The 576,716-nt window shown below is 43.6% G+C and overlaps 1 protein-coding gene across 2 annotated transcripts; it reads right to left on the reverse strand.

The window, feature by feature from the left end:
- Positions 1 to 119,742: 119,742 nt before the first annotated feature.
- On the reverse strand, positions 119,743 to 396,612 carry GPR132 (G protein-coupled receptor 132). 2 transcript variants are annotated; one of them, XM_078662083.1, is made up of 3 exons: positions 396,499 to 396,600; positions 126,552 to 126,979; positions 119,743 to 120,953 (listed from the first exon to the last, which is right to left on the reverse strand). In XM_078662083.1, the coding sequence occupies exon 3, from the start codon at positions 120,893 to 120,895 to the stop codon at positions 119,879 to 119,881; it is 1,017 nt and encodes a 338-aa protein (XP_078518209.1). In that variant the 5' UTR covers positions 120,896 to 120,953; positions 126,552 to 126,979; positions 396,499 to 396,600; the 3' UTR covers positions 119,743 to 119,878. The 2 variants fall into 2 exon arrangements, with proteins under 2 accessions (XP_078518209.1, XP_078518208.1); XM_078662082.1 differs by lacking the exon at positions 126,552 to 126,979 and having other exon boundaries at positions 396,499 to 396,612.
- Between the last annotated feature and the right edge of the window lie 180,104 nt (positions 396,613 to 576,716).

A 576,716-nucleotide genomic window follows, 5' to 3' on the forward strand; every position in this document is an offset into this window, starting at 1 on the left:
GCCTGGACAAGGGCTATTTGTGCACGTGGTGGGAGTGACTGTACAGGAGTTGGTGGTGGTTGTGCAGGTGGTGGGAGTGACCGTTCAGGGTGTGGTGGTGGTTGTGCAGGTGGTGGAAGTGCCCGTTCAGGGGTTGGTGGTGGTTGTGCAGGTGGTGGGAGTGCCCGCTCAGGGGTTGGTGGTGGTTGTGCAGGTGGTGGGAGTGCGCGTTCAGGGGGTGGTGGTGGTTGTGCAGGTGGTGGGAGTGCCCATTCAGGGGGTGATGGCGGTTGTGGAGGTGGTGGGGGGGATGCCTGTTCAGGGTGCTGGTGTGGATGTGTACCTTTTTCTGTGGTGCTGTGCAGTTGGTGGTACAGGTCTGTGGATGTGCTGTCCGGCAGGTAGATATGATGGCTCCCCTTCCTGCGTTGACCGTGAAGGGAGACTTTGGATCACTTTCAGCATGCCCTCCATCATCTTCATGGCCAAGGCATGGTGTCTTGCACTCTCTTCCCTTTGGATGGATATCATGTCTCTCATATTCCTGGACATGTCCTGCCAAGTACTATCCATCCTATCCAAAGCTTGGCTCAGCCTGTCCACCACATGAGGGAATTGGACCATGTCCTGCAGGGACTTAGACATGTCTGACAGGGTAGCCCCTATGGCACGAATGTCCTGCCTCACATCTGACTGCTGTTGGAAGAAGTCCTGCTCCCACTGGCCACCATAGCGAGGTGCAGGCCCCCTCTGCAGGTGTCTGCCATGGATGGGACAAGCAGGTCCAACAGCATGGGAGGGGGGCAGGAGGAAGCCTGTGGGCAGGAGAATGGTGCCCAGGGGGTACCTGCACCACAACAGGGCTGGTACTTCCCACAGATGGTGGAGAGGATGACAGGGATACACTATATCGGGAAGAGAGGGTAGGGGAACCACCCTGTAGGTCCTAGACATGAGGGCTGTGAGGGAGTGATGTCTGTGTTGAGATGCGTGGGAGCTGTGGCTGGTTTGCTCTATGCTGGGGACAGGCAATTGTTTGTTTGGGAGGAGGCTGACGAACGTTGCTTGGCGAAGAATGTGATGCCGTGACTGATTTTTTCAATCTGGCAAGATAGCTCTCATTGGCATCATAATCATCATCCCCTGAGTGGATGGACATGTAGTCATCATCATCCACAAAGTCGATGTCCTCAAGAACTTCCTCCTCCTCTAGAGCATGACTAGCTGCCGACATAATTGCTTTGATGATCAGGGGATTCTTCCCTCTGATTCCCCGTCGGCCCGCACTGGTCGTAGGTCTGTCATCCTCATCCTCAGCATCATCTGGAACACAGAGGTTGCAACCGTATTAGTGATTGACCTGGTATTACATGTGGTGCAACACCAGGGTTGCATTAACTGTACTTTACATCAACAGATGAGGATCATGTGACCTGGTTAGGGTACCACCACAAATGACAGCTCACACCATAGCAGTGAGGTTTTACACAGAGATGTACATAATACTAGCAAACTCACCAGCTCCAGCCACTACTTTCTGTCCCTTCGCATTCCCCCCTGGTGTAACCTGATGAACCTGTCTCCTCATAGATGTTGTAGACATAGCTGTAGAGGGTAGAGACAACATTCTCAATGATCTGCATCACCAATTGACAGACAGGCACATGTGACACTCCTAATTTGTATTTCACTTTGTAAACAACAACTGTTGATTCCATGCAGAAGGGGATCTTGGTCTCTGTCATGGCTTAGTAATCTAAGCTAGTGACACACCTCATGCCAGAATTACCTGAAGGACAGGTCCGTGAGGGTTTCACTGCTGCAGCCAGGATGTACTGCATCCCCCGGGATGGTGTCTGCTGCAGTGGTGTAATCCTGTCAGCAGCTGTGATGAGACATACATGTCCATATTTTAGTACAACAGATGGTAGCTATGAGCCAACATGTCATTCTCAATAACCATTTGCGTTTAAACCGGGACAATGTGCAGCATGTTTACCTCATGGACTTTACATGTGGGCACTTGCACAATCAGCATTTGCCAGCTGTTACCTCCACGCAGCACTGACATCAATAAGATGACACATCAACAGACAAACTTGTATGAGAAGGTTACTGATATTTCAAGGAAGGGGATAAATGACCCGGATTCTTCCGCATTACACTGATTTCACCTTTACCATTAAGACTAACATTTTTCACAAGTCAGAAAGGAGTTTATGTGTGAGATGTGCAGTGGTCAGGGACATGATGTTGCTCATTTGTGCTTCCCTATCCATGAAGTCACACAGCTCATTTTTGAATGAGAGAACACAGATTTCCTATGTCCATCCTTTGAGTATCCTCTGTTCCCATACTCTATTTCCAACATCATGGTACTACTTAGCTGACAACAGATAGTGTCTTGTACAGCAGACATCCAAACCTCATATGTAAAACACTCACCTATACGTGTGAATACTGTAGAAGAGGAGGCAAGCAGAAAACAACATTTGGTTATAATCACACATTGAGGAAAGCTGAGAAGCTTTGATGCTTTCCGCCTGCACTGGATTATTGTGTTGCTCTTTAGCCAAAATATTATGCAGGTGTAACTGCATGAAGATCCACCTTAGCAGCCCCTACACCCATCTCAAAGGTACACAACTGGCATCAGTGTGTGCCTCAGCCATACCACTTTCATTATGATTTAACCATATATATTTTGCTAGGGATTCATCCTATCATTGAATTGCAAACCTGTTGTGTTTTGGTCACTTCATATGACACCTTGGTCTATTGTATGGCCATTATGCACTCACTTGGCATACATTTTGTGTCATCCTTTCATTAGCCACCAGGGTCTGGTCTGACATGTGTTCAAATGCCATATGTGAGCATATTGTGATGCAGGACAACAATGTTGTACAACACATACATCATACGGTGGAGGTGAAAGGCACATTCAATGAGTATTCTGCCAGAATTATTCTTGGGTTTACTTACCTTGGCCCAGCACCTAAGAAGTGTGTGGTCCCTGAACAGATGTCACATCCAACCTTGTAGCAGAAGTCAGTGTGTGTGTTTGATTCTGGGAGGACCTCATTGTACCTACAATGATAAGTGGGTTTTGCAACTTTACTTTTCTGCAGCTACATGTGATGCACTCAATTTCTGGCACAAAGGACAAGCACAAGCAGTTGTGGGCACCACAGTTGCAGAAGTATGTTATACATAATGTCATGAGTGATCCCACATCTAACTTAGAATGGGCCCACTACCTAGGTGCTACCTATATCACAATTACATGACTACGAATCCTGAGGTAAGGTCCACTATCGTGTTTTGTCGATGGCCAACAAAAAATCCATCCAATGTTAGAAGTACATGACCAGCTGTGTGGACTGGGCAATTTAATGTATATTGAAAAGATTCAAGACTGGTATCTCACTGCTTGTTCATCATTACCATATTTGTGCAAATTGGATTTCTTGATTAGGTCTACAGACACTATTACAATATAGTGGGGACACCCTTTTGACTAGTTGTGGCACTCGATTACAGGATTGGATTCCCAGGTCTGGGACTGTTGGTAAAATACATGTTATGTTCCACAATTACAAAGGTATGATGACATGTTATATTTTGTATTTCACTGTTGTCATAGATGTCTTATGCTAAAGGTGAATGTCCATTGACAACTATAATAATAACCAGTTAGTGAGGTTGTAATGCCTTTCTCAGTACGTTGTCGATTCTTCCCAGTAGATGCAGGAACCTCTGCTACTGCAGTTGTCTGTGTTCTGGCTGAATGTGTCAATGGGTGAGAAGAGAGAAAAGTAACCAAATGGGAAATGTGCTTGTGGTACTTTTCAGGGCTTTCCCCATATCTTCTGCATGCTAACAGTGTTGTGAAGTACTGCCGCAGACGGGGCAGGTAGGAGCAGTGGTGTGTTGGGGATGTAATGGCGTGGCAGGGTGCGAAATGAATAACAGAATATGTGTATGACATATTTTGATCTGATGATTCTCTCACCTTCTGCTTTGTGATTTACGCTGGCACAGGGTGATTTATTTCTTGGATAATTTGTGGCTGGTTTACAAGCCCCTTGAAAAAGATTTACACTGCTGTTGCGTCACTTCTGAGACACAACGGTGGTGTATACCAGAGAACACATTTCGACTTATTCACAACGTGACGCATCTATGGTGAAGCGTCACGTTGTCAAGGCCTGCGCAACATTGAACCTGCACCATCTTTGATGTAGGCAGGGTGTGCGTTCCTTTGGGATTTGCCTTGTAAAAGTGATGCAGTGAAATCTACAAGATTTCACAGAGTCACTTTTCCGAGGCCGCTGCAACACAACCTTGCATCACACTTGCGACACGACTCCAGCAAAGCACCCCCCTAATGCCATCAGATGCAACACACATCCGTCTATCCCTGCGCCACAGTGCAACTCAATGTAAATGCGACGCATCCGTGGTTGCGCATGGGTTAAATTACGTGTCGCATTGGTACTGGCGCATCCCTGCAAATATTTGTCCATTGCTACTTAGCAGGGTTGGGTATGTACGGCAGGAGTAGTGTGCCCATGTGTTCAAAAGGGGGGGGAGGGATTTGCCATTTCGAATGCAAAGGATTCTGGGGCTTGTGGTGCTACATACAGAGGGTGACACATGAGTCTCAGACTGACTATATTTTCATATACATATTGGACAAGTTCCTTACTCACAATGACAGTGCAACACAGACAATATTTTCATGCACTTTTTCTTTTCATCCCATTTACCTGGTACCATGTAGCGGACGCCACTGACAGGCAGCCCAAGTGGGGGTGTATTGTGGTAAGGATATCCTCCTCCAGTGTGGTCCAGGGTATGCAGCAGGGAGGATCCGGTTTAATTCGATTCTGAAGTACTTCTCCTTCACCCTATGTCTTTCATCCTGCCACTTCTTCTTGATGTCCTGGACTGTGAGCCTCTCTCCCCCAATGCCGTGACAGCAGTGGCTAATTGCTGCCAAAGGGCTGCTTTCTGGTTGCCACTGATGCAGTAGGGTGGAAGTCCATATAGGCATTTGTGGTGCCTCACTTGCTTGAGTAGCTCATCCCGTCCATATGTTTTCATTGCACTCAGGTGTTTCCAGGCCTGTTCATCCCATCATAAACCCAACACTACAAGTTCCAGAAGGCAAAGGGAAAAAAATGCACTGAGTGAGCTCTAGAAAATTAGAGCGAAACCTAAATCTACAACAGTGCAAGGAATCGTTTTCCAGCAGCTGCACTCCCACCCCCCCTCACCTACACACTATTCTGACAGGCATTATGGATCAAGACACTTAAAGAGAAGAAGATGTTAAATCAATGTTTTAAGTAACCTCGAAGCAGGCATAACTGCCTGCGATTGGCACGCTGTTTGCAGTAGAAATAAAAAAATATTAATTAAAACAAAACATAAAAAAGTAGGTTTTAAATATGAAAAAAGGCCCAATGATTTCCTCTTGTCCAACTCCACATATCCCCCACTATTCCTCTTCAGTCCAAATAATATTCTAACAAGTCCACGCTCAGCACTGATGGACCATGATGGCGGCCTTTATAATTTATTTGGGGACACTGTGTCAGTGTCCACAAATAAATTATAAAGGCCGCCGCCATGGGCCACCAGTGCCACGTGGCCGCCACCCCGAAAATAGTGCCGCCTGGAGCGGACCGCCCCCACCGCCCCTCCAGCAACACCGGTGGGATCCCTAAGTATTTATAAGAGTCGGTCCTTTTACAGTTATATTGCCAACCACCACCTTGGTATTTCCTTGACCCGTAGGTGATAACCCTTGTCTTTAATAGATTTAATTCCAGCTCATTTTTAGTGGTGTAAAAAGACAGCCGGTCAAGTAGTCTCTGTAAACTGAGCTTGGTATGGCTAAGCAGGATAAGGTTATCTGCATATCTGCATACAGTAAGTTGGTGACCCTGGTTCGGTTGAGTTTGGGGGGGTGAGAGTTGACATCTGCAATTAGCTGAAATAGGTATAGGATTAAAAAGGAGAGGCACCAGCACAAATCCTTGTTTTACTCCACGTGATGTTTGTATTTTTCTACAGGTGTGAGATCCATCTCCCAGTTTTATGGGGATCCTTGTATTTAACTGGTGTGACATTTTGTCGTGTGCAGTTATGGAAGAAAGATACTGCAGATGAGATCTGGCCAGTGAGACAGAGAAGAAGGAACCTGAGACTCGCATCTGAAAGGAAACTTACACCCATAAGTGAATCTTCAGAGTCCGACCTAAGCGAGACCGAGCAAAACACTGAGAATGCGAGAAGATCCAGGAGAGCTTGAGTGCCTTGTCGGAGATATTGCTCTCTCGAGTGGACTTATCTGGTAAAATTGCCAGGGAGAGCGAGGTCCGAGATCTCCGTGCTGATTGTCGAGATCTTAATGAGAGTTCCTGAAATTGAAGCCAATGCACTTTTCTGTCTATGATGGTTCCTTTTTCAACAAGGCTAAGTGGCTTACGGACTCTGATTCTGGAAGACATCGAATTTCCAAGCTGCGCAGCACCACAGTCTCCTAAAGAGATTGAAGCACTGAGAGCTGAACTGTTACAACACATTTTTTAGGAAATCGGCTCTGACCTAATGAGGGATGAAACTGAACTTTGAACTGTAAATAATTTGCGTGGAGAAGATAACTTTGGCCCGTGTGGAAGAAGAATACATTTAGAGATTTTCATCTAGAAGAAGAATGAAAATGGCTAGGGAGGTCCAAGCTGTGTAAATACTGTAAAAGCAGAGGCTATTGAAAATAACTTTTGAAGATTTCAAAAGTTGCTCGAGATCTTGCCATACGTGGAGAGAGGTAGAGAAAAGAGACTCAGTGTATTGATCCTCTTTCGAACTGTGATCCGAGCTACTCTAAAATGGAGTCTGGAAATTCAAATTATAGGCACACATGTATTATAGGTGCACTCATTGTAGGTGTAGTTGTAGTAATAGCCATAGTCATATTTGAGTCAATATTAAGTTCACCTGACAGTAAGGAGCATGGGATGGGGGTTTCCGGGTCATCCACACCTACAATTACTGTCTCAAAGGAGGGTACATTAGGATCTGTGAAAGGCTTAAAAGAGCCGGCTAGTCACTTTCTTCCTGACACGCTTATGCTAATTTGTTGTACAAGTACATTGACACTATGGATGTGAGGGATTGCTATGTGTGCATACAATTACCTGCCTCAGTTGAGGAGGCGATACGCTATCATCACCTGCCCTTGACTTATGTTGTTAGGTGTAGTCTACTCCTTAGTATGTTTTATGGAAAAGGCCAATATGAGCACTACTTTTCAAACTACGACGCGCTACTTTCAGAAATATCTGTATATAAACATCTGAATAAATATGATTACTATAAGTAGAAAGAATGGAAAATTACTTTTCCCCGACAGTAACATTAGACACTGCCAACGCACATAGACATAATTTTACATGCATACTAATGGAGATAGACAACAAATTTGCAGATCAAATAGAGGATAGGCGTAGGGAGTTAGTTATTAGTACTGACAACAAGGACAAGAATTCTGAGTGGACCAAGGAGGAGTTAGCTCACAAGGCTAAAGGAAGTTCTGGTCCTATAGCTTCGGATTGGCAACAACGAGGCAAACTTTGCATACATCATGCTGGGTGTCATTACAATACTGCATTTGTGGGACAGTGTGTGTGAGCATATCTTCTTAATCAATAGTCCTTGGAAGACGTTTTTGCAAGAGTCAGTTTGCATGGTACCAGTTCCAAGGGTGTATTTTGTGTGTAGAAAGAATGCGTATGTTTGGTTGCCGAGCAAATGTTATGATACCTGTTATTTGGCCGCCGTGTTCCCAAAGATATACCATGTGGAGTATTTGGAAAGATTTCAAACAGTAGGGGAAAACGTAGATTGAGTGCAGGAGAAGTTGTGGGAGATATATTTGGATTGATGATACCTAGTTTGGGAGTAGTGTTGAATGACATCAAGATTAGAAGGCTGTCTACCATAGTGGATAAATGATCTATCAACACAGCTCAGTCTGTATTACGAATTGATGGGGAGATGGTTTTGATAAGGGTGATGCTGATGCACAATCATCTTGCATTAGATGTGTTACTTGCAAAGAAGGGCGGAGTCTGTCGGGCGATGAAGGTCCAACAGTGTTGTACCTATATCCCTGATAGAAGTAAAGATCTGAGGTGATATATTGATAACTTCACTGATGTATATCACGAAATACAGGACTTGGTGGCTGAAGGAGTTTGGGAAAAGGTTGGAAAGGGATTTGGTACAGTCGGAAGAAGGTTTGCAAATCTGGGAAGTGAAATCTTTGGATACATCTTGAAACCGACAATGATTGTTAAAATATGTATCATTGTCTTGGTAGGGATGAAAATAGCATATAAGTGGCACAGAGCGAGGCAAGTGGAGAACTCCTTAAGGGAAAGAGAGAGAAGGATGGTGGATACTGCAGGACAGTTACAATGAAAATTTGAAGCAAATTGATGAGTTCAGACAGAGGAGACTAGCTACATCAGTTTAGATCGGTCTACTCCACAGGGATGTTTCGAAGGGTTTTTGTGATGACTCAGCATCATCAGAGGGGGGAACTGATGGAGCCGAAATTTCATTTAATTAGTTGGGGTTTATTATCACGTGTTTAGCACATTCGCATGTAATCTTGCAATCGTAGTAACTTGAGGTTTTAGAATTGTGAAATGTATTAACGCAATTACGTGACGCGCTTAGGTTATTGACAAGTAGCCTGGAGAATTAACATAGGAAATGAATGTAACTTTCAGAAAATGTTTACATGAAAAACTTGTGTTGTGAAACTGACAAAATCTGTATGCTAATTGTGTTTAACAATAATATTTTATAATGTGGTAAACGGGTTACTCAAAATATAATAGGGTTTTGCAAATCTGTAATGCTTAAAGTGACATGTTCTTATGTTAGCTAAAGTCGTAGGCCTGAAATGCAAGTCCCTGAAAACTCTTGCTTCAAATTAATAGTTGAATTTCATGTGCACTGTGGAATCTGTGTTTTCTCACGTTTGCACTGCAAATGGAGAAGCATTTTTTAGGGCCAAGTAATTTCTTTCTTTTAGTAGCTAGGCACGGAGAGAAGAAGTTACAATTACATGGTTCGGAGCTGATAAAGACGAAGACGGATTCACACTGGAGAAGGCATGGGAACCAAGGACGAATTGTTACGAGAGATACACATGAAGAACAATGTGGAAAAGTACCCACATGACTGTGCCTATTGTGAACTGCGCAAGACACACAATTGATAGACGGAATGCAGAACAAATCAAAACATTCACCCCCAGTCAAGAGATCTGGGTTAAATCCATCATTCTTTTGCTCACCATGCCACCCCAGTTTAGACCTGGCCATATGCAAATCAGTCTTGACCATGTGCCTCATGGTAACAGTCCAGCCCAAACTGCCAATCCAGGTCCTCTCTGGACTTGAAACAAGCATCCTAGGACCAGTTTCAGGGTTTCACCCCTCTTTACCCAGGATAACTTGATTCCAGTGGCACAGTGTGCATGCTGTGCTTCAAGGGAATTCCACCTGTGGATAACTGGCTGTAGGAATAAGGGAAAGTGCCCACTTCTTTCTTGCTTCCACAGAAAGAGCATCTCAGAACAAGCTCCTTCTACTGATAGTGGCTTAATGCCACTTGATATAAACAAATAAAGAGGAAGTGAGAGGAATGACCTGGGCCCGTCTTCCAAAACAGATTTATAACACACAACAAGCAGCCAGCAATTCTGAAGAGTCTAACTGTTTCCTAAGAAAAAACACAAAGATTTTTGTAAAAACTTTCACCGACCAGGGTTATCCCTTGGTGGAATGCTTCATCATATGGTCCATTCTGTTCCGCTGCAGAACGGGGCGTGCTGCGACCTACGGGTTTTAAAGCTGTAAAGTGTAATCCCAATGGAAATGTCTGCAAATTGATTGGAAAATATATAAACAAACACACAAAAATATTACAGACGGAAAACAGAGCAGAGCACACCACATACATTAATGCATTTCAGCTATTGCTTCATGGTTTCTCTGGTGGAGAGTGAAGTCTGTAGTCACACTCTGTGGAGAGAATGTACTATGAGACAGCAGGAATATCTGCGTGTTGGTTTTTAGGTAACTCGTTCGTTAAGTAAACCCAAGGTCTATGCCAACCAGAGCCTCTGTAGACTCTTCGCTGTAGCATTCTGGCATGAAAAAGGAATGGCATGCACCGCGCTTACCTCGTCAAGACTTCTACTCTGCTGGGTCACCTATTCGGGGGCCATCAGAGATCACATATTGTCGGTGTCTAGTATGCCGGCAGGTTAAATCGGAGTGAGGACGCTCGCATGTTGTGTCCTTACGCTGCTGTGAGAACTAGACCGCTTTGGAACAAAATGGCGGTTGGGAAATGGAACAGCCAGTAGGTTTCATTAGAGGACTGGGAAATTATTCATTTAGAAATGTCATTATAAAAATTCTTTTATAAAAATTCCTTTATAAAAAATTGATACATGTTTCTGAATATTTGACAAAAGAAGGTCTAAGAACTTTTGTGGATATTGGTGTACCTGGTAAAAGGGGGGCATACTTCTCCGCAACAAACGGTGACTGATTGTACTGAGAGAGGTAATAGCATAGATAATACTTACACTCACAGCTAAAATTTAACGTAGTCATATATAGATACCATTGTGCTTTTGGTTATTCTGCGTTTACCATTATGGGGTTATAATATATTCCGTCATGTAGTCTTGTGGAAATACCAGTCCACTTCAGGTTATTCTGTATCCACCATTATGGGGTTATAGTACATTCCCTCATATCTAGTCTATGGTCTGTACATGTGAATAGTTGATATCCTGTGTGAATGTAATTGGGCTTCAGGTCATTCTACTTACTCCCTTTCAGGGTTGTGATGTGTACCCCTTATTTAGGGAATTATTATTATTATTATTATTATTATTATTATGCGTTCTTATATAGTGCTCGATTACCCGTAGGCATCTCGGCGCTTGCCTTGGGAACCCGTCCTGGCTTTTTCCCTGTGAGATACCCGTACTGGGCATCCCCAAGGTGAAAGCCAGGCATCCCGCCGCGGGGGGGCCGTAGTGGAGATTAAGCAGGCTAATGCCCAGAGCTGCAGAGTGTGAACCCATGATTCGAGTAGGCACCGAAACGAGAATTATCGAGTCCGTGGATATTTGGGCTCAATGTTATGTCCATGCATGATATTTTCAATCCTCATAAGGGGTGTGTTACTACACTCATATTTTATACTGCTGGTATTACCCCACTTCTACTGGGTCCTGCTTTTTTTGTTCTGGCTACTGGACCTGTGTCTCTCTCTCAATTGGTAATTCATTTATGTGTGCATAGTAGGGCATCCTGGTCCACTTGTAGGTGCTGTTAACCTCACAAACTGGCTCCATGGAATGCTGTCGTTCAGGCCCTCTATATGCGTCTTGAGTTTGAGAACCCACCGTTGTCCTTTTTTGAACAATCTTGATTCAAAGTTGCCCATCCCATCCATGAATTCCAGAATAACCCAGTGGAAGTCAAGTACCGTATATTTCTTCTCTATGTAGTGTGCTATGTAGTGTGCTGACATTTTTGTTGTTACAAGTGCACATCTTAGGTTACTGAGGTGCTCGCAGATCCTGGCTTTTATCTTCCTTCTTGTCATCCCCATGTAGTGGAGATTGCAGTGGCAAGTGATCATATACACTACTCTTTGTGTGTTGCAGTTCGTGAACTTTCTCAGCTGCAATGACATCTGGTTGTTGAAGACCAATGTTTTCATTGGTTTTCTCAAATGGCAAACACTACAGTTACCACATGGATAGGGGCACAGAGCCTTGGGTGTTCATTTGAGTGTCCAGGTTGGTGCGAGGTGTGTATGGGCTAGCATATTTTTTAGGCTTTTGCCCCTCTTATGTAAAAACATGGGGTGCAGTACTGACAGAGATCCACTGTACAGAATGCGCCAGTATTTGTTAATGATTTTAGTTAATGCATTGACTGCTATGCTGTAAGTGATAATGCATATTGGACTGCCTTCTTTTTCTTTCAGTTTAGGTGGCTCCAAAAGGGCTTCCCTGTTGTTATTCTGGGCCTTTTTCTTTGCTTGGGACACCAAATTCTTCAGGTAATTTTTTACCATTAGTATGCCGGCAACGTGGTCTGCTTGGGTTTTGTAATCCTTTAGTTTAGAATAGTTCCTCCTAAGCCATAAGAACTGTCCGTATGGCAGATTCTCATTCAGATATCTGGGGTAGAAGCTGTTGTATAGTAAAAGGCACTTCTTTGCTGTGGGTTTCTCTTGTGTAGTAGTTCTAAGGCCCCCAAACTGTTCCACTATTATGTTCAGATCCATAAACACCAATTCCTTTTTGCTCCCTTTTTGCTCCTTATTGACCCTATACCTTCTGTTCAGGAAACTGCTCTCCCAGCGCGCAGCTCCACCGTGGGTGACTCAGCCCCTGCACCTCCGCTGAACGCTGTTTGAGGCCTCTGTGCCTCGCTCCGCTCCTGTCTCCTTTTGTCTGCTTCCTCTGTTTGCTTTTCCTTTTTTGCCTCCCTCTGTTCTGCCTTCTTTTTGCCTCTGCTTGACTGTATTCTGGATTGCATCTTGATTTCCTTCTCTGTCTGCATTTGTTGTAGTGTCCCATTTGCCCTTTCATTATTTTGCCTTTCCTCTCTTTGCCATTTTCCATGCTGCTGCTGCCCGTGCGCCCCCTCCCTTGTGCTCCCGCCTCCCAGCAGTCTGCCCTCCCCCGAGTCCTACATAATGGCGCCCGCTGGCATGCCAAAGGCAAGCCCGTCTGCACCCATCCGTGACCTGACTACGACCAGACCCTGGTCTTCCGACCCACCAGCGCTACAGCTCCTCGGCCCTCCACACACTCAACGCCAGCAAGAACAACTGTAAGATCTCTTCACCTATCGACACCCAAAGAGCCTACCTGCCCGTTACTGATGACAACCCCCAGGCCACAGGTTTGGACACCAACGATGACGGTCAATCACGGCGCACAGGGTTAGTGGCACCACGTGATGCAGGCATGCGTTGAACAGGGTTAGTGGCACCACGTGTCGCAGGCTTGAGTTGAACAGGGTTAGTGGCACCACGTGTCAAAGGCCTGCCACAGGAAATTATGCCTCACTGATCAAAGGGAGTCTGCTGCTGTGGCCGCTGCCACGGACTTGGGGTCACTGCCCTTTAGGACTCAGGACACAGTTCTACATGTGGGACCTACTGGGACGAAAAGTACGCCGGAGTAGTCTATCAATGAGAAAGGAGTAATGTGGGCCAGCGTCGTGGGGGCCAGCGATGGTCTGCTGAGGCTGCAGAGGTCACGGGACTTGGGCATGGAGCTTGCACCGACACGTAGTCGGCCCTCTTTGACACACGACGGTGTCGGCAGGTGAGCAGTGTGGCCTTGGGGTGCTGGAGCACGTAGGCCTGGCCTGGGTACCGGCGTCCTGGGGTGCAGCAGGCGCACAGGGTCTCAGGCCCCGCTGCTCGCGGCGTCGGCCTCGTGGCGGACTGCGAGGCGCCACCCTGTCAATGAAGTTGGCCTTTCTGGGAGTGAACTACGTTCTGCGCCACTGGGTTTTTGTCCACACCCCTTCGCAGCATTGGCGTACTCAGGGCCAAGCCACTATGCTCACACACACAGGGGCGACGCAGCGAGCGACATTTCCGCTATCTGAGCCACGTTCTGGGGTGACATGGTTGCATCCACTGTTCACTACTATCCAGTCACCAGTGGTTGTGATCTGCATGGACATACCTTTGGTTTGCATACCCATGTCTGTCCTGCACATCCACGCCTCACTTGCCGTTTGTACATACCCATTCACGGGTCACTTACATCCTTTGCACATGGCTGCATTCCGCATCTACCCACATTCAGCTGTTGTGTGGCTGTGGTGCCATGATATAGCTGCATTGTGTTTAGGGGTAGCCCAGGATCACCAAGGAGTAGTGTTGTCATGTCTGGTAGGTGGGCAGGTCCATTGACATGTTGTATGTGGTTTGGCCACATGTGCATTCCCACAGTTTTGTATTGTGTGATGGTGGCTTTGAGGTGTGTGGTGTGTTGATTTGGCACTTACCTACGAGCAGTCCAGTTCCATATGTGCCATCTTGGAAGCGCTGGTTGATGATGGACTGTCGAAAGATGTAGGAATTGTGCACACTGCCGGGGTAGTTTACGACAACATTGGTGAACATTCCACGGTGGTCCACTATTGCCTGCACATTGATGGAATGCGTGGGCTTTCTGTTGCGGTAGTGGTGTGCAGTATCCGCAGGGCACACAAGTGGGACATGTGTGCAGTCTATTGCCCCCAACACGGCCGGGAATCCAGCTATGGCTTAGTAGCCTTGCTTGATCTCCTGCTGTTCCTGCGCAGTGTGGGGGAAGTGAAGGTACTGGGGTTTGAAGCTGCGGATGACATCCAGGACAGGTGTGAGGAACTTTGAGAGGGCTGACTGTAAGACCCCTCCGACTCTGGCAGTTGTTGGTTGGAAGGTACCAGAGGCCAACAGGTGCAGCACAGCCAGAAGCTTTGTCTGCAGAAGGATGTTGGTTCTCCGCTGTGTTGGGACAGTCAACTTGTGGGCAATGTGGGTCATGATGCGCGTGATGGTTGTCCTTTTGAGCCTGTAGTGGGAATTGACTTCCTCGGGCGTTAGGTCTGTGAGACTGGTGTGTTTTCGGTAGGTCCATTGTCTTACTCTGCACTGCCTCTGTTGTGGTCTTTGGGGGGCGGGTTCGGGTCCTGGGGGTGGTGGCGGTGGGTGTTGTGGCCTTGTTGGGGCTCCAAGCTGCATAATGAGTAGCTCCATGGCGCTATTTGTTCTTTAGGTGTGGCTGTGTGCGGGCCTCTGTTACCTACTGCATGTAGTCGTCCGGCTTTACACCTGCAGGAGGCAGGTGTTAAATACCTGCTGCTACCACAGCTTATCACGTGGTTTTGACTCGCATCGCAGATCTGGCAGTTCGCTGTGAAAGTGATGTTGTGGTTTTTTGTGTGTTTTTGCATTGGGAACGCCTACTCTGCATCTCATTAGGGTTAGTTGGTGGTGTCCACCTTGGAGATAAATTTTGGGGCAGTTATTGCGGGAATACTGGCGATGGCTGCAGTTTGCACCAGCTTGTGAATGGGGTGTTAAATTTATCTCCACTTTTGATGTGTTAAGGTGGGGATAAATTGGAGATGAGTCCTTGTCAATATCCCCCCTAGTCCCTTCGACTATAGCTTTTCTCCATCTCTGTTACTGCTCACGCCACCTAGCATCTGCACAATTAGGCACTGCTTTCCTACTCTTATTCTGGTACTTTCCTCTCTCTCTAGCATGTGCTGTTATCTCCCAAATGTTTAATGGTTCATACTGGGTAAGTCTAAGTAGAGGCTTCATTTCATAAAGCTTGCCCCTCAATCTTTCAATAACTCTTAGATCGAATGTTCTGTATTTTGGAAAACTCAAAGACCCTCACTCTCAGTGATCTTTCACCATTGACGAAGCTGCAAAGTATGTGTAAACCCACATTTGTTGTCATATAATGTGCAGACGTACCCTTAGGAGCTGCCTCTTTGGCTTTCCGTACTGAAATGATCACATCACCTTTCACAAAATTCTTAATACTCTTTTTGCATTTCATAGTTTCAAATTATTCAACAAAATTAGTTACGAAATGTAATGCCAAATATTTTTATTCCTTTCCGCAAACGTCAGATTTCTTTTCTCCAATCCTGTTAAAGCTTTTAGTGACTAAAGACTTACCAACCAATCTCAATGTGTAAACCACACAACAACCGACCTACCACAGCACGGCACACTGTGTCATCATCAACCAATCACAGCGTGGCAATACACCAACCATCCAATCTCAGCCCGGCACAATATGATTAACAATCTCACTCCTTGCAGCAGTTTACCCTCCTTTACAATGTTCTGATCCACACACATTCCTCACCTTGACAATGCAAGCAAGCAAAACAATCCACAATGAACAACCCATATCTACTTATAAAGAAAAGAAATAAAATTCACGGATGTACAATGTTACAACGCAATCAAAATGATCGCGGTACATCACAACGCATCTTTTACAACGCAAGTCGTTACCACGACTTGCGCTGTAGGGTGCTGGACTTAGGAATAGTAAGATTTACTATTCCAACTCCAGCCTACGTACAGTAGGGAAGGTGTTGGAATAGTAAACCTACTATTCCTTAGTCTAGATCGCCCTCCAGCGCAAGTCGTGGTAACGACTTGCATTGTAAAAGATGCGTCGTAATGGCACCACGGTGTTTTGACCACGGTGTAAAGGTTGTAGACCAAATTCACCAATCGGAATACTAAGGTTTTTCAACCCTCTGACTTTTTCTCACACAAAAAGAGTTTCTACACATGCACGAATGACATCACCACCAACACAAATTCAACCTAATTAATGTATCTTCACCTCTACAGTTAGGTTGCATTACATTAATCAATATTAGTACAATCACAACAATGTTACAATCGCTATCTCAATTGTGAAGTCGATGGCACCTCGCGACCTACACCACAAATATCTAGCAGACAAATCCAGAGTGTATTCCACACTTCTCAATATCTAATTATATATCCCAGGATCATAGGTTATGACAAGCCCGATAAACTTTTCAACATCAACATAAACAACATCAACATAAACATAATTAATTCATTCAGCATGCACCCTAATCAAAACCACTCTTATCAAAATTCATGACTCATAACCCAATGAATACTCACACCTCCAATACAGCAACAGCATTAAAAAAAATTGCACATTGTCGGTCTTCAGGTTCTTTGGTTTGGGCAATAGAATATGGGCATTTATCTAACTCTGGATTTTATTTATAGTTTCTCTTCTCAACATAAACCATATCTCAGCAAACAAGTTTTGCTGTAGCGAGAGTGAGGTTAAATTAAGTTTAATGGTTTACAAAATCATCTAAGCTAACTCTCACTCAGTCAGGTCGATGGACCTTGGCCATTGAAGCAAGAATAGAAATGTAATCACAATCTCATCATTAATCATATTAGGTGTGAGTCAATGAAGAGAGTTTAAAAAGGTTTTAGAAGTTTTATTAATATCAAATCTTTAGTAGCTAATTTTTAATAAGTCAGGTTTATTCATCAATCAATAGTTCAAAGCAGATTAATATCAATACAATGCCTAAATCATTAAGATGTGCGTTACAATAAGGAAATAATCCTATTCTCAGGATTCATAGAAAAGGGTTAATTTGAACCCATAAAGAGTTCGATTTCAAGAGAGTAAGAGCAAGCATAACGCTTAAGTAGATTACATTCAATATTATAAGTTCTAATCAAACAGAATTTCCCATATTGAGAGGTTAAAGAAACTCAATCGAGCCTCATCACAACATAGCACAGGGTCTTGGTGAAGGGAAATGTTCTCAAAGCTCTTTGAGCCAAAGTTTGTGAATGCGTACCAGCATGAGAGAGGTAAGGGAGGTAAGGACAGAAGTTGTCTGAGAAGTCGCAAATCTGAATCTCAGAATGAACAAAGAAGAAGAGTCTGTACAGAGAGCTGTGATGTAATCTACCTAACATTAAAATTTTACACACATACATGTAGAAACAACCCATTTTTGTTAGTATCAGCAACTATTGCATCTTCCGTCTTCTTCTATCCAGTCACCATCCAAGATTTTCATGGGAACCGCATTACTCCTCACCATATCTTCGAGAAGACAATGAACTATCAAATATGTTAACTAATATTGTTGCACTTAATATTGAACAATAGTAATCTCTGCATGGGTGTTGAGCTTTATTTATAACAGCCTTTTCCTTCAAACTAAAGTAAATTATATAGAAGTTGAAATATCTTTTAGGGAAAATATTAGGCCTGGGTGGAACTTGCGGAGATGTGCTTTGTGGAATTCTGTGGAATGACAAAAAAACTCAGTGAGACTCCGCGGAACTCATTGAGGGGGTGGGGGTACTCGTCCACCAGTTCGCTCTGTTTTTTTACATGCCAGTAGTGCAATGTGCGCTTCCTCGCTGTAAAATCAGTGCAAACGGCACCACAAGGTTTGCATGGGCACAGCCATTTTCTACATGCATTCCTATTCTGTGCATGTCCTGGGCCTGATTTTTCTTATTTCTTCTTTTTTTCATCCCACCCAGCACCATGGCAGAGCAGGGCGAGACAGGGAGCAGCGGCGTCAGTGCGGCTGCTACCCACCTATCTTGTGGTCTCCAGCGCCACTAAGGTGTGCAGTCTCGTGCCAACTTATCAGAGGTGGAGGTGGTCACACTTGTTTTTACGTGCAGCCCTACCTCTCTTCCATGCTGGCAGCAGGCGGCAGGCATGGGCGCGGGTACTCCCTACAGGAGCATCAGCTGCTGTGGGGGAGGGTGCGCCGGTGTGTCCATCAGAACACTGGGATGCAGTGCAACCAACCACAGTTGATGCACTGCTGGGCCGTTATCCCCAACAGAGCGCAGGACCTGCTTGGCTTGCTGTGCATCGAGGTAGTGGGGCTCAGTGAGTAACTATTTATTTGTTGTGCTCAACAATGCAAATATTTTTCTTATGAGTAGCATGCTGCTCACACTCAGCTTAGGTTAAGTTTATGTTACGAATATTATGTGCTCCAGTTTGAGCTAGCCAGGTGCTCAACACTACCTAATCGTATTTGTTGGCACTCGCTTGGGATTGATATTTAAGAACCCACATAGACGTCTCTGTCCTGTCACAAAGATAGTGGTAGCTGTAATATTAGTTAGCGTTCTCTGTGCCTTTCTTTATGTAAATCGTACAGTCACAAGCAATCTTTCAGTGATATGTAAGATATGCATCTTTGTATTGAAAAAAGAGAGTTGGCCCATCAAAGCAGGTTGAGAATGAAATGAGAAGCAAAAATTATTCATTGCAATGCATAAATAGTTCCAAATGTAGTTTGGGTTTAGGATATTTGGAATAGGCCTTAGGTTTAGGAAATTACGAATAGGTTAAATCAATACTAGTACTATAGGCGATCTGATTTAGAAAAGTACAATGTTACTGTGTTTGACTGTCAAAATATTTTTGGGGGTATTACCAGTACCACTAATGTATTTTTTATTCTCTTTATTTCTTATTTCAGCACCCAAGGGCAAGAAGAGGGCTTCGGAGGCAGATCAGGGAGGCCGTGGTCCCACCACCAGAGCTGAGGCTGATGGATCTGCTGGCCCCAGTAAGTGCTCCTGCTAATATTATTATTACTTACCTAACTATTACATCTCCCATTAAGAATAATTTTTCCTTTTTTTTTCTACTTTGCTTGTTTCCCTTTTTTTCCAACTTCGTTCTATCTAATGTTTGTTACATTCTTGTTCTCCCTGCATCATCCTAGTTTTTTTTCTAAATTTCATGTTTCTGTAGCTTTCTCCTTTCTGTACTAGTCTGTAGCTTTCTTCTGCTTTGTTAGTAAGTTTTCCCTCTCCCCTTATACATCTTGTGGACTGGCACTGTTAGACTAAGATAATAGATTTTAGGACAGGTACTCTACTGTGTCGATTGTATGCCCAAGTAAACTATTCTACGCATGTTTGTTGAGAAGGTTTTCTTTTTCTTGCTCATGCGCAAACAGTAAAACGAGAGAGTGTCTGTGGTCACGGTGGACCCCCCAATGTTGTACTGTACATATTATCATCATTCATTTATACAGTAGAAGTCCTGCAGTTTCCATGACAGTGCAGCATAGCTGGAAAGTAGTATGAGAACGGTCCCATTGCATTTGCCAATGAAGACCATATGCCCTTCTTGACCAATTATTTCACCCCTTCATTGAGCTTCAATAACTCAGAGAAATCATAGCTTAGACCCTCCATTACGAAATGTGTTTGGTTGGCTTGATTACTCAACTTTTCTAACATTGTTAACCAACAAAATGCCCAAAGTGATATTTTTGATAGAGGATACTGCCAACCGAACTGTAGTGATATATTTGGGTTGTACTATTTTGTTAAAAAAAATAATAAGGGGAGGCGTATCTGACATCTAAAAATGTGAAACGTTTTTTATAGCCGCACAGACCACCATTGCTGGGGCCAGCGGTAGCACCAGTGCATCAGATGTAGCGGCGATTGGAGGAGGAGTCCCAGCAGTGGCAGAGACGGGGAGTGGTAAGTCACATTGCTTGCTTATTGACAATTATTTTTATACTCACTGCAAGGGCATCGTGAAATCCCCTAACTTTGCGCTACAATGGGGAGGTGAATTCTATGGCCTCTTCTATCTGTGACTCAGCAGACAAAAGCTCATAATGAACGCTAAAAATGATGGGTAGATGGAAAGGGGAAAGAAAAATGGAAGGTTAAATGAGAGGATGGGTGAAATGGTTTATGAGGTGAAAGGATTGGTGGGTGGGTGAAAGGATGCATAGGTGGGTGATAGGATGCAACAGTGGGTGATAGGATGCATGGGTGGGTGAACGGATGGATGAAAGGTTACAAGGGTGAAAGGATGCCTGGGTGGTTGAAAGGGTGGTTGGGTGACAGGATGCTCCGGTGAATTAAAGATTGGGTGAAACTGTGGATGGGTGACAGTGTGCGTGGATGGGTAAATGGAAGTATGGGTGAAAGGATGGCTAAAAGAGTGGCCAGGTGAATGGATGGATGGATTGTAATGGTGAAAGCCTGGATGAGAGAATGTAAAGCTTAAATGGTAGGTATCAAAGGGTGAATAGAAAAATTAAAGGATGAACGCATAATTGCTTGGATGAAGAAACAAGGGAGCTTTTCTGGAGAGTGGTGTGCTCACCTACTTCACTTGCTTGGTTTTATCAAACCTTTGGCTCAAAGTCGGTGGTATTTACATTTTCTGTCTACTCCCTTGACTCACTGTATTTGTTAAACGAGGCATATATGTATCCCATTCATCATCATTCATCACCTCCCTGCCAATGGCATTTCACCAGCCATGAGCTATCTGGAGCTTGGTGCAATTTGGCACTACAGTGTTGGCTGTGAAATGTGTGTCTGCTTCAGTTAATGTGGCATTTAAAGTTTTCAATGCATTGCAAACCGAACACAAGGTGTGTTTCCCTTTCCTCCCAGTGCCCACTCAGTCACCTCCTAGTGCTTCACTCCTTTATGCCTTCCTAATTTCTGTCCCAACCTACCAAACATTTTTAAATCCTTTCTTGGCATTTGCTTCCATAATGGGTTTACGTCTGTTCAAAGTTTTCCCCTTTGACCACAGTGACTAAATAAGCCAAAGCTTAGGCACATGATGATGATCAGTGTCACCCCACTATTCTATAGCAAACACTCTGCCTAATCCCTCTAACTTACCCTGCAATAGAGTAAGTTAAGTTTCCTCTCCTTACTGCCAAGCAAATGAATTAGTTGGAAATAATTTTTGGTGGAGGGCGAGGCCAGAGAGTAAAGTGGGACTAAGTGCCTGATTTTGACTTTTGCGGATGGGATACTCTGTGATGAACATGCCAAATGCAATCTATATATCCTGTTGCTTTATCTGTACTGCAGTACATTGTTTTTCCCACCGTCTACGTTTGGCATACAGGATATCTGCATTTTATACCTGACGTGTGAAATATTATCATTATTATTCATCTGCATTTTTGGAGTGAGGGTGAAATTGAAAGGCATTTGGGGAAGAGCAGGGCCTTTGGAATTCTAGTAAAATAATTGTACAATACAGCTGCACCAGCTGCACACTGCAGAGAGTAGCAAAGTACCCAACGCTCTAGCTCACATGCCTCCATTAATTTAACACAACAAGAATACTTGTACTCCATAGTACATAATGCCTTACTCATTAATAAGAGGTAATTTATTTTTATTTTTCCACACAAAGTGTCTGTTTAATTTTTTACTAGGAAACCTTTTCAAAGAAAACAAAAATAACTATTTTCTATCTGGTGTGCTGTTATTCTGCCTTAATTTCCGGCATGCAGTGCTTCTATGTGAGACATGTGTGGGTAAAAGAATGTCCCTAGGACTCGTAATCACATCAAATTCCAATGGCTCTAGGGGACCAGCAATGTACTGCTACTGTGCCACTATATGACTTTGAACAAGTGTTTGCACAGAGCACTGTCTGCAATTTGTCTTTTTTTTCTTTCTTGATATAGCTACTCCGGCTTGTCCACCTACATGCCAGGAGATAGCAGCAGGGCTGTATCGGCTGAGGTTGGAGGCCTTCCAGGATGAATATCAACACCTGGTGGCTCTGGAGTAGGCAGAGGCTGAGGCATCCCATTGCCTTGAGACCAGTGCTTAATTTGAGCCAGTGCTTTCCAGTGCTTGGCACTGGCACTTAATTGACAGTAGGGCACTTAATTGCCGGAACCTGCATTTATGAAAGCTGCCAAATGGTGGTAATTTAAAGATGAGCAGAAATCTGTTGTTTATTAATTCAATATACATTAAAAACAACTAATACCTGCCCCCCAAGCCATTCTTAAAGATTTGGCGGCCTTGAACAGTCTGAATTGTCACACTTGTAGCAGTGCGATGGTTAGTAGTTGAGTAAGTACAGCGTTAATCTGTGGTGCAAGCTGAGGTAGTCTCCTGATGAGGGGCCCAACACTTATTTTCTTAAAAATTAAGCACAGCTTGCGACCCAGTTTCTCCAGCCAGCCACCAGCTCTTCCAGCCGCTGACAACAACACTGCCAGCGTTGCCAGCAGCTGGTAGCAAGCCATCCAACCACCACTGCTGCCCCACTCCTGCTCAGGCTGCCAATTTAAGCACCACTTCCTGCAGCATCTGGCGCCAGGACCGTCAAATGGCACGCCTGGTGCAAAACCAGGGGGCACTTGGGACCTGCATGGAAAACACCCTCTTCTAGCCCTTTTTTATTTTTTGTTTTGGTAGGAGGGGTTTTTGTTGTGGGTGGAGTGGTGGGAATTGGGAAGGAATATGGGAGCTACTTTGGACTTTGAGCTTTCTTTGGACATTGGTTGGGGTCGGAGTGATTTGTTTGGGGAGGGGGTGGCCTGTTTTGGGTGTATAGAGTGTTTTTTTTTTTATTGTTAACACCAAGTAAAGCGAAAAACTATTCTACTTTATTGTTGTTTTTGTGTGTTTTACTTTTATTTTGCACTGCTGCTTTTTTGCGCAGCCTGTTTTTTTAAAATCTGCTTACTTATCAAAGTGTATGCATACCAGTTGGGTGTAGTTAGTTATACCCATTTCATACTACCCTCTATAACTATATATATTATCAATCATTAGAGGGTTGAGTATGTTGCCATTGCCTGGCCTACATAAACCTATATAAATAAGGAAGGAAAGTCAAATCTGCATTGGAAGTTAATTAGTTAGGGCCTCATGAGCATGGTGGACAGATTTCTGTCTGTTCGCCATCCATTCAGAGTGGGGACCGCCAGCCTGCAAGGTCCCACACACCGAATTACAATGCGACCGCCACCACGGCAGTTACAATGCCTATTCATTATATTGCCTTGAAAATGTGTTGGTGTACTACCAGAGTTGGGCTGCAAGGAGGAAACATTTGAGGGGCAATCAGGTGGGCTTACTGAGAGGTCACAAAAGGAAACAGAGGCACAGAGGTATGGAGATTCTGGTCCCACAGTGAGAGGGGTCAAAACGTCCCTGCTAATGTTCACTGCGCAACCCTGACCACATTTTGTGCAGCCTGACTCCCTCTGTAATTAGTGAACCCGCACAGTTCTAAAAATTATGATTGTTTAATGAAAAATGATACTGTATTGTCCAATTTGGGTGGTACATCTACATACTTCTCGGTATGGCTGTCTTTGGTGCCTGGCTGAACCGGTCTGGTAAGGTAAGCAGGAGTGTTATAGAGCTTTCGCCTTTCATGCAGTAGAAGAAGAGGCCTGCAGATTGTAAAACAGAAATTATATTGTCGAGTCAAGTCAAGGAATAGGTCAAAAGGTAAGCTTCATTCACCAACTACAAAGACTTAGAGGCACAGCAAGAGCATAGGCTTCTGTAATACTTCATTTTATCAGTCATGGCAGATCGAATAACTGAGAAGTGAGAGCAATTTACAACTAATCATTCATAAGTAGCTGCATGTACCGGGCTGATCAATCTCACAACTGTCATCATAACATTTATCCAAGTGCGTGCATCATGTGATGATGATGACCATGTGGCATTACAAGTCTGTCTCCAGTTAACAAGCAACAGATCCCCACCACAACCTTATAAGATGGAATTCACATTTGTGCAGCACACACACTCAGCAGCATTTCCCAAATCAACGCACCTCTCTCCACTCCACATAGCTGAGTAGTCATCATCATGCTGGTTTTCCTTTGAAGTCGATAAATGCAATACCTTCCGTATTCTGGCTGTTGAGGAAGTCTCACCCTGAGTCCTTCCATCCTCCTCCTCCTGAATCCGAGTAAAAAATCAGTCCAACTCCGTCCCAAGACCTGTAGTGCACTGCTGTTGAAGAACAGGAAGAGAAACCAAATTTGAGTATTTTGTTTCGATTTGTGTTTGTTAACTAAAGTGACTGCCCTGATCTCTGAAAAACAGAAGGAGTGGGCCCTGCAAGTAAAGTGTGAAAGGGTAAATCACTTTCAGGAAAAATAATCACCCATCAGGGCCCAAACATTGCAAATCCTCGGGATCAAGTCTGCAAAATTATTAGTTGAACTCCCTCCCTCACTGTCTGCCATCACATGAATCATCAATCATCGCTCACAATCATTCAATAATATATCACTCAATGACGCAATAGTTTGTTAACTGTTCAAGGTAGGTATACAATTGTATCCCCTCTATGATGCAAGTAACACATTAGAGTTTGGAAGTCTTGTAAATCAAATTATCTTTACTGGGGGAACCCTGCTTGTGGTTGAAAAAAAAGGATAGGCACGGGAGGGAGGCAGGCATTGTCTTCAATGTCTTTGAAGGGAATGGGGAGGATTCTTCACTGCACACTGGACCAACTGAAATCCAGCCATACATGTGCCCAAAAAAGGTGGGGCTAAATAAGTCAGTCACAAACATAATATTCCACTAGCTATTATTTTTTAAGACATAGCAGTTCAACGACAAATAATTAAAAAGTTTGATGGCCTACTCTGAGTCAAAGAAGTTAAGTTTGTCCTCAAACTCAGGTGGTTTGCCTAGAAGTTGGTCCTCATGACCTAGCACACTTGAGTCTGACCAATCATCCTCATCTTCGTGGAATGAAGTGCTGGTACATTTTCATCATGGTCAATCTCTTTATGTTTTGAGGCCAGAGAATGGTCCTTCTCACTGTGACAACTGCACCAGCAGCACTGAACACATGCTCAGCAGCCACACTGGCTACCAGACAAGCCAGATACTTTATTGCCAGCCTGCTGAGCTCTGGCCATTGGGGCATCTTCCCATACCAATATACCAATAGGTTCCGATCCACATAGACCTCTCTTGGGTCATCCAGATAGTCCTGGAACATCCTCTGCATGGTAATTGGTGCTGCCACTTGCTCTTCCCCTTTTGCCTTAATTTCTGCACTGGACTTAAGACCTGCAAATTAAAATCAACACAATGCAGAGGTTCTAGCTGATTGTTGTATTCCTGTTGCTGTTGTTATTGACGCCAATGTTATTGTGACTAGTGTTGGCTGCTGTGAGACAACATTACCCCTTTCCGGATGTTGAAGGCATCACCCCAGAACGTGTGCCTGGGAGTAGGACTCTAATTTCCAGCCTTTCTTCTTCCAGGTTTCTGGCTCGCTGATTAATTCACGTCTCGTATTCTGAAACATCCCTTCTGAAAAAGGAATGAAAGTGGGAAGTATTTGTTTGTACCGTGGATCAAGTATTGTGGCACAGATATACTTTTTGGATGACACAATGTCACTTTGCAGCCTTGTATTATTAATCAAACAAAGGATTAACCCCTTCCGTGCTCCTGTTGGCCGTTGGCCAACTGGCGCCCACCCTCCCCAGTGCTGCGAACGGCCATCGGCTGTCGCAGCCCCACCCACTCAATATAACGCCGGCACCACTGCGGAATCGCCGCCGCGGTTAAGGCGTTAAGCTATGAATCAAAATAGGCACACCTTTCTCTACACCTAAGAAGCTTTTGGCCACCATTTTTAACTGGTCCTATAGCAAATGCAACAGCGGTATAGCTTGGCCCATCATACTGACCTCCTTGCAGACTTTTCCTGTAAAAACCTCAAAAGGAAGTAGCATCTCTGTCAGGCATTTGACTAGGAACCATTTAACCAACACAATGGACATCTTTTTCACAGTCGCATCCCCTCCTCTTTGAATGACATACTCATTGATTAGTTTGTACTGCTCAAACAGATATTGCACCATGTAATTTTTTACTACCGCCACTGATGCAGGCAACTTCTGGAGAGAAGGTGATGTGCCCGCAGGGGGTGGTAGACTCAATGTGCGTCCTGGAACAGTCACTGTAAGCTGTTGATGTGGTATTTCCATCTGACTCTTGTGTCATTGTGAGGTTGCTGAGGTGGGCTGGTGCAGTGCTGAGGACAGGACTGCTTTGCTAAAAGAACATTTCACCCTCTTCTTCTTCATCACCTTCCCCACCCACTGTGATTGGAGCTGATTCCCTGCTTTCATCACCACCACCAACTGAAGAAATCTTTTCAAGATGCGCCTTCCACCGGATCGCATGGTGTTTTTTCATATGGGTCGTTTGGCGTCCTGTGCCATAGTGTGTATCAGGCTTCCCTCAACAAACACTTGTGTGGCCAATGGAGTACATTGCAATTTTATCCACCAGCTTGCTAATCATAAAGAAGTCCTAAACTGGGGAGGTGGATTTTTTAGTGATCCACTGGTGCCACTGCCAATGCCCGAAGAACTGGAGGTAGGTGGGTGTATGGACAATTGGCTCTCTGCAGTACGTACTTCTATTTAGGTAGTGGTGTATGCAGGTCTCAACGGGGGACTTATAAATATGGGAGTTGGCACTGACAGTGGTCCCATATCCCCACAGAGCAGGTTCAATAGGAGGGATAAGGTCAGTGTCCTCTGGGCCGACTTCCACGACAATGACTGGCTTGTCATCCTCATCCCCTTCCATAATTGTAAGGCTTTTAGGAACTTTGCCTTTTCCGAGCCTCTCCCGGCATGTCTTGGATTCAGACCAGGGCCATAGCTACGGGGGCATTTGAGGGCTGGGCCAGCCCATGTTATTCATTGCCCGCCCCCCCCCCAAACGACGCAGGCAGCTTGTACGGTATTATAACAAATGTTCATATTTGAATGTGCACAATGTAAAATGAAAACATTCAGGTTTGAAATGCAGCCGTACTAAAAGAAAAATAACCTCTGCAATGTGGCCCCTTCGAAAACACATCAGTTTGTTGCCTTGCTGAGAGCAGCCTGCAGAAGGACGAGTGCGCTTTGTCCTGGGTTTTACCTCTGAGGGGGAGGCACGATAGACCACCTGCATGAAAACTTAACTCATCTCAACCTTGTCTCTGCTGAGTGCTTGCTGGGCGTCTGACCTGACTAGAGAAAAAGAGCGGGAAATTCCAAAGAGGGACAGAAAGTCTCTCTCTTTGCCTGTAGACTGCCTGAATCTTTCAGACACACAGGAAATGGAACTGAATCTTTCCCCTAGACATGACACCCTCTTTGAAACTGTGGTATGGGTAAGTTTTGTGTTTCTTTCACTTATGCATTCTAGCAGAAAGGGAGCCACTGAACAACGTTCCTGATACATTGCAACGAGTAATAGATACAACTAAAGAAATGTTTGAAATGCAAAGTGAGTCGAGCAGATGTGATCCCTGTAATCCTTGCATGTTATAGTTTGGAAGGCTAATGTACGTTTTAACAACAACAATCGACTGCGCTGTCAGGATGATAACTGCAATTGGTGTTTTAATGTATTCACAGAACATCAGGTATTACTTGCACACTTCAGATTTGTTGCTTGCACATGTATAAATGGTGCCAGTGGGCCCCATTATGTGTAACACAATCAATCACTCAAACATTTATTCCAATTGCACTTTGCATTTTTGTTTTATCACAAAAATCATGCCTGTAAACATCAGTTCATGTAAGGTACTGTTACGTAAAATCAAGGACAGCCCTCAAACCTGCTACATGACCTAACGCCCTTGGTAGCTTTGCACATCTGTCCCTGCTAGCAATGTGTACATGTTTTTTGTGATGGAGTCTTGAAGTGATGATTGCTTCCTGTCTGTCTAGTTTGTAAATGTTAGTGAGGTTTGCAAAGTAATTATCCATGATGTATATTTTGTGAAGGTGAGGTTCAGCACCTAAACACCCTCATGGGAGATAGGGTGCACTACAAATTTGCATAATATAACATTTACTTCCAGGGAACTACTTATTTTAGGAGCTGCTGTCCATGCTGCTCATGTTATGTGTGAAGTTTTATACTCATCTCCCACCATTCTCTACCTACATTGTGAGGGAGCATTCTCCTGCTACTTCATATAACTATGTAAAGGACACTTGCATAACTCCTTACTGTGATGCACCATATTGTGGAAGAGATGCCTGCCCTTCTAATTTCCATGGATCAGCTGCTTTTCCTAAGAGTTCTTTTTAGTGTTGAGCCTGCAAGAACATGCGCCTAGCTTACGAGACACTCTTGCATAGAGAAAAGGGCTTGGAGCCCGCCCGTTTCTTGGTTTACATGGCACCCATCGTTACAGCCTCGCATTTCGTCACTGCAGGCCTAACATAATTTCCGTTCATCTCTGTGGAGCAGAGACCAAACACTCATTGATTAAACTTAATCAGTGTCCGTCGGCTGCTCCGGAAGTGATTGAGGTACTATTTTGTTCTTTTTAACTTTCTAGTGCCCTGCAAACAGAAGGCGTATGACTGGCAAAAACGTTCCCAGCAGGACAACCCAAATTTACAAAGATTTAATTTCTATAGTAAACCTTATTTTATTTTGGCAAGTCTTCTTTTCTCACTTTGGACTCTTGTTTTATTTTATTTTTGATTCTGGGCGCTATTCTCAAAAAATTAGGATTATGGTATTTCAAAGTGGCATTGTTTCTTCGTATGTGAAATTTCTGAAATTATGCTTTAACACATAATCTTTCAGTCCGCCCCAAACAACCCCACTCAATTCAATTTACACTAGACCAATCCAATCTGCCCCACTCAATCCAAACCACTCGCCCCAATCCAAACCACTCATCCCAATCAAATGCACTCCAATCCACCACACTCCAATCCTCCCAAGCCACCCAACTCCAGTCTGCCCCACTCCAATCCAAAACAATATGCCCCACTACAAAGCAATCTACCCCATTGCAATCCCAAAACATCTGCCCTATTCCAATCCAAAACAATCTGCCCCACTCCAATCCAAAAGAGTCTGCCCCACTCCAACTACCCCACTTCATAGCAATTCACCCCCTGCATTTTAAAACAATCTTCCCTACTCCAATCTGCCCCACTCCAATCCTAAAAAGTATCCTCCATTCCAATCTGTCCCACTCTAATCCAAAACAATCTGCCCCACTCCAATCAAAACAATCTACCCTATTCCAATCTGCCCCACTTCAATCTAAAACAATCTGCCCCAATCCAAAACAGTTTGCCCCACCAGTCTGCCCCAGTCCAATCCAAAACAATCCGCCACACTCTAATCTGATCCACTCCATTCCAAAACAATCTGCCCCAGTTCAATCTAAAACAATCTGCCCCAGTTCAATCTAAAACAATCTGTCCCACTCAATCCAAAACAATCTGCCCCACTCCAATCCAAAACAATCTGCACCACTCCAATCTCACACAGTCCAATCCCAAAAAACTCTGCCCCGCTCCAATCCAAAACAATCTGACCCACCCCAATCAGCCCCACTTCAATCCAAAGCAATCTGCCCCACTCGAATCAGACCCACTCCAATGTGCCCTATTCCAATCCAAAACTTTATACCCCACTGCAATCCAAAACATTCCGCCCCACTGCAATCCAAAACATTCTGCCCCACTCCAATCCTCTGCAATCCAACCCACCTCACCCTAATCCAGTCCACCCTGCTCCAATCCAATCCTCCCCACCCAAATCCAATTTACCACACTCTAATCTAATCCACCCCACTCCAGTCCACCCCACCCCAATTCAATCCACCTTAATCCAATCCACCCAACACTATCCCAATCAGTTCACCCCACCCAATCCAATCCACCTCAATCCAATCTACCCCATTGCAATCCACTCCAATCCGCCCCATGCCAATTCAGTCGACCAACTCCAATCCACCCCACCCCACCCCACTCAATCCAATCCACTCTACCCCAATCCAATCCATCCCAATCTATCCCAACCCACCCCAATCTACTCCAGTCCACCCACCACACTACTTCAATCCACTCTGCCCTATAACACCCCACTACACTAATTTCTGCACCACTCTATGACACTGCACTCTACGACACTCTCTGCCACTGAACCAGTGAACTCTATTCCCCTCTACTTAACTCTATGACACTCTCCTCCCCCTACTCCACTCTACGACACACTACTCCAACACATCCAGTCTACGGCACTCTACTCCCCTCACTCCACTCTAGGACACTCCATGCCACTAACTTGCAGCCATGCTGGACAGCAGCCACACTGGTGTACAACATGGCAAAACCCACATTTTCAAAGCCAATAACTTGTGTATAGGCAAGACCTATTGGCTTTTCCAATGCTTTTTATAGCTGTGCCTTTTTTGTCATAGTCTGATGAAAGCTTGCACTGCATCTGCCATTATTTCTATGTTTGAAGAAAACTTGCAAAGGTTATTTTGTGTTTTACTTCTACTGCTTGTGTGAACAAAGCTTCTAGTCCTGCTGCCTAAAGTATACATCTTCTCGGTATGATGAAATCTCACCTTCTAAGCTGTGTTCTATATGGTTTGTGCTGCCAAGAAGCCTGCAAAGCTGCTATCTGTGCAGTGCCAGTACTGCACACGAGTTAAGATTAAAATGCTGCTGCTTGTGTCAACCTGCACCCTATTAGAGAAACCTTATTTGTTGCTGCTTGTACATTCAGTTACAAATATGTAAGTGATTTCTATGCCCCAACACTATTGAGCTATACCCTCAATCACAGTGGCATAAGTAATCTGGTGAGAAACTGACTTGACTGGGCTGAAGGACCACAGTGATTGACTGCAGAGAACAAGTTGTGAGAGAAGAACAAACACAATGCTGTTAAGGAAGAGGCAGGACACCAGGCAAAGAGGGTAGGAAATAAAGGAAATTGGGAGAGGAAAGGAAAATGAAGAAATGTACCCTTGATATGATAGACCTTTGCAACTACCACACTATTTCTCTCTTTCCCTTTTCAACATAAGCTTTAGAGTGGGCATCTTGGCCTCAAATCAGTATCCCATAGCACAGCATGGCCTCCTCGACCATGTACATGCAGACTTTCTTACACACCATAGAATGGGACTGATAGTGCTGTTGAATTCGGTTAAGCTGAGAGGAGAGGTGTATGCTGGCTTTGTCAAGTGCCCACATTCTTTTAGATCTGGTGGCATCATTCACAATTAACATCTTTCAGAGGTGGGTGTCCAAGGCAGTCTAAACCAACATTGCTAAGACAGTGCCAAGAATATCTACCCATAATTAAATTTAACAAAATCTCTGCAGATTTGGTTTGCCCATTTTGCTTGCTGTAAGAAATTGGAGTATTAGTTGAGAGGGTGAGAACCCACCTCAAATAACAATCACAAGCCTTATCAGGATACACCACTAGAGTCACTAAATAAACCTATGCTTAACCCTCTGATAGCTTGGCACACAACAGTCAGGCTTAATTTAGAGACAATCTGTAAAGTATGTATGCAATACTCAAACAGTAATAAAGTGAAAACACAAGAAAACAAAAATCCCATGCCAATTTAGGAAAATATAGTACATTTTAATAAACAAGACCATACTAAAGTGAGAAAAATCCAATAAATAGACCAGGAGATACGAATAAGCTTCAACCATGGTCATCTGATTGTGTTAGACCAGTTAAAAATCAAAAGTTAAGGAAGCTTGTGATGGAGTGTGGGTCGGATACAGGGACCAGTTACCAGCCAGTGGAAAGTTTACTTCTTGACTTAAAAAGTTTTATGGTGAAAATGTGGTCTCTGAAGGGTTGTCGGTGGTGGGAAAGCGAGCGGACAAAGTTTGAAGTCCATGCCTGGGAAGGGCTCAAGGTTGATCGGATGCTGTTTGGCATGGGTCTTGGTGGAGCCCTCTTAAGTTTGGATTTAGAAGCGTTTTTAGAAGTCATAGCTCCTTCAATGGGACAAAGAACAAAGTCGAGGTCGACAGAAGGGGGGTTGGGAGCACACTGTCTCACATCCCAGCAAGCGTGGAGATTTGACATCAATGACTGGAGCTCTGGCAGAGATCCCGGTCTATCGGGCCTCCAGATGCCAGAAAGTTTTTAAGTCCCATTTCGTGCAGTGTAGGGCCAGGAGACTTTAACACCAGCCAAGGGTCTGCGCATACTTACATTTATTTGCTATTGCACGGTCGGCATTTGTGAATGCCTTGCACTTGAAAATGAAGCCATTTTCCTATGTACGACTACCAGTCTGGTTTCAGATCATGATGGAGCATTGAGACTACTACCTTATAGGTCGTAAACAATGCCCTCCTAATCCTACAGGAAGTTACCACTGTCTCCTGATATTGCTGGACCTCTCAGCTGCCTTCAACACACCAATGATACAAAGTTCAACTTGAAAGTCTCCTTTACTTCTAACATCCAGTGCCTCAAACACTGCCTGCATATCATCCAAACCTGGATGCCCAGCACCCACTGAAGCTTAACCCAATCAAGATAGAATTTCTGTTGTTTGAAAAAGCACCCAAAGCAGTATGCAATTTCAAATTTTGCATACTGTACACTTCCCTACATATACTTGGGAAAGAATACTCATTTAGTGTGCAACTTTAATGTTTGGTCATAGCTGGGGGCCATGCCCCCCTAAAAATATTCTTCTGGCTACAGGCCTGATTCAGACGGGGTCCAATACGTGTCCAGATCATCAGAACGGAGGCTTGAGAAGATGGTGGAGTACCCTTCCTTTTTCTTTCTGGAGATCTGCAGGTCATTGGTTCTAAAAGAGAAGGTTCTTGCTCAGCAGGAAGCTCAACATCCTGCTTCAGGAAGATCTACTATTACTGGCTGTGGCTGTTGTCCCGTGTGCTCAGTTTCCTGCAACAATTTGATACTACTTTGTGAAAGTGGCAAATCCAATCCAATGACACTACTCATTGGTGTCTTCATAATTGCAGTGGCTGCCTCACTGACAGACATGGGCTCGGGCTTAGGTTGGGGTGGTGCTGTTGATGCAGGTAGTGCTGCTCCCAGCTTGCTCCCCGATGGCCGATGCAGCAGGCTTAAGTTGGTGGAAAATGATCCGGTCCACATGCCAGTAGTGAAAAGCTGGCCACTTTCTTGGCAGATTCTTTCTTTGGAGCCATCTTGAAGCTGTCAGTTAGCAGTGGCATTTAGCGGCAAAAGTGAAAGAGATTGGATGACTCACGTCACGTCACGTGTTGTGTAGTCACGTCACTTTGTACAGGCCTCATGCCTGGCAGTACTCTGGGTGATGTCTCTTGTGCACCTAAAAGCAAACAAGCAAGAAGTACATTTAGTGAAACATAGCAATGTTGCAGTTTGTATCCAGTACGGACAAAAACAACATAATTTAGTGTGGTTACTTAAGTAATTCGTACACAATTATCAACAATAGTGTATTCATTCCAAATTCAAACCATACCACCATAACAAATATTTAATTTCCAATCAGGATAACAACATACAGATTTAAGTGTTTTCTTTATGTGCACCTAAGCCAGGGAGACCCTCATGCATTCAGGGAGGTTCAGGGGAAAATAAAATCATCTCAAAAAAATGAATGCTTGTGTGTGCCTATGACAGGCAAGGGGGTTCAGGGGGAAATTGAATAATCCTTGAAACATTAATGCTGGTGTGTGTGCACCTATGGCAGGCAAGGGATCCAGGTGAAAATGTAATAATAGTTAAAACATGATAAATGCTAATTGTGAGGCTAGAAGAGCAGGTGAAAAAAAACAAATAAATGCATACAATATAAAACACAATCATACTATACATATAATACATATAATACAATGATCATCAAACATGATTAAACTGATATCAGAGAAAAGTAAAAAAGAAAACGAACAAAAACAAAAAGACATAGCCCTTTCCTATATATCTCCCTAGAAAATGGCTTGAAATTAAAACTGGAAAAAAGTAAACTAAGTGTGGCTGCACAAAATGGACACCGGTCACATGGTCAACCAACAACAGCAAGCAAGGAGGAGACATGGTCAGTGGCCACACCAAAGAACATATGCAGGCTTATGGAAAAAGCATGCTGGCTAACTACACAAAAAGGACACCGGCCGCATGGTCAAACAACAAGCAAGGAGGTATAAACAACAAAGAAGAACATATGCCGGCCCATGGCAAAAAACACTGGTTGGCTGCACAAAATGGCCGCCTGCCATATGGTCAACCAACAAAAACGAGTAAGGAGTCATGGCCACAGCAAAGAACACATGCAGTCCTATGGCCAAAGCACACTAACTGGCTGTACAAAATGGTCAACAGTCACATGGTCAAACAACAACAACCAGCAAGGAAGCACGACCACAGCAAAGAACACTTGCAGGCCTATGGCAAAGCACACTGGCTGGCTACACAAAATGGCCACCGGCCACATTTGCAAACAACAATACTAAGCAAGAAGGCATGCCTAACAAAGAACACATGGAGGCCTATGGCAAAAACCCACTTGCTGGCTACACAAAATGGTCTCTGGCCACATGGCCAAACAACAAGCAAGAAGGCCAGGAAGACAAAGAAGTAATTAAGTAACTAGTTATTTTCTAGAGTGCGCAAATGCTGAGGTGTCCTAGTGCTAGTGATTCTGAAAGTGGATAGCAGGCTATTTATTTCCTGTAGTTAGAAAACAGACAGATTTTCAGCAAGTTTCTAAACGACAATAGATCAGATTGGAATCGCAGCTCCAACAGCATAGAATTCCAAAATGTCCAAATTCTTTGCACTGGGACAAATCTTGCCATGCCAGATCACAAACACCAGCCAGGAATGTGCCACACAAAAGTCTTCTGGAAATAGGCCAAGACTCCACTGTCTTATGGACTATACACAGTGCCTTAAATTTAAATCTTTCGGTAATTGGCAGCCACTGAAGGTTACTGATCCCTTTAGAAATGGGGGCACATTTTGGAATGCCCAAAAGAGGATGCGCTGCTGTGTTTTGAAGTGATTGAAGCTCCAAAAGTAGGCATTTCTGAGTGCCGAGGTATAGCGCATTGCAATAGTCTATTGGAGACAACACCAAAGCTACCACAACCATTTTCTGCATTTCCATTGGATAAAAACACAACGAGGCAACCTGTTGATTTGATCCGAAAACACAACAGTTTATCGAATGGAACTCCAAGATTTTTTGCTTTCTGCACAGAACAGGAAAGAGATCCCAAATTGATAGGCTGCCAGGTCCTAAAGGAAGTATTTACTCCAAAAAGGATTACTTCTGTCTTATCTGAGTTTTTTCTTAAACAGTTTTCCTGCATCCAAATGACAATATTTTCAAGACTGTTTTTGAAAATGCAGGCAACTTTTCGAACATCAGATGACACAGATACCACTATTTGAATGGTGTCAGCATACCATACAGTTATCAATATGGACAAATGAGTTTCTCAAAGGAGAAACATAGATGTTAAATAAAGTAGGTGATAAAGATGAACCTTTGGAATCCCACAGGGGAGAGAAAAGGACTCTAAAAAGTATTTGAAGAAGACTTTTTGCTCTCTCTCTGAGAGAAATGAGCTAAGATACTTTCTAACAAGTGGATGAGCATGTAGTGGTTCACTGTATCAAAATCGGCTGAGAGATCGAGCAGAATCAGCGCAGACTTTTCTTCCTGATCTACCTGCTTGCGAATCTCTTCCGTGGCTATTAACAGTGTCGATTCCGTGCAGTGTTGGGGTCTAAAACCCTGTTGAAATTAGTCCAAAACATTATTTGCACCCAGAAAGGATAATAGATCCTCATTTAGAGCCTTCTCAAGTATTTTTGTAGGGAGAGAGAGCATAGATATTGGCCAATAATTTTTTGTCTCGCCAGGATCTAAGGAAGGTTTTTTGAATAAACAGCAGATAGTGGCCTTTTTCCAAACTGCTGGATAAGTTCCAGTGACCAACACCTTGTTAAATAGAACAGTACGGTGCCTGGCAATGGTGGTTGAGACCATGTATATCACATAAGGTGGGCATGGCTCCAACGCAGACCCCAATTTCATAGCCTCCAGGAGATTGACTACTCTATATTGATCCAGTACGGCAAAGTTATCTAATGTGCTCCTATTGGTTCCAGCAAGCTCTTGCACAACCACAATCATAGGAGCACATGTAGGCCTACGGACACCGACTACAGAGAATGGCCCCTGGCTACATGGCATGGAGAAAAAAGACAAATGAAGGCCTATGACAAGCACACTCACTGGCCAGCTAGTAGGCATGGTAACACTGAAAAAAACACTACCATTAATTCAGCAATGCCAAAAACAAAAAATAAATGAGCTATACAAAATGTACAATCCTCCCAAGGCATCAAATATTAACCCACCTATACATTTTTTTGCAGAAAAAAATGTGAAATGCCCAAAAAAACACATTTTTAATGTAATCCAATGCCATCCCTGCCCTAAATGATGTTTTAAAACAACATGTACCACAGAAACAGTTGTTTCATGCACACATGACTAGTATTGGGCCTACTGGTTGGGTGGCCCCATTGGCAGACTAGGCCACATAGTAAAATAACTGAATATATTGAAAATTGATTAACAAATATGGAGAAAATGTACTGAACTGTGCAACACTTTTCCTTTACAAAAGATCAAAAATTAAATGCAAAAAAATAACTAGGGGCCTACTGAAACTGCAGGTCACTCGCCCCAATATATTTTAAAAACAGAACAGAATAAAAGTACAAATAAATACTGGTGCATACCCTCTATCAAACAAAAAACTGTTTTTGAACGCACCTGTGATATCACAAAAACAATGCCCTTGAATCCAAAGGTATATATGCAGCAGACAAAGAGAGTAATCCTTCCAGCTCCAAATCAAAATGAAAAGTGACCAGAAGGACAAAAAACTGGGATGAGCCTTTTGGACAGGAAGTTAGAGTCTCTGGGGCACTACCTTCTTGCTGAAAAAAAAGTCAAATTAAAAAAAGCCTTCTCGCAGTGAAAAAACAACTTGAAGTAGAATATTAACATGTCTTTTCGAGTAGATTTAGCTGCTTCTCGATAAGAGAATCTGCTTGAGGTACAGTCTAGGACGCACGAGATTGCTAGAGTCACAAACAATGTGCTGTGTAGGCTGGAAGCTGAACTAGTGGATGTCTAATCTCGCACACGCTAGCAATCTGCAAGTCTTGTGGGGCTGGCAACGGCGCTCCAAAAGAAGTCTAGCGTGCCCCAAAGGAAAAACAATTGTCATGCAGCGGATGGTAGAATTTTGCGGGAACTCAGCATTACACCTGGAGCACGGAGTTCACAAATTCTGCCAACTTCATGAGTGGAGTGAATTTTTCGACCCACCCCAAAATAATATAAACATTTTACAGTTACATGACCTGAAAAGGAAAAATTAGGGCCATGTTCACAACATGGGCTTCTATTGGAATTCTCAAGGGCGTATTAACAAGCCCATTATCGCCACTTTAGCTGCAGTTTTCTGCTGCTAAAGCGGCGATAATTGTAAAGCCGTTCCTTGATAATATGCCCCTTGGTTAGTTCAAGGGGTCAGCATTCATAGTGTTTGCTGATTTCTAAAATGAGTTTGCACAGTTTCCATTTTAAAAGACTGCATCCTAATCAATCCTACCAATAAGCTTCTAGTAAGACAGCAACATTTCTACAAAATGTGTGAATCTTGTTATAAAATGTTAATCTTTTATTGATAAACCTAAAAAAAAAATGATTTTCAAAAATAAAAAAGTTAACCTTAGTATGAAATAGCATCTTATGGTCAAGAGAGCACATTTTTGTTATATCTTCACTATACATAATCTCATTCTCAAAACAATTAGTATGAACATTTCCAAATGAATGACTTTTTACAAATAAATAGGACAGTCAAGGCTTAAATTATGCAAATGTGACAGCTGTGTACATTTTCATTATTTTAAAGCATTTTCTTTTATTTTTGCTTGCACGTTAATTTCTTTTAATTTATTTTAAATCTAAATTATTGCACTTTTCACTTTTAAAGTCTCTATTATTGAGCACATGGACCCATTAACACAAGCGATCCAACCCATAACTTAAGAATCTAACACCTTAACCACTAGGCCACAGTGAATCGTTACTAGGCTGAATCAAAACGTAGTGAAGACATTTGAATTAAAAACCCACACCTATGTAGTGCAGTAGGTTAGTGTACACCTACAGTAACATTGTTTACAGAGTGGAATGGAAGAACGAAGAGAAAGAGAGAGAGTGTCACGAGTGTCAAAGGGAAGGATAGAGAGGAAGGGAGAGAGAGAGGTTTTTTTTATTCTCTAGAGTAAGACATGCCCAAAAAGAGATATAGTCAGACTAAGTGAAAAAAAAATCCCAAACCTTTATCAGAGAAAATACCATTGCCTACCCTAATAACGTAGCACATGCAACCATTGAAATACCAGGAATCCAACCCATAACCTTCAGAGTAAGATATGAAAACGTTAACCACTAGGCCACAGTGACTCTTTCTTGGTCGGAATCAAAATTTTGTTAAGACATTTGAATAGAAAACCCACCCCATGTAGTGCAGTAGGTTAGTGTACACCCACAGTAACATCATTTACAAAGTGGAATAGAAGGACAGAGAAAGAGAATGAATGAGAGACAGAGACAGAGAGGGAGGGAAAGAAAGACAGAGAGAGAGAGATAAAGAGAGAGAGAGAGAGAGAGAGAGAGAGAGAGAGAGAGAGAGAGAGAGAGAGAGAGTATTTAGTATTTGTTCTCCATGCCTCCTGCTTTGCTGGCCACGTGGTGTTGGAGAGCGACAACCATTTTGTGCTTCCAGTGTGTTTCTCAAAGAAAATAATCATAACAACCAACTATCAAGGCTATGTTTATTAACCCGTTAAGTGCTGCCGTCGGCCGTTGAACGTTCAGAGCACTACCTGGCTGGTGCTGCGCATGTTCAACGGCCGACGCAGCACCACCCGTTTTTAAAACGCCCGCGCTGCCGCGAAGTCGCGGCAGCGGCCAATGGGTTAAGAAGTTGCCATGCCAGCAAACCCATGAAAGAGTCCATTTGTACAATGGGAAGCTGGCCAAAATGTTAGCACATGGCTTTCTCCTGATTTCTTTCATGGAAAGTGTGGAATTTCTTTAATTTGTGGATACACTTTGCCCAAAACGGAAAGTTCCAAGCTAGACCTCTTTTTCCACAGTTGATGTGCCTTCAAGTGCTGCAATTGGATGATGAAGCTATGACGGAGAACGCTGTTTAGTTAGTCCAACCACACAACAGACATTTGTACCAGTTGTCAAGCAACATATCTCATTCAAAGGAGTGAAGCAACAGCTAGCTACTAACCTCATCACTGATGATACAGTTCAGGGGATTTGGTGGCATGCTACAGTTGTGATGTTCACCATGGAGAAATTCTATACAGATGTCGACATCTTGGATGAATTTAATATCAAACTAAAGTCTGCATATGACTTCAACCCATGTCTCAGCATTAGATTTTTTGCCACTTACAATGGCAGTAATATTGTCAAAGAGAATGGCTGACAGAGGATAGTAAGAGCCCTATGTTTAACACACTGCATAAACCAAATTGTGTTGGACATACTTAACCCCTTGTATGCTCATGACAGGCCGTCAGAATCCCGCCCACTAATAAAAAGTCCTGCCCAGCGCGAAAATTTTGCGTGCACGGAAGGGGTTAAAAAAGAAAATGTAGTCAACAAAATACTGGTCACCAGTTGCACACTTTGCACTCATTTAAGACATTCATTCATAGCCTGAAAGCAGTTGAAGGTCATCCAGGGTGATAATAGGGTACCTATAAAAGCCACATTTAATCAATTGGAGGGGGGGAGAGAGAGATCGGATCCTTTCAGTCTCCGTTTAGTCATTCATAATCAACAAGGGAAAGGATCACTGGTCCTGCATAAACTAAGGTCTTCAGGTAGGTAAGTGGGTGTCTCCCAATAAAAAGACCCTCATACACCCGTTTTTTCTTTGTTTCTCGTAGCGGTATATGATGTGTCCCGCTCGTTTTAACACGTGAGTGCGTAATCCTTGGGTCAGTTCTTTTGTGTGCACCCTCCGCCAGGAGGCTTTACCTTTGGTTAAGGCAGTAGTGATCGTGGAAAAAGTGAGTGGGAAGGTGGTGATATGTTAAAAGATTGCCCGGACAGCCAGAAGTTTAGACTTTAATGAGTCTGGATTCGGACAATAATAAAAATTAATTAATTTGTGCAGCTATGGAATTGGTTATGGATTCTAGCGCACTTAGATGGTGTGATATAAAATGGTCGACATGTTTCAGCCTCTGTTGCCAATTGGTCATTAGGCTTTTTTCAGGACCAGCAAGTGGTGAAGTGAATAAAGGTGAAAGAATAGGTCAAATTATAACCTGATTCTTCTGGTAGTAGAAGGTCGCATTGTACCTGTAAAGAAAGAGAAACGTACACACAACAACGAAGGGGGAAAGGGGTAGGGGAAGACACACAGTTATGTACAATTGTACAGTCTTAAAATCACTAGATTTTAAAAAGAAACTAAAAAATGGCAATACTTTGCGCAGAATCACGGTCATTTGAGGCGTCAACTCTCCCATTCTCATGCTGCAGCGGAGGAAAGTGATTTTGCTATACTGTAGTGCTGTGCTCTTAGCTGTAATACACTCCGTGTCGTAATAACATTCAGAAAACTAACATGCTTAATCCCGGAATAGTAGGTGAAGGTCATGTGCTCATTTGTGATCATTGTATTAGCCCTGTATTGGTTCAATAGTGTTTTTACAGTGATCTTGGTGATGTGATAATCGTGTAGATTGACCGTGATGATATTAGGGTCATGTTTCTATGATCTGTTTAGTATGTGGCGTACTTCATTAATGCATATGCATCTCCTTATGTTCATTTCAAGGGTAGCGCGTATCTATGTGGGCGTTTTTTAAGGGGGATTGTGCACGATGTCTTGTGCTCCCTTAGTGCCCGTATTATTGTAAAAAACTCATTTGGTTTAGAGAATTACGGTGGGCAAGCTGAGTGCTGAGTCACATGTGAGCTTATAGATTGTGTGATAAATGTTAAAGCCTACCTCTACGAATTTCAAGCTTCGCTTCTTCAGGGAAGGGGGCGTACAGAGGGAGGTTGTACTGTTGGGGGTGAAGTGGTAAAATATTAGGTAAGGGGGAAATACTTGCGGTTTGGCATCAGAATCTCGGGCGGTTATGCATGATACCTTAGACCTTCGCCTCCGTTCTTGCAGCATGTGCTGTCTCTACCACTCTTCACCCGGAATTTGTCGCGAATGTAGTTCCGGTTTGTTTTTAGTGCAGATTCATAGAAATAGACGAAGTATGTACGTTGTGGTTGTAAGTGCAATAAACTATCGCGTTATACAGAAGGGTGCGATGATTATTGTTTCAAAGACAACAAAGGTTGACAAAAAAATATAATTGTCAATTTTATGGAAGGTGTAAAGTAGATACATGCCTTACACTCCTTATCGAATGAATATATAGGGATTGCCTAGTATTGGTAATCATTAAGGTTAATTCATAACGACTTTAAGAATATTCTGAAGGTTTTTTTCTTTATGACACAGAGGGCATCATTGACATTATGAGTGTTCACGATTTTAGGGCATTAAGTTTACACTCTCATCATTAGTAGCAATCAGTGTAGGGAGGTTCCGACGAGCAATATTGTGCCTCTTTTGTTATAATGGGGGCAAGGATGTCATTTGTAATTACATGGTTTGGATCATTTATTAAGGGATAGCCATCCAGGAATGGAGTCGTTAAGACCGGTAATGTCTGTCTTAAGTCTGTGCACCCAGAACAGCGGACAAGGCATGCCCTTCCACCCTTTTAATCCACTATTTCAAGGGTGGCCAAACCCTTATTTCCAAGTACCTATGAACCACCAAATGCAGCCACGAGGAGGCCAAAATTATCAACAAGGAAGTCCTTTTTTAGGGAATGGCCAGGCCAATCGCCGGTCCAGACAAAAAGGAGTAACCTGGTCCGACCAAACAAGACAGGTCCAAACCAGGAGCGTGACCAAGGCCAAGACGGGACCAGGTCCAACGACCTAGTCATAAATTTGACAAATAAAAATCTCACAAAGAACCAGATCAGTGTCTTAAACAAAAGCCTAGGTTATGTACCTATCCCAAAAACTGACATTTTCAAAACGAAATGTGAACTAGCTGACTTCTGCCGCACCTTAAAACTAAAAGCTTTTTTTAAGGATGAATCACCACCGCCTCAAGAAGGAGATACAACTTTGAGAAACAAGTCTAACTTCTGCCCTCTCAATTCACAAGTCCCGATTGAAATATGCACCTTTGAACAGGCTATAATGAAAGACGTGGAAGAACTTAATCAACAACCCCAAAAACCCTTTCAGAACATCACTAAGGCGGAACAACTGGCCCTCACCGAGCTTAGGAACGATAAAGAGATCGTAATAAAACCATCGGACAAGGGTGGGGGAATAGTCCTGCTATCTACAGAAGGATATGACAAACAATGTACAGACTTACTTGCTGACACAAAATTTTACGAAGTCCTGACAACAGACCCCACAGCGCGCCTACAAAGGACAATATCCCTCATGATTGAGGAGGCAGAAGCCAACAACTGGCTGTCCAAAAAAGAGGCAGATTACCTGGAAACGAAGTCACCAGTACTCTTTGCCCAAAACGCACAAGGGAAAGATACCACCCCCGGGGAGACCAATTGTCTCTGGGATTAATTCAATCCTAGAACCCCTCTCGGAATTTGCAGACCAATATCTAAGACCCTTGGTCCAAAGAACTCCCACGTACCTAAAAGACACAAGAGACCTCCTGAATATGTTAGCTAATTTTGAATATTCAGAAGACACCATGCTCCTAGTAGGGCTCGATGTAGAGAGTCTCTACACGAGCCTGCCACAACAAAAAACTCTAGACATTTTGGAAACAATACTTTTCGGAATTGAGTGGCCTCATAAAACCCCCAGGCATTTTGTACTTGAATTTTGCAGACTGGCCCTTACAGAAAATGTTTTCCTGTACAAAGACACCCTCTTTCTCCAATGACATGGAACTTCTATGGGCAGCACCTTCGCCCCAAGTGTGGCGGGTTTATATGTAAGCACGTTTGAAGATTCTTTTTTTCACAACGAAAACAACCCCTTCCTTGGTCAGACTGTCTTTTGGAAGAGATATATAGACGACATACTGCTAATTTGGAAAGGAAACCATGAGACCTTGAAGAACTTTCACTGCTGGCTAAACAGTCAAGATGAATGTTTAAAATTCACATACATTGCCAATGAGAAAACCTTAGATTTTCTAGATATAACTATCTTTGTAGAAAACAACGCTTTACAAACCCGTACGTTCTTTAAACCTACGGCCAAAAATAGCTTACTATCGTTTAAAAGCTTCCACCCACGGCCACTACGGGAGAACCTCCCGTACAGCCAGTTCCTCCGTCTGAGGAGGAACTGCAGCTTAGTATGTGATTATAAGAACCAAGCCGAAGATCTGTGCGAAAAACTCACAGTCCGCGAGTACCCCAAAAAAGTGATTTACTCTTGTAAAAAACGGGCTCGCAATCAATCAAGAGAAGCCCTACTAGAAACGCACCCCAAGATACAGGATGAAAGGACCACGTGCGTCACTACTTACAGTCCAGTCACAAATCAGGTGAAAAAGATAATCAACAAAAATTGGAAGATCATAACATCAAACAACTTTAACTGGCCCAAACCACGATTTGCGAATAAGAGAAGTCGTAACCTCAAGGACCTTCTGGTACATACCAGACCACCACCTAAGAAAAAGAAAGAACAACCAGGAATATGGAACACCGCTCCAGTAACATGACATTACCCTTGCGGCACCTGCCTAGCCTGTGACACCACAAAACCTACGAAAGAAATGCAGTTACTCCCTAACTTCACTTGGAAGTTAAAACGACACACTAACTGCAATACTAGCCACGTTATCTATATGGTCACTTGTCCATGCCAGATGAGATACATCGGCATGACCTGCTGAAAAGCAAAACAACGATTATATGAACATCGCAGCAATGTGAACTGCAAAAGAACCACTACCAAGATGTCCACCCATTATAAAGAATTAGGTCACACTGTCAATGACCTACAGTGGGTCATTCTCGAAACCTTGGACACAATAGACAGAAATGCAGCCAAGATTTTGTTCGAAGAGGAGCAACGTTGGGTGCACAGACTCAAGACAGACATTACCGGTCTTAACGACTCCATTCCATGGCTATCCCTTAATAAATGATCCAAACCATGTAATTACAAATGACATCCTTGCCCCCATTACCATTATAACAAAAGAGGCACAATATTGCTCGTCGGAACCTCCCTACACTGATTGCTACTAATGATGAGAGTGTAAACTTAATGCCCTAAAATCGTGAACACTCATAATGTCAATGATGCCCTCTGTGTCATAAAGAAAAAAAAAATTCAGAATATTCTTAAAGTCGTTATGAATTAACCTTAATGATTACCAATACTAGGCAATCCCTATATATTCATTCGATAAGGAGTGTAAGGCATGTATCTACTTTACACCTTCCATAAAATTGACAATTATATTTTTTTGTCAACCTTTGTTGTCTTTGAAACAATAATCATCGCACCCTTCTGTATAACGCAATAGTTTATTGCACTTACAACCACAACGAACATACTTCATCTATTTCTATGAATCTGCACTAAAAACAAACCGGAACTACATTCGCGACCAATTCCGGGTGAAGAGTGGTAGAGACAGCACATGCTGCAAGAACGGAGGCAAAGGTCTAAGGTATCATGCATAACCGCCCGAGATTCTGATGCCAAACCGCAAGTATTTCCCCCTTACCTAATATTTTACCTCTTCACCCCCAACAGTACAACCTCCCTCTGTACGCCCCCTTCCCTGAAGAAGCGAAGCTTGAAATTCGTAGAGGTAGGCTTTAACATTTATCACACAATCTATAAGCTCACATGTGACTCAGCACTCAGCTTGCCCACCGTAATTCTCTAAACCAAATGAGTTTTTTACAATAATACGGGCACTAAGGGAGCACAAGACATCGTGCACAACCCCCCTTAAAAAAACGCCCACATAGATACGCGCTACCCTTGAAATGAACATAAGGAGATGCATATGCATTAATGAAGTACGCCACATACTAAACAGATCATAGAAACATGACCCTAATATCATCACGGTCAATCTACACGATTATCGCATCACCAAGATCACTGTAAAAACACTATTGAACCAATACAGGGCTAATACAATGATCACAAATGAGCACATGACCTTCACCTACTATTCCGGGATTAAGCATGTTAGTTTTCTGAATGTTATTACGACACGGAGTGTATTACAGCTAAGAGCACCGCACTATAGTATAGCAAAATCACTTTCCTCCGCTGCAGCATGAGAATGGGAGAGTTGACGTCTCAAATGACCGTGATTCTGCGCAAAGTATTGCCATTTTTTTGTTTCTTTTTAAAATCTAGTGATTTTAAGACTGTACAATTGTACATAACTGTGTGTCTTCCCCTACCCCTTTCCCTCTTCGTTGTTGTGTGTACGTTTCTCTTTCTTTACAGGTACAATGTGACCTTCTACTACCAGAAGAATCAGGTTATAATTTTACATATTCTTTCACCTTTATTCACTTCACCACTTGCTGGTCCTCAAGAAAGCCTAATGACCAATTGGCAACAGAGGCTGAAACATGTCGACCATTTTATATCACACCATCTAAGTGCGCTAGAATCCATAACCAATTCCATAGCTGCACAAATTAATTAATTTTTATTATTGTCCGAATCCAGACTCATTAAAGTCTAAACTTCTGGCTGTCCGGGCAATCTTTTAACATATCACCACCTTCCCACTCACTTTTTCCACGATCACTACTGCCTTAACCAAAGGTAAAGCCTCCTGGCGGAGGGTGGACACAAAAGAACTGACCCAAGGATTACGCACTCACGTGTTAAAACGAGCGGGGACACATCATATACCGCTACGAGAAACAAAGAAAAAACGTGTGTATGAGGGTCTTTTTATTGGGAGACACCCACTTACCTACCTGCAGACCTTGGTTTATGCAGGACCAGTGATCCTTTCCCTTGTTGATTATGAATACCTATAAAAGCCCCCATACTAGCAGTGCCAACACATTGAAACTCCACCTACCATATCCTGTTTGAGCGTATAGGCCTAGCATTGAATATATATACTTCAAAGGAGAGGGGATGCAACTGCCAAAGCTATGACAATGGAGTTGGAATTATGGGGGATAGTTTGGTGCCGTCTCTAAATGGCCCTCCCTTTTGACATTATTATACAAGAAGTCATCATGGTAGAGAGTACGAGCCAAACTATCCAGTTTTTACCTGTCAAAGGAACATTTACAAAAGGTGGAACAAACATTTAGAAGTGTCAGTGAAGAAGCAGCTGCTTTGGTCAACAGCTTAATCAATTTCTTGAACACTACTCAAAGTTTGCAAACTGAGATTGTTTCCTTCCAAGCGTACCTCTGAGCCACAATACTGGCTGCACAGTTCACAAAAGCACTACCCGAGGGGGCGTGGCTTACAGCCGACGAAGATGGCCGCCTGCTAAAGCGGCTCTGGCGTCTCCGACCTTCAATCCCAATCTATCCTGTCCTATACCCGTCCCCGGGATGTACTGTCGTGCGGAGAGAGCTGTGAGTGCATGACTGCTGGCTCGGCCTGCAGGCTCGGAGGAACATTGTCTCCAGTGTAGCTGTGACCCTGGGGCCTTGGAGACAGCGGGCTGGCGTGACGCAGTGGCCGGACATGAGCCAGAGTATTCGAGTCAGAGGCCGGCGCTGAGTGTGGATTGGGCGACCCTCCCCGCTACGTGTACGGACTCTGGGCTTGGTACACACCACCGTTGACCTGCTCCGACCGGCGTGTGATGTGGATTGGAAAAGACCTGCACGCCGGTGACCCTGCGGCCTGGTTAGACCGTGGCCTTGCGTGGCAGGCCTGCTGAGGTGAGGGGGCACATACAGGTGTAGGGCCAGCGCCGGAGTTGAAGTGCCTGACCCTCGCCCGCACAGAAATGCTGCGAAAGACTCCCTTTGGCGGGAGTGATGGGCTGTGCTGTAGGCCCTTGATGAGATGCCCCCGGTGCTCAGGTGGGCTTCCAAAGACTGAATCTCCCCTTGGGAACTGTAAGAAGCGGGGGGCACTGTGAAGTCCGGCCTGGCCCCGGTGGGATTGCCAGAAGCCATTGCCTGGCTGTATAAGGGGGGGCCAAATGTGATTAAAGGCACCAGGCACTGTGGAGCCAGGCCTGGCCCGACATATTCCTCAGACGCCATTGCCCTACTTTATAGAGGGGTCCGCCGCTCCAGAACCAACAAGTGATTCCCAACCAACTCTTCAAATGCTGACACCTGCCACTGTACCCAAGTGGCCGGCAGCGGGCGGCAGGGGGGCCCCCATGACGAGCTAGCAGGTGACACAGGGGGAGAAATTGAAGCCCACGACACCCGAGACAAGTGGAGTCCCTTACAGTGCATTCCACCTTACCCCCCTGTGCTGAAACGATCAACCCGCCAACCTACCTGGAGCCTGTGACCTCCCAGATTCCCCCAGTTGGGCAACAGACCTGCCGCACAGCGGAAAACCCAACAGGCCACGCATGTGTACTGTGGTAGGCGGCGGCGAGTACCGTTGGGCTGTGGTCCCGAGACCATAGGACCGGAATGACGACATTCAAAGGCAGTCGATCGACGCACCAACAGAAAATTGATTAATTTGCCTCCGTCAAGCAGAAAATGGATAAATTCGCCTCCGTCAAGGCTGCGGAAGAGGGTCCTGTAATGTCAGAATCAGACCAACACACGAAACTGCGTGGATTTAAGCAGGTTCCACCCATGCTCCAGGATGTGCTGGCCGCCATTAATGGGGTCCGCACTTCGCTCGAGGGCCACATTGATTCCGTGGCCATGGACATCTCCCTCCTCAGAGCTGACCTCCGTAATATGGACTCTCGGGTGAAGGAAGTGGAGACCACCACCCAATAACTGGTCTCGGACGTTTCGGGAATGGGCAAGCAGATTCTAGAACTGCAGCAGAAGACAGAACTCCTGGTTTCCCAGCTTGACGACTATGAGGGGAGGTCGAGGAGAAATAACCTTCGTATCCTGGGGCTTCCCAAGCGGGCAGAGGGGCCGGTCGCAGACCTCTTTGTTGAAGAACTGGTGATCAAACATCTACGGGTCCAAATCCTATCCAACTATTTCTCAGTTGAGAGAGCCCACTGTGTCCCCGGGGATAGACCTAGACCCAGAGCACCCCCGCGTCTTATCCTTGCGAGAGTGTTCAACTTCCGGGATATGGATCACATCCTCCAAACGGCCCGTACTGCACCCCCTATCTGATTTGAGAACAGCTCTATAACTGTCTTCCCTGATTTCACCAATAAGGTTCAGAAACATAGACGCTCATTCTTGGAAGCCAAAAAGGCCCTCAGGGACTGTGAGATCAAATACGCTAGGCTGTTTCCTGCGAAATTGCGAGTGAAGGCCGATGGCAAGAGTTGGTTTTTCACGGATCCTGCAGAGGTGATAGATTGGCTCGATAAACGACCGAAACTGGGTGGGTGGTCAGAGCGAAAACAGTGTTGAAGGCCTCGGCCAATAGTGCCTCCAGCGACCCCCGGAGCATGGGAACGTAAAGTATCTATTGGAAAAACACACACAGGACTGGGCAACCTGGTTCCGGAAGCTGCTGTAGGACCAGCTGTTTTGATGATGTTCGACCAACATAGACTAAATCAGAGCCAGATATGGAACTGACATTAGCAACGAAATGTGCTGCTCTACCATGGGGCTACGCCCTTGAACGATGTTGGCTGTTCTCGCTTGTGGGCCACATGAACCATGCTCAGGGACTGTGATAAGTATAGTCTGTGTTATATAACAGTTTCTTAGGGTCAATCGAAATGTCTTGTTATTTGGGATTGGAGGTGTGGGTTAGGTCCTTGTTTTCCCCAGTGAAAGGGTTGGGTGGGCGACGGGCACTCTGCACTGTTGGGAGTACGTGTTACTCAAATCCGTCAAGCAGGGAGGCAGGAAGGGGGGTGGAGGGAGTTCTGGTAGTTGGAAGTGGTATGTTCATAGTTCTAGTTCTATGCAGCAGTACTGTTTTCAGATAACAACACAGGTCACTATGCTCACATTGAGTTGGCATGGGAGTCACAAGAGACACCCTTGAACATTACTAATGGGCCACCCGCAAACTACATGATGGCACACACCGGCCCACAGTTACACTTCACAGCCACTAACATGGTGCACCAACAGGGTGCGACCAATAACATATCTCCTCCACTCCGAATTCACACGGGTCAGTTGTCTATCCACATATGGGATCACACGTAGATTTTAAGTTCCTCGCGTGGAATGTAAACGGTATAGGGGATAAAATCAAGCGAGGGATAGTTCTCCAATATCTGAAGCAACAGGCACCAGACATTGTTCTTCTTCAAGAAACACACTTAGCTGGAACTCCTTCCGGGCCTTGAATAGATGTGGGTATCACCTGGCCGTACATGAAGAGTTTACATCGAGCTCATGAGGGACAGGAATAATCCTACGTAAAGGCTGTCCATACATAATAATCAAGACCTGGTCTGACCAGCAAGGCATATACGTTGCACTATCCGGATACTGGGAAGGGAGGACATTTAATGTTATATCGACATATGACCCTCCCCCCCGTTGGGTTGCAGCGCCCAACGCTGGAGGACCTAGAACAACTCCTTCTGGATCTTCCGCTTGGGTTGTTAGTACTGGGGCAGGACTTCAATCTTGCAGTGGATGGTGCCGTAGATCGCCTCCCGCCACGCAGAGACCCTTTGGGGGGATCCCAACTTGCCGAATTCCTGTCCACCATGGGCCTTGTTGATTTCTGGCGATGACTCAACCCCACTACTTCATAATTCACATTCCACTCCGGGGCCCACAACATCCAATCACAGATCGATCACATTTTCACACACGCACAAGATATTCATGAGTTCTCTAACTACCGATGCCTAGCATGCGGTATCTCAGACCACTCACCTATCCTCACTAAGGTGACAATTGGCTCCCCCCTCACGATGCACGACCCTGACCATAGACCCCTGGGCACTCAAGATACCGCACATCAAGGAGACATTGATCAGAGACTGGCCTATACTTCAACAAAAATTTAGGATCTGTCTCCTCAGCTCAAATTCTGTGGGGGGCGTTTGGTGCAGTGATGAAGGGCAGCGCTCTTGCACAGATGGTTGGCCATAAAAGAGAACTTGTTAAACCCATAGAACAGCTCAAGGACAATATCCTACATAGGGAAAGGGCACTTGCACTCACCCCTGACCAATAGGCGCAGCACACGTTGGCAGTTGTGCGCCTCGACTACAAGCAGCTCCTTACAGATGCTGCCAAGGTGAAGTACAAGTCCACCTGCCATAAGATATACGAGCATGAGGAGAGAACAGGCAAGCTCCTTGCCTGGCTGGAAAAAAAGGAGCAACTGTCTAGATGGGTTTACTTATTGCGTGGGTCTAACGGGGAGGCAATCACCGATCCCCAGCTGAATGCGGACACCTTTACTGTTTATTTTACATCAGTATACACATCTACCGGGTCAACCACGCCGCTCGTGGCTGCGGAATTGCTTTCAACTATAAAAGTCACCTGTTTGTCAACTGAGGATGTAGACTCCCTAGAGGGAGAACTTACTGAACAAGAAATCCAATTGGCAATTCAAGATGTCTGTTCGGGCAAGGCCATGGGACCCAACGGGCTACCGATGGAATTCTTTATACCAATGGCCACCAAGCTGTCCCCCTACTTGCTCCAAATGTAAGTTGAAAGGTTCAAATAAAGGATGCTGCCAAAAGATATCAGGATGGCCTCCATCATGGTTATTCACAAGCAGGGTAACCCAACTGATGACTGTAGGGCCTACCGACTCATCTCACTCCTCACGGTTGAGGCAAAAATATTAGCAAAATTGCTGGCCAATCGGCTTATTCCCCATATCACTGGACTTATACATCTGGACCAATCCGGTTTCAAGCCCAGGCGGAACACTGCCCTGAACTTATGACAGTTGAATGGGGTGTTGGGTAGACGGCATACGATTAGGGAGGACGCAACCCTGCTATCACTAAATGCCAAAATGGCCTTCGATACTATCGAATGGGATTTCCTCTTTGCAGTATTACTGAGAATGGGATTTGGACCTAACTTTATAAAGTGGGTCCAATTACTGTATGCCGGCCCGATCGCCCAAGTTGTGGTGAACAAACACACCTCCAGACAGTTTCAACTAGAAAGGGGAACCAGGCAGGAGTGTCCCTATTGCCCTTAATTTTCGCCCTGGTACTCGAGCCACTCGCTGTCTGGGTAAGGGGGATCCCCTGATCCATGATCTGAAGTGGACAGAGAAATATCGCATTTCGCTATACGCAGACGATATCCTCCTATACCTGGCCTCACCGTCACAATCTCTCTGCCAGGTTCTGCATATATTTCACATCTTTGGCACCCACTCAGGGTACACTATCAATTGGACCTAGTCTCAACTTTATATAGTATGGGGGACACCACCATTTAACCCAAGAGGCTATGACATCCCAGTGGCATTGAGGGGCTTCCGATATCTAGGCATATACATCACAATTAATCCGGCCCTATTTTATGAGACAAATCTGCTTGAACCCCAGGCACGTTTCTACACCGACGTCAAACACTGGCGCTCCCTCCACCTCACTCTCTTGGGACGTGCAGCCCTATTTAAGATGCTCGTGCTGAAGTGCTTCCTGTATGTGTTGCAGAATGCCCCCGATATAATCCCTGACACCTATGTCATCAATAGCAAAAGAGCCGTGCGCTCTCTACTGTGGGACGGCCGAGCTCCACTGATTGACATGAAAAAACTAATGGCGGGGTGGTATGATGGGGGCATTGCTCTACCTGACATTAGACTTTACTACCAGGCATCCTAATTGGTTGCGGTCAACAGATGGGCACATGGGGCCCATGATGACCCGAATGTCCGCACAGACTGGTGGCTTATGGGACAGGGGCGCTTCAACAGGGCACTGTACACAAACCCCCGGAAGTTAAACCTTACGGGACCCACTGCACGCACAATCATCACGTGGCATAGGGTAAATAGGCAATTAGGCTGGTATAATAAACTCACTCGAGCTACACCACTCTGGGAACCAGATTTCTTGGGTCGCCTCAGCACTTGTCCCGGGTTTGATAAATGGGACCTTATTGGCAGCTCTACGGTTGGGGACCTGTGGATCTCGAGGAGACTTGCCACCTTTGCAGACCTTCAGCAGAAATATCAACTTGCACAGACCAAAACATTTCGATATCTACAGGTCAGTCACGCAATCAGGGCGGTGCTGCCCAAGGATGACCCACTATTACTTGATCCCATGACCAAAAAAGTCATATCCGTCACATATGAAAAACTAATAAATAACCGCCCGGACCCCTTTGTACTCCTGCAGCAATATTGGGAGACAGACCTGGGCGACCTTGACGATGATGACTGGCGAGACGCACTGGCCTCTCCCCGAGAGGTGGCTATCTCCATGAGACTACGTCTGGTCCAATTAAAAATCCTACACCGCATCTACTTAGACACAGGGTTCTTAGTCAAAATGGGTAGAAGGGTGGACACTCTGTGTCTTAGACAATATCACCAACAGGGGTCCTTTTTCCACATCATTTGGCGTTGCCCGGCAGCGCGAGCATACTGGGAAGACATTACTAAGTAAATGGAAAGGGCGGGGGTAAGACTCTGAAAGTCTTCCCACAGCTTTGCCTACTAAACATCTGGGATGCCACAGACCTTACACAAACTGAGAAAACATGTATCTCATTGGGGTGGGACATTGCAAAACGTAGCATTACACAGAAATGGGGGGTGAGAATAATTCCTAAGGTCTGTGACTGGACAGTTGATATGGATAGAGCAATGGTTGCCGAAAAAGATGTCTTCAAATACAGAGGATGCCCCAGAAAATGGGATCGCAAGTGGGGTGGGTGGAACAGATACAGGGGGGATATATGCCTGTTTCCGACAATTGAACTACAACGTGAACAACTTAAACTTGTTGACGTGTCTGATACTGATAATGTGATTTTAAATGGAGACATGTAATGTGATTGCCTGAATGCTGGCCAACCCATGACACATATATGTATAATATGACCTTGATGCATTGCTGCACTGCTGTTTTTCATTTTTCTTTTGATCAATAAACAGTTTTAAAAAAAGCACTGCCCACTTTCATTCCTTTTTCAACATTGGATATCTCAATTTACAAGATCTGGGTCGTCAGGAAAGCGGGTGCTCTAAAAGATGAATGATCGCAAATTCAAGGCCATGGCAGAGGTGCAGCTTTCAATCTCGAGAGAGGGCAGCGATGGTGGCTCTGATGCCTCCAGAAGCATTTCATTACACTGCAGCCGCAGTACGCACAGGCAAGTGGCAGCACCAATGACAAGTCAGAAGATGATCCAAGACTATATAGATAACCCAATAGCAGTGTACCTAGATAAAGACCCATTGACTTATTGGCATGAGAAGAAGGAACAGTGGCCAGAACGCAGCAGCCTAGCAATAAAGTATCTAGCATGTCTGGTAGCCAGGGTGTCTGTGGAGCATGTGTTCAGGGCAGCACGGGCAGTTGTCAAGGTCATAAGGAATGGTTTCTCTACTCAAAATGTGGCGAGACGGACAATGATTAAGAATAAACATTTCATACCCAAATGTTATCATGTTGCAGAAGACAAATATGTGGATGAGGGTAATTGGTCTGACATCACCATTGTGGCGAATGATCATCCTCCAGAGGAACCCCCCCCCTGAGTTTTAGGGCAGAACCTGATTTTCTGATTAAATAGGAACAATAACAGAACATCAGATATGACTGTTTAAAAGGTTATATCTTTTTTTTGGGGGGGTGGTTATTGTATGTAATCTTAAATTGACATGCATTAAGGAGAGCAAATATGCATTAATTAAGGAGAACACAATTTTTTTTTGCCAGGGCTGACTGTGAGCAGGGAGAGGTGAGAAAAGCTAATTCAACATTTGGTTCAACAATAGGCTTTTGAAAAAGAACAATGGTTCCATTATCTGCAATGGAAGCCTCAATTTCGTAAAAAGAACAATAAGATTCCCTCCATACCTACCCTTTCGTTCACATCCATATTGGCTGCCAGTGAAGATTCAAAAGACTGCCTTGCTTATATCAATCCCATGGAAAGAGAAACATATTGATAAATAGATACCACACCTGTAACAGCAAACTTGTACTAATGAATACCAAATGATGATGATTCATATTATGGCTAGGAGACTCTTTACAGATAATGCAAACTTGATATATCATGAATGGGTGACCATTCTGGATCAATGTTTTCCTTCCATGTGTCACTGGGATTGTTACTTTACTTGAATGTCCTTTCCTTAACTTAAATCTATCTCTCTAGGTTCTTCTGAGAACACTCAGTTTACCTACACTAGATTACGGCTCAATTTCTTTTCATTTTCTTATTCAACAGGTTGATCACTTTTTGAATGAACTCTTAAAGTACCATTGACAACAGCCAGAAGAAGGACCAGTACACAGTAGCGGTTGGTCATGGGAGTGCTGCCGGGCAGTGACATGGAGAGGGGGAGGGGCAGGGTAGGGGGGGGTTAGTAAACTATGGATTACGGCCGATTACAGGTAAGTAAACAAAAAAAAAAAAAAAGATTTTTGTTGCGCGCACTGCATCGCTTTTAACTGTATTAGTCCTCCCTATTTAACATTTTTTAAGCCTAGGTAACATACAGCTAACTTGGGAGTCTGGGAGCTTAAGGAATGTTTGAATTTAGTAACTGAAGTGTCATCTTTCTGAGGTAGATATAGCTGCGGCTCCTCCGCTATGGCCGAGGAGCGTCATCCCCCACCTCCGCCAACAGCAGCAGCTGCAAAACTTGAAAAATTAAATGATAAATAACCATGTTTATTATCATTTTATTTTTCTCCTACAGTGGAGTCTTGAGGGAGGGCCAGGTGATGACAGGCACTGAGAGGGAGTGGTGGGCACTATTATCAGTGCGCATGACGGTTTGCCGGCCGTCTCAGGCCGGCAAAACTGTCATGAAGCTGTCTCCAACCAGAGCTGCGTTGCCGGGTTGGAGACATTAGGCATAGGCTCCCAGTCTCCCTAGGAGTGCAAATCAAGGGTCCTCAGGCCAATCGTGACACTGCTCTCATGCTGTGAGAGCAGCATCAGGATTGGCCGTAGGGCAGTCTGGGAGCCTAAGCCTGCTGTGGAGCCAGAAGCGCGGCGAGGCAGTAGGATTCAGGTAAGTCTTTTTTTTTATTTATCCCACCTTCCATGATCCCGCCAGTGTGCACCAACACCAGCCGCAACTGGATTGATACAATGTGCTAATAGACTTAGTGAATGTCGTGTTTGTCTATCTCTCTCTTTTCTGTAATTCCCCCTAACCATCTATTCATTAAATTCCTAACCCTCTTCCCATAGGTTATGCAATCTGTTGTGCTATTAATTTCCACAAACAACATATCTCAACTTTGGTACGTCATATGTTGTTAAAACTCTGTCAACTGTTACATGAGGAGGTGACCAAAAAACGTAACCCTCTTCTATCCAAGCAAAACGGAACATCATAGCGTAGAGAATAAATTACAGCAATGTTTTGCCATGGATAGCTAGAGGGCACTTCTTGTCACAATCTATGCTCCTTAAATGCCACTAATGTAACCTCTTCAGTCCTGGCACCTGTGAGCTTAATTATGTTCACTTTAGTAATTAACTCTATACAATGCTGCTCTTCGTTTTATCACAATTGTCTCTGTCTTGGATTTCAACTCACTTTGTGTTTTCTTTTTATCTAGTTGGCTGTAGTGTAAAATGAGAATCCTTTGGCTGGTTCACAAGCATTATTCAGGATAAGAAGAACCTTATTTTTCCTGTCATGTCACCCCTGTGAGCGGTGGGCACCACCAACAGTAAGAAGACCCTTTCGAAAAAGCTCTTTGTTAAGGTATGGGCCGACTGCAGTAGGAAGAAAACATCACTTTCTCTACTCATGTAAGTAAAGAAGTTGTAAAAATGGAAATGAGGGATGTGTTGCTTTGGCACTTTTTTGGCTACAGCATTACCGGTCAATAGTTACAGAGAGTAGGGCAAGGGCAGTGAGTGTACATCTATTTCTGATGGGAGAGTGGGCGCTGCGCACCCTGATCAATTCATTAAAGTAGGGGAGGGTTGGGTACGGTCATGATCAGTTTTCCAACACTGGTTGTAGGGGAGTGGACTGGAGAAGGTATGGTAACCTACCTAATGTGGCAAAGGAGCTCTGGTAGGGATGGACTAAAAAGAGGATGCAGGGGATGGACACAGTTAGCTATTGCTTTGTAAAAGGCCTGGTTCAAGGCTTAGACTCTGTCATTACTATGTTGATGGATCTTCTTGTTTAATTAAAAGTGATGCTACACTAACCAGTCATACCTAGTAGTAAATTAAAAAACTAAAGATGACACACTGAGAAAAAAGCTAACACATTTATGAAACAAAATCTAAAGTCTCACCCGCACCACCTGCTCATCCTACTTCTGCCTAAACCTTAAAAAAATCAAAGAAATACCATGTCCCCATCCATTCTTTCCATCCTTCCCTCCCGCAACAGGTCCATCCCCTCCCTAAATGCTAAAAACTCACTACTATCTCATTCCCAACTGTTCTTCCAACCCTCACCTCCCGCAATACAAGTCCACTCCCTCCCTGAAGAAACTGGGCATCAGTAGCCTCCAACCTTTGTAAAATGGTCTGCGTTGTGTTGCTGAGATACTGCTGGCCCTCCTTTAATTCCTCCCAGCCTTGAGGCACTTGCTGCAGGAAGGCCACTGTGGTTGGGGGGTGGCTGCTTGGGATGGCTTGGGGCCTCTAATACCTGTGTTTGCTGGGATGCCTTTGACTTGTGCCCCAAGGAAGTACCAGCGACGGCTTCCTCCTCCACCTCTGCTGGGAATAACAGCCAACTGTACTCCAGCTCAAGGACCATCATCTAATGGAGGCACAGCCCACAATTGTTTACTGCCAGGCCTCCTGGGCATGATCTCCAGGCGCAGCAGCTAGGTGATTCAAGGTAAAGAAGAAAATAACATCACTTGTACTCACCACAAACACTTGTGTACATCATCAGACAGTAACACAACATTGCTGGTCCCCTAAGACCACTGAACACTTGTTTGTATGATTCTTTGTCACAGGGTCTTTTTTCCCCCCACACACATTTTACATAACACAGCAGATGGTATGACTTAATCCACGACCACATCAATAATCAAAAAATATAATTTTTGCTAAAATGGATGAAAAGTTTAAATGAATTAAGGGGGTGTCACTTTCATCACATACTTAGGGCCTCATTCAGGCCCTGATTTACAAAGGTAAACTACAAGTTTAATTTTTGTAATAGTAATTTTGCACATAAAAAGATACGACAGGCCTATCTTTTTATATGCAGAGTTTCTGCAATGAGTGTGGAGTCTCTACAGTTGTGAAATTACTATTAGTCAAATTTCACACATACTTTGTGAATACCAAAAAGAAATAGTAGGCTTGCTCAAAAGTGTAAGTTTACCTATGTGATTCAAACCCTTAGAGTTTGGCGGACTGGGTGACAAAATAAAGTACTCCATCGCCCTGAGGGAGCCCCTTCCGAGATGTCAGCCAGCCCAGTAGACATCTCTTACAATGACAACCACAGTCATTGTGATTCTGTCAATAGATTGAAATCTCGACAGATGGCTCCATCAACATGACATAGTCATTTGGCAAACTTTCAATGCTTTTTTTTTAAATTTTCAATAACAAAATGCCAAAGCGGGATTTTGTTTTTGAACATAAAAAAAAGCAACAACCTCCTCACCATGGAAGTTTTTTCGCAAATCGTGGCGGTCAATTTACAGTTTTAACTGCCCCTTTTTATATGGTGGTGATGGACAGTGAAAACCTGCTATCTGTTTATATTTTCAATAACAAAATGCCAAAGCGGGATTTTGTTATTGAACATAAAAAAAAGCAACAACCTCCTCACCATGGAAGTTTTTTCGCAAATCGTGGCAGTCAATTTACAGTTTTCACTGCCTCTTTTTATATGGTGGTGATGGACAGTGAAAACATGCTATCTGTTTGCCCACCATGGTGTATCTTGCCAACTCATAGTCATATTTTGAGGTAACAGATTCCAGAAATGAAGAGATAACGGGCATATAACACAATTAGGTTTATTTCTGTGGTGGTATAAGTAGCCTATCTGAAGGCAGCCCCAGCAAGACCACAGCTGAATAAATGGCCAGACCAAGAACCTCCAAACACAACCCCCTGAGTAAACAGACTTTCGACATTTTGCAGCATAGAACACAATAAGCAGGAACACATGCAAATATACAGATGCAGACAGCTGCGGCTCCTCCGCTAAGGCGGAGGAGCGTCACCCCACTGCTTTTAAGCAGTGTAAATAATGGAAACATAAAATGATAATAACTGTGGGCCTGATTCACAAAACTTATGAGACAAAATCCTAACTTTACGACTTTCGATACTCACAAAGGGCATTTAGGAGTACTAAAGTTAGGAGTTTGTCTCAGTTGAAGTTAAGTTTTGGTCTTAAGTTTAACTTAAGAGCAAAACTTAAGTTCAACTGAGACAAACTCCTAACTTTACTACTCCTAAATGCCCTTTGTGAATATCCAAAGTCGTAAAGTTAGGATTTTGTTTAATTACTTTTGTGAATCGGGCCCAGAGTTATTATCATTTTATGGTTCATGCTGCTTTACAGGTGGGGCTGCCCTGCTCTCAGGGCAGTGGAGGAGTTATTTGCCCACTCCAAATGCGCAATGACTGTTTGGCCGGCCCTCTGGGGTTGGCCACAACAGTCATGCGCACTTCTGCGCCATTCGCTGGCTGGGCGCCGATCCACTCAGGCCAAGCACAAAAATGCATTGCAGCGATGTGTTTGGTCAGGGTAGCCTGGGTGCTTACCAATCACAATGCTGCATTGTAGCATTGTGATTGGTCAGGGGCTCCTGGGTGCTTCCTGGTTCCTTTCGGTACCAGCAGAGTGCAGACACAGAGGAGAGATGTGGCAGCAATAAAGTAAGTTGCTATTGTTTTTTTTTACATCCTCCCCCCTCGACCCTACCCTCGCCCCGCCACCCCCGATCAGTGCTGACCGCCACTGGATACCGAAATACACTATGTACAGATGCAGAATACTGGCTGTGTTCTTCCTCGACTATCAGTGAAGTAGGCTCATATGCAGATGCAGAACACCTACAGCGTGTGGGTTCTTCACTTCTATTTCCATGCTGTATGAAACACCACCAACTCTTCCAACACCCTGCCTGCAGCTCCCAAATGTTTCCACAAGTCTTGCGTCTGATGCATGCTTTTCTCCACTCCTTCCTGCTAAGTCAGGTTGGTGGGGGACATCTGTACCTCCTCCAACCCCCTAAATACCTCTGATGAGTTTTCAAGTGACTGTATCACGCCCATCTCTGAAGCTCAAGCTAGTACTATAATCTCACCATAGAAGCTGCAAGGCATCCATCTAGATTTCAGATAATTTGCTCCAGCCTTTAGCTGTGGTGGGAGAGGAGGCTTCAACTGCACCACCAAATTCAGGTCCACAATCTCAGTTATTTTTTGCAAGGAGAGCGAAAATGGAACTCCCCACAAACTTTTGAGCCCATCAGGATGGGGCTTATGATTGGGTGCACCTGTAGACTTTCCAGACGAGGACCTACATAGGTTTCTTTAGAAAGAAAGCTATTCTTATTCAGCAGGATCTTTAAATTATGTTACTAACCATTGATTCATAATTTTGTCTTGCTTGGTTGCACAGGAACACAATATATTAGCCCTACAGTCAAACACATTCCTTGAAAAAACACACAGAGCCCGATTCACAAAGGTAAATTGAGATGAAAGTCTAACTTTATGACTTTTGGTATTCACAAAGAGCATTTACGGGTAGTAAAGTTAGACTTTTGTCTCAATTTAGTTTAAGTATTGGTCTTAAGTCTAACTGAGACCAAAATTTTATTTAAACTGAGACAAAAGTCTAAGGGCCGATTCACAAAGGTAAACTGAGATGAAAGTCTAACTCTACAACTTTCAGAATTCACAAAGGGCATTTACGAGTTGTAAAGTTAGACTTTTGTCTCGGTTTAACTTAAGTTTTGGTCTTAAGTCTAACTGAGACCAAAGTTTAAGTTAAACTGTGACCAAAGTCTAACTTCACTACTCATAAATGCCCTTTGTGAATAGCGAAGGTCGTAAAGTTAGACGTTCCTTTAATTTTACATTTGTGAATTGGGCCCTCTGTGTTACACTGGAGAGAGAACAACCATTCGCATCACATTTTGGGCCTGATTCTGATGCGTTTAGGAAGGCCTCCTAATGGCATTTGCTCCTTCCAAATCATATCGGGAACGACCCAGGGCCCAATTATGATGTGGTTAGGAACATATGCTCCCATTGAAGTCAATGGGAGTCCAACCAAATCGTATCGGGAAGCATCCGAATGCATTGTACTCCGTCGGTCGGACTGTCCCGATCCGAATGGGTTGGAAACCATTTCCAACCCAATTCAGTCGGGAAGCATTTCCAACCCGCATCAGAATCAGCCCCTAAGCGTAATATATGGTGTGTGTGCCCGATTCGCAAAGGTAAACTGAGACGAAAGTCTAACTTTACGACTTTCGGTATTCACAAAGTTCATTTACGAGTAGTAAAGTTAGACTTTTGTCACAGTTTGCCGTTGTGAATCGGGCTCTGTATCATTTATTCAGAACATCTCAGTCTTGTTCTAAAACACCTCGAGCTTCCTGTTTACGAAAACACCACAGACTTACTGAAGTACCTATTTTCATTAAGAAACACTCCTATAGAGCAGGAGAGTATGTTTTGTTTTTTCTTCCTGTTTCTCGCTAGTAGGCCATCTCGGATTTAAGATGCAGGATATATAAAGAAAAACATCATATTTGGGATGCCTTTTTGAAATAATTGCTAGTGTCCGTGTATGAAAATGACAACAAAACATTTGTTGACAGAACCAAGCACTCTCTCTTTACTGTGCTTGAATTTTACTTCATAAGCTTCATTACCTGGACAGCGCGACAAATGCATATTTTGCGGGAAAAGCTTCTTAGTGGGTCAGAATATTAAGCTAAAAGTAAGATTTATTTTTTTAACTATGGATTTCATGTACTTGTCTCTTTCAAAAAAAACTTTCCTTGGTCCGTATTGCCATCTACTGGTCATCTGTGAATATACAGCGCTGGGGTGAAAACACGTCGCCTCTGTTGATCCAATGTACTACACAAAACATACAGAAAGAACAGCATTAAAACTATCTGATCGGCGGTCGCTGCAGTAAAAATAATACTAAGTCTTTTCTAGGATGTCTAGTAAGATCAGTTGCATAAGAAAATAGATCAATGCGAACACAAATATTTCTGCTATAAAATGCCCCCCACCCCCGCTGGAAAGAAGACTCCCATCTTTCAAATCTTTTAACTGTCTCTCACTGAAGTTCATAAACGCCTGAAGAGCTGGTAATTCAAACCATAATATCTTAAAGACTTCGACAAGACCAGTGACAACAACTGCTCACATGGTTTTGAGCAGATAAGTGGAGTCGGTACCTTCCTCGTTGAGGTCTTGTGCTCTGAAACGAAGAACAGCAATGCCCTCGCACAACCTGTCCTCAATGTTGCCGGCAAGAAAGTCCATCATCCATCATTTTTTATTAATTGTAATGATTTTTATTACAATCCTTCTCGTCTATTTAAAATGAAGTTGCGACGAGCTGGGACCGAAGAGGCAGGACGTGTGCATGCATATCTTTGCCTCCTGTCATGGTATGCGGCTATTAATTTTTCATTTTTTATAAGCTGTACAAGGTCACTCATGCGTCAGTGATCTGGGAAAATAAAATGATTATGCTCGGACACTCGCATTGATGCCATTTAGATTAACCAGGATTTCCATTTTCGCTATCTCACTGGCACGGTTTGTTCTGGCTCTTAAGTGGCTACCGAGTAAAGCGCCACACCCTTGGGTATGGTGGCATGAGGTTATTATGCCTCCACATTTGGGATTTCCATTTTAGACAATGTCAGGTGTCAACCTAGATTGACCCGTATCTGGTACTTTATTAGTGCGTGGATGGCCGTGCTTCTCCATGGTAACGACCCATTACCCTCACAACGTACTGTATGATGTAGTTTTTCCTTCTGCCTGGTGTATGCTCGTATGTTTCACTTGACGCACCCTGCACTTTGTCATTATTATGTCTTAAATTTGATGAGATTCTCATTGAGACTTTGATACGATTTTGTACTATTCTTTTTGGTTACGGACTTTTCTCGATGCATAAAAATATTTTTAAAAAGAGATAAACTATTTTATATCTCATAAGAAATTTAGTCACCATGCTCACTTTTAATTCTCTCCTATATGCGTTCCACACAGAAAGTAATATTTTTCCACCGTCTCCCCCCGCCCCCAGGCTATTAGAGTAATTGTAATTGTAAAATGTATTCTATGATTAGTAAAAATCTTACAATGAAAACAATTTTTAATAAACACCCTTTAAAACATGATAAATCAGTCTAAAATTCTTAATAGTCTTATTCAAACAGTTTTCTCAAATAATCTCAAAAGGTAAATTATTAACATTAATTAGCATTCATTATAATTTCCATTGGTCTAAAACAAACTAACATAGCGTGTGTACATGTGCGAACACCTCTGTCAATGAAGCAGTTTTTCAAATATTGCTTTCTTTCAGCCGTCATTACTGTGCATATGGAAACCAAATGCATAATATTTTCTTCCCATAATTTACATAATCTGCAGGGAGTATGTGTAGATGCTCTCAGCCACGGCATCGCATGTTTTGAGCCTGGCAAGTTACCGAATCTTGTTTTCATAAATATATTTTTGGTTTGTACTGTCCAGGGTATTTCTAAATATGGCTGAACTTTTAGATTTGAATATTCATTCATTGTCATCCATGCATGCAATCGCTTAATAAATAGTTCTTTATCTTTCAGTAGAGATAGATATCTTACTGATTTGTTAATTATTTTCATAAAAACTTGCAGGGTTAGAGACATCTCACAGATCTCGAGAATTGACAATTCTTTCAAAGACTTCTGAAGATATTTTTAAAAACCGACTTTTTATTCCGTTCCATCTCTTGCCACAGAAGACAGCACATTGGGTTATTAATATTGGTTTTAATTAATAGTCTTTACATATTGGCCCATCCTTGCAATTTGTTGGTTACAGAAGTCAAATTCCAACTGATCTGGGCAGGTGAAGGCAAAACAAGTTATTAAAAGTTTTTGTAACAGCATTATTTATTAATGTAGAGTCTATACCACAGAGAATTTCACCTCTATAAGTAAGGCCAGGTAGCAATTTCGCTTTAATTACTTTTAGAAGTGGGAGATAAGTTGGACCTCCCAAACAACTATAAAGTAAGCGAAAAGCCCCTTGTAAACGGTTACCACTTTTTATCATCATTTATTGCATTGCACGTTTTCTAGCTGCAGCTTTTGCAGATACCATTTATATGTGCTGCGCTTCAAAACCTTGTTACTGACTTCCATTACTTTAGTTGTTGTTTCATTTATTATCATTTTATTCACAACTAGCCGCCCGTCCCGACGTTGTCTGGGTATGAATTGCTGCCGGCCAGTAGTATATTGTTTTGTAGGATTTCGTTTGGATAGCATTTCTTATCTGTGACAGGCCTGTGAAACGCTCCGATTCACAGTGCACTGCTGATGCACTTAAGAGTGCGTGTTCAGTGGTGTGTGAACTTGAGTTTCTCTTCTTTATTTTTCCTTGCAATATTATATAGCGCGAACTCGACAATATGGCATGAGCACAATTTACATTACATAAGAAGACATTCATTTGTGGTAGGCACGGGGAGACACAGCGATTTGCCTGGAATCACAGGATGTTGAGCTGATGCCGAGATTCGAACGTAGCTCCCCAGCTCTAAAGTTCGCAATTCTAGAACTTGTGGCGGGAGGTGTGTCTAAAAGTGTATGTCAGTGCTGGCCATCAATGAGAGAGACCTGTGCATTTTTCAAATGGGTGGTGAAAAAATATGAGTATGTTGCTGGAGATGTGGGCCGCCGTGCCACCAATGTACTTACCGGGGAGGGTAAACACCCATTATTCCGCAACTTTCTTACCGCATACCATCACTCCGCATACTTTCATTACGAAAGTACCATGACTCCGCAATGCCATTATAACGCATGGCATTACATTTTATATGCTTTTACCACGCATACACTTACAACTAAATTCGTTGTAAATGGATGAATGGTAAAAGCATGTTTTTTTTTAATGTTTGGATAAGGTAAGTATGGGTATAGGGGTATATGTTTTGGGATACAGAGGTATATGTTTTGGGGTGTTTGGGTATTTTAAGGGTTCAGATATAGTTTTGGGTTATGGGGTACAGGGGTCGTTTTAGGGTTCAGGGCTAGGTTTGGGTGTTGGGGTACAGGGGTATTTTTAAGGTTCAGGGCTAGGTTTGGGTTTTGGGGTATAGGGGTATTTTTAGGATTCAGGGGTAGGTTTGGGTTTTGGGGTACAGGAGTATTTTAAGGGTTCAGGGCTAGTTTGGGGCTTTGGGGTACAAGGGTATTTTTAGGGTTTAGGGCTAGGTTTGGTTTTTGGGGTACAGGGGTATTTTAGGGTTCAGGGGTAGGTTTGGGTTTTGGGGTACAGGGTTATTTTTAGGGTTCAGGGCTAGGTTTGGGTTTTGGGGTACAGGGGTATTTTAAGGGTTCAGGGCTAGGTTTGGGTTTTGGGGTACAGGAGTATTTTAGGGTTCAGGGGTAGGTTTGGGGGTACAGTGGTATTTTTAGGGTTCAGGGCTAGGTTTGGGTTTTGGGGTACAGGGGTATTTTTAGGGTTCAGGGGTAGGTTTGTGTTTTGAGGTACAGGGGTATTTATAGGGTTCAGGGCTAGGTTTGGGTTTTGGGGTACAGGGGTATTTTTAGGGTTTAGGGATAGGTTTGGGTTTTGGGGTGCAGGGTACATTTATAGGGTTAGGAAGGGTGAGTGTTTAAGGGTGTTGGTGTATTTTAAGGAGTAAGGGTGGGTTATGATTATGGGGTGCAGGGGTATTTAAAGGGAGCAGGGTGGGATTAGCACACGATATGAGACATGGCATGAAGGGCGGAACGTACCACACGCCCCCAGCGTTTGTCACGCCCACAGCACAACGCAGACACGCCCACAAGGGACTACTTTGCTGGCACGGTTCTTTTACCTTTTAAATGTATATGGTGGGCGTCTGCATAGCCTATGTCCTTCTGCTGCAACTTCCCTTTCCAACGCTGTATTGGGTGTTGTGATTGGTGCTGTGGTTCCTGAGATTACCCGTCTCAAAGGTTTGGGCTTTCTCTTTATTATATTAGTATGGATTGAATACATTGATGTTTTGTTTATTAACCGCTGGAACCCTATGCTTGTTTGACTTAGCAGGACATTGTTAGCATGTAATAAATTCCATATTTGTTTATCTGCCAACTTTGGTGGATCTGCTAACATGTTGTCCAATGCTAATGTACGATCAGATACAAATAAGTTAAATAAAAATTGTTCTAAAACACAACCTTGCTTTAAACCTCGTTATGTCTTAATTGTTCTAGAAAGCCTTGAGCCGTTGCCTAGTCAAACCCTTGTCCAGTTCTCAGTATATAATAATTTAATTGCTTTTAGTGGGCCCGAACTTATACCATAATTATCCCATAGCATTTGCCTATCCACACAGTCAAAGGCAGACTTAAAATCGACAAAACATAAATATAATGGATTTTTTTTGTTTTATATTTTCCATTAATGCTGTCCCTTGTCCTTGTCCATAACCTGATTGATTAGGCAGAATTAAATGCTTGTCTGTTGTCCAGTCTATTAACTCTTTAAGGGGAATTGATGCAAAAAGCTTTGCTTCAATATCTTGCAGCGTAATCAATCTACAGTTTGCTGGAAGTGAACAATCCTCACTTTTATAGATAGGTGAAATTTGGAACCCTTCCAGGACTCTGGGATTGACCCTGATTGCAAAACTTGATTGAAAACTGGCGTTAAATAACTTGACCAATGTAATGCTTTCTCCTTATAAAACACAGCTGGAATCCCGTTTGGGCCAGGGGCACCATCTCTGTTTTCTAATTAATTTACAAACTTGGTTTTCCATTATAATTATATCCAGATTCTTATTATCCTCTGCTCCACTTATGCCCTCAGTGATGGGATTCATAATCATACCTGGATTGTGATTCAAATGCAGATCTAAAAACGTAACCCATTCTGTTTTGGTGACTGTCGAAGAAGTAGCTTTCCTACTAGCTTGATTAAATTTATTGACTAGTATCCAGAATTCTAAGAAAAAAGCACAGTGACCCTCACAAGGGAAATTATACACAAATTATAATTTTTGCCAAATAGTGCAACAGTATTTTTCAGACATATAACATAAACACTTTCCAACAAAAGGGTGAAGTCCAAGTCTTGAAAGTTGTGTTGGGAACCTTTTTATTCAAGAAAATTGGAAATTCAGAAAATTGCTAGCTGCCAACGCGTTTCCTCACCAACGTGACTTCTTCAGGGCTAGAAGCAATTTGTACATAAAACAAAGAATTACACATAGGAAATATCTACAAGATAAAAGCAATACAAACAAATATTATATATACAATTTAAAAAACGGTAGTTGTACTAGGCCTAGTGCAACTAACCATTAAATGTTGTACTCCATAAATTCCATATTTTCTGTTGTGGTCTACACTTATTATAAATTAATCTAACAAATCCAGATTTGCATTTATTGTACTTCACACATTTGGAAACTTATAAACAAAATTGACATGTGCTCATCTTTCATATGCAGTTTTTCACAAGATTTAGGTAAGAAGCTAACACAGGGAGGAAAGTTAGCCTCAAAATACCTTCTTGCTTTGCTACTAAAGAGTGAATACTATCTATTATAGTTTGATCAGATATTTTGAAATATCATGTATGGCTAAATAATTACTATATATTCTAGATGTATCATAAATCCACATTCCTGGCTCAATCAGTTTCATGTCAAATAATATGAAATAGATCTACACACACCACACGTTCTTGGCACTTTGAAACATTGGGTCATACCTCTAAAATCGGTAGAACTGTAATGGATAGAGCTTGCATCACTTGAACAAAGATACACCAAAAAAGAGGACCTATGAAATATCGAAATCACATATTAGGTTGCCACATATTCTTGCAGATGGTATATACTGAATAAATACATACAGATGACACTTACACTTAAAAACGTGTTTCCTAGTCCCCCTCGTATTCGAAATGGCTTTCAGGTTTGTTCTATATTATATAGCAGTTTTCAATATTTATCATCCGCATCGCAAGGATCTAAAAAATACATAAGACACCTAAGTGACAGTTCGCCCTATATGTTGTACCATGCTAGAGTATTAGACAATATCCTGAGAGTTCTACTTACATTGTCAAAGGTAGTATGGTATATCCCCAATGGTGTCTCTCTCTTTTACATGTGTAATTTTTGAAGTATTGTAGGGCCCATCAAGGTTTCTTCAGTAAATGACGGGCATCTATAATAATGTATATGGATCTTTATTAGAAATACATTCTATTTGGTACATATATTAATAGGCCTACTTATTTCTTGGGGCTGTCCCATATACTGGTATAACAGTCTAACAGCACCGTTGCCTATCATTTCTTTTTTATGTAGATATGTTATGCGATTCTGGCATAAAAAAGTAGACGGTAACTTATTACTGCATGTACATTTTAGCTGCATGACGCCCAGTCGTCCCCTACATGTATGTAAGGTAAACAATGTAGCAGCCTCAAGCTAATGGCACACAACCTAGGTACCAGCAAAAGTAAAATGTAGTGGCTCTATTTGTCACACTAACATAGCAAATTTTGGTGTGCTATTGTTTACCTGATAGAGTCTCTTTTTAGTTACTCTAGTCTGCTTCAAAATTTACAGAGACCAGAGATATTACAAGAAACCACGTTAAGGTTTGAACCATACTTCATTGACAGACCGAATAAATCCCCTTTTCAAATGTCTTCACCACTATTTAATAGAGAAGCAGTGCTGGTAAAATGTATAACCACTCACCTATGGTGACGTGATGTAAGACAGAAGTTCACACTAGAAACCGCAGACTTTTATTAACTACTTTAGGCAAAATGGTGCTGTGGCCCTTTGCTTAAGGTGCATTGAAAAGCAGAACCTACAGCTGTTAACCGGCTGTCCCATGCAAAGCATGGGATCAAGCCAGAAATGTATCAGTCGAGTTAGGTGGAAACCCTCATTATCCCGAAAGAGTGACAAGTGCTACAAAGGGATTCCCGCAGTACTTACTTTTAGCGTGCCGCCGGCGTTTCGTGCAGGGTCCTTTCCAAATGAGTCAAGGAACCCTTGTGCGAGCGTCTTTAAATACCCGTATTTCCACCCAAAGTTGAACGTTTCAAAACAGCTGTGCATAATTGTTTTTGCCGCGCATCACTGACATTTGAACTCTCGTAGTTCATAGCGCTAGCATGGTCATGGGAAACGAAGTACCATTACAACTAAATATCTCATTTTTTATCGTTTCTAGGCAACAAAGCATCTGGCGTCATTCCCGACGTACCACTTGTGATGGGAAATGTAGTTGTTACACCCTCGATCTCTATTTTAAACTATCACCTCCTTTGTAATGTTGTAGGCGGAAACGATAGCGACTACTGGGGAATGTAGTACAAACATTTAACTAATAATCATTAATACACTTTCCAGCTATGTTGTTCGTCGGGGAAAGCCGGCACCATTACCCAATGTCCAACACACAGTATTTAGGACATCTCTACTGGTTAATGGCAGTTTAAAATCTTAGATTACAGAGTAAACGCTCTATAGTCAACAACGTCCCCGTGTTATAGTTCAAAGCAAGTAGTGGATTGATGTTTATTTTTATTCTTTAAATGAACCAAGAACTAAAGTTAGTGTATCCATCTATCCTATATAATAATGACGATACTTTTCCCTATATCACAGCATTTAAATTACTTCAGTGGTGTGTTAAGTGTCACCGATTCGGTAGTGATCGAAAAATATGTATAACCCCTTTACATGTGACCATAATAAAATGCTAGAATCCAGTATCAGCATTATCTGTAAACACATAGTTCATTCATATATAGCGATCACAATTAGAGATTTCAATTGGGGACATTAATTCTTCAGGTTGTTGCACAGAAAAGAGGAGCTAGGTTATGTTGTTAATGCATTTTTTTAAAATTATGCTTGATTAAATCCCAATGTGACAATTTATATGATTACAGTTTAACATAGTGGCACTAACAATTACGATTGTTGAAGCATTGACGCATGCAATGAAACATGCACTTATTTGTGTCAAATTGGACAAATAGCCAGTGTTAGACACATTAACAGTCTCAAACAGGTTTATAAAAAATGATGAAATTCATTATTAAAATGTAACCCTTCAGAGACAGCCCTCAAACGACATATCCATTTCGCCTCTGTCTGTCACTCCAGCACGACCATTTCAGCCATTCCATATGGAGAAATGGTCCGTGCACGAAGAAATTGTAGTCAGGAGGACAACTTCAACAGAACCATAAAAGACATACAAAGCAACTTTAAGACAAGAGGATATTCAGAAACGTGCCTAAACAAAGCTGAAAAGAGAGCCAAAAAACGTGTTAGATCGGAAACCTTAGTATCTAAGCAAAACAGAAAGAAAGATGAATTTAATGAGCAGGTTGCATTTATAACAGAATATGGCATGTTTAGTGGCCATATTTACAACATTCTGAGACGACATTGGGGCCTTTTACAATGTAACACAGTGCCAGCCAATGCCATTTCTGTGCGACCTAAAGTTGTCTACCGTAAAGGTAAAACAATTAGAAATATGCTATGTCCTAGTCACGTTGAAGAACGAAAATCCAATCCATGTACATGGATGCCGACCGGTTCGGTGGGTTTCCATACATGCAGAAAATGTAATGTCTGTCAATTTGGAATTAATAGGTGTACCAAATTCCAATACAATCGATCAAAAGAATATCGCATACTCTCCTTCATGAACTGCAACACTACTTTCTGCATATACGTGCTGCAATGTTATTGTGGGAAAATATATGTGGGAAGCAGTAGTAGACTGCTCAAAATAAGAATACAAGAACACGTTAGGGACATCAAAAAGAGAGATGACCGTTCTCCGATAGCCCAACATATAGCAGAGACACATCCCACCCAGACCGAGATCCAGTTTCATGCTATAGATCATGTATGTGCAGGGAACAGAGGAGGATATAGAATGGTCAGACTGAGGCAAACAGAGGCGAAATGGATATGTCGTTTGAGGGCTGTCTCTGAAGGGTTAAATTTTAATAATGAATTTCATCATTTTAAATAAACCTGTTTGAGACTGTTAATGGGTCTGACACTGGCTATTTGTCCAATTTGACACAAATAAGTGCATGTTTCATTGCATGTGTCAATGCTTCAACAATCGTAATTGTTAGTGCAACTATGTTAAACTGTAATCATATAAATTGTCACATTGGGATTTAATCAAGCATAATTTAAAAAAAATGCATTAACAACATAACCTAGCTCCTCTTTTCTGTGCAACAACCTGAAGAATTAATGTCCCCAATTGAAATCTCTAATTGTGATCGCTATATATGAATGAACTATGTGTTTACAGATAATGCTGATACTGGATTCTAGCATTTTTTATGGTCACATGTAAAGGGGTTATACATATTTTTCGATCACTACCGAATCGGTGACACTTAACACACCACTGAAGTAATTTAAATGCTGTGATATAGGGAAAAGTATCGTCATTATTATATAGGATAGATGGATACACTAACTTTAGTTCTTGGTTCATTTAAAGAATAAAAATAAACATCAATCCGCTACTTGCTTTGAACTATAACACGGGGACGTTGTTGACTATAGAGCGTTTACTCTGTAATCTAAGATTTTAAACTGCCATTAACCAGTAGAGATGGCCTAAATACTGTGTGTTGGACATTGGTTACTGGCGCTGGCTTTCCCCGACGAACAACATAGCTGGAAAGTGTATTAATGATTATTAGTTAAATGTTTGTACTACATTCCCCAGTAGTCGCTATCGTTTCCGCCTACAACATTACAAAGGAGGTGATAGTTTAAAATAGAGATCGAGGGTGTAACAACTACATTTCCCATCACTATTGGTACGTCGGGAATGACGCCAGACGCTTTGTTGCCTAGAAACGATAAAAAATGAGATATTTAGTTGTAATGGTACTTCGTTTCCCATGACCATGCTAGCGCTATGAACTACGAGAGTTCAAATGTCAGTGATGCGTGGCAAAAACAATTATGCACAGCTGTTTTGAAACGTTCAATTTTTGGGTGGAAATACGGGTATTTAAAGACGCTCGCACAAGGGTTCCTTGACTCATTTGGAAAGGACCCTGCACGAAACGCCGGCGGCACGCTAAAAGTAAGTACTGCGGGAATCCCTTTGTAGCACTTGTCACTCTTTCGGGATAATGTGGGTTTCCACCTAACTCGGCTGATACATTTCTGGCTTGATCCCATGCTTTGCATGCGACAGCCGGTTAACAGCTGTAGGTTCTGCTTTCCAATGCACCTTAAGCAAAGGGCCACAGCACCATTTTGCCTAAAGTAGTTAATAAAAGTCTGCGGTTTCTAGTGTGAACTTCTGTCTTACATCACGTCACCATAGGTGAGTGGTTATACATTTTACCAGCATTGCTTCTCTATTAAATAGTGGTGAAGAGATTTGAAAAGGGGATTTATTCGGTCTGTCAATGAAGTATGGTTCAAACCTTAACGTGGTTTCTTGTAATATCTCTGGTCTCTGTAAATTTTGAAGCAGACTAGAGTAACTAAAAAGAGAGTCTATCAAGTAAACAATAGCACACCAAAATTTGCTATGTTAGAGTGACAAATAGAGCCACTACATTTTACTTTTGCTGGTACCTAGGTTGTGTGCCATTAGCTTGAGGCTGCTACATTTTTTACCTTACATACATGTAGGGGACGACTGGGCGTCATGCAGCTAAAATGTACATGCAGTAATAAGTTACCGTCTACTTTTTTATGCCAGAATCGCATAACATATCTACATAAAAAAGAAATGATAGGCAACGGTGCTGTTACACTGTTATACCAGTATATGGGACAGCCCCAAGAAATAAGTAGGCCTATTAATATATGTACCAAATAGAATGTATTTCTAATAAAGATCCATATACATTATTATAGATGCCCGCCATTTACTGAAGAAACCTTGATGGGCCCTACAATACTTCAAAAATGACACATGTAAAAGAGAGAGACACCATTGGGGATATACCATACTACCTTTGACAATGTAAGTAGAACTCTCAGGATATTGTCTAATACTCTAGAATGGTACAACATATAGGGCGAACTGTCACTTAGGTGTCTTATGTATTTTTTACATCCTTGCGATGCGGATGATAAATATTGAAAACTGCTATATAATATAGAACAAACCTGAAAGCCATATCGAATACGAGGGGGACTAGGAAACACGTAAGTGTAAGTGTCATCTGTATGTATTTATTCAGTATATACCATCTGCAAGAATATGTGGCAACCTAATATGTGATTTCGATATTTCATAGGTCCTCTTTTTTGGTGTATCTTTGTTCAAGTGATGCAAGCTCTATCCATTACAGTTCTACCGATTTTAGAGGTATGACCCAATGTTTCAAAGTGCCAAGAACGTGTGGTGTGTGTAGATCTATTTCATATTATTTGACATGAAACTGATTTAGCCAGGAATGTGGATTTATGATACATCTAGAATATATAGTAATTATTTAGCCATACATGATATTTCAAAATATCTGATCAAACTATAATAGATAGTATTCACTCTTTAGTAGCAAAGCGAGAAGGTATTTTGAGGCTAACTTTCCTCCCTGTGTTAGCTTCTTACCTAAATCTTGTGAAAGACTGCATATGAAAGATGAGCACATGTCAATTTTGTTTATCGCTTTCCAAATGTGTGAAGTACAATAAATGCAAATCTGGATTTGTTAGATTAATTTATAATAAGTGTAGACCACAACAGAAAATATGGAATTTATGGAGTACAACATTTAATGGTTAGTTGCACTAGGCCTAGTACAACTACCGTTTTTTAAATTGTATATATATTATTTGTTTGTATTGCTTTTATCTTGTAGATATGTTCTATGTGTAATTCTTTGTTTTATGTACAAATTGCTTCTAGCCCTGAAGAAGTTACGTTGGTGACGAAACGCGTTGGCAGCTAGCAATTTTCTGAATTTCCAATTTTCTTGAATAAAAAGGTTCCCAACACAACTTTCAAGACTTGGACTTCACCCTTTTGTTGGAAAGTGTTTATGTTATATGTCTGAAAAATACTGTTGCACTATTTGGCAAAAATTACTGTGCTTTTCTCATTGTATGTGATGTTTTGCATCACTATTTAGGGGGTGTTTACGGGTCACGCCCTCGACCAATACGCACAGGGTTCTGAGCATTTGATAATAGACTATACATAGTGGAACAGTGTGCAGGTAGAAAATAGCTCTGACCTCAGTCTTGCTGTGTTTTTTAAGTATCCAGAATTCTCTTGCGTTAATCATTTTACAAGTATATAAAGCTTTTACCCATAATGCTTGTTTTGCTTCCATTTTGTCCTTCCAGGTTAATTTCCTTACTTCTCCATTTATCTTTTTACTTTTTTTGCGATATATATGATTACCTGGGTTCCTCTTTAGTAGTCGTAGGGTTCTATTACGCTCAGTTTTTAGTAGATGACATTCAGTGGATATTTTAACCATTGCCAGCGATTTTCTTTTCTGCTGCCCTTTATTATTATCCTCTTTTTGAGGTTTGACTGGAGATTAATTTCCTTGCAAAGAGAGGCCATTTTTCGATAGCATTGGAGAAATCTCCTTAAAAATATATATCTGCTCTTGCTTGTGCGCTGGCCATAAACGAATCTCTCATATTTTCCGACCAATAAAGTTTCCTATAATTTACTGTTGTTATATTTCCCGGGAACATCATATTAGTGCTGATTTTCATGTGCTAAACAGCATTTTTTCATGAAGCACTCACAAGCAGTGCTTGTGAATGCTGGTGTTTAGGTGCCTAGGCGCCTTAAAGTTAGATCCATTGACCTGAATAGGTCTGAAATAAAGGTACATTAGCCAGCCATGTATGAGCATCATTCATTCATCCTGCAATCAGCCTTTAAGGGGTGTGAAATAGTTTCTGTGATTTGCCAAGGATCACACAAGGCACGGAATGAAGAGTGACTCTGACTATTCTTCGATGGCGCTAGACCGTGAAGATGGGACCCCGTCGACTTAGACTCCCCGATCACCCAGGCGGAGCCTATGCGATGAGGGCACAGTGTCATTTGCCAGGAAGAGGCATCACGGCGCGCAGTGGAAGGGGGCACACACCCCTGAAAATAACTAAGTCAGCACGGAGGAGGACCCACTGATGAGTCAGAGAGACTCAGGGGAGCCCTGTGTCCCGGCACGGAAGGAGGTGTCTCGCAGCTGGAAAACCAATGTATGGTCGTCAAGAGGTGGTGGAGAGAAGGTAAGAATCCAATGTGTACGCAAATAGAACAGTCACCAGCACTGGGGCATAGCTATCACGAGTGCAGCAGGTGCAGTGGCTCCGGGGCCCGGGTTTGTTACTGAGACCCATGGCATGATCGCTTCGTCAGGTAGTGCACTGCTGGCAACATCTAGTCCCAATGGTTGCCGCTTGCCGCTGCCACAGCACTGACTGGACTGCAGGTTGCTGTCCGGACTAGACTGACTAAAGTGAACTCAGGAATCGGCAGTTCACGAGCCCAGGTAAGGTCCAGGTGGGCATTTTTTAAAGGTATTTTTTTGTTTTATTTGTTTTAGAAAATCCCCATATATTGTTCTGTCTCCTCACTAAATTATCAAGTTCTGCAGCCTGATAACTCCATTTTCACTTGCAGCAAGAGGGTGGGTGACAGCAACCATTTTCTAGGGAAATTGTTAATTCATTTGAAATCTCTCCCAAAACGTATTATTGTCATTGTCCTTAGCTTATCACAGACCTTCAAGAGTTTATTTAAGCAGAAACACACAACGAAAATACGGGGAAAAGTGAACAAAAACAAGCAAGATAATGAGACCACGGAATTATGACTGAAATATTTACTGCCTTAAACTTTTTGTCATTGACTTTATATATTATATTGCCTCCTCTGGTGAGGTGTCAAAGGGTCTTTGCTTGTTCAGGAAGTGCTTGCATGGGCACGCATGTGTGGATGGAAAGTCGTGTATGACCTATGCAGAGATGAGAGATCGAGTGCTATATATAACGGAAGACCAGAGTTCTGCTGCGCCATGTCTTTGAGGCCATGACGCAGCAGGAGGCAGTGGGAGAGAATGAGTAGAGGTGTTGAGAGGGGTGCTCACTTTGGGTGCTAGATAAGGTGATATCTGAAGGAGATACCTCACCCTTGAGAGCAGGAAGGCAGAATCGGGTGTTGTGATCTGTCACAGTGGGTGAGACGTAGTGGTTAGAGTGGGAGGGTGACGATATGTACCAGCGTCTTAGTGTGGCCATGTAGTTCGGCGTATCATCCAAGCAGGAAGTGATAGTAATTTAGAGGCAGTGGCTCATAGTCAGGACCACTGGAATGATGTGGCAAGATAGGGCCAAATCATGAGGCAGGGCTGAGTAAATGATGTGGCAAGAAAGGGCAAATTATGCGGCAGAAGGCACATTTTGTGATTGTATTGCTTCATTATTTAATCATTTTAAAACTTGGTAATACTCTGGGTATTGATTGCACATCATTAATACCAGTTTAACATCCAAGTACCAGCTTTACATCCAAATATAGCTATATGCAACAGAATAGGGACCAGTCCAGCTTTGCAAAATGCCTTCCACTGCACGGCAGCACATTTTGTTGCATTTTTAGTAACTTTTGAACTGTTTGAACTAGAAGCTATACAATTTTTTGTTAAAATCTGCAGATTATGTGGCAGATGATGTATTACATGGCAAATGTGGCAAATATATAATCATACGAAAATTGTTACAGTCACACAATCCCATTTCTAGTAGCCCTGCTCATAGTCATCTTCACAGAGGCTTTAAACCGAGTTTTAAAGTTTGTTGCTGGGTCCTAGGATGAAAACGTCTTGTGGAGCTTTGTGTCAAACTATGGCTGATGTCAGAGTTCAGGACACTTTTGGTTGCACTCTATTGTGGGGTAACTCACAAGCTGGCAGGTGCTTAAGCCACCTGAACAGCCGGGGCTTGAAACTTTGAGGAAGAAATACACAGGCATAGGAATGCGATGCAAGGGTGAAGCTGAAAGCCAGAGGCATGTAGCAGAGAGAAAGCAACTGTTTAGCAATATAAGAGGCATTTACTTTGAGGTTTGTGGCTGAAATGTTATGTGTGTTTTCTTGTGTTTTTTCCTGGGCTCCAATAATGCAATGTTTATTGTTATCTGCTGTTAATAGAGTCAGCCTTTATTTTCCACCCTTTTCAATATTTTATGTGATAAACACATGTTAGTCGATATTGTGAAGATAGATTTCACTATTATGAAACTTATTTTCTTATCAGCTGAGATACATAGTAATTGTATTTATTTATATGACCTTCCCTTATAGAGGAGGTGTACAAAAGGAGAGCAACATAGTGCACCAATGAGGAACGTGAGTAATTATGCAGTGTATGGACAATAACTCCACTCGTCGTATGCTGAAGCCTTAGGGGACATCAATACATCTGCCCTATAAATATAAGCATTATTCAAAAATATTTATGCTATTTTCAATACAGCTCAGCTGATCCAAGCTACAGTGGCGTCACTAGGGGGGTGCGGACCGCACCGGGTGACACCATCACCATGGGGTGACACCATGAGTGAGCCTCTGCTTTAAATCGCTACATAAATCTCCTGATTTATGTAGCGATTTAAAGCAGAGGCTCACTCACGGTGTCACCCCATGTGATGAGGGCCCCTTACCCGGCCGCCGGCCAATATTGTGCAATTAGCTCCGTTATACGACGTCGAGGACGTTCGAAACGTCACTCACGTGACCCGCCGTTTTCAACGCCTGTGAAGGGTGTTGTCGAAAGGAGCGCGTTTGATTTCACTTTGCACAAGATGCCCGGAGATCGCCCTGTGCTTTGAAAGAGGAGCTTTGCATGGGCTGTGCCATCCCATGTCTCAACCTAGATGGAGGGTCAGGGGTTCCAGGCACCTGAGGCACGTGAGAACAACATATACCTGCTGCTGATTAAGGTCCAGAGTTGTACCTGTGTAAAATGCGCGTTGTTGCTGTCCCTCCATAACATGCTTTGTTTGCAGTTTGAGTGAGAGGAACAAAAGATTGAGATAGAACAGGGAATCTGCTCAGTCCAGGCATGGGGCGATTGAATTCATTGCCTGAAACTGGAAGTAGTGATTTAGCCTGGTCTCTTGTCCTTTTCTTGTCACTGGTTAGGTGGGCTCAACAAAGCAGGCCACATCGCACATTCAAGCTGTGATAAATGACGTGGTCCATGATGACCCGACTAGAGAGCTCAGGCTGAGGTAGGGACTGCAGTTGTGGGCTCGCTGGCACGTACACTACCTCACCTGCACTAAAGTGCTCATCTGCGCACATTATTTATAGTTGGTGTTACTCCTGTGGTGGCATAGTAACTGCTCCTCATTTAGCAAAATCCCTTCCCTAGGCCAGTCCCGATTTCAGGGGTTCATCTCACCAATATTTACACACCCCTGCATTGTGGTCTATTGGACCATTTGAATTTTGGCTAGCTTGTGATTGGAAGAGTTGCGCAGTAATGGGTAATGAAAGTAGCCAGGCCATTGGGGCATGTGAAGATTCAGGGGGAGTGAGATGGCTATTAAATATTGGCTGCATTACGGATGAGTAAAATGATACTCCTGGATCTGTGGGATGGGAAGAATAACTAGCAGTTGTACTAATGGTATATGGAGATGTGTACACACATATGATGTGCATATATATATTTGATTTGACCATTCCTGGCGTCTGGTTGCCAAACTGGTTTCTGGTAATGAAAGACTGGCACTTGGGCATTTGAAGTTATTTCAAGCAATGATGCTGGAACAAGGGCAACCATTAGCAGTATCTGTCCATGTGTGTTTTATTACGTGAGTATTCTAAGGAAAATTATGTACTGATATATATGACCAAAGTTAAAGTCTTAATTAAAAATGAACGCCTGCTATTTCAGTGTAAAGTGTTTATTTGCAGAAAATGATAAGCTGATGTTTGGGAAGTAAGGAAGCAAATCTCTAAAATATGTTTCAATATTTTATTTGCTCTATCATTGATGCTGACACGGACATCCTTATCCAAGATTTGTGTACTACTGCTTATTGAAGATGCTATGACATAAATTCCATGCAGTGAAAAACTGTAATTGGTCTAGGCTTGGCAGTTTGGGTTGAACTGTTCCAATTGAAGCAGGACTGAGACTGATTTAGGATCTGCAATGAGTAAAAGGGTTTTGGACTGGAATGTGTACCCTAAAGTAATTTCCAGCGGCTGAGATTAGCTGAAGCATTTCAACAGTTCTTTTCTGTTTATTTTTTTTCTCTCCCATCATGGGTAGATCTAAAGATGAGTCTCTTTGAGAGTCCACTTCAAAGCGTACGGGGGACAGAGTGGTAAAGAACACAGTGGCAAAAAAACATTTATATGCCGCGCCTTTGTTGTCGTTCCCACCTTACATACAAATGCTTATAAACACTTAAACATCCAATAAATGAATGGAAGGAGGGAAGTCAGAAAGCTTTGTCCGCGACTTACTGCATGATGGAACTCCTCCGAGTCCGCCAGTCACTGGCGGACTCGGAGGAGGTCCATCATGGGGTAAGTCGTGAGGCGGTGACACCATGAGTTACCGCACTGGGTGACACCAACCCTAGTGACGCCACTGCCAAGCTATCCAAGTCTTGATGAGATACAGAAATTCAATTACAAATAAAATAACAAAGAGCATTATTCAATACATCTAACAGACCATAAGAAGAAATGCATAAAATGCACATTGAATCCATATGTGTATAATTAATGGATGCATCTGAAAGCAACATACTCAGTGCTGTGTTGACACAATAGTGTAGGAAAGTGCAGGTGCAAGCAATTGTGTGTATATCAAAAAGAAATGAGTGATACCAGTCACAGTGGTGCCCAGCCCCTAGTGTTCTTATAGTTGTCACAAAAAGTGATAATTACGACTATATTGGTGACAGAACATTATCCTCACAGGTTTATTGATTGTTCCTTGCAGGAAATGTTGTGTTAGTTCGCTTGTCACTAGACTCACTCATATCATTTATGTCTGTTTGACTGTTTGTTATGCTTTAAGACACTCCTCTTTACCTCTGTGGCTAAAGCAAGGTAGGCAAGGTCTGTTGTGGTAGGCTCTCAAAGTGCCATGAAACAGTGTTGAAGTACATGTGCTTTATAAGTGACCAATAACATGACAAAACATAAAATAACATAGGTGGTAGTTGTTAGAAATACATAAATCTATAGTCCAGCGTAGGTGTAAAACTACAACTGCAGATTACATTTTTTTTAATTGGCCCCATATGAGTGTTGTGCCCATAAGAGAGGCCAAAAATCGAAAAGGGTAGCAAATAAAAGTTTCACCAGTAATAATGGAGCCCCAGCTATACCCCAGCTCATGTCATAGTTGTGTCCTTTGTCTCTCGGACCTGTTTTAGGCTTTATGAGTTTGGAGACCACTCTCTTATTCATGAAACAACCAGTTGCTACTTTTATTCCAAATAATGACACCTGGATGTTGAGGAACCAAGTTCAGAGATTCGAAAGGCTACAAGAAATGCCATTGGATAAAAATAAAATGAAAAACATAGTCTAAAGGTGGAAATTACTAAACTAAAATTCTTGGCTATGCTGATGACCTCGCCATCCTGACAGACTCTCCCCAGTCTACATTATTAGAAATTCAGAATATGACAACAAAGTTTGGTAGGCTGTCAGGATATCATCTGAATGATGCGAAAACTAAAATAATATGTAATGATAAAATCTCGCTGGTGGATCCTAGAGCTATCAGTAAGGCTAAATATCTGGGGATTGAGATAAATTTAAAGCCTGAGGAGATTGTGGAGATTAATCTAAAACCTTTATTAGGTAAAATTGAAACAGATGCGCGCCAGATTAATAATTTGCACCTAACCCTGATGAGTAGATGTAGGGGGGGCAAGCGTCTACCACCACGATCTATAAAATGGTGAATGAAAAAAGGAATGACGATCTATCCAAGCATTTCAATCGATGGCTGATTGGACAACATGCTGGACAGGAGGCTTGCGAAAATTCACTTGATCTTAGTCGCACTGCTACTATGTCTGCAAACTTCCAGGTCCAATGCTTCAAGACATGGTTTACCTTGTACATAACACCACGTCGCATTCAACAATGGGGCGGGGTAGCGGGCATTAATTGCCCTAGATGTGGGGAGCTGGCGGTAGATATCATTCACATGTTTTCATCATGCCCTAGTTTGACTCGATTTCTCAATGAAATCGAATAACGTTTAGAACTAGTGTTTGGAATTAGGATACAATTATCATCTCAGGCTATAGTATTGGGGGTAGTTGACCTGAATTTGACGGAACCAGAGAGGACGTTTTTTTTTTGTAGCAATGGCAATTTTGAGATTGTGTATAGCTACGGTGTGGTTAGATCTTTCCCCCCCAAAAGTACATGAATGGCTGGCCAAATTTATAAATACTGGGAAGTGGGAGTTATTGGTTTATAAGAGGAGGGGACCAAGGAGGCGAAGAGAGGGGGAATTGATGTGGGCTCCTTTAATCAATTGGATGAACGTGGAAAATTAAAAATTGGAAATTGTTGGGTGAAATCTTTGATGAAATGAACTTGCTATATGATTATTTGAAGTTTTTGGATGCCCTTCCTAACTCCAAATTTTTTTGATGTTTTGTTTTTTCTACGCTCTAATTTATCTTTCTTCGCCTCTTTGAATTTTTTGGGTTGTTTATTCCCTTTTTGCTCTCTTTTCTCCGTAATTGTCTGATCCTCCTTTAGCGACCCCCCGGGGGAAGGGGATGGGTGGGGTGAGGGGTAAAATGCAAAAGTTGAGGAATGACATATCTTGTACTATATAATTCTTATCTGTTTGATTGATTTTGTTTGTCTGTCATTTCTCTAATAAAAAATATTTTAAAAAAAACTAAAAGTGGAAATTACACAGCTCTGGTGATGCGCCCCGTGGGAACTGTGAATCTGTGAGGTTATTGGGACGTCTGGACTAATGGGTAGAGGACTGATATCCCCTTTAATTTGATTCTTGTTAGAACAGGGGGTCTCTAGTTGGCAATGGTTTGCACCTTTGTCTAAATAGGGACCCTTGCTTCTAGTCAGGGTAAGGGGCTACACTCCTAAAATAACCCCTGCTCAACCCGGTGGTAGCTTAGCATGAGCAGGAAGGCTTATCTCAGAGGCAGTGTGTAAAGCATTTGTGAACACATACAGTAATACAGTGAAAACACTACAGATGGACACTACACAGGTTTTATAAAAATAAGTATTCTTTATATAGACTTAACACAAGACCCAAACAACAAAAATCCACTATACGGTATTAGAAAAATGACTTTTAAATGGTAAAAATAGCTCAGTTTAAAGATGATGGTAAATGAGAAACGTTTCTCACAAAGTACCTTTGGATGCGTAACGCAAGATAAACAAAAGGTTCGCAGAGAGAGCGATGCGTTGGTTCCTTGCTTCGGGGGAGGCAATGCTTGTGCAAAGTGGGCGATGCTTCTGTTCCTTACTGTAGAGGAGGTGATGTGTCGATCTCGTGTTGCGTTCCGGCTGCAATGCGACAAGACAATCCAGTGCGATACAATAAGATGGCGTCTTTGATGCAATGCAACGATGTGAAGGCGATGCGTGCACGCCCGATGGCCGTGCGGTGACTCAGGAACTTCTGAGCCATGACAGGCCCTGCGACACGCTTCTCCGGTGATGTGACGGCGACCCTTGCGGAGGCGACACGCTTCTCCGGTGATGCAACAACAAACAGCTGCGATGGAGACACGCTTCTTCGGTGATGCGACGGCGACCCCTGCGGCGGCAACATGCTTTTCTAGTGTTACGACGGCAACAGCTGCGGCGGCAACATGTTTCTTCTTGTTACGTTCGGCTTCCAGCTCCCAACAATACGCAGGCTTTTGCAGACAGAATTCTCAGCAAGGAAATTCAGGGGGGAGCTGGTAGTGAAATCTTGTATCCCTGAGACTTCAGCAGATGGCAAGCACAATTCAAGTCCTTGGAGATCCTTCTTCAATACTATGAAAGTTCAATAAAAGTTCCTTCTCCTTTCCTTGGCAATTAAGTAACCACTGCAGGCCAACCCCAGAAAACAGCATAATGGCACAGGGGTAGTCAAATCCTTCAGCTTCCTTTGGTTCCTCTCCTTGGCAAAGGTTTGTCTTGATTCCCAGAAGTGATCTAAAGTCTTGGGGTCTGAACCCCAATATTTATACTACTAATTTCTTTATTCTCTGTGAATAACTGATTATACATTCCTGTGGCAGTTAAGAATATTTGAATACATGAAATGGTGGGAGGCAGGGGCGGAGAATCTGCGATAAATGCCTGTATATCACTGTACAATGTTTGCAATGTCGGTTTATATGACTACAGCAATGTTTCCTAGTGTGTCAACTGGATAACATGTTCATGGTAATATGTCAATGTATGCTGTGTATCTGCTGGTCGGATTGAAAAAAAAAACCAAAAAATAAAACAAATGTCTTTATTCTCTGAAGGCAGAGAGTGTCTGTACCTGGCCAAAACCAGTTCTGTCCTCATTGGTGCAGCTTCCTGGCAGGAGGTGGAGATAGCATTGTTGAAAGCAGACCTGGCGTAGGTAGCTGAAAGGAAATCTACTCCCCCTACTCTCTATTCTATGAGGGCTCAGGGGAGTGAAATGAAATCTCCGCCCCCTACTCTCTATTCAGCCAAGGTCCTATTCAGCCCAGCCCTGACTCAGCAGACTGCTGGAGCCCAAGCCCTCCTGCCACTCACAAACCAAACATGCAATACACAACCTAGCAGAGGCAGTCTGGCTGGTTAGGTAAGAAAATACCTACTTTCTAAAAGAATGTAAAAAAGATGTATTTTAACATTCGGAGTTCAGGCATACTAAATTAGTTTTTCTACCATGTTCCCTGGGTCAGTTAGGATTATACGATGTTATAATCAAACTGCCCATTCAGGCCTACGGGGACAGGTAGCCTTGCAATAGTGAAAAACAAAATTGGCTGTAATTCACTATCAGGACATGCCACACACACCAGGGCATGTCCTACCTTTTACTTACAATGCACCATGCCCTTGGGCCTACCATAGGGGTGGCTATCATGTAGAAAAGGGAAGGTTTATTGACTTGTAAGTGAGCGCACTTACCAAGTCGACATAGCAGTACTAGACTACACACAGTGTCTGCAATGGCAGGCCTGAGACACACTTTACAAGCTGCTTTTGTGGGTGGCACAATCAGTGCTGCAGGCCTACTATCATTTACAACAAGGGGTGGTGATGGACAGAGTCTCTGAATTAAGCAGAGTACTCTCACCCAGTCAAGAGATCAGGGCTAGATCCAACACCGTTTTTTAGCTCATTGCACCATCCCAGTTTCAGAACCTGGCTGTATGCAAATTAGTCTGTCCCTGGCCCAGTGCATCATGGGAACAGGGCAGACCAGACTACAAAAGCCAATTCTTACACTGGGAAGGAAACAAGCTTCCGGGGACCGGTTTCTGCCATTTCAGGCGTCTTCGGCCCGGCTTGCTTGAATCCTGATGGTGCAATGAGCAAGGGACTCACATCTGAGTATGCCCTTCCACGCTTAGGGTGGACAAAATTATTTACAACAAGGGGTGGTGATGGACAGAGTCTCTGAATTAAGCAGAGTACTCTCACCCAGTCAAGAGATCAGGGCTAGATCCAACACCGTTTTTTAGCTCATTGCACCATCCCAGTTTCAGAACCTGGCTGTATGCAAATTAGTCTGTCCCTGGCCCAGTGCATCATGGGAACAGGGCAGACCAGACTACAAAAGCCAATTCTTACACTGGGAAGGAAACAAGCTTCCGGGGACCGGTTTCTGCCATTTCAGGCGTCTTCGGCCCGGCTTGCTTGAATCCTGATGGTGCAATGAGCAAGGGACTCACATCTGAGTATGCCCTTCCACGCTTAGGGTGGACAAAATTATTTACAACAAGGGGTGGTGATGGACAGAGTCTCTGAATTAAGCAGAGTACTCTCACCCAGTCAAGAGATCAGGGCTCGATCCAACACCGTTTTTTAGCTCATTGCACCATCCCAGTTTCAGAACCTGGCTGTATGCAAATTAGTCTGTCCCTGGCCCAGTGCATCATGGGAACAGGGCAGACCAGACTACAAAAGCCAATTCTTACACTGGGAAGGAAACAAGCTTCCGGGGACCGGTTTCTGCCATTTCAGGCGTCTTCGGCCCGGCTTGCTTGAATCCTGATGGTGCAATGAGCAAGGGACTCACATCTGAGTATGCCCTTCCACGCTTAGGGTGGACAAAATTATTTACAACAAGGGGTGGTGATGGACAGAGTCTCTGAATTAAGCAGAGTACTCTCACCCAGTCAAGAGATCAGGGCTAGATCCAACACCGTTTTTTAGCTCATTGCACCATCCCAGTTTCAGAACCTGGCTGTATGCAAATTAGTCTGTCCCTGGCCCAGTGCATCATGGGAACAGGGCAGACCAGACTACAAAAGCCAATTCTTACACTGGGAAGGAAACAAGCTTCCGGGGACCGGTTTCTGCCATTTCAGGCGTCTTCGGCCCGGCTTGCTTGAATCCTGATGGTGCAATGAGCAAGGGACTCACATCTGAGTATGCCCTTCCACGCTTAGGGTGGACAAAATTATTTACAACAAGGGGTGGTGATGGACAGAGTCTCTGAATTAAGCAGAGTACTCTCACCCAGTCAAGAGATCAGGGCTAGATCCAACACCGTTTTTTAGCTCATTGCAGGCCTACTATCAGCATTTGATCTACAGGCCCTGGGCACCCATGGTGCAATGTACTAGGGTCTAACAAGTAAATGAAATAGGCCAATCATGGAGTCACTAATACATTACTACAATTAACAATAGGGAGCACTTGCATTGTGGCACTGAATAGCACTTGCACAGTGCCCAAAGCATGTAAACCAGCAAAAACATATAAAACACAAAGTAGACAACAGCAAAAAATGGAAGGGAGACTCACGCCAACTGTACCAGGTCTAACAATTCTTATGTTTTCTTCACACTTGTTCTTCAAAATGCTATATTTGGATCCCCCTTTTTTTCAACAATTTGTAGTAAATATGTAGTTTAAAACCCACCATTTGAATACATTTTTTTCAACATTTTCTTGTGGGGGAGAACCCCCCCGCAACCCACCTGCACCCTCCTTTTGCAGTTCGGACTACCTCGCTTTGATCGCTCGCTTATTACATTAGGGTACAACATTTTTCGCCTCACCACTTTCAAAATCCACCAGCCGCCACTGCTTCTCTACCACTCCAAATGCTCCATAAACGACTCACACTTGAAGTAATGCAAGTGGCTTAGAAACATATTCCACATATTTTGAATAAGCATTGCACCTGTTCTTTGGAATTCTTTTTGAAACCTACGCATGCTTCTATACAGTCACGATACACTGCTGCCGTAAGGTGTAGCCACACTAGTATATAACTCAAGGAAGGCACAAAATCAGGGAGCTTGTGACTGGAGCTGCTAGAAATAAATAAACCGGAGACACATGGGCTCATGTTATGGTTTCAATTTAGTCTATATTTTAGGGGCAGACTTGTTGATGGTATGGCCTAAATGTAGGGTCTGTTGAGTCAATGGTGTGAGGGTGTCAGTCGGTTCGAATTTGTATTATTCTGATGAATTAAAGTAATCAACAATGAGCGACTTTAGATACAATTTTAATGTAAAAAGTAAACTAAAAAAAGTCAACAAATGAAAGCAATAGCAAACATAAAAAATGCTTCATATAACTTTAAGGAGAAATTAACACGGTGCACAACATTTGTGAGCGTGTGTTGCTTTAGAGCATGGGTGCTCGCAAACATTTGCCCAATGGCCACAAAATACGGTCTGTGGTGAGACCGAGGGCCACACTGATGCCAGCAGGGTGGTTGTAGGGTCTGGGTGGGTTTGGGATTGTATAAGGAGGTCTACAAAATGTTAAATAGGCAAGCATTTACTTGCAGATTAATAAATGCTTGTCTGTTTATTTAACATTTTTTTCTGAATATTAGTGCGCAACAACTAAACAGCAACTTGTGCTGCTGATCATCAGGGTGGCTGAATGTAAAGATCAAGAGGGCCGCAAGTGGGCCCAGGGCCGTACTTTGAGTATCACTGCTTTAGAGGGTCTATTCTAGGGCAAGCCAGAGCCAGAGGTAGACCTTACATTTGAAGGCCTGTGACTGAACCTCTAGGATCCCAATTTAGTGACACTGAAGAAAAGCTTTTCACCCAGACAAAGAGGCTTGCATAATGAGCTGAAAGCCTGATATACTCCTTGTCCCAGATTTATGAAGCCCTTGCATTCTCATTGTGTCACCCAATGCAGCACAAAACTACACAAAGGTTTCAGTGAGATTTACTAAGTCATACCACACCACCTTGCGTGGCTCTGCCCGACTTAGTAAATCTAGAGTAATGCAAGGCATTGCAACACCATCAAAAGTCCCATTTTGTGAATAGAACATCATTGGATTAGTGGGGGAGGCTTCAAAGGAGGGCTTTGAAGTGCACAGAGGTCCCCCCTTCCTGCTTGGGCTCCAGACTCACTACAGGGGGTTAAGCAGTCTTTTGTTTGGGGACAGGACACAGCCTATTCAGGTGTAAGTGTGAGGCTGTGTCCAGCTCCGCCCTCCCATCCTTCTCAGGACGGCCCATCAGGATGTGTATGGCCCATCAAGTTACATTTAAGCTCCCTTTGTGCGTGACTGTCTGGAGAGAATGCACAAACCCCGGCTACTACCCACCCCAGACATGTATGGGAGACAGCCAGCAGGCACACAGGGCTAAAAGCAGAAAAATGCCAACTTTCTAAAAGTGACATTTAAAAAATGTTAAGGATAAATTCGACTTTGCCATTAAAGAGGATTTATTATTATAATTACATAGATACCAAACATGAGAGGTAAATCCCTTCTCAATTAGAAATTACAGTTTATAAATTGTAATAAGGAATCCCCAATGTTATCCTATGAGAGACGTAGGTCTCACAATAGTGAATAACCAATTGAGGAGTTTTTCACTACCAGGGCATATAGAGCTTACAAGTACATGTCCTGCCTTTTACTTACACAGCACCCTGCCCTTATGGGCTACCTAGGGGCCTACCTTATGGGTGACATAAAAAAAGGGGGCTTTAAGGCTTTGCAAGGTTTTTTCAATACTAGGTCAACATGGCAGTGTAACACTGCATTCAGGCTGCAATGGTAGGCCTGGGGTATGTTATAAAGTGCTACCTAAGTGTGTGGAACAATAGGTACTGCAATCCCACTGGTAGCATTTAATTTACAGGCCCTCGGTATATGGTATACCACTTTGCAAGGGAGTACATTAAATATGTCAGTTGGGGATATGTCAATCAAACTATGTTTAGGGGAGTGAAAACAAGCACTTTCTGACTGGTTAGCAGGAAGAACTGTGCATGACTGCAAGGTTATGGAGATGTTTCTGTCCCCAGGGCCTCAAAGTCATTGATACATTATTAATCTGTCTAGTAATAAATCCATTCTTACATTAATTCTTGTCCATATTGTAATTTATCCATCTAGCAATCCTTTCATATATCCTCATGCTGTCTTTCATGGACGTGCAAAGGTTCTGCAAATGCAGGGGTAGATTTACTGAGTTTTGCACAAAGCAGTTAAGGAACCAAAGTTGCTGCTCTGCGTTGCATGAAAGGGACAGGCCAGAACAGTGAGAATGTTCTACAATGATTTGGCAGTAGTTCCTTATAACTAGTGTTAGCACACTTTCAACTGCTTTGTATTAGTGCTCACACTCTTGCACCATAAGCAAGAGTGTGTGTGATTTCAAGCATAGGTTTTGTACTAATAGGGTATTTGCTTAGATATAGTGTAAGAAAGTGAATTGTTAAGTTAGGTGGATGTTAGAACACCGCATGTGATAAAGTCATGGACAAAGGTTTCAGTAATTCAAACCTGAGCTCATCCCCTGGTAGCTATGCCTCTATGCAGATGGACATTACATAGTGAATATATGTAAAGTATTTAGAAATACCAAAACAGCTCAAAGGTCAAGATCGCAACACAATACAAATCCCACTACAGTTTATAAAAATAGAGAGGAGCTGAATAAATAAAATTACATAAAAACAACAAAATCCAATAAAGGGAACTGGATATATGAATTTTAAAATATTTAAGAGAAAAAGCACCAACAAAACATAATGCACCAGTAGAAAGTACTGTTAAAGTTTACCCAGTAACCAAGAACGATTTCAGGGCAACCTTGATGGCCATTGAATTTCCTAAACAGATTCTGCCGGTTCAAAGATTTTACCTTCTGACCTGGAAGTCAAAATCTTTCAATAGGGCGAGGGTGCAGATTGTATATAATGAAGTCCTCTTGAAACCAGATTGCCGTTGGTTGAGGTACCACTGAGGGCTTTGGTTTTTCTGCAGAAAAAGCTCAAATGTCACACTTAGATAAATCCTCTTATTGTCTGGATACTTTTGTGCCTTCGCCCAGTCAGAATTTCTTCATTCAAGCTAATCTCTTTTATGGAACACAAAATACTCCAGTGGCACATGGATGCAGGCTTTATCCGGTAAGGTCACACCAAAGTCAAATAGGCTTGTGGGAAGGTCCGCTAAACAGATTTTTCGAGCGACAAAAGCTCTGGGCAGGACCAACTTGAAATCTTTGCCCGCTGAGATCACACCTTGCTCGGAATTACTTGGATGGTTGTTCCTGGTTCTCCAGAGGCAAGGACATCCAACATTTTTCTAAGTCACACTTTTTCATTGATTGTTGGAAAAGTTCAGGTGGACACAACTGAGGTTCCCAGGATTTTAGGGACAGCACATAGGGGTCACAACTTACTCCAGAAAAGGCCTCCAGCAGGGGCCAGTTATGGTCTCATCGAAGCTGTTCTGGGGGTCACTTCAGGAAAAAGCCTCTTGCAGCTTGTTGTGTCCATATAGCCACAGAGGAGGTCAGCAATCGGACCCTTGGAGTGCACTTCTTTGCCCTGGGTACAAGTGGGAGCAGGTCAGAACCTTCAGGTCTACCACAGGTCTCGAACAGCAGAAGCAGCCCTTCTTCTGTACTTCCACAGGTCCAAAATGTGCTCTAAGGAGTGGTAGTGAGGTCTATGTTTGTGCAATTCAGTAACCAGTAGGTGGGAATGACTTGTTGTCACTCCCTAACCAAGGGAAAAACATTTCCGGGGGCAACACTACCCACCTTTACAGCACATCCTATTTTCCTTACTACAAACTGGTCCAGAATGCACAATTCTTTGGGGAGTCCAATACGGCACATGGCTTTTGGTCTTGGATGGCGCTTGAATGCCAGGCAGGGGTGTCTTTAATTAAAGGAGCAGTTCCCTCCTCCTAAGCTACACCAAACTGGTTCTGCAATGACCTCCCCCTCCAACTAAGATGGAAAGCCAGGCTGTCCACCATTTGACCTGAAATCAGATTGCTTCTCCTCCTAGGTGTCTCCTTACATTAAAGTATGAATTGATAGGTTTTCACCTCTGTCCCTTTCATGTGTTCTTGGAACCTCCCTAGCTGGCCATTCTGAGCTGATAGGGATAATCTGCTCCATGCCCATACTGCCACCAAGTATATGCCATTGTCCTGCTCTGGGAACAGTTTTCAAGCCTCATTAAGGTCAAACGGTAACAGGGCAGCTACTGCAGACTAACATAAATTAGCGTCCAGGAATTTCTGGCAGGGAAAAGCTAACTTTTCCAAAGTTACTTTATTCTAAATCTGTACTAAAACTCCAACCTCACCAGTGAATATGATTTTAATGAATATTGAAAATATCCGTCAAATCATTTCTATTGCTTGCCCATATATGAGATGGCAGAATTAATATTTGTATCTGTTTTTCTTGTTGGACAGCCAGGGCTTTCCACAGTAAAAGTACATTTTGAAGCTGTGGCAATGTAGGGACATTGTAACATGACATTTCTATATATCCCACTTCAAAATACGATGCATCTTGCCTTCTGGACACAAGGCCTACATCCGAGTGACTTATTAATATTTAAAAGGGGGGTTTTAGTTCTCGAAAATATTATTTTGATAGGTTGAACTGTAGGTTTAAACTACAGCTATCAGGTCACAATGGTAGGCCACAAAACATGTTTCGCTGTGTTAAATTAGTGGATGCTGTTTTTATGGAATCCATCTTGTTCTCTGTTGTCTTGTGATATTCAGTGAGGACAAGGTCTGAAAAACGTGTGGGGACTAAATGACGGTGAATAAAATAATGTACCCTGCGGAACTGCTTGTTTCACAAGGCTTGCTCAATGACACCTCTTGTTACATGCATTATCTTGCTAACCCAGCAACAGCCACCCATATCGATTGCCACATGTAGCTACAGCTAAGCGACTGCATCTGATTGGGCAGGTATTATGAAAATACTTGTTGAATCTCTCGAAAGCACCCACAGTCCCAATCACTGGGCATGTGGACATCACGCATGCTACCTTATTGAATCGCGCCTGTAACACAAAACGTTATTGTTCTCTGATTGGTTAAATGAGTAATGGTTGTGTAATTCTGCCCGGTCTGTTCAACAATTCACTGTGTAGTAGTCCATAACAATGAAGAAATCCACTTGTTTCTGTATCATGACTGGATATGTATCAACACGCCTTTTAGTGGTTTTTGTGTATGAAAGACTTAATGAAAGTTCTGCAAACTTGACATGCTGCTATTTTGCTCATGCCCCCATGGCTCACGTATAAACTATGCATAGGCGTGCTGCTGACCAGTCTAAAGACTGACCACAGTTGGCTTCCCTTCTCTTTGGCTTATGCTTTGGACCTGTGGGCGGACGACACCCTGGGCCCTGAAGTGACATTCTGCCTTCACTACCTGTATGGAGTGAGATATCTGTCGGTCGAGTATCTCCACTTCTCCACCATGACTAGTAAGTATCAGTGTACCCCCTGCACCCACCCTAGACGTTTTCTACTCATTGCTCTGGTACTATATTTTGACATTACATGTTTCGTACGCAGCTGTCCTTCAGGATATCCATTGTTTCTTGCTATTTGCCTGTCCATTCTGTAGTTTCCCAATTTCTTGTCACACTGCCTGTATCTTCCATGGACCTGGTGACTGGCTGCTGGCCCATTCGCTTGGTTTCGGATTCCCGGTTGTACTGAAGGGGTTGTTCCCCCTCGCTACAGGAGGAGAGAGATAGAGTAATTGTTTGCTGTTGGGCTGTCCTGATGTATATGATTTTGTGTTGGGTTGTCCCGATGTAGCTTTTGGGATTCTGACTTTCAGGTTGTCCCAGGCATTGGATTGGCCCAGTGTTTTTTAAGTGGTCCAAGTTGTCCCAGGCTCGGATAACATGGCAGGGGTGTCCACAAACCTTGTACATGCACATCATTATTTGTCCATACCATTCACTAGCTTTATTGGTTTTGCCTTTGCTGAATCTTGGCTGTTACACACGTTCTAATCCTTGCCACCTTGTATATATATTATCAGCTCATTCACTTGTCCCGGTCCAGTGAACATGTCATTGTGAACTGCGATTTTTTAGTTTCTACTGTGGTTATGTTGGGTTATCATTTTTGCCTGAATTGTATTCATAGTGTGCAAGTGGCTCCCTATTTACTTGATATTTTTGCCATTTCGTCTTCCCCTCCCAAAGTTCCCAAATGGCAATAAGGGCATTGTGGGTAGGAAACACCTAGACTATTAGGGTCAGCCTCCCCCTCTTCCCTGTGTGTGAATGCATATCTGACTGAAAAAGGGTTCACCACTATCTGCAAGTGTTTCTGTGTGTATTATTGATGTGGATTCCGGATGTTTTTTGCATGGATTCAGTTGCACATGCCTTTTCCAGAAAGCAAGGGAGGTCATGCACTCCACTTATTCCACCTTTTCTGTCTCCTTTATTTGGTGGCAAAGATACTGAGAGATCAGCACCTCTGAAGACACTGTCCTACTTGTATCAAGCATGCCCGCTTGTAGTGCCAGAGTCAGTCCCATATATTTGGACCACATGATGACCTTTGACTACCACTGTTTTAATGGATTCTAGGTGTTTGGATTTATTCTAGCTTGAATGTACGACCTAATTTTTTCTGCATGTCTACTCTGCCTCATGCTTGCATTTCGTGTATCCTTGTATCTGTAGAGTGGGAGTGTTTTCGCAGAGTAGAAAAGCCTTGCCAGAAACAGAATTTGTGGGATGTGCGTTTGAAAGCAAGAGAGAGAAAGGTGTGGAATGTACTTCTTTGTCTTGGAGTGTAGTGTTATATGTAGTGGTGCTCAAATGTGCATTATGTTGTACATTGGGAAATGAAGTGTGTGATGCTATAGGCAGTGGTGCACAAAATGTGCATTGTGTTGTACATTGGGAAGTTTAATTAAGTTTTTAGTATTGGCTTTGACATGCCCTCATGCCATCTTAAATTCGGACTCTCTCTAGCTTGAGTTTTGCGCACACAGGCAGGCCCCCAGATCACTCAAGTTGTTTAGGCTATCCAGGTTCATGATTGTTTTGTGTACTTTAGAGATTGTTTTCTGTACTTTTGGAGACTTTCTCAAGCTTCCCTAAGATAAGGGGCTGGGACATTTGGGAGTGCAGATGAATACGTGAGAATTCCTTTGCCTTTGGAATGCTTGCATGGAGAGTGGACAACTCCAGTTAGTTTCCTTGGCACAGAGGAGATCCTCTCGGAAACTTGTAGTGCTTTAAGATGATAAAACTGGGGTTTGTTGACTTTGAAAGTGGGATTTTGGAACTGAATGAAGGCAGACGCATCTAATTCAGTGTAGAAGTTCCCTTCCTGTCTCTTGACCCTGGCTGTGAATCCCCAAAGTCAGGAGTGGGCAAAGATGCAGTGTTTGCAGCTGGTGATGTATTCTTTTTGATTATTGGCATTGTGATTTGTGAGTGTGTCTGTGTGCACATTCAAATCTTCAGTGGTTACAACAATCTGGATATATTTAGTGTATATATGATTACATTTTTTCATGCTTTTCTTTTGTCTGATTATTTGCGTTGAACAGTGTTTACATTCCACAGAGAAGATGGTAGACCTACCCTGAAAGACTTATGTTCATGAAACGTTATATGTGATCATGAAACAAGAAGGACATAAAGGCTGAATTCCCTGACTGTAAGGATTATACTTGCCCATGCTTGTTAATATCGTCAACACGGTATCAACACCCCAGCACTCTATTACTAGCAAACCTGTAGATGTCAGTACTCACAGACCGTAGTGCTCAGTAGAGGCTGCTACCGGGCAGTAGTGGTGAGGCGGGGAGGAAGGGGCGGGGGGTTAAAAAAAAATAGGGGGGGGGGGGCAAAGAAAAAAAAACATATTTTCCCGGCTGCCGCTTTCCTCTGTCCTCGTCCTTTTCAGGTCGACGAACCAAGAAGCACCCCGGCTGCTGACTTTCCTGACCAATCACAATGCTGCAGTGCAGTATTCTGATTGGTCTAAGCACCGTGATTCGGTACTGAGCCAGGGAATGGGAGGCTGGGCATGTTCTCCATCAGCTGTGCAACACAGCACGGTGGAGAACATGCCAAGTGCGCATGACAGTTTGGCTGGCCCAAGATGGAAATGAATTGAAATCGGATTTATAAAGCGCAGCTACTGCCCAAAGGCGTCTTGGTGCTATAACGACTGAGGGCAGAAGGGACATTAGTGCTGGCGACAGGCAGAGGAAAGGATTATTTAATTCAAGCATTCAGACTGGCGAAGCAGTCATGTGCACTTAGGAGAGTGTCACCACTCCTTCCCCTGCCCTGCGGGAAGCACAGCCCTGCCCCACCTGCACCCACCCAGCCAATAGTTAAATTGTGGGGTGATGCTCCTCCGCCTTAGCAGAGGTGATGCCACTGGTAGTGCTACAGCTACTGTCTTTGCAGCTGCAATACATTATAGCACAGACTAGACACCAGAGAGACCTTATGAGGGCTGTGGGAAGCTACACTTACACCTATAAGCATAGTGAGGGGGAAACAGCAGGTTTTCTGATATTACTATGGGGTCAACGAGTGTGGAAGAGTTGGACAACTGATTCCATGACTGGGAGGTTATAAGAGCTGTGACCCCTTCACCCCCGCTTCTCCGTGCCACCCGCTTCACTTCTTAAGAGAACTAGGGCAGTCCACCATTCAGTCATCCTATGCGGGTTTCAGCAAGACCTTACACTGGCCTCTGGCAACACGTCAGACAGCTACTTTTCAAAGAGGTGGTGCCAGGGGCCAAGAAGACAACATTTCAGATGACACTGAAGGCATCCCTAGATGTCATCTTTAAAGAGATTACCTCAGTTGGGGCTTGTTAGAAATGGGATTTCTGGTTGGCTGAGGTATGCACCCAGGCCAGGCAGGAACCACAACTCTAGTCATGATAAGCTAGATACACGCTAAAAGATAACCTGTGCTCAACCTCTGGTTGCTTGGCACAGAGTAGTCAGGCTTATCTAAAGAGGCAATGTGTTAAATATTTGTGCAACACACACACAGTAACACAATGAATACACCATAAAAAAATTCCACACAGGTTTAGAAAAATAGATTATTATATTCTGAACAAAACTACAAAAATCCAATGTATAGACAATGAGATCTTGAATTTTTAAAGAATAAATGCAGTAAAGCGCTTAGAAGTAAGTAGTGCTAAGAAGGTTACTTTAGGTCATGCTGGACCGGGGCAAAGTCAAAGTTCAGAATGGCCTTTTGGAAGGGTAGACTGGCTACAGGGCCCAAATAGACCCCGGTGAACAAAGTCCTTTTCCTGGTCGCAAGCAATAGGATTCGTTGATCTTCCCCACACAGAAAAGGTGATGCATCAGTTCCAAAGATGGGTTCTGGAGTCAAGAGGCTTTGAGCGATGCACCAGATAATGCCATGCAGTCATGGGGATGCATCTCACAAAGCAGCAGCAGAGGCGATACACTATCCGATGCATCGATCTTTGGAGGCAAAGTGCGGTTCCGATGCGATGTGCCAGTTTTACTCCCGCAACAGGGTCGATGCACCGGTACTGTTACACACACAGGAAATTTGTTGAAATTCATGTTGTAAGTATCTGGGACACTTTCAGTGAGCCAGGCACAGGAGATGGGGTAGAGATTGTGATCACCCTAAGTTTCAAGTAACAGGATGCAAGCCAACAAACCCTTGGAGTCACTTGGAAGAAGGCACAGTCGAGCTCTCCTTCAGTAGAGTCAGAGAGCAGGAGGCAGCAGGGCAACACAAGAGAAAAGCAGGCCTTCCAGTCTGCAGTCCAAAGATGAGTCCTTTAAGCAGCACAACAGTCCTAATGACAGGAAGCCAGTTTAAGATACAGAAGTATCTAATTTTAGGGGGTCAGATATCCAGTACATATACCCAGAAGTACCTTTGGTATGGAGGGTGACTTCAAAACTGCTCTCTGAAGTCCACAAGCATCCCATTCAACCCAGTCCTATCAGCCAGGCTTTCTGTGGTGGGTAATCAGTATTTTCTGCATGGGTAGGACACTGCCTATTCAAGTGAAGTGTTAGCTCCTCCCTTCCATCTTGCCCAGGCAAGGCCATCAGAATATAAATGTATGTAGATGGGTACTCAGACACACCTATCCTTCCTGTATTGTGGCTGTCTAGAGGGACTGCACAAATTATAGCTTTCACCCATCCCAGGCATGTATTGGAGAAAGGGTGTCAGGCACACGGAGCGGTAAGTGCAGAGAAATTTCCACTTTCTAAAGGTGGCATTTCTAAAACAGTAATGTTAAATCCAGCTTCACCAGTAAGGAGGATTTATCAATATCATTCTAAACATATAAAGAATGAAAAAGTGACTCCTCTTTGATCAGAAATTCCAGCATAAAAGTGTATTAAGGAATTCCCAATGCTAGCCTATGAGAGGAGTAGGCCTCACAGCAGTGAAAAACAAAATAGGCGGTTTGTCACTACCAGTACATGCAAAACATAAAGGCACATGTCCTACCTTTTACTTACATAGAACCCTGTTCTTTAGGTTACTTAGGGCCTATGTTAGGGGTGGCTTGTATTTAATAAAAAGGGAGTTTAAGGCTTGGCAATAGTCGATGTGGCATTAAACTGCACACACAGGCAGCAGCAGGCCTGAGACAGGTTTTAAAGGTTACTTATGTGGGTGGCACAATTAGTGCTGCAGGCTTACATAAACATTTGAAGTACAAGCCCTGGGCATATGGTGTATTACTTTACAAGGGACTTACAAGTAAATCACATATGCCAATCAGGTATACCCCAATGTCACCATGTTTAGAGGAAAGCACATGCACATTAGCACTGGTAAAGTGCTGAGACCCATGGCAAACTAAAAGAATCAGCAAAAACAGGAGGTAAAAGGTAAAAAATCTAGGCAAAGACCACCCTAAGACAGGTCTAGCAGGGCCCGTCTGGATTTAATGGATGCAAAGATAATGGATCTCACATTGGACAAAGGTTGAGGGATTGGAGAGTAAGATGTCCTCGATTGAGTGCCTGCTGGAATAAATGGAAGCGTGGAGCCCAGACATTTGGTACAGAAACTGACTGATCTTGAAAACCAAACACAACGTGACTGCAGCAGATCTTATAAAATACCAGAGAAGATAGAAAGGTTGATGGGAAAGGGTTCTTGATTTAGAGTCCCCTGCACCTTATAGGTTTATCCTTTTCCATACAGTTAAAACATAGGGTACATAATTCTTTTTTTCTTTTAACGAGTTTATTTACATATTCAAGTCATAGACAGCTTCTATGCGCCTACAACCCGGAGGCTGGCAGCGTAAGGGGATGTATGACATTACAACGCATGCATTTACTTTGCATGCATTTATAACGTAAGTATTACAACGCAGTCCATTACAGCGCATAGTGCTTTGGGGTGCTGGATAGTGAATAGTTTAATTTACTATTCCAACTCCAGTCCCCGTGGACACTAGGGAAGGTTATTGGATAGTAAATTAACCTATTCCCTATCCTAGAGCGCCCCCCAGAGCAATGCGTTGTAATAGTTTGCGTTGTAAAAGTTGCGTTGTAAAGGTAGTGCGTTGTAAAAGTTTCGTTGTAAAGGCTGTTCCCCGCGTAAGGCAATCGTAAGGCACTTCCAATACACAGCTGTATCGCCGACAACCCAGGGGCCCGGCAGCGATTCAAAGTGAGCAGTGACTGATTTCAAACGGAACACAATGAAGATAACATGGCTATTATGCACATACAATGAAATACGGAGAGCAGCCAAAGTGCCTTCTATGCTCTATCCTATTAATCTAATAAACAATTCCCTTAAAAACCACCCCCATCCCCTGTCTGCCTGCATATACCCGACTCTTGATGAATAGTAATGCATCTGCTTAGCTGGTGTCATCCCATGGACAGCTGGAATATGTATTTTGTAATATAGTGTACACTTTCCGATGTGAGTGTGAGGGACACACCTATCAGTTGTTCTGCAACCACCAACCCGCATCTTACGAAGTACTACTAATTGCATGAGTCAATCAGACCCCGCGTGACAGGGATCCACACCCCCGGCATCCAACCACGTGACGTAAGGGACCCAAATATCCAAAGGACGGGAGCGGGCAGGCAACTGCTCCCAGTAGTGTGTCAGTTGATCCTTGCAGCCAACCTCTCACCAAAGGCGGACTAGGTCTCGTCCAGTGAACCGCCACCTGGCGCTTGGCCAACAGTAATAGCATTGCCACCAATTTACGATTAACCTTCGGTATGTCGAAGACATGACCCAACAATACAACTAATGGCGTGAGTGGTATTAGAGTATCAGTGATGTCCCCAATGTGCCTGGCTATGTCCGTCCAATATCATTTTAATGGACTACAGGACCATGCTAAATGTAAAAACGTGGCTTCACGGTGCCCACATCGCCAGCAGTTCGTGTCCGTGATCAACCCCATGCGATGCATCTGTACCGGTGTGCGGTAAACCCTATGTAGAAAATTAAAATGAATCAATCTAAGTCTGTAATTCGGAGATAAGTACTCCAGTTGTGTGCAACAGTACGTCCACTGCTGGTCCGTGATTGGTGTGCCAGTGTCAGTTTCCCAGTCTACGCGGGAGGTGAACGATGCAACGGGGGATGTCCTTTGTGTGTCAGTATAGATACGTGTAATGAGTTTCTTAGGGGACGGATTAGATAGGATATTTTCAAGTGCAGCAATAGTCTGCGGTTCTTGGGGGAATCCTGTGTACCTTGCCCTGCAGGCCAACCTAAGCTGATAAAACAGTAACGTGTCAGCTGCTGTAGGTGTCTGCTCTTTGCACACATCCCGCAGCGACAAGAAGGTAGACTTCGGAATAGGTCACCGCCCACAACCAGCCCGTGCGTCGCCGCTCGCTTGGCAGTAGCTTTGTCTGTAAGTGGGGTCAGCAGAGGGTTCCCCTCCAATGGCATGGATGGGGCATACAACTCCGTCATCCCTGCCCGGTTCTCTATTTTACGCCATGCCCATCTTGTCACTTCAACCGTATCTATCTCCTGTTGAGGACGTTTGTATGTTTGATACACCGTCACATTCAGTGGGACAGGTGCCGCCCGGTCATGCTCTACCGCCACATGCGATTGAAACGGGGTAGGGTGTTGCAAAAAATGGAAATATTGCACCTGAGCGTTGTATGCATACAATTCAAAGTCAGGGTCAGCCAGACCTCCCTGTCTAAAAGGCAGCGTTAGTAGGTGCCAGGCAACACGCGGCTGCCTGCCGGCCCACGCCAATTCAAGCACGGCTGTCCTCAATCGTCTGGAAAAAAGCACTGTGAGTGGCATTGGCACATTAACGAACAGATATAACAATTTGGAAAGGGTGACCATTTTAATGATAGCTATGCGCCCTAGCAGTGACAAGGGGAGCTTTTTTCATCTCTGTATCTTAGTATCTATCCAGTCCATAACTCTCCCAAAATTAGCTAGCCACAGGTCCTGAAATGTCCGGCTAATGACTATACCTAGATATTTGGTTTCAGATTCCACCCAGCCAATTGGATATTCAGTCGTAAAAGGTTCCGTCCCATCTGTGAGCGTTAATATAGTAGATATGGTCAATTTATTTGAATCCCGGTCAAGCCCCCATATCTAATCAGTTCCCTCATTATAACATCAAAATTGTCCTTGGGGTTGGTCACATAAATCGTCATATCATCAGCGTACATAGAGATTAATAAACCCCTAGATTGGAATCCTATACTTCTATGCATATAGCGGAGTCTTGCTGCCAATGGCTCGGTCGCGATGGCGAAAAGCAATGGCGACAACGGGCATCCCTGTCGTGTGCCACGAGTAACGCTAAAAGAATCTGACACCTGTCCATTGACGCGCACCATTGCCACCGGGTTGGAGTATAAAATCTGAATCTGCTGGATAAAAACCGGGCTCAAACCCAGCCGAGTCAGCAGCGTAAAGAGAAATTTCCATTCCAATGAATCAAAGGCCTTGGTCGCATCCAATAAGGCAGCCACCGCCTGCACATGGGGAGCCAAGTAATGTAAAACCCCAAAGAGCGTCCGCAGATTATGTGATGTCGACCTCCCCGGTATAAAGCCGGACTGATCCGGAAGTGCTATCTGTCGAAGCATTGGCTGCAACCTGTTCGCCAATAGCTTTGCGTATATCTTAGCATCTAGAATAATAAGTGACAAGGGCCTATAGGACTCAGGAGAAGAAGGGTCCTTCTCCGGCTTTAGCAAAGTAATGATCATTGCTTCTCTCAAGGTTGGATGTAGCACACCCGAGTCAATCGCTTCCTGGTAAACATGTAGTAAGCGAGGGGCCAGTATATCAGCGTACTCCTTATAGAAAGCAGCCGTCAGGCCATCAGCTCCCGGGGCCTTGCTAGCCGGCATACTGCCAATTACCTGCCGTATATCCTCAACCGTTATCGGCATTTTCATATATGCTCGTGCACCATCATTGAACCAAGCTAGAGCTACTGTGTCCAAATAATCCGTTATGTCTGCCTCTGATGGGCGTACGCAAGAGGTATACAGGGTCTGATAGTATTTAGTCATGGTAGCTAAGATGTCTCGCGGCAGCCTGGCCATCTCACCGATATCTGTCTGTAATTCGGTTATATATTCAGCACATCGGTGGGCACGCAGCAGCCCAGCCAATGTCTTGCCAGCCCTGTCGCCGTCCCCATAACGTCGCGCCTGTGCATACTTATGTAGATACTTCGTTTCCCTCTCCGCCTCGATTTGAAAGTCCGTCAATGTCGCTCTTATTTTTGCCGTGGTGGCCGGAGACGGACTAGTCTGGAAGTCACGCTCCAAATCCCCTATCTCTCGTTCTAATCTGACAAGCGTGCGTCGTATATACCTCAGTACTCCAGTCTTTAACGCTATGCAGTTACCTCTGACCACCACTTTAAAGGCCTCCCAGAGAGTTCTGGAGGAGTCGACTGAGCCCTCATTCAACGTGAAATAGTCTACTATCTGCTCTCTAAGCTTCTCTCGAAAAGACCTGGTCCAAAAGCGCAGAGGATGGGAAACGCCATGCAAATGGCTTATTATATTGATCAGGGACACGCAGTGATAATACCGTGGGCGCGTGGTCAGATAGTGTACGGGGGTAATGTGTGGCACCGGTCACCCTAGTTTTAATATCTTTCGATACAAGCCAGTAGTCTATCCTGGACCACGAGCTTCTATGATGTGTGACGCAGGTACCCTCTCTGACCGTTGGGTGTAATGCCCTCCATGAATCTACCAGGTGATGGTTTTGGACAATATCAGACAGTAGCTGAGCGGCCCTGGGATAATGAGTTCGGGACACTCCCTCTCTATCTAACACAGGGGATAACACTACATTAAAATCTCCCCCCATTGAAGCACCACAGGATTGAGCGCTAGTATTCTATGACTGAGGGCTTGGAAAAACGCTGGACAGTCGGTGTTTGGGCCATATACATTAACAATCGCGTGGGGGTGTCGTAAAGTGTACCTAGTATGATAACAAATCTGCCCTCACTATCCGTAATTACCTGGTGCGTCTTCCACTGCAGACCCCTACGTATAAGTATGGCAACCCCTCTATAGTATGTCGAATATCCCGACATCTGTATCTCGCCCCATCTATTATGTTTAAGTGTACAAGTCGCAGAAAATAGGATTGTACCAGTATCACCTTCCGGCGATCATTAACCCCCAGATTCATCAAAGTCCTGTTTTGCGAGTACTTAATAGCGAATTTTAAGGAATCGCTATTAAAGACTCGCAAAACGGGATGCATGTAGAAATCGCAATATTTTTGGCGATTTCTACTGCTTCCTTATTTGCGATTCGCTAATTGCTAATCGCAAATAAGGAATGGCTTTCCCATTCATTCCTATGGGCCTAAAGGCCATAGGAATGAATGGGGAGTCATTCCTTATTTGTGATTAGCAATTAGCGATTCGCAAATAAGGAAGCGATTTCAATGGTGCCAGGGTGTCCAAAGGACACCCTGTAGCACCCCTGAAATGGTAATGTACACTGGTGTTGCGCACACACATGTCCAAAGGACATGTGTGTGTGTAACATACAACTTATAAAAATGCACTAAAGTGCATTTTTCTAAGTTTTCGCTATTTACCACGTAGTTAGACTTCGTGGTAAATAGCGGCCCCAGATTGCGAATTCGCATTTTTAAATGGTTCATGAATTGCATTTAAGGAATCTCAAATTGAGATTCCTTAAATGCAATTATTCGCAATTTAGCAATTTATAGAATTGCGATTTTTGCATTTGGGATGATGAATCCCAAATGCAACAATAGCGCTCGCAAAGGGCCAGATTCTGAGAATCTGGCCCTTTGCGAGCCGATTTTGGCTTGATGAATCTGGCTGAATGACCCCGTATATTCCAGGACATACATTTTAAGGATGTCATTTAGTTTATCTCAGTTTCCGTTGCCAAACCACCTTCCATCGGAACCATGGGGATCCGTGACCCCTACAATGATACATAGGTTCACCAACCACAAACATGATCAGGCAGTACATAGCAGAACAGGCATAGGGAAAAGAAACTATACCCCCCTCACCACCTCCCACACCAACCCCCCAATCAGGTTGAGTTTTACCCTCCCATAACTCTCTGAACTGTAAACAAAAGGTCCATAATAGTGACCTAGTGGGAAACTTCCCAATGGGGTACATGAGTTAGCAGGCCAAACACCCCCGCGCTCTTGGCAGGATGGCCGGGTGCATAGGGCTCACATCCAAACTCCCAAATGTGTCTCTGTAAACATGAATCTTTAATCTTACGTCTACTTCATATCGAACGCTAAAAGAAAAAAGGGGGAAGATAGCACCAACACTTGCAGTCTTTGCAGTACCCCCCTCCCCAATATTCAACCGAACAATATTCACATCAAGCATACAGTATTTATCTATGTGTCCCGGTCCTCAGAGTCTAGCGGTCAATCATTATCACTGAGATTTTTGTCGGCACTCCGTTGTTCAGTCTCATCCTGTCGTTTATGTTCTTTCCCCAATTGCTTGGCATATGCAAGTGCTGCCTTTGCATCAGTGAAAAAGGTAGGCTTGCCCGGCCCTTGCACCCTCAGTTTGGCCGGGTATATCAAGGACTATTTGGTGCCGATCTGTTGGAAAATCTTTTTGGCAGGAATGAATTCTCTACGCGCGGCCTGAACCTGAAGCGTGAAATCCAGATAAAGTGCCAGATGATTCCCGTTGTATTGAATGCCTCCTCTCTCTCTTGCCTAGTGCAGTATGGTGTCACGGTCTCTGTAGTTCAGGATACGAGCAAGTACCGGGTGGGGCGGCGCACCCGGACGAGGCTGCGGCCCCAGCGTACGGTGCGCTATTTCGACCAAGAACATGGCCGACAGTTGCTGACCAAACAGATCCGACATCATCTTTTCGATATATTTCTCCATATTGGGAATATTCGTAGATTCAGCAATTCCAGTGATGCGTACATTATTGCATCTCGACCTAGCTTCCAAATCCTCGTTCTTTTTTTGGATTGTGCATAGGGCTCCGTCCATGCTTCTCAACTTTTTATTCATCTCCGTCTGGCCTTCCTCCGTTTCGGTCACTCTGGTTTCGAGTACACCAACCCGGCCTTCCTGTTTGTCCATCCTCCGAGTTATACCGTCCATTCTAGCAGCCAGGGTGTCCATTTTGGCATCTATAGCTTGCAGACTAGTTTTAAGACCCTTAAACATATCTCGAATAGCCTCAGGTGGCGGCTGGGGCATAGCAGAGCCCACCGATGGGCCCTGCGAGCTGTCGTCAACCTCAGCGTTTTTTTAATTCTTTTTTTCAAAGTTAAGCCGAGGCTGTCGCGTATCCGGTTTACCCATTCTTGCCTCCCACCCCCTCTGGCACACAGGTGGCGCACGAAACACCCTCCAGCCGCTCGTAGTTACTGCAAACCTGAGCTTCAAACGTGGAAGGGATCTGTGGCAGTGTAGCAATATGTCTCTTGTAGCCTGAGTATATACAGCTCTGCTCCCGCCTTTACACTGCACTGCGTCTCAATGGTCTCGTGGGCCTACCGCACCCTTGTGCAGGCTGAAGTACAGCAATATGCGTCGTTATCAGATTGGTAGCGGGACAAGCAACCTCCACACCCCCGCTGCAGATCTTACTTCGGCCGAATAATGGCCCAGGTGCTTAAATTACCACAACTTTATGTGTGAGGCTGTGAGGTTACCAACACCGTTGTGGTGCTATAAGGGTCCGTACAGGCCAGGCCTCAATGCGCCGCCGGCTGCGTGATGTAGGCTGCAGGCAACAATCTGTGCGCCTTCCAAAACGCCGTTTCAAGCGACCCAGAGACCCCTGTTCCAAGCCGCCTCGCATCCTCTAGGCAGAGGCCAAAGCCGCAGCGTCTCCTCCACCAGCCCGCATACATCCACAGGGCAGCCAAGCGGGACAATCCATCCAGCGCCACAATCAGCCCACAGGTCTTCAAGTCAAAATGGCGGCTCCTCACCTCCTGCAGGGCTCCGGGTGTTCACCAGAATCAACAGGGTACGAACCATCCACTACTAGGTCCAATGCAGATAGGCCCCCCTTCGTCGCCAACAGAGGCCGGCCGTAAGCGCCGCCGTTCTCTGGCATCAATGGGCTGACCCGGGCAAGGCGCCCCGGGGGCGCTCCGTCAGGCTCAGGGGATCTTCACCGCAACTGTCTCTTCCCTGGCCAGACAGTCGGACACACTCTGGTCCGCTCGCGAACCATCCGGTCGCCGCCGGCCAGTCCAAGTTCCCGGTCGCCGTGTGCGTAGTCCGACGTCCAGGGGGACTCCAAAATCTAGGCCCCAGCGTCGCACGGAGGCCCAGGCCCCAGGCCCAGCACAGTCCGGTCTCTCCGTTGCTGTATCACGGCACTTGGCAGTCTTTCTCAAGCCCGCAGCTTCCTCACAGCAATCTCGTACACCATTCCGTGCTGTTGGGTGCAGGAATTTGCGCCTGGTGTACGGATTAATTCTGGATTAATTACCCGCCGGCGGAGCCGCTCTAAAGTGCGGCGGCCATTTTGCTTCGCCGCCAAGCCACGCCCCCAGGGTACATATTTCTTGACTGAACTTCCCCTGCACCTCACAGCTTTATCCTTTTCCCGACTGATGAAACTACAGAGAATACATAGAATGTCAACTCAACTGCTACCCAGTAGAACTCAGAGCTGCCTCAAGCGATAATAGCCGGCTTCCTCTGCCATTCCCAATTTCTGCAGATACTGTTGGCAGCCACTAAACACAGGCTGTACTATACGGATGGATGCAAAATTCAGATTGCCGCAAGGTACTACTGCAAGTAACCGAAACTCAAGAAATGGGACAGTAATACAGACTCATAGAGCCAGCAACGATTTAGGTGATGGTGAATGGCAAGCCCACGTACAACACAGATCCTGAGGAGGTGGCAAGTTTTCATGTTGGACTGGATGGCTAGACTATCCAAACAAAGCCATCATCGTCTAAAAGCAATAGCTCCATAACACTAGACGACAAATGATCTCAACATCCCCGCAAATCACAAGAAAGCCCCACCAGAAACAGATTGAAAAAGAGAAGTAATCAGAAGTGATAGGGTATTTAAATAAAATGCAATAATTTAGATTTTAATAAACGTGTAGAAATTAACATGCAAGCAAAAATAAAAGAAAATGTTTTAAAACAGTTAAAATGAACACAGAAGTCACAATTGCTTGTGCTAAGCTTCAGTCTGTTCAGTTCAAATGTTAAAGGTCTTTCTTTACAAATTCTAACAAACATACACATTTTTGTGAGAATGGGATCATGTGCTTTGAAGATATAGCAAAATTGTGTACTTTTGACCCTCGCTACAAGAAGCTATTTCATAATAAGATTCTCTTTTTGTACCATGATTCGCAACCTATATGAAGAATCAGCAAAAAACGTGAATGCTGACCATTTAAGCGAACTTCTATTTCCTTTTCAGGTCATGTCATTATAAAATTGTTTATTTCTCCTTAAACGATGATTTAACTTCTACATAACTTTCTTTAGTTAGAATGATAGAATTGTACAATTATACGTGGGAAAGCTAAGCCATAAGTGAAGCTGAACTCTGTTCGAAATTAGTTGCAACAAATTTGGTTAACATATTTGATAGTTCATTGTTTGTTTGAAGATGGTGATGAGTTATCCGGCTCCCAGGAACACCTGGAATAATGATTGGATGGAGGAAGACAGGAGAGGCAACTGTTGCATATTCTAATTAAATTTGTTTTTTATATGTGTGTGTTCCTAGATTTGTTCAAATTTCTTCTCTGAACTTTTCGAGCCTGCATTCTCAGACTCCTGCTCTTTACCTCCCATGCCAACCTCATGCTAGCTTGCTTTTGCAGACTTTGGTCTGCATAACTTTGATTGAGAATGTTTTTTGCCATTTGCCCCAGATCCTGTGCTATATTGCACCGAGACTATACTGAGTTTCTTGAACTTCTCGTTCTGCCTTTATTTTTCTCATTTATTGAACTGAATTTATCTAAGCTTTATGCTTGCTCGCATTCTCTCAATATAGAGCTCTTAATAAGTTTCTAACGGACTCATTTCTCTAAATATTTTAATAGGGATTCTTTCCTTTATGGAACACGCTTATTAATAGTTTATGGATTGTATTGATTAAAGTGAATTGAAATATTGACTTATAGATAACGCTGACTAAATAAAGAGGAGCTACTAAAGATTTGAACTTAAAAAACCTTTAAAACGTCTTAAAACTCTCATCATTCGCTCACACCAAATATTGACTAGTGATGATAACGTGTCGAAGTGATTAATGATTCGATTTCTCTTCTCGCTTCAATGGCCAAGGTCCGTCGGCTGACCAAGTGAGTGTTAGCCTGGTAGATTTTGTAAACCATTATACTTAATTTAAGCTGACTCTTGCTACAGCAGAACTGTGAGAAATCTAGATCACCCTTGAATCCAATGACATTGATGAAAGAAAAGACCTACAACCAACGACTGGAAATTGACATGGCCAAATGAGTATAATGCAACCATGATAAAGCTGGCATTTTCCATCTGTTTTTCTGCTACTGTTTACTATTATAATTGTTTTTCTTGTCTACAATTGTTACTTTCCAGTATAATACGTGACAGAGAATTGGCTTTTCCCACCATTATCTTTAAATTCTCTCCCCTCACCTTCGTCACAGGGGATATCATTTCCAAGGCAGATATTTACCACCCAAGCATAGCTTATCTTGAGTGAGGGCAACAGATCTTTAATGAAAAGTCAAGTCATGTGTTGAAGAATACGTAGGTCCAAAAGTGAATAGACAATTTTAAAAATCACCTTTTAGTATCCAATGTGTCATGAGATACCTACTCCAGAGACATTCCAGTGTGTAATTTCTCTTCTCACAGAGTGAGTGGTACCGGATTCCACACCTGCCTATACTCACGTATGCAATCCGTACATTTCTTCCCCCTTCCAATTCCCCACCCCCCTATCTGCCTCTCTATCTCATCTCCTGACAAACCCCATCTGGTACCTCTCCAATATTCAGCTATACAAGAACCAACTATCGTATGGAGTCCAGAGCATTTCCCCCACAGGGTTTTGGGTACGACTGAGTAGAAAAACCCATTATTGAAAGTACTGCGAATAGGGTACACATCCACATGTTTCTCCACTTCCATTTCACCTAATGTTTTGGCACTTCCAAGTATCTAAAGCTAAAGCAGAGGTCTTAAAACTTTTGTAAGTTGAGCCCCCCCAGCTGATTTTTTTTTAGATGTTGGGCCCCCCCACCACCTGACAGAAATTTCTGGAATCGACCGCCATGCGCACATTCTGGGCATATCCAGCAAATAATGTTCAATACAATAAGAGTGTTTAGTAAACTGCAGGTTTGTGAGTGAGTGTGGTGAAATGACTGAGGCTTATTACGCAGCCTAAAACACCACTTTCCAAGATAAAATGTTCATAAATTGTTTTTATTAAGATGCTTTGTTTTACACATGACATGGATTGATAATAACACCACCAACATAAATGTGACAGGTGTGCCTGTTTTTCAGAGACAATCAATCTGTGGATGGATTTTTGTTACTGCCATCCTCAGGTTGTGCTCCACATCCAGTTTTGAATGATACCTAGTCTTTAATACCGCAAGTGCTGAGAACCCAATCTCACATAAATAGGACGAGCTGAAAGGCAAGAGAGTTTTAAAAGCAGTTTCTCCCAAAGCTGAATATTCTGCAGACATTTTCAGTGAAGACAGGGACTGTAAGGGAGACAGTGTTGTCAGATGTTTCGAGCACTCCCTAGCTCAGAGCTGGTAAACGGGAAACAAATCTCTAGAAATCATTAAAAAACGTTTTAGGCAGCATTATAATGGGATAATTGCCCACCAACCAGTTATGTATCCGAAGACAGTTGAAAGCCCACAGAGAAGGCGCTGAACAAACACCTAATTGAGAATTCCTTAGTGGTACGATAAGTTGCTTGCCTGAAGCAGTGGGGGTTTGGGACACGTCAGGCTTATGTTAATAAAAAATAGAAGTAATTATAATTGAATGATGTTGTCTAGTTTACTTCAGATTAATGTTGTCTGACAGTCTTTGTGATGGCAGGGTCACGTTAGGGATTTTGGGTGCCCTGGGCCAAACCTATTTTGGGGGCCCCTGTTCAGTACAGCTTTGAGTTTAAATGATTTACTTTCAGCTCTGCCATAGCCTATTTAGCCAGGCTACTAACGGTGCACAGGCAATGTAGTCGAAATGCTAAAAGCGTTTACATCTAATATTCAGAGATAGTGATGTGTTTTCACTGTTGTAGCAAAGCAGCAGCCCACTACATTTACAGTGAATAATATCTGAGATATCCTCCAATTACTCATATGTGAGGATCCACTTGGATCTAACTATTTTATGGTTAACTTTTTTTATGGCTGTTGCATTAAACAAACACATTTCTCTGCACATAGTAATAAACTCCCTCACATCAATTACATTAAAAAGAAATTAAACAAAACTGTATTTGTAAGAATCTTTTTAGGAATTATTCCAGTCCATCAGTGCAAAAACAGAACTGTCTCTATCGAGGGGCCCCTGGAAGGGTGGATTGCTTTGCATTTAGATGTTTCCCTTTGTGATTTAGAACGAAAACCTTAATGGGGCACAACATGCCCATACTTGTGTACAGGGGTGAGTGAGGTGACCATATGAATTTGGGTGCGCATGTTAGTGCAGAGTGGGACCAATGAATGTATGGTTAGTGGTGGGCTTATTGGAGTGAGATTGCAGATTGAGCAGTGAGGAGGACAGGTGAGTAAAGTGACATGACTGGAGGTTGAGTAGTGGGCTCGTGTGACTGCGGGGTGAGGTACAGAGTGAATAGCGCTAGTGCATTGTGAGTGCAGAGTGATCACTGCGAGTGGAGGGTAAGTGGATGAAGGGGAACATCCTTTACAACGCGGATGTTACCTCGCAGTGCAGTTACGACGCGTCTTTTACAACGCAAGTCGTTACTACGACTTGTGCTGGATGGCGCTGTGAGATAAGGAATCTTGTAATTTTATATTCCAACACCTTCCCTACTGTTACGGGGACTGGTGTTGGAATATAAAATTATAAGATTCCGAAATCCTCACCCGTAAAATCTGCGATGTAAAGTACCGCGTTGAAAACAACCGCGTTGCACTGACATACATCCGTGGGTGAATGGTGTGAGTGCATTGTGATCACTTTGAGTGGAGTGATCACTGTGAGTGCAGAGTGATCGCTGTGAGTGCAGAGTGATCACTGTGAGTGGAGGGTAAGTGGGTGAATGTTGTGAGCGCATGGTGATCAGTGTGAGCGCATTGTGATCGCTGTGAGTGCAGAGTGATCACTGTGAGTGGAGGGTAAGTGGGTGAATGGTGTAAGTGCATCGGGTTCAGTGTGAGTGCTGGGTGAGGGTGAAAGTGAAGGGCGAGAATGAGGAGTGAGTGGTCTGAATACAGGGTGCATTACCAGACACTTGAAGTAGCTCAGCATGTTATTGATGGCAGCAAAGGGTTTCAAATGTGTTAAACTATTGCTATTATGGCAGTAATCAGGGATCAGGGTGGAGGAAATAAATAATGTGCTGATCCCTCAACAAACTTCCAGTCTTATGATTAGGGTTGCCAGGTCATTATTTTGATGTCACAGATGGTATAAAAATAAGCAGTCACCTAAGGCTGTATTTTCAGCACTTGTCTGAGCATACTTTGAACAGCAAATATAAATAGAAAGAACTTTTAATTGTTTTCTAGAGCTGCCTGAATGATCCATGACTGATAATAAAAGGGAATAAAGACAGAAAAGTAACATTAAAAATGAATACATACTTCTGATTTATAACCATATTTAGCAATTTGCAGGCTGGTTAAACAACACATGGTTGGCTGGCATTTTGCGCGCCTGCCAGTTTAATTTTAAAAGAAACTTTCAGAGACGTTTTAGGGATTTTGGGGGCTCTGGGCGAAATGGATTTTGGGGGCCCCTGTTCGGACCAGCTTTGATTTTATGATCCAGTCAGCTCTTTCATGCCTTCTTTGGTCAAATACTAAATGTGTGTACATCTAATGTTCAGGGACAGTGATGTGTGTTTTCAGTATGTAACACAACAGCAGTTCACTAATACTGCAAATAATCTCTGTCACACCCTCCCATTTCTCATATGTGAGGTCCTGTATTGAGCTATAATAAACTTTTTTAATGGATGTTGCAATGCAAAACACAGTTTGTCTGCAATAGACTCTTACACATTAAAAATGAATGATAGTAAAACGCTATTTACAACATTGTGTTTAAAAATTATTCAAGGTAATGAGGGCAAGACTGCAAAAGCTGGCTCTTTCAACCCCAACCCCCCCCCCCCCCCACCCCCTTTGAAAGGCTGGGGTCCTGGCCCAGAGCCCGCTTTGCCCATGCCTTAAAACTTCTATGGAAACTGTCTCCTTTCTGGGAACAGCTAACTCTCCCAGTAAGGGGTTAATTCCTACAGCTGAAATGCTTCAGCTGCAATGGGAACAAGGGGTCTCCTCTGCTAAAACTGAAAGTGTGTCTGTTTGTTTGTTTTCTTTCAGTTTTAGCAGAGGAGACCCCTTACCTCCCACTGCAGCTCGAGCATGTCAGCGATAAACTAACCCCCTCCTGGGAGAGTTATCAAGACAAAAGAATGGGTCGATTTCCCCTCCCTCCCCCCTCCAACCATCCCGGAGTAAACTCTAAGAAGGCTTGCGATGGACGCAGGAAACAAAGAGAAGACTGGAGTGGAGTGCGCGCCCCCCTTGGGATGGTGTCGCGCCCCCCCAGGGGGGCACGCCCCACAGATTGAGGAACTCTGATCTAAAGCATACACAGATATACTCCTTGGTTGATAGACGGGGGTAGGAACAGTTCTGATCCACTTTCTCTCCCCACACATTATACCCCTTCTACATCCAACGCTGCTTTTTGACCTAAATGGTATGACCTATACTTTATAGAGAATAAACTCAAGCCTAGTAACAAAGGTAGAGTCCTGCATCTTTGTGATCCAACTATGACAGCTTGACAAATCATATCAAAAGAAAGACTGTGTTGTCTTACTTGGCCTCTAAATGGGTGAGCATTGTCTGCTACAAGACATTCATCTTTTGAGTATAGAGACTAGAAAACTTAAAAGGGACTGGGTTGGGAAGGTCAACTTTAGTAGTAGAACCCCCAAGCATGATTTCACCACCCACCACCCCTGCCTGTCTCCAAAAAATGTGAGGTAGCAATCCCAGTAAAAAGATCTCTCCCGCGTACAGTGATACAACCCTGGATTCGTGATGAAAGGAGATGTGTGTTTGCCAAGCAGAGGATAGCACAAGAGTAGGCAGTGTAGGATACCTCTACTCCCTGAATAAGACAGCCTTTTTTATCTGCCTCTATAAAGTTATAGCGGAACTGAACAATGCACACATGTTCCTAGAGGGAGACTGCTACCTAGTCCCAGACACACATCATGGACTCAACAGGTCCAATTGACACAGCCAGTAACAAGGACAAGGCAATCTTGCAAGACATCCTCAAAGATTAGGGCCTCTTACATATATGGCACTTACTGCATCCTCTGGGAAAATCATTTCCCCTTTTTTCGGCTGTCCATGGCACTTAGTCAAGGTTGGACTACTTTTTTATATGACAACCAATTACAAAGACTGCACCCTTTTGGAGGGTGTCTCTCACAAGACATGCCTCTGTTTGCCTGGTCATAGACTGGAACATCTGAAAACCAAGGGAGCTCTTATACCTTAACATCTCACACTACAAAATGCACCTGATGTAAGTGAAGCTGAAAGCACACATGGCCATGTATTTAAAAGAAACAAGGGCTCAGTGAACTCAGCTTACATTTTAAAAACAGCAGTCAAAGCTACTCTTAGGGGAAAAGTAATGAGAGAATATGCATTGGCAAACAAATGCAGTGCAGAACAGGAGGCCTTTTAAGAGTTTGATATTTAATCCCACAACCGTGAAGAAACATAAACTAGAAAAACAAAAATGGATCTGAACTATCTCTATACCACCAAGACAGAGTATATGCTTTACAGGCTCACATCACAACACTATGACTACGGGGAAAAGGAAGGATGACTTCTAGCTGTTCAACTTACACAAAGGTAGACAGTGGTGGCTATCACTGCAATTCAGAAGGACTCAGGCCAACCAATCAGGGAAAACAAGAGATAGCAACAACGTTTGGTGCCTATTATGAGGGGGTTTATAAATCTGAGTTGGAAAATGATAAAGCCCGAGGTGAGTCTTTACTAATTTGAAGTTACCATGCCTGAAAATCAATGGTCGAGGAATCCTAGAGTGCGAGATCACCAACGAAGAAATAGCCCAGGCAATTTTGTACCTGCCTTTTAATAAAGCCCATGCTGAAGACAGTTTTCAAGAAGAGTTTTAAAGTGGGTTAAGAAGGAAGCAAAATAATCACTTTATAAGGCCTTCAAGGAGGCAGAGCATGTGGGAGCCAATCACCCCCTCCAACAGAACACTGATTGCTGTCCTCCTGAAATCTGGAAAAGATCTTTTTCTTTGCAACAGCTACCACATAATATCTCTTCTTAATGTGGATATCAAGATACTGGTAGGAATCGTGGCCACACAACTTAAACAAGCCCTAACAGAACTGATCCATCATAATGGGAACTGTACATTGTAAAACATACTGCAATGTTCTGTACGCTTCAGAGATTGGGCTTAGGAAACAACTTTATCGCCAATGTTAAATGGCTATTTTCCACCCCCACTGCACAAGTCAACTACGGAGGCTTTCTTTCAGATCATTTCCTATGTATAGAGGAATGTAGCAGGGGTGGCCTTGTTACCCCTATTTTTCCTATTGGTGTTAGAACCCCTAGGGGACGGTGATTTGCTAATTGCCTAAGATAGCAAGGACTCTCCAATCCAGCAGGCCCTTCATAGATACTATTATATGCTGATGCCATCCTGCCAGCATCCTGCTAGCAATTATTTACTTAAATAGCTCGCTCCCAGGTCTTGTGTCCACTATAACAGATGCCTCCTACATATTGGGCTACAAAGTCAACTGGGACAAAAGTGAAGCACTACCTGTGTCTCAGACCACAGGAAAGCTGCCATTGGAGGATGTCAGTTACTACAGAAGCCGGAAATACTCTAATATCTAAGGGTATACATGAATGGGGGCTTGGAAAGAATACCAGATAACTTAGACTAGCTCATAGCCAAATGAAACTTTATAATGTTCCCTAGTTACGGAGTACATGTGCGAGCTGAATTTTTGTATACTCCCATACTCTTGTATGTGAATGTACACCTGTGGCATACTCTAATACCAAAAGTGTGTATATGGTAGGATACATATTGGAACTCTGCCTTGGGTTGGAGAGCATTCTTCCATAGTTGATGTATAGGGTTCCCTTGTTGGTCAGCACCGTGTATTCACAGTCTTTTGAGATGTGCAATAAACCCTTTACAGACAACAAAACCCAAACATTCTCGAGCTTAACATATGCTGCAGAGTATTTGTTACAGTCATGCATCATATAATTGGTACTGTTGTTTCTCCTTTAATGTATAGGCACTACAAGAGATTAGGTGTCAGCCATCATAAACCTGAACTGATATTATTTCTCTTCTGATGTATTGGTAGGTACTTCCTTGTGATTGAGGAGAGTCAGATATACATCTGATCGGTCTCATTGCCATGCTGTGTCTGCCCACCATTATGTTTTTTTTAACTGTGCTGTAAATAATAATCTGAGCATTACGGCCATTTGAAAGACTGCCAGAAATCTTGTCGTCCTCAAGGTATACTCTCCCCTCACTCTATTGCATGCATTCCATTGCATACAAATTATACAGCATTCAATTCACACAGGCACCACTACATTAAGTGGAAAGTATTTGTAAGAAGAGATACAAATATAATTATTTACTTACCATACGGTGTGGTGATAGTTAATATATAGGATGTGACATTACTTTAGGGTGTGATGATCAACCTTGGTGTAGTGTCTTACACCTCTCAGTAATACTGAAAAGACAGGATCTTGAGTGGAAATCTTCATGAATCACTTGATACGTTGTGTGTTAGATTTTGTTAACAATTCATTATGCATGGCAAATACCCAAAAGGCGTCCGAGGCAGTGGTGTAATATAGCCCCCCGCAGTCCCTGCAGTGCGGGGGGCCGAGCTCCAGGGGGCCACCCTCACACAGTACCCTGGCCTGAAAGCTCCTGGCTGACACCGGTGGGGGGGCCTCCATGTACTTGGCAGCAGGGCCCATCTCAAGTTTCATTACACCACTGGTCCTGGGCAGGTTAAGAAAAGTGGGAGAGGGTTTAGAAGTGCAGTGGACTCAAAAAAAGAGAGAAATTATTGAATAGGTATGCTTTGAGTATTTTCCATCTGGCAAGGGGACAAACAGTAAATATGACAGTGAGAAGAAGATCATCCCAGGGCTTGGATGCCTAGCAGGAGAATGAGCGGCCACCCAGCTGATACTTGGTGATGCGACAGACTACAAGAAGTTCAACTGAGATGGATCTAAGCGAGTGCCTGGGCAGAAAAGGCCTGAACTTGTGCCTGAGATGTGTGGAGCCAATGTGACCAACTTTTCTGTGCACCATACACAGGACCTTGAACATGGAGAATTGTTTGACGGGGAGAAAATGAAAATCTTTTAAGTAGGATGAAACACGGAAAGTAAAAGGAAGGGCTAAAATAAGCTGAGTGTAGTAAATTACTTCTCCACTGTCCTCCATTAGATAGACTGTACTATGACATCTGTGACATCATAGAATGCCAGGATGCCTCTCTGGCTCACAGTGTCTCTCTCTACCTGACTGTGGCAGTTGGTCAACTCAGGCTGAGCTGGTAACAGCTGGCTCCTGGTGGGGTTGTTATATATGTACTTCCTATCTTGTTCCACTCATCTAACCTAGAAGGGATCTACAATAAAGGATTGTCTAACATACACAGTTGGACTGTGCATCTTTCTTTACTACAATTTGGCGACCATTTTTACTGGATGAACCTACGCGTGAACTAAGGACAAAGGCCAACTAAGGAATTAAGCAACTTTAAGGAAAGGAACTTAAGACACCAAGAACTTTGAACACGAGTAGTGAAACTAAAAGGTAATGCCCAGCTGACCCCACCAGTGTCCTGTTCCACCTGGACAGCCTGTACCCCGGGTTTGTGTCTTTACTTTGATGTCTGCTGGCGGATGGACAGCCTGCAACCTCTGCGTTTTGTATTTTAAGAGACTTTACAGCAGCCTCTGCCTACTCTGCCTGTGTCTGTGGTCTATTGCTTTGATGTCTGCTGTCACCCCAAGTTTTCCCGGCGACACTCTCTGAGCCCTCTGGCCTTCATCTGGTGAGGGAAGCAGAAAAGACTTGATGAAAAGAAATCGGTGTGTCTTGTGCATATTCACAACTTTGTAAGGGTCTTCAAAGTGTTCACAGAATCGGCGCTGTTGGTAAGCTCATACGTTATTTTTGAGCAAGTGATGTTCAGCGACTGTTTGTTATGGGTTGATACGCATGTGTGGAGAAACTTGGTCCAGAGCTGTCTTCGAACCACGGTGTGACTTATTTAATTTTCCCGATTTTGGGGTTCAACGCATTGTCCCGGCTTCGTGGCAGTTTGGCAGCTGAATTTAAAATAGCCCATGACACAACATCGCGTGCAAGCACTCGACACGAGCAGTCTTACCGGTTTCATGATGCCTGTAGTTTTCCTCTTGTGACGTCCGCCTTCTACACGAATACTTTGCTGTGCTTGACGCTTTGGCGCACGTTTCTGCTGCGAGCCTTCCTGTACAGCGTCAGATATGCGTGCCGCCATATTGTATTTCTCCCTGGTTCACGCTGTTTCCTGGTCAATGCATCACATCATCGGACATGTTCCTTCAATTTGGCAATCACAGCAATCCGTCTTCCGGCCTGCATTTATGGTTGGTGTTGCGTTTTCTTCCCATGAGGACGGGCTGGGCGACAGGTTAAAAACACGATGTATCGTTTGGAAAAGTGCGGTGCAACGGAATGGAAGGGTCTTTCATTATAGCTTTCTGGCGAATTTCAGCGGTGACTGCGGGGAGCATAGACCCTGGGTGAGGGATCGATCACAAGAACTGAGCATCACATTTTACTTTGGTGGCAAATTTCAGTGGCGACTGCTGAGAGCAGAGTACGAAGACCCCGGGTAAGAGACCGCTCACCGGAGCTCAAGCCTTGTGTTTATCTATTCATTTACTTTTGAAGTGCTTAGCTTCTAAATGCATGTTTTGGGTGGGCGTGTGTTTGGCATGGTCTCTTCTTCTGGCAACTGCTTGGAGCGTTTTGTGTATTTGCAGCCAGGTCGAGTTTCTTTTCACCTTTGTGGTTATTCTGTGTTTTAAGGGAAATTTGTGGTGTTTCAAAGGAAAATGTATGCAGTTGTTGTGTTTGCATCCAACTACAGCATGAGTTTCACTTGTACTGTGTGTTGTACTTACATTTTTAACCCTACGGTGTACCCTTTTTTGGGGAGGTTGTGTGCTTGTGGGTAGTCCATGCCCATTTCTGTTTCCTAGTGTGATGTTGAACCTTGCTGTACCCTGCGTTGGGGATGTTGTAGTGTTGGGTTTCAAGGGAGAGTAATGCATCCTGTTTGTACTCTTGTTTGGTGATGCTGTAGTGTTTGTGGGTAGTCAATGCCCATTAATATTACTTTTCGGAGATTGTGTGTGTGCGGGTAGTCTGTGCCTCATTTTGGTCCCAGGTTTATTGTCCTGTGGTGTACCCTACTCAGGGGAGATTGTGTGTGTGCGGGTAGTCCATGCCCCATTTTGGTCCCAGATTTATTGTCCTGTGGTGTACCCTACTCAGGGGAGTTTGTGTGTGTGGGGGTAGTTCATGCCCCATTTTGGTCCCAGGTTTATTGTCCTGTGGTGTACCCTACTCAGGGGAGATTGTGTGTGTGCGGGTAGTCCATGCCTCATTTTGGTCCCAGGTTTATTGTCCTGTGGTGTACCCTACTCAGGGGAGATTGTGTGTGTGCGGGTAGTCCATGCCCCATTTTGGTCCCAGATTTATTGTCCTGTGGTGTACCCTACTCAGGGGAGTTTGTGTGTGTGCGGGTAGTCCATGCCCCATTTTGGTTCCCAGGATTATTGGTTCCCAGGATTATTGTCCTGTGGCGTACCCTACTTAGGGGAGGTTGTCGTATTTTGCAAAGTTAGTTCTCTGTGTTGTTTCATGTGGAGATTGTTTGGGCACTATCTTCTGCTCGAAGTCTACCTTCTTGGAACTCGTGGCCAAGGGTTTCATGTTGGAAAGACTTTGAGTTGGGAGCTTTATCTTATTTTCAGTGTCAGCATGTTTTTAACAGGGGAATTTTTAGGTTTTTTTTCCTTCTCCAGAGTGTTTTCTCTACTGAATTTTGTTATGGGGTTTACAGTTATACCCCTGTTGTATCTCTCTCAAGTGTTTGTGTCTACACTCATTTTTGTTTCCAGGGTGTTTACTCTGTGGTGTACCCATGTATGGGGAGGTTGTGAGTGTGACCTTTCTTAGCTGCTTTGGTATTGATTCATCTAAACCATGCTGTTTCACTAAGGGAGGGGGATGTGGCCTGTTATTGTATTTTTGCTCATTTGATGGTTAGCATCGTATCATAATTCTGCTCATTTTAATGATACCTCTTAGCGTACATTACTAGGTTTTGCTTATCTCATTTTGTACTTTCCTGCGAATGTTATATTTAAGGTATCTTGCTTTTCTTTTCTTCTATTCTGTTGTCATTCCATAAGGAGAGAGGATGTGTAGTAAATGACTTCTCCACTGTCCTCCATTAGATAGACTGTACTATGACATCTGTGACATCATAGAATTCCTGGATGCCTCTCTGGCTCACAGTGTCTCTCTCTACCTGACTGTGGCAGTTGGTCAACTCAGGCTGAGCTGGTAACAGCTGGCTCCTGGTGGGGTTGTTATATATGTACTTCCTATCTTGTTCCACTCATCTAACCTAGAAGGGATCTACAATAAAGGATTGTCTAACCTACACAGTTGGACTGTGCATCTTCCTTTACTACACTGAGCAGCTGAATTTTGGATGACTTGGAGAGGGCGTGGGCATTAGTCTGGGAGCACAAGGTAGATAGAATTCCCAAAGCCGAGGCGAGAAGTGATTGGGGAGTGAATGATCGTTTTACGAGGTCAAAAAGGAAGCAGAGGTAAAGTCTTCCTGAGTCATTTTAGTGGGATGCATTCTGTAAATATAATTTATTTTCTTTACAAAAGTGAATACATTTGTGAAAATGGTACCAACGTTTTTAAGAAGCAACCGGGGCTGGTGGAGTAACAAGCTCTGTGGCCACAAGGCCACTATCCAGATGGGAGGCTGGTGGCCAAATGGAAGAAATCCCATCTTGTCATTGTGGAGCATGAGGCAGTTGTTCTGCATCCAACTAGCAACAGCTCTCATGCAAGAACAGAAATGAAATTGAACTAGATGGGGATCACCAGTGATGGAGATAAGTGTGTGTCATTGATATATGAGTTGGTATGACGTACCTATGTATGCATTGAACAAGGTGAGCTTAAGTTCTTAACTTGTAGGACTCCACAGAGAAGGAGAGAGTTTGAGGACTTGAACAGAGGAAATGAAAGTGGCTGGGTTCTATGGGAGGGAAAGAAGCTGAAACATTTGCTTACAGATATTCTCGAAAAGCTTATTAATCAAGATGGAATATGAGACAGTGTTGAAGTCCGCTGATTTATTTAAAAACAATGTATTTGATTTACACACAAAAGGATAGTAAGTCTCTTGATAATGGCTGATTGAAAAAATATTTTGGTACATTTGTTTTGTATGCTTTCGGGCGGAATGTCAATGGGTCACTGTAAAATGTTACTTTCTGCAATTTCCTCATTATGTGACTGTCTCTGATTCTGTAACTGAAGGCACAGGATGCTCTCACTCCTAACGTTTGAGAAGGAATGAAGTCTCCATTTTCTCAGGTCCCTACAGATGTCTTTTCTAACGTTTTCACTGGCTAAGACATAAATAAATGGATCAGCGATGCCATTGACCGTGGCCAAACACAGCAAAGCACAGTTGGCCGTGTAGATCTTCTCTTCGAACCAGCAGGTTTGTCCAGGATTCAGAGAATAAATTATGGCTCTTACAAGTAGCACCACATGATATGGTGCAAAACATGTTAGAAAAATTGATATGACCGCAGTCGTCAAGTACTTCACTTTGCGCTTCTGTTCCACACTCAGGGTGCTTGTTTGAATGACCTTTGCTATGCCACAGTTAGTATAGACAAGAACGCCTAGGGGAATGGCAAAGCCAACCAGAAATCTGGCATAGTTGAATGATGCCACCCGTGAAGGCATTGGCAAAGTTTCAAAACAGGATGATTTATTTTGGGTTTGCACCCCGTCGCTCACGGTGAACACCGGAGAATGGATGATAGCAACCGATGTACAGAGACCACATGTGATGCCAATTGCAATCCTCTGACGCCTCCAGCACCTAGACTCCACGGAATACACCACTGCCACAAATCTGTCAATTGAGATGCAACACAAGAGTAGGATGCTGATATAGATGTTGTTGAAAAATATGTATCCAGTTATCTTGCAGGCTACTGATCCCCACTTCCATTGATGGTTATTTTGAACATAAAGGACCCACAGTGGTAGAGTGCTCAGATACATCAATTCACACAGAGATAGACTGAAAAGGTACACAGCCAGCACATTCTTTCTTCTGATTTGTAGGAAAGTCAGCCATGCTGTCAAGATGTTTGCTGGTAGTCCGAGGGCAAATACAATACTGTAGGTGGCAACCAGAGCCATAGTGCTTTCCTCGAACGGTAGAGTGCATCTTTCTGTTGAATTGTTCATCGTAGTTGTTGGTCGCGGCAGACGTAAGTGAAAACATCAGAGGGCACTTTCCTACAAACTGAAAGAAAGTTGAAAAGTTAGCTGTAGAAGTGTAACACAACATAGAGCTTATAGGGTAGTAATTAGAAACAATGCATTCATATTAAATTAATTTATTGGACAACAGCTTATTGTTATTCAGATAGGAAACACATTAGGCAAAATTCAGTTGAAACACTGAAATGTAAACCTATAGGTTTTCCCAGTATTTTTAAGGAAAGGAGAAAATCAAGACACACCACGAGTAGCTGTGTTTTGCTAGGGAGCTAAAAATGGGACTAGGGAGCTAAAAATGGTGCCCCTTTAGTAAGGGTTCCATAATGCATACATTTACTGCCCTTCTCTACACGGTCTCCCCCAAACATTTTGCCTTCATTCCTCCTGTTTTCTGCATACATTTGTGTTGGATTTTAGGACTAGTGCTAAAGTGCTTGTGCTCTCTCCCTAAAATAAGGCACACATGTCTTACAACCAGTTGGCACATGTAATCTACTGATAGGTCCCTAGTAAAGTGGTACTACATGTACCCAGGGCCTATATAAATGAAATGGTACTAGAGGACCTGCCACACTTATTGTGCCACCCACTTAAGTATCCTTTTAAAACATGTCTCGGGCCTGCCAGTAAAGCCTGGTTGCAGTAAACATTTTTTTGTCAGGCCCAAACCTTCCTTTTTAATACATATGCGTCACCCCTAAGGTAGACCCTAAGCAGCCCGTAGGGCAGATGCAGTGCATTTAAAAAGTTGGATATGTACTTTTAAGTTTTACATGTCCTGGTAGTAAAAAAGCTCCTAAATTTGTTTTTCACTACTGCAAGACATACTTCTTCCTTAGGATTACATTGGGTTACCGTATTACATTTAATAAGGGAAGACCTTTGTTTGGGAACAGGTAGAGTTAGAAATTGGGTTTCTGGTTGACTGGGGTGTGAACCCTGGTCAAGCAGCAGCCACAATACTAGTCATGCTAAAGCATAAGCAAACCCCAAATTAACCTGTGCCCACCCTCTGGTAGCTTGGCAGAGAGCAGTCAGGTTTAATTGAAGGCACAGTGTAAAGTATTTGTGCAACATTCCAAACAGTAAAAACAGAAAAAACACCATACAAAAAGAACTCACACCTGGTTTATAAAAATTGACTAGATATTAATAAATAAAACAAGACCAAAATAATAAAAATCCAATCAGGGAAACCGGAGATATTGAATTTAAAATCTTTATGTCAAAATAGCACCAAAAAGGTCAAAGCACCAACATGAATTATCTGGTCACGCCAGACTGGTACAAAGCCACAAATTCAAGCCAACCATGATGGAGCATCGGCCACCTACAGGGACCAGATTAGGCCCACTGAACAAACTATCTTAAATCGTGGTTACAGAGCTTTGCGTGGATCCGAGGTGAAGAAGTGTCACACAGCTGAGGCTTTAAGTTGGGTCAGAGATACGGTGTGACTGTGGTGCAAAGTTCTATGCGTTGTCGTCGAAGGTCTGGTTGTCGGGGCTTGCGATGGGAAGTCCGGGTGTCATGAATGTGGCACGCAGCTGAGGCAATGTGTCGGCTCTGAGGAACAGCGAGGCTGGTATTGTCGTTGGGCTACCATTGACTAGGGATGCAAGGACCTGGCTTGGGGATATAGTACCTGTAATATGGGCTGGTCACAGCCGGAGCAGCCGAGATATCCAAGATGGCACCCACTGGGCACCCACCGAAGCAAAAGTGAGAAGTCTAGCATCCCGGGAGAGGGAAGGAGTGACGTCGCAGGAAAAACAGAAAGGCGACGGTTGGCCCAGCGGAAGGGAGGCGAGTGATTGGGGAGAAGAGCGATGCCGCAGAGGGAGAGTTCCCCACCAAATAACATGCTAGTATCCGGTAGTCCCCCGAGGCAACAGGACACCGAGATACCCAATGCTACGGTCCAGGGGGACCGTAGCTCCAGGCAAGTGACGTGGAGGGAAGGGTGAAGGAGGAGGTTGGCAGGAAAGGGCTTCTGGGGACTGTGGCACAATTGAGCAGTTACCAGAGAATGAGTGGTAAACCCTACACAGTACCTTCACTTTCCCAGCCCTACAACCAGTCTCTTTTATCCCTCACTAATCTCGGTGACCCAAGAATGTTGGTGAAGGGGAGCACACTGTAGAGTTATAGATATATCAGATAGACAGTGATGGTAGTGTCCTTTTCTGTTTGCCTTTTGGGGAGCACCGGCCCTGGTTGCAGTACTGAAGGAATAAAAGCTTGAAGAAGAAGGCCTTCCACTAAAGGACTGTATTGCGGGACTGTGTAGTCCCTCTCTTGTGTTGTGGTGCACTCAAACTGTCAGGACTGTTGTTAGTGAATAAAATTCACATATTGCGGTATTCTCACGGGCCACGTGTTTTCTCCTAATTGAAAGACTGGTAACTCAGGGTTCACCCTAAGTGAGAGTGGGGTAAAACCATCACAGTACCCCTTCTGAGATGCATCAGTTATGATAACTGCAGGGTGATGCGGGCCTTCTGTTCCAGGTCCAATCCACGCAGCACTGTTGATGCTTATAACATGTAGAAATGCCATGTTTATACTTAAATTAATTGCAATTTTCTTGTCCTAACCATTTGATGCCTGTCGCCTTTACCCTGGGTCACATGACTTGGTGTAGTAAGCAGTTGACCTTTATGCATTCCTCTCAGACAGTATCACAAAAGGGGACTGGCTGTTGGCAGGATGGGCCATCGTGACCATATTGGGGGGGGGGGGGCGGCAGAGATGTCACCTACCACACTTGCACTTCAATGGAGCCGCTGCTCAGCACACATACAAAGAACTAACTTCACACTAGCCTTTTGTGACTCCATACAGCCTGTGATTAAGGCAGGGGAATGAAGGAAATTCTTAAACTAGATGTGGGGGGAAGTCTAGAAGTTTCTTCTAACTTTAAAGATGGCAGCAGGTATACATATTTGCCCCTCAGACCAACTCTTCAGTCCACTCCTGGACCTGTGGATACTATAGAAGAAGCGCTGCCTTGCTACCGGAGGACTGCCCTGCTGCTGGAGGCCTACCCAACTGTCTGAGAAGTAAGACTGGACATGCTATCTTCATCCCAGGCTACATGAAATGACTCCAAGAGTCAGCTGACTGACCTTCTGTTCAGAGCCGCAGGGACATAATAAGCTCCAGAGGCCTCTCTGCAACTCCCCAGCTGAACTGCTGCAACTGGACCTGCCTGAGCCCTGCTGGCCTCTGCAAGAGTGGGTCCTTGATCCTCCAAGAGGTGCCTCTCGAGGTCCTGGGCACTTGGTTGGCATCAGAGTTCAGTCCTCTAACTACAAATGAGAAATTCTAAAGTGTTGGGCACCTAGCGACTGCAAATGGGCCTTTTCGCTGCAATATCTTGCTGCCCACGCTGACTGCCAATGTGAATCTCTAGTGAACTCAACTCTTCGTACTACAGTGACCACCAGCGACGACCGGCAACGTGAGATCTGAAATTTTCGTGACAGCACAGATAGCCCACAGTGACCACCAATGGGAAGATCCTCCAATGACTACTTGTGATGCCCGTCAGGATCTTTGCGCCACAGCAATGACCGGCCGCACCACCCGGCTTGCTCTTCGTGCTATAGCAGTCCTCCACAGCGAACTGGACTCTTCGCACTGGACTTTAAGAAGGTAACTTTTTCAGCTGGATTAACCTGGTCCCTGTGTCTGGCCTGAACTTGTGACCTTCCCTGGTCTAGCACAACTAGGTGGCTGCAAGTGGTGCTCTGTGCTTTTAGGCGCTATACTTACCTAAATCTTTGAACCTGCATATCTCCGATTGTACTGAATGGATTTCTGTCATTTTGGTATCAAATAATGTATTAAATGCTACTCTAATTTCTTAAGTTGGTGTGGGATTTCTTCTGTTGTAGGGTTTTCACTTTATTACTTCTTGTGTGCTGCATAAATACTTAACATATTGCCTCCAAGTTAAGCCTGACTGCATGTGTGCCAATTTGCCAGAGAGATAAGCACTGGTTTGTTAAGCACTGGTTAATTTAGTGACTTTTGTGGTTCCCCCTGACAAGTATTGTGACTGTTGCTTGATAAGGGCTCACACCCCTCAACCAACATACACATTTGTCACATTTATTTACAAAATATTCATAGATTAATTGCAAAAACAGGGCAAAATTTACTGAACACAGATCTACAGGCTAATATTTCACATACACCAGAATTCAAAGCTGCTTATTTACACTGTAGGAAATGTTGGTTAGATATTAATAACAGGGTAGTGTTCTGTTTTTATGATATCACTAATCTTCTTATTGCTGAAGCTAATATTTGTTGGCTGACATAGCTTTCTCTAATAACTTTGATATGAGTGTGACTTCCATTTGGCAGGTTGACTAATTTAATACATGTAAATGTTTTTAATGCACACTCTGTAAAGGCAGATTCCCGAAAGGACTTGGCAGAGATAGAAGACATTTATATTTCCCATCATCATAAATTTCATTTTGACCGCCTCATACAAATTGCAGGCAAGCAAATTTTTTAAAACTTGGTCTACCATGAAATCCATGCACTAGTTATAGCAAGAGTGGACTGTGGGATCACTATACTTGCAAGCACTTCCAGACGTACATTTCAACCCTCAAAGCAGTATACCATTCAGCACTCTGGCTTGTCAGCAGCCCATGAAATTTCGATCACATCATCCACCTATTTGATGATCTGCACTAGCTAGTCACCATGACTAGCATTCAAGTCAAACTTTGCTGAGTGGTGCTTGAAACCATCCACTGCTCAGACATCCTTACCTCACAGAATTGTCACCCATTTTTGGTGGTCTTAGAAGATTTAGAAGCAGAAAACTCTTCAACTCTAGATATCTAAAACCAGAACAATTGCCCTACAGAAATCTAACTCTGGTGCAACAATGACTTGTGGGAAATCTGTACCCCTTGATTTTGATGGGACCTATATCCTTGAATCTCAATCTCTTAAGTGAAGTCATCAATGCATTTATTTATTTATTTAAAGTGTTTTATATAGCGCTGGCTAGACCCGTAGGTATCAGAGCGCTTTACATAAGGATAAACAATGTTACAACAATGATAATAATTACACGTTACATTAAATATATGCGACACCTTAAAGAGCAAGAGGGAGAGACAAAATAGAGCGGAAAGGGGGAGAGGGGGAGTGAGAAGGGAGAGGAAGAGGGGGTGGAGGTATGAGAGATGAAGGGAAAGTCTTCCCAATGACCGACTAGGTAGGTGACGGCCGAGGAGGGAATCCACAGCCAATCATCCCTATAGCTCTCATGGTAGCTCCATCGGGCATCGGTCACATAGATAGATAGAAAGATAGGAGAAAAGAAAAAAGCAGAGTTACAGAAAACGATGAGGGGGGAATGGGTGAGACAGGGAGACGGGGAGGAAACTGTTCCCAAAGTCCGGCTGGGCAGGTGATGGTCAAGGGGGTGAACCAAGGCCGATCTCCTCAATAGCTGAACAGAGCAGCTCCACCGGGCGTCGGACATAATGCTCAGACTCTGCTGTCAGAATAGGCATCGGATAGATAGATAGATAGATAGATAGATAGATAGATAGATAGATAGGAGATAAGGAAAAAGCAGAATTACAGAAGAACGATGAGGGTGGAATGGGCAAAACAGGGAGAAACTGGTGACGGTCAAGGGGATGAACCAAGGCCGATTTCCTCAATAGCTGAAAAGAGCAGCTCCACTGGGCTTCCGACGTAATGCTCGGACTCCGCTGTCAGGATAGTGATCAGGTGTACTCAGAGGTTGTCAGAATAGCCCAGGGGAGTGAGAGAGAGACCATGGTCCAAATGAAATCCTTGAGGTCAGGCACAGTCCTGGTAGGTTTATGTAAGAAAAAGTTCAGCTCGGGGAAAGAGAGTCACCACTAAGGGTCAAGCACCCATCAGCCACAGCTTCGAGTAAATAGTGGCTCCAGGGTCTTAGACTGGGACTTAGAGGGCTGCTGCCTCTGGACATGGAAAACCGCCATGGGGGGTGCCTTGGTATATGGACCTTTGATTGTCGACCTGAAGTGTAAGAAAGAAGCTATCATCAGCAATTCATTTCAATTACAGTGAAACCAATGTGACTTTGCAGAAGCAACAGAGAAGACGCAGTCTAAACCATAAGGGTTTTATCAGCAAATTAGTTCAGGTTTCAAGTTAATTCAATCTGCACAGTTATTGAAAATATATTGTAAGACCATATATATTAAAATGATCAAGCAATAAAAATGTAAAAGGAAATTTATGAGAAAAAAGATGCATAGGATTATAAGAGAGACTAGATATCCAAAAAAAAGTGTTCCATAAAGGAGCGTCCCTATTATAATTAAAGCATCAAAAGCGACATGGGGATTTCTATGAGTAAGAAGTACCAAGTTTAAGATCAGGACCATTGGAATTATGCAGCAGCGGAGCACCAAATTATGTGGCAGGGTTGACTAAATTATGGGACAAGAAAAGGCAAATTATGTGGCACGTTATTTGATAGTATTACTTCATTATTTCAAAATTGTACACAATGTACTACTGTCTGGGCAAAGATTGCACCTCATTAGTACTAGTTGTTCACCCAAATACATAAGTAAGTAACAGAAAGTGCCCAAAAACACATGTTGCCATGTTTTTAGTAACTTTTGATCCATTTGAGCTAGAATCCAAAAACTATGTTGTTAAAATCTGCAGATTATGTATGAGATGATGGATTATGGGGCTGCGCCAAATCCTTCATTATGAGAAAAACAGCAGGGGCCGCAGAATTGCATAATTCCAGTGGCCCGGTTTATCAATCTAATGATCAATCTAATACAATAAACCATAAGCATATTGTAACTGACAAGACACACAATAAGACACCTACAGAGGAGAGAAAAACAAGGCACTGGCAAAAACATTTATGGAGATGCAACATGTGCAACTTGGGCCTGGTTACAAGTTAGGCAACGTTAGATCCAGAATGACTTCTGAAAGAATACAGTTAGCATAGGTAAATATATCAAGCATTTTAAAGGTAAATATACATTTCCAATTAAGGTGAGTAAATTTGTTATAGTTCAGCTAAATATACAGGTGGCTCTCATTAAAGGGATTATATAGCCACTCACTACTTCTGATTAATAAAATGCACACAGATTAATACACTTAAACTCACGTTGGGTATATAAATTGCATATAAAGGTGTGAAGGTTTAAATTATGCTACTCCAGTTTAAAGGAAGAAACACACATTTTTACACTCCAGAAAACCTCTTAAGATCCACCATTTTCTAAACTAATACATTCGAAACTGAAACTTATGGATTTAAACACATATCTGTTTTACTGTTGTTATCGTTTCTTTTCTTTCTCCCACATAGTGTACTCTCATTTTGCCACTTTGCCACTGACTGCACAATTTCTTTGTGGTGTACAGTCAGTGCAGCTCCTAACAGTTTCTTTGGCTCTGCCCTGGTGTCCATAATACAGCGCAGGCATAGAGGCAAAGTGCTCCCTTTATTTGCATGGGGCCTTGCCCCCATCCAAGTGAAGATAGCACTTTTAGGATAGTGCCGTAGGTATATTGGCACTGCACTATCTGTAATACAAAAGGGACTGTAACTTTTGTAATGCCAAAGTTCCCCAGGAGTGCAGAAAGCAGGCTCAGAAGGCTGTTTCACCCAAGAGGCACTTTATAGAATACAGCCCGGGTGCGCCATATAAACCTGAGACATGCAATATGCTTACAGTTTAGTACTAGATATTGTTGCCGAATATCTTATATCAAACATATTGTGCTGTAGTCAATAATAAAAAATCTGTACCATATTTTTGTAAACGATGTATATATAGTGCATAATATTTGGCAAGACGTTATCTGTGCACACAATATTCACTCGTACAACTGTGCACGGATATTGTTACAACAAGTGGTAAACACACTGAGCTAACTGTATCTTTAACTATAAGGATCTGTACGAGAGGTTGAAACCGTATGATGGAAAAAAATGTAGAGTATTTTCTGTAAAGCATTCATAAGATGCTAATAAGATTTCTTGACACTTATGAAATGAGTACCATAGTAATGACCCCACAGGCACTGGTTTGAGCAAGGCAAATGGCGCATTACACTATTATTGGGGTAGTAAAATACAACAATTTTCAGGGCTCGATGGGGCCCTCTGGGGTCTGGTTCTCGGTGCATTGCATCTGCTGCATCAATGCTAGCCACTCCCCGGATTGAAATATGTATTATTAGTACACAAATCAATTTGTCCATTTCATTGCCATCATTAAAGTTAACACACTTGAATGGAATCTGTGACCACGTGACTAACCACCTTCGTAGATGCAGTATTCCACCGAGGGAGCTGGTCAATCAATGGTTTGGTGCATCTTGTGGAAGCGTTTACGAAAGATATTCCTTACTTTCACTAAGACTTTCAATACAGGGCCAGTTCTAAAAGTGTACACATTTGAGAAGGTGAGTGTGGTTGAGTAAGACAGAGCACATGCGAAAAGTGAAAAGGAAACATGGTTGAGAGCAGCTACAAGAGAAAGTCTGCCAGCTTGCGGTTTGGAGGCATTCTCCACCCATCATAACTCTGCAAGTTAAACTGAAAGTTGTACACGTGCAAGCATTCCTCAAAACATGCTGTTTCTTTCGTCTTCAGAAATGACTATTTGTGACCTTTGCAGCAACGACATTTAAATAAATGAGTATTGGTAAAGCCAATTGGGGCTGACTTTAATGCGCTAACATATCCCTAAAGCTAGGCATAAATGGGCAGAGAATTTTTTATACCATGGGGCAGATTTACAATCCCCTTGCGCCTCTTTTACGCCGCCGATGCTTCTCTTTTGTGACGCAGCGGCGGCGCAAAGCCAGCGTCATGCTGCGGGTTATTTACAACGTGACGCATCTGGGAGATGCTTCACGTTGTAAAGCCCTGCACCACATGTAGGCGTTCTGGCCAGGGGGTGGGGGGCCTTCCGGCGCAGGAACGCCTCCTAAAAGTGGCTGAGTGAAATCTACAAGATTTCACTGAGTCACTTTTAGGGCCATGCTGCATCAATAAATCACGCCATTGCTCTCGTACCTAGAGGTGCCTTTTTGAGCTTCTAGGGGCTCCCGTTGAGCGGAACACCCTTGTAAACTGACAGAGGGGACAGAAGTGAAATTACAGGCCCCAAGGTGATTTGCAGCTGCTGTCGCCTACATCATTCCTCTCGCGCTCATAGACGCCTATTTAAGCTGCTGGAGGTTCCCGCTGTGCGGGATGCCCATGTAAACCGACGGAGGGGGCAGAATTGAATCTACAGGTGCCGCTCACGGTGTATCACGGTGTGTCTCTTGCCAACTGAGGACTTTGTTTCCCTGAGGACTTCGTGGGACCCTTGCCTGTTGTGTAGCGGATAAGTGTGGGCTGCGAAGGGGGAGAGCAATTTAGACTCTGACAGCCGCCGAGGGACTGCGAGGTCCAGCAGGCTCTGAGTCACGCAGCTGCTGCCTCTTCCCTCGGCGTCCCCGCCCCCCCCCCCGCCCGGACACTAGAATTACTTTGCGGCCCCCGCTCCGCGGGATCCGCTCACGGTGTATCACAGTGTGTCTCTTGCCAACTGAGGATTTTTTTGTTTCCCTGAGGACTTCGTGGGACCCTTGCCTGTTGTGTAGCGGATAAGTGTGGGCTACGAAGGGGGAGAGCAATTTAGACTCTGACAGCCGCCGAGGGACTGCGAGGTCCAGCAGGCTCTGAGTCACGCAGCTGCTGCCTCTTCCCTCGGCGTCCCCGCCCCCCCCCGCCCGGACACTAGAAATACTTTTCGCGCCCCCGCTCCGCGGGTGCCGCTCACGGTGTATCACGGTGTGTCTCTTGCCATACGGAGGACTTTGTTTCCCTGAGGACTTCGTGGGACCCTTGCCTGTTGTGTAGCGGATAAGTGTGGGCTACGAAGGGGGAGAGCAATTTAGACTCTGACAGCCGCCGAGGGACTGCGAGGTCCAGCAGGCTCTGAGTCACGCAGCTGCTGCCTCTTCCCTCGGCGTCCCCGCCCCCCCGCCTGTAGTGCTAAAATCGCGCTCCCAGTCCCGCAACGGCGGGACACAGCCCGGGGCTAAGCCCGGGCAAAGGGCGGGCCCTCTGAGGCCCTCGTAGGCCAGTGTAGGCTGGGCTGGGCCTACTCTCTTTCGCCTGCTTTGTACTGGATCTGTGGTCATTGACACAGGCGATGGACACGACATCGCCGGCTGTGGAGGGAATTACTGGGAAGGTGGTGAGAGCCAGTAATGGGACTTTGGACAACTATTTCTCTAGGGCATTGGGTGATGGGGATAAGGAAACCTCCCTGGCTGAGCGTAGGGCTGAGCGTCGTCGCTCTATCGAGAACTTGAAAAATAGGCCCCCTACTGACACCACTCATCATTTTGTCGCCCAGGAGGGAGGTTCATCAAACATTAGTGAGGACCTATTATCTCAGGATGGCGTCCCTCTTTTATTGCGGGATTGTATTCCCAACGCCTGTTTGCCTCCCGGCCAGGACTCAAGTGCCCCCCCCCCTCCCCAGTCTCAGTTGTACGGCTGTTGATCTAACCACCCAGACCCCCACTGCAGTAAAGCTAAGGAAAACGAAGCCGAAGCAAGTAGTAGTGGTAGAGATGCATGGCCCACCTCCAAATAAGAGAAGAAGGAAGTTGAGGGGAGGGCTGGGTAAAACCAAAATCCCCACTCCGATTTCGGGAAAGCTTCAAAGCCCCCTCTCTTCCCTGATAGGGCAATAGTGGAGGTGCCAGAAGTTCCATCTGTCAGGGGTACCAACATCACAGACCACGACAATGTTCCGGGGGATACACAACTGATTGCATTACCCCCCGTTACTTCGTTAGGGAACCTGGAATTTTTACTTAGGTCATTGCTCCTGCCCATCAGTGAGAGCATAAAGAAAGTGGAGGATAGACTCACCAACTTGGAGACTGCCATAAGTAGTATGAAAACCTCGGCTATTATCCTAGGTAGACTCTCTGAGTCTAATTCTCCCTCTAATCATCTTCCTAACTCTCAAACCCTTGCAACTAACCTAGGACCTCCCTTAGTGATTACTACTGCCCCCCCTACGCAACCTCTTATGGTCAACCCTGCCCGATACAAAATAGTAAACCTATTATTCCACCTTTGCAACCAGTAGGTCCAGTTCACCCTACGACCGCTTCCAATGGGGCTAGATCCAATAACTATATAGCTCCCCCACCCCCTGATAAGCCTGCCCTTAGACCACGTAGACCCGACCTGCCCCCCGAGGCCAATCGCTTCATGGTAGTTATGGCTGGGGTTCCCGCCCTTGAGGTGGGCGAAGGTGAGAACTTTCACTCACTTAAAAGTAAAGTCATTAAATGGCTGAATTGGAATAGACCTCTCCCGGCCCATCTTAATAATGAAATTATCATGGTGAGAAGGGTACCTTGGCTGGGTAAAACCAGAAAATCTATAACTGGGGATTGTATTACGGTGAGTTTTCGAGACCCTAGGACAGTTCACACATATGTGCCGGGTTTAATAGATCTCTCGATTCCACCATTCAGACATTGCCAGTGTCTTTCTTCTTCCCCCCTACCCATATGCACCATGACCAAGTCCTAGGTAATTGGACGAGGGTTGAGCGGAGGGGTAAATTTCGTGGGTATGAAGCAAGACCGGTTTTTCTGCCCCCGGAGACCCCCTTCTGTGATTATAACCAATTCAACTGTCTTAACGGGCTGTATGGTGTTGATTGACTGCCTCCAGCCCTAGTTCCCACCCCCCCATTAGTGGTAATGGTCTAGATGTAACATCGGGTACCAGCTCTTCTTCCATTCCCCCACCTGTAATGCCTCCTACCGCTGTCCCGGTGTACTTACCTTCCCAGGGAATAGAAACAATCGATAATAATGTAGTTGGAGATATGGGCCAATGTCTAGTAGCCGTAACCCCTTCCATCTCTACACTGGTGCACATACACTCTCATGGAGCTCATTCACCCGTCCCTGCCCATTTTCCTGCTACGATGGTTCCCCCAGTTGCCAACAAGCCCCCAATCTCCAATGTACCCGAGACCATTGAACTATCCCCCTGTTTCCCTGGTTTTAAATTTGCCAGCTGGAATATTGCAGGTTGGAATCGGCAAATGTCGTCCTTGGGCTGGAGCGAAATCCTTTCTGATTTTGATGTTTTATGTCTACAAGAGACCTGGGTAACCACTGATATCAATCTCGATGGATTTGTGTCATATAACAACCCGGCACAGAGGTCCAATATGGGCAGGGCCAAAGGGGGGCTAGTAATTCTACTTTCAGTGAATCTTCCTGTTTGTATGAAATTACACCAGTCTGTGGGTCACCATTCACAAATTTTAATTCTGGAACATGTAAGGGGCCATGTAACTATGTTGATTAACCACTACAACAGTTTGTTTGATGCTTCTAACACTACTGTGGTGGATGAGTTGGGTTTAGCCGTGAGTAACATTCGTAAGGGCATTCATAAATCTTTCGATATCATCTGGGGAGGGGATTTTAATATTCGTACCTGTCCCCATTCATTTACCAGAATCTGCGGATATGATGGGAATAACGGGGAAAACAGGGCACATTTTATTCACTCACCCTATGGTAATTCTCTTAATTCTTTTATGTTAAATATGGCCTCCGTTATCGATCATTTATTGGTTTCTACACATTTTGTCCCTTTTTGTACGGTTCCCATTGTTGCCGACCTTGGAAGTAGTGATCATAATGCTATTACTTTGTCGATCTCTGTTTGGGGGCTACCAGTTAACACTCAACGCCTGATAATTGAAGATGTAACCCCCTGTAGGCAGAATGGTATCCGTATTAAGTGGTGTATGGGTAACTCCGAGAAGCTGCAGCTTAAAATCATAGAAGCAGGGTTTGCTGCAATATATAAATGTTTGGACCCAGAGGCATCCCCTGAGTGCATTATAGTTGATTTTGTGGAGTTAGGCGCAATTATAAAAAGATGTCTTACCATTACCAAAGGCCAAATTAAGAAGGAAAATGTTGGTTGGTTTGATAGTATGTGCACTAAATCTCTCCGGGAACTCAAGCAGGCACTCACTAAACAACCTAGAGACAGAGAGGCTATTATATCCCTTAGAATGACATACAAAACCATCTTAAACGCAGGAAACAGGAGCTAAGGGAACAAGCTTGGGATGCTCTTAACAAAGCAGCTATATTGCATGATAGTAGGCTCTTCTGGACCACGGTTAATAGTCCCTTTCTTGTAAAAGAAGACTTCCCTATATTGTCAGCCCAGGTTAGTGAAGCGAACTGGGTTGCACACTTTTCAGAAATTTTTAAAACGACTAGGGAGAATTGCGCTACTTTTTCCCCCCCCCATGTTCGAAACGAAGTTATCCCTGGACATTACTCTACAAGAAGTGGAAACTGCTATTAGTCAGAGTAAAGGAGGAAAGGCACCGGGACCTGACGGGGTCCCGGTTGACCTGTATAAATCCAACCCGACACTTTGGAGCCCACTCCTAACACAGGTGTCTAATGCCTCAGTCATGGAGAGTACACCACCTACCTGGACTGATTCCATAATCCTACCCATCTACAAGAAGGGAGATAGAGGAGAGGCCAAGAACTACCGCCCTATCTCCCTTCTGGATTCCTCCCTTAAAATTATGAGTAGGGTTCTCCTGATGCGTTTAGAGGAATGGGCGGAGGAAAATAAAATTCTGGCCGAGTCCCAATACGGTTTCCGTAAAGGCCTTGGGACAACAGAGCAGTGTATCAATCTCGATCTCCTCATCGGAACGTACACAAAAGCGAAACATGGCTCTCTATTTCTCTGTTTCGCTGATCTCTCGAGTGCCTTTGATTTAGTGGACCATACTCTGTTATGGGCCACTTTATTGGACATGGGAGCCCCCCCAGCAATTATATACTTCCTGGCCAGACTCTACAATAACTTATCGGCTCAGATCCGTTATGGCCAGGCAGGTGAATGCACTGGGAAAATTAGGGTTAACACAGGCATAAGACAAGGCTGTGTGCTGGCCCCTCTGCTTTTTTCCCTTTTTATAAATTCTATGGAGTCCAAATTGAAGAGGGTACAGGCTGACTCCCCGCAGGTTGGTGGTTATCCTGTGCCAGTCCTGCTATATGCCGACGATACGGTTTTACTCTTGCGTACTCCAAACGGGCTCCAAAATTTAATGAACTATTTTTATGACTTCATTAAGGGGAGAAAACTGAAAATTAACAATTCCAAGACTTACATAATGGCCTGTGGCAAACGGATGAAACTTTCCAAGCCGTTTCATTTTAATAATCACAAAATTGAGGTGGTGGACAGATTCTGTTACCTTGGAGTAACATTCAATAACAGAGGGACTTGGGCACCTGAGATTTTAAACGTGAATGCTAGGATGGGCAAAAGCTCCTCTGGAGTATTCCGATTTGCATCTAAGCTAGGTAGTCGCCGCATACCAGACATGTTAAATATCTATAGGCATAGATGTGTATCCATTGCTCTATATGGTTCTGGTATATGGGGCTATTGTAACCACAGGGAACTGCAAGTCACTGAGAACCGGTTCCTTAAAAGACTCCTTTGTCTACCCTCCTCGGCATCTAATGAACTGTGCCATAGCGAGGTGGGCATGAACCATCTTACAGACCTAATGGGAATGAGACCTTTAATGGTCTGGAGGTCAATCTGAGTTAAAGATGAGACTGATTTTACCAGGCGGATTATTTTAGATTGTCTCCTTTTGGACAACGCCCCCAAGATTCCCTGGTTAAATTATGTTTCATCTTCCTTTAGTGAAATCTTTAACCTCGACATTGTTAATGACCCCCATAGTGCTGTTACTGTACCAAAAAAGGAACTTAAAAATGTCTTTATAGAGACCAAATCTAACTCCCGCAGGACTAAATGCAGCCTCATGTCCACTCATGTATTTTATTATTCTAATATGTTGGAAGACAGGGGCATGCCTATGTACCTTAAATCTATTACCAAGCAATCGCACCAGTTTGTTCTCACGAGGCTGAGACTTGGTATTGTACATAACCTAGTGGCTTTTCCAGTGATGAAAATTCATAGCCAATCTCCCTGCCCCTGTGATGGCCTAACTAGGCAAAGCACTTTGCACTTTATGCTTATTTGCCCTTTTTATATGCATCTTCGTCGTTACTATCTCAGACCTGTTTTAAAAAAATATTCTGTGTATACTACAGCCCAAGCATTGAAACTGTTATTTGCACTTGATACCATGGATATCTGCTTTTTTACTGCTACTTTTTTACTTAAAGCTGTTTCACATAGGAAAAGCCTGGTGTTTTAATCCCTTTAATCCCATTATTGATGAGTTGTTTTTTCTTTTTTCTACTGAAATGCCCGTAGCCTGTGTTTTATATATTGTATGCTTTTGTGATTGTTTTTAATAATCGAATAAAGCCTATTGACTGACTGAATCTACAGGTCAAAAGGTTATTTGCGGATTGCGCCACCCACGTCACTGCTCTCGCGCCCAGAGGTGCCTATTTGAGCTGCTGGGGGCTCCAGCTGTGCTGGACGTGCCGGGCGCATGAGCAGGACATGCCTGGGTGCTTGCGCAGGACGTGCCTGGGCGCATCTGCGCCTGTCAGAGTCCGGAGGAGGCTGGGTTGGGCTTACTCTTTTTGAGGCCCAGGTTGATGGATCCAGTATATTACGTTGAGTCCTGCCTTTTTTATGTCTCGCCTAGCGTCGCAGTGCGCATGCGCTGCTCGCTTTGCGAGGCATGCAGTATATACTATAGCGGGGAAGCTTCGCTTAAGCTCCACCCACTCTCCGCCCATTTTTCTGTTTGGCTTACAGCCTAAATGCTGCCTTCTGATTTGTTTTCCACTTGTTAGACACTCCTTCTGATGGCCATGGCGTAATTTGTACCCTTCCAAGGCTATTGGCCCCTTTACTCAAACACTATTTTTTGTCCTGTGTCCCCCCGCACCCTCCCGCAGTTCGTAACTTTCCGCCTCACCCCTCCACTCCCGTTTGTGCCTCCTTAAATGCACGCACTCACATTTCTAATGTAATGCGTCTCGCGTAAATGCGAGTCATGTTGCATTGCAAATGCTTGTTTTAAGTAGTGCGCAGTCATTTACAGGCACGCCCCAGGAAGCCGTAGCGTACTGGAACTGACATCCTGGGATGCACCGGAAAAGAACACTTGGTTGCTCCGGAAGTGTTGTTTTTTAACCTGCACTTTATGGTTCTCGGCAATCATGTGCTTTTTTTTTTATGCGCTCCCTTTCTCTTCAGCTCTAATTTTCTTTCTTCCTTTTTTCTACTTAAGTACAACGACATGCTCTGCTTACATTATGCGCGTCATATGCGCTTTCACTTTAAGGCAGCACTTATGCCCACACAAATGTGTGCAGTAAACATGCATTAGATTCTACATTTTTCAGCTGGAACACACCGCATTATCACTCATGCATAGGTGCGGAGCTCGTAATGTGGGTGTAATACTGCAACCAGTAAATACCTCACCCGTCACAATTATTTCTAGTGCAGTGCAGTGTCACCTTCCAAACTAATCCTCAGCACTGAGCACTCAGAAGGCGGCTCCCTTTAATGATGCTTAGTGACAGCCACTCTCTACCACGTTTAATGTGTCCTCCATAAAACAACAAAAACGGGCTTCTTTTCCTTTGTAATCAAAAAAGTGTATTGAGTTTTTTGGGGCACCTAGCAAATTATTTTTAGTGTGCTTAGATATGTCTGAAATAAAAGCTTCTTGCTGAAAAAAGGCATTCTCGGGGTTTGATTTATCTACCTGTCACGAGCAGTACCTTCGCCATCCACGCTTATTAATAAACAACAATTTAAGATAAGATGTGCATTTCATCTGGCAGTGATTTGCCAACCTTAAAAGAAAGACTTGTGAAATGCAGCATGTATTTGTAGCGCTCACCACACTCCCTGTATCCCTAAGAGCTCTGATGTTCTGATGTCCAGAACGCCTTACATTAAGTCCTGGCTAAAGATTTACTCCTACAATGATCCTGGGGCTGCAGACAAAAGGAGGGGAAGGATACGTATCCGGCAATGTACTTGTAATGTGGTTTATCTTGAGCATTTCTCACCCAAAATGAAAGGCGTTTACTGGACTAGTCTTTTATGGATCAAATGACTTATTGATCTAGACTCTGCCAGCCTTTTCCCCCGGCCGGGAGCTCAGACTCTCCTCACATTCTTTTTGTTTCTCTGCTTTGCTTCTGTGATGTTATCATTTATCACACCTGCCCTCCTCGCGGCCTGCGAGACCTTTGTGCTGCTTTGTGGCAGATAATTTAACAGCTAGTTAAGAGGCACTCATTTGCCTAATCTTTCTATTAGAACAGGCAGTGTTAATGGCGTGCGGGCATCCCAGCTCAGCATGCAGCACAGGGCATGAACATCTGCAGAGAATGTGGGCCTTGAATTTATGGGCTCTAAAAACACTTTGGGTTAGATGTTTGCTTGCAACGCCATAGAGTTCCTGCTCACACAATTGTAAACCGAGGCTGCTATAGATACGTTTCCGCAGTACAAGGAGCAGAGTCTCCTGGTGAGAGGAGGCTAAAGCGGAGACACGGTAGACTGGAGCAAAGATCCTCGGCATGGCCGTCCCCACTGGTAAACAGTCTAAATATCGACTTTTTTTATTTTGACCTACAAGAATATCGAATTTGAAATATGGTAGGGACATAATATCGAAGTCAAGAATATCGACGACCAGAATATCGACCAGAAGGTAAGAAATATCTATATTGTTAATATCGAAGTTAGTAATATCGATAGCAAAAATATCAATAATACTAATATCGATATTAATATTAGTGTTATGTATTTTATTATGTATTTTATATGTTTTTATATTTTTTGTTAATTATTGTACTAGTTTTAGAATATATGTATAACATTTTTAGACATTAGTAATAAGTAATAATTTTTTTCAGTAAATTATGCGTTTTAGTACCGTAGTGAGTTGAGGGTTTATAGAGGAATAGGGTGGGAAGTAATTTAATTATAGTAAATTAATTAAATATTTTTTAGGAATTAGTAATTATTTTTAAATAAATTTAGCATTTTAATTCTGTAGCGGGTTGTGGGTTTATAGGGGAATAGGGTGGGAAGTAATTTAATTGTAATTAAGTAATTATTTAATTTTTATTTATTGGCAATGATAATTAATTTTATGTTAAATAATTATTAATTGGTAATTAATTTTTATTGGTAATTAACTTTTATTAATTGATTCATTGGTAATTACATCAAGTGTATTAATTTATTATTGAAGTGTGTTGTGAGGTTATTAGGCAATAGGGTGGGAAGTAATTTAATAGTAATTAAGTAATTATTTATTTTAGTGTTGAGTATTGATAATTATTTTATGGTTAATTATTAATTGGCAATAAAGTTTTAATAATTAATTTAAAAAATGGAAATGAATTCATTGTTCATTAATTAATAATTGGTAATTCAATTTGATTAATTAGTATTTATTGGTATTTATCAATAATTTAGTGTTAATTAATTATTCATTACTAGATATTTTTTAATAATTGTTGTTTTTTGGTATTGAAAATTAACAATGTTTTATTTCATTATTATTTGGCAATACATTTTTATAATTGTTTTTAATTGTATTTACCATCAATTTAATTGTTAATTAATTATTAATCAGTAAACATTTTAGGTAAATAGTTATTGGTATTGTTAATTAATTAATTGTAATTTAATAATTACATTATTTAAAAACCTTTATTTTAAATTATTAGTAAGTTATTTTAACCCCTACGCTATCCAAAACTTTCCCTACTGTTGCACTCTCTGGAGTTGGAATAGTAATTTTAACCCCTACGCTATCCAACACTTTCCCTACTGTTGCACCCACTGGAGTTGGAATAGTAATTTTAACCCCTACGCTATCCAACACTTTCCCTACTGTTGCACCCTCTGGAGTTGGAATAGTAATTTTAACCCCTACGCTATCCAACACTTTTCCTACTGTGCACTCTCTGGAGTTGGAATAGTATTTTTTACCCCTACGCTATCCAACACTTTCCCTACTGTTGCACTCTCTGGAGTTGAAATAGTAATTTTTACCCCTATGCTATCCAATATTTACTGTTTTAGTTAATGTAGTATATAATTTATTTAGAATTTTTTCACAATTTGTTATATATAGTTTTGATATTTTTATTTATATTATTGTTGTATGTGTATGTATGTATTTATAATTTATAAAATAAAACTATTGGTAATTGCCTGAATGAAATTCTATTTGCTATGGAATTGGGCTTTGCAAAGGAGCTGGTGGTTCCTCCAGTCCCTTTTTCTAGCACATTTATTGGCAGGGGGCTCTCCAGTATCATTGATTATATTTTCGTCTCACGCAACATGGAGCCCACTATTCGGGAATTTTGAACTATTAATAACGCTGTTAGTGACCATTTTCCTAAAAGCCTCTCAATATCTTTACCAAATATCTTAGCAAAGTCCAACATAACGAGCCTTTTGGGCAACAAACCTTAAATCTGGATAGATTAAATGGTTTTTCCCTAAAATGGGCGAAAATCGATCCAGTTGAAACCACATCCAAAGTAATGAAGCAAGCCTTGCTTTTAATTGAAAAATGCTTAAACCCTGATACCCCGCACGAAGAGACATTGGCTAGTTGCATAAGCATCACTAGAATAGTACAAGATGCCCTCCATCAAAAACTAAAACATAAAGGGAACTCCACCAAAGGGTGGTTTAACAAAGAATGCACAAAAGCTTATTCTAGTTTGAAAGCTGCACTCCATAAATCACATCGGGATAAAGAGGAAATTGTTACATCTAGAAAGGCCTATAGTAAGGCCCTAAAAGCCCGCAAAGTAGAAGTAAAAAACGATCTATGGGATCAACTCCACAAAAGTTGCTCTGCGAAAGATAGCGTTAACTTTTGGATAGTTGTTAAAACTCCTTTCCTCTTGGGTGCGAAAGCGCATCCCAAGATAGACGTAGCTGTCGACGACACAACATGGGTTAGGCAATATTCCCAGATATTTAGCTCGGATTTACAGGAATATTCCGAGCAAACTAAAATAGTTGGGCGGGCATTATCTTCAACGCATACAGTCTATCCAATTCCACTTATATTCACACACCTGGAAGTGGAAAATGCTTTACTAGCTAGCAAGGGTGGGAAAGCATCGGGCCCCGATGGGGTCCCGGTTGATCTTTTTAAACACAATTTGGAACTGTCGTCCCCTATTCTAACAAATGTACTTGAAGCTGCCTGTGCTGTAGGATTAGTTGAATCATGGTCAGCTTCAATTCTTGTGCCTATTTTTAAAAAGGGCGATCGCCACAGTCCATCGTGCTATCGCCCTATTTCCCTCCTAGACTCTCTTGGCAAGGTGGCTGGTGGTATTCTTCTGGAACGTCTCCAGAGCTGGGCAGACGATCACAATATAATCTCTAACCCGCAGTATGGGTTTAGAGAGGGATTAAGAAGCATGGAGCAAGCCCTTAATCTGTCTCTTTTAATGGGGAAATACATTGGAGCAAAGGGTGGGCACTTACACATGGCTTACATCGATTTGATGTCGGCCTTCAACTGTGTAAGTCATTCTAAATTATGGTTGATCCTCTTGGAAATAGGTGTAGACTTACCCCTGGTGAACTTTCTTTGCGAACTCTACTCTGGCGCAACGGCAAGGGTTAGGTATGGACTGAGGGGAAAATTCACGGCATCATTTGGAGTGAAGAGGGGGGTCAGGCAGGGCTCTGTCCAGGCCCCTTTCTTTTTTACCTTGTATACCAACGGGTTGGAAACAGCTATGCTGGAAGGGGGTCAGGACCTGCCCTTTATTGGCTCTCTTCCAATACCGGCCCTCATGTACGCCAATGATGTCGTGATTTTAGCCAGAACTCCACTGGAGCTCCAACGAGTCGTAGAAAGATACCGCAGTTTTATGGCTAGCTTGGATCTTAGAATCCATATTAAAAAAACCTTCGTAATGCACTCAGGAATAAGATCCAAGAAAATAAGGGATATTTTTATTGACATTATTAAGTTGGAGAGAGCAAACACTTATCCCTACCTACGGATTTTAATAGACAGTAAGTCTTCATGGAAACAGGTTATCGAGGCGAGAAAATTATTATTTCTTAGGGCAACTACTGCCCTTGTAGCATTCGCACAAAGGCTAGGTAAAAGGCCACCAACTGAAATGATTAAGATATATCAAGCGAAATGGATTAGCGTAGCATGCTACGGAGCTGGGGTTTGGGGTCTCAGAAACGTGGACACCCTTAGGAAAGTCGAGAATAGCTTTTTGAGATATCTGCTTGCTGTCCCACAGAACTCCTCGACCCAATGTTGCCATTTAGAACTGGGGATGGTATACATATCAGACACTAATAAACTCCAACCAATCCTCTTATGGCACGGTGTCTGGTCGTCTGAACAGAGTGAATTATCCCAAAGCCTTCTGCGCGATTGCCTTTCGGTTGAAAATGTGCATAAGATTAGTTGGCTTGCTTATGTTAAAAAATTCTTTTATGATCTAGACCTGGAAAAATATTATTATTCCCCGCTAACTATATCGGAGATATCAAGAAAAGAATTAAAAAAGCTATGTATGTCACATTTAGAGCAGCTTCGACTAACTAGCGAGGTCGGAAAATGCTCAGTACAGCATATTTTATCTATCCAGACCACCTTTACAATGCAGCCCATTCTAACTTATAAGCTGAACTCCTATGAGAAATTCCTACTGACCCGTTTTAGGTTTAATATCTTCCATCGTTTGGTGATTTTTCCAGATCCAAATGATTGGTCTAAGAACCTCTCTGTCTTTCCCTGTGACGATGTATCTTTTCAATCTCTGATTCATATAGTTTTATTTTGTACATTTTAGAAAGAGCCTAGGAGATATTGGATCATACCAATTTTAAAAATGTTGGGACTGCGTTGCTGTCACCCTGCTTTTCTGGTCCTCCAATTTCTGGAAGCAGAAACTTATGCTAAAAATATTGCCTGTTTCCTAAAGTTTTGTGTTAACCATCGATCAAACCTTGGTTAAACCCATTTCTGGTCAAATTTTCTTAACAACCTAGCACTGTTTTACACCTTATCTGTCTAGATCTTTTTATTGTATTTTAATGTCGCCAATTTTAAATATTTTTGGAACATTGTAATGTGATGATTTAAATATATTGATTGTATGTGTTTTTAGGTGTACTTTTATGGTTTTCTATGCAATTTTGGAAACTGAATAAAGGAATTTGAATCTGAATCTGAATTTATAAAATATTTTTAACAAGTTATTATAATAATTGTAAATATTATTAAGTAAGTCTACATATTATGTTTTATATGTATGTTTATTGTTTTACATTATACATATTACTTATAATTTTAAACATATTTGAACTATGTTTATTTTAATTATATGTATTATTTATTTAATTTTACATTATATGTAAACATTTAAAAAAGAGGATATTTTTAACAACGATATTTTTGACAACAATATGTTTTTTCCCGATATTTTTGTACTTATCATAATGTAGATATGACCTCGATATTATTGACATCGATATTCCATCTCCAATATTTTTGACGTCGATATTTTTGACGTAGATAATCTGTCAGACATTTGTCCCCAATACGTTCCTACCAATGCTGCTGCTGCTAAATGAGGTGACTGGCGATAACTTAAATCATACAGTGCCAATCGCACCCTACCCGCCTGCTCTGCGTTCATGTCACCATCCTTGTTCTGTCTGCCTTTCATATGTTAATCTACCTGTCTTCCCATTCCTCACTTGTCTTCTGTGTTATCTATGTTAAATCCTGCTGCCTCTGCATGCTGATCTTGCCTTCTTCATTTTCCCATATCTTACTTGCTACGGGTGCCCAAGCCTTGCCTGCTCTGAGTTGTGTCTACTCCGTCTTACTCTATTCAATGGGCTTCTGGCCATATCACTCGGTTTGCTTTATATTTTGTTCATTTTATGTAATTATGCTCTTATCCTGCCTGCTTTGTCCCTGTATCCCAGCTGCTCTCCGGTAAGCTGTCCTCCCTGACTGGTCACTCAATGACTTCATGCCCACCTGGATCCCTGTTTTCTAACCCCAAACTTTAATTTACAAAATAAACGGATGTGTCTGGGCAGCAGTGTGGGGGGGGGGGTGAGTGAGGGGAAGATGAGCTCCACACAGCTCCTTCTGGGGCATGGCCCTGTGGAGTATTTCTGGGAAGTACCCACAAGCACAGAGAAGGAGGGTAAATAATGCTCACTTAGCCCTCGTGGGCGTCAGGCCACAGATTGCTCCCCACAGAGACTCTAAAGGAGCACTCTCCATAAGAGAGGCAAACAAGAGCAACACTCACTCAGCTCGCCTAGGGGCAGATGCTAAAATTCAGCTTCAGCCTATATGAGACCGTGGTCAACCTGAGCACATGCGTTTGCCAATAGCTCTGGCTAAACACATCTAGGGTTCAAAGGCAAGACCGATTGGCATTGCCAGTGCTTGTTATTAGAGGTACTTTGTTTTAAAATTTAATTTTATCTTTGTATAATGGGTAAGTGAAAGGCCCCAGGCTTATCATCTCATACAACTACTTCAATTGATACTATGTTGGCCAAAGCACTTGGGACAATTTCAGATGAAATAGTATTGGTTGAGCACAAACTCTCTATGGATTTGGGTGACCCCCCAAAAGCACGTTGTAATTGAAGCAGACTCCCTCTCCCTATTTACAGCTCAACCTGTTGCACCTCCACCATATTTACAAAATTGTAGATAGTAGTTCTCTCGAGTCTGCTACTGTAATATGTGACGTCATCAGAAGTGCATTGCGGGAGAGAGAGTTATAGTTAGCTCAACTAACTATAACCGCCGAATTTCTCTGGTTTTGTACAAGTGAAATGTCCAACTAACTATAATGTCCCTGAAAGCTGTATTTTTTTCAATGAACCTTAGAAATTCACTGAGAAAAAACCATAGGTTTCAGAGGCGTTATAATTAGCTGGACATTTTACTCGTACAAAACCAGTGAAATTCCCCCATTTCCTACAGAAACTTATACATACTTACTCTCTTAAGCAATCACTTATAGAAACACATACTAATTTATATAGGAACTTTTCCAATCTCTCACTCTCACATATACTCACTTATATACACCAATACTCACATATACTAGTTTAAAACATATGTAGTTACTAATAAAGAAACTATTGAGACAGTCATTCACTCACTAACACACCCATACACACACTCATCCACCCATAGTCATGCACACATGCTGTCTTCAACACAAACAAACAGTGAGTCACTCATTTGTGCACATATGCACTACGTAATACCCTCACTGAACCATACAGACACTCAGACACTTATACTGATACTCAAAAAACCAACTAACAACCTATATAGACACTCATGTAGCTACTCACCAACCGATGCAGCCACTTATACACAAAGTGAGAGCCTGATACAGATATTTATATATTTAAACATTACTCACTAACCTATGTATTCACTAAGATACACCTAATCAGTCCGTTATACAATCAATTTTTCAACAAAAAAAATCATCCATTTAGACCACGGGTACTCGTAGTACGGCCCGCGGGCCGCCAGCGGTCCGGCAAGCCTTCCTGGCGGCCCGCGGACCTTACAGATATCGTATCCATGTTTAAAAAAAATAATAATTAAAGAGTGTCTGCAAACACTGCGCACGACTCTGAGAGACTCTGCTACTCAGTGGGGGCCAGGCATTCCAATGATAGTCAGAGTGGAGCTGCAGGGTCGCTAAGAAGAGGTGAAATACAAAAGACTCATTAACATACAAATGGTCTTTTAAAGACCTGTGAAGTGCTCAGGCGCGGCTGTGTGTGTGTGTGTGTGTGTGTGTGCCCGGAAAGCTGTCTCAGCCCAGGCACACACAGGCAGAGTGATATGACAGAGGGTGACAGAGGGAGGTAGAGGGAGGGAGACAGAGGGAGGGAGGGAAAGGGAGGGAGCCAGAGGGGGAGTGAAAGGGAGGGAGAGGGAGACAGAGAGAGGGAGACAGAGAAAGGGAGACAGAGCAATGGAGAGGGAGGGAGACAGAGGGAGCAAGTCAGAGGGTGAACGACAGAGGGAGGGAGACAGATAGAGGGAGGGAGACAGACAGAGGGAGACAGACAGAGAGAGGAGGGAGACAGAGGGAGGAGGGAGACAGAGTGAGAGAGACAGAGTGAGGGAGACAGAGTGAGGGAGATAGAGTGAGTGAGACAGAGTGAGGGAGACTAAGTGAGGGAGACTGAGTGAGGGAGACAGAAGGAGAGAGAAGAAGACAGAGTGAGGGAGAGAGAGAGAGAGAGACAGCGAGGGAGACAGAGAGAAAGAGAGAGGGAGTGAGACAGTCAGAGTCAGTGAGACAGAGGGAGACTGGGAGAGAGAGCGGGAGAGAGAGGGAGAGAGAGGGAGTGAGACAGTCTGAGTGAGACAGAGGGAGACAGGGAGAGAGGGAGGGAGAGAGGGAGGGAGAGAGAGAGCTAGAGAGAGGAAGGGAGACAGAGAGAGAGATAGAGAGAGAAAGAGAGAAACAGAAAGAGAGAGAGAGATGTGTGTATGCCGGGTCTGGTGGCTCAGTAGACGAAGGCGTCCGCTGCAGGTACCTGTGTTCAACCTCATGGTCACAGTTTTTTTGTTGCTCTAACCCCGCCCCCTCCTCCACTGACCCCGCCCCCATCAGTGCAGCCCTCGGACTCAAACCACACTGTAAATTTGGCCCCCGAGAGAAGGTTTGTGAGTACCCATGATTTAGACACTTATATACCCATTTATTCTTCCATCGACCTTGAGATATACATATATAAAGCATATTTAATTTTCAGAAAAACACACATTCACTGGATGATGTCATCAGTGATGTCATTTGAGATGTCATCAGTGATGTCATGAGTGATGTCACTGACCATGTCATGAGTGATGTACTATGTGACATCATTAGCAGTGCACTGCGGGCACGCGAGTTATAGTTAGCTGAACTAACTATAACGGGGGAATTTCACTGGTTTTGTACGAGTGAAATGTCCAGCTAACTATAACTCCCCTAAAACCTATGGTTTTTTCAGTGAATTTCTAAGTTTTTTTAAAATGCTAATTCCTAACTCTAACGTGCCTGAAACCTATGTTTTTTTCAGTGAATATATATATATATATATATATATATATATATATATATATATATATATATATATATATATATATATATATATATATATACACAAACGTAGGTATAAGTTGCTCCCCTGCTGTGCACAGTGTTATCATTAATGATTTAATTTCTGATGTTGCATTGATGTTATCAATGATATCATAGAACCTGTCATAAGTGATGAAATATGTGAAGTAATTAGCAGTTCATGGTAAGGGCAGGAGTTTTAGTTATTTTAGGGCATAAATCATAGTTACTTGAAATAGCTATACTGGTGAATTTTGGGGGTTTTGTTAGCTTAAAACAGTATGTTTTAATTGACATTTTCACATAACTATAACATCCCTTTAACCTTTGTTTTTTCAGTGAATTGCTAAGGTTTCATATTATAAAGTAAGATATTATTATAATTCCTCAATATAACGCTATATTAACCTTTGATGTTTCAGTATATTTAACAAATAAATAAAGTAAGATGTTCATCACTGTGCATGGCGTGGGGTTGGGTGCCCAACTCTCAGCCGTGCACAGCCTTTGGCCTGTGACCAGGCCCTGCACCCAACTTCCCACTGATCTGCAGATCCACAACATTGTTCAACGTGACACCTCTGGGGTTTCACTCCAGATCAGATAACAGAACGAATCCCCGGAGGCGTCACTTTGGGCATCACAGTGGATCCAAAGATCTACAGAACCCCCAAAAATCTTTTACATTTAAGCCAAAGGTAGTCCCTTTTGGGCCATCAGAAATAGCCCAGGGGGTCAGGGTGCCTCTACCGTGTCCCCTTCAATATTATTTGTTTTTATTTTTTAGGACTAAAGGACCAAGTCCATGAGTCCTCAGATGGCGGTCGCATCCTCTTTTGAATACCTTAGTATTGATATCACATGTAACAAAAGACCAGTTTGCACCTTGCAGACGTTCTACCACCCTCCAGGTGACAACCTCACTTTCATCGAACAGTTTTGGATATCGTGACTACAAACACACTCAAATATTGGAATGACCTAAATGACTCAGATGTAAACAGCCTCAAGGCATTCCTTATGGACATTAACCTTAATCAAATCTGCAACAGCCCCACAGATGATAAGGGTTTAATCTTAGATCTTGTCATTGCCAACGCTGATTCCATTCAACTTGACTAGATCCTACATTGTGATTGGCCGGGCCACCACTTCATTATATTCCTCATTAATGAAGCTGTGAGACTAAACTCAGCCCAACCTACGAAAACTAAAATATGAAAAAGGAGCCTAAAAAATGCTAACATCAATCTACTAACATCTCTCAGTGGCAACCTCTTGCCCCCCCTGATGATTTATCAGATTTCTTACAAAGCACTACTTCAGTTCCATGACTATGGTACTAGATTCAGTTGCACGGCTACAACTGAAAGACTTTCTTCTAAAGACTCCGAACCTTGGTATGATGGCAGCCTCCGTTCAGATAGACGTACCTTACTAATTGAACGTCGATGGAGGCTCTCCCTGTGCCTTGACCACCTTAAGCTTTTAAGAGCTACCAGGAGCTCCTACTACAAAAATATCAGAAGGTCTACAGCAAACTTTTTTTTTGAAGAACCAGTTTGACCAAGCTAAAAACCGTCCGAAAAAACTATTTGAATTAGTTAAAACACAATCAAATGGACTACCAATGCCCCCCACCTCACCTTCTTCAGTGAGGAGACCGAAAACATGAAGACTGACCTGCAGACGGCTTTAGAGCATTATTCTTTCAATCCAAACAACACCCTTTCCCCCTAGCTAGCAACCTTTACCATTTGCAAATAAAAATTCGCCCACAAAAGCAATGCCACATGGTCCTTCTTCAAACCTCCTTCAAAACCTTCAATGATAGTGCAATCTTAAAAATTCTCACAGCATTGAACACCTCAACCCACTTTGTGGATCCTCTCCCCTCTAACTTCTTAAATTAGATCAAATCTTTGATATTGCCACGATGGACCAAGGTTATCAATGCCTCTCTGCTGCAAAGCATTATACCTGAAAACCTTAAATCAGGGCAGGTGTCTCCCATCCAAAAAAAAAACATCTGCGGACCACACAGACTTAAACAATTATTGCCCAATCTCTAACATTCTAACTCTGGCTAAACTCCTGGAAAAATGGTATACATCCAACTTTGCAACCACATCGAACAATTCGACCTGCTGGGCCAGTGCCAATCCGGTTGAATCGGCTCTGACGCACATAGTGGATGATGCGCTAAAGATCCTAGACCAAAATGAAGCTTGCCTTTTAATCCTGCTTGACTTATCTTCAGCATTTGACGCTGTTAAACACAACCATCTTCTAGACCTCCTGAGACATAGAATGGGCCTATCAGGATCCGCCCATAAATTGGTTCACCTCTTTTCTCCAAAACAGATCCCAAAGATTCAAGGTCAATCAATCTCTATCTAAGTTCAACCCAGTCATGTTAGGAGACCCACGGGGCTCCTCCCTTTCACCCACTCTTTTTAACCTATTCATGAAACCACTTACTGAAATTCTTAGTTCCTCCAACATTCATTATCACATGTGCATGGACGATATACAACTGTACCTAAAGGTCTCTTCTCCGGAGGACATCATATTGCTTAACTTAACTCTACAAAAAACACACGGCTTTGGCTTGCTGAAAACCACCTTAAACGAAACACCCTCAAGACTGAATTCCTTCTAATCGCTCCTCCCAATCAAACATTCAACATAGAGGAATGGCTTAAACAACTTACAGTGCTCAACTGCCAGCCTCAAGTTATTGACTCAGCGAGATCTCTTGGAATAACACTCAACAGGAATCTACACATGCATAAACTTATCAGTGCCACAACAAAAGGAGCAAACATACAGATGAGCATTCTGAGACAATTAAAACCCGTCCTTCCCTCTAATGACTTCAAATTGGCAGTCCCAAGCTCTAGTAATCCCCAGACTAGATTATGGGAGTGCAACTCTTTGCGGACTTCCCAGGCCTACAACAGCCTCTCTAAGAGCCTCCCTCATTTCGGCTGCAGGCTCATCATGGGTTTGAAAAGAAACAGCCACATTTCCCCTGACCTGAGAGTTCTCAATTGGCTCCCATTTGAAGCAAGAATTCAACTTAAAATCACTTGCATGACTCACAAAGCCTTTCACTACAAGACCCCAAGATATCTTGCCTAGAAATTGGTGCTCTTGGGTGGTGATAGATCCTCCAGGAGCTCCAGCACTCTTCTTCTGAAACTACAAATATTTTTCAAAAAGAAAAAGTACAAGCATGCCTTCTCTGGAATCGTCCCAAGGATCTGGAATACATTGCCCCCAGAAACCAGACTGAATCCCTCTACTGCCTCTTTCAATAAAGAAGTAAAGTCTCTACTCATGAGTAAACTTACTTGAACAACGATGGGACACATATAATGGATGTTGGCCATCACTGTTTTTGATGTTTTTGTATTTTCTGTCTTTATGCATCCACTTTTGTAACTATCTATATCGAAAAACAATAAAGGTATACATTGTACTTTGCCCTATGTTTCCCCTTGTAAGGCGCTCTGAAACCCGCAAGGGTATTGTTTGCGCTATTAAAAACCTTCAAAATAAATTTTTAAAAAAAGTCAAAATAAAATCTTTTGCTGCAAGCCAGTCAGCTACTTTTAATGCATGGTTCAGTTTGCGGCTCCAGTGCAGATTTACCAAAGATCCTCTGCTGCTTGAAATATCTATATTTTTTTAACCTACTTTTCTCAAAATCTACTGGCAGAATTACACCAAACCACAAAAAATATGCTTTCGGGACCAAGATCTAGATTTCTGCCAAATTTTCCGACCAGCCGTTTTTGCGGTTTCGTTGTTCAATTTTCCTATGGACAAATGAATGGGGAAAATGCATTTTTTCAAACCCTGCATGGTGGAGCTCCCTGAAACTTTCCCAGGAAGGAGCTGAGATAGATGAGACTTCTTTTGGAAAGTTTCATGAAGATTCGTCAAACTGCACCAAAGTTATCAGCAAAACCTTAATTACCCAATGGGGACTGACATATTAAAAAATATATTGAGTTACTTTTTTGTAAAAATGAAAAAGATAAATTACATTGATTAAGCACAGCGTTTATTTTACTAAGTATTGCTGAAAATAATAAACTTGCTAGTATGGGTGGTTTTATTTGTATTTTGTTTTAAAATTTATTCAGATTATTTGATTATTCAATAAACATTTATTTTGAAGAAATAATGTGCTCCAACAGTTTGTTCTAATTTGTTCTAAGGTGTTAAAATGATTATTGTAATGTATTTTACATATATATATATTGCATTCATATAAAATCTTTCCCATTGTGGCTTCTCTACCTGGTTTTGGAAATCTCCCCCTTGGTGGCGGAGATCTCACATATGGAAGCAGAGATCTTCATGTCAAAGGTTACTAGTTGTAACTTTACACTCATAACTTGAATCTTAGATGTCTGCACCTGCTGTGTAATTCTACAACTAGGTGTAACTTTACACTTGGGTATTGTGACCAGCAAAAATTAGTAACAATACTCCTACATGAAACAGTACATACAAGTACATTCACATTTACAATGTACATTTACATCTCTTAATAGGACCCATGGGGTAATGACAAATCTTGTGATGTAGATAGAACCAATATCTCCTGTTAGTGGGCCCATTAGGATTTACAGCCTACATGACATTTATATCTCGGTTCTAGTACAGAGCAGTAAACTCAAATAACTGAGTAAAAGACATTTATATTTTATTGAAAGCCATGTTGTCAAATAGGAAATTCATTAGAAGAAGAAGTCAGATGAGCCAAATGTGAAATAGATGTTAGTCTGCATGCCAAAGGTACAATTTCCCAAAAATTGCAGTTAATACAGTTTGTTTATGAAAACAGCATAGAAAGGGATAATAATAACTGGTGAAAACAAGGCAAGTCAAGTGTATATAAATATGGTGATATATGGAGCTATTTTGGCACATGCTATGCTAAATCAACAGAGTGATTTCTCCTGTTTCCAATGTAGCTTTCAGGTCACGTAATATTCTGGCTGGTTAATCATTTTTGTGTGAGTGGGTGTCGGGTTCTGTTTTGACGAACTTCATGAACATTGGGCGGAACATTTTACATTTGTATATGTACATCAGTATTGGTCTGCTTTAGTTTCCCTTTTTCTTTTAGAAATATAATAAATACTAAAATACTATGGATGCGGAATGCTAGTGTAATGCTTGGATTAATGTTAATAAACAGTATTGATCTTAGAAGGTAGCGCTGGCAGGTAGTGTTGACAGCCATCAGCGTTGCTATGTGTTCTAGTAGGGGGGGGACTAGAAATTCTTTGCGTATTGTTTAGTAAGGAGTCGTATCTGCTCAAACTGCACCATTCAAAGTATGGGAAGCTTTGTTAATGTATATTGAAGGTAATCAGTTTGTCACTAGACATATGTGCAATACATTAGCAAAGAAAGGGGGGGTGGTAAACAACCATTTCAACACTCTCCTACTAAACAAATTAAAGAAACATCTTCCTAAAACACAAACATGTCAAATCAAAAATTTGAGGAACCTCTTCTGACTCATTGTTTAACACTTTTTTAATATTCGACAATAGACAGCCAAACATTTATTTGTTGTTTTTTTTTTCTGTCCTCATTTGCCTTAACCCACTTATGGGAAAACACCGAACACCTTATGTATCTTTCCTGAACAAGTTCAGGGGTCTTTGTATACCTTGGACCGAGATACGATTGATTGATTGGCGGAAGGAGTATCCAGAGTTGGAGGGTGTACTGGTTTACTCCACCAAGGTATTTTTTTAAATCTTTTTATTTGCAGAATAAAGTGAACAAAGATGGTCAGTAAATTTGCATATTAGAGTCAGTTATAACACCAGTAAAATACATTGACAGTGTGATACATAGTTTAAATTGAATTAGCTTTGGAGAACAACATGTTCAGTCTATAGCCTCTATGCCGGAATAGTGGGTCTGTGGAGGCTCACAGATGTTACCCCTGTAGTCGTTCCAACTTGACCATATCTCCCCCCATTTTTGAGGGCACCCTCGCGCCCCATACACATTCTTCTCCTGCAGCATACACCAATCCATGTCTTTTTGCCATTTGGCTAGTTTCGGCGTTTGCCCAAGTGTGACCCAGATTCTCCCTTTTGGAGGCAAGTCTGTGGGTTCCCAGATGTTCAATAGGCATCTCTTAGCCTCTGGGCGTATGTCTAGCCCCCATACATCTTGCATGCAATGCACCACACGTCTCCAGTACCTCCGCACCAAGGGTCATTCCCACAGTATATGGAAGAAAGAGCCTGTCTCACCGCAGATCCGCCTGCAGAGCCCCTCTCCTCCTCTTCCCATTGACTGTAGTCTAGTGCAGGAGATGTATACTCTATGCAGTATTTTAAGTTGTGTGAGCCTAAGTCTAGCCGATATCGCCACCTCCTTAGGGGATGCCAGCGCACTCACCCATTCTTCATCATCGGTCTCAAGCCCATCGGCCACCCACTTCTCTTTAAGGAACATGAGTGGGTCAGGAGGATTATTTATCAGTTTTTTATATGTGAGGGAGATGGCATGTTCTGGCATGTGCCCGTCGAGCAGACTGTCCTCGAGTGGGGAGGCCTGTGGGGGCGTGGTCCCCGGCGGTATGTTAGATTGAAGGGAGTGTCTAATTTGCAAATATCTGAAATATTCCGTGTGTGCTAGTTTGTATGTTTCTTGTAAGTAAGTGAAGGATCTGACCCCTTTGGGGCCCCACAAGTCTTTAATTTGTGAGATACCAATAAGGTCCCAGCTATGGAACCCCTTCCCAAGTTGCCTAATTTCTCGGATGCCCACAGTGAAGTGGCCATGGTCAGAGTATTGGACAAACCAAGCTTACGCTGCGCCATATCCCATATTTGTACCGAGTGTTTCGTCGGTCCCGTGAGCTGAGGTTTACCAGGTCTAGAATAGAGTGTGGCTTCATAATTCCCACCAGGGAGTAACCATCTGTCCATCCCATAACCTGGGTCGTTACCATCGCTGTATGTCCCTTGGTTGATCGCAGACAGGTGGGCGGCCCAGTAGTACTTGCGGATATCTGGGAGGGCTATCCCTCCATTGTACCATCCCAGTGTGAGTTTGTGTAGCGCTATTCTAGGTGTACCTGACCAGAGGAGGACTCGCTGCGCCGCTTCTATTGCTACAAAGTAGGTGTTCTGTACCAGGTCTGGATAGTTTTGAAGGGCGTAGAGAAACCTAGGCAGTGCCATCATTTTGAAAAGGGCCGCACGGCCCAGCAGGGATAGCGGAAGTTGCTGCCAAGTGTTAGAGTCACGTTGGAGCCGTCGCAGGGGCGGTAGTAGATTTTTTTCGTACAGAATAGCCTTATCTGTGGAGACAAAAACTCCCAGGTATTTGAATCCGTCCTCCGCAATGGTGAGTGGGCAGTTGCTGGGGAGCCTGAGGGGGCTGCCATGGAGGACATAAAGAAGAGACTTGCTCCAATTGATCTGGAACCCCGAATTCTTCCCGAAACTCGCGAATATATCCATTGCTGCCACAATAGACCTCCGTGGTTTGGACAAGTAGAGGAGGATATCATCGACGTATAAGGAGATCTTGTCCTCCCATCCATCCGCCCACTGTATCCCTTTGAGGTATACGTCTTGCCTGATCCACGCCGCAAGTGGATCGAGGGAGAGTGCAAATAGGAGGGGGGAGAGCGGGCAGCCTTGTCTGGTTCCCCTCTCCAGGGAGAAAACCTCAGAGACCTTGTTGTTAACTACCACTTGGGCTAGGGGCTCCAAGTAAAGAAGACGGACCCATGCTGTAAAGCTTGGGCCGAAGCCCAGTTTACGGAGCACCGCTATCATGTAGGGCCATTCTAAGGTGTCAAATGCCATGGTGGCGTCAAGCGTAACCACCACCGCATCTTCCTGCATTGTGTGGCACCTCCCCAGTACACCATTCAGGCGGCGAATGTTGAGTGCCGTGTTGCGATGGGGCATGAAGCCTGACTGGTCTGGGTGGACCAAGGTGGGTAAGACGGATTGAAGCCTATTGGCAGGAGTTTTTGCCAATGTTTTCGGTTCTGCATTAAGCAGGGAGATGGGTCTATATGAGGAACAGGACTCTCTCGGTTTCCCTTCTTTTGGTATAGCCACGATAGTGGCTCGGCGTTGATCTCGCGGTAATACACCTGCCGCTTTGCTATCTTCAAACATGTGTTTAAGGTGTAAACTAAGGGCGTCCGGTTTTAGCTTGTAAAGCTCAATTGGGAGACCGTTAGGTCCAAGAGCTTTACCTGGGCGAAGGTCTTTTATCGTACACTCTAGTTCGGCAGTGGCGAGTGGAGCCTCTAGGGCATCCCGGTCAACATCTGACAGGCATGGCATACGAATATCTGTCAGCAGGGCAACGGAGTCTTCTTCCGGGCGGTCTGACCCCTTGCTATACACCTGCCGGAAGTGCCTTGCAAATTCTGCTGCGATCTCCCGGGGTTCCGTAACCACGGCCCCGGAAGCTGTTTTGTATTTCTGATACAACTTTATTTGTCTGCTGTTTTTTATCAAGCCATGCTATAAGTTTGCCAGCTTTGTCGCCTTGGTCGTAGATCCTGCCCGCCTTGTGCCAAAGTTTGGGCAGCCTGCGTAACCATCTTCCTATATTCCGCAGTTTTAAGTTGCAGCCGATGTTTCACCTCTGGCTCCCGATCAGCGCGTGCAGCCTCCTCCAGTACCCTTAGGTCCGATTCAATGGAGGTAATCTGTGCCTCCCTGTCCTTACGGTGGCCTGAGATGGCAGACAGGGCCTCTCCCCTGAGCACGGTTTTAAAAGCTTCCCACAAGGTTACCGAGGAGCTCACCGATCAACATTTTGTTCTAAATATTGAGTTATGGAGCGGGACAGCGTTTTTCTAAGATCCTCATTTTGTAGATACCAGGCGTTTATTGGCAGAACGCAGCCCTCACGGCTATTCCCTATCGTGATGTGTGTCCAGACTGGTGAGTGGTCGGAGATACCACGTGCTAGGTGTGAGGCCTCCCGTATGATCGTGTCTTGCTGTACTGGAGTCAATATATATATCCAGGCGGGAGAATGAATGATGTGGGCCAGAGAAAAAGGTGAAGTGCCTGTTAGTGGGGTGCATCAGTCGCCACACGTCTGTGAGCCCGAAGGCATCTAGGAAGTCAGCCAACCATTTTTGCCCTTGGGATGTGTCTCTGGGAGGGTGTCTGTCCTGGGTCCCTGAGACTACCGCGTTGAAATCTCCCCCGATGATCAGCTGACCATCAGGGAGGGAGAGTAGGAGTTTGCCCAGGTCTGTGTAGGATTGGGTTTGAAGGCCAGGGGGGATATAGGTGGAAAGCAGATTTAACCTGCGCCCCTCCCACCTACCCGACAGTGCTGCAAAGCAGCCCTGCGGGTCTGTTTCCGTGTGGTCAATGTGGAGGGGCAGGGAGCGGCGCAGCAGGATTCCCACTCCCCAGGAGCTAGAGGTGAAGCCGGAGTGAACCGCCAAAGTATATCCCCATCTGTTAAGGGCCTGGCATGTATTACCCATCAGGTGTGTCTCTTGCAGGAATACTGCATCAGGGAGGTGATGTTTAATAAATTGCAAGACAATGGTCCGCTTAAGCCTATCACCCAGCCCGTTCACATTCCAGCTAAGGACCTTAAGACTCCTCTCCCATCTCCTAGCCATATCCGTTACTGTATGAGCTGGCCTGTCCCTGCACACCGGTGCATTCTTTGACCCTCCCACCTTCCTTCCCAACATTTCAAAACAGTACATAAAGTGATTGGTACACCTTGCAATGGACCCATAACCTTCTGTCTTTCCATCCCTTTCGGAAGTGCCCTCTCTCCCCTTCGAACAGAACCCCCTCACCCTGCTCCCTGCTCTGTAGGTTTCAAACTACCCACTGCCCCAATTAGCAGAGCGCCTGTCGCCCGACCCCACCCCGGAGAGAGTGAAACTTCCCCCCCCCCGAGGAAACTCTGTTAGGGAGAACGTGGGCCGGCCCCAACTCCAGCCGCCATACCTGTGTTACCCCAGGCTATAAGTCCCTAAGTCTATGGTGCACTCGAGGATCAGTCACAAAGTCCCGGAAGTGATGGGCGGATGGGACCGCTTCCCCACACCAGTAACACCGAACATAACCCCGTGCATGCATTATACATTACTGTTCGACGAGGCGTGGTTCCGCAGTCTGAGTCCTCATCATGCTGTTGTGTCTTGGAGCGGGTCCCAGCGGGGACTATTCGATCTGGAATGCCATGACCTTTGGCTCTGCTCGTCTACTGCTGATCTCCCTGCCGCAGATCCGGGGGAGGGGGCCCTGGTCTCTCTCCAGTTGTCGTGGTCTTGCGTCCCTGGTACCTCCGGTGCCGTCACGTCGAGCCACTCCTGGACCGCTGCCGGCGAGGTGAAGAATCGGGACTTGCCCCCCCGCAATGATCTTAAGTTTCGCTGGGAAGAACATCATATATTTGATGCCCCGTTCTCAGAGCGCCGCCTTTACTCCCATGAAGGAGCGTCGTTCTTGCAGCGTGAAATCAGGAAAGAATCGGATGGTAGCCCCTTCGTATTGCAGGTCTCCCTGTTGTCTGGCCACCTGGAGGATGGCATCACGATCCCGGTAGTTCAATATTTTGGCAATTATTGTTCTCGGCGGAGCCCCTGGCTTGGGTTTGGGGACCAGGGCTCGGTGAGCCCGCTCAATGGTAAAGATCTTGGAGAGTCTCTTTGGCTTCAAGTGGTGGAGAATTAAGTCCTCCAGAAATAGCTCCATACTTTGCCACTCCGTTTCTTCCGGCACACCAGCTACGTGGATATTACTCCGTCGGGCACTCCCTTCCTGGTCTTCGAGCCTCAGAGCCATTTGGCGGTGCTGGTGGACGAGTTCGTTTACCCGCCCCTCTAGCCGTTTTTCGGAGGCCTGAAGTGCCTTGATGTCCGTCTCATTATTTCTAGACCGTTCCGTGGTCTTGCCGAGGTCCGTGCGTAGCAGTTTAACCTGAATGGAGATCTTGTCCATTTTTGTCTCGAGATTGGTGCCAAGCGTCTGTATCGCGGCCATTATGGAGGTCAATGAGGGCTCAGCTGGGTCTGTGGTGTCTCCTACCTTTGCTCCAGACTGCGTCGGACCAGTCGGCACCGCATATTTATCGAGTTTGTTAGTTTGGGTTGTTGTTCCCGCCTCGTGCCACCAACCCGGGTGACGACAGTCGCTATTCCTGCTCTGCTACCACTCCTTCACTAGGGCAGGTTGGTCAATCTGCGTGGTAGGTCGAATCGGTTGCCGCGCGTGTTTTGGTGGAGTGCCGCACTAGGCCCCAGCCAGCCGACAGCAGCCAAGAGCGCCCGCTTCCTGGCAAAGATCAGTTCAGCCCGTCATATATGGCCATGGGACCAGGGCCATCCTTGTCCCGGGTGGAAGGCTTCCAGCGCAGCAGCGCGCTCGCCCTAAGCGCAGGCCTTCCTGTCTCTCGTGCGTCACCACCACCAGGCTCAAGGCCCAGCCGTCAGGCCCGCTGCCCGGGTTCTGTGCTCACCAAGTCTGCGGCGCCACAGACCGCCGCGCCACCAGCACCGTCTGTGCTGCCAAATATTAGTCTTCTGGACCCCCCTCCTGTGTCTGGGGTGTCTATGTGGCAAGGCGTAGCAGGTAGCGCCCCTCCGCATGCAGGCCGGCCGCACCCACGGGCCGACGGCGGTGTCAGACGAGGCCCATGCGGTACCCCCTCGGGCTCTTGCCCCCCTCCTCTGGAGTGCCCGTTGGATCCCGCAAGGTCACAGTCAGCAGTGCGGCTCGGCGCCACTCCGAGCCCAGCCGCCGGAGATCGGGCCCCGCTCCGGCTCAGCTCCGGGTATAGGCCTCAAGCCGGGGCCTCTATTTTTATCTCTCCCAGTCCTCAGGCTCCAAGCTGCAATCCCGGCCCGGCCGCAGCACAGTCGTTCGCGGCGTTACGGCCCCGCTGGGTGCTCGGACTCCGCTCGAAGCGCGGATCAGTAGCGCTTCACATAAGGGAGCTGGCGCGCCGATAAGAGTGCGCTCCAACCAGGATTTGATGCCTGATTTCGTGGGGACAAAAGCGGTCCCGGCGGAGCTCGGTTCCTAGGCGGCCATCTTCAACGGCGCCTGGCCACGCCCCTCCCCACCAAGGTATTTTTAAACCTGTTGGACCGCGTTGTTTGTCTGGGGAACCCGTAACACTGATCCATGGAGCAGAAATGGCATAATCATAGGACCCGGGAAAAAACAAACAAAAAAACAAAACCTGGCATCCTATTTCCACTGTACCAATAAATCCCAAAATGCAAGCTTTTTCTTACTGCAGGATATAGCCAAGTCCACTCTAGATATTTCATACAGGGATGTCAACCAACCTGCATGTGTTGGAGGGGCGGCATCTTACAAATTTGCCTTTTTGCCATAAGGATTGCGTAAAAGAGGAGAGATCTTGCATGACCAGAGATGCTGTCATCGAGGCCAAAAATGATTAGAGGGATGTGGAAAAGTAAATTTTGCCATGTTCTGTGTCCCTACGCCTCATCCATCATATGTTATGTGTGCATGACCAATATGCATATGTTATTCCCCATGTCCGAATAATGACGCAATTACAGTTGTGTCCACCTCTAGTATGCTAGTTTCCAGTCCTCGTGAATACTACGAATATCAGGCCTATGTAAAGCTATGTTGCCACGTTTCTCAGTGTGCACGTTATTTCATTATAAAGTCCCCGTTCCTAGGCCTCAACAGGGCCCGGACATCAGATTCAGCTCCTGTCTCCTGAAAGCCTCGCTGAGGAGCGATACAGCCCCCACCTGTATCCTCGACCTTTCACTTACTTCCTGCCTCGCAGTGCCCGGTGCAGCTTGGCTCTGCCTCTGAGTCTGCCAAAAGTATGTTATAGTTCCAGTTATCAGTTCAGTCCTCCTTCTCTGCATTCCTAAGCTACTGAACTGCATCAATAGTTTCCGTCATTGTCTAGCCTATGCGGCTCCACGTTAGAGAAATACTGTATTTAAATGGTCATTTAATATTCTTCATCACGCACTACATGAAGAATAATGCATGGTCCAGTCTTAGAATCAAGTTAGCCTTTCCCCTCCTGACTTCTAGTTTATATCAACATGTTCTCTAAACATCAGATACTAGATAGGGTTTAGGTACATGTCGCTCCGACCCTCCAGACTTTAGTCTCTGCTCCTAGCACAGGGTTCATAGCCCCCAGCTTCTCCTAGTAATACGTCATTGCCAGTTTGCGCGCACCACCAGGTTAGAGGTCCCGGCTCCTTAGGTAGCCCCCTCCTATGTTTCCGCCCCATTCATGACATATTCTGTTACGTTTGCACCACATGTCTATGTATACGCCCAGTTACACCTACTTTTACTGTTATCTTTCGCGACTGCTACGCGTCACGCCTTCTGCTCCACCCACTGCTACGCCTACTGCAATGTAATGCTATGTGTTCGCGCTATGTATAAATGCTCATGTATTGTTATTAAAAGTTAGCGCGCTCATCCCAGACCCAGCCCCGGCAGCTGCCGGGCCCTGTCATCCTGTTCCTATGCAGGTTGTCCTGATCCTGTCCTTATGCTGTAATAAACCTGCAGAAACTCCTACTACCTCGAATCTTGACTCTTATTTATTGAGCTATCTGTTATGCTATATGCCTAGTCAAAAATAGGGTATTATTTATTTATTTACCACATAATGGCGCCCGAATAGGGACTTGCCCTTTCCCCACGCGTCGGTGAAGCCACGCCGACCCCCTCACCCTCTGCAGTCGTGACGGAACCATACCGTGCACTGGCAGATATTTCTGCTTCAAGTATCCCTCAGGCCCACGGAGGAGACGGAGGAGGCGGTCCAGCATCCAAACGAGACGGTGGAGGAACGCGGCGAGTCCCGACCAGAGCCCAAGCCGAGAGTCCAAGGTCCGAGGTATCCGGAGGCCCACCCGTAACTGAAGTCCGAAGTTCATAGTTCGTCGTCGTAGAAGTCCAGTCCAGTCCGAGGCTTTCCGTTCCGTGCTGCCCGGTGAGTACCATTGCTGGGGTAGTATCTAGACAGGACCAATCTAAATTGACTCCTGGTCCGTGGGTTGGTGGTACCCAGACTCGCAAACGAAGTGTTCACCTAGGTGGATACGGGTCTTGATGCGTCCCTTTCATGGGACCGGTATGTTCCGTACTGTTACAGCAGTGCATCCAGTAATTCTAGTCTGTTCCGTTCTCGAGAAATTCTTGTATTTCTGTTCTCAGTATTTCCAGGTAATATTCTGTTCGAACTGTTATTTATAATGTTCTTCATGTATTTTAATGTTGTGGTATGAGTGCGACGTGATTTCGTGTTTTCATTGTGTATTGTATTGTGTCTAGATTACAGTTCAGTCATGCCTATATTTTCCAAGTTACGTCAGTTAAAAACTAGAAAGGGTTTATTAGAAGAAGCAGTTCCTGTCCCGCCCAGGGACAGTCCAGGTCATTTTATGTATCAGAAACATGGCATAAGCGCCATATTGTATCTAGATTTATGGGTAGAGTATACCAAACAGTTAGAAGAAAAGTATAGATGGCCCGTATCGGGTACATGGGATGCCGAATGTATCATGCGAGTAGAAGAAGCATTATGGAAAAAGAAAGCCAGACAGTCACAGAAAGATGCCATCGAGTTATGGCGTAAAGAAGCTCATAAAAGAACGGAAAAGGAAGTCAGAAAGTCAGAGTTAAGTAGAGAATCCCAAGAACGAGCTCAAGAAAGAGAATTAATCGAGATAGGTGAACAAGTCAAAGCCGAACAGTCAGACAGACAGAGGCATGCCCTTATTAGGGGTATGTATCCTCTTCTTGCCGAGGGCTTGCCAAAAGCGACCCCGGAGGCATCTAGTAATTTCCCGCCACCATTAGTTCCGACCAAGCTACGTCACAAACAGACCGCAGCTGATATTTTTATTTCGTCCTATTTGGACGACACAGTCCCAGAATATACAAATCCTGTTCGCGCTCCGCCAGTCCCTGTAAATCAGGCACTTCCCGCTCCTCCAGACACCGGAGTACCTGTTACGGTACCCCCGGTCCAGCCCGCCATACAAGTCCAGCCTACATTTCCATTTCCCACTCTGCCAGGACGTAGAGCCTCAGTAGACGACTCCAGTTTAGGGGCCGCAGGAGGAGGTCCTCCTCAAACCCCGCCGCCACACAAGCGTTTAACGTTAGCCGAATTACATGCACAAGCATCACAGCGTACGCCTAGGTATCAGTCTGTTGCAGAAATAAGAAAAACCCTTGCCGAATGTTGCTATGATCCAGTCCCAGGCGAGGATAATATGGTTTTATATTCATTCCGCGTAAGAAAGGTGGCCGAGTATCTAGTCACCCTACCGAATATGAAAGAAGATCTAGACAGAATATATCGTTTCATCCGTACAGGGGATGATCCAGAAAGTATTAGCGAGACTATGTCTCAAAGGAAAGCCGAGATCCAGCTCATGATATTAAAGTTCCTGATCAATTGTCTAATAAGAGAACAAGACTACCCGTCTAAAGATCAAGCCGAAATGAGAATCCTGACAAGGTGGAGTGATAATATAGCCGAGGGTAAGCACAAGACCGTCGGTGCTATGGAGAGTATGTACAAGAAAATCCGTAAAGAGATAATAAAGATACACGAACAGCGTAAAACAGCACAAGTAAGCGAGAAAGAAAGTATCTCTGATCCCGAAGAAGAAGAGGACGAGAATCCCGCCAGAATAGCGTATGTAGGAAAATCTAGATTTCCAGATCGCCATTTACGCCTAGAACACAAGTCTATTTTTCATCATTCAGCACCAGAACAAGGTTCTCTAGAACAAGTATTTCAAGCTACCGATCACATTCTGAAATCACGAATCTGTTATAGTGAGTTAAGTACCATGCATGAACAAGAACTAGCCCGATCAGCCGTCCGATGGATTACTGATTCTACCACTTTTCCAGACGAAATAGTGGCACAAATGTTCCTGAAAATGCCCCCAGCCGAGCAGCGACTGGTGGGAATGTATATGATTCAGCACCTCATTACTCTGTATGAGGGTCAACACTCTGATCCAGGCCCGTTACATGATGTCCTGAACGAGTTACTCCAGTATAGATGGAGAGGTCTAGGTACCGATTTAATTAGTGTCATTCTAGAACAACGCCACAAATATAGAACGTTTTTGAACCCGCATTTTGTTCATGTCTCACCCCCAGAAAGTAAACCGTTTTACATAGACAGACAGAATCCGTTACGAGAAGTCCACCCAGTCAGAGGGACGGGTGGCGAAATGCAACGAGTGTTTGTATACACTCCAATATCAAAGATGGAACTTCTTGAAATGAAGAAATTAATTCCCTGTCATGACAAAGATCCAGCAGGGTTCCATAGAGAATTAAAAGACATGCTCCGTATGGGAGAATATACTTACCCAGATATCATTAAAATGTTAAAGGTCCTGTTACCCGCAGGGGTGTATGAAAAGTTAAAGGAAAAAGAATGGGAGGTGGGAGAGAAAAAGATCGATTGGACAGCTCTAGAAGCTGAAGACAAGGCACGAGTACCAGGTACCGGTCTTGGAGACAGATGTAAAGAATTACCAGAATTATTGATTCAAGTTTTACCCAGATTATTGACAACTAGAAAAGAAGACTGGGATGCAATCTCAGCCTGTAAACAGAAACAAGACGAAGATATTAGTGATTTTTATTCTAGATTTGAAAAATGTTTCAGTATCAACAGTGGTCTCAAGACAAGTAGTGAGTCATACCCTCACCTTTTCGTTACTAAATTAGTCGAGAATTCAAGCCCTCAAATTAAAAATCGAGTTTTGAAAGTTGAAAGCACCTGGCAAGCTAATACTCCGTCCCAGATGCTCCAGATGCTCCAGTATCACCAGAATAGAATCAGGGAAGAGCAAGAACACGAGAGAAAACGTATGAAAGACACGAAAATGAAAGTGCTAGTTGCACAATCTGTTCCTCAAGACAGTCAGAAGAGGGGTCCAAATCAAGCCAGTCATCCTGCAGCTCCCGTTAAAGGGAACTGCAATTATTGTAAACAGCCAGGTCATTTTATAAACGAGTGTGCAGTTCTGAAACACAACATAGCTACTGGTAAGACTAAAGAAAGACCACGTCCGCCTAGACAAGAACAAGTTACACAGACTCCTCAGTCACAGAATGCACCACAGACAGTTACAGTACCGCAGCCTATCGCTGCAACACAGCACGTTACATCGCAGATGTACCAGTATGCACAGTCCGAGTATCCAGAATACCAGCCATATTCATGAAACAGCCTAGAGAGGGAGGTAGGCTTGCCTCTCATCGAGATACCTGTAGATCAAGAAGGTCCCTATGTTCACAGTCAAGTATTAGGGAAAGACAGAAAGTTTTTGATCGATACAGGGGCAAGTAGGACCACAATTAGTCATGCCGAAGTTCCAGGGGCTCCGCTCTCAGGCTCAAGAAATGTTTCCCTTGGATTTTCAGGAAAACCCATTATAAATGAGATCTCAAAGCCAGTTACTCTAGAAGTAGGTCCATTGTCCCGCACTACTGATCTGTTACTTACTAAGTCATGTCCAGAAAATCTATTAGGCATTAAGACACTGAAAGAATTAGGTGCAGTTATTTGCTGTTCCCCAGAGGGAATACGTCTGTTCCTACGTGACTTTAAGGGTCACTATGTATTACGAGATTTTGATTCAAGATTGTCTAATGTTCCACAGCATTTATGGGCGCAAGGTCCAACTGATGTAGGTTATATGCAAATCACACCCTATCGTGTGACTCTCAAGCCAGGTGTAGTGTTACCACGAATCAGACAGTACAGATTGCCACCTGAGGCTGTAGCAGCCTTATCTAAAATTATTGACGAACTCATCGCTCAAGGAGTAGTTGTAGAAACTGACTCCAATATATGTAATTCTCCGATCATTCCAGTCATGAAACGTACTGATCCAAATGCGCCCCCAGTATATCGATTAGTGATTGACTTACGAGAGCTTAACAAATGTATTATTCCACAGTACCCAGTTGTCCCAGATATCTCTTCCCTATTGACAGCCATTGATTCCGAAGCCATGTTCTTTACTGTCATAGACCTCAAGAACGCATTTTTTAGTGTTCCTATTCATCCAGACAGCCAGTTTCTTTTCGGATTCTGTTTAAATGGAAGGAGCTATATGTTCACACGCGCTCCTCAAGGTTTTACAGAAAGTCCTAGTATTTACAGTCAAGCACTCAAGAGACAACTAGACAACATTCACATGCCAACTGACACTGCCCTGCTCCAGTATGTCGATGATCTACTGATCACAGCCCGTTCTGAACGTGCATGCGAGCGAGCATCCCTTACAGTCCTGTATTTTCTAGCCGAGATGGGGCACAAGGTATCACCTTCGAAGCTTCAATTCTGTGTCCAGCAAGTGGTCTACTTAGGACACTTGCTGTCCAAGAGGGGTAGGCAGTTGACACCCGACCGTATCCAGTTAATAGCGAGTCTTCCCCAGCCCAGAACCCAGAAGGAGGTACGTGCTTTTATCGGCCTTACTTCTTATTGTAGACAATGGATTCCTCAGTATGCATTTCTAGCCAAGCCACTGATACAGTTAACGACACAGGAGGCAGCCGTATCGACTGTCCTCCCTTGGACATCTGACCATACACTTAGTTTCAACGAGTTAAAGAAAGCTTTATGCCAAGCTCCAGTTCTAGCTACACCGAACTACAGTAAGCCTTTTACACTTTTCGTTACTGAACGTGAAGGTACAGCATTATCTGTTCTCACACAAGATCAAGCAGGACAATCCAAGCCCTGTGCTTATTTTTCGAGCACATTAGATCCAGTCGCCCAGGCGTTGCCTGCGTGCCTCAAGTCAGTTGCAGCCACAGCACTAGCTATCAGACAAAGTGATTCCATAGTTTTAGGACATTCCCTGACAGTACAAGTCCCACATTCCGTGGAAGTTCTTTTGAACCGAACACAAACTCAGCACTTGACAATTGCACGTTTAACAGGTTATGAATTGACACTGTTCCAGCCACACATAGAAATTAGACGCTGCAACGTCCTGAATCCTGCTACACTGTTACCATCAGTTAGTTCAAATCCTGCCACACACGATTGTGTGGAAGTAGTTAACATTACGACAAAGCCAAGACAAGACCTGACAGATATTCCGTTACCAGATCCTGACCTGACACTTTATGTGGATGGTTCATGTATGAGAACTAGTACAGGAGAACTAGTCGCCGCGTATGCAGTGACTACTGACACTGAAGTTATTGAAACACACCGTATTGACACTCTGTCCGCTCAAGCAGCAGAGCTAGTCGCTCTGACACAAGCCTGCATACACGCCAAGAACCTGAAAGTTAATGTTTACACAGATTCACGTTACGCATTCGGAGTTGTACACGACTTCGGAGTGCTCTGGCAGGAGAGAGGTTTCATGACTTCTCATGGAACCAAGATTCAGCATGGTCCCCTTATTCAAGCCCTGTTAGATGCCATACATTTACCGACATCCATTGCTATCATGAAATGCAAAGCACATACGAAAGTTACTGACATTATTTCCCAAGGTAACGATCTAGCAGACCGCACAGCCAAGCTTACAGCACAGACTCCAGACATTCCAGTTAACATGACACATACTCCAGATCCGATTACATGCATGACAGTTAAGGACCCTACACAAGATGTCATAGATATCCAGTTACATGCTACTTCCGATGAAATCAAGAAATGGTCTGAACAAGGAGGGGTCCAGACAGATCAAGGATGGTTAACGAAGGGTAGAGCCACATGGTTTCTCCCCGACTCTATGGTTCAAGTCATTATCAATACCGCACATAGTCCAGCACATTTAGGAGAAAAAGCTATGTTAGACAGTATCCAGAACATTTGGTTCAATAAGCATTTACGAGCTGCAGCCAAGCAGAAAGTCCGTACCTGTATGATATGTTGTCAGTTTAATCCAGGTAAAAGTGTCCCGGTGGAACAAGGTGGTTTCCAGCCCCCTGACCACCCTTTTGAGGTCCTCCAGATGGATTATATTCAGATGGAGCGATGTCGAGGTTTCAAGTATGTCCTTGTAGTTGTATGCGCTTTGTCCAGGTGGACAGAAGCATATCCAGTCCCAGATTACACAGCCGCGACCACTGCCAAGCAGTTGGTTCATGAATTTTTCCCTAGGTATGGACTCCCTAGAGTCGTATATTCTGATAACGGTCAGCCATTCTCCTCAGAGTTAATGAAGCATGTTTCCCTGTTGTTAGGGTACCAGTGGAAGTTCCATTGTGTACGCCATCCTGAAGCAGCCGGTCTAGTCGAGAGACATAATCAGACTCTGAAAATCCGCATTGCCAAAGTTTGTAAAGAAAAAGGTGTGGACTGGCTAGTAGCTCTGCCAGTTGCTCTATTTTATATGCGCATGGTCGCACATTCCAGATCAGGTCTGTCCCCGTATGAGGTCGTATTCGGCCGCCCCCCTAACATGTGGGGTACTCCTAGACCCCGAAGTATTACCGATGTTTCATGTAATATGTTGACAGATTACCTAGCTTCCTTGATGTCTGCCCTCAACTCATGTCGTTCACAGGTTGCCGCCGCATTTCCAGACAATACCGAGGTGGCACCGCATGAAATCGTTCCAGGTTCCCTTGTGATGATCCGAAATTTTGACAGATCAAGTCCGCTGGAACCTCGTTGGAAGGAGCCACCTCAGGTCCTCTTGACCACCCGTACTGCCGTCAAGCTGGAAGGCAGGAAGGGGTGGGTCCACCTTTCTCATGTAAAACTTTTCAATGGATTGAAACCCGTTTCTAAAAACATTTCCAAGGATTCCCAGGATTTTAAAGACTGCCAAACTATTGCTCTTAAGGACTGTCCCGCAAAAGACATTGCTACAACCCCTCCCCTGTTAGAGAAAACTCCGCAGCAGGAGTATAAGTTAAAGTTAAGGTCTAGTAAATTAAGTCAGTCAGTTTGATTGTATAAGTCCTCCCCTAGGTGAAACGGTTAGACTGTTTCTGACATGTATAAAATAGACCCCCATAGTGAGAGAGTCAGTAAAAACTCAATTCAATGTATCGTTTTTCTAAGTTTCATATTATTCATCAGCATAATGATTTCCTGCACCAGTTATGCATTCTTCCTATATTTCTCAGTTCCTCATGTAAATAAGTCTGCTAATGCTACAGTAGAGCACACGTTTAGTGATCTACCTCCTCACGAATATTCTTACCGCCTCGCTATGCGTAACAATTCATTTATCCGTATGTTACATTACTCACACCAGACCAGCAATGCCACTAATTGTTGGGTGTGTGGTCGACTCCCCCCTTTCCAGACCTCGAAGGGAGTTCTGCCACTTTATCCTTATCCATTCTCACATAATGGTTCGTGTGGAGCATGGTCCACGTTAACGTCATCCTCAACAGATATGTCTTTTCTTAACAGTACATGTTTTCCAGACAAGCAAGGTCTCCCCCACAGAACAGGTTTAGATCTAGAAAATGAAGTGTATAATTTAGGTAATTATTCGTCGAATTTCATGGTCCTGAATCTTCAGTCTGATACTACTCCAGACTCACCTGCTATTTCAGTACTACCAGTCAAAGGCGAATTATGTGTCCGTAATTATGGTTCTGTACACGTAGGACATAGTGAATGTACTACTGTTATCAAGTATAGTGACAGTGGGAAATCTATTTTTAAAGCCTCACGTCATTCTTATTTTGTTTGTGGTCAAACTGCATATGTTCGTTTGCCCCTCGATTGGGAGGGAACCTGTTACATTGCCTTCCTACTGCCACCTGTTTTTCTAGCCCCACCTGACTACCATAGGAATTCCTTCCTAGTACACACTAGACACAAGAGAAATCTCCCGATTGTCGATTATACTGAAACCGCCGCAGAGCAATTTATTGATATTGATAAAGGTGTCTTCCCTTATTTAGGTACAATTGTAAATAGTAAGCTAATTCGTAGGTTAACAAGAACCCTTGAAGCAGTAGTAGATGAGACTGCCTCCGCTCTAGGTAACTTAACTGAAGAGCAATCCTTTATGAGAATTGTCGTTTTACAGAATCGTCTCGTCCTTGACGTCATACTGGCCGATAGGGGCGGGGCCTGTAGAGTCCTCGGATCTAGTTGTTGCATTTTCATTCCAAATAACGCGCCGTCTGTTTATTCAGCTATAACCAGACTCCATAAAATTGCCCATCTGTTACATCAAGATCCAGGCACCTGGACATGGTCCGGTTGGTTCTGGAATATAATTTCCGCATGGGGATGGAAAGTCCTGTCCTTTCTAGGTATTGCAGTAGCGATCATATTTAGCTGCTGCCTCTGTATACAATGTGGCCCTGCGATTTGCAGCATGTGCGCTACCTCTTGTATTCCTAGTCCCAAGCCCCGTTCTAAATCCCGTTCCAGGATAATTCGAGACGAGCAAATGGTACTGTATGAAATGATAGACGGTATCATGAATATTGATGTTTCCTGATGAAAACGTAGTGACAAGGAGGGAATGTGGAAAAGTAAATTTTGCCATGTTCTGTGTCCCTACGCCTCATCCATCATATGTTATGTGTGCATGACCAATATGCATATGTTATTCCCCATGTCCGATTAATGACGCAATTACAGTTGTGTCCACCTCTAGTATGCTAGTTTCCAGTCCTCGTGAATACTACGAATATCAGGCCTATGTAAAGCTATGTTGCCACGTTTCTCAGTGTGCACGTTATTTCATTATAAAGTCCCCGTTCCTAGGCCTCAACAGGGCCCGGACATCAGATTCAGCTCCTGTCTCCTGAAAGCCTCGCTGAGGAGCGATACAGCCCCCACCTGTATCCTCGACCTTTCACTTACTTCCTGCCTCGCAGTGCCCGGTGCAGCTTGGCTCTGCCTCTGAGTCTGCCAAAAGTATGTTATAGTTCCAGTTATCAGTTCAGTCCTCCTTCTCTGCATTCCTAAGCTACTGAACTGCATCAATAGTTTCCGTCATTGTCTAGCCTATGCGGCTCCACGTTAGAGAAATACTGTATTTAAATGGTCATTTAATATTCTTCATCACGCACTACATGAAGAATAATGCATGGTCCAGTCTTAGAATCAAGTTAGCCTTTCCCCTCCTGACTTCTAGTTTATATCAACATGTTCTCTAAACATCAGATACTAGATAGGGTTTAGGTACATGTCGCTCCGACCCTCCAGACTTTAGTCTCTGCTCCTAGCACAGGGTTCATAGCCCCTAGCTTCTCCTAGTAATACGTCATTGCCAGTTTGCGCGCACCACCAGGTTAGAGGTCCCGGCTCCTTAGGTAGCCCCCTCCTATGTTTCCGCCCCATTCATGACATATTCTGTTACGTTTGCACCACATGTCTATGTATACGCCCAGTTACACCTACTTTTACTGTTATCTTTCGCGACTGCTACGCGTCACGCCTTCTGCTCCACCCACTGCTACGCCTACTGCAATGTAATACTATGTGTTCGCGCTATGTATAAATGCTCATGTATTGTTATTAAAAGTTAGCGCGCTCATCCCAGACCCAGCCCCGGCAGCTGCCGGGCCCTGTCATCCTGTTCCTATGCAGGTTGTCCTGATCCTGTCCTTATGCTGTAATAAACCTGCAGAAACTCCTACTACCTCGAATCTTGACTCTTATTTATTGAGCTATCTGTTATGCTATATGCCTAGTCAAAAATAGGGTATTATTTATTTATTTACCACAGGGAGACTGATAGTCAATGGAACCTTCAGAATGGAGACCAAAGATATCTTCACTTCCTCCCAAAAGGGCTGAATGGGGGGGCAGTCTTTAAACATGTGCACATCAGATGCTTCTGGAAGGCCGCATTTGTTGCATACTTTCCCCGGCTGAAATTTCGATTTTAGGGGAGAGAGATTTGCCCAATGAGCTGTGAAGAGATGATTACGCTTCAACCATGCAGGTTTTACTAATTTATGCAACAGCGTAAAAGAATCTGTCCAAACCTGCGCACACTGAGTATTTAACTCATCTCCCCATAGCTCATCGGCCAGTTTGAAATCGCCGTCTACCTCTTCCACGATTGTCCAATATCAAAGTGAGACCTCCTTGCTACCCCCTGGCCTCACCACTAACAGTTCTTCCAGGTTGCTGTCTTTCCCCAGAAGGATGCCCTGTCTGGACTGTGCCTGGGCCCAACTATTCAGCTGCATGTACTTGAATCTAGATAAGCCAGGGCCTTCTCTCCCCGTAGCTCTTCCCAAGACAACAAAAAGCCCCCTACCAACAGGTCTCCTGACTTTGAGATACCAGAATCCTTCACAAGAATAGTCAAATTATCCTGGAGGCAAGATGGAGTGCCTGGCGATTCCCACAGTGGTGCAAAGTTTGAAAAATAACTAAGTCCGACTTTCCTTCTAATTGTTGTCCAACGTCTGGCTACGGATTGGAGGGTTTTTAATTTGACTTTTTTTAAAGAATGTTTGGTCCCCAAACTTAAACATAAAGCCCTCCGCTGGAAGATCAGCACCTTTTAGCATGGCCCGAAACATTTCTCCTCCCGGTGTAGTAGAGGGTGATTTTAAAAGCATTCTCGAATGCGAGAGCTGAAAAGCCCATGCATAATATTGCAGGTCTGGTAATGCCAACCCTCCTTTTTCCCTCCTCCGCCTGAGCTTTTTCCATGCCAATCTGGTGGCTCTATATTTCCAAAGGTTGGAGTGATGACCTCTTTGAGTGAACGATACAGCTCCCCTGGTTAGCTATCTGGGCCGGCCGCCTTCCCTCGCTTAGACCAGGCGATAGCCTTACTTACTTCCTCCTCAGTTATTTCTGCCTCCAATCCTAATCTTTGCTCATTTGTGAGTTTAGGTAAGGAAACCCTATTAAGCCAGGTATTCATCTCTGTACATTCCTCGCTAATATCTTCCTTATATATAGTTTGGAAGAATTCCCAAAATGCCTTCCCGATGTCAGAATCAAATAGGCGGGGAGATGCCTCACCCTCCACCCTGATCTCTTTAATATAATTTCGCACCTGGTCTGTTTTTATTTTCCAGGCGAGTATCTTGCCTGCTGCCTCACTGAATTCAAAATGAGATATTTTACTTGACTAAACTTCTCTTTTTTAACCCTAGTAGGCAGTCAAACTCTATCCTTACACTAGATGGGGTCCCTCTAGAGCGCATCAAAACATTCGATTACTTGGGCATTAGAATTTCAGATAAATTGTCCTGGAAACACCATATTGATAAAATGACCCTGATACCTCAAGAGGGTTGTGGGAGCCATAGGTAGAGAACATCGCTCCTCAAGTTCCAGGCCAATTGCTCCTGCGCTTGTAATCTATGCTGCCAAGGCCGTAGGCTCAGCACTGTATGGTGCTGAGCTCTGGGGCTTTGAGAAAGCTGCCGAAATGATTAAGGCAGAAAATACATTTTTTAGAGAGCTGGTCTCTTTGCCGCAAGGTACCCCAACCAAGCCTTTGCTGAGTGACCTGGGACATCGTTCATTGAAAGATCTTGCTATTTTACATCCTCTCCTTTATTGGGCCCGCCAGCGGCGTACACCTGAGTTATCCAAATACGCCGACGGCTTAAGAGAAGTAATGCACCTTGAGGGATCCCAAAAAATCAGATGGCTCTCGAACATAAAAAAAAAACTCCTTACAGAATAGGGTTTTAGAGAAGCCTGGGACTCTGAGATCCTATTGAGCAAAGCAGACATCAAGAGTGCCTACTGGGCTGGGGTTGACAGTCAGGAGTCTAGTAACCATAGGTTAGGTAGGCTCACTGATGATTTTCGTCTACACAAACAGGCCCCAAACCTAGAACCCTACCTGGACTTTATCAAGAAACCTAAAGATAGGGCTCTTTATATCCAGTTTAGGTTAGGCACATTACCTGTCCGAGTATTTACTAACAGTTGGAAACCCCCGTACCAGACCCAATCATCCTGTCCCCACTGTGATGAAGTAGTGGAAAGCGTCCCGCACCTTATGTTCGCCTGTACTGCTTATGTAAAACCGAGGAAAAAATGGTTGATTCCGGTTTGCTGCCAATTAGGAACCAGAAACCATTGTGAGGCCCTTAGATTATTACACACAAATACTAACACTACTCTAGTCTGTGGGATGGTCAAATTCCTCAGGTGGTCATGGGTGATCCGCTCGAAAAAGCTATGTTTGGGATGAAGCTTTCTCCCAAACTGTGTCTTAACGTTGCATCAAAGCTGAGATTATTTAATTTAATCTTAATGAATATGTACTGTATATTTTACCTTCAATGATTTGATGGTAATTGATATTATAACTATGTACTCTCCCTTCTTAGAATGAATTGTTACTTACTGATTGTATAAGTGGGGAATACGTTTTATCTTGTTGTATTTTAAATTTTGTTTTTAATTCTTTTTAAAAAAAACTACTTGGTAAATGCTTTTATGATATGTTTATATCGAAATAAAGCTTTGATGATGATATTTTACTCGCTTCCCATCTTCGGGCGACTCTCTCTTGAAGAATGCTTTCAAGTTGATTTTTAAGAGAGTCTAGTTTTTCTTGATCTTTCCTTGAATCTGTATGAGCTCCTGCTTTATGCTCGATGATATTCATTACTGCTTCTAGACCCTTGATGGTGTCTCTAAATATCCTACTTCTATGGGAGGCTCTATTAGTGATACAGCCTCTCAAAAAGGCTTTCAAAGCATCCCAGACAATGGAGATCTTTGCAGAATTTACATTTACCTCGAGGAAGTATTTGGTCTCAGAATGGAGAAAATTAATTTCATCTTCCTCTAATAGAATGGTACGGTCGAAAGACCATGAACTATGCCGATGTTGCTGTATGGGGATTAAACTGAAGACAATAGCCGAGTGGTCAGAGAGATGAGATGGCAGATATGCAATATCTTTCACTGAGTCTTTAAGACAATGACTAAACAATGCGTAATCTATTCTGGACTTATGTTTATACTTTTAAATTCTTAAAAGAGACCCCCAATTGATCCCCCGCCCTTTTCCTCCATATATCAGCTACCCCTAGCTGTGTCATCATTGTCAAAAGCAATTGCCTTGATTTTGAAGGGACACAGGCTCTAGAATTTGGGGATTTGTCTAACTTGGGGTTTAACACGATATTAAAATCTACAACCCAGATTACGGGGTCCGGGAAATCAGAAAGGTGACCGCGGATGGTGTCTAAATATGAGGGGTCGTCCTGATTTGGACCATAATAGCCCACTAGGAAAACCCGCATACCCCCTAAAGAGACTCTTAATATAAGCCATCTCCCGCTATGATCCTCCCTACATTCCAGTATTTGGACATTAGCTTGTTTTTTAAATATAAACAGAAGCCCTCTAATATTTGCAGTTTGATCTGTACAAATGAAAGTCTCTACCCATCTCTGATTTTTTGATAGTGCTATAGTCTCAGATTTGAGAAGATGAGTTTCCTGTATGGCAATGACCTGCGCCGAGGAATCTCTCAAATATTGAAGTATTCTATCTCTTCTACCCTTCGTGCTCAGGCCATTGACATTCCAGGGTAAATAATGAATCAATGTCATAAGGCCATATCCTTCACCACCACCACCCCCACCCTCGCCAAAGGCCGCTTATTATAGAACGCAAGGTATAATACCATCCCGGCCCAAAAGGACTGCTGTTCTCCATAATAAAAGTACCAAGTGCACTTAGAAATCAAATGATGCTGATAGGGTGCCGGCATATGAGGAATTTTTAGCATTTCACCCCTTCCACCCCCGTGCCCATTCCCCCTACCACCCCCTGGGAAACCCATCCCTACTTACGCTAGCCTGATGTATGACCAGTATTTACGCCCTCTGGCTGCCCCCCTCTACCCTTCCCACTAACACTAAATATCTAGTGCTAAGAAAGAGAGGGGAAAAAACGGGTATGGATTCCCTCCCGGACTTAATTCTATTTAAGGAGCTGGATCACTACTCTATAAATTATTTTCTGTTTGTTTGTTTGTTTGTTTCTCTTATATTTTTAGATTTTTCCATTTTCTTCTCCGTTTCCCTTTTTCCCTTTCCCTTTTTTCTCGCTTTCTTTCCCCTCATTTTAGATGCGTATTGTTTGAAGTTTATGTGTTAATGTATCAATATTAGTTTCTTAGTTTTTACATTTCCCCTACCTTTCTTCCCTCTTACTTAACACTAAGAGCCTGACTCCCCCACCGGGACTATATTCAAGTCAAAGTTCCTTCTCTCCCTCGTGAGGCATCGCTTAAGGATTCCAGCAGCTCGTCAGCCTCATGTGGGGATCCAATGTTGTACATTTTATTTTTATACAAAATCCTCCAGAAAGCGGGGAATCTCATTTGCACATTAGCGCCAAAGATCTAAATTTCTCCATTTTTTGGCCTAGTTCCCACTGCCGATCTAGGGTAGCTTTAGATAGATCTGAGCGCACCTCAAATGGGAAATCTGGACCCTTTACTGATTTGGCTTTCAAGACCAAATGTAAGATTTTTTCTTTTATCGTGTAAGTGAGGAAATTGATTAAGACTTTCCTAGGTTTGTTCCTGCCGGGATTTAGTCGGAAAGGGTCTCTGTGAACCCTTTGGATGTCTTATTCCAAGAGATCATAAGGCTCCTCGAGATTCAGCGAGTCTTTTTATAGTGCTACCACAAAAGTATTGATGTCGCTCCCTTCCTTGCCTTCTGGAACCTTCAACAGACGGAGGTTATTCCTTCGTGAATAGTTCTCTAATGTTTCCACTCTCTCCCGCATGGCATCTCCGTCCCTTCGTAAGGCATGAATCTTTACTTCAGCCGACCCCAGATTTGCCTTAAGCTCCTCTACTGAGCCCTCCAAGGATTTCGTTCTTTTTAAGTAAATTAACTTTTTTTCTCCAGGACCTCAGATTTGCCCTTATCTCTGTTTGATTATCTGCTGAGACCATGAAGCCCTGTTTTATGTCTGCTTTCAAAGAGGTGAGAAGACCCTCTATCGAGGCCCCAGCTAAACTCTCTCCCCCGCTTAGACCGTGAGCTTCTGGCTGAGAGGGCAATGAAGACGAAGAAGGTAAAGAAGAAGGGGGCCCTGGGATTCTAACAATGACTCCTCGGAATGGATAGCATTATCTAAGCTGATTAAGTTCTTGGCTAATCCAGAAGGTATTGCTGAGGCTTCCATTTGTTGCATGTGTTCAGCCGGAGTTGTTAAAGTGACAGAGAATGTATCAGAGGATACCTTAGGCACTAAAGGAGTAGTGTTGAGGGCGGAGAGGGGGTTATCCAGATCAATAGGGCCAGTAACAGCCGCTTGATGTTTAATATTCAAAATATGAGGCTGAACCCTAAAAAAAGAGCGCAAAGAAGTGGTGATGCACACCAAACTGTTTTTTTGTGCCGCTTTCTGTGTTTTCTTGGGAACTTTATTTCTGGCCTCCTTAACACCTCTTGCCTTCACTTGACAACCCTGCACCAAAACAGCTCCTTTATGCGGTTGAAGATCGCACATATTACCACCTAGTGTACCATCTAATTTATTATCTATATCCTCACTGTTTACACCATACCCTGTGCCGTCTTCCTGTAGAGCCTGTGTGATCTGTGTGCCCTCACCCTGTTTAGCTTTTTTTCTACCCCCTTTCTTGCCCGAGATAATATTTGAAACAGGGGGATCAGCCCCTATAGCCTCCGCTAATGGCGCGATGTGTCCCACCTCCTGCGCCTGGGAGACCGCGCTCTTACCGCCTTCACTGCCAAAGTAGTCGCGAGTCTGTGCTACTACTCCGGAGGACTCCTGCTCCCCAGGGCCATCCGGCCCCGCTGACAGCACCTCCACTGGCAGGAAGAAGGCGCCTATTCCGGGTTTACTGCCGGTTCTGACGCTACCCAAGTCGCCCCGGAGGAGACCGTGGGGCGCCGCTCTGCGGCCGCGTCTGAGCTCCATGGCTGCTTCCAACCAGCGCGGCAAGAGGGAGGGGCGCGGAGACCCATCCACCACAGCTCCCGACAACCGGACCACGGAAAAAGAATCCAAAAGGTAATCTGCTGAAAAGATGCGGTTATTTTCCTAGCACCATCTGTGAAAATCCGCTGAAAGATGAGGTTATTATCTAGCACCATCTTACGCCATTCGAGTAGGGGAAAGGTGAAGAGGCACACTGCCTGAGAGGACACGTACTACTGCTCAGCACGTGGGCGCCAAGTTTCCTCCCGAACATTTACATTGTTATGGATGTTATGCACAAGTATGTAAATGTTTTATCACATTGAGACATTTGTTTTAATGTATGCATCCCGGTTCAAAAGGGCCTGAAAACACTACTTTGCTTATTGATCAGAAGGTGACACTGAGGATGAGGACATCTCGTTGATACCTGATCATAAGAGAACACTAGATCTACCAGTTAAGCCACCCCTGCATCCCCTATAGCTTTTGTTGTATGTCACAAAAGGGGCCCAAACTTTTTTCATATCTAGCCATATGGTCGTATCTAAGCGCATCTAATTTTTTGGTTGAGTATATTGACCAGGTTATTGCCCAGAAGACATGGAAGGTAGGGGTGAGCTCTTATTTCCAAAATTGAGTCAATCTAGCCGCCAAAGCCAAATTCGTGACGTAGTCAACCATATGGAGTAGTGATAGGATATATGGTGTCCTCCCCTGTGCTTCCAAACTCTTCCGTCTCTTAACTTTTTCTGAGGAGTTGGTCTAACGGCTAGGGCGGTCGACCTTGAATCTGGGGAACAGGATTCGAGTCTCGGCAATGACGCTGAATATTCTGTGATTCTGGGCAAATCACTTAGGGCCATATGTATCAAGCCAAATTGACTTTGCAAACGCCGAAATTCGCAGAATATCGGCGTTTGCGAATGCAATTTGGACTAATGGTATGCATCAAGGAAATCTGCTTGAGAAATAAGGAATCGCAAAATATGCGATTCCTTATCTTGCGATTGCATTTAAGGAATCGCAGATTTTGCGATTCCTTAAATGCAATGTAAGAAGCTAAAAAAATAGCAAATTGGCCTTAAGGAATCGCAAATTACCACCAACTTCTAGTTGGTGGTAAGTTGCAAATTCCTTTCAAAATGCATATTTTTACATTTTTCAAAGTGCCATGTGACCCACATACATGCCCTTAGGGCATGTATGTGCGCCACATGTGCACCCATGCAGATTTCAGGGGTGCAACAGGGTGTCCTTTGGACGCCCCTGCACCCTTGAAAATATTTACTACTTGTGATTAGCAAAATGCGAATCGCACATTTCCCCTTCATTCCTATGGGCCTCCTGGCCCATAGAAATGAATGGGAAATGATTCCTTAATTGCAATTAGCAATTTGCTAATTGCAATTAAGGAATTTTAAGAAATCGCTAAAAAGAAGCAAATTTCTGCATACATACCAAATTGCGATTTCTAAATAGCGATTCCTTAAAAATCGCTATTTAGGAATCGCAAAACGGAATATTGATACATATGGCCCTGAAGCTCCACGTGCCCCAAAAAAAATTTGAAAAAAAAATTGAAGGTGCCTCATGTAACGCAAGTGGTGCTATGTAAAGCGGTCTGATACCGGGTCAAGTTCGCGCTATTTAAAACTATTTAAAAAAAATGAAAAACTAACAATTAAAAGAGTTCTAAGGTGATACGTTGGAATGGCTACTTTGGAAATTCTGAAGTGCATGAGGCAAGTGAAAATTGAGCAATTTTGCAAACCAAAAAGCAGTTACATTATGAAATAGATTTGTTTAAATTCATGGAGTAATGAAAAAACAGAGCGTTTGAGAACGCTTGAAAGAATTGCATCACCTTAGGTGTTTGCAAATGTTTTCGAAAATCACGTAACTCTTGAGGTTTTGAGTTCCTGGACATGCGAGAATTATCAAACTCCTGATAGTTCAGTTCAAGTGCATTGCATCAGCCTTCGCTGGAACATTTGCAGAAAATGCTCAAAACAAAATGAAATCAGTTGAAAGTAAATTATAGAAATTTCAATTGATGCAATCCGAATGTTTTTTCTGGAGAAAAAAAATAAATAAGGTTTTTAAAATGTCTGCTGTTCCTTTCATTTACAAGATTTTCCATTTCCTTATCTTACAATAATTATTAAGTGAGAGGCGCTGTACCAAACTGGGCTTATTGCCTAGGTTGAGAGTAAGAACTTCCCAAACTGAGTCCCAAACCTCTTTCAGTTCAATTTACTGTATTGTCTCATTTTAAACTGCATCAGGTGGTTAGCTCTCATGTTCTTAACATTAAAACCCAGTTTTAAGATGGGTTACTATTTCTATCTGAAAGTTCTCGCTTCTTGTAGGGATGCATGTATTTTTGTTGTTCAAATGTACCCGGCATTGGCATCATGTGGTTGAGCCACTTCCTAAATGGGTAACATAAAAAAAAAAAAAAAAAATCCATAAATAAATAAATAAATAAAGTCTGACAACCGGTTACACTAATTATAGCTAAATTATCCACAATAACTTTTTGGGTGACTGACCTTATTATTAAAAAAGGAATACGAGTTAGAATGAGCAATTACTGTGTTAGTTAGCATGTTGTCAATCTAGTTCACTAACAGGGACCCTGGCAGCAAGTAGCCTACTAATACAGAATTAGTTGCCCTCTTCCTCTTCAATAAATAAATAGCAGCTTCCCATTTGAAGGAGTTGGAAAGTGAAAACAAAGAGAAGCAGAGCTGTCTTGCACAAGCACAGAAATGAGCATTTTGGAAATTAGTTAAAGCTTCCTGTATGAATTCATTTCGCCCAGGCCTTTGTAATGTCACACTGTAGGAAAAGTGGATTTAGATCATCCTAGTGACAGCTTATAATTGTTATAGTTTACATATAAAACCTGCGGGTTAGTGCTGCCCATTATCCTTTGAACAAACTTAAAAGAAAGATAACACCCATATTTCTCTGCTTCAAAACAAGGGCTTGTTCTAAATTCCCTTGGCCTGAAGACTTGTTTGAGCACTCGACTACCCAGGCTCCAGGTTAATTCCCTGCCCCATTGGCATCCCTTTTCTAATCTGCCTGCCTGAAATACGGAGGCCAAGGGCCTGGAGGTCTATGCCCCTATCTGGTAGCTGTGAATTCCTTTAGATAAAGGATCCGGATCGCAGCATGAGCACCTTGAAGCCAATAGTGATATGCTCACGTTTCTGAATCTCGGTTGAATTAGGTTCGCATTTGGGAATTCTTCTTCAAAGAAATATATCGTGCAAGTGTTTACTGCTAAATTAATCTTGCATGAAATATAGAAAGTTTTAATTTTATCAAAACACCCATAAGAGTTTAGTCAATACTGACTAATGTAGCAGAAAGTGACGGGGAAATATAGCACACCATACAGGATACTAAAACGCAAGTTGAGAACGCGTTACATAACTGTGATGCGAACATTTGTGATAGATTTAGGAATACAATACACCTTTATATGAAGCTTGGTATGCATTGCAGTCTGGGGTAGCCAGCTAAGAGGAAAATTTTCACTTTGGTGATGGAACATAAAATTAAAATACTACTAAGAGGTGGCCGTTTCATGATGGTCTTTTCTAGGGCAGCTCAGAGTCGGCTGCCTCTTTTATGTGCCTGACGGCATAACGTGAATTCATTTCACCAGGTATTTCTCTGAGTTAGTGCTTTATTTTCTAGCAGCAGACCTCAGAAACAGAAAGAGGCTAATCTTCCTTCACAGTTTTCGAGCGGTGCTATGTGTAAATGATGAAATACACTGTAGTCCAGTGTATATACTCTGAATCTAAAGCATGTAGAAATTGGCTAATCCTGGCATATTTAACTACTAGGACATAAAATCTGGTGTAGAAACTTCACCCATGGCATGGAAAGGTAAATGTCACCTGTCGACTGCAGCACTTATTGTGTCATTTACTATTGTGACAGTGTCAGGCTTACCTTTATAGCCTATTGCAGTTTAAACCTGCAGTGCAACCTGTGTTAAAATAACCCCTTTTGACAGGTAAAAACCTCTGTGTGGATCCTGTAGCCCACAAGGCATGGAGCATAGTATTTCAGGGTGGAACATGTTTAAAAGTAATGCAAACATGCCCTTGCAGTAACAGGGCCCAAAAAGCTATTTTCACTGTGGCAACTTTAGCTGCCCTATGTAGAAAACGAAAGTGTAGACTAAAATACTAAAAATGCTAACTCAGATAAGGAACATAATTAAACCACTATTTTGAATACTTGGCAAACATCCAATTTAATGGTGAAGTCAGATATGTAATACATTTTAAGGAAAAGTCACTTTTAGAATGTTACCTTTACCTGCCTGAGATTTCAGGAGGCTAATTTGTATTAGTTCTCCATCTGCTCCCAGCCAGTAATCAGCCTTGAATAAGGCATGAATAAGGTGTGAAATTCCTCCCAGGAGCACTCAATAGGCTGACCTGAATGTGAAGAGATTACTCCTTTGAGCTCAATGGAACATGCAGGGTGGGGGCTGTGCTACTACCATTGATTCCGCAGTGTGACATTCTGCATGACAGTTTTGCGCCCTTCAAAGGGAGCAAACAAGATGCTAGGACAATTCTTGTATATCGTCTGTCTGGTGGCTGAGGGGCTATGTAAGCTCTTGTCCTATCAGACTTCTGTTTTTGGGTTCGTCGTGGGGACAGTGTTGGTTTAAACACTGAATTTTAATATTAGATGGGGTGGACACTAGGATTGCCATAGTACACTCCCGACAAACCTTCGCTATCCTGAAAATGCTTTGACATTGTGGGTTTTGAGTAAAGTAAACAGGAACTACTGCAAACATTGGTAGGTTCTGGCCTGGGAACCTTTACTCCTCTGGTCAGAAAGAAACTAGGAGTTTCCTAGGGTGTCCCAAAGCCACACTCTTGTGAACCCTACAAAGCTGGCCCATCATACAGCCTTTAGGAGAACACTACTTGAGTTGTGAAATGATACCAGGTGGGCTTAATCTGCTGCACTTGACATCCCTGACCTCCAAAAAAGAACAGAGGAGGTTAGACCCCTTTCTACTTGAAATCCAAGAGCAGAAAGATCTCTCAGTATTGTACAGGTGACACCCTGGTTGGCTGGCTCCAGGAACATAACAAACTGTGACCAGTGGCACCTGGACTTGGTCTGGACGTTCCTGACATTATTAGAACCTCTAAGTGCTCCCATGGAGTTTCTGTGGCACTTGAAGTACACCCCCGTGGTTGGTTGGGCAACAAAAGAGGTTTGGTAACTTTTTTTAAACTATTCCTTCATAACTCAAGCTTCAAGATGGCCAACTGCGAAAAGTATCTGACCGACAGCTCCATAGTACTAGACTGAATTTCAGGTTTGCCTCACACGGAGAAGAGGTTTTCCAGAACGACAATAAGGTCCCTTAGAAACTTTTCTGAACTTCCATTCTTCCCAGGCCTTGCTTGGCCAATGTACTTAGTTCATCCAATCCATACTGTATTGCAATCAGCCACAAATTGCACCTAGGACCCGCTTCTTCCTCGGCCTTTGACTACCATTGGTGCTTTGTACTTTTTGGTGCTAATTTCACTGAAATATTTAAAAATAAATCTTTCCAGAAAGCCTTATTGGATTTTTGTCACTTTGGTATAATGTTATTAAATTTTACTCTACTTTTCTAATTCGAAGTGGGTTTTTTATTATATTGTGCTTTTGACTTTTAACAGTTTAAGTACTTCTGAACACTTTACACATCTTCTTAAGTTAAGCCTGTCTGCTATGTGCCACAACCACCAGCGGTTGAGCTCAGGTTTAAATTACTGATACCTTTGACTGGACCTAGAAAGATAGTAATCTTCTTTCATGTGATGGACACCAAGCCACACCAACTAATAAACCACTTTCCCACAGAAACTCCACTGTTTTCAATGGAGGCCTTACCTATGAAGAAGCATTCTTCATAGGACTGTCACTTGTGACCGGTATTGTATTGCATCAGATCTCCACTGATATTGTACTACATACACTTCAGATTTGATTATGCTGTTGCCCTAAATCAGCTGTTAGTATTACTTAATTTGAACAGGTAGTTGCAGATAGTGGGCACTGGCACACATTTCTCACTAGAGAGCGGATGCAGAAAATGGAGAAATAAGAAGGAGAAAATATGAAAACAGTGACATAGAGTTAATGTGGGGATGATGCAAAACTTGCAACAGTGAGATAAAACTTGCAACAGTGAGATAATGCCGCTGACCGCGCGACCCGCAGGGGAGCATGGGCGGGACAGCGCCTTAGTCCCACACGACGGGCGAGCACAGCTCATATCACGCCCCTCCCTGAGCACACCTCCTTATCACTAGCCAATGGGGAGGGCTCACCTGGGAGGAGGGGCGGCCCCTCCGGTATTTAGCACTGCAGCGCCAGTGCTTGGCCTCTCTCTCTCGCCAGGATTCTCCCTCGGCTCTGCGCTGTTCCCACCCTGATCCCTGACCCAGCAGCAGAGCGGCGGTGCGAAGTTATGAATTTTATAATGGTCTTGTTTTGTGTTGCAGGCGGAGTCACAGGGCGATCTGGAAGCAGATGGACAGTAAGGGTACCTCTGCGGCAGAAGGGTACAGTAAGGGTACCTCTGCCTGGCACAGTAAGGGTGCCTGAGCCAAGGACCTGGAGCCGAAGGAGGTTCCGGGAAACCGCGACGGCGCCCCGTTAGTCCTTCGGGCGGTCGGGGGGCCTGAACCGACCGGGGGTGTGCCCCACCGCTCCGCCCTGACAGGGGGGGGCGGAAGTATAATGAAATGGTAATGTGCTGCACCGTCAGAGCATCGTCTCGCCGTGCAAGATGGCTCCTTAGGCATGCGGGTCAGCGAGGGGCTGCCTGCTTTGGATCGCCTGTAAGATGACCCACCATAACATCATACCTGTGTTGTATGAAATAAACCTGCAGCAGTTCTTTCCCACAAATATGTCTCCTGAGTGTCTTTAGGAAGTGTAAGTGTGTAATTGGCAAGCGGGGCGAGCGCATGGCGGTGTGGACACTAAGAGTTTAGTGTACTGATGCAAGAGAGAAGCTTGAGGTGAAATCAAAACTAGACAGTGTTGGTATTCACTGATCCCATAATTTTTCAATGCTGATAATGGTCTCCTTAGAAAATGTGAGAGTTTTGCAATTACATTTTTACAATTAAATATTAGCTGTTAATTCAGCTGTGCAGAATGGATGAGCCCCGCAACATCTCTCTACTCAGGATTCTAAACCCAGCCTGTACAGCCTTCAAAAAAATTAAATGTTAAGCATTTTTTTATTTTTTTAACAATCCTTCCACCTGTGAAGTCTCAGACTCTAGCCACTTATCTTGCAGACTAGTAATTGTGATTGGATAGAAAGAGGTGAGGGGTTCCGAGAGAAAGGAGGTGTAGAGAAGGCTATCTGGAAGAGGCTATTTTGGGATAGGGTCTCGTGGAATGGAGGCATGATTTAGCTCAGGAAATGGTGGGCATTGGTCAGAGCTCATCCTCACATTTAGGCTTTCCTATTTTCAGTTTCTATTTTTGGTAAATTCTAGTGGGGTTTTTTCAGGGTTTTCAAATGATTTCAATACCTTAAAAAACAGCGGTTATCAGTGATTACACATTTTCGCACAATTAACAGAAGAAAGTGTTTTTCCGGTGTTTATGAAACGTTTTACTTTTATTATTGCTTTCTACACTGATCGTGCATGGTATATAGACAGTGTACGTACAGTGTACATGAGGTGCAAATAAGTTTTTACAAATCAAATTTATTGTAGTAAACCATTCAATACTTCTACAGTGAGTCTATGGCCATGCATGCTCGCTATTTCCTTCCCATGTAAACTTTTATCTGTGAAAAGGCCCTCTCAACATTGGCACTTGAGACAGACAAGGCCAAAACAGTCAGTAGACACTTTGCTAACTCTGGCCACTGATATTGCTTTTCATGCCAAAACTGATGCACCTAAAGATTGTGATTCTCTTGGACAGGTTCTGCAAAAAATGCATTAAATTGGGCGCATATGCCCCCCGGTGTTATTGAAGCAGTCAAAAATGAAGCAGCACTTTGGAAAGTCCTGACAAAATTCCCCTTTATGGAAGGGATCTAGAACTTGTGCAGAGTACCACAGTGAAGCGTTATTGATTTCAAATGCCATGGTTGGTGAAGGGACATTTATTTGCATCATTGCTAGCCATTTCTCATACATTGTAAAATAAAATGTTCTGAATTGCTCCTCAACATTTATTTGCTTACCAAGTAGCAAGCTCTCTAACATGGAAATTGTTGCGTTGCTAAAGTCACCAAAAGTGTCTCCCGACCAACTCTAAATGAGATGTTTGACATCTATGTCAATTATGCTGAACACTTAGTAGACAAGAGTGTTTTCAAACTCTAGTTTATGTATGTCCACTGCAGCAGTCATGATTTCCTGTAAAAATTTTAGAATACAGCGCACTTTTTTCCACATCAATATCAATGTGAGCCTGAAGATCCTCACATTTCCTGCCTTTGGCATCTTCACTAACAAAACAATTCTGTAAACAGTTGCCATATGGATAATATAGCATTCACTGCCTCTGGGACTGAGAACCATCAGCTAAATGACACAGTTGGGTTGCCTCTTTCTTTGATGCCACACAAAGCACAAAGTGAGAAATATTTACATGTTAGCTCCCGTACATAACAAAACAGTACACCAGAATGAAGTAAAAAGTCAATAGCATTTTTCATTAACTCTGAAGATTGTAAGAAGCTTTCAACATATCATCTAGCAAGTGGCAAGGATCTCTAACAGGAAAGCACTTCAGCTGATGTTGACGTTATCACACAACTTTTTCATATATGTAGCTGAATCACTGCAAATACAAACATGATCACTCCAATCTTTGTTGAACTTGGTAAGAATATTTTGCTGCAGCATCCCAAGTGACTTGCATGTTTTCCAAAAGTCTGGTGTCATTTTTTCACCACAGTCCCAGATGCTTTGTGACAGCACTCTTTTCAAACATATCTGTTGCCACATCTTACTTTGAATGTTTAAAACCTGGGGTATTTGGCATTTCACCTACTATCAATACTGACTTGCTAAAAAATGGGGGCAATGCAAGGGGTTTTACCCATTCTCTGTGGGCAAATGTGATGGTACATATTGGGAAAGACTCTTATAAAACCATCAATGTAACCTATCAGTGAAAGAACATAGCCAAAATATCAAATATGATTTTGATATTTCCTGATTCTCTACATTTTATAAAATAATTAAACAAGAACTAAAACATGCTACTAAACCCTGCATCTTTAGACCACCAAACTGAAAAAAGAAAGAAGAAACAATATTTTAGTGACATCCGTAAACAACAGGACTCAAGCAGAATAATGTTTGCCCAGTTGTATACTGTTTCATTGTAATTCTTTCCTACTGAAAAGGTATCCCTTTCTTCATTTGCATTTTGCTTTAAATACTAATAATTCACTGTTTCAATTTGCAAGTCTGTAGTTATATTTATGTAACATTAGTGGCCCTTCTAATGGACATGTCATACATATCATAAAGTGTTATTTAAGAACATATGTACATACAGATGACACATGAAAATTTGAGTAGTGGAATACCTGTACGGACAGTGAGATGATAAATTAATGCCACATCTGCATACAAAGTTTACACATTTACAGTCTGACTAAGGAGTTTTCAAGGTAGCAAAAATAGATTTGTTATGAGACAGGAATTACCTTTAGATTTTGTTAGTGGAAAGGGTTTTAAGTTCTACAAGATATTTGTTGAGGTCTGCTTTAACTCAAGTGGAGATGGTACGGATCTGTGTGGGTAAGGAATGCTGTTCCAGAAGAGAGGATGTAGGATCTTGAAGGGATTGAATCCAGAGGGGATGGTAGGTGGTCTGGGTGCTTTTAGGAAGGAGAGGTTGGTTCAGCAGAACAATCGGACTTTGTTGTTATGCTTGTCTCAGCTGGAAGAGCTAGGTAGGTGTTGCACCATCAACGGCTATGGAGACTAGATTGAGAACTTTGTATTGTGCCCTGTATTTAGAAGATAAACAACCATCTTTGTGCCATTGGAGTGGGATGTATGAATATCTATTTAAGTTGAGTAGTGGTAGCATCACAGAATTAATTATATTGTCCAAGGGAACGTAGGAATATTGGGGAATCCATTGAGAAAGATGTTGAAACATCTCAGCTTATTCACAACAAATGCATTAACTAGGCAGGCAGATATTTGAAATTAGGAACACAGGTGAATTTTGAGATATTTTGAAGGTGAAATATAGCAGCTCATGCATTTTAGGAAACAAAAGAGTCTGGGACAGATGTAATGTTTGATGGACAGTGTCCTCTACAACAAATGTTTCAACCAAACTGATGGTCTGCCCTTTCTATTTAGAGCTGGGTGAACTGTCTTTTCCACCAGCAGAGCCTGGGCTAACAGAAAGCCTAAATGATCCTAAAAGACTTCGACCTTCTGTGTAACTACCTCAGAACGTAGGCCCTATATAGAGTACTTGAAGTACTTTTTTTCTGTTCGGGATCGCCTGTAAAAACCTAGCGGTCCCAAACACAAAATGAATTTACCCCCCACTCAGGCAAAATACTCCCACAGTGTCAGGGGCATTCATTTTTCATTTAATAGAAACTAATGCTTTGCGAGTTTGGTATTGTAAAACAAAAAAGTTTGCTAGTGGCCTAATGAAACATGGCTGCCACTTAGGCAAACTTTCAGGACCTTCAAAGGAGCGACCATGGCAGAAGCTCCTCTGAAGGCAGAGCTCTGTAAATCTGGTGTTAGTGTAAATGAAAGGACCAGTCATTTGCTTGGGTTTAATAGGACTTTTTTGGTTTTCTCTATAGGCAAGGGTGACAGGTTGACCAAGATTATACAATAGCAGTGGGAGTGAGGTTGGGGGTGTTGAGGCCAGATGGTACATTATTTTAGTCTTGGATATATTTACCATTAAAGAGCAGAGGACCAGCTAATGTGTAGTGAAAGGGGGGCAGTTGGACTTTCTTGTTTTAACACTAGGAGTGTAGGGCCGGGGTGTGCGAATATGCCGGGGCCAAGGGGTGGCAAAGGAGGGCCTAGCATGGAGGTTATGATGCACGCCATGATGCGTGAGATGGGCGAAATTAACAAGAGGTTGGGGAAGGTTGATGAATTAGAGGCCCGCATGAATGAGAGGTTTGCAGATCCACCAGGCCCATCAGGCAGGCCCATTCGGCAGAGAGCGGCCCCCTTGCCCAGGGGGGATTTTGTTACCCCACCAAAGAGATCTAAGGCCAAGAAGCCGAGGTACAGTGCCCCAGCCCTCGTCCCCCTAGTGCAGGTCCTAAGTACACCCGTACCTGCGACATCTGCCCCTCTGGCACCTCCGCCAGTTGTCCCTCTGGCACCCCCGCCAGTTGTCCTGGTGCCCGCTCTACCGATGATGGACATGACACCGGCACCCCCACCTCCGGGGAATAACCCCCCACCCATGGTACCGCTTCCGGTCCCAAGTGTATTGCCGAAACCCGCCCCCTTAGCTATCGCACCAGCATCACCGGACACGCCTCTCGGGGTCCCAGTGGTGCCGGCAGAGAACCCGGACACTGTTCCGGTTGAGTTGGTAGCTCAGATAGCCGCCTTGTTACCTTGGTTGCAAAAGGGCGGTGTGCTCCCTGCCTCATCAGATCATGCGGCAGAAGCGGCGAAGTTGGTAGAAAAGATTAAAGCTGCGACGGCGTCGCAAATATTCCGGTGCCCTCATCTTCTTCACTTACAGGTTCCAGTCCCGCCCAACCGAAGGGAGTCGAAGGCATACCGGTTCAGGTGCCCGTTAATGGTAAGGAGGTGGCTCTGCCTCTCTTGGGGGACGGCTCAGTGCCATCCAGGAGTGAAAATTTGGCACAACATGTATCACAGGCAGTGAAGGAGTTGATTTGGGCGGGGAAGTATGTTTACATTTTTTCATTGCTGCTAGACAATAGGGAAATGGTGCAGGTCAAGTTATTGAAAGAATGGATGCTTCCGAGTGAATGGAGGGCACAGTGTTCTAGGTTCAGGGTGGAAGAGACTTTGAAGAACTGGATCAGGGCCTTTTCCGTCCTTACGGCTATCACGGCCGAACGCCCCCCTAATGTGCAGGCAGCAATGGCTTGCTACCAGAGCAGGATTGTGGGGTGGAGTGATCAATACTCTGGGGATGCGTGGAAAGAATATGATGTTAATTTCAGGAAATCAAAGGAATTTGACTCATCACTGGCATGGGACAGAGTGGATTCTATGTCCTGGCATAAGCAGTTCTCAGGAGACACAGCCCCATCCCAGGCCCCCAACACAGTCAGGGTGTTCTCCGCCAGACCCCAACAGCCCTTTCGGTCAGCACAGGGGGGTGAGATCCCAGGGAAGAATAGGGGGGGGGTCGGAGAGAAAAGGGGTGTGCTGGGACTTTAATAAGCGCTCCTGCACATGGGCCCAGGGCACCTGTAGATTTAGACATGCATGTGCAGTCTGTGGTCATCCATCCCACCCCGAGACAACTTGCAGGTCCAAACAAGGCAACCACGGTCAGAGGGGAAGGGGGAAGCCAGAGTAGTACAGATGATTCGGGCCCCTCTACGCCAGTAGACGTTTTGCCAATTAACCCCTGGTTGAATAGATACCCGGACCACTCAGCGGCCACTCTCCTTCAGGAGGGTTTCTCACAAGGTTTTAGGATCCTGGCAGTGGGGTACACAGGTAACGCTCATAGCAGGAACCAACTGTCAGTAAAGCATAACCCTGAAGTGGTTGGTGCGAAGATTAGCAAGGAACTGTCGCTTGGTAGGATAGCGGGCCCCTTCCAGGAGGTGCCGGTCCCCAATTTTGTGTGTTCACCGCTTGGAGTAGTACCTAAAAAAGAGAGGGGCGAGTTTAGACTGATCCACAACCTGTCGGCACCAAGGGGAGCATCATTGAACGATGCGATTGATGAGGGCATTTGTAGTGTAGAATATGCCTCATTTGACCAGGCTGTGGAGTTATTGCGAGCTCTGGGGCCAGGGGCACTGATGGCAAAGTCCGACATAGAATCTGCTTTCCGTCTCCTCCCAGTTCATCCTTTGGATCACCACCTCCTGGGTTTCAATTTCGAAGGCAAGTTTTACATGGACAAATGCATGCCCATGGGATGTTCCATTTCATGTGCTTATTTTGAGACGTTTAGCTCGTTTCTAGAATGGGTCATGAGACAGGCGACGGGCCACCAGCAGGTCATGCATTACCTAGACGATTTCCTTTTCTTAGGTGCGGCGGGCTCTCAGGAGTGCGCCTGGGCATTGCAGGAATTTTGCGTGCTCATGCGGGCTTTTGGGGTCCCCTTAGCGCCAGGGAAGACGGTCGGCCCGTCTACCTAGTTGGAATTCCTTGGTATCGAAATTGACTCGGTAGAGGGATGCTTCAGGTTGCACAGGGACAAAGTGTCTAGGTTCAGAGCAGCGCTTCGGCAATGCTTACGCAAAGACAAGGTGTCATTGCAACAGCTCCAGGAAGTAGTGGGGCAACTGAACTTTGCCCTGCGGGTCATCCCGATGGCACGCCCATTCTCACGCTCCATTGCCCAAGCAATGAAGGGACTATGGGAGAAACATCACCGCACGAGGTTGTCATCTGAGGTCCGCCAGGATATGCATATATGGATGGCATTCCTGGAGGACTTTAATGGCAGGGTAGTGTGGCCCGGTCCTCCCGCCACATCAGCAGAGTTGGGTCTGTGGACAGACGCTGCTGGTAGTGCGGGCTTTGGCGCCATCTTGGGGTCCAAGTGGGTCGCTCATCGGTGGCCGGAGGAGTGGAAAGCATGGGGTCTGACCGCCAATATTGGCTTCCTGGAACTATTCCCGATATGGGTGGCCTTGAAGGTCTGGCCGGAACACCTGTGTAACCAATCAGTGGTGTTCTGGTCTGATAACATGACAGTGGTGGAATGTATAAACCAACAGGGGGCACGCTGTCCCTTCATACTGCGCCTGATAAAGGAGATTGTGTTACAATGCTTAAAATGGAATGTGGTTTTCAGAGCCAAACATGTCCCAGGAATCCTCAACAATGCGGCTGATTCTCTTTCTCGCTTTAAAATGCAGGTATTCAGGGAGCATCTTCCTGCAGCAGACCCCTCGCCAGCCCACTTCCCGGCAGTACTTTGGCAGATTGGTGCCCCAGACTACAGGACCTCGTGGTTGCTAGCTTAGCCCCCAGGACCAAGACAGCTTACGAAGGGGCGTTTTTGTCTTACCGGGCTTTCATGGGGCTGGAATGGGAGGCTAGGTGGGCGCAGGAGGACAGCTTTGCAGCCTACTTAGAAACAATTTTATTTATTTTATTTATTTATTTATTTAGAGTTTTGTATAGCGCGAACAAGACCCGTGGGTATCAGAGCGCTTAACATCGAGGCAGGTTATACATTTCCAATTCGGTATCGATATACAACAGATACATAAGAGATAACAGAGACTATGGCTATATAGAGTGTCTAACTATATATCTTCCAAACACATGTGCAAATGGTAAAAAGAAGTGATAGAGACAATGATCAGTCGATAAGTTGAGGTAGAGGTTATATAGATTATATAGTTTGGCGGATACCGCCGAGGCTTGTGTGTGGCGTCAGTCTCATGTCAGCGATAGTGTTCATGTGGAGGCCACCCTTCCGTTAATGAAATAGTTCATACCAGCGATCTATCGGCTTCCCTATGCAAGGTATTTACTCATCATTAGGCTTTTCATTTCACGTTTAAATTGTACAATATTTTGAATCTTCCTAATGCTAGGGGGGAGTGAGTTCCAGACTCTGGGGGCAGCTCCAGAGAATGCTCGGTCATAAGTCTTTTTCTTTCGGAAGAAGGCTGGTCTCAGCAGCAGCTCCTTGGCGCTTCTCCCTGGTCTGTTTCCTCCCGATAGCTTAATTTTCTTGGCTAGGTATCCTGGGGTGTTATGGTGCACCGCTTTGTGAGTAATACAAGCTATCTTCATTTGAACTCTAGCCTCAAAAGGTAGCCAGTTTAGTGCTTTCAGGTGAGGCGATATATGATCAAATTTCCTAGATCCAGTGATGAGTCTTGCCGCAGCGTTGAGACAGGCTTTTAGAGGTGCTGTGGAAGTTTTGGGTAGGCCAGTTAAGGTAGAGCATCCATATTCTATCCTGGATATTACTAGGGATTGTACAGCTAGTTTTAGATCTGCTTCTGAGATGAAAGGTTTTAGTTTTCTTAGGTAGTTCAAATGGAAGCGGGCACTTTTTGCCATTGAATTAATGTGGGCTTTCATGTCGAGTTTCTCATCTAATGTGATTCCTAGTGATTTGGCAGAGTTGACTATGGTAGGTGTGCAGTTTAGCGCAGTCACCAATTTGGTCCATTCCTTTATTTCTGGGTGGCTCCTTGGAGGTGAGATTAGCAAGAATTCGGTTTTCTGGGCATTTAATTTCAGATGATTGGAAGTTAACCATTGTACCGTCATCCTTAGTGTTTCATTGAGTAGATCTATGTCTTCAAGGGAGGCGATCTTTAGGTATATTTGCGTGTCATCTGCATACATGTGGTAGGATATCTTTGAATTCCGAAGAATGTCTGTGAGGGGTTCGACATACAGGTTGAATAGATCTGGGGATAGTGTTGAGCCTTGCGGGACCCCAATTGCGTTGGGACATGGAGCGGAGATTGCTTGGTTAACCATGAATCGTTGAGATCTGTTACTTAGGAAAGAGTTGAACCAGCTCAGGACGTTTCCGGATAATCCCATCCTGTCCTGTAGCCTGATCAGAAGTGCCTCATGATTTACCGTGTCGAACGCAGAAGACAGGTCAAGGAGAATCAATAGGCAAGCTTGATTTTTGTCTAGGGCTTGTAGTGCGTCATCAGCAATGTGCAGGATCGCTGTTTCTGTGCTGTGTCCTGTTCTGAATCCTGATTGGCATTCGTCTAGTAGGGAGAACTTAGTGATGTGTTGCTTCAATTGGTTCTGCACGCATTTCTCAATTAGTTTGGCCAGTAGAGGGATGTTAGTTACTGGTCTATAGTTATTGGGATCTGATGCATTCGCTGTCGGTTTTTTGATTATTGGAACTACTTGTCCTGTTTTTAGGCAATCAGGGAGGATCCCTTGTGTAAGTGAAGCGTTTATTATTTTGGTCCAGATTGGAACCACAATTTGACTTATTTCTCTTACACATTTTGCAGGCAAAGGGTCATGATAGTGGTTATTCGGTCTGATTTCGGACAGCGTTTTGGCGATCTTGTCATGTTCATATAGTTCAAATGTGTCCCAGTTTGCTCTATTTTTTGACTCACTTTTTGCCTTACTCTCTGTTATCATGCCGGTCTCACTCGTCAGTCGAGGTTGGGTCGGGAGGATACTTGCGGCCATTGCGAGCTCTACCGCTAGCGCTTTGGACTTCTCTAAGAAAAATGTAGAGAATTCCTCGCAGCTTAGTGGAGATTTTGCGTTCTCTTGAGTCGATTTGGCTTGTTTATCGGATTGCTGCTTAAGGATCTCGAAAAGTTTTCTTGGCCTGTTTTTGGCATTGTCAAGTTCTGCTCTTAAAAATTCTTTTTTGGAATTGATTACCTTTTTGTTATAATCCTTTCTGATTTTTCTGAGGGCTTTCAGCTCTGGTGATGAAGGGTGTTGTCTCCATTTTCTTTCGGCAGTTCTCAACTTGCGCCTGTCTTCATTCAGAGACCCACTGAACCACGGATTCTTTGGCTTATCAGTAGTCCTTTTCAATTTTAGCGGCATAGTTTCATTGACTATATTTCCAATTGAGGTTAAGTAGTGATCAGTCAGTTCGTTTACATTCTGCAAGTCACTGGGTGGCTTGAGGCCTCTCTCGCATCTTTCAGCCAATAGCTCAATGTTTGCTTCTCTTGTATCTCGGATCAATTTTTTGGTCCTGTGGGGTTGTACAGACCTACCCTTTTTCACTGAGGGAATCACGAAAGTTATGGCGTGGTGGTCCGACCAATCACAAGGGTCTATAGCACGGATTGATGACTCTTTGTTTCTTGAAATAATCCAATCTAAGGTCGCTCCTTGCACGTGGGTAGGTTGGGTGCATGCTTGTGTGAGGTTTAGTTCGGAGAGGAACTCTTTAACCAAATTGACCAGTTTGTCCTTGCCGTCATCCCAGTGTAAATTAAAATCTCCTAGGAATATGTTGTTGACTTCTGGATTGGAATTGGCCGTTATGATCTCTATTAGTTCCTCTGTGAACTTGGCGTTCTCTCCTGGTGGGTGGTAAAATGCATGCAAGTTGCATTTTTGATTGTTTGAAGATTTTATATTCAGACCCAGATATTCACATGATTCTAAGGGGTCGGCTTGTATCAAGTTGACGTCTATCTCTGATCGGTGAATGCATGCTATACCTCCTCCTATTTTTCTTAGCCTATCTAATCTCACAATGTTATAATGAGGTGGTACTAGGAGATCAATAGCAGGAGCGGATGATTCCTTTAGCCATGTTTCCTTAAGTATTGCCAGGTCGATTTCCTTACTGATGATGAGGGCTGCTATATCTGATGCATGTTTAGTTGCTGAACGACAGTTGAGTAGAAGGCATTTCAGTGGTTTATCCGAGTTAAGGAGGTTCCCAGCTTCGGGTTCAGTTGCTGTTAACTGGATATGTTGTAGATTGAGGTGGATTGCTTTCCTGTCATTCTTTCTGGAAGTTCTATTGGAATCAATTGGTACGGTTTTAATTCTCTCCTCCCTTTCCCTGGCTGGTCGATCATAGGTTCGGAGTAAGGCCAATGTTTCTTCATTTGATGAGGGGTTTATCCTGTCTGGTCTGTTGAGCCTATTTTTATGTGACAAAGCCATCTCGTCATTCTTTTTTTGTGCGGAGAGTACTAGATCCTGGATATGCGAAACCTTAGAGTGCGTGCTTACCGTCAGCTCCCACATCATTTCGATTGCATGTGAGATTTTCCTCGAGCCTTGTGCCAAGTTGCCTACTATTTTCTGAAGCTCCTTAATTTCTTTCTGATTTCGGGATGATTTCTTGGTGTGGATAGATCTGCCAGTTCGGGTAGTGCATTTTGTTCTTCTCCGAGACTGATCAGTTCTCATTCTCACAGTTCCATCATTAGTATCTTCGGTATGGTTGTTGTTCTCGCTTCTACTTGAGGTGTCCTGCGAGTTATCTATGTTGAGTGGTCTAAATAATAACTTTGTGGGTGGGGATAAATTCGGCTCTGATATCGGATTTGAGCGGGGTAACGAGTCCTGTAGTGACTCGCTCGGAGCTGAGGTGTCTTCATCAGGCAGATTTACACCACCTGGTGGCGTCATCATCTCTTCTCTTTGGACCTGGCCCTGCTCTTCGTTTGTCACCTTGGAAGGCCTCTGTGTTCTTTCTGTATTATTCTCGTGGGTTGCATTTACACTTTCAGTTATATCTCTAAAGCTGGAAGTTTGAGTCTTGTGGTCCCCGGGTCGGTTGACGTCTCTAGTTGAATTATCACTATTGTCACATGTGACTTCACGTGGGGTCAAGGGTAGTTGGTATCTTGGTTTCTCCAGCGTTACTTTTATTGTTAGGAAAATCTTTTCGAATTCCTCAAGGTCCCTATTGGCAGCTTGTATCAGCACTATTCCCGTTTTGTATAAAGTGATGCATAGATCAGCATTGCAGCTTCTTGATTGAGTGGTCATTATTTTTGTGCCATGTGGGATGTTTTTCATACTTCTTATGATCAGCATTTCTGTAATGGCATTACGCCATTTCGCTGTTTTATTTGTGTGGAAAATCAAGTCATTCGTTATGGTGCCTTTGACTATATCGAAGTATGGGTCGGCGAACAGTGTGTCCGGGTTTTTTCTCAATGTGTTGTGTTTAAACTTTTTGGCAGCATTTTTGGATAGTGTAGAAGGATATTTTATGCTCTGCGCTTTAGGGCCAGTCGTCCCTTGGTCCCTTTCATCCATTTTCACTTCCTGTTGTCGGTCTTATGATGATTTGATCTGAGTTGGTCCCTTGTCGGTGTACAGTGCTGGACACTGTCTTGGCTTCAGTAATTGGTGAATATATCCGAGAATATATCAGGTACCAGTATTTCGTGGTAAGTGTTATTTCATCTGATAAACACCAATTAAATCTTTATATATCAGTTACCGTGCCATAGGTATTAAGTTAACTCTCCAATTAATGAGTTAGGAGAAGTCTGGGGTGAAGCTAGCCATTCCAAGATGTCCGCCGTTTCTGTTTCTGTAGTTAGTTCCCATTTGCTTTCTTATATAAAAGGTCCTCTTTCAGTGTCTATGCCCTGTGTTAATGCTATTGGTGGTTTTGAGTCTGCAGTCCCTTTACAATGTCTATGGCCCAGTTCTTTGCTGGTGATGTGGTGCTTAGATCATTTCCTTGGCCTTCACTTTCTCCGCTCTTATAAGAGGACTGCTCATCATATCCTCCGTATGCTCTCACTCCCTTCGCTGTTCTCTCTTGTTGGTTGCAATTGTGGGCATTGCCGAGGAGATCGTGATGTTGTTAGGTAGTGTCTTCAGCGGCCGCCATTTTAAAGTCAGGCGTGCCGCTTTCTCCGTTCGCCCTCTGCTCCCCCGAGTAGATACACGCAGAATGCATTCAGGGGGCGCCGCGCGATGGGGCAGTGGCGCTCACACCTTGTCCGTCGTTCTCAGAGGTTGTTCCGCTCCTCTCGATTGTCGTGACGGATCTTGTCCTCCGTCGTCGGAGGCGCAGGCTCAGACTCCCTGCATTTCTCAGCGCGGAAGCCTCCTATCTCGACCACCGAACAGCCCAGCAGATGTCGGGTGGCTTTCAGTGCACTCGCCGCGGATCCGCCCTCCTTCCGAGTGTCCAGCCGCAGTGCTAGTCTTCCGATGTCCGCCGTCCTTGGAGTCCGGTAAGCAGGGTCTGCCTTGTTGTTTACTGACCCCGTTTGCACACGTGATTTTCTTCCCTGAGCCTTTTGATTTGGATCCACACTGTTCCTGCAGTGATGCCCTCGGTCGCTCTGGGTCGCTTTCAGGGTTAATCGGGGATTTATTCCATTTAGGAGATCCCTGACCCCAGAGCTCTTCCCTAGAGCTCTTGACCAGCGGCCATCTTGCGGCAACAATGCACAGGGAGGGGCGCTCAGTGGCGGCAGCGAGCAGACACAAGGCGGGGGTCGCCTTCTTCGCACAGGCTAAGGGCATGCGAGATCCTACTAACACCTTTATGGTGCGCAAGGCGTTGAGGGGTTGGCGCCGCCTGCAAGGTCACGCACCAGATGGAAGAAGGCCCATTGGGCTAGCTCGGCTGACAGCCTTATTGGGAGTGCTGCACAGTGTCTGTAGCTCCGAGTGGGAGGTACTTCTGTTTAAAGCTGCGTTTTCCCTGGCCATCTATGGGGCTCTGAGAATTGGTGAATTAGTCGCAGGGTCAAAAGGGGAAAAGTTGGGCGGCCTGCAGCGGACTTGTGTAAAGATCAGTGAGGATACTATGTGGGTGACAATCCAGAGGTCAAAAACTGACCAGGAGTTCCGGGGTCACACCATAGTGCTTCACCGGGCACGGGCCAACCCTTGCTGCCCGGTTTCACATGTGGAGTTCTTCCACAGGCAGCAAGGGGGCACGACGGGGGCTGCACTGTTGTGTCACGCCGACGGCACGCCGTTGACCAGGTACCAGTTTAGGCGAGTCCTGGAGCTGACAGTCAGACAGGCAGGTTTTGACCCCAGGGAATTTGGCACTCACTCATTTAGGATTGGGGCAGCAACTGAAGCAGTAGCGAGGGGTCTTCCGGTTGAGAGTGTAAAGCAGAGGTCTTCAATCTGTGGGGCGCGACCCCCAGGGGGGTCGTGGAGTCCTGGGAAGGGGGTCGCAGATTCTGTTGCAGCGTGCAGCAGTTCCTGGCGTCAGGCTGATTGAGGCCGGGTGATCACGGCGGAGGCCTAATTCACGCCTCATTAACAAGTAAAGGTCTTCTGTGAAGTACTCGGGTGTGCCTTTCTGTGTGTCCCGAAGCAGTTTCAGCCGGGCTCACTTACACGTGCTGGGGAGAGGGAGAGGGGGGGGGGGGTCTGGGGCAGGAGGCTGTAGCCCTTTGAATTCAATCAATGGACTTAGCTGTGGGGTTTATTTTTATTTTTAACGTTTTATATAGCGCTAGCTTAAGCCGTAGGTATCAGAGCGCTTTACAAACACACATAGTAAACAGCAGAAGGAGATTAGAGTCATTGGTTCAAGTCCCACGAGCCCTCATACCTGGCGCCTGTGCAGGAGAAATGTGCCTGAGACTGTTCTTCACGGTGAGGTGTTTATACAGCCTGTCTGCTCCCCCCCACCCCCCCAAGCAGGGAAGCACAGAGATGCCCTCCCATGAGAGAGGAAGAAGAAGGAAGAAGACGCAGAGAGATACTGACCCCACCCCCATGAGAGAGGCACAGAAAAGGTGGGTGGATGAATAATGGGTGGATGAAGGATGAATGTATGTGTGAATGGAAGGATGAAGGGTGGGTGGATGGATGGAAGGAAGGATGGATGGGTGGGTGTAAGGATGAATAGATGGATGTGTGAAAAGGTGGGTGGATGAATGATGAGTGGATGGATGTAAAGATGAAAGGGTGGATGGATGGATGGATGGATGAAGGATGAATGGATGGATGTATGAAAAGGTGGGTGGATGAATGATGAGTGGATGGATGTAAAGATGAAAGGGTGGATGGATGAAGGATGGATGGATGTGTGAAAAGGTGGGTGGATGGATGGATGAAAGGGTGGATGGATGAAGGATGGATGTATGGATGTATGGACAAAAGGGTAGATGAATGAAGAATGGATGTGTGGATGGATACAAGGTTGCATGGATGAATGATGGATGGATGGATGGATGAAAGGGTGGGTGGATGGATGAAGGATGGATGGATGGATGAAAGGGTGGATGGATGAAGGATGTATGTATGGATGGAAGGACAAAAAGGTAGATGGATGAAGGACGGATGTATGGATGGATAAAAAGGTTGCATGGATGAATGATGGATGTGTGAAAAGGTGGGTGGATGAATGATGGGTGAATGGATGGATGAAAGGGTGGCTGGGTGAAGGATGGATGTATGGATGGATGTGTGAAAAGGTGGGGGATGAATGATGGGTGGATGGATGGATGAAAGGGTCGGTGGATGGATGAAGGATGGATGGATGAAAGGGTGGATGGATGAAGGATGTATGTATGAATGGAAGGACAAAAAGGTAGATGGATGAAGGATGGATGTATGGGTGGATAAAAGGTTGCATGGATGAATGATGGATGCATGGATGGATGTGTGAAAAGGTGGGGGGATGAATGATGGGTGGATGGATGGATGAAAGGGTGGGTGGATGAAGGATGGATGTATGGATGAAAGGGTGGATGGATGTATGGATGAAAGGGTGGATGGATGGATGTGTGAAAGTGTGGGTGGATGAATGATGGATGATGGATAGATGGATGTGATGAGGTCTAACAGGCGCATTTATGGTTGTCGATAGTTGTTGATGATGAGTACCAGTTTCTAGAATCTTTTGTCGTAAGGGGGTCCTTACGCCTAAAAAGGTTTTACAAGGGGGTCTCGGCATCAAAAAGTTTGAAGACCTCTGGTGTAAAGAAACTGGGGAGATGGTCATCAGAATGTTACAAACGATATGTGCGAATTGACTTGTTGTGACAGGACGGTGCTCACGCCTGGTGTCTTTCTGGTTTTTGCAGTTTCTCAAACCTGTGACGCAGGGGAGGAACTCGCCGGCGTGCGTCAACGATCAACACCATCGCAGCACAAGCAACAGGAAGGACACACGAAATTGGTGACTTGGATTGTGGGCCACTCTTATGTGAGGCTTGCTAAACATGTTTTTCTTTCAGGAGATCGTATGAAAAGGGCTGCACTGAAAGGGTTCCATATCTCCTTTTTTGGTAGGGGGGGTCTGTGCCTCAGCCAGTTTAGGGGCTTCTTCCAGGGACTCTTAGCGCTGCAGCCCGCCCCCCCATCAGTGGTGATACTTCACCTGGAGGAGAATGATTTGTCCAGACTAGGGAGGCGCATCTTCATTGAGGAAATCCTCTCCACTGCTGGGTGGGTCACGAGGATGTGCCCGGGCTGCACAGTAGTATGGTCGCAACTTATCCCCCGATGGCAGTGGCATTGAATCACTCGGCAAAGAGGATCAACACACAGTTGGACAAACTATTCTGAGCCCCCCGGTTGCAGACGATTCCACACAGGTGTATCTGGGGCAAGCAGTTCTATCTGGGAGACGGGGTCCACCTGACGGAGGCGGGGAATGTCCTGTGGTCTAATAATCTTTGGGCGTGGTTAGAGGGATTTGCTAAGTAAGTCAGTCCAAGTTTAGGGCTAGGAAGGGGGAGGCCAGATCGTCGGTCAACAATGCTAGCCTGTGGCGGTAAGGTCATCACCGGTGAGCAGCTATTTTAAGGTCTGAGGGGGGGGCATCATCCTATGGAGGTTCCCACCCAGGGGGAGGGGCCATTGGCCCTTCCTAGAACTTCAGGGGCAAGGTAACTGGTGCTTCAAAGGGGCGCGGGTTGGAGGAGTCACGCTTTCCTTAGGCTGGTAGCCACCCCGCGCGCGCATACTTATGACGTCAACAGATGGCGCTGAGTAAGGGCCCTCCTTAAGTGGGTAAATGGAGTTCACGGCGTGGACCGGGTAATTACCGGGCCCGGCTGCGCATGCGCACATCTTGTGGTGAGGCGCAGCTAGTAGGACCTGACACCGGTTAGCGACCTTGCCATATGGGCAGAAATGTTAGCATACTAAATTTCAGATGAGGATGTTAGATTCGGTTAGGAAACAATCTGTATTAGAGTTTTGTTAAGGATAGTGTCTCACACCTGTTGACAATCATGTATCTAATGTCCTGCTGATTTTTCGTATAAACAGCATTTCGTACATTGAAATTTGTTGTTTTATATCTTAATAAATACGGCTGGGGGGTCCCGCGACCCCCCGCCTTCCAAAGATAATCATGTTCAGATGTCCTTGTATCCAGGGGTTGGTGTGGTCATAGGGAGGGGGCAGCAGCCAATCACTGACCATGTGAAAAGGGGGGGCCCTTGGCCCCCCCGCATGCATGGCGGTGCGGCGACCGCCCCCCTCCAACTGAGCCTCTCGGTGGTGGGGCGTGTCCTCAGGGGCGCACCCTGCCACCGATTGGCGGGCGCCCTCCCCGACCCGGATGTCATTGTGCGACATCCGGGTCGGGGGGGCGGGCTGAGGGGACCAATAAAGGGTCGGGGAGCGCCCAGGGGACTCCTTGCTTCCTGGACGCTCCCCCCCCACACCGGTGGTGCCCCGCGCTTGGGGCTTGTTGTTTCCCCACCCACCATCCCTGGAACATTGCGGTGTTGTATGCATTATTAGTTAAATTCAGTCGATAATTTGTATATAATGTATGTTAGGCCAATTTTTCCTGTGCTTAGATAATTGTTTGGTATTTTGCTGTTATGCTTTCTCTTTGGTCTTTTTTCCCCTGTTAGATAATGGTACTGTGTATGTTATGGTTTGCTTTGGTATTTAGGCCTTTTTTCCCCGTTTAGCTTTAAGGTGTTATGCGTAATTTTTATTTAGACAGGGTAGCTGTATATTAGAATTTTTTCCCATAAGTCGTCGTATTTATTAGGTATGGGGCATGTGGTAAGGTCATGACCGGTGAGCAGCTATTTTAAGGTCTGAGGGGGCGGGCATCATCCTATGGAGGTTCCCGCCCAGGGGGAGGGGCCATTGGCCCTTCCTAGAACTTCAGGGGCAAGGTAACTGGTGCTTCAAAGGGGCGCGGGTTGGAGGAGTCACGCTTTCCTTAGGCTGGTAGCCACCCCGCGCGCGCATACTTATGACGTCAACAGATGGCGCTGAGTAAGGGCGCTCCTTAAGTGGGTAAATGGAGTTCACGGCGTGGACCGGGTAATTACCGGGCCCGGCTGCGCATGCGCACATCTTGTGGTGAGGCGCAGCTAGTAGGACCTGACACCGGTTAGCGACCTTGCCATATGGCCAGAAATGTTAGCACACTAAATCTCAGATGAGGATTTTAGATTCGGTTAGGAAACAATCTGTATTAGAGTTTTGTTAAGGATAGTCTCTCACACCTGTTGACAATCATGTATCTAATGTCCTGCTGATTTTTCGTATAAACTGCATTTCGTACATTGAAATTTGTTGTTTTATATCTTAATAAATACGGCCGGGGGTCCCGCGACCCCCCGCCTTCCAAAGATAATCATGTTCAGATGTCCTTGTATCCGGGGGTTGGTGTGGTCATAGGGAGGGGGCGGCAGCCAATCACTGACCATGTCGAGCGTTGTTTATTCTTACGTGACTAAAGGGCAGATCACGCAATCCAGTGAGCACGCATACAGATTCAAAATGGAAAGATTTGTTTAAAAGGAAAAAAAGAGTAAAAGTGGTGTGCACGGCACTCTTCGACAGTATTAAAAGACTGCCCTACCTTCAAGTAGCACTCAAGAAATATTACGAATAATTTACTACAACGGATATGTGAAAGCACGTGAGAAGCACATCCAAGATATAGAAGAAAGTTTAGCATGTATTGTTTGGTTTCACTGAGTTTATGGACACTGCTGTCGTCATCATGCTTATAATACTGAATATGTCGTAAAGCATACCTTAAAACATATGATGAAGGATCAAAATGAATGTAAACATCAGTGTTATGGTGCAAAAGATAATATCAACAAGGCACGCGGGGTATATTTCTGAATTATCTGGGGAACCACAAATATAATTGGGATAACAATGGTTTGAACTAACGAGGAGGTGATTGAACACCATCATTGGGTTTGATGACTTGTGAAGAGATGCATTATGGGGGTTGTAGGTAGGAGTGATCACATCAGAGTTTATCGAGCGGTAAGGATAGGTGAAGCTCAAGAGGCGGGGCAACTTCAGAGTATTTAAACCAGTTGGAAATGATGGCGCGCTTTTAAATGCTGCCATTTAGAGGGAATCGTGGTGAAGAGTAAGAACACGGAATGAAGTTGCAAAGGTAGGAGACAGAGTGGAGGCTACTTGAGGAGAGAACAGTGGGAATGGGAACGGGGAGGAAATAGTAGAATAAGGGTGAAGTAGAGGGGATGTTATGTAAGATGAAGAAAGGTTCAAAATACGGGGTAAAGAGGGTGGTTTGAGGATTTTTCATATTTAATCATGGCAGCATTGTAGCTCTGGGTTTAGAGGGAAAGCACTATACATGGGTCAATTTGATATATGGCACAGTTTTTGGCATGTCAATCATAGAGATTTGAAGCTACATTTTAACAGCTACGTTCTTTTATTTTGTAGTGAACCCCTGAGGAAAGGCTTCTTTTAAGCCCAAAATGCATTGGGTAATATAACCACTAGCAATTGAGGATGTTTTACGTCTTTTGGCGTGCCTGGAAAAAGGCATGGATTTGCATATCCACGGCATGAGAAGCTTTTAAAAAAAACGTACATGCAAATCACGTGTGGAAAGATCAAAGTAAATAAAATGGAACGAAATAAAAAGTCTTGGAGTACATGGATTAATTTGGATTACTTTGTATGGTAAAGAAATGGAAAAAGTCATTCAACATGTGACATTCAGCTGTGCCCCTGGATTTGGAGTGTAGTTTCGCTCCAACTGAAAGGTTAATTGTTCCTTACTGGCACACCATCTTCATACCATTTCTCAAGACAACTTTTACTGACATTAAAGTCCTTTCTACAGACAAATTACCGGACTCTTTACTTTGCCAAACTCCTAGAAGTAGCAGTTAGTTTCCTACTTTCAGACAAGTTGGGTGCCAATAATCTACTCAGTTATTTCCAGCTGCCCTATAAATCTAATATAGTCATCCAAATTTCTCTAACCCCTTTAGCACACAGGACTTGAGCTTCATGTACTCTACGGTACCCCTACAGCAACTGTCTTCAAACATTTTAATGCAATACACCCAATGTAAAAACTTTTTATTAGGCCACCAAGAATGACAAACATAATTTCTCACAATTATTCTATAAAGTCAGCATCTCTGAAAATATTTAGCAACCAAACACTGTAAATATGTTTAACTATGCATTTAAACAAATTCAATCAAATAATAAATAGCAACATTCTATTGGTAGCTCAATAACCTGAAGAGTGCAAAAGTAGCCACAGTGTGAGACACTTTGAAGGTTATTTGGGACACCCTCATGATGACACCTACAGGACATGAGTGACAAAAACATTACTGATGACCTGTTACTGAGTGCTCACAGACACTGCTTTCTTTCACACAAAAAACAGCATTTTTTCACCATGATGTTTGTAATGGTCACCCTGTAGGAATAGTAAACCTGATGCCCCAAGATCATTCCAGACCCCCAGAGCGGGAGCCCGACAGATTGAAAACCCCTGCTCTAAAGTGTGAAATACATGGAGGTCATGTACTGGCCCACAGGGCTCTTACCAAAGCGATTCAGCTTATGAGCCCCCACCTTGGAATGCAGGTGTACAGCTTGCCTTGCAGCCCAATATATTTCTTTCCTTTTGGATGACTTTTGGTATGCCCCATGCACTAATGTTATTGAAAGTGAGCCTGAAAGCAGCCAGAGTCTAAAGGTTAGTGCATCTAGGCACAGCTAAGTGTCCTGAGCACCAATATCAAAGAGGAGGTTCTGCCCTTTCCAGTAGTTCATCTCACCAATGGATTTTGGTTCAGAAATTGCTGCTGGAAAGTGTTCCCTGAGCAGGAAACCTCTGCACTAGGCCATCAGGAATATTTTCAAGTTGAGGAAGAGCTGACTAGACATGGATTAATGCTCCCCACCACCTAGGACAACATAGTCTTTTTGCCCCCACTCCCCGGTGGTAGGGCAGTCAAATTGAGTGATTTGTTTCCAAAGTGCCTCCCCATATGGTCAATAAGTGGAAAAAATAAAAAGGAACGTTTTTAAAACATGTATGGAGTGGGGCTCGCCTGTTCTCGAATCGGGCCACACTTGACCCCATGACCCTAGGAAATCTTTCTGCCCCTGGGGACAGTAAACTCACTGTCCATTAGGCAGAATATTAAACAGAAAGTACTGGGACAGAATGCTGATCTATCCAGACTTCATTCAGCCCCCACTACTGCGAGGCCACAGTCTTTCGGCATATCTGCATAAGGAGTTTGCACTGTTTAACACTACTGTGACCTCCCCAAAGGAGAAGAAAGAGCAATGATAGAAAAAAAAATGGGGAGGGAAATTGGCCCTTCATCACATCGGGCCGCATCCCCGCACCCATGGGCCACAGCAGTCGTTTTGCCATCATGGGAAGCATATTGTTGGTTTAACCACAACATACCCTTACCAGGGAGCAGAAAATCCACTAGGCACCAAGGATTGGTGTGACCTAAAGAGAATGACCAGAGATCATTGTCATCCTGCCACTGAGCTGCAACCCCCACGGCCAGGCAGCTGATTGCCTTTCTGTTCATGTGGAGGCAAAATTAGTGGATTACCAATAATCAGCCTACCACAGGAGGGCAGAAAGCCAGGTAGACACCAGAGATATTTTGCCCTATCAATAGCTTGGAGGCTGGCAGCAAAGGTATTGGGTCTCATCCCTGATCTCTGGGCACCAGAAAGTCGTTCTGCCCCTCCGGTGTGACCTATAGGAGATTTTACACAAACTGTGCTGCTGACCCAGGGGATAGAAAGCCACTAGATACATGGGACTGATTTTTGAAAAAAGTAATCACAAGCCAGATTCAAATACTCCAAAAGTAACATATGCTACCTCCTGACAGCATCGCCAACTACCAGCCATTCAACATCCTGTGATTTTGGGCAGTTCCTTAATCTCTCTGTATTCCAGATGTGAGATAGGTTCGTGCTCACGGTAAGTATATATAATCCTAGGGTAATGAAAGCCCAAATTCTTGATTAGCATTCTGAATACTAGGAGTAGACTGCTATGTATTTACAGCCTTTTCTTCTTTATTTAAAGGCAAGTGAACATAAAGACAGCCAACATGTGTTTCGCCCAAATGACAAGCAGGCCAAGGGCTTTTTCAAGGCAAGCTATGGCAGCATCTGACTGAAAGATCTAAAATCGTAAAATAATTCTTAGGTATCTGAGACATAACCGAGCTGGGATGTGTGGAATGTTCTCTGCGGTCCGATCGAATACTAAGCTTATATAAAGTGGTTCCTGGTAGCACCCTCTACCCGAAAGCACTACCCTTAATCTCTCTGTGCCTAACAAAATTAATATATCCGTCCGTAATGCAACTGGTGCTCATGTAAAGCACTCTGATACCTTCGGATCTAGTTCGCACTATATAAAATTCTCCCCTCCAAAATCAAGAATCAAAACACGTTTTCTGAATTTTACATGACAATATTGCAAGAAAAGATCACAACTTAATCATGATACATTGGATGAAATTTGTGAACCAGCAGACAACACCAAATGTAAATGGAACGACTGACCCACAAATGCTAAATCTTGAACGTTGACACAGTCTGCAGAAATATACAAATTTAACACTGTATGAAATATGTGTCTTAAAACCGATGGCGCGCATGTCCTTACGCTGCAGAACAAAGATAGCAAAATGTCAAAGTCTTTGAGGTTTAGCAACGTAATCTCTAGAACCTGATGGTTCCTAAATCAGACATTACTAGCCAGAAAACATTTTCGTCAATTAAGAAACAAGAATTGGCCAAGAAGATCTATTTTTAGTCAGTACTGGCTTTACAACTTAGCTGTATGCCTACCTACTGTTACCACTAAAACTGTTGGAACTATTTTATAAGATAATCAAGAGCCTACGCTGGATCAGGGACGATTTTTAACCTCAAGCATGTATCAAAGTGTCCCTAAATGGCACCCATCACACATAGCATTACAGGAAATAAACCCTCAGAGTCAGTAGTAAATTAGAAACCATGAAGGTTTATTGAAGTAATTCAAAGTGCAATACAAAAGCCAAAAATAATGGTCAGTTGGAATGTTAAGTAAATCAATATAGTAAATTAGGATAAGGCTGAATCAAATACAGCAATAGAATGACATGTAGTCACGGCAAAAAAGATTAAATGTCCAAACCATGAGGCAAACCGATAGGGGTTCAGTCTCTAGAGTCAGGAAGTCAGAGGACATGGCTCACCTCCAATATGCACCATCTTTTACAGGACAATTCACAACAGGAATCAATACAAACTTTACAGAAAGCATAAGGTGAGCAAAGCTAAACAAATCACATAGCAAGATTTATGCGTCACCTAATGGCATCATCTTATCACTATTCCCTAACTGAATATTATTAGGCCCTATTCAGACCTAATGTCATCAGATGTGGCAGTACAAATTTAGATACCCAAAACGTTAAAAGTCTCATAAATGAATAAGCTTATAGTATCATAAATAGGAAGAGCCTTTAATGTAGCAAAACTATTTCTCTGTAGTGTTCGAGAACAGTACGTCATACAAAGCATCAGTGCACATTCTGTTTACATGTGGTGAACAGAGAAATGGAAACATGGCTGCTGTAATTCCAATATGGAAGTTAGCCTTTATTCTGGCCTTGTTTAGCCAAGCACAGAAAAATACAGTTCTGTCGAGTGTAGCGTATTAGTGCAGAAATGTTCATAATGTTTAGTACACCTTTTTTAAAAAAAATTAAAATCATCTTTATTTCTATATCAGTCAGTCAGTCAATAGGCTTTATTTCGAAAAAACATATCTTTAAAAGCATTACATAGCACAACAATTTAAAAACCAAGACTTATAAGATACAACCACAAGATTAGTTAAAATAATACAGATAACATCAATAAATTACTTAAGAACGTCTAGCTACAATGACCATAATTAAGCAATTTCATTAAGCCTTTTGGATCTGATCAACCAAGCCCAGCTTAAGAATTTTGACATACCACACACGAACAAGGGCCGGGTGTCGGACGTCAAAATTCGCAGTGCGACTATGTGATGTCTGGTGCCCAACTCCCTACACAATGGCTTTAGCCTCCTAGATCTCGGGGATTTATAAGCGGGGCATTCAAAAAGGAAGTGGGCAACAGACTTAACCCTAGACGCACAAAATAAACAAAAGGGTGAGGTTTGGGCCGGGATCTTCCAGCAGGGGATCAATTCACCCACTGGGAGCACACCTACTCTAAACTTAAAATACAAAGCCCTATCTATAGATTTTGAAATCATATCAAGGTAGGGTTCGCGGAAGGCCATGTCCTTAATCCTGAGGAACTCACTGGTTGCTCTACATTGTTTGGGGTCAATGCTGCTCTTTTCCGATACCCAATTCCAATAGATATTCCTAAGGACAGCTTTAGGCGGGGCAGATATAGTAAGCCAAGCTTCCCCGAGCCCCAACTCCCCAAGCAGGGATTTAACGTCCCTGAGCCACCTGATTTTGGACCAACCAGGCATTGATAATACTTCCAACAGACCTGCCGCATAGCTGGCAAGTTCGGGAACCCTCCACAATCGGGCCCAGAGTAGTAGTGGACGCAGCTTTGCCTGGTCTTTAATTAAGCGGCATCCCATATCGAGTAGTAGGGGTAGCGTCGGGGTACTTTGTGGAAGAGCCATCAGGTCCTTCAAGAATTTGTTCTCGGAACAGGATAGCTGATCAGTATTGCAGGTTCCCCAGAGCTCTGCCCCATATAATGCTGCACTAACACCTCTCGCCTTGTATATATCTATCACAGGGGCAATAGGTTTGAAAGAGGAGGACCGCTGCTCTTTCAGGAGAGCCCCCACAACCCTTTTGTGGCTTAGCAACATCTTCTGGAGATGGGAGTTCCACCGCATGGTGTCGGTTAGACGGATACCTAAATAATCAAATTCCTTGACCCTTTCCAGGGGCACGTAGTTTAATACAGGAGGCGGTTCAAGCTTTTTAGGGGGGTTGAGTACCAAATATTTTGTCTTTTCTGTGTTAATTTTAAGTCCCCTACTTGTACAGAATGATTGGAAGCTATCCAGGATGCTCTGTAAACCCACAGGGGATTTAGAGATCAGGAGGGTGTCGTCAGCGAATAGGAGAGTTGGTATTCTCTTGCCCGCCAGGGATGGTGCATCAGATGGATTTTTGAAAAGGTGCTCCACCACTCCGTTCACATATAATAAGAACAGAGTGGGGGCAAGAACACATCCCTGACGGACACCCCTATTCACTTGAATTCTGGCAGTCTTCTGACCCTGCTTACCCCACCTGACCTGCGCGAAGTTTCCTGAATGGAGCTTCACCAGTAAAGGCAATATATAGGCGGGCATCCCCAAGTCAGACAATACCTCCCACAGGCGATCCCTGGGCACCAGGTCAAAGGCAGCCTTTAGGTCAATAAAAGGAAGGTAAAGACTGCCTTTGCCTTGTACAACCACCTTCCAATAAAGGAGCAGCAATCTAAATGACTGCTCAATAGTCCCGGTACCTGACCTGAAGCCTGCTTGGAAGTCGGAAAGGATTTTATTGTCATCTGCCCACTGGAGCACTCTCCCAAGGACCATCTTTCCTGCAACCTTCTGGGTTGCGTCAATTAGACTTATGGGGCGATAGTTAGCTGGGTCGACCCGACCCCCCTTTTTGAAGATCGGCACGACCTCAGCTCCCCTCCATGAGTCTGGGATTGCCGCACCGTGGTAAGTAGCATTAAGCAAAGATTAAATGAGCCTCCCCCATTCTTTCAGTTTAAGGCGAAGCAAATCCCCCGGTAGCCCATCTGGGCCTGCTGCTTTATTTGGGACTAGGGATTTTATCATATTCTCCACTTCCTTAGCTGTAAAGGAAAGATCTTCACTCATCCCGGAGGGGCCCAAAGGTGGTAAGTTAATCTGCCCCTGCCTTTCAACCAAATTGGTGGTATAGAGGAGAGAGAAGTGATTAAACCATGCCTCCTCAGAGATGTTACATGTTATTACGGTATCAGCGGGCCTATTCCTAGCCCTTACTAGATCCCAGAAACCCCTGGAGTCCCTCCCGCACTAGCTTCCTTCAAATCCAAACTGGTCCTCCCACTCTTTCTTTGCTTCACTGATAGAGTGCTTATACTCCTTCCTAGCCGCACAAATTAACTCAGGTCCCCTAAGTTTAACTGCTTTTAATAGTGCTCTTTTTGTCTGTCGACATTTTTTGGAATAACACCCCGGATTGCCCTTAGGTCTCCCACACACTCTTCCGGGGGGCCCCGGCTAGCTGTTAAAAATAACTTACCCAGGGCTTTGATGGTTTCACAAAAGAGCAAAGATACCTCGGGGATCCAAGGGGGTGGAGTCCAGGCTGCACAAGACCTTCCCCAAAAGTGCCCCTATGTTATGAACCTTCCCCTCATCCAGGGCAACCTTACACCATTTGAGGTTCCCCCCCACAATTTGAGGGACAAACTTCTCCAGTTGACCGCAGCACAGAAGATTCCTGCAGTCCAATTGGGGGCGACCACATGGGGTGTAAGATCAAAGACAAAGGATTATGATCACTGTCCGTAGTGGACAGGACTTCCATATCACACATAAAGCCCCAGAGATTGAAATCGAGTAAGATGTAATCTATCCTCGATGTATGGTCTACCCTGTTGAACGTGTGTGCTCCACAAGGGTCCGATATTGATCTACCATTCGCCGCTCTTAGACCATATTCCAGAGTTAGAGTGTTGAGCTGGATGGCCCGTTGGGACCACCTCTTTGTGGGCGAAATTGATAGAGATGGAATACCCCTCCTGGCATCCTCATCTGAGATACCCAAGATGTCATCTGCCGAAAGGGTCTCGAAAGTACAATTGAGATCCCTGGCAACCATGACATACATGTCAGTACTACTCTGGCTAAGTTCATCTTCAAGCCCAGATATGGTTGGGGATGGTGAGCCACCTTTGGTGCCCGTGGCATAAATGTTGAATAACTCCAAAGTACGCCCTCTCTGAGGCCCTCTAATTGATAGTCTTATTAAATCTGGAGAGTTAGTTTCTCTGTGCCTAATATGACAACCCAGGGAAATACTAACCCAAATAAGGAGGCCTCCTGAAGAGCGACCTCTCCCAGTACGGGGGGAGATTGCCGGAACAAAATACGTGGAATATCCAACCTTGTGACAAGGCTCCAAACACCAAGTCTCTTGGAAAATACATATCCCAAAAGATTCAATAAAGATTTTCCAGTCTGGGAGATCTAATTTTCTGGAAATACCCGCTATGTTCCAGCTAACAACCCTTACGTCGCTGTTTGCTATAGTTTGCTCTACTGGAGACTGCGTCGTAAACATACTAGGCCCGGGGTGGGATTCCGGTGGTGTACCCTCAGACACAACCAGCCTACAATTACTCTCAGGTTGTGAACAAACAAGCACAAGCTTGTTCACGAGGCTTGAGCAAGGTGAGGAAGGGAACTCACGGGGATAGAGAGGCCCATGGAGTGCACCATGCTCAAACACCTTATAACACCTAGAAGTGTCGGCTACAACAGGTACCCTTAAGTCAAGGGTGTGAACAGCAGGTCAACAACCCCACCCCAGCCTGTTGGATCCAAGGCCTCTGTTTGGGATGTGGGACCGAAGTGGGTGGAGATCATGGGGGTAAGACCCTCTATCCCTCCTCCCCCCGGTATGATAGCTAGCATTCTGTGAAATTGCTGGGTAATGATGGAAATAGCTAAGATCATGGGTAATAATTCCTATACACCTTGGCTAGGTTGTTGGTTACAGATAAACCTTGCTACCCTAACATCCCTGAAATTGACCAAGATGCAATCACCCGACGTGTCCTTAGTCCTATTTCCTACCCAACTGACCCGTCTAACATGAAGCACCTGCCCATCAAGTGAACTAGGCAGAGGTCTGTTTTCCCGTAACCAAAATATGGTTTTATTTTTAAGTTCGTATTTGCCCGCCTTCTGTTGAGGGACCCCGGTCAGCACCACTACGTAAGGTTGACAATCAGGGGGTAGGTTAATACGGGGGGGTGAGTTGGTCCCTTCTCAACCGGGGCGGGCATTTTCGGTGGAACAGGTGAATTACAATTATGGCCCCCTCTACCTCCCACACTGTTATTGGTGATATTGTTCTGGGCACGGAGGCTTTGACAAGGACCTTGAGTCTCTCTATTCAAATTCAAGTTGCAGTTGGAACTTGTTGGGGCATTGGTTTGAATAAGGCCACCATCAACAGCAATCCCCGCACACCCATTAACCACAGGAGCTGCCCCTGGTGCCTTAGGTACACTCGCCTCAACAGGAGAGGGAACCGCCTGGGAGATTTTATTCACCTCCGACTCACCCTCCCGGTTTCTAGAATGTAATTTAATCAAAGACTTGAGTGAAAAGAAATTGTCAAGAGTGGCTTGCTCGAATCTATCCAGCCTCTCTGACAAGACTTTCACTCTTTCAAGTACCGGGAGTATCAAAGATTTCATTAGTTTCTCAATTTGGGCGATAGGAGGTGACTGGGATAAAGTGCCTGCGTTTGGAGTATGCTGTGGGTTGACATTCTCTAGGTCACTTGAGGTGCATAGCAACTGACCACCAGGAGGGGAGGTCCCTTGTGACCCTGAGGGAATCTGCTTCACCACCGCCCCCAGCCCCGTTGGTTTCACACAACCCTTAGAGCAATTTCCTCTAAATTTCTTGGGGGGTTTGAGATGGCTGCCCCTTTGATGGCTTATAGCTCTTTTCCTTTTAGTAGATGCTGCTCTAACTCTTTTGGCGGCCACTACCTCTGGTTGTACAGAGGGTCCCTCAGGGGAGATAGAGTTACCCAGGGGGGCAGAAAGCACTGGAGGCAGAACAGACCCCAGTGCTAGCTGTATGACCGAGTGCCTGCGGGATTCAAGGGCATTAAGCCTCTCCAGGCTGGCCCTAATGGCACCTGATCTAAACTGGTCGGCACTAGGAGTAGCAATATCCGAGAGCTCGGCTGTATAAACAGGGGAGGCTGCCAGTGCCAAGGGCCCCAGGGAAGAGCGTTTATGGTTAAGGGGCTCAAGAGATATGCGGCACTCAGTAAGGGCAATCTCTTTCTCAATAACTGAAAAAGCTTGAGTAATAAACTGGTCCATTGTGCCACATACATAGCCCCCCCCCCCTCATGCTCTTCCCGGAACGAGTTGTCATTGGCATGAGGAAACACACTTTGATATAGAATTCGCCCAAGACTACACTAGTGGATTAATGCTGGGAACAAGGGAAGTAACCTAATACCTGGAAATGACCAGAATTCAGGGGGGGGGCCCAGCCCAGCCACGGCCAGCCCCGGACGGCCACAGACAGTCCCGCCCTTGTCCCGGACTTCTCCCGGCGCGCACCCGCGCGCGTCCCGCGGGACGGAGGATGTAATGTTGATTTTATGCACCTGTGAATGGGGGCGTGTCGGTGATCATGTCCTTGGCCCCGCTGCCTTATGGAGCGAGTGGTTCGCTCCTCGCCATATGCCCCTCTGCTGCTTTTAGTGACCACTGTCCTCGATGTGCGAACGTTTCCCGCAGAGCGGGAAATGCAAGAGGTTTTTGAGCACCTGGATGGGGGCGTGCCGGTGAGCCTGTCCTTGGCCCCGCTGCCTTATGGAGCGCGTGGTTTGCTCCTCGCCGTATGCCCCTCTGCTGCCTTCAGTGACCGCTGTCCTCGATGTGCGAGTATATAAATTAGGGGGGATTTTACTTCCCTGAGAATAAGTATTTCTTGGCTGAATGTTGTAACATTCCGCTTCGTATGCACTGTAACATTAAAGGCTATATATATTACATCTGAATTGTATCTCAAGCATCAAACTTTTCTGTTTTTTGACATAAGGGGAAATTTGATCATAAGATGGCCGACGTCTTGCAAAATGAAGAACAGAAGCTGTGATATTGCGAGATTTGGAGTCAAGTCGTCAGTGTTGCCAAGCTAGACTTTTTTTGTGGTTAGAAAGAAATGCTGGTCATTCGGGATAGTTTGAAGGCAAACTGGTCTATGTTCAGTACACACTTATTTTTAATGAACGGCCTATTTTTGCCGGTCTCCACATACTTCCAGCACTCTTTGGAAGAGTCACAGGGAAAGAGAAACAGTGGATATTATCCATTCACAAACTCCATCCTGCTTGCGCTGATTGGTGACAGTCACCCCGTCAGATTTGTAGGCTTTTTAGGAGACATCTGCTCGGGTCACACTCGCTGCCTTCCTCTTTAGCGCTGCTTTTTTAAGCGAGACACGTGCTTATATAACATTTCAACACACCACTTATGCTACCAAAACATCGATGTTTACTTGCTGGCAGGATGTAGCAGACTTCTGGAAAGTACCCACATGTGCACTGAGGAGTGCACCAAGGACTGCAGCAGCACCGATAAACAACCTCGTGTGTTCCATTTCAAATATCAAACTACAGCACGGAAAGGGTGATAATATATTATAAATCAATCAAGAATGAAATAAGGACCAAAACGCCTTCCCTCGAAACATCACAATCATAGTACATAGTAATACACCACCCATCAGATGTGCCTTGATGACGCTTGTACCACGGTACAGGCATACACGCTGGTCATGTTTGTAAATAAAACGTACTCCTAGGCAAGTGCCAGTCTAACTCTTCTGGGGTGCAAGTTGCCGTTCACAGGGTCAGGATAAGGGCAAACATGGCCTTATACTGGTCTGTTAGGAATGAAAGTAAACTATCCTTTTAAACCAGTGGGGCTAGTTTTCAGTTTGAAGAAAAATATCGGCAAACAAAAGCTGCACATAAAAAAGTGCAAACAAATTACTTTTTGAAACACCATGTAAAAAACAAACTTTGGGCAGGCTGTAGCGACATCGGGAGCAATGCTTTTTAAGATCTTTAATACACAGAAGCAGGGGTGCAACTGTACCCAAACTTCGGGTGTGCAAGGGCTAGTACTTCAAGCCGCAAGGGCAGAGTTACGACTTCATGCCATTGGGACACAGACATTCTCAGGGTCAGTTTGAGAACAAATATTGCCAATAAATCTGACTTTAATGTACTAACACATGCAGACAGTATTTGTGTATGACTGTATTTTTCATGCTTTATATTAAAGCCATGTCTGATGGCTTTGTCAATACTTTCCACTGAGTCAGTGAGCACTGCTGGAGCTTCAAGAGTGCGCACCAAAAATGTGACCATCAGATGTCTGCAAGATGGTTGGTACTGAGCGTGTCTTGTGACTGTGTGCATGTCTGATACACAGAAAAGAAAACAATGAAGACTTATTGGAAAGGTGTATTTTCTCTATAAAAACAACATAAGCCATAAAATAAGAAAATGCTTCCAGGGAACAAGAAGATTTGTATGAGGGGATCTTCCAATGAGCACAAAAAGTGCTTCCACAGTCAGAGAAGTAGACTTATTTGATCCCCATTAAAGGTATGGCACGTGTGCTGGGATAAAGAAAATTATGAGGAGTGGAGCTTCTATCTGGATATCACAAAATGAGGGAGGTTCTCTAGGAGCTCAAAAGTAAGGGGACTCTTAGGGTGCAATAAGCAGGATATCTGTTCAGAATGTTAAACGTGTATGTGTTTATAGTTATATAGCACAGACCTAGCTGGGGAGCAACAGAGCACTGTACATTATGGAGAATTATGAAAGATAAAGCAAGATTGCATACATCAATTGGAGGCCTTAATCTTTGAATTACACACAGTTACACAATCATCACAGATGAAGAGGTTTGCCCAGAACTGCACGATTTTCGGTCAAGAGCCAAGTTGGATTCAAAACTAGGTCCCAAGGTTGACTTATTCACTACTACATAACACAAGATAGTGCGGGGGACTAATACCCTCACCCACCAGAGGTGGCATGCTTCATTATCTGGGTATCCCCTCTTAGTGGGAAAACCTAGTCCCACCAAGGGCTACAACTTCTTCTCTGCGAAAAAAAGTGTAGCAGAAAGTGAGGTAGTGAAGTATGGATTTAAACTGCTTAGTGTTAGACGAAGACCTCTTCGTCTAAAACTAAGCAGTTGAAATCCATACTGCTTTTGCACTCTTTTAGTCCTATCAGTAGGAGCAAGTTATTAAATGTTTTTTGTTCCGACTAGGCAGTTTTAACTTCACTACCTCACTTTCTGCTATACTTTGTTTGCGCTGCATCCTCACCACTTCTCTCCCAGCATCTCTCATCTGTGGGATTTAGTATATCCTTGATAGGGTAGGGACACCAAAAACATCCCTTAGCTCCTTCTTCTCAGAGAAGAAGTTGTAGCCCTTGGTGAGACTAGGTTTTCCCACGAAGAGTAGATACCCAGATGATGAAGCATGCCACCCCTGGTGGGTGAGGGTATTCGTCCTGAAAGGGATTCCTCCCACAGGGAGATCGTATGAGATTCTAGTCTGTCACTCCACATTCTTACGTTTGCAAGTTTAGATCCAAGGATTTGTTTATGTTGAAACTGACTTGTTAACCACACCACAAATTCTTCCTTGGCTAATGTAATAATAGATTAAAAAAGGTTAAGAGTTCAGAATGTGGGTGAAAATGCTTCAAAAGTTTATATTCACCAATTCTTGTGAGCACTTGTATTCTTTTGATATTTTCCTATGTGCCTCATGCTATCTAGTGAGTAGACCAAATGCAAATTATTGTCATATGTAGATATTTAACAGGTGTTGCACCTTGACTATGTTGTCTCTGGTTTAAGGTCAGGTTTGTCTATGTGCATAACATGATATATAACGCAAACATTTACATATTTCTCAAAGCTGTAATGATTTATTCATATTGATGTATCTTCACTGTACCCATCAGGGTGGAACAGATATCGTGGTCCAGATGATTGAGTACTTTTTTTTACTGTGATATTTTAATTTATGACAGTGTAAATCTTTGGGTCTGCTATTCTTTCTTGTATGGCTATGAACTACTGTGAGGGAAATGCACCAATATCATAAAAAATAACAACAAAGCTTGTTTCTGTTTGAGATTGGTAGGTTTATTTTTCCTTTCAAAATACACACACACGACTAAGCCAAAATTGCACTATCACATTTTCCTTTTCTCAGAATGGAAGAGGGTTGACTAAAGATGCTAAGATTTAAATGTGCACATGCAGCTCCAGAAATTACTCATGGCATATAATGTTGGCAGCGATGTTTATGATTGAGCTGAAGCTATGTAAAAATAGATTAGTTCCTGTGATGGTGAGCATCAACAGTACATGATACTGCTACGGGATTAGTTTGAGACATATGAGAATAGCCAGACCGAGACCTGTGTATAGACCCATGCATGTGGGAGGGTGTGTGCATGCCCATCCGCCTGCTGCACCCCTCACACCATGCTCCTGTAGTTCCAGATGGTGGACAACACCTGCACCACCAGTCAGTGGGGATCTCATGTTCTTCAACCTAAATAGATGCCTGATGAGCTCTCAAAGGTAGATGGAAGGAATAGCTAGCAGCTATGGGGAGGCTTAGACATTGTGTCGGCTGAGGGAACCATGACTGGAGCCTGAGGCTGCTACGGCAAATCCCTCCTCCTGTATCCTTGAAGTTGAGCTGCTCTCACAGGCTTTATTCTTCACACATCCATCCTATCACACTGGGATTTATCTGCTCCAACCAAGCCCGGGGCAGTGATAGGAGGAAGACTGACAGATGGATCAGCAGTGGATGACAGCACATGCATCAAAGGCGGAAAAGCAGGATGACTGGTGTGAGCTATATCTCTTGACAACAGTACTCAGTACGACAGCAGGAACTGTCAGTATATGATGGCAGCAGCACTTGCTTGCAGTGACAGGAACACACGTTTCAGGACATGGCAGCATTAAGACCATCAGGCACTGAAAGCAAGACTCCAGGATATGACAAAAGTATGAGTTGTGGTACAGGCAGGTCTCAGCGTGAGAACTTCAGAAGTATCAGGACATGTCATAAGCATCTCTAGCAGCATCTTACCTAAACAGGTTCTGTTAGAATGCCACTTAGGTGAGAGTGGCAGCAGCCCACACACTTTCTGCCATATACCCATGACAATGAATTTAGCTCCTACTCCTGAGAACTCTGTGTAAACTACATCCTGAGCTGCACATGGCTTTTCACTGATAAGAGTTTGCGCTACAGCTGCCATGCCGTGTTTGTTCTAAATGCAGGTTGAGCTTGCACTGCTGCTACCTACTGTGAGCAAGGGAAGCATGTTTGTTGCTGTTCAAAAGTACCTAGGGCCTTATTTACAAGCTCCTTGCGCCACCAGTACGTCACTTTTACCCATATTAAAAAGTGACGAAGCAGTGGCGCAAGGGGCTTGTAAATAAGTCCACTAGTCTCTGATGAAAGAAAGCTTGTACTGTAGGAGCCCATTATGTAGTGAAACGTACACTGCTGCTGCCCAGGACATACATGTTCTGTAAGAGAGGGATACTTGCACTGCTGTCACCTCAGTTGCACCTGTTGTATAAGGAAGTGAAGCTTGCCCTGCCCTATCTGTACCTGTTCTGTGAGAGGTAACCACGTTTCTACTGCTGCTCCACTTCTACCTGTTCTGCAGGAAACGTTCACAACTGTTGTCCTTTTTGTACCTCTTTGTTTGACAGATCCTCGTTTTCCATTTCCTTCTGCTGCCCAATGCCCGGTGCCTTTTCTTTGTGCTAGGGATGCTGCCAGTGTCATGGTGGGCATTGCAGTGTGGTTTAGTAATGCTTCTAATAAAAACATCCAACTTTACAGTGGCCACACAAATTGACCTGTCAATGGTTATTTTTATAGATAAACTTAAATAAAGACCAAATTCACCAAGCTTTTCGAAAGGTTAATGCTTGATGGTCCTTGTGGAATACAGTTTCAGAATTGACCATACCACGTAGTACAATTCTAAAAGATGACTGCCAAGGGACTATCCATGCGTGCAATACCTTCACCTCTGCCCAGTGCTTATTTTGTAAAAAAAAACAAAAAACAAAAAAAACAAAGAGAAAGCACAACATAAGTGCTGGTGTTCAAAATGTTTCTTTGATGATCAGTTGCTGCAAAATTCACAGACAGCCCCAGCATTGCTCCCTGACAAGGTGACAGTCAGTCTTTTGGTCAAGAAGAGAGCAAAATGAATCAGTGAAATGCGCAGTAAAATTTGCATTATCATTATTGCTGTACTGCTTGATCACACGTCGCTCCCTTTGCCATCTCTTGCTTCACATTCTTTCTTCTTTCGCTTTTCACTCACTTTCTCCTTTCCTTTCTTTTACCTGTCTTTCTCCCCTCCATATTCTGACTCACAATTTCTCTCTCTCCTGTTTCATTATTCTCTAGCTCGTCTATCTCTCTTTCTCCAAAGTTTCTCATCCTCTTTCCAACTTTCTCCTCCTGAGTGACTTCTTGTCGGGGCAGGCCATGTGTTGTATTTACATTTGCCTTTCCAATGCTTGTTCTTTTCCCCTGCCCCTTTCTTCTTACACTGTGCTTGCATCTTTTAACATATGTTCTGATTCCATCTAGAACCTTTAGGCTGCTGCCAAGCAATGAGGTCAATTGCATATGTCTCCTTGAACTCTCCTGCCTAATCTTGGTCTTACTGCCGCTTTACCTGCCAGAAAAAGCCCTTGTAAGCGCCGACTCTGCTGTCTCAGCCGTTACTCCACCGCTGACTGCCACCTCCCCTGCCGCAGCCTTCCTCCATCAGTGCTGCCCAGTGCGGGGGAGAGTGGGAGTAAAACTACAACTCCCAGCGGCCTCCGCGACCGGAAGTCGCGTAGAGGCGGAGCGCGCCAGGAGGTGCTTAAAAACGGCATACATCTGCTGTGGAGCGGGTGTCTCCTTGAACTCTCATGCCTAATCTTGGTCTTACTGCCGCTTTACCTGCCAGAAAAAGCCCTTGTAAGCGCCGACTCTGCTGTCTCAGCCGTTACTCCACCGCTGACTGCCACCTCCCCTGCCGCAGCCTTCCTCCATCAGTGCTGCCCAGTGCGGGGGAGAGTGGGGGTAAAACTACAACTCCCAGCGGCCTCCGCGACCGGACGTCGCATAGAGGCGGAGCGCGCCAGGAGGCGCTTAAAAACGGCATACATCTGCTGTGGAGCGGGTGTCTCCTTGAACTCTCCTGCCTAATCTTGGCCTTACTGCCGCTTTACCTGCCAGAAAAAGCCCTTGTAAGCGCCGACTCTGCTGTCTCAGCCGTTACTCCACCGCTGACTGCCACCTCCCCTGCCGCAGCCTTTCTCCATCAGTACTGCCCAGTGCGGGGGAGAGTGGGAGTAAAACTACAACTCCGAGCGGCCTCCGCGACCGGAAGTCGCGTAGAGGCGGAGCGCACCAGGAGGCGCTTAAAAACGGCATACATCTGCTGTGGAGCGGGTGTCTCCTTGAACTCTCCTGCCTAATCTTGGTCTTACTGCTGCTTTACCTGCCAGAAAAAGCCCTTGTAAGCGCCGACTCTGCTGTCTCAGCCGTTACTCCACCGCTGACTGCCACCTCCCCTGCCGCAGCCTTCCTCCATCAGTGCTGCCCAGTGCGGGGGAGAGTGGGAGTAAAACTACAACTCCCAACGGCCTCCGCGACCGGAAGTCGCGTAGAGGCGGAGCGCGCCAGGAGGCGCTTAAAAACGGCATACATCTGCTATGGAGCGGGTGTCTCCTTGAACTCTCCTGCCTAATCTTGGTCTTACTGCCGCTTTACCTGCCAGAAAAAGCCCTTGTAAGCGCCGACTCTGCTGTCTCAGCCGTTACTCCACCGCTGACTGCCACCTCCCCTGCCGCAGCCTTCCTCCATCAGTGCTGCCCAGTGCGGGGGAGAGTGGGAGTAAAACTACAACTCCCTGCGGCCTCCGCGTCCGGACGTCGCGTAGAGGCGGAGCGCGCCAGGAGGCGCTTAAAAACGGCATACATCTCCCGCGTCGCGGGAGCGCGCGGGAGTGCCCGGGCTAAGCCCGGGACAAGGGCGGGACAGTCTGCGACAGTCCGCGACTGGCAGAGACTGGACTGGGCCAGGGACTCTGTCCAAATTTACCATCTGTGAGTTAACCCCTCCATTAAGCGCATTTTGTAACATCGGTTTGACTCTGGACAAAGTGATTTTTCTGTTTATACGTCCAAGGGTGATAACTGTGGTAAATTACTGAAATATTATTAAGAAATGTCAAAACCCAAAACACCCCTAACTGTTAATACACTTGATAATTATCTTGTCCAAGTTGTCACTAAGATAAACAACGAAAGGAGATCTTCCCTGGGTCTGAGTCTCTCCCCCCAAACGCCATCATTAGAAACCTTGCCTTTTGACACATTTGTGTTTAACACTAGTTGTGATGTACCCTCTCAGTCTTCTCAGGAGAACAACTCTCTAACACAGCTAGTAGCGGCCATAGCTGAGATAGACTCTGATGTAGTACCAGATGAAGAAATCATACTACTAGAAGATGAGCCCTTAGCACCAGTTCCAGCCCCCAGAGGTACTAAGGGGGGGGGACAAAAATCTACCAAAGAGGAGTGGGCTCCGCTCAGGCAAAAAACATCCTGACATTTCCTCAGGTAAAAAGAGTAGGGAAGACGAAAGGGACACTACTGAAGGGAAGGTGACACTGGATGTAGACCAATTCAGGAGGTTGGTAAACACCCTAGAAAATAAAATTAGGAACTTAACCAAACCCCTCCTGACTAAAATTGATTATCTAACGGAAGAGGTAACTAGACTAGGGGGGCTTCTCGAAAAAGTAACCCAGGAAAAGGAAAATGCCCCTAGACAGGAGATCCTGAGAGTTGAGACGAAAGAAACCCAGACACCCCACAGGCTAGAAGCCCTGGTTAACATCCCCTTTATTGTCACGCCGAGTGATGCCCCTGGAGGGGGGGACTCGGGAGGACTGGGTGCAAGCGGGGCTCCTGAAGGGTTGGGAATAAGGGATAGACCTGAAGAGTGTGGTATAGAAAAGGGCTCAGTAGAACTGATCATCGAGGCCTCGCCCCTAGTATTGGTCCTGGCTAATGTTCCCCATTTGGAACCTGGGCACATAGAGAATCCATCCTCTCTGATCAACAAAGCTATGCATTGGCTTTCACAAAACATGGCTTTTTCCCCGGGGGGTATAGATCAATTGGCCCAAGAGGTGGTGAGGGCTAGAAGAGTAGAGTGGATCGGGGGAAGTAACAAAAAGTTCAGAGGGGACTGTGTGGTGCTACATTTATCTGATCCAGATGTGTTGCCAAATGTTCTGGCTAATATATATCCCCCAAAGCGTAGATCCACAGAGATAGTCCCTCTAACCTTGGACTTCTTTTATACGAGGAGAGGTAATAAGCTCAATTCCTCTGTGCTGAGAACGAAATGGAACACGGTGGTACGGAGAGGAAAGCCTGTGGAAAATGACAATGTATATGTACATAAGCGGCGTTCATTTGTGTTCACCATACCCCTCCCTGTAAGCAGAACGAATACCGCGAAGCATTGCCCGCATCATCTCGCCAGGATAGGCCCATGCATGCACGTACACGGCAGCCATCTTAAGCACCAAGGCCTCTCTGCCCACTCCCGATAGCCAGTCTCTCTCTCTCTCCCCCTCACTCCCCAGCCTCGCAAACATCCCCGACAGCCCCCGCTCTCTCATACATAGGCCATAAAACCCTCTCCCTCTGCGCGACCCTGCTCTAAAAATGACACCCCTGCCTGACCCACACCCCCTACATTCCTCCCAGGAACACCCTTCCCCTCTTCTGATGACCCCCCCGGCTACACCTGGCCTCTCGACCCGGTCCCAAGTCATAAACGAAGCCTCATGGATGTACCCCCCCTGGCCCTGCATAGCGAAACGTGATACACCAACCGAAGTGCCCGATCTTATCACCTGCCCAACCTTAGATCTGACCACCCCCTCTTGCCCTCATGTCCTGTTGGAATGTCCGGCTGCTAGATTACAATCACATGTTACATTTGGGAGGGGAAGCAACATCCGAGCGACGGGTGTGGGAACAGGCCTGAAGCTGGGATTCCAAACATGCCTTTTCGTACTTCAAAGTTTCTTTATTGCAATAAGGAATGTTTGTGCATCATAAACCTGTGTATAAAAGACGGAGCCTCAGAGAAAATTGTGAGACCACCTCTTGAAGACATTGTGCGTGTGTCCGAAATGACAGGCTCTCCTCATGAGAAATAAAAACCTGTTCTTGCATTCCCGCTTCCAGCGCCCGTCTCTTTATTTGGTAACTGTTCAAGATGGGAACAAAGAGGCGTCTTATGCTAGCAGCCTGGGCATCGGTTGTAATTTGGGCTGTTTTTTCCACAAGCCTGCCGACGCTAAAAGTAGCTGGAGTACACCTTTGGAGAATAGATTCTCAGCCCTATCAGGCTTAAACGAGTGCGATTGACTGTACAAGAAGCAGAGTGTCTTGGTAGATCGCATAGCTAACATCTCATCTGGAGAGGCCGTCATTGTAGAGAGGAGAGTATCCAAATTTAATCCTCGACTTGCCATAAAATATGCAGAAGGGAGTAAACACTCTCGGGGTAAGGTAGAGTATGGACCGGTTAGGCGTAAAACCTCTGTAGCCAGCAGTCCCAATGATTGTAGGGCGCGTAGCCCCCCAGTTAATTTACAATATCCTCCTTGTAGCGAAAATTTGTTGACACCACAAGAGTTGGATGGCTTAGTCAGTAAGGACCTCCAACTTTTATCATGGAACGTGGCGGGAATTTTGAGTAAATTAGAGTCTCCAGAATGGGGGGAGTTTATTCAGCTCCATGACATAATTATGCTACAAGAAACCTGGGCAGTGCTCCCCGTCCATCGACATGGGTTTCTAAATTTTTTTATTCCTGCAAAAAAAAGCCCAAAGGGGCGGCCATCAGGGGGGCTAATTATATGGATACGGAAATCTTTACAATGCACTATAAGATTAAGGCCTGTGAATAACTGCGATATACTATCAGTTGTAATTGCTTGGGGGGATGGCTCCGAGACGGCCCTTTTTAATATCTATGCCAGGGGAATTCCTGGGGGTAGAGGTTCAGATGTGGTAACTGCACTAGATAACAACATTGAAGACCTGCCTCAGCATACTACAATCATGGTGGGTGGTGATGTGAATACCACATTTGAACCCCTGGGATCCGAAGATACTGAACTCTCCCAAGATGAGGATGCCAAATGGGGAATACCGCAGTTAGATTTACCCCCAATAAAGAAGTGGACTGAGGCAGCCGTCCAATTGAAGAGGATGTGCTTAGCCAGGGGGTTGAGGGCGGTAAATGGACGTACCCCCTCAGACCTACATGGTGCTCCCACTTTTGATAATCGTAGGGCAAGTAGTAGGATCGACTACATCCTTGCAGATGTCAGAGATTGGCACAGAGTTAGGGACATGAGGGTCACCCCTAGAATGGAGAGTGACCATAACCCGTTGTGCTTGCTCCTTCAATTAAAGCATGGGGGAACAGTGCCAGGCCTGGGCAGGGGTCTCCTGCCTCTGGACTTAATCTCCACAAACAATCAACGCCATATAAAGTGGGCTGCATTGGTAGATAGGCCTGAAAAACTGCAAGATTTAAAAGCGGTGGTGGCAAACGAAGTGAGCAGTTTGCAGGACTGTTACAATGACACTGACTTCCATAAGTTAATTGAAGAGACATATCCCAAATGTTTTCTAAAGATTCAGGGATTCTTTTCAAAGGAAGCCAAGCAGAAAAAGGGAGGGTATCCTTTGAAAAGGGCAGGATGGTATGATCAAAACTGCAGAAGGGCGAGACAGAATCTAAGTGTACTATTGAGAGGTAAAAAAAGAGGAGACGTCCTGAAGGCAAGGGACGAGTATAGAAAAGCACAGATTAGAGCAAAACGATCCTGGGATGAATGTCAGTGGCAGGAACTAAAGAATGCTTGTGCAGCTAAACATCAAAAAGAATTTTGGGCAATCATAAAATGGGGTAGGGGGGGAATAGCTGAATGCCCAAAAAATCATGTGGCAAAAGAAAGCTGGATTGACTTCTTTAAACAGCAATATTCCTGTATAATGCCCCTTGAGAGTCAACCCACCCCGCCTATAAAATTCTTTAAAGAAGAGATATTTACAAAAAATGATGTAAGCATAGCACTAGACGGGGTGACAAGAGGGAGGGCACCGGGCATCGATGGTATTCCGGCCGACGTATTTTTATCGGACCGGGATAATTGGTGCCTGTACTTTGCTTGGCTTGCAAATTCTATAGCACTCGGAGCAGCAATACCTGCCTCGTGGAATGGCGCAGAGATCATTCCAGTCTATAAAAAAGGAGATAAGGCCTTAGCATCTAATTATAGACCCATCAGCCTTATCGACTCAGCGCAAAAATTGATGGGTAGAATGATTCAAAATAAGATACAAGACTGGATAGATGAAAATGGAGTCCTCTCGCCATATCAAGCAGGATTTCGCCCCCTAACCAGTTCCATTGATCAGGTTTTCCACTTTTTAACCCTGTATTGGAAAAATGTCACCCTAGTAGATGGCCCTTTGTTTGCTGTCTTTGTAGACTTAAAACAGGCATTTGATCTAGTGCCACGGCAAAAACTATGGAATGTGCTAGGCGAACTTGGAATTAGTCCTGAACTACTGTCATTACTAGTGCGTATGCATGAGGGCAACTACGCCAAAATTAGATGGGGGATACAGGGTGAAGTCACTGATTCTTTCCCTGTAGAGCGTGGGGTGAGACAGGGATGTGTCCTGGCCCCCACCCTATTTTCCCTTTATATCAATGGAGTAGTAGATCATCTCAGGAAATCACCAACTGATGCACCCATCTTGGATGGGGTGCGGGTTCCGGTACTCATGTTCGCGGATGATACCCTCCTGATATCGCGAACGCCAAGTGGGCTACAAAAGTCAATTAATGCCTTTGGAGACTTTTGTAGGATTCGGGGTTTGGAACTAAATACTGCAAAAACCAAATTTATGAACATGAATCCTGCTAAGTCGTTTAAGGGGGCAATGTATTATAACGGGGTTGTCCTAGAAGAGGTGGATGCCTTCACATATTTGGGCATTAATTTGCAGGGGAATATGCAGTGGAATTCGCACATTAATTCTACGGTTTTAAAGTTCCACCAGCTGTCGGGGGTCATAGCTCTGAGAGAGCGCAAACTGATATAAATATATGAGTACATCACACTTACCTATAGAGAGCATAATTCATGAAGAGAAATGCCATGAGTGCTAATAGTATCTGAAATTATATTCTAAATGTATAGCTAATATAGAGATTTAAGTAGAAGTGGAACTAATACAGAAATGTGTGACATTATATGATTTTATTAGACGTGATTATTTTGAATCTATGTCGTGTAGCTGTTAACATATAAGATGGTCTGTGGTAAAACGCAGAACGTGGTAGGCCTCAGGGCCAGAGCTGGAGCTAAAAGGGAAGGTGTTTCTTTTCACGACACAGATTGTTTAACGTTTTTGGTCATTGCATTAATGGGCCATGATTTGGAGTAATGTTTTCCAAATAATAGAATAAGAGTTTTAACATGCTTTAATTAAATGAAGAAATTGAATGCTATAATCATAATGTGAAATATTGTAGGCCTGAAATGTTTTAGCATTGATTTACACGTACATGTCTGGGCTGAGAAATGTTGCAAGCCTTTTTTAGAAGTCTATGAGAGTTGGGTTCTTGGCGGCAGATATCTGTCTGCAACAGGAAAGGGGGGATCCAATTATAAGTGAATGAATAGAGGCCTGTTCAGTAGACGGCCCAGACATGGAGGAGGGTTCTGGAATGTTTAAGGGGTATCAGCGGGCCGGAGAAGAGACTGAGAAGCAAGGTCAACTCTAACGTCTGAGGCCCAATACAAAGCATCATGGAAAAAGCCTGAAGTTGCACCACGTGAGAGGCGTTTCGCAAGGGGCGTCTCAAATGTTGTTGACTGTTTTGTATTAGGGACAGCACCCCTGGGTGGAGTAAGAGCAGAGACCTGAGGACCCTTTAGAGAGCGGATGGGTAGGCAGTGAGGGGTCATGACTGGAGAACTTTAGGTTTTCACCAAGAGACTTAGAGTGGGTGACTTCCCTTGGGGGTCATTCATTGCTGACACCTTTGTTAGGTTGGGATTTGGTTAAGTAGGGATACCATCTAGAACAGGGTAGGGACGCCTAACCTGTGTTTGTTTTCCTCCAACCTAAATGAAGGAGAGATATGCGTCTATGCTGATAGCTTTGCTATTTTTAGAACTTGTGTTAGTGATTTCTGTTGCTCGTCTGAGGGCTTTTCGAGAGCACATGTATGTAATTGGACCTGTGTATCTCGTGAATCTCATTCTGAGATGCTTGTATTTGCAGCTCATTATATCTTTACAATAAACTTTTGAAACCTAGAAGTTGTCCGTGATCTTTGAGAGTAGAGTCCTTTCTTGGGTGAACTAATTTGCAGATAGGTGTACTGTTTCCTTCCAAGACAGGCAATAAAGGTTCAGTCGACCAGAACGAGGTTTGGATCAATAGATATAAGGTATCGATCAAAATCTCGCCCTTTCAGTTGGTAGCTATAGAGGATGGTTGCCTTCTTGAAGACGGTGACCTAGGCCAGGTTAGCTTACCCCAAGGCCCCTAGAAATCGATGATCGGAAGAACAGCCCGCAGATGAAGATCCGGATGACGTGAGACAGAAAAAGCAGCAGTATCGGTCGAGAGTGAGTATAAAGGGTTATGCGTGTTAGATTGCGGTGTTTTTGTATTGTATCTATGTTGTAATGTCTGGCGGAGTTGAATGTTTGTAGAGTGACTGTGGAACAGGTTGTGAGCGCGCGCAACCGGTGGAAATCTTAAGTTCAAGGAGAGCTTAAGTGGTTCGGGTGTATCGGACACCCAGAGTAATTGTCAACTAGTGTGAAGGGGGTCATGAGGTACCATTGATCACCCGAGAGACCGAGATAGGGGGAACGTAAGAGTGAGTGCGTGAGTAACGGACGCTGGTCGGAAGTTACTGTGTGTGTAAGTAACCTATCAGAGAGACGATAGACATCTCGTCAGTTGTGTTGACAATTACAGATAGACTGTGGACGTACAGTCGAGAGAAGTGACCGCTTGGTCGGAAGTAGTCATTTTTCAGTGTATGAATGGGACGCATGCATAACCGGGAGACGAGTTGAGAAAGGAGGGGTGCTGCTGCGAAGCGGAGAAAAGAGACGTCAGGTGGTGTCGCGCAGTGATTGGCTGACCGGAGAAAGACCGCGCTGTGATAGGCCAGCTAGCGAACACGTCATACAGGGTCGCGACGTGATTGGCCAACAGGAGAAAGACCGCGCTGTGATAGGCCAAGCTAGCAAAGCCGCGACAGGATTGGTGGATTGTCATCAGGAAGTAAACAGAGTAGCGAGGCTGAATTTTGTGCGCATAATTATGAAGTGTTTTAAATGGTTGAAAGCGCTGTTTAAGAAAGAGAGGCGAGGATCGTATGAAGGGGAAGAAGCCCCGCCGGAGGGTACGCCAGCTCGTTATATGGCAGTAAATGTTGGGTTGCATACGATCCTTTGGATATCAGAGTGGAGTAAGATTACTGAAGGAAACGAGGAACTGACGTTCCCGAAGTACGGGACGTTCAGATTAGAGGTGTTACATCGATTGAAATCAGTCATGACCTCAAAGAGACCCTTGCCTAGACCAACCCAGTTTGAAGCCCTTGATGCATGGCTTAGGGCAGCGCATGAAAGGAATATGAACAGACGACAAGAAAGGGTGAAACGCTCGGTAAGGGCAGTACAGGATGCCAGGTGGGATGCGGATGCTAAAAGATGGAGAGTGCATAATTTGGAAATAAATAAACTGTACCCAGTGTTAGAGGCGCCAGTAAATAAAAGCCCCCTAGAAGAAGATGATGAGAGCGAAACAGAGGACAGCCTGATAAACAGATTACTGACAGACAGGCCACCCCCGTATAATAGAGCAGGGGGAGAGGTCGAGAATACTGAAGGAGAAAAGGGGGGCAATGCAGGAGAGCATAGACCGCTTCCCAGTTCAGAGTGGGATCCTGAGCCAAAGAAAGAGTTGCTCCAGCCTAGTCAGGTGCAACAGGTAGTCGGTAGGTTTGTGGTACAAAGAGCGCCGGAAACGGAAAGCGCCACATCCTACCCATTACCAGATGCACTACAGGTACCTGTTACCATAGGTCCTATAATATCGATATATGACCAAGAGAGAGCAAAAGGGGAAGAACGGAAACGGAAAGACAGAGAAAGAGCAGAGCAGGCAAGGAGGAACGATACCACTAATTCCCCAAGTCAGATGCCGATACCCAGAGAGTGGAGCACCCCGATGCACACAGCAGGGGACCCAGGAGGAGATCCTGGGGGCCCTAGATGGCCAATGGATCTGAGGGGATCTGGACGAAAATCCTTTCAAGAGCTAAATGAGTACATGAAGCAGTGGGATGAGGCAGTGAAGGCTCAAAAGTGCATCAATGCTGCAGAAGCAGAAAGGGAAAGTCAGGACAGCAGAGCACGAACTCACTGCGGGGCTGGGGAGAGTAGCCCGGAGTGGGACTGTAGAGGGAGTAGGGGAGTCACCCATTGGGCCCGGAATGGAGGTAGAACAGACCTGGAAAACGGGGGCCCCGGGAGTGAAGGGGTGGCGTGCCCAATACTCAGTGAAGGGGAGAGGAGAGCGCAAGAGTACAGGAACAGCTTTAAGTGTCCACACTGTGTGCCTGCCACCAGAGAACAGAATGGGAGTTGTGAGAGGTCGCACCATAGTCCCTGTGATGACAGAAATGAGCGCAGCCCAGGGAATATGGGGAACAAGGAAGGATCGTATCGGATACTGAGCGATACGAGGCAAAGGGAGTGTAGCGACCAGAGGGAAAATAACAGAGAGATGTGCGGTGAGAGGAGAGAAGAAGACGAGAGTGGGCAGAGAGAGAGTAGAGATAAAAGGCCCGTGTTCCATCACCTTCCAAGATCGGATGGCCGAGCATGGGACCTGGAGAGATGGGAGCAAGGGAGGCCACCCATTAATTCTCCTGAGCCCAAACGCAGAGCTCGAAGTTGGGATGGTAGGGAGACCAGTGAGCCCCCTTCAAAAGACATATTGCGAGCTGAGATAAAAGCCAAGAGACTTGATGTCTCCAGCTTAAGGTCAGATCTGGATGACATGGTAGATGGTACCCTGCCTTTAGAAAGAATGGAAATGTATGAACAGGATGAAATACTGTATATGGCAAAGGACATCACACGAAAGGCGAGAGCAGTCCATGAGAAGTTAGTCGAACTAGCAGGCAAATATATGGTGGACTTGTCAAGAACCAAAGCATTACAGGGTAACCACAGGCTACATTACTCAGATCGAGATCTAGATGAGAGGAGAACGATTGGGCTGAAAACACACATAAGGGAACTGATTACTGGAATAAGGACATGGAGGGCACTAGATAAATGGGAAGAGAGGTGGTCCAAGAAAGGGACCGGCAGAAGAAGCATGATTGGTATAACACCAGGACAGCAGGGAATAGAAGCTTACCCTTTGCGTGAAGTTGCCAATGGGAGCTATGTACATGTCCCTTGGAGTAGGGGAGATTTAGCTGCTTTTACCACATCTTTCCCCAAGTTACGAGAGAGCCCCGTGGAGTGGTACAAGCAAGTGGAGAGATTTGTAAAGATCTCAAAAGTCCTATGGATAGATCTGAACACGCTGTTTGACATTGTAGTACCAGGAGATCTGTGGACAGCATGCAAGGTTAGCGCTGAGTGGCCCACAACGGAGCCAGAGAGAGATGCTAGGACTAATGGGCCGTCCGAGATCGTGATGGCAAAATTCGAGAGAGTGATGACTTGGCTGAAAGAAAAAGTGCCAATGCAAGACATAGATTGGGTCAGAATAGACAGAACGAGACAGGAACCCAAAGAGACAGTCCATGAATATTACGAGAGATTGCTGAAGGCGTTTAAACAGTATAGCGGCTTGGATGTAATGGATCCAAAGGACATAGGGCAATTCGTGTCCAAGTTCGTCCTGGGACTGAGACCGGATATTAGTTTAATGATTCAGCAACACTCGATTTGTTGGCAAAGTAAACCCCTAGATGAAATACTGAGATATGCCAGGTACTGCTGTGATGAGGTAGACTCCAAGGCTAAGAAACTAAAAGAGAAGCTGATGGTGGTACAATTGCAGACAGCAGGAAAAGGGGGACCGCAACAACAGCAGCAAGGGACAGGTACAGGAGGTAAGAAGCAGTACAGTCAGAACAAGGGTAATGAGGAGAGTACTACCTTTAGACCCAGAGTAGACATAGCTACCTTGAAGAAAACGACTAGGTGCCACCAGTGCAACGAGTTGGGGCATTGGAAACGCGAGTGCCCTTACAATGTAGAGATCGGAGAGCAAGAGATAGAGGAGGAAGAGGTCCAGAGCGCACCTATGAGAGGGGCGACGCCATACCAAGGAAAGGTGCTCAAAGGGGGGGGGGCTCCTCCCCGAGCCCAGTTCCCGCAACCTCCTCGAGTAGGGAGTATGGGTAAGACCTATAGACAAATGCCCCTGTTTATGGAAGGGGAAGAATGCTATTATGTGGACCCATTAACCGGACAGAGAGTGGAAAGAGAAGACTGCACCCTTGGGGCAGCCTTAGAGGTAGATCAGAGGGGACCCTATGTGGAAGCAGAAGTAGCAGGGTGCCCTACGACATTTCTGGTGGACACAGGAGCCACTAGATCCACGATCAGATCAGCTGCAGTTCCAGACCTGCCCATGTCTGGAGAGACCATACAGGTGGTAGGGGTCGCAAACAGGAGAATAACCAGCCAATTGACAGAACCGGTACAGGTGAAAATAGGGAAGTACAGCGATGAGCACCAATTTGTGGTTTGCGATTCAAGCCCTGTGTGTCTGCTAGGAAGAGACCTGTTGTGCAAATTGAATTGTACTATATATTGTACACCCCAGGGAGTGGAGGTATTGACTAATGATGATGATGCAGATTTCAAAGTTGCAAACTCAAGAATATGTGTGGAGCTGTACCCTACTTTGACAGTAGACGAGCTTCCCTGGGATTTGAGAGAGACAGTGGCATCAGAGGTATGGGATTTCACTGGGGAAGAGATTGGATTGGTCAAAGGGGTGGACCCAGTGAAAATTGTAGTGAAACCGCATGCTGAGTTCCCAAGAACACCCCAGTATAAATTGACTCCAGAAACGATTGCAGGCATAAAACCCGTGATCGAGTCCATGATTAAACAGGGAATACTGAAAGAAATCGTGGGTAGTCCATGTAACTCCCCGATTATGGGTCTGCAGAAACCAAATGGGAAATTTCGGATAGTGCAGGACCTTCGAAAGATTAATAACATAGTCGTTTCATGTTGTCCAGTGGTACCGAATCCATCAGTGATACTGTTTCAGATTCCATTCCAAGCTGAGTGGTTCACTGTGATAGATCTTTGTCAGGCTTTCTTTTCGATCCCTTTGGACGAAGATAGCCATTTTCTTTTCGCATTTAAGCTGGAAAATCGCGTCCTAACATGGTGTCGTATCCCTCAGGGGTATACAGAGAGTCCATCGATCTTTAACCAGCTTCTGAAGAAAAATCTTGAAAGTCTAGTGCTGCCCCAGAAGTCAGTTCTGGTCCAGTACATAGACGACCTCCTTGTGGCGTCAGACACAGAAGAAGCTTGCAGGGAAGACTCCATTGCTTTGTTAAATCACCTAGCTGCCAATGGGCATAAGGTATCCCCGGGAAAATTGCAGTACTGCCTGACAGAAGTGCAGTACTTGGGACACAGAATTGAGAAAGGCAAACGAAAAGTGTCACCAGATAGGATAGAGGCGATCATGAAAATGAATGCGCCTCAGACCCAGAGAGAGGTCAGGATGTTCCTAGGGATGGTGGGCTATTGCCGACAGTGGATCGTGAACTTTTCACTGAAAGCAAAACCTTTGCAAAAACTGACGCACAAGGAGGTGAGTGATCCGGTACCATGGGACAAAGACTGTTTGATGGCATTCTTACAGCTGAGAGAGGACCTGTGTCGTGCTCCGGCATTGGGAATGCCTGATTACAATAAACAATTCTTTCTTTACTGTTGTGAGAGAGAAGGTTGTGCGTTGTCTGTGTTGGTCCAAATCCATGGGAATGCCCGTAGACCAGTTGCTTATTTCTCAGCTACTTTAGACCCAGTAGCCGCAGCGTTGCCCGGATGTCTCAAATCCGTTGCTGCAACGGGTGTCAGCATTGAGAGATGTGAAAATATCGTCATGGGGCACCCGTTAGAGGTGTGCGTGCCACATTCTGTTGAACTGTTGATGACCAGGACCAAAACACAGCATCTGACCAATAGCAGGCTCACGCGCTATGAGCAAGTTATTCTTGCTGCAGAGAACGTGACCCTCAAGAGATGCTCTGTTTTGAACCCTGCTACCTTAATGCCACTTCCAAATGATATTGATGATGATGATGAATATACAGACCATGACTGTCTCGATGTGACTGAACTATGCACCAAACCCAGACCCGACATCGTAGATGAGCCACTGACCGACCCAGACGAAGTTTTCTTTGTCGATGGCTCATGTGTAAGAGACGAAGTTGGGCAGTTGAGAGCAGCTTATGCTGTTTGTACAATTGAAGGAGTTGTGGAAGCAGGGTGCCTGGAAGGAGTAAACTCCGCTCAGGTAGCCGAGATTATTGCCCTAACACGTGCTTGCTTAGCAGGCAATCAAATTCGAGTCACCATCTACACCGACAGCCAATACGGGTTTGGGGTAGTTCATGATTACGGGCAGTTATGGTCTCAAAGAGGGTTCATGACTTCTTCAGGCTCTCCCATTCGCAATGGAGAGTTTGTGCGCTTGTTGTTAGAAGCATTGCAATGTCCAGCAAGTATCGCAGTTGTAAAGTGCATCGCACATACCAAAAATGAGGACTTTGTTTCGAAAGGCAATAGATATGCTGATGAAGTTGCGCGGTATTGCGCAGAACAAGGTTACTCTTTCACAGAGGTGGATGTGGGTGGAATAAATGTAAGAACTGAATTAGCCATGATACTGGAAACTGTTGATACTTGGGATGAATTGTCAACCATGCAAGAAAATGCTCCTGATTCAGAAAAGGAAACATGGGTAAAGGCAGGATGTGTAATGGGTGAGACTCATTTTTGGGTCTCAGCAGACGGCAGAGCAGTGTTGCCCAATGAGATGGTGAGTCCAATGGCTAGACTCATACATGGTCCCGTACACTTAGGGAGAGATGCTATGCTGAGAGTGTTTAGACAGACTTGGTACAATCCTAAGTTTAGAATAGCAGCAGAAGCAGTGTGCCAGCGTTGTGTGACCTGCCAGCAGCTGAATGTAGGGAAAAGAACACCAGTTGCACTAAGTCACATAGGAAGGTCTGGAGGTCCATTCAACAGAATGCAGATAGATTTCATTGAAATGCCAAGATGCAACCGCCTCCGCTATGTCCTGGTGGTTGTTTGTGTGTTCTCCAGATGGGTTGAGGCATACCCTACACGTAGGTGCGACACCCTCACAGTGGCTAAGTTACTGCTTAGAGAACTTATCCCTCGTTTCGGGGTGCCGGCCTTTTTGGAATCAGATAGGGGAACACATTTTAACAGCGAGCTTGTGAAGATGATTTGTGTTGCACTGAATATAGACCAAAAGCTCCATTGCAGTTACCGACCAGAAGCCTCAGGAATTGTGGAACAAATTAATGGCACGATCAAGTCCAGAATAGCGAAAGTTTGCTCCTCAACGACCCTGAGTTGGCCTGATGCCCTGCCATTGGTACTCATGAGCCTTCGTAGTACCCCAGACAGAAGAACAGGGTTGTCACCACATGAGGTGTTAATGGGGAGAGCAATGAGACTGCCATCTATTCCAGCTACTGCACTGTTAAATATCACAGATGATATGATCCTGGACTATTGTAAGGGGCTGTCTGACGCCATGCGTTCTGTGTCCCTTCAGGTGCAGGCTGCAGAGGTTCCAGCGTGCCAGGGCCCTTGCCATGACCTGTATCCTGGGGACTGGGTCCTGGTGAAGAAACATGTGAGAAGAAGCTGCTTGGATATTCGTTGGCGTGGGCCCTACCAGGTCATCCTGATCACAAGTACAGCTGTAAAGGTGGGAGGCCTGCCCACCTGGATACACGCGTCGCATACGAAAAGGGTTCCAGCACCTCTGGAAACAGCTCCTCTCTCGGATGGACGTCCAGCTGAGGACCAAGAAGCCATAGAGGGGGCTAGCCAAGCTGTAGAGGTGCCAGTGGAAGCAGGGAACGAGTCTGACCAAGCTGAGGACGGTCAGTACAACAGCGAAACAGAAGACGCTACAGAAGGAGAAGACAGCTGGGAGTACGAGTCTGACCCTGACAGGTCTGAAAGAGAGCGAGAACAGACCAGAAGGAGAAGGAGTAGAAGGGCACGTGGAGAAGCAAATTGGCCGCAAAGAAGAAGTTCTAGCCTGAGGTCAACTCCAGAAGCAACCCTTCCTCCGATATCAGAAGACTCAGACCCAGAAGAAGGTGCTCAGGGCGCTGAGGCACCGAATCGAAGGAGGTCAAGAAGAGTGCGTGTGCCTAACAGAAGATACTCCACACCTGAGTGGACATATCTGGCGACAAATGTCTGTGAAACCGGAGACAGGGAGGATCCGAGCGGTGGTGGTGTCCAGTTCTGAGCCCATTATCACCGTGGAAATACAACTGTTGGTACCCGGGGTCGAACAAGAAGGGTCACTAACATTCGTGCTCCCCAGACCTCCCCGCCTCAGCAAGTTAAAACACATGTTTCTTACAGAATTGAAATTCCCCGACTTTGGTACCACGATAACAGCACATGAAGAGCATACTCTTCGCATGGAAATATTGAACTATGCTATTGAAGCTGCAACCACAAATCTAATAGTCGATTGTTAAAGGACTTTGTAAATAAAGTAAGCAGAAGAAAAGAAGATTACCTAGCGCCCAGGAAGCAGAGAATTTTAGGGAACCCCTTGAGTGGATGGAGAAGGGCTAGGGTTGTCTTTTTGAACTGTGAAAGGACTTTTTGCGAAAAAGGCTGTCAGCCTCCAGCTGTGTGGATTCTAAAGACAAAAAAGGATTGAAAGAGACTGTAAAGGAACGAGAGGAAAAGAACTTTTTTTTGCAAAGAGAAAGGGAAAAGCTAGATTGTCTGACGAAATGGAGGCCGGCACCCCGAACCGCAGAGCTAAATGTATAATAGGTACACTAATAGTAGGAGTGATAATATTAATAGCTTTAGTGGTAACAATTTCTTATGTAAAGGGACATGAGGAAGAGGTAAAGGTAACTGATGCGAATTCTGTAGTAACACTTACACCCACTGTTGCAGGTGAGAAAAGGGAAAACACTCAAGAGAAAGCGTTATTGGCTGCAGAAGCCCGCAGGTTACATGTAGACGAGTCCCAAGGAGACTTTAGGTCAAATGCTTATGCTAAACTTTTGTATGAATACGTGGATGCCATGGAGGTTAAGGATTGCTACGTCTGCATGCAGTTGCCTGCGTCTGTAGATGAAGGAATTCGATATCATCACCTCCCTCTGACATATGGCATTACATGTAGCTTATTGCTTAGTATATTTTATGAGAGAGATAGTTTTGAATACTATTTCTCCAATTATGATTCTGTGTTGCCAGAAGTCCCGAATTATAAGCAGATGAATAAATGGGATTACTGGAAGAGTGAAGACAGATTGGCCAAGTTCTTCATTCCTTGGATTACCTTAGATACTTCACATGCCCGTAGAAATAATCTGACATGCAAGGTGTCAGAAGTCGAGAAAAAGTTCATAGGGCAGGTGGATGATCGTTACAGGAGACAAAAGATTTTGAAAAAATCAGGACAAGGGAAATTAGATTGGACCGAGGAAGAGAAGTCACACAAGAGAAAGGGTAGTAGTGGTCCAATAGCTTTAGATAAAGCGCAGAGAGGAAAGTTATGTCTTCACCGAGCCAAAACGTATTATGAAAATGTATACGTGGGTGAAGTTGACTGTGAACATGCTTTTAATTTAGAGTACTACACTAAGGATTTCCTGAAGGGAATGCAAGTGATTCCAAATGTGTATTTTGTATGTGGAAGAAATGCTTACGTGAGACTACCTGACAACTGGTATGGATCATGTTACTTGGCAATTGTCTTCCCCAAAATATATCATGCACAAGACTTATTGATCATTGAGGGCCAGACATCATCGAGGGGAAGGAGAGATTTAGGCGATGCAGAAATGGTTGGAGATGTCTTTGGAGCTATGTTCCCTCTTTTGGGAATAATCCTTAATGATGTTAAAATTAGACGACTGGCAACAGTTGTCGACAGGTTGTCTGCCAGCACTGCTCAGTCCTTAATGCTGGTAGAAGGAGAGATGCAATCGATAAGGGCTATGGTTCTTCAAAATCGGCTTGCATTAGATGTCTTATTAGCAAAAGAGGGCGGAGTCTGTAAGGCTTTGAAGGTTCAGGAATGTTGCACTTACATTCCAGACCTTTCAAAACCCCTTGAGAAAGTTATTAAGAACATAACTAATATACACAAAGAGATCGAAGACTTGAGTAGAGAAAATGTCTGGGAAAAGGTGGGCCACGGAATGAGTACAGTTGGAGGGTGGTTTTCCACCTTAGGCAAAAGCTTTATTTGGTATATCCTAAAGCCTATCATCATAATATTGATCTGTGGGATAATATTGTGGGGATTGGTGAGGGTATTCAAATGGTACAGAGCAAGAAGGTCAGAAAGGGCCCAAAGAGAACAGTTGCAGAGATTGGCTGCCATACAAGATAATCAGTACAGGAGCCTGAGAGCTCTGGAAGCGCAGAGAATGCCAGCAATAACTGCAGTTTAAATGTTAGTGATGACCCCGAGAGGTCATCAAAGGGGGGAACTGAGAGAGCGCAAACTGATATAAATATATGAGTACATCACACTTACCTATAGAGAGCATAATTCATGAAGAGAAATGCCATGAGTGCTAATAGTATCTGAAATTATATTCTAAATGTATAGCTAATATAGAGATTTAAGTAGAAGTGGAACTAATACAGAAATGTGTGACATTATATGATTTTATTAGACGTGATTATTTTGAATCTATGTCGTGTAGCTGTTAACATATAAGATGGTCTGTGGTAAAACGCAGAACGTGGTAGGCCTCAGGGCCAGAGCTGGAGCTAAAAGGGAAGGTGTTTCTTTTCACGACACAGATTGTTTAACGTTTTTGGTCATTGCATTAATGGGCCATGATTTGGAGTAATGTTTTCCAAATAATAGAATAAGAGTTTTAACATGCTTTAATTAAATGAAGAAATTGAATGCTATAATCATAATGTGAAATATTGTAGGCCTGAAATGTTTTAGCATTGATTTACACGTACATGTCTGGGCTGAGAAATGTTGCAAGCCTTTTTTAGAAGTCTATGAGAGTTGGGTTCTTGGCGGCAGATATCTGTCTGCAACAGGAAAGGGGGGATCCAATTATAAGTGAATGAATAGAGGCCTGTTCAGTAGACGGCCCAGACATGGAGGAGGGTTCTGGAATGTTTAAGGGGTATCAGCGGGCCGGAGAAGAGACTGAGAAGCAAGGTCAACTCTAACGTCTGAGGCCCAATACAAAGCATCATGGAAAAAGCCTGAAGTTGCACCACGTGAGAGGCGTTTCGCAAGGGGCGTCTCAAATGTTGTTGACTGTTTTGTATTAGGGACAGCACCCCTGGGTGGAGTAAGAGCAGAGACCTGAGGACCCTTTAGAGAGCGGATGGGTAGGCAGTGAGGGGTCATGACTGGAGAACTTTAGGTTTTCACCAAGAGACTTAGAGTGGGTGACTTCCCTTGGGGGTCATTCATTGCTGACACCTTTGTTAGGTTGGGATTTGGTTAAGTAGGGATACCATCTAGAACAGGGTAGGGACGCCTAACCTGTGTTTGTTTTCCTCCAACCTAAATGAAGGAGAGATATGCGTCTATGCTGATAGCTTTGCTATTTTTAGAACTTGTGTTAGTGATTTCTGTTGCTCGTCTGAGGGCTTTTCGAGAGCACATGTATGTAATTGGACCTGTGTATCTCGTGAATCTCATTCTGAGATGCTTGTATTTGCAGCTCATTATATCTTTACAATAAACTTTTGAAACCTAGAAGTTGTCCGTGATCTTTGAGAGTAGAGTCCTTTCTTGGGTGAACTAATTTGCAGATAGGTGTACTGTTTCCTTCCAAGACAGGCAATAAAGGTTCAGTCGACCAGAACGAGGTTTGGATCAATAGATATAAGGTATCGATCAAAATCTCGCCCTTTCAGCTCTGAAGCATAAATCTTCATTGACAAAACCTATCCAACCTGTTATGGAGATTTATAGCATGAAAGTTCTTGGTGCATTTCTTTATGGAGCAGAATTATGGGGGTTTGCTAATATCAAAGGGATGGCAATTGCTGAGAACAAATTCTTACGTAGGCTGATTGGCGTCCCACAGAGTACTCCATCTACTCCTCTCCTCTATGAGCTAGGGAGGAAAAAAATCGAGGACCAGGCTCGACTGCGCCCTCTATTATTTTGGAGGCGCATAAAGGCTACGCCTGAACTGGGCCATTATGCTGCAGCACTTATGGACATTGTCAACTCTGATCGGTTCCACAAAATTACGTGGCTAAAAGAAATCAGAAACCTACTAAACAAGCTCCATCTTGATCACCTATGGACTACCACGGACCCTACAGCTTTCCCTTCCAAGGATTTGTTAAAGAAATTGTATTGGGACATGACACTTAGTTCGGTTTTGACATCTAACCAGCCTTCGGTGCTAACATCCCAATATTTGGAACACAAACTAGTCCCAACTTTAGAACATTATTGGGACTTGATCACAAAATCATTGGACAGAAAGCTGTATTAACATCTGTGCTCATTGTAAGGATCATGTTGAGGACATTCCACATTTTTTGTTTTTTTGCCCCCTCTATATGGCCCCAAGGCAAAGATGGTTAAAACCTCTATGTAGCAATTTAGGGACTAGAATACACCAAGAAGCACTTAGAATACTAAGAACAAATTGCTCTCCCAGCCTCGCCATTGCACTAGCCAAATACCTGGGCTGGGCATGGATTTTACGTACTCGCACTTTATCTTAATGAATTATAGTTAAAACTAGTAGAACATTTTTAGATGATCATTATTTTTTACTTTTTACATCAGGTTTCCATTTGTAAATGGTTGTACATTTTAAATATGTGTTCTGACAGCATTCTTGTTTAATGTGTATTTTAAATTGTTGTAAAATAGATTAGTATTTATTATGTATAGAGTAGTGTGAAAATGCTTTTATGACAATGCTGTCGAATAAAGCTTTGAAACTTGAAACTTGCATATGTGCCTTGTCACTAGCAGTCATGCTATGTTGCTGTGATGCAATTTTCATACAATTATTGGCCTGTGTGTGGGCTATAGAGCATTATTGCAACTATATTTGGGGTAGCAAATTCATATTGAGAACTGACCACAAGCCTCTTGTGAACATTTTATCCCCATGTGGTGGGTGGAGCTCCATGGCTCGCATTGCTATGCTCACTTCCAGACTTTAAGATGGAATTTGTTCATGGCAAGAAAAATGTCATGGCTGACTTCATGTCTCGTCTTCCACGTCAGGTTAGTGGTTCTGACTGCCTGGATGACTCTGAGTTAGTTACCACCATTCAAGATGTTGTTGCTGGCTATTTTGATGGTATTTCTGAAGAGATGTGGAAGCTCAGTGAAACCGATGATTCCTTGTGGCAGACCATTAAAGAGTATATTCTAAAGGGTTGGCCAGATAAGAAGTTCTTGCCCGCTGAAGTCATGCCATGTTCAAAGTTGCGGATGAATTAGAGTTAGAGGGAGAATTAATTTACCAAAATGGAAAAAGTGTGCCACCATTTGGGGTACAAAAGTTGATTTTAGATTTAGCACTCAAATCTCATCCTGGTATGTCGTTAATGAAACGGTTGGTCAGAAATTATTTCTGGTGGACAGGTTTAGATTGCATGGTTGATCACAAGGTTAGAGAATGTGAAGTATGCATGAGTAGTGAGAAAATGTTGTCTATTAATGTTCCATCGTTAAATATTTCGAAGTGGCCAAGTGAACCCAGGAAAAGTTGGCGTTTGATATTTCTGGTCCTTTTATGTGTTTACCACATGACTCACAGTATGCATTTGTTTTGATTGATTATCACTCAAAGTTGCCAGAAGTAAAATTTGTTTCAAGTTCCACCACCATCATGGTCATAGATTCTTTTACAGATTTTTTTTCTAGTGTGGGTTATCCTTTTGATCTGGTGACTGACAATGGTGTGCAACTTACCTCCTTGGAAATTACAAGTTTTCTTAAACTTCACAACATTAGACATCACACTACTTCTATTTATGAACCACATGAAAATGGTTTAGTGGAACGCTTTAATAGAGTGTTGAAAGGATATGTATCTGATGTGGTTAAGTTGGGAGGAGATTGGAGGAATGCTTCAAGAGAAAGGCTATGGTTGTATCGCATAACACCCCATATCACAACTGAGATTAGTCCTTTCCGCCTTTTAAAGGGAAGAAATCCTCCTTCAAAAATGTGTCCATGGTGGTTTAGGGAGAAGTGCAGAAGCAATGTTTATTCAGATGACTTGGTGATGGGTGCTGCGCGTCGGATGGAGGCCAAACATCTCACTGCTAAGAAGTGGTATGACTGCGAGTGGAAAACTAAACCTCATGATTTCAGGGTTGGTGATTTGCTCAGAATTAAAAAACTGGGTTTCACTAGGAAATGCTCAGATAGATTTACCAAAGCGATGAAGCTTGATAAAGTTTTTAATAACAGTGTTATCACACAAGATGATAAGCTTTTGAATGTTAGGCGTGTTGCTAAATATTCCTGCAGGGTCCAATATAGATGTGGATATCAATGGTGATGTAAGAGACAATCGAGAACATATGTTAAAAGATGCAAGCACAGTGTAAGGAGAAAAGGACTGGGGAAAAGAACAAGCATTGGAAAGGCAAATGTAAATACAACACCATGTCAGAGACTAACCTGGGTGAGGGGTCTGTGGGAATTCCACAGAGTATGACCTAGTGACCAATATATTAATCCCCAAATAACATCAGCTTTTACATTAAAGGAATGAATACTAAAAGAGCAGACCTATGTAAGAAAACTAACGCACCACAATCTATGAATCAATACAACTCTAGCTGTGCAGAGGCTCAGCTCTATGAACACAGGAACTCTGCTTTCGTTCAGTGCAAGAAATCACCTGTCTTTAAAGAAGCTCACTAGTATATATGTAGGGCCTCAGCTCCATCTGTGCATAGGCTCGACTCTGTCTCTGCAGGGGTTCAGCATAATGTATTCAAGGACTTAGCTGTATCTGTTAATGAGCTCCATTATACAATATGATGGAGACCCTCTGGTGAACTGCCGTCTACTGCTGCCTCCTCGACCCCTTTCCTATGCCTGCTGCCTACCTCTTTACGTCCTTGGCTGAAAGAAGGCCTCTACATTTTATCCACCTACCCACCCTACATTTTTATTGCAGGAGTATGATTCCTAAGTATACCTTTTTGGGGTTTTCTGCCCTGCTACATTGTTTTTTACGGAGAAAAACTAATGGTTGGCCATAAACGTTGGCAACGGATTCTATAAGGTCAGACGAATTCTGTATTAGTCTCTAATTATTTTCCCAAGCAGAGTAGTGAAGCAGCAGTATTTTCGAGGGGAGGGGTTTGGGTGCTATATGGGATACATCTTGGCTGGCCAAGGACGCTTCTTGTACACTGGTTTGGGGCTGAGTTGGGAAATGGTACTAGCACCAGGGGACCAAGATAGGGCCCATTTGCCGAGGTGCATCTTCTAGAGGTGTCAGGGGAATCCCATTTTTGGTTGCTCTGGCATGGTTTAGGTTCGAGCTTACTGGTTAGCCCAAGGGGGATCCCTGATATGAGGCAGTGGCTAAGTTCACATTGTCAATTACTAAGTTGGGGCCCTAGTGGAAATCTGGAGGTCCCAAATCTAATTTTCTTGGGGATGGCACCGGATAATACATTTTGAGAAATATTAGACAGCAAATGTTATGTCTAACTTTGTATTGATCTGAATGTTCAACATACATGATATACGTATTTTGAAGTGTGTCACTGTCAAGAAATGTTGCTTATGTGTCTTTTGGAAAATCAATATGGCCCGAGAATATTTGAGTCTCAAAACAAATTTGGTGGGGTTAGGCTACTCCTTGGCTTTGATGCTGAGGCGGAGGATGGGTTTGGTTTAGGGTATTCACCCAAATATAATCTCCACTCACCCTCCGCTGGCCCCTCACTTTGGTAAAATGTGAACTAATTTCTCAATCAATCAAGTGTTTTGTAAAGTATGACTACTCACCCAGAAGGGTCGCAAGGCACTGGGGGTGGGGGGGGGGGGGGGGGTTGGGGGTGGGTCTGCAGATCTGATATGTCGAAGGCACTGTGCCTGGTTTCCCCTACTTGGAGACACTGAAGAATCACTATCTCTCCCGACAGTGAAGATGGGGGACCTGGGTAGGGCTAGTTGACCCTGTGCAGCTGCAATGGGAGAAAAGGATGTTTCCCTTCCTGTTGGACCATTACCTGTGAATCCCTGGAAATGGGGTATGCCTCAAATGACATACCCATGGCTATTGGTACTGCCACTGTGCTGCCATTCGGTATTAGAAATGTCACTCTTGATTTATGCAGTTTTGCCTGTGTGCCAACCATTTTATTTTTCCACTTTGTGTATGAGTCTGCATTCATCAATTAAACAAAATAGGTGATGCATTGAGGCCACGTTTACTGCTTTCAACATCACCTAATGAGGCTGACTACACTTGTGACATGGTCCTTGTCAAACAAAGGGAGATATGCCACTAACCATGAGGCTAACTAGACTCATTTGAGATGGTCCTTGCCAACCAAAGGGAGGTTTCTCACTCCCTATGAAGCTGACCACACTCATTTGAGATGGAACCTGGAAACCGAAGGCAGGTCTGTCACGTTCGTGCCAGACAAAGGGAGGTATTTCACTCCCACTGTGGTAATGCACATACCCCGCTTAGCACTGGCAAGTCCTTCTAGGGTATGTTGCTCTTCCCGCCAGCTGCTCTGGATAGTCAATTTCACAGCCCTGGAATAGGCCAGGGGCAGCAGAGGAGTGATGTTAAATGCTTTCCAGTACTGCAAAATACAATGCCACTTGAGGAGGACAATGGAAGGTGGATACTTCAATACTACTGCAGCAGAGGATGGCATTATGTGAGGTATTGCCTCTAGTGCAAACACTTCCGAGACAGCCAAAATGGCTCTCAAAATGGTTGTGTTAGCTGCCTGTTGTAATATAGCTATCATGGACCACTATCCTTTCCCCTCACAGTTGACTGTAACTGGAGTGAGAGCTCAGAGAGGCTCCCACATCAAGGTTGCCCGCACTCCCAGTGTAACTTTAGCAGTTCCGGGAGCTTCCCAACCTGACTGTTCACCAGGCTACCATCCCTTCTAGGCCACTGTATCTCATCAAGGTGCCTAGCATAGCCGAGGGCAAACTTTACAGAGTGAAACATCTCTTTAGTTTACGATCGATATCAATGTAAAATTTCTTCATAAAAGGTGGTTCAGTGCCCACTGTAAAGGTCATGCAGGGGGCTAGAGTGAAATTAAAAACAATCACGCTCCTCATGCCTTACATTATTACGACTTTTAGTGTGTCAGACCCAAGCAAAGGCAATTTCGCGTTTATATTCTGAAACATTTTGAGTTTTTCATACTATTTATTAATTGTGGAGTACACCATGTAGGCACTACACTAGGCACAGACATTGCGCCTTATTTGGGTAAATTTGGGAGGTGTTCTCACTTTCCCACTCAGGTGGGGTTCAGTGAAACTGAAAGCTTTCTTGTAGGTGATGGTGCAGGGTTTTTGCAAAATAAAACCTGCTCGGACTGAACCTCTCATTTAGTGAATAATCATCTAAAATCGTCAACTGTATGATACTAATAGTGTTTGAAATAATTGTGCATGCATATGCGAGATGGGGAGGATGTGTTAGGAGTAGGCCGCAAGCCTACGCATCACAATTGCAGAATCGAATGACTACGAATTATTATTGACATAATGCTTTGATTTTGTGCTTAACCTTAATAATGCTTTGTAAAAACCCATTTAGAAATGAAGACTTGTGTGGAAACGATATTTACATTACATTTTGTCTTTCTTAGAACGATGGAAAAGGGTTTAAATCTAAAATGAGAAAGGCCTCGGAAAGCAGTATGAGCATTCAGAACTGTTGTGTGGGGAGAGGAATCTGACCGGGAAATGTAATCTCTGGTGATGGCCAAGGTTGTGCAGAGGAAGACAAAGAATACTTTTACAGGCAAGTTCCTCTGGAAGTGGATATGAAGACAATTTGTTACATGGAACATGAGCGTGCAGCGGAAGAAGGAGATACTGAGGCCTGTGAATGATGTAGCTTTATGAACAATGGTGCTCTTCAAATTGTTTGTTTTTGTCTGAGTGGTGTGACTGAGACACCCCTTGTTTTAGCCAATTAGAATCGTTAGTTAGGTGGGATGGATAGAGTAGTGGGTTGGACTTGTGAGAAAATAGAGTATAACTAAACCTAGAAAGTAGGAGGAGTTGTCGGCATTTTCCTAACTTTGTGAGAGAAGAGAGCTGTGATGCTGTTTCTAATTCTTGAGGGCTGGCTGATGATCCACTGATCCTGACATATATATCTTTGCACTTTAACATTTTGAAGTGCCTTGCTTACTCTCATGGACAGAGGGTAGCATTTCTATTTCATAGAATCTTGGGTCATAGTTAATATTCACGATTTCTGATTTGCATAATAATTTGCAAATGCTTTCTCTTCTTTTGTCTCTCTACTTATCCACTCCTTCAATGTGCTGATCTTGAGATGTATTTGTATTTTTTATGTTTCTTCCTGTTAATGACATGCATTTGGGCTGTATTGTATTTCTATGAGCATTTTACATTATTAGATACAAATCATTACTTTTACCAAATGAGTCTGTTGTTATTATGGTATTGTATTAATTCATGGAGTATTATTAATAACTAATCCCTGCCTTCTAATACAACGATCCATAGGCAGTAGAGATTAACCAAACTATTGGTAAGTGCTATTAACTCATGTAGTGTGGAGGGAACGTATTGTGAATTGGGTCCAGTTTATATAAGGATATATTTAGGTTCCGAAACGCTGTATCATAGGGAATTCTACCTTGTGAAGGGAGCTGACTACCAGAGTTTCGGACTATGAAATGGCACTGAGCTAAGCAACAGACCTGTGCTACTGCAACCAAGCTACACCCAACTGCAGAGGCCCATTCAGGCTGAAACTGGTTTGGGTTGCTTGCGTTCTACTTCAGAGAAGATGTGCCTTGGTTATTCGGTCTGGACTGTTTCAATAGGAGCAAGGAAAAGACTGATGTGCATACGGGTGGGCAGAATCTGAGGTGGTATGATGGGCAATATAACAATGGTTTGGAATAGTACCTCGAACAAATGCCAGTGGTTAGACTTATTGCAAGCATTTCTTCCATCATCTTTTGTGTGTTTAATGTAACGCCATAAGTGACAAAGGGTATGCCCAGATGTGGATTCTTTGCTCACTGTGGCACTGGAACCTAGCTACACCTGGCTGAGGACGCCCAATCATGGCTTGGGTGGCTTATGTTCTGGTTCAGTGAAGACCTGGCTTGGCAGTTCATGCTGGACTGTTCCTGTTGGAGCAGGAATCAAACTGATTTGCAGATGGTTGGGTCTAAGCTGAGGTGACATGGTAGTCAGAAGGACAATGGGCTGGAATGTTACCCAGTGATTGCCAGTAGTCAGACGTACTGCAAGCAGTCCCACCATCATTTGTTGTGTGTTTGACTAAACAACAGATCATCCTGTTGCCTCTACCAAGTTACTGTACTTTGATGTAAGAATCTCTGCCTTTTCTAACATTTGTTTTTCTAGGATCAGGCAAGGTTATATAATGGCTAACACATTCCTCACCATCCCATAGTCAATAAAGACCACACTAGATTTGGGTGCACAATGTTTAATGTTTACTTCTCAATTACCAATATTTACAAAAAATTTACTAAAAAGAGACAGTGTCTGCACTTCATCCACCAGTCGTAAATGTGAAAGCCACCTACCAGCCATTCAAACCCCTTATTATTCTCGAGAGACCTGAGGTAGAATTTAGCAACTACCCATTTGTTTTGATGTCCCTGGATACACCCAAATACTGATGTGAATGATCTGGGCATATTGGCCCTGTAGTTTTGCTGTTTATAGATGTATGTGTCTAGTCATTCTATACTTGTTTATGTGCCTCTGGTGACTTCTTTTCATTCCTAGTGTAATCTTAACTACTATCCATGAGCCTGTGAGGGTCCTGCTTCTCATTTGCAATATAATCTGTAGGGTTGTGGCTTCCTGAGGAATCCTCATTAGACTTCTCTCCTTGCTCTTCTGAAGGCACAGAGTTGTCTGTTAGCAGGTTCCAAGAGATTTCCCTTCAGTCTTTGGGGGATCAGTCAGGAGGGGACGAATCTTGTGCACTGGTGACATACTTTCTTCTAAATGTAATAATACATTTTATCTGCCTAAGTAAGTATTGGGGCACACAGGACTTGTCCAGGAACACTTATTTATCTTTCTACAAGTTGTCAACCACCAATCCATCACAGGTGGCCCCATTTGAAATACAGTACCCAGATGGATCCTGGTAGTTCACCAACAGCCTGGGGTTTCTGGGGTCTTCCTCTTATCTACCTCTCATCTATGTTGATTTACACTGCAAAGGTGACTGGTAATCTGTGATGGTTGTACACCCCTCCACACACACTCTGAGAAATTGGGTTACTGGTTGAGGCCCCTACTGAAGCAGCAAGCACATTCCTTGCCAGTTTGGGGCACAAGCAAACCCCAACCAAATTAACCTGTGCTCAACCCCCTGGTAGCTTGGCACTGAGCAGTAAAGCTTAACTCAGAGGCAATGTGTAAAGTATTTTTGCAGCACCTCAAACAGTAATAAAATACAAACACAAAGCAAGAAAACTCCCACACCAATGTAGACAAATAGAACAAAGAATAATAAATAAATCAAGACGAAACCTGCAAATATCCAATCAGTAAAACCGTAGATATGCAGTTTAAAAGATTTAAGTGAAAATATTGCCAGAAAGCCAAAAGTTCCACTTGCAGCTACCTGGTCGTGTGAGACCGGGAGACAGTCACAAGTTCAGGCCAACCACGATGGAGCACGGGTTTGATACAGGGACCAGGGTAGTCCTAATGAAAAGTTACCAAGTTAAACTTCTCAGTCCAGCACAAAGAGTCCCGTTCACAGTAGAGTGGCCCTTGAGGAGCAGAGAAGCATCGCAGACGGTTGTCGATGTTGTGCACAGTCATTGCTGTAGTGTGAATATTCTTTTGTCATTGAAAGCAGGCGGGCCAGATTTTTGCGGTGGCGCTCTTCACGAGGAGTCAATGCTGTGGTGCAAAGAGTCAAGTTGACGGAACTTCGCATTGGGGGCTGTGCGAGCAACAAGGTATTGGCGCAAATGGGTATTTTCGTGGTTGTAAACAGACCAAAAACTTTAATTCAGCCTCTCTGAGGCGCACCATGGGTCCAGGATCTGATGGGCATCCTGTGGGGGTCAGGGGCTGGCTCCAACTGGATCTGGGTGCTAGTTAAGGTGGTTGTGAGCCTGTTATATCCCAGTTACTCTGAACAGGAGGCCAGCAGACTAGCCCTTGGAGTCACTCTGGGAGTCTTGGAATCAGTTGCAGGTCCAGATCCCTCTGACTCAGGCAAGAGGGCAGCAGGGCAACAATCCAACAAGGCTGTTGTCCAGCAAGGCAGTATTCCAGCAGGGCACAAATCCAGCAGCACAGCATTTCTTCTTCCTGGCAGAGTTTCCACAGGTCCAGAAGGGTGCTGTAGAGTTGGTGTCTGATGTCCAATATTTATACCTGGGCCTTTCTTTGAAGTGGGAAAAGCTTCTATATGTTTCCCTTTAAAGTCCACAGGCATCCTGCCTTCCCTGCCCTGGCTTCAGACTAACTACAATGGGTGTGCAGCCCTTTGTATGGAAGCAGGACACAGTCTATTCAAGTGTAAGTAGGGCTGTGCCTAGCTCCACTCTCCCATACTGTCAGTGATGGCCCATCTAGGCACACCTAAGCTCTCTGTTGCATGTGGCTGTCTAGAAGGAATGCGCACAGCCCAACTGTCAGCCTCACCCACTCATGTGACCCAGAGAGGCTGCAGACTCTAAATGGCATTTTCAAAATTGTAATTGAAAATCCAACTTCACCATGAGAGAGGATTTTTCATTATAATTACAACACCAACCATGAACTGGATACCTGCTCCCATTTAGAAATTATCACTTATTAACTGTAATAAGGTAACTCCAATATTATCCTATGGGAGATGTAGGCCTTGCAGAAGTGAAAAACAAATTTAAGAGTTTTTCACTACCAGGACATGTGAAACTAAAAAGCACATGTTTGACATTTTCAACAAACTGCCCCGTAAGGATGATTTATATGTATTAACAAAGGTTGGGACCCAGCAAAATGGTTGTTTGACAGGTCGATATGGCAGTTGAAAACTGCACATACAGACCTAAGCCATGTTTAAAGTGCTACTTAAGTGAGTGGCACAAACAGTGCTGCAGGCCCACCAGTAGCATTTAATTTACAGTTCCTCAGCACAGGTAGTGCCGCTTCACTAGGAGCATACAGGAAAATTAAATATGCTGATTGAGTATAGGCCAATTCTACCATGTTTTAAAGAGAGAACACACCACTCTTTCTCCTACCTGACCGCCAAGACCTGGAACAACCTTACCTTCCACCTCCGGATCTACCCCACCCAGCAGGAATTCAGAAAGTGTCTGAAGATGTAGATGTTTGACTGAACCCACTGAGCAGCAGATAACCCCCAGCACCTGGATATCCTAGTGGGTGATAAGCAGCATTCTACAAATCCCATTTGATTGATTGAGAGTACAAGCACCTTAGCACTGGTTTCCAGTGCTAAAGCGTGTAGAGTCCTAAAGCCAGCAAAAATAAAGTCAGCAAAACAGGAGGGTTGAAGGCAAAAAGTTAGGGGGGATAACTGCGCCAAGGATTCCAGACCTTACACACACTAAACACAAGAAGGACCCTGGTAATGCATTAAACAAGCATACAGTGGGCGGTATTTTCCTGATGGCTGGCCTTGTCATCCTACTCCAATCAGCTCCAAATTCAAACTCCCCCTTGCTTCCTGTCAGAGACCCTGGTCTAACTTGCCTGGACTTTCTATTGTTATGTCAACTGCTCATCAGCCTATCAGACTGGGGCACATATCTCAGTCACAGGTTGAAGCTGCCCTACTAACTCCACTCACATCACGCAGAACCCTTTTTACACATGCAAGGAAAAACCATTGGCCCTTAGACCAACTCCACTCTACAGGAAGCACAAATTACTAAAATTGACCAATGTGGGTTATATTTCAGCAATGATCCTGATTTAGAGTTGGCAAGGAAGTGAAATCTTTGGAATCTAATTTACGTGCATTTAATATGATTTCGCTCCTTGAAGGAAAATGCTATTACACTACTAATTGCAATAATCCTATTTCACTGCCATCGAAACAGTGTCCGTTATTGACAGCAAAATGCTTGTTCTAACATTACAGTTTTAAATGTGGATGCACTGTTTCTCTGTGTTGTTTACCCTTTAAAGTGAAACGTGCATTAATATCAGAGTTAATAGGTCTTGTAACCAAATTGATGATTTGTTTTATTATCGCCAAACCCTCTCATGCTCTCCTTGATACCTAGGAAGAGATAACATAGGGATATACACCATGCGGGGCCTTGGAAGAAGGTAAGGGAGAGTCTTCTCTATACTTGCTCGTAACTAGGAGAACACCTCGTTTATAAAGATGTCACCCTAATAACAGGAACTCGATTCCGAGTCAAATTCTTGTCTGCGCAAGAGTCAGAATTCGGAGTTGAGTAGGAATAACTTTACCTGGTAATTACTAGATTTATTAAATACCTCACCTTTCATTACATTTCGTCAAGGCACCCATGCCAGAATTTAGCTGGGGAAAACAGTATGGCACTTACCACCACATTCAAATTATGTAGCCGAAAACATCAAAAATCACAATATTATTGCCCAAAAATTAGGAATGGGTGCTATTTATCACTTCTGATGAATTCCATATCACACAGTGACCCTTATTAAAAGTTTGTCGGGATAAGGAGAGGCATTTACATTTCCCCAGAGTGAGGTATTTACCACGTGTAGTAAATACCTCCTACTCTGATTTTTGAAAAGGAAAATGAGGCATAACATCCGGAATCGGTTTTTAACAGACCAAATACTATTATCACACAACTGGTTATTCTGACCCCTGTGCAAACTCTAAACCTCGTTGGATTTAAACAGGTGCAGTAAATAACACCTCCAGATTCTACCCCGACAAACTCAGAATCAGGGTCATAGAGCCCTATTTGTGTGATGACCATGGATTTGTTTTTAAATTAATTTCGTGGTTACTGCTCCACTTAGGTTTCTAAGAGTTCATGATTGCCATTGTCTAGCTTTTGACAATATCAGGATGTGAAGCCACATCTAAAGACAGTAGCATATGCTTCTCATAGGGAGGAACAACAGGAAATCCGTGGGTGTGGGATGTCTGTAGCTGAGACGTCAGTTACAACTGAAAGTACAAAATATTTCTAGGGCAATTGCAGGAGGCAGAGGGTTTGTCATTCAGTTACAGCACTTTAAGAAGCCGCTTTGGCTTCACAAAGTACTATTTTCAGAATTTTTCCGAGCGAGTGAAGGAATGGCTATAGATGTTTGGAAGTAAATGTGAAATAGATATAACGTTTCAACGTTGTTATCATATTCACTGCAAGGAATACTACAAATTGTGACTTGAACTCATGTTTTAAATGTAATTTGATTTTTTTTGTTTTCTTTTTCTTTTCTTTAATGTTTCTCCAGATTTTAGCAGCCCGTTGTCTTATTTGCTGTTCTTGACGTCAGTGGCGGTTGAGCTAGTAAATATGATGTTCATGTTTTATTTGTAGTAAATACAACACTCAAACATCCGTCAGATTTCATCGTAGTCTCCAAAAGTCTCATATTTCCCAATGAAACGGTACAAACATTGAAATAGCTGGAATCCGTTTCGTCAAGAACAGGTGTTTGTGTCAGCTGAAGCTTTCATACGGGTGCACTTGTTTTTGTGGTCACCTTAAGTAATACTCTATTAACTAGAGCACCTTATGATTTTGGATACACATTAATGCCCTGATTATCATAGTGAAAGTGTTATTTTTACTACCATATAAAATCTGACCCCACAGAAGTAACTGTCGTTTCCTATTGTGAACGCCCACTTATGAGGGGCATACAACTATATTTAATAATGGTGAGAAACGTACAACAGAGATTTTACTTAACTAGATTGATGATGGGCTTTAGTTGCATTCCCAACAAGCATTTACAATGCAACGGTTTCGCCTTTGCCAAAGTTAGAGCTATTGGCATTGTAAATGACAACATTTTTATTTATGTGTTGGTTTTGAAAACAGATAAATAAATGGCATTGTCATTTACATTGCCAACAGCTTAATCTCTTGCAAATGTAAGACCTATTGTACCCTACTGGATTTCACTGAAGAAATTCAGAGTCTGGTCTGCAGGTGTCACGTGACAGACGGCCAATTGACAGCTGAGGGGGTTAAACCGTGCTGGGGTGGCACATTAAGGCGACGCTTGCTGTCCGTGCTTGTGAGGAGGTAGTGCACCTGTTGAGGGAGAGAGAGTGTGTTTGCATATGTGCGTGCATGCATGTGTGTGTGTGAATAAGCACTTCCAAGATTTAGTGGGACTAGAGTTTTTATCTACAAATCATTGTTTTCAGCTGTGTTCTAATGGAATCAAAACAACACTACACCCCCCATAATGCATAGTGTGATCACATAAAAGTACAGAACTGGAAAGAGTGTCCATAATGACCAGCTAGACGGTTGTCACCCTAAGAAGGATGTGCTTCAGTCTCCAGTGCCACGGGCGAGTGGAAACACACACTGTGCTGGTGGAGAAGTAGAAGAAGTACAAGTGTCCATAGAAGAGAAGTAGAGGGGATGCACTCTCCACTCTCTATCCACTCTGCACTCCCTATGCACTCTGCACTCCCTATGCACTCTGCACTCCCTATGCACTCTGCACTCCCTATGCACTCTGCACTCCCTATCCACTCTCCACTCCCTATCCACTCTGCACTCCCTATCCACTCTCCACTCCCTATCCACTCTCCACTCCCTATCCACTCTGCACTCCCTATGCACTCTGCACTCCCTATGCACTCTCCACTCTGCACTCCCTATGCACTCTGCACTCCCTATGTACTCTCCACTCTGCACTCCCTATGCACTCTCCACTCTGCACTCCCTATGCACTCTCCACTCTGCACTCCCTATGCACTCTGCACTCCCTATGCACTCTGCACTCCCTATGCACTCTCCACTCTGCACTCCCTATGCACTCTGCACTCCCTATGCACTCTGCACTCCCTATGCACTCTGCACTCCCTATGCACTCTGCACTCCCTATGCACTCTGCACTCCCTATGCACTCTGCACTCTCCACTCCCTATGCACTCTCCACTCCCTATGCACTCTCCACTCTGCACTCCCTATGCACTCTCCACTCTGCACTCCCTATGCACTCTCCACTCTCCACTCCCTATGCACTCTCCACTCCCTATGCACTCTCCACTCCCTATGCACTCTCCACTCCCCACTCTGCACTCCCTATGCACTCTGCAGTCCCTATGCACTCTCCACTCTGCACTCCCTATGCACTATCCACTCCCTATGCACTCTGCACTCCCTATGCACTATCCACTCTGCACTCCCTATGCACTCTCCACTCTGCACTCCCTATGCACTCTGCACTCCCTATGCACTCTGCACTCCCTATGCACTCTCCACTCCCTATGCACTCTGCACTCCCTATGCACTCTGCACTCCCTATGCACTCTGCACTCCCTATGCACTCTCCACTCTGCACTCCCTATGCACTCTCCACTCTGCACTCCCTATGCACTCTGCACTCCCTATGCACTCTGCACTCCCTATGCACTCTGCACTCTCCACTCCCTATGCACTCTGCACTCTCCACTCCCTATGCACTCTGCACTCTCCACTCCCTATGCACTCTGCACTCTCCACTCCCTATGCACTCTGCACTCTCCACTCCCTATGCACTCTCCACTCTGCACTCCCTATGCATTCTCCACTCCCTATGCACTCTCCACTCTGCACTCCCTATGCACTCTCCACTCCCTATGCACTCTCCACTCCCTATGCACTCTCCACTCCCTATGCACTCTCCACTCTGCACTCCCTATGCACTCTCCACTCCCTATGCACTCTCCACTCCCTATGCACTCTCCACTCCCTATGCATTCTCCACTCTGCACTCCATATGCACTCTGCACTCCCTATGCACTCTCCACTCTGCACTCCCTATGCACTCTCCACTCCCTAGGCACTCTCCACTCTGCACTCCCTATGCACTCTGCACTCCCTATGCACTCTGCACTCCCTATGCACTCTGCACTCCCTATGCACTCTGCACTCCCTATGCACTCTGCACTCCCTATGCACTCTCCACTCTGCACTCCCTATGCACTCTCCACTCCCTATGCACTCTCCACTCCCCACTCCCTATGCACTCTCCACTCCCTATGCACTCTCCACTCCCCACTCTCTATGCACTCTGCAGTCCCTATGCACTATGCACTCTCCACTCCCTATGCACTCTCCACTCCCTATGCACTCTCCACTCCCTATGCACTCTCCACTCCCTATGCACTCTCCACTCCCTATGCACTCTCCACTCCCTATGCACTCTCCACTCCCTATGCACTCTCCACTCCCTATGCACTCTCCACTCCCTATGCACTCTCCACTCCCTATGCACTCTCCACTCTCCACTCCCTATGCACTCTCCACTCTCCACTCCCTATGCACTCCCCACTCTCCACTCCCTATGCACTCTCCACTCTCCACTCCCTATGCACTCTCCACTCCCTATGCACTCTCCACTCCCTATGCACTCTCCACTCCCTATGCACTCTCCACTCCCTATGCACTCTCCACTCCCTATGCACTCTCCACTCCCTATGCACTCTGCACTCTCCACTTTTCACTCCCTATGCACTCTCCACTCTGCACTCCCTATGCACTCTCCACTCTGCACTCCCTATGCACTCTCCACTCTGCCCTCCCTATGCACTCTCCACTCCCTATGCACTCTCCACTCCCCACTCTGCACTCCCTATGCACTCTGCAGTCCCTATGCACTATGCACTCTCCACTCCCTATGCACTCTCCACTCCCTATGCACTCTCCACTCCCTATGCACTCTCCACTCCCTATGCACTCTCTATGCACTCTCCACTCTCTATGCACTCTCCACTCTCTATGCACTCCCCACTCCCTATGCACTCTCCACTCCCTATGCACTCTCCACTCTCCACTCCCTATGCACTCTCCACTCTCCACTCCCTATGCACTCTCCACTCTGCACTCCCTATGCATTCTCCACTCCCTATGCACTCTCCACTCTGCACTCCCTATGCACTCTCCACTCCCTATGCACTCTCCACTCCCTATGCACTCTCCACTCCCTATGCACTCTCCACTCCCTATGCACTCTCTATGCACTCTCCACTCTCTATGCACTCTCCACTCTCTATGCACTCTCCACTCTCTATGCACTCTCCACTCCCTATGCACTCTCCACTCCCTATGCACTCTCCACTCTGCACTCCCTATGCACTCTGCACTCCCTATGCACTCTCCACTCCCCACTCTGCACTCCCTATGCACTCTGCAGTCCCTATGCACTATGCACTCTCCACTCCCTATGCACTCTCCACTCCCTATGCACTCTCCACTCCCTATGCACTCTCCACTCCCTATGCACTCTCTATGCACTCTCCACTCTCTATGCACTCTCCACTCCCTATGCACTCTCCACTCCCTATGCACTCTCCACTCCCTATGCACTCTCTATGCACTCTCCACTCTCTATGCACTCTCCACTCTCTATGCACTCTCCACTCCCTATGCACTCTCCACTCCCTATGCACTCTGCACTCTCCACTCCCTATGCACTCTGCACTCTCCACTCCCTATGCACTCTCCACTCTGCACTCCCTATGCATTCTCCACTCCCTATGCACTCTCCACTCTGCACTCCCTATGCACTCTCCACTCCCTATGCACTCTCCACTCCCTATGCACTCTCCACTCCCTATGCACTCTCTATGCACTCTCCACTCTCTATGCACTCTCCACTCTCTATGCACTCTCCACTCTCTATGCACTCTCCACTCTCTATGCACTCTCCACTCCCTATGCACTCTCCACTCCCTATGCACTCTCCACTCTGCACTCCCTATGCACTCTCCACTCTGCACTCCCTATGCACTCTCCACTCCCTAGGCACTCTCCACTCTGCACTCCCTATGCACTCTCCACTCCCTAGGCACTCTCCACTCTGCACTCCCTATGCACTCTGCACTCCCTATGCACTCTGCACTCCCTATGCACTCTGCACTCCCTATGCACTCCCTATGCACTCTTCACTCCCTATGCACTCTCCACTCTGCACTCCCTATGCACTCTCCACTCCCTATGCACTCTCCACTCCCCACTCTCTATGCACGCTGCAGTCCCTATGCACTATGCACTCTCCACTCCCTATGCACTCTCCACTCCCTATGCACTCTCCACTCCCTATGCACTCTCCACTCCCTATGCACTCTCCACTCCCTATGCACTCTCCACTCCCTATGCACTTTCCACTCCCTATGCACTCTCCACTCTCTATGCACTCTCCACTCCCTATGCACTCTCCACTCCCTATGCACTCTCCACTCCCTATGCACTCTCCACTCCCTATGCACTCTCCATTCCCTATGCACTCTCCATTCCCTATGCACTCTCCATTCCCTATGCACTCTCCATTCCCTATGCACTCTCCATTCCCTATGCACTCTCCACTCCCTATGCACTCTCCATTCCCTATGCACTCTCCACTCCCTATGCACTCTCCACTCTCCACTCCCTCTGCACTCTCCACTCCCTATGCACTCTCCACTCCCTATGCACTCTCCACTCCCTATGCACTCTCCACTCCCTATGCACTCTCCACTCCCTATGCACTCTCCACTCCCTATGCACTCCCTATGCACTCTGCACTCTCCACTCTTCACTCCCTATGCACTCTCCACTCTGCACTCCCTATGCACTCTCCACTCTGCACTCCCTATGCACTCTCCACTCTGCCCTCCCTATGCACTCTCCACTCCCTATGCACTCTCCACTCCCCACTCTGCACTCCCTATGCACTCTGCAGTCCCTATGCACTATGCACTCTCCACTCCCTATGCACTCTCCACTCCCTATGCACTCTCCACTCCCTATGCACTCTCCACTCCCTATGCACTCTCCACTCTCTATGCACTCTCCACTCTCTATGCACTCTCCACTCCCTATGCACTCTCCACTCCCTATGCTCTCTCCACTCCCTATGCACTCTCCACTCCCTATGCACTCTCCACTCCCTATGCACTCTCCACTCCCTATGCACTCTCCACTCTCCACTCCCTATGCACTTTCCACTCCCTATGCACTCTCCACTCTCCACTCCCTATGCACTCTCCACTCTCTATGCACTCTCCACTCCCTATGCACTCTCCACTCCCTATGCACTCTCCACTCCCTATGCACTCTCCACTCTCCACTCCCTATGCACTCTCCACTCCCTATGCACTCTGCACTCCCTATGCACTCTGCACTCCCTATGCACTCTGCACTCCCTATGCACTCTGCACTCCCTATGCACTCCCTATGCACTCTTCACTCCCTATGCACTCTCCACTCTGCACTCCCTATGCACTCTCCACTCCCCACTCTGCACTCCCTATGCACTCTCCATGCACTCTCCATGCACTCTCCACTCCCCATGCACTCTCCACTCCCCATGCACTCTCCACTCCCCATGCACTCTCCACTCCCCATGCACTCTCCACTCTGCACTCTCTATGATGCTCTTCAGCGCTTTGCAGTGCGGTTAGGATATGAAGCGCTATATAAATTCAACTGTAATGCATTACGAAAAATGCCAAACCATGAAAAAACTCCCTGTTGCAAATCTTATGAGCAGTTTTACAATGTCTCACGAGGGGCACGAGATGCTTAGCCCATACGAGTCTATTTAGGCCGTTTGGGTACTGAACACCCGCAGTTTTAAGGACATTATTAAAACGGACTGTAAAGTCGAACTGAAAGAATGAAAAGTTATGCATGCTGCAACAAAGGGGATCAGCCGAGCAATTTCACATCAGACAAACCACTGCGGAGTCCTCACTACAAATAAAGGGGCAAAAACTACTTTTAGCGCCCATGCACTTGATGAACAGCCAGATCGTGGCCTGTGTCTTCATCATGTATTTTTAACCAACGTACCCTGAATTCACGTGCTCCACCACTAAAAAACAAGCACTCACCTGGGCTTCCTCGCAAGGAATGACCAAAACAAACACAGAAGGAAAAAAAACGAAGCTCCGCCCACCGCCGCGATGACGACATCGCAGAGGCGGAGAGGGAAAAAATCGCGGGAACGCCCCCGAATCTGGTCCGGCCTTGACGGACAGATCCAGCTCCCAATGGCTAGCCTCCATTTATGGAGCTAGCCAATGGGAGGTGGGGGACGTTCCAATAGCTAATATGGTAAACAAAAGATTTCACCTGCGCGAACTGCTTGCGCAGATCGCCAGGTCGAAACCTAAAAATGGATAAAGGGCATCATAAATTACCGAATTGTCCTTGTGATGGAAAATCCAAACAATCCACGTTGCATTTTATTCTTTTTTGTAGTTTTTATAAAGATATTCGGAAATCAGTTTTAGAACCCCTTTTTTTATCACATAGACTTTTTAATTATTAATATGCTTTTAACTTCATATGCAGTCTGGAAAATGTGAACATTATTAATTCTGTCTCTCTCTTTCTACAGCTTGCAATCAGGAAAATAAAAGACAACTCGCATTTAGACGTATTGTTATATGAAAATTAGGATGAATTTGTTTAGTCTAGCTCCCTGTTTCGAGTTAGTAGGTGGAATTTGCACTTTATAAATCCCAACGTACTTGTATGCACAAGCATTTTATATCTCATGTATGTATGCCTTTTAACTCGACAAACTTGAAGTATTGTTGATTTTTAAAATAATAGTATCTCTGTATTTTGTACACAATTTTTTCTTATGTATTAGTATGTGTCCTTTTTTAAATGTTATTGATGAGTTCTTAAGCTGTTAAAACTGCATACCTTTATGACACAATGTGGGAATGTCTTCTTATTAGTATGCTTTTATGCTGGTATTTGCTGCACCGAATAAAGCTGTTTTGAATTGAATTGTATTGACCCCGCAGAATCTTTTGGGTGCGATCCAACTGCACCTATTCTGAATTTTTGGACAGGGATATACAGATTGTAGTGGTTACTGAATCAAAATCTGCATTTGACAGTATTCTCCTAAGCCCCCTGTTAAATTCCAGGGGCCTCATTTATGAAAAGTGACGCATCGCTGCGTGAAAACAGCGATGCGTCACTTTTCACTGCGCCCTCCTTGCGACACCAATGATGCGTCATATTTACAGTATGAAGCATCATGGCGCAAGGAGTTACAGATACGTCAGTATTTCTGATGTATCTGTATGGCGCAAAAGTGACGCATTGCTGGAGTGTGTCACAAAAGTGACGCAACTCCAGCAATGTGTCCTTTCACATGGGGCAAGCCCCACGTGAAAGGGCGTGCGTCAGTCTTACGCCTGCTGTGAGGCAGGCGTAAGAAATTGATGCATTTGTGTTCTAGAAGTGGCGCAGTGAAATCTTATAGATTTCACTGCGTCACTTCTATGACCCTGTCTTGCATCAGAACACCCTCCCTGGATACATTATACCTGGCGTAGGTATAATGTAGCGCAGGGGTTTACAAAGTGATGCATCTACCTAGATGCGTCACTTTGTAAATATGGTGCAACAAGGCACATTTTTTACGCTGCTGGTGCGTCACAAAAAGTGACGCACCGGCGGCGTAAAAGTGACGCACGCCCTCATAAATGAGGCCCCAGCTGCTTTGACCCGCCAAAACTTTATGATGGTTGCAGTCTTTATCACACTCAGTAATTACTGGGTGCTGAACTTAGAATTCTAATTCTTCGGAAAACAGGGTTTACCACATGGTCTGGAAATCATGGCAATAATAAGTCGAATTCTACAATGGACTCAGGGGCATATTATCAAGGGGGTTTATCTCCGCTTTTTTGGCTTTAAAAGCCACGAAAGCGGAGATAAAATTATCTCCCTATTACCTAGCTGTCTCTAACACCAGTTAGCGACAGCTAGTAGGAGATAGCGACCATCTTGGGCCCCGCTTTGCATGTCAGTGAAATGTATCACTAATGACATGCAAAGTGGGCGTGCCAAGATGTTAGCGACTGGAAAAGTCGCTAACATCGCTATCTCCTATTACCAACTTTTGGAGATATTCGCGCTAAGCGCGAATATCTCCAAAAGCTAACACCTGCCCCTGAGCAGTTCTTAGCCATGTTATCCAATGGTAGGTGGATAACATGGCTAAGAGCATTAGCTCAGTAATGCATGAATATCGCTGACTTTTCAGCGATATTCATGCATTTCGGCCGATTTTTATCGCTTAGGAGATAAACCTTGATAATAGCAAGGCTCCTAAGCGATAAAAATCGCCGCAGCTCGGCGATAAAAATATTGCCGCTAAGCCAACATAGCGATAATTATCGCTCGTTGTTGGTAATATGCCACTCAGTTGCTTCAGTCAGTCGTGGTGATGAGTGAAATGGGAAACTTTGTTTTAAGTGATATTTTTTAGTGTTTTGAGGTTTCCTCTCCATCATCAACACTATGGTATGTGACTTATCTGTTGCTATTTCCTGCTCAGGTTCAATATAAGGTTGCTAGTCTGACATTCAACGCCTACCTTCTGCTTCACATTTGGCTTCAAAATGTGACAAAATTGAAAATGTTGATTGCACTTGTCCTCAATGGAAAATCTTATCTTTAAGAAATACACGGAGGATAATATTCTGAGCTTCAGCTTCACCAATATGAGCTATTGCATTAAGATAAGTTTCAAAGAAAGAGCTAATATTCTCCTCCAAGCCTTTCTTAAAATGATGGTTTGCTACCAGGATGAGATGAATCTACATTTTGTTTCATTGTACTACATTTTACATTTTGCAAGTTCAAAGTCTTTTTAACAATACTGAGCAGCATTATCTATGGCCTTGATTCAGAGTTGGTTGGAGCTCACCTACCCATGCACAAACATCTGTTTACGCAGGGGTCGGAATTTGGAGTTGGGTGGTATTACCGCACCCTTTAATTACTGGGCTCATTATATATCTCACCCTTCGTTACATTTGGGCAGGTCAAACGTGCCGCAATTTAACAGGGGGAATGTGAGTATTTACTGTACCATGTGGATTTTGGTGCGCCAAATCCACACGTTATGCCCCAAAAACTCAGAATAGGTGTTATTTATTGTACTCGGTAAATAATGTACCCCACAATATCGTTATTTATCAGGTTTGATAAATAGCACCTTCAATCCAAGAAACTCATAATCAGGGTCTTTAAGTCTTAAAGTAGGAAGTCATGAAAAAAGAGACACAGATGGAATGTTCCACCTTAAGAAGATTTTGCAACTACCACCTAAGATAAAGACTTTCGAAACCATGGTGTTATGAGTGGAGTGTGCTTTGGACTTACCTAAGTCAACACTGACTCATTGGAGGACCATGCACATCCAGCAGGCAAGTGTCACTATTAAAGCTACCAGGAAGTCTTTTGGTAGGAAATCAACAAATCAGAAAAGGGCCGTAGCAGTTGGGTTTTCTGTACCTGAAAGCAAAGACCAACATACAGCTATGAATTGTTCAGAACTGTGTTCAGAACTGTGGGGTAAAGAGTAAAAAAAGTTTTTGTAAGTCTAGCAAAAAAAAAAAACAGATGTCAGCTGGGGTGAAGGACATAGCCATAACCTCCAACGCAAATACCCGAGGGACCCTGTAGTCGGACAATAGGCAAATAAATTATGTCAGCTTCAAAGAGAGTCTATGGAGGTGCTGAGTCTTCTTTGGAAGTAAGCTGACTAATTGTCAAAGAATTAAACTGGCATATTAAAGGAGTTATAACAAGGAATAGATGGGTTCTGCAAATTAATTATTTTTCCAAAGGCAAAATATTAAGACTGTCTTCTTCATTGAAGTATTGTCCATTGGTAGGTGACATGTACGGGAAGCTTGAGATAGGTATCCTTGAGGACTAGCCTAGTAAGGCAGTCTGGCTTTTAAATTTTGAAGGTGATGAACACCTTCATGTGAAGTAAGTGGTTGAGGAACCAGAAAGTGATCACTGGGTGCATACAGCTATTGTCTTTCCTATCAACAAGAAAGAATAGTGATAAAGGAAGAGGCTCTGCCTTTCTGGTCTGCTAAGAGCATCTCACAGGAAGGGCATGTTACTAAAGGGGGAAGGGCAGTAATGATGGCAAGAACCTCAAAAGGAATAGACATTAGTCCCTGACAGTTTGTAGAGTCAAGGTTTCTGAAGAAATATGAATACTTGGCACAAACAGAAAAAGCCTTTCTTGTACCCCTTGATGGTTGTCTCAATGAAAGACATCCCAAAGAGGTCCTGAACCTGGACAGTCAAGGTACCCCAGGATCCTGCAGCACCTCAAGTTCTTTGAGGAAAGCATTCCGATCTTCCTAGTCTAGATGTTCATAATAAGGACAAAGGAACCTTGGCACATAGGTATATGGTCTGTAAGAGCCCCTACTCCTACAAAACTAGCTCTGGAAAAAGCCTACAAGCACCATACTGAGGTTTTTTAGCAGCAGTAAATACGTCCAGAAACAGAATGGCATCTGAATTTGTGTCTTTCTCAGCGAAGTTTAGTCCTGTGAGCTTAGGAATGATCTTTATGAAAATGGCATTCCTCCCCTAAGAGGAAATGGCTGTGTTTTCATTCTGTAATAACTTTAGGCTATTGCTGACAGGTCCTCTCAGGGCTTCAAGGTTTAAAGAAAGATTTGCCTCAGCTAGGTTCAGGCCTTTGGTGAGGGGGAGGGGGCAGCAACATCCAGCAGACAGTCTTGGCAAGCTGTGAGGCCTTTGTGTAGGCTCTTTTTTGGGTAATTGTCAATCTGTGGAGTTATGAATGCATCTGAATGTAGATCGCTCCCTTAGGCACCCTCGTCTAATAATCACCGTAGTCAGTAACATGGGGGACAAAACATTCTGGGGTAAAGAGGAGCTAAATAGCAAGGGGATGAACACTGAATTCCCCAAGGGGTACACAAACTCAGAGGGGTGCATAGAGAATATTTATCATTACCCTTAGCTAGTCTGGTGTAGAAGTGGGGACTCTTGAGATTCTCCTTCTTAAGAGTTGAGATCAGAGGAGAAAGAAAGGAAAAGTTCTCCACAACAACAGGAGATGTCACATGAGATTAAAGTCTTAAGTAAAGCAAAAAAAGTTTCTCAGCATAGTAACCATAGTGAGAGGACCACCAAAGTGTACAGAAAGGAGCCTAGCTGGCTCAGGACAGAGGATATAAAGTCCTCAGTTCATACATTCCAAAAGACATTTGTTGAATGAAGCCTTGGAGGCTATGCATCTGTCATCCTGAGATGGGCAATTAGAGGGTAGCCTGAATTTTACTTCAATGGAAACTTGGGTGTCGGATGTTGCAGGTTGTTCAGAAGAAGGAGAATACATGAATGCCACAAGGAATAACAGGGACACCAATAACTAGGATATGTATAATAATAATATCAGAAGAAAATATATTAGTGAACAAAGTTGGGAGGGCTACATCTCCGAGAAGAAAATTTACAGGAATAAATCTAAGGCAGCACTTTCAATTAAATACTCCTTAGAAGTGAATAAGTACACAGGTAATGCACCAAGCCCAACAAAGCAAAAACAGGCCAGTGAAACAGTTTAAGTAATTAAATAGCTACTATTGCAAAGAGCAAACACCAGTCTAATGGTCGGCAATAGGTGGAAGCCCAATCCAAGATAGTCTCTGGATATTTACTAACTCTCAAAATGGGGATTCTCCTGGAAATCATTGATGTGGAAGGAAGGAAATTAGTGGAAACTGTTCCTTGGTAAACAAGCACATCATTTGCTTGGAGTAGTGCATTTATAGCAGGAGGACACATTGCCCTGTACATTGTGAGAACAGGTGCTGTATTGGCTGGGAAAGTCGGAACTTGATCTTGCATTTCTTCGGGCTGGCAAAGCTAGAGGGGGTGTCACAAAGTTGAAGGGAGTTTACATTGAGGGGCACCAAGCTCTGAAGCATTGCATGAAGACACAGACTCGTCAGGGGTCTTGCAAAGATTTGTTGTCAACAGAAGGTAGCCTTGAAAAAAGGAAGAATCTAGGCCTTCTTGTTGAGGTAGGATGATGCCAACCAAAAGAAAAGCAAAGGTATGCAACAGAAGCAGAAAAACTAAAAAAGGTGCACCAAGGAGAAAAAAGGGGTTATGACAGTGGTAATGAAGTGCGGCAAAAAGTTTGGAAGCACTCAAACACTTCAATAAGACTTTCTGCTAGTCAAAAGATAGAAAAAGTTTGAACCTTGTCTAACAACCCCTTCTATGCAAGCTGAATGTGTTTGCTGATATCATCTTCTTTTATGACATACTGGTTTTACGTAAAAGGTGCTGCTGGCTGAGGTGCAATATATAAAGAATTAAAGAATCTGTGTATAGAATTTGTGTTACACTTAGGAGTACCAAATGACATCAAGTAGAAGAGCACAAAAGTTGAGTTGTTCATTATGTCACTTGGATCCACAAGTTGTGAAATTCCATGTAAAATTGTTATGTTATTGAGAGCAATCCATCTACAATTTTGTTATGTATGCCCCCGCAGACCTCTTCCTTTATGCAGCTGATCCAGTACAACATATCAGCATCCCCTTCAGCTCCCCCCCTGAAATGTTCTTTTTTTAAAAATTTGTATTAAATTTGCAATAATACAGTACCAGCATAACTGAGTCATGCAGCAGTACCTGGTTCATTACATAGCATAACGCACATCAATCTTTTGAATCGTTTCACATATATTCACATTGAGTACTTAAACGGAGTTTACCATCTGCGCTGAGGGTGACGCGGGTAGAGTGTTTCAGTGTTCCAGTAGGTACGTTGTTAAGGGTGCTCTTGTAATGTACTAATTACTCAATGCACTCTCTCTACAGAAGTTCTTTGCCTTGCTGCTCAGCCTATGATGAGGTCATATAGAATGTTAAGTATGTTTATATTGGAAGGGAGAATCAGTTAGTGTGGAAGGGCTGAGCAGCGAGGAGGCTGCTCCTGGTGGGCACTTTAAAGGATCTGACTGACATCTTGTAACCTGTAACCAAGAAGTGATCTTATGAATAAAGCTGGGATCCTGTTCCCTATCACCTTGTCTAGTATTACGCATCTTTGTAACACTGGTGACGATCTAGAAGAACCTTACAAGTGGAGTAAACAGGACCAAAGGAACTAAAGATATTAAGGACTCTAAGGTATGAACATTTCTTTAATGAGTGAAGCAAACTGGCACCCCCACCCAAGCCCCATCAGTGACCCTGTCATCGGTCGCCCACTACTCAAGGTGCCAAATCCTACTGCATTGTCTCTGTATTGGCTTGAGTGACTTGCTGTCACTTGAAGGACTTCTGCCCCTTGAACTGTCTCTCCAGCAACTAGTTTTACCGAGGCGCAGCAGGTTTGCACATCCTGCTGTGATTTCCCTGCCGTCTTTGGACCTTTAACCTGCACAAGAAGTATCATGCCTGACAGCAAGTTTTGTCTGTATCTACTATGGGACTGGACTAGTGTGTTCGTCCTACAGTGTGGGCAGCATTTCATTCCTGTGAGCACCTCAAGTGTCTGTGCTCAGGAAAGTACTTTATATGCAAGCAGTAACAATTTTAACAGAGGCACACTGAATTCCTGGTGTTTGACTCTCTGTCAAAGTCTAAAAAGCGGGTCAACTGTCAACTGTTAGCTGGTACTATCCAACAGCGTACCAAGAAAAGTTGTTAAGACTTTAGCCTGAAGCGGTGCCTGAAGCGGGGACTGTTTTGTTGAATTTACACTCTGGGACACGACAGTATGAAGTTGTATTTCAATCCCAATTTCAAGTGTCTTTTATTCTAGCGACTGTTTAACCGTGGTATGGGAGTTTCAAAATGAGGCGCGTGTTGCTGCTTAGCGCGCGCAGTTTTACCTGTGTTTCTCAGAGAGCTGTGATGTCTCCATGGATCCTCGCCGACATTCTAGACTGTGAGCTCTGGATTCCTTTTCTGTAACCTGCATGCAGCGATGTGCCCAGAGCCACCTGACACGCCGTTGCCTACGTACTGCCATTTTAAGATTGGAGTGTTGAGATTGTTTGACTCTCCTGCTTGATTTTTAAACGCGCTGTAGCTACGTTGTTGTCCGGGACAGCTCAACTCCTTCAAAAAATTATCGGTGGCATTTTTCCGCAGTTCAGAGCTCTTTTGAAGTAGCGGTAATTATCCACGTTACCAGGGGACAAGCAGAAACACTTGGAAGATTCCCTTTTTCATTTCGTTTGTCACAAAAGGGACTGGTGAGCCTTGCATGAGAAGTCTATCACCGGTCATTTTGACTGTTTTGCCAACCACGTCTTTCACGCTTTGCCAACCACATTTATTTTGTTGATTTGTCTGCCGGAATAAAGTATGAACAAAACCAGATGGAGTCTGGGGACAACACAATAAGACATTTAAGGAATTTATTTGAGTATATGAGTTGTACAGCGGTGATCTTGATTTCTTTTGTTTTTTCACCTTGGTTTGTGTGATTCTCTAAAAGTCCTTTTCACTATTTTCTGTTCACCAAGTTCCCGCTGTGCATCCCAAGCAGAAGGATTGGGTTTTAAATGTATCTACTTGGGCTGTGCGTTACGAGTGCGCACGTGAGAAGACTGCTTCTCACGAAGCTTCTCTGTTTTACTGGTTTAGGGATACCCTCTTTATGGTTGTTGCCTCATGGGGGGTGCTTGGACTGTGCGTTGCGGGTGCGCAGGTGGGAAGTCTACCTCTCGATAAGCTTCTCGGACTTCTTGGTTTGATGATACCCTGTATGTGGTTGTTGCCTCATGAGAGGTGTTTGGACTGTGCATTTTGGCTGTGCACATTGGGTTTAAAGATACCCATATTAAGTTTCAAGAGTGTTTCATTAGTGTTTTGTGTTATAATTACCCTATTTTAGTATGGGTAGAGTCGTATTTCTCTTCCTTGAGGTAGACCTGTCTTGTCATTGGTATGTGCAGTTGAGGATTGTAGATCCCTACTCTGCCGCAGTTTTGTACCTCAGTTTGTGGCACAATGGGTACTCCATGGTGATAGTATATATTATTTTTAAGTTTTTAAGAATGTATTTCTTTAACTTGCAGTCCTTGTTGTTTATGATCATTATAAGGGGAAAGATGTGTTTAGTAATTTTATTGTTTTATGCATCCTCCTTTACTGTCATTTGTATGTTTTACAATCTCCATGCATTTGATCGGTTATGATCATTATAGCAGGGTGGGGCATGATGATTTATTATATAGTTGTTAATGCATCCTCCTTTGCTGAGATGTGTGTTTTATCACCTTCACACATTTTGAATGTTTTTGCTCACTATAAGGGGGAGATGTGTTGTAATGTACTAATTACTGAATGCCCTCTCCCTACAGAAGTTCTCTGCCTTGCTACTCAGCCTATGATGAGGTCATATAGAATGTTGAGTGTGTTTGTATTGGAAGGGAGAATCAGTTGGTGTGGAAGGGCTGAGCAGCGAGGAGGCTGCTCCTGGTGGGGCACTTTAAAGAATCTGACTGACATCTTGTAACCTGTAACCAAGTGATCTTATGAATAAAGCTGGGATCCTGTTCCATATTACCTGGTCTAGTATTACACATCTATGTAACAGGTGCCTAAAAGTCTTTAGGTCGGGATCTGGTGGGGTTGTTCTTCCTCATACGTTTTTAAGGTATCTCTGCAATATCCCAGGTCTGTCAGCAATTTCTGGATCATAGGACTATGTTTACTGTCCCAATGTATGGATACTCAAAGCTTTGCCATTAACAATGCGACCTCCAGTAGCTTCCTTTGGGCTGGCGGTGTTTGTATTGGAGTCCCAATAAACACGTCTGCACAGAGCACTCCAATGCACATTGCGTAACTCCACGTAAAAATGCAACCACCTGTTCCCAGTACTCCCTGACTTTTAAGCAATTCCATGCTAGGTGAATAAAATCTGTGTCCTGCGCCACGCAGCGGCGGCAGCCGGAGTCCTCCCTTAGACCAAGCCGGTATAGCCGCAAAGGTGTGTGGCATGTCTAGTGAATTTATTTATGGTGGATAATGCGCAAGTTACCGTTTGGAGTCAACATTTCAGTAAGCTTGCAACAGACGGTCCCGTCGTCTCGGGTGAGGGGTGTGTCAAGCAGGAGATTCCACCGCTCAAGCGCTCTAGTGTGGGTTTGCGCTGATTCTAATTGCATTGCCTGTTATAACCTAGCCACAAGCTTTTTTGGGGGGGGCTAGTGATCGCCATTTGTAGCGAGGTCAGGGTGGGCGGCTCGGCAGGGAATCTCAGGTATAGGACATTGAGGGATGCTCTAAGTCTGTGGTAAGTGAAGTGAAAGAGTAGAGTTTGATTACTAATATAGTGCAGGTCAGATGCCTCTACAAACTGCCCTTCTATATACAGATCACCTAAGGTCCTGATCCCTGCATTCGATATCATAGTAATGGTGCCTGCGTCATGTGCCACTGATATTGCAGGATGGTTGGCAAGTGGCATGGCAGGTGCATATAGTGGCAGCTTGTGGCCAGTTTGCCCATCTTACGCCAGGCATCAGAAGTGGCTTGTACCAGGTTAATTTCCGTGCGTGGGACTTCCTTCCACTTATGTGTGAGAATGTTGTGCAGCGGTATTGAGTGTTGCCCCCTTCGTCCGTGGCTAAATGTGGCAGGTACCGGGTGGTAAAAGGAATGCGCATATTGTGCTTGTGTGCATAAATAATAAAGTAGGAAGTTTAGGGTGGCAAATCCTCCCTGCACATAGGGCAGTGACAGTGTGTCCCATCCTATTCTGGCCTGTTTTGATGGATTGAAAAAAGTGGGAGGATAATGTGATAGGGATGTTGTTAAAAAGGTATAGAAATTTAGGCAAAATGACAATTTTTATAATGGCAATCCTGTCCACTAATGTTAGTGGGAGCTTGATCAATGTGTCCACCTGTGTTTCAAGCGTGTCTATTACTCTACCGTAGTTGGCTCTGATAACTTCCGCTGAGTCCCTGTGTATCCAGATGCCCAGGTATTTAACTGGTTCAGTATGCCACTCTAGTGGGAAGTCCAGCGGGCATGGGCAGGTTACCTCTGTTAGGGGGACCACTGTGTATTTGCTCCAATTAATTTCGAGGCTGGAGAACCTTCTGAATCTAATATATTCACTCAGAAGCAGTGACAAATTATGGTGGGGGTCTCAGACATAGAGTACCATGTCGTCTGCGTAGAGGGATATACCTATTGGGCGTTGGTGGAATTGGAGTCCAGTGTCAGCCTTCCTCTGTCTTATTTTACAAGCTAGGGACTCTAAGGATATGGTGAAAAGGAGCGGTGACACGGAGCATCCCTGCCGCGTTCCCCTCCTTATTTGCACTGGCTCCGACACTCCGCCGTTTACTTTAAGCCAGGCCATTGGGTCGGTATAAAGGAGCTTAATCCAGTTTAGCAGAACTCCAGGCAATCCCATTCTTTGCATTATGGCGAACAGATAGCCCCATTCGATGGAGTCGAAGGCTTTAGCCGCATCTAAGAGGACGGATGCTGCCTCCAGCTCTGGATTTAGAAGGTGTAGTAGCACAAAGATGGTGCGTATGTTGTGGGAGGTCGAACATTCCGGGATAAAACCTGACTGGTCCGGCAAAATGATATTCCGCATGAGTGGCGTCAGTCTGACAGCAATCATCTTAGCCAGTATTTTAGCATCAGTGTTAATTAAGGACAGTGGGCGGTATGATTCCCATCTGTCCTGCGCTTCGTCGGGCTTGAGAAGCGTTATTATAAGCGATTACCTCAGCTTAGGGGGGAGGATCTGCTTCTCGTGGGCATCAGCATACATGCCACGAGGTGTGGGCTGATCAGTTCATTGTATGTTTTGTAAAACTCTTTTGTGAGCCCGTCCGGGCAAGGCGCAATCCCATTCGGAAGCAATCTGATAGCCTCTTGAACTTCTGGGATCATTATCGGCTGGGCTATATACTCCTGCTGGCCCTCAGACAGCCATGCTAGTGCTACGTCCCCCAGGTAGGCCCCGGGCACCAAGCTGCGGTTGTGTCCGACTAGCAGTGTTTCGCTGTGCGCAGTGTAGAGCGATGCTGCCCCATGTCTATCCCGCCGCCGATGGCCTTGTGTGAGCTAAGGTCTGAGCCACGTGGCGGAGAGGCCCAGTGGGATGATGTGGTTGCACCTTTCTGCGGTCCTGGGGGGTCCGCCCAGAGTATCACTGGTCAGCCAGGCCAGACGATGTGTGTGACAGCCCATCTGCGCCGGTCCAGCTGCTTGTCCCTCCCTCATGCTGTTGTTATGGGTAGTCTTGAGCTGTCTCGGCTGCAGCCTGCCGTGTGGAGTACAGAGCTGATACCCTGCTCTTCACTGGCCTAAATGCAACGTTGAGTGGCTGAAGCGGAACCCAACCAGCCGGTTGTGTTAGATTTCCATACACGTGGCGTGAGCTTGAGCCTCTGGCTTGCCTTCCCCTACTGGCCCTCCCAGGCCTATATGGTGGGCCCCCTGTGCTGCCTGATGCAATAACCTTGGGCAAACTTGATGGGGGATATCTCCTGTGCTGCTGCACTAGCCATCCAAAATGTGGCAATATGCGCTTACACTGGACGTGGGGTGGCTGCCGCCGCCTGCGGGTCTCCCACCGTTCGGGCGTGTTGTGTGCCGCTGGATGTCTCGATGAGGCTGGCGCGTATAGGCCGCAGGCTGCTTGCACTGTGGTTGGTGCGGTTACCACCTCACCGCATGGCCAGCGATCGGGTCGCACTGCAGCTCCTGAGGTCTCACCTGCTGGTGTTCCCTCGTTGGTGAATCAGCCACTAATGTCTTTCAGGCCGTATCACAGCCGCAGGCCATGCGTGCTCTTTCTGTTGCAGTGTCGGGGCCTTGACTGTGTGCCCGCCAGACGTAGATCCGGCACCCCCGCAGTGTTCAGGTGAGGGTATCACTGTCAGCCGGGTCCTGCCAGTGCATAAAGGGACTCGCACAGCAGCCAAGCCACGTTTACAGGCACTCACCCAGGGTGTAAGCAGGAGCAGTGTACCACTTACTTGGGTTGCGCTTCTGCCCTTGTCATGCCCCGTTACTTGAGTGCGGTGACACCTCGCAGTCTGCACCACACCGCATCCCGCCGTGTCAGCAGCGGCTGGAGGGACGGATCGCCCTTTCACTTGGTGTCCCCCGTGGGCTCAGTGGCGGCTGCCAGCCCCCGCTCTCCACAGAGCGGCACCTGTTATCGTAACCGCAGGGTGTCTGCCATTTGCCTGACCCTGCCTGGAGCTGCTGGGGATGCGACGATATTACGGGCTTCTTGATGGCAAACTCTGCATTTCTCGTGTGCCAGCTATCTGGGTAGCCAAGCGTCACCCAATTCCGTGTTGTTTGACTGGCGATGTCTTAGGATTATATTGGATGTTTAGCTCATGGCCAGCCGAGCTGCACTACAGTGTGGCCATCTTACCGTGGGCTCACTAGCGCCCCCCCTTAAATGTTCTTTAATAACACATAGTGTCCTGCCGCTCATTACTAGTGCCCTTGTTAGTGCCTTGCAACTCATAAATCATGTCCTGTCAGCCTACAACATCACTCCTGAAACACCTTCCTATACTCCATCCCAACAGTTTAAATATCTCAATACCTGCCTGCTACCCCTGAAACCCCTCACCACTACATTCCAATAATGAAAAGCACTCCGGTACCTGAAGTCCTGATATTACCTCTACCACTCTCTGGACATTACCCTCTACCATTATTAAAATAATAACTAACACACTACCCTCTCTGCCTTAACATACGCATGCCCTTCCCCATGCAAACAAGCAGCTCTCCGAGAGCTATGCCATCTGTGCTTTAGGACCCAAAGTTGAGGGGTGAGATGGAGTAACCCTTTTCCCCTTGTTGCGAGAGCGCCATATATCCACTTGTGCCCAGTTGTGTAGCCAATTGCTCAGGTGCTTGGCATTAGAATGCATGGGAGACTCGGTAAGCAGGGGATAGGATCTGTGCAGTAATGTGTCCAAGATGCTACTGAAATCACCACGCCCAAACTGAGTGCAACCATGCACCTTGTCAGCAGCGCAGTAAGGGAGGCTGGGTGATTGAGGCATGGAGGAAGTGCTGTAGGGCAAGGCCTCATGTGAAGGCTAGTAGAGGTGTAATAGTTTTTTTGCAGAGGTAAATCTACATAAGTCAGGAAGGGTGGGTGCGAGGAACAGTAGTCAAATTCAAAGATGGGCGGCAAGGGCGCTGCATCATCAGTGACCTATATCTCTGTTCATCTGTTTGTCCTTGGTTCAGTGAAGAAGTAAGACTTGCTGTTGAGAACCACTCATAAGCATGCAGGGAATAGCAAGGAGTACCGTAGATGAAGTTCTTGTAGTTTCATGAATGACATGTTGGAATGTAACCCTATGGTGCTACACCACCAACGTGTAGTCTGGGAACAGCGTCACAAGGTGATTGCCCACTATCAGGGGACCTGCAGTGCTAGCCACATGGAGTGGAGTGTCTCTGAAGTGCAAGATCTTGAGGAGCAGGAGGAATGGGGGAACCCCGGCGGGGTCTGTGAATGGACACCCTGTGCTCTCTCACAGAGGAGAAGAAGGGCAATATGGCGTCAGAGGGCGTGAAGGATCTGAGCGAGTCTTCCATGTAGGTCACAGCATTTTATCCCTCCACATTTTCGGGAATGCCCACAACTCGCATCCTTCCTCATTGTCCGCTTGGCCCCCCAGTAGGGAAACACGGTCTTGGAGCATTTGCACACTCTTGTGAGTGGCTGTCGATGATGAGTGGAGGCTATCTCTCTCTATATACCAGCCACTCTGCCTGCTGTTTCCTATGTTCATCTCTGAGGAAATTGATGTGAAGGGTCTCAGTGTCACAGGTGCGAGCCACAGACAAAGGTCGCACAGCAGCCTACAGTGGGGATGTATGATGGTACAACGCGTACCGTTACAACGCGTCCCTTTACGACGCAGTTTTAACAACGCAAGTTGTTACAACGACTTGCGTTGGGGGGGCGCTGATAGTGAATAGTTTAATTTACTATTCCAACACCAGGCCTCGTGGATAGTAGGGAAGGTGTTGGATAGTAAATTAAATTATCCCCTATCCTAGAGCGCCCTCCAGCGAAAGTCGTTGTAACGACTTTCGTTGTTAAAACTGCGTCGTAACGGTACCGCGTTGTAGCGGTTCCATTGTAAAGGATGTTTCCCCTACAGTGGAGTAGGAAGGGGTGGTCAGAGGAGGGCAGCACGGTTGAATGTCAGAGGGGATCTCCAGCTGTGGTATGGACTGTGCCACACTTCTTAGTTGAGTGCAGAGCACAACTTCCATCATCGACAGTTAGCTCACCCCCAGCCTGTACATGTCTAGGCCATGGCAAGGGGTGGAAAGATGGCCAGCAGCCTCGGAAAGCTATATCAAAATTAAAATACTACACTTTTGCATATTAGCAAAATGAATGTCAAGCAAAATGTAGATGTTAAACACGTATTATTTTTATTTAACTTTATCATTGAGAAAACAGTTATCGAAAGTACTGAATACCATTGTGAAACCGTAAAGTATTAAAAAATTGACTGAATTGTGAGTCAGAAAAGAATGTGAATAAACGTAAAACTTAAGGTGGAAAATTTAGATTTTTCACAGTCTGATAGGCAGAAAATCTGGATTTTATTAAAGAAATGGAGTCTAAGATTATGCAAATCTCCTTTAGTGCCCAGCTCGCAGCAACAACAATTGAAGAATATAAAGCTTCAGTAACATTCTACCAAGCTATAAAGTCCCCTCACACGGAGTCTTCTTCCTTCTTCTGGTGCTGCAAACACAAACGTATTCTTCGGTACGCAACATTTTGCCGGCAGAAAAGCCAAGGTAACTTATTCTGAAAGAAAAAACGAAAAAACTTGAGCTAACTGAGATAATTACTTGTTCCACTAAGGTGGGTATCGACGTGAAGCTATAATCTTAGCCTCTGTGTCTTTAATAAAATTCTGATTTTCAGCCCAGTAGGCTGTGAAAAATCAAAATGTAATGGCATGACACGGAGGCTAACATTATGCAAGCTTAACATATTATCAATTGCATTTGCAATTGCCCTAACGTAACAATTTTTTTTTCAGAACAATATTTTATTGTGCTGCTGAAGAGTTACATAAGACATACAGCGTCCCGAGTCCGGGGAGGCTGCGAGCATGAAGGCAAAAATCACATTGTGAGACAATTCAAACAGCCATTTAAACGCAAAAACTAACCCTAAAACCCTCCCCGCAGCACCCCCCTAGTCTCCCACCCGAATTCCCCCTACCGCACCCCCTGCACAGCGTCGAATCAGTCTATACGTAGAACATAGCAAAGTAGATGAAGCGTGTATCCCTCCTCACACAGGTACAATAGCCCCCTGTACTCAGCCCACCTCTTCCAAATTTTGTAATGTTTCCTGGGGCAACCCCTGGCCTCAAATATCGGGCGTTCCAGGCCCATAGAATAGTCCAGCCCCTTCTTCCACACACCCAACAGGGGGGCTTTGGGGTCTTTCCAGGCACGGGCCACGTCCCTCTTGGCCATCACAAGACCCAACAACAACAAGTGGTGTTTGTAAACATTTCCTCCCACCTGTTCCAGGACATGAAGGAGGCCTAATTTTGGTGTGCGAGGAAGGTCCCAGCCCAGCACCTCTGATAAACAATTCCACACACCCGTCCAGAACTTCCGCAGACCATCACCTGTCTCTTTGCCACACCTCAAACAGACGGGAGACGCAATCAAACCCGCCTTCCATAGCCTTTCCCTAGTGTAGTATGCTCTGTGCAAGTATTTAAACTGTATAAATCGTAGCCGTACTGCAATGGCCGCTCCTCTGGGAGCCTCAAGTGCAGTCAAGTCAAGACTCCAGTCTTCCTCCTCAAATGCCCCCAGATCACATTCCTATTTGGCCCGCAGAGAGTCTAGGGGGGTCGAGCAGTGTGTAACTAACGTTTGATATATAGACGAGATTTTTTTGCACTCCAATTCTCCCATGAAGACCTACGCCTCCAGGGGGCTGAACTCGGGCAGCGAGTCCAGACCTCCTATGGTAGGGGCAAAAGCGTGACGAAACTGCAAATATTTAAAAAATTGGGTCTGAGGCATGTCATATTCCTCGCGTAGTTCCTGGAATGACTTAAGAGTCGTGCCCCTGACCACATGACCCACGGCCGAGATGCCGATCGCATCCCAGCCACGGAAACCCTACAGGGACAGCAACTCCGGCAACTGCCCATTCCGCCACAACGGGGTCTCCCTCGTCAATTTGTTCCACCACCCCATTCTACGGAGCGTGCCGCGCCATATGCGGAATACGGTTTGCGTGACTTCAGGGAGCCCCCTCCTCTTAACCGCCGAATACAGTATCGTATGTAGCGTGTCGGGATCCATCAGGAATCGCTCCAGGGCGTATGTAGGGTCACTCCGCTCCCCATACCACCATTCATTCAGCACCAAGAGGTGGGAAGCCTGATAGTAGGACAGAACATCCGACGTTGCTAGCCCGCCGCAATATGTGGACAAAAAGCATGTGCGGAGCGCCACTCTCGCCGCTCCCCCCGCCCAGAGGAAAGTACTAAGTGCCGAGTTCACCAGCCTGAACCACCGCGGTGGTATAGGGTACGGGTGGTTTTGTAACTGATATATAAGGCGCGGAAGGGCCACCATCTTAAAAATGGCCGAGCGGCCATAGACGTTCAGGGGCATGGGGGACCACGTAGTCATATCAGATCGGATACGCTCCCATACCGGCACGACATTGCACGCCCAGGAGACTCCCGGAATGTCCGTCAGAAATATCCCCAGGTACTTAAGTCCGCCTATCGCTTCCTGTAGCGCCCCGGCCCAGGGCCCTAAGTCTCGGCGCTCCCCAAGCACCCACAGCTGTGATTTGCGCAAGTTCAGGTGGAGGCCCGACACCTCTCCGAAGATACGCATGATGTCAAGGACTCGTGGTCCAGATCTGTTCAGGTCTGTGAGAAAAAAGAGGACGTCATCGGCATATAGTGCAAGTCTGTCGGAGGGTCCCCCAGTCCACTCAATGCCCCGCATCTGTGCGTCTATTCGGACCCACGCCGCCATGGGCTCCATGGCCAGGGCAAATAGATATGGTGAGAGGGGGCAACCCTGTCTGGTGCCTCTACCGATGGGGAATGGAGCCGACACTGCCCCAGCCACTCTCACCGACGCCGTGAGATCTGTGTACAACAGTTGAATATAGGACAGGAAGCGGGGCCCCAGGTTTAACAGGGACAGAAGTGCACGGAGGTAGACCCAGCTCACTGAGTCGAAGGCCCTGTCTATGTCGGCCAGTAAGAGGGCCGCTGGTATCCCCGCTGTTCGGACCGCCTCTAGCACTACCTGCGCACGCCGAATATTGTGGCGTGTCGCCCTGTGAGGCATAAATCCGGCCTGATCCGGGTGCACGAGCGCCGTGATGTACGGGAGGAGGCGATTGGCTAATGCCTTTGCTAGAATTTTTGCTTCAGTGTTTAGTAGCGATATCGGTCGATAGGATTCGGGTCGGTCCGGAGGCCTTCCCGGTTTGCAGAAGACCACTATTTCAGCGTGCCGCCAGTCCCTCGGAAGTCGGCCACAATCTCTGGCTTCTTCCAATGCTCTACCATAGTGGGAACCCAGTTGGAGGTGAAATTTCTTAAAAAATACGCAGGGGAATCCGTTGGGCCCAGGGGCCTTGCCCGTGTTCAGTACTCCGAGGGCCGTACCCAGCTCCTCCGCCGATAAGGGAAGGTCAAGTACATCTCGCTCCTCGTCCGAGAGCGATCGTGGCGGGAGATCAGCCAGGAACTTATCCACGTCACTCGGGGAAAGGAGTTCCCGAGGGGCGTACTGGGTCTCATAATACCGCGCAAACGTGGCCGCCAGGGCCGACGGGGCTGTCATGGGCTCACCTGTCCCGTCTCGCAGACAAGGCAGAGACTGCGCGTGAAAAGTGCTTTGACATAGTCTATAGAGCATCGAGCTGGACTTATCGCCCCATTGGTATATCCGACTCTGAGTCGCCAACCACAACTGTCGAGCCTCGTCTAACTGCAAAGAGGCATAAGACTGTTGCATCAGTAGAAGGCGTCTCACTTCTTCTTCACTCCCGCCAGCACTGCATCTATGTTCTTGGTCCCTAACATGCTCAGCCGCCAGAGCCAAGTCTTCTCTACGCTTCCTGCGGTCAGCCACACACCAAGCAATATCCACACCGCGCAGCGTGCGCTTCAGGGCCTCCCAAAGGGTCATGGCACCCATGTCAGGGTGGTCATTATCGCTCCAATAATGAGCAATTGCCTCTCTCATATGAGACTGATAGGGTTCTTGCTGTAAGTGCCATGTGGAAAGACGCCACCTGAATGGCTGCCTTCTCCTGTCTAGGTGGAGGTCCAGTACAACAGGGGAATGATCCGATAGACCCCGTGGTAAGATCCGTGTGGTATCGACCCTCCCGACCCAGGCCTGGGGAACAAACAGATAATCGATCCTAGAAAAGGACTTGTGCACCGGTGAGACGTAGGTGTATTCGCGGTGTTGAGCATGTTGATGGCGCCACGTGTCTACCCACCCCATGCCTCTCACCATTCCATCTAGTTTAGTAGGTGTGTCCGATACCACCTCCCCCCCTAGCCTGTGTCGGTCCACTCGAACATTCATCACATCATTCCAGTCCCCGCCAATGACTGCCATAACATTCGGGATCTCAGCCCATACTCCAAACAACTTTTCTATAAGGGCACATTGCGGCGGGGGTGGAGCATACACACTCCCAAAGACGATCTGTTCCGTTCCTATCTTGCCCTGGACGAACACATACCTGCCCTGCGGGTCAGCCCACTGAGTTTCATGGGTGTAGGACAGCCTGCGATGCACTAGTATAGCCACCCCCCGGGAACCTCTCACAAATCCCGCATGAAATACTTGGTGATAGCCATATCTCTGAAGGCTAAGGGTCTTGGAGCCCAAGAGGTGGGTCTCCTGTAATAGCAACACATCGGCCTTGTTCCCTCTTCCCTTGGCGTAGGACTGCCCCTCTTTTAATTCTATCTAGCATCCCCCGCACATTCCAGCTCACAACACGCAGCAAAGCCCTCTGCAGGCTCAATTCGGGAGTTTCAGCCGCCATCTAGGGATAAGAAGTCAGGTAATCCATGCGGTAGAGGCCACACACATTCATCTCGTATTGACAGGATCCAGGAAAGCACTGTGCAGTAAAACCCGCCCCCCCTCCCCACCCCCCCTCGGAGCACCCACCCAACTGCCCCGCATTCCCACAATCCCCCAACAACATTCCCCCCCCATCTTCTATGCTACCCACAACTTTCCCCCCACCCCATACCTCAGTAACATTGAAGTACCTGTCGCGGTATAGATAGTCACTAGCCCCCAACGGGAGGCCAATGACCCACTATGCCAATGGATCCCAACCAACTGTCCACCCAATCCCAACTAACCCTTAACCCAACTAGCTACTCTACTGTTCAGGGTGATGTCCGCCCACTCACGGGCATCCCCTAACCTGCGTTTCGTTCTCATATTGCGGACGTGAGTCATGTAGTTTGTCGCCAGGCCACTCGGTCAAGTGGCTCGTTCGGCAGGATCCAGAGAGCGTTGTAGCCGTCCAGGGAGACACACAGTGGAGCTAGGGCAATACGTATCTTCATGGTCCCGGCGCCGGAGCCTCATCTGCAGTGTTGCCCCCCGACGCCCCATCTTTGGGCGGGCGGTTCCTCTGCGAGCGTGCCCTCCAGTTACTCCTGCTGCGTGACCTCCTGGGGGTCCTCGGGGGTCCGGTCGCGGAGGAGGAGTCAGAGTCTCTGCTCGGGGGGGTATGAACCTTGACCCTCACTGTCTCATCACTCCATTCAAAGACCTCCTCCGGGGTGTTGAAGAACTGTGTCTTAGACTGGAACACCACTCGCAGGCGGGCCGGGTAAAGCAAAGCATATTGAATTTTTTGTTCTCTCAACCGTGCCTTCGCCGCAGTAAAGGATTGGCGCTGTTGCTGCACCAATTTAGTATAATCGGGGAAAATCTATATTTTGTGGTTGTCGTACATTACTGGTTCCTTATCCCTTGCTTGCTTCAGTATGGTGTCGCGGTCATGATAATTAAGGAGTTTGGCAATGACCGGACGGGTGCGAGCTCCAGTCGGAGGCTTCGGGAGAAGAGCGCGATGAGCCCGCTCAATAACGAAACACCTCGACAAAGAGTCCGGAGGGAGCCACCCCTCTAGCCACTGTGTGAGGAATGCCTCCATATTGCCCTTCTCACAGTCCTCCGGAAAGCCCACGAATCGCAGGTTGTTCCTTCGCGCCCGTCCTTCAGCGTCCTCGACCCGGCGCGCCAGTCCCTTCTGTATCCCCTCCATAGCCGCCACTTTCCTCTTTAGGACTACTACATCGTCCTCCACATCTGTGATTCTGGCTTCAGTTTCCGTTATGCGGGCCACTGCGTTGCGTAAATCCTGACGGAGCAGCGTGACATCGGCCCCAACTGCCCCAATTTTTGCGTCTAGTGTATCTCTTGACTGCGTTATGGCCGCCAAGAGGGTCGCGTTGTCTCCAGACGCTCCGGCCCCTCCACTCGGTCCTGTAAATTTATCTATGGGGCCTTGTTTCGTAGTGCCTCCGCTATTGCCGCCCCGCGTCATCGTGGATAAGAGTCCGTGGCACAATGTCCCAACAACTGTGTGCGCCTACCCACCTTCGGTGTAGGGCCTCCGGAAGGCGGTGTAGCTCCAAGGCGTGTAGCACCTCCCCAGGTCACCAAACACAGCGGCGGGGTACAGTGCGCAGCAGTGGCAAGACGCTCCGGGCTAAATGTGTCCCAACAAGGGGCCCCCACAACGGGGTCAACCAGGCCCACTCACACACACACCCCCTGGGCCCCGGCGTAGACGGACAACGGTCCTCGTCCAATACAGCAAAGGACAGATCTGGGCGCTGGGGGTATATCACACGAGCCCCCACGGGCTCGCCTTCAAGTGTCCCTTGCAGTAGTCAGGCACGTAGTGGCCGGCGATGGAAGGGGGAGGGGGTCTCTCAAGCTGAGCGGCGCCACCGATAGAGGGGGGGGTTGATCCGAGCCCTTCAGGCCCCCAAGGCACCGGCCCCCCCCCCGCAGTCCGAGCTGACCGCCGAGCGGGAGCCCCTCGTCGTCAAAGGAGACCCCCCCCTCTGCAAAGCCGCCCAGCTCCCAACAGCCGCTTACCCCCGATACTCCGGCGATCCAACAGGCGGGCCAGCACCAGGGTCTCTCCGTTGTCCTCGGTGTCCCTATGTGCCGCCGGGGGCCGAGCCAGGATCAGTAGCACCTCCAGTCGGGCCCCCACTGGACTCGGGGACTCGGCTCCGGCGCGCGGCGCAGGCCACACTGCGTCAGGGCCCGCTCCGCTGCAGCGCCCACTCCGTGGACTCGCAGGTCCGCCACTGGAGGACTCCCTCCACTGCCGGGGATGAAATGTAGGGCCGGGGAATCCGCGCCCCAGGGAGCACCCGCCTCAGGCTCGGTCGGGCAACTGCCCGGTCACGGTAGCCGGTCTAGGTCTCGAAGTCGCCCCCAGCGCCGCCGCACTTCCGGCCGGACCTCTCAGAACTCGAGGTCCCGGCTCCAGCGCGCGAAGAAGGCCTCACCGCTTCGGCTGTGTGTCGCCGGTATAGTAGCTCGGTGCTCGCTCAAATTGCGACCGGAGCTCACTCCCATGTATTGGCCAAGGAGGGTTTGAGCTGGGAGTCCGCAGCTCAGGGCGATGCAGGAGAAAATTGAAGGATTTTGAGACGGCGGGACGGAGCTCACTCAAGCCACGTCCGCCATGCTAGCCGCCTCGGCCACGCCCCTCCGTAACAATTTTTAAACATATTTTCATTTGATCAATCTGCAGCCCTCAGAATAATCTGTAGTCCTCCCCCTGAGATTAAAGTTTTAAAAGCTGATGCACCTCTAAGGAAGTGTGTGCCAAATATAGAGACACCCTCCCTTGTCTCGATCATAACTTCTTTTTCCCATCGGGCTCAGGTGGGTGAAGATAGATGCCAATGAGGCCATCTATGGAAAATTAATTGTTGTGCTGCATTTCCTCTCAAGCTTGCAGTTCTCCTCTCATAGTCTTTCAAACACCTCACAATGCAAAATCTTTCATTCTGTGAAAAGAAAGGATAGAAAATAGAAGATGACATAGTTTTTGTTCTTTTTTTGAGGTAAAAGCAAACACCCGCTTGTTGACAGGCCCTACTTATGACATCTATGGCTTTTATGGCCTATGTACTCCTAAAATACACTAGGCAGAGTAGCACTATACGTTCATAAGAGATGCATTTGAGAGACAAGCCTGAGTTGTCACCTCAGCCATCAAAAATGTGTAGGACGTCTTTAACGTACCATAAAGCACTGTATTTTGCGGTAGGCTGGTTCAGTACCTGTATTCTTCTCATTAGTTTTTTTAGTCAATACAGTCTGGCCTACAGAAACGCCGTCCACCAAAGAGTGCCCTGCAGCTATAGTTCATCTGTAAACATTAACCTTTCTACAAGAAAGACCTGATATGAATAGTTCTGATAGGTAATTTACTACATGTACTATATCAGTTGAAACTGGGTTGTGGTTTAGTTGAAGACACCAACAAACTCAAATGTTCCAAGCCAGTCGATATGCCTTCCTTGCTCCAGAAGCCCATGATTCATAAATGAGTCAGATAGTGTCTGGCGAAAGGCCTGGCATTTGCAACTGTCTCCTGAAATCTTCCAGGCCATCAGTGCCAGTAGTAGTAATAGTTGTTGTACGAGAGGGTGTGACTCTTCTTCTGGGGCTAGGAGTATCTCCTTGAATTATGGTATTAGGATGGGTAAGTATGGCCATTTCTAGCATGATTGTGAACCAAGCATGCGACCCCCAAAGGGGTGTTATTACCAACATGGTCCCTACGCACCACCTCGCATGCAAGAATAGTCTTGGCAGCATGGCAAATGGAGGGAAAGCATAAGGTTCTAACCCCTTCCAATCTTAGAGCAATGCATCTACTCCCAGAGCCTGAGGGTCCAGTCTCAAGCTGAAGAAATGTTGTCAGCTGTGTGTTCCGTCTGTCTGTAAAGAGGCCTGTCCCGAAGGGAGCCCATTTCTCTTGGATAATCAGGAATATGTCCCTGTCTAACTTCCAATTGCTGGAGTCCTTGAAATTCCTGGAAAACCAGTCCTCCACACCATTGCTTAAACTAGGAATATGTTCTGTTACAACCGAAAGTCATTTGCTCAACATTATCCCCAGAAACCCGTAGCTAGATCTGCAAGACCTTTGGAGTGAGATCCTCCCAACTTATTGACATACCTCAGTGCTGATACATTGTTCATGCGCAGCATCACACAACATTTTATACATTTCTGGGCAAAGCAACCAATTACAAACAAACCTGCTAGTAATTCTAAGCAGTTGATGTGCAACCCCTTCACTTGATCTGTCCACTGACCCCTTGTTAATGAGTTGCCACATCTCGCACCCCATCATTCTAAACTTGCGTCCTATTCTATTATTATCTCTGGCTCTTCCCCAAATATGGCTCCACCATTCAATGCTTCTCCATTCTTCAGCCACCACAGAAGTTTCTTCCTTGAATCTTGGTCTAAATACAACATCTGGGAGTAAGACTCTGTTGCTCTCAATGTCCTTGCCTTGAGTCTTTGGTGGTAGTATAAGGGACCTGGGAAAATAGCTTAGATCATTGAGGACAAGAGACCCAGAATCCCTTTTTCCTAGTATATTCTTCAATTTCTTGCGAAGCTTCCTTAACTTCTCTCCTGGTAACTTTAGTTCTGTCCTTACTGTGTCTTCAACAAAACCCAGGAACTGTGTTTCCTTGCTCGGCACCAAGCATGATTTTTTCTTGTTTATGATAAAACCCAGGTGTTCTTATAAGCGTATGGTGAGATCTGTATGATGGGAGACAGGATGGGGCATTTAACAGAATATCGTCCAAGTATATTCTCACTCCCCTTTCCTGGAGCCAAGCTGCTACAGGTCAGAGGACCTTGGTGAAGCACCTCGGGATATACGACAGGCCGAAAAGGAGACTGCAAAATTGAGTTTTACTTCCCAAATAAATTAGAAAAAATTCTGATGTGAAGCCCAAATTGGAACTGTCAAATATGCATCTTTGAGGTCTAGCCTTGCCAGCCAGTCTTCTTTTCTCAGCACGTCCCTGAGAAGATGAACCCCTTCCATCTTGAAAGGGCGATAAACTACCCATGCGTTTAGGTTCTTCAAGTTTAATACTGGTGTTAGACTGTTGTCCTTCTTCCCTACAAGGAAGATATTGCTGCTAAAAGCTAACTCTGTTCCCTCTCGGATTGTCCCTTTGGCTAGCAGGTCTTTTATTCCTGTGACACTACGTTCTGGTCCTCCTGAGAGAACAGTATTTCCTGTGGTATCTTCACATGGATATGGGTATTCACAAACTCTATCTTGTATCCTTTGACTGCTCAGAACCCAGGGGTCCTGTGTCACTAAATTCCAATTCCCACAAAATTGGGCTATCCTGCCTCCTACCTGAATAGGGGTACCTGAATGGTCTTTCAAGACTCTTAACTGTGGAGAATCCTCTCTGCTTCTGGTCACCTCTGAAGGATCTCCTACGAATTTGCTGTCTTTTTGGGTAGAAGGTTTGGTGGCTGGCATAGGTTGGATGGGAGAATCTTACGCCACATCCCGAGAAGGGTCTTTTTGAGTCTTGGCCATGGCCAAGGAACTGACCACATGTTCTTTCTGCCCTGCCAAAAACCCTAACCTGGAACTCTTTTTTAATGTTATTTTGGGACTTCTGAATGGAGCTAAACACCCCTACATATTGGCCATTTCCCTTATGAAGTTGTCTTCGAAGAGGAGCCCTTGAGAGACGGCCCCCATCCTCGTTAGACAGTTCTACTAGTTTGGGGTCTATTTTCAGTAGAATGTCCTTCCGTCTCTCATTTGAAATTGCAGTGTTTATATTTCTTGTAAGGAAAATGGTCCTTTGGACCCATTGGCGTAACTCCTTGGGGTAAAATGGTGAATTGCCAAGGTACTATCAATAACAAAGGGGGGAGAGAGAGATGTTTGGTCGAAAATGGATTTGTTCTCCCTTGGCTAATGTTTTTAAACAAAGAGAATCCACTCCTTCAGTGGCAGGTGTATCCTCCAGTGGGGGGGAAACCACCTTGGTTGTTTTGATACCCCTCACACACCAACAGGCCCCTTGGTGTCATGCTTCATCATCGGGGTGCGGCGTGCTGCAACCTACGACTACGCGGGAGCACTTACAATGACTATGTGTGGTGTGAGTGAGGATTTTCTATGTGAGTGCGTGGTGGGGTTTTAAGTGACGTTAAAAAGTACCTAGCCCGTGGGGTAACAAAAAATCTTTATTGGGCCCCCGAGCTGGTGCTGTTAAAATTAAGTGTAGGAAGTATGGTAGGCAAAACAATGTGCATCACCTCCTTTTTGTGTGTGTCAACATGTTTAGGTTTAAAAAAAACCTTCTTCAGGACTGGGGTACACAAATCCCCACCTTACTCACGTTTCTCTACTTTTTGACGATTTTTAAACTACAAAAAGTGAAATATATAGTGCAGGTAAATCAATGTACCTAACAAAATGCCGCTGAATAGCTGACCTGTAAAGAGAAGAGGATAAAAAATTTTTTTGTGGTAGTCCGCTTCTTCAAAAAACCGTAGGTGTCGTGACCAGTGGGTACAGGTAACAAAGTGCGGCTTCTATATCTTAGACAAAAATTGTCATACTACAGGTGCAAATTGTGCCTATAGTGATTAATAAAAAGCGGAAAAAGAAAAACAGACCTGACTCACAAACATTTAACATAAAACACACACACTAGGTTAGGCGAGTTCGTATAATGTCACTTTATGTGGTCATAACGCTATTCCACCACTGTTTGAGAAAAAGGGTTGAGAGCAAAACATTTGATAGCCCTCCATTCATGTAACATACTGTTTAGGAGGGGTTCAGTTGCCCCATGAGCCAAAATCCGGGGGTAGGGGTCCCTCGTGCTAGTCTGCTCCCTAGGAGAGAAACAGGATTAAAGATTTGCCGTTACTTACATTGTCGTCGGAACGGTAGCTCTGCTCAGGATGTCTATACTCTCGAGTTATACGAGGTAATATTTCCTGCCCGACCCTCGCATGGCTCCGCTGAAAGTGCAAGAACGGTGTTGGCCTGGCTATTTATACCTTTTTCGGCTTAGGACTAATTGATTAATGGAGGTATCCGGTACAGCCTTACATGGGTTTTTGTCGGTTTTGCTCGCGTCTCCGAGGTATAGTGTACAGTTACTGAGCATGCGTCTAGCACATTTCTCTGATCTGTTCTGAGCATGCGTGCCGGTTGGACGCTTCACCCGCTGCTCTCTTTTATCAGAAAAATGCTCCGACTGTGAGATTATTTCAAAGGATGATTGCGGCCCCCTTGCGATATTTAGATATTAAAGCAGGTGTCTTGTGAGTTTTATGTGCGGTGATTAGAGACCGCTAATCACGTGTCATTGACATCTACCTTATTAACCCCACTTGTATAATCCATTGTTGGGCCAATACTTGTTCCCAAATAGTCGTATCGTTTTCACCATTTGACAGATATCTTGGGCTGTGGCCCAGTGTTTTATGCCCATGTAACTAGATATTAAAAGCTGGTAGGTGGTGTTGCATCGTGTTTCCAGTGAGAGAGAACCTACGTGAGTTGCCTCCAGGGGATGGCATCGTTCAGGCCTTGTATGATGGTCCCCAGAAGGAACACCCATCTTTGTTCTTTTTCGAAAAGGCCTTGTTCAGACGGTAGTTGTTCAATTACTGTCCACCTTAATTCATTGACACAGTGTTGTTGTTCCAAGAAGTGTGCAGCCATTTTGGTGGTATTCTTTTTGCAACGAATGTTGCTCTTATGTTCATTCAGTCGCGTTTTCGCTGGTCTGGTGGTCATGCCAATGTATTCTAGTTTGCAGGGGCAAGTGATCATGTAGATTACGTTTCTACTATTTGTCAGTTTCCGCTGTTCCCATTTAGTTCCATTGGCGAAAATCAACTCTTTGCTCTTCTGTGTCAGGTGACAGCTAGCGCAATTTCCACAAGGGAAATGGCCCCCCAGTCCGTGTTTTGAAAGCTGCAGTTGTTGTTGAGGTTTTGGGCGGGTGTGGACCAATATGTCTTTGAGGTTCTTTCCTCGCTTGTGAGCGAACAAAGGTTTTTCGATGTTTAATGATCCACTTGTCAGAATACGCCAGTGTTTATTCACAATTTTCGACACTTCGTTGGAGTGGGAGCTATATGTAGTAACGCATATTGGTCTGGTTGATTTTTGGTCAGCCGGGATTTATTTCTCTAACAATGCCTCCCTGTTGTTGTTTCTGGCCCTCTTCATGGCTGCATTGATAATCTTGTCCGGATACTGTCTCTTCCGCAGCTTAGTTTTCAGATCCTCTGCTTATGACTTGTAGTCTTTCACTTGTGTGCAGTTTCTTCTCAGACGAAGGAATTGTCTGTATGGTAAGTTCATCCGCAGGTGTCGAGGGTGGAAACTGTCATATCTGAGGAGACAATTTCTTGCGGTTGGTTTAAAGTGTGTTGTCGTTTCCAACCTTCCGTCTTGGTGGAAAATGTTAAGGTCTAGAAACACTAGTGTCTTGTTAGAGACCGCGTGAGTGAATTTTAGAAAATGTTTTTGAGTATTGACCCATTCCATGAACATTGTTACTGTCTGTTGGTCACCCTGCCAGATCACAAACACATCATCAATGTACCTTTTCCAGGTCAGTATGTGTTGTTTGTAGGGGTTGTTGTTGCACAAGATCTTGTTCGTTTCCATGTGATGAACATAGAGTCCGGCCAAGCTCGGCGCGAATGTGCTCCCATACTTGTACCGTGGCTCTGGAGGTATATTGTGTTGTCGAATTCTAAGAAGTTTTTTGTTAGGGCCAATGTAATGCACTCCATTACCACCCCTCGTGGAGTCTGGTACTTCCAGTTCGTGTTGTACAGAACCTCCTCAATTATGGCTATTGTTTCATCGTGAGGGAGGCTCGTGTAAAGGCTTTCCACATCTAGGCTTAGTAGTAGCTGGCTGTGTGGATCAAAACTGAGGTCTTTGAGGAGTTGTAACACCGATTTGGTATCCTTTAGATAGGTGTCAGTCCCTTGTACTAGGGGGCGGAGGAAGGCGTCCGAAAATTTCGAGAGGGGTTCCAAGATTGACCCTATGCCCGAGACGATTGGTCTACCCGGGGGGTTGTCCAGGCTCTTGTGTATTTTTGGAATACAGTAGAAATATGGTGTCCGTGGTGTCTTTTGTACTAGGAATTCCGCCTCCTTTTTCGAAAGCCAATTGTGTGCCAAGGCCTCCTCGACCGTTCCCCCGATTGTAATTCTTATGGACTCTGTTGGGTCTTGGGGTAATATGGTGTAGTTGCGTCGGTCTGATAGTAGTCTCAGACATTCTTGTTTGTAAGCTGCTGTTGTTTGGACCACTATAGCCCCCCCTTTGTCGGCGGGCTTTATGGTCATGTCTTTATTGTTGGTCAGTTCATGGATAGCCTCTTGTTCCAGACGGCTAGTGTTGTGGAAAACTCGACATGTGGATGAGTCTAGTCCCTTCAGTTCCTTCATTACAGCATTTTTATAGGCCAGGACCTCGATAGGTAAGGTTGTATCTGGTGATGTGAACGTGGACTTTGGTCTCAGGCCTGTGTCTGTCTCCGTGGTGTTGTCTTTTCCTGTGAAAAAGACCTGTAATTTGATTTTCCGTAGGAACTCTTGTATTTCAGTGTGGAGTCTGAACGAGTCTAGCTTGTTCGTTGGAACAAAGCCTAGGCCTTTGTTCAATACGTCTCGCTGTGTAGTGGTCAGTTCCCACGGGGTGATGTTTATCACTAGGTCCCCTTACGGCTGGTTGATGGGTTGTTCGGTAGAGCCCCTGTCATGCTCCTTGTGTTCATTCGTGGATCTCCTTGGTTTGGGTCCTGCCATGTGACCGTATTGCCTTTTCTGTTTCTGCCGCGGCGCGGTCCCTGGCGTGATCCTAAAAAAGGCTCGTTGTTGTAGAAACCTGGATCGAACTCTGGGCCCCATTGTGGGTACATGGGGCCTGCTGGTGGTGGTCCATAATTGTACGGTGGGAAGGGAGTTGGGCCCGCGTAATCGGGGTAGTATGGTTGTGCTTGATACCCTCGCCATCCTCTTTGCCTCGGGTATTGTTGTCCCTGCCGTCTCTTGGATCCGTTGTATCTGGAGTTGCTGCTCGCGTTTGAACCAGATGAACCTGTGTCGGAACCTTCACTGTCATTGTCACTGTTCACGTTATGTGGGACGTAGTCATCCTTGGTGTAGGGATATGCAGTCTCTGGGGTGAAACGGTCTTTTTCTTTGTTTAATTTTTTGAATTTTGCTTTGTTTAAGTGTGGCCTCGAAATCTGACATCTGTTGATTCAGTTCTTCCAGTCTTTTCTTGAGTTCAGCTGGTTTTTGGTATGACTTAAACTGTACCTCAATTTTCTGTATATCAACCTTTAGTTCTTGTGTGATCCTCGTGGCTGTTTTTACTATTAGCACTAGCCAATCCCGTGTACAGTTCCATGAGATTAGCGACCATTCTTTTTTGAAGAGTTTATCATTCTGAAAAATGAACAGTTAATTTTTGACCAGCAGTCCTTGTGGTGCAATCTTATTCCTCAAGTACTCTGTCATTAGCAAGCCATGGAATGCTGCCTTGATCTGTGTCTTTCTTAAATTCATCAATTCATCCCAGTCACCTATACTAGGTCCAGGTTCAGTGCTGCTCAGGCCTTCGAAAGGGTTGATAGCTGTCAAGATTTCATCTATCACATCCTCGCCGAACGTGAGTCCATGTTCTGACTCCATCGTGTGGGTGTTAGTGTGCGGTTTTATGTGTAGGTGTTGTGAGTGTCTGTTAATTCGTGGGAAGAGGGGAACTCCTGCAGCTGTGCGCTGCCCATATACTATCAATAACAAAGGGGGGAGAGAGAGATGTTTGGTCGAAAATGGATTTGTTCTCCCTTGGCTAATGTTTTTAAACAAAGAGAATCCACTCCTTCAGTGGCAGGTGTATCCTCCAGTGGGGGGGAACCACCTTGGTTGTTTTGATACCCCTCACACACCAACAGGCCCCTTGGTGTCATGCTTCATCATCGGGGTCCTCGCACCCCTCTCCGGGGTGCGGCGTGCTGCAACCTACGACTACGCAGGAGCCCTTACAATGACAATGTGTGGTGTGAGTGAGGATTTTCTATGTGAGTGCGTGGTGGGGTTTTAAGTGACATTAAAAAGTACCTGTCCCGTGGGGTAACGAAAAAATCTTTATTGAGCCCCCGAGCTGGTGCTGTTAAAATTAAGTGTAGGAAGTATGGTTTGCAAAACAATGTGCATCACCTCCTTTTTGTGTGTGTCAACATGTTTCGGTTAAAAAAAACCTTCTTCAGGATCGGGGTACACAAATCCCCACCTTACTCACGTTTCTCTACTTTTTGACGATTTTTAAACTACAAAAAGTGAAATATATAGTGCAGGTAAATCAATGTACCTAACAAAATGCCGCTGAATACCTAACCTGTAAAGAGAAGAGGATAAAAAAAATGTTGGTGGTAGTCCGCTTCTTCAAAAAAACGTAGGTGTGGTGACCAGTGGGTACAGGTAACAAAGTGCAGCTTCTATATCTTAGACAAAAATTATCATACTACAGGTGCACATTGTGCCTATAGTGATTAATAAAAAGAGGAAAAAGAAAAACAGACCTGACTCACAAACATTTATTGAGATGGCTGAGGTAGCCAAGGTAGGCTACCTCAGCCATCTCAAATCTTTTGGTTAGTGGTCCAGTGATATCAAGTAGATGATCCTGGCAAGACTTGAGGTCCTTTCCCAGTCCTTTTCTAGGGTTCTTACCACCCATAGCAATGAATGCCACCACCTTGAGTCATCGTGACCTTGTCAGGGAGGAAGGGTCGTGGGCATTCTGATCATAATCAAGATTTGACCTCTTTTGGGCTCTCCTTTCTCAGCCAGAATTAACGGTACTCTGCAACATGCTGAGAAGGCATCCAATCTGGAGACAAGGGGTGTTTGATCAGGAGAGGGTCAAACATTTAATTTCCGAAGGATCCACAATGTCCATTTTAGACACTGAGGCCTTACATGCCTCATCAGAAATTCCCCTTTTCCTTACTTCCACCTCCTCGATATCTGTATTCAACTTGGAGGAGCAGGAAAGTTCAAACTCTTGTTTGAGGGCCACATCGTTGTCAATGGGAATCTCAGGGCCTGTTTCTTGCCCTTCTGTAGTGCTCAAGGCACAGTTCTTGTCACCGTCTAATATGCGAGAAAAGCCCTCCATGGGGTTTTTTGCCTTTTTTGCCCCTTTTGGTAAGTTCCTTCTGCCACCCACTTTCTCAGGCCTTAGTTGCCCCATCAATTCTTTGAGGCTGGTATGTGCCTGTAATGGGCCATCACTTCTTGGAGAAGGTTTCCAATTTTTAATTTATGCTTTCATCTAGAGACGCTATTACTTTGTCCAGAGCCTTATTCACTAATTATCCTATTTTATCCTCCATATTAACCTCTAGAGGTACTACAGGCATGACTTATGGGTAAAGCTAAAGAGTAGTCAAATTAATAAATGTCAGGGGAGTAGTTTGCCCTTTTAAGGAAAATAGGTAATTTGACAACCTGAGGTGATCATCTGTTCAGCACGATGAGTCCAACTGTATCTGCTTATCTGTAACAGTGTATCTAACATGGTGACCAACTGGCTAAAATGGCCGCCGTGTTTTTCCGACTATAGTATTCCAGCTAGTTAAAATGGCGGTCGACACATATGCGGGGTGTGCGACCCATTCCTCAGGGTCTTTCCTCTAAGGGTCGTAGGCCCGTGTTTCCTGTCTTCATTGTTGATTCCTTCCTTTTTTGTTTGTTTATTTAGCGGTGCGGGCCCGATGCACCACATCGTTGTGCAAGGAAGTCTAAGGTGGCGTGGTTTATAGCAGTGGGGAGAGCCCATGTTGATCACAGACTTCATGCCCCAGAACCCTCTGCTATGGTAACGTGCGAAGCTGCCTGAGCCATCGGAAGTCAGCTCGAGTGCGGTGAGAAGACATGTACGTCTCCCAGGTAACCGGCTTTCAAAGAAACCCAGTCCTATTTAATTAATAATTTTCGGCCTGAAAAAGCTGAAAAACAGAAGAGAGAATCTGCAGAGGTTACCTAAGCTAAGAGGTTGAACACCCATGCCTCACCTTATAAAAGGAAAACGTAATCAAAACATCCCTCTGGGTAGAGAGAAAAGAAGGGAAAATGGCATCCCAGTTACAGAAATAAGAATTAAGAGGTAGTAGAAAACTATGAATACCTATGTAGGGGGGTATAAAGTACACAAAGTATAAATAATTTAGTATCAGAGAGACAAATAAAGTACTTATCTTGTGTGCAGCAGCAACAAAGAAGGAAGCATACTCCATGTGGAAGGACTTTATAGTTTGGTAGAATGTTACTAAAGTTCTATATTCTTTGCTTGTTGCTGCTGTGAGCTGGGCAATATAGTAGATTTGCATAATGTTAGCCTCCGTGTCATGCCATAAAATTGCATTGAATCAATAGGTTAAATGTGGAATTGTGTCACAGGTGGCAGTCACAGTCAAGGGTCGCCAAGCACCACACAGGGGGTAGTGAAGGGGCGGCCAGAGGAGGGGAGCACGGTTGAATGGCAGATTTGGTGGAGGGGGTCTCCAGCTGAGGTATGGGCTGTGCCACTCCACTCAGTAGAGTGCAGAGCACAGTGTCCAGTTAGCTCACCCCCAGCCTGTTCATGTCTAGAAAAGATGTCCAGCAGCCTTGGAAAACTTTTCAAAATTAAAATACTACACTTTTGCAAATTAACAAAATCAATGTCAAGCAAAATGTAGATGTTAAACAAATGTATTTCTTTAATTTAACTTTACCATTTAGAAAACAGTATGACAATAACGTATAAACTGCATAGGCACCACATGTACATTAAATCTATGGTCTAAATAATGTATCTACATAATCAAACTGTCAATTAGCGGCCCTTAGCCTATATTTCAGCAATAGATATAAAAAGACACATGTAGGTCAACATCGATATTGCAGCAAGGTAAACATTTACTGTACTATGTAAATGAAACGTGTTAAATTAATGTGTACTCATACTATTGCCTTTTATGCAGCTTATACGTAATTGTGAAAAGTTATGTAACTAACAAGAACAACACTACAAATCCCAGAATGCCTCATAAAAGACAGGAGGGGTAATGTGTATTTAAGTTGAAACTGATAAGGGACTCACTAACTGTGAGCAAGACTCGGAAGAGTTGAAATGCGTAGGAGTTTGATACGTCAAATAACCAATTGTGGAATTGTCACCGGAGATCGGAGTGCAGCGTCTTTTTCTTAAAAGTGGACATGCAATTAATCAGGGGGACTTGGTCTACCCCCAACACTAGCACCAACAGAGGAGTGCATTGCAATTTCTAGACCGCTTTGGTTTCTGACATTTTATCAAAACCACAGCACCAGATACTAAGGGGCCCATTAGAATGTTGGGCGGATTGCCTCCGCCCGCATGTCGGTGGCGATCTGCCCGACATTCGATATGGGAAAAAGAACTGACCTCCTACACAACAGACAGAAGAAACAATAATAACAACTATGACAGAAGATGAGCATGATGAAGAAAAAATCTTAGTAATCAATCTGTCCAACTATCAACTGGACAAACATGAACTTTGCTCACATAACAAAGGCCTTTCCTTCTGCCCTGAACAACATATAGATATAGTGAAAACTAAAATTGATATCTATAAGTTCATAAGAAAAGTCATATTGGCAAAATACTTCTTCAGTAAAGAACCCAAACAGAGAGAATACAGCAGCAGCAACCTACAAGACAATGTAATAATAGAGCAAACAAGTGACATTAAGCTGTTGTTTGATTCGATGCATGACCTAAGTGATGAAGATATGCCGGAAACACAAATTATGGAACACATGGAATGGGAAACCAATGACCAAATACCAAATACACACTGTTACTTGAAACCTAAATCTAAATTTTGGCCCAATTTGGCCCTAACAAATTGGACATTTTCTATGATGCATTAATGAATGATCTTGAAAAAATAAAAATCAAGAACAACAATAAATATAGCAAAGAAAATCTCATGATATCAGAAAGAACTGCCTTAAAAAATCTGTCCAAAAATGAATCAATAATTGTGAAACCTACGGATAAAGGTGGAAACATTATGACCCGAAACAAGGAGGATTGCATGAGAGAAGCATATATACAGTTGAATGATGTAAACAACTACAAAAAATTGAAGTTCAACACCATAAAAACAATGATGACCAATCTTAGTCTAAAACTAAAAGGATGGCATGATGATACATTGCTGGATGAAGAGTAATATCAATATCTGACAACTACCAATCCAACGATGCCGACAATATACTTTGCCCCTAAGATACATAAAACACAAACGATCCCCCCGGGAAGACCAATTGTATCCGGGTGTGGATTAATGTTTGAAAATATCTCTAAATATGTTGATTATTACATCTTACCCTTGGTAAAAACATTATCATCATATCTAAAAGACAGTGGAGAGTTCCTCAGAATAATATCAGAAATCGAATGGCAAAAGACTTTCCTGCTTGTAACCATCGATGTAATCTCTCTATACACTTCCATCAAACATGAAACAGGATTAAATACAGTGAGTTATTTTCTCAAACAAAGAAATATCAGAGAAACAAAACATTCAACTATGATCTTGGAAATGATTGAAATGTGCCTACACAATAACATCTTCTTCTTAAATAAACAACTATACCAGCAAATCTGCTGAACTGCAATGGGACTTTCCTTCTCCCCCAGCTATGCGAATTTGACCATGGGCTGGTGGGAGAGGGTAATTGCATGGAATTGTTGTATATCATTTTAGGACCCTAGTGTAATTTTCCCGATTCATGCCCTGATATAGGTATAAATCACCATGTCCTTATACAGGCATAGAAATCACAACCATATTTAGACATAGCTCATGCAGTCCAAATACGGCATGGCTACTTCCCCTAGTTCCAAAAATCCTCAGCGATTTCTTGGGAAACTCGGCTTCAGCAGTTAGGGACTTCCCCTTGCTTGAAAACTGATTTGTCCAAGAACTCTTGGAGTTTTCAAAGAACTGAGGCTCTTTGATGACGTTATTATGTCCACCTTTACGTCAAACTCAGCACCTTCAAGGTATAAATATGCCCACATTTGCCCGAGCAAACACACGGTGGTTTGGAGAAGTTCGACTATCTACTTGCCCGACGCATCCTGCTACAGCAAGTGCCTAAGGAAGCCAACCCTCCAGCAGACGCACTGAGAGAGACGCTGTCCTTTCTCTTGCCGAGAAATCCAGCTCCAGTGTTTCCAAGCTACCCTTGCGGGTTGTTGGGAAATCGAGTACTGAGACAGAGAGATACCAGACCTCCTTCATTCTAAACCACGGTACTGAGCTGATTAGACCCTAAGAGAAATATTGGATAGATTCTTGGCAAAAAGAAACTAAACTTATGCTACACCACACTTACTTCTTCCATCGTACTAGACTTAGGTTAGGTACATCATTGTAGGCTTATTTTAGAAGTACCGGTTGGGTACTTTTAGTCTTTATTTATTAATGTATGTATTTTATGGCTTAGAAACGATACCATGCTTTTAAAGTATTATTTTATAATACTTTTCTTGCTGTACGCATTATACTTTGCAGCCAGTATTACGATTTTAGCAGTTCATTTCTTCTGCATCAGAAAGAAGACTGTTCAATAAATACTCTTTTATTGAAAACGCCCGTCTCTCTATTTCTCTGCACCTCTGTTGAAACAAAGCATGCACGATTGACTGAGTAAAATATCTATCTATTGTTTCCACGACTCTGAAGATCAGTTTTATCTTGGGGAAACAAAGTTGTCATGTTTATGCGGTTGTCAGAAACTAATCCCTTCTTGTTCATTCGAGAAAGTTTCTAGTGACCTCTGAGCTAGCTGGCACTCACAATTAAGTCTAATATATTCAATAGAGACCTAGTAGACATAAGTCCTACGTCACATCTATAGGATATATTATTCCAATGCGCAGAGCCTAGTGGGAATATAGCAACTACACTACAGAATGACATACATGAACAATATCTATCGTAAATAATCATCTGGCTGTGATCTATAGATGACCTATTCCTAATTTGGAATGGGATACAACAAGAATTTGAACAGTACTTCAGAGCCATCAATCACAATGATTACAACTTGAGTTTTACATATAACATGAATGATAAGCAAATCGATTTTCTGGACAATAGAGTGCATGTCAAAAATCAAAAATTGGAAACAACCGTGTATAGAAAGCCCACTGCGACCAACAGCGTGTTACACGTAACCAGTTTCCATCCGAAGGCTTTAATATTAGCATTCCAGATGGAGAATTCCTGCGTACTAAAAGGAATTGTTCAAAAGAGGAGGATACTGTGGCCCAGTTCAAAGAAGTGAAGACTAGATTTTATCAGCGAAAATGTCCAACATCCTATATTGAACAAGGGGCTAAAAGAGCACAGAATAAAACAAGACATCATATACTAATGGAAAAATCAGATCAAAAGAATGAGAAAAAGGAAACTTTCAGAATGATAACAACATGTATCAAGCAACAACTGCAAATACATAAGATCTTTCAGAAACATTGGAATATCCTAACAAGTGACAATTAGATTGCAAAAGCAGTAGGAGCTAAACCTCAAATCACATATAGATAAGTAAGCTCTCTTAAAGACCGACTAGTAAAAAGACATTTTTTAAATCAACAATCAGAGAAATGGCTACAACAACAAAGCAGAGGTTTCTTTAGATGTAATAACTGCAAGGCATGCAAGATTGGAAAAAACATGAGGAATATCAGAGATTCAAAATGCAAAGAAATCCTAATTGAACACAAAATGTAGCATGTGACACGCAATTTGTAGTACTTGTTATTAAATGTATATGTGGTTTAAAGTATGTGGGAAGCACCATCTGCCCACTAAAAAAAAGAATATTGGAACATATATGGGCTGTCCGACATAAAGATACTAGCTATGCAATTGCAAAACATCATGTTATATATATATATATATATATATATTCACTGAAAAAACCATAGGTTATAGACCATATATAGTTAGGAATTAGCATTTAAAAAACCTTATTTTACTCACACAAAACCATTGAAATTCCATATATAGTTAGTTGCACTAACTATATATCGCGCACCCGCAATCCACTGCTGATGATGTCACATATTACATCATTCATGACATGGTCAGTGACATCACTGATGACATCACTGATGACATCTCAAATGACATCACTGATGACATCACTGATAACAACATCCAGTGATTTTATGTTTCTGTAAAGTTTAAATATGTCTTACATATTGAAGAATGAGTGGATGTATAAGTGTCTGGACGAAGGATTTAGTAGGTGCATGACTGACTGTATGAGTGAGTGATTAAATGTGTCTCACTGAGTGCATGGGTTAGTGACTAAACTGTCTTAATTTGTGCATCATTATGTCTGTTGTTCTGTAAAATGTTGCATGTGTTGATCAATAGCTATATGAGTAACTATATGGGTTATTGATTGATTGTCCAAGTATTTGTATGGGAGACTGAGTGTGTGTGTGGCTGGCTGGGAGGTGTGTGACTCTGTGCAGATCAATGTGTACTTATATCAATGATTGTATAACAAGGTAAGTATGTGTTAGTATATGTTTGAAAATATAAGGTGCTCTATGTTTAACTGTATAGACAAGAAAATGGAAGTGTGATTGATTCTTTACAGGACTGACTAGGTGTGTGAGTAACTCCATGGATGAGTGGCAGAGTGGGAGTGTCTGTATAGGTGTATGAGTGCATATGATAGTGTTGTAAAGATGAGTGATTGTATGTATGAATGATTGTATGGGTGAATGAGTGAATGTGTGTGTAGACGTAGGAATCAGTGAGTACATATGTAGTAACTAGTATTGGTGTGTCAATGGTTTCAAAAATTATACTCTGTATTTAACACTGGGTGAAACAGAGGTTATATTAAAATATGAGGAGATGCATTGTATTGTCACATGAATGATATCATCAGTGATGTGGTCATTGATGTCAAATGAGATGTCATCAGTGATGTCATCAGTGATGTCATTTGAGATGTCATCAGTGATGTCACTGACCATGTCATGAATGATGTAATATGTGACATCATCAGCAGTGGATTGCGGGTGCGCGATATATAGTTAGTGCAACTAACTATATATGGAATTTCAATGGTTTTGTGTGAGTAAAATAAGGTTTTTTAAATGCTAATTCCTAACTATATATGGTCTATAACCTATGGTTTTTTCAGTGAATTTTCAAGGTTTTGTAAATGCTAATTCCTAACTATATATGATCTATAACCTATGGTTTTTTCAGTGAATTTCAATGGTTTTTTAATAGCAAATATCATAAGCTGCCGAATGTCAAGTACGTGGTAAGTGAAAACATTTTCGTGTTTATGCACACTGATCTGCTTTGAATGGTGCCCCCCCCTCATTTCTATTAGGAGTACTCTCTCTTTGCACATAGTTAAGGGTAGTTAACGCAGGCCTTTGCCCCCGTTGTAATACGTCGTGCCTGCTTCTCTCTCCATTTGATTGATTGTTATCCAAGTATTTACTGTTTTAGAATTGGTTCTCTTTGGTTCATTCTCTATTTACAAACAAACACAGAGTCGCAATACTCTGTTTAGTCTTTGCAGATAACGAAAAATCGTGTAAAAAAAAAGAGAAAAGGAATCGAGCAAAATCAGTAGGCCACTAACGGGATCTCTTTTTGACCTCGCTAAAATAGAAACATTAGGAACAACCCCTCATGACAAATACAAAACTAGTGAAATGAACTGAACTCCACACAATGATGGCTGCAAAACAGCTCGGCTCCGCCACCCACCCCGCCCAAAATAACGATAAAGAGCGGCTGCCATGATTGGTTGCGGAATGGCCACGACGGAGCTACGAAATGGTACTGCTCTCATGCTAACCCCAGCTTCAGTCTGAAACATCCAGAAACACTGTATACTACCAATTTGATCAGTTCCGGTAGCGCCCCAATGTAACCCGGTAGAGAAGAACTAGCCCTCCCCTCTTTGACTGATGTTTCTTGTTGCCTGTCCCTTCTGTTGTCATTTAACAGAACTATTTAGCCTGCTGAAAGGGGTTGTGTTCCGACCGCTGGTTGGTGGAGACATTTTGACTATATTCTGGACCTGCGTTGTCGCGTAATGTGTCATATGACGCGCCGCGTTAGCGCATCCGGAAGTCATCCGGGGCGCGCAGCGCGTAACGTAAGCATAACAAGTCATGTGACTTGTTAATAAAACTTTTCATTGGTTCATTTTACTTTTCTTATTCTAATGATGAAAGGCTTGGTCATATGACCTAAAAATTACGCTTTTTATTACTTCCGAACATTATTTTTTCTTAAATATATGTTATAATGTTCCAGGCTAATGTACTTTCCCGGAAAATTTACAACTGTCCTGCAAGTAAAATATATTCTTTTTTCGAGAAAAAGAGCGTTTCTTCGTCCCATGGCGGAGCCGTTGAGCAAAAGAGGGTCGACCTGCTGTCTTAGTCGCCGATACGCCTGAATATGAGATTCTTATCGATCACTTTATGTTGCAGGAATAGAAAACACAACAGCCCTTGACCATTTATCTTTACTGCGTTCCTTCGTATTATACCTTTTACCCTTCATGTAATTGGTCTGCTTTATTTCACTTGCCTTTTAATGATTCTAAAACAGTGACTATTATTAAAAACTTTACCAATGTATATACTACTACCATGTTTTCTTTTAAAAACCTTTATTGTGAAAATTTCATTATACAAATACGAGCCTATAACCACGTGGGCCGGCCACGGAGCAAACTGTAATCGTATATGATGAGTAGACATTTACACTGTAGAGGAACGTAACGGGCGGGCCATTAGGTTGCAAGAACTAAGGTGTCTAACAGTTACGGAATCGGTGGACGTACATTTTATAATTAAAATACGACAGGGCCAGTTACAATAAAATTATCTAGATATACATTTGCGGGCAAGTACCATGGGTGACGTTAATTCGAACTTTCAATAGTACAGTAATCAATAACACATCAGAACTTAATATCAATAGGGATGTCGAAATATTCAATCAATTCTCGTCCCCGCCCGCCATGTGCTTCAAAACTGCATACGTATCTCGTGATTTCAAGGATCTGCAACCAGTACACAACAAGGAGTTACGAGTCCCATTTATTCCGGCGCCATTTTGGGCGAGGACGGGCAGGTCCAGGATATAGTCAAAATGTCTCTACCAACCATCGACTATGATGATGTTCATATGCTGTATTTATTAGAGTAACACTCATCTGTCCACATGAAATTAATTTGCCACAATCTAAACATGTCATTTTAATCTTTCCAAAGTTCTTCTAAATATTTGGGACCGTTTCCCTTGCCTCTGATGCTGTCAGTGCCACTTCTTTGATGAATGTACTAGCAGGTCAGGGGTTCTCCTCCAAATCTCTCTTTTATGCAGCACTATAATTAATTGGTGCCACCTCTCCATATGACGATGCATGGTATAGTTACCATAACTATATTTTTTTTCGGTTCCTCTGGAGAGTTCATCGTGGCAGATGAAGCGTGTAACGTACCGGGCATTTACCTTTTTTTGCATGTACAGGAAAGGAAAAAAAAATCGAGCGTCCGAGTTCTAAGGTGTCCCAGGGCCATTTTAGTGGACCAGGCCCAAATCCAAAGAACAGGCCGCCATTTTGAGAGTCCTGTTGCAGCCGCCTGTCGCTGTAGCATCAAGAGCAGCCGAAACTCAGCTGAATGGCAACTGAAACGGTAAAGGGGCGCCCCACTACAGCAGACGAGCCTCCACCTAGGAAGGTCCGTTCACGCCGCCCCCCCCCCCCCCCTTCGGGCACCCCACGCCGTTATTCGGAGCAGTATTGTAGGATGGCCACACCAGTGCGGCAACTTGCTAGACATCACCTCGGTGGTAACCGAATCTCAACGCCTTGTGGTGTCTTCTATTCAGAAAACATTGTTATGCTGCCTTCGACCTATTCGCCGCAAGTGCGCACACAACTCAACTGCATAGCTTGCTAGACACCACCTCGGTGCCATCCGGATCTTGGAATCTCAGCGCCTTTTGGTGTCTTCTCTTCAGAAAATATTGTTGCGCTGCCTTTGGCCCCATTCGCACATCGGTCCGCTACTGACGCCATCTCACAGGCTAATGGGGCGCCCCGCGCCGAGTTTCAGCATTGTAGGATGACCACACCAGTACAGCAACTTGCTAGACATCACCTCGGTGCCATCCGGATCTCGGCGCCCCACTGCAGATGAAGTGCCTCTCAACTATGAAACCCCCACGGTGACATCCGGATCTTGGCGCGTTGTGCTGCCTTCGGCCTATTCGCACATCGGTCCGCTACTGACGCCATCTCACAGGCTAATGGGGCGCCCCACGCCGAGTTTCAGCATTGTAGGATGACCACACCAGTACAGCAACTTGCTAGACATCACCTCGGTGCCATCCGGATCTCGGCGCCCCACTGCAGATGAAGTGCCTCTCAACTATGAAACCACCACGGTGACATCCGGATCTTGGCGCGTTGTGCTGCCTTCGACCTATTCTCACATCGGTCCGCTACTGACGCCATCTCACAGGCTAATGGGGCGCCCCACGCCGAGTTTCAGCATTGTAGGATGACCACACCAGTACAGCAACTTGCTAGACATCACCTCGGTGCCATCCGGATCTCGGCGCCCCACTGCAGATGAAGTGCCTCTCAACTATGAAACCACCACGGTGACATCCGGATCTTGGCGCGTTGTGCTGCCTTCGGCCTATTCGCACATCGGTCCGCTACTGACGCCATCTCACAGACTAATGGGGTGCCCCACGCCGAGTTTCAGCATTGTAGGATGACCACACCAGTGCACCTTACTAGACACCACCTCGGTGCCATCCGGATCTTGGCATCTCAGCGCCTTGTGGTGTCTTCTATTCAGAAAATATTCTTGCGCTACCTTTGCCCCATTCACACATCGGTCCGCTACTGACGCCATCTCACAGGCTAATAGGGCGCCCCACGCCGAGTTTCAGCATTGTGGGATGACCACACCAGTACAGCAACTTGCTAGACATCACCTCGGTGCCATCCGGATCTTGGCATCTCAAGGCCTAGTGGTATCTTCCATACAGAAAATATTGTTGCGCTGCCTTTGGCCCCATTCTCACATCGGTCTGCAACTGACACCATCTCACAAGCCAACAGGGCGCCCCACGCCGACTTTTACCATTGTAGGATGGCCACACCAGTACAGCAACTTGCTAGACATCACCTCGGTGCCATCCGGATCTTGGCATCTCAACGCCTAGTGGTATCTTCCATACAGAAAATATTGTTGCGCTGCCTTTGACCCCATTCGCACATCGGTCCGCAACTTAGACATCACCTCGGTGCCATCCGGATCTTGGCATCTCAGCGCCTTGTGGTGTCAGTCAGAAAATATTGTTGCGCTGCCTTTGGCCCCATTCGCACATCAGTCCGCTACTGACACCATCTCACAGGCCAACAGGGCGCCCCACGCTGACTTTTACCATTGTAGGATGGCCGAACCAGTGCCACAACTTGCTAGACACCACCTCGGTGCCATCCAGATCTTGGCATCTCAGCGCCTTGTGGTGTCTTCTATTCCGAAAATATTGTTGCGCTGCCTTTGGCCCCATTCGCACATCGGTCCGCTACTGCCGCCATCTCACAGGCCAACGGGGCGCCCCACGCCGACTTTCAACATTGTACGATGGCCACACCAGTGCGGCAACTTACTAGACACCACCTCGGTGCCATCCGGATCTTGGCGCGTTGTGCTGCCTTCGGCCTATTCGCACATCGGTCCGCTACTGATGCAAACTCACAGGCCAACGGGGCGCCCCACGCCGACTTTCAGCATTGTAGGATGGCCACACCAGTGCTGCAACTTGCTGGACACCACCTCGGTGCCATCCGGATCTTGGCGCGTTGTATTGCCTTCGGCCTATTCGCACATCGGTCCGCTACTGACGCCGCCTCACGTGCCAACGTATTTTCTCCGCATTTTATACCCTATGCCGCATAACAGGTCATGTGACTTGTTTATAAAACTTTTCATTGGTTCATTTTACTTTTGGTTTCCTAATGATGGAAGGCTTGATCATATGACCTAAAAACAACACTTTTCATTGGATGAAAACTTTTTTTTTTTCCCAAACGATGAAAGCCCCACCTTGTTTCTGGATGTTTCAGACTGAAGCTGGCTTCAGCATGAGAGCACCACCATCTCGTAGCTCCGTCGTGGTCATTCCGCGAGCAATCATGGCAACCGCTCCCCACCAGAAGCCTACAGGAGTCGGGGGCCCCCAAAACTTTTGATAAATCCTCAAGGCGGAGGGGACGCTTTCGAGAATGGGGTCCAAGACCTAGCAGACAAGCGTCCGATTTCCAAGGTGTCCCAGGGCCATTTCAGTGGACCAGGCCCAAAAAGGAAAGAGCCTGCCGCCATTTTGAGAGTCCTGTGACAGCCGCCTATCGCTGCACCGCAAGAGTGGGCGCAACTCAGCTGAATTGCGGCTTTTGACACAGTGGACCAAAAACGGACGGAATGGCAACTGAAACGGTAAAGGGGCGCCCCACTACAACAGATGACACTCCACCTGGAGAGGCCCGTTCACACCGCCTCCCCCGGGGCGCCCCACGCCGTTATTCGGAGCAGCATTGTAGGATACCAAAACCAGTACGGCAACTTACTGGACATCACCTTGGTGCCATCGTTCTGCTGCCTTGGAACTATTCGCACAACAGTTTGCTACTGATGACCCACCCCCCGCGACGCCCCACGCCAGAAATCTGGACGTTGTGCTGCGTTGGGACTATTCGCACAGCCGACCGCTACTTCGTTGTTTTTCCCTAAAAATGTTTATATGTTATTACTGTTTTTGTTTTCTTGTATATATTTATAAGTTATTAAAGTTTTATAATCTTACTACTTTGTTGGAGTGCTATATATTTTTAATGTGACACATAATTGTAAAAACTTTGATGTACAAAGAGTCATCCCTGGAATCTTCCGCTTCAGGCTCGGTCCCCTCCCCAATCACAATACAGGATGGTTTTCAGATAATAGGAACGCGTCTGCTGTGACGGATCTCATCGAGTGTGGGCCTTGATCTACTATAACTCCTTTGAAGAGGGGTGGTTCTTTACAGCTGGGGCCATAAACTACATCTGCAGGGCTAGCTGATACCCTAGGACCGGCCTGGACAATCGGACACAGAGGAAAAGGAGTGTCAGAGGGTGAGGTAGTGAATAGGGCGAAAGGGAGGTGTCGGGCGGGCACAGGGTGTGATTCTCAGGGAAGAGCAGCGCAGATGGGGGGTGGTTTATTACCCATGCATAAGACAGAGAGCGGGGGTGACCACTGCCTGGGGGAGATGCTTGCGAGGGTGGGGAGTCATGCTAAGGATCGACAGCGTGCACAGAGTGGGTCTGGTCAAGGCATCTAAAATGACTGCCGTGCACGACAAAAGTGTGGCATTTGAAAAAAGGCAAGATGGCGCAGACAATGTTTTTCAACACTTCCTGATTTCCTTCGAATCGAACGTTAACAGACGTTGGGGCATATTACCAAAGTTAAGCGATATTTATCCCTAACGATGCTTAGCAACGATTTTTTTACCGCTAAGCATCGTCAGAAATTATCGCAGATAAACCTTGCTATTATCAATGTTTATCGCAAATACGATAAAAAACGACCGCAATGCATTAATATCGCTGAAAACTCAGCGATATTCATGCATTACCGAGCTAATGCTCTTAGCCATGTTATCCACCTCCCATTGGATAACATGCCTTAGAACTGCTCAGGGCAGGTGCTAGCTTTTGGAGATATTCGCGCTTATCGCGAATATTTCCAAAAGTTGATAATAGGAGATAGCGATGTTAGCGACTGTTTCCAGTCGCTAACATCTTGGCATGCCCAATTTGCATGTCATTAGTGATAAATATCACTCACATGCAAAGTGGGGCCCAAGATGGTCGCTATCTCCTACTAGCCGTCGCTAACTGGTGTTAGCAACAGCTAGGTAATACAGATATAATTTTATCTCCGCGAAGCGGAGCGCTGTTACAGATATATATCTTTTTTTGAACGTTAATTTCTCAAAATCCACTGGAGCACATATATTGAGACCTAGCAAAGGCACATCGGACTACCAGTCCCTACAATTTTGCCAAGTTTTGTGCAAATCCATTCAGCCGTTCGATTATTATTATTATTTTTTTTTTTGCCTCGCGGGGCCCTTTTAAAACCTCCACATCAAACCTAAGAGGTCAAGGAGGATCTACTATGCCCCCTTATGGTCATTTGCCCCTTCGCTTTGGCCTCCTCTTGTCTCTCGATCCTACCGAGAGACAAGATGGCGGCCGCTACGGACTGTTTGCAATGTTTACAGACGCCGGAGAACCAATCAGCTTCGCAAACCTCCGTTACGCGAAGCGGAGCGCTGTTACAGATATATATCTTTTTTTGAACGTTAATTTCTCAAAATCCACTGGAGCACATATATTGAGACCTAGCAAAGGCACATCGGGCTACCAGTCCCTAATATTTTACCAAGTTTCGTGCAAATCCATTCAGCCGTTCGATTATTATTATTATTATTTTTTTTTGCCCCGCGGGGCCCTTTTAAAACCTCCACATCAAACCTAGGGGGTCAGCGAGGATCTACTATGCCCCCTTATGGTCATTTGCCCCTTCGCTTTGGCCTCCTCTTGTCTCTCGATCCTACCGAGAGACAAGATGGCGGCCGCTACGGACTGTTTGGAATGTTTACAGACGCCGGAGAACCAATCAGCTTCGCTTCACAAAGCTCCGTTGCGCGAAAAGTACGCGAACTGGAGCGCTGCCCGGTCCGCTGTTACAGATATATATCTTTTTTTGAACGTTAATTTCTCAAAATCCACTGAAGCACATATATTGAGACCTACAAAAGGCACATCGGGCTACCAGTCCCTACAATTTTGCCAAGTTTCGTGCAAATCCATTCAGCCGTTCGGGCTAAAAGTGAGGCCAACCGCCCTATGGAAAACTCAATGTTAAAAACACGTTTTGGGACCCCCCTTTTTTCTCGGCCCCCCCTTGACAAACCCCCCCCAAATTTTCAAGGGCTGCTCAGAAACAAAATGTGCCATTTTCGTGAAAATTTCAGCCAATTCCGTCCACAAACGCCAAAGTTATTAGACATAGAATTTTCAAAAATCCCATAGAGAAAAAATCCTAACTATATATACCTACTGGCGACCGCCAGTAGGTAATATATATATATATATATATATATATATATATATATATATATATATACATATATATATATATATACACATATGACCACAATTCCCCCTTAGACAGGGTGAATAAAGGGACGAACTCTCATGCAGCATAGCTTTTACTCTTTTTATTGGGTTTTTAAAGCCTTCAGATAGATTTTTGGCAAACAAAAGCAACACAGATCTACGCGTTTCGGGAGACCTCTCCCTTGTTATATATATATATATATATAGGTACCATTCGGCCATAACTTGGACGCCGAATTACATGTACATTTATAATAATTGGTATAAGAACAATGAATGACATTATAAGATTGGAATCCTATAATTTAGAACTATATGAGAACTTACACATGGTTAAAATGAATGATGGTGGACTATGTTCATGTTTGGAATTATTATGTAATTAAGAACCCAAAAACTCAATCAGAAAATATATGTGGAAATTGAATGAAAGACATAGAATGATGGGGGAGATGAGAATCAAAGAACAAACATTTGAGAATCAAAGAACAAACATTTGAGAAAATATAACAATAAGGGAACATAGTTAGAGGGAGTACTTCACTTATATTATGCTCTGCCGCAAAGGGTGATGGATGATGATGAAAATGTATATAATTGTAAATAATAGGTTGTATATAGACCTTAATCACTACATTATACATTGTCTAGAACAGATCCACATAGTAATTTATACTTTATAGTTTATAGAGTGCAGCGGGCATCCGTTTTTCATATTCTCTCCCCTCTTCTTCCCTTGTTGTCATTTGATCAATGGTTGTAGATAATGTAACATCCATGAATATCAATGTGTTCTAGGAACTACTCCTCCCCAGCTCTACCCTCACCCCGCCTTCGCTATACAGACCATTGAGAGTACTTTACAGAAATAATTACAATTCAATTTTGAATTACTGTATATAGACGGAATTGAATCTAACTGTAAATAATTCATTTAAGATTGTTGGTTCAGGATAACCCATCCCTACCCTCACCCCGTCTTCCCTATACAGATTAGTGAGAGTACTTCACAGAAATAATTACAATTCAACATTGAATTACTGTATATAGACGGGATTGGATCTGATTGTAAATACCTTATTATACTCTAATTATAATTATTGGCTCAGGATTACTTTTGTACTTCACGTTAATTGTACATAATTATGTATAACAACCACAAACATGTACTGGCCACATGTCCACTATGCAAGGTTGGTGGTCTAGATGACCATGGAAATAGTAGAGGGTACTTTCACTTATCACTGTATTTAAGTAAGGTCTAGACCTGTGGACTCTATGGTCCAGTTGAAGGCAGGAGCCGAAACGCGTAGACCGTCCAATTGATGCACTTTCTTTTTTGCACTGGTGTGTAAATAAAAAACGCAAAGAAATCATCTGCTGCTGTGCCGTGTCTTTGTCTACTATCGTGGAAAGAAGAAGCTTTGGTAATATTTGGCGTGTAAGCTGGAATGCGCAACACAGGCACTCCAGAGCGAGGTGAAGCGGTCGTGATTGATCGGGAGATCGGAATTCAGCAAACTGTGTTTTGGGAAAGAAACGACCGACGCCTCTGCTGCTAAGCCGGGTGGCCCCGTGAAGAAACGCTGCGGGGAAATTCGCAGCGAGAAAACACCAGCGGGACAGTACGTAAAAGGCGACCGGAGCAGGGGTGAGTGAACCGGCGAGGTGTGTGTCCGTCTCACCTAACTCTGTAGCGCGGCGGAGGCGGCGCTCGGGTGGGGTGGGGGGCAGTCGCCCGTCGGCATAACAAACTCCTGCAAGGGAAGCCGAGGTGTAGCGTAATGTGTAGCGTTTGTAACGGATATTAGGAGGATAAATCCTGAAAACACACAAAATAACGCTCACCTTCCAAAACAACGTACAGCCTGGCTAAACCCGAGGTAATCGGGAGGAACTAGAACATCACCCAGAAAGGAAGCCGAGAGAATACGTCATCGGCGAGATTGAACATTCCTTAAAGGGGCCGTGCAGCATTTCTGGAAAACCGAGTAAACACAGTGTGTTTCACAGGTAGCAACAGACGCGTTTATTGGGGGTACAGCATACTTTAGGATTAAAGGAGCTGGTGGTCCTCAATAGAATTACGAACACTATACACACCTAGCAAATTGGAATTGTGTATCAAGAAGAAATTAACAACCCAACCCTGCATAGTACAGTATACATATGGCGGATAAAACAAGGAATCGCCAGCTAAGGGCGAGTGAGCTTCTGAATGATGACAATCCACCTACGGAAACCTCTGATGCCAAAAGAAATGGGGGTGAAAAAACAAAGGAGAGATCGCTTGCCAATATAATACGAGAACTACAAACTCAGCGAATCCAAGAAGTAAATAAATGGTGGGAAAAAACATCTTTGGAAAAATATATTGAATTTAAGAGAGTCCCACGAGGTCTGAAGATTCTAATAATGCCAACCCTGAATGACCTGGATACTGATTTGATAAAATTATGGCAAACTGACACAAATGAGTGCTCCTATAAATTAATGAGGACCCTAATCATCCATGCAGAGAGGAAACTGGAAAAAATCACGAGCATAATAACAGCTCTGGAATCAGAACTCGCAGACATTCCAACATCTGAAGAAAGCAAAGAGGCAATTGAAAATATGGAAAAGAAGGTGGCAAAACATGAAATGGCGGTAGAGAAGAGGAAAGCCAATAAGTTCACCAGAGATAGGTTGGACTATATGGACGGTCGAATTTACACATTCGCACGAAAGTATGATACCCTAAGAAGTCATGTTGCAATGGATAAGAATATGGATAGAACCAATGAGCCCACAGAGGAAGTAGACAGCTCAGAAGTGAGTTCTATTGAAGGAGAATCCAATACAACACCACTGGATTTTCAGGGGGAGATCAAGCTAGCACACATGGTCACGCGACAAAGAGGAAGAGGCAGATCCAACGCTTGGGGAAGGGAACAACGTCCACCAAAGAAACCCCCGACAAACCAAAAACCAGAAGGGGTGGAAAAAGAAGTAAAACCAAAGCGAGGAAAAGGAAAGCAAAAGTAATATCAAAGAAGAAAATGTCCGTGTCTAACAACATAGTGGTAAATTTATCGAACAAGCAGCTCTCGGACACCCACTTGAAACTTTTAAATAAAGGCCTTTCTTTTTGCCCGACAAAGACTATAAATGTACCTAACTCTCGCATAGACTTGTATAAATTCTGCAGCAAGGTGAAACTCAAAAAACACTTCGCTGAGAGAAATCAGAACAATAATAATAAAAAAACATATGTCTCAAAGACGAATGTAATCACTTCAACTGTCGCACAGAAAGATCTAACCGCGATGATAACTCTAGCATCAATTAAAGATACCCCCTCTACCAGCCAGGAGGACAATACAATTACCCCAGAGATGGAAATAAACTTCTGTAAAAACATTGGTCTGTCCACAAACCTAGGAGGAAATAGTGGATTGAAAAGAAGTTCAAAATTCTGTCCACAACTCCCACCAGGCAACAAAGTGGACCTATTTCAAGAACTTATGGTCGAGGAAATAACAAAAATCTCTGACAAATCAATAAAGAATGGACGAATGAGAAAACAGAACCTTCCTTTGGAAGAACAAAAGGCGATGATGGATTTGAAAAATGATACGTCCATAATCATAAAATCCTCAGATAAGGGGGGCAACCTCGTTATACAAAATGTTTCTAACTACATCGAGGAAGCAAACAGACAGCTAAACATCCAGGAACATTATGAAAAACTAACCACGAATCCGATGGAAGAATGGACAAATGAATACCACTCTATGTTGCTAACCTGGAAAGATAGAGGTCTTTTAGATTTTGACGAATACAGTTATTTAAAGACAAGCAACCCGATCATGGCAACCATATATTTTCTACCGAAAATTCACAAGTCACTAGATCATCCACCAGGGAGACCAATTGTAAGCTCAATAGGTTCCCTTCTAGAGTCTACATCAAGATTTATAGACATTTTTCTTATGAACTACGTGACAAGCTTACCATCCTTCTTGAGAGACACAATGGACTTTTTGCATAAAATCACCACATGTGAATGGAAACCATCTTACCAAATGGCAACAATTGATGTTACATCACTTCATACCTCAATCCGCCATGAGGACGGTATTGAGGCTGTGAAAGAAGTACTCAAAGCACGATCTGTAAACTTTCTGGAACATTCGAATATGTTACTGGACATGCTCCGATATTGTTTGACCCACAACGCTTTCCTGTTTTTGGGGGGGACATATCTCCAGAAACAGGGGACCGCTATGGGGACTTCATTTGCGCCCACTTATGCAAATCTTCTCATGGGGGCATGGGAAAGTGACGTGATACAGAAAGATCTAGATAACTCTGAGGGGCCAAAAATCAAACTATGGTGTCTTTTCATTGACGACTTGTTTGTCATATGGGACGGAAATGAAAACTCATTGAAGGATTTTATTGGCTCTCTTAATAACAACAGATATGACTTAAAATTCACGTCCACAATCAGCTCCCACTCTTTGATATTCCTAGATGTGGAAATTTTCGTCAAAAACAACAAACTTTGTTCAAAAATCCACAGAAAACCGACTGCATGTAACAGCATTTTACATGCGAACAGTGGACACCCAATAAAACTGAAATGGAGTATCCCCTATGGTCAAATGTTCAGGGCGAGAAGGAACTGCTCTGAGGAAGAAGATCTAATTGAGGAGATGTAAAAAATGAGTACTAGATTCCTTGAAAGAGGATACCCAATGGAAGTGGTATCTATTGCACAAAGTCGGATGCATTTGAAAGAGAGAGAGGATCTTCTAACTCCAAAAATAAAAATAAAAAGATCAAAAACAAACCCGGAACAAGATCCAGATCAGGAAAATGAAACTACCAGATTGATAGTGGACTATGACAACCAAAGTGCAAGTATGAAGAAAGCTTACAAAAAACACTGGCAAGTCCTCCTTCTGGATAAAACTTTGAGAAAAACCCTGACAAGAAATCCAAGCATAACATATCGAAAGACCTCCTCTCTAAGAGACATTTTAACGCAGAGTCACTTAGTACTGCGTGAGGAGAAAAAACAGACATGGCTAACAACACCAGGCTTCTGGAAATGCCACAAATGTAAAGCCTGTGAGCATGGAGTAAACATCAAACATTATCAATTACAAAATGGTCAAAAGGAAACTATACGAGACCACATTACCTGTGACTCAAAATGTGTGGTTTATAGGCTACAATGCCCTTGTGGAAAGTACTACATTGGGATCACAGTGAACAAATTAAAACTGAGAATACTGCAACATCTAAGAGCGATAAAAAACAAGGACCCTTGCTACCCAATGGCCACACACTTTGCTCAATATCATCAAAGTGATCCCACCCTTTTTAAATACTCAGGGATCAAGATGTGTAAAACCCCAGAACGGGGTGCAGATCAGTTGTTACAACTGAGACGTCTGGAATCCAGAATGATACTGAGCATGGGAACAGAGGTACCATTCGGCCATAACTTGGACGCCGAATTACATGTACATTTATAATAATTGGTATAAGAACAATGAATGACATTATAAGATTGGAATCCTATAATTTAGAACTATATGAGAACTTACACATGGTTAAAATGAATGATGGTGGACTATGTACATGTTTGGAATTATTATGTAATTAAGAACCCAAAAACTCAATCAGAAAATATATGTGGAAATTGAATGAAAGACATAAAATGATGGGGGAGATGAGAATCAAAGAACAAACATTTGAGAAAATATAACAATAAGGGAACATAGTTAGAGGGAGTACTTCACTTATATTATGCTCTGCCGCAAAGGGTGATGGATGATGATGAAAATGTATATAATTGTAAATAATAGGTTGTATATAGACCTTAATCACTACATTATACATTGTCTAGAACAGATCCACATAGTAATTTATACTTTATAGTTTATAGAGTGCAGCGGGCATCAGTTTTTCATATTCTCTCCCCTCTTCTTCCCTTGTTGTCATTTGATCAATGGTTGTAGATAATGTAACATCCATGAATATCAATGTGTTCTAGGAACTACTCCTCCCCAGCTCTACCCTCACCCCGCCTTCGCTATACAGACCATTGAGAGTACTTTACAGAAAAAAATTACAATTCAATTTTGAATTACTGTATATAGACGGAATTGAATCTAACTGTAAATAATTCATTTAAGATTGTTGGTTCAGGATAACCCATCCCTACCCTCACCCCGTCTTCCCTATACAGATTAGTGAGAGTACTTCACAGAAATAATTACAATTCAACATTGAATTACTGTATATAGACGGGATTGGATCTGATTGTAAATACCTTATTATACTCTAATTATAATTATTGGCTCAGGATTACTTTTGTACTTCACGTTAATTGTACATAATTATGTATAACAACCACAAACATGTACTGGCCTATGCAGGGTTGGTGGTCTAGATGACCATGGAAATAGTAGAGGGTACTTTCACTTATCACTGTATTTAAGTAAGGTCTAGACCTGTGGACTCTATGGTCCAGTTGAAGGCAGGAGCCGAAACGCGTAGACCGTCCAATTGATGCACTTTCTTTTTTGCACTGGTGTGTAAATAAAAAACGCAAAGAAATCATCTGCTGCTGTGCCGTGTCTTTGTCTACTATCGTGGAAAGAAGAAGCTTTGGTAATATTTGGCGTGTAAGCTGGAACGCGCAACACAGGCACTCCAGGGCGAGGTGAAACGGTCGTGATTGATCGGGATATCGGAATTCAGCAAACTGTGTTTTGGGAAAGAAACGACCGACGCCTCTGCTGCTAAGCCGGGTGGCCCCGTGAAGAAACGCTGCGGGGAAATTCGCAGCGAGAAAACACCAGCGGGACAGTACGTAAAAGGCGACCGGAGCAGGGGTGAGTGAACCGGCGAGGTGTGTGTCCGTCTCACCTAACTCTGTAGCGCGGCGGAGGTGGCGCTCGGGTGGGGTGGGGGGCAGTCGCCCGTCGGCATAACAAACTCCTGCAAGGGAAGCCGAGGTGTAGCGTAATGTGTAGCGTTTGTAACGGATATTAGGAGGATAAATCCTGAAAACACACAAAATAACGCTCACCTTCCAAAACAACGTACAGCCTGGCTAAACCCGAGGTAATCGGGAGGAACTAGAACATCACCCAGAAAGGAAGCCGAGAGAATACGTCATCGGCGAGATTGAACATTCCTTAAAGGGGCCGTGCAGCATTTCTGGAAACCCGAGTGAACACAGTGTGTTTCACAGGTAGCAACAGACGCGTTTATTGGGGGTACAGCATACTTTAGGATTAAAGGAGCTGGTGGTCCTCAATAGAATTACGAACACTATACACACCTAGCAAATTGGAATTGTGTATCAAGAAGAAATTAACAACCCAACCCTGCATAGTACAGTATACATATGGCGGATAAAACAAGGAATCGCCAGCTAAGGGCGAGTGAGCTTCTGAATGATGACAATCCACCTACGGAAACCTCTGATGCCAAAAGAAATGGGGGTGAAAAAACAAAGGAGAGATCGCTTGCCAATATAATACGAGAACTACAAACTCAGCGAATCCAAGAAGTAAATAAATGGTGGGAAAAAACATCTTTGGAAAAATATATTGAATTTAAGAGAGTCCCACGAGGTCTGAAGATTCTAATAATGCCAACCCTGAATGACCTGGATACTGATTTGATAAAATTATGGCAAACTGACACAAATGAGTGCTCCTATAAATTAATGAGGACCCTAATCATCCATGCAGAGAGGAAACTGGAAAAAATCACGAGCATAATAACAGCTCTGGAATCAGAACTCGCAGACATTCCAACATCTGAAGAAAGAAGAAGCTTTGGTAATATATATATATATATATATATATATATATATATCAACACACTCCACCAGCGTCGTCTTTCTCGTACTTTCAGAAAGAAAAAACACAGGAGCCGTGGCCTCAATAAACGGTGCAGATTTAATGCAGATACAACGTCCTACGCGTTTCGGAGTAAGCCTACTCCTTCATCACGGGCAAACCTTGTGCATAATAGTGTTTGTTATAAAGTAAAAAAATGTATGTCACGTGATAAGAAACATAGAAAAAATACTTTGCCATTTACATACTTTTCGCCGATGTTAACATTAAAAGTGACATTATACCTTTGATAGTTTTAGTGAAAACAATAAATCACAGTTCTTATTTAACCCCGACTGTAACTGTAAATGAGTAAGTGTTCGTGACCTGCGCTATTACATACCGCCCCTCTCCTTTGCTTCAGGAAATGGCATACTACTAGCGGTACTGAGCTCAATAGTATAACGTTTGAAAAGTTCAGTGATCAAGTGAACCACTTCCACGTAATATAATTCAAAACCATAGCATGTTAAAAAAAAATTATTATAACATATGGAAAAAAGGGGTTTTGAGGCGACCTAACTGATAGGGGAAGCGAACCCTTGCTCTCAAAAGAGTGTCATTCTTGGTCACCCAGCCCGTTACGCTAAGTGTTCACCCTGTTTACACATAGCTAAAAGTTAGCTGTCATAAAGCATACAATCGCACGCTTTCAAGTGACTGACGGGCCAGAAACATAGTATTGCCCAAGTGGGCTGACGTGTTCGTGGTGCATGTAAGACAAAACAAAATAATACCCTAGTGGGTCTAAATAGTACATTTCGAATAGTATTAACAGAAAGAGTTCATTGCGCAAATAGGTCACTTCTCCAGCCCATGTGGGCAAATACTCAATGCAGTGCCAGCGAAAGTCTTCTGGGTCAGGTTTTGTAACACCTATGGACAATAGTAAAGGCAACCTATTAAAACCTTCATAATCAAAAAGAAAGTATCATGAAGAAATACACAAAATTCTAAAACAACATGCAGAAGTTCATAAAGCGGCAACAATCTCAAGACAAAAACTCATCGTTTCAATATAAGTGTACTGATAGTTCCTCTTAGTAGATAGTATTTGGAGCACGGACACTTCAGGGTATAGATGGCATATTCAGTGTTACAATTCAGATGTTTTTGTATAATCCATGGGGTCTCATTGCTGTTAAGTTTGAGTGATTTTACGCTACTGCTAAATTTGCAAGCCTTGCATTGGTTACATGTAAAGAAACCTTTAACTGCATTGGGTTTTTTAGGAGTGGAAATCATGTTACTGCATAGTTGATCCCGTAATGATCTAGGTTTACGGAATGTTAGAGAAGGATGTTCACCTATACACTCTCTTAGGTCAATATCTGTTTTTAGTACATCCCAGAACTTGTTCATCTGAATTGTAACACTGAATATGCCATCTATACCCTGAAGTGTCCGTGCTCCAAATACTATATTGGTAGCACTATTCATAAAGGTAAAAAGAGTGTTTTAGAGCATCTGCGAGCCATCAGCAAAAATGACAAAACCTACCCAGTGGCTCGACATTTTCAGGAACACCACAAGAGTAATGCCAATCTTGTAAAATTTGCTGTCATTGACTGTATCCCCCCCAATATAAGGGGTGGAAATAGACTTCTGGAGCTCAGGAAATTGGAGTCAAAGTTTATCATAAGGTTCAACACCATGGTGCCCCAGGGGTTGAATATGGACGAGGAACTATCAGTACACTTATATTGAAACGATGAGTTTTTGTCTTGAGATTGTTGCCGCTTTATGAACTTCTGCATGTTGTTTTAGAATTTTGTGTATTTCTTCATGATACTTTCTTTTTGATTATGAAGGTTTTAATAGGTTGCCTTTACTATTGTCCATAGGTGTTACAAAACCTGACCCAGAAGACTTTCGCTGGCACTGCATTGAGTATTTGCCCACATGGGCTGGAGAAGTGACCTATTTGCGCAATGAACTCTTTCTGTTAATACTATTCGAAATGTACTATTTAGACCCACTAGGGTATTATTTTGTTTTCTCTTACATGCACCACGAACACGTCAGCCCACTTGGGCAATACTATGTTTCTGGCCCGTCAGTCACTTGAAAGCGTGCGATTGTATGCTTTATGACAGCTAACTTTTAGCTATGTGTAAACAGGGTGAACACTTAGCGTAACGGGCTGGGTGACCAAGAATGACACTCTTTTGAGAGCAAGGGTTCGCTTCCCCTATCAGTTAGGTCGCCTCAAAACCCCTTTTTTCCATATGTTATAATAATTTTTTTTAACATGCTATGGTTTTGAATTATATTACGTGGAAGTGGTTCACTTGATCACTGAACTTTTCAAACGTTATACTATTGAGCTCAGTACCGCTAGTAGTATGCCATTTCCTGAAGCAAAGGAGAGGGGCGGTATGTAATAGCGCAGGTCACGAACACTTACTCATTTACAGTTACAGTCGGGTTTAAATAAGAACTGTGATTTATTGTTTTCACTAAAACTATCAAAGGTATAATGTCACTTTTAATGTTAACATCGGCGAAAAGTATGTAAATGGCAAAGTATTTTTTCTATGTTTCTTATCACGTGACATACATTTTTTTACTTTATAACAAACACTATTATGCACAAGGTTTGCCCGTGATGAAGGAGTAGGCTTACTCCGAAACGCGTAGGACGTTGTATCTGCATTAAATCTGCACCGTTTATTGAGGCCACGGCTCCTGTGTTTTTTCTTTCTGAAAGTACGAGAAAGACGACGCTGGTGGAGTGTGTTGATTTCTGGGGGTGGCTACCCCTGCCGTGAGCCCGCCGACACAGAGGCAGAGGTTCAGCCAAAAGTCTGTGTTTATATATATATATATATATATATATTTACCTTTTGAAAACGAGTCACAAGATGCTCCAGCAGTCAGTCGGGTCATCAATGTCAAACAACCTGCATCGAGTCCTTTTCGCTCCAAATCCACATTTCTACCCCTTATGCCCAAGGACGCCGTTGACGACTTTAGTGACAGGATTATTGTGGAACTTAAAGATCTCAACAGGAAAGTATTGAATAATGCTAAGAAGATTGACTACAACAACAGTCAATACCATCAACTAGTCAAGAAATTACAAAGTTACCATAACATTATCATCAAAAATTCGGACAAAGCGGTAAATACTGTTTTGTGGTCTAGGTCTGACTATTTGGCTGAGGCCGAGAAACACCTATCAGATTCTTCATGCTATGCTAAATCTACCAAGTTCGTGATGCACAAGAGTGAGGAATTAACCCGCAAGAAAATCCACAATTGGCAGCGAACTGGTCTTCTCACCAAAGAAGAATCTAAATTTTTCAGTGTGGAACACCCGATCACCCCAATCCTGTATCTCCTCCCAAAAGTCCACAAATTGGTTACTCCAGTCCCAGGTCGTCCGATAATCTCTGCACAGGGAAGCATTAACGAAAATATTTCTAAATATGTTGATTTCTTTCTTCAACCCCATGTCATTAATTTGCCTTCTTATTTGAAAGATACCACTGATTTTTTAATCAAAATCAAGAACGTTGACTGGTGTTCTGACTACCTATTTGTGGTGATGGATATAGAATCGTTGTATACTTCTATCAATCATCAACATGGTATTAGAGCTACTGAACACTTTTTAAATAGCCGTGATGTGTCTTTATGCAGACCCCCCAGGATATAGCGGCATGGATTAGCAAATTTAGCGGCACAAAAATGAAAATTTAGCGGCACAAATATGGAAATTTAGCGGCAATTTTGCGGCATTTTATGTGGCCATTTTTCCTACAACAAACACAGATATCTTAGTTTTTTTAGTTATTTAACAACATGAAGCTATGTATAATTGGTTTCTTTACAATGTAGACACTTTGGGGCAGATTTACAAGCCCCTTGCGCTGCTTTTACGCCGCCGTTGCGTCACTTTTGTGACGCAGCGGCGGTGCAAAAGATGCACCATGGTGCAGGGTATTTACTACGTGACGCATCTCCCAGATGCGTCACGTTGCAAAGCCCTGCGCCAGAAGAGGCGTACCATTGCAGGTCAGTTTGTGTCTTGCAATAGCCTTAGAGCTTGGTGCCACTGTACCTGCTGCACTAATGATGGCTATACCTATCCATCCCTTCATCCATCCCCTCATCCATCCTTTCACTCATCTCCATTATCCATCCACCCTTTCACCCTATCCATCTGTACACTTATCCATCCACTCTTCATCCCATCCATCCATTCACTCATCCATTCAGCCATTTATCTTTTCACCAATCCAGCCATCCTTTCACTTACTAATCCTTCCACCCATCCACTATTTTAGTCATCCATCCATCCTCCCTTTCTCTCTCCATCGACCCTTTCACTTAGCCATCCTTCCTTCCATCCATCCTTTCACCCACCCATCATCCATCCATCCATCCATCCATCCATCTGTCCTTCCCCTCATCATCCATCCTTCCCCTCATCACCCATCCATCCTTTTCCCTCATCATCCATCCATCCTTTTCCCTCATCATCCATCCATCCATCTACCCACCCACTCTTCATCCATCCATCCTTCCCCTCATCATCCATCCATCCTTCCCCTCATCATCCATTCATCCTTTCACCCACCCCCTCATCATCATTTGAAGAACCGAGGTTTGCTTTCAATTTAGTGACAGTAATTACGCTCTGTGAAGAGAACCACGTGCTGCCTCGGTGTAATCAGGGGTGTAATCTGGCCGAGTTTTGGATGTTTGGGGCCCTGGGTAGAAATGGAATGTGTGAGCCCCCCTTCCATCCATCCATTCATTCATTCCTCCTTCCGTCCTACCTCTCATCTTCTCTTCCTTATTTCTTTTCTCGTTTCCTTCCCTTCTCTTCCCCTTTTTCCTTATCTCTCCGTATCTACCCATCTTTTGTCCCTCATCCTTACTTCCTCTCTTACCTCTCTCTCTCATGTCGACTTTTTTCCCCCCTGTCTGTATTTTCCCCAATTACCATCATGTCTCCTACTCTGTTTCCTTTGCTGTGCATGTCAGTCCACCTCCCACCCTCGTCAATCAAGCCTGGCGACCCTATCAGTATTATTTATGAGCAGTTAGTCAGCAGCCCAGCAGGCAGAAGAGGCCCATAAACAACTAATTCACTATTTGGGGGGACTCAGTTCACCAGCCAATTAGGCGGAGTGGCGGCCCTCACTTAAGCTGTTTAAGTGGGGGGTTCATTACAGCACTGATGGGTGATTGGTTGCTGTCATGGCGAGGATGGATGACGGTGCTCGAAGGTTTGCAGGTATTATCGTCCAGTTCTGGAAGGGGGAAGCAGAGCCGACCCTGATGGAACTCGATGAAAGACCAGTAAGTTCACACGGATCTCTGCAGCAGGCTCTGTGAAGAGAACCACGTGCTGCCTCGGTGTAATCAGGGATGTAATCTGGCCGAGTCTCGGATGTTTGGGGCCCTGGGTAGAAATGGAATGTGTGAGCCCGCCTGTAAATAGCAGAGACATGACACATTCAGGGCCGTTTGCATGTGAATAGATGTCTCTGCTCCTGAACCTGCAGCCCCTCCCTGTCAGTCACCCTCGAGCACCTCTTAACAGGTCATCAAGGGCTGGAGGTGTGAGGGTTGCCATCCCGCTGTGCCTCTCCAATGCTGCTGATAAAGCAGACCCCCAGGATATAGCGAAAAATGCCGCGATTTCTACAAAAATGCCGATTTCGCGGGCATTTTTGTAAAAATCGCTGCATTTTTTAAAAAGTGCCGATTTCGCGGCAAATTGCGAAATCGCGAAATCGCGATATCCTGGAGGGTCTGTTTATGTGAACATAACCAAATGCTGACACAAATGATTGAGATCTGTCTGAAAACCAATTTTTTCCAATTTCAGAATGACATCTTCCAGCAGTTGCGCGGGGTGGCAATGGGTTCGTGCTTCTCTCCCAGCTACTCATGCTTGCATGTTGGCTGGTGGGAGGAGCACGTGCTCGGAGTCGCCCACCGCCACTGGTGGCAACATATTGTCCATTATTGGCGCTATATAGATGACGTGTGTATTATTTGGAGGGGTTTGTCTAATGAGGCTGTAGCTTTTGTTACTGACATCAACACTAATGACCTCAATTTAAAGTTCACAACTACAATCGATGACAGCTTGGCTGATTTTTTGGATGTGCAATTATATATTGAGTCAGATACTTTACACACTAGGCTCCATAGAAAATCTACAGCGGGCAGTTCTATTCTTCATGCCCAAAGTGCACACCCCATTCACACCATCAATAGCATGCCGTAAAGAGAATTTATTTGTATCCGTCGCATATGCCGAAATACTGAAACAGCGGACGCTTGTTTAGCAGAAGCTGTCCAGCGTTTTCTCAAAAGGGGTTACAAATGGAAAATCTTAGATCAAGCTTTATTGAAGGCCAAACTTAGATCTCGGGACGAACTATTGGTACCCGTGGCCACTGTATCGGCCATCCCAAAAACAGAGTGTTCAGTACGCCTTATAACCACCTTCTGTACCCAAGAAAGAGCTATTCGTCGAATTATCTGTTCCCAGTGGCCAATTGTCTTAACTGACAATATCTTGGGTCCCATCATGCCTAGCCAGCCAGCAATCACATTTAGGAGAGCACCTTCCATGCGTGATGCCCATGATAGAGCTATGCCTGAGGTCCAAGTCAAGAAAACATGGTTATCTAAAATGTTTTTTTTTAAGTGTACGTCATGGCGTGCTTGCACTTTTGCTAAAAACATTACCCACTATACAACAGCTTTTAGTGAAGATAAAATCGCTATTCAAGAATATTTAACATGCAGGTCTGAATATGTGATTCATAAACTGAAATGTACCTGCAATCTTGAATATATTGGCAGCACGAAGCGCCCCGTTTACCAGCATATCTTGCAGCACATAAGAGCCATCGCGAATTCAGACAGTAACTATCCGGTGGCAAGACATTTTAGGTCCGTACATAAGAATAAACTTAAGGATCTTGAATATACTGTCTTAGGTTCAGTCCCTAACCCCGGACGGGGAGGGAATCGAGAAAAACTTCTCAGACAGAGGGAAACCCATTTTATCTTATCTCTTGGCACCAGAGTCCCAAATGGACCTAATATGAATGAGGACCTACATAATTTTCTATAGGATCAGCCTCATTGTAGTTCTAACTGTATCTTTCTAATATGCTCGGCATCATATCTATTTGTAACTAGATTTTTGATCGTGTAGCAGTATCCATTCTTATGAAATTGTTGCATTTTGACTATATTATCATGTATTAGCTTTAGTCTCTGTCGCACTCTTTGGCTACTTTTTTACGGTCGTCAATTTATAAGCTTCTAGACTGCTGCTATCTCTCATAAGCACTTTTTTGCACTATTTTTGCACATTTTCAAACCACTTTATGGCACTTAAGCACTTTAGACTATCATATTGGCGCAATTTGATAATCTGCATATTGTGAAGTTTTTGCATTTTGTTATTCAAAGTATGACTAAAACCACTTTAGCATTTTTCGGATCTTGACCTTTTTTTGATGTTATAAATTTATGTTTTGTTTGGTTTTTTAGCTAGGGCCTTGGTTTGATGGCTTTACTTTTTAATGGACCTGATGTGTCTTTTCAGCATTTTGCCTTATAAGGGTTGCACTTGCACTTTACCGGGCAGTGTGTGTTAAAAACTTTTTTGAAATTTATATACATCTTTTTTCTATACATTAGCTGTTTTAAAATGACATCTATATTCGGTTCTTTATTTCCACTAATTCTATCTTAGATGGAATCCACTATATAGTTTTACATGCATTTTTGAAATTTCAGACTTCAAAGAGGCCATTAGCTAGGGCACTTGCCCCTAATCAGATCAACTCATCTCAAATATTTCTATTTTTTTAGGTCTCATCCCTTTTATTGTTGAGGGGATGATTGATACGACACTTATCGAAAATACATCAATAATGTGGTTGATTGTCAAAAAAACTAAGTGCAATGCAAATAATCTTTTGTGTTTACAATGATGTATTTATTTGTTTATATTTTTAAGAACTGCACTGAGACACTTTATGCAAACATATCTTTGTAAATAGGCAGTTTTCAATGGGCTATTTACATGCAAAAACGACATACTATTGGAATATGTGCCACTTTGGTATAGTCTGTCTTTTATATTTATCACTGCTGGTTTGTTGCTGGCCAGTTTATTTTTAAAGCTGGTTGGGCTTTTAATTCACTTTAAAAACGCAATGTTTGCTGGGGCACGCCATGTGACCAAGCTCCTTCGTGGAGCGAAACGCGTCATGGACAGACACTTGTCTTTCTATGCCAAATAAATCTATCACACTGCTTGCACTTTGATCCTGTGTGCTGGTCCATACTTCAAGGAGTTTGCAAGAGGTCCGCACCTGATTTTCGCCCGTCACGTATTGGCGATCAGGAATCTGTTGCACATATATATATATATATATATATATATATATATATATATATATATATATATATGCAAAAAACATCTTCTTCCGTTGAAGTAGAAAAGGCGACACAGCGGGGCTTGTGAAGACAATTTATTAAACAGGCATGACGCGTTTCGGAATTTATCCTTTATCAAATGCCATAAGGTTTAAAAATGCCACTGATGCTAGCAGCTCTTAAGTGAGTCTTTTATACGGCCCCATTTGCTAAAGTAGAATTGGGCACACCTGGGTCACGTTGCACAGAGTCATTGAAGCAACCAATTCCGGACTGCAACAACCAGCATGCAGTTTGTCCATCGTGCTGGTGAGTGGTTCTGTTTGGTCGGTGTATTTTCTTTGTGTTCTCCGATAGGAAACCGACCTGCAGCGTGGCCAGGTAGAAGCTGCAGCGCTGTACTGGGCTCCATGGTTTTCACATCCCTCACTCCCAACCCTGCAGTTCCATCGGCAGCAGGGCCGGAGGCGCCGATCAGGTAACGACGTCTCTCCATGAAAGTATGGACTGCCCATCGGCAGCATGCCCTCTGTTCCCTTTGTAGTGCAGGGCGGTCCGGGAAAATGCCATGATCCCTTAACTCTTGCCGGAGGGCCATCCTCGCGTGTCTCTGGCACCACGCTAAATATGCAAAAAACATCTTCTTCCGTTGAGGTAGAAAAGGCGACCCAGCGGGGCTTGTGAAGATATATATATATATATATTTACATCTCCTGCTTTAGTTACACCAAAATGTGAGTCACTCTAGAGGCGGGTGCCGTTCTGCGGTGGTGTCCCGCATATATATCAAAGCTTCACAATCCTTCCTACTCCGTGAAAGGAAGACAGCACTCACTGGACTTTTGCTCAGCAGCGTTTTAATCTTCAAACAGACAGACGCGTTTCTGAGAAACTCCTTCCTCTGTGTCAACACGTAACGCGGTGCGTGGCGCCATTTAAAGTGTTTTGCATTACATCATGGAAATCAACGAGGGCTGGCTTCTATGCTGCAAAGTGCGCGCCATCTTTGAAGTATTTACTTTCCAACTTATTACCCATATCACAGTTAAAAAACTAAATTTATTGCGGCAATAGATTTAAAACCGACATTCCATTTCATGTATAATACATTGCAACTGTGGTTTACTCAAATTGCGTTAATCTTGCTGTGGATCGGCAATTGCAACCTCTGTCATGAGGTTGCTTACCCCCTCGATGTTCCATGTTCTATGTAGCCGTATATCGGCTTTAATACAGTATGTATTTGCTTTAGAAAAACCGTATTCGATCAATTGAACAATCATTACACCCTAAAACTTAATCATTCAAAGGAATTAAAGAAATCTGTTACACTCCAGCTGCCCAGCTGGACTGCCAATTCTTCCCCACTATTTAATCCATTTGGGGACTTGGTTTGCAGATCCACGATATATCGGGATTCTAGCCTCCTCAATTTTAGTACTCTATCACCTCCCCTGATACTCAAAGGTACACAGTCTACACCAAAATACTGCAGCAGGTCCCTGTTGCTTTTGTGTTTGATCGCAAAATGTCGCGCCACTGGATAGGTAAAATCCTTTTTCACAATGGCACGCATATGTTCCAATATTCTCAGTTTAACACAGTTTATAGTGCTCCCTATGTATCTAAGTCCACAAGGGCACTTAAGACAGTAAACTGCATGTGTTGTTTGGCAGGTCATTAATTTATTAATGTTCTTGCCTTCTTTCATGCCCTTCACTTCATAGGATAATACCCTCCTGCTGAAGGCACATGCCTTGCATCTTCCGCAGGGGTAGAATCCTTTCATTTCTTGCAATGTTCCCTGTCTTGCTGAGATGGTGTCTAAATGGCTGTGTACCAGGCTGTCTCTTAATGAGCGAGCCTTTCCAAGGTGATCACAGAGGAGGCCGGGATATCGGCACTGATAATAATGTCGGTTTTTAACATGCGCCAATTTTTTCGCGTAATATTCCTCAAACTGTCAGCATCTTGAGAAAAGGTAGCTATTAGCCGAAACTTTCCATTTTCTCCTCTCTGTTTCTTCTGTTTTAATAGATCCTCTCTAGGCAACAGCTCTACTTTTTTAAGAGTACTTTCTCAAAAGCTCGGGGTTATATCCTCTGGCTGCGAATCTCCTAAGGCTATCTCTGGCTGCTAGGTCAAAATCAAACTTCCTATATATATATATATATATATATTTTTTTTTTACCCAGCGGACACTCTTGGTACACTTGGTGATTTACTGGTTACCCCAGCCCCTTGTGTTTATTGCAGGGTACACTCTAGATTTTATCCAGCTGTTTACATAGGAGGCAGTAGGAGAAAAAACAAGATCTCTTCTGATATAAATGGGATGGAAAATTATAAGAGCATACTGATTAAGTTAAAAAGATGACACAGACAAATTAAAACATTTGAACAAGCAATTAATTCATTTGAATTCCACAAGGCAAATGACAGACTTTTTATTATCTAGCGTGCCCTGAAAAAGCTTGAACACATATAAGTCAAACTAAGGGGCCTATTAGGATGGCGGACGGACCTGCGTCCGTCCGCCACCCGCGAGGTGGAGGGACCGTCCGCAGGGGCAGCGGCGGGCCCTCCGGTGCAATTAGGATGTGACCACCACCCTGGCGGTCACATCCCGTATCTTTAACCTTTCGGCGGGTGCTGCTTGAAGCAGCACCCGCCGCAAGGTTAAAAATGCATGTAAATGCTGGGGGGTACCATAGGTACCCCCCATGTGCACCCCCCACCCCCGACACCCTGGGGGCCCGCAACGGGCCCCCAAACACCAAAGACCATATGCTTTTCCACGGCGGAAAAGCCGCCGTGGAAAAGCATGTGTCAATGCACATCCTAATTTGGCTTACGGTGTCTTGCAGACACCGCCACCAAATAGCCCTCCACACCCGCGGATCAGCGGCAGACAGACCTGCCGTCCGCCGCTGGTCCCACCGCCATCCTAATCTGGCGGTGGGCGATGTCTGTGGCCGCGGCGGTGAATCCGCATCCTCCAGGTCGGCGGTGGCTTCCGCCGGCCCGGAGGAAGGGGATTCACCGCCATCCTAATCGGCCCCTAAGTGTGCACAAGGCCAAGCAAACTTTGGAAAGGAGAAAGTCGAGAGAATAATAAAATAAGCCATTTTATCAAAACAAGAAGGTAACACAACCAAAACAAGAACAGGCAATCACCTAGTCTGTGGTAAAAAAAAAACATACAGGAGGAAAGCTGAGAATAACAGTTTCTGTGGAATGCCTTGTTGAAAAGTCAACTTAATTAGAGGATGAAGGGAATTAAATTGCAGACAGGAGTAACTTGTGGAAGTGACAGCCAAGTAATTTATGTTGAAAAATAACACCAAAAATATGTTAGAAATTGACCCACACTCAACAAGTGAAAACATCTATTAAATAAAGAGTCAAGAAAAACTCAGAAAACACGAGGAATTGGAAAACACAGAAACAGGCAATCAGGAGAGTGTGAGTAAAACAAATTAGGATGGATGGACAAGGATCAGAGAGACAGATTTTAGGACTTACTCTAAATCAAAAAATGCATATTGTACTGATAGAACATACAGATAAGGATATGTGACATGTAAATACAGAACAGTCTGCAAAACTGATGAAAGCAAGATGAGATATATTCAATTTTAGAAGTAACACAGGAAACAAGATCAAACGCTGTGATAAGAGAGGAAGCAGAGATATGTCAAAGGTGGAAGAATGCAAATAAATGATTTAAGACAATCTGCCATCTCATTGGCCTAATGCATTGCTTAGAACTTTATTTTTTAAGTTGCTGCTCACATTTTTGCATCCCAGTGAGAAGTTAACATTTTATTCTTTGGCTATCGATAAAATGAGAATGTTAATTGAGCTATAATAATCTGTACTATTAGAGCACTACAAGGCCTCAAGAATGTATGGCAAAATAATTAAAACTGTGTTATGTCTTGTAAATAGACAACATTATAATAGGTTAAGAAACTAAACCACAATTAAAAAAAAAATACTTGATATGCCCTAGATCTAAAAGTATAACATCTTAACAGCAAGATTATCATAAAAGATTAACATAAAAACAAAAGTCAATATCAGGCACAGAATCAGCTTAGTTTGTTAACTCCATTTCTAACAAAGTTCATAAATTGAATAAAGCAAACCATAAATTGCACAATGTTTTCACCAGAATCAGTTAAACGAAGAATCAGCCCTTGATTTTATTGCCCTTTTGCTTAAAAGTGGTTTCAGCCAATAATTTCCTTCTCTGGCTAGAGTGGACAACTGCAGACCACATTCATTAGAGTCTAAGAGAAGGTCTTGCAAAGTCTGCAGATTAAAGTGGTGGACTTCGTTTTGAAACAATGTCTTCAAAATGTTACTCTCTCTATTAATACCAACAATATCATAATAAATTACCGGACTTTAAATTTGCCATCAAATTAGTTATGTACAGTGAGGGGGCAAAGATCACAAATTAATCCAGGAGATATTTTGATTTCTTCAGGAAATTAAAAGTTACCACATCCAAAAAGAGCACCTTCTTATCCATCTTATCAGTTTCTGCTACTTCGTTAAATGTCAGTCTGGGTAATCACAATAAAAGAGATACTTTGGGTAACTTTTAAACTTCTCCTTCAATTGCACATTTTGTGAGTTGTTGTTTAGTGTTTTTCTTTGCCCTCTCACAAAGTATTTATTTAGTTCTTGGGCCAGATAATTTTCACTTACTGCATATCAACATATTTCAAGAACAAAAAAGTTTCTCTGCAACTAACCCTGTCTGTGCAGCTAATGGAAAAATACATAGTTGTATAAGGGAAGTGGTAGCTACTTAGCACATGCCTAGCTATGAGGTAATTGTGAGCAGTGCATATTTGAGTGGCTAGGGAACACTTCAAGATTGTGTCCTCCAATGAAATATGATGCAGGCGAACAGATGAACAGGGGAGTTATTTTCATAAATTGCCCCCGGAGCAGTAGGGACATAGACTTTCTTTATTTGTGGTGGATGTGAGCACCTTGAGGAACTGTATTTTCAGCACATTTTTAAAGTGGAGCAAAGTAGCAACTTTCATCTGTGGTGGGATATAGTTCCATAAATAGGGCACTAACTTCAGAAGTTTGGTCATGGCATAGTTTTGAGTGCTAAGTTGGCCTCATGAGAATTCTGAGTTTATGCCAAGTCCCAAAGGCAAACGCGTCTGTGCCCTAACTCCACCATCCATGTATGCGATGCTTCTCCAGCATCTAGTTCTATCTCAGATGTCTAGTATAGAAAGACGTATATTCATGAAGTTTTACTAGCTCTCTTCAACTCAATTGTGACTCTCTAAGAAAGTCAAAAAGATAAAAGGTGATGGGAGGAATTCTTGCAGTAAGTCTAGCCACTGGCAATCACTTAGGGCAGCCTTCCAACCCATCATTCTTTTGCCCACCGTGCCATTTCAGTTTGGAACTAGCCATATGCAAATCATCCTTGGCACTGCTCCTACAGAAACAGTCCCAGGCGAACTCACAGGTCAGGCTCCAGGAACATACCATCAGGTCTCAGAGGGTGGAGAATTTGTATCATTTCTTCCATTTGCAAAATGTTTTTTTCATCCCAGTGAAGCAAAAAAGAGTTATCCAGATTCGAGCTATATTCTGTAACATTTGGTCTGCAGCGTAGCACTGCTATCTAATTTCATATTTATTGACTCAATATGTTCATGAAATACTTTTCCTGACAGAATCATGACTATTCAAGAACGGTGACCCTCTTTAAATCATTCAGTGCCTTCCAACCACAAAAATCTATATGTACAATATAGAGTTTTTGGGCTGGGGGAGAGGTTGGCTGTTATTGCTCATCAATCCCTAGTGAATAAAGTAGGAGAGGTTCACTTGCCCCAAGTAATGGAAACGCTGTTCCTCACACTTTAAACAAACCTCAGAATTTAATTTACTGATGTATTGTCGTTCTAGCTCCTCTTTGCTGAATCTCGGAGACTGTGATGCACACCATGGTGAAAGAGAACCTTATCCTACTTTTTAATTTTAATTGGTGGCTTGCTAGACTTAAGGGAGCAGCACCTAACTTTATAAATGATCTAGTGGTTTTAATCTGTCACTCCTGATTACTGACTATACACACCGCTCAGGACACTTGCAGATACCAATTTTATTTACCAGCAAAATGGCTATGGTGCAAAAGCCAGTTGCATCTGCATGGACTGATCACTGTTAGACCTGACAGCCTTAGGGTGGTCTTCCCCAAAACATTTTGCCTGTTTGCCTCACCCTTTTACTGATTTCTTTTCTTGGCCTTAGGACTCTGAACACTTTGCCACTGCCGACCAGTGCTAAAGTGTATGTGCTTCTCCCCTAAAACATGATTTGATTGACTTATCTACAATTGGCATATTTGATCAATCTATAAGTCCTTAGTAGAGGGCAATACCTGTGGCCGGAGACTGTAAATTAAACCCTACTAGTAGGCCAGCAGCACTAATGGTGCCACCCACACATGTAGCACTTTAAACATGTCTCAGGCCTGCCACTGCAAAGCGTGTGTGTGCAATCTTACTTCCATGACAACATGGCATTTAAAACGTCTTGCCAAGTATTAAACTCCCCTTTTATTACATATAAGTCACCCCTAAAGTATGCCCTAGGTAGCCTATAGGCCAGGGTGATGTGTAATTAAAAGGTAGGACTTGTACTTTTAAGTTTTGCATGCCCTGGTAGTGAAAAACATCAAATTCATGTTTCACTACTGTGAGGCGTATCCCTTTCGTAGGTTAACATTAGGAATTCCTTACTACACTTATAAGCTGTAATTCTTGATTGAGAAGATGTAGCTCTGTCATCTTTCATATCATTGATAAATCCTCTTTGCTGGCAAACTCAAATTTATTATTACTATTTTGGAAATGCCACTCTTAGAAATATGGCATGTCTCTGCTATTAGCTCTATGTGGCTGCAGTCTGTCTCCAAAACAGGTTGACTTTGTCCACTCCCACTAGACAGCCACACACAAAGGACGATTAGGTGTGACTGAGTGGCCATAAACATCCTGATGGGTCATTCTGGGCAGGATGGGAAGGAGGAGCTGACACTTACACCTGAATAGGCAATGTCCCATCTCCACACAAAGGGCTGCATACCCCCTTGTAGTGAGTCTGGAGCCAAGGCTGGAAGGGAGGGCCTATGTGCACTTCAAATCTTCTCTTTGAAGTCACCTTCACTGCAATGGTATGGCTGTGCATAAGTACTGGGTATCTGAACCCACCAAATCGAACACTACTTGACCTGCGAAGAAACTCTGCCAGGAGGAAGGACTGCAAGGACTGCCACTCTGCTGGACTGCTGCTGTGAAATAACTGTTTTTCTGCCATGCTGCCCTGTTGTCTGGTCCTGCTGAAGAAAAACTGGGCACTTCATTAAACCCAGAGTGATCTCCAAGGGAATGCTGGCTAGGCTCCTGTTTTAAGACTCAGATATATCAAAGTCTTACCCACTGTTCCTGTGCCTCTGCCACTGGAAGTGGCTCCAGCTGCTTGCTCTAGTGGAATCGATGCATCCTCTGCTGTCTGAGACAGAATCGCTGCATCGCCCTTATTGCAGGAACAGAACTGGTGCATCACACCTGGAAACAATGCATCGCCTTCATAACCAGCGCATCGCCACTGTTGCATGGAGAAAATCGATGCATCACCTTGACTGCAGGATCGACACATCGCTCGACTGCACCCCAGATCTCACTGTTGTGACCAGGATCAGGGTACTTTTGTTCAGTGTGCCTTGCATGGATCCTGCATTCAGCCTGCACTCCATTGTGGTTGGCCTGAACTCTTGACTTTGCCCCAGTCCAGCGTGACCAGATAACCTGATAGGCGCTTCTTGTTTCTAACCTCTATTTTTCACTTGAAACTTTAAAAATTCATATCTTGACTTCTACTTATTGGATTTTTGTCGTTTTGGTCTCGTTTTCTTTATAAAATCATATTCTATTTCTCTAAACTTGTGTGGAGTCTTTTTATGTTGTTTTCACTGTGTTACTGTTTGCTGTTTAGCAGAAATACTTTTCCTATTGCCTCTTAAGTTAAGCCTGCCTGCTCTGTGCCAAACTACCAGAGGGTGAGCACAGGTAAATTTATGGTGTGTATCTGACACACCCTGACTAGGATTGTGATTCCTGCTTGGACAGGGTGCATACCTCTGCCAACCAGAAACCCAATTTCTAACAATCATCATGGAATTCTTTTTTTGCATCAAATTTCCAGACAATTTACAGCAGTTGTAACTTGAAAAACCTTATTCTTGAACTGATGAACCCCGCCCTGGTACAAAATGTCAGTATATCAACTAGGATGTGCGTCTTCATTTCTGCACTAGTAGTTCTCTATCAATAATTGTGGATGAGGCTCACCTTTCTACAAGCAGAGCACTCTTCCCAGCTGCAAAATCACAAGGAGGAGGCTGATTCTGGGGAGGAATCGCGACACAAGAGCCCCGGCCGGTGGCACTCCGAAGGTATCAGAGTGCTTTACATGAGCACCAGTTGCATTACAGACGGACACTCTGTACTACAGTGCTGTTCAGCATTGTATGTTCTGTGTAAGGATTGTAGAGTTAGAGACGAGTCACTCATCGCATGCATATGTGTGATAAAATAGCGTCCTCACAGTCAGTGGCTTCGATGTGCGCAGGATGGATGCAATGTGTATTTGACGTTCCTTTATTTCCAGAGGTAAAACGCTCATGTGTAAAATCATCCTGTTTTTATGACCGTGTTGCATTGTCCCTGTCTCGCTGCCCTCGCACAGCCTTCTGCAGCAACTTTGGGCCAGACATAGACATTCATACTGGCAGGAAGGGCGCACAGTACAACTGTGCTTTCTAAAATTTGCTTGGAAATGCACCATTTGCCCACTCTTTTTTCAAACATTTCTCAGGGGGGAACTCCACGAATCCCCCTTATGTTGTTAAGCCTCGCTCACTACACTTGCTCGCCGCGGTACACTCCAACTAAAATTTTACGCCCCACCACTTTCAAATGTCACCAGCCGCCCCTGTTTGAGGGGGGATGCCCTGGAACCTACATGGGAGCAGGTAGCTGTACTGGGGAACCTACCTGAGTTGACCCATTGGCAGCACAAAGGAAGCCCCTCCAGGGAATAGTTTTGTGAGGAGCAGAAAAAGTGTCCTTCTCTTGTGGATTTGCTGCAAACCAGGCAGCAGGTGATCAGTCTGGATCACATTGGATCTACTGGGAGAATGGTCTCCTGAATAGTGAGCCTAAGGTTGCAGAGCATGGATAAGCCCGTGTGCTGGGGGGACCCTAGCGCTTCAGAGCAGGCACTCATTGCAAGACCTGTCAGACTTGCCAGGCAAGTGGAAAGAGTGGGAGCAAGCACAAGGCTCCTCTCCAGCCATTCCCTGTGGTCAGCACCCCCTTTGAAAGGGTTGACATTGACATTGTGAGGCCTCTGGATCCCAAGACAGACATGGGCAACAGGTTCATCCTGGTCTTGGTGGACCATGCCACCCGGAAGCCCTCTCCTGACTGTGACAGCCCCCGTGGTGGGTCGTGCGTTGATGGGGATTTTCACCCATGTGGGGTTCCCCAGAGAGGTGGTGTCAGACCGTGGTTCAAACTTCATTTCCATGTATATGAAATCCCTGTGGCAGGAGTTGTGGGTTAACTTATAATTTCACCACTCCTTACCACCCCCAAGGTAATGGGCTGGTTGAGAGATTCAACTGGACCCTCAAAGGCATGATTATGGGTCTTGAGGAACCTATGAGGCGTACAGGGGACATCCTCTTACCATGTCTTCTCTTTGCTTATAGGGAGATGCCACAGAAGTCCCTAGGGTTCAGCCCCTTTGAACTGCTGTATGGTCACCCTGAGAGGGGACCTCTGAGCTTGGTAAAGGAAGGCTGGGAGAAAGCTCCCAGGAAACCGCCCCAGGATGTATATAGTTACATGCTGGCCTTCAGAAACCTAACCTGGCGTTTCAGGCAACTCGCTCAGGCAAATCTGGAAGCCAGCCAGGAGGAGATGAAGCAGTGGTACGATCAGAATACCACTCTGATTGAACTTCAGCCTGGTCAGAAAGTTTGGGTCATGGCCCCCGTGGAGCCCTGTGCGCTCCAGGATGAGTGGACTAGAACATTTGAGGTGGTGGAGCACAAGAGCGATGTCACCTATTTGTTGGACTTTCAGTCTCCCAGGAACCCTTTGCGGGTCCAACATGTCAACCGCCTCAAGCCCCACTTAGAGAGGTCCAAATTGGGCATGGTCCTAGCCACAGATGATAGAATGGAGGAGGAGACTGAGCCTCTTCCTGACCTCCTGTCTGCAACAGAGCAGGATGGGTCAGTGGATGTTGTAAACCTCTCTTCCATCCTGACCCCTGAGCAGCAGAATGACTGTCGCCAGTTGTTGGGAATTTTTTCCGATCTGTTCTCCCTTATTCCCAGTGTTGACAGAGCTGACTTTCAGGAAGCAGCCCAAGAAAGTGAACTGGACTGACAACTGTCAGAAAGCTTTTGATGCCCTGCAGACTGCCATGTGCACGGCGCCCGGGCTTCTGGCGCCCAACTTCTCTGAAGAGTTCCTTGTACAGACAGGCGCATTAGAGCATGGTGTGGGTGCTGTTCTTTCACAGATAAATGAGGAGGGCCTAGGCCAACCTGTAGCCTTCCTCAGTAGAAGGTTACTTCCACGGGAACAGAGTTAGAGTGCAATTGAGCGTGAGGCATTTGCTGTGGTCTGGGCACTGAAGAACCTGAGACCATACTTGTTTGGGACTCACTTCCGGGTTCAGACAGACCACAGGCCCCTCAGTTGTTTGATGCAGATGAGGGGTGAGAACCCAAAGCTGTTGAGGTGGTCCATTTCCCTACAGGGGATGGACTTCACGGTGGAACACCACCCTGGTACAGAACACCCCAATGCTGATGGTCTATCCAGATTTTTCCGCCTTAGTGAAGAGAACTCCCAAGAGGTGGGTAGTTCTACCCACATTTCAGCACGTGTTAGACCTGGCACCATTGGCGTGGGTCTCCCTTCTATTTTCTTTTCCTGTTGCCTCCTGTATTTTTGCTATGTGTTCTAGATGCTTTGGAAACTTTGCCCCTGTTATTCAGTGCTAAAGTGCAAGTGCTCACTATTGTAAAGTGTTGTATTGGATTAGTGACTCCATGATTGGCTTATATGATTTACTTGTCAGACCATAGTACAGTGCACCCTGTGTGCTCAGGGCCTGTAAATCAAATGCTGCTGGTGGGCTTGCAGCACGGTTGTGCCACCCACAGAAGCAGCTTGTAAAGTGTGGCTCAGGCCTGCCATTGCAGAGCCTGTGTGCAGCCTGGGGCTGCTATGTCGACTTGGCAATTGCATCCACTTGCCAGTCCCTACACCTTCCAGTTTCTACATGTTAGTCACCCCTAAGGTAGGGCCACGGTACCCTCATGGGCAGGGTGCATTGTAGGTAAAAGGTTGGACATGCCCTGATGTGTGTGGCATGTCTTGATAGTGAATTATAGCCAATTTTGTTTTTCACTATTGCAAGGCTACCTGTTCCCAAAGGCCAGAATGGGCAGTTCGATTATAACATCTTATAATCCTAACTGACTCAGGGAACTGGGTAGTAATTTGAGTTTAGTATGCCTGAACTCATAATGTTAAAATACATCTTTTAGTGAAGGTTGTTTTTACATTGTGTTTGAAAATACCACTTTTAGAAAGTAGATATTTTCTTGCCTAACCATCCAGCCTGCCTCTGCTAGATTTGTGTATTTCATGTCTGGTTTGTGAGTGACAGGGGCTGGGGTGGCTCCAGGAGCCTAAGTGAGTCAGCACTAGGCTGAATAGACCTATCTGCATTTGGAGTGGTGGGGGGAGTAGCACCTGGGCCTGAATAGGGTTGTGCCTGTCTTCCACAATGCTGGCTCCACCTCCTGTGGTGCGTCTGATGAACCTGGCCCACACTGACAAAGGAAGAAGTTGTGCACTTGCTGGGAATTCAGCCTGCAGAAAGGTGCCTACTGTTGTTTGGGCCCTCTGAGAAGACTGAGTGTTGCTGGGACCTGGAAGCACGACACAGCGAGGAGAAGCGTGTCACCGCCGCAGCAGTTGCCGTGGCATCGCTGAAGAAGTGTGCCGCCGCCGCAGCTTTTCGCCGTTGCATCATTGACGAAGTGCGTCGCATCTCCAGAGAAGCATGTCACCACTGCATCACCGGAGAAGCATGTCACAGGGCCTGTCATGGCTCAGAAGTTACTGAGTTCGCCGTCGGGCGTGCACACATTGCATCCAACATTGTCGTATCGCATCAAGACGCCATTTTGATGCATCGCACCGGATCGTCACATCGCATCGAGGCGCCGTCTTGTCGCATCGTCACTGGCCGCAGTAAGAAACAACGCATCAACTCCCCACACAGTAAGGAAGCACTCTTCAACCATCCTGCGCGGCAGTAAGGAACCGACGCATCCACTCCCCTGAGTGTAAGGAAGAGCGCATTAACTTCCTGTGACATTTTTGTTTGTTTTGCGTGATGCATCTCAGGTACTTTGAGAGTAAAGTGTTGCATTTACCATCTAAATTGAACTAAGATATTTTCTACCATTTTAAAGTCTATTTTTGATTACAGGATTGTGGATTTTTATCGTTTGGTCTTGTGTTAAGTCTAGTAAAGATTCCGTATTTTTCTAAACTGGTGTGGTGTCAATTTGTAGTGTTTCACTGTATCACTGTATGTGTTCACAAATGCTTTACACACTGCCTCTGAGATAAGCCTGTCTGCTCATGCCAAGCTACCACAGGGTGAGCAGGGGTAATTTTAGAAGTGTAGCCCCTCACCCTGACGACTAGAAGCAAGGGTCCCTATTTGGTCAAAGGTACATACCTCTGCCAACTAGAGACCCCCATTTCTAACAGGGCCTTACTGACCACATACACCTGTGATTTTGTCTGTGCTGTCCTATTAATTATCAATGCATAATAAAAGTAGTAACTTTTTAGTTTAGGTGGGATTTTTTTTATTTAAAATATAGTTAAATCAATTAAAGATTCAAAATTAAGTTCTAATGTGTGGTAGCAAGGCATTCCAAGCTTTAGGAGCAATGTAGGAGAAGGCTTGATTTGCAGATCTCGTTTTCCGTTTTCCGTATGTGTGGGAGTCTGGACAAACAGAGGTGTTTGGAAGGTTTGTGAAAGCAAATGCGTCTGATGAGATATTCTGGTCCAGTGCTATAAAGTTTCTTTAAAGTATGGGTATAGAGTTTGAATTGTGCTTGTTTGTGAATGGGGAGCCAGTGGAGCTGCTTCAGGAGTGGTGTCATGTGAGAGCGGCATAGGAGGTTAAAAGTCGGTGTGAGTTGTTTTTTGATCCGGGCATACAGGGAGTTCCCATAGTTCAGCTTTCTTGAGACCAGGGTGTGTTTGACGGTTTTCCAAATGCTGATTGGGAGCCCTTTGAAAATATTCCTCTGCTTCTACAGAGCATGGAAGCACGAGGATGTGATAGCATTGACTTGGGTGGTCATGTTGAGTTTTCTGTCGATGATGAACCTGAGGTTCTTGATGTGGGTTGTGGGTTTTAGTCCTATCGCTGTTGGCTACCAGGTGTGTCACAAGGTGATGTGCTCTTCCCAAAAAGTCACAAATTTGGTCTTGCCTGTGTTCAGCTTTAGATAGTTGGTCTTCATCCAAAGGGTAATTTCAGTCATGCAGGCATTGAACTTGATCCAGGTACTGAGCATCTTGTCCGTAAGGGAGCAAAATAGTTGTGTTTCATCAGTGTGGGAGAGGATATTGATATAGTGAAAGTGGATAATGCTGGTTAGAGGGATCATGTATGCAATGAAGAGGGTCGGGCTCAGGGAGGATCCTTGCAGAACTCCACAGATTAGGTTGCCGGCATCTGAGTTGTACGATGCCAGGCTCACTGACTGCGTGCTTCAAGTCAGGAAGGAGCAGATCCATCGGAGTGTGTGTTTTTGGATACAAATGTTGTGTAGATGTTGAATGAGGATGGGGTGGGAGACTGTATCAAATGCTGAGGAGAGGTCCAGGAGGATGATGGCCACCGTGTATCCTTTGTCCAGAGTCATGTGGATATCAGTGGCAGAGATGAAGGTAGTTTCTGTGCTGTCTTTGGGTCTGAAATCAGACTGAGTGGTGTCAAGCAGTTGGTGGTTGTTGATGTGTTCTGGAGGTTTCTGGTGATGATTTTATCTAAGACCTTGGCCTGCTATGGTTGAAAGGGAGGTTGGTCTATATTAATTACATTATTTCCAACATGCATTTTAAATGAAGAACAAAAGAGAAACATCTAAAGTTCTATTTCTTTATTTTCAAAGTAATATTTTAGATATTTTAATTAATTAAATATAATAAATAACAAATACAATCCCACCTAATTAAAATAATGTATGCAATAGTAATTATTAAAAGTGATGTATAGAAGTAATTCAAAGTAATGTACAGATATTTTATTAACATTTAATGTTACTATAATTTCTAAATTAAAAAGGTTTATTTACATAATAAATGTTTATGTGTGTAAATATATATATATATATGTGTGTGTGTGTGTGTGTTTGTGTGTTATATTCATTTGTATTTTTAAGTGTTTAGGTCTTTATATTTCTAAGTATTTTAAATAATTTCATATAAGATTATTCCCTAGGCAGTTTTATTTTAGGTCCCTACCTCCATTATTTGCTATGGGAGGTTGCTGCAGTGTCGGTGGTTGGCCTTCTGTGGACTTACTACTGTTTCTTTGTGGCATAAGTAACTTACACTCATTAATTTGGTTTCAACCCTGTTTCAGAGGTGCGCAGATATGCAAGTCTATATTTTCGAGTAACTTTGTTCTCGGATATTGTGACTAGCGAAAAGTAGTAAAGTTACTCAAAAGTGTAAGAGTGAACTATGTGTAGAGATTACTCACAAGTGTAAGTTTCCTTTGTGAATAGCACCGATAGTCTTAATCAAACTTACATGTGTGTGACAAAATTATGCTTTCGTAGTGCTTGTCTTCGACATTTCTATGACTTGGGTGCCAATGTGTTGCAATACTGAGTGACTATTTACTATGAGGTAAGCAAAGAAATTATGGTTTTGTATAACAAGAATATACTTAAAGCTAGCTTAATTTGCATTTCAAGCACAATCTCATCTCTCTTATTTTTAACCTCAAAGATCTATCTCCTCATAATCCACCTCAGGTCCTCTCTGTCACTTACCTTTTTTGACTGCCCTGTACTTTGCAACCATTCGTGTACACACTTTTTTCCTCAAACCTCTACAACATTCTCTTCTCCCTTGATGTCTCTGTGGCATTCTTTCACCTCCACTAGCTCAGGCATTATAGTTGTTTTTCTTAATAATAATCAATTGCTCATGTCCTCGCAACGCACTTAGTAATTGTCTCTTTTCAACACTTTAAGGCATTGTATTTATTCCAGCGTTGTCAACTTGTTCCCCTTCCTAGGTAATCACCCACTTTCTTATTCTTCAATTGTTGTAACTGCACATTGTAGCTATCTACTAACTGTCTCAAAAGGCACCTCCCCAGCCTGACCATGCATTTTATCAAAGTAACAGAACATGATTCTAAAACTTTAATCAAACAAAGAGAGGGGGATACCCAGAGTTTTAATAAAGTGCATGTGTGTATATATATATATATATATATATATATATATATATATATATATATATATATATATATATATATATATATATATATATATATATATATATATATATATATATATAAAAATAGGGTCCTCACCCACAGGTACCACCAGTGGCATGCTTCGTCATTAGAAACTCACTCGCACACATGGAGTGTGTGAGTGTACTCAACGCGTTTGTAAGCGGAGTGCTAAGGTAACTGTGAGTGAAGGCAGGGAATATAGGGGTGTTAAAATAGCTTCCTAAACATAATTCAAAATAATCTTTAATGGTGTATGCCTAGGTGCTAGATTAAAAATAAGATTGATGACGCTCTTGGGATTGTAATGATCCCAGGTGTCTATTTACGTCGACATGTTTCAGCCAGAAAGACTGCCGGTAAGGTCAATTGGTTTTCTTCAGGACCTTCGTTCACCCTGCTAGATTATGGTGAAAAGCCTATTAGCTTGTGCAATTTAAATTATATTGAAAAAGGCATGCACATTTGAATACAGACCATACACGAAGGACCTTTTCCTCGTATTGTCAAAGATGTCTAAGTATGTTTAGAGACATCATAGGGAGTTTCAGAGATGCACCGTCCCTGTAGTCACACATTCGTCAAGGGTCCGCTTGTCACTCGAGGAGTGTCCCTTTAGCTAAATATACTTAGACATCTTTGACCATACAAGGAAAAAGTCCTTAATGTATAGTATTTGGGAAGATGAAGGTATACCTATCAGAAAGACTTTTCACTCCTTCTTTAGTCTTTGCATGACTCTAAAACACCAGCTCCATTAACATCCACTCCAAGAAGTCTTTTTCGGGAGCGGCAGCCAGGGAGAAACGACTTATCCAAAGGTGGGAGAAGTGGTGTATGGTACTAACAGGGTCGGACTGGGAACCCAAAGCAACCCTGGCAACATTATCTGACCAGCCCTCGAGTGGGAGGGTTGGTGGGGGCTGTTCAAGTGTGAAGCACCGCTGCTTTTGTTACTGGGGGCCGATATTACAGCACTGCTGCAAAACTGGCCCCCAGTAACAAAACCGGCCCCCACCGTGGCAAAACCGGCCTCCACCCTTCCATCCTCCTGGAGAAACGTCCAATGCGTGTTACAGCCAGTCCCGCCCTGGGTTCGAAGAGGCTTAAAAGGGAAAAGGACAGCAAAGCAGCTTTCGCAATGGGAATCAAACTAGGAAACAGCACAGACACCGGTTGACTAGCTAAATACTTGACAGCAGTATTTTCAAGTCGCACTGCATTAGTGTTGCTGTGAAAAAAGTAGTACATTTAGTAACATTCTAGATGTGCCATAACTAGGCTTGTTTTGTAAAGGGCTTTATAAAGAAATCAGGACTTCACAAATTCTGCCAAAAACCTTTTGGACACAAACACAATTCTAAATCCCTGCACAAATGAGTCAGTAACTTGCTTTTAAAGAGAGGGAATTCATCAAATTACTCAGCCTTGTTTGAAACAGTAGGAGAGGAAACCCCCCTTACATCTTTGGACTGACGTACTTGATGAAATCATTTTCCTTCCTTTTCACATGCTGGAACGAGCTAGCAGTCTTTTTTGCAAATAGCACTATTTTCAACATATGTGATCCTAAAACCACCACTTTCTAAAATACCGTTTTATTTGCTAAACTGCAGCCAAACACCGGATAAAAACGTGGCAATTCAAAAGATATACCCATCCAGTATATACAACCACCCCACAGACAATAATAAAATTCAATACATAGCACGATAGAAGTTTAAGTGATCTCCAGTCACCTTCATAAATCGTTAGCCATGCTTTCCTTCAACAACATTCGGAGAGGGTTGCTTATTTACAAGCCCCTTGAGCCGCCGGTGCGTCACAAGGGACTTGTAAGTAAGCCCCTTGGTTTTCACTCTGAGCTCTTTTTGAACTTTTACACACCACTTCAATAAGATGGCTCTCGAAGATGTATTTCAGGAACACAGACGGTAAATAATGATCTGCCCAAAAATAAGAATTCAGGGATTGTTATGATGCATAAACCTAAAAGCAGAAAATGACACACACAATGACTTGGTAACAAAATAATTGGGACTAGTCCATATACTCAAAGTATAGCACATCTAACCTAAGTGAATTCCCCGTGGAGTTTTACCTAACCTACTCGGACCTTCTAGTCCCGGTACTGGAATTTGTCTTTAAGACGGCATTTGATACGGGTCACTTACCCGAGTCCACCATGCAGGCGTTAGTTGCGTCGATACCAAAACCTGGGAGGGATGTGTTGGACATGACCAATTATAGACCCCTCTCTTTGATCTCGACCGAATACAAGATTTTGAGTAAGGCCCTTGCAAACCGGATACAATCGCACCTCCCCACACTTATTCACCAGGACCAGTGCGGATTCCTTCCGAATCTCAGCACCTCCCTGAACACTCGCCGATTACACTTGATCATGTTGGCTACTACTAGTGAATTCCCTCATGCGGGATGTATAGTGCTGGGCCTCAAACAAGCATTTGACTCCCTGTCCTGGGAGTTCATGTTCGAGTCCTTAAAACGTTTTGGGTTTCTGGATAATTTCTTGAAATGGGTCCGCCTACTATACACATGTCCTACGGCTAGGGCTCGCACTAGTAGATACATCTCAGACCGCTATGAGGTACACAGAGGCACGAGACAGGGTTGCCCCTTGTCCCCGTTGTTATTTGTCCTTGCCCTTGAACCCTTGGCACTATCTCTTCATGATGCGGCTGATCGCATGGGCATCCCTATCAATGGAACGCACCATCTTACATCCATATACGCGGACGATATACTGTTATATTTCCGAGACCTCACGGCAAATCATGATCCGATACCTGAAATATTCGACACGTTTGAACAGTTATCAGGCCTGGCGATAAACCCTGTAAAATCAATACGTTTTTTTCTTCCAAGAGACACCGCACCTCACTCACATACAGTTTGGTACCCATCATATGCCGGTGGCCCCTGATACTTTTAAGTACCTGGGAATACAGGTGTATAGATCGCCTGCAGATCAGATTGATGGGAACATCCAAAGGGCAATAACCATACTTCGGAGCAGCATAGGGTTCTGGACCTCTTGGCCCCTATCAGTGATGGGACGCATTGCCATCTCAAAAATGTTTATGCTCCATCGCCTCCTATTTTATTTTGTGAATTTACCAGTGAATCTCCCTCAATCTATGTTTGGCACATTGAACACCATTTTGATCAATCCTTTTTGGGGGACGGGTCGGAGACGGATCAGCCTCCGGAAACTCCAGTTGGGAACGAAGGCAGGCGGACTAGGGGCCCCTGATTTTCGGGGGCATTATTATGCGAGCCAGCTCCAATGGCTATCCTATTGGACTGCAGGTAGGAACCTACACGAGATCGGCTTCACGGCGGACAGACTTAGCCGTGGTGAACTCCATTCCCTATTGTTGCCTAAGGCCAGGATTCCCCCAGACTGCCCTCCCCTGCTAAAAAGTGCTTTAACTTGTTGGAGAAAAGCCCTTTATTATACATCAGTGATCACACCCTATGTGGCAAACATCCCATTATTCGGCATCCCCATACCGCAGGGCAGACTCACACAAAACAGACTCCAAGAATGGACAGATAATGGGGTGGAAGATGTGGGTTCCTTTTTTGGAGATGATGTGCTATTACACCATGACACATTTGTGCAGATTACCGGCGCTCCACCACGTTTATATCTGTTGCACGCCACGGTAGCACACTATATTAGGACCACCTGGGCGCCAGAACGAATTAAACCCACACAACATGAACTAGTACACCTATTATATTACATGGGACCGGGAGGTCATTTGGTCCATTGGCTGTATACGGGGATTAAGGACACGTGCAGCGCTCCCGCTTACGACCCTAAGAACACGGTGGGCTGATGACACAAACACATAAATTAAAGATAGAGCGTGGCAGACCATGTTGGAACATCCCAAAAGAGTATCACAGAATGTCAGATTTAAATTTATCCAAACGATGGTACTCCATAGAGCATATCTTACCCCCAAGAGAATACACCTTATATTCCCGGACTCCTCTCATTGCTGCCCTCGCTGCGGGGAGGACGAAGCGGACTTTATCCATATGATATGGCTTTGCCCACGATTAAGTGGATACTGGAGCGAGGTATGCCGAACACTCAACACCCGGGCACAATTGCCGGCCCCTACTGAGGCCTTGTTCTGCTTATTGGGACTACGACACCACTCCGGGAAGCAGGAAGTCAAGTTAAAATTCATAGACCTGGCACTTGTCTTGGCCATTAGGGCCATAACGATGAAGTGGAAGTCCCCCAGACCCCTGCAGTGCCTGCGTGGCAGGTGGACTTGATGCAGTGGGGTCGGGGGGAAGGGGTGGCTCTCCGGAGAGAGGAGGAAAGGGGACTACTTAAACACCCTATAGCATTAGAGTGGGAAGCTATATTGATCGCTCTTGAAGCAATTGATCTCACCCCAACATTAACGGCTAGGTCCCAGTAAGACACATTCGCCCCCAGACACCTTGAGGTTTACGACCTTTTATGCTGACACTGACGATCATTATCTGGCCTATGTACCCTATAGTTTATGTGATGCCCGGGGTACCCACGGGCAGTGTACGTCCTGTTTGGGCTGACCAGGAGAGGGTGGGGGGTGGGATTGACTAGGTTGGGGTGGGTTGGGTTTCTAATAGGTTTGTTTATTGAAAAATAATACACGTTATCATACCGAAAATTGGATTGTACATAGAATGCTCCTGCAATGATCGGCTGGGGGTGTTTATGATGTACTGATTATATTGATAAGGGATACACCGAACTGTACATGCAACAATGATATGATTTTCTGTACCCGATAGACCTGAGATTGGGGAGAAAAATGAAAATGACTGTTTACGTCTTTAACTGCTTTGTGTCTTACCATGTCAAATTACATTTAACAATAAAGTGTGTTTAAAAAAAAATCTAACCTAAGTGAACATTAGCCCAAATAGTAAGTTGTTTGTCAAAACAAAGACTTACAATTGTGCAAACAATTGTGGGATCGTCACAAAACCTAATAACGTTAAGTGTGAATATCTCCGAATATTGTCAATGAGAGGAAATAAAGAACCCCTGTGTAAGCAATTTAATAATGTCTGTAGGGAGGAGTGTTCGCATTGCACGTTTGCATGTTTGCGGATCACTGCGCTGCGTCTTTGACTGGCGGGTCCACAATCCACATCACCTCCTCATTCTACAATCGTCCGGAATTCTGGTTCTTTAATTTATTTATGTATCTCTGTATTTCAGACGGATGATTGATGAAAGCCGACTCTTTTTTATTGTCACCTCAGTTTCCCCTAGCATGCTCACAACACACATGATTTTTTTCATATAATCTCACTGTACAGTACGACGTTATGACGTACATGATTCCTTTGATCTAAACTTAATGTACAGTTTGGCATTTTTTGATTTTCCGCATGGTTTTACTCATGTAACCATTATTGTTTAGATACTCTTCCCTGATGAAGGGCACGATGATGCCCGAAATGCATCGGAAGGCATGCTGAGATTGATTAATACTCATTGATTGATTGGGATATAAACATCGTTGATATGAAATGTATAATATCGCAACGGAAATAAATTAAGCTTTTGGATTCAAATACAAGCTTGATTTCAACTATCTTGCTTATAAGGATAACAAATCTTTAGATCCCACACCGATTTGTTTGTGGGTCATTGCAGTGCTCAGAAACACGCCCCCCAAGTTGGGTGACGCATCCAATTCTTTGAAATTCACACTCTTTTGATCAGTGAATGATACTTCTGAGGCACGCTATATGTTTGCACCTTGATCACACACCCTCAAGCTGTGCATGTTCATCTCCACGTCTTTTGCATAATATTAGCTGTGGCATGTCAGTTACATATAATTAGGGCTCCCTGTTTTTTAACGTTTTTACTGATTTTTACAGATAAATACAGACAGAAAATACTGTCTCTCCTTTCTGTATTTATTTTTAAAAGCGGAAAAATACAGATAATTTAGCTTCTTTTGAGTGATTCACCATACTGAGTATAATAGCTTTCAGGCCAGTAGATGTACAAAGCTCAATGAGATGTACTTAAATTACTGCATATCTCAACATGCATATGTGTTATTACACACTTTTTTTAATGTGGGTTTAATATTTTATTATTTTTCACTGTATAGTGTGCTAAAACCTGACAGGCATCAATGTATGAGTCCACGTTTACCGTTAAATAAATGCAGAAATATACGAGTTATCCCCTCATCTGTTTACAAAACACAAAATAAATATGGATAAATACCAATAAGATGGCCAAAAAATAAATATGGATAAATGCAGACGGAAATGTTCCAAAAATAATACAATAAAACCGGCAGCCCTACATATAATGCACATATATCTTTGGAACTACCTGGAAGTACCTGGAAGCAAGTGCATTTTTTTTCTTGTGATGCCATCCTAGCACTACTTTGTCTCACTAAAAAATTAGTGGTGTAATATTTGGCACAAGGGTAGCTTTAGAGCACTGGGTGAGATATTGTGTTTCTGTTCCCTTAGTGAGAAAAGCATGCCCATCACACTTTACATCGTTGCTCCCCAGTCAAGAAAAAGAATCTTGACCCATCCAACCTGGCACACTACAAACCAATACCTAATAGCCTGTTCCTAGGTAAAATATTTGAAAGAACTGTTTTTACTCTACTTTCTAAGTTAAGTGAGGAAAATGAACTCATGTCAGACTAACAATCTGAATTCACATTAGGTGGAGGCACAGAGTAAGCCTGTATATCATTATGAGATAACCTAAAACTCAAAGTACCATTATTAATAATGGGGATGCCCTATGGCCCTCCGAACCTGGGTATATAATGTAAAAGAGCTACAGTGAGTTCTGTTGGGAGACACAATTGCATTGCGTGTTAATGGTGTTTGAGTTATACACCTATGTATATGGACCAATACATGATCAACAAGAGTTTACAAGTCTGGGCTCATGCCAGTCAACATCGGGCATGCTCATAATCTATTGATGAATTAAACACAACACCAAAGGTGTAATCACTAGATATATTCTTAGTCATACATCCAAGTTATTCAAGTATTTTTCATATATGGCTGTTACACACACAATATACAAACCAAAACGAAGTGTAATTTAGTGACAAGGTGACAGTATGTGGACACATAAGTCTGACAATACAGAATCCTTAATGTCCTAAACGTAAAACAGAAGACTACTTCTATGAAAGAATGTCCGTTTTTACATGTGTAAACAGCTCAACACATATGTTAGATGTATGACTAATATTAAACCGAGTGATTAAAGTCTTTGGTGTGTTTAATTCATCAATAGATATTGAGCATGCCTGATGTTGATTGACCCAAGACCAGACTTGTAAACTCCGGTTGATCATCTATTGGTGTACTACTCAAACACCATTAACCCGCAAATAAATGTTGTCTCCTAACAGAACTCACTATAGTTCTTTAACGTTAAAGTGGGCAAAAACGCAGTGCAGTCCTATTGCTCCTGGACCTATGAGCAGCATTTCACAGTGCCCATCACCACATCCTACTACAAAGACATCATCTTCTTGGAATATTTGAAAGTGCTTTGAAATAGATTGCTTCATACCTCAAAGAGAGACACAGATTAGTGTATCTACCACCTTTCACATCAGTGCTCACACCTACATAAAATCTTATCTCTGATTCACCATCTACCTCAACTCTTTACCAGATATGATTAGATTCATCACCCTTACCTATTACAACTATACATATGATATGTAGAACATTTTAAAAATGGATGCCTAAGAAGACCTTTACAACTCAGTGCTTGATGACTGCCTTTGTGACTTAAATGCATGGTTGATGGGCAACCACTGCTAAATACTGCAAAGACATAGATCATGACTTGTGGACAATGGCCCTATCCCCTCTTTGCTGCCAGGTGACCCAAGGAATTTGATGCCTCTCCAACTACATCAAGAGAAATAAGACACCAGGGGGAAATCATGGATTTAAACCTATCCTTGATACATTTCAACAATGTCACAAAGAGCACCTTCAATACAATGAGAACACTGTGACACATCTTCCCATAACTTGGATACCACCAAAAGATACAATATATCCTCATACTAGTAGTATCCAAGTTTGACTGTGCCGACAGCCCTTAGTTTCATTGTATGGATATTACAACTAATCTATAATGATACTGCATGACTCCTTCTCTGCCTCCACCCCAGAGAACCTATGTCACCAGTCTTGCAAACACTCCACGTCCTGCCTATAGCTAGACAAGCAATGTTCAAGGCACTCTGCATCGCCCACATAGCTTCCCAAGAAAAAAGGCTCACTATACCTATAAATTAAATTCAAACAATGTAAACAAAATTATACCATGCTAGGGACTTGCTCTATGGATCAGCATACCGCCTTTCTATAAGAAATCCATAAGAAGAGTACAGCTTTCTCAGTACAAGCTGCAAAACTCTACAACTTGCTACCAGCCAAGATTTGAAACATCAAAAAATATTTACAGTTCAGAAGATATGTGAAAAAATGGTGGTGTCCAGGTGAATATATGGAGTTACAACGCAAACAATTACAACGCATGCCTTTACAATGTGGGTTTTACATCACAGCTACCTTTACAATGCATGATTTTACAACGCATGCCATTACACAGCATTTTTAGAAACTACCTTTACAAAGCATTCCAATACAACGCATACCATTACAACGCCTACCATTATAACGCATAATACTTTTAGGGTTACAGTGGGGTAAGTTTTGGATAGTGTAGGGCTAAAATTACCATTCCCACTCCAGTGAGTGCAACAGTAGGGTAAGTGTTCGATAGTGTAGGGGTAACAATTACTATTCCCACTCCAGTGAGTGCAACAATAGGGTAAGTGTTGGATAGTGTAGGGGTAAAAATTACTATTCCCATGTACCCCCAAACCCATACCCTCTCTAAAACTAAAATAAACGACATTACTTACCTTACAATGTGTTGTAATGGTATGCGTTGTAATGGTAAGCATTGTGATGGCATGCGTTGTAGTGACATGCATTGTAACACCCACGTTGTAAGGGTAGTGCGCTGTAATGACTGCATTATAACGGTTGTTTCCCGTCCAGGTCAACTATATCATTCTATAACCATGAGATGGAACCCAGAACAATCATCTCTCCTCCGAGTAAAGTCTACAGTCCACAGATATGTAGCAGCCTGACCAGCACACAACTCTCTATGTACAAATAAGTTATGAAGGGCTGGCCTGTGTCTAACCCGGGTATTATTAAGGGCCTCATGTAGGTAAATGGTATTTACCGATTCGTAAATACCGAATTTTACCTATTCGGTATTTACAAATCGGTAAATGCTATGTAGGTATATTTACCGAAATAATAACCGAATCGGTAACATTCGGTAATTACCGAATCGGTATTTACCGATTCGGTAATTGCCATTGATTCCTACGGGCCTTGAGGCCCATAGGAACCAATGGCAATTACCGAATCGGTAAATACCGATTCGGTAAAATTATCGATTTTACAAGGGGGGAAAGGGGGCACTTTGACACCCTGTTGCACCCTTGATTCAGGCTTGTGTGCCATCTGACACACATACATGCTGTTAGGGCATGTATGTGTGCCACATGGCACAGGTGTACATGCACAGATGTGCATGCACACAGGAATTCGTTATTTACCATCAAATAGTATTTGATGGTAAATACCGAATTCTTAAGGGCCTGTAGCACTGTTTTCAGTGCCACCTACATCCCATATTACCGATTCTGTAAATTTACCGATTCGGTAATTTACAGAATCGGTAATTTTACCGATTCAGTAAATTTACAGAATCTGTAATATTTTGGCCCCCTACATCTGAAACTCTAAATACCGGTCGGTAACGGCCGAAATCGTTACCGACCGGTATTTGGCCACCTACATATGGCCCATAGTCATTTAAATTTATGCATACACCCTTACTGGCTCTGACTAATAATAATACAAATAAATACCAATACTAAAACTAAAACACTCAGCGGTTTAGCAGCTAATTGTAGTTCAAAAAGGCTGCATAATAATACCATTAAACTGCTTGGCACTCTTACACTCAAGTAAGAAAGAACCTCTACAAATCACGTCCATCACACAGTACTGTACCAATCCACATCAATAAACCACCCATCATCAACTGAACAGAAATAGAATAACTGAACAGATTTGCCACATACTGCTGGCCACAAGAGGACTCTAACTTAGTCCACCACTGCAGGTGCCAACTAAAAACAAACTATGATTGTTTCTTGACTTCTTACAATGATAGTCATGTAAAGGGTGATTTCAAGAATGTCCATCCCAGCAGATCAATAAACAAAAGAAGAGTGTCTAGGACAAAAAGAACTACGTTTGGAGCTCAGTAACAACCACACTAGGATGTTTTTAGAATGTTTTTAGAAGGCCCTCACTCACCACCTAGTGATGACATGCTTCATCATCGGGCCCCACCAAAGAGACCGAGTGTCTCTTTGGTGTGCTGCAACGCCAGGATTACTGCGGAGCTGGATGGTGAATATAGGGCGTGTTGAGTGAAAATGAAAAATTAGTGAGTGATGAGGGTATAAAAATTGTCAGTAGTGTATCTGAAGCAATTTTATTAATGATCACTAAAGACAGAAAATTTAAAATGTATTAAAGGATCCAGTCCACTTTTAATTGAATGGTGGGATCCTAAAGAGTAGTCAACATGTTTCTTGCCATCGAAACGGTGTCAATTTACCCGGCAATTCTTCAGGACTGGGTGTGATAAACCCTGGCGGTATGGGCACTCTAAGGCCCACCCTTACCTAGGGACGTGAGATGTGAAAATTATAAAAATGTGAAAAAGTGCAAAAAATTAGGAATAAAGGGTTAATTCCTAATTTACTCCTGGTTTAGGAGGCTTCCACTGATCGTTTCTGCACCTGAAAGGTAAGGGACAGAGACACAGATAGGACAGGACAAACATTTAGAATTACTCCTTGTTGCCAACAATGGTTTATGGTGAAATTGGTGCTCCAAACGTGAAAGACACTCTAGCTGTGGAAAAATAGCGCTATGTTTAACACCGCCTAGTAGCCACCGGTTCGCAAGGGCTATAAGAGGTGTTGTGTACTATTTGTGGTACGAGCTAGTAGTGACTAAGGGATAAAATCAAGTGAAGATCTTCCAAAAAAGATCGACATTTTTGCGATCAAATTAAAATATGTACACATGATCATCAAGTTAAAAGGGTCTCACTTTTGAGGTGTTAAGAATAAACACCATAGGTCTCAGGAGGGGGGTGGGAGCGTATTTGGCACACCCTATATCATGACATAACACAAGAAAAACAAAAACCGGCATTGGAATCTTGATTGCCCCAAATGGTTGGCCGTGCGCGATCAATACTTAGCTCATTGCAGGCAAGTTGTTCCTACTTACGCCCTCGACGCTCGGCACCCGTAGTGTACCTACGTCGCCCTTCTACCGGACCCCGACGATAAGTGAGTGGGTTCCGAATGTTGTTTTTAATGCAGCGAGGCAGGGCGGCGAATACTTCCGGGTGGGCGTGGCCTGGTGGCGTGGTAAGACGTCACGTAGGCGTCTCTACACGCGGGCGTCCCATTGGTCGTTGTCTCGTGGGTCTGCCCGGTCAGGGTGCCTTTCTGTTGCCTGGGTAGCCGCCGCGGTAACAGTGAAAGGACGCTTCCGGGTGGGTGTGGTCACGTAACCTCATCACGGAGGCGTCGTTAGGCGGCAGTAATCCATTGGTTGGCGGTAACGTGCTGTAAAGCCCTCCTCGTCCGAGGAAAGGCGTCTGTAGTTACCAGGGTAACAGTGCTCCCAGAGATACAGACGTATTACCGGGGTCACAGTGACTTAGACAAACCAATGAGTGAAACACTAATATCACAGTGTTTCACTCATTGGTTTGTCTAAGCCTCTTTTCAGTCATTGATTTGTCTGAGCCTCTGAAATTATAAATTAAAAATAACTCCCCTGACCCTCAGGTGAAGGTCATTATTTATCAGCTATACTTCCCTCTTTTTACCTCAACACAACCAGTCAGGCTTAATAACCATGACGGTAATACGTCTGTATCTCTAGGAGCACTGTGACCCCGGTAATACGTCTGTATCTCTGGGAGCACTGTTACCCTGGTAACTACAGACGCCTTTCCTCGGACGAGGAGGGCTTTACAGCACGTTACCGCCAACCAATGGATTACTGCCTAACGACGCCTCCGTGATGAGGTTACGTGACCACACCCACCCGGAAGCGTCCTTTCACTGTTACCGCGGCGGCTACCCAGGCAACAGAAAGGCACCCTGACCGGGCAGACCCACGAGACAACGACCAATGGGACGCCCGCGTGTAGAGACGCCTACGTGACGTCTTACCACGCCACCAGGCCACGCCCACCCGGAAGTATTCGCCGCCCTGCCTCGCTGCATTAAAAACAACATTCGGAACCCACTCACTTATCGTCGGGGTCCGGTAGAAGGGCGACGTAGGTACACTACGGGTGCCGAGCGTCGAGGGCGTAAGTAGGAACAACTTGCCTGCAATGAGCTAAGTATTGATCGCGCACGGCCAACCATTTGGGGCAATCAAGATTCCAATGCCGGTTTTTGTTTTTCTTGTGTTATGTCATGATATAGGGTGTGCCAAATACGCTCCCACCCCCCTCCTGAGACCTATGGTGTTTATTCTTAACACCTCAAAAGTGAGACCCTTTTAACTTGATGATCATGTGTACATATTTTAATTTGATCGCAAAAATGTCGATCTTTTTTGGAAGATCTTCACTTGATTTTATCCCTTAGTCACTACTAGCTCGTACCACAAATAGTACACAACACCTCTTATAGCCCTTGCGAACCGGTGGCTACTAGGCGGTGTTAAACATAGCGCTATTTTTCCACAGCTAGAGTGTCTTTCACGTTTGGAGCACCAATTTCACCATAAACCATTGTTGGCAACAAGGAGTAATTCTAAATGTTTGTCCTGTCCTATCTGTGTCTCTGTCCCTTACCTTTCAGGTGCAGAAACGATCAGTGGAAGCCTCCTAAACCAGGAGTAAATTAGGAATTAACCCTTTATTCCTAATTTTTTGCACTTTTTCACATTTTTATAATTTTCACATCTCACGTCCCTAGGTAAGGGTGGGCCTTAGAGTGCCCATACCGCCAGGGTTTATCACACCCAGTCCTGAAGAATTGCCGGGTAAATTGACACCGTTTCGATGGCAAGAAACATGTTGACTACTCTTTAGGATCCCACCATTCAATTAAAAGTGGACTGGATCCTTTAATACATTTTAAATTTTCTGTCTTTAGTGATCATTAATAAAATTGCTTCAGATACACTACTGACAATTTTTATACCCTCATCACTCACTAATTTTTCATTTTCACTCAACACGCCCTATATTCACCATCCAGCTCCGCAGTAATCCTGGCGTTGCAGCACACCAAAGAGACACTCGGTCTCTTTGGTGGGGCCCGATGATGAAGCATGTCATCACTAGGTGGTGAGTGAGGGCCTTCTAAAAACATTCTAAAAACATCCTAGTGTGGTTGTTACTGAGCTCCAAACGTAGTTCTTTTTGTCCTAGACACTCTTCTTTTGTTTATTGATTATTGACCGGGGAACAAGAGTGTCAAATATTCTCCCTACCTCTCTTCTTGATATTTAATACATCCCAGCAGATCTCCGGATCATCTCTCCCTCTAACTTTGCCTTCTCAGGACCATAAACAAAAATCTGAGTGATAATAGCTTGATGGACTGTGGTCACAATAATTAACATAAAGGGACAGGCAGAGCTGATCAAAACTGCACTGCCAGCTTACTGAAAGTCAAAAACTGAGCCCCTATGTCCCACTATTCTACATCCATTGTATTGCTAAGTGCAGAGCCCGTACCCCAATAAGCGTGCTTCCGTGATCATGATTTGGAAACACTTCCCACATGGGATCAAACAAAGATGACACCGTTGCAACCATACACCCTACATGATGTGTAGTGTCCCCTGTGTAGACAAGTGTGTCAGCACCATCGCATAGCAGTAGCAAGTGCTATAAAAATGTTGCGAAATAATTTGTATTTGGAAACAGGATGATCCCTTTTGTTGAGTTTTTCTACATAATCAGGTGATGAAATCACGGTTCATCAATTTCTCTTCTAAGAGTTTAAGGCGAGGGGCTGACTCACAAAGGTAAAATGAGACGTTTGGTCTAAACTTAGACCAAATGTCTAAGTTTATGACTTTGGGAATTCACAAAGGGCATTTATGAGAACTATCTTTATGTCCACACTCGGGCGAAGATGGTCTGAGTGTGAACATAAAGATACTAATCGTAACAGCGCCCTTTGTGAATTCCAAAACTTGTAAACTTTAATGTTTGGTCTAAGTTTAGATAAAACATCTAAGTTTAGTTTTACCTTTGTAAATCAGGGTGTTCTACTAACCAGACAGGGTCTCTAAAACTGTATTATGTATAAAAGGGGAAAATACAGGAACACCCCTTGTAAGAGGGGTGGATAAATGGTCTCAATTTGGTTAAATAAGTGCGACTGGTTTATCTCTGAACTGGAACATAGCTGGGCTCAAGCATCTTCACTGGAGACCACAGGGATTTTGAACTTTTTAAATGTTGTGTTTAGGAAAGTTGCACACCACTCAGGCATCAAAAGAGGAAGGCAATAATTTGCAAAATGACATCTGGTAGCAGTAAGTTCGCCAGAACTCTTTAAAACAGCTTTAGAGGTCTACTGACTTTCTTCAGAATAAAGGCCAGGTGCCAGTATGATGTAACATTTTAGAAACTTTTCAAAGAACATTTACATATTACTGTTTCATTTTATTTGCTAAAACCTTGTTACCAACTGTTGTTCATTTTAATGACTGTAATTTGTGAATAGGGTAGAAATTGGATTTGTTCGCTTAAATTCCAGCAGACATCCCCGTCACAATCACATAAATGACAAAATCCGTGAGCTGTGACCATGTAACATAAATGTAAAAACTGCACGAAAATATTGCCTAGATCCCTAAGAAGGAAACTTTGGGCTCACGAGAGCCATTTTTTTTAGCTTATTCTACTTCTAAGGGCCTGTGCTGTGAGTCTTTTTGACATCTCTGTATTTCTTCGGTAGAAATCCGAGGCTATTTAATTCAACAGCGAACAGACCCCAGTTTTCGGTACTATGAGGTACTATGATGTGAAATGCTTTAAAGGGACTCAAATAAGTAGTTTTATTCAACACTCAGCACAAAATCAAGGTAAAAAAATCCGTAATAAATAGTTAAATGTTAACATTTTCAGTAGTACAGATAACATACTTATCCACTAATTAATGACAACAGCTTCTCTATAAATGTTTTAAAAAATAGTAGCAATATGAAGAAATTTTGCAAATAGTATAACATTTAATTGGTGTTCTCAACATTAACAAAGCTAACAACGGCTGGGCAATAACTTCTGAAGCTAAGTTGCATCAAGAGGTAACAATTTTCTCTTCAGGATCCTATAGAGAGCACAGAAAATGCATATTGGGTTGAGGAGATATATTATCACATGAATAAGGTGGGCAGAAGTATGCGGCTCCCCAGTCCACTGGAACTCAATATGCTAGCACTCACAAAATAAAGCCTGAGAAGAAGTTTCTGTGATAATCAATCAATACCCAATATAAGTATGGTTCTGGGTCAATAACCGCTGTTTTACAAACATATTGAACGGACAGATTATTTATTCAGTTTGATGCGTTGTAGCTCATGAAAGGATGATCTCAACAATTGAATAAACTTAGTTGAAAATACATCTGTGTTAGTAAACAATGGTGGCCTACCCAAGTGCACACTTTGATGTTTCATTTATTTATTAAAGGGTTCTCCAAGGACAATGCATCCCTCAAAACTACTCAACATGGAAATTATGTTGTTTAATTAAATATGAATTAAGTAATTTAAATATAGTGTGCACTTATGAATAGACGAGAGACACATTTGATATTTATAGTGGTTACTTTTCTCCATTGTGATTCAGGAGCTAACAAAGTATTTTCGAAAAAACACTCACTCCCCTATCATTAGTATAATTGATCGGGGAGAGAGGACTTTCTCTATTAACATTACTGTAGTATCCAACTTTTTGTCAAACCACAGCATAGCATAGTTCTATAGAATTATGATCGGGGAGAAGATATGGAGTGAGGAGGAGAGGAATAGAAGTAATTACTCAGTGGGGGAGGTGGAAAGACTAATTATTAAATATATCGGGGCAATTATGAATGAGTTGATGGGAGAGAGTCTGCATCTAACTAACATATATGTTAGTGAGGACAGTTAACTTGAAAATCTAAGGTCATAAGCAGTGCATAGCGGGGCGTAAGATATACTTAGCTCAGTAAAATATAACTGGTGAATTTCAGTGATTTTTCAGGGTTAAAATGTGACATTATAACTGACATGTTCACCTAACTATAACATCAGTTAGGTGAATTGTTTTTTCTGTGACATTCTAGGGTTTTATTAATGTAAAGTTAAATAATGCTAACATTCCGAACTGTTTGTAGTAGGCTCCTCGCTACATGATGAGACTTGAGTATGTGGAGGGAGTGAGCTGTCCATGAAGAGCTGAACAGAGAGCACATCCTCTATGTAGTAGTCACTTGATCACCTAATTAGGCTTGGGTATCTGGAGGGAGTGGGCATTTCCTTAAGAGCATTGCAGAGAGTGTGCATAGTAGGGGCTTGCCTGAAAAAGTTATCTAAGAACTCCTAAGCCTCATCCACTTGGTTGAGTCCGCTGGAGCGGTACCATCCTACTCTAGTGTGAGAAGTCGTCTATGATGAAGCATGACACGATAAGTTGTGGGTGAGGCGGCCTCTCAAATATCTGTTTGATGACCTGGTACGAGTATTCCCTCGCCTATCACAGTAAGGGCTTGCCCACCTAATGGGGATTGCCTTTCTGAAGGGAGTGGGCTCTACACACACTCTGCGCACTGAGCACAGACTGTGCGGAATTAGGGCTTGTCCACCTAATGAGCTCGGGTCTCAAGAGGGAGTGGGCTCTACAGACAGTCTGTGCACTTAGTGCAGACTGTGCGTAGTCGCAGATTGTCCACCTAATGGGGCTTAGATCTCTGGAGGGAGTGGGCTCTTAGCGTTTTCTGTTCATCGTAGGGGCTCACCCACCTAATAGCGCTTGCATATCAATAGGGAGTGGGCTCAATGCACAGTCTGCACACTTAATGCAGTCTGTGCGTAGCAAGTGCTTTCCGACGTAATGGGGTTTCAAAGTCTACAGGGAGTCCACTCTCCATAAAGAACTTTGCGTAGCCCAAAGGTTGTGCTTTAATTTGAAATATTTTGGGGTGGTCTCTCTCGGTCCCTCAAGACTGTGATGACTTTAAAAAAAAAAAATTATTTCAGCTCCGGGCGGGGGTTTAGATGGGAACGGCCCAAAAGGGCTAGGAGCAGCCGCGGTCGGTAGGGGAGTACCTGCCGGGGCGGTGACGTGGGGAGGGGAGGGGCAGGGTGGGTGTTAGTAATGTATGGATAATGGAGGTTTGCAGGTAAGTAAACATTTAAATAAATTAAACAAATTTTGTTGCGCGCACTGCAGCCCCAAATGCAATGCAGTGCGCGCAATTAAATTTGTTTGATTTATTTAAATGTTTACTTACCTGCAAACCTCCATTATCCATACATTACTAACCCCCACCCTGCCCCTCCCCCTCCCCACGTCACCGCCCCGGCAGGTACTCCCCTACCGACCGCCGCTGGCTAGGAGGGTGGGGTATTCCTATTCTGCCTCTTTAAGTCCCTTTTTTAAAAACAATTTCAGGACTCAGGGTCCAAGTTCTGTACTGGCGGCCACACCATTTTTTTCTTCAGGAGGCAGCTGTCAAGCAGATTATTTGGTCTTGCGGGACTCCCACTGGACCAGCTAATCAGATTTCTTTTTTGTCTTTTTTCCTGTGGGAGTCTAGTGTGAGTGCCAAGTCCTGAAACAGCTATAGATTTTGGACCTTATTTTTCACACAGTGCTGACTGAATTTACATCAAATTGTGAAAAGCACACTTTCTAGGTAAAGATCTAGCTTTCTGCTAATTTTGTGTAATTTCATTCAGCCGCAGCTATAACGCTATTCAGAGTTCCAATGGAAAATTGCATGGGAAAATGGGCATCGGGGCTCCCACTCCCTTATTCACAGCCCCTGCTTAACAGTGTCACACCAAAACGTTCGGGGTAGGAGCATAGTTGGAGGAACCTTATTTTTTGCAAAGGTTTGTTAAGATTTGTCAAACAGCCTCAAAGCTATTCGCAAAGCAAACATTCAATTTCATATGGAAACCCAGTCCTAAGTATAATGATACAATGGCAACTGAGATAGATAGATAGATAGATAGATAGATAGATATATAGATATATAGATAGATAGATAGATAGATAGATAGATAGATAGATAGATAGATAGATAGATAGATAGATAGATAGATAGATAGATAGATAGATAGATAGATAGATAGATGATTTAAGCCATCATGGAGCATAAAGCAGTTGTGGTAGATGTAGGTTTTGTATCTCCTTTAGTTCCTCAACATAGTGCATAGGCAGTGAAACTGAAACCCATGAAGGTTAGTGATTTGGAAGTTAGGTAGTCCTTACATTAATTGGGAAGTTGCTGGTGTACAGGTTGGAGGGTTGGAACAGAGAATAAGTAAATAATTATGTATTTTTGCATCTGTGTGCCAACTGGTGATGAAGAAGGGCTCCATGTTGTGTTTCGGCTGGTACATGAAAAAGTGCTCTCACAAGATATAACTATCTTACTTGTTGTTGGAAATGGCCCTTTTTAGGGTGCTTCTCCTTGACTTTTTGCTTTTGCCCCTCCTGCTTTTCTGCTGATCTTTGTGCTAGCCTTAGGACTTTGAGCGCTTTTGACACTGCCTTTCAGTGCCAATGCGCTGTGACTGTCATATACATACTGGAGATCGGTGTATACATGATTGGCTGATTTGAATGAGCTGTAAGTCTCTTGTCTAGGGGTAAGACACATACCTAGGGCATGTCACTCAGATGCTCCTCCGTGGACCTGTAGCACTGGTTGTGCCACCCACGGAGTTAGCTCTTCAAACGTGTCACAGGTTTGCCCTGATGGGGCCTGTATATGCAGGTTGGTGTTAGTTGGCTTGGCATTTAAAAAGTTACTTGCCATGGTTCTGCATGTCTCTCACTACATCGAAGTACTCCCTGGGGACAGTGTGTGATGTTGGGAAGAGGTAGGGCATGTGCGAGCTACATTCACTGATAGTGAATGGCATAGGATGGTATGTACGGTACAGTGGGGCCTGCTTCCTGCATTGATTGACATGCGAGATCTGTCGAAAGGCTATTGGGCCTTATGTATCAACACATTTCCCCATAGATATAGAATTGGCAAAACCCTTTGATACATCTGGCCATTGAGCGGTGTTTCCTATGTGCAGAAGAGTGGCAGTATAGTGTTTGATATCAATGACTTAGTAATGGCAAATCTTCTCTGGTTGTGTGAGTGGATTTGACACAACTAATGTGGAAATGCCACTTTGGGAAAGTGACCATTTCTCTGATTGTGGCTCTTTGTGGGTGTCAGCATGTCTCTAATCTACATGTGGGGGCTGGGGGGACAGCTACATCTGTGCATTCCTGATAGACGACCATAAACTAGGGGCTCAAGGTAAACTGCAGACCTCTGAATCTAAGGGGCCTTCCTGAGATGGATAAGAGGGGGTGGAGCTGGCACATGCTTTCCAAGGGGCTGGGTCCTGGACCCACTAAAGATATTGATGAAACCTCCCAGAGTAGGATGGCAGACAGGACAAACTTTAGAGAGGGTCTGTGCATTTCAAAGGTGGCCGTTTGAAACAATCTCATCTTCAAAGGCCATTGTGGATATAACTACCGGGGCTCTGTCCTCAGAAGTTAGAGACTCTTTTGGGATTGGAACCATATTACGCTGGCTCGATGCTGGGACATCGAAAAGAGGAACCTTTGGGGCAGGAGACGACTGCAACTGGATTATCTGCTGACTTGTGGTGGCCTGGGATTTTCGGGTTCCAGGAAGGGGCTTCTCACTTGATGGATTTTGCCTAGATGTTGCTGGACGGCAGCTAATAGCCAATTGTTGTGGCCCGAATTCCTAAGTACTCTCCAGGGGATGGTTGGCTGGCCTCCTGTCCATGAGATCCAAGGAACAGAAATAATGTCCCCATTTCCATGAAATCGTATGGACCACACACGGAGCGGCAGAAACAGGTAGAAGTGATCGTCAATTGGGACAAGGACAGCATTGAAGTATGCTGTAATCACACTGTACCGAGGAGTGTGCTCGTAACAATCAGCAGCCCACTTAGGGATGCCATAGCTTGAGGAGTTTGAGGAGTGCTGGAGAAGTTTTCCGAGTCTGAGGGACCCGAGGTTACAACTGGAAACCTGTGCTAGCTCACACTTCGTATTGTGTGGAGTCCAAGGGGTGTTGGGGAAAGTTTGCCAAGTCCACAGGACCTGAGCTGGAAGTCTGGACTGTCTCCAACCTCCAGATTGAAAGGACAACAATGCCTGACATCGCGGTACCAGTCCGTGGTCTCAGGCTCCCTCTCCCCGGACCCACGCCACAAGGTACTCTGTTGTTGAGAATATCGTGACTGGACCTGAGGCATCTCGTTGTGCCTTTTGGGCACCCACGGCTGCCTGTCGGGAGCAACTGCAGCTCACACCTCCACCTGAGGGGAAACATTTCTCAAAATTGGAGGCGCGCCAGTTTCCAGTGTCACAGTCTTTTGCCTATAGGGGGGATAGTGATCCCGCACTTGTGAAGGTGCCGCTGGGTGCCTGAGGGCCTAATCTGAATGGATACAATCAAGTAACTGTTTCTCCCCACTTTAGGAGGTCCCGACAATTGTTGGCTGGTGTGGGTTGAGTGGCTGACAGGCAGGGTCACAAGGTCTAGTCAAAACCTGTGATTTCTTACCCATTAGGCCTGTACTGGGTATGCGATATTGGGAGTGCGGCGTGTTTTATGCAAATGTGATAGCAGAAAAGTGGAATACCTCTGAACAGCCTGCATATATGTTTTTGTCGCTGTTGATTTGGGAGGGATCGCTTGGATCATGAACTCCTCGGGGGAATATGCACAAGGGTTTATGTCTGTTATGAGGCTGAGGGGATAAGGGGGCGAGTGAATACCTATGCTTAGTACCTATATGTTCATGCTGTTCTGCTGCTAATGGGAGAGTTCAGCAATTACATATAACTGCAAAGCATATATCCAAGATGTATGTTGTTTTGATTTCAATGTGTGTGTAATACAAAGACCAGTGTTTTATACATACGGTGTTGAGTCTTTTTGTAGTGTATTCAGTGTGTTATGAGGGTGGTGTTGTGCCAATAATTTACTGTTTGCCCCTAAGGATAAGCCTGACTGCTCTGTGCTAAGCTACCCAAGGGTGAGCACAGGTTATCGGGCGAGTGTATCGTACTCAGTAGCAGCTCCTGGTTGGAGTGCTTTCGGGCGGTGATGTGGGGCGGGGGAGGGGCAGGATGGGGGCTTGGTACATAACGGAATATGCATGAATGCAGGTAAGTTGACAATTAAATCAATAAAATAATGCAGAGTGTGCAGCGGAATTTGTTTTATTGATTTAATTGTCAACTTACCTGCATTCATCTGTATTCTGGTGTTTACAATTCCCCCCTGCCCCTCCCCCGCCCCACCGCCCGGTAGCACTCCCACCAGGAGCCGCTACTGTTCGTACTAATCCTATCAAGGACGGTAGTTTCTATCTGGCTTCGATGTGTCCTAGCCAGCCAGAAACCGGTGTGTCTAACACTTGTGTTTTAAGGGATCCTCAAATCCCAGTCCTTCCCTTCTATCCTGATCCTCATTAATCAGCACACTGTGGATATCCGTGTTTAGGGAACAACAGATTCTTTGACAGCGCAAAAAAATAGGAGCTGGGTAAATGTAATGATGTATAAGGCTCCCATAAAGAGACTATCGTTTATTTCAGTTTCTAAATGTGATAACTCACTGCTATGATGTAGCAACAGTTATTAACAAAACTCATTACCCACTGTTGCTTTCAGGCCAGGCTGGAAGGCCTGCTAATACTTCTTTGCCTGTCTGCTTTATATGAAAGCAGAAAGCACAGCTGCAGGAGGGGGAATAAAGGCAGGGAGTGTGGTAGGGTTAGTCAAGGAAAGCAGGAAAGGTATTTATTTTTCTAACCTTTGGGACAGAGATACATAACAAAGACCATGATATGTATGAATTCACTGTCACCTCTCTATAATTCCATATATATTGGCTGGTGGTCTGCCGATAATCACCTCTTTGAAGGCAGGTACCAAAATACTATAAGATCATTCTTTTGAGGTTAATTTATCATTACATTTGAATTGTTTGTGTGCCACTGTGTAATAGGTTTTGAAGCACCTTATCGCTGGCAAGAGAAGAGTATTATCAAAAGTAGGCAAGTGATTTCCAGTGCTTGCCTATACCTCAGGTAATTACTATAGACTCAAGATTGTTACCAGGGATCGGACTGGTAACCAAAATCCCCCTTGCAAGGTTCAAGTCAAACCCAATGCACGGAAGGCTGCAAATAGAAAGGGGCATAGATTTTTCATGATTGATTCATGGGGTCCCATCCTGCTGGTTGTTACAGGGCATTAGCAGCAACATTTTAGACCTCGCTAGGCCATTATGAAAAATGAAGACGCCATAATAAACACAGTAAACATGAATATAAAATGAAGAAACGCTGTAATGAAGAAAGGTAATAATGAAGAAAAAATGAAGTACATAAAGACATAGTGCATTTTTATTTTGCTATAATCAATGTATAATTAATTTTAAAGGGTTTTGAGTTAAATTACTAGAAAAGTGTTACAGATATGGTGAAGATTAGGTCTATTGGTAGGTTTAGGGCTATGGAAAGAGGAAAAGAGAAAGGTATAGCTTTAGTGTAGGGGTTAGGATTAAGGTAAAGGTGATGGTAGGATTGTATCTGGACCTCTGATATACAGCCACGGTGGTCCCAATTTTGTGGCTGAATTAACTAAATCATGTGTAATATGCAAATGATTCCGCTTAATACAGCATACTCGTTGACAATGTTATTTCCTTATTGTGTGAGTTTAACATGCATTAATACGGTCTGAGCAAACGTTTTATCTCATTAGTACCTTTTTTATGTCATTCGGCAACTAAAAGGCGATAAGTGGGTATAAGATCCATGCTAGTCTTGGTATTTGGGTTAGGATTCATTTAAGTAAAAGTGGACAAAGGGAAGAGTAAGAGATGGGTTAGGGTTCATCTAAAACTGAGGGTACAGTTATCTGTAGGAGTTACAGTCAGGCTTGGGTTAGGATAAGGATGAGGATTAAGATCAGGGTTGATTCCATTTTGTACTACGACTTTCTTGATCATGGTTCCTTCATTTTGGACAACCTGACAAATGAAAATTCGGAAAAACATTTTACTTATATTTAACATAGGGTAGATATTTATTTAAACAAAGATTTCTCTACAGTCCTAAAGAAAGTAAGTTTATGTGTAAACGTAGAGGCAGACAACTCTAGACGGTGGTGCCGTGAGAAAATACCAGACGTGTCCACTTTAAACTAAATAATAATAATAATGATAAAATGACATTTGGAACTCAAGAACATCGAACGAAAAGAAACATCAAACGTGGTCCATGATACGTCGAAAGTTGCGAGCTGATTGGGGTGATTCATTGTTTACTTTTCTGTTCTTATAACTGCCTCTTCTGCATCCTCCATGATGCGACTAAATGTTTAACATAAATTTCTTTTAGTCACACAGATGCGGTAAACATTAACATCCGCACCGAGGTTTGTCTGGATAACTCACATTGCGGTCTAACTGCAAAAATAGCGAAGCCAAACGTAAAACTTGTTTTTCAAGGGGCATCTATCTATGTGCCCATCTGCCGCTTTGTCTATGCGCTTGTCTGTGATGGGCTAGTGTACCTGAGAGTGTTATTAAACAATAAAAGAATTCAGACGGAAAAGGAATTCTGTGATTTCTTGAAAACGATCCAGGCAAACAGTATCTAAATATCAGGGCTTTAAGTGTGTGTGGGGGGAGGGGCAATGCTGGGTCTAAGACTAAACCAGTAATTAATAAAAACTGACTTTGAAACAGGTTCCTATGGGGCTCTGTATTCAAGGACCTATCTTGCAGGCAGAAACACTGATCAATGTCTCAACAATGCCGATAAAAGGCCTTAAGGTAATTCATGTCAGAGATGTAGTCCTCGATTTAGTTTCCCAGGTTTTATCTCATCTTGCACTTCCTAAGAGCATTTGTTTTCTCCAAGTGTTGTATTGGTTCTGTTTTCATGTAACATATGACTCTTTTATAGTGCTTACGGTGAACCAATATGCTTTTAGGTGGTTGGGTGTGCACAGGTTGTGTGTGGGTAACTATGATGGGGTTTGACTGAGTTAGGGTCGTTTCCTACAGTGCCTGCCAGCTGTTCATCTAGGTCAGGGGTCTTCAAACTTTTGTCGGCCGAGCCCCCTCATCTAAACTTTTTACACGTCGAGCCCCCCCCCTCCCCCAACCACCTGATAAAAAAGTTCTGGAATCTGGTACTCTGCATCATTAATGGCCATTCCCTCCTGCAGAGCCCAGGTTGTATAGGGCAAATAATATTAAATAAAGTAAGAGCGTTTAGTGAACTGAAGTTTTTGTAGAGCATGTGCTTATTCTAAAGTTCAAATGAAAAGAAAACAATTAGCACAAAAAAATTCATTTGCGCTTTATTTTTCACATGAAATACAAAATTTAGGATAGATTAGCAAAAACACTCCCAAAAACACAGGTGTGGGAGTGCATGTTTTTCTCCACAGAGACAATGTGTGGATGAATTTTTGCTTCTGCCATCCTTAGGTTGTGCTCCACTTCCAGTCTTGAGCAGTGCCTGGAAACGGGAGTGCTCACAAAATGTTGTAATATATTTTGTTCAGTTTTATATAGCGCGAACATGACCCAAAGGTATTGGAGCGCTTTACAGGAGCTTCTTTTACATTACACAAGCACACATTCATTTTTTGTAAGCACAGGGAGATTTAGTGATTTGCCCGGAATCACAGGATGTTGAGCAGATATCAAGAATTTAACCTGGTTTCCCAGCTCTACAGTCATCGGCTCTGGCTGTTGTGCCACATCCTTGCCCCTAAACAAGATATCAGAAAAAGAAGTTCCACAAAGCATGCTTTCTGACACAATTAAAAAATCCATGAGTATGTGGAGTATGGCTAAGTGTTGCCATATCAGTAGGAGGCCAGCCACAGTTTTCCAAGAAGGCCTAGGGGACATTTACATCATACACATGTGATATAAGGCATTCAAGAGCATATATACATCTTTATTCTCTAGCAGCATCAAGAGTCAATTTGTTGGCATAGTTGGCTTATAAAGAAGATCGCCTTCCAAAGCTTCAGAAATAGCTGCACAAGAAAACATTTAAATTTGGTCTAAGAAAGAAGCGAGGACAGATGGTAGACAAACTTGACAATATTTGTTATATTAGGTTTGTGGACACTGCTCTAGGGATTGGAACATGTTAAACAAGCACCAGTGACTTTAAACAAGGTCAAATTCCTTTTTTGTAAGTCACTGGTAAATTAAGTGATTTTGCCCAGGATCACAAGATGTTGAGACGATACCAGGACTCGAACCCGGGTCCCCAGAACCAAAGTCAGAACCTATGGCATTAATGCCAAATCCGCTCCTCCTTGAAACATTCAACGTTCCCACTAGTATTGGGATGAAGGGGAAAGGAGCGAGGCTTTAAAAAAAGAATACAAAAAGCTCCTCACTCTTACCTGCCAGAGAATGGAATCTTCAGGAAGGATACAACCATTGTTAACTCCTTGCATTGAAACGTACTTCCGAAGTGGGAAGCAACATGGGGCGCAACTAGACCTGAACCTCCGCGGGGGTTAAGACTCCCAGCCAGGGCTGGCCCTAACACTGATCGCTTCAGCACATGTTGCAGGAGAAGGCCATGCTTCCGGTTTTAGACGTCACATGGATCGAGGAGAGCTCCAGTGGCCAGTCTCCCCTGTGAGCTGTCCCATTTCAATCTCTGCCCTCCCTGCAAGTTTCAACAGCAGCTACAGCCATGGGGTCTGATTGCATTGCTGAACACTGATAATCCGTAGTCCTCCTTTGTCACTCACCTCCAAACAGACATGGCTGAAGAGCATGGGTACTGAGACAAGACACAACAGCAAGGTATGTTATGGACAAGGATTTTATCATGTGTGAATTGACAGTATCTGAATCGGTGGCTGCAGCCATGTCAAAGGCCTTAAAAAACATACAGGACCTCCTGTCTGACCAGTTTCGACCTGCAAAGGGTCGCAGTTCGGACACACCCTGTGGGTGCAGGTGGGTCCCCAAAATGTGGATCAGAGTTAAAAAAAATCTGGAACAAAGGCATACTCTGTTGACAAGTTGCAGTTGAGAAGACCAGAGGGATGAGGTAGCTGCTGGGCCCAGTGGTATATTTTGACCAGAGAAGGGTGCTGCCCATAAAGGGGCTTCTGACTAAGACCTGGGGATACAATTGCCTTCACATCAGGTGTGCAACGCACATAGAGCTGAAAGGGCTTAAGCGCCCTCACCCCGCTGCTCCAAACTCACCCGTCGTGTGTGTCAGCCCTGGCTGAGACAGCTTCCCAGGCACACACACAGACAGTTTTGGAGCTGCCAGCCCACCGGAGTACTTCACAGGTCTTTAAAAGACCATTTACGAGTTAATGGGGCTTTGTTTTTTGCCCCTTCTTAGAGTCCCTGAATCTCCACTCTTCCTATTGCTGGAAGAATTAGCCCCTCTCCCACTCCCCACCACCTCCGAAATCGTTGCGCCTCTGGCCTTTAAAGACCTGTGACTCCAGACACTCTCAGCCAGAGCCCTCAGCTAGCCCGGGCTGAGAGACACGGACTGGCGCCTGAAAGCACCAATAGATGGTGAAATGCAGGGGGCGCGTCCCACAGTTTGAAGACTTATCTAGGTATTCAGACTCCATGCACCTCCAGTCAATGGCCTCTCTGCAGAACGCACAGAGCAATGGTCATATAAGTGCTAATTGTGGTTTATATGGGAAAGATTGTGAAGGAGGTACACAGCTGTCTAAGTATTGACAGCACAAAATAAAATAAAAATGTAGTCTTGTGGGTGGGTTTTATGTGGCGGGGGTGACACCCAGAAGAACATGCAAAAGGACAGAATAATAAACACAGTGATTACATGGAAGGAGATGACTTGTAAGAGATACAGATGTAGAATTTCAGGAGGATATGGGGAGAAAAATGGTTGAACTGCTTACCAGAGTGAGAGACTGCAGAATAAAGTAGTGAGAAGGGAAAATGACAGTGATTGAGGCACTTTAAAGACCAGTATCTCTTCCACAGACCTTTGGAATCTCTTAATTTACAGTTTCCTATTTTCAGAATTAAAACATTTTTAGTTAAATTATCCACAAGCAATCATTGATGTTACCCATTTATATGCTGCTGCTGACATGCATTTGTAAAAGCCAATAAGTTTACCTTCTTTAGAGGTATATCTGTTGTATGGCTGAAGGCAGTAACAGAAAAATCAGGGCCTCATTTGTGAGGCCCAACCGGCACTTTTGCGCCAGTGCAACATCACTTTTTTGACCTTGTGGTGGCCATGTTACGTGACTATTCATGGTTTTATAAATATGTGCTCTTTTCATGCAGAAAACTGTGTGAAAGGGGCATGCCATGGGTGTTGCTGGAGGCATTCCCAGAAACATCCATTGCTTTTTCACACTGCCCCAGAAAACGTAAGGTTGAGGCAGCACCAAAAACGAACACCTCGAGGCACAAAGAAGAGAAAAATCTTTATTTTTTGTTTTTCCTCTTTCTATGTGTGCTGCACACATAGAAAGAGGGAAAAACCTCTTGTGATTGTTTTTGTGGAGGAAGGTTTCCCTTCCTGCACAAAAATAATCATCCCGTCAACGCAGGCACCCTTGTACCCTACCATTGACACTGCACGCACCTTTCCCCTCCTGAGGCGGAAGCCGGGAGGTCTCTTGTCTTTCCTGATTTTAAATTGTGATTTTACTTTGTCTTGCAGTCGCTATTAGAAATTTTCACACTTGAGCTTACAAAGTGTGCTGAGACCCCCCCAGCGCTTAGCAGCGCCTCAGAAGCACTTTCACCCCCTCCCTGTAGCTCCGGTCCCGCTCTCGGCTGAGTATTGACGCCGAGGGCTGGGCGCCGGTTTTGGCGGCCATTTTGGGTCAGGCTGGGTTGGTGAGGCCATCGACAGCGCTATAAAAGGCGCCTGTACTAGGAAGCAGGTAACATTGATACTGCACGCACCTTTCCCCTCCTGAGGCGGAAGCCGGGAGGTCTCTTGTCTTTCCTGATTTTAAATTGTGATTTTACTTTGTCTTGCACTCGCTATTAGAAATTTTCACACTTGAGCTTACAAAGTGTGCTGAGACCCCCCCAGCGCTTAGCAGCGCCTCAGAAGCACTTTCACCCCCTCCCTGTAGCTCCGGTCCCGCTCTCGCCTGAGTATTGACGCCGAGGGCTGGGCGCCGGTTTTGGCGGCCATTTTGGGTCGGGCTGGGTTGGTGAGGCCATCGACAGCGCTATAAAAACAGACAGTGATGGCTCCGCGCAGCGGACGCGAGCAGCGGACGCGCCGGACCTGCGCCGGAGTCGTGCCAGAGTCCTGCCCGTCTGCGCCCGTCCGCGCACGATCGGGCTCAGGGCTTAGGGACTCTGGCACACGGACCTGCTATGCTCTAACTGATCTTTTAGCACTAAGGTCCGACAGGTATTGCTTGTCTCCCATTACATGTGCTACTATCAAGGAAAATAACATCTTCCATATCCCCAGCTCTGCAAATTTGAGTCAGCCACCCCCTCTAAAGTTAGCCACCCTTAACACTAGGTCACTTCAGAAACACCCTTTAGAAATTTTCACCCTTTTACAGGCTGAGACCATTGATATCCTGACACTCACCGAAACCTGGTTGAGTGATATCTCCTCCCCGGATATCATAGCTGCCCTCCCTAGTGGTTACGACATGGTCTGGCACAACCGACCAGAGGGGACTCGAGGTGGTGGTGTAGCAACGATCTTCAAAAGTCATCTCGTGGTAACTAAAATCCTATCCGAGACCATAAATGCCGCGGATCTGCTAGGGATAAAAATCATCATGAATAATTCCTGTCTCATCATCTTAACAATATATTGCCCACCCCAAAGCACCTTAACGTTCAACGATCTCTTTTTCCCTGTAATATCGGATCTATGCACACGTTACAAAAACATCTTGGTGACTGGTGACTTTAATGTTCACTGGGATAAAAGGGACAAAGATTTATTAGTCCAGAAATTGCAGACTTCTATGACCGCTCTTGGATTGACACAACTTGTGGAATCTCCAACCCACACAAAAGGCCATATCCTCGATCTTATTTGGTCCTCTGTGCCAAAGGCGGTCATTACAAACATTATACCCTGCATTTGGTCAGACCACCATTTAATCTTATATAACATACCGCTTCATAATTTCCAGACTAAACCTCCACTAAAAACCAAAAAAGTCCACCAGTGGAAAAAAGTCAACTCCGATACCCTGACCAAAGTTCTGTCCAAACATAAACAGAGATTCATAAATCCATCAGATGGTAATGATTTAGACTCAAACTACGACAGAATAACAACCACTCTTAGGCAATCTATTGATGAGATAGCACCTGAAAAAACACAAAAAGTAAAAGGCGCAGAAAAAGGAGCCCCTTGGTTCACCCAAAGTCTACGAGACCAAAAAAGAAAGCTTCGTTACCTCGAAAGATGCTGGAGGAAATCTAAAAAGGACACCGATAGGGAAGCATACAGAACATCGTTTCAATTGTATAAAAAGCTCATTATTTCAGCCAAGAAAGATTACTATGAAACACGCATGAACAACGCCACAAATATTCAGAAAGAGACCTTTCAAATACTGAAAGAGCTCAGTAAGAAGGAGGAAAAGGCTGACATATTAATCAACTGTGACACCTTCCAAGAATATTTCCTTGGAAAAGTAGAGATCATACTGTCAGATATCAAGAAGGACAATCCGGCTATACACACCTGCCATTGCCCCCTTTACACTCATCAACCCCTATCGTCACTAGATTTCCTGAAATTGATGCCACCTCTCTTAGACATCTGGTAGCATCTACTAAGTCAGGTTCCCCCGCCGACCCATGCCCGCCCGACATCTTCCAATTAGCAATTCCGATCCTAGAGGACCAGATTTTAGACCTCTTAAACACCTCATTAGCTACTGGATCACTACCAACTACCTTTAAAGAGGCACGCGTCAGACCGTTGATAAAAAAATCTGGGACAGATCCAGCCAGCCTGAAGAACTACAGGCCAATCTCCCAGTTGCCATTTTTATCAAAAGTACTAGAACAACACGTACTTAAATCCCTGGCACCCCTCCTGGAATCCCACCATCTTCTCCAGGAGCGGCAAGCTGGCTTTCGTGCTCACCATAGCACGGAACTAGTAATGCTGTCGGTATTGGATGAGCTCAGATGCATGGCTGACCGTAAAAAGCCAAGCGCCCTGATATTATTAGATCTGTCAGCGGCGTTTGACACTGTCAGCCATGCACTGCTCCTGGACAGACTAGCTAGGTCCGGGATAAGTGGACAAGCTCTCCAATGGCTGACAGCCTTTTTATCAGGGAGGACGCAAAGGATCCAGTTAGCAGATCAGGTCTCCAAAGAGGGTGTCTTAGTTTGTGGAGTCCCGCAAGGGTCTGCGCTTTCTCCACTTCTATTCAATTTATGCTTACAACCATTGATAGAATCCCTGGCAGACATGGGCTGTAAAGTTTTTAACTATGCTGATGATACTCAGCTATTGCTGAGTATCGATAACACTACATCGGCTCAGTCCATGGCCCAAGACACACTACGGTTCACAGTAAACTGGATGTCGCTCAACCTATTGAAAATTAATCCAGATAAAACGGAGGTTCTTGTAGTCTCAACCTCTACTTCTCCCTTTAATGACTTATTCTGGCCACAAGAACTCGGACCTACCCCAAAACCATGCCCTAGTGTAAAGAGCCTTGGGATGAAAATTGATCAAGAACTATCAATGACCAACCAAGTGTCTGCTGTGGTTGGCTCATGTACTAACCTGATTAGGCAACTACGCAAGCTCGTCCCTTTACTCTCAAGAAACATGCTTCGAACCATTGTTTCAGCCACGATTGTGTCCAGAATCGATTATGGCAATGCATTATATTTAGGCCTCCCAAAAAATTCCACCAACCGTTTACAGGTCGTCTTGAATGACGCAGCTCGCTTGATATTCGGAGTACCTAGGCGGACCCAGGCCTCTCCCCTGCTCTATAGGCTGCACTGGCTCCCTATGAAACAAAGAGTCGAATTTAAGAGCTTGTGCATCTGCCATAAAGCAATTCATGGTTTTAACAAAAGAGAAATCCTTTCTGTGTATTAGTCTTTCGATAAGTGACCAACAGGCCTACACGTATGACTCATTTAATATTATTTTATGTTTAAACAGTTTTTCAACATTAGTACGCCACACTAGAATGTCATTTTTAGTTACTCTCAAAGTTTTATTATTTAAATTTTTTTATATAAAAACTTTTTTTTTTTTTAAAGAAAGACGTATATATTCACAAACTTTATATTGAATTTTACACACTTTAAATCATTAAAAAGGGTGCTCTGTTACACTTGTAACTGCTATCTAACAATTCCGAATTACGGTTTCTAATTCAGAGTCACACCTGGTTCAAAAGATTTTGTATATTCACATCAATGCAAAACAATTCATGTACAATTAATAAGTCCTATTTGTCGACGCGTTTCGGTGCGTAGATTACATTTGTGGCACCTTCCTCAGGACAGACGAAATATTAAAACCAAAGTTATTGCTTCTTTCTAAAAAAGGAAAAAATGAATACAATCAGTACATTTTCCTAAGGAGAGTTTTTTATTCTAGTTGTGGACTGATTTATTAGTGGTTACTATTTGGTATACTGAGTCCCCTTACTTGAAATATAGGGGTTTCAGTCCTTGTATTAATTTTTCAGGACTTCTTTATTTCTATTTGGCGTTGCGCTTCTCGTCGTTCACACCAAAACCTTATTCAGTCATTGACTTTCTACAAGGGAAAAGCAAGGGATTATACACCATGCTAGAGATAATATTGGCTGATACGTCCATATCTCATGATTTACTTACTTATGGGGATTTTGTTTGTCCCTTTAAAATATGGGTGTCTGTCAAAGCTGGTACTGTTTTCCAGTCTGGCCCACAAGCATTTGGTAGTATTACTTTGCCATATGCATTTGATAATGTTACTGCGCCTGTGGACAACACACAATAATTGCTTAAGAATTATGGACCTTACTTTTAAGTTAGTTGAGCCTATAGGAGTGATTTTGTTGATACCCACCTATCAATTTATTGCTCAATGCTGACACTCGGCTATTTCTTTCTTACACCCTCTCAAGTGGTGTCTGCCAACCTGTATTTGGGGTGACATAGTGGTGTGTTTAAGTGTCTTAATCTTCATTGTTATCACCGTTCTCTAATACCCATGACCAAACCTATATATGCATACAGAAGAAACAAGACCATAAGAAATCACTTAGTACACACCTTTAAAGAACCAAAAAGAGGAGGGCAAAGAGATGTTGTAAGTAACAACCCCATCAGGGGCAATTTACCATGTGGTTCTTGCTCGCACTGCAAAAACATTATCAAGACTGACAAATTAGAGGTGCAGGGCATTACTCATTGGATGAACGAACACGTGAATTGTCGCACTGCCAATGTAGTGTACCTGTTGGTGTGCCCTTGTGACAAATGTTATATTGGTGAGACGGGGCGCGAAATGCGTCTACGACTCACGGAACATCGTTCCGCAATTAGAAATCACAAAAAGAATGCCCCCCTAGTTGAGCATTGGATAGCTCAAAATCACAGTATAGATGACATCAAGTGGTTTATTCTGGAAAAGATCAAGATATCAGTAAGAGGGGGAGATTTAAATAAAAAACGTAAACAGAGGGAACAATTCTATATGTCCAAATTCAAGTCATATTATCATGGATTAAATGGGCGTGAGGAGTGGGATAGAATGATTCGGTAATCACCCCACAGGGCAGCATATCCTTCCCTCTGGCACACTTTTCCTGAAGTCTGTACTAAATGAAACATATACTATAATATGACTAGGAACCAACCTTAATTTGACCAAAAATGACTTATGTACTTGAGTTCCTGCTCAGGGAATTTGTGAAACATCACTCTGAGTTTCGAGAGTAGAAAGTAAAATGGTATTAATCTGGATCATATGAATTTAAGGTTGTGATAAAAAGTATAGAACTAATACTTGTTAAAGTCGTTCACGTCTGTCTCTTGCCCTTTTTGTGACATTGCAAAATAGGTGTATTGCTGAGTGAATATGGAATATGCACTGTTTAAACTCCACCAGTGGTATTCGTTAAATTACACAAAATTTAATAATCAGTATCCAATTGAGATATGGGGCAAGCGCTGGCTTCCAACGTGTAGCTTTAACGCATGGACATAAACATGTAATTTCGTTTTAAAAATAAAGGGAAAAACATACCCGCGTAAGGGCTAGGTTAATAAAACTATACTTGAGAAGAGGCCCCTGATAATATAATATATAATATATAGCATGAGACACAGGGAGTAATTTTGCGTGTCAATAGCGGGCTCGAACTTGAGACCCCGTAGTCCATAACGACCACCATAAACTACCAAAATGGCGCTAACAGACGGGCGCCGAGTGCAATACACGCTAAATAACCAGTAAACTAATACTGTAGCGAGAATGTGGTACAGACAAATATCTGCATACAAAAAATAAATAAAGTAAATGCAAGGACAGGATGTTCTTGAAAAATTAAAACAACTAAATGGTATGGGGCAGATCTGGGAACCCGGAGGCCTTGAACTCGTGGCCCGGTAGTTGAATAGGGAGAATAAACTACAAAAATGGCGCTAATACACGAGCCGTGTAGTTTAAGGGGGATAACTAACTACAAAGATGGCGCTTAGACACGGGCGCCCTCAAACTAAACAATTACACCATAAATGTGCATAAATTAAATACTGACATTTGTGACATAATTAACAAAAGAAATAAAGCAGGGTACTCTCATGCGTGGAGAAGTGACATAGCGAACCCAAACTCAGGGATCCTTGTAGTTCAATTAAACTTCTGCTTCAAAAAACTACCGATATGGCGCTCATTTTTGCCGCGAAATTAAGCAATCTATTTCAATTAATGAGACAATTGCTAACCAATTTAGGATGCGCATGGGTATTTAAGGCGCACGCAATTTGACTAGCTCGATCAGAAGCAGTCAAAGCAGGAAGCGGTCGCAAGCACTTTACTCCGTGCCGGCAATGAGAAGGTAAGCGCTCTGTAGACGCACAAGCTAACGGGGGCTGTGTCACTTGGGGTGGGGCACTGTAATAGTACATGCCTCGCCTAAAGTACTAAAGAGTAGGCGAACGGTGGGGAATTTTGCCGTTAGTGATAACAATGAACGAGTATGTGGCTTCATGTTATGAAAGAGTAGGCGAACGGTGAGGGACCTGGCCGCCAGTAACAATAACGAATCAGCATGGGGCTTTATGTTAAAAGAGCGGGATACTGGGCAACAACTAAACATTAGATGCCCATGTCCAAGCGGTAGAAATCAGTAATAAACGGAATGCGTAGACATAATGTCAACTCGTCTTGTTCCATGTTTACATCCTAAGATGACCCATTGACTTTTCAGGTAATGAACAGATCAAAGTAAAATCACCGCTCCAACCTAAAAGTCAAGGCGTTGCTGGTACAAGAAAAACAAGGGCTGCACTCCGGGCTCAAATACCTCATCTCAATAAGGTATGTATGACATACCAACCGCCCTAGAAGCAAAGATGATAGGGCTATTAGAGAACGGTGATAACAATGAAGATTAAGACACTTAAAAACACCACTATGTCACCCCAAATACAGGTTGGCAGACACCACTTGAGAGGGTATAAGAAAGAAATAGCCTGAGTGTCAGCATTGAGCAATAAATTGATAGGTGGGTATCAACAAAATCACTCCTATAGGCTCAACTAACTTAAAAGTAAGGTCCATAATTCTTAAGCAATTATTGTGTGTTGTCCACAGGCGCAGTAACATTATCAAATGCATATGGCAAAGTAATACTACCAAATGCTTGTGGGCCAGACTGGAAAACAGTACCAGCTTTGACAGACACCCATATTTTAAAGGGACAAACAAAATCCCCATAAGTAAGTAAATCATGAGATATGGACGTATCAGCCAATATTATCTCTAGCATGGTGTATAATCCCTTGCTTTTCCCTTGTAGAAAGTCAATGACTGAATAAGGTTTTGGTGTGAACGACGAGAAGCGCAACGCCAAATAGAAATAAAGAAGTCCTGAAAAATTAATACAAGGACTGAAACCCCTATATTTCAAGTAAGGGGACTCAGTATACCAAATAGTAACCACTAATAAATCAGTCCACAACTAGAATAAAAAACTCTCCTTAGGAAAATGTACTGATTGTATTCATTTTTTCCTTTTTTAGAAAGAAGCAATAACTTTGGTTTTAATATTTCGTCTGTCCTGAGGAAGGTGCCACAAATGTAATCTACGCACCGAAACGCGTCGACAAATAGGACTTATTAATTGTACATGAATTGTTTTGCATTGATGTGAATATACAAAATCTTTTGAACCAGGTGTGACTCTGAATTAGAAACCGTAATTCGGAATTGTTAGATAGCAGTTACAAGTGTAACAGAGCACCCTTTTTAATGATTTAAAGTGTGTAAAATTCAATATAAAGTTTGTGAATATATATGTCTTTCTTTTTTTTTTTTTTAAGTTTTTATATAAAAATTTTTTAATTATAAAACTTTGGGAGTAACTAAAAATGACATTCTAGTGTGGCGTACTAATGTTGAAAAACTGTTTAAACATAAAATAATATTAAATGAGTCATACGTGTAGGCCTGTTGGTCACTTATCGAAAGACTAATACACAGAAAGGATTTCTCTTTTGTTAAAACTGTTGATACCCAGTCCTTTCTGGTCCCTGGGAAACTCTCTACTTTTTGAGATTGTTCTACAGCTTTTTGAGCTGGAGAGTGGGCGCTGAAATAATTTTTAAAAAAATGGATACCCTACGTACGTTTGGTTTTTCTGAAGACCAATTTAAACAACTCATTGGGGATTCTTCAAAGACCATAAACTCCATGACACTCACGAAAAATGATGATGAGAGGTGGAATAAACTTTGGAACTTAAAGAAAAAGATGATAAGAACAGAATTACATTCTGAGTTCATAATTCAGTATTGTAGGAAAGGCATTATACCGGTTGGTCTTCAAATTAGAAACAAACCAGGTTTATTCGTCAATAATGAGAAGTTCAAGGAAAGCTGGACACTAATCGCGAACAGATGTAGTCGCGACTGGATGTTGCTTATAATAGAGACCGCACAAGCCATTATTATAATAGAGAGGGAAGAAATCGAGACCCTAGAGAAACAACTGAATGACAGCACAGCGCTGGAAGATGCGAAGAAAAAACTAGATGAGATCAAGGATGATATTAGCGGATACCAGGAGTACATGATAAATAAAAAAACAAATAAATTGCGGAAAGATATAGCCAATTACAAAATAGAAACTGTGTACCCTTATATCCAAAAAGACTACTATGAGCAACCAGCACCAACAGAATATAATGGCAAACACTTCAACTACAATAGAAACAGGTATCACAAAAAGAACGTAACATTCTCTGATACCTCTTACAATAGCTCCGAGTCAGAAGGGGATAATCATCAGGACCAAAGAAACAGATCCGATGAGAGACAGGGAGGCCAGACAAATAGAGAATACCAACCAGTTTTTTTAGGACAACCACAGAGGAGACAACAACGAGGCTTCAGAGCTCGGGGGAGGGGACGTCAGGGCAACCAACAGGCAGGGGGAATGACACGGAGACCGTACATGCGGACCCGCAGCCAGAAGGAATGGGATTAATAGGAGGTAATCCCACACCCCCAGAGTGTGGACAGATAGTAGAGGGAATAGCCCTTAAAGCCCCAATAATTAACCTCTCGAATAAAATACTCAATAAATATGAAACCAGTGTCCTAGAAAAGGGTCTGGGTTTTGCTCCCAGCACAACAGGCTGCAGATTTAACATCGAAAGGGACGTAAGGGACCTTTTTAGAAAAATCAGAATCAAGAAGTTCTTTATGGGAAAAGAAGGTAGAGAAGTCACGAACAAATCTGGCCTAAAACCACCATCTACATGGACACCCAATATTGGGATGGTTGGTTCAGAGGTAGATACTTTTGAAAAAGCAGTAACCAGTGGCCTAGAAAAATTATTAGACACACAGGCATGGACAGAAAACAACCTATCAAAAGAAGAAAGGATGGCATTGAAGTCCCTGTCATCCTGTGAGGAAATCACGATAAAACCTGGTGACAAGGGGTGGAGTATAGTGGTTTTAACCACTATAGACTATGAGAATAGAATGATGAAACTTCTAAACAATGAGTTACACTATAGACCTAGCAGCGTGAGAGAATGGGACAATTTAAAGAAAAAGGTCCTTGATGTTGTAAACTTTGCTAAAGAGGACAACCTCATATGCGATGAGGAGTATAGGTTTTTAATAAATGAGAACCCTAAGGTCCCAGCACTATATGGGCTGCCTAAGGTGCACAAAAGCTTGGAGGATCCTCCCATGCGCCCTATAGTGTCCGGGATCGACTCTTTAACTGAGCCCCTCAGTAAATACGTTGATCACTTTATTCAGCCCCTGGTCACGAAATTGCCCTCATATATCAAGGACACCACCCATATGATCTCAAAAATTGAAGGGAGAGAATTCAATAAGGATACTCAATGGTTGGTGTGTCTTGATATTGAAGCACTATATACAAATATCCCGCAAGAAGATACTGTAAAAATGATGAGGGATATTTTAGGTAATGAGAATGGCGACTTAACTACGCATGACACTTTCATTATAGAATGCATAGAGATAATCCTAAAAAATAATATCTTTTTATTCAAACAGGATTACCATTGTCAGATCAAGGGCACCAGTATGGGAGCCACATGTGCTCCCAGCCTGGCATGCTTGTATGTCGGTAATTTCGAGACAAAGCACATTTACAATGAAATGTGTCCTTTTTTTGAGAACGTGAAGTGCTGGTCACGTTTTATAGATGACATTTTTTTCATTTGGGAGGGTGAGGAAAACGATTTAGACACCTTCCTAGAATGGATAAACTGTGGGGATCCTAACCTGAAGTTTACCTCCAACAAAAGTCAAGTGTCAGTAGACTTCTTGGATATTCAGATCCACGAAAAAGAAGGGGTCCTTAATGTGGACTTATTCGTTAAGCCAACAGACCGAAACACGCTCCTTCACCACAAAAGCTATCACCCAAGGTGCCAAAAAGATGGGATACCTTTTAGTCAATTCCTAAGAATAAGGCGGAATTGCAGTGATAGAGCGAGCTATGAAAAACATGCAGCCATTTTAAAAACAAAGCTCGCCCAGAGAGGATACCCAAATCGCTTAATAAAACAAGCTTACAAGCGTGCAAAGTATTACAATCGTGACAGTTTATTTGAGGCTTCATCCAAACCGAACAACTGTAATGATCAGATTGTTATGGTAAACGACTATAATGGTTTCAGTAATAAGGTGAAGAATCTGATAAACAAAAATTGGACCATACTAAATAAAGCAGGAATAACACCCATGACCAAACCTATATATGCATACAGAAGAAACAAGACCATAAGAAATCACTTAGTACACACCTTTAAAGAACCAAAAAGAGGAGGGCAAAGAGATGTTGTAAGTAACAACCCCATCAGGGGCAATTTACCGTGTGGTTCTTGCTCGCACTGCAAAAACATTATCAAGACTGACAAATTAGAGGTGCAGGGCATTACTCATTGGATGAACGAACACGTGAATTGTCGCACTGCCAATGTAGTGTACCTGTTGGTGTGCCCTTGTGACAAATGTTATATTGGTGAGACGGGGCGCGAAATGCGTCTACGACTCACGGAACATCGTTCCGCAATTAGAAATCACAAAAAGAATGCCCCCCTAGTTGAGCATTGGATAGCTCAAAATCACAGTATAGATGACATCAAGTGGTTTATTCTGGAAAAGATCAAGATATCAGTAAGAGGGGGAGATTTAAATAAAAAACGTAAACAGAGGGAACAATTCTATATGTCCAAATTCAAGTCATATTATCATGGATTAAATGGGCGTGAGGAGTGGGATAGAATGATTCGGTAATCACCCCACAGGGCAGCATATCCTTCCCTCTGGCACACTTTTCCTGAAGTCTGTACTAAATGAAACATATACTATAATATGACTAGGAACCAACCTTAATTTGACCAAAAATGACTTATGTACTTGAGTTCCTGCTCAGGGAATTTGTGAAACATCACTCTGAGGTTCGAGAGTAGAAAGTAAAATGGTATTAATCTGGATCATATGAATTTAAGGTTGTGATAAAAAGTATAGAACTAATACTTGTTAAAGTAGTTCACGTCTGTCTCTTGCCCTTTTTGTGACATTGCAAAATAGGTGTATTGCTGAGTGAATATGGAATATGCACTGTTTAAACTCCACCAGTGGTATTCGTTAAATTACACAAAATGTAATAATCAGTATCCAATTGAGATATGGGGCAAGCGCTGGCTTCCAACGTGTAGCTTTAACGCATGGACATAAACATGTAATTTCGTTTTAAAAATAAAGGGAAAAACATACCCGCGTAAGGGCTAGGTTAATAAAACTATACTTGAGAAGAGGCCCCTGATAATATAATATATAATATATAGCATGAGACACAGGGAGTAATTTTGCGTGTCAATAGCGGGCTCGAACTTGAGACCCCGTAGTCCATAACGACCACCATAAACTACCAAAATGGCGCTAACAGACGGGCGCCGAGTGCAATACACGCTAAATAACCAGTAAACTAATACTGTAGCGAGAATGTGGTACAGACAAATATCTGCATACAAAAAATAAATAAAGTAAATGCAAGGACAGGATGTTCTTGAAAAATTAAAACAACTAAATGGTATGGGGCAGATCTGGGAACCCGGAGGCCTTGAACTCGTGGCCCGGTAGTTGAATAGGGAGAATAAACTACAAAAATGGCGCTAATACACGAGCCGTGTAGTTTAAGGGGGATAACTAACTACAAAGATGGCGCTTAGACACGGGCGCCCTCAAACTAAACAATGACACCATAAATGTGCATAAATTAAATACTGACATTTGTGACATAATTAACAAAAGAAATAAAGCAGGGTACTCTCATGCGTGGAGAAGTGACATAGCGAACCCAAACTCAGGGATCCTTGTAGTTCAATTAAACTTCTGCTTCAAAAAACTACCGATATGGCGCTCATTTTTGCCGCGAAATTAAGCAATCTATTTCAATTAATGAGACAATTGCTAACCAATTTAGGATGCGCATGGGTATTTAAGGCGCACGCAATTTGACTAGCTCGATCAGAAGCAGTCAAAGCAGGAAGCGGTCGCAAGCACTTTACTCCGTGCCGGCAATGAGAAGGTAAGCGCTCTGTAGACGCACAAGCTAACGGGGGCTGTGTCACTTGGGGTGGGGCACTGTAATAGTACATGCCTCGCCTAAAGTACTAAAGAGTAGGCGAACGGTGGGGAATTTTGCCGTTAGTGATAACAATGAACGAGTATGTGGCTTCATGTTATGAAAGAGTAGGCGAACGGTGAGGGACCTGGCCGCCAGTAACAATAACGAATCAGCATGGGGCTTTATGTTAAAAGAGCGGGATACTGGGCAACAACTAAACATTAGATGCCCATGTCCAAGCGGTAGAAATCAGTAATAAACGGAATGCGTAGACATAATGTCAACTCGTCTTGTTCCATGTTTACATCCTAAGATGACCCATTGACTTTTCAGGTAGTGAACAGATCAAAGTAAAATCACCGCTCCAACCTAAAAGTCAAGGCGTTGCTGGTACAAGAAAAACAAGGGCTGCACTCCGGGCTCAAATACCTCATCTCAATAAGGTATGTATGACATACCAACCGCCCTAGAAGCAAAGATGATAGGGCTATTAGAGAACGGTGATAACAATGAAGATTAAGACACTTAAAAACACCACTATGTCACCCCAAATACAGGTTGGCAGACACCACTTGAGAGGGTATAAGAAAGAAATAGCCTGAGTGTCAGCATTGAGCAATAAATTGATAGGTGGGTATCAACAAAATCACTCCTATAGGCTCAACTAACTTAAAAGTAAGGTCCATAATTCTTAAGCAATTATTGTGTGTTGTCCACAGGCGCAGTAACATTATCAAATGCATATGGCAAAGTAATACTACCAAATGCTTGTGGGCCAGACTGGAAAACAGTACCAGCTTTGACAGACACCCATATTTTAAAGGGACAAACAAAATCCCCATAAGTAAGTAAATCATGAGATATGGACGTATCAGCCAATATTATCTCTAGCATGGTGTATAATCCCTTGCTTTTCCCTTGTAGAAAGTCAATGACTGAATAAGGTTTTGGTGTGAACGACGAGAAGCGCAACGCCAAATAGAAATAAAGAAGTCCTGAAAAATTAATACAAGGACTGAAACCCCTATATTTCAAGTAAGGGGACTCAGTATACCAAATAGTAACCACTAATAAATCAGTCCACAACTAGAATAAAAAACTCTCCTTAGGAAAATGTACTGATTGTATTCATTTTTTCCTTTTTTAGAAAGAAGCAATAACTTTGGTTTTAATATTTCGTCTGTCCTGAGGAAGGTGCCACAAATGTAATCTACGCACCGAAACGCGTCGACAAATAGGACTTATTAATTGTACATGAATTGTTTTGCATTGATGTGAATATACAAAATCTTTTGAACCAGGTGTGACTCTGAATTAGAAACCGTAATTCGGAATTGTTAGATAGCAGTTACAAGTGTAACAGAGCACCCTTTTTAATGATTTAAAGTGTGTAAAATTCAATATAAAGTTTGTGAATATATATGTCTTTCTTTTTTTTTTTTTTAAGTTTTTATATAAAAAAATTTTAAATAATAAAACTTTGGGAGTAACTAAAAATGACATTCTAGTGTGGCGTACTAATGTTGAAAAACTGTTTAAACATAAAATAATATTAAATGAGTCATACGTGTAGGCCTGTTGGTCACTTATCGAAAGACTAATACACAGAAAGGATTTCTCTTTTGTTAAAACTGTTGATACCCAGTCCTTTCTGGTCCCTAGGAAACTCTCTACTTTTTGAGATTGTTCTACAGCTTTTTGAGCTGGAGAGTGGGCGCTGAAATAATTTTTAAAAAAATGGATACCCTACGTACGTTTGGTTTTTCTGAAGACCAATTTAAACAACTCATTGGGGATTCTTCAAAGACCATAAACTCCATGACACTCACGAAAAATGATGATGAGAGGTGGAATAAACTTTGGAACTTAAAGAAAAAGATGATAAGAACAGAATTACATTCTGAGTTCATAATTCAGTATTGTAGGAAAGGCATTATACCGGTTGGTCTTCAAATTAGAAACAAACCAGGTTTATTCGTCAATAATGAGAAGTTCAAGGAAAGCTGGACACTAATCGCGAACAGATGTAGTCGCGACTGGATGTTGCTTATAATAGAGACCGCACAAGCCATTATTATAATAGAGAGGGAAGAAATCGAGACCCTAGAGAAACAACTGAATGACAGCACAGCGCTGGAAGATGCGAAGAAAAAACTAGATGAGATCAAGGATGATATTAGCGGATACCAGGAGTACATGATAAATAAAAAAACAAATAAATTGCGGAAAGATATAGCCAATTACAAAATAGAAACTGTGTACCCTTATATCCAAAAAGACTACTATGAGCAACCAGCACCAACAGAATATAATGGCAAACACTTCAACTACAATAGAAACAGGTATCACAAAAAGAACGTAACATTCTCTGATACCTCTTACAATAGCTCCGAGTCAGAAGGGGATAATCATCAGGACCAAAGAAACAGATCCGATGAGAGACAGGGAGGCCAGACAAATAGAGAATACCAACCAGTTTTTTTAGGACAACCACAGAGGAGACAACAACGAGGCTTCAGAGCTCGGGGGAGGGGACGTCAGGGCAACCAACAGGCAGGGGGAATGACACGGAGACCGTACATGCGGACCCGCAGCCAGAAGGAATGGGATTAATAGGAGGTAATCCCACACCCCCAGAGTGTGGACAGATAGTAGAGGGAATAGCCCTTAAAGCCCCAATAATTAACCTCTCGAATAAAATACTCAATAAATATGAAACCAGTGTCCTAGAAAAGGGTCTGGGTTTTGCTCCCAGCACAATAGGCTGCAGATTTAACATCGAAAGGGACGTAAGGGACCTTTTTAGAAAAATCAGAATCAAGAAGTTCTTTATGGGAAAAGAAGGTAGAGAAGTCACGAACAAATCTGGCCTAAAACCACCATCTACATGGACACCCAATATTGGGATGGTTGGTTCAGAGGTAGATACTTTTGAAAAAGCAGTAACCAGTGGCCTAGAAAAATTATTAGACACACAGGCATGGACAGAAAACAACCTATCAAAAGAAGAAAGGATGGCATTGAAGTCCCTGTCATCCTGTGAGGAAATCACGATAAAACCTGGTGACAAGGGGGGGAGTATAGTGGTTTTAACCACTATAGACTATGAGAATAGAATGATGAAACTTCTAAACAATGAGTTACACTATAGACCTAGCAGCGTGAGAGAATGGGACAATTTAAAGAAAAAGGTCCTTGATGTTGTAAACTTTGCTAAAGAGGACAACCTCATATGCGATGAGGAGTATAGGTTTTTAATAAATGAGAACCCTAAGGTCCCAGCACTATATGGGCTGCCTAAGGTGCACAAAAGCTTGGAGGATCCTCCCATGCGCCCTATAGTGTCCGGGATCGACTCTTTAACTGAGCCCCTCAGTAAATACGTTGATCACTTTATTCAGCCTCTGGTCACGAAATTGCCCTCATATATCAAGGACACCACCCATATGATCTCAAAAATTGAAGGGAGAGAATTCAATAAGGATACTCAATGGTTGGTGTGTCTTGATATTGAAGCACTATATACAAATATCCCGCAAGAAGATACTGTAAAAATGATGAGGGATATTTTAGGTAATGAGAATGGTGACTTAACTACGCATGACACTTTCATTATAGAATGCATAGAGATAATCCTAAAAAATAATATCTTTTTATTCAAACAGGATTACCATTGTCAGATCAAGGGCACCAGTATGGGAGCCACATGTGCTCCCAGCCTGGCATGCTTGTATGTCGGTAATTTCGAGACAAAGCACATTTACAATGAAATGTGTCCTTTTTTTGAGAACGTGAAGTGCTGGTCACGTTTTATAGATGACATTTTTTTCATTTGGGAGGGTGAGGAAAACGATTTAGACACCTTCCTAGAATGGATAAACTGTGGGGATCCTAACCTGAAGTTTACCTCCAACAAAAGTCAAGTGTCAGTAGACTTCTTGGATATTCAGATCCACGAAAAAGAAGGGGTCCTTAATGTGGACTTATTCGTTAAGCCAACAGACCGAAACACGCTCCTTCACCACAAAAGCTATCACCCAAGGTGCCAAAAAGATGGGATACCTTTTAGTCAATTCCTAAGAATAAGGCGGAATTGCAGTGATAGAGCGAGCTATGAAAAACATGCAGCCATTTTAAAAACAAAGCTCGCCCAGAGAGGATACCCAAATCGCTTAATAAAACAAGCTTACAAGCGTGCAAAGTATTACAATCGTGACAGTTTATTTGAGGCTTCATCCAAACCGAACAACTGTAATGATCAGATTGTTATGGTAAACGACTATAATGGTTTCAGTAATAAGGTGAAGAATCTGATAAACAAAAATTGGACCATACTAAATAAAGCAGGAATAACACCCATGACCAAACCTATATATGCATACAGAAGAAACAAGACCATAAGAAATCACTTAGTACACACCTTTAAAGAACCAAAAAGAGGAGGGCAAAGAGATGTTGTAAGTAACAACCCCATCAGGGGCAATTTACCGTGTGGTTCTTGCTCGCACTGCAAAAACATTATCAAGACTGACAAATTAGAGGTGCAGGGCATTACTCATTGGATGAACGAACACGTGAATTGTCGCACTGCCAATGTAGTGTACCTGTTGGTGTGCCCTTGTGACAAATGTTATATTGGTGAGACGGGGCGCGAAATGCGTCTACGACTCACGGAACATCGTTCCGCAATTAGAAATCACAAAAAGAATGCCCCCCTAGTTGAGCATTGGATAGCTCAAAATCACAGTATAGATGACATCAAGTGGTTTATTCTGGAAAAGATCAAGATATCAGTAAGAGGGGGAGATTTAAATAAAAAACGTAAACAGAGGGAACAATTCTATATGTCCAAATTCAAGTCATATTATCATGGATTAAATGGGCGTGAGGAGTGGGATAGAATGATTCGGTAATCACCCCACAGGGCAGCATATCCTTCCCTCTGGCACACTTTTCCTGAAGTCTGTACTAAATGAAACATATACTATAATATGACTAGGAACCAACCTTAATTTGACCAAAAATGACTTATGTACTTGAGTTCCTGCTCAGGGAATTTGTGAAACATCACTCTGAGGTTCGAGAGTAGAAAGTAAAATGGTATTAATCTGGATCATATGAATTTAAGGTTGTGATAAAAAGTATAGAACTAATACTTGTTAAAGTAGTTCACGTCTGTCTCTTGCCCTTTTTGTGACATTGCAAAATAGGTGTATTGCTGAGTGAATATGGAATATGCACTGTTTAAACTCCACCAGTGGTATTCGTTAAATTACACAAAATGTAATAATCAGTATCCAATTGAGATATGGGGCAAGCGCTGGCTTCCAACGTGTAGCTTTAACGCATGGACATAAACATGTAATTTCGTTTTAAAAATAAAGGGAAAAACATACCCGCGTAAGGGCTAGGTTAATAAAACTATACTTGAGAAGAGGCCCCTGATAATATAATATATAATATATAGCATGAGACACAGGGAGTAATTTTGCGTGTCAATAGCGGGCTCGAACTTGAGACCCCGTAGTCCATAACGACCACCATAAACTACCAAAATGGCGCTAACAGACGGGCGCCGAGTGCAATACACGCTAAATAACCAGTAAACTAATACTGTAGCGAGAATGTGGTACAGACAAATATCTGCATACAAAAAATAAATAAAGTAAATGCAAGGACAGGATGTTCTTGAAAAATTAAAACAACTAAATGGTATGGGGCAGATCTGGGAACCCGGAGGCCTTGAACTCGTGGCCCGGTAGTTGAATAGGGAGAATAAACTACAAAAATGGCGCTAATACACGAGCCGTGTAGTTTAAGGGGGATAACTAACTACAAAGATGGCGCTTAGACACGGGCGCCCTCAAACTAAACAATGACACCATAAATGTGCATAAATTAAATACTGACATTTGTGACATAATTAACAAAAGAAATAAAGCAGGGTACTCTCATGCGTGGAGAAGTGACATAGCGAACCCAAACTCAGGGATCCTTGTAGTTCAATTAAACTTCTGCTTCAAAAAACTACCGATATGGCGCTCATTTTTGCCGCGAAATTAAGCAATCTATTTCAATTAATGAGACAATTGCTAACCAATTTAGGATGCGCATGGGTATTTAAGGCGCACGCAATTTGACTAGCTCGATCAGAAGCAGTCAAAGCAGGAAGCGGTCGCAAGCACTTTACTCCGTGCCGGCAATGAGAAGGTAAGCGCTCTGTAGACGCACAAGCTAACGGGGGCTGTGTCACTTGGGGTGGGGCACTGTAATAGTACATGCCTCGCCTAAAGTACTAAAGAGTAGGCGAACGGTGGGGAATTTTGCCGTTAGTGATAACAATGAACGAGTATGTGGCTTCATGTTATGAAAGAGTAGGCGAACGGTGAGGGACCTGGCCGCCAGTAACAATAACGAATCAGCATGGGGCTTTATGTTAAAAGAGCGGGATACTGGGCAACAACTAAACATTAGATGCCCATGTCCAAGCGGTAGAAATCAGTAATAAACGGAATGCGTAGACATAATGTCAACTCGTCTTGTTCCATGTTTACATCCTAAGATGACCCATTGACTTTTCAGGTAGTGAACAGATCAAAGTAAAATCACCGCTCCAACCTAAAAGTCAAGGCGTTGCTGGTACAAGAAAAACAAGGGCTGCACTCCGGGCTCAAATACCTCATCTCAATAAGGTATGTATGACATACCAACCGCCCTAGAAGCAAAGATGATAGGGCTATTAGAGAACGGTGATAACAATGAAGATTAAGACACTTAAAAACACCACTATGTCACCCCAAATACAGGTTGGCAGACACCACTTGAGAGGGTATAAGAAAGAAATAGCCTGAGTGTCAGCATTGAGCAATAAATTGATAGGTGGGTATCAACAAAATCACTCCTATAGGCTCAACTAACTTAAAAGTAAGGTCCATAATTCTTAAGCAATTATTGTGTGTTGTCCACAGGCGCAGTAACATTATCAAATGCATATGGCAAAGTAATACTACCAAATGCTTGTGGGCCAGACTGGAAAACAGTACCAGCTTTGACAGACACCCATATTTTAAAGGGACAAACAAAATCCCCATAAGTAAGTAAATCATGAGATATGGACGTATCAGCCAATATTATCTCTAGCATGGTGTATAATCCCTTGCTTTTCCCTTGTAGAAAGTCAATGACTGAATAAGGTTTTGGTGTGAACGACGAGAAGCGCAACGCCAAATAGAAATAAAGAAGTCCTGAAAAATTAATACAAGGACTGAAACCCCTATATTTCAAGTAAGGGGACTCAGTATACCAAATAGTAACCACTAATAAATCAGTCCACAACTAGAATAAAAAACTCTCCTTAGGAAAATGTACTGATTGTATTCATTTTTTCCTTTTTTAGAAAGAAGCAATAACTTTGGTTTTAATATTTCGTCTGTCCTGAGGAAGGTGCCACAAATGTAATCTACGCACCGAAACGCGTCGACAAATAGGACTTATTAATTGTACATGAATTGTTTTGCATTGATGTGAATATACAAAATCTTTTGAACCAGGTGTGACTCTGAATTAGAAACCGTAATTCGGAATTGTTAGATAGCAGTTACAAGTGTAACAGAGCACCCTTTTTAATGATTTAAAGTGTGTAAAATTCAATATAAAGTTTGTGAATATATATGTCTTTCTTTTTTTTTTTTTTAAGTTTTTATATAAAAAAAATTTAAATAATAAAACTTTGGGAGTAACTAAAAATGACATTCTAGTGTGGCGTACTAATGTTGAAAAACTGTTTAAACATAAAATAATATTAAATGAGTCATACGTATAGGCCTGTTGGTCACTTATCGAAAGACTAATACACAGAAAGGATTTCTCTTTTGTTAAAACTGTTGATACCCAGTCCTTTCTGGTCCCTGGGAAACTCTCTACTTTTTGAGATTGTTCTACAGCTTTTTGAGCTGGAGAGTGGGCGCTGAAATAATTTTTAAAAAAATGGATACCCTACGTACGTTTGGTTTTTCTGAAGACCAATTTAAACAACTCATTGGGGATTCTTCAAAGACCATAAACTCCATGACACTCACGAAAAATGATGATGAGAGGTGGAATAAACTTTGGAACTTAAAGAAAAAGATGATAAGAACAGAATTACATTCTGAGTTCATAATTCAGTATTGTAGGAAAGGCATTATACCGGTTGGTCTTCAAATTAGAAACAAACCAGGTTTATTCGTCAATAATGAGAAGTTCAAGGAAAGCTGGACACTAATCGCGAACAGATGTAGTCGCGACTGGATGTTGCTTATAATAGAGACCGCACAAGCCATTATTATAATAGAGAGGGAAGAAATCGAGACCCTAGAGAAACAACTGAATGACAGCACAGCGCTGGAAGATGCGAAGAAAAAACTAGATGAGATCAAGGATGATATTAGCGGATACCAGGAGTACATGATAAATAAAAAAACAAATAAATTGCGGAAAGATATAGCCAATTACAAAATAGAAACTGTGTACCCTTATATCCAAAAAGACTACTATGAGCAACCAGCACCAACAGAATATAATGGCAAACACTTCAACTACAATAGAAACAGGTATCACAAAAAGAACGTAACATTCTCTGATACCTCTTACAATAGCTCCGAGTCAGAAGGGGATAATCATCAGGACCAAAGAAACAGATCCGATGAGAGACAGGGAGGCCAGACAAATAGAGAATACCAACCAGTTTTTTTAGGACAACCACAGAGGAGACAACAACGAGGCTTCAGAGCTCGGGGGAGGGGACGTCAGGGCAACCAACAGGCAGGGGGAATGACACGGAGACCGTACATGCGGACCCGCAGCCAGAAGGAATGGGATTAATAGGAGGTAATCCCACACCCCCAGAGTGTGGACAGATAGTAGAGGGAATAGCCCTTAAAGCCCCAATAATTAACCTCTCGAATAAAATACTCAATAAATATGAAACCAGTGTCCTAGAAAAGGGTCTGGGTTTTGCTCCCAGCACAACAGGCTGCAGATTTAACATCGAAAGGGACGTAAGGGACCTTTTTAGAAAAATCAGAATCAAGAAGTTCTTTATGGGAAAAGAAGGTAGAGAAGTCACGAACAAATCTGGCCTAAAACCACCATCTACATGGACACCCAATATTGGGATGGTTGGTTCAGAGGTAGATACTTTTGAAAAAGCAGAAACCAGTGGCCTAGAAAAATTATTAGACACACAGGCATGGACAGAAAACAACCTATCAAAAGAAGAAAGGATGGCATTGAAGTCCCTGTCATCCTGTGAGGAAATCACGATAAAACCTGGTGACAAGGGGGGGGAGTATAGTGGTTTTAACCACTATAGACTATGAGAATAGAATGATGAAACTTCTAAACAATGAGTTACACTATAGACCTAGCAGCGTGAGAGAATGGGACAATTTAAAGAAAAAGGTCCTTGATGTTGTAAACTTTGCTAAAGAGGACAACCTCATATGCGATGAGGAGTATAGGTTTTTAATAAATGAGAACCCTAAGGTCCCAGCACTATATGGGCTGCCTAAGGTGCACAAAAGCTTGGAGGATCCTCCCATGCGCCCTATAGTGTCCGGGATCGACTCTTTAACTGAGCCCCTCAGTAAATACGTTGATCACTTTATTCAGCCCCTGGTCACGAAATTGCCCTCATATATCAAGGACACCACCCATATGATCTCAAAAATTGAAGGGAGAGAATTCAATAAGGATACTCAATGGTTGGTGTGTCTTGATATTGAAGCACTATATACAAATATCCCGCAAGAAGATACTGTAAAAATGATGAGGGATATTTTAGGTAATGAGAATGGCGACTTAACTACGCATGACACTTTCATTATAGAATGCATAGAGATAATCCTAAAAAATAATATCTTTTTATTCAAACAGGATTACCATTGTCAGATCAAGGGCACCAGTATGGGAGCCACATGTGCTCCCAGCCTGGCATGCTTGTATGTCGGTAATTTCGAGACAAAGCACATTTACAATGAAATGTGTCCTTTTTTTGAGAACGTGAAGTGCTGGTCACGTTTTATAGATGACATTTTTTTCATTTGGGAGGGTGAGGAAAACGATTTAGACACCTTCCTAGAATGGATAAACTGTGGGGATCCTAACCTGAAGTTTACCTCCAACAAAAGTCAAGTGTCAGTAGACTTCTTGGATATTCAGATCCACGAAAAAGAAGGGGTCCTTAATGTGGACTTATTCGTTAAGCCAACAGACCGAAACACGCTCCTTCACCACAAAAGCTATCACCCAAGGTGCCAAAAAGATGGGATACCTTTTAGTCAATTCCTAAGAATAAGGCGGAATTGCAGTGATAGAGCGAGCTATGAAAAACATGCAGCCATTTTAAAAACAAAGCTCGCCCAGAGAGGATACCCAAATCGCTTAATAAAACAAGCTTACAAGCGTGCAAAGTATTACAATCGTGACAGTTTATTTGAGGCTTCATCCAAACCGAACAACTGTAATGATCAGATTGTTATGGTAAACGACTATAATGGTTTCAGTAATAAGGTGAAGAATCTGATAAACAAAAATTGGACCATACTAAATAAAGCAGGAATAACACCCATGACCAAACCTATATATGCATACAGAAGAAACAAGACCATAAGAAATCACTTAGTACACACCTTTAAAGAACCAAAAAGAGGAGGGCAAAGAGATGTTGTAAGTAACAACCCCATCAGGGGCAATTTACCGTGTGGTTCTTGCTCGCACTGCAAAAACATTATCAAGACTGACAAATTAGAGGTGCAGGGCATTACTCATTGGATGAACGAACACGTGAATTGTCGCACTGCCAATGTAGTGTACCTGTTGGTGTGCCCTTGTGACAAATGTTATATTGGTGAGACGGGGCGCGAAATGCGTCTACGACTCACGGAACATCGTTCCGCAATTAGAAATCACAAAAAGAATGCCCCCCTAGTTGAGCATTGGATAGCTCAAAATCACAGTATAGATGACATCAAGTGGTTTATTCTGGAAAAGATCAAGATATCAGTAAGAGGGGGAGATTTAAATAAAAAACGTAAACAGAGGGAACAATTCTATATGTCCAAATTCAAGTCATATTATCATGGATTAAATGGGCGTGAGGAGTGGGATAGAATGATTCGGTAATCACCCCACAGGGCAGCATATCCTTCCCTCTGGCACACTTTTCCTGAAGTCTGTACTAAATGAAACATATACTATAATATGACTAGGAACCAACCTTAATTTGACCAAAAATGACTTATGTACTTGAGTTCCTGCTCAGGGAATTTGTGAAACATCACTCTGAGGTTCGAGAGTAGAAAGTAAAATGGTATTAATCTGGATCATATGAATTTAAGGTTGTGATAAAAAGTATAGAACTAATACTTGTTAAAGTAGTTCACGTCTGTCTCTTGCCCTTTTTGTGACATTGCAAAATAGGTGTATTGCTGAGTGAATATGGAATATGCACTGTTTAAACTCCACCAGTGGTATTCGTTAAATTACACAAAATGTAATAATCAGTATCCAATTGAGATATGGGGCAAGCGCTGGCTTCCAACGTGTAGCTTTAACGCATGGACATAAACATGTAATTTCGTTTTAAAAATAAAGGGAAAAACATACCCGCGTAAGGGCTAGGTTAATAAAACTATACTTGAGAAGAGGCCCCTGATAATATAATATATAATATATAGCATGAGACACAGGGAGTAATTTTGCGTGTCAATAGCGGGCTCGAACTTGAGACCCCGTAGTCCATAACGACCACCATAAACTACCAAAATGGCGCTAACAGACGGGCGCCGAGTGCAATACACGCTAAATAACCAGTAAACTAATACTGTAGCGAGAATGTGGTACAGACAAATATCTGCATACAAAAAATAAATAAAGTAAATGCAAGGACAGGATGTTCTTGAAAAATTAAAACAACTAAATGGTATGGGGCAGATCTGGGAACCCGGAGGCCTTGAACTCGTGGCCCGGTAGTTGAATAGGGAGAATAAACTACAAAAATGGCGCTAATACACGAGCCGTGTAGTTTAAGGGGGATAACTAACTACAAAGATGGCGCTTAGACACGGGCGCCCTCAAACTAAACAATGACACCATAAATGTGCATAAATTAAATACTGACATTTGTGACATAATTAACAAAAGAAATAAAGCAGGGTACTCTCATGCGTGGAGAAGTGACATAGCGAACCCAAACTCAGGGATCCTTGTAGTTCAATTAAACTTCTGCTTCAAAAAACTACCGATATGGCGCTCATTTTTGCCGCGAAATTAAGCAATCTATTTCAATTAATGAGACAATTGCTAACCAATTTAGGATGCGCATGGGTATTTAAGGCGCACGCAATTTGACTAGCTCGATCAGAAGCAGTCAAAGCAGGAAGCGGTCGCAAGCACTTTACTCCGTGCCGGCAATGAGAAGGTAAGCGCTCTGTAGACGCACAAGCTAACGGGGGCTGTGTCACTTGGGGTGGGGCACTGTAATAGTACATGCCTCGCCTAAAGTACTAAAGAGTAGGCGAACGGTGGGGAATTTTGCCGTTAGTGATAACAATGAACGAGTATGTGGCTTCATGTTATGAAAGAGTAGGCGAACGGTGAGGGACCTGGCCGCCAGTAACAATAACGAATCAGCATGGGGCTTTATGTTAAAAGAGCGGGATACTGGGCAACAACTAAACATTAGATGCCCATGTCCAAGCGGTAGAAATCAGTAATAAACGGAATGCGTAGACATAATGTCAACTCGTCTTGTTCCATGTTTACATCCTAAGATGACCCATTGACTTTTCAGGTAGTGAACAGATCAAAGTAAAATCACCGCTCCAACCTAAAAGTCAAGGCGTTGCTGGTACAAGAAAAACAAGGGCTGCACTCCGGGCTCAAATACCTCATCTCAATAAGGTATGTATGACATACCAACCGCCCTAGAAGCAAAGATGATAGGGCTATTAGAGAACGGTGATAACAATGAAGATTAAGACACTTAAACACACCACTATGTCACCCCAAATACAGGTTGGCAGACACCACTTGAGAGGGTGTAAGAAAGAAATAGCCTGAGTGTCAGCATTGAGCAATAAATTGATAGGTGGGTATCAACAAAATCACTCCTATAGGCTCAACTAACTTAAAAGTAAGGTCCATAATTCTTAAGCAATTATTGTGTGTTGTCCACAGGCGCAGTAACATTATCAAATGCATATGGCAAAGTAATACTACCAAATGCTTGTGGGCCAGACTGGAAAACAGTACCAGCTTTGACAGACACCCATATTTTAAAGGGACAAACAAAATCCCCATAAGTAAGTAAATCATGAGATATGGACGTATCAGCCAATATTATCTCTAGCATGGTGTATAATCCCTTGCTTTTCCCTTGTAGAAAGTCAATGACTGAATAAGGTTTTGGTGTGAACGACGAGAAGCGCAACGCCAAATAGAAATAAAGAAGTCCTGAAAAATTAATACAAGGACTGAAACCCCTATATTTCAAGTAAGGGGACTCAGTATACCAAATAGTAACCACTAATAAATCAGTCCACAACTAGAATAAAAAACTCTCCTTAGGAAAATGTACTGATTGTATTCATTTTTTCCTTTTTTAGAAAGAAGCAATAACTTTGGTTTTAATATTTCGTCTGTCCTGAGGAAGGTGCCACAAATGTAATCTACGCACCGAAACGCGTCGACAAATAGGACTTATTAATTGTACATGAATTGTTTTGCATTGATGTGAATATACAAAATCTTTTGAACCAGGTGTGACTCTGAATTAGAAACCGTAATTCGGAATTGTTAGATAGCAGTTACAAGTGTAACAGAGCACCCTTTTTAATGATTTAAAGTGTGTAAAATTCAATATAAAGTTTGTGAATATATATGTCTTTCTTTTTTTTTAAAAAAAGTTTTTATATAAAAAAAAATTTAAATAATAAAACTTTGAGAGTAACTAAAAATGACATTCTAGTGTGGCGTACTAATGTTGAAAAACTGTTTAAACATAAAATAATATTAAATGAGTCATACGTGTAGGCCTGTTGGTCACTTATCGAAAGACTAATACACAGAAAGGATTTCTCTTTTGTTAAAACTGTTGATACCCAGTCCTTTCTGGTCCCTGGGAAACTCTCTACTTTTTGAGATAAAGCAATTCATGGTCAGGCGCCAGCCTATATAAAAGATAGGCTCAAAATGTATGAACCCAAGCGCGCTCTGAGATCCTCTGATTCCCTCTTGTTATCCTGCCCACGTTTCAAATTGGCAACAAAGGGAGGCAGAGCTTTCTCAATCCAAGCTCCACCTATCTGGAACAAGCTACCGGAGGTGCTTCGCAGAGAATCCAACCTTCTCTGTTTTAGGAAAACCTTGAAAACTTTGCTTTTCAAGGACGCGTTTACATTCCCGTAATTTAAGTTAACTTCCTTCATCTTCACTTTGTCTCTTGTTGCTGTACTTTGTCAGAAGCGCTTTGAGACCTGTCGGTGAGTTGGCGCGATACAAAACCCAGTTACAAATTACAAATTACAAATTACCATGGTGCAAAGGTACCTGCATTGGTGCACGGCAGCCCATAGTGCGCCAGCTCTGGGGAAAAGGACACTAATGCACCATATCTGATAGATACGGCACATTTCCTGCCCTTTTCTTTTGCCATAGGGCAGCGCAGCAGCAAGGCCTGCAGCACTGCCCTATGTCAAAACACCCATAAATGAAGCCCTTAGTGAGAAATACCCAAATACTTATTCCAGTCTGGGTAAAAAAGAGTCAAACATGTGTTTTTAGTTGTTGTGAGCCACACTCTTAATTACATAGGCCATGTCTCTGAAAAAAAGGACTTCTAGTTACGCTTCCTTGGTCACTACCTTTTACAGACCCCCACCTTTTTCATCCCAATTTAAAGCACTGCTGAATATAGAGTAAAGTACAAGTTGTGCAAAATGAATGGCTTTCTTTTGAAAACGTTTAATCCACTAGGAATATTTCAAATATGCCTCTGCGTAAAACTACCGTTCATTTAACAAATGTGAAATCCTTGGTCTCCGACCCAGAGCTTGCCACTCAGTTTAAAAAGCAGCAGACTGTCGTTTAGAGAGCTCGAAAACTTCAGTGTGGTCCCAGAATGAGAGGCCATACACACTCTCGTACTGCTGAAAATAAAATACATCTGTAAATGCCAGAGTTGGAGTGGGATCAAAAATAGGTGCGGGCACCCTAAAAAAAAGTGGCCCTCATTCGCGGATTGACTTTCCGCAAAACACTGCTTCGACATGGTCTTATGAAAAGAATGGGCGGGGGTCTCTAACAGAGGAGTGTTTTCTTAACTTCACTTAGATAAAATAAAATGCCTGGGTTCGTTCACACTGGTGAACCACACATAAATACAAGTGAGGTGACTTCAGCTCAGGCCCCCTGCCGCTGCTCAATCTGCATATGTTAAAGCGAGAGAAAGGAAGTGACACCTCTGCCCCGTGGGTAAAACGCAGGTAATAGAGGCCCATCTGCCTCCAGAAAGGCCACTCAGGCTCCCACTGGGCCGCAGGCGGCATCCGAAGAGCACAGACACCGCCCAAATCAGCCCCCAGGCTGCCCAAAAAAAGTGGACCGCAGCTGGAACTTGGATTCTGGTCCCTCGGCCATTGCACTAGTGCCCGCTTTCCCAAATCGACCTGTGTAAATCTACTCTGTGCTGCGTGGTCGGCTCGTATGTTCTCAGACATGCCAAACCAACAATAGATTAAGCATTGTATCTGTTTTTTTCTGTCATACTGCGTTATCCCCCCCCAATCACCTTGATTTCTCACATACATAATGAGTGCGGAGTTTCCGATGGGAAACCCGCGCCTCTTTTGGTATGTTAACGACAGGTTATGTGGGCGGTGCTTGGGTGTGCAGGAACCGTCATAATACAACCACCGCGAGGTGAAAATGAATTCACGCGGGAAGTAACGATGATACCGAAAAGATGAATCAATTAAAACATGAAACACGTCATCTGCATGAATAACTGAGGATGTATCCGGTGACCGAGGGTTGACCCACGCCACGGACCAAGAGATTTGTGACAATTTACCAAGTGGCACGCATATTTACTCACTCACTGACTCAATTGTCTTCACAGACACATTCATTCACTCGGCTAGGTAGTCCAGGCACTCTCTTACCCGCTCAGCTCAAATACATATTCAAGTCACGAACCTTCACCTAACTCGCTCACTCACATCACACGCTCAAAGCACCCCCTTTCTGAGTTGCATTCACTCAATTTAAACACTCACTCGTGCAACTTAGTCACACACTCAACTCCATCGGCAACACGTCGAATTTGTGAACTATTCTCTCACTCTTTTTCGTTCATTTTCAGTACATGTGGACATTTCTAGGCAGCGAGGAATCGTACGTTGCTCCATTTCCGTTGAACAGGAAACCACAAAATGTATTTCCCGAAACCCATAGGAAAGTATGAAAGAAAAGACCTTGACTACCCTATTGTGGTTTGGTGCTGGCAGCACGTGGGTCGTCCGTTACCGTGCATGCACGATACAAGCATGTCACATGTAGAGACATCTTTCTGTGTGAGATGTCACCCCCTACATCTAGAACGCACAGTGGACTCTCCCTGACACAGTTCTGCTCATACATGTTCTGAGCAAGTCCCACGTATGGGGTGGGGGTCCTTTCTAGCAGAGATGCTCCCCGTACAGTTCGCACCGATAACTGTACAAGAGATTCCCAGAAATGTAGCGCTCATATTACAATATTTAACACGATGGTAATTAACTACCCCACACCACCAATTTACGAGGATGCTGGTAACAGAGCAAATTATTCACATTGCTGATTCCTCACGAAGAGGCTTCTTACATATTATCTGCTTTTACATTTTCACTCGCCCTTCTAATCATGTATTCAAAGGGGTTTACACCAATCTAATGGACTTTCCTTTACACAGTTTCCCACTTCGGTCTAACTCAAAGGCGCATATGTCGCTGCATTACTTGCATGCCAGACCTCAGCTTGCTCTCATCAGGCTAAGAATCAAAGTGATGCAAATGATGGTTTAGGCAGTACATTCCTTTCCCATCCCATCAGTACACAATGAAAAGGCATGCATAGTCAAGAAGTCACAGAAAAACACAAAGGTAAATCAAGCTAGTGGAATTCTACAGTAGCTTAGTTTATTTTACAACATGTTTCAGCTGAGAAATTCCGTACCGAGGAAGGAAGTAGCCATATTCTTCCACAAAGCATGTGGACGCCCCGCATACGAATTAAACCCAAACAAAATACCGCTTTGTAAAAACGTACCACAACGAGAGTAAAACGTACCTTTATTTTAGAAAAAGGGCGCAATTCCGTTTTGTAAGTACAGCGGTTTTCATTCCGTGCTCTTCGCAGCGGCGTCCTGTTTGCCCTTGTTCGTGCAGTGCAAGAAACAACTACAGGAAGTTGTAGCTGTAATCAAGCAACCCAGCCTGCCAGGGGCGTAGCTATTAATAGTGCAGCAGGTGCAGTTGTACCGGGAGCTAGATCTGCGCGGAGTCCTCCTAGCTCCTACCCCAAATAAGGCCTATTTCATACCTGCCAACTCACACGGTGCCACCGTGTGACACATGATACAGGCTCCCATTACACGGTCTCCGGTGAGGAGCTGATATCACAGGGTGGCAGGGGGAAAGAGCCGAAAACCACTGTAATTAGTGGTTTTCCAGGTCATTTTCTGAGGATTTGACCTGCCGAAGTCCATTAAGGGGCGTGAAAACGCCCTAGGACACAGCAAGCTTTTTTTTTTGTTTTTTGGGAGGAGGGAGTTTGGGGGCGGATGGTGTTCGAAAGTGCCTTAGGAGCTTCTCGAAACGACCCCCCCCCCCCCCCGCGCCCCCATCAGGGATCCGCCCCTCCTCACACGGTCAGATTATACTTGAAGTTGGCAGGGATGCTTACCACAAAACTCTTGACATGGCTGCCTACTTCATACTTGCATTGAGGCCAGTGACACACTTGCTACACCAATGCACCTTAGTGCAAATTTAGAGTGTCGACCCTTTGAGAAACAACCGGCAATTAACATAAACTATTTTGTTTCAGCTGCTGTCTTAGGTCAGGGAGATGACTAGAAAGTATATGCCTTGTGAATGCACGCATTTATGTTCAGTCTATATTTATTGGCATTCATATATTTGTCTCACAGGCTTTTCTATTTTTGTATGGGTGTTAAATTTGAGCAGGAGGAACACCAGCACTGCCATTTCGCAACATGCAAACTCTTGTTGTGTGTCTGTGAAAATACTTTTCTCTTAGTTATCTGTGAAGGAGGGTCCTGATTTTATTGAAGAAACCAGGGGTGAATATTATACAATCTCTTTCCTGCTTTGTTTATACAACACATTCAAAGACCCTCTCCAGTTTCCCATAATTTCACCTTCTCAAGCAAGAATTATCAACAACAAAAAAAGACACCCCGTGCTAAGTATAGGTGTGGTTCCCAACAAACTCCATCTTGTCTTGATTTTGAGTTTGCAGACCATGGAGAATTGTAAATATAGCAAATAAAAACAAAAAACAAGCAACAGCCAAAACAATGCCTCATCCCCTTGACCAAAGCCCTCAGTTTAAAATGCTTTCTTGCAGGAGGCATTCTACTTTACTACCCCAATCACATTGAGTCTTTAATCTAAAATCTGAGAGCTATTAATAACTTGCCACGAAGGATGTGAAATATTTACATATATAGTTGCGGGATAATTTTCACCTCAATTGTCTTTAATAAAATAAGGACAATTGTTTACTAGACTGGAGGCACAAATTTGCAAGCTGAAAGCTATCCACTCACATCCCTTGCAGCATGCCAGACGGCTTTACAATAAAAAGTTTTAAATGTGGACACCCTTCACCAGTCTGCTGACCATAGAATATCTTCCAGCCTGGCACCAGTCTATATGGTCTTTAAAGCCATAGGGCCTGATTCACAGAACTAACTTAAGACCAGGGGCCCGATGTAGGTAGAACTTATTTACCGATCCTTAATTACCGAATTTTACCGATTCGGTAATTAAGAATCGGTAAATAAGAAGGGTGGGTATGTAGGAACATCCAGATGTTCCATTTACCGAATCGGTAATTATCTGTATTTACCGATTCGGTAAATACCGACCGGTAATGCTCCATTCATTCCTATGGGCTTTGAAGCCCATAGGAATGAATGGGGCATTACCGCTCGGTATTTACCGAATCGGTAAATACCGATTTTGACAAGGGTGCAGGGGGTGTCACTTTGACACCCTCTAGCACCCCCAAAAAAGGTTCGGGGGCCATGTGGCAGGCATACCTGCCCTAAGGGCAGGTCTGCCTGTCATATGGCACAGGTGTGCATGCACACATGTGCATGCACACCGGAATCGGTATTTTACCATCAAATATATTTGATGGTAAAATACCGATTCTGTAAGGCTTGTGGGACTCCGAAGAGTCCCACCTACATCTCATTATTACCGAATCGGTAAAAATACCGATTCGGTATTTTACAGATTCGGTAAATTTACCGATCGGTAAATTTACAGAATCTGTAAAATTCTGGGCCCTACATACCAATTCTGATTTACCGGTCGGTAACGGCCGAAAATACCGATTTTCGGCCGTTACCGACCTACCTACATCTGGCCCCAAATCCTAAACTTACTACCATTTTGGTATTCACAGAAGGCACTTACTCATTTTGGTATTCACAGAAGTCACTTACTCATTTCGGTATTCACATAAGTTAGGAGTCCTAACTTTAGGACTCCAAAATGCCTTCTGTGAGTTAGTAACTTTAGGACTCCTAAACTGAGAAAAATCCTAACTTTAAGACTTTCGGTATTCACAGAAGGCATTTAGGAGTCCTAAAGTTAGGAATCCTAACTTTACTCCTCCTAAACTGAGAAAAATCCTAACTTTAAGACTTTTGGTATTCACAGAAGGCATTTAGAAGTCCTAAAGTTAGGAGTCCTAACTTCTGTGAATACCGAAATGAGTAAGTGCCTTCTGTGAATACCAAAATGAGTTAGTGCCTTCTGTGAATACCGAAATGGTAGTAAGTTTAGGATTTTGTCTTAAGTAAGTTCTGTGAATCTGGACCAGTGCTCCTAACATTGTACACCAAGGTGACCTGTGCCTGCACCTGCCAAAGCCATTACACCTTTCACTCATCTACTCAGAGTGACTGAGGACACCGGGGCAAAAGTGTTTCTGCAGTGCTATAAATAACAGCTGGGATGCTGACCTCCATTCCTCAATTATCAGCATACATTGTTGAAGTCATTGTACCACACACAGTTTAGGTTGTAAAGGAAAAGAAGGAAACTCAATAGTAGTGGAATATTTCTTGGTGCGCCTTGTAATTGTAAAGTATACCCCAATTAAAGCAAAATACATAGCAGATTCATCCAATACCCTATCATCAGACACCTTTCAACAAGCAACCACACAGAACAATGTTGCCGGTTTGCTGACAGATACTTGAATAATAATCTGTTATCGTCTTCCCAGGACTGAAAAAGTTATACAACCAAATTAACCTCCCATAGCGTCGAATATCTAGATTCAGGAGGATTCTCATACTAAATCTCCTTCAACAGTCTACACACCATAGGTTGCTTGCCTATTGGCTTACCCTTTACTTTCTGCTGTCCTGCTGAAATTGCAGACCTGTAGGCATTAGCCTTCCTGTAAGATTTCTGAACCGCTGCCAAGGATGGCAAGAAGTTCTGAGCACTAAGGATCAATGTCCCTGTCCACACACCAGTTACGCCAGACATCCCATGTTAACATGTAATCTCTAGTTGTGCCTTTCCCCAAGATGCTCTGATATATTTCAAAGCTGACACGTGTGTAAATGCTGTTCCAAACTATGTGCACTAGCTTGCCCTCCAGAACTAAACTGTGGTATTGACTTTCAGAATTCCTCAGCAATCCTGGAAATACTGACAACATATATGGCTTATCCATTGGCAACTCCAGAAGCGATGGAAATTGTAAGAAACTGGTCTATAACTTGAGAGGGATGAGAGCCCCACTCAGATAATAAACACAATTCTTGTCAGTGTGAACCATAAAAGTCACTAAATTAACCCTCTGGTACCTTGGCACAAAAGCAGTCAAGCTTAACATGTCGGGACTAAAACAGAAGTAAAGTGAAAATACAACACAAGAAAAATGCCAAACTAATTTAGAAATATAGAGTCAAGTTTAATAAAATCAAATTACAGCAAAATGACAAAAATTCAATAAGTAAAATCAGATTTATGTATTGTTAGATATGTAGGTAAAAATAGTGCCAAGAAGCACAAAGAACCAATTGCAGGTTTTGGGTTGTGCTGTATGAGGTCACAGTCAAAACTTCAGGACAACCGCGATGAAGCACACTTCGGATACAAAAATCAAGTTTGTCCCTGTCGAAGTTTGCCTCCTAACTCAGCCCAGTTCCACGCAAGGTATCTCAATCGGAAGGTTTATGTTGACAAGGCACTGCAAGTAGATCATGGTTGATGCAAAGAGCTAGTTACCGGACAGAACTTGATCAAGAGGAGATTATTTGTTGGTACAAAGAGCTGGTCACCTGTTGGAGTTTTGCTGTAGCAGGAAAGAAGAGATGGTTGTTTGCAGATGCAAATAGTGCCGCACTAGTGAAATCTGGAGCCTGAAGCTTGAGAATCTGTGTCATAGTTGGATGCAGGTTCCACAATGGGCTAGGTGAAGTCCTCTTGCGTTCGTGCGAAGACAAGGAATGGTTCTTTTGCGACGTGAAGAGACGGAACCTCTAGATCTTTCAGTTGTAGTCCAGTTCTTGCAGTTTTCAGGTTGGAGGAGTACACTCATGCACCAGGGTAGGGTTCAGGACTTGAGGGGACACCCCTTTGGGATCAGGACTCACTACAGCAGAGGCTAGCATCAGAACCAGTGAATGTTGGTCAGATGGGCAGTTACAAAGAAGGCCTCTGGAAGCTTTCTGAGTCACTGTAGCTCAAACAGGATGTGAGCCAACTTACACTTGGAACCACTTCTGGGATCCTGGTTGTAAGGCAAGCAGGTCCACTCTTCCTTCTTCAGACGGCAAGTCAGTTCTTACACTAAATCATCTCAGTTCTAGGAGTCCACCGTAAAGTTCAATCCCTGTTTGGAGATGAACCACTTCAACAGTTTTTGGTTCTCACCCCTCATCTGCATCAACCATCTGAGGGGTCTGTGATCTGTCTGAACCCAGAAGTGAGTCCCAAACAAGTAGGGTCTTAGCTTCTTCAGTGCCCAGGCCACATCAAAAGCTTCTCACTCAATTACACTCCACCTCTGTTTCCTAGGGAGTAACATCAAATCAATCAACGGTTTGTAAAGTGCACTACTCAACCGTGAGGGTGTCAAGGCGCTGGGAGGGGGGGATTTTGAGCAGCTCCGGCTCATCCAAAGAGCCAGGTCTTAAGGCTCTTCCTGAATGCTTGCAGTCTGGGTTAATCGCCTGATGCTGAGGGGGAGTTTGTTCCAGGTCCTGGCCTGATTTAGGAGAAGGATCTTCCTCCCATTCTGATTCTGCGGATGCATGGGATCTCGGTCAGGGAAAAATTGGCAGAGCAGAGGTTCCTCTTGGGGGCGTAGAAGGAGATTCTTTCATTGAGGTATTGGGTTCTGGTGTGGTGGAGGACTTTGTAGGCATGTGTGAGCAGCTTGAACGTCACTCTTTTTTTGACCGGCAGCCAGTGGAGGTTTTGTAGGTGCTGGGTGATGTGGTCTTGCTGTGGATGTTGAGGACGATTCTGGCTGCAGTATACTGGACATTCTGGAGTAGAGATCTGTTAATTCTGGCATAGAGGGTGTTCCCGTAGTCCAGCCTGCTGGTTATGAGTGCATGGGTGACAGTCTTTCTGGATTCGGAGTGATCCATTTGAAGGTCTTGTGGAGTATGTGGAGGGTGTTGAAGCACGTGGAAGATACAGCGTTGATCTGCTGGTTCATGGTGAGGGAGGAGTCAAGTATGTTGCCAAGGTTGCGTGCGTGGACCCTGGGAGTGGGAGGGTTGCTGAGGGCAGGGGGCCACCAGGTGTTGTCCCAAGCGGCAAAGGTGGACCCAAGGACCACCGTTTTCTCCGAGTTGAGTTTCAGGCAGATGCTGCTCATCCAGGATGGGATGTCCTTGATTTCTTCCTGGAAACTGTGTCTGGTGATGTCAGGTTCTTTGGTGAGGGAGAGGATAAGCTTGGTGTTGTTGGCGTACGATATTATGCTGAGTCCATGTTTTCTGACAATGGTTGCGAGTGGGTCCATGTAGATGTTGAAGAGCGTGGGGCTGAGGGAGGATCCTTGGGGTACTTTTCATCTGATTTCTGTGGGTTCGGAGAGGAACGGCTGGAGTCTGATTTATTGAGTTCGGCCAGCGAGGAAGGAGCGGATCCAGTCAAGGGCAGTTCCCTGTATGCCGGCATCATAGAGTCTGGCGGCTAGTGTGCGGTGGGAGTCAGTGTAGAAGGCTGCTGAGAGGTCTAGTCGGATGAGGGTTGCAGTGTGGCCTTGGTCAAGGATAGTGCAGAGTTCGTCCATGGCAGCTAGGAGGGCTGTCTCTGGTTGCTTTGGAGTCCGGAATGAGAGGTGTCAAGGATTCTATGAAGTTTGTGAGCTGGTTGTTGACGATCTTTTCGGTGACTTTGGCGGCGAAGGGGAGGAGTGAGCTGTGTCTGTAGTTCTTGAGGTCTGTCAGGTCTGCAAAGTGCTTCTTGAGGAGGGGTTTGACTTCTGAACATTTCCAGTCATCGGGGAATTTGCCTGTTTCAAAGGTGCAGTTGATTGAACGTTGTAGTGCTGGTGCTATGGAGAAGGCAGCCCTGTAGAAGATGTGTGGGGGTCTGGGGTCAGTGGGAGCTCCAGAGTGTATGCTCTTCATGGTCTTTGCAGTGTCTTCCATGGTGACAGGGGTCCAGGCGTTGTTGCTGGTCGGCTGGGTGGCAGTGCTGGTGGCTGGTGTTTTGCCAGTGCCGTGGGTCTGTTAGTCGCAGTTGTCATAGAGAGTCCTGATCTTTTTATGGAAGAAGGAGCTGAGTTTGTTGCAGAGGTCCTGGGAGGGAGGAACATCAGAAGTTTCACTGGGGAGGTTGGTGAATTCTTTTATGACGTTGAAGAATTCATTTGAGTTACATGAGTTGGAGAGGATTCTTTCCTGGATGAAGTTCCTCTTCATGGGTCTGATGAGTTGGTGGTGTTCTGTCATGGCGGTCCTGTAAGTGGTGCATGCCTCTGAGGTTTTGCTGTTCCCCCATGCTTTCTCGAGTCGGCATGTGTCCTTTGATTCTCGGAGATCCGTTGTGAACCAGGTAGCTTTTGTGGTGTGTTGTCTGTCGGAGTTCTGGAGGGGGGTGAGCATGTTTGCGCAGTCGGCAATCTATCTGTGGAGTTCATTGGCAGCAGAGTTGGCATCCGTCGTGGTGTTTGGAGGGGTGAGGCTGAGGGTGGAGTTGAGGTGTTCTTTAGTGATCTTGCTCCAGTTTCTCCGCAAGGGGCTTGGTGTGGGCTTGTGTGCGGTGGGTTTTGAGAAGGACAAGTGAACGCAGTGGTTGTCTGTCCAGAGAGGCTGCATGGTGTGACTGAAGCGGATGTTGTTCCCTCCTGCAAAGATGGGGTTGAGGGTGTGTCCTGCCTTGTGGGTGGAAGTGGTGACAAGCTGCTTCAGTCCAATCTTGGCGAGGTTGTCCAGGAGGGCTGTGGAGTTTTGGTCACTGGCGTTGTCGAGGTGGAAGTTCAGGTGTTCAAGCAGTGTGTAGTCCTTGGAGGCCAGGGCGTGGGGCCGATGAGGTCTGCGATGGTGTTGGTAAATGGGGAGCGGGATCTGGGACGTCTTTAGGCAAGAGTTGCATGTAATGTTGTTCTGGGATTGATTTTGGAACTGGAAGTGGAGGTGTTTCATGGGGGGGTGAGGAGTCATTTGAGATGGTGGTTGTGAGTTGGAGGGAGTTCTTGTGTACGGTGGTGAGGCCACCTCCAGGGTGGTTGGAGCGGTCCTTCCTTGTGTTCTTGTACCCATCGGGGATGGCGGTTGTGAGGTCGGGTGCGGAGCTGGCGTTGGTACAGGTCTCTGTGAGGAAGGTGATGTCGGGCGAGAGGATGTTGAGGAGGTCCCAGATTTCTACTGCATGTCTATGCAGGGAGCGTACGTTGAGGAGGATGGAGCTCAGGGGTTTTGGTGTGTTGGCGTCCCGTGGGTTGGTGGTAGCTGTAGGGGTCCAGAGGTGGGTGAAGGTGCAGCCGCAGCATCAGCAGGAGAAACAGCCTTGGCTGGTGATCTGCGTCGACAGCCAACAGTTGTTGTTTCTTCCGGGGTTGAGTGCGTGGAGGGTTGCTGAGTTGAAGTGGTGGGGGGTTGGTGGGCCAGGATCCCTGGCGCTGATCACGGACAGGCGCCGACAGGCTTGCCTTTGGCACCCCAGCAGCATGCCCGCTGCACGCAGCCACGCAGAGGCAACCATTAAGTAGGGGTTGGGGGGAGGGAGAGCAGCTGGAAGGCGGCAGTAGGAACAGGGGCGGCGGAGGGACCCTGGGAGCAGCAGCAGCAGGAGCAGGAAGGGAGCAAAAAATGGTAAACAGGGAAGAAGAGTGAAAAAAGGCACAACAAGACAAATAGACAAAAAGGCACAAAGAGAACAAATAGACAAAGAGGCACAAAGAGAACAAATAGACAGAAAGGCACAGAGAGAACAAATAGACAAAAAGGCACAAAAAAGGCAGAAACTGCACAAACGAGGCACAAAAAAGGCACAGACAGACAAAAGGCAGAAAGACAAACGGCAGACAGACAAGGCAGAAAACTACAGAAAGGCTGGCCGAGTATACCAGCGGAAGAGCAAGTCTCTCCCACTGGACCACTAGGGATGAGGCGCGTGCAGGAGCCTGCAGGTGGAGGAGGGCCTCGAACAACTACCTGGAATCAGATAAGTGAAGGGGGCAGCGGCGCAAAAATGGAGCTGCAACAAGGGAGAGCAGTTTCCCTGACCAGGCGGTCAGCATTCTTGCTCCTCTGCTAATGAAGGCTACAGGTTGGTCCGGGCCCTCTTCACTCAGCTGTGAGAGTACTGCACCCACACCATGCTCTGAAGCATCTGCCTGCACAACTAATTCTTGGGAGAAATTAGGTGCCTTCAGCATGACCACCATGCACATGGGTGCCTTGAGGGCATCAAAAGGGGTCTGACAGGCCTCAGTCCAGATCGCTTTCCTTGGCTACTTCCTGGAAGTCAGGTCAGTCAAGGGGGCAACAATGGTATCATAGCCCCTGACAAATCTCTTGCAACGGCTGGTGAGACTAAGAAGGCTCTTACCTCGGTGTGCGTCTTGGGGGTCTCCCAAGCTAGAGTGGTGTCAATCTTAGGTTATAGGGGTGTCACCTAGCTGCTTCCTACCTGGTGCCCTAAGTACACAACAGACCCCTGCCCTATTTAGCACTTACTGCCTTGATAGTGAGGCCGGCCTTCTGCAGAGCCTTCAACACTTCCCAGAGGTGGTGCAAGTGTTCTTCCCAGCTGGAACTGAACACTGCAATGTCTTCCAGGTAGGTAGCCTTGAAATCCTCAAGCCCAGCCAACACCTGGTTGACCAACCTCTGAAAGGTGGCAGGGGCGTTCTTCAACCCAAAGTGTATAACGCGGAACTGGTAGTGCTCCTTAGGTGTTGGGAACATAGACCTCTCTTTGACCCCATCGGGCAAGGCAATCTGTCAGTACCCAGGCGTTAAATCAAATGTACTGAAGGACTTAGCAGCTCCTAGCCGATCTATAAACTCATTAGCTCTGGGGGTGGGTGCGCGTCAGTCTTAGTGATGGCGTTCAACCCACGGTAGTCCACACAGAATCCCAGTTCAGGTGTGGCACCGGGTACAGCAGCCTTTAGGACCAAGACCATTGTGTCGGCCCAAGGACTGTTGGAGGGCTCTATCACTCCTTTTTTTTTTTTTTTTTTTTAATTTTATTTTGTAAACCAGGAAAAGCATAATACAATTTAACAAAATTACAGAAAATAACACAATAAAGCTGGATCGTAGAGGAGGTAAGGCAAATTGATACAGACTAAGCAATTACTAAGACATTTAAATTCCGATTCAAAGCTCACATTTTCGAGGACAACAGCTGCCTTAGCTAACTTTGCTAATAAATTGGGTAGACGTCCAACGTTAGAACTTTTGGAAACCTACAGGGCAAAATGTATATCCAGTGTGACGTACGGGGCTGGCGTTTGGGGATACGCCAAGGTCGAGGAGGTGCAAAGGGTAGAAAACATCTTCCTGAGATTTCTATTGGCCCTCCCGCGGGGCACTTCGACCTATGCATGTCATCTGGAAGTGGGTCTTCCTTACATAACAGACTTGATCAGGATCCAACCCCTTCTCCTATGGCATAGCATTTGGTCGTCTAGTGAAACTACACTGTGTCAGGGGTTCATAGAGGATTGTATTTCCCTAGATAAGGCCCAAAAAATTGCCTGGATCGCTTATATTAAGAAATTCCTTGGCGACCTTGGCATGTCACAATATTATCATTCCCCTATTTTAATCACCGTAATACCAAGAAAACAATTTAAAAAGATCTGCCTGGCTCACTTAGAATCTCTTAGACTATCCAGCGAGGTTAACAAAGTTACAGTGCAACACTCGCTACAAATTCAAACAACTTTGGCGGTCCAGCCCTACCTAACTAACAATCTATCAGGGTACGATAGATTCTTGCTAACTAGGTTCAGACTAAACATCTTTCACCACGTGGTCACTTTCCCAAAAATTAACACCTGGGAAAAATCGTTCAAATTGTGTCCTTGTGATGAAGTTTCCTCTCAAACGATGATCCACACAACACTGTTTTGTAAATTCTATCAGGATCTGAGGAAACAGTGGTTATTACCGCTTTTAAAAGTCTTTGGCCTACGCAGGTGCCGTGCGGCACTCCTTGCCCTCCAATTTTTAGATGCTGAACCTTTTGTCAAACAGATAGCAAAATTCCTGAAGCTGGTTGTTAAACACAGGCAGAACCTGGAGTAATTGACAATTAGCATGGGCTGTTCCTCTTCTATCTGGTGATTCTTTGTAACTGATAAATGTAAGTCCTGGTTGTGTTTTCTATTAATACCGGTGTACGGAATTTTAACTTGTATTTAACTTGCTGTTTTTTAAGAACAATGTTATTTTTCTGTGTACGCACTTAGCACTTTATACATCTTATATTGCAGCTCTCTTGTTAGGAGTCATACCCTAAGAAAATGAATTGTTGGCTCTTCAAATGATGGAAGCTCAAGAGAACTGTATGCTGCTAATCTTGAATTTCTTATCCTTGTGATATTTTATCATGTTGACCATATATTTTTTTATTCACTCTTTTTCATGTATTTGTTAATTTATTGTGCTTTTATGGCTGTCTTTCTACAACCGAATAAAGCTCTTTTGAATGAATTGAATTGGTTAGTCATAAAGCAAGTTCAGTAAAGTGTTTTGCATTTCACAATTTTGTTTGGAATTATTTTAATAAAGATTGGTACTCATTTTCAGGTCCTTAAAAGGATGAATGACTGACACTAGCTTTCCAGGATGTAAACCTGCAACAGGCATATAGCACACAAATCTCAGCATCCAGAGATTAACTTACTGAGCTGTCTCACCAGCCTCACATGTCCAATCGTTAAATGAATATATCTTCCTGGGACAGAGGTCTTCAAACTGATAGGCATCCTCATACCACAACAATCTATCACTGCATTACCAGAAGGGAACAAATGCCTCTCTAAAGTACTTGTAAATGAAGATGGACTGGAATCATGGCTTTGTTTATTTGGTACGTTTCCAGGCTGCCTTTATTAACATGCAAGGGTTGAAATCATAGGCGTCTCTCTTCCATTCCTCTCATGCAGCAGGGACTATGTACTGTCTCATCACACTACAGTTCTTTGTCTGTTCTCTGGGGGACTACTTTTTTTCTTGGTTTCCTGCTCTGTTTCTGTTTGCCTGTGTGTAGTTTTGGCACCATAGCTGATTACATTTAAATATAGTTTTCCTCCCTCCCACCTCCATCTAATTCCACAGTTGTATTGGGGGTAGTCTTTTGCCATGCCCCTTCTTTGTTAGTTATATTTTTAGGCTTTTAGCGATTTTGGATGTCGACTGTCATTTGGGCTTTTTTCGTAGGATGTTAGTTGGTTTTTGGCTTTGTTTTAAGGAGGATTGGGCTTGTTATCCATTGCATTTTGTTGCTTGTAGTTTTATATGTTCATTTCTGTCGCGCTTGCTTCCAATTGTCGCAGGAGTGCCACGGAGCCTGATGCCTAGCCCTCAGTCTCGCCCCTTATCACCTCCTTGTGTTAGGAATGACAACTAACACATAAGCGGTGACTTGGGGAAAACAGGGGAACACAACAAGGAAAGGAAGGGAAGACACTGCAGTCTGCAATCGTCTTAACAGGACAGGTTTCTACTTCACCGGAACTGTATCTATAAGACAAAGCAAATGATTAATATAGTTCTATTCCCACTTTCCTAAACATGAGTGTTTTATCGTTGGCTATGTGTATAGTATACCTATGGGAAGTTGTGTATATAAGCTCTGTCCCCTGGGATAAAGAAAGTCTTGATCTTCCTATATTTGTACCTAGAAATAAGATCACAGAATATTAGGTATAGCTATGAGATATCTAGGGTTTGAATACTATAGCGTTGTATTTGCAATGTACCTCTTAGCATCAGAGGATACGCTTAGGAATAACCACTAATGTCCAAATCCTTGTTAAATGCCACAAGGAAAGAAAGTCCCAACAAATATAAGGACGCTGATTGGTACCAGACGCCTAAGAGATTTGAAGGCGAGAAACTCCTGGGTGCTACAACAATTATAAGTCTTCACAAACAGACTAAACTAAAGTCCACTAAGAACCAAAGGGCACACTCTAAATAATGAAAGAAAGGCAAAGAACCGTGACGAACCAACCGACTCGACACCCTTAAGAAAACAACCAGTCTGACAAGAGAATCAAAGGGAAATGAATCCCGGCACTCACGAACCGCCGAAAACGCCGATGGTGGAAAACGCCAACCGCTAACTCCTCGGACGTTTTCCCTGTGACCCGGAACGACTCAGGAACACTAGCTAATCGCGAAGCGCTTCCGGGCAAGAAAGGCGGACCTAAATGCCCCGAGAACCATCCTGCGCATGCGCACTACTCCCGCCTTCGGATGGGGCGTTATTGCCAACCACGTCTGTTTCGCCAACCACATTGTTCGTTGCTAACACGGATTCCGCTCCATGTAAACAGGCATGACAATTACGAACACAAAAATACACATTCTTGAATACAACGAGAAAATGGCTGCATATGTCAAATTTGCACCACTTTTCTGCTTCTAATGAAAAGTGTTAAGCCGTCACAAAAGAGATTTAAAAAGGTCAAATGGACATTCTGCAAAAGCAGAAATGCCACAAATGCATATTTAAAAATGTCTGGTCATGTCAGAGTAGCCTAGACTATACCAAATACTTTAGAATAGGAGTGTGTCTCAAGCACAGCAAATGATAAACTAGCAAAGCCACAATGTGGCCAATGGCCATCTGTGGTCCTTCTCTATCGTAGCAGAAGTACAACTTGTCTGCCAATCACAAGATGTTCTTCTGGGACTTGCTCCGAAGCCAACCACAACATATCCATTACGGAGCTCAGCGGGGCTATGTTGTTACGCACTACGTTACTATTGGTCTGAGTCAGTTCCGCTAGGTGGCCCTTCGAATTTTTTTTACTTCCGGTTAACAATTCAATTCTAGAGGCGAAAAGGGAAAAAATAGGCAAAGCAAGCCAAGCCAAGCCGGGACTTGGGATTACGGGTATCGGTGCGGGTTCCGCAGCAGGTGATCACTGCAGCATAGGAGGTGAGAGCTGCGCGGCACGCACTGCGTCTCTTAATGTTTGTATAGGGGTTAAGGGTGTCAGGTTGCTGCTGTGCCCCTATTCTCCGGCTACTTCTTCCCTCGACATAAAACCACAACTACTGTTAGCACGCTGGGGGTAAAGGCCTCACTGCAGCTCTAATGCAGGCACCATTTTGGAAGTACTGACCGTTTGAAATGGCTGGGGATGAGAGCTGGCCATCTTGCAGTGTTCATATATCCGCATCTCGAGGGAGTGATCCCTGCGGGTAGTGCACGCATTTACTGCAGCCTGTGCCTTAAGTAGCCTGCTATAATCGGCGGCCTTCCCATGCTCAGCCATATGCTCTTTTGAGGAGAGAAGATTTTTAGGCTGACACCACTTTACTTCTTTTATAATCTGTTTCATTTTTTCTTTGTAACTAGACAGTGGAGTAGCTTGTCCACCAGCCACAATGGTCCCCTCTTAAGATTCTTTAGGCAGATAGGCACATTGATTTGTGTGGCAGTGCACAAATTATATACTTATTAGAAGCATGGAAGGTCTTATGGAAATGTACTGTAAAAAGGACGCCGCGGGTTTCGCTGATGGTGAAAGCTAGGCTCCCTATGCTCCTTAATCCAGTTTAGATACGTGTTTATATGCAGATTTCTATTAGAATACTAGCTACGGCTCCTTATTAGGGAGTGAGGAGCATTGTAGCCCCCAGTCTCTGCTCTAGGAGGCAAAGAATATTATATTGCTGGTTTGTATTTCACTTGTTGTAATCATGAATTTTACCCTGATTTTACCCTAATCTGTTTCATTTTTTCTTTGTAACTAGACAGTGGAGTAGCTTGTCCACCAGCCACAAAGGTCCCCTCTTAAGATTCTTTAGGCAGATAGGCACATTGATTTGTGTGGCAGTGCACAAATTATATACTTATTAGAAGCATGGAAGGTCTTATGGAAATGTACTGTAAACAGGACGCCGCGGGTTTCGCTGATGGTGAAAGCTAGGCTCCCTATGCTCCTTAATCCAGTTTAGATACGTGTTTATATGCAGAGATCTATTAGAATACTAGCTACGGCTCCTTATTAGGGAGTGAGGAGCATTGTAGCCCACAGTGTCTGCTCTAGGAGGCAAAGAATATTGCTGGTTTGTATTTCACTTGTTGTAATCATGAATTTTACCCTGATCTGAAAATGTTACTTGTATCACTTTGGTCTTTTTGATAGTAAATTTCAACCAATCTCCGGTGCAAAACTCTCATTTTACCATTAAAAAGTGGATCAACTGCAGCTGCTGTAGGAAATGCAGATACCCACATCACTCGAATGACTGAATTTGGGCAGATGGTATCCGTAAGTGCACAATTGCGAGAGGGGGATCTTTTACTGACAACATTTTTCTTTGTGCACATTCTGATTGTGGTATCTAGGATAAATGGGGGTTCCATAATGGAACCTGGGGTGGATGGTTCGGCAATTGTTGGAGACCTCTGGGCTGTACAGTCGCTACCTACTTGTTCCCCAAACCACCTTACTCATCATACCTGGTGTATGGCATCTTCCAACACTGATTTTCTTTGCATTGATTAAACACATATTCAGAAGAGGTACTTTGCTTGCAGTACACCCCCCACACACAGCCTTTGTATCTGACTCTCATGATTGCAGCAAAATTCAATAGCACAGCACATAATTAAACTTTACTACTTACCACTCCACAACACACAATCACACTCCACATAATGCCACTACACTGAATGCCATATAATTTCTAACCATATATTTCCACAGCACACCCTGCCACATAATGCCACTACACAAATCCACTACACACAATTACACACCACACAATTACACAACTAATTCAGTGCAACCCACATAGTTTCACTACACACCACACACATACACTCCATAACACATAAGTAAAATGCATTGCCATTTACAATGCCAATAGCTCCAACTCAAATAAAGCGAGACCAATTGCATTTACAATGCTTGTTTTACCTTTCCCCCTCTCTCTCTTTTTCTCTCGTTCTCTCCCCTGTATATCTTTCTTACTCTCCCCACAAGCTCAGAGGCAGTGGGAGGCATGGAGACAATCCACATCACTTGGAAAAATTAATGGTTATTTTGCAGGTTAGCTACTATCCTCTAAGGTCAGCTGGTCACAGTGACAGCACTGGGGGTCTTGACCCAGTGCCTCATGGAAACAATCAAGCCTGAACTGCCAATCCAGGTCCTCCCTGGACCGGAAACAAGCATCCTAGGACCGGTTTTGGGGTTTCACCCCTCTTCAGCCAGGATAGCTTGATTCCAGTGGTACAGTGAGCCCAGGACCCACGTCTGGGCATACCTGGCACACTCAGGGCGAGAAAGCAAAAGACACACAATTGATGGACGGAATGCAGAACAAATCAAAACATTCACCCCCAGTCAAGAGATCTGTTTTAAATCCATCATTCTTTTGCTCACCATGCCACCCCAATTTATACCTCGCCAAATGCAAATCAATTCTCTCCCCTGTATATCTTTCTTACTCTCCCCACAAGCTCAGGGGCAGTGGGAGGCATGGAGACGATGAATGATTATTTTGCAGGTTAGCTACTATCCTCTATAGTCAGCTGGTCACAGTAACAGCACTGAGGGTCACAGGAGACAGGCTAGGGGTCGCAGCTGCGACCTCTGGTGACCCCTAAATGACGTCCATGGTTGAAATGCTGAAAAAAGTGGGAACTGGAATCCATGCCATGGTGTTGGGTGTCAAACAATTATCTAAAAAAAGCCCAAAATTCTGCTTCTTCTTGTTTTTTCACCTTCAGATAAATGCAAGTTAAATTAATCAGAGGGAATGGCAGTCTTTACACTATGAAACTCAACAACAAAGGAACCACCTTTAGGTACCATCAAGCTGCACTGTCCCGTCGCCGCCTGAATCCAATGAATTAAGTTCATTCATTTTAAACACTTTTCGCTATTTCATTTTTTACTCCATACTTTTCTTCTTGTTTTTTATAAATTCAATTCATTTTACTCAATGCAGGTAAACTATTGCTGTTCAACATAAGCTCAGGAGCGTAAGGTGGGTTTCATGTCAAGATTTAATTATCAAGCCCAATGCATTTCGGGAAATAAAATTCCCTTCGTCAGGGACATCTGTAATTACAAACAAGAATGTATATTTTAAATCAATTTCTCAACATTCCATAAAGAGTTAAACAATTAATATCAGTTGTTTGTTAAAACTTCTCATAAAAACGCACTCGTCATTATTCCAACATATCTATTAGCAGTTATCGCTAACCACTGAATATATTATCATTTTACAGCTCAGGTCATCTTCTCATATTACTCTGAAGCTCGAAAAGCTCGAAACTGTTAAATAAACTTCGCCTTATTGCAGGGATGAACAGTTTGCTAAATTAAAAGCGCAGACACATTTTTAACAATTCAGCAACGTTTTGAAACTCTAGGAAGCTTACCATGACATGCGGTCAGATTTTTTTACATTATATCATCAATTCCACGATAATTTAGTTAAAATGTTCACTTTCGCCAGCATGCCTAGGCATGTAAGTCTTGTTCAATCTGAAAACTGAAGCTTGTGTTCCAAAATGTCGTTAGTGAAATTACCACGCCTTTTAACTGTTCCCAGGTGATTCATTACATAAAACTTTATCGGGACCCAAACATTTAAACATGAACAGGGCACACTACGATCTGTTGGTCCTTTCTCTGTTGTTCAACCCGTCCTATTGCAAATCCCATAAGGCAATTAGTCTCCTCGCCTTCCTTCTCGTGTATTCCACAAGTCTGATACTGAGTAAATGCGTATATTCAAAATGTAAATGATATGGGTCACCGTTATCAGAACTGCCTTGTATCCATCAGAATACGACCAATTATAAAAGTTTGTGAAAATATTTTTATTGTGACTCCTTTCGTGCGTTTTGTAGTAACCTTCAGATGTTCATAATGACAGGGGGCCCAACCCTGCGCTTCTGAGTCTTTCCTAATTACCATATTACTCAAAAGCTTTTCTCCAGGTTTTTCGTCTGTTTTTTTCATTCGTTTTCTTTGTGGGTGCTTATCTCATTGAGACGAAAGAAATCGTACTGAAACATGAGGTTGGGGGGTGAGATGCACTCCCGAAGGAGTGCATCTCACCTCCCAACCTCATGTTTCAGTCTTTACACTATGAAACCTCAGTTTGTTAATGCGATCACTGCCGATGTCTGTATTAAGTATGGGCAGAAAATTAGTTCCGCTCGCGGAATTTGCGGATTTTCTGCGATTTCGCGATCCGCGAATCGCGCGAAATCGTGGCACAATCCGCAAATCCGCGAGCGGGACGAATTTTGCTTAGGAAGCACTTACAGGGTTACAGCAGGTGCCCAAGTTGAAGCTAATTTCTTTGTAACCATTTACAAAATGATTACAAAGAAATTAACTTCAACTTGGCCACGTGCTGTAATCCTGTAAGTGCTTCCTGAGGTGCCTCGTTGCCTACTGGCAACTATTCTCTGACTCTGCTCTGACCCTCGAAGCACGATCAGAGAATAGTTACAATTAGGCAATGAGGCGCCTGTCCCAACAATTAAACCTCAGCAGGAAGCACTTACAGATAAAAAAAAAGCAGGTGCCCGAGTTGAAGCTCAAACTCATTAACGCATTATAATCAGCCCAAGAATCTAGTGAGCACGGTCGATGCTAGGCAGGTGTGCTTTCTCCCCAGATCTACCGTCTACAATTAGCTGTAATCCGTGATGGGGGTCTAGGCATCCACGAGTTTCTCGAGCGCAATCCCCCTGTACTTCCAGTGACCAGGAGGCTGCTTTCTCCTCATCTGCTGCGCTGATCGGTCTCTGACCTTTATATACAAGATTGCAAAAAACACAGTTGATGGACAGAATGTAGAACAATGTCATACATTCACCCCAGTACAAGGATCTGGGCCTAAATCCATCGTTTTTTTGCACTCCACACCACCCTGGGTTAGACACTGGCTATATGCAAATCAGCTCTGACCCTGTGCCTCATGGGAACAGTCCAGTCCGAACTACCAAGCCATGTCTTTCCCAGATCGGAATCAAGCATCCAAGGACCGGTTTCTGGCTATCAGCCTTCATCAGCCTGGATAGCTTGACTCCAGTGGTGTGGAGAGCCTGGGACTCACGTCTGAGCATACCCAGCCCACTCGGGGTGAAAATTGCAAAAAACACAGTTGATGGACAGAATGTAGAACAATGTCATACATTCACCCCAGTACAAGGATCTGGGCCTAAATCCATCGTTTTTTTGCACTCCACACCACCCTGGGTTAGACACTGGCTATATGCAAATCAGCTCTGACCCTGTGCCTCATGGGAACAGTCCAGTCCGAACTACCAAGCCATGTCTTTCCCAGATCGGAATCAAGCATCCAAGGACCGGTTTCTGGCTATCAGCCTTCATCAGCCTGGATAGCTTGACTCCAGTGGTGTGGAGAGCCTGGGACTCACGTCTGAGCATACCCAGCCCACTCGGGGTGAAAATTGCAAAAAACACAGTTGATGGACAGAATGTAGAACAATGTCATACATTCACCCCAGTACAAGGATCTGGGCCTAAATCCATCGTTTTTTTGCACTCCACACCACCCTGGGTTAGACACTGGCTATATGCAAATCAGCTCTGACCCTGTGCCTCATGGGAACAGTCCAGTCCGAACTACCAAGCCATGTCTTTCCCAGATCGGAATCAAGCATCCAAGGACCGGTTTCTGGCTATCAGCCTTCATCAGCCTGGATAGCTTGACTCCAGTGGTGTGGAGAGCCTGGGACTCACGTCTGAGCATACCCAGCCCACTCGGGGTGAAAATTGCAAAAAACACAGTTGATGGACAGAATGTAGAACAATGTCATACATTCACCCCAGTACAAGGATCTGGGCCTAAATCCATCGTTTTTTTGCACTCCACACCACCCTGGGTTAGACACTGGCTATATGCAAATCAGCTCTGACCCTGTGCCTCATGGGAACAGTCCAGTCCGAACTACCAAGCCATGTCTTTCCCAGATCGGAATCAAGCATCCAAGGACCGGTTTCTGGCTATCAGCCTTCATCAGCCTGGATAGCTTGACTCCAGTGGTGTGGAGAGCCTGGGACTCACGTCTGAGCATACCCACCCCCACTCGGGGTGAAAATTGCAAAAAACACAGTTGATGGACAGAATGTAGAACAATGTCATACATTCACCCCAGTACAAGGATCTGGGCCTAAATCCATCGTTTTTTTGCACTCCACACCACCCTGGGTTAGACACTGGCTATATGCAAATCAGCTCTGACCCTGTGCCTCATGGGAACAGTGCAGTCCGAACTACCAAGCCATGTCTTTCCCAGATCGGAATCAAGCATCCAAGGACCGGTTTCTGGCTATCAGCCTTCATCAGCCTGGATAGCTTGACTCCAGTGGTGTGGAGAGCCTGGGACTCACGTCTGAGCATACCCAGCCCACTCGGGGTGAAAATTGCAAAAAACACAGTTGATGGACAGAATGTAGAACAATGTCATACATTCACCCCAGTACAAGGATCTGGGCCTAAATCCATCGTTTTTTTGCACTCCACACCACCCTGGGTTAGACACTGGCTATATGCAAATCAGCTCTGACCCTGTGCCTCATGGGAACAGTCCAGTCCGAACTACCAAGCCATGTCTTTCCCAGATCGGAATCAAGCATCCAAGGACCGGTTTCTGGCTATCAGCCTTCATCAGCCTGGATAGCTTGACTCCAGTGGTGTGGAGAGCCTGGGACTCACGTCTGAGCATACCCACCCCCACTCGGGGTGAAAATTGCAAAAAACACAGTTGATGGACAGAATGTAGAACAATGTCATACATTCACCCCAGTACAAGGATCTGGGCCTAAATTCATCGTTTTTTTGCACTCCACACCACCCTGGGTTAGACACTGGCTATATGCAAATCAGCTCTGACCCTGTGCCTCATGGGAACAGTGCAGTCCGAACTACCAAGCCATGTCTTTCCCAGATTGGAATCAAGCATCCAAGGACCGGTTTCTGGCTATCAGCCTTCATCAGCCTGGATAGCTTGACTCCAGTGGTGTGGAGAGCCTGGGACTCACGTCTGAGCATACCCAGCCCACTCGGGGTGAAAATTGCAAAAAACACAGTTGATGGACAGAATGTAGAACAATGTCATACATTCAGCCCAGTACAAGGATCTGGGCCTAAATCCATCGTTTTTTTGCACTCCACACCACCCTGGGTTAGACACTGGCTATATGCAAATCAGCTCTGACCCTGTGCCTCATGGGAACAGTCCAGTCCGAACTACCAAGCCATGTCTTTCCCAGATCGGAATCAAGCATCCAAGGACCGGTTTCTGGCTATCAGCCTTCATCAGCCTGGATAGCTTGACTCCAGTGGTGTGGAGAGCCTGGGACTCACGTCTGAGCATACCCAGCCCACTCGGGGTGAAAATTGCAAAAAACACAGTTGATGGACAGAATGTAGAACAATGTCATACATTCACCCCAGTACAAGGATCTGGGCCTAAATCCATCGTTTTTTTGCACTCCACACCACCCTGGGTTAGACACTGGCTATATGCAAATCAGCTCTGACCCTGTGCCTCATGGGAACAGTCCAGTCCGAACTACCAAGCCATGTCTTTCCCAGATCGGAATCAAGCATCCAAGGACCGGTTTCTGGCTATCAGCCTTCATCAGCCTGGATAGCTGGACTCCAGTGGTGTGGAGAGCCTGGGACTCACGTCTGAGCATACCCAGCCCACTCGGGGTGAAAATTGCAAAAAACACAGTTGATGGACAGAATGTAGAACAATGTCATACATTCACCCCAGTACAAGGATCTGGGCCTAAATCCATCGTTTTTTTGCACTCCACACCACCCTGGGTTAGACACTGGCTATATGCAAATCAGCTCTGACCCTGTGCCTCATGGGAACAGTCCAGTCCGAACTACCAAGCCATGTCTTTCCCAGATCGGAATCAAGCATCCAAGGACCGGTTTCTGGCTATCAGCCTTCATCAGCCTGGATAGCTTGACTCCAGTGGTGTGGAGAGCCTGGGACTCACGTCTGAGCATACCCAGCCCACTCGGGGTGAAAATTGCAAAAAACACAGTTGATGGACAGAATGTAGAACAATGTCATACATTGATCCACATTCAGTTCATCACTTGTTGTTTTTTGCAATTGCCGCCCTAAGTGCGCTGGGGATGCCCAGACGTGGGTCCCAGGCACTCCACACCACTTGGAGTCAAGCTAGCCGGGCTGAAGAGAGGTGTTACCTCGAAACCGGTCCGGTCCTCGGATGCTTGATTCCGGTCTGGGAAAGATATGGCTGTTGTAGTTCGGACTGGACTGTTCCCATGGGGCAACAGGGTCAGAGCTGATTTGCATAAAGCCATTATCTGACCCAGGGTGGTGTGGAGTGCAAAAAAACGATGGATTTGGGCCCAGATCTTTTGACTGGGGGAGTGTGTGACATTGATCCACATTCAGTCCATCACTTGTTGTTTTTTGCAATTGCCGCCCTAAGTGCGCTGGGGATGCCCAGACGTGGGTCCCAGGCACTCCACACCACTTGGAGTCAAGCTAGCCGGGCTGAAGAGAGGTGTTACCTCGAAACCGGTCCGGTCCTCGGATGCTTGATTCCGGTCTGGGAAAGATATGGCTGTTGTAGTTCGGACTGGACTGTTCCCATGGGGCAACAGGGTCAGAGCTGATTTGCATAAAGCCATTATCTGACCCAGGGTGGTGTGGAGTGCAAAAAAACGATGGATTTGGGCCCAGATCTTTTGACTGGGGGAGTGTGTGACATTGATCCACATTCAGTCCATCACTTGTTGTTTTTTGCAATTGCCGCCCTAAGTGCGCTGGGGTGCCCAGACGTGGGTCCCAGGCACTCCACACCACTTGGAGTCAAGCTAGCCGGGCTGAAGAGAGGTGTTACCTCGAAACCGGTCCGGTCCTCGGATGCTTGATTCCGGTCTGGGAAAGATATGGCTGTTGTAGTTCAGACTGGACTGTTCCCATGGGGCAACAGGGTCAGAGCTGATTTGCATAAAGCCATTATCTGACCCAGGGTGGTGTGGAGTGCAAAAAAACGATGGATTTGGGCCCAGATCTTTTGACTGGGGGAGTGTGTGACATTGATCCACATTCAGTCCATCACTTGTTGTTTTTTGCAATTGCCGCCCTAAGTGCGCTGGGGATGCCCAGACGTGGGTCCCAGGCACTCCACACCACTTGGAGTCAAGCTAGCCGGGCTGAAGAGAGGTGTTACCTCGAAACCGGTCCGGTCCTCGGATGCTTGATTCCGGTCTGGGAAAGATATGGCTGTTGTAGTTCGGACTGGACTGTTCCCATGGGGCAACAGGGTCAGAGCTGATTTGCATAAAGCCATTATCTGACCCAGGGTGGTGTGGAGTGCAAAAAAACGATGGATTTGGGCCCAGATCTTTTGACTGGGGGAGTGTGTGACATTGATCCACATTCAGTCCATCACTTGTTGTTTTTTGCAATTGCCGCCCTAAGTGCGCTGGGGATGCCCAGACGTGGGTCCCAGGCACTCCACACCACTTGGAGTCAAGATAGCCGGGCTGAAGAGAGGTGTTACCTCGAAACCGGTCCGGTCCTCGGATGCTTGATTCCGGTCTGGGAAAGATATGGCTGTTGTAGTTCGGACTGGACTGTTCCCATGGGGCAACAGGGTCAGAGCTGATTTGCATAAAGCCATTATCTGACCCAGGGTGGTGTGGAGTGCAAAAAAACGATGGATTTGGGCCCAGATCTTTTGACTGGGGGAGTGTGTGACATTGATCCACATTCAGTCCATCACTTGTTGTTTTTTGCAATTGCCGCCCTAAGTGCGCTGGGGATGCCCAGACGTGGGTCCCAGGCACTCCACACCACTTGGAGTCAAGCTAGCCGGGCTGAAGACAGGTGTTACCTCGAAACCGGTCCGGTCCTCGGATGCTTGATTCCGGTCTGGGAAAGATATGGCTGTTGTAGTTCGGACTGGACTGTTCCCATGGGGCAACAGGGTCAGAGCTGATTTGCATAAAGCCATTATCTGACCCAGGGTGGTGTGGAGTGCAAAAAAACGATGGATTTGGGCCCAGATCTTTTGACTGGGGGAGTGTGTGACATTGATCCACATTCAGTCCATCACTTGTTGTTTTTTGCAATTGCCGCCCTAAGTGCGCTGGGGATGCCCAGACGTGGGTCCCAGGCACTCCACACCACTTGGAGTCAAGCTAGCCGGGCTGAAGAGAGGTGTTGGTGTGTATCACTTACAACGCAACTTTTACGTCGTAATGCTGTTACAACGCAGCTATTACAACGCAGGATCCATTACAACGCATGGCATTACAACGCATGGCATTACATCGCAAATGCTATTACAACGCATACCATTACATCGTAAGTATTGGTAAGTATATAATTTATTTAAATTTTATTTAATATTATATAAATGATTTAATTAATATTAATTATAAATAAAAATAAATAAAAATATTTATTTATGTTTTTAAATATTATAAATTAAATTTATTATTTTAAGTAATTTTTTAAATAAATATGAGTATAGGAGTATATGTATAGGTGTTTGGGGGTACAGGGTGTTTTTAGGTTTCAGGGTAGGGTTTGGGTTTTGGGGTACAGGGGTGTTTTTAGGTTTCAGGGTAGGGTTTGGTTTTTGGGGTACAGGGGTGTTTTTAGGTTTCAGGGTAGGGTTTGGGTTTTGGGGTACAGGGGTGTTTTTAGGTTTCAGGGTAGGGTTTGGGTTTTGGGGTACAGGGGTGTTTTTAGGTTTCAGGGTAGGGTTTGGTTTTTGGGGTACAGGGGTGTTTTTAGGTTTCAGGGTAGGGTTTGGGTTTTGGGGTACAGGGGTGTTTTTAGGTTTCAGGGTAGGGTTTGGGTTTTGGGGTACAGGGGTGTTTTTAGGTTTCAGGGTAGGGTTTGGGTTTTGGGGTACAGGGGTGTTTTTAGGTTTCAGGGCAGGGTTTGGGTTTTGGGGTACAGGGGTGTTTTTAGGTTTTAGGGCAGGGTTTGGGTTTTGGAGTACAGGGGTGTTTTTAGGTTTTAGGGCAGGGTTTGGCTTTAGGGATAATTAAATTATATTTACCATTTTAAAATTAATTGAAATATATTTAATAAATTAAATTAATTATTTTACAATAATTACATTTTTTAATTAAATTAATTAAATTAAATAAATTAATATTATTAATTTAATTTAATTTCATTATAACAAATATGTACATTAAACTAATTACTTTTTTTAATTAAATTAAATTAATTACAATTTTTATTATGTTTACATTTATTAAATAGATATTATTTTATTAAATTAAATTAATGACAATTTTTAAATGTCTTTTAATTAAATTATTTAAAAAAAATTAATTACAATAAACTAAATAACATTTAAAAAAAAAAGTCAACTTACCTATACTTACGATGTAATGCCATGCGTTGTAATAGCATCTGCGATGTAATGCCATGCATTGTAATGACATCCGTTGTAATGGATCCCGCGTTGTAAAATCTGCGTTGTAACGGAATGCGTTGTAATACAACGCGTTATACTGACACCAATCCGAGGTGTTACCTCGAAACCGGTCCGGTCCTCGGATGCTTGATTCCGGTCTGGGAAAGATATGGCTGTTGTAGTTCGGACTGGACTGTTCCCATGGGGCAACAGGGTCAGAGCTGATTTGCATAAAGCCATTATCTGACCCAGGGTGGTGTGGAGTGCAAAAAAACGATGGATTTGGGCCCAGATCTTTTGACTGGGGGAGTGTGTGACATTGATCCACATTCAGTCCATCACTTGTTGTTTTTTGCTTTATAAACAAGAGGCATGTGAACTCGCACAGAAGCCTGGCCCCACACGCACTAGGCTATGCAACCTCTTCCCTCCCTTTCCCCCACTGTGATGGACAGCTCACTCGAGGGACCTCGGCGCCTATGGGCGCGGTGGCAAAGTTACAGACACACGGGGTCAACTCTTCTGGGCATTTAGGCAGCTGTATTGTAGGAAAAGCACGATACATTTACCCAACGAGGTAGCATTTACTGATTAGCCAGTAGAAAGTACTCCAGTTAAGTATGGTGCAAATCGCAAAAAAATCTGCGATTTCGCGGGAAAATCCACTAATTCATGGATTTTTTTGCGATTTCGCGCAAATTCGCGGACCGCTGATTTGCATCGGAGCGTTTAAAGAACTGCATTGTGATTGGTGCTGTGAGGAATAGTTACTAGTGTATGCTCAGTACTGAGAGATCCCATTCTGTAGGAAAAGAGCACTCTGAACATGTAAGTTATTGTTTTAAAATTGTATTCCATGCAGTATAAGATAAGCTACCACAAAATTATTTAATGTTTAAGATAAAACAAGTTCTTTCGAAGCGTATATTTTTAACATAGGTAAAAGTACATACTGCTAACATTTTGTTTGTGTCCATCAAAAGTACGCTATCCAGAACTCAGTTGATAATACCCTTACATTAATTCCCAAAAAGAATAAATCTTTGTCATTATAGACATTCAGTGATTCCATTGATTGACGCCTCGACCTGCTACCAAGCAGCCTTTCCGTTTGGAGAGTAATTAAATGCATACATTTATATTTCTTTCAGGTAGCAGGCTCCCTAGTGAGAAGACCTGTTTCTCCTTTGTCTTTCTGTCCCGTCTGACCCGTCACAGAACAGGAGATTCCCAAACCCTCTACCAGCTCCCTGCCTTAATTTTCACCCACAGGCATCTCAAGGTCCACATTAACTATTAAGGGACGGTTGTTTTTTTTAGCAAAAAAGTATGCAGACTGTTTTTGTACAGTTAAAAAAAAGCCTGGGAATGTCGGTCCCCAAAGATCCTGCCCACTTCAAGCTCTGTCTTGATGTCCTTTCAGTTGAGTCAAGGGGGACAATGACAGAGAGGAAACCAGCAGGATTGTATTCAGACCCGGAGCCCTGATAGTTCAGACCCCTGGCATCTCTTAGTAATATCCCAGGAGAAAAGAGCAAGATCTATGCACAGCATCAAAGAAATGGCCCAGAGAAGGAGACACTGTGTGGGGGCTAATGTTTTAGTTTATAAATGGACAGAGGGATGCCCTGAGGAAAGTGGGGGATTTTGAAGCTCAGTTTTATAATAATTGCCATTAGTGCAGCAGGTGCAATGGCACTGAGCGGTTTGAGGGGGTCACTGCATCCAAACAATGGGCCTATTATTAGCCAAATGGGGTGGGGTCTATTAGGACCCAGGTCACCTTTGCTGTTCAGGGAACAGGGCCCTAGCAACAAGTGGGGTGAAATACAGAGCTTTTCCTGTTTTTTTTCACAAAGGAGCAGATAGCCTGCTTTAGGACTCAGGCTGAGTAGCGATGGCCTATTCGAATGGGCAGATGACACAGCCTGCTTTACAAGGCTTTGGATATCATTGGTTCTGCATGTGCAGCGCCACTGGGGCCACCGGAGCTAGCAACTAAACCCCAATTATGACTGTTTAACTACCTTTACTTGCTTCCATTAGGATCTAGCATACTTTTGCTGTACCACTTTTGCTTTGGGGTTTGGACCAATGGCCTCAAGGAGGGGAAAACTGAAGTATAGGAGACACCTTAGTTGGGCCTCAGAGAGACGGCAGAGAGGGGGACGAAACAAGATGGGGGTCCTTGTTTTTAGCAAGTGGCCAAGGAGACAGCACGTTTTACAAGGCAATAGCTATCATTAGTGAAGTACGTACAGTGCGACTGATAGTCAGGAGTGTGAGAGGCCTACTGCCTTAACCGACAAAAAAGGCATGGGTTCTCATTTTCTATACTAGCACCTGATGAGAGGGCTCCCTTGCTGCAAAGAAGAAACAATAAGTCAGAAATTATTTTTTTCTGTATGGGACAAAGAGCCTGTTACAAGATTGGACTCATGGGCATGTATGGTGGAAAATGGATGAAAGTAGCTGAGGAGACAGCCTGCTACCCAGGTCTACAGCTATCATTAATGCAGTAGGTGGAATTTCATAGCGGCCCAGAAGAGTGATCGGCTCACCACACCCCAATTATTGAGAATAGTAGATTTTTTTGTTCCATTTCTGTTTTTGTTCAATATAATTTGCTCTTTTATAAGCCTGACAACTAGTGTGGATTATGAATAAGATACGTTACAATGAAACTTTTACAACACAGGCCTTTACAACGCATAATACTTTTAGGGCCATAGTAGTGTAAGAGTTGGATAGTGTAGGGTTAAAAATTACTATTCCCACTCCAGTGAGTGTAACAGTAGGGTAAGTGATGGATAGTGTAGGGGTAAAAATTACTATTCCCACTCCAATCCAAACCAAAAATTCTTTATTTCGGCCAATTAGACCATAAAAGATACATATAAAACTTTCATCATAAAAACATCCACATTATATTAAAAGATACTTTGAGAGAATAAAAAAAAGGAAAGAATCAGTTCCCTTTGATAATCAAGAGGCGGAGTGCCATTTCAGTCATATCAGTGTTCGTCCTTTAGTGGTCAGGCTTTTAACAGTTTTCTCCTGATCTGCCACATGGCCATTATAAATTTGGCAACTGCAAATACTATGTGAGGGGAAGTATTTATTTTCAATATTCTGTGGGAAGTCGAAAGGCTCCTTACGGCCAGATTCCTACATAGAGGCACTAGCCAATGTTTCCTTGGTCTATTGTAGGCTGGGCAAAAGAACAAAACATGAATTTCCTCCTCATCATAGTTGCTGCACCCGGGGCAAGTTTTATCAACCCCCTTTGTCCATTTACATGTAAAAGATTTGATGGGCAAAGTACCTAGCCTCCATTGAATAATCAATTTTCTTGCCAAAATCGGGGAAATGATGTCCATAAAACCTTCAAAGTAATAAGAATTCTTGGAATCCAGGAAAACGATCAGTTAAAATTCCATTGTTGGGTGCAGACAGTAGGGAAGCAAGACTATTCCCACTCCAGTGAGTGCAACAGTAGGGTAAGTGTTGGATAGTATAGGGGTAAGAATTACTATTGTCATTCCAGTGAGTGCAACAGTAGGGTAAGTGTTGGATAGTGTATGGGTAAAAATTACTGTTTCCCATTACTTACCTTATAATGCGTTGTAATGGCATGCGTTGTAGTGGCATGCGTTCCAATGGCATGCGTTGTAGTGACATGCTTTATAATGGCTGCCTTTGTAATGGCTGCGTTGTAATGGAATGCGATGTAAAGGATGTTGCGTTGTAATGAATGCATTGGAAAGGTAGTGTGTTGTAAATACTGCATTGTAATGGTTTTTTCCTGTGAATTATGAGCCACAGAAAAAGTTTCCCTGAAATGATCTTACAAGCCTCACCCTCCTCCAAGATTTTTAAGGGGGCCCGACTTAAAAACATTTTATTTAGGGGGGCCCGGAGCAAAAATTATTGAAGACCTCAGATCTACGATGACATCTGGAGACTAAAGCAATTAATTGATTTGCAGGGAAACTGAACAATCAGCTCACACACACTGGAGCTGAATACACGCAAACCTAAATACCTCCTTTACTCTGATGTTACTTGTGTCAATATGGCCAAACAATGCTTTCAATTGAAATGGCTCACACTCAAGTGCTCCTGTCCCACATTTTCACACTATTCTAAACATCTATATCTCCTAGAGACAAATAAGCTCTTTAGTCTTATTAAATATGTGAGATAGTAGGTCCTGTAGCAATACTAGCACACAGTAGGAGACCTTGTCCAGCTTGCTGGTCTTCCTGTATCTTCTACAGTGCTTTTTAAATAGCTACTCTTTGCTCACTGGCAAACAATTTATGGAAGCCAAGAAATTCGATAATATGACCACTTTTCTTATGTCACTATGTTTGCTCCATGAAGTAAGCATTATTTCTGCCTAGACATTACTTTGACAAAGATATTCAACACATTAAAGGGAGGTGTTAGAAATGGGGTTTCTGGTTGGCTAGGGTATGCCCCTAAGCCAGGCATAACCCACCACTCTAGTCAGGGCAAGGGAGTTACACACTGAAGATAACCCCTGCTTACCCCCTTGGTCGCTTGGCAGAGCAGTCAGGCCTATCCCAGAGACAATGTGCAAAGCGTTTGCGCAACACACTCACAAAGCAGCGACACACTAGGCACACCACAAAAGAGACCCCACACAAGGTTATATAAAAATATCCTTTGTATTATCCATAAAAACACAATAAAACAAAATCCCATATATTACTGTGCCACAAGGCACTTGTCATGACTTTCCAGGGGTTATATAAATTACTTGGGCAATCGGGCCACTGTCATAAACAACACGGATGTACGAGGTTACAGCGCATACTTTTACAACGCGTGCCATTACTACGCAACTTTTACAACGCAAGTCGTTACAACGACTTGCGTTGGGGGGGCTGGATAGTAAATATTTTAATTTACTATTCCAACTCCAGTCCCCGTGGATAGTAGGGAAGGAGTTGGATAGTAAATTAAACTATTTACTATCCTGGAGCGCCCCCCAGCGCAAGTCGTTGTAACGACTTGCGTTGTAAAAGTTGCGTGGTAACAGTACCGCGTTGTAAAACCTTTGTTGAAAAGGTTGCTCCCCAAACAACACAGTTAGGGTAACCAGTAAGTACTGGTAGGATTACCTTTAGCATTAAACACTATGCAAAAACAACATTAGTAGTGCACTATAGTACACACCTGTAGAGTGCACACATTACAAAAATAGCATAGAAACCTTCTGTATACAGACCAGCATTGAACATAATCAGCAGTATGCAGAAATGCCATAGTCAAAATGTACCCAGAAGGCATATTAATTACCTCAATGGTGTGCCTCTATTAAGGAACACAGTACTTTATCCAAAAGTAATGCCCCCAAAGGCGGAGAGACCTCACTCAGTCCAGGTCTACCTGAGGAACGGCCACCAGCAGCCCCGCAGGCATGCAGTGTAGCTGCTGACAACAAATGTGGTGGTCCGATAGCAGTGGGCACCAACGGTGGGCTCAAGTGGGCTCAGCACACGGGAGACCTTCGATGGTCTTGTGCGGTAGACTGGGGAGGGTAGCTGGCACTTTGCTTCCCCTCCTCCGCACCGATTCCAAATTGACAATGCCCCCCCCCCCTGCAGAGACTGGAGTCGCACTCAGCGGCTGCCCACGAAATTCAAGGAGGGGCAGCTACTGCCAGGTAGCGCGGTCGCTTTGGCAATCTGGAGACCAGGCAAGCTGAAGTCTTCTGACCCCCCCCCCAATCCCGGGGTCGAATAGCACACCTTCAGGAGTTTTCCGCCTGTGATCTTGTGCCAGGTATTGGGCCTTCCTCATCGGACCCGCCTCCCACTACATTACCAACAGAGCTCCTCCGCTGTTCCGGCAGGTTTCTAGGCAATGCCTAGTGCCCCAGAAGCATTAGGAGCGGCAACACAGCAACTCCTCGGTTTATTCTCACTCGAAGCTCCATTGAGGAGAGGAGTTTTGTCTAGCACAGCGCTCACCAGGTGCTTTCAGGAAAAACCGGGCTGCTTCCTTTTTCTCCACATGAGGGAATACAGTGCTCAACATGCACTCTTGGGGAAAAAAAAGATAACGCGCTCTGCCTGTCCCCACCATGGAGACACGAAACAGGGAATTTGTAGCGCTCACCAGCGCTACATTCTCTCCAGCAGAGAGCAGCCTCCGGGAGTAGTCCTCAGCGGTCCCTTTGTGCTGGGTTCCTTTGAGAGCAATGGGCACTCTGTTTTATGAAAAGCAGGCAGTAGGCCACACACAGGGTCCTTGGGCATAGATGCAGTCCCTCTAGCAGATCAGCCTACAAGGAAAAGTCACTGTGGTGGCTCCCTGCCAGCACAGCCATCCTCTGGTCCCGCGCAGTGGCTTCTCTCCTCTCACGGAGTCCCAACCCCTAAACCTCTAGTACCAGTGTCTTTGTTCTGGGGGCCACATCAACCACTATTGAAATGCAGAACACCCCCATTCACATTTTCAGCCCAGGCCCCAGACGCACCACAAGGGGGTTGAGCCAGCATTGTGTTAGGCAGGCACACCCCTATTCAGGTGCAGGTGGTACTTCTCCCACCACTCCAAATACAGACCAGGCCTTTTCAGGTGCAAGGAAAAACTCCTCACCCTACTTTAAATTCAGCCAAGGTTTATTCAGCCTAGCGCTGAGTCACCCAGGAAAGGCAGGACACACCTCAACCACCCCCCCGCCCCCCGGGACTGGCTGGAGTGAATGCACATCCCTTCTCCCCAGTCAGTCAGAACCAGACGGTCAATACACATTCAGGCACGGCACAAAGACACAGAAGCACACAGAAGTGCCCACTTCTAAAAGTGGGATTTCTAAAATAGTAATAATAAATCCTGTTTAAACCAATAAGCAGGGTTTCTCACTACTGTTCCACACATACCTAACATGTTCATGCTACCCCTCTCATGTCAGGAATTACCACGGAAGCACATAACAGGGAACCCCAATGCAACCCTATAAGAGGGCAGCCTCACAGCAGTGGGAAACCAAAGAGGCTGTTTGTCACTACCAGGACACGCCACAAAGTAAAGGCACATGTCCTACCTTCTACCTACACAGCACCCTGTCCATAGGGCTAGCGAGGGCCTACCTTAGGGGTGACTTACATATAGTAAAAGGGGAGTTGCAGACGTGGCAACCACTTTATATACCACGTCACGGTGGCAGCAAGCTGAGTGCACAAGCCCTGCAGTGGCAAAGGCCTGGGACATGTTTGAAAGGCTACTTAGGTGGGTGGATCCCAATTCAGTGATCATCAGGATGTGCTAAAATGTACATGTTATGCTATTTATGTTACCGTATGCTATATATTATATATAATGTGGCGTATGTTAAATATTATATTACTCTGTACTAACTTATAGGATATTTTTATTTTATTGTCATCCTTTTTCACAGATAGGTGTCATTGAAGGAGCAACCTAACACTATTCGATGTAAGTTTGCAGGTAGTCTCTTCTACCTAGGATGTTGGGTACAAGGTCTGTAATGGAAAGTGTCCTCTGAAACTTCCCTGGCTTTCTTAGCTTACGTGGTTGAACTGTCAAAGCTAGATCAAGTTTGGCAGTAGATTCAGGTAATATGTGGAAGCTAAAAAATATGTAAATATGTGCATAATATGTGGAAGCAAGCAATGTTTACAAGTAACAACACTGGACACCCATGTTACAATCAATATATATTGTTTGAGATCATTTTGATGACCACAATCATTATGTCCTTTGTAATACTATTAGAAAGAATGAGGAATAAAATCCTCTCAATAAAGCATATTGTTCCTTCTCTTCTTTGTGATGAAGGGAGCAGACAAGGTCTCAATCTGTGAGACATTGGGTGTGTAGTCACAAATCCAAAGGCCAATCAGGGACTGCACTTGACTTATACGAGCTCTGGATCCATCAGGTTTTCGGCTTTCTGCTTTTATACTGGAGGACCATAGAGACTGGAGGCTGTAGCATCTATGTAGCCTTTGTTGACCTTAGGTCAGCATCTGACTTTGTCCCACGCAAATAACTTTGGCAGGTGTTATCAGGACTGGGTATGCCAAAGGACTTGCTATCCCTGGTGACTCATCTGCATAAAGGTAATTTTTCCCAAGTTTGATGGGGCGACCAGGGGGCACTCACTGAGCATTTTTCGATTGGCAAAGGTACTTGCCAACGCTGCGTTTTGGATACTGCTCTCTTTTCCCTGTACCTCAATGATATTTCCCACTATCTTTCACGCTTTCCCACAGATGCACCCACACTGACTGGCAAAAAGGTACCCATATTGTTTGTGTACTACACCTTGTTGATCTCCAAGACAACTAGCAGACTCCAGCGAGTGCTGTCCTGCTTTCAGGATTTTTGTAGCTTGCATGTCTTGGAGATCAATGCTTCAAAGACAACGTATATTTGGTTCAAACAATATAGACCATTCAAGGGCAGCGTGATACTTGGTGAGCTTCCTCTTTAGAGGGTCGAATCATTAACTATCTAGGTGTTACCTTGTCCTCAACCTTGTCCTGGAAGCCCCACGTATAAACAATGTCCCTCAAGCATAGGCAGATTTCTGGAGTCATACCTAAAGAACATAATTGCTCATTTAACAAACCAATTGCTCCAGATCTGCAGACATATGATCAAGGCTCAGCACTTTATGGCTCTGACCTCTGAGAGGTTTCTAACATTTCTTCTTTAACAACATTTGAAAATATGTTCCTAAGAAACCTAGGCACACCTTCCCTCCAGCATCCTATCACACCTTTGATGTATGATATGACCAGGAAATCTCTAACTAGCAAAGCTAAACTATGCCCTATATTATAGTGAAGACGGTTGTGGCCAAAACCGGAAATAGTTCACTATGCCGCCGCTTTGAAAGATGTGATGGAAGCAGATTGTTCAAACAAAGTTGTGTGGCTCCAGCAGATTAAGAAATTGTTATTTGATATAGGACCAAGGGAGTTATGGGAGAGTCCCTCTTCCCTTCCCAATCTTTCAACAGAACAGCTGAAAATAACATAACTGATCTTGGGTGAGGGAATGTGAGCTAAGGAAAACCATAAGTTCCTCATTGACTGTAAGATTTTTTTGTTTTAAATGTTGTAATCTTCTCAAATCTTATTGAAGTATTAATACTCTCCCACTAAACAGAAAACTCAATTTCCAGGTCAGGGTTGACACACTCCCATCAAAATGATCGACCCACAAATGGGCCCCAAATGAATGTGTTTTATGTCCAGCACGTAAAGTGTCTGCAGAAACAATACCACACACTATGGGGCCGATTAGGATGGCGGACGGACTTGCGTCCGTCCGCCACCCCTGAGTAGGAGGGACCGTCCGCATGGGCAGCGGCGGTCCCTCCATGGCAATTAGGATGTGACCGCCACCCTGGCGGTCACATCCTGTATGTTTTACATTGCGGCGGGTGCTGCTTGAAGCAGCACCCGCCGCAATGTAAAAAACGAAAGCTGTGCATTTGCATGCACAAAGCGGCAGGCACCGCGCGGTGCCTGCCGCTTCGTGCACGCAAAGGCAGGGGGGTACCATAGGTACCCCCCATGTGCACCCCCCACGCAACCTTCACCCAGGGGGCCCGCAACGGGCCCCCAAAGTGATTTTCCGTATGCTTTTCCACGGCGAAAAAGCCGCCGCGGAAAAGCATTACTTTCCCTACATCCTAATATGGCTGGCGGTGTCTGATAGACACCGCCTGCCATGTTAGTGCTTTTCCGCCGTGGTCGCCTTCCGACCGCGGCGGAAAAGCGGCGGACAGATTGTGAGACCCACCAGCCATCCTGATTTGGCGGTGGGTCTTTCAGGCCTCCTCGGCAGATTTCCCGCATACTCCGGGCCGGCGGTGGCTTCCGCCGGCCCGGAGTATGCGGGAAATCCGCCATCATAATGACCCCCTTTGTTTGTTTGCTTGGCCTATACTAGCCTTTGCTAAAAATGGATAAAATCTCTGTAAAAACTCCTGGGGACAAGAAGTAGTCAGTGGCGTAGGAAGGGAGTGTAGGGGGCAGTCCGCCCAGGGTGACATGAGTTTTGGGGGTGGTAGCCTCCCCCGCATTTACCTGCACCCGTCGTGGGATGACAAAACAGCAGGAATTGCCGGCACCCGCTCCAACCCCCACTCTTATCTGCAGCCGCCACTGAGCGGCAAACGCAGGGACCGCCACGAAAAGCAAAAGGTCTAGCTACGCCAATAGAAGTAGTCACAATGCTTTCAGAATCTTGAGGACAGATTCAAGCCTCCTGTACGCATGCTCTGTAACCAGGTTCCTGGGTTGCTTGTGGGTGCAAAGATTGAGATTTTTTACCTCATAGAATGTTTGGATCCCTGCTGACTCCAACCAAAATATCCACTGAGGCTAAGGTTTTATTTGTACAAAATGCAGTTCATGGGGCCTTTCTCATACTCTTATTGACTCCTCAATTTATTAGATTAAGTTACTACACTCTAGTTATTAAATTGTGCAGAGACCTGGTATGTGGGCTACTTGAATATCTTGTGTAGTTTAGCTTCATTTGGTTGTGTTGCTCAAAGTCCCCTATATTAGTTTTTGGTTGATGCCGCTCTTTGTTTCTCTTTCATATGTTTTAATATTTTTATGATATGGTAATTATATATTTTACTGTAATTAGGATTTTAGTTATCATAATCATATTTACTGACTTTTATTGTTGATGTTTTAATGATAACGCTTGAACCGTCTAACCACAAATAATGTCTGTATTCTGCGATGTTATCGCTCTCATACATGAAGGTTCGAATACGTTTTATCAGTTGATGGATTGTTTATCAACTTTATGTATTTTCTTTTTTTTATGCTTTTAGGCCTTAGTGTCAAAATAAAGCTATTTGGATCCATCAAATCAGCATGTAGCCTGGGAGCTTCCTGACCCTTCTCAGTAAAGCAAGGTCAGGAAACACCCAGGTGAGCTTACTTCATATAGGACCCAGGCTACTGAAGAAGGCGATGGGCCTGTGTTCCGCATCTCACCAGATGGAGGCCAGTGGGTACAGTTAAGTAAACAAAATGTGGGCAAAGGGAAGCAGAGTGTCCCACTTAGCACATCTGCACTTATAAATGTATCTTGAGCAACCATCTGATGGCCTCTGATAAGGGGCAGAGCAGTCTTCTTGTTGATCCCTGCCAGCATCTCTGAAGACCAAGTACTAGATTGGAGATTAAACTCAGGTAAGGTCAGTAGTCGAGCATCAGACTTAGTCCTGACCTTGAGGATGGGCAACACCCCTTTAGGGTCCATTCAAGTGTTTGTAAATACAGCTTTTAAAGTGCAGGAGTGTACCTTCAGCTTTCACCAACAATACTTGACAATTGAGCATCAGCACGATCTAGTCACAACTAAGGTGAGTCCAGTTTTTTCCTTCCTCACTATGTGCTCACCTTCTCTGTGTGTGAAACACATACCCAGGGTGGCAGCTTTTCACATTTCACAGCATTGTGCGTAACCAAGAGGACCCGATAAGACACTTTCCACCTGTATGTTATGTTAAGATCTGTATTCGTATTCCGTCTTCATCTTAAAATATGAATTTACTAAAATATTTTTACAGCTTTGGAATCACAGCTCACACATACTTTGAAGTATGTCTGGTGATCTCATATCTATAGTGAGTATTACAGCTGTAACTGTGACTGTAGCCTAATAACACTGGATGTGTGAACTCTGCCTCTATATTGTTCCGCTATGTTGTTTTTATATTTTCTCACCACTCTATTTTAAGATTCAAACATGAACAGGTGTGACTTAGATGGACGTTGCTTCCTGTAACCATGGTAGATTCAGTCTCACACATTTCATTGGAACAATATATTTTTTGTGGTTTCCAAAACCATTTTTTTAAATAACTGTCCCTTCAATTGCGGTTTGATTTATGTGCAAATAGTTCAAGCAGTTTAGTTCAAGGCCATAAAAGTAACTTAAATAGTTGTTTTCCTTTGCAGCTAACTTTATAAAAGAAATGACAGTGTTCAGTTTCAATACAATTAACATTGCATCAAAATAAGAAGCAAGCCTGGATTTAAAAATGATGTGCTTTTCTGGTTCTTGATAGCACTATTTCCTTGGTTCATCTATAAAACTCAATTCTCAAATTAATTAAAAGTGTTACTTGATGCACTTTCTATTGCAACAGGCCTGAGACAGATGAACATGTCATGTAGCTGCAGTTCACCTGTCAGTTTGGTTCAGCATGAGATTTAAGTTTACTCCTTATTATCTCCCTCCAAAAGTGGGGATTGCAGAATTGCCTCGAATGAAATGAATTCTGCTTTGATGCCAAAGGAGAAGGTTACATTTCAAGGAGTGAGGGTGGAGATAGGGGGAATCCCAGGACATGTTTCGGTCTTACATTTTGTAAAACTAGAGAGCACAGCATTCTGGTTTCTCTTTTGCCATAATGTGTCAGCTGGGACAAGAACAGGATCATTTTTCTGCGAGAAGCAAGGGGAGGAATGTGCCCGAATTCTAACTTAAATCACGAGGAGTAATATTGAACGATGAGAGTTGGGCTTACGTTATAAAAATTACTGCAAACTTTGTCAAGGATGAAAGATGTTTGGGAGAGAGAAGAGAGAAGACAACCTTAAAGAATACTTTTTTGCCTGGCGTAAGGTTGACTAATGCTAACCTTAGCTTTAAATTGAATCTATGGAGAGAAAATACTTTCAAGAGAGCCAGATACATTGCCTTTTTCTGGCCCAAAGGGCTAGAAGGGTCCAGGATCTGACTGGGAGAAGCCTGCCTGCCTTGAAGCGACTTGAAATATTTAAGTAACCGAGACAGCTGCATTTGGAAGAAAACCAGCAAGACCTGTAGTGAATGGGCGTTTGGCTGTGGTCCTGTTTTTAAGTGGGGAAAAGCATTCTCTCCACCGAACTAAAGGGCTGCTGGCCATTAAGCCTTTCCTGGAAGTTTTCTAAGTCATTTTAACAACTTCTGGTCCCCACATGAATTTGACTCAATTTTTGTGTTATTTCAAACATACCATGTTTATTTCCTAAATATGGTATTTTGGTTTTGTTGCCCATGTACCAAATGCAATTTTAGAAGCTACCAATGGTAGCCTCTGGATTTTAAAGAGGAACCTTTTCACTTCTGTGAGCGAGATTGTTTTGAGTTTGTGGGAGTCAGCCATAGTTTATATTGTTAAAATAGTTTATCAATCTAGTCTCCTACATTGTGAAACTGTTTTATTCTTCAGTGGAGAATGATGTGGACATTATTAGCTGCATGTGTTTCAAGAATGGCTATTAAGACGTTCTCTGGTTGTAAAGTACTAAGGGGCTAATTAAAATGTCGGATGGACTTAAGTCCGTCTGACACCATCTCGGTACTTGGACCGACCAACCTCTGGTCAGCGGTCCCGAGCGCCTAATTAGAATACAACCGAACACTGTTCCGTTGCGTCCTATTTTTCCCTATGGTGTTATGAACCCCAATGTACCCCAATATAGGCCTAGGTAATTGCACAACCTTTTACCTACATTCGCCCTACCTTGCTCTACATAATGACTTTTGCCGCAGACCATTAACCTAGTTAGGTACCAAATAAATGTTGTGTGGTTTTCTTAGAAAACTAGCCTCATTTATTATGCATGAGGATTCTTAGTATCACAGCACAATTACCATCTTCTGCATAATAACTCTGTGCAAACATCACAGCTATCGTCATCCTTGGCCGACATGCCCCCAGTACCATGACACATCTAGGTAGAACCCCTAAGGGTACCTTTCAGGTATACAGGTACCACATCTTCGCTCGGCAAACCAGGGAGAAAACCGCCATGCTGACACGAGACGCTGAAGTCCCCGCATGCAGGCACTCCAGCACTTGCGGGGTGTCCAACGCGAGACCAAGGCAGGGTCCTTCGTTCTCTCCCATCAGGTAATGGGGTTGGCTCTTTCCTAGGGGGATTCTTGGCTCTACACCTACATAAATGCTAGGTACACTTAGCTAGGGTTTGCATCTTAGGAGTACGCATGATTACTGCCATGTATCTATATGCCTGCATATATTCACTGATTTAGCACCATGGTAGATTTCTACATTTTATTTACTCTGTTGGTGCTTGTAATCGTATCTATCTGTTTCTGTCTAATGGTTGCTGCAGCACACATATTTAATACTAGAATGACGCTGGTTCAATAAATACTTATTGAAAACGTCCCCACCATTTATTCTGTGTACCTCTTTGAGACAAAGTGAGCATGAGTGACTGAGTGAAAAGTACTTTACTTTTTCCAGGATCCCTGAGGGATCAGGGTTGTCATTTTCGATAGTTGCCAGAAACTCTTCGCTCCTTGGTAAGGTTGTGGTGCTTATAGGGGCACTGTGAGCAAGCTGGTCTACAGAATGACATATCCTTTGGGGGTGTCTGGGATCAGTCTGGACACCAATCCCTTAGTTTATGTTGTCTAAATGTGAAGACCCTATATAGATTTATAGGAACTACACGACAATGGGAGCATGCATTACAGCAATAAACCGGCCATAATACATGCTCCCATAGGGAAATGGGAGGTGGTGTTTATCCCTGCACCCCGTGGCAGGCACCTCAAGGCGCATGCCACGGGGTGCAGGGATCGACAGGGGGGCATCATAGGTGACCCCTCGGCCACCAACTGGAGGCCGCACACCCAAGGGGGTCCTGCTGGGGGCCCCCAAGCACGCTTTTCGGCATGGTTTCCGTTTCGGACAGGCCGGCATGGACACCATCCCAGAAACCATACATGGTAATCCCAAGGGCAGAATGGCCTGCCCTTTAGGATTACAAGCCAGTTCCGACTGGCAAGCCCATCAAAAGGCAGCCGGAATGAGCTGCTGGTTACTTTCCGACTGCCAGCATTGTAACACGGCAGTCGGAAAGTAAACCGAGGGTCCGATTATGATGTGGCCCAGAAGGCTCCGACCATCGGTCGGAGCCTTTACGAGCTGCATCGTAATCGCCCCCTTTGAATGATTCTTGTTTAAACCATTGCAAGTCCATTTGTAGGGTGTGAAATACACTGAATGAAACAAAGATCAGCTTTAAGACCATATCCTATTTCTCTGTGCTATCAGAAGAACAAGGCAACCAATTAAAACATAGTGTAAAATGTAAATGTTTTAAAAAAAATGTTTACATACTGGAAATACATTACATGAATATTAAAACCATGCAATGATGAAAAAAAATGTTTTGTTGGCCTTTTTTATGTCATGCAAATTTGCACTCCTTGCAAATTATTATTCGGAATGGTATATGTCAATTGTTTGTGCTGAAATTCCAGTCGCAAACCATTGACCAGTTACCAACTCGTCAAAACAGATGGTAAGCGATTTGTGTGAGAAGTTGGCCTGGTATATGATGCTCACTAGTTCTAGTGATCACCTTGTACCATGTCAAGCAACCCTTATGGTGGAGGTTGTAAAGTCAACCTTATAGACAAGCGATCCTAGGGGTAGCATGGACTAAGCAGTCTTAGGCTAAATTCTGTAAAGGCATGTGAAGCAAGCTGTTTTACCATACACAATCCCCTTGAATACCAAATTAAAGGACACCACACAGATATATATTGAAAATATATATAGATTTATTTCTACAAATATACCCTATACTCTTTATGAGCACAGAAGCAAATGCGTTAAAACAAAACACAGTTTAAATATACAAAAGTTGCACAATATGGATGAGCCCTAGGGGCCACCTAAACCATATACTAAAATAGTGGTATAAGAACCACTATGGGGAAAGGAAAGAGGCCTAGGTCCTGGGGAATCGCTGGAGCTGTTCGGGACTAACAGTGATGAAGTCGGGAAAGGCCCGCGGGACTCGGGTGCAGTGCTTAAAATGCACGCATGCACCAATGTTAAGTCAATGGTGCGTAAAAGTTACAAAGTTAGTGTTTAAGGAACCTTCCGATGGACCTACAAGGATAAAAATTTAGACACAGGCACTAGAGGTGTATACCAGTTTGGGAACACCGGCGTTGCTGAGTTACCTCACCCACAGGAAGCGGGTGCACAGGTGCGAAGTAGTGTCGGGTTTCGTCACGCAGGTCGATGGTGCTTGGAGCTGAAGATGCTGCAGGCGGGTCGTCGAGGAGAGTCCCGGTGGATCCAAGGGTGGATCTGAAGAGTTGAAAACCTGAAATCAGAGGGGACAATGTTCAAAGTCACTAGCCAGTGACTACCGTGGAACCAGGATGGAAACAGGCAATGTCGGGTGCAAACAGGTGAAGAGGTGCAGCTTGTCTCCGCAGCCACGTGGACACGAAGAGGTCAAGGACGTCCAGGAGTCGATCACAAGCTGTCCCACAAAGGCTCTAGCTGATGGCGGTGTCGGCAACTTGATTGGAGCAAACAGGCCTTGGCTAATGCAAGCCACGCAGGAAGTGGAAAAAGCTTAACACTCAGACCAGCGAGGTCCGAGAGAGTGCTCCTTTTCAGGGGAGCAAGGGCCAGTCTGAAGCAACCAGACCAGCGGTGCAAGTTGTAGTTTTCATCGCCAAGATGGCCACTAGCCGCGTGGCAAGTGACCGGGATGGCGCGTTGAGTGGCAAAGTGCAAAAGGGCCCACATCTCTCGGTGCCTCCACGGGTCCCTTCTTTGCAGGGACTGTGGATCGGGCTCTGAGATGTCTGGGAGTCTGGGTCTCGTCGGGCTCTGGGCTCTGGCTCTGGCAGGAGGCGGCAGCAAAGTAGACGTCGAGTTGCTGGTTGGTGCCTGTTTTCACAGGGGTGGTCACTCCTTGGCCACAAGGGAGATTCTCTTCAGTCTTCTGTGCAGCAGAATGTCGAAGTCCAGTCTTCTTCTTAGTTTCAAGTCGAGTTCAGGATGATCTGAAGTCTTGGGACACAGCTCCTACTCCTATTCGAATTCCAGGGGCCGGATTACCTGCTAGGTCCCTCCTCTGGGTGGGACCAGGAAGGGGGGTGGTTACACCCCCTTTCCTTTGTCCAGTTTTGCGCCAGGACTGGGGCTGGAGAGCCCCAGGACCGGTTTGAACTGGCCTATGCACAGGGACACCTTGTGTGCCCCAGGCATGTCTGATTCTATTCAGCCCTGTCCTATCCAATACACAAAATCCTGTCTGGGGTGGTGCTAGCACCTCCCAAGGCAGGAAACCCTTTGTCCAAGTCGCCCTCGCTGGAAGGACACCCAGCAGCAGGAGGCCAGACTTGTGTCTGTGGTGGCAGCATCCATTTTGTGATGCTGAGGCTCTGTTTAACTTTAACCGGGGTTCAGGTTAGGTACATGTCGTATCCCTCTAGAAGGGTGGAATGCTACCCCCGTCGCCAGAACTGGCGAGGGGGTAGTATTCCAATTCGTATGACACCTTACTCGACATGTTTTGATAAAGCCAAACCAAAGATAGCATTTAACCGCGAGGTTCATAATGCACTTAGGAGTATATGGTATGGCAGTATCATGAAACAGCTAAAGGACATGGTTCCGAAAGCTGCAGACAGGCTCAACTCATGCCAGAGCACCATCTCACATATTTCCAAGCACTTTGCCTCCAGGATTGATGAGGCCTTCCATAGGAGTGGCTGATAGGAACATATGTGTCCATTTTAGGTTAGGCATAGGCATACTACACCTAAGTAAGGGGTGGTTACACCGACTTACCCCAGCTGAGTGATCAGCCAGTTGTGTCAAATATGGAGGCCAGCCCAGGGGTGGCACAATACGTGCTGCAGCCCCTGGTAGGCCTTGGAAGCACCTATGCCCTGGGTACCTGGGGTACACTGTTACAGGGGCCAATAAGGTGAACCAGTTCCAATTGGGTATGTACCTAAGGTACATGGAGTCCATTTTAAGGAGAGAGCAATTAGCCTGGGACCCTGAATAGCAGGATCCCAGGCCAACTAAGTCAAAAACCAGCTAAACACTAGGCAAAAAGTTTGGGGGTAACCATAGTCAGATATCCACCTTCCTACACAACCCCCCCAAACGAAAGGAGATAAGGCTATCCTTGACCAGGTAAGCCTATATTGCCTAAGTGGCCATATAAGGAAGTACCAGCTCTGGCTTGGTTAACCCCTGTCTCATGGTCCACTAAGCAATCCCTCACCCTAAGGGTATCTGAGGGTCTCCACCATAGGGAATTTCTACCTGTGGTGTGTCTTGGCAAAGTTAAAGGCTGATGTTGAGATGGAGTACTGAAGTGAGATTCCTCTGTAGGACTCAGCTTCCTCCAATCACTCTCCACCATGTAGGCCTTTCTTTCTTTGACTGAGTTGCACTGTGCTCTCAGGGTCAACCTCTGGCTACCTAAAGCTGGAGGCTGGGTCCCTTCTGTTGGCTTACTGGAGGGACAGGTCAGGTTTGGGGCCTTGGGGTCCCAGGTTTGGCTGTGCCCAACAGTGTCCATCTGTGGGAGGTCCCTAAATAATTTTAAGGGGGATCCCTCAGGAGTTTTTTAAGTTTTCACCTGGCTAGGGCTGCTAGCGTCGGTGCCCTAATCTGTTGATGTGGGTTCTTTATTTGACAGGGGGCCCTTTGGGGCTCACTGTCCTTCTTGTCCTCTGCAGCCCTGGGCTGACTAGGGCAAGGTAGAGAGGGGCAGGATACCTGCTCCAGACTGGGTCCCACCTTGGAAGGGTCCACTGACATCAGGGGCTCTGCCAGGCTAGGCCAGACTACCTCTGGGGCAGTTTCTTCACAAGGGGTAAGATCAGTTCCCTGAGGAGGCTGATCCTTTCCTAATGTCTGGTGGGAGGGAGATTTCTCTTCCTCCTCAATGCTCTCTGTTTGTGTGGAGTGATCCATAGTTTCAGGCTTCACAACACAGGAATCAGTTTGAGTTTGGGCTGTGGCCATCACAGCCCCACCAACCTTTTCAGGAAGGGACTCAGTTTGGGTATGGGCTGTTACCATAACAGCTCTGCTAATTTTCTCAGGAAGAATTTCTACTGAAGATGAGGATGAGGTTTGCTCAGCCCTACCAACCTTTTCAGGAAGGACATCTTGTATTGGGGCTGTGGCCAGCACAGCCCCACTAACCTTTCCATGGAGATTTACCATTCTAGAATGGGTTTCTTGTTCAACCTCAGCCCAGGCTGAGATTTCCAAATCATTCCCCAGTAGACAATCTACAGGCAAGTTTGAGGACACCACCACTCTCTTTGGGCCAGTGACTCCTCCCCAGCAGAGATTTACCACTGCTATGGGATCATTTTTCTGAACTCCATCAATGTTTGTCACCTGGTATGTGGCACCAGGTAAAAGTTGCCTAGAGGGGACTAGATTCTCAGTCACCATGGTGATACTAGCCCCTGTGTCTCTGTAGGCCTCAACTTTCAAACCATTGATGAGGGGTTCTTGTCTATACTTGCTCAAAGTATTTGGGCAATCAGTGAAATTGGCAAACCCCATGCCAGTTTCATAGACAAGAGTATCTGAGGTAGGGGACCTGGTTAGGCCAGGATCCACATGTGTTCCAAAAGTAAATCCACCCAAATTCTTGGGGGTGCTCCCACCACCTGGGGGACCACTGCTAACAGTGACAAGAGGTGTTGGAGCTTTACCTGGAGGTATATTTTCCTTATTGCAGGCCCTAGGGCAACTGGGGTCAGTTTTCCAATGGCCAGGCTTTTTACAGTTATGGCAATAAGGCTTTTTCTCTGTAGAGGAAGTGTCTTGGGACCCACCCCCATCCTTGGAGTTTTGGGGCCCTGGGGAAGTCTTATCTTCTGATTTATCCCCACCCTTCTCTTGAGGCTTGGTAGTCTCTTTCTTTTGGTCACCACCCTGGTTCTTAGGCCTGATCCTGGTTCTGACCCATTTGTCTGCCCTCTTACCCAATTCTTGTGGAGAGGTCAGATCAGAGTCCACCAGGTGCTGATGTAGAAGCTGATTTTGACAATTACTTAAGATTTGCTCTCTCATAATTAAATTATACAATCCTGTATAGTCTATAACCTTACTTCCCAGCAACCAGCCCTCCAGAGCCTTAGTGGCACGTTCAACAAATTCAGACCAGTCCTGAGTCTGTGTCTTCTGGGTGTCTCTGAACATTAACCTGTACTGTTCAGTGGTTAAGCCTAACCCATCAATCAGAGCACTCTTCAGGACCAGGTAGTTTCTAGAATCCCCATCACTAACTGTGAGGAGTCTGTCTCGGCCTCTACCTTCAAAGGAGAGCCACAAGATTGCTGCCCACTGCTCCTGAGGGATCTGCTGTACTCTGCAGGCTCTCTCAAGTGCAGTCATCTATTTGTGGATGTCATCCCCAGTCTTGTAGGGGGGCACAATCTTACTCAGGTTTCTATTGTCATAGGACCTGTATTTATCCTTAGGGATAGTGCTGCCACCAGTGGATCCTAATCCACTCTCTCTAGGCTGTCTTGCTCTAGCAAGCTTTTCTTTGGCCAGGGCAACTTCTAATTCTTGCTTCTGGATCCTAAGTTCAGCCTCTCTCATTTTGGCCTCATGTTCCCTTCTCTGAGGGCTAAACCGCTCCCTTCTGGAGTGTCCATGGGAACCTCTAGAAGCTTGGGAGGCATTGGACTCACCTGAGTGATTCCTTCTCCTCCTTTGCTCCTGGTTAAGTCCACTTGGGGGTCTGAATGGGTTGGACCCACTTTCAGTCCCAAATGTGCTTAAGTTAGCCTGGTTAAGCCTGCTGACTAGCACATGACTATTTCTCTCATCATCAGACCCACTTTCCTCCTCCTCCTCCTCTTATTCCTCATCCTCTGGCTGAGTATCTCCAGTGACCTGGTCTTCCTCATCTATCTGGATGATAGGGGCAGGGGTGTCAGTGTTGTCATCTTCAGTGGGAGAGCCTCCATCTCCAGTCTCTGAGGGGCCTGGTTTGGAGGTCTTTAGAGCTTCAGACTGGTCTAAAAGCTCTCTGAGGTGACCTGCTGTAGGGGTAGGACCCGTTTTGATTCCTCTTAAGGAACACAGATGCCTCAGTTCTTTAAAAGTAAAGATAGCAAATTTGGATGGTGCCCTTGGAGGGTAACTCTCAACAGAGATAGGTCCAGTGGATCCCTCTGCTCCAGACATTGCTCTAGTGTGGGTGGATATGTTGCAATCTACCTACACTGGTGTTTGCCTACCAAACCTATCTAGTAGTTGTAGTCAGGGTGTGCTACTCCCTATCCTCTACAACAACTAAGTTCATTAGAACTTAAGTATACTAGTCTTGTTTTAGTGTACCTATCAGGTACCTGTATGATCTTTCAAATGATACTCTCAAAGATTGTAATGGTAAAACAACAGCAAGCTCAAATCCCAATCCGCTGCTCACCAATGTCAGAAGTTGGCCTGGTATATGATGCTCACTAGTTCTAGTGATCACCTTGTACCATGCCAAGCAACCCTTATGGTGAAGGTTGCAAAGCCAACCTTATAGACAAGCTATCCTAGGGGTAGCATGGACTAAGCAGTCTTAGGCTAAACTCTGTAAAGGCATGTGAAGCAAGCTGTTTTACCATAGACAATCCCCTTGAATACCAAATGAAAGGACACCACACAGATATATATTGAAAATATATATAGATTTATTTCTACAAATATCCCCTATACTCTTTATGAGCACAGAAGCAAATGCGTTAAAACAAAACACAGTTTAAATATACAAAAGTTGCACAATATGGATGAGCCCTAGGGGCCACCTAAACCATATACTAAAATAGTGGTATGAGAACCACTATGGGGAAAGGAAAGAGGCCTAGGGCCTGGGGAATCGCTGGAGCTGTTCGGGACTAACAGTGATGAAGTCGGGAAAGGCCCGCGGGACTCGGGTGCAGTGCTTAAAGTGCACGCATGCACCAATGTTAAGTCAATGGTGCGTAAAAGTTACAAAGTTAGTGTTTAAGGAACCTTCCGATGGACCTACAAGGATAACACTTTAGACACAGGCACTAGAGGTGTATACCAGTGTGGGAACACCGGCGTTGCTGAGTTACCTCACCCACAGGAAGCGGGTGCACAGGTGCGAAGTAGTGTCGGGTTTCGTCACGCAGGTCGATGGTGCTTGGAGCTGAAGATGCTGCAGGCGGGTCGTCGAGGAGAGTTCCGGTGGATCCAAGGGTGGATCTGAAGAGTTGAAGACCTGAAAGCAGAGGGGACAATGTTCAAAGTCGCTAGCCAGTGACTACCGTGGAACCAGGATGGAACCAGGCAATGTCGGGTGCAAACAGGTGAAGATGTGCAGCTTGTCTCCGCAGTCACGTGGACACGTAGAGGTCAAGGACGTCCAGGAGTCGATCACGAGTTGTCCCACAAAGGCTCTAGCTGATGGCGGTGTCGGCAACTTGATTGGAGCAAACAGGCCTTGGCTAATGCAAGCCACGCAGGAAGTGGAAAAAGCTTAACACTCAGACCAGCAAGGTCCGAGCGAGTGCTCTTTTTCAGGGGAGCAAGGGCCAATCTGGAGCAACCAAACCAGTGGTACAAGTCTTAGTTTTCGTCGCCAAGATGGCCACTAGCTGCGTGGCAAGTGACCGGGATGGCGCGTCGAGTGGCAAAGTGCAAAAGGGCCCCATGCAGATCGTGGAGATGCTGGGGGGCTGATCTTCGGTGCAAATGCTGCTCGGTGTCGGGGCTTCTCAAACCTCAAAGCACAGCGTCAAGGGTGCCTCAGGTGCTGCGCGGTCAGCTTTTCGAGAGTCTGCCGAGATGTCCAGTCCCACATCTCTCGGTGCCTCCATGGGTCCCTTCTTTGCAGGGACTGTGGATCGGGCTCTGAGATGTTTGGGAGTCTGGGTCTCGTTGGGCTCTGGGCTCGGGCTCAGGCAGGAGGCGGCGGCAAAGCAGACGTTGAGTTGCTGGTTGGTGCCTGTTTTCACAGGGTGGTCACTCCATGGCCACAAGGGAGATTCTCTTCAGTCTTCTGTGCAGCAGAATGTCGAAGTCCAGTCTTCTTCTTAGTTTCAAGTCGAGTTCAGGATGATCTGAAGTCTTGGGACACAGCTCCTACTCTTATTCGAATTCTAGGGGCCGGATTACCTGCTAGGTCCCTCCTCTGGGTGGGACCAGGAAGGGGGGTGGTTATACCCCCTTTCCTTTGTCCAGTTTCACGCCAGGACTGGGGCTGGAGAGCCCCAGGACCAGTTTGAACTGGCCTATGCACAGGGACACCTTGTGTGCCCCAGGCATGTCTGATTCTATTCAGCCCTGTCCTATCCAATACACAAAATCCTGTCTGGGGTGGAGCTAGCACCTCCCAAGGCAGGAAACCCTTTGTCCAAGTCGCCCTCGCTGGAAGGACACCCAGCAGCAGGAGGCCAGACTTGTGTCTGTGGTGGCAGCATCCATTTTGTGATGCTGAGGCTCTGTTTAACTTTAACCGGGGTTCAGATTAGGTACATGTCGTATCCCTCTAGAAGGGTGGAATGCTACCCCCGTCACCAGAACTGGCGAGGGGGTAGTATTCCAATTCGTATGACACCTTACTCGACATGTTTTGATAAAGCCAAACCAAAGATAGCATTTAACCGCGAGGTTCATAATGCACTTAAGAGTACATGGTATGGCAGTATCATGAAACAGCTAAAGGACATGGTTCCGAAAGCTGCAGACAGGCTCAGCTCATGCCAGAGCACCATCTCACATGTTTCCAAGCACTCTGCCTCCAGGATTGATGAGGCCTTCCATAGGAGTGGCTGATAGGAACATATGTGTCCATTTTAGGTTAGGCATAGGCATACTACACCTAAGTAAGGGGTGGTTACACCGACTTACCCCAGCTGAGTGATCAGCCAGTTGTGTCAAATATGGAGGCCAGTCCAGGGGTGACACAATACGTGCTGCAGCCCCTGGTAGGCCTTGGAAGCACCTATGCCCTGGGTACCTAGGGTACACTGTTACAGGGGCCAATAAGGTGAACCAGTTCCAATTGGGTATGTACCTAAGGTACATGAAGTCCATTTTAAGGAGGGAGCAATTAGCCTGGGGCCCTGAATAGCAGGATCGCAGGCCAACTAAGTAAAAAACCAGCTAAACACTAGGCAAAAAGTTTGGGGGTAACCATAGTCAGATATCCACCCTCCTACAATTTGCAAATAAGAAGGATATCCTTTGGGACCCCTTCCTTTTTGAGGAAATGCATTGACAAACTTAGGGGAAGTAAGCAGTGGTCTAGAGGGCCACTAACCCCTCTGCTTTTTGCTTTCCAATGTAGGGAACATTATTTTTTAAAGGAGAACTGGTTCCTTTGAGAAAATCAGGCTGCTTTGAAAACGTTCCCATTTCTTAATGGAAAGACAGGAATGGTGGTCTGCTTTTCTTTGCAGGCCACCATTCCTGTTTTTTGCGGCCAATCACAGGGAGTCACACATTTCAACCTGCCTAATTTATGTTCATTAGGCAACTCATTCTACAACTCGCTGCACATGGTGAGTTTGCAAACCAACCTAATACAACAAAGTCAGTTCACTAAATCAGAGTCCATTTGTAAAAAGTCAGAGCACAATGTCGGAGTACATTATGCAAATGGACTCTTAGTACAATTGGCCTTAAGGTCTATGTTAAAATTGTAAGCTTCAGAGGCATTTGTTATTGGAACAATAAGAATTTTATTGGATTGAGCTCAGTTTTTGATAATTAATCTCTCTGGTAGGTATCAACTGGCATGTTGCTAATCAAAATGCAGTAGTATTGTAAAGCTGTCTAATTAATCACTCTTTAACTTGTGAATGGGGAATCATGTGATGCAGTGAATCTAAGCGGTTGTCTTTCTGTGGTTGCCAGTCTCAGATGGTATGTGGGTGCACACCCCTTATTTATAGTGGTTTTGAGATAGAAAAAACCCAAATAACTGAGACAAAAAAGGACTTGGCATCAATAGCCAGACGTTTGGAAGGCTAGAACAGAAAAGTCATACTGAAAACAAAAGACTTGTACTGCAGTGCAAAAAAGAGTCCTGCAAGCAATGGTACAAAGAAAAGACCGAAATGGACAGATAACACAGGAAATGAAACCGCAATGAAAAATAATTTTCAGAGCGATTTAGAAAGTTTAACAAATTATTGTGACTGTTGTAGCAGACATTAGAGCAATCAGGTCTCATCTTCAGGAAATGTATCTTTAGCAATAGGCAGGAGACAAGCCACGGTGGAACTGATTGAATACTGTGAAAATAGAAACAGAGATCTACTAAAATTAATAGATAATCTAAAGCCTACAAATGACTGTGAGAGGAAGTGGGATCTGACCTACAAAACCTCCCAGTTTCTTGCTTTTCACCATCTTGGTTTTTAAGATCTCCGCTGTAAGTTTTACTAATGGAGTTCTCACTCAATTGTAGCCTTCTGTTAACATTAGACTTGACCTGCAACTTAAAGTGCTAATCTTTTAACATAAGTTCAGTTGTTGTCAACAGCTGGGATAAAGGGCTCTGAGCAGATTGTGTGCAACATGTGTTTGCTCACACAAGTAGCGCACTCATGGATAGGACCCAGATTAAATTGGTTATGAACTGCTAAATGTCCCCTTTATTTTTGTTTGAAGCATAGAATATGTTGTTGTTTAACCTGTTTTTAAACTTTGGGCAAAATATTGCTGAAGTTGAATATTTGATCAACACGATGTAGGAGAGCCATTGACATGACTTTTCCTAATAATTCTTATGTCCCTGATGCATGCTCAAAGTCAGTTTTGTCCGATACATGCTTGTGTTGGTCCGGGTTTTCTGCAGAGTCACCCCCAAACTTTCTGCCTTCCTCCTCCCCTTTTTCTGACCTCCTTTGTGTTAGGTTTGGGACTCTGGACACTTTGCTCTCTGCTTAAAATGTGGTACCATTGGCTTATCCACAATTGGCCTATTTAATTTACTTGTAAGTCCCTAGTCAAGTGCACTAAATGTGCCCAGGGCCTGTACATTAAATGCTACTAGTGCGCCTGCAGCACCGATCGTGCCACTCACTACAGTAGAACTTTAAACGTAGCTCAGGCTTGCCACTGCAGAGCCTGTGTGTTTAGCTTAAACTGACATTTTGATCTGGAAAGTTAACCTAATTGCCAGTTCCAAACCTCCCCTTTTATTACATATCAGTCAACCCTACTGTAGGCCCTAGGCAGCCCTAAGGGTGCAGTGTATTTGAAAGGCAGGACAAGTAATTGTTAGTTTTACATTTCCTGGTAGTGAAAAACTACTCAATTAATTTTTCACAACTGCAAGGGCTATCTCTCCCATAGGGTCTAATTTCCAATTGGGAAAAGATGGCGATTTGGAGTATGGTGTCTCTGGACTCACATTTTAAATTCAAAACTCATGGTGAAGTCGGATTTTAAGTTGTAAGTCTGAAAGTGCCACTTTTATAAAGTTGAACAAAAGGGGGTGGTGATGGACGGAGCATCTGAACCAATCAAACACTCACACCCAGTCAACAGATCTGGGTTTAATCCATCACCGTTCTTTAGCCCACTCTGCTACTCCAGTTCAGACATGGCCATTTGCAAATCAGTCTGACCCTGTGCCTCATGGGAACAGTCCAGCCCAAACTGCCAAGCCATGCCTTCCCTGGACCAGAAACAAGCTTCCTAGGACCGGTTTCTGGCATTACAGCCGTCTTCAGCCAGGCTTGCTTGAATCCAGTGGCAAAGTGAACAAGGGACCCATGTCTGGGCATACCCTGCCAACAGGGCAAACAAAGCAAAACCAGGCTGATGGGCCTTCCTGAGGTAGATTGGGAGAGAGGAGCTGACACTTGCACCTGAATAGGGCTGTGCTTGTCCCCAAAGAGCTGCATACCTGCATACCCCCTTGTAGTGAGTCTGAAACCAGGGCAGGAAAGGCAGGAAACTTGTGATCTACAAAGTCTCCCCCACTTCAAAGGCACATTTGGGTATACGTAATTGACCCCTGACACCACCAGATCAGTATTTTGCTGGAACCAAGGACATTCTGCTGGAAGAAGAGGTGTTGTGCTGTAGGAGAGACTGCCACTTTGCTACCAGCTCTGCTGTGTTGGCCTTTTGCTTGCTACTTCTTGCCTGAGATTGAGATGGGCTGGAGCTGTTTTCCACATCCTTGAACGCAAGTTTCTCCAAGGGCTTGTTGGCTAACCTCCTGTTCTCGGATGTCTCAGGATCACAAAATACTTTTTGCAACTCTGCTGGTGCTGCTACGCTCTTCCATCTGTGAGTCCTATCGTTGTCCGAGGTTCCCCCTTCAGTCCTGGGTCTCAGAAATGGGTTCTGATGCTGTTTTCTGCAAACAATGATGCAGTGACCGCTGTGCGCCAATCGGAATGGTCAGAGTGATCTCAGACGCGGTGCAGATTTGACAACAACGTGGGTCCTGACTGCGAGGTTTGATGACGTTGCAGCAGCGCTCCAAAGATACCGCTGCAAGGCTCGACTCCGATGCAGAGCCGAACCTTCAACACTGCTTGCGAGGCTCGACTCCAATGCTTCCACCGGACTGCATAAATCGCAGCAAACACATTGAGCCTTTGATGTTGAAGTTTGCTCCATGCAAAGGTACTTTTTTATGCGGGCCCTGCGTTGGTCCTGTAGTCGGCCTATCCTTGATTTATGCCAGTCTAGCACAACCTCAAGTAACCTTTTAGCGCCATTGAAATCTAAGCTCTGTTTTTTGGACCTAATCTTCAAAAAATTCTATCTCAAGTTCTACTTATTGGATTTTTGTTCGTTCAGTCTTGTTGTACTCAGATATAGATTTTCTGTTCTTCTAAACTGGTGTGGCATCTTTTTGTGTCATTTTCACTGTGTTACAGTAATTTAAGTGTGGCACAAATACTTTACACATTGCCTCTTAAATTAAGCCTGACTTCTCTGTACCAAGCTACTTGAGGATGAGCACAGGTTAATCTAGGTTGTGTATTTGACTTACCCTGTCTAGGATTGTGGCTCATGCTGGACGGGGTATATACTCTGCTCAATTTTTAGCAGTTTGTTTATGTACTTTACGTTTAGAAACATTTTCCTACGTTAGTCTTAAAGAGATTCAAGGTTTGAGCTACACTGCAGGGTCATGTTAATCACCCTGCTGGCCAACTGGCAGTTCAAAGTCAATCCATGAATAATAGACCCATTCTGAGGGTCTAGCCTTCTCCAGGGAAAGGAAGGGGTGGAGGAAAACCTCCATAAGTTAATTTGGTACCTTTCTCTGGTAAGCCTTGCCAGGGTGATCTCTCTGTGGACAAAGGGAAGACAGGCAGTTTTTTGGCTCCAGTCACGACAGGGGTTTCTTTTGAAATGTTGAGGAGAGAAACCCGATCTGGATGAGCAGCACTTGATTCCACAGATTCCATGCTGTGCTAGGTGGATGCTGAGTAGCCATGGGGCTGCTCCATAGAGGTGAAAGTAAGAGGTGGACAGGCATCTCTGGATTAATTAGAGACTTCCACTTTCTAGAACACTCTCCTTTTTTAGAAGAATAGTTGAGATGCAACGGTACAACAAGGTGAAGAAGAACAGACACACGGCATGGAAGAACCCCTTTCTGGATTGGATGGGCACTGTAAACTTCTACATCAAGGGCTTGTTTGAACTCTATCCCGAATGCTAGTGGCACTAGCTACCTACCTCCAGGTTGGGATCAGTGCAGGATACATTTGAAGAACAATCCTTAAGGAAGTGGATCACCTAGGACTGGTCAGAGTGCTGTCAGAGCTGGTACCCCCAAGATACCACTGGAGACACAGGCACCCTGCAAGTGGCTTAAGCCATGGGTGATTGGGAAGTTCAGGCAGGAAGAAGTGTGGTCTGCCTGCGAACAGTGGGGTGCTGTGCAGAAACATTCTAACTCAGGAGACTACCAAGGGCTAGCAGAAGATGGTCCAAAACTCTTAGTAACTCATTGCTGTTAGGAGGAATAAACAGCAATAACAAGGGGTTGTAAAAGTATTTTAAATCGTCCAGAAACAAAACTAAAATATGTGGTCCCGGATGCTTCACTCTTAGTGGCTGAATTGTGAAATTAAAATCAGCCCATCACGGCCAGAGATATCCTAAATTGAAAAGGCTGCTCATGTGCAGCCTCCTCAAACTCTTTGGCAGTCCCCTAGAGATGTGCGGGTTGTCAGGCTTGCAGTTTCTTTATTTAGATTATTGGCATTGAAGTATAACCTTGGAAATCCTGTGGCCAATTGGTCTCACCCAGTGGACTTCCAGAGTTGAAGCACCTTTACACTCTATTTCAAATAAAGGACCTTAATTCTGGCGCAGAGGACCGTGGGAGTAATACCCTTGCCTGAGGAGTCAATGGTTCGAAGAGCAGTGGGCCTGTGAGGCATTGGTGCACCTCAGATGTGTGGCATGCAATCATGTGTCCCTGCACCCGGAGATGGAGAGCAGATGAGTAATGACTTCTCTTCCAGGTGACCAAGGTGGTGTGGCTCGCTGGTGAGGAGGCAGAAGACCATGTAGCTGAGGAGCCGGCTGCATGGTCCACTTCTATAGGAGCAGGTGCCCAGGATGGCAGGGACACCGTTGGATTGAGTGGAAGCAGCATAGCTTCCCTGCCTGGCAAAAGGAAGAGCAAGGAGCCATCAATGCACGGATGCACTGTGGAGGAACTTGGACACCCGTGTCAAGAAAAGATTGAGTTTGGAACTTTAAATAGAAAAGACACTTTCACCCATCAGTTACTGACATTATTAAAACCATAAGCCTATCTCTACCTCTCTTTCAACGTTCAAAATCGCTTGGATTAAACCAGCATTCTACCCTCATCCTATCGTCACCCTCGTACCACATACATTAACTTGTTGGCCAAGTCAGCTAATTTTGACTTACACTCACTTGAAAAAAAAATGACCTAATCTCCTTAGACCGATATCAAACAACATTTCAAGTTCTTGCAGCATCCAAAGTGGGTTTAGGAATGTTCATCACAGGAGGTGCTTAAATGTCTTCACTTTCACTTCTCCAGCCAATATGCCATTTGGCAGCCAGAATTGCCAGGACCGCAAGAAAAGTTTAGCACATCACCACCATACTTCATACCTCCCTTGACTTTCAATAAAAAGCAAGTATCCATTTCAAATTAAACTGAGTCATGTATAAAGCCATTCATTTTATGAATGCCACTTGTTTGTTTAATCTGTTCTCCATGCTAGGCAATCAAAGCTACTGCACAAGCCAAAAGGCACTGTTAGCAAAAAGATTCTCAACTTCTTTTACTGGTGCCACATCCACTGCCTCAAACACTCTGGCTCTTGTCATATTTATAAAGTACTTATAAGCCCATCTTTTTCTCCTCTTCCTAAGGTAACACAACTACTACTTTATTGTTTGATTAATTAAATCATTACAATCCACGTAAAAGAGACAAAGATAACACATTTTACCTCTATAAAAACTGCTACTGATTTACAGTACTTAGGGGCCGATTAGGATGGCGGACGGATCACCACCGCCATGCAGGCGGTGGCGATCCGTTCGCCATCCGTCACCGTCTGCCAGCAATTTACTCCCCACCATATTACAATGGCGGGGGGACCGCGGCAGACGGAAAGACCATCCGCCGCTTTTCCGCTGCAGTCACCTTGCAACCACGGCGGAAAAGGTCTAATATGGTGGCGGTGTCTATCAGACACCGCCAGCCATATTAGGATGGGCTTCGGGGTGTGCCTTTCTGTGGCGGTAATGCCGTCACGGAAAGGCATACGGTCTTTGCGTTGGGGGCCCAATGCGGGCCCCAAGGGTGAAGGAGGGTGGGGGTGCACATGGAGGGTACCTATGGTACCCCCCAGCATTTCAATGTAAAACATGACAGGCACCGCGCGGTGCCTGTCATGTTGTGCATTGAAATGTACAACGTGCATTTTTAGCATTGCGGCGGGCAGTGCTGAGAGCACCGTCCGCCACAATGTTAAAAATGCTGGATGCGCCCGCCACTGTGGCGGGCGCATCATAATTGCTATGGCGGGACCGCCGCACACGTGGCGGACGGTCCTGTTTCCGCCATCCTAATGGACCCCTTAGTTTGTAACGGAATATGTACCCAGCCCTATATTATGCTCAGAAGCCCGCCACTGGTTCCATTGAAGATCAAGGATGCCAAATACCAAGGCTCTGTTGTCTTGATTCCACCTTTTTAATCAATCACCACACACTCCCAGCCTTTTTATCCCACTCTAATAGGTTCTTATTCATCTCTGCTTCCCACCTTTATCACTGTTGTTCTGTCATTTTCTTGCTCATCCTTTCCTCCTTTTGTATTTTTCTCTCTCTGAATTAAAGTCTGTTGAAGACAAATTAAGTGCTGTTCCTCAAAATGAGTTTTTGGGGGGCCCACCTGCAACCACCAGCTTAAATTAAGCACTGCTGATCTATTAAAATAAGTGTAAACTGTTAAGTTCTTTAAATGGTCTATGCAAGATCCATACAACTTCCATCTACATCCTGATGATCAAAATATTCACCTCCTGTTATATGTCTAATGTGATCAATTGAGGTTTTTGTAAAGCACCCAAATTACCTTTGTGCAGGAGTTCTAAATTAAACTGTTAAACAGCACCTATATAACGCTTTTGTTTCAGTTTCATCACATGACCTCAAATGGAGTCCTATATATAAAAACCTGTAAGTGTGTGTCTTGTCTCTGCTTGGACAGCTCATGCTCATTTGGGGTGCAGACAGATTTTTCTATGGTTAATAAACATTTTCAGATTTTGAAGTGGTTTTTTAGCAGATTTCTTTAACAATATGTAAATTGTTTTCTTTTATGCTTGTGATAGTATTCACTTTAGGCACATTGTTTATGCTTTTGGCAACATTTGTTCTGCCACTAGTGCTGGTGGAGCGCGGTGAAAAATGTCTGCTGGCTCCTCCAATGACCTCCTTCTCCATGGATTCCCTCACTACCACCCTTTAACAGTGCCCCTCAAGTATCCATAACCGTTCTCTCTTTCTTATGCATTTCTTTTGTATTATAGCACCGGTCATACTAGTGTAAGGTGCCAAAGCACTTTACATCACATATACATTACAGAGACAATTAATCATAAGTGTGTAAATCAGTGTATAGGAAATGTTACATCAGACAGAGGACTACAAGGTGTTGGAGTCACATGTCATCCATACTGGTAGACAATATAGTTTGAGTGCTTGGTCTGGAGAAGCACAAACTCAGAATTTAAAACGTAACCCCATGGATGGGGGTTGGCTTACCAATAAGTATTGATTTTGACCCAAGTGAACCCTTTCTGCAAAATTAGAATAGAAAAAGAATGGGGGAAAATCATAACGCTCTAATCTATACCTTGCAGTGTTCATGCAGCTCTTTAATGATAGTTAATAACTCACAGTTCTATTTTAGGATTTAAACTTATAAAGTGTAAGTAACAAAAGGGTTTCTCTGACAGAAGCAGTAATGCACTGACCTATTTCCATGATATGCGCCTTGTGATCTGAATGGTACCCGTGCTTTGCCACAGGCATTTTAACCTCCTGGGCTACTTTATGATGAGTCAAAACTTCCACTAGACAAAACTGCAGCAGATCACCAGAGTAAACTTACATTTTTATGGTTGCCTAAAAATTACTGGTGGCAAGGAACGGAACAGCAGGTGTTTTTAAAACCATATTGTACTTGAAGACACAGTCTCCCCCCTAAGTCAGTGCCCGGTGCCGTGGCACCGATCGCACTGCTGTAGAGCCGGACCTGACTTCCGTAGACCATCAGATCAACCGACACAGACTTTCACACACCTCTCTTCCGTGGGAGCACAGTTACAACTCGTGGACTGCCATGTTTGTGAGGGATCGCCACAAAGTGACAGGAGCTGTGAGTGTGATAGCAGCACGCGCTCTGCCACAAGTGTGAGGTATCATACATGCTAATGGCCTTTTACCCTCAGACTTTGAAGACACATCTTTTAATAAATTAGGATATCATTTGTTTTTTGAAGTAGATGAGGCTTCTGTTCTAGATTAATACTTAAGAACCTGTCCTATTTCAATTGGCTGAAAAGACACGAAGAGGGGCTTTGCTCACTTAGGGCCTCGTTTATGTTCTTTTCCCTTAGGGCAGCACAGCATGCTTGCTGTTCCGCTGCCCTACGGCAAAAGAAAAGGGCAGGAATATGCTGTATCTATTAGGTATGGCACATTCCTGTCCTTTTCCTGTGCACTGGCGGACAATGGGCTGCTGTGCGCCAACGCAGGCTTGTTTGCACCATGGTGCAAGGGAGCCTGTGTTGCTGGGATGATTATTTTTGTGCAGGGGACATTTTTGGTGCTGCCTCAGACTTAAGATTTCTCGTAAATCTGGGGCAATGTCAATAAGCCATGGATGTTGGTGGGAACGCCCTCAACAACATCCATGGAAAGCCCCTTTCACGCAGTTTTCTGCGTGAATGAGGAACATATTTATGAGGCCATTAAAAGCCACATATTGTGGCTTTAATTAGACTTATAAATCTGCCAGTGGCACATTGTGCCGCCGGAACATCAAAAAAGTGACGTTCCGGTGGCGCAATAGGGCCAGTAGGTTATAAGTCCCTTATTATTTACAATTGTAAATCCGAGCCCCGCTTTCCACAGCTGTAGACAACGATGCTTATTGCCTCTACTTTGGATTGGATGGGCCCATGTCTCCCAAATATCAGTTTAATGAATGAATGAGTTCCAGATGCTATAAAGTGATTAAAAAACTCCCAGGTATTTAAGTCACGTCATAGGTTCTTTATGAAGTGATAAGATATTTGAGGCTCTGAAGCCACCACAGCTGATGTCTAAATCAGGGCGATGCATTCATGACACCAGTGACAATATAGGGAGTATAATTGCTGTTTATCAAGGCACGCTATATCATGCAGCCCTTCGCTCTAACCCTTTAGCTGCTGAGTGTGTGTGTCTCGTAGGGTGTTAATGACATCCCCCCCTCCTGTTCAGAGCTGCCATAGTGGTGCCAGAATATTCCCGTTTAACTGGTGCCTTTCCTGATATGTTTTTGTTGTATGATAAAGACATTGTTTATTGTATACATATATTGTATCCTCGTGTAATGGTTTGCCCCACCTTATCCCTCTTACCTTTGATCTCCTGTTCCTTCCTTTCCTAGGTAACTTCCACATTCCACGACCGTTGGAATGTTCTGGAACCGACTGTTGTTGATTGTCAGCTGGAGAGATTTTCAAGGCTGTCACAGATTAAACTTCTCTTCAAGTTACTTCGTGTTGAGAGAGTTCATTACTAGAGTTTTCTAATGCTCTTTTAGTGAGTCTTTTGGAGTCTTCATATCCTTTCATGAAGGCAATTCTTTTTCTTCTAGCTCTCTTAAGTGTGCACCGGGTCAATGACTGGAAAGTGAAAGTTGCTTTTAATCTTAATGTATGGTCCAGTCAGTCATGTCCTCCAGCCCATTTATTTTTGCTCACCGCATCCAACTAAAGGTAGAAAATGACTGGGGAAAAGCTCATATCTGACACACTTTACCCTGCGGGAACATTCATGTCTGGGAAAACTCCTTTTACCTATCCAGCAGCACCTGCCTTTATAGGCATTACCTCAAAATGGCTGCTAACCAAATAAACACCATCCCATGAGGGACACCTGTTCTTCATGGTTGCCAGGGATCTCACATTCAAGAACTACAGTGTTAAAGCCTCGCACCATGCCACAGAAACCCCTAATTTATGTGCACGTGCTAATTGTCAAGTGCTCCACTTAAAAAAAAAAAATCTTTTTATTATTTTCAAAACAAAGTGAGAAATAGACATACCAGGTGCCATACATTTAGACATAATAATAAGGCGAACAGGAGTAGAAACAGGATGGATACTAAGCAACGAAAAATGGTTGAGACGCCTACGTTAATGTTCAAGAAGCAGGATATGCAACAGTACAATATACGATCCGCATTAAGCGCAAGCCCTCAGAGCCTGCCCACCTACAAATCAGGATAATAAAAGAAGCATGAGCACCAGAGACTAGAATGCAATCAGATTCAGGATCTTCCACCAACTATACTTATAAGAGGAAAGTGAAAGAGAGTGTGAAGAAAAAGAAACCATAAAAACAAAAAAGAAGACAAAACAATAAACCCATCCCCCCACCCTACACCCCTGCATATGGCTATCGCCTAACCCCAACTAGCAGTGTGCCTGTCGCCCCAACTAACTAGATACTATAAAATAGAAAATGGAGGAGGGCATCTTCATACATGCCCCCGGTGGCCCCTCTCCCCTGCCAGAACCAAGAATCCCCAGACTGAGGTAAAAAAATCTGTTAAGCTGCAAATACGTATCGCAACAAAGGAAACTTTAAACACCGCCCAGCCTCCCGAAAGTATCATGTTAGCAAATCCTAGGTCCAGCAAGACCCGATGTCAAACCCAGTCACTCAGTCTCATCCTTGACCCTTCCGATCAGACGTGTGGGCCCCTTCCGGACGAACCGTCACTTCCACAGGATAGTCAAAGCACGAAAAAGTGCTGAGTACTCCGGCAGGTCCGAAAAACTCCCCTCACCGTTATGAACTCCCAACGTTGTTTCGTCCGCCATCTTAGCGATGCCGATATATAGGGGAGTGACGCAGTTTCAAACCAAGAACAGTTCCTATCAAAAGGCTCCGGAAGGGGAACCACAAATAGTCTTTCCATGATCGGCAACGATCGTAGGCCTGACAATCCATTTGCGGCATCGAGCTCGCGCACATCACTCAAAGCACTGGTCAGAGGCTCCGACACCTCCCATAGTACGGGGTCAGCTTCCTCCATCGAGGTGGCCATCTTGGGTATCTCGAGTCGTTTCATTTCTTGTAGTGGAGCAGGGTCCGGTCCAATCCGCCCAATTGCAGACAAACGCGCTATCATTTTATGAAGGTGGCCCTCAACGCAAACATGAAGTGACCCTAGGGCTGTTAGCACAGTTCGTAGTGACGGGTCACTCTCGGTCCGTTCCACCACTCTTCGCTCGGTGTCGGTCATATTCACGTCCCCAGAGAGCGGGTCTCTCCGGGGGAACAGGTGAATGTGGAACTGACGACTGCAGAGGGGGACTTATCGTTGGTTACAATAATGATCCGGACTACGCCACCGCGGGCGGAGATCCCAACCCAGTGAACACCAGCGGGGTCGGGACGGGGCCACCGGGCCAGAGACACCCGTCCACCGCTTCAATTGTGCTTCGTCTCTCCTTCTTCGATATGCACCAAGTCAGTCAATCGTCGTCAACATCGATCCAAGAGATCCTCCACTTCGGTAGACCAGACCCTGTCACACAACTACAGCCAATGTTGTTCAACTGAAACCCGGCAGGGCCAGTACTCGAGACCCCGGCTTCCAAGCTGGTCTAGGCCGCAAACTGCCACATGACGTATCTTTGTCTACCAACCTGGTAGAAATCTTGGGATCACACCATTAATCTCTAGTCCGGTTCATACACACGGAAGCAGGGCGCAAAAACAGGATAGATGACAGGATCTTCTGGCAGGAGTTGGAGGTCAACGGAGCAGGGAGCCTACGCGGCCATCTTGTTTGCTAGCGTAGCTCCTCCTCAAGTGCTCCACTTTTAAGCTTCAGACACATTGTATGGCAGATTTGAGGAATGCTTTGTTTCATTTTTATTGATATTAATGTTCTTGTGGATCTTGCAAGGTTGTATATCCACTCCATTTATTTGGGTTGTGTGTATAAAACAATGTCTAATTTACCATAAAAAGTTAAGTTTAAATAGACTTCAGATTTCTCTGCAAGTTATGCCAATCCTTATATATCTTTATTCAAAAGTTAGAGACAATAATAAAAGCATTAATATATAAATATAGATAAAACAATGTACACATAAAAAAACATTCATCCATACATTTCTGATCAAAATCAGCAGATTAAAATGGCACCCAAAATTAAAAACACATCTTTGTAAGGCGACAGTCACAAAAACGTAAGACAACTCTACATTACTTAAATAGTGCCTTAGTCGTGGCAGCAAAACATGTGTTCTGTAAACACTATAAAAATTACAAAAAAAGCATAACATACAAACTTGATTGAGCACAAATACCCTCACAGGGACATGGCATTTCTTTCAAAATGCCCCAGGGTGAAGCATAATAAATAACAAACAGTGCCTGCTCTAAACCTTAAAAGCAAGGCCTTCTCCCAACTACTATCAGGTAGGGCTCTGTGTCAGCATAGGGTTTTAGTACTAAATATTCTGACGCAAGTGGTTTACTTAGTTCTATTCTTTCCCTTGGTATGTGTCACTTTTCCAAGAACAAACGCTTGACATCCACCTTATCCTTTTTAGGTTTCACCTGCACAGCGCTTACGCTGTGATTGTGAAATCTATTGTATATAATATAAATCTTAATAGGGGATTACATCTCTAGTTTTCATTTGTTCCTGTCCTTGCCCCTTACTTTTCTTTTGTTTCTGTTGGTTGTAGCATACTATTTATGTACTGTTGATCCTCCTGTGTTCCTCTTATCGGTGTCCCATGGCCCAAGTACTTGTTTTCATCTGCTTTGGTGGAACATCTTTTATTAGGTTTTGACTGCACAGTGTTTACCATTTACCTTTACCTATTCTCCCCTGGCTGCATGCATGTCAAGCAGCCTGTCGGGGTTGAATGACTTTACAACGCATTCTGTTGTAATGCATGCCTTTACCACGCATGCGTTACAAGGCGAATGCCATCGCCAAGCATATCCTTTACCTCAAAAATGCCTTTTACAGGCATACTTTTACAACGATTTTCATTGTTAAACCATGCATGTTAATGGCATTTTCATGTTAAAGGCTATCTCCGATCCCTTCAAATTAACCCTAAAAATGTACCCTTTAAATGCACCCCTCTGCAACACCACTCTCTCATTCCCCCTCACCTCTCCTCTCCATGATCTTCCGAGGTGACGTTGCACATCGAGGAAGCAGAGGTGTCTTTCCATTTCCTCTAATGAAGCAGATTGCCTCCACATATTTTTTTCTTCTGTATCTTAAAACGACGGAAACAGGTGCGTTTTTTTTGGGGGGTGCCCCCCAAGACCCCTTTTTTAAACCCACGTCTTTTTTTGGGGGGAAGACCCCCCGCCCTCCCCTTTTTTTTAACGTTAGCACACATGCCTTTACTACGTATCTCTTAGTAAAGGTATGCGTGGTAAAGGCTATTCGTGGTAACCACGCATGCGTGGTTATGGTTATGCGTGGAAACAGCCACATTGTAGAGGCCGTTTCCCGCCTGTTCGCTGCATTTTGTTTTCTTGGTCCGATGTCTTTCATTTAATCTCCTCGTTTTTTGCTTGTCCTCAATGTTCTGGCAACATGTTTAGCAACATTCACAATTACATGGGCCATTCCTCATGTAAAGGAATCCAAATTACGCTTCTGAGGCCACCCCCCTTTCAGAGACCATCACCTTACTCACTCCACTTAAAGCATTGTGTGGACTGACATACAAAATAGGGAGACTGCACCAAGAGGGTTGTCTTACAAAGAACTCCATTGTATGACACTTGCATTTTATGAAAGAGATTGCATCAAGGTTAGGATCTATAAAAAGTAAGGCTGTGTTTTAGGAAATGATAATTACCAAAATCTGTGAGGCTTGGCTCTGTCTTGTGTGGCTTATACACAATTAGTGGGTTTATACTTGTTTCTGTCTACTTTCTCTGCACCCCCTGTGCACTCCCAAAAGGTGTGTTCAGCACTCGTGCATGCTGCATTGGTCTGGGCCCACCTGCCCACTTGCCCTCCGGCTTTGTCCAGTGAGACCTGTAATTTCTGCCAGATTTCTGCTACTGAACTCAGGATCCTTGAACCCCAGCAACACAATACGTTTAATATTATGAATCACAACGGGGGCCTTTGAACCTCATAAACATCATGAAACATATTTTTTCCTCTAATAGCATCCAGCAAAATGGCTATGCGAGTCGAGTGCTCACTGCTTACATTAGATTCAAAACAGTGTCAAAACCGGGAGGTCAGAAAGCAAAAACTCAGAGGAAACATGCCAAAAGATGCCAAGTCTAATAATCCCTATTTAAGATCTTTGGAGGTGGTCCAACCCAATCCACCCTCTCTAGCTCAGCGCGTAGTTCCAGTAACATGGAATCAGCTCCCCCTTGAACTATGTGCTGTAAGCGATCCATGGTTATTTAAAAAGGAGCTGAAAACCTGTTTTTCCAATAAATGTGCACACTCTCTTCCTAACCATCCAGTGGATGTAGCTTTGTGCAATATAAGTGTCGAATCATATCATATCATAGCTTTAATGATTTGTTGACTGTTCATTATGCAAAAAACCCACATGTTCACACAGCCAATGTAACACCTTACATATCACCTGCTGATTTGACAAATTTTGCGCATGCTTAAGTTTTGAAACATTGGCCAAAACTAGTACATATGGACATGCAGAAGGGGGCAAATTCAAACTACCCACTTTTGGGGAGGCACTCACCATGGTAGCTGGCTGTGATGTATTACCCAAACCACTGCTGACTGATCGTCACTAGCTGGTAACGACATGAGCATCCATCGAAACAACTTTAGGGGAAAGGAATATAACAAAGGAGTTTGGCCTAAAGTAACAGAATAGCTAACAACAGCCTGTTGAACACCTAAGAGTAACACATCTGTAGGACCACTTTACCTAGCCGAACGGGTGCTTCATCCGGTGAGGAGAGAGAACCATTGACTGTTTTGTTAAGGGTTAACATCACAATGCTTGATTCTATTTTCTCCATTCAATCTAATACGGGCGTAAGCTGTGCTTTTAGTATAGTTTCATACTTATCACGCCATCCATTTTAGAGACTGGACAACTCAATAGTCTACACAGCATCCCCATCCATTTTAGAGACTGGACAACTCAATAGTCTACACAGCATCCCCATTTAGATTTCACTGTATGTTTGCCCCATATCTCCCCTTATCAAGGTTTCACTCGTTTTTTTCCTTTTAACTGTGTGAGGATTTGGGTGTACTATATGCTATGCTGAATGACATTATAGTGGAGTACACTTAACAAACACCGTCTTGGGTCCAGTCAGTCTTATTTACTTAATCATATATCAACCCTGGGTAGCTGTGGCTGCGAGACGGAACGTTTGGCTAAGTAACAAGGAGGCATATTTCCAAAAGAAGTGACGGAGTGTTAGACTTGTTGGCTTAACGCCGCATTCCGGAACTACTGAAATGTTGGATTGCACCGTATTTACAAGAATACGGTGCAGCCCTGCGCTGGTGCTAAATTTAGAAGCCTAGCGCCAATGCAGGCAACCTTGCACCATAGTGCAAGGGTGCCAGCTTTGAGGGGAAGGATTGTTTATGTGCAGAGAGGTGTCCTTTCCTGCACATAAACAATCTGAAATGGTGTTTTCTAACTTCTATGTGTGCTGCTTTGTGCAGCACACATAGACGTTGCAACTCGTCATTGTTTTTTAATGCATCAATGGCAATCTGCTTTTTCTATGTGTGCTGCACAATGCAAGAGGACCAGCTGCGGCCGATCAGCGCCGCTAGGCAGGCTGGTCCTCGCAGTCCCGCCTCTGTCCGTGTGTAAGGCAGGCAATGGGTGCAGAGTCCTCCGGTTCCCCAGGAGTCAGGGTCAACAAAGTTCAAACCAGCGAGCGGCTCCCGCAAAGCGGGGGCCGCGAGAAGTAGCGTAGTTGCCGGTGGCCAAGTGGCAGGACACAGCGGTGAGTTCAGCAAGACCAGCAGTCCTTCCAGAAACCCTTGTTTCAGGTCCAGGGAAGACATGGCTTGGCAGTTCGGGCTGGACTGTTCCCATGAGGCACAGGGTCAGACTGATTTGCATATAGCCATGTCTGAACTGGGGTGGCAGGGTGGGCTAAAGAACGGTGATGGATTAAACCCAGATCTTTTGACTGGGTGTGAGTGTTTGATTGATTCAGATGCTCCGTCCATCACCACCCCCTTTTGTACCGAAAATGATATTTCTCCCTAAAGTGTTATATTTCTTTCTAGCCATCCCACCTCTCATTCAACCTCTCCCCTCAGTTCCTATCAGGAAGGTGGAGCCTACACCAGGAGAGGGCGCGGCTTAGGCCTTGGTTGCCTCCCACTGCTGGGTTTAGTTGCTGCACTGGTTTGCATTTTTTAATTTACTTTATCTATAGATTTTGACTGTTTTGCCTATGTTTTCTCAATTGTATTAACAATGGAAAACGTATTACCTTATCTACTGAATTTGAAGTTCTCCAGAAAGTTTGAGATTGATAAAGCCCATTGTATCCTATCGCACAGTAGGCCAGACCAGACTAAACCCAGGCAATTTATCTTCAAGGGTCTATACTATCATCACCTTGTTCTTATTAGAAAAGCAGCACGTGAAAGCCCCTCTTTTAGTCAATGGTTAAAAGATTTTCATTCACCAAGATTTTGCCAAGGAGACAGTGGCACTACGACGAGATTTGGCAGCCTTGCAAATACGTTTACAATCTTCTGGTTTCAAATATGGTCTTTTCGACTCTTCCATCATGCGCATCTGGAAAGATGACATATCCAAATCATTTCATCGGCCGGAAGACCTTCAAGCCTATTTGGATCAACATTCTTCTCTTACCATGGATACATCTGACTCTCCACCTTGAAACTGTTTGCATAGTGTTACTGTTTGCTATTTTATTACTAAGTGGTAACTAGTAGGTATTTTTGATTTTACGACAGTTATAATCCTGTTATTATTATGACAATTACCTAACACAGGTGTATTATCATCCTTTCCTCTCTCTTCTTGGCTGCACATGTGTGTCTCTTCAATGTTCATGAATGTTCTCTGCTATGCTGTATATATATTTGTTTTCTTTCTTTTATGTCCTATATGTCCTTTGGCTACTTCTTTGGTCTCTTACAATACTCCTACTGTTTATTTTCTCCACCCTTTCTACTATTTTTTCACTTCCTAAATTATGAATAGTTCTCCTACAATTAAAATTGTTTAATTGAATGTCAAAGGTTTGTTGACATCCAGTTAAAAGGTTGAAGATTTTAGAATATTTACATAGGCAAAAAGCTGATGTATGTGTATTATAAGAAACTCACATTGACAACACCATATTAATGCACATGCAAAGGAAGTGGGTTGGTTAGATTATTTCTTCTCCTGCACAGGGTAAAAAGAATGATTTGGCTATTCTTTTCTCCAAAAGTCTCCAACTACAAGTTTTAGACAAACAAACAAATGCTGCAGGCAGATTTCTATTAGGTAAAATTAAAATTGGAGATACAATTTTATATTTAGTTAATATTTATGGTCCAACAGCAGATGACCCTTCTTTTTGTTCCCATGTTACTTCTGAGATTCTTCAACTTGGGAGAGTTCCCTTAAATTTAGGGGCCGATTTTAATTTGATAAGTGACCCTCTTTTAGATAGATTATCCTCAACTAAATATGCACCTCCTAAAGCATTTAATTCCTTTAGAACGTTACTTAAAAACACTAACTTTTTAACCTCAGCCAATTTACCGCAACTCTCTCAAAATGATAAAATCTAATTGGATACTCCTATCACAAAAACTGAACTTTGAATGGCTATTCATTTGCTTGAACCCCAAAACACTCCTGGCCCTGATGGCATACCTGCAGAATTTTATAAAGCTTTTGTGGACACTCTTACCCCTTATTTACATCATGTATTCACTACATTTGCCCAATCTGATTTTCTCACTGGATCTTTCATGGAAGTGTTGATTATAGTTTTGCCTAAACCAGATAAAGACTGGACTAAGGTTTCAAATTATAGACCTATTTCTTTAATAAACCAGTATTGTAATTTTTTTGCAAAAATCCTAGCTACCAGATTAGCACTGGTTTTATCGTCCCTTATTCATATTTGTCAATCTGGTTTAATATCAAAATGTTTTTCTGTCAATAACACAAGACTCCTTTTTCAGGTTATCGATAAGGTGTCAACCCTTACCTCTCCTGCTGGTCTCTTAGCTTTAGATGTGGAGAAAGCATTGAATAAAGTTCACTGGCAATTTCTTTTTTGAATGCCGTCTTCTTTTAACTTTAGTGCCAGTTTTATAAAAATTATTTCAACTCTGTATGGCTCCCCTTCTGCCCGACTCTTTATTAATGGTCAATTTTCAAGTCCCTTTTCCCTTTATAGGGGAACAAGACAGGGTTGCCCATTGTCCCATCTTCTCTTTTTATTGGTGATTGACCCTTTTCTCTCCCGCATTCATAATTCTGTAGATATTGATAGGATATTGAAGGAATTGTATTAGCTGATGTGGACCTGAAAACATCTGCTTATGCGGATGATGTTCTGTTGTATCTTAGCAACCCAGTCACATCTATACCAGTAGTGTTGTAGGTTATACATAACTATTCTATTGTCTCATGTTATTCCTTTAATACTCATAAGACAGAATTGTTTCCCTTGAATGTTCACTGCACTCCTTCAATATTGATAAATACCGAAATTCTCTGGCAAAAAGAACAACTTAAAAATCTAGGTATACTATTCTCACTTCTCTTTAAACATTTTGTTACTCTTAACTGTGATTGTTTATTCACAAAAATTACAGAAAAACATTGTCAATGGTGCACATTACATTTATCGTGGTGGGGGAAACTTGAATCCATTAAAATGGTATGAGCCCCAAATATTTTCTACACCTTTTCTAGGATCCCTGTACAACTGCCTCTCTCCACATACAAAAAAAATCGATAAGCTCATTACAAAATTGAGATGGAATCACAAACCCCCTCGTTTGGCTTATTCGAAACTTGAACTGTCTAAACTTAATGGCGGGTTTGGTTTACCTGATTTTCTTAACCACTTCCATGCTAATTACAAGGTCAGCTCGTCATGCAGTTTACTGGAGCTGTGCTTATGACGAGCTGACCTTACCATGGACAAGGCAAATTTGGAGCTTTCAGCACCCAGTGGGAAAAGCCTTAGCAGCCAAGGTGTTAAATACCGTAAAGTGTTTATTTTAAAACAGGCTTCACTTTGGTTCACATGTCCAGACCCCAGCTTCTCTCCTAAATGGTTAATGATTGAACGCAACTTAGTGTCACCATTTCCTTTACCTTCACTTTGACTATGTCTAATTCAAATAAATGTTTTAAATTCTCTCCCATCATTGCTTCTACTAAATTAATTTTTACTGATTTCGATACATCCTTCTCCTCACGTATTTCTGATTTTACTATGATTTCCCTTTGGCATAACCCTACTTCAAAATGTAACCATACACTTACAATCTGGAACCTTTAGATATCAGCAGGCATTTTCTCTATCCAGGATATTTATGAAGTTGATGCCCTATTATCCTTCTCTGAATTACAAACCAGATACTTGTTACCCAACTACAAAGCTTTTAAATATGAAATTCTGTGTAATACCTTGCTTAATACCTTTCCAACTGTATTACCCCAAATTACGACACCAGATGCGTTAAGTTATCCTAAAGCGTTTTTAGCTTCTCAATATACTGTTTCCAAATTTTATAAACAATCTAATTGTAGTAATGCTACTAACATTACCTTTTTAATTACCTTTTGGAATGCAGAACTATCTTTGAACCTCTCCGTAAAAGAGTGGAGCCAAATATGGACCATTAATATTTCAGGATGGTTTCTTGTTTCTCTATCTCAAACTAACACCTTTATTTTGTTTAATTGTCTATGGACCCCTTGTAAACTTTTTAAAGCTTAACTTATAGATTCCACACTTTGTTGGAACTGCAGCAGTTATGATGGTACTTTGAAACTATGCTTTTTGACTGTAATATAACATCTCAATTTTAGCAAAATGTTTGGGATATTGTTGTTAAAATACTTCCTATTTCTGAAACTTTCACGTACTTCATACTTATTGGTAAATCTTATTTTTTATCTATCCTCACAGAAACCCAGTCTAAGCTTTTTATCTCCTTATTTCTATTACTGTTAAATCCATGACCTCCAATTGGAAATCATCTGAAGCTATATCAATCCAGGCCTGGTGGTCATATGTCACTATAATCAGGTCGGGTGCTAATCTCTCCTTTAAGGGACCATTAAAAATACACTATCATTTCAACAGTTATGGAAACCGATTGAGGATTATATTAATATTTACTTTTTTTTTTTTATAAAATGTTTATTTATTCAAGTTTCTGAGTAGAAAGGGAAAGAAAGAACAAGAGAGGGAAGAAAAGAGAGAAGAGAAGAATAAAGAAACAGGCGACAATCCGCCACATATCCCCGCACAGGGGGCGTTGGAGAACACTGCGTTGAATAGCCCAAAAATATAGAAGAAGACGGTATATACGACTGTTAAGTGCAAATGGAAATGGCAGTGCCTGCCAATCGATGTCGACTAAGGGCGTCGATCCTTCAGCAGACGGTCCAAAGCTAGCCAAGGCAGGGGACCATCCCCAACCAGGCGTACCGTCGTATAAGAGGGCCAGCCAGTCCGTCTCCTCATGCGGTATTTTGTCGCAACCAAGAGAAGTCAACAACCCCATCTCAACAACCCACGCACCCCCCTTTCCCCCACCCCCCACCCTTTCCCCTGTGATGGCGACCAGCATTCATTCATGGCCCGTCATACATGCAGGCGCTTAAATTTGGAAGAGGTGTAAAGCACGGAGTGTTGGGGGACAAACCGCTGACGGTAAGCCTCGAGATAGAAATCTAACCAAAGGGCCCCAGTGGAACATGAAGTTTTTAAAATTCCCCAAAAATATGTCCGACATTCTCTCCATACTCAGTAGCCGCCATAACCGTGCATGCCATAGAGAGATAGCTGGAGCAGTCGGGCTTTTCCAGGCGGCTGCTAAAGTCAACTTGGCCGCCCCCAGGCACAGCCATATAATGCGTTTATCGGCCCTCGTCTGGTGTTCCAACAATGGGTCTCTAAGCCCCAACAAGACATAATCCATCGATTCAGGAATTGGATAGCCCATCACCTCCTTAATGTGGGATAAGATTTCGGACTAGAACGGTCAGATGGTGGGGCAGTTCCACCAGATGTGGCTGAAGTCCCCCAGTATCCCGCAGCCCCGCCAGCACCTATCTGAGGCAGACGGGAATATCCGATGCAACTTGGACGGGTAGAGATACCAGTCGAACAGGAGCTTCAGATGGGCCTCTCTGAGGTCTGTTGAATGATTATGCGCCGCCACATCTCGCCAGAGGCTCCTCCACTCAGTGTCAGAGATATCCCTGCCCATAGTAGCCTCCCAATGGTCCATGTAACGAGGACGGGGGGACACCACGGTGTCCAGTAACAGCCCATAAATGAAGGAGATCGTCCCCTTCATAGTGGACGTGCGAAGAATAAAGGCCTCAAACCTCGACAGTGGTCTAGTAGCGGCGTCCACTACCCCAGTGGATGTAGCCCAGTGCAGGAGTTGAAGATGTCGAAAGCGTTCTGTGGGCGGAACGCCATAGTCCCGCATACAATTGTGAAAGGTAAGAGGTGTCGCCCCGTGAAACAAGTGGGTGAGGGCTCTGCAACCACCCTCTCTCCATACATTAAAGGGTCCGTCGGTCAAGGCCGGAGGGAAGGCCGGATTGAAATGAATAGGAGTAAATGGAGAAGGGAAGGTGGTCCAACGGTCATCGCCGCTGACCGTGTCCCAGACTTTCAATACTGTGCTGGTGGGCGTGCTAATATATGCATTCCTGGGCCGGTCAGCTTTAGGCTTCCAAGCCAGATCCCAAACGGATCTCCCGGCCACACTCCGATCCATGTGAAGCCAGTGCTTCTCTGAGAGCTGCTGGGACCATTCCACCAATATCCTCAATTGCGCAGCTTTATAATACAAGTGCATGTCCGGGAATCCCACCCCTCCCTCCACCCGTGGACGACGAAGTACTGCATAAGAGAGTCGCGCCCGTCCCCCCTGCCACACATACTTCAACATCAGGGTTTTGAGCTTACGAAAATAGTCGAGCTCCACCGGTATAGGCAGTGCCTGGAAGAGATACAAAAGTTTTGGGAGGAGGACCATCTTAAGCGCATGGATCCTACCCAGCCACGAAATGTACTTTGGCTTCCACCTCTCCAGCTCCGCGCGAATCGCCGCGAGCATTGGGGGAAAGTTGGCTGAGAACAGTGTGCCCAGGGTAGATGTCAACCTCACTCCCAGATACAGCAAGGTTGAGGACGACCATGACAGTGGAGTAAGCGCTCGAACCCGGTCCACCTCCTCGGGGGGTAGAGTCAAGTTCAGGATATATGATTTGTCGAGGTTGACCCTGAATCCCGCCGCCGCCTCGAAGTCAGAGAGCACTGTATGAATATGAGGTAGCGATCGCACCGGGTCTCCAATCGAGAGTAACACATCGTCCGCGAACAGCGAAATCTTATGTTGTTCACCTGAGAAGGGAAGGCCCAAGATTTGCTCCTCCTCCCGAATCGCAAGAGGCAATGGCTCAATACTTAAAGCGAAGAGAAGTGGGGAGAGTGGACATCCCTGGCGTGTTCCACGTGAATGACGGAAGCGTTCGGATCTATGGCCATTAATCATCACCCTAGAGGTGGGGTTGCTGTAATTAGCCCCAATCATTCGTATGAAGTGTGGTGAAAACCCGAAGGCTTCCAGGGTGCGACGTTGGAAACCCCAATCTACGCAAACAAAGGCTTTCTCCACGTCGAGCCCCACTAAAACCGCCGGTATATGAAATCTATTAGCCTTCTCAATCAGATGGATCACGCGTCTCAGATTGTCATGAGTCTGCCGGCCCTTAATGAATCCGGACTGGTCCGGGTGAATGAGGGCCGGCATCAAATCCTGTAATCTACCAGCGATAATGGAAGAGTACAATTTAGCGTCCAGGTTGAGGAGCGCAATTGGGCGGTAGGACGCGCATGTGGTAAGATCTTTCCCCGGTTTGGGGAGGACGGTAATCAGGGCCTCGGCCATAGTCTCAGAGACTCTTCCCTCAGACGCCATTGCGTTAAAGAGGGAGACCAGGTAATCGCAGAGTTCCGACGCAAACGTCTTGTAAAACAGGGCAGTATAACCATCCGGTCCCGGAGCTTTGTGAAGTTTCAGACCCTTGATGGTGTCTAATACCTCCTCCCTAGTGATGGGGGCAGACAGCAAGTCATTCCATTCTCTGGAGACCTGAGGGATAGGGAGACCGTCCAAGAACGCAGACTGGGCCCCCGGATCCAGGGCGTCGCCTGTATAGAGATCGGCATAAAAGCGGCCGAAGATAGCCGCCTTGTCCGCATCCCTATGCTGCACAGAGCCGGTACGATCCCGTATACCCCCAATATAATCCTTCTCTCGCTTGTCTCGGAGTTGCCGGGCCAAGTGCCGCCCCACCTTGTTCCCCTGTGAGTAGGAGACGCGTCGGAGACGCAGGAGGGTAAATTCAGCCCGATTGTTATAGTGGGCTTTCAATTTCCCCCTCACCGCCATCAGGGGTCGGAGGGTCACCCTAGAAGGATTTGATTTGTGTGCTTGTTCCAAAACGGCGAGCTCCGCCTCCAGGTCCTCCCTCTCCTTTCTTCGCAGTTTATTGAGGGTAGCATTGAGGGCTAGGTACGTGCCCCGCAACGAGGCCTTGCACGCATCCCAAGTGTTATACACCGAGGTATCAGAAGCCAGGTTAAGAGCTAGGAATTCTCCTATAGCCTTCCGCAGCTCTTTACAGGACACCTCATCCCGCACCAAGGCTGCCGGGAAGTACCACTTCCGCCAGCCGTCCCCCCCTACGTACCAATGTAAACCAAGAACCACCAAGCTATGGTCAGACACTGAGAGTGGAAAAACACTGGACACTCGGGCATCCCCCCGAAGGGCTTGGATAACAAAGATATGGTCTATACGAGAGTAAGAGCGATGGATATGGGAAAAAAAGTGTAATCCTTGGCCTGGGGGTGCAAGAAACGCCAGCTGTCCACTAAACCCAGAGCGCCCATTTGTCGTTGTGTTTCATCCGAAAAAACTCCAGATTCTGCCCTGTGAGCCCCCGAGCTATCCATGTCCCTATCCCACACCATGTTGAAGTCCCCCAGCAGGAACAAGTGCCCTTCTACGAAGTCTCCTATCTTGTCCAGTAATCCCTGCAGAAAATATTTAATATTTTATAAATAAAAAATAAATAATATTTACTTTTGACTTACTCAGTGGCGCTATTTGCTTTTATTAATTATATTCTACGACAAATGTTTTTGAGGAGTAGCCTTGTTTGTTTAGTTTTTTCCAATCTTTATAATTTCTTATGTTTAGGATGATGGTAAGCTTTTGGTATATTAACATTGTCATGGAAATATTATTTATGACTGCATTATTTCATTATATGTACCAATACTGTATAATTTTTTGTTTGTACTGTTTATCATAAAATCTAATAAAATATTTTGAACTAAATGAACATCATTTTTCTATATTTGATCTCCATATTTTGCCACTGTTCTTCCACAAGTTTTCTCTGACACATATTTTGTTGATAGTTGGGGGCAGAATATTAGTTCATAAGGGCCTGGATGTGATGGGCTCATTTGCCCCGGAGCTGATGCATTTTATTTTACAAAAAATGACTAGCTATTTGATAAAAAAATCCACAATGATCATCCTTTTTAAACTTACAAGAAGGTGTTTCAGTAGCTCACCATGTAGTTTCTGGCTCTTTTTATATGCCTCTACATTCTGAAATAGTAAGAGCAGCACATGTGTACATGACATAGGTGACAGCCCGAGCAGTTAGCCCCTAGGCAAAAAGGCAGAGACTCAGAGGGGCACATGGTAAGCCTGAGTTTGTCAAGCACACCACCAGAGCTGATTTGATGTTCTTTTTTAAAGCACGTGTGTTGTTCATTAGCAGGTCTTCGTCAATGGAAACAACTCCCTTACTCTGTGCAGCTACACACATACATGCATTACTCTATCCACCAAAAGTCCTCTGTCCATCTACTCTTCTCCACAAACAATATAAGACAATGCACAAATCTATTAGTACTTTCATCTAATAACAGCTATCTGCACATCTACCCACACCTATCCACCCATCCTCATGTATTTATCGTCCATCCTCACCCAAGCACAAATTCAATCACCCAAACCCAATAATTCATGTATCAACTCACAACCAAGGCCAAGTATTCATCCATCCACCCATAAGTTCATACCTCTAGCTATACAACAACATCTATTCATCTGTCTATTGTTTATGTCATACACCCAGAGCCATCAACCATCTCTTCATCCCTGTATACAGCTGCAAAGCCAAAAATGCATCCTTGGATCTATTTAGTATCCACTTGTGTTAATATGTATCCAAATGTGTGGTGTGTGTGCGCATATCGGTGTGTATCTCGGTATTGCCTGTGTACACGTGTGGCTATTTGTATATTTCTATAAATACATCTAAATAAATCTATACATCTGCATTTTCCTGTAGCAGCAAAGATTACATGCACAAAGGGGCCTTATGTGGAATGTGGAGGACAGGGTACTTTGACAAAACCTGGAGTGCACTCTGCTTGCCAAACTCCTGGTTTGCCTTCCCTATTTAGAGTTCTGAAATGTCATGCCTCTGTTGCTGGAGCCTCTAGTGAAAAAAAGTAGACGATTCACTTGAATGACAATGGCCTGACAATTACAATACTGCATGCCATTGTGGGAAGTTGACCTGGCATATGATGTCCACTATTCTAATGGGCACCTTGCATTAGTCCAAACGACCCTTATTGATGGTAGGTTTAAGACAACATGTATAGAAAGCTATCCTAGTGGTAGCTGTGGAGAGCAGCCTTCAGGTTAAGTCTTGAAGGAATGTAAAGCAACTTGTTTTATCAGTCTATAATCTCTTGAATGATCAGATGAAAGTACACTACACAAGGTATATATCAAATATATATGTATTTATTCTAAACACAACCCCTCTAGTCTCTTTATAGGCTTAGAGGCCAAAGTACAATACAAGGAACTTAATTAGCATACAATAAATTGCACAGTATATGTTTTGCCCTAGGGGCCTTACAAACCATATACTAAAATAGTGGTATAAGAACCATGTGAGGGGTAGAAGTCAGGCCTAGGGCCTGTAGAACCACGGGGGCAACCAGGAACCACCCAAGGTAGGGGCGCAGGAGACCCATGGGGGACGCGTGCAGTGTCTAAACACAGCCACGAATCACCATTGACTTTGTATGGAGAACAAACAAGTTATAATTTTAAAGATTAAGGACACTTAGAGGTGAACTAAGATGGAACCCTTTTAGACTTAGATACTTCTAGAGTCAAGACCCACGGGAGCACCGGAGTACTCGTGTTACCTCACTCAGGGAAGCCGGGTGCATAGGTGCCATTTGTTGTCGGGTTTCGTCGTCGATTCCGATGGAGAGCTGCAAAGAAGTGCTGCAGGCGACCAGAGGAAAAGTGTCCAGGTGGATCCAAGGGTGGATCGGAGATGTGAAGAACCTCAAAGCAGAGGGGTCAGAGTCTGGGTCACTAGCCAGTGACCAGGATGGTGACAAGAAGATGCCTGCCGATGTCGGGTGCTTTCAAGTGAAGTAGGTGACGCTTGACTCTTCAGCCACGAGGACCAGGAGGCATCGACGACAACCAGGAGCTGGATTCGCGCTGTCCCACAAAGGATGTCGAGTGCTGCAGCGTCAGAATCTGGATTGGACCCAACAAGCCTTGGCAACAACAACCCATGCAAGATGACAAGATTGGCTTTGGTGCAGACCAGCAAGGTCTGAGGGACTCACTCTTTGGAGAGGAGTCAGAACACATTGGGAGCAACCAGGAAAGTACAAGAAACAAAGGATTGTCCTTTGTGGGGACCCACTAGCCAATGGACATGGGATCGTGAAGGAACATCAAACTCTGGTGAAGAAAGGGGACTCACGGAACACTCGTGGAGTGTAGGCCTCTTCGCTTCAGTGCAAAAGGTGCTCGGGGTAAGGGCAACAAATAGCCCAATGCACAACTTCGAGAAAGTTCGGGAAATAGGTGCAGTTGCAAAATTGCAGGATGTCCAGGAGTGCCGGTCCGACGTCTCTCGTATCAGCATCAGGTCTCAGCTTTGCTGGGGACACGTGTCAGCCTCGGAGATGTCTGAAAGTCCATGTCCTGTGTAGCAGATTCTTCGGGTCCGGCGGTAGCCTCGAAAATACAGACTGGCAAGATGCTCTTTGGTGCCTGTTTGAACAGGGAGGTCACTCCTTGACCCCAAGGGAGATTTATTCTGTCTTCCAGTCGATATAGAATGTCGAAGGTCCAGGATTTTGTCTTCAGAGTTTTGTCCAGGGTAATCTAAAGTCCTAGGGACTGGGTTCCTATACTTATACTAAGTTTAGGGGATGGACTAACTCTAAGGTCCCACCTATGGGAGGACCAGGGAAGGGGGTGGTTACACCCCTTCCCCTTTGTCCAGTTTTGCGCCAGAGCTGGGGATGAGTGCCCCAGCAACCAGTTTGAACTGGGAAATGCATGGAGCACCTTGTGTGCCCCAGGCAGTGTCTGTAAAGCATTCACTGAATGCAACCCACCCTGCCCCAATACACTAAAGCCTGTCTGGGGAGGTGCTGGCACCTCCCTGGACAGGAAACCTATAGTCCAGGCCTCCCCTGTCGGAGTTTCATCCAGCAGCAGGAGGTCTGACTCGTGTCTGTGGCAGCAGCATCCATTTTGTGATGCTGAGGCTCTGTTTAACTTTAACCGGGTATAACGGTGTGTACATGTCTTCTCCCTCTAGAAGGGTGGAATGCTACCCCGCTGCCAGAACTGGCGGGGGGTAGTATTCCAAAGTGTTTGACACCAAACACAACATGTTTTGATAAAGCCAAACCAAAGTTAGCATTAACCACGAGGATTATAATGCACTTAAGAGTATATGGTATGGCTATATCATAGATCAGCTATAAGGAGATATTTCCGAAAGTTGCAGAGGGGCTCAGCTCATGCTAGGGCACCCTCTCCCTCAAAACCAAGCACTCTGCCCTCAGGATTGTCAAGACCTGCCATAGGAGTGACTTATAAGTTACTATGTGTCTATATATATATAGGTAGATATAGGTATACTATATCTAAGTAAGGGCTACTTACACCACCTTGCCCAGGTTTCAAGTGTAGACCTGTGGTGCCATTTTGGAAGGCTTCCCAAGGGTGGCAAAATACATGCTTCAGCCCCTGGTAGGCCTCTGGGGTACCTATGCCCTTGGTACTTAAGGTACCATATACTAGGGGCTCACAAGGTAACCCAGTAACCAATCTGATATGTACCTAATGTACATGCAATCCATTTTATAGAGAAAGCAGATAGACTTGGGCCCTGAATAGCAGGATCCCAGTCCAACTAAGTCGAAAACCAGCAAAACACCAGGCAAAAAGTGGGGGTAACCATATAGTCAGATTTCACCTTCCTACATCCATCCCCCGATTTTGAGGAGCAACTGTAATGTGTTAGTAACCATTCAGGATCCCCCGGAGGTCCTGCAGACCCTCCACTCCTACACATCCCTGACAGAAAGAATCACAACCCACCAATGTCCAAATAAGGACACAAGTGTTTTAGTGATGGGTTACCTTGAAGAGGAAATGAGTTCTACAAATCTCAGCTTACCTTGAGGGCTGTGACATTGCTGTTTTCTGTATTGAGAGGAGGATGTTCCCTCTGTTCTGACACACTAGCAGGTTTGTACAAACGGGTTCCCACTTGCAATTGAATGTCACAGTGCCGCTCGGCCATCATAATGCACAGAATTGTTTATGATCTAAAACAGGTTAACAAAAGTGCTCTTTCTCTGCCCTTTACATTATCTGACTGTATGTATGTATACATGCTGAGATGCTAGAATGAGGGCCTGATTTAGACTCTGCGGGTGGCCCATCGTCCGTCAAGGTGGCAGAGCTCACCTCCTCTGCAACCCCTACCAGACCACTGACCGTCCAATTACGAGGTCAGTGCCAACCCTACAGGGGTCTTTGTGCCTTCAGATGAGCTGCCGTCTAGCAAAGGCATAGGAATTCGACCTGGTATAGATAAAACAGTTTACTGCATTACTAGTATCACTGGGTTGCCATGGCGGAGTCCTATTCTGAACTGATTAGGAAAGAAGAGGCTACAGGATTCCCTTCAAACATTTCACATTTTTCCCTACAACTTATGATTTTTGTTAGATAAAATTTGCTTTTAATATGCTTAGCATTATATTTGTCTATTAGTATTTACTCATTCGGAGATGCTGTTGTTTTACGGCTAAAGTGGCTGGACATGCAGGTGAAAAAAATGTTATGGTAGCAAATTTCAAAATATCTCACAATATACAAATTATTGGCTCCCTTCTACTAGTTTAGACTCCAACACAAACAACTTTGTCTAAATAACTGGCATAAAAAACAGGAAAAACGTTGGCTTGCCATACATTGATAACAATTTGAAATAATAGTATGCAAGGTACTTGATCTGCCACTGATAAACTTCAAACCCTGCATGAAAAGGGAGACAGGAAATAAGGGAATGAGAGGAAATGGGAGGGAAAAACAGAAAATGGGAAATGCAGTTTAAGCAACTACATTTCATACTGTAACCCTGCCCAGCTCCTGTAGAAACAGAACTTCACTATGTGAAGCTGCTGGTAAGGAAATCTGCAGAACGAACAAAAAAGTCCTACCTATTTCAAAGTTAGTTTTCACTCCAGCATAATGGGGGGGGGGGGGGGTGGGGTAGGGGGCAGTACTAAACAGTGTTGGTGGGGCTACCAATTTGCACCCTGGTGGCTGAGACAGTATTAGAATACACGCATGGAAAAGGCACATCTCCATGCCTCTTCTTTCCTGCAGTAGCACATTAAAGTCAGATCTTTTGTCTTCGCCAATCCATTCCCCTGAGACACCGAGCACTGCTAGAGCTCAGAGTGTCCACTAGACCTGCGAGCATCGGATGTTGCCACATAATTTCCAAAACATGCATATTTGTCCGAAATTGATGTTTCCAACTCTAACGGATGAAAATAATACCACCAGATAAAGTGTCACATAATTTTCATTTTTTTAAATATAATTTAAATAACCTTAGTCCTTCAAGCTGCATAATCCTCGTCGGCTGGACAATGCACAACCTTTGCACAGTGGCGGCAAAATCTGTATTTCACACGTAACCATGATATATTTTCCATATTTCAAGATTGCTTAAAACATGTGTGTATAATGCCACTGCCTTTTGTGCAATAAAAGCCTCAAAATATGTAAAACATACATTTTGACTTGAAGATGTAATGACGTCTCAGTAATCTCCATTGTACCCATCTGTGTGGAGCAGAAATCATTGTGACGATGAGTATCTTTTTTAATGTGGTATTTTCTGTCATCTAAGGTAGTGGGGAAACGGTTGAAGAATTTTCTTTCTGGTTTTGGCCCTGCAACACATCTTTAAAACAGTTAAACACTGCTGTGAGAGAAATGAAGCTATATTGTAAATTACAAATATACAGCCTGTTCCCATTTTGTTAGCTTTAAATTAATTTTCTTATACACACACACCTAAGCCAAACTTGCACTCAGTCACTGTTTCTTTCACTCCAAATGAATGAAGGTTAGACAAAGATGCACAGATTTAAGTGTGTGCATGCTGCAACAGACATTAATCAAGGGAAGTAGTGTTGGCAGCCATATTAGGGAAGGAGCTGAAGCCATGTAAAAATGACATTTATTCTTGATATGAGCAGCATTGACAGCATAAGACACTTCAGCAGGATTCAATTAATGTAGCCAGAAGGAGACCTGTGAGCAGACCCATGCGTGCAGGAATGTGTGTGCATGTCCATAACCCTACTGCTCTCCTTTCAATGGGCTCCAGTAGCTCAAGCCAGTGTACAACGCCTGCACCCTCAGCCAGTATGCAGCTTATGTTCCTTCGCCTGAACAGATGCCTGTTCCTTTCTCACAGGAATATGAAAGGTACAACTAGCAGTATAGGGGAGTACGCAGAGATATTGTCCACTGAGGGCACCATGATAGGAGTCCTTCCCTTTGCTTGTGGTGTCACCAAGCCATACATTAACGATTAGCGCACATGCACTAACAGTCTCCTGCAAGAAATCCCTATAAATATTGCACCCTTGAAGTTGACCTGTCCTCACAAGCTTTATGCTTTACTCATCTAACTTCTCACTTTGAAGTTTGCCTGAAGTGGATATATAAAACATCAAACTCCTTTAGTATGAGAAGGGTTTTCATGTGATGTTCCATGTGAAACACAATTTCAAAATTGACTAGATCACCTTTTACAATTTAAAAATATAGCTGCTAAGTAAATCTGTCACATATGCAGCACCTTCACTCCACCCCAGTGCTTGTGTGCTTGTGTGCTGGTGACCAAAATCTTTCTTTGGAGTTTGGTATAAGCACCATCCACAAACAGCACTGCCCAGTGACATAGTGAATGACAGATTTCTTATGAAGGGAGCAAAAGGAATGGGTGAAATATGCTGTAAAGTTGTCTCTGGTCAACGTAGTCACTGCCTCCTGCTTCCACACCCTCAAAATGCTCAAAATAATCTTCACATGGCTCCCAGTCAGCACATGCAGAATGGTCACCCAGGCCCTCATCACCAGCAAGCTGGACTATGGCAACACACTTTTTCGAAATCACTGTCTATCTGCTAGAAAACTTCAAACTATACCCAGTGGCCAGACTCACACGTAGACTTTCCCCAATATTCACATCACCCTGCACAACATAGGCCTCCGCTGGCATCCCATTCACTAATCCACACACAACACACCCACCTGCTCAGCCAGAATCCTGCTCGCACACATCTCCACATAAAAAGAAAGAGAGCCGACTTTCCCCTACCTCGTGCCCAAAGTCGGGAATGACCTATTCAGACCACTTTACACGTGCACCACATCCCACTTTGTCCCCTTACCCCCACGCACCCAATGGCTTCTCCTAAAAAAGATCTCCGACAAAGAGCCCCGGAAACTGTGAGCCCGTCGAGCATTGCAGAGCCGGCCCGACGAGGAGCAAGGCCCAATGATGAAGCATGACACCTCTCGGGGTGTGCGAGGGCAACATGACAAAAGTTTTGTCTTTCCCTTCCCTTCCCTTCCCTTCTACCTCCTAGGAACTGCATTCCCCTTGTCTGACACCCTCTTCCTTCCCAGAGTGCCATTTGATGTGAACGTCTTCTTGGTGTTCATTGCTTTTATGCCATTTTGATATGTGCCTTTTGTCTACATTTGTAATGAGGAAATTTAAAAAGAGCAGGTATGATCAGGCTGAGTCAAGAAGACAATAATAAATATGAAGCGAGACAAAGGTGAAACGTATGGGGTGGAAATGGGAAAGCTGAGAAAAATGAAAAGAGAGGATGGCAGGGGAACAGCAGAGAAGGTAGCGGCATGGAAAGAAAGAGACAAGAGGGACATAGCGAAGGATAGACAGCGCTGAGGTCCAGGTACACCTATGGGCAATGCAATAGTATACAAACTCCACTGTAGCACGGAGGAAGGAACAAGTCGGTCTGAGCAGAAAAGCAAAGTTAAAAAAAAAACATACATTTGAACTCTTGTCTCTGGAGACATATTTGAGCTTTAAAACAGGTAACCCACAGGACCACACTTACCTTTTTGAATAATTTGAAATGTGAATGTGTCTTGCATCTGGAGCAGGTACCGTTCTCCCTTTTCGAGGTTTTCCATCCATTAACTGTCACATGCAGAGACGGTAAATATAATCAAGAGGTAGAACACATGAGGGCAGAAACCATGTTTCCTGCCGCTAAAGCGGCGATAATTTTAACGCCGTTCTTGATATTGACTATGCCCCATTAATCGCAAGAGCTACCTTGATATTTCTATTGATATCTGAAAACGTACAAGGAACTCTGACACCTGTGTTATTCAAAATACTCACCATCGCCTTCCGGGCGTTTAACACCATTGGCCCTAAATACCTAACTAGACGTTTCCCCCACTACATCCCGACTCGTTCCCTCCATTCTGCCCAAGACAACCTCTTGTCCCCTGCCAGGTACAACTTGAAGACGAAAGGTGGAAAAACTCTAAGCTTCCTGGCCATCAAAGCCTGGAATAGCATGCCAAAACACCTGAGACAACAGACCCTTGAGAAACCTTTCAGAAATCTCCTAAAGACTTGGATCTTTAACCTCCCCGACGACTGGACTAAAGCTGCCATCTAGCCCCCGTTAACTTCCTCGACTGGGCCTTCAGGATTCTGAGCGCCATGATGCTCCTTCCGGAGCGAACGCTGCGCTTTAGAAATACCCCCTCAAATATCAAATATTAAATTATTGCTAAACACAGCACCCCCTAAATGGCAGTGCTCTCCTCCCCAGGTCAGCGCCCAGTGCGGCCGCACCAGTCGCACTGTTCGAAAGCAGCACTGTATATATTGATTAGAACATAAAGGTTGGTGAGTAGTGTAAAAGATTCACTAAATCGTTCAGTACTAGAAAATGTCACTAGTTATGTTATATGGACTCTTTGAAGTCAGAAATACACGTGTGGTCTCTTTGAAAATAATCTGTTTTAGATGACAAACGGGTCTATGCAAGATAGATGCTAACTAAATGCCAATGTGCCCTTCTTTTCCAATTCAAATGAGCATGTTTATATGACATCTTATTTGTATAAAACAGGAAACTTCCATCTTTTGATTCATTGAGATGCCCTTCTTCCAGTTATTTGAGGCAAATCTGAAAAAGGCTTCCAGTGACAGATTGGTTAGAAAATGTGCAGAGGAAATGATTGCTCTGGCAACAGAAGACAATTTAAATCCCACAAATATGTCTTTTTAGTTTGAAGAAAAATTATTAAAAATAATGCGCCAGACCTCCTTAATATAGTCGTACCTTGTTAGCGGTATTAAGGTAATTTGACACAAAAAGGGGAGGTGATAGGGAAACTTGGTGGTCACTGAGGCAGGCAGAAATGCCTAAACAAACTGTACTTAGATGAGGAATACATGATTTTTTCTGAACATTTTTAATTTTGTTAATCACATATTGTTCTGACAAACACTGCATGCAAAAAACTGGTCCTCGTGGTTCTCAACGAGCAGGTTTTCAGCTGCCTGAAAACTGCACAACTGATAGAACTGAAACTTATGCAAAAAGGTTTTCATCAGACTTGCAAAATGTAACTTCCCCATGTCACAATTTTAGTAATTGGTAAAAAGCAAGTGGACAAATATCACTATGAGATTCAGCCAAGAAAGAAGAACCATAAACTTGATTCAAAGTTAGACATTAAGACTACAACGTAAAACAAGCATTTACAATGCAATAGGTCTCGCATTACTAAAGGTTTAAGCTATTGGCAATGCTAATAATAATGCAACGTCAATAGCCTTTGCTGTAAACAGTTACAATTTCTTCACATATTACAGTGCTTTGCAAATCCATTATACCACACTGTGCTGAACGATATTCCACTAGGATATCGACTACAGATCATAGCAAGGCAAGAATACTGTGGCAAAAGTATGGTGAAGGTATGTTTATATAGGTAAGCATAGGTTTACTGTAGTTAACATACATGTACCTTGATGATTTAAATATTTTGAGGGTTTGTAGCTAAGAATAGTAAATCTATGCTTACCAGTAGTCACTCACCTTCTCAATGTTTTGGTCTTTGATGTTCTGGTATACAATCTTCTTGCACCTCAAAACTACCCACAGTATTGGTATTTCCAAGTGAGCTAATAGCTCATCAATATTTTGGAGTCACCTACAATGAGGGCCTTAGAATTTTTGAATGAATACCAGTGCAGTAATATCATACCCATAATTACCAATATGGTACAGTTATCTGATCCTATATCATTGGCCCATTGCAAATGTTAGCCCCTGGAATAAGGATTATCTCTGGAAGTTGGTGTGTTTGCACCAATTTTTGCACATTTATAGAGATCTTTTTCATGGTTAATTTCTGTAAACTTTTCACAGGCAATATATGTTTTACAGGAAAAGGCGCAGGGTTTACCACATGAACTCATATTTCTGACTTAGATTATTGGAAGACAGGCAAGGAATGCCTTAGACAGTGACTGTACACAGGGCTTTAAGTGGGCCAGGTCCTGCTGGTGCTCAGTAGGAGCCGAGACGGGTCCATATCGGGCTCTCCATTTTTACCGATCAGGGTGATAAGAAAAACACAATGTTAGTCTGCAATAGTACCAGCCGTCACTGCTTTTGATGTAACTTCAAAGAGACTCATTTTTCAGTTTTGTAAAGCGCAAACTTGGAGAGCTCCGCATGAGCACCAGTTACATTACACTAGGACATTTTCATGTTTTGAATCACAGGATGTTGAGCAGATGTCAAGCTCGAACCTGCTTTGCTCAGCTCTAAATTCCGTAGCTCTACACTTACGCCACAACCTTTCCCACAAGATAGGAAGCATTTTCAATATTATATACAACAAAGTCATAGTTGTTTCTTATTTATCCTATGCGATTTACTAATATTGACAAAGCCAATAGTTTTGGTTTGTTGTAGGTGTAATGTTACTTGTTCTGATATATATCTGGATGCAGTGACAGAAGAGGCAAAATACCAATGGGGCACCACACTATGTATGCTAAGTACAGATTTTTAGCTTTGGTGTTTTAATGCACACCCTTAATTGCATCAGCCACGCCGCTATGAGAGAACCCCTCGTTTTTTCATTCCACTTAAAGCCCTGACTGTACATGGCACACAGCAGGGCTCTGACACAAATACACAACAAATGAAATAAAAGATCCATTTATGATGCTCTTTGAGTTTGTTCAAAGGGCACACTATCCCTCTGTAGAGCAGAGCGCTCTACAGAGGGATAACCCACAAAGAGCAGGAAAAAGTCTACACAGCAGCTAGTGTTGGAAATCGTTACACACCATGAGGCACAGTCCACTATTTTATTCTAGAAAGGTAGACTGAAGTGATATATTAGAAATGACACCAGATGTAAATAGAGGAAGGCTCCAACGGGGAGATGTAAATGTTTTCTTTTGGGATGTTGATATATCAAAGAGGAGTAAAGCGCGGAAGGGTGTGAGGGGATTATTAGCTCTGAAGATGATTGATGTGTTTATAGGGCATTGTGAGCAACAATAGATAAACAAAGCAAAGGTAATTCATGTTTTCAGTTTGAGGGCTCCCTGCTCTGAGTTCATAGCGCCATACACAATTATTATTCAACGTGGATTTTTTTCATACTCACTTACCTTTTTAGTAATTGCAAAACAACCTGCAAGCCCTTGGCCTCGCCCTTCAGGCATTGGCTGAACGGCGTGTCCATCAAGTTTGGTAATATCCCAGAGGATTGGCAAAAGAGTTTAGACATAAGATGTGGTGACCCTGATGCGCACGCCGCTCTTATGTTTAAAGTAAAAAAAAATGTACAGAAACATTGTGTTGCGCCCCTAAAGCAGGTGCCGTACTGAGCTTTAAAGATAAAAAAAAAAAACAGAAACATAATGCACGGTGTCCCTGAGCAGGCGCTGAGCTCACATTTGAAGTTTAAAAAAAGCTGGAGCATAAAATGCGGTGTCCCTGAAGCAGGCATCACGCTCACCGTTAAAGTTGAAAAAAAAGCTGCAACAATAAAGCACAGTGTCCCTTAAGCAAGCTCCACGCTCACCTTTAAAGTTTAAAAAAAAACAGAAACATAAAGCATGTGTCTCCCCGTGCCTACCCTAAAATGAATGTGTCCATCTGTAAAGTAACTGGTGCTCTTGTAAAGCGTCCCAATATCTTCAGGTTGAGTTTGCAGTATATAAAACTACAAAAGAAACTAAAGGTTTACCTGTCATTACTGGAAATAACTAAAGCGCACTTCCGCAAGATTGCAAATGCATTAGCTCTACTGAATGTATTTAATAAAAAATAAAGTTGTAGCAATTCTAGCGCATTATGAAGCCTTTGTCCTTACACTTAAAAAAATGCCCACCCCCCTACTTCGATGATGGTACATCCCAAAGAACACAATTCGTAAGATTACGTGAGGCGCTCCGGAAACGGCCGCTGCAAAGACATTAAAGTTAGTGTAACGACGCACTAGCGCTACTGAATGTTTTAAAATAGTTATATAAGCCCGATGCCACGTGCGTGTCCCTCCATTGAGCGTGCACATATAACCAAAGCCCAAAAAAGTAACAAACATTTGTAGTTAGACATTACCCAAAAGTAAACGCACTGCACAAAAAACATACCTTTGGTGCGTCAGTATCCTAGCTCCTTGTGTATAAACCAGCAGCTACTGCCCCATGTCGCAGAGCCGTGGAGACACTGCTGGGAGAGCCTGGGAGCCGGGATGCCAGGGGGTGGGAGAGATAGGGAGAGGGGAGGAGACCGCAGGGAGGAGCTAAGGGAGTGACGTAAAGTTAAGAGGGTGGAGCACTGCTGGAGCCGAGGACGGGGCAGCGGCGACTTCCTGCAGAGGAAAGTTAGCAGCTAGGACGGGAAACGACACCGAAGAGATAGAGGAGCACCGCGGCCCACGAGACAGAAAGCGGAGCATGGAGAGGCAGGTAGGGAAAGGACCTGGAGAGAGCCTTAGGCAGAGGCATTGAAGAGCGCGCACCAGGCAGGGGATGTGCACGGCGCCGGCTGGGCGTGCGCGCTCACGAGGTCAAATCTCGGCCTGAAAAAGCGCGTGGCACTTTCCTGTCCACATTCCCCCAAAAGTAACAACATTAGTTGTCTCGCCTTAGACAGCAAAGCTTCGCTTTGCTTTCGTCTAGGCGAGACCTAAAAAACCCCAAAGAAACCTGGCACAACGGAAAAAGCTGTTGGAGCGGGTAATAGTTTGGGAGGCGGTGGTAAAGGGGGCTGGCTGAAGAGAATGGAGTGAAAAGTTAAAGGGATAGTACAAAGCTGTTACATTGGATATAGGTAGCACCAGTTTTTACAGCATTTAGAAGCTGAAACAAAGCTAAAACAGAGCTAAAACAAATAGATAAAAATGACAAGAAACAAGCATTGGCAAAAGCTAGTTGGTCTTCATATATATATATATATATATACAATATCAGTAAGACTGTTGTAGATTTTTTAGATGTCAGAATCTTTAAAAAATCAGGGCAATTAGTCACCACCCTCCATAGAAAGGACACGTCAGGAAACACAACCCTGCATGCCACAAGTGCCCATCCCCGCCATGTCATTGACAATATCCCCTTTGGCGAGCTCCTCCGTTTGAAAAGAATCTGTAGCAATGAAGAAGAACTCAAAGTGTGCACAGCTGAAGCACTAGACAGATTCAGGGAGCGAGGATATAAAGAAAAGATACTTAAAAGAGCGGTAAATAAAATGCAAACAAGATCTAGAGAAACCCTTTTCAAACCAGTAACATCAAATAGGGCTACCAAAGTGGATTCGGCTGAATCCACTATCAGATTTATTACTGCATACAGTGGCTAGGGTAGAAAAATCCGGTCCATTTTATGCAAAAGTTGGCCCATATTAAAAACTGATGCGGTGTTATCTCAGCATTTACCTACTCGGCATGACATTACGTTTCGAAGGGGACCCTCGTTACGGACACATATCTCCAATCCCTGCCCTGAACAGTCTAAAAAGAAAAATTGGTATCCACCCCGGCTGGGGTTCTACAAATGTAGCAGTTGCAGGGCTTGCAAATTCGGAGTTAACACTCAATACTATAATACTCCATTCAGCCCAGTACCTTTGCCAATCAGAGGGAATTACGGGTGCAAGACAGAGTATGCTGTTTACGTCCTGGCATGCACCTGCGGCCTGAGATACGTGGGAAGCACCAGGCTTCCTGTGCATGCCAGGATATTGCAGCATATTCGAGTAATCGTTAACAATGACAGCTCCTACCCGGTGGCTAGACACTTTAAAAGTGTACATGGCAACAATCTTAAGTGTCTAAGCTACTATGTTCTGACATCAGTGCCTAAACCCAGAAGGGGAGGAGACCGGGATAGGATGCTGTGGCAATTGGAGTCCAAAAGGATATTAGAATTGGATTCCAAGGTACCCAACGGGCTTAATACTACGGAGGATCTGTATTATTTTTTATAAAACTGTCATATGTTGATCTATGCAAGCCCCGTAGTGAGTGAATTTGTTAGCACCTTCCTAACATTAGGTATTGGTAGGTAATTGCTTCAATTATAACCTTCCATTACAGGTCGAAATTACTATCAGTCTTAGTCCGACACCCGGAAAAAATATCTTTTTGTTCTTCTTTTTTTTCTAGATTATTTGAAGCAGTGATGGATCAATGATCCTCCTGCGGGTATCTAATTACACTGTTAATACACATTACAAGTAGGTGAATATAGTCATTAGAGTAGGGGTTGCCATCCAACAACAATGTCCCCAATATTTGACATATATAAAAAATCAGCATGATTGAAACTAAATGGATAAATAGGATTCTAAACAGTGCTTTGTCGTTTTGCGCCATATTGCACATTTGAGTGTTAAGTTTACATTACCATTGCTTTGCACTTTAATAATGATATAATCACATTGATGAAATTAGAAGGTTTTTAAGTATGTATACCATTACTTTTTAACCATGAATTATTATGTGAAATGATATATTTATATATTTTTTATATACATATATATTGAAAACAATTTTTATCTATGTATATTTTTAATATGGTGTATATCGGGATTGCATTATATTTATTTGCAGTTTGCACATGCGTAATTGCACAGGCATAACGCACTTTATAGAAAATGGTTTAGAATGAACCTATATGAATATGCATTTATGCAGATATCAAACAACTGTTGTCAATCATGAAATTAAAGTAATGTGTCTATGATTGAGAAAGAAATGGCAAATGCCCCGGACGAATTTGGTGTGACTTTAACCTACCAGTATTTTGTTTATTTCTATTTTTGTCACATGGTGCACACAAACTCAGTTAAAAGAAGGGCGTTATGGGAAATATTTCTGATGTGAACAAGGGCAACTGCCCGAAACTTTATCGGAATAAATTACCTTTGCCAGCATTTTTGGGATTCGTTGGTCTTTCTGTGAGTTGTCACTGAGACGTTGGTGATTTCAGAATTGGCCTCTTGCTGCTGATATATATATATATATATATATATATATATATATATATATATATATATATATATTACCTACTGGCAGTCGCCAGTAGGTAGTTATAGTTAGGATTGTTTTCCATAGGAAATCCGCAACATTCTATTGGGAATAACTTTGGTGCAAATTGAGGGATCTGCCTGTAATTCTTTTCAAATTTGCCTCGCTGCGCTCCGCTCCTTTCCTGAAAGTTTGGGGGGAATTCGTCAAGCGGGGGCCGAGATAAAAGGGGGGTCCCAAAACGTGTTTTCCCCATGTTAATTTCCATAGGGCGGTTGGACTCACTTTTAGCTCGAACGGCTGAATGGATTTTCACCAAACTTGGCAAAATTGTAGGGACTGGTAGCCCAATGTGCCTTTGCTATGTCTCAAGATATGCACTCCAGAGGATTTTGAATAATTTAGGTTAAAAAAAATATATATATCTATAAGCTCGCCCCGGTACGCGCACCGGGGAGCGTACCAGCGCGCAACGCGAGTTCGCGCGCGGAAAGCTGATTGGCTCTCGGGTTTCTGTAAACATTCCAAACAGTCCGGAGCGGCCGCCATCTTGTGTCTCGGTAGGATTGAGACACAAGAGGTGGCAAAAACAAAGGGGGAAATGACCAAAAGGGGCAGGGTAGACCCCCCCTGACCCCCTAGGTTTGATGTGGGAGCCATAAAAGGGTCCCGCAGGACAAACATTTTTTTAAATTTTTTTTCGATTTTCGCGGGGGGAGCGTCCGGTACGCGCACCGGGGAGCTTACCAGGGAGCGTACCAAAAGGCAAACCCAGTGAAACAGAAAAATAATAATTTAAAGTGCTTAGAGGTAGGGTAGGTCTGCATAGAGTTGTTGTGTTGTGTGGGTGATATAAGTACCAGCATGTAGGTACCAATGCAGAGTTTTAAATTCAATGTAGATTGTCTCCTCTGTAGATAATTTGCATGTTGTTACAGAAGTTATTGTGGTATATGGAATCCATAGCATAGTTTGTCAGGAAAGTAGAAACAACATGGAGGCAGGAGATGAAAAAGAGATGTCAAATACACATTGGAGATAATATAGTGGGAGAAAGGAAGTAACTATGAGCAAAATTACTATGTAACAAAAAAAAGTTGCACAGTGTACTGTAAGTCTCACTTTATATTATAATCATTTTGGTACTACTTCATGAATTACATATAAAAATGAATAATGTCTCAAACAATTTTTAATTATTAAATACAAATTTATTGGTTAGAATTTTCATAGTTTAATAAAACTTCCAGCATCAGATGAGGAATCCACAGGCAGATATTGTATCTACCAGAAAAAGCGTTACCGAAGGTAAGTAACCTGTTCTTCTGATAGATACATCTGCTGTGTGGATTCATCACCTTGTGAATATCCCCTTGCGCCAGCAACATTCGGAAAACGAAAAAAATAAAAACAAATTTAATACCTAAAATCAGGAGAGGTTTGCTTGGCGAACTTGAAGAAAAAGAAAAAAAACTACTGAACGGATTTACACCATTTAACAAAAAGCACAATCTGCAAACTGAACTCTACCTCTCTGCCAAATTTGCTATAATTCCATTCAGCCGTTTGTTCTGTAGCCCTGGCTAAAGGTCCCTATGGAAAATTGCATGAGGAAAACACGTTTTGGGACCCCCATTTTTTCTCGGCCCCCACTTGACGAATCACCCCCAAACTTTCAGGGAAGGAGCGGAACCAAGCAGGCCATTTTCTTGGAGACATTCACGAAGATTCGTCCACCGACGCCAAAGTTATTCCAAATGGAATGTTGTGGATTTCCTATGGAAAGTAGGTCCTAACTATAACTACCTACTGGCGACCGCCAGTAGGTAATAAATATATATATATATATATATATATATATATATATATATATATATATATATATATATATATATATACACATATATATATATATATAACTATAACGGATGTATGACGTTACAACGCATATTTTTACAACGCCTACCTTTACATCGCAAGTTTTACAACGCATACCATTACAACGCATAATGCTTTTGGGCGCTGGATAGTGAATAGTTTAATTTACTATTTCAACTCCAGTCCCCGTGGATAGTAGGGAAGTTGTTGGATAGTACATTAAACCTATTCCCTATCCTAGAGCGCCCCCCAGCGCTATGCGTTGTAATGGTTTGCGTTGTAAAAGTTGCGTTGTAATGGTAGTTCGTTGTAAAAGTTTCGTTGTAAAGGCTGTATACCCCCTCATGACATCACTTCGCTGATGAAATCTCAAATGACATCACTGATGGTATCACTGAAGACTTCATCCAGTGAGTGTGTGTGGTTTTAAAAAGTTTATGAGTGTTAAATATATATACCAAGGTGTATTGGTGAATCAGAGGGAGTATGAGTGGTTGTATTGGTGAATCAGTGAATGCATGACTGACTGTATAAGTGAGTGATGAAGTGTCTCTGTGAATTGATGGGTGAGTGACTGGTTGTGTGAATGTCTGTATAAGTGTGTCAGTTGGTGTTTAAGTGACTGTATGGGTGTGTGAGTGGGTACCTGAGTGTCTCTATGGAGAATTTGGGTGTCTGAGTGTCTGTGTGGGTTGGTGAGGGTATGTGTGACTGGCTGCCTGTATGGATGAGTGAGTGGGTGAGTCAGTGACTGTATGGGTCAGTGAGTGCATGTGGGAAGGGCTGTATAGGTGAGTGAGTGTGTAGGCCTGTTTCAGTGAATGAGTGGATGTGTCATTGATAGATGGGTGAGTAACTGCGTATGTGAAAGGCAGTATAAGTGAGTGTTGGGGTATATGAGTGACTGTAACGGTGAGTGAGTGATTGTGAGAGTGGCTGTATGGAGCGGCTGCCCGCCTGCTTCGGAAGGTTCCTAGGAGAACTTCAGCATCTTCTGCTCTGCGTGACTTACACTGGCTTAAAATCTCAAGCCGGATTAAATTTAAAGCCTTATGTTATCTGTTCAAGATTAGGCAGGGCACAGCCCCTAAATACCTACAGAACTTAGTTCAACCATACAGGACTCATCGAACCCTTAGATCTTCTGGGATATGGAGACTTTGTTATCCCAAGATTCAAACTTGCCGAATGGGCGGGCGGTCTTTCGCTCATCTAGGGCCCAAGCTCTGGAACGCTTTACCAGTTGCTCTAAAATTGGAGAATAACTTGCTGCGGTTCCGGAAGGGACTTAAGACCTTGCTTTTTGAGTGATCTGCCCGTTGTCCTGGTCTGCTCGATATTACCTGATACTTCTTTCTTCTTGAGTCTATCCCTAGTGCCGGGAAACCCACAGCGGGTAGCTGTTGCGCGTTACAAGTTAAATAAATAAATGGATGAGTGTGTGCTTGTGTCAGCGACTGTTTAGGTGAGTGAGTTTGTGTTAGTATCTGTGTCGGTAAGTGAGTGGTTATGTGTGAAAGTGTATGGGTGAGTAAGTGGCTGTGAGAATGACTGTATGGGGGAGTGAGTAGGTGTGTGAGTAGCTCTATGGGTGATTGACTCAGTGTGTGAGCGGCTGTACGGTTGTGTGACTGGATATTTCAGTGCCTGTATTAGTGAGTGAGTGGTTGTATGAGTTGTATGGGTGAGTGTGTGGATGTGTCTTTAGTCCTAAGAATCAGGGAATGGCTGTGTAAGTATTGGAATGGGTTTGAGAATGTAGTGTGGAAGTTAGAGTGGGTGTATGAAAGGTTATACAGGGGTGTGAGTGGGTGCGTCAGAGAGTCTGTGGATGATGTCATGAGTGATCTTGTTTGAGATGGCATCAATAATGTCACTGACGATGTCATGAGTGATGTAATACGTGAGGTTATAAGGAGTGCATGCGGGGGCGCAAGTTATAGCTAGCTCAGCTAACTATAACTGCTGAATTTCTCTGGTTTTGTATGAGTGAAACCTGAGCCTGACTATAACATCTCTGTTACCTTTGGTTTGTTTTTTCATTGAATTTCTACTTTTTTTTATCCATTTCCTACCTTTGTTTTTTTCTGTGCATTTCTGTGGTTTTTAAAGTAGTAGTCACGTTTGCAGAGTGGTGGAGAAAGGGGGCTGGCCTCTGACAAGCTCTCAGGGATCCTGGAGGTACCAGGATCCCTGAGAGCTTGTCAGGAGGTACCAGGAGGGCTTCTTATTTATTTATTTATTATTTTTTTTCCGGAGTTTTATATAGCGCGAACTAGAACCGAACCGAATCAGTTATCAGAGCGCTTTACATAGCACCAGTTACGTTACATGAGGACACACTTTCATTTTTTAGGCACGGGGAGATTAAGTGATTTGCCCAGAATCACAGGGGTTTTTTTTTTTGGCGTCGTTACCGAGACTCGAACCCAGATCCCCAGGTCCGAGGTCGAACGCCTTAGCCGTTAGGCCTCCAAGGCCCCTCAGGAGTAAAGTAGACTTCATCCCCCAACCAGTAGTGCACCTTGAACTGTGTTTGCAGAGTGGTAGAGAAAGGGGGCGTGGCCTCTGAAGGCCTCTTAGCAATCCCGCTGTGTGGCACTTAGTGGATGTGACAGGAGGGGTAGTTGGCCCCCAATGACCCTCAAGAGCCAAAAGGACTTTACCCCCCAACTAGTATTGCAAAGTGGCAAACACATCTCCTGGCACACTGATGCTTGGTGGAAGAAGTCCACTTTAGTACTGAGGTCCTCAAGAGGCAAGGGGACCTCATCCCCCACCTGCTGTGTGCCGGGAGGTGCATTTTGCAGAGTGGTGGAGAAAGGGAGTGTGGCCTCTGACCACCTCTCAACAATCCCACTGTGTAGTGCTTACTGGAGGTAACAGAAGGTCTTGCTGGCCCCCTAACTGCAAACCTCCAGGAATTTTTTTTTCTTCTCAAAGGAAAGGGGGGCTGCATAGCACCCCCCCTTCCCTGAGCCAATTTCATACCCAGAGACCCCAATCCCCTAGGGTCCAGCCTTTCTTTTGTATTGTATCTTTTTTTTTAAAATAAAGTAAGGGGAGCCGCATGGCCCCCTTCCCTCTGCCATTTCAGCCCCAGAGACCCCATCCAGCGGCCCCTCTCCTTTCTTTGTTTTAGCCCCGGTGAGTTGGTGGTCCCTGGGGCTGTGAGGGGATGTGCAGCCCCCACTTTAATTTTTTTTAATTTGCCCTGTGGAGGTAGGGGTCCCTGTGACTGCAGGGAGGGCAGAGCCCCCCATACGTATTACATGTAGCCTGAGAGAGATGGCGGTCCCTGGGGCTGCGGGCGGACGTGTGGCCCTCGTATTTCTGTTATGTTTAGACCCAGGAAGGTCATGTCATGAGTGATGTCACTGACCATGTCATGAATGATGTAATATGTGATGTCATCAGCAGTTCATTGTGGGCGCGCAAGTTATAGTTAGCTGAACTAACTATAACGGGGGAATTTCAAAGGTTTTGTATGAGTGAAATGTCCAGCTAACTATAACGCCCCTGAAACCTATGGTTTTTTCAGTGAATTTCTAAGGTTTTTTAAATGCTAATTCCTAACTATAACATGCCTGTAACCTATGTTTTTTTCAGTGAATTTCAAAGGTTTTTTTAAATGCTAATTTGTAAGTATAACGTGCCTGAAACCTATGTGTTTTTCAGTGATTTTCTAAGGTTTTTTAATTGCTAGTTTCTACCAATGCCTACAGAGGTATGACATCTGAAAAAAGAACAAACACACAGAAAGAAGCAAAAGAAATGCAGAAAGAAGCAACAGAAATCCTCAAAGACGAAGAAGGGTGCAGGAAGAAAGAAGACGTGCAGAAAGAACAAACAGAGGAGCAGAAAGATGTCTTGTTGCAAAATCATCCTGTACCCTCAACTTTTTCAGATGACTACTGGTGGTAACTGACTCTGACTAACCAGTCCTAGAGCCAGTGCTATACTAAAAGACACTTAGAGTACAGTTTAAGCACCTACATACACTAGGTAACACTATGCGTCGGGGTACCCCTGTGATTACCATGGCCTCCTCTGTGAGCCCCTAGTTTATAATAGGGCAGGGGGATTTAAACTACCTCTTAAAATGCACCATAGGGTGCGTTTGCACACTGGTGAAGGGAGGGAGGGGGAGCCTGAGGTGACATGTGTACAAACACACCCTGAGGCCTTGTTAATTTGGGGGATAAAATCCCCTTGAATCCTGAGTGTCCCTTGGGTCCAACTAGACCAATAGGTACCACCAGTAAACGCCACAGAGCTGAGTTGCAGAGAGGTGTAAAAAGTGGCACGGCCTGGACCACCTCTCTGCAACCCAGCACAGTGGCGCTTACTGAAAGTACCTGGTGGGCTAGTTAGCCCCCAGGCGCCCTCAGGATTGAAGGATAATTATTTCCCCAACTTAAAACGCGCCATAGAGCGTGATTGCACATTTCACCTCAGGCCCCGTCCCCTCCCTTCCCCACTGTGTGAATATATACCCTGTGGCCGTTTTAAGTTGGAGATTAAGTCCCCTTGAATCCTGAGGGTCCTTAGGGGCAAATTAGCCCACTAGGTACCTCCAGTAGTCGCCATTGCAGAGAGGTATAAAAAGGGGCACAGCCTGCACCACCTCTCTGCAACGCAGTGCAGTGGTGCTTACTGGAAGCACCTGTTGGGCTAGTTGGCCCCAAGGCGCCCTCAGGATTGAAGGGGAATTTTTTCCCCAACTTGAAACGCGCCACAGGGCATTTTTGCACCATCACCTCATGCCCCGTCCCCTCCCTTCACCACTGTTTAAATGCGCCCTGTGGCAGTTCTAAGTTGGGAGATTAAGTCCCCTTGAATCCTAAGAGTCCCTAGGGTTAAACTAGCCCACTAGGTACCTCCAATAAGCGCCACAGATCTGCGTTGCAGAACGGTGTAAAAAGGGGCGTGGCTTCTGAACACCTGTCTGCAATGCAGCTCCCTGGCGCAAACTGGAGGTACCTGTTGGGCTAGTTGGCCCTCAGGGGCCCTCAGTATTGAAAGAGAATTAATTCCCCAACTTACAACTCGCCAAAGGGCGCGTTTGCACAATGGTGAATGAAGGGGGCGTGGCCTGAGGTGACATGTGGCACGTTTTAAGTTGGAGAATTAATTTCTCCTCAATCCTGTGTGTCCCTGGGGGCCAACTAGCTCACCAGGTACCTCCAGTATGTGCCAGAGAGCTGCGTTGCAGAGGTGTTCAGAGGCCACGCCCACTTACTGGAGGTACCTAGTGGACTAGTTGGCCCCCAGGGACCATCAGGATTGAAGAGGAATTAATTCCTCAACTTAAAACGCTCCACAGGGCATGTTTGCACACATGTCACCTCAGGCCCCGCCCCCTCCCTTCACCACTGTGCAAACGCGCCCCGTGGCACGTTTTAAGTTGGGGTATTAACTCCCTTGAATCCTGAGGAACCTTAGGGTGCAACTAGCCCACCAGCTACCTCCATTAAGCACCACAGAGCTACGTTGCAGGGAGGTGTAAAAAGGGGCGCGGCCTCAGAACACCTCTCTGCAACGCAGCCCCGTGGCACATACTGGAGGTTCCTGGAGGGCTATTTGGCCCCCAGTGACCCCCAATATTCAAGGGGAATTCGTTCCTCATCTGCAAACACGCCAGGGGGCGCATTTGCAGAGTGCTGGAAGGAGGGGGCGTGGCCTCTGGTGCAATGCCGGTCTTTTATTTCTATTTATTTTTTAAGAAGGGGGGCTGTGTGGTTCCCCTTCTTTTTCTAATTTATTGGCCCTGGGAACCCACCCCAGGGCCTGACCCCTTTTAAAACATTTTTTAATCTAAGTTTGGAAGGGGGCGGTCCCCGAGGCTTGGAGGGGCCCTGAGCCCCCCACTCATTTATTTTTGATTACCCGGGGGTGGCAGTCCCCGGGGATGGGGGCCACTCTGGGCCCCCCTTTACATTACCAATATTGCTGCGCTTCGTTGTTTTTTTTATCGGCAGGATCCACGTACCCTGCGCGGATTTTGCCGATTTAAAAAATGAATAATAATTTTGGGTCCTTGGGGGTCCTTGTGAGACCCCCTAAGCAGGCCTAGGGGGTCAGGGGGTTTCTACCCTGCCCCCTGTATGTGTTTTGTGCACTTGTTCACTGCTTTCTTGTACCTCGCACAAGATGGCTGCCAACACTACCTGGTTTGGAGTGTTCACAGCCAATTAGCATAAAGCTCGTGCTCGGGAGGATCCGTAGCCCGAGATATATATGTGTTTTTACTTTTGAATTTCTCAGCAACCACTGAGCGGATTTAACCCATTTAACAAAAAGGCCTCTTACTGAACCAAGAGCTACCTCTTTGCCAAATTTGGTGTAATTCCATTCAGCAGTTCGGGCTGTAGCCGTGTCTAAAGTTTCCTATGGAAAATTGCATGGGGAAAACACGTTTTGGGACCCCCCTTTTTTCTCGGCCTCTGCATGCCAAATCACCCCGAAACTTTTAGGATAGGAGCAGATCGGAGCGCCGCAAGAGTTTTTAAAATTTTGCGAGGATTCGTTAACCGACGCCAAAGTTATTGGAAATAGAATGTTGAAGATTTCCTATGGAAAATATGTCCTAACTATAACTACCTACTGGCGACCGCCAGTAGGTGATATATGTATATACATATATATATATATATATATATATATATATATATATATATATATATATATATATATATATATATATATGTGATCAAGGGCTGCATAGCCCGAAACGCGTCGTCGTAAGGCGTGAATTATATATATATATATATATTCACAGAAAAAAACATAGGTTATAGACCATATATGGTTAGGAATTAGCATTTACAAAACCTTGAAAATTCACTGAAAAAACCATAGGTTATAGACCATATATAGTTAGGAATTAGCATTTAAAAAACCTTTTTTTTACTCACACAAAACCATTGAAATTCCATATATAGTTAGTTGTACTAACTATATATCGCGCACCCGCAATCCACTGCTGATCATGTCACATATTACATCATTCATGACATGGTCAGTGACATCACTGATGACATCACTGATGACATCTCAAATGACATCACTGATGACATCACTGATGACATCTCAAATGACATCACTGATGACATCACTGATGACAACATCCAGTGACTGTATGTTTCTGTAAAGTTAAAATATGTCTTACATATTGAAGAATGAGTGGATTTATAAGTGTCTGGATGAAGGATTTATTAGGTGCATGACTGACTGTATGAGTGACTGATTAAATGTGTCTCACTGAGTGCATGGGTTAGTGACTAAACTGTTTTAATTTGTGCATCATTATGTCTGTTGTTCTGTAAACTGCTGCATGTGTTGATCAGTAGCTATATGAGTAACTATATGGGTTATTGGTTGATTGCCTAAGTATTTGTATGGGAGACTGAGTGTGTGTGTGGGTGGCTGGGAGGTGTATAACTCTGTGCATAGATGTGTGAGCAGTTGATTCACTAGATGTATGGGTTCAAAAGTGCATGTGGAAACAGCTGTATGGGCGGTTGACTGTGTGCATGAGTGTATTGGTGAGTGAATGGATATCTAAGTGCTACATGTCAAAGTAAGTACATATGTAAAACACAGTACATGTGAGAGTTGACATGTATAAATAACTATGCATAAGAGCCAGTGAATGTGTGAGTGGCTGTATGGATCATTGTGAACTTGTATCAGGGATTGTATAAGAGAGTAAATATGTGTTAGTATATGTTTGAATAAGTAAGGTGTGTATAACTGTATAGTTGAGGAAATGGATGTGAGATTGATTCTTTGCATGACTGACTAGGTGTGTGAGTAACTCCATGGATGAGTGACAGTCTGTGAGTGTCTGTTTACACTGAGTGTATCTAAGTTTTTATCAGAGTCTGAAGAGATTCATCGTATTATCACATGACTAATGTCATCAGTGATGTCATCAGTGATGTCTTTTGAGATGTGATCAGTGATGTCATCAGTGATGTCATCGGTGATGTCATTTGAGATGTCATCAATGATGTCATCAGTGATGTCATCAGTGATATCATCAATGATGTCATTTGAGATGTCATCAGTGATGTCATCAGTGATGTCATTTGAGATGTCATCAGTGATGTCATCAGTGATGTCATTTGAGATGTCATCAGTGATGTCATCAGTGATGTCACTGACCATGTCATGAATGATGTAATATGTGACATGATCAGCAGTGGATTGTGGGTGCGCGATATATAGTTAGTACAACTAACTATATATGGAATTTCAATGGTTTTGTGTGAGTAAAAAAAGGTTTTTTAAATGCTAATTCCTAACTATATATGGTCTATAACCTATGGTTTTTTCAGTGAATTTTCAAGGTTTTGTAAATGCTAATTCCTAACTATATATGGTCTATAACCTATGGTTTTTTCTGTGAATTTCAATGGTTTTTTAATAGCAAATATCAAAAGCTTTAAAATGTATTCTTCTTTAAATCAAAAAATATATTTTATATGTTTATTAATACATTTTTTTTTATTATTATGTTTTGGTTCGCTCCCGGTCCGCGAACCGGGTACCTTCCCGTTAGCTCAATTTGGTGCCGCGACTCGGTACGCGAACCGGTAAACGTTCCGTTTGCGCAACTGCCGCGTTAGAAATCAACATCGTGATGCGTCACGGAAGCGCGACGTATCGCGTTGTCGCGTAATGCGTCTTATGACGCGCCGCGTTAGCGCACCCGGAAGTGCTCCGGTACGCGAACCGAGGCGCGAAGCGCAGCTCCCCGGAAGCGATGATGACTTGTTAATAAAACTTTTCATTGGTTCATTTCACTTTTGGTTTCCTAATGATGTAAGGCTAGGTCATGTGACCTAAAAATAACAATTTTCATTGGTTTAGAACTATTTTTTTTCCAAAATGATGAAAGCCCCCACCTTTTTTCTCACTCTGACTTTCAACTTTGTGAAAGGAAGACCTATTTTGCTTAGTAGAAAATGGCTTCAGTAGTAGCTGCAGCTGGTGCACCCCCACCACCACCACCAAGGAAGAGAGGACCACCTCCACAGTTCCTTCTGAACACAGAGGAGGAAGAGGATGAAGAAGAGGAAGAGGAAGTACAGCCAAGACAGTTTTTACGTGAGGAGCCCCGGATATCTCACCACAAAAATAGTTTTATTTGGCAGTTTTTTTCTTTTCCTCAAGGACAAATAAAAGTGAATGCTCGCTATGTGACATGCCTCATATGCAAAGAAGATTTATCTAGAGGCACAAATAAAAAGTATTGTTTCGGCAAATATACAATGCACCGTCATATGCAGAGGTGGCATCCACTGAATTACAGCATGGCAGAGATGTGTGACCTCCAAGACAACCCACCAACTCCTGTGGCCAGTACATCGGCACAGGTAACTCTGTCGGGGCCAGAGGCACGGGAAACAGTGCCAAACATTCAAGAAAATTTTGTGCACATGAAGATAGTGTGTCTTTATTGTGGTAACTTACTCTCATGTGCAAATATGAGTATCAATTTGATAAACAGAGCATATGAAAACCACAAGTGCTCAAAACGCCCCAAAAAATAAAAAAATTTTTTGCTCCTGTTGAGCCCTTTCTAATGCCTGTTTTTCGTTGTTTCCCCCCAAAAAACCCCAAAAAAACATAAAATTGTTAAAAAAAAAAAAAAATGTTCAGAAAAAAAAAAAATATATATAAAACAACAAAAACATTAAAAAAAGTTCTTTTCAGAACTACCTCCCCTTTATAAAAAAATTGCTAGAATGTTTAGCACTCTGGCAACCTCTATTTCTTTTGGTTCGCTTCCCGGTTCGCTCCCCGGTACGCGAACCGGGAGCGAACGAAATTTTTTAAAAAAAAAAAAGAAGAGTAAGTATAAGGGAAGTAAACAGAGAGTAATGTTAAAAGAAAGACAGCTATAGGGACTAAACCAGAGATACTGTTTAATAGATCTATTTACCGAAGAAAAGATGGAAGAGGGTATAATTGTGAAAAACAAAATAGATAAGGAAGTGAAAGAAAAAAAGCAGAGTAGAAGAATAACAAAGAAGAGTTTCTTAGAGAATGTGAGTGAATGTTCAAAATAAGATTAAAACATGTGGAATAACAGAGAGAAAAAACAGAAAGCAGAAAAGAAGAAGTAACAGAAAAGGAATAATTGAAACAGCAAAGAAATGTAAATAACATAGGGGCATATTATCAACATAGGCAATAAAAGTTTCGCAGCTTTTATTGGCAGAAATGTGTCGCTAAAGCCGCTTTTGCGGCAGAAAACTGCCGCTAAAGCCGCTTTGGCAGCAGTTTTCTGCCGATAAAAGCAGCAATAATTTTATTGGCTGTGTTCATAATATGCCCCTTAGTGTGCTTCAACAACACAGAGAAAGCATAATGAACAAGTAGTGAAAGAGTGATCAGTCAGAGACACTAAGAGTAATAGAGACGGAGTGAGTGAACAAGAGTGAGGAACTATGAGAAGAGAGGGACTGAGAAAAGGAGTGGAAGGAGTAGAGTAAGTAAGTAATAGAGAAAGGAATGAGGGAAGTAGCAAAGGCAGGAAAGTGAGGGTTAAAGAAATGAAGCAGTGGAACTAATAGTAGTTAAATGTGATAGAAATGTAACGAAAAGAGTACAAAACATTTACCTTATAATTGTCGTTAACTTAGTCACTTGTTATTTTTATACTTTCAATCTGTGAAAGAGAGAACAAACATTTGAAAAATATTAAAACATGTATTTAAAAATTAGAAAAGACAAGGGAAAAGATTGAAGGACAAACAGTTTTTCAACAACTTTGACACTTACAGAAGCCTCTGCTTCTTCAGGCCCCCTACACAGTCCTAAAGATATACATTTCAAATAACAGTATCTTGATGCAGATGAAGTGAGGCCTATCTTGGAACATGGTGCATCATTTGCATTGCTGTTGTCTCACAAAAGTGACGCAATGGCAGCGCAAAAGAGGTGCACAATCATCATAAAACTGTTCCTAACATTTTAAATGATTATTTCAGGATGACAATAAGGTGTGTCCTATCCAGACGTTTGTTTCAGGTGAGGCCTACTGCAGATGAAATTTAGGATTGTTGAAGAGTACAGAGGAGATAATACATGTGCAGGCCTACCAATAAAGTTCAGACCTCCTCTGTTTCCCTGGACAAGCCTAAACTTCATCTGCACAATGTGATTCGTAATGTTAGGAAACACAGGTAATGTATTTGAAAAACGTGCAATTTCTTTTGCTCATTTCACAATCACATCACTTGTGTTTCCTTTGGTTAGGTATCTCATTGTGCAGATGTAGTCCAGCATATGAAAGAGTACGCACTGCATGCAACAACTTTGACACTTACTGAAACCTCAGCTTCTGCATGCCCCCTACACAGTACTAATTATATACATTTTAAAGTGACGGTATCTTGCTGGAAATGAACTGAGGCCTATCTTGCAACATGGTGCATCTTTTACACAAAAGTGACGGAACAGCGGCGCAAAAGAGGCACACAGCCTTCATAAAACTGCCCTTAACATTTTAAATGATTGTTTCTAGATGCTGATAAGGTGTAGCCTATCCACAGATTTCTTTCAGGTGAGTCCTACTCAGTTTTGCAGATGAAATTTAGCTTCTTGAAAAGTACAGAGGAGATAATACATGTGCAGGCCTACCAACGAAGTGAGTCATGTCCACTGCACTCTTGAACAAAGGCCAGACCTCCTCTATCTCTCTGGACAGGCCTAAACCTCATCTGCACAATGTGATTCGTAATGTTAGGAAACACAGGTAATGTAATTGAAAAATGTGGAGTTTCTTTTCCTCATTTCACAATCACATCACCTGTGTTTCCTTTGCTTAGGTGAGCACTGTATGCAACAACTTTGACACTTACAGAAGCCTCAGCTTCTTCATGTCTACTACACATTTCTAAATGTATATCATAAATACAAAAAGTACAGAATTAATTATACATGTTAAATGGTTTATTTTTGCTGTTCTCAGAATTTATCAAATTTCACTAAAAACAGTGACTTGAAGGTATTCATCATATAACAGTGGGGAAAAAAAACACAATCAAAATGATTGTGTTTAAAAAACCCATACAACATGACAAATCAGAAATCAGAACTCCTTAAAATTAACTTACTTTCCATGACGTCGAATGATGTCCTATGAACAGCTTACACTCTGTTGTGCTGCTATTATTTTCAGCCTGCCACTTTCTGAAAGAAAACCTCCATCGTTTTGAAAAATATGTTACAAACAATAAATGACTTCTCGCTCTCTACCACACGTTTCCACAAGGCCAAATCGTGTAAGAGCCATTTATAACTCTTGGAATTCTTCTAAGCAAATCCCGTCATTTTGTATTTCCGCAACTTTGAGAAAGAAAACGTTCAAGATCACTTTCACAATCCTGGACTAGTAATATCTTACCCTTCTTGCTCACTCATGTTCCACATTTCCTATGACACTGATACTGCTTACTATGAAGCAGACTTACACTACCTCTATGACTACTACAATTATTTAATTCTCTACATCACTTTTAAATCACAAAGCAATTTAAAACAGTAGATAAAATTATATCAACCCCTAGAATCATTATAGACCAGTTACCTACCCTAAATTCTCTTTTCTGAAAACAGAAAGTAAGAATATTTTTAAGTAAAAAGGCAACATTGTATCGTAGTCAAATAGGAATCATTTACGAAACAGCAGCTTTTTTTACATTTTCAATAAGCTGTGTAATAAGCGGATCTTGTCAAAGGACCATCATGTCATATAATAGCTGCAGTTAAAAATGTTCTTCCTAAAATAAACGACTGTGTAGCCACAACATTTGTAATTAAAGTTGAAGACTTACTTTCATCATGTTTATATAGTTGGAATTTTAAAATGACATTATAACCAAAAGTTTGGTCAAATAATCTAGACAGCATTGCAGACTTACATTACCTCTACTCCATGTTTTTATTGGCTGCTTGAATTAGCTTATAAAAAGAAACAGTTTTTCTGAACTCATTCAAAGTGCAGCTATTTTTCCATGACGTCAAGTGTTATGGTAAGAACACCGTTTGCTTTGGGAAATACTCTGTTGTCCTTTAACTAATCCGTGCCCACCACTTTCTGTAAGAAAACCTTCTTTTTTTCCAGGAACTATTTAAAACTCAAAAAAACCTTTTGACTCTGTACTACACTTATCCTCAAGGCCAAATTGTGTAGGAGCCATTAGAACCTCTTGAAATTCCTCAGAGCAAATCCTGAGATTCCTTCCCTAAAATTTTGGTTTTAAAAACACCAGGTAAGAATTTTTAAGGTCAAAAGGCAATTTTTTAAAAAAAGTTAAAACAGAATCATTGCAGAATGACCAGCCATTTCTAGACTTTAAATAAGCTGTGTAATGTCCTGATGTTATTGAAGGACCGTCATGATATATAATTGCTGCAGTTACAAAAGTCCTTCCTGATATTGACAACTGTGAAGCCACAACATTTTTAATCAAAGTTGTCAATTTTGTTCCATCAGTCCTACATCGTTGGAACATTAAAATAACATACTGGCCATATGTTCGTATAAATAATGTTGACAACATCTCAGACTTACATTGGCTACACTCCATGTTGTGATCAGCTGCTTTTACTAGCTTATTAAAGGACACTGATTTACTGTCTGGCAAAGTTAAATATATAAATTTTTCTGAGTCTACACTAGTAGTACTTGATACCCTACAGTTCTCGCAGTCATGCTGCCATTGATAAGAAAGCCCAAACAGGTGATCTACATCTACACCTTCATCATGCAATACATCAAGCATATACATTAAAAACTCCTGACAATCTTGCTGAATATTTTGAGAGAATTGTGTTTGACCTGAACATCTGTCTAACAGATTTCGAATTTCAGACACACTTTCTATTTTTGTTCTATCTGTGCTATATTTCTCTAACACAGAATTCAACAAACTGCAAAATCTTTGATCCGAATTGACCACAATCTCTTCTTTTACATTTTCTAGAGAAGACAAAACATTAACCACTACATTAGCATAGCAGTTTACACCAGAACTGTTTTCAAATTGAAAACCAACAACATCTTTAACCAAAATCCTTTTTCTTTCTGCTTATAATTTCTGGTTCATCGACTTTTCGTCTTTTTGCTACAACCTCCCTACTATTGGTCACATTTCCTAGTTTCCGACCTACCACACGTTTCTCAAACAAAGGATATTGAGGCAAATGTGGCGCATACTCTCTTCTTAACCTATTGTATTCCTTAACACAATCTAGATCCGCACAAATGTTTGTGACATCACACTCAATCAAGTACAATCCCGATAAAGTTCTAACTCGTGACAAAGCCACATATGCCATACCCTCCTTGAACACAGAACTGCCAATATTCACCAATGCACTGTCTACACTTAAACCTTGCGATTTATGGATTGTCACCGCATATGCCAAGCAAACAGGAAACTGCTTACAGCGAACATATAAGTCTTTCACAAGCAAAAACCTAGCAGAGCAACGACCAATTAGCTGTACTTCGTCAATGCCATCAAATTTAATTTTAAAAAATTCAATTTCATCCCTATTTCTGTATTTCACAAAATCAACAACATTACCCATTGATCCATTTACCAGACCTCTTTCAACATGTAAATTCCTTCTTAAAATTATACGGCAATTTAAGCACACATTCAGAGTCTTTTCAAAACCCGCAGTTTTAGATATGCTCTTCTCTAATGAATCCAATTTTGATTTCAAATTCTCAGACAAAATAATTGTTAATCCCATATGCTCTACTCTGTCAATAGCTTCCAGTTTCACAATATCTTGGTTTTCTAAATACAACATTTTGTTGTTGAAGATGGCACATTCTGCAAGAGTTGGCATCAAACATATTCCAGATTTCTTCTCAGTAATTTTCTGAAAAATATTCTCAGGCACAACGTCTTGTTCTGGATACAAATTTGACAGTAATCGTGCATGTAAAGCTTCTTTCCCATGCTCGGTCACTTTTCCGATTCTAACATCTTGTAGAATATTCTTGTAATCTTCATCCTTCGCCTGACGCATATTTTCATGCAGTTCAGCATAATTGAAGTTTAACCATATATTAACGTTGCCAATGCTCCCTAGGCACTTCCTGGTATCTTCATGCGTAAGCATTTTGAACACAGGTTGTCCTTTCACTGGTGTCAGCTGCAGAAGATCACCGAAAACAATGATGTGTTTGCCACCAAATAACACATCATACTCTGTTTTGAGAACTTCTTGCATTCTCAAATGCACAAAGGCAAGCATGACATTGGAAACCATGCTTACTTCGTCAATGATAAAAAGTTTCATTTTCTTCAAGACTCTTGAAACTTCACAACAAGCATCTCCAGATAACTTGTGGTTTGTAATTTGTTATCATGCTCCACTGGCAGCATCAGTAGACGATGCAAAGTAATACCTTTAATGTTATGTGCTGCCAGTCCAGTTGGAGCGGTGACAACACAAGACAGCGAGGACTCAGTCCTTTTCTGCAATTAACATGAAATTGCTTTAATGAGGAAACTTTTTCCAGTTCCCGCTTCTCCACTCACGTACAGTCGGACAGGCTTCAACGACGTACATGAGCACTCTTTCTTCTCATGACTCAATCCATGATCAATTTGGTTGGTAACTTTGTCATATATTTTCCTCTGCTCCACGTTGAGTTTTCTTTCCAAGTCTTCTAAGTTAACCGCATCCTCCTGAGCATGTGCCATGGCTCTTTCCACTTCAATCATGGCAGTGGCAGCTTCATTTTCGATAACTGGTCCTCCTAGTGGATCCTGACTCAATGAAACAGAACTCTGACTGTCCTGAGAACTGTCTCTAGCAATCTCGGCTGCAATCGTTGCTTCCTGCTCGATTTCCGCATTCAACATTTCTAGATATTTGAGAAAAACAGGACATTCTATGGTCTCCTTGGCGGCATTGAAAGAGTCTTCGTAACAGAGGAAATCTCCAAGCAGTTCCTCTTCTGCACGCCAAGGCTTGAAAAGTTGCAAAAGTGCTAAATAGGAAAACTCTTTTTTTCAGGAGATTCGCCACTCAATACCAAGTGGCATTTTCTTTGCTTGACGAGACATCCCTCACTTCCAATTACAGCATACACTCCTTTATCAATATATTCTTTGATGTTCCTCTTGAATATGTAATTTTGTAGAACCTCATACAGACAAACATTCTCGAGGTGTCTGCTTCTATTTGGATAATATGTATCCAACATGTTGGTCTTCAAAATATCAGTATTGTTTGGCTCCTTTTCCGCCAAATACTCAATTTCCCGCACAGGTTTCAGAACTCGATTACGCGTTGCAGCAAGACCAAGACTCACCCAAACGATACTCCTGGATTTGGCATAGAGACTTGCTGAAGACAACCGGTCAGAACATTCGTAAGCTCCGATTTCTCGATGTGACAACATCTTCAGACTGAAACTGTACAACTTCTTACTGAGGCTCTTTTCATGGGAAATGTCCTCCCACATATCCTTCAATTCTGTCTTTTCTTTTTTGGTGATGTAAGATGTCACATACCGAGCCACAGCCATACAGTTATCAGCCACGAACTGTATATCCATGTTAGCATTCCACATGGACAAAATCACTGGGTTGTAGTCGTTGATATACTTGGACTCTTCGTTCCTTTTCAGATTGTATGTGTTTTTAGGTGATTTCTTCATCACATTATGTCGCAGCGAAGACATCAAACTGTTCACTCTTCCTTTAGAAATCACCGGTCGTGGAAAGGCGAAACGACATTTGGTGTAGAACTTGTCCTTGTTTCTGAATTTACGACGACAGTACTTTCCGCAACGATGGCTTTGGAAGCGTAGAACTTGTTCTCTTAGGCTTTTGTCCTCCTTTGCGTTTGGAACAGCACATGTAGAATACTGTTCTATGAAACTCATCACTAAGTCTTCTGGATCTGTTCCAAATTTAGGTGCATCCTTGATCCACAGCAGCATATGTATATGAGGAGCACCTCTTGCTTGGTACTCCTTTCTCCAGAAGAAATCCAACACCTCTCCAAGAGGTGGATTTCTCTTGTTCATGATGAAAGACATCATAGCTTCAAATCTATGATTGAAGTACCTGCATACATTCACTGGATCCAAAGAGCACAGTACTCCGGGTGTCTTGAATTCGATATTTTCAATGTTTCCATTTGCCTCTCGTAGAAATTCAAGTAAGTCTTCCCAGCCATACTCGGCACAGCTGAGAGTGAGGAACCATGTGGGAGTTCCTAAGTTCCTCAGCATACATTTTAAATCACCATGACGACGGTACCAGTACTCATTAGTACCACGCTGACACGCCATGAGATTAATCAGGTGAGAATCCAAAATACTGTCTTGCACATTGACTTTATCCATAAAGTCACTTGCCGAGATATTTTGCAGCTGTACACCACTTTTCAAGATGTGGTTCACTGCATATGACAGTCCAGACAGATCGCTTTCAAACAGGAGATGAAACAAATAGGGAATGCATTGTCGAAACCTAGGATCTTCTGCATACAATCGTAAAGTCCGGTATTCAGAAGCAGGAATTTGATGAGTTCGCTCATCATATCTTCCTCCTTGACCTGTTGGAAATAGCTGTGGGAAACACTGACCTTCCAAACTTTCCTCCCAAACACTAATGGGACTCCCTTTGGCTTGTTTCATTTGAAACAACTCAATAGCATTCCCCATGACTTCCTTGGAATGCAAAGGATGAACACTATAATGTTCATATCTTTCTTCACTTTTAGAGGGTTCTACTTTCTCAATTTGACCAGCACACAAATCGCTATCCTCTTCTTCACTTACTTCCTCTTCTGCAACATATACATTCTTATAGTACTTATTGGTTTTTTTCAAATACAATGTTGCCTTTTTGACTTTCCTAACATCCACTAAATCTTGCCATATTTTCTTACTCTTTGTCGGAACCCCATTAACTAAGATAACCAGAGGTTCCTCTTCCACTTTTTCTACTCCAATTGTATTAATGTTTTTCTTCAAATCTAGAGGCAAATAAACAACTCTTCCCTTTAATCCTCTCTGTAAATCTGATGGAGGCAATTTCCCTGTCTTTGGCTCCATTCTTTCAATAGCCTGAAAGGGATGGATACTTTGAATCAAAATAGATTCATAAGTATTTAAATCCTTCAATTCAGAAGGAATCTCAACCAATTCCAGATTATTATGAACCGCTCTAGCAGGCATCTGGTTTTGATTTAATTTGTTACAACAATAAGTACACACACGTTGATCCAATCCCAAATCAAAACAATTTTCTACCATCAAGTATGTTGCAAAATCCTTCCATTCACTATTATTTTCCCTTTCACTTTTTGCATATAAATCCACTAACTTAGTCTGATTCTTATAATAAGTGCGTCGACAACACACACAAGTGAAATTAGGCCTCTCACTTGATTTCACCTGAAACGTGGCAATTTCCTTCTGAAAATTATCTGTACTGGAAACCTGTACACTATCTTCCACATTACCCTCTTCTTCTGGGTCAATTTCAACATTCTCCTCTTTACTTCCAAAGTAACAAAACTCAATTTCTTCACAAATATTCTTCACATCTATTTCAGAACCATGCAAAAGAGCAGTGCATAATTGTTTAAGCATAACTGCTGGACTCTTAGCATAATACAACATTCTAACTAATTTCCTCACTTTATTATGATGCACTGCTAGCATCCTGAAATGATGAAAAACACTCTGGCATACTCTCCTGGAAAGACAAGCCAGTGAATGACCATGCAAACCTGTCACTTCTCTCACTCTGCAAGGATCTAATTCTTGCAACAACTTCATTTTCTGCTTCAAACTTTTCTTATTAAATGTCCGTACAAAATCACAAAGCAAATTGATGGAATCCTGTCGCACACTGCAAATACTACTACACTTCCAGGTGTACACAGGTCCCTTAGGACGTCTTCCTAAAACCTCATTACCTAACACCTCTTCTGCCTCTGTTGTCACAAGTTTTTCTTTTTCAACTGGACAACCATCTTTCACCTCATAAGCTCGACCACTGATGTCAACTGCATGCACCAAATCATTATCCTGGAAATAACTCTCCTCATTAAAAAATGCCTCACAACTTGAACTATGCATCCATTCTCCTGAAAAAACTTCACAAAAATTACTACGATTAACTGTTCTCTTCCATCTACTATTTCTTTTGAAATCATAAATTGCCTTGTTTAGCTTCCTAATTCTATTGATTATCAAAATAAATAACTTTCGCTTAATTTCAAATGCCTGATCAATAACTTTCTCAATTTTTTTTTCTCTTATAAAAAACAACTTTCTGCTGACCTTTCTTAATATTTTTTAACAAATTGCCAATTATCCTGTTGCGGAACATTCGTCTACGAATGTCCCTAAACTGATTTTTCCTTCTACTACCATGCACAGAGTTATCTCCTGCTCTAGCAGTAACATTTTTGATTGGCCTTCCCTTTCCGTTTAAATTGCTTCTCTTTTTCTGGACTAAAACATTTTCTGTAGTACTACTTTTTTTTCTACAAATATTTCTTATGAATGATTTCTTTATCTTACCCGGACCTTTCTTGGTGACTTGACGAGTTTTTATTGTAGAGGTCTGCTGCAATAATTTTTTATGCTGCTGTCTTTGATGTTTGGTAGCCTTTCGCCTTCTGTCCTTCGAAGGCATTCTTTAATTTTGAAATGATCTGCAGTTGAATCTGTGGTAAAATATAATAAAAAATGTTATTAACCACTATTAGCAAACAGTAAATCAATAACAGTCATCAAAAATTTAACACACTACTTGTCATTTTTAGTGCATTGGCAAATTTAGTATTCACAATAGTAGCAAAGAAATTGAATGCTTCTACATTTGACCTGTGCTGTTTTATATGTGAATCTGAACTAATTTTATGAGCATATTTGAATATTTTATTAAAGACACTACACACAACCTATTTTTGAACTTTTGTTTAATTTTAAATGAAACGGTTTACATTTTTATTTTTCATTTTTCATTTCCAGTAACTTTTAAAAATAAATGTTTATAGTTCCATAGGCTCAAGCAGGTCAGCTTCCCACCCTATGTCATACAATTCTGACAAATCGGCATCCTCATCATGTTCTTCATCATCCTCAGGATTTAAATCATCCAAGGGATCTACTTTCACTGACGTTTCAATCACAATTTCAATGATAATATCGAGATCAACGGATTGCTCATTATCACTCATGGTTGATGTTGTCGTTATCTTTAAAGAAAGAGAACAACAATGAGATGTTGCAGAGTAAGAGATAAATCTCAGAGACTATAATATTAAAATTGTTTAACAAGAGTAACATTTTGCAATTATTATTTAGCCATGTCCAGCGATGCTGAGGAGGTGAGGCCTATGTCCAAGTTTTCAGTGAACAGGACTCATCTCTTCTTAACCTTTGATAAGCCTCACCAACTCTTTTTACCCTGCTCATACTTAAATGTAAAGGGGCAGATTTATGTTAACTGGCACATCCCTGGGGATGCACCAGTTAACGTGCACCGCTGCTCTGCCACCCATGATGTGCCGCATTTACAATGTGGAGCACCATTGAGCAAAAACAGCACAGATGCGTCACGCATCTGTGCCGCAAAAGCAGCACATTGCAGGAATCACGTCGTAAGCGCGACATGTCTACTGCAATGCACAGGAGGAAGCCTCACATTGCATGGTGCATCACTCCTTATGCCTGTTTCAAACAGGCATAAGGATTTGGTTCAGCAATGCTATTTCACTGTGTTAGTTTTACAGGGCTTCCATGCAAATGAATGCCCACCCTGCAACAAAACACCTATATGAAACCTGACGCAGGTTTTATGTGGCACAGGACTTTACAGCATGACACATCTGCCTAGATGCATCAAGTTGTAAATATGTCACAACATAGCAAATCTTTTGCACCGCCGCTGCGTCACAAAAGTGACGCACAGCGGCGCAAAAGAGGCACACACCTATCATAAATCTGTCCCTAACATTTTAAATGATTGATTCAGGATGACGATAAGGTGTGGCCTATCCAGAGGTTTGTTTAAGGTGAGGCCTACTCAGGGTTGCAGATGAAATTTACGCTTGTTGAAGAGTACAGAGGAGATAATACATGTGAAGGCCTACCAATGAAGTAAGTCATGTCCACTTCACTCTTGAACAAAGGCCAGACCTCTTCTGTGTCCGTGGACAGGCCTAAACCTCATCTGCACAATGTCATTCGTAAACTTAGGAAACACAGGTGATGTAATTGAAAAATGTGGAGTTTCTTTTCCTCATTTCACAATCACATCACCTGTGTTTCCTTTGCTTAGGTATCTCATAGTGCAGATGGAGTCTAGCATATCAAAGAGTACACAGAAGTTCAGCAGTGTATACAACAACTTTGACATTTACAGAAGATTCAGCTTCTTATCTTGTTGGAGATGAAGTGAGGCCTGTCTTGCAACATGGTGCATCTTTTGCATCACTGCTGCATCGGTTTCATGTGGCACGTGACTTTACAGCATGACACATCTGCCTAGATGCATCAAGTTGTAAATATGTCACCACATAGCAAATCTTTTGCACCGCCGCTGCGTCACAAAAGTGACGCACAGTGACGCAAAAGAGGCACACACCTATCATAAATCTGTCCCTAACATTTTAAATGATTGATTCAGGATGACGATAAGGTGTGGCCTATCCAGAGGTTTGTTTAAGATGAGGCCTACTCAGGGTTGCAGATGAAATTTACGCTTGTTGAAGAGTACAGAGGAGATAATACATGTCAAGGCCTACCAATGAAGTAAGTCATGTCCACTTCACTCTTGAACAAAGGCCAGACCTCTTCTGTGTCCGTGGACAGGCCTAAACCTCATCTGCACAATGTCATTCGTAAACTTAGGAAACACAGGTGATGTAATTGAAAAATGTGGAGTTTCTTTTCCTCATTTCACAATCACATCACCTGTGTTTCCTTTGCTTGGGTATCTCATAGTGCAGATGGAGTCTAGCATATCAAAGAGTACACAGAAGTTCAGCAGTGTATACAACAATTTTGACATTTACAGAAGATTCAGCTTCTTATCTTGTTGGAGATGAAGTGAGGCCTGTCTTGCAACATGGTGCATCTTTTGCATCACTGCTGCATCGGTTTCATGTGGCATGGGACTTTACAGCACGACACATCTGCCTAGATGCATCAAGTTGTAAATATGTCACCACATAGCAAATCTTTTGCACCGCCGCTGCGTCACAAAAGTGACGCACAGTGACGCAAAAGAGGCACACACCTATCATAAATCTGTCCCTAACATTTTAAATGATTGATTCAGGATGACGATAAGGTGTGGCCTATCCAGAGGTTTGTTTAAGGTGAGGCCTACTCAGGGTTGCAGATGAAATTTACGCTTGTTGAAGAGTACAGAGGAGATAATACATGTGAAGGCCTACCAATGAAGTAAGTCATGTCCACTTCACTCTTGAACAAAGGCCAGACCTCTTCTGTGTCCGTGGACAGGCCTAAACCTCATCTGCACAATGTCATTCGTAAACTTAGGAAACACAGGTGATGTAATTGAAAAATGTGGAGTTTCTTTTCCTCATTTCACAATCACATCACCTGCGTTTCCTTTGCTTAGGTATCTCATAGTGCAGATGGAGTCTAGCATATCAAAGAGTACACAGAAGTTCAGCAGTGTATACAACAATTTTGACATTTACAGAAGATTCAGCTTCTTATCTTGTTGGAGATGAAGTGAGGCCTGTCTTGCAACATGGTGCATCTTTTGCATCACTGCTGCATCGGTTTCATGTGGCATGGGACTTTACAGCATGACACATCTGCCTAGATGCATCAAGTTGTAAATATGTCACCACATAGCAAATCTTTTGCACCGCCGCTGCGTCACAAAAGTGACGCACAGTGACGCAAAAGAGACACACACCTATCATAAATCTGTCCCTAACATTTTAAATGATTGATTCAGGATGACGATAAGGTGTGGCCTATCCAGAGGTTTGTTTAAGGTGAGGCCTACTCAGGGTTGCAGATGAAATTTACGCTTGTTGAAGAGTACAGAGGAGATAATACATGTGAAGGCCTACCAATGAAGTAAGTCATGTCCACTTCACTCTTGAATGAAGTAAGTCATGTCCACTTCACTCTTGAACAAAGGCCAGACCTCTTCTGTGTCCGTGGACAGGCCTAAACCTCATCTGCACAATGTCATTCGTAAACTTAGGAAACACAGGTGATGTAATTGAAAAATGTGGAGTTTCTTTTCCTCATTTCACAATCACATCACCTGTGTTTCCTTTGCTTAGGTATCTCATAGTGCAGATGGAGTCTAGCATATCAAAGAGTACACAGAAGTTCAGCAGTGTATACAACAATTTTGACATTTACAGAAGATTCAGCTTCTTATCTTGTTGGAGATGAAGTGAGGCCTGTCTTGCAACATGGTGCATCTTTTGCATCACTGCTGCATCGGTTTCATGTAGCACGGGACTTTACAGCATGACACATCTGCCTAGATGCATCAAGTTGTAAATATGTCACCACATAGCAAATCTTTTGCACCGCCGCTGCGTCACAAAAGTGACGCACAGTGACGCAAAAGAGGCACACACCTATAATAAATCTGTCCCTAACATTTTAAATGATTGATTCAGGATGACGATAAGGTGTGGCCTATCCAGAGGTTTGTTTAAGGTGAGGCCTACTCAGGGTTGCAGATGAAATTTACGCTTGTTGAAGAGTACAGAGGAGATAATACATGTGAAGGCCTACCAATGAAGTAAGTCATGTCCACTTCACTCTTGAACAAAGGCCAGACCTCTTCTGTGTCCGTGGACAGGCCTAAACCTCATCTGCACAATGTCATTCGTAAACTTAGGAAACACAGGTGATGTAATTGAAAAATGTGGAGTTTCTTTTCCTCATTTCACAATCACATCACCTGTGTTTCCTTTGCTTAGGTATCTCATAGTGCAGATGGAGTCTAGCATATCAAAGAGTACACAGAAGTTCAGCAGTGTATACAACAATTTTGACATTTACAGAAGATTCAGCTTCTTATCTTGTTGGAGATGAAGTGAGGCCTGTCTTGCAACATGGTGCATCTTTTGCATCACTGCTGCATCGGTTTCATGTGGCACGGGACTTTACAGCATGACACATCTGCCTAGATGCATCAAGTTGTAAATATATCACCACATAGCAAATCTTTTGCACCGCCGCTGCGTCACAAAAGTGACGCACAGTGACGCAAAAGAGACATACACCTATCATAAATCTGTCCCTAACATTTTAAATGATTGATTCAGGATGACGATAAGGTGTGGCCTATCCAGAGGTTTGTTTAAGGTGAGGCCTACTCAGGGTTGCAGATGAAATTTACGCTTGTTGAAGAGTACAGAGGAGATAATACATGTGAAGGCCTACCAATGAAGTAAGTCATGTCCACTTCACTCTTGAACAAAGGCCAGACCTCTTCTGTGTCCGTGGACAGGCCTAAACCTCATCTGCACAATGTCATTCGTAAACTTAGGAAACACAGGTGATGTAATTGAAAAATGTGGAGTTTCTTTTCCTCATTTCACAATCACATCACCTGTGTTTCCTTTGCTTAGGTATCTCATAGTGCAGATGGAGTCTAGCATATCAAAGAGTACACAGAAGTTCAGCAGTGTATACAACAATTTTGACATTTACAGAAGATTCAGCTTCTTATCTTGTTGGAGATGAAGTGAGGCCTGTCTTGCAACATGGTGCATCTTTTGCATCACTGCTGCATCGGTTTCATGTGGCACGGGACTTTACAGCATGACACATCTGCCTAGATGCATCAAGTTGTAAATATGTCACCACATAGCAAATCTTTTGCACCACCGCTGCGTCACAAAAGTGACGCACAGTGACGCAAAAGAGACATACACCTATCATAAATCTGTCCCTAACATTTTAAATGATTGATTCAGGATGACGATAAGGTGTGGCCTATCCAGAGGTTTGTTTAAGGTGAGGCCTACTCAGGGTTGCAGATGAAATTTACGCTTGTTGAAGAGTACAGAGGAGATAATACATGTGAAGGCCTACCAATGAAGTAAGTCATGTCCACTTCACTCTTGAACAAAGGCCAGACCTCTTCTGTGTCCGTGGACAGGCCTAAACCTCATCTGCACAATGTCATTCGTAAACTTAGGAAACACAGGTTATGTAATTGAAAAATGTGGAATTTCTTTTCCTCAGTTCACAATCACATCACCTGTGTTTCCTTTGCTTACGTATCTCATTGTGCAGATGGAGTGTAGCATATCAAAGACTACGTAGAAGGTGAGAACTGTATGGAACATGGCTATGTAAGTCAAATAATCAAAATCTAAATTTGCCAAGCACAGATGGGGGCATATTTACAAGGACCTTGCACCACGGGGAAAGGTTTTAAATTAAAATGGGAAAAATTACATCAAAGGAACTCAAAAGCCTTGAAAATATGCCCCAAGCAACCTATGAAACTCTAGCAGTACATATCAAGAAACCTAATTGATTTCAAAAAAAGTTTTTAAACACATCTTGTAAAGCAATTATATTCATACATTCATGGGGAAGTGAGTTAAAATACCCTAAGACACATGAAAGCATTTTTGTAAGACCCTTGCTCCATTTTTGCATCACTTTTAACATAGCTATGTAAGTCAAATAATCAAGATCTAAATTTGCCAAGCACAGATGGGGGCGTATTTACAAGGACTTGCACCACGGGAAAGGTCTTAAATTAAAATGGGAAAAATAACATCAGAGAGACTCAAAGGCCTTATAAATATGCCCCAAGCAACCTATGAAGCTCTAGCAGTACATATCAAGAAACCTAATTGTTTTCAAAAATCGTTTTTAAACACATCATCTAAATCAATTATATACCTACATTCAAGGGGAAATGACTTAAAAAGGCCTAAGACACATGAAAGCGTTTTTTTTAAGGCCCTTGCAACATTTTTGGGTCACTTTTAACATGGCTATGTTAGTCAAAGAATTAAAATCTAAATTTGCCAAGCACAGATGGGAGCATATTTACAAGGACCTTGCACCACGGGGAAAGGTCTTAAATTAAAATGGGAAAAATTACATCAAAGGAACTCAAAAGCCTTGAAAATATGCCCCAAGCAACCTATGAAACTCTAGCAGTACATATCAAGAAACCTAATTGATTTCAAAAAACGTTTTTAAACACATCTTGTAAAGAAATTATATTCATACATTCATGGGGAAGTGAGTTAAAATACCCTAAGACACATGAAAGCATTTTTGTAAGACCCTTGCACTATTTTTGCGTCACTTTTAACATGGCTATGTAACACAAAGAAACAAAATCTATTTGTAAAACACTTGACACAAAGCAACATTTTAAATACACAACTTTCTTCATAATTTTCTCCCTAAACCATACTATTCTCTATCTAAATTAAATGAATCTTTTCTCACCTTAGCAAATACTTTATGAGTTGCAAAACAGTCTCAGAAACACACCAATTTGTCTTTAGCAGAGCAAAAGGTATGCACTCCAGAGTCTGCAGCCATAAAAAGCACAGAAAAGCTGTAATTCATCACACATATCTCTCATGTCACCCAATCAAAACTCTTCCCTCACTTTTTTCAAATCAACACCCTTCCTCCCTCTGCCCTTTCTGCCTTTTTTGCATAGCAACCACCTCCTGAAAGACCTCTGATGTTTGCAAGTTCACACAACAATGTTTCAATTGAACTCTGAACTCTCAGTACACCTGCATATCCAGTGCAATCTTTCATAAAATGATTTTTTCTTGACCATTCAAATTACATCTTTCAAAGAACTCATCCATGCACCCTAACTTTCTGTTTTCAGCAATCAAAATCCACCAATCACTGCTACTGCTTCATTAACACAGAAACTCCACAGTTTTTTTCATTTTAAACTCCTATTTTTTCAACTGCCATTTCATTGCCACACTTCATCTGACTGCAGCAGAACCTCCTCTCACCATGTTTTCTGTCTGGATTGTTGGACATAGTTACATCTACTGGACTCAAAGGTATACTGATAACAGAAATTTACCTAACCTCAATTTACAAAATGTGGAAATTAAGTGGATTGGCCACAGAGGATTACAATGTCACCAATTGATACCATTGGTGAAAACCTTTTTACATTTGCCAAAACCTGACCTGTTAATTGTGCACTGTGGAGGTAATGACTTGGGCACTTTGACTGGGGTAGGTCTGGAAATGCTTTTAAAGGACACCTTTGAGCAATTGATGGCACTTTTTCCTCAAACTGCCTTGGTATATTCAAATATATGCCAAAGACAGAAATGGAGGTGGTCGAACCAATTTTGTCCACAAATTGAGAAATCGAGGAAGCATGTAAATAAGTCTGTTTCAGCTTACATGAGAGACCATGGAATGGGCTCCATGTACAACAATAACTTGCGTTACTACATGCAAGATATCTACAGAGGAGATGGAGTTCACTTCTCAGATGAGGGGAACAGAATTTTCATCCTCAATTTAAGACTGTGCATTGCTACCTACTTGTAGGTACCTACATCAGCCACAGGACCCAAAAGCTCTTTTCAGAGCTACCCTACATCTGATCACTCACAATTATTATTTTACTCTAACTTTTTTCACTAATTTTCAACAAAGTACGCTCCCCGGAGCGCTACCCGGTACGCGCACCGGACGCTAACCGTGCAAATTTTTTTTTTTAAATGTTTTTTTTTCGCACATATCGGCCTCCTCAGCCACCCTCAGAAAACCTAGGGGGTCAAGATACGTCTACCTTGCCCCCTTCTACCCATTCTGAACATTATTTGCCCTCCATCTTGTATCTTAATTAGACCGAAACACAAAATGGTGGACTCCCGTAACGCTGCTAGTTCGCGTACCGGGGCGCTCACCGGGAAGCGCTCCATTAAAAAAGGTGGGAAAGTAATTTACAGAAAAAACCCTGGAGACAATGGGCCCGATGTAGGTAAATCCCATTTACCGATTTTGAAATACCGAATCCTACCGAATCGGTATTCAAAAATCGGTAAATGGGATGTAGGTCCCAACATCTGGATTCGTTACCGAATCCTTAACAATTCTTTAATTACCGATTCGGTAAATACCGAATCGGTAATGCCCATTCATTCCTATGGGCTTTGAAGCCCATAGGAATGATTAGGCATTACCGATTCGTTATTTACCGATTCGGTAATTAAAGAATTCACAAGGGTGCAGGGGGTGTCACTTTGACACCCTCTAGCACCCCCAAAACGGGCATGTGTGCAATGTGGCACACAGACATGCCCTAAGGGCACGTCTGTCTGTCACATGGCACATGTGTACATGCACAGATGTGCATGTACACAGGAATCGGTTTTTTACCATGGATTTGTATTCCATGGTAAAATACCGATTCTGTAGGCCATGTGCTGATGGAACATTGGCTACCTACATTGCATTTTCGGTAGTTCTACCGAATCGTCATCATTACCGAATCGGTAAATATTACCGATTGGGTAACTTTACCGATTCGGAAATGATAACGATTCGGTAAAATTACCGAAAATGTGCCCCTACATCTCGATAGCCCTTTACCGATCGGAAACGGCCGAAAATCGGTATTTTCGGCCGATTCCGATCGGTAAAGGGCTACCTACATCGGGCCCAATGTCACCAAATATAGATTAACTCATACTACATACCAATCCCTACCATTTTCACAAATTTGGTTGGAATTCCATTTAGCCATTTAGCCTGTAGACCTCTCTAAATACCCTGAGGTAAATTACTTCACAAAACACATCTGAAGTGTTGGAATTGACAACCAATTAAAATGTTACTTTCATTTTCTACTTTTTTTACCTGACATTTGATTGGTTATGTACCTGAATATATATAAAAAAAGAGAGAGAAACACAGCCATTTTGACTACTACTTCCTGAACTACATTGCAAGATCATTTTCACTCACAACTTAAACTTGTTTTTAAAAGGTAAGATATTATTTTATAAATTTGAAAACATTTTCAGATAGTTATATACTATCCCTCTGTAAGAGTTAGACATTGAGAAAGGCTTGTTTATTATAATTATGGATTGATTTAGGTTTCTGTGGTATAATTATGAGTTTACATAGGCTTTTTCACAGGCACTTTTTAATAGTACTACTTCATGCCTCAAAAGTACCTGTCAGAACTTAAACCCAACAGTGCCCTATCTCTACTGATATATTTATTTTTTATTCAAATTTCAGCACAAAAATGCAAGGAGAACAGAACGTTTCCTTTGAAATTGTCCTAGACATGAACAATGAGGAAATCATTGAACCCATTGACTTGGAATTCATGGATGAATCACGAGACCATGAACTTCTACAATGTGTAGAATCTGTGGATTATTTACTTCATTATGATGACGGTCAAATGTGGGAAGTTATGTTCACTCAACAAGAGGACATATCGGACAGTCAAATGTTAGACGTTCTATTAAATTTTGAAAAAGAATCAGAAAAATAAAATTATATTTAATATTAAAAAATTGTTTGAGTCTTTAATCATTTTTATATGTAATTCATAAACTAGTACCAAATTGATTATAATGTAAAGTCAGACTTATAGTATACTGTGCACAATTCCAAAAATACATTTATATTTAATAATCATTAATACTGCTACTTAAATCAAAAAAATAAAAAAAACAACAAAAAGAACAATCAATAAACATACAATATTTCAAAATATCATAGTCTATCATTCTTTTTTCCTTATAGTACGCTCCCCGGACCGCTTCCCGGTGCGCGTACCGGGCGCTCCCCACGCAAAAAAAAACCCCAATTTTTTTTTTTTTTTGCCCCGCGGGGCCCTTTTAAAGCCTCCACATCAAACCTAGGGGGTCAGGGAGGATCTACTATGCCCCCTTATGGTCATTTCCCCCTTTGTTTTGGCCTCCTCTTGTCTCTCGATCCTACCGAGAGACAAGATGGCGGCCGCTCCGGACTGTTTAGAATGTTGACAGACACCGGAGAGCCAATCAGCTTCGCTTCGCGAAGTTCCGTTACGCGTCAAGTACGCGAACCGGGGCGCTGCCCGGAGCGCGCTTACAGATATATATATTTTTTTGAACGCTAAGTTCTCAAAATCCACTGGAGCACATATCTTGAGACCTAGCAAAGGCACATCGGGCTAACAGTCCCTACAATTTTGCCAAGTTTCGTGCAAATCCATTCAGCCATTCGGGCTAAAAGTGAGGCCAACCGCCCTATGGAAATTAACATGGGAAAAACGCGTTTTGGGACCCCCCTTTTTTCTCCGCCCCCCCTTGACGACCCCCCAAATTTTCAGGGGCTGCTCAGAAACAAAATGTTCAATTTTCCTGAAAATTTCAGCCAATTCCGTCCACAAACGCCAAAGTTATTAGTCATAGAATTTTCAAAAATCCCATAGAGAAAAAATCCTAACTATATATACCTACTGGCGACCGCCAGTAGGTAATATATATATATATATATATATTATTTACCACACCAAACTTCTGATCAAAGAAGATATATATATATACACACAAACACATACATACACACACACACAGAGGTTTACAAAAGATCTGGACAGGTGCAAACACTTGACAGTTGGGCGGGTCTGCACATGTCAGAATTTGTACTGGAAGGTTTACTTCACGTTCAAATCCCACACTACCACTAGTCTTTGCTCCTTTGCCTATGCATCAAAGCATATGTCTAAGCATTGCACAAAAAATGCTGTTTTTATGTGTACGGCGCCTATTAAGTCGTTGATGCGTAACTCTTTGTTGTGATCTGCCATCGCACATTTTTTGAATTGGCAATTGTTGGACCACATGTCCCAGAAGGCACTATACTTGTCAAGCCCAGCTGAGGGTAAGATTTGAAATAAAAGACGCCTGTGATGTAATCAATGCGAACCAGCGATGCCATTTTGTCAGCAAAAGCCCAGGAAGAAGAGGTGAACGCCTCGAAACGCGTCGGCTAGAAGTGTTGGCAGTGTCAATGCGGTTTTGCATCAAAGTGATTAGGATGGTGTTGTGTGCCTTCCAATGCTCACGGGCACTTCTGGAATACAAAATTATCACGGCAGCCCTTGCCGTGGGAGGAGCACCGTCTTGAATCAGAAGAGGCTGCGGACTAAACTATTCAAATTCCGCCTGGTACATCATCCCAAATGCGTAATAGAAGCTGCAATTTACACCGCATCCTACTAAGGATTGTTTATAAGCGCAAATAATACAAAATTGCATCGCCCTTACTAGAGGAGTGAATGAACTTGCAATTGTTGGACCACATGTCCCTGAAGCCACTATACTTGTCAAGCCCCGCTGAGGGTAAGATTTGAAATAAAAGACGCCTGTGATGTAATCAATGCGAGCCAGCGATGCCATTTTGTCAGCAAAAACCCAGGAAGAAGAGGCGAATGCCTCGAAACGCGTTGGCTAGAAGTGTTGGCGGTGTCAATGCGGTTTTGCATCAAAGTGATTAGGATGGTGTTGTGTACCTTCCAATGCTCATGGGCACTTTTGGAATACAAAAAAAATATATATATATATATATATATATATATATATATATATATGTATATATATATATATATATATATATATATATGTATATATATATATATATATATTCACTGAAAAAACCATAGGTTATAGACCATATATAGTTAGGAATTAGCATTTACAAAACCTTGAAAATTCACTGAAAAAACCATAGGTTATAGACCATATATAGTTAGGAATTAGCATTTAAAAAACCTTATTTTACTCACACAAAACCATTGAAATTCCATATATAGTTAGTTGCACTAACTATATATCGCGCACCCGCAATCCACTGCTGATCATGTCACATATTACATCATTCATGACATGGTCAGTGACATCACTGATGACATCTCAAATGACATCACTGATGACATCACTGATGGCAACATCCAGTGACTGTATTTTTCTGTAAAGTTAAAATATGTCTTGAGTGGATGTATAAGTGTCTGGATGAAGGATTTAGTAGGTGCATGACTGACTGTATGAGTGAGTGATTAAATGTGTCTCACTGAATGCATGGGTTAGTGACTAAACTGTCTTAATTTATGCATCATTATGTCTGTTGTTCTGTAAACTGCTGCATGTGTTGATCATTAGCTATACGAGAGGCTATATGTGTTATTAATTGGTTGCCCAAGTATTTCTATGGGAGATTGAGTTTGTGTGGGGGTGGCTGGAAGGTGTGTGACTCTATGCATAGATGTGTGAGCAGTTTATTCACTAGGTGTATGAGTTCAAGAGTGCATGTGGAAACAGCTACATGGGCAGTTGACTGTGTGCATGAGTGTATTGATGAGTGAATGGATATCTCAATGCTACATGTCATAGTAAGTACATATGTAAAACACAGTACATGTGAGAGTTGGCATATATAAATAACTGTACATGAGAGCCACTGAATGAGTGAGTGGTTGTATCGATCATTGTGAACTTGTATCAGGGATTGTATAAGAGAGTAAATATGTGTTAGTATATGTTTCAATAAGTAAGGTGTGTTTAACTGTATAGTTGAAGAAATGGAGGTGAGATTGTTTCTTTGCATGACTGACTGGGTGTGTGAGTAACTCCATGGATGAGTGGCAGTGTGTGAGTGTCTGTATACACTGAGTGTATCTAAGGTTATATTAGAGTCTGAAGAGGTTTATCGTATTAGCACAAGAATGATGTCAAATGAGATGTCATCAGTGATGTCATCAGTGATGTCATTTGAGATGTCATCAGTGATGTCACTGACCATGTCATGAATGATGTAATATGTGACATGATCAGCAGTGGATTGCGGGTGCGCGATATATAGTTAGTGCAACTAACTATATATGGAATTTCAATGGTTTTGTGTGAGTAAAATAAGGTTTTTTAAATGCTAATTCCTAACTATATATGGTCTATAACCTATGGTTTTTTCAGTGAATTTTCAAGGTTTTGTAAATGCTAATTCCTAACTATATATGGTCTATAACCTATGGTTTTTTCAGTGAATTTCAATGGTTTTTTAATAGCAAATATCATAAGCTGTCGAATGTCAAGTACGTGGTAAGTGAAAACATTTTCGTGTTTATGCACACTGATCTGCTTTGAATGGTGCCCCCCCCCCTCATTTCTATTAGGAGTACTCTCTCTTTGCAGATAGTGAAAGGTAGTTAATGCAGGCCTTTGCCCCCGTTGTAATCCGTCGTGCCTGCTTCTCTCTCCATTTGATTGATTGTTATCCAAGTATTTACTGTTTTAGAATTAGTTCTCTTTGGTTCATTCTCTATTTACAAACAAACACAGAGTCGCAATACTCTGTTTAGTCTTTGCAGACAGCGAAAAATCGTGTAAAAAAACAAAAGGAATCGAGCAAAATCAGTAGGCCACTAATGGGATCTCTTTTTGACCTCGCTAAAATAGAAACATTAGGAACAAACTGTTGAAAATAGCAATGCGTATGTACATAAGCGGCGTTCATTTGTGTTCACAGTACCCCTTGTTGATTGTTTCAATCGAGCATTGAATTGTTTGAAGTTAATTCTCTTAAGGATCTTCTCTACCTGCAAACGAGGAAGAATAGGAATATTCTCTCTCCCTTTGCAGATAGTGAAGGGTAGGTAACGCAAGCCTTCAACACGTCGTACCTATTTCATTCCTCATTGATTGATTGATTGTCCGAACATTGACTGTTTGGGAATTAGTTCTTTTTGGAGGTATTCCCTGTTTGCAAATAAACGTAGGAAAATCTTTGCAAGTAGTGAAAGGGTACGTAATGCGGACCTTTCACCCCCGTTGTAATCTGTCATGCCTATCTACTCCCCACTGATTGATGCACCTTTTTCACCCGGACCATTTACTAGAGATACGTCATCTGGCCCGACCAGAGAGCACCCCTAGTGAAAAGGACATATGCAATAATAACGAAGTGATCACTGTATCCTGTTAACAGAAACTTTACCATGAAACAACCTGGAAAGAAAAAAATAGGAAAACGAAAATCAGTAGGCCACTGATGAACATGAACTTTTATTAAACAACAAACAAAGAAACGATAACATAACGTAATGATAAAACCTATTAATGTCCTAGAAACAAGAAAACGTTAAAGTATGCCAGTGGTGAGAGACCAGAAAAACAGTCCGAGAAACCAAATCACCCCTCGCTGTCCCAACTCATGCACTCTGAAAAGTTCAAAGTTTTGAGGAGTGCTTGTAACATTGTCTGAAGCCTATTTGCAATTGCTTCATCTTCACTATTCTTAAAGTAAGTGGGGGCTGTTGTGATGCGGTGCCACCCTGAACCGCTTGACGGAGGCCCCCGAGGGACGGTGTCATGTCGCGGACTCGGAGGGGGCGCTTGGCTCCGGCCCCCTCCCCAAGTCGTGTTGCCCTGGTGTGGCCTGAGATCGCCCCCGACATAGGTGGCCGGCTCCCGGGGTCAAGCGGAACTTTTTTCCTTTTGGTGACTCTTCCATTCTTCACCTTGTCCCACAATCCGTTTCACCTAAAGACACGCTGTAGTGGGGCACCCCTTTTCCGTTTCATTTGCCATTCAGCCCGCTTTTGCTACACTGTGCCTCTTCCGCTATTCAGCTGTTTACCGCCCGCTCTTTCGACTACAGCGTCTCGCTCACCATGTACTTGAGTTGCTCCCGCTCTTGCGGCGCAGCGATAGGCGGCTGCCACAGGACTCTCAAAATGGCGGCCATCTCTTCAGATTTGGGCGTGGTCCACTAAAATGGGCCTGCGACACCTTGGAACTCGGACGCTTGTCTGCTAGAGCTTGGGCTCCATTCGCGAAAGCGTCCCCTCATCCTTGAAGATTCTACAAAAGTCTTGGGGGCCCCCGACTCCCGCAGGCTTCTGGTGGGGAGCGCCTAGCATGATTGCTCGTGGAATGGCCACGACGGAGCTACGAAATGGTGGTGCTCTCATGCTAACGCCAGCTTCAGTCTGAAACATCCAGAAACACTGTAGACTACCAATTCGATCAGTTCCGGTAGCGCTCCAACGTGACCCGGTAGAGAAGAACTTGCCCTCCCCTCTTTGACTGATGGTTCTTGTTGCCTGTCCCTTCTGTTGTCATTTAACAGAACTATTTAGCCTGCTGAAAGGGGTTGTGTGCCGTCCGCTGGTTGGTGGAGACATTTTGACTATATTCTGGACCTGCGTTGTCGCGTAATGCGTCATATGACGCGCCGCGTTAGAAAGTTTAATAAATTATGAAACACAATAAACAATCCTTAAAAAAAAAAAAAAAAAAAAATAATCAACAAAACCAACAATCAATTAACATACAGTATTTGAAAAGTCTATCATTCATTTTTCATTGCAGTACGCTGCCCAGAAAGCTTCCCGGTTCCCGGACCGGGCGCTACCCACGCAAAAAAACAAAAAAAACGGTATATATTTTTTTGCCCTGCGAGAACCTTTCAAAGCCTCCACATCAAACCTAGGGGGTCAGGGACGATCTACTATGCCCCCTTATGGTCATTTGCCCCTTCGCTTTGGCCTCCTCTTGTCTCTCGATCCTACCGAGAGACAAGATGGCGGCCGCTACGGACTGTTTGGAATGTTTACAGACGCCGAAAAACCAATCAGCTTCGCAAACCTCCGTAACGCGAAAAGTACGCGAAGCGGAGCGCTGTTACAGATATATATCTTTTTTTGAACGTTAATTTCTCAAAATCCACTGGAGCACATATATTGAGACCTAGCAAAGGCACATCGGGCTACCAGTCCCTACAATTTTGCCAAGTTTCGTGCAAATCCATTCAGCCGTTCGATTATTATTATTATTTTTTTTTTTGCCCCGCGGGGCCCTTTTAAAACCTCCACATCAAACCTAGGGGGTCAGCGAGGATCTACTATTCCCCCTTATGGTCATTTGCCCCTTCGCTTTCGCCTCCTCTTGTCTCTCGATCCTACCGAGAGACAAGATGGCGGCCGCTACGGACTGTTTGGAATGTTGACAGACGCCGGAGAACCAATCAGCTTCGCTTCACAAAGCTCCGTTGCGCGAAAAGTCCGCGAACCAGACCGCTGCCTGGTCCGCGCTTACAGATATATATCTTTTTTTAAACGTTAATTTCTCAAAATCCACTGGAGCACATATATTGAGACCTACAAAAGGCACATCGGGCTACCAGTCCCTACAATTTTGCCAAGTTTCGTGCAAATCCATTCAGCCGTTCGGGCTAAAAGTGAGGCCAACCGCCCTATGGAAATTAACATGGGAAAAACGCGTTTTGGGACCCCCCTTTTTTCTCGGCCCCCCCTTGACGAACCCCCCCCAAATTTTCAAAGGCTGCTCAGAAACAAAATGTGCCATTTTCCTGAAAATTTCAGCCAATTCCGTCCACAAACGGCAAAGTTATTAGACATAGAATTTTCAAAAAACCCATAGAGAAAAAATCCTAACTATATATACCTACTGGCGACCGCCAGTAGGTAATATATATGTATATATATCAAAAACCTTCCCCAACAGGAGAAATTGAGTCGCACAACTTCACGGACCTTTCTGATGTTTATTCAAGGTTTGCATAATTATTCATTCAGTCCCAATGCATTTCGGCACTTGACTCTGCCTTCTTCGGGGGAAAGAGATCTGCAGACATCAGCACGCTCTGCCTCTCAAACACAGCTGAATCCTTTTGCCTTTAAATTTACTTGCCTCTGGTGGGCGTTCCAATAGTTAATTCGCAAGGTTCCCTGGTTTTTGTAGGCTGGATGTCTGTTGGTTCGACATTGAATTCTTTCCATGATTTCCCCACACGCCTCTTTTGTGCGCGATGAGGACTCTGACCAGGCTCCGGTGCCTGGTGGCAGCCGCTGCCCTGAAGCTTCGCGCTATATATATATCCACAGATTACTCCGACCACTTCCAGCTAGCACCTGGCGAAGAAGGAGACTCAGGCCTCTGCAGCAAAGTTTCAGGCAAGAAATCTTTATTAATTCACGCCTTACGACGACGCGTTTCGGGATATGCAGCCCTTGATCACATACATATATATATATATATATATATATATATATATATACAAACACATACATACACACACACACACACAGAGGTTTACAAAAGATCTGGACAGGTGCAAACACTTTACAGTTGGGCGGGTTTGCGCATGTCAGAATTTGTTCTGGAAGGTTTACTTCATGTTCAAATCCCACATTACCACCAGTCTTTGCTCCCTTGCCTACGTACCAAAGCATATGGCTAACTAAGCATTGCACAAAAAAGGCTATTTTTATGTGTACAGCGCCTATTAAGTCATTGATGTGTAACTGTTTGTTGTGATCTGCCATTGCACATTTTTTAGCGTCTATGTAATGCAGCGCAGCAATTTTTTCACGCAGGGCTCGGTTGTGTGAAGGTTGCCACATCTAGGCCATAGCAAGTAGTGAGGGCACTACGCATATTAACACAGCCAGGAATATGGTAATGATGAAACAAGCAGCAAGTTTAATACGACTTCAGAAACTTACCAATATATAGATTGATTAATATCCATAACACTGACGCCATTTACTGATTCCTTCAATGTAGAAAGAGAGCGTGCCAATGCCATCTGGAGGCACCATACGGACAAGATGCTGTGTTTCATGAAATGTACCCAAAAAATTACTAAGGACTGCCAACAAAATCAGAATTTAAATAAACAAGGAAATGGCAAAGGCGTGCTCATCCCAAACAAGTAGCAATCACAATTTGTATGCGGATGTTATTATTATGATACGAACTTTATACTAAATAATGAATTTCCAAAATATACATATATTTTTTGTAGGGCAAATGGAAACCATGTAAAACATTTTTTGGGAAATCGGCAGATGTATTGCAAGATATTTTGTTCGGTTGCTACCACCCGCAACGATTTTACTAGAGTTCCAAAGATCATGGAGAAAAGAGGCGTCTCAGGGGTAAAAACATTAGCACAGGGTCTATATTTCTATAAACTGAAGGATATCAAGTGGCCTTGAATGTATACAATGATTACGTGCTATGTAATTGACTCCACTTTCATTTGACGTGCATCTTTAATCGACAATAATATATTTGGTTACAGTCTTTAAGAAACGGAATCATCCAACCATTCCTGAATGTGGTGATGCAATCTGTATTCACTTGACATAAGCCTGCATAATACGTTCTGTAGGTTAGCACCCACAAATTGCAAATGTATTGTGTTGGAAACTCTCCGAGACTAATCCATTTTTTTTAAAGTAGAGAGAGCTCTGTAATAATGAAAGAACTCTCCACCGCTGTATTTATTTATTTGCAGGTTTTATGTAGAGTCACTCGTACCCCATCAGGTGTAAGCACACTTTACACATAACAAAGATAGGCGAATAAGGTCAAGTACAGCCCAATCAATTGGGTCCACCATCCCAGATCTGGCAGATAAAATTGAGCTGCATCTGGGATCAGGGATGCAGGCCAGCCCCCAGCAAAATATACAGAATTTAACATGTTGTAATTTGTTAACACTAAGACACATTCAGCAGTGCCCGGATGTTGTCTGCTTTCCATTTCAATCAGTATCCAGAAGGTGGTGAGATGGCTTTCTTATCTTCATTCCAGCTGGGGCCCAAAAAAAAGCCCACCTTTAACGCCTTCACTGCGGGGCTAATTCCCCCGCAGTGCGGGATGGAGGGGGGCCGCGCACGGCGCCGTGGTGCTCGTGACGAGCTCAGCTCGTCACGCTGCACGGTGGCGCTCTGCTCATGACAAGCTTAGCTCGTCATGACCACGCCCATTTCTGTGGAACGCTCAGCACAGCAGGGGAATTATCACCGCGTGGGAGTGCCGCGGCGGTCATGATGAGCTCAGCTCATCATGAGCACAGCGCCACCGTGCCTCATGACGAGAGCATGCAAAGGGTCATCAGCCATTCTATTGTCTGAGTATCATCCTGGCTGGGAACTATTTGTAACACCTAGATGCTGGTGCCGTGGAGAGCCATATGCAAATCAATCCTGAACCCGCTCCCTGTGGAAACAGTCCAGCCCAAACTGCCAGGCCAGGTCCTCCCTGGACCAGAAACAAGCATCCTGGGACCGGTTTTGGGATATCACCCCTCATCAGCCAGGCAAGATAGAATCCAGTTGCATAGCAAGCACGGACCCACATCTGAGCATACCCGTCCCACTTAGGGTGACAAATGCAAAACAATTTTACAATGTTTCAGCATTCCGTCCATCATCTTTTTGTGTTTGATATGCCCAGACGTGGGTCCCTTGCTTGCTGTGCTACTGGATTCAAGCTAGCCAACAGTATCTCAAACAATCTTTTGAAAGTCTTAACCAATTAACAACTTCCCTACCTTCCTTAAGTGTGATAAACGTGACCCAATCCTGTATAAGGTCCCATGAGAAATAATCCAACTGGCATCAACTTAGTACTTCAAACAAGGAGGCATTACAGCAACTGCTTTCTTGATTGAGCTCAGATTCACACTCGGTCAACCACTAACTTGTCTAGAGTAGCAAACTCGTAGGCTGAGTTTAGCTTTTAAAACCTTTTACAAAGTTAGCCGCTACTCATTATCCCACTGATTAGGAGTCTCCCGAATGCATACATCAATTCATTTTTTAATCAATGCATTGAAAACCCTATAATGTATCATATTTACCCTGAATCTGCATTTGTCTGGTCCAACAGTGAACATTCTTACAGCTCTTAACACCTTGACGTCATATTTGGGCTGATCTTGCCCCTATATCAGAAAACAATCCAGAAGTCTAGTATATTATTCTCCATTATATTAGCTGCTCAGAACTGTATGAAATAACGACACCACCCTGGCCAACCCAAATGGTATCCCCTTGAAATGACAAATGTGTTTATTTCCTTGATCATGACTAACATGGTGATAAACAGGCAAACCATGAATACATAAAACGGGCTAGCCTCGTCAATCCAATATGTTAGCTAACCTATATTAGCGACCTGAAGATCGTCAACAATCAGTCATCCATCCGTCTCCTGAATTTCTGTGTAACATTTTATTGAACCTGTAAGAGTCTGGACATCTACAAGTGGTGAAATCCACTCAGGGGAGGTTCTATGATCCATGAGCTGAAAGCTTTTAAAAAACTTTAGAAAGCAAGTATCTCATGCTTACGGGTAAATTAATTCCACATACACACTATGGGGCATATTATCAAGATGTGCGTTAAAAAACGCACATCACACATTTCCCTATCGCCGGCTATCGACGGATTTTATCGCCGTGATAGCGCGTTATTATCAATGCGCAACACGTAGGCGATATTAAATCCGGCGAAAGTCGGCAATAGGAAACATTAGCGCGTGAAAACAAGCGTTGTTGTCACGCGCTAATGTGTGCCTTGATAATATGGGGGGGTGGATTGAGCTTTATGATCCACACCCCCATGTTAACAATGCCTAACACCTGATCAAAGCAGGCGTTGGGAGACCTGCAATAAACTTGTTTATCGCAGGTCTCCTTCTCCCAACGCCTGCCTTGATAATAGGGTGTTACCACCTCCAACCACATTCTGCATGTAGTTGGACGTGGGAACGCCCACCCTGCATCCCATTAGCGCTATCTATCGCCCCCAGCGCGAGGGCGATAGATGAAGTCAAGAAGACGTCTCTAACTCTTGAGACGTTTTGAGAATAGTGCGATAATAAAAAAAATGCGTTAGCGACTTTAAAAAGTCGCTAACGCTTTTATCGCGGGCTTGATAATATGCCCCTATATCTTTTTAAGTCTTTACCTCTGAGCAATGGCTTGTAAATAACAAGTTGTTTACTAAACACTTCTAGATATAACTTCACTTTCAGTTATCCCATGCTTTCATAAGTGCCTCAATTTATTGTGCTTTAACAAAAACAATAGTTCTACTGGAAATTGTATGATTTATAATGTACAAAGGTATGTTGTATAAAAATACAATCTCAATATTTGAATCAAAAGAAATAAGCAGTTGTATGTAAAGGATCAATATGATAAAGATATAGGAAACAGTACTATGTCTTGAGTAGTCGTACGGACTATGAGTAGTACTTGATACTGTAGTGAAGTGCTCTGGTGTTCACGCTGTGGAATGCCAAATGATTTAAAAGGACAGCATAGTAAAAGCACGAATAACAAGCATTTGCAATGCAATCAGTCTCGCATTTGGAACCTTATATGTATTTAGCTATGCAGCACATTAGCTTAGGTGCTGAAACATCTACTGTTCTTTAACATGGATTTAAAGTAAGCATCAAACTGCGTGACACGCCATGTGTATGGGAACACATGGAGAGAAATATTGCCTTTCAGCCGGAAATGGTATGGTCCAAAGCTTTGTTTTTAATATAAAGTCAGGGCCTTCGGTGGTCATATCACTGAATATACAAGATTTTTAAAAAAATATTGTCTACAGGTGCTTTTGGAAGACAATTTCTATGGACTGGAATCTAGAGAATTCTAAAATGATTCTGGTATTTTACTGACCTCTGCTGGTCGTTTTCTATCAAGCAATTTAAATGGAGGCAGTTGCCAGAAAAATAAAAAAAACAAAGTCGCTCAGCAGAAAGCAATTCTGGTATTTTTCTGACCTATGCTGGTCGTTTTTTATCAAGACAGTTAAACAGAGTCAGTTGAACAGAAAAAAAGTCCCTAGGCGGAAGCAGACAAGTCCTAGTGCTGATTTCCAGAGCCCACAAAGCACATACACATATAAGTACATAATCAGTATATACTAAATTATATACAAGAGGCCTCGAATACTTGACCTACAAATGTTGTGAGGTGAAGTTATAACAAATGGAACTGTATTGTGGTTGTTCCATTTTGTGACCATTAACTGGTACGCTATGTACTTTTAATGGCACAAAGGCGTAGAAGTTTCAAATCCAGGGCCTTCACCATCCACCATGACAGGTCTTATTCTATAGCAGCTTCATCATTACCAGGAGAAAACACCAGCACCAGAGCGGAAAAGCACCAGTGAATACATCACAAAAGCAAGCCAACCCTACTGTAATATATATTATATACCTGCAAGCAGGCCAGAGGCAAACTGATCCAGCAGCTTCCCGTTGTGGCGATCCTGAGATGCAATCATTTTTTTCTTGAAGCAAAATAAAACGGGCAATAATTGCCCAATTTTCATGAAAAAACACACAAGCAGATATCTCTGAAAACTATGCGTAGTAATCTCAACAGCCACGAAAACTTCCAGGAAGTTCATACGAGAGAAAGTTTTCAAGTTCCCACACATGTAGGAAATGTGAGCTGAAATCTCTTTGCCAAGGATAATATATTACATTATTGTAATACCTAATAAAACAAATATATAGTTATTAAAGCAAATGTCTAAGACACCTGCCTTGTCTTTTTAACAACTATCATTTTTTTAAAAGTTGATAATTTAGCACTTTATTTGTTGCATGAGCTGCCTCAGGCTTTGAGCACCGTTACCCAATCGTGTGCCAGCCCTTCTCTGTGGTGAAATGGGGAAATGAGAATGCAATTTCCATTCCAGGCCGCACCCCAAACTTGAGTCACTGACCTTCAGCTACAGTTCTAAAATGCCCAAATTTAGTACAGCCTTCTCAGCCATGCCAGTGCCAACCAAGAGCATTACGCCCCTGTGGTTGCTCTTCCATGTCACAAGACGGTATGTCATCATGGGCCATATTTACAAAGAAAGTGGCGGAGCGTGTTGTTAAGCCTAGAAGTCTAACTCCGTGCTCCGTCACTTTGGAAATGCAGGGCTGCACCATATTCACAAGAATATGGTGCAGCTTTGCGTTTCTACCTCCGCTGGCGATAACTTTATTTTCCTAGCGCCAACGCAGGCACCCCTGCACATTAGTGCAAGGGTGCCTGTGTTGAAGGGAGTGATTGTTTATGTGAATGATGGTCCCCCTTCCTGCACATAAACACTCCTTAAATGCTGTTTTGTAACTTCTATGAGTGCTGCCTAATGCAGCACACATAGAAGTTTCAAAACAGCATTTTTTGTATTGATTGTTTATGAGCAGGAAGGGGGAACTTCCTGCACATAACCAATCATAGGCAATTTACTGTTTCTATGTGTGCTGCAGCACACATGAAAACAGCAAAAACGAGGAGAAATAAAGCATTTTTCCTCTTTTCACCTGTTTGAGACCAGGTTTTCCCTGGTCTTCATTTTGGCGCTGCCTCCTATTTACACTGCCCTTGAGGCAGCGTCAGAATCAATGAGTGTTGCGGTGGAACACCCACCGCAACACCCATTACCCTCCCCTTTCATGCTAAATACAGCGCTAAAGGGTGCCTTATTTACAAGACAGCATTAAGCCTTGTTAAGTGGCTTAGCGCTGCCTAAAAATAAGACGAGGCCCGTATCGCCATCACAATGTCACTGAAAGTGACGTTGGGGTGGTGATATGAGCTTGTAAATACGCCCCTATGGGTGCAGCTGAGCATAGAGGAACATGACACATAATATAGAACATAGGTGGATATTTACTAAGATTTTACGCCGCGTTTGCATCACAAAAGTGACGCAAATCGGCACAAAATCTTATTTTCAGATTTACTTTCCAGTAAACTTGTTTAGCGCTGCTTTGCATTACTTTACACCAAGGGGGGTGTACCAAGGGTGGAGCATGGGCATTCTCACGCAACCACGTTTCTGATACTAAACCCTATTTACTAAATAAAGTAGATAGGGTTTAGCATTAGTAAACTGTGATCATTTGAAGTAGGTGCAACAAAGGAGAAATGCTTTCAATTTTCCTTCCTTTTCCAACTTTGTATATGTGCTGCACTTTACAGCACACATACAAAGAGGAAAAAGGTTTAAAGTTAGTTGAAGCATATTATTTTGTACTGGAAGGTTACCCTTCCAGTACAAAACATATGCTAGACGCATGGGACACCCTTGCACTTTGGCGCAAAGATGTCTCCATGGTGCACAGCAGCTGGTTTCAGCACCAGCGCTAGGGAAAGGGGAGGAGAGGGCCATATTTCTATAAATATGGCGCTATACTCCTCTCTACTTTTCGCGCAGCATTTGCGGATGCTGCGCTGCTTGAGTAAGTGGAAATCTGGCCATAGTTTTCAATCAATTCAGTGCACCTTAATGTAATTCAACTCAAATCAGTTCAGTTCAATCAACCAAATGCAATTTAATAATGCTTTATTGGCATGTATTTTGTGGTAATAAGTTCTGCTGAATATTCACAGCTCATAGATATTGTAGGAGTTTTATATATCATATAGTTTCTTTTCAGATCGAAGGGTGTCTCATGACGACTAGATTGCTACTTTCTTTTCTGCCAACTCTCAATTTTATTGCAAACGAATGCGCACATAGTTTAATTTTTTGCTCTTGTTAATGCCGGTGACCACAAGGAAGTACCACCACGTTTCTTCTTATCTGGGACAAGGCAGGAGAAAAGTGACTTGTTTTCTAGTTACATTGGTGACAGATCCGGTCTTCTTCTGTCTTTCAGGTCAATCTTTTCCGCTGGCGTTCTATGGGGTCGATTATGATGGCGGTGAATCCGCATCCTCCGGGCCGGTGGAAGCCACCGCTGGCCCGGAGGATGCGGATTCACCGCCGCGGTCCTTGAAAACACCCACCGCCAGATTATGATGGCGGTGGGATCAGCAGCGGACGGCAGGTCCGTCCACCGCAGATCCGCGGGGTGTGGACCACAATATGGTGGCGGTGTCTGCAAGACACCACCAGCCATATTATGATGTGTGCGGAGACATGCTTTTCCGCGGCGGATATTCCGCCATGGAAAAGTATGTGGACCTTTGCTTCTGGGGCCCCTTGCGGGCCCCCTGGGTGTTGGGGGGTGGGGGTGCACATGGGGAGTACCTATGGTACCCCCCTGCATGTGCATGCACAAAGCGGCAGGCACCGCGCGGTGTCTGCCGCTTTGTGCATGCACATGCAAAGCATGCATTTTTTACTTTGCGGCGGGTGCTGCTTTAAGCAGCAACCGCCGCAATGCTAAATATACAGGATGTGACCGCCAGGGTGGCGGTCACATCCTAGTTCCTATGGAGGGAACGCCGCTGCCCCTGCAGATGGTCCCTCCACCTCAGGGGTGGCGGACGGATGCAGGTCCGTCAGCCATCCTAATCGACGCCATAGTTCGGTCTTTGATCGTTGACCTTGTATTTGGTCACTGGGTGCCTATTTTTAAAATTACTCAGTTTGCGCAGCTATGATACTCGCAGCTTGTTGTAAGATTTGTTTTATTTTCTTTAAGCCTGGTTTTATAAGCAGGCTGTATATCTTTGTTTGACTGATGGATTCAGCTAGTGTTTTATTGTGGTTTTGTTTGGACGTGTGGATCGAGGTTTTCACCTTGTTTTATTGAATATGAGGACAATGGCCTGTAGTTACTTTCCTTCAGGTGCATTTGAAATTTTGCAGTCTCATTTTTATATTGGAGAGTACTGGGTATCCCCCTAGTTTTATTTTGATTGGTATTCATTTTGTTATGCTTGAGTCTATTGAGCACTTGCAAATCATCGAGATAGTAAATCGGTTGTGCTGGCGAAGTGTGCACTCATTGACATCCTTGGTGTAGGAGTCACCACATATATCACTTCCTTACAGAAGCATTAGTTTAACAACAACTTAAAGTAATTTGTTGTTATGCATACCTGGGAACATATCCTTCATAGAGTTGAACACTTGCAAGGCCTTATCTGCGAGGCACTTAATGACTTTAGAGGTAGACCTAGATCTTTATTTTCGTTATTTGCAGAGATATAGTTCACAGTAGTTTGTTTGCACCCTGTTTTAGACCTTGACCGTTGTGATCATGAAGGCAAGGGGTAATATGAAAAATGTGCCCATGTGCAATAATTCTGTGGTCAGTGTACCTCATAAGTCAGTTTACACACGTCCTCTGTTTTGATTAGCACATGTGTTCAGACTACACTTTTCACCCATTAGTGCACAATTTAAGAAGTTGTTCCTAGCTGTGAATATGGCAAAAAAGACGTGTCTTTTTCAACATATTCAAAGTTAGGGACAACTTAGTAAACTGTGCACCAACTAATACAAAAGGCAGGGGATTATTTACAAGCCCCTTTCTTAGTTAGTGCGTCACTTTCTATGATGCTCCGGCGGCACAGAGCACAGACCCATGTAGACGAGGGACCATGCAAAACCACTTTGTGTGACTTTTCATGTCCCAATAGATATGGTGCAAGGCAAAGCAATGCATGCCGCTGCGTTGCCTTACTCTGCATCAGCGGGGCATACCATGGGCGTTGCAGTGAGTGTTCCTACGTTGGCAACACCCATGGGTTTTGATGCATTTCCACTTTTACAAGGATCTGTAAACCTGTGAATGCATCAAACTTGTACGTCTCCCCAGAGCAGGTGTAACAAGGAGAACTATGTTTATTTCTCCTGATTTTTCCTCTTTCTATGTGTGCTGCATTCTGTATTCTGCAGCACACAGAGAAATAGGAAAATGCCTCCATGGATTTTTTTTGAGCAGGAAGGTGAACCTTCCTGCACAAAAACAATCCTGCTAAAAACACAGACACCCTTGCACCATGGCGCAACGTTGCCTGCGCTGGTGCTGGGCACCATATTGTGCACCTGCCTTGGCTGAAAGGGCAGGAATGCACCGTATCTCGGAAATACAGAACATTCATGCACTTTTGATTTGGAATAAGGCAGTGCAGCCAAAACACTTACGGTGCTGCCCTACCCCATATCATTGTAAATGAGGCCCACAGTGTCTGTATCTGATCTAATCCCAACTGAGGGCTGGGGGAATAGGTTTATAAACCACAGGAAAAGCTACAACCCTGGAAACAGAGGAGTGCAAACCAATTTCCGCACATGCGCTCATTGTTTAGGTATATATGTTTTGCTCAGGGGCGGAGCTTCCATTGGTGCAGCAGGTGGAGTGCCACCAGGGCCCAGAGGCCTAAGGTGCCCACTGAACCCTGATTATTGATGTATTTTGCAACTCAAACAGGTGCCAAGGTGCCAATTTCCTTCCTTACACTGGGGCCCTTGACACACTGGCTACGCTACTGATTTAACTGTAAAGTGTGACCACATGTACCTTGTGAATAAAGGATAACTGACCAAGGGCGGCATGATACCGCCCCATATCATCTGTGTGGGGCATAATACCGCCCCATATCATCTGTGTGGAGCAGTGCCGTAAAATCTTTGCCTACTAAAGTTTTATGACAATTTGTTAGCCTTGCAGTTCATTATTCTGAGGCTTGGCAGCATCAGTGCCTTCTAGTACAAATAGATAAATACCACAGAGAAAAATGATCGTAATACATTTTCAAAACATTTCTTTCCTCAAGTGGTTTTGTACCGCTTTTAAATCAGGGGCCAAAAATCATCACGTGCTTTTTGAAGCATAAGCGGCTGAGTGGACAGGCTGGGAATTTAACCTGTGGCCACAAAGTTAAATTCAGATTCGTGGTGTATGGGCATTAGTCCACTAAGCCACCATCCTTTCGAAAGTCAGGAAAAATAAATGGGAAATGTTATTGGGACAGAAAGCATTGAACGGTGAAAACTATGGGAATCCTCCCACAAGCCCCATGTTGACAGCAGTTGCTGCTCTAGCGTCTTAATTAAATTCTAAATTTGTTCAATATCTTTGGGCAGATTCGAGTTTGTCTTGTTCTTTTTCTATTCCGTTCAAAGGAATGAAAATATGTAATGAATGTTGTAGCAATGAGTTACCACTAGATGGCACGAAAGCACTATCGAATATTTGCATCACTTATTAACTTAGCGCCCCATCTACAGTTTACTTGTGAAAGACAAATTATAAAATTCATTCCAAAAGCTCTTTTCATAATCATGCATCAACGGCCAAATAAAAAAAAATACATGGTTTTTATATGCCGAATACACTCGGTTATTAAATTAGAACACAATTTTACGTCGTAGATTTAAGGCAGGGACGCTGCAAGATCGACATAGGGCCCAGGGTGTTTGAGTACGACGCTGAGTGTGTGTTGGGATTTCTGTAATAGGGTTTCCAGGATTGTAACGCGCAAAGTTTTGTACTTGAGGAAAAGAAACCTAAGGGGCAGATATATATGTTTCCTGGTGCATCCCTGCAAATCAGCAGGGATGCGCCAGGAAAGATTCGTGACGCAAGTTTACCCTTGCGCCGCATGCGCAAGGATAAACAGATGTGCATCGCATCTGCCGGCGTAGGGTTGGCGAAGTGCTGCAGTTGTGTCGCGGGCATGACGCAACTCCAGCACTGTTCCAACCAGGCCTATCTTCAACATGGTGCTTCACGCCTTACGCCTGCTTCAAGCAGGCGCAAGGTTTTGACGCAACAGCGTCGGAAAAGGGACTAAGTGAAATCTTGTGGATTTCACTCAGGCACTTTTCCGATGGGTTCCTGCGACGGAATGCCCCCCCCCCACCCGCGCCGGAACGCCCACATGAAACCTGACGCAGTTTTCATGTGGCGCAGGGCTTTACGTGACGCATCTCCCTGGATGCGCCACGTTGTACATAGAGCGCATCGTGGCGCTTGGTTTATGCCGCCGCTGCGTCACAAAAGTGATGCAACGGAGGCGCAAATGTGGCGCACGGGGCTCGTAAATCTGCCCCATATATATATTTTTTTTCAAGTTTGCTCATTTTAACCGTTAGACTTCCCTGTTAAGGATGCAAAATTATCAGTTCACTGCTGAGGATGGAGATTGCTCTCTCTGGTTTTGGAACCTTTGAAAAATATGTTACACACAAATCTCTGCAGTTGACACATTGAACCTTTTTTTTTTTTTACTGGATTAGAATCTGTGAACTGCATTATCACCAACAGCAGGTTAAATTCCCCACTCAGTTTACTGACTCACGACAGTGTCATACAAGGACTGAAAGATGTGACTTGTAAATTACGTAGAGCACGCTGTAATGTAAATATATTGTTGAAAGTTTATTAGAAACAAAGCAAAATACACTTATAGAATGCGTTACAATTCAGTAAAAGCACACAATTGAGACAATTAATAGAATACATTATAGAAGATGGGGAAAAGGGATATACATGGTCCGGAATTACGGATAATTTGATAATAGCATAGAGAAAGTGATAATGTGCAGAAGACAATGGTGATGAGAAATAAGCAATGATATCCATACTAATATTATAAAGAGAAAGCCCAAACATTTGAGGCGGGTAATCTCAGTAACCACAGAACCAATCACAACACCCAATACAGCGTTGGAAAGGGCAGTTGCAGCAGAAGGACATAGGCTATGCAGACGGCCACCATATACATTTTTTTTAATTTTATTGTTTTTATTAACTTTTCAAGAAACAGTGGTGTTCATCACAATCATACAGTGCAAGACATACAATTGTACCGTAGGACACCATATACATTTAAAAGGTAAAAGAACTGTGCCAGCAAAGTAGTCCCTTGTGAGCGTGTCTGCGTTGTGGTGCAGGCGTTTGCTGGGGGCGTGACTAACGCTGGGGGCGTGTGGTACGGCCATCACATCGTGGGCTGTGTGTGTGTGCTGAGGGGCGTGACAAATGCTGGGGGCGTGACAAATGCTGGGGGCGTGTGTCCGCCCTTCATGCCATGTGAGTCGTACATACAAGCGCCAATTACGTTGCTGCGCAGCATCAAGGGGCACGTGACACGCTGGGGGATGTGACAAACGCTGGGGGCGTGTGTCCGGGCTTCATGCCATGTGAACGCAATTGCGCAGCATTAAGGGGCACGCTGGGGGCGTGAGAAACGCTGGGGGCGTGTGCTACGTTCCGCCCTTCATGCCATGTCGGTCGTACATTAATCAGAAGATCGTCTGCTGTGGCCGTGTGCTGGGGGCATGACAAACGCGTTTAGCTGGAGGCCTGGTAAGTAACATTACTGCAGCCTCTCCTGCGCGCTGTTACTGAACTCTCTCATTCAACGAAATTAGACGCGCCTGCTACCATCAACCAGGGCTCTAGCCGGGCTCAGGCGGCGGATCAGTACACTAATTACACGCGCCTGATAACATCAACCAGGGCTGCAGCTGGTCCTCAAGTGGGGGAACACGCGCCTGCTAACATCAAACAGGCCTGCATCTGGGCCTCAAGCGGGGGAACACGCAAATGAGCGTGTCTGCGGGGACAATTACTGCAGCCTCTCCTACTCGCTGTCAATGAACTCTCTCATTAAACGGATTTACCCGAAACTGATAACTCTCTCATTCAACGACATTACATGCGCCTGCTAACATCAACCAGGGCTGTAGCCTGGCTCAGGCGGCGGATCACGACACCAATTACACGCGCCTGCTAACAACAACCAGGGCTGCAGCTGGCCCTTCTCCGTCCCTATTCTAATGAAAAAAAAATGTTGTCTACCGCGAGATTTTAAAATAAATTGCCCTTGCCAAATACACACATTACACACATTCTATTTCATACCCGGACAACGTCGGGACGGGCTGCTAGTAACATCAATAAGAGGAAAGTCAAGGAGGCTGAAGAACTTCTTGTTCATTAAGTGAGCGTGTAAAGGACGATTTTGCAGCTTCATCTAAAAAAAAAAAAATAGTGACTGGAAACAACAAAGCCAAACATTTCACAACTAGTGGTAGGGTGCAGGTATGTAGTATTCACTAGCAAATCCAGTAATAGCAGATCAAATGAAAATGTGACCCACTCATGCAATAAACAATCTAAGAAAACTTTAGTAATGGAGAAGGAAATTGTAGAATGGAAGATTGTGGTAATAAGATTCCATACCTGTAACCAGAAGTCATGAACGAAGGCGCTTGTGAAGAGTAATGGGCTTATTTATGAGCCCCTTGTGACACTTTTGCGACACAGTTGCTTCACTTTTTGTGACGTAGCGGCGGCGTAAACAATGCCCCACGTTGCCTTACCTTTACAAGGTAACGCATCTAGGCAGATGCGTCACCTTGTAAAGACCTCTGCCACATTATACCTGTGTCAGGTATAATGTATACAGGGTGGGCATTCCCAGGCAACAAAACCTTGCAGGAGTGGCGTAGTGAAATCTATCAGATTTTACTGCACCAATTCTAGGACGCCGCTGCGTCAAAACCTTATGCCTGCCTTATAGCAGCCGTAAGTGTGACTCAGTGCTATGTGTAAAGGCCTGCCTCATACATTGCTGGAGTTGTGTCATGCTTGTAACACAACTCCAGCAATGCGTGACTTTTGCACCAACTGATACGTCAGGATTCCTGACGCATCTGTCACTCCTTGCGACAAGGAGTGTGTACAGTAAATACAGTGCATCCATCATGTCTCAAGGAGGGCGCAGTGAAAACTGTCACATCGCTGTTTTCATGCAGCGATGTCACAGTTTTCATAAATAAGCTCCAAATTGTTTTACGTCTGCATGCTCTGAGGAACATGTCCAAAAGGTATCAGGCAGTTCAGGGTAGAGTTTGTGCAAAGTTACAGGAGATTGAAAGAGCCAGCGTAGGCACCCTTGCACCATGTTCCACCTTCCTGCACAGAAACAATCTTTAAAGGTGACTTGCTGTTCTATGTGTGAGGCAGGATGCAGCACATATAGAAAGAGCAAAATAGGAGGAGAAATTATTAATTTCGCCATCCTAAGACCAGGTTTTACCTGGACTTAGTTTTTGGCACTTCCCCATACCTGTAAATATGGGGCAGTGTCAAAAAGCAATGGGTGTTGTGGTGGCACACCCAATACAATAATCATTGCATGCTCCTTTCACACTGAAGTGAAGCGAGAAAGGGGCCTGATTTACAAGGCAGAGCCTCTTTGTAGATAAGGAGAAGGAGATATCGGCGCCAGAACATCACTTAAAGTGACAGTCTGGTGACGATATCCCCTTGCGAAAATGCCCCATGGTATTTTGACAAAGTTGAAATTTATGTTGAAATGAGGATGGGAATTAAAAAAGGGTTTGAACTTGAGCAAACAATATAGGTATTTTATGATCTAGAAGTTGTCTAACCCAAATTAAACCTTTTTTCTCCAAGTTTTCCAGTAGATAGGTATGTTCTTAAGGAGTATAAATATATTATGCCAAATAGTAGAATTGAGAAAAGTGAGAATGTTAGTAGGAAAATAGGGCAGTACAGGTTCTAATAATTAGCAGGAATACTTAAAGATAGGGGTAGAAGTTGTTTGCAGCTTGCATGTGAATGTCAAGGATTCTTGAAATGAGTAGGGTGCCGAACATTTTTTTTCAATATCAACCCACAGTGGAAAATAGGTTGAGGAGTCTAGGATTTAAAAAGCAGATTGTTTTAATAAAAAGCCTTATGATATTTGTAGAAGTCAGGTAAATTTGTGCCACCTTCAAATTTAGGGATTGTCAATTTTAATAATGACATACAAGGTTTTTTATTATTCTAAAGAAATGAAGAAAGTATGGAATTATTTTTTGTAAAAGATTTGAGCATTAAAGTTAGTGGAATATTAGAGATGGATTATAGAATAATGGGGATAACATCATCTTGATAGCATCAAGACGACCCCACCAAGAAAGGTGCAAAGGATGCCATCTACTAATTAATGAGGTTAACTTCTGTATGCATTCTCGTATATTCAATGAGTTGGATAGATTGAGTGAACCATAAGCCAAGGTATTTGATTTGTTGTGGCAAAAGTGGATGATAATAAATCTTGTTTAAAAGTGAATTTGCTTAGTGGTAATATTTAACCTTTTTCATTCTTTAATTTGTAGCCTGATACAGATGCATAAGAAGTGACTTAATTAAAAAAGTTGGAAGTGAAGATTGAGGTTGTGAAATAAATAACAAGATATCATCATCTGCGTATGCTGCTAGTTTAAGCTGTGGAACAATATAGGGAAAACATAGATATCTTCATTTTGTCGTAATAAAAAAAAAAGGCTATAGTGCTAAATCAAAAAGGAAAGGAGGAAGAGCACAACCTTGTCTAACCCCTCTACCCAAAGTATAATATGAGGAGGTGAGGCCATTTTCAAAGATGGCTGCTTGTGGAGATGTGTAAAGAAGGGAAATCAAAGTAATAATTTTCGGTCCATATCCAACCGATTTGAGGGTATGAAAGATAAAAAACAAATAGACTCTAGGGCTATTTTCTGCATCTAGGGCTATTGCTGCTAAAGATTCAGACATATGAGTGGACTTTGATAAAACATCAAAAAAGAGACACAGTGTTATCAGAAACACATCTCCCTTTAACAAAGCCTGAATGTTCTTTACCAAAGAGTTCAAGGATGACAGGCTTCAATCCTAAAGCTAAAGCTTTTAAGAAAATGTTTACAATCAATGTTCACTAGTGAGATAGGTCTATAACTTTTACAATAGTTAAGGTCTTTCCCTTCTTTCGGATTAAGGCACATAAGGGAGTCTAAAAAGGAGCCAGTAGACTTGTGCAGATGTGAAAAAGAGGTTATAAAAGTATGCAATTTAGGTAGGAATAATTCACTGTGAGGCCATCGGGACCCAGAGCTTTACCCATTTTAAGTGTTTTTAAAGCACTATGAAGGGGGGATGGCGGCGGCTGCTCATTGAGCTCCGGCGCGGCGTTAGCTGATGACTTTTATTTGCGGGCCTGTGACCCTTCCTCCTTCTGAAGTGTAGTTCCAGGAATATGAACTGCCCGGCATTCATCTAGCAGTGTTGGCGGCACACCAACATCAAAGAATACGATGTATTCCAACATTTTGTCTGTCTCCTTAATCGCGGCCGCCATTTTGTGTGCAGTCGCCTCAATTCCTCAACTTCTCACCTCTCCTTCCTCAAGTGACGATCTGCATCTTCCACTTCAGTTCCAAAGAGCGTGCTCACTAATGTACTATAAAATGATGTAATGCTTCATTTTAAGGCTCCGTCTCAGTGCATGCTGTACTTTTGCTCACAGCACCGAATTATTAACTCTTCAGTGACAATTATCACTCTCTCTCTCTATAATGCAGCTGCCTCACTCCCTTATTTTGATTTTTAAAAGGAAGCACCTCATGTTTTTGTTCCACCTTCAATGTGCAGTTTCACCAATAAACTGTGGCCTGATTCAGTGCACCACCTCAACGCTCCTTCTATTGGGTGACATAATTCTGCTCAAAACATAAAACCTTCAAGAGTTTAAAAAAAACTACAGTTACTTCCTTCTTTTTATGTGTGCGGTAAAAGTGCTTTATTTTTCTTTACAACACTGAGACTGTATTCCTCATCTAATAACATTTTACTATTATAGCCGCTGTGTCATTGATGAGTCTGCAAGTTTTTCCTATTTTCGGTACTTCTGGAGAATCTATTTGGTTAAGGGAGGGTTTATTTCAGTGACAGGAGATTATTTTCAATATCCTTCACTTTGGCTTCTATGAAAAGACTATGTTCTTTATAAATGGCATAATTTTTGGACGCCAGTCAATACTTTGCGCTTGCCATTGTAGTTGAATCTTTACGCCAAGTGCTCTGAATTTTTTGCAATCTCTGCTTTTTCATAGCTTATGGGCAGGTCAAGGAGGTCTACTTCTTCTACTTCCTCTCCAACATGCCGATTTATTAAAAACTCTAAAATCTTTATGAAGTGTCCTGCAATAGAGTCTACTTTAGCCTCTCAACCAAAAGTCGGCGCTTCCCCATCTATGTCGTCAACAATAAACACCTTAACAAATTCTGCCAAAGCTCACCCCAAGCGCCTCAAAAAAGACCCCCCTTTTCCTACAAAAATACCACCTCGTGTTACATTTGACCTGTTACTGGAAGAAATACGCGCATTAAAACCATTTGTGGAGGAAATAAATACTAATCTTCAGTTTCTAACAGACAGATTGTTCCAATTGGATGAACGTCTCCTTGCAGTGGAGCAGAGTGGCTCTTCTCGCAACACAATGGAAAGCAAAGTTAACCTCCTACAATCACAGGTCTCCTCCCTGGAGAAACATGTCGAGGACTTGGAGAACAGAAACAGGAGAAACAATCTGCGCATATATGGATTGCCAAAGAACACAGAGGGGGTGATCCTCTTGCTGTTTACAAATGTTTTCTACCTAAAGTGTTGACTTTACCTGAAGATACTGTTTTGAACATTCAACATGCACACAGACTGGGTCGTTTAGATGCAAATACCTCTGGTCCTACCGTCCAAGAGGTGTATTTCTATATTTCTTAGAATACACAGATTTTCTTAAAGTTCTTTCTGCATTTAAAAAATCACCACATATTTCCTGGTTGGGTCATACGTTGTTTCTCTCGCAGGATTACGCTAAAAGCACTGTAGACAGGCACAGAGAATTGCTAAATATGAGACCAGATCTCTGGGCTCTTGATGCTGGATATGGCCTTTTCCACCCATGCCTTTTTTAAGGTCACGCATAATACCAGGACAACCTCCTACGACAAGCTGGTTAAGCTGAAGAGTTTTCTCAATGCATGTAGAGTTGAAACTATGGACACATCTGGTGCTTCATCCTCTCAATTTGGTTGAGAATATGCACATATTCTAATGTTGTTGTTATGTCCCTTTTATCTTCTTTTTTAATTCTTTCATCATTTTTCTCAGATTGTTCCTATCTTCTGTTGCTCTGATATATTGTGATTGTTATTCTTCAATCATTTTTGTTTTTTGTTGTTATCCCTCATATACTGTACCTGTCTTGTAATAGCTTTGTAACCTAATCATTTCTATTTCTTTTATAGGTATCTCTGCTGTATGTTTATCTTGTTGTCTTGTACCATGTCATATCCAGTCGCCCTTGTGTCTCTTTCCGTGAGATCCGGACCCACTGCCTTTCCATGTAGTTTCACCCCCTCACCCTCATTTTTGGATTTTTATAGGTATGTGTTTTTCCATTTGTGTTAGTCCTCTTCTCCCATCTTCTGTTACTCTTCTTTTGCGTAGATCTTCTCTCTTACTTCATCCAGTCTATCTCTTGTTAATTTGATTCTTCTCTGCCTTTTCAATTCTGATACCTTTTTCTTTTCTTTCTGAGTTAATTCACATTACCTTTTTCCTCTTCTACCTGACGCAGTTTTTTTTTCTGGATCAATCTTATCTTCTATTTTTATCCTTTTTCAATATTTGTTTTTATCTTATTTTTTTATTTCAATTGTTTATCTCTAACTTTTATCTTTGATATTCTTGTTCTTTTATTATCCTTCATATATTGTTACACTTCTCTTCATTTACATAATGTTGTGGTTTATCATATATCAAGTTTTTTATAATATCTCGTCTAGTTTGAATTGTTCTCTTAATGATTATTAGATGTCATTAAATATTGTTACTTGGAATGTCCGAGGTTTGCATTCACCGATCTAAAGGGCACAGTGTGCTCTCGCATCTATCTAAATTGCAAGCTAATATAGCTATGATTCAGGAATCACACCTCACAGAATGTGAATTCTTGAAGCTAAATGAGATTGGGTTGGAGATGTTTTCTTTTCTCCAGGTGATGGTAAGCGTAATGGTGTTAATACATTATGCCATAAACCTCCCCATGTCAGGCTGATATCTCAAGAAAGAGATGATGTAGGTTGTTGGTTACTTACGGATCTATTGATTGGGAAGGTTCCACTCTCTTTGTTTAATATTTATGCACCAACTGTGGGTGGTTAATTTTTTGGTCCCATCTAGCAGAAAAATTGATGCAACTCTCTCATGGCAACCTGATTTTGGCTGGAGATTGTAATCAAATTATATATCCCTTCATAGACCGCAATTCCTCAACTTCTTTTTCATCTACCAAAGCTCATAAATTATTCCTACATTCCTTTCAACACAGATATTTAATAGACGCATGGAGACTGTGTAATCACACCCTGAGAGAATATACTTACTTCTTCCCAGCTCATCAAAACTGATCCCGCATTGACCATATTTTTATTTCTCATGACATTTCCCATTCCATAAGATCTGCAAATATTGGCTCTATCTTGATTCCTGATCATGCCCCGGTATCCATTTCTCTAGACATTCTTCACAAGCCCTCTGTTCCTAGACGTTGGCGTTTTAATAACTCATTGTTGCTTGACCCTGTTTTTACCTACTCATTCACCTCTTTTTTAAAGAATATTTCAGTTTTAACAAATCAGACACCCTCCCTTTTCATGTCATATAGGACGCTTTTAAAGCTGCCACCTGTGATTATATCATTAATGACGTTTCTAAGAAATGTCATAATGCCCAAAAAATTGCCACAGACCTTTTTGCCGAGATAAAGAGATTGGAACATTCCTATTATACTACTAAGTAAAAGGATTGTTTAACAGATCTAATAACCACCAAACTTCCATTTAATAGGGAGTCTACTGAAAGCGCTTCTTTGTATTTGCTCAAATCTAGTGTAAAATTCTATGGCAGCCAAAATAAAGCAGGCAAATTATTGGCAAACTATCTTAAAGTTAAAAAACACTAATTTAACATTGAATTAATCCTTGATGATCAGCAAATACCCACATTTAAAGACTCAGAGATTTTGCAAGAATTCTATAAGTTTTACAATTCCGTATATACACCAGAAACTACACCTACAGGTGAATCCATTTTGGACTATCTTTCTTCTTTTGATAAATCTCTTGATATTCACTTAGATTTTGATTCATTGGAACTTGATGCTTCATTGACAGAACTATGCACTGCTTTACCTACTCTTAAGAAAGACAAAGCCCCAGGCTGGATGGTTTTACTGTCAATTCTTTTTACGTTTTTCCCAACTTCTAATTTATTTTTTGCGAACAAAAACTTCTTCAGGTTCCTTGTTGGAGGCCCTAATCTGCCTTATACCCATGGAAAATAAAGACCGACGCTTATATAAAAACTATAGATCGATTTCATTGGTGAATATAGATTATAACATTTTCTCAAAATCCCTTGACTTACGATTAGAATCCCTTCTCCCCGATCTCTTAGGTAAGGAACAGTCAGGTTTCATGAAAGGCCGTTTCCTCGCAGATAACACACATCTATTTTTTTATATACTCTCCAAATCCTTTCATTCTTCTGAATCTCTAGCGGCTATAGCTTTAGATGTGGAAAAAGCTTTTGATAGAGTTTATTGGCCTTTTATTTTTTCGATTTTTAAGTAGTTTGGCTTTCGTCCTAAAATTATTAATTTTAATTTCTCTTCTATAGTCAAATCCTAAAGCAGCTATATTTGCTAATGGCCTCATCGCTTCATATTTTAATCTGGGAAGAGGTGTTAGGCAACGATATCCCTTATCCCCTTTTTTGTTGAATTTAGCTTTAGAACCCTTCCTATCTAGACTTCATCAAAATCCAGAGTTCCAAGGTTTTAACTAGGAGGGCACACATATTAAACTTGCAGCATATGCAGATGATATTGTGTTATTCCTTTGCGAATCCTTACTCTTCTCTATCCGCTTTCTTTTCTGAGACAGAGGCATATTCTTTTGTTTCTGGTCATAAACTTAACAGCGACAAATGCAACATTTTACCTTTAGCTAAATTTACTTTTAAAGATGATTTTAAAATAACTAACCTCAATTGGAACGCTAACCATATAAAATACTTAGGTATATATTTCTCTACTTCAATTAACGCATCAATTTCCATTAATTTAGAAAAATGTTCCTTAAAGATTTCTTCCCTAATTGACAAATGGCATCCTTTACATTTATTGTAATAATCATAATAGAATGGACATTGGTATCTACTGTAACCGTTGGTTATGTAGTTGTCTTTGAAAAACCCTCATAGACGCTCAGATCTTTTTCGATGCGGTGTATGGTTTTCTTCCGCCCCTTATCAGGCGTCATGGCATAGTCATTGGGTTTTTTCGAAAGTGCTTCATGCCAGCCTCACCCGAGGCAACCTCTGGTAAGAGTAGAAGTGTCCAGAAATATCCGGAACAACAGCAGAGGAGTAATGTGAGAAATAGACAGTATGAATAGTTAAAAGGCAGTGTCACACCAAAGTCTGAATTTATTTTAAAGAGGTGGGCACTGACGGATAAAGGAATTACTGCGATCTATATGGTAATCGGGTTACTGGATTACTGGATTACCTGATCTATTACCTGATCTATCTTGAAGAACGTCGACATGTTTCAGCTCCCCTTGTCCCAAAAGGGTCTGTGGAGCTTTCGTCAGGACAATACAAACAGTAAATGGTACTCACACAATTTGTGTAGTTTTTCTTGTTAATACTGAGCAAAACCTCATTATAGGGCTTGTATTTCTTCCTCAGGGTGCAGACGGTCGCTATTATGTGGTCCGTACCACGTGTAGGGTCCTTTACTCCTTGTGCTGACTCTGCCCCCGGGGCAGAGTCAGCACAAGGAGTAAAGGACCGTAGTAAAGGACCCTGCCCCCGGGGCAGAGTCAGCACAAGGAGTAAAGGACCCTACACGTGGTACGGACCACATAATAGCGACCGTCTGCACCCTGAGGAAGAAATACAAGCCCTATAATGAGGTTTTGCTCAGTATTAACAAGAAAAACTACACAAATTGTGTGAGTACCATTTACTGTTTGTATTGTCCTGACGAAAGCTCCACAGACCCTTTTGGGGCAAGGGGAGCTGAAACATGTCGACGTTCTTCAAGATAGATCAGGTAATCCAGTAACCCGATTACCATATAGATCGCAGTAATTCCATTATCCGTCAGTGCCCACCTCTTTAAAATAATTTCAGACTTTGGTGTGACACTGCCTTTTAACTATTCATACTGTCTATTTCTCACATTACTCCTTTGCTGTTGTTCCGGATATTTCTGGACACTTCTACTCTTACCAGAGGTTGCCTCGAGTGAGGCTGGCATGAAGCACTTTTGAAAAAACTCAATGACTATGCCATGACGCCTGATAAGGGGCTGATGAAAACCATACACCGCATCGAAAAAGATCTGAGCGTCTATGAGGGTTTTTCAAAGACAACTACATAACCAACGGTTACAGTAGCTACCAGTGTCCATTCTATTATGATTATTACATTATCTAATCAGGGGAACTGAATGGACTTCAACTCCTCTTCCCTCCCATTTGATGAATGATCCTTTACATTTATCCTGGTGGGGAATGTTAGATACAGTAAAAATGATGTTATCGCCGATTGTTCTTTTTACTGTTCTACCATTCCAGTTGCTATACCCCAAAAGTTCTTCCAAAAAATTAATTCCTTATTATCTTCCTTTCTTTGGAATAAAAGAAGAGCACAAATTTCATTGACAGAACTCATTCGCCCCAAATCAGAAGGTGGTGTCAATTTTCCTACATATCATAAAGCCTTTAATTTACGTCAATCATCTCATTGGCTCACTGGTTCCTCGTCAGATTCTCCTCTTTGGGTTATCCTAGAACACTCATATCTAGCCCCCTTCTCCATTCAAGAATATTTATCATTTACTCAGAAGTTATCTACTCCCATTGTTAAATATACAAACAAATTACTAGATAGTTCTACTGACATGGAATCACTTTTACAATCCTCCATTTGGCACAATAACCGGATAACGATTAAAGGCAAACCCATCTATTGGAAATCATGGAGACAGAAGGGTCTACTCTAGGTCAACCAGTTAATTCAAAATTATAAAGTTATATCCTTTCACCAAGCTAGATTTATTTTTGGCTTTCCTGTCTCAATTTCTAAAAAATATCAGTCGCTGCTATATGCTTTGAATTTGGTTGTTAACCAATCTGTTCTATCTTCGGATTCGTCCAATACTACCTCCAACATAACTCATGATTTTTCAGGTCCCAAAGTATCAAAAATGTACACCTATCTACACAAATTGACCCCATCCAGAAATAGAACTAAAGTGGAAATGGAATGAGAATGAGATTTAGATGTTAATTGGTCCATTCAATTATGGAACAAAATTTGGCTTAAGATTAGAAAAACATCTAGAGCAGCTAACTCCACGCAGACGCTTTTCTTTATTTACAATAGGTTACGTCTTTCCCCACCTTTCCTCATAGGATAAACATTGAGCAACCTGATATTTGCTGGTCATGCTCTTCCACGGATACAAACCTAAAACACTTACTTTTTACTTGCCCATTTGTTCACGACTTTTGGAAAAGTGTTTGGAAACAAATTACCCAAATATTTCATTATGTGGTGCCCTTCTCTTTTGCCAATGTTTTTTGGGTTCTCTTTCTGATGATTGGTCTCAATGTCCTTTAAACATGCATATTTTGGACTTACTTTTGGAAGTAGCATTTCAATAAATCACCAAACATTGGAAAAGTCTGTCTGATCTCTCTTTTCAGGCCTGGTGGTATGCTGTATGTCATAACCATAGATTGGACACTGTTTATGTATATCCATTGTCTCTGGCTGTAAAACGCTTAAATATATGGTCCCCGGTTCCGACGTTTATTCATTGTCATGCTAAGCTTTCACATATACATAATGTTTCGGAACAAGAGGTTTCAAAACCTCCTTGACATACTGTTTTCCCTCTATTTTTAACATTGTTTGCATAGATCTAATAGAATTATGCTGTTACGTTTCAGATAAATGACCAGAATTATTTAATATTATTCCTAGGCACCCTATTAACTACCTCGTTACCATAACTCACTTCTAGTTCGAATCCCCTAAGTAAACCACCATTAATCGTAAAGTGATCACAATACTTTCATTCTATTCGCGAGGTATCGCGATAGCATATTCGAGCCCCGACCACATCTTGTTCCATAGTTTTTCTTGTCAGATCGCTATCTCTCGTTAATATCTAGTCCATACCAAATGTCACAAGGCTCAATGTAAGCACTCAATCAGAGCACTAACAAATTGAAACTAGTGAATTTATGAAGCAGTACCTTATAATAAAAGTCATCACGGGAGTCAATACTATGGTGAGCAATCACAATCCCGGCCAGCTCGTATAGAGGCCAGTCAAATCTCAAACACGTCTAAAGTAAATTTAAGCATTTCCATGTCCCAAATACGCACTTAAATATAACTATTCGTGTAAGTAACTGCTGGGTAATTCCTTCCCATAGTCCTTCTCAAAACCACTGCGATGTGCAACCACTGTCCTATATTCTTTTACTCACACACGAAAATAAAGGTTGGAACCCTTCTAATGAAAGTATTCATATAGATCATTAATGAGGTGAGCGGGGGCGTGGCCTCGGACCACCTCTCTGCAAATCAGCTCTGTGGCGCTAACTGGAGGTACCTGGTGGTCTAGTTGGCCCCCAGGGACCCTCAGTAATCAAGGGACTTAATTCCCCAACTTAAAATGCGCCAGAGGGCGCATTTGCAGAGTCATGCAGGGAGGGGGCAGGGCCTCCGGCAAGTTGCCGGGTTTTTTTCTCTTTATTTTCTTATTTTATGGGAGGGAGGCCGCGTGGACCCCATCACCCTGGGCCTGGCAGCCTTTAAAAAAAAAAAAATGTTTAGGGAGGGGGCCACGTGGCCCCCCTCCAGAGACCAATTATGGACCCGGGGACCGCATCCCCTGGGGGCTTGACCACGCTTCTTTTTTTATTTTAAAAGTTTGGGAGGGGGGCCAAGTGGGCTGGCCTTTAAATTCAATTAAAGGGGAGGGGGCCGTTTGCCCCCCCTCCAGGGGCACTTCTGGCTCTGGAGACCCCATCCCCAGAGCCTGGCCTCACCGTTGGGGACAGTGGGGAGAGCCCCAATGCCCCCACAGTCCTGCCGGCTACCTGCCTCCGTCGGGAGCCGGCATTGCTTTTGCACAAGGGGAGCAGCTGATGATGCAGCGCTACTCCTGAAATAATTTCTATAACCTCATCACCTTTTTCCTGAAGTATCAAATCATTAATTTTCTCCTCAGTGGGGCCCATAACACTGCGAGTCATTCATATACACTTTCCCTCTACTTCATGAATTGGTGTGAATCAAAGGAGAGCTGCTGGATCATAGCGGAGTGTCTAAAATTGTAACTATCTATTTATAATATATACATCCGCAGTTTAAATTGTTTACCATGGTTTACCAATACGACAAATTATTCAGACACACCACCATTGATTGTCGATAGTTCTGCTAGTAAAAATTAGGCTAAGGACGAACAAGGCCAGCTTAATTCCTCATTTATCAAATTTTTATTTAAAGAGAAATCTTCTAGCATGACCTGTATTTATCCACTTGTTTATTCATTCAATGCAAATAGATTTTAAGGAAAAACGAGAAATTTAACTCATACATTTATATTTCATTTAATTCAAAGCTCAGAAATAAACACATTATTATTGGGAATATTGGACGTGAATATTAGCAAAAGACATAATAGTTCCCAAAGCTTGCCTCCCTATTCTCTCTAGCTATTAACCTCATCTAAGGACTCCGAACTCATTCAAGAAAATTCAAAGTTCAGAAAATATCAAAGTTCTTACGCCTCAGGAAAGTTCAGCATTCGGACAGCATGTCACTATACACAGATAGAAATCGAAGTAGAGAGTTTTTTTCTTAAGTCCGGACATACTCTTTTATACCCTTTTTCTCTAGCTAATCTATCTAAATTATGACACATTCGGGGTCTTCAACAGTTCTGATTGGAAAGTCCAAAGGGTGGATGAGCATAACCTCATCATCTCATTGCCTTATTTCCGCATGATCATCGAAAATTGAAAAAGTTCTTTGTTCACTACATATCCGCTTCATTCCTGTCCTTTAACTGGCAATATTGGTCTGCTTTCTCGCGCTTTCACATAACGGACGTCCATTTTGTTGACACTCAACTGGTTTTTCAGGGCACACTGTCCTTGAACCATTCCGCTCGAGCACAAGCAGCTCATACTTGACTTGCAGCTTTTTCTATCACGTACATGCGTACTGCATCTCAATCTCGGAGTTTATTGAAACGTCCATCTTTGCTCTAGGCCTCACAGGCCAGAACGGGAACTATTATAGAAACAAACACAATTAAACGTTAATTATTGAACTATAACCCTTCTGTTTACCTCCCCCTTTACTAAGGTATCCCTGTTAGTTATTACCTAGCAAATAATGCAACATATATGCACTTTTATACTCACTTGTCTTCATGTTTTTGCCACAAATACATAAACAGAGAGCACATTCATGCCACTTTTGGTTAATTTATAACAAGTGCATTAGTGTTAGACGTAACACGATCACTCAGTTAGTCGATTATGGTTGCAACATAAGCATATTAGTTTTCCCACGTATACTTGTGTGTGTGATTTCTATTCTACGTTGATTAATTTTCAAAACCACACGTTTAATTCATATGATTGTTATGAGGAAGTGACTTCACGAGGGGTATTCAAAATTAGCTCCATCAACTCCCTCCTTTGGTGATTTATCACCAAATACCTCCCAAAATGTAGCAAATTTTTATCTCAACATGTTTCAAGTTCTTTGGATTAGTTTATTTGTTTGTTTGTTTGTTTACGTAATTTGTATAGTGCAACAAATACCCTAGGGTGTCTCGGCGCTTTTGATCTTTGATGGACAGGACCAGCGGATGGGATCATTGATCGAATAACCAGGTCTTCAAGGCTCTTCGGAAGGAGATAAGCGTGGGACTGATTTTGATCGACAGGGGTAGGGAGTTCCAGAGTTTGGGGGTCGCCACCAGAAAACGTCTGTCTCCCCAAGTTGAAGTTCTGGTGCGGGGAACGGGTAGCAGGAAAGTAGAGGCTGATCGTAGCGGTCTTTTTGGGGCATAGATCTGAAATGCATTCCTCAAGAAACGAGGCCCAGTCTCATGTATGGCTTTATAGGCGATACAGAGTGCCTTGAATTTGATCCTGTTCCTGACTCGTAACCAATGGAGATGGCCTATTGCCAAAGAAGTAGAGTGATGTTTGGGTATGCCGAGCAGAACTCTGGCTGCCGCGTTTTGAATGGACTGCAGCTTGTTTAGGACTTGTTCTTGCGTATTAAGGAATAGCGCATTACTGTAGTCCATTTTTGAAAAAAACAAGGTGGTAATCAGAGTTTTTCCAGCTGAAGCTGGCAGGTATGGGAGTAGTTTTTTTATTTTCTTCAGTAGGAAAAAAGAGGAAGAGACTACTGAATTGACATGATATTTAAATGACAACCTATCATCGAAAATGACTCCCAGGTTTCTGACCTTGGTCACCGGGATCGGTGGAGGCCCCATTTGCTTGGGCCACCAGATGGGGGACCAATCCGGTGAAAGGGTGCCAAAGGTCATAACCTCGGTTTTATCCGAGTTAAGTTTCAAGCAGTTCCTCGACATCCAGGAGCAGATGGCTAGCATCCCCTCCTGGAATCTCGAGGCAACTGCCGGCCGGTCCCTGTGTACCGCCAACACCAGCTGTGTGTCATCGGCGTAGGTGGTTAAGGATAGTCCGTGCGCTTTTATAACTCTCGCTAGGTCCGCTACATATATATTAAATAATGTAGGGCTTAACGATGAGCCTTGGGGTACCCCGCAGGGTAAGGTGAAGAAGGGAGAGTAAAACTTCCCCAACCTCACCGCCAGCATACGGTTGGCCAAAAAAGAGGTGAGCAGGTCCTTGGCCAAATGGTTGACCCCCAAGGCTGCGACACGGCCGATCAAGATGTTGTGATCAACCGTGTCGAAGGCGGCGGATAGATCTAAAAGTATAAGGACCGCCGCTCCACTGTGGTTTAAGATGTTCCTTAATTTCCTCAGAGGCCTTTATCAGGGCGGTTTCTGTTCCGTGGCCCTTCCTGAAACCATTATACTGGATGAATTATAATGAATTATACTCTAGTATCTTCTATTTCTCTAGTATTTTTATAGAGCTTTTCTTGAATCTCTTCCATTTCTATATCACCCTTTTCACGTTCTCTTTCTTGTTTTTCTTGAATCACCTTTTTAATTGTATTTTTAATGTTCCTTCTTTTTCTAATCATGCAACACAGTCTTGGTACCAAAATCACTATTATTATTATTGTCACTGGAAATAGTACTTTACCTATAATAGAACTACCTATTTCATGTAACCAATGTTTAACTGCTGCAAAACTTCTACCAAGTCGTTCAAGAAAACCATCAACCTCCAATGGTTCAATTTCTCTGTGTAATTCTGTAATATTTTTAATATATCTTTCAATGTTTTGACTATTATCTGGAATGTAATTGCAGCAGTGTTGTACTTTCAACATTCCACAAACTCCTCCTTCTTTTGCAAAAATTATATCAAGAGCAAGACAATTCTGCATCACCATAGCTCTCATAGCAACCATTTCAGTGTTTACCATTAAAAATCCACCTGCAGTGTCTGTTGACAAACGATCTACTATCGTTGACAATTTCCGAATTCTGCTTGCATTAAAAAATATCCCCATTGCTGGTATCAGTGCTCCAAAATATCACCTATTATTTCTAATACACTCTCTCTCTTTCTACGACTTAAAGGTTTACCTATCTCATGAATTCTGTTAGTACCTCTATCTACATGGAAAATTTTAGGAAAGACCAGGCCTACATAACAGGTTCCGTACCAGTGATCGGGCAACTTATAGTAAGCGTTGTTCTCGCAGATAAAATAAACTCCAGAAAAAACTGGGTCTTTACCACCTTTAAATCCCCAACCCCCTATTATACTATAAGTGTCTTCACATTGACTTGCTCCCACAAAATAATTGTCATAATTTTCCTAACAATGGGGTATCTATATTTATAGCACATTTACATTTCGTCCCTCTAAATTTTCATCCTCAAATTCCCAATATTTAGATTTAGCATGCTTCCCTCTTTAATTTCTTTTGTAAATATCTCTTCTTTCTTCCACCATATCTAAAAATGCTTTTTCCTCATTTCTCAATTTACAAGACAAATTATGTTTAAAAGCGTAATCATGAGTCAATTCTTGAGTTTCGAAGAAAAATTCTCCCATAACTTTTGCAGGCTTAATTTTGTTCATCTAGTTACTACAAGCTACATGGCTTGAATTGGTTGTGCACATTTCACTTGGTGTACTAACACCACACCTTAAAATCACAATTTTATCAATGTTCTCTGAATTTATTAGCTTATCTTTGCAATATTCAACAGATATATTCATAAAATGCTTAAACAATTATACATCATTGTGCATTGTTTATACAGCACGTAATTACTTTCACACTTCTATACATAAATGAAAAATCAAAATCATTTGTACAAAATCATTGAATATTCAAGAGTAGATGCCCAATGCATCTCGGAACTATCGAGAGTTCCTTCTTTAGGGGCTCATCTGTAGATAAAACATAAAACAAATGTAATCACTCGCAGTATCCTTTGAGATCTGTTCATATGTACTCTACTTTGTTGTACTGTAAACGTGTATAAATTGCCGCTGTATCTGTAAAAATATCAAAAGATCAACCAAAAGGCTGAGGGTCAGACTACCGTTCTATGTGACTGTCCACACACGACATGTGTGTTCAACCTCGTTAGAAATCAAAAAGCTTACCCGATCCTAATTGCAAGAATGGTTCTTAATCTGCAAGTAAATATGTAAACATGCCGTTACATCCAATTCAACTACCAAGGTTATTTAAAACGACTATGCGGAAAGTCGTCCTTACCTTAAATATCACGTGCTGTTGTAAATGTCTGAAAAAAATGGGAGAATCGAACAATCCATAAGTAGGATCACTGAAAGAATATCGACTACCAAAATATCGACTACCCAAAATATCGAGGAAAAAATATCTACAGCAAAAATATCGAGTTTGTATGTACAAACAGGTAAGTACAAAAATATCGAGTACAAAATATCGTTTACAAAAATATAGTGTTAAATTAAATTAATATTAATAATTAATTACTAAAATATACTTAAAATTACTTAAATTAACTTATAATAATTAAATAATTAATGAAAGTTAAATAAATATTTTTTTATTTCATATTTATTAAACATATATATATAGTAATAAAATATAATAAAATAATACCCAAAAACTGAAAACTGACCCTGAACCCTAAAAATACCCCTTTACCCAAAAACTGAAAACTGACCCTGAACCCTAAAAATACCCCTTTACCCAAAAACTGAAAACTGACCCTGAACCCTAAAACTACCCCTTTACCCAAAAACTGAAAACTGACCCTGAACCCTAAAAATACCCCTTTACCCAAAAACTGAAAACTGACCCTGAACCCTAAAAATACCCCTTTACCCAAAAACACAAAACTGACCATGAACCCTAAAAATACCCCTTTACCCAAAAACCCAAAACTGACCCTGAACCCTAAAAATACCCCTTTACCCAAAAACCCAAAACTGACCCTGAACCCTAAAAATAAAAACGATATTACTTCACTTACCTTAAAAACGATATTACTTCACTTACCTTAAAAACGATATTTTGGCTGTCGATATTCTGTCCAGTCAATATTTTCTCCAAACGATATTTTGGAGTCGATATTATGTCCAAACGATATTTTGGAGTCGATATTATGTCTGTGTACCCCATAAGTACCCGTACAGGATTTATGCTGTCTCCTGTTCAACCCAATAAACTCTAAAGCATCTTAACAAAAATGCTCATAATTAAAAAACTAAAAACTGAGTGCACATACCTAACAAACCGTTGAGTGCCGGTCCTAGTTCAAAACTTCCATGTTTGGCAAAGCTCCGCGGGATCTCTCGCGTCATAAATGAAAAAAACGAACAATAAGAAGGGACTACTCTTGTTCACCAGAAAGGTTTGTGATGTATTCCTATAGGTTCTGTATCGATCCCCCTATTCCTGACCCTATTCTGGTTAACGAGTTAACTAGCAGCCATCCCATGATGCAGAAACCGTTATCTGATTACGCCAGACCACGGCACAGGAGCGCGTTATCTGATTAGGTCATAACGCTTGCCATCTAATTAGGCAAAGCAATATTCCTCCAGCCCCTGATAAGGCATACGGAGTCCTCAAAACAAATCAAACCTATGACAACCTGGGAAAAACCCTGCGGCCATTGTTTTGATTTCACCGAGAACTTCAGTAAAAGAATGTGCTAACGACCAGCTCGTATGACATCCTTATTGACGTATCTATGTCCATCCTTACGTCAATCTCGGCACCTTACAGGTATAAATATTACCGACATTGCCTTAAGCAAACACACGCGGTGGTGACGAGATCGGAGCAGCGAGACTTGCCGAAGCCCAGCAGAGAGCGAAGCCCACTAGCTGCCCCATCTTCCTGACGCGCTGAGAACGAGACGCTGCTTTCTCCTGCCGAGAAATCCAGCTCCGGCGCTTCCGAGCAGCCCTCGCAGGCAGCTTGGAATATCGAGACCTCAGACGAGAGATACTATCCCTCAACCATCCTAGACCTCAGGTACGGAGCTGAATAACCCCTTGCAGAGAATTCTTGAGTCAGTCACTTGGCAAAACAAACTTAACTTAAACTGCTACTTTCTATCCCCGCCCACGTATTAGGCTTAGGTCAGGTACACTGGGGTAGGCGTAGTTAGAAGCACCAGTTGAGTACGATTAGTCAAATGTTTATATGTATGTATCTATTCTGTCCATTTTAAATAACGTATGGCTTAGAAACCATATCAATGTTTTTACAGTATTATTTTATAATTCTGCTTTTATTGTATGCACTTTACTTAACCATAAGTATTGCAATAATATCGATCCATTTCTCTTGTACGAGAAAAGAGACTGATCAATAAATAACATCTTTTATTGAACACGCCCGTCTCTTCCTTTTCTCTACAATCTGGTGAAACTAAGAATGCACGTACTGACTGAGTAAAATAAGTTGTCTTTTGTTTTCACACGACTCTAGAGATACACTCTTGATTAGGGGAGAGCAAAGTTGTCATGTTCTATGGTTGTCAGAAACTAAATCCCTTCTTGTCTATCCAGGGAGGTTCAACTCCTCCTTGTCTATTCGAGAAAGTTTCTAGTGAACTCTGAGCTAGCTGGCAAACCCAAAACTTTAAGTCTAATATCGACAGTAGAAGACCTAGTTAACGTCTGGTCTAGGTCTATACTATTGGAGGTATTATTCCAATACGCAGAGCCTATTGGGATAATAGGAACTACACTACATGGCGCCCAACGTGTTTGGATAGGCGATAAAACTAACGCAAGACTTTAGAGTAACTCAGTCGTGCTTTTTCACTCAGACCCCTTTTTCCCATAATACTCCAAAGACGTCTGGAGTGGGTGAGAGGTAAAATCCGCCAAACCTCGCAGGAGGGAACTCCTATGTATGGTTCTTGGTTCAATCAACGTTGAAGGATACACTGTTCCAAAATATTGTGCATCTAATCTTTGTTTCCGTAAGAAACCTGATCTGCAAACAAACAGAATAACCTTCCTGACAGTAAAATGCCAGAAAGTGATGATGAAAGAGAGAGAGCTAGATTAGCAGCTGAAATAATAGAAGCTGCTAATACTATGCAAGCAGCAGACCCGGATATAAAACTCATCCCGGTCAACATAAGAAGATCTATAACGTTAAAACGTATAGACAATGGACTGACACCAAGAGGTGGTACAGTCATATTCGTAATTGAGGCACACGAATATCGTCAGACAGAGGTATTCTATTCATGGATACACTTTCCAGCAGCAAATGCTGTAACAAAGGAGTTCCACTATTATAAAATAGAGGAACCACCGGATACCTACACTCCTTTCGAGGAAGTGGAAGTACCACTCAAATTCCAAGAGCACCTGCTCTTGTTTAATGGCGCCCTAAAACATAATAATCACATCACCAGGCTCGGTCCATTAGGTAGACCAGGAGCAACGTGGCCGGTCCTAGCCGGATACACACCACATCCAGACATCGAAAGGATGTCTGCAGCAGATGTTTTAGTACAACTAAAACAATTAATTAAAATATATAGACAACTAGTCCAATATGTAATGCGGACTTCAACCATCCAACCTGTAGTTAAAATTCCACAGCTGACCCCACATCAGGGGAACACAAATAAAATTACACCACAGAACATACAGTCCTGCCTAGGTAAAGTACCAGCTAAACGGGAACAAATACCATTCTGGTTAGCACAAAAAATCACCCAAATAGAGGCAGTGTTTCCAGACACCACCCCCGTGGATAAACACAGGATTCTGACTATCTGTCTTCCAATGGGAATCGCACCACACGTGGAGGACTGTGACACTTGGGGTACAGTCTTTGCTTCCATTTACACAAAAACACATGGTGTACCATCCATGTCGGTAATACCAGATGTGCTAAAACAAATTCAAGACGAATACGGTCCAGAACCCGCTTTAACTCTTGGTATGAAATTACTAAAAGACTTCAAGCAGGTCTCGGCAATATTACTAGCCAACATAAAAGGAGAAGCAGCGAATGTGGCGATCCGCCAGAGGTTAAAAGAGACAGATATAGCAGACCAACCAGCTGAAATTGCCAGAATTATAGAAAAATCCTATGAAGAAATAGGTAGAGATAGTTTGGGTGGAATACCAGTAAAGCCCCAACTAATTGAAAGTCCTGAAAAAATATTTATTAAAAATAATCTAAACAGTCAAAAGAAGAACTGGGATGGAAACAAACAATCCAATCCAAAAGAAAGGAGATTCCAGTCCAGAAGAAGGTCTCCTCGGCGGAGAGAAAGATCTCCGGACCAAGGACCCAAGTCTCCCCAAAGGGAGCCCTCTGTGAAAAAATACAACCTTAGAAATAGGGATAACATAAAGAAACCGGATAGATATCAAGATTTTGATACATGTCCCTCTCAATCTTTTCAGACTTCCTCGCAGAAATCGGAAAGAAGAGGACGATCGGAACCCAGGGAAGGGCACGTCAAGTCCAAAGACAAGGAACCTGCTCGTCCAAATAAAAAATTACAGTTTCCAAAAAAGAAGGTAGCCAGTATTAAAGTATTCAACAATGCCGAGGATACTGAGGACACAGCTGAAAAACGGAGAGTGGGCTCAGACAATGCTAGACAGCGCAGCAGAAGTGAGCATAGCACGCAAAGTCCTTATGAATCATCTGGAGACAGTGGACACGAATGAATACATTCAGGTGGAAACTGCAGACACCAGAGTTAGCAAACCTCACAAAATATATGAAATAACTTTACGTATAGAAGGGGATAAGACTAGGAAAATAAGGGGCCTTTTTTGGGATAATCTCTCCAAGGGCTATGACATCCTTCTAGCTGAAAAAGATTGGCCACCAGAGTTCGTCAGGGAGTGCCCACATGGCGAAGAAATAATTATGCCTGCCTTCTCAAATCATATTCCAATTCATAAAAAATATACACTTGCAAGAAAGTGGGCAGTAGCTCAGGCTCCTGCTTCATATAAAAATCATGTAGGATGGGATGAGGACTCTCCTCCTCACAAAATCCAGTTAAAATCACAACCTACTGCACAAAGGCAGTATCCAATCAAGCAAGAAGCTAAAAAACAGGTAAAAGAAATTCTAGATCAACTAGAATACCAGGGGTGATTGAAACTTGCACCTCACAAATGAACAACCCTTTGTTTCCTGTCTCCAAACCAGACAATTCATATCGTCTAGTTTTGGATTACAGACACCTTAACTCATGCTGCAAAACTTTTGCAGTACAAAACTCGCATAGTGCTGCACTAATGAATAACATAGTGCGCAAAAAATACAAAACAACTTTAGACATCTCTAATGGATTCTTTTGTCAAAATATAGCACCAGAGAGCAGATACTTATCAGCGTTCTCAATAAATGGCGCTCAAAAAGAATTCTGTCGGTTACCCCAGGGGTACAAGAACAGCCCAGGAGTATTCTCAGCGAGGGTAACAGAGTTACTACAAACATATGATGACGAAGCATTATCTTATGTCTATGACATATACCTAACAGATGATGACTTGGATACTCACTTGAAGAGAGTGAACACCATAATACTTGGGTTCGCGGCAGAGGGTTACAAATTCAACTTTAAAAAATCTAGAATTGCCCATCTAACAGTCCTGTTCTTAGGATATGAATTATCAAGTGAAGGCAAAAGCCTGGCTGACAATTTCCTAGAGAAATGTGCCGTACTCCAAGCACCTAGAACACTAAAAAACCTACAGTCAATTCTAGGCTTCCTAAATTTCGGAAGAACATACATTGCAAATTACGCAGAAAGGGTCAAACCCCTTTATGATCTAATAAAACCAGATTTAAAAAAAAACAATTGGACTCAAAAACCCACAGAAATTCTGAGATCCTTACAAACAGATATGTTAATTAAAACAAAATTAGAAACACGTGATAACACACGCAACCTTGTGATTCGAGTCATCCCAGGAAGATGCGGATTCACATACCTGACCTCTAATGAGGGAGAAAAGGTACCAATTGCATTCAAATCACACTTGTACACTAAAGCTGAAATGAAATTTAGCCCAACGGAAAAAATTCTTACTGCAACACAGACAGCTATAGCAAAAGAACGAGCCCTTTCACAAGGTAAACGAATAATAATCGTTACACCGATACCAGCCCTAGAGGCTGTAACAAAAGCAAGCATACCGAATGCTAAAGCGCTTCATCCGAGATGGATACAATGGGCTAATTCTCTTGCTGCAACAGACGTGGCATACGAATTTGATCCTAACTTAAAAACACAAGAGTTTCTCCAATACGAATTCGAATGTCCGCCGCCGACCGAAATTCTGCCTCTAGAACATTACGGCTGTATAATATATACAGACGGATCAGCACAACCCGCAGTAGGAGGTAAACAAGCTTACAGTGCTGCGTGTGCGATTGTAAAAGGTCGCTGGCACGATGGGAAATTCAAACCAGCGGTCACTAAAACACAATCTCTAGGAGATTGTACAGCTCAGCGAGCAGAACTACTAGCATTCAAGATGGCGCTTGAAAATACCGATCGAGAATTCCCCACACTCATAGTGTGTGATTCGTATTATTGCGTTCAGTCTTACAATGAATACTTACAGATCTGGCTTCAGAATGGTTTTAAGGATGCAAAAGGAGGCACAATCAAGCATAAAATGCTTTGGGAACAAGTAGTTCTTTTACAAAAGGAACTACCAAAGACTCACGTGATACATACACTGAGTCATCAACGTGATGGCGTTCACGTTGCAGGGAATTCATTGGCTGATGAGGCCGCGAAGGCAGCTGTGCAAATGGCTTCCGTAGCTGCCATCACTCGGTCAAAAACAAAAATAGACAGCGATATATTACAAGCTGTCAGCGCTACAGTAAAAGATGCGATAGAAACACTCCCGAAAGGCTTTCCAGTAAAGTACTCATACATAACTGATGCAAATAATGTTCCATTTGCTCGAATCCCTGGAGTGGGGGATAGAGTAATTCCAAACATGGAACATAGGTTAGGACTCATCATAGCGGCACACGAAGGACTTGCTTCTGTACATGCTGGCGTCTCAGCCACAGTATCATTATTAAAACAGAGATACTGGTGGCCACAAATGAGAAGACAAACCAGGAACTATGTTCTAGAATGTGAAATATGTCAAAAAATGAAAGTATCAACAGTGAGACGACCAGCACAGACGCCCGTTCTAATCTCGGATAAACCATTAGCCTGTGTTTACCTGGACCACTGTGGTCCCTTACAAAGGGATGGTAACTATAAATATATCTTGGTCGCAGTGGATTCATGCACGAGATTCATATGGATGTGGCCCCAGCGATCGGCTGACGCCAGAACTGTTATAAAAGATTTGCGAGTCTTTATCGGCACATACGCAATTGGCATGCTGCATTCTGACCAGGGTCCTGCTTTTAGCTCTAGAGCTTATAAGGAGGCCATGACCAGCATGGGCATTGCATTGCGGTATTCTTGTCCATTTCATCCCGAGGGAAACGGAATTGTTGAAAGAAAAAACCGTGACATAAAGCAATCTTTAACAGCAAAGGTATTAGGTTCGGGAGCTGGGTGGGTCAAACATCTAATAAGTGTCCAACGTAGTCTAAACAACTTGCCAAGAAATTCTCTGAGGGGATTCAGTCCGTACGAATTACTGTTTGGGACTAGGATGCTAGTCTTAGATCTTGACAGTCAGACTTCAGTGGTGAAAGAAAAAAGCTTTGATATCAAAGATCGTTTGGCTATTTTACAGGACTTAAACGAAACAAGAAAAGACCTGAGCAACATAAAGTTGAAACAGCAGCCAACAACCACTGAAGAACCACCACCTGTCCCAGCAAGACCTGTCTGGATTCCAAAAATCGGGGATCTAGTCAGAGAAAAGATCGCGGTAAAGAAGGAATTTGGGCCTTCTTACAGAAAAGCAGTTCCTGTCTTGTCCATCAACGGGACAAGATCAGTTGTATTACCGCCACTTGCTGGTAAAAAGGAGAACCGAGTTGTATCCATCGACCTGGTAAAACCACAATCATGTGGCCGATAACAAACAGTAGGCCAAGTGGACTGCCGATAAGTAGTAGAACACCAAGGTTTGCTACAAGTACAGAGGTGCTAACTAAAAGGCTAATCACATTTGAAACGCCTACAGAACAACAACAAGGACTATGCAACAATGCAATGGAACTCACACCTCTGAAAACCCAAATAAAAACATTTAGTAGAGACACAGCCATCAACAAAAACTTTTAAAGATAAAGCTAAGGAACTTTTGAAACAGCTGAAAGAAACCTATCTGATTTCTCCGTGGATTGAATTTTGGGTGTCCTTTGGTGTATTTATCCTGATACTTTGGCTCATCATGATATTATGTTTGGGACGCTTCATTGAGGGAAAATATGCTAAAATGGACACAGCAAGCCAGAAAATCAACTTGATCCTCAAGCCACACACGTCTTCACACGTCAAGAAAAGAGAACTTTCTTCAGTCAATTTCACAGCCAATCCTATACCGGGTGGGGTAGCATGGGACAATACTGACTATGAAATTTATGGTCCGGTTGAGATCCTCAAATATCCACACCAAATCAAGATCTCGTTGAGTGACTTTGTAAAACCAAACTCATTTGCTGATGATTGGGACTTTGAAAGTATTAATAACATGATGTCTGATCTAGTGATGTCTGCTAAATTTACCAAACATGATTATTTGCAGGGTTCATCTAATTATGATAGTATGTACTGCTACAACCACTATGGTAACCATTTTTTACATAAATCAGCACAAACTAGAAATGTTTTAAATTATAATCAATGGGAACATTGTGCAACCCCTCCAAAAGGAAGCTCAAGAACCTTTTATGACAAATATTCATACTTTTCAGGGTTCAACACAAGTAATGCTGAAACATTTTATTTCAAATTGTCAAATAAGACAGGAACAAAAACCATGCTTACAAACACGAAATTGATATATTCGGACACATTTTTTGAACAAATGAATACATTTGGTTTTGATTATTGGGATAAAAATGTTGAAGTAAAAAGTGTTTGGGGTACAAAAGAATGCCAAGTACAAGGTATAGAATCATTGTTTAGAGCCTGCATGATCCCAGAACAAATTATATTCTTGAATGAAAGTATTCAACAAACTACCTGTCTTGGATTAGCCAAAATCAAAGACTTAAATAAACCGTCTATTCCAAAACCAACAATGAACAGCAATAACTCTGCAGATGAAGAGATAGACGTAAACTATGTATTAAACCAAAACAGAACAAATCCTGATTGGAAACAATGGTTGATCTGGCCCACAGATACTAATAACTGTCAAGACAGATTCCTGAACAAAACACAGGGGTTCACATTGACCAGGCCAGACCCTAGATATTCCCAAAGACAACACCCAGGGATAATCACCACCTACAGTGTGGGCAAACTCTGCCTTCAATGGCTAAAAACTTCCACACTGACAGAAATTAAGCAACACCTAACTTTACTTACTGATGGTGCTGACTTGCGTGATTTCATTATGGGACCGCGCAAACAGCGTCAAAAACGCTTCATAGCAGCCTCCATATATGCAGCTTACAACGAGGCCTGGAAGATAACTCAAATTGAGACAGCAGAAAGTATACGGGAAATTGACCGTATTAATTTGGAAAAATCGCTTTCTGTAGTGGACAATGGGTTAATGACTCTGTCCTCCAGAATCTTTTCATTGGACAGCATTGTGTCATCAGCAATCGACATAATATCGCAAGACTTACTGTTGCTACAACATGGTCAGTCTCAATTGCGTTCTATTGTACAGCTTGGCTGGACGTTACAAAACCTGCGTTCAGGCTATGTGCCGTGGCGTTTAATCAACACAACGTCACTATTCAATATCTTTAACCTTACTGATAAACAGATCAGTATGGCACAGAAGGGTGCTGATTATACAATCCTGAGCATTGAGAAACTCGAGAGATTACCATTGACAATGTCAGAACGACCTGTTATTGAATGGATAATACATGGGATAATTAATATTCCGATATCTACTTTCAGGTTTCAATACTGCCAAAAATATATACAGGCTGGCATGTACGAAAAATTGGGAAAAGGGTACATTAAGACAACATGGAACTTGCCCTATTCACATGCATGTGTCAGTAATAAAGGACAGAAAGTGTTTCTTAGTGGCAATAATTGTGCAATGTCACTAAGCGGTACACTTCTGTGTAATGGAATTAGTTTGCATGGAGCCTGTGAAGGGAACTCAAATAACCTTTCATGTCACCAGCTAGGCGCACCTGCAACAGAGATAGAACCATTCTTTAAAAAACTCTATAACGGGAGTTACATTCTAATTATGGATCGCAGACATTGTAGTCTACTGCCCGGGGTTCCTTATCTCGTTAGTACGACTGCGAAGGTCATGTGCTGTGGACGCTTATTGTTCCCCAGCTCCTTTCCAGACAGGGAGGCAAGGGCATGGCCTAACTTGAAAATTACTTCTATTCGAGTTGATACTTTAAGCAGAATGAAAACAGTGCTTCTTCAGACGCCGACCAGGCTCACGTCATCAAAAGAAACGTATGATCTCCTAGTCGCAAGGACGACTGCAGAGATTCACTCATTGTTATCAACTAATTCCCCCATACATTTCGCAGAAATCCTGAATGAAATCTTAAATATTTCTGATACCAGTGGAGTCTCAAATGTATTTAAGACAGTATTTTCGATGGCATTAACACCATTCAAAGCCATACTGGGTATTTTTCCAGACTTCGTCCATTCGATTTTTGGAGGAGTTCCCCTCATTTTGGGACTAATTGCAGGAATCCTATTCTTAGTCCTTATATTTCGTTATGGCAAACCATGTCACAGACAAAACACCTGCGACAAGGGAAGAAACAATCCGAGCCATTGGATACCGGGACCGGATATCAAAAATCCTGGGACTAACCCGGCTTAGAGACCTGAACATGACTTGGTTTCTTTCATTTCGACCGATATGGCAAAGATGTGTTTTACCTGTATTAAGGTGCATGCTGTGCGGAGAAGAATGCGTGTTGGACACCTGTCTGACGCTACAATCGGATGCGCCAATGGATGCAGAAACACTGTTGGGTCCGGTAAAGGCTCATGCATTGTGCTGCCCTCAACGGCTGCCAATCCTGATGACGGCATTCGTGGAAACTTCACCACTACGATTAAGGGGTAGTGAAGATCAAGATGAAAGCAGCATCGATCAGGTACAACCTTCTGTCAGCAATACTACTCAAAACGTCAATGGAGACAATCATGCACATGAATGCATGGTTACATCCTTTTCCGAATTAGTGGAACTCTCACAGGAAGCTGTTGACATCTTTTTCAGCAGTCTCAATGATATGATGTTCTCACCAGAGCAGAAATAATGACTCTTGAACAAGCTAGCACACGGCGTTCCCGACACCTTGAATTTGGCCTTCAACTTTAATAATAAAGTAGCAAGATCAACTTTTCCTCCAGTCCACGGACAGCAATTTTTTTAGCAGACCCAAAATTTTAAAAAAATTTTACGGGACACTTTTCTTCTGCTTAAAGTAAGAACTATTCTTAGAGAACTAATTTCTGTTTTTAGAAACTTCATAGACATTAGCTGCCCGCTGGTATGTTCATAAATATTTTTTTTTTCTCTTGAACTGTGATGAAGTGGTCTCGAACTTTTCTTCTGTATTAAGAGCCATTTCATGTGTAATTCTCATATTCGATTACTAATAATGTATACATGCGTGATTAATTTAGCATTAGTCTACTGCTTAAGTGCATATAGTACATATGGCTATTTTATTTTTCCCGTACATTACATAATTTCGAAATGCATTATATGTATTTTGGGGTGGTAAGGTATACACGATACTCTACAGTATGTTTTACTATGCCTAGATTCGTAAATATGGCCATAGTTAGCGTGGAGTGGGTGTGATGTATTCCTATAGGTTCTGTATCGATCCCCCTATTCCTGACCCTATTCTGGTTAACGAGTTAACTAGCAGCCATCCCATGATGTAGAAACCGTTATCTGATTACGCCAGACCACGGCACAGGAGCGCGTTATCTGATTAGGTCATAACGCTTGCCATCTAATTAGGCAAAGCAATATTCCTCCAGCCCCTGATAAGGCATACGGAGTCCTCAAAACAAATCAAACCTATGACAACCTGGGAAAAACCCTGCGGCCATTGTTTTGATTTCACCGAGAACTTCAGTAAAAGAATGTGCTAACGACCAGCGTGTATGACATCCTTATTGACGTATCTATGTCCATCCTTACGTCAATCTCGGCACCTTACAGGTATAAATATTACCGACATTGCCTTAAGCAAACACACGCGGTGGTGACGAGATCGGAGCAGCGAGACTTGCCGAAGCCCAGCAGAGAGCGAAGCCCACTAGCTGCCCCGTCTTCCTGACGCGCTGAGAACGAGACGCTGCTTTCTCCTGCCGAGAAATCCAGCTCCGGCGCTTCCGAGCAGCCCTCGCAGGCAGCTTGGAATATCGAGACCTCAGACGAGAGATACTATCCCTCAACCATCCTAGACCTCAGGTACGGAGCTGAATAACCCCTTGCAGAGAATTCTTGAGTCAGTCACTTGGCAAAACAAACTTAACTTAAACTGCTACTTTCTATCCCCGCCCACGTATTAGGCTTAGGTCAGGTACACTGGGGTAGGCGTAGTTAGAAGCACCAGTTGAGTACGATTAGTCAAATGTTTATATGTATGTATCTATTCTGTCCATTTTAAATAACGTATGGCTTAGAAACCATATCAATGTTTTTACAGTATTATTTTATAATTCTGCTTTTATTGTATGCACTTTACTTAACCATAAGTATTGCAATAATATCGATCCATTTCTCTTGTGCGAGAAAAGAGACTGATCAATAAATAACATCTTTTATTGAACACGCCCGTCTCTTCCTTTTCTCTACAATCTGGTGAAACTAAGAATGCACGTACTGACTGAGTAAAATAAGTTGTCTTTTGTTTTCACACGACTCTAGAGATACACTCTTGATTAGGGGAGAGCAAAGTTGTCATGTTCTATGGTTGTCAGAAACTAAATCCCTTCTTGTCTATCCAGGGAGGTTCAACTCCTCCTTGTCTATTCGAGAAAGTTTCTAGTGAACTCTGAGCTAGCTGGCAAACCCAAAACTTTAAGTCTAATATCGACAGTAGAAGACCTAGTTAACGTCTGGTCTAGGTCTATACTATTGGAGGTATTATTCCAATGCGCAGAGCCTATTGGGATAATAGGAACTACACTACAGGTTCAGTGCCGTACCTACTAAAAACAGACTACGAGGCACTCTGGTGATATACAATAGAAGCCGATGGCCGCCATCATTAAACATAAGTGAACTTATGCGCAATAATCGCCTCCTCAAAGAAACTAAATTAATTTCATGTAATGCATTGGGCATCCACTCTTGAATATTCAGTGATTTTATAAAATTGATTGTGACAGCCATGTAGCTTGTAGTAACTAGATTAATTCTTAACAAGGATTGACAAACCTTGTAGGTTGCAGCACCCCATTAAAACAAGGAATATTAGGAGTGTACCCCTCATAAAATAAATTACAATTTTAATTTTGTTCATAGCATTTATAACTCTCAATCTTGCAAAAACATCATCAGAATTTGAATAATAATATTCTAATTTCCCTGTATTGTAAAACAAACTTGCTATTACACTTCAAGTAATCCCATATGTAAGTGGTAGGTGGTGATAGGCCACCCCATCTGACACTGATGCTGGCAATGTCACACAGACGTAGCACGTCCATGGTTCTAACATACTCAGATAGTAATCTTGAAAAAGTATTTTTGGAAAAGTCGCTAATCGACTTATCCTGATGAATTTCTGGCTTATACACATGTGGTTTATCAGTTTGTAATTTATTATTTCTTGCATTCTTAGTCCCATTTGGTTCCAACTTCTCAAAATTTTCTCTAATAGGAATGATAATAGTTCAAATCAACCACACCAACATTAATAATCCAGTACATATTAACCACATTTTACACCATTTTCTAAAAATAGAACATTTCGTAGTTACATCATTAGTAGCCATTTTCTTTACACAGCGATTTTTCACAGTTCTTTCTGATAGACTTTCACTTTCTTCTTATAGCGTTTTCCTTATACCAATGCTTCGAAACTTGCTTTTACTTTGCACTTTTAAATCAAATCTCTCTTTTTTTTTCTTTGAGTCTCAGTTCTTTACTCACTTTCTTTTTCCTGACTTGCGAAATTCAGGTTCTCTTGACTGCTGTTTACTTCCTCAATAGGAGGCAAAAACATGTAAGTTCATTCAGGGGATTTGTATTTTTGATTTGGTCTTCTCACTCTTTTTGGCCTTTGGACAACCTCTATCTTTTTTCCCAACAACTCTTTCTGACTTGTTATCTCATGTACCTGATCTCCTGGTTTTCTTGCTTTGTTAACCAGTTTAACTCTTAGTCCATCATTTGCTCTAGGCCAATTGTCTCCTTTACGAGCTCTCTTTTTCTTTGGTTCTGTAGTGTTATGTTCCTCTTTTCCTTGAACTCTTTCTCAATTGAGTTTCATCTCCACTGTCGTCAGTTTCACTCTCAGTATTTTCAACAGTATCATTTATAATGAACTTTATAATGTCTGTTTCTTTTTCAGAATACGGTTTCTCTTTACTCAGTACTTTCACTATGTTAGGAACATCTCCATAACTGGTACTTGGAATCTCATCCTTGTCGTGAGTTATTTCCTCTTTTCCAGTGTCAGGATTTTGGTTCCTGTTTTCAGAGCTTTCTGACTGTTCTTCAATATTCTCTTTATTACCAGTTTTGTCTCCATTTTGCTCAATGTCTTTACTGGTATCAGTTCTTACCAAATCTCAACTTTCATGTCTATCTTTAAAATGTGGTATTTCAACAATTTCACCTTCTCCTTCGGATGTAGAGCTAGCATCCAATACCTCCAGATGTCGACGTTCTTGTCGAGCTTCAGTATCTGGATTTCTTTCTGGTTCTCCTTCAGAATCAGAATCAGTTGTGCTTTCACCTTCCTCTTGTGGATTTTTAGGCTCAAGTACACGAATGGTGTGGCTGGCATGCACCCATCTCTTTACTCCATCATATTTAACTGCAGTCGTGCTGACCAAAATAACCTGTCTTGGTCTCTGCCAGCGAGGCACCAAACAGTTTCTCCTTTGGTGTACCTTTATCCGAACCCAATCTCCAGGAATTAGATCATGAGCTGGATGTTTTTCTTTCGTGTTTGACTCAGTTTCCACCTGATGGAACACCGAAGTTACCACGTCAGACAGATTTTTGCAGTAATCCAGTATGATGTCATCATTTATAGTTAACAGTTTATCAACAGGTACAAATGCTTGTCTCATCACTCTGCCCATCAAAATCTCGTATGGACTTAGTCCAGTCTTTCTGTCAGGTATACTCCTTAAGGTCATCAGAACAAGTGGTAATGCGTCCGGCCATTTTAGTCCTGTTGCCAAACACATTTTTGCAATTCTGTTTTTTATTGTTCCATTCACTTGTTCAACGACCCCTGAAGCCTCTGGTCTGTAAGTACAATGCAGTTTCTGTCGCATGTCCAGCACTTCACAAATCATTTGTAATAGTTCATTCTGGAAATCACCCCCACAATCTGTTTCAATTGTCACTGGAAAACCGTATCGTGGTATGATTTCACGCAAGAGCAATTTTGCAACAGTTAGTCCAGTATTGCTCCGGGTGGGGAAAACTTCTACCCACCGAGAGAACAGACAAATGATTACCAGCACATATCTGAGTCTATTACATGGAGGCAACTCAATGAAATCCAATTGCACTTGTGTGAATGGACCTCCCTCCCGTCCTATGGTTCCCAAACTCACAACTGTTTTTCTATTGGGATTAATTTGCTGACACACTAGGCATCTCTGGCACATGCTCTCAGCTATCATCCTAAACTAAGGATTGTACCATGTCTGTCTGAACAACCTTATCATTGCATCCCTCCCAACATGAGCTTGACCATGGTACATTCGGGCCATGTTTGAAATCATGTTATCAGGCATTACTGGTCTTTCATCTTTGTAAACCCAAATTTCATCTTCTTCTTTCTGTCTACATCCTGCTTTTAGCCAATTGTTTTTCTCTTCTTCACTAGCTTCTCCCTGCATCTGTCTCACTTCCTGCCAAGTTTCAACTACTGTGGTTAGCATTAAAGGACTTGAAACCTGTTCTTCTTTCCTGTCTCGATTTATGGATGTAAGTATTTTACAATGGAATCAACATACCTATTGCCTTTGGTTACATAGTCATCTCTCTTCTTATGGGCTGCGCACTTAACCACTGCAATTTTATTAGGCAACTGAATAGCATCAATCAACATTTTTACAAATTCAGCATTTCTGATGGGGGATCCTGCAGAAGTAAAATACCCTCGTTGGGGCCACAGTTGCCCATAATCATGGACAACCCCGAATCCATACTGACTGTCAGTCACAATGGTAACTTGTATTTCTTTTCCTAGTTCACATGCTCGAATCAAAGCAATCAATTCTGCTATTTGAGCAGAACAAATTCCTTTCAGACAAGATGCTTCCAGGACATCTGCCACTGTACACACAGTGTATGCAGCACTCAAAGCACCCTCCTCTGTTCTCAGGCATGAACCATTAACAAACATCACATAGTCAGACTAAGGCAATGGCTCATCTCTGATGTCAAGCCTTGGTTTTGTACAATATTCAAGAACATCCAAACATTTGTGATCAACCTCATTTCTTACTTCAACTTCCATAGTATCAGGCAACAAGGTGGATGGATTTATGTTTACACAACATGAGATTGTCACATTGTCTGCCCCTAGAATTGTTTTCTCGTATTTTGTCATTCTATTATTCGTAAGGTACTGTGTTTTTGTCCTAGTGAGGAGAATCTCCACAGAATGAGGTATATATACTCTCACAGGAAATCCCATCTATTCCTTCACTTTGTTCCAAACTTACACTTGTAGCTGCTACGGCTTTTAAGCAACCTGGCAAAGCTTTTGCAACTGGACCCAAAACAGCTGAGAAAAATGCAATTGGTTTCCTCAGTTTTGCATGTCTCTGTATTAATACTGACAATGCACATCCTTCTTGCTCACTGCAATACAGCTCAAATTATTTCTCATAGTCAGGCATTCCTAAAGCTGGAGCTTCACATAAGCTTGTTTTTAGCTGTTCAAATGCTTCCATTTCAGTCTTATTCAGTACAATAGGATCTCTGATGTCTGCTTTGGTTGATCTCTGCAAGGGTTTTGCTATTAGTGAGAATCTATTAATCCACTGTCTACAGTAACCCACCATTCCTAGGAATATTCTATCTTGTCTTTGGGTTTTGGGGGGCTGCATTCCTTGTATCATTTTGATTCTCTCTGTGGTAACTTGTCTAGTTCCTTTGGCAATCTTATGACTTAAGTATTTGCACTTCTTTCTGACAAAATTGTAATTTAATTTCGATGGGGACAGTTTATGTCCCTCCTCTGTCAAATGGATCAACAATGCAATAGTATCTGAAACACATTGATCACTTGTCTTTGATGCCACTAAAAGGTCATCAATATATTGAACCAGTACAGATTCCCCAGGCATGCTTACACTTTCTAATGATTTCTTTAGCAATTGATTAAAAATGGATGAACTCTCAGGATACCCCAGAGGAATTCGGCACCATGCCAAAATGCGGTCTCCGAACCAGAACGCAAATATTGACTGGCTTTCTGGGTGCAATGGAACAGTATAGAACGCGTTGCACAAGTCAATTATGGTATACCATTCTGCATCATATGGAATTTGATATAAGATTACTGCTGGATTTGGTACAATCGGACAACAATCTTATTAACCTTTCTAAGGTCTTGTACAATCCTAAATATTCTGTTGGGCTTTTTCAATCCCATTATTGGTGAATTACAAGGACTGCTTTCTATCTCTCGTAAAATGCCTTGTTCAATCATTTTGTTTATTACTGGTGTTATTCCTTCGATTATTTCTGCTGTCATTTTATATTGGGGAATGTTTGGGTAACTTACTCCTTCTTTTGCAGAAACTTTTACACGATCTACATCTTTCATCAATCCAATATCTTCTCCTGTAAAATCCCACACTTGCTCTTTTACAGCTTCTTTTTCAACTCACCAGGTATCTTGTCTCGATCAAACACAGGAAATAATTCATTCTTTTCTGGCTCTATCATTGCCATGGTCATTTTATACAGGCTGTCTTCATCTGGAGTTTGAAGTTTAATGTCATCTGGTGAGCAATATATGGCACAGTTCATCTTACATAGAATATCCCTGCCTAACAGGTTAACTGGACTGCTATCACACACCACAAATCGGTGCATGTCTTTGAAAATTCCGATTTCTACTTCTACTGGTTTTGTCAAGGAGGTTTGAATTTGTCTATTAGCTACACCTACAACCTGGATTTTCTCATCCGAGAGAGGAAGATTTTGGACTTCCACTGATCTAACACTAGAACGGGTAGCACCGGTGTCCACTAGGAAAGTTAGTTTTACATCATTCACTTTTCCATTCACGAACGGACCAGACTGATCTACCTCAAGAGTGGCTCCAAGCACACACTCTTCTTCCTCTCTCAGGCACCGTCACAAGCTATAATCCGACTCACTCCCGCCATCCTCTTGTAACCAATACTGGGGACTCACATTCACTCTGGACGATCAGTTTACCTGCTCGCCTCAGCTGAATCCTGTCTCTGCACTGTACCTCTGGAGATTTACACTGTGTGGTTGTGGCGGTTGTGGCACCTGACTTTGCTGAGTAACTACCTGATGCTGTTGTGGCGGTTGTTGAATTATCTCATTCTGCACCTGCGGATTCAATTATGTATTTTCTGGGTTAACTCTTGGTGGACACTTACACTCTTTCTTCCAATGCCCTATCCTGCCGCAATTATGACAAGGATACTTTTTCTTAAGCTCTTCCATGTTTCCTACTAATTTAGGTTTATTGAAATTTCCCTTAATTTTTCCTTGATTCACATCGGTACTTTTATTTTCCAATTGTGCCACTTGACGTTCTGCTACCTTCACTTTTGCCCACATGGCTTTCTCTTTAAGCTTTCTCTGTTTAACTTCAATTTTATCACTGCAGTATTTTGCATGTCTCAATACCTCATCCACGGAGCACGATTGCCATCCCATTAAATTATGCTTTATCATGTCTCCTATTTCTGGTCTTAACCCAAACACAAATCAATACACAAAATGACTCGTATCCTTTTCATTTAGTTCCTCATATCCACTATATTGTTTGAACACTAACAACAGCCTCTCATAGAATGCATGTACAGATTCTTTCGATTCTTGCAAAGTTCTATCAATTTTTACCCAATCTGTCTCTTTTGGTGGAATTTTATTTTTCAAAAATACTATTACTTGTTCATACTTCGTCATCACTTCAGGCGAAGGAGCACCTGTCACTTTGTCTCGGGGATATTCAGTTTTCGGCCAATTCACTGTTATTTTGCACTCAGACCATAGGTCTGCTGGTGCTACTATGTCAAACAATCCATACAGATCTTACCATAGCACCTTTGAAACCTTTATAAATCGATCCACTTGGCTATACCATTCTACTGGTTCTTCTCTTAATCTGGGGAAATCATTAGTAAATCATAATATGTCCTGTCTAGTCCAGGGAACATGTACATATCCTCCTCCTGGTATTTCTCTCATAGGGAATTCATTCATTACTGTTTCATTTTCTCTCACTGGGAACGCTAATGTAGATTTATCACTGGCCTCTTCTTTTTTCTTTGCCCATTTTGCTTTCCATTTATTCACATCTCCCCATCTTCTTAGTAAAATACCTAGCTCTTTTATTTGGGTTAATCTTCCTGCAGTATTCATATTTTCTGTAAAATCTACTCAGTAGGGTTTCTGTAATGTTTTATTCTTTGCTAGATCTACATCTGATTCACTAGCTAATCCTTCCAAATGGTCATGTATAGATTTTGCTTTCCAAGTAATACTTTTACACATGAACATCAGTTCATCGTCCTGATATGTTTTTAGTCTATCTGTTCCGATTGTTCCAATAATTAATTCTTCCATGTCAACTTTTAGTCTAGCAACATCTAATACTTTTGGTTCATGTTCTTTTACTTTCAGAGGTTTAAGCCAATCACTTAATTCTTGTTCTGATGGTCCTACTGGGGTTTGTGTTAAATCTATTTTCTCTACATTTCTTTCAGGAGTTACAGAATCAGATTCTTCTCCGGTCGGAAACTTGTATGGTAAACTCTGATTAAAAGTCAAATCAGGCGGTGTTATGTTACTTGTTCGCTTAACCTCAGACAAATCTGGATAATTTTGTTCTTTTACTTTTTGCAAACTCTGGTTTAAAGGAGTCATCAAAGTTGTTTCTTTTATTTTTCTGATTTTCAAACACTGGAATTACAGGACCTATTGTTACTGGAACTGTCACGGCTTCTGTACTTGAAGGCTAAGATTTAATAGACTGTCCTTGCTATGTATTTATCCTTTTATACGTAAAGTTCCTAAACTTATGATGTACGACAACACCACTGTGATATACGGCGATACCACTACTTTGAAACAGACTATGCGATGTGCGACTTCATTTGCCACACTTCCTCTGCCTGCAGACAGAGTAACCGGCTTCCCACACTTTCCGGAAGCCTTTCCGGACTACATATAACGTAATAGAATCTCAGCAGATGTTAGTCATAATTCTGTACATCAAATCCTGTATACATCACTCTATACCTTATCCTATCTAATTCTATAGCACCCAATGCTCTGCTACCAAGTTAATTACTGATGCAGCGCTACTCCGGAAATAATTCCTAAAACCTGATCACCTTTTCCCTGAAGTATCAAATCATTCATTTTCTCATCAGTGGGGCACATAACACTGCGAGTCATTCATATACACTTTCTCTCTACTTCATGAATTGGTGTGAATCAAAGGAGAGCTGCTGGATCATAGCCGAGTGTCAAAAATTT

This window comes from Lissotriton helveticus, chromosome 9 (assembly GCF_964261635.1).
Source record: "Lissotriton helveticus chromosome 9, aLisHel1.1, whole genome shotgun sequence".
Classification (NCBI taxonomy): Eukaryota; Metazoa; Chordata; class Amphibia; order Caudata; family Salamandridae; genus Lissotriton; species Lissotriton helveticus.

Excerpts from the sequence above, each read along its gene's own strand:
- GPR132 (XM_078662082.1), bottom strand. The coding sequence starts at position 120,895 with ATGAACAATTCAACAGAAAGATGCACTCTACCGTTCGAGGAAAGCACT.